This window comes from Grampus griseus (genome assembly GCF_964374135.1).
Source record: "Grampus griseus genome assembly, chromosome: 13".
In the NCBI taxonomy this organism is placed as follows: Eukaryota; Metazoa; Chordata; class Mammalia; order Artiodactyla; family Delphinidae; genus Grampus; species Grampus griseus.
The window spans coordinates 46470081-47026751 of NC_139007.1; the positions used below are offsets into that span (position 1 = coordinate 46470081).

The 556671-nt window shown below is 40.2% G+C and overlaps 1 protein-coding gene across 1 annotated transcript; it reads left to right on the forward strand.

The window, feature by feature from the left end:
• Nucleotides 1-25317: 25317 nt before the first annotated feature.
• On the forward strand, nt 25318-449359 carry SLC35F1 (solute carrier family 35 member F1; the record flags this gene model as incomplete). Its single annotated transcript, XM_082668895.1, has 8 exons — nt 25318-25490; nt 274510-274685; nt 353979-354106; nt 399774-399933; nt 406282-406438; nt 408681-408733; nt 416139-416293; nt 448586-449359. The coding sequence occupies 8 exons, from the start codon at nt 25318-25320 to the stop codon at nt 448808-448810; spliced, it is 1227 nt and encodes a 408-aa protein (XP_082525021.1). The 3' UTR covers nt 448811-449359.
• Between the last annotated feature and the right edge of the window lie 107312 nt (nt 449360-556671).

Sequence of the window (556671 nt, forward strand, 5' to 3'; positions counted from 1 at the left end):
GAGTTGCTGAGTCTCAATTACAAACTTCTGGAAGAGAGAACTACACAATTTTCCCATCTGAGGTTAGGGGTCTACCACTGTTTCAGTTATTTACAGCCAGTAAGTTGCCCCACTGCTCACTTTGCGGGGATTGTGAAGACCAGCTCTCCGAGAAGCAGATGTGAGCAGCTTCTGTAAGGGGGTGTGGATTTGGGGAGGAAATGATTTCAATTTCTAGCAGTGTGTGTGTGTGTGTGTGTGTATAAAACATCTAAAGTTAATCTGTACATTTCATTTAACATCCTTAAAAATACCATGTAGCTCTGCTCAAGTGCATTTAGAATTTGATTTTGGAATTAAGAACCCAAGAAGAAGGAAATTGTATTTTAAATTATTGTTTGAATTATTAATTCATAGTTTAAATTATCATAGTTTAAGTTACTGGTGTACATTCATTCTCTTACTAAATTTGAATCCCTTACTCAAAAATACAGTTGAATACATATTGTCAGGCAAATTCTACAGTGCAGGCCTGAACCTTGGCCCTGAACGTGCTGCAGCAAGTCCTTTTCTGCTTCTAGACCTTTCATCATTACCTGCCCACCCCCAGTTTTTTAAAAGCTAGCCTTTCACTCCAGATGGAATCTGTTGTTATGCTTGATGACCACTTAAGACAAAAGTGAAGGCTTCTTTGTCCTAACACTTGATAACACTGGCTGAATTATTTAGACAGTTGGACACTGTTGGAATTATTAACCCAAAAAAGTCCTGTCCCTTTGGGAAAAAGCTAAATTGCATAAGAAGTAAAATGCCATAAGAAAAAATTCTATTTTGGATTTATGAACTAATATTTCTTGAATTATAAAGTATTGCAATTTCACTATCTATCCAGAAAGAAATGTTTGGTAAGTTTAGAAAACTGCTTTCATTTGATAAGAGCCTTAAATGTGAACAAAAGTGGAGAAATAGATAACTTCTTTCCTGTCAGTGCAGTTTATTGGCACATGCGGCGTCCAATTGTTCCCCAGTATCGATCCTCCCTTTCTTCCTTAGTGACAGAGTCCCCAGTTTTTATCTAGGCCCAGGCAATAGGAATAAAGACTGCAGTTTCCAGTTCTCACCCCTTGTAGCTGGATAGGATAATAAATAAGTTCCTGTATAAAAACTTCCAAGAAGTTTCCTTAAAAGGAGCATTTGTCCCCTTCTTTACCTCTTCTTTTTTCCCCACTGGCCAGAATTTGGACGCGATGGCCAAGCAGCAATATTGGATCATGAAATAGAAGACACAAATTGAAGAGGCAGAGCAGCAAATTAAAGGCATGTGGGTCTCTAACACTTCTGAGCTTTCACCCTTGCCCAGACCGCTTTGTTCCTGTATCACCTCTCCATCGCTACAGTAATACTGAGTAAGAAACGTTCACAAAACTTCAACGGCGTACGGCAATACCTATTTCTTACACGTATGTGGGATTCAGCTGATCTGACGCTGGACTCCCTTCTGGGGGTCAGTGGAGGGTTGGCTGATCTAGATTGGTTTCAGGTGGGGCAATTTATGACTCAGCTTTGCTCCATCTGCCTTTCTTCCTCCAGCAGAGCACCTGGAGCACATCCTTGTAGTGTAATGATAGAGGCACAAGAGAGCCAGTGGAAACATGCAAGGTCCTTGAAGGTTTAAACTTGGAACTAGAACACCAGCACTTCTGCCTCATTCTGTCAGCCAAAGGAAGTCAAAAGACCAGCCCAGATTCAAGGAAGTGGATTCCACCTCTTTAGTGAGAGGAACTGCAAGTTACACAGCAAAGGGGATGATAGAGGAAAGAGTGGAGAATAGGGGCTACTTCTGCAATCTTTCACCTTTCAGACTTTCTTTTTTATGCAAGAGACAAACTTCTGTCTTGTTGAAGCTTCTGTAATTTAGTTTCCTTTCATTTCGTTTTTGTTGTAGGTAGCTGACCCTAATCCTAATTGATTTATTGAGTTTCCACTGGAATGTGAACTTCATGAGGTCAGAGATTCTCTTTTCAAAATCACTGCTTGTGCCCACAGAATGGAATCATAGTTCCATAGTAGGAATTCAATACTTTTTGATAGAATAGATAAATGATATGCAATTAAGCTTAATATTTTAGAAAAGAACACCTTTGTAGAAAGAACATAAACATGAAGGGTGGTGACAAACAAACAAAAAACCAGGATTATGAATAGCTTTAGAACCCAATTAGACTGCTATACAATAACTATATTTTGAAATGCTGATGTATCTTAAAATAATTTGGTGACTGTGGCAGATACCGTAATTTGGCTCACTGGGCTCCCATGGCAATCCCTCAGGCTGTATTGGCACCATTGTTTATACGCTCTTTGATCTTTGTCTGGGAGTGCTTCAGGGTTGCTGGAGAAGTTTTCAGACCCCAGAAATAATATTTAATCTTGAAATGCCTTGTCAAAATAAAACCTTTTTCTGACCCAACAAACATTTTTTTGAAGCACAACTTCCTGTTGGAATGAAAGTTTCAATATTTAGGACCCACAGAGAGAGGTTTTTAAAATATTATTCCAGAGTGACAAACTAAAGATGTGATTACAAACATAGACATTTGGCTTATTTAGGTAAATTAAAGAAACTACCTTACTTTTAAAAATACCTGTTATTTAATAGAAATTCAAGAGATCCAAATTTTCATTCTACTTCTGAAACAAACTAAGCCTGTGATTTTGAGAAGAGAGAGAGAAAAGAACTTTGTAAATAATGAGTCCCTGGGCTCCAATATTTTTCCAAATACCTTATTATGCTATTTCTAGTCACTTAAAATTCCTCTCTCTCTGAGTCCTTCACCTTCTAATTAGGTTGTTGGATCTGGCCAAGGAATCTTAACTGAGATCCATGCATGAGATTCAGGGCGGGTCTGAGAATTCCCTAACACCGCACATACTCACATACTATATTTGAGTATACGTGTATGTGCAGTATTCTGTGGGAGATGGACAAGAGCGTCCATCAGGTTCTCAAAGGGATTCAGATCCTGGAAAATAAAAAATCAATTCACTTAGGACAAATGGGGGTATGTGTGTCCCTGGGAGTAGACAAATCCAGGGGGTACGTGGGGCATGGAAAGCTCTAAGGACATATATTTGTGTTCCTCGATTTCCTTGTATATTATGTGCTAAACTGTAACTGCCTGAGAAAGTACAAGTCAGAAAGCCGCTGTGATGGAGGCTGAGTCTCCACCATCTCCTCCTTCATAACCTCCATTCCTCATTTCACAAAAGAAATGTTTACTTCCAGTTCTCTCATACACCCTCCACAGGGCCAAACACAGGGATATTTCATAATATTAGCGTTGGGGTTAAGAAAGTAAATGACTTTAATAACTGGATAACAATTCCTTTGTTCTTTTCATGGTTTGCTTTCAATCAAATTGAAAGAAGACTTACATTGTTAGCTGATAAATCCTTACATTTTTAATGATTGGTCCCAATAATTTTCTCTATTGTGTATTTCTTTCTCTATTTAATTAATTTCCACTCTTCTCTCTATTATTTCTCTTCATTTTTCATTGGGTTTAATATGCTGTTGTTTTTCTAACTTAATATTTTAACCACCATAAAATTGGGTGACGTTGCTCTAGTAAAATGGTTTTCATTCTCATATACTTATTTATACAAACAACTTAATCAGTGCTAACATCCATGGAAATGAAAAATGACAGCAAATTTCATTCTAAATGTCTCATTCTAGCAAAAAAATATTTCTATATTTTGATCCTTTAGAGCAAGGGTCAGCAGATTATAGCACATGGGCCAAATCTGGCCCATCACCTGTTTTTATAAATAAAGTTTTACTGGAACACAGCCATCTCTGTGGTTTACATATTATCTCTGGCTGCTTTCAAGCTCCAAACACACAGTTGAGTAGTTATGACAAAGACCAAATGGCCCTCAAGCCTAAAATTTCCTATCTGGTCCCTTTACAGAAAATGTTTGCTAACCCCTTACTTAGAGCCTAATGGTTATATAAAAATGAAACAATTAAATATAGATGCATATATATGTGTGTGTGTAGTGTTGAGAAGTAAGGTAGGATGATGAATAAAATACTATGAAGCATGAAATATTTTATTTTAGTATAAAATTTTGTGGAGAATGTGGGATTAAAATACAAGTTCAAAGAGGAAAAGAGATTATGCACAATTTTCAACTGTCAAAGAAGAGCTAGTTCATGTATATGTCAATTTCATCATAAATTGCAATTCTTGTTTAAACACAAACTTGTTTGTAATATGTTAACCTGTGCATATTTTAACATTAATTTCTGTTTCTATTGCTATTACTTCCTTTTTTCTATTCTCTTTGGGTTTAATTTGCTGTTGTTTTTCTACCTTCTTGGGAAAACATTTTAATCATTGATTTTTTTTAACTTTAACTTTGTATCTAATAAATGCATTGAAGCTATACATTTTCTTTGAAGCTCTAGTTGGTATCCACAAATTTTGGTATGTAATATTTCGTGATCTTTGGATTACAAACATTTTATTTCCAATATGATTTTTTGAACATGGATTTTTCAGAAGTGCGTTGCTTAATTTCCAAGCATTTGGGAGATTTTTTTTTTGTTATTGATTTCTAGTTTAATTACAGTGTCCAGGAAACATATTATGATTGATTTCCGTTATTTGACATATTTTATGCCCCAACATGTAGTCAATCTTGGTAAATGTGTCACCTGCATGTGAGAAGCACATGGAATGTACGGTTTGACCTGACAGCTCTCTTGTCCTTCCCCAGCTCCCTCGCTATGTCCCCTCACAGGCCTTGACCTAATGCATCTCTTGCGTGGCTACTCCAGTCTGGGCATCTGCTTTTAGAGGACCCGGGCTAACACAAACCCACTTACCCCCTACTGCTTTTTGTGCTATCGTTGCAATGTATTTACTTGCACATATGTTTTTTTTTAATTGAAGTATAGTTGATTTACAATATTGTTCGCACATATGTTTAAAATCCCATAAGACATTATTGTTTTTGTTTTCGTTTTTGTTTTTTTGCGGTACGCGGGCCTCTCACTGTTGTGGCCTCTCCCGTTGCGGAGCACAGGCTCCGGACGCGCAGGCTCAGCGGCCATGGCTCACGGGCCCAGCTGCTCCGCGGCATGTGGGATCTTCCCGGACCGGGGCACAAACCCGTGTCCCCTGCATCGGCAGGCGGACTCTCAACCACTGCGCCACCAGGGAAGCCCGACATTATTGTTTTTTATAGTCAATATTCGTTTGCATTTATTTACCCAAAAACTTATTTTTAAAAAAATTGGTCTTTGTTTCTTCTGGCATTTTCATGGCCCCAGAATCATAGGACTGGAATCATATTTTCTTATGCCTCAAGAATCCCTTTGGTTTTTCCTTTAGTGTTGGTCTCTTTGCTGATAATTTTTTTCCTTTTTTGTTCCTATGAAAATTTGTTTATTTTGTCTTCATTTAAAAAACATCTTTGCCAGTGTAAAACGTTAGGTCTTCTGCCAGCATCCGTGAAACTGTGGCAGGCTAACTTGCTAGCTTGCAAGTAGGGTACAACCTCAGACCATTCACAGTTCTTGATCATTACTACCTGAAATTGTATTTTTATTTGCCTACTTGTATATATTATCTGTCTCCTTCTCTAGCATTTAAGTTCTTGGTCTCTTTTCACCCTGTATCTTCAGCACGTAAGACAGTCCTCGATACCTAGCAGACACTCAGAAAATTTGCTGACTGAATAAATAAATAAATGACAAACTTTTCTTACACCCTTTCCTAGCATAATGTTTCAAAAATCTCTAGAGCCATTTTCCTCATCATATCCTGAAGGCAAACCAAATCTTATTTTCTCAATGCTGCCTAGATCATTTTTCTTCCTGATTAGAATGTTACTTAAAGTCTTATCTCAGCATAGTAATGGTATTCACCATTTCTTCCAAAGCACATTGCTGACACTTGTTCCCATTGTAGGAGTTTAGCATTGTGGGTAATACATAAGAGTACGAAGGGTGATACTAGGACCCCGGAGTAAACTGCTTCTCAGTCTAGTGCTGGCTTTACTCTTTACGAACAGTGTATCATTGAGCAACTTACTTAACCTTTCCACACCTCAGTTCCTTAATCTTTATAATAGGGATAATGATAATGCCTAATTCATAATATTGTTGCAATTATAAGCAGACACAACATATATAAAGTCCTTAGCAGAGTACTGGGCCTATAATACACTTTGAATAAATGTGAGCTGAGTTTTCTGTGGAATTTGAATATGGTTATTCCTCCCTGTGATGCCAACAGTGCCTTAGCATTAGAACTTTTTGACAACTTTATTCGCATGCTCTTTGTTCCACGTTGAAGGAAATTACAAAGCCAGTGAACAATAATAGGCTTACAGCTGTTAAGCTCTGGGATGGGCCACTAAACTTTCACCCAGCTTTTTGTTTGCTGCAGGTGACCTGAGAACACTTCTCCAAGGTAAAAGAGGAACGGAAGAGTTGAGCGAATCTTTTGGAAATTCCAGGAAGTTAAAAGAAATGCATTTTGGGTTTTGAGCTGCATTTCTATGTTTATGGTAGAAATGCATTTTGGGTTTTGAGCTGCATTTCTATGTTTATGGTAGTGGAAATTCTAATGGGTTTCCTTGGTCAGAATTTCCCCCTGAATGATGGTCTCAGTGCTCAGCTTTATTAAAATTAGAGAATAACAATATAGTTGAAGTTTCATTTTACAAGATAGGAAGCTGAGACATTGTGGTGAAATGATAAAGATGTCATAATGAAAATGCAAGTCCTGGTTAATGAAAATGCAAGTCCTGGCTGAATATGTGTTCATGAATCTATAGCCCAAGTTTAAACATAAAGACCTGTGCTGAATATGCGAAATTATTATGTTAAGATGTTTAAAAAATCATTATGCTGCTAGATAGGAATGTAACCACATTATTCTGATATAACATTTTATTTATTTTAACTGCAAAGACTACCTGAGAAAAGTTTCTTGCCAAACAGAAATATTGAAGATGGAGAATGTTTCTTTTGTGAGGTAGCACAGAGACTGAGCAAAGACTCAGATGCTTAGTTCCCAGATGCTGGCAGATAGCAGTCATGCTCATACAAAGTCACAGCTCATCATGAATTCCACATCAACATCAGTGCAAAAGATGGCTAAAAAATAGACTGAGAAGCTGGTGGTTATAGATAGATTTCTAGAAATAGATGAATTTCAGAAAACAGAAACAGAAAAGGCTTGACATTCTCAGATGGTGTTATATTTACAAGTTGCTCTAGCAAATGAAATTGAAAGCTGGTGACAAAGCATTCACCAGAAAATAAAGAAGTAACAGAAACAGTCCCTTGGGTCTGTGATTGAGTATGGCATTTTGCTACATCAGGCAGAAAACTTTCCTTAACTAAGGCTAAACTTAAGGAGTGTGAGACGGGTTGAATAGAAACAGCAGCTTCACAGACACGGCAATTGGTAACCAATGCCCAATGCAGAAATGCATGGGACACATTTTCCTCTAAGCACATCATTATCATCATATCATTACTATCAGCAACCCCCGTGTGCATGCCAGTTGGACCACACACCACGCATTCTGGTGTGTTTGGACAGTACTGGTTTGCACAAACACGCATTGTTCTCATGACCCTGACTGTTAAGAGTTCACGTTCACTCTCACACATGTCCTGGTGTGGATGATAAACTATATGGTCGCTCTGTGCATGGTACATTATTAAGCATTTGGAGGCTAATCCAAGAAAAGCTGTGGCCCCTGGACTTAACAGTACTTATTTTTTCTCCCTTATGGGCACTAAGTGCCCCTGCTGTGTTCTAGAAGAGCAGATGCCGGGTGGGGGGCGGGGTTTGGGGGGGGCACAGGAGTATCCAGTGTCTCGGCACTTGCAAGGCTTAACAGGTGGGTAAGTTGGTTGAGTTAAATCCTTAACCACCCCCAGAGCCTCTTGGATTTAGGTAAATGCTACACCTCTGCTGAAGATTCTTTAAATTCTGCTGAGTGTGAAGAATATTGTAGCTCAGAGATAGGTTGTGTTCAGTCTTACCGTATTGGAAAGCAACCATGACACAGTGTTTGGCTGGAAGGCTGGCTTCTACGGCACCAAAAATATGACCAGCCCTTTTCTTCATGCTGAGAGGTATAGAGTGAGTTCATCTTTGTTATTATCCTGATGAAAAAGTACAGGTGCTTCCCAAAGTTAAACTTGTAAAGCTACTACTTAAACCTGTTTATGGACTGAGTATCCCTTTGCCACTCATCAGGGAAAGTAACCAGTCAGCTGGGTCTTGAATAGAGTTTATTGTTTGGGGATGTTTTAAGTTCCCAAACTATCACACTGAAAATAAAGTTGGGCTTATCCTTTTAAATGAGTAATCTATTCCTTGTACACATTTGAGATAAAAGATTGAAGATTTAAAATCTAAGCAGGATGGTAGATTCTTAAGTAGTGCCTGATTCTAAAGACAGTCAAAGTATAAAATATAGATTGGTTTCTCAAAATTAATTCTCACACCTCTATGAAGAAAGGAACAGATACTAACATACCTGATCTCTGTAAAATAAGAAAGAGGTATTACTAACTCTGTTTAGTTGAGAGGAAACAAAAAGTGTGGTTTCAAAGATGTACATGTCCATGGTGAAATGATGATGTTTTGCTGAGCATTACATTAAGGAAAATGGATAAAAACAATTAAAACTTTACCTTTGGTGATGATGAGAATGGTATACATTGATATCAGGAGCTCAGAGCCAAAGCTAAGAAGGAGGATTAAAGAATTTTCTGGCAAATTTATTCTGAACCTCATTCTTGAAATATCTTGGGTATTGGTCAACTGAAAATAGTTAGCCAGAGTCATTTATCAATAGGAATCATTTATTTTTCATCTAAAATACACATCAGTTTTATGATTTGTGACTTTAGCGCTTTTCTAAGAAATCCTTCTCTGTTATAAGGTCATAAAGATATTTTCCCTTTATTTTTTCTAAAATGTTTTAAGTTTTATTCTCATTTAGATTTTTAATTCATCTGAATTTTATTTTTCTAAGTGGTACGAGGAGGGGATCTAAAGTACTTTTTTAGATAGCCTTCATCCAAACATCTCTTGCTTTGGATATAAGCCTGTCTTTTCCTTGAGAGCTCGTGAATGTCTATCAGATAATAAGATCTCACATATGCATGGGTATGTTTCTGGCTCTCGATTCTGTTCCACTGAACTATTTGAGCCTACCTGTGCTGATACTATGCAGTACTTCATATTAAATCTCGACTATCCAGCAAAGCAATTAGTCTTTTCTTGTACTTCTTCAAAATTATTTTGGCTATTCTTGGAAAATATTTACAGAGTTCTGACAAACTTTTTGAACTTTGACTGTAATTGAATTTAATATAAAGTAGAATCTGGCATACTAAAATCTTTTAACTACTGATTATTCCCTCCACAAACATGCTATATATTTCCATTTATTCAGATCTTATTTTATGTCTTTCAATAAAATTTTACAACTTTCCCATAATGACCTTGTATATCGTTTGTTAAATTCATTTCTTGATACTTTATCCTTTTTCTTCTCTTACCATCCTGTCTGGGACCCTTACTATAATACTGAATTTCAGTGTTGACAGTGGGATTTCTTGTTTTGTTTTTGAATTTAAAATGAATCCTTTTAAAGATTCACTATTAAGTGTAAGATTTACTCTGTGGTAGAGATCTTTTACTGGATTAATAATCGTTCTGTTCTTAATTTTTATTTAAATCATAAACATGTTGAATTTTATCAAGTACTTTTTTGCATCAATTAGTATCACCAAACATTTTCTTCTTTAATTTGTTATTGTGGCAAATAATTCTAATTTCTAGGTCAAAAAGTTGTAGGTGAGGCTTGTCTTTTGTAAATTGTGTATAACAAGATTTTAAAAGATTTCTGTATGACTGCTTCCTTACTTTCTGGTACTTCAAGATGCTTCAAGCCCATCTTATATTTTCCCTGCTCCAGCCCTAGAAGCAGCCATTTCTTCAAGGGTCCCTGGTTCTCTTTAATGGAGAATGGTATTTAGAAAGCAAGACTGGGTGCTACGTGTGCTCACTGCTATTGAGGTATTCTAGGCCCTCTCAGTAAACAGAGGTAGAAAGCATATATATATATATATATATATATATATATATATATATATATATATATATATATATATATATATATATATATATATATATAAATGTCTATACTGTTCTTTAATTTCTATATTTGTGGTTCTAACTTCATGAAGGTGATGAGAAATTGTACCCAATATCCAGGCACAGATTTTGGTTTTAGTTTCTTGAGGACAAATCTACTCTTCATTACTCAGTGCTGCCAGCCTGCTTTCCATGATAAAAGCCAGTGAGCTGGGCTTCCCTGGTGGCGCAGTGGTTGAGAGTCCGCCTGCCGATGCAGGGGACACGGGTTCGTGCCCCGGTCTGGGAAGATCCCACATGCCGCGGAGCAGCTGGGCCCGTGAGCCATGGCCGCTGAGCCTGTGCGTCCGGAGCCTGTGCTCCACAACGGGAGAGGCCACAACAGTAAAAAAAAAAAAAGCCAGTGAGCAGAGTTTTTCTTTCACTGTTCCATGGATGGACTGAGCTCTTCTTTCTGCCTTTTATCTTTAGGCAGGGAGCTCAGTCCCCACTAAACACAAGGTTTGCAGCCTCAGCCATACGCCTCTCTCAGGCACCAGATCCTACCCCCTTACCTCACGTCTCCTGACACTCTTCAGGACTATTTAGCTTTTGTCACCCCTTCAATTTTAAATTTCTTCATAGTTTCTGGTATCTGTGGGCATCTTTTGCTTACTTTGGAACTCTAGTAACTATAAGAAAAATATTTGATTTATTTTATCTAGCATTTTTATGTATTTGTGTTTATGTGTGTGTATCTACACATTAGCTTCATCCACTGTATTGAATAGAAATTCTGTCTATTCACAGCTAAGGAAACAAACACCAAAAAGTTTGCGTGACCCAAGGTTACAGAGCGAGTTGGTAAGAAAACTGTGTGCACGCCCTTTTCTGGTATTTCCACTTTACTTTCCTGCTCTTGTGGTAACTGCAATTGTTTCAGAAAGTTTAAGCCTTTTCATATATGACTTTTCCTTTTCAAAAATGAATTCAGCTCTAAAAACTTCCAGAGTTCTACACTGTGATCAACTGCCCTTGAAATTTTGCCGTAGAACTGATAGAGGAGAACAGAAGATCACAATAGACTTAGAACGGATTCCCCTTCATTTCCGGCAGTCTGAAGTGTATTTAATTTACCAGCCTAATTCTGGAAGAGAATAGTCCTTGGCATCCACAAATACCTCTAAACTTGCAGAATATTAATTCAAATATTAGCCATATACACACTCATCAGTTTGTTGGAATTTACAAAGACAGTATTTATAGCTCAGCCTCTCATGTAAGGAATATTCAAAATGATTAGATTAAAATATCTAGATTTAAAGATGTACGTCAAATTCTGGACTTCCTCTTGCTAAGGAAGAGAGGTTGGACATATCAAAATGGGAGTAAATGTTTGTTTTATGGCTCAGAGTTTGGAAGAAGAAAATTATCAAAATGCTCTCATTCCATTATGCCTTGTCTATTCTTCATTCTTGCATAGTCTTTGTAACAGTTGGTTGCCTATTTGTGGTTGTTTCATTACCCTTAAAAAGTAATAAGACTAAAAAAAAAAGTAATAATCCTGAGAAATTGTTTACCTAACAGAATATTCTCAAAATTAAAGCTCTTTACTGACAGAATGAATCATATAAAATAAGTTAACATTGTAAGTTTAATTCTAATTTTTTCTGAGAAACTAGTAAAGACAAACACAAGCACAACAGCCCCCTTCTGCATTGTAACTACACTTTTCCACTGAAGCCAGATGAATTTTAGATATAAAATGTGGCTGATACTACATTGCTCATATTATTTTTAAGCAAAAGAAATGACTCTATCAAAAATGCATCCTAAATAATTCACCACTGAGATGTGAGAATCACTTAACTAGATTCTTTCCTTAACTCTGACATCTACATTAATGATGTCTAATGTTGATTAAAATTCAAGGATCAGTTATAGTTGGGTAAACCACAAAAGTTACTTTTTAAGCCCAAATTCTCCAAATTTTTGTAGTAAATATTACGTGTAATGGAGCTTTGGTATCTACTTGTGGACTGCTCAAAAGTAAATATCTTAAATTAGAAACATACCTGTGTAGTTTGTGGGAAATTATTAAACCCTTTACAAATATGTATTATAATACAGTCACTGGAACTATATTTCAATTGATTTATTCTAAGAATCAAAGTGCGGTGTACAGCCAGGAGATTTTTTATTCATGGTCATTTGTTATGCCTAAACATCACAGTCTGATTAATGTTAGCTGGAGATAAAAGAATTCATTGTGTGTCAATATTTGTAGAATCTAAACTTTTTTTTTTTTTTTTTTTTTTTTTGCGGTACGCGGGCTTCTCACTGTTGTGGCCTCTCCCGTTGCGGAGCACAGGCTCCGGACGCGCAGGCTCAGCGGCCATGGCTCACGGGCCCAGCCGCTCCGCGGCATGTGGGATCTTCCCAGACCGGGGCACGAACCCGTGTCCCCTGCATCGGCAGACGGACTCTCAACCACTGCGCCACCAGGGAAGCCTGAATCTGAACATTTTAACTCATCTACATAGTCTGGCAAATATTAATGAAAATTGCTATTGGACCTGATATAGTTGTTCTCTTTCTAGGAAAAACTCACCTAATTATGGAAGAGAGAGACCTCAAGTGCAAGATTCTTGGCTGTCATTGACTATAAGTTTTTTTTGTCTTTTCTATGAAAAGAGAAAGAGATATAAGTTAAATGAAGTATTAATTTATGTTAGTTGTTCCAAAGATACTTATCCAATAATCTCTGAGAAATAATTTGGAGGCCCAAGAACTGTATTTGGTAAATTAATATATTAAATTATCTCTCTGGAGCGTCATGGAATTCCAGTGGTTCAGATTATTTCCTTTACTTTGAGACTGAGGCGGCTTAGGTCCATGGGTCTACTATTGAGAAGAGAGAGCCTTCTTTTCTGATTTCATACCTGCAGCGATTTATCGGTTCTTTACGTTCACATCTTTTCTGGAAAGAGCAAACCCATATGCTGTACAATCACTCTCTGTTCTAACGTACACTCTTTTCCATTTTGATTCCCTCTTACCTGCTTTCAGAAATGTTTACAGCAGTTTATTAGAAAATAGCATCCATGGCCACAGCAGCCACCATTGTGAACAGGTCACTTTCCCTGGGCGTTTTCCGCTCTAGTGGGTCCACATGTGGTACCTGAGGTGATGCTGAACCAACAGCATCTTGGCGCACAGGGCAGACTGTACACACTACCCAGAGCCTCGCACAGGGACCTGCTTTAGTGTTATTTTGCAGACACAAAATGTAATGTCCTTCAAAATAAAGGGGCAAAGTATTTCCATTGTTCTGTTTTACTCTTTGCCTTCTTTTGGTTCTCCCACATACGTGTATTTTCTCTAAGAAAAGAGGTAGCCATTTGATGCTTTGATTAATCCCGTAAGTCCCAACTGGGCTTCACTGAACAAAAAGCCTTTTCAAGAGGACAGTGGGAACATTTTTCATTACTATTTCTGAAGAAAAAGAAAACTAACATAACAACATAATAGAGTGGTGTTTCTATAGCATTAAAGGTCTACGCATCTCTTTTACCCATTTCTTTCTGGAAATTCTGAAAGCAGAATTTCTACTCCTGGTAGGGAGAAAACGATGTGGGGTGTGTGTGTGTGTGTGTGTGTGTGTGTGTGTGTGTGTTAAATAAATAAAATGAAACAGTTAAATAATTGGAGAAAAATTAAACCTCTTTTCATCCTCCCCACTCCCCTTTCCCTAAACATGTCCAGGCCAACCAACTGTGCTGAACACTCCAAGTGCATTTCCATAACCATCTCATTAGGCAGCAGAGCCAACACCTGGTTAAGCTCTTTTGTCAACCGGCAGGCATTTAGTACTTGAAAGAAATCCGTTTGAAAAGATTTGACTTTTCCCTCTTAAAAAATACCCCAATTATCTTTAAAATGATGGCACATTAGCAATTACAATTGTCCTCCCCCAATGGAATCCCTCCTGTCTTCTCTACAGGAACAGCGCTTTGTCTGCACTTGATTGGACTGCTCTAATGAGGTGGTCCTCCCACTGTCGCTTAGTTAGGCAACTGATCTCTGGCTTATCTATGTTTTCTAGGCTTTCTTGGCAAGTAAACAATGGTGACCTAGGAAGGAGCTTGACACTTTGACAAGATGATCACACTCTTTGATACTGGTGAAGCCCCACAGGGGAGAAAGCATATTTTATCTTTTGTGAAGTAAGCGGTGGCTGGGAGTGAGATCTTTAGATAGATTGATGCTCAGTTATGGTATTTAGTGGACTGTAGCAGGGTTGCTAAACACCCTGCAGAATGTGGGACAGTCTTACAAAAGGAAGAACTGTCCCATCTAGATGTTACAAGTGTCCCTGGAGAAAAACCCTGGGTCTAGTGTATACTGAGAAAGGAAGAACGTCCTAAGTCGTTCCCGAGTTTCCCATCTGACAGTTGCTCCCTGTGTCATGTGAAGCCCCTGTTAGTCCCAGTTGCACCATGGGCCACTAGTTACCTTGCTTCTAGTCACTTTCTGACATTCCTGGACACAGTCCCTGTCAAAGAATGTTACTCCCTCTCCCTGGAACCAGTGTGAGGACCGACTCCACAGTGCCTCTCTGCTCCGCAGTTCCACCAAGTTTTTATCTGATTCTACTGGGGTTTTGGCATAACCAAAGGAAAAGACATTGTGAATAGGAAAATGTTTAAAACTTTATACTAAGTATGACTTTCTCCATAGTATAAGGGGAAAAAAAGGGATGGAGTTAGTGATCTTGCTAACCCATTCTTAAGTCTGAGATGCTCCATTAGAACACCCTCTTAATCTCTGCCATGTGAATCCATTTTTCAGAAAATTTGTGCTCTACCCATGGAATTATCTTGCTTCAGGATCCGTCACCTTCCTCAGCAGCATGTTTTCTGAAGTCTGGGTAAGCCTATCTAGAATTTTACATACATACACAAACACACACACACACACATATACATACTTACATATATACACATACATATATACACATATATATGTCTATAGTGTAGAACAGTGACAGTGTTGTGTAGTACATGTTGTATATCTAATATATATAGTATATACAATGTATACAGCATATGCTATACTACATATACTATTCTAAGTACATATATGTGTGTCTGTGTGTATGACATATACTAGAAGTTTAATCAAGGCTCATTGAATGAATGAATAAATGAATGAATGAAACAGATCCCCTCCCGTCTATTCTTGAAGTAAATCCTCATTTTTGCTTAAGATAGTTAGATTTGGTTTCTCTTGCTTGAAGTTAATAATCCTGACTGAGAATTGGATGGTTATTTTTAAGAAACCTTATCTTTTGAGAAGAAGAATTCAACCCAAATCCATTATTTGCCAACCACAGAGTTTGTTAGTTTTCTCTGGCTCAACTCTGCTCTTGAGCTCTAGTTAAACGCCCTTCTTACACAGCTGGGTAATACTTCATTCCAACCTCATTTCAGACGTTTAGCAGGCTTTCTTCCATTGCAGTTCTGTTGAACTGACATGAGGTCTTCTCCTAACCCTGCTTTCCGACTTTCTAACACTCTGTAAATTGCATACGCAAGAACTTCAATCCTCATGCGCGCTGTCATCAGCAATTCCTGACAGCCCTACCTTAAAACTTTATGAAGACTGGTCCTCCACATCTATCCCCTTTGATCTTTATATCCCTTCCCTCTTTGTGCCTGGTTGTCTTCTGGAAGTAACCATCTCTGTGTGACACTAGAAAGCGATTCTGAGGGAGGGGAGGGAGGAGAAGGGACTCTGACTTTCCCGGAAGCCTCCCTCCCGGGGCAGATGGCAAGTTGCCCAGTCTTCTGACTGATGTTTTTCTGACTCAGTGATTAAACAGTGGGGACTAATAAAGTTGTCTCGCTCCCTATTATCATGTGGGTATCATACAGCTTCTCTGTGTAGTTAGTTTTATCTGTTGTACTCTTAGAGGAAATGCCTCTCAAATTCTGAGCATCAGCTGAGTATCATTTTTCGGTTGCAACCTCAGAAATGTATACATCCCTGTATGGTTCTTTACAAATATTTTAGTGGAAATTTGGGGAGATCAAGTTAGAGCTGAAACTAAAAGGTCCAAGGATTATTCATATACAAATTATATTTCAAATGTTTTTCTAAGGGCCTTTGTCCAAATATGACATATACGCTCACGTATGAGTCAAACTAGTACTTGCATTCATACATTTCGGATTTTAATACTGTGATTCTCTAAGTTGGAGACATAGTCTCGAGGTCTGAGTGTTGACTGTTGTCAGTGTTGGAACTCTGGTACCCTTAGCTCCGTTACAAATCCTTCTAGTCCTCAAGAAGGTGTTAGAAGTTTCAGTGGTAAGTTGTCAAAATACACCTGCTGCCTTGAGGCTCTCTGTTCACTGTTGGGCCATTATTTCCAATGATGCTGTTGGCCTCGGCATGACTTTCAGAGTTTGTCTGGAGCCTTACTGATGGCAGCCACAACTTTCACTTTCCTCGCTGACGACTGCTCTTTGAGTGTTTCTACTGGGTTGGCCAAAAAGTTCGTTCGGGTTTCATCATAAGCTGTTATGAAAAACCCAATATATTCATTTAGATTTAAGCTCTTTGAATGTGGCAGGCATGCCCTATATTTTTGTAAGAAGCCTACAGACCACATACACATTCTGGTGTCTTGTGCAGAGGAGACACTTGATGGCTGTTGGTTTATTGATTACCATGACGGTGGAGGTTGTCATGTGTCAAGTGGCAGGCTCCCAGATTGGGAAACTGAATCTCAGCTCTACAAGTCATTAGAAAACCATGCTATGAATGGGGAAGGACTTTCCATATGTATTACATGTATTTATTGGCATTTTCTGTGTTTGTAGCCAGTATTTCCCATGTGCTCTCTCATTTAATTTACACTTTACTGCGGACATAATTATTACATTTTTCACTGACAGAAAAATTCAGGCTCAGAAGTGATTACATGGTCATAGTACAGAGAACAATAATAACACTTAGGAAATTCCAAGGGTTTTAGGAGCTGTGAGCCAGGAACCATGGCCAAAGACCAAATATATGAGAAATGTATTTCTTATAAATCACAATATCTCAGCCATTCACTGAATTTGTGAAGAGGTTATTTCAGGAGAAAGATACTGAGTTCGGTTTAGTGTTTTGGGTTCTAGATGTTTGTGGGATAAAAAAGTGAAGATGTGCAGTAGGCAGTAATCTATACTAGTCAGAAGCTCTGGAGAACCACTTTGTCCTGACAAATCATTTCAAAATGATTTGAAAGTCATTTGCATTTAGATGATAATTTAAGCCATAGAAATATACGAGATTGCCTAAGGAGAGGTTGTGGAGCAAAAGAGAGGAATTTAGGGCAGAGCCTCAAAGAACACATTTAAAGGACATACAGAGAAAAAGACTCCTGCAAGAGAAACAGAGAAGAATCGGTCAGAGAAAGAAAACCAAGAGTACAGAAACCAAAGGAAGAAAGTTTCAGGAGGGTCACCTGTGTTACATGGTTTATACGTCATACAAGAGTCAACAAAATAGAGACTGAGAAGTGTCTACAGGATTTAGCAACTAGGAGGTCCTCAGTAACTTTGGAAAAATCAGTTTCTGTGGAGTGGTGAATGGGAGCAGTTGGGTAGAAACCCGGCTGCATAAGAGTGATAAGTGAGTGTGAGGTTCGAAAAAGGAGAGAGCAAATGTAGACAACATGGTCAAGAAGTTTCCCAGTAAAGGAGATAAAATGCCCTTAACTAGAAGGCATTCCTCTGACAAACTCAGAGGTAATGTTATTGTTGTTGCTGTTGTTTTGGAAGGGAGAGATTTGAACAGGTCCAAATGCTTACTGTAAGGAGACAGTAGAGGGGAGAGTTTAAAATTGCAGGAGAGGCAGGTGTACTTGCTTGATCAAATTCCTTGAGAAAGTGAGAGAACATAGGCTCCAGAGCACAGGTGATGCGAGTAGCCTTAGGAAAGGTGAGGGATGCCTCTTCCATCGTGAAAGCTGAGAGGGAACAAAAGAGGTAAATTTGTAGGCTTGATTGTGGGAAGCTGAGGGAGTTCTCAACAGCCTCTATTTTCTCTGTGAAGTAGGAGGCCAGTAACTGATGAGGGCGAAAGAAGAGGTGGTGGAGATGGGGGAGGTGATGGAGCATAGGATATTTCGATACACGTATTTTAGAAAGCACTCAGTTTTTTTGTGATGATAAGGACCACGGGAGTGAAGGAAGAGCTGATGAAAAGATCATTGGAACTAAGGAACAGAGGAATCAAGGCATTTAGTAGGTCATTTATTTGAATGTTGAAACAAAAGTCGTCGTAGGAACAGGTAGAATGAGAAAGTGAGTCAGGGACTAAGATGATCAGTTAATGAGTGGTATTGGCAGCAGGTCAATAGGTGACAGCAATAAGGAGGGGTAGTAAGTTGTCAAGTGTGATGTCGTGAATTTCAAAGGAGATGTAGATTTTAAAGAAGTGTAAGGAGAAATGTTGTGAAAGAAGAAACAAGAAGCAAGAGGCTTCCTATCCTAGTTTTGGGACCAAAGCTAAGTAGAGTGTAAGAGAAAAAGCAGCACCCACCTGAAAGGGCTTCCAAGGGAGTGGAGTCGTAAGGGACATTCAGATTTCAATCAAGGCAAAGAAAGGTGAAGATGCTGAAGATGAAAAGAGTAGTTTTCTGATAACATATCATGAGTCCTAGAAGGCATAGAAAAAAGTTAAGGGTGTGGGAAAGGTGGGAGATCAAGTCAGTTTAAAGACATATGGCTATCATCCTGGGGGTGATGGTTGATAACTCAGAAAGCTTGGGATTTTGAGAGTAACAATCAGAGATATGAGGCATGAGCGGATCAGTCTCACAGGTGAAGTTGTATTCGTCAACAAAGATAAGGAGCCGCTGGGGACCTGTCTTTGCTTGCAGCTGATGGTTGCTTGTTGCTAAGGCATAAGAAAGTTCCTCTCTTTTAGGCAGCCATTGGCATATAGATGATAATTAAAATCATGGGTATGATGAGCTTGTCTAGGGGGTGTAGAGTGACAAGGAAGGGGTCTAGAGACTGAGACTTGAGGAATTATGACATTTGATGGCTGGGTGTAGGAGGATGAGCTTATAGAGAAGACTAAGAAGGAGCCATCAGGTTAGAATAAGACTAGAAACGTGTGGGTCATGATGGGATACACTGGGAAAATTTGTTTTACACAGAAAGGATTAGTTAATATTGTCAAAGGCTAAGGTGAGGACTAAAAACCCCGTCGACTTTTATAACATGGAAATCACTGATAATCTCAGCACGAGTTTTATGTGAAGTTACTGGACAGAAGCCAGACTGATTGAGGAGTGAAGGAAAAGTGAGAAAACTGGGATAATGAATCGGCAAGTTCAACAGTTTGGCTTTGAGAGGATGATGAGAAATGGGAGGGTGATGTGGGATCTAGAGAAGGTATCTTTTTTTGAAGATTGGAGAGACTTGAGTATGTTTGAATATCTACAGGACAAGGGAGATGTTTTATATATAGGAGGGAGAAGAGACCATTGATAATATGAGTAAAAGTTCCAAGAAACTGAGAAGGAATGATAGAATTGCATTTCTTCTTAGAGAACACACCAAAAAAGGTTGGTTTGGAGGTCAAAGAGTAAAATTACAGAAGAAGTAGTCTCAGAGGTAAAGTTAGTAGCTTTTGTGTTTGATTCCTAAACCACCTTTCATCCCAGATGTTTAGTCTTAGCCAATCATGGTATTGTCATCCTCTTTGCCTCCATAGTGTAGGACAGGTGTGTGGCCCAATCATGGCCAATGACATGTAAGAGAGGTCTGTCCATGGGTTTCTGGAAGACATGGCTCCTTTCTTTTCTGGATGTTGGTGTATTTGGATCAGACACATAGAACTGCAATCTTCTGGCAACCCTGAAGTAACCAAGCTGATGGCACAACCAACTCATTGAGGTTGGTAGAGAAAGATGGAAAGACTCTAGGTCTTTGGTAATATTCCTGAGACACTGTATTAACTAATTCTGGATCCTGCCCAACCCCTGGATTTCTCATTCTACGATACAATATATTTCCTATTGTGTGAGCCGATTTGAGCCAGGGGTTTCAGCTACTAGCAGTTGGATATGTCCTAACTAATGCAGTAGGATTAGTTGCTCTCAAGACAGAACTGACACAAGAATGCTAGCTGGCTTCTAAGGCTGGATAATACTCATTATTTTGAGATCTCACCAGAAATCTGTGGCCTTTATGCTGGTTCCACATAGAACATTGTGGCTGTTTGTTGTTGTTTTTGAATTGTATACACCTCAGTGCTGGGTGACAGAGACATTATTTTAGGACTGAATCAATACACAAGTAACTAGTGCTCACAGGGTCTAATGATCTTGCAAAGTCAGCTCTAACTAAATTAGCCCTGAGAAAAATTGGCCTTCAGTAAGGTTTTTGGCCTCTTTAAAATTTATTACCAAATAGAGAATATGGCATGTTGAAGTCTGAGTCACAAAATAAGAAACTAGAGTTAGGTACAAAATTAGGAGTTCACTTGGGTTTCTGAGTAAACAAAAATATCACAAATATATTTTCATGTATTTTTTGGGAAGATTAAGTAGAAATGCTTTAAAAATAAAAAGAATTTATAAATAAAAGAGAAATTATTATTGGGTTAGAGGTAGACTATTTGCCTTCTCACTATTTGACCAAGTAATGTTGAAAGATACCCAGTATGAGATAACTTATTCCCATTGACTTTAACAACTCACCAATGTTTACAAACCTAAGGGGAAAAAAAAATCTACTATATCCAACTGAATGAATAAACTCAACCGTGTTTAATTTTTGATTTGTAAAGTGAAAAAAAATTGTTTACCATCTTCCTACCTTCCCCACTTTGCTGCCAGAAGATGTTAACTAGAAAATGATGTCTCACCATTTATTATATCCTATGATTTTATGTCAACCCAAAAGATAAGAAATTACTTGTTGAATTGTAGCTGAATCTCTCTGTTGGGAAACTGAAGGTTTATCAGTGAGGAAAGGATAGGCATCTCCAGAGAATGGAAGCACAGTTAGCAAATTAATGAATCTGTCTATAGATTTATTGTGACAATTATTTGTCAGCTCAACTAAGAAATTGTTGCAGCTCTTGATGGCGACCCCGTCTTTTCCCCCTTAGCTGCAATCTGCTTAGGAAGGTGCCTTGACAACACCAAGAATTCAATGGAGAAAAAAAATGTCAGAGTTATACTTCTGTATTTTCCCTTTCTTTAGAAAAAATGTTTATTTTTGTCAAATTTATATCTGTACATGGTTTAAAGAGTCGATCCTATGGCTTCGTTAAGCAAAACAGTGGTGCCTCTCCCCACCTCTCCACCATTTTCCCCTTCACCACAAGCAATCACTTTCCACTGTCTTAGCTGATTCTCTTATTGATCAAGATGCAGTGTCTGCATTGTTATGGCTCAGCAAACACAATTTGGAGTTTAGACAATTAGTGAACTGTGATTACTTTTCCCCTCAGGCCTGAACAGCTCTCAGTTATCACTGGAGTTCATAAGTACCATTTTTTGAAATTTTCTTTTTCACTTGTTGTTAAGACCTACCCATTCTACTCTTTTTCCCTTTCCCCTCTCCACAAATTTCCCACCAGCTTTGTTTTCTTCTCTCCTGCGTGAATTCAATTAAGTGAATGAAACTCTATCATTCTAGATGCCATGCGTTTAGTAGTGTCTGTTGTGTAGATTCAACCAGACTTAGGAGAGAAAGAAAAAGAGTGAGAGAATGGCACGGGGAAAGTACATGGGCACTGGGTATTTGCAGTAGTACAAGCAATTCCAGACAACTGTTGAGCAATTTGGAGAGAATCATCCATCACTTCTGAAGCATAACTTTGAAGCTTTAATTGGATAAACACACAGGTGTGGTCTATGCTAAACAGATTGGTCATAATGCCTGGTGACTGAGGTCTGACTCACAGACCAAAGTCTACTCTTCCTTACACGAGTGGAAGTGTCTTCAAAATCAGCAACATTAGAGAAAGTGTTGCTGAGATTCAACTTCTGCTTCCTAAAGGAATTCAACAGTGCTAGTGTGTGTCTTAAGTGAGGTTTGGATGATGTAAGGGGAAGAGTGGAATGGAAATTTTGCAGTAGTGATGTGCCCATAACCACAACTGGTCAGAGAGGTAAACTGAGCAGTCAAGTATGACCCTGGCATCCACATGCCACTATTAAAAACTCCAGCCGACAGCCTTCATCCCTTGAGGCCAAAGAGGCAGCTGGGGGGAAAAAGGGAAATAGGCCTTCCCCTCATCTTTTCTGTTTAATTCCATTCTGACACACCACTTGACCTTTGCGCTTTTAATACCTGTTTCTCTGTCTCTCAAACGCAATTCAGCTCCTTTTTAGGAGATGCTCATGAAACACAGAATTGGAGGATAAGAAGGGAACTGCTGTTGTATCTCCTTTACCATAATGAATAATAAAAACATGGTGCTTGAGACTGCTTTTGGGTCTTTTCTTAACAGCGAGATTGAAATTCTACATCTCTCATCCTGTTCTCTCCCATCTTGGTTTTCTCCCTTCCTGATTCAGCGGAGATTTAGATCATTTGCATTCAGTGGTCCCTCTAGAGGAATGACCATGTGCAAATGCTGACACTGAAGTGCAGACACAGCACTTGTGACGTGCCAAAAACATTGAAATGGAAGCAAGCCAAATGTGAAGGAAGAGGGCACTGAAGCAAACGTTCAAGGCAGACACCTGAAATTACCATAAATGTTGTTTTAATAGAGAGACTCCAACCATGATTTGTTGTCAGGTTCAGCTGAAGTGCATTTCATTCATCTCCTACATTTGGTGGGTCCTCCAAGGGCAAACTCATTATGAACTATTAGAATCTTAATGCCCATGAGGTTACAAACCTTGATCCTATTCGTAACAATTCTTCAGAGCATCCTGTACAAATCTGAGGTGGAAAAATATGAGAATGATTGCTGAGAAAGAATGGGACAGTGTGTGAATTATAAAGGGGAAAATGTTCTAATTTGAATTAATTTTGGTAGAAAAAGACTTCAGGGATATTTCAGGTGGTAACTGGGTTTTAATAAATTGAAACATAAATTAGAGAGTTTTTGGATAGCTGTTTCCTCACATGTTCAATGATTAAAAAAAAAAAAGTGCTCCCAATCTTGTTAAAGGAATGGTAACTTACTTCTTAACCAAAAAAATGAATCTCATCTTCTTTTTATCCTCCCGTCTCCCTTTTCTCCTCTGTTAATCAGACAGCCCATCCCTTTTTTCAGTGTTAGCTTTCTCCTCAACCCCCTTCTCTGTGGCACATCCTATCACCAGTATTTTTTTTTTTTTTTTTTTTTTTTTTTTTTGCGGTACGCGGGCCTCTCACTGTTGTGGCCTCTGCCGTTGCGGAGCACAGGCTCCGGACGCGCAGGATCAGCGGCCATGGCTCACGGGCCCAGCTGCTCCGCGGCATGTGGGATCTTCCCGGACCGCGGCACGAACCCGGGTTCCCTGCATTGGCAGGCGGACTCTCAACCACTGCGCCACCAGGGAAGCCCTCACTAGTATTTTTTATTTGCTGGTTTCCAGTGCATTTGCATTCAGTGGTGGTATCAGCTTGCTTTTCTGTAGATATACTTACCTATTAAACATATACAGGGCAAATAATTCCACATACTGCACTGAAATGGAAAAAATGTTAAATGTGTATCATTTTTCACTATAGGATCTCTATCCAGGCAGTCTAGATAAAGAAAACTGTGAAAAATCTCTCTCTCTTAGGAGTCAACTATTAACTGGGATCTAGATCAATAGGTCTGAGAGATGCCTGGGACAGAGAATCAGTTTCCTTTGGTGGCAATATCGTGTTCAGGTCTAAGATTTCTGAGCCAGATACACAGGGGTTTTCCCTTTTGAGAGTGGAGATCTGTGGTAGTAGCGCCACTGAAGAAGCTGTCAGGGCCCCCTGCTGGGTGGTTTCCCTCATTTAACTCTTACAGCACCGCGGGGAGAGAGACAGTAGTCCCGCTGCACAAAGGAGAATTCAAGTAAATTGTTTAGGGAGTCTCTGCTAATAAGTTTTAGAGGCACGATTGGAACTCAAATCTGCCTACATTCCCTTCACAGTGTTATGAAACCGAGACGTTGAGTTGGTCTGATATGCTTTTTCCAGTCCCCAGAATGAATTATTTGTGAGAAGTTGTTTCTCCTCCAGTTTCTTCCAGGCCCGTTATAGTGACTGTAGGTGTAATATTTAGGATACTCGAGTTTGGCTTTGTAATCCAGGGCCGGCGCCCATTCTCAGCATCCTGTCGTTGTCCCGGGAAAGTGGTGCTAGCTTCCGCAGCATCTCGGCAGGAGAGGGGAGTTCCCTCTAACTAAAGAGGGAGGATCTATTTTCAACCTCACGAGCGGGGGGGGGGGACCCACAAACAGACAAACAACAACAACCCCCAAAGAAAACAATCACAGCAACCCAGACCGTGGGCCTCTGGTGGACTGGGGACGGGAGGGTCGCGGCATCGAGGCACCTCGGGAGCGCCCTCTGGCGAGAACAGAGCGCGCGTCCCCCGCCCGGCCCCCCTTCGCCGCCGGCGCTGCGCCCCCGCCAGGCTCTTTGGGTTCACTCTCGGTCTCTCACTCCGTGAGACACAGACGGCAGCTTTCCGAGCGAGCGGGGGAACGGCTGAGGCGGCGCCAGCGCCACTGCCGCCGCTCGCCCCGAGAAGACCTGGGCACCGGGAGAGAAGCCAAGGCCCGGAGCCCCATCCCCTCTCTCCTCTGGGGTCTCCTAAGCCGACCGGCCGCTCGGCGCCCCCGCGCGACACCCTTCACGGCCACTTCGCGGGGCGTGCCGGGACTTGAGGACGCGGCTCGGGAAGAGCTGGGGCAGGAGGCGGCGGCGGCGGAGCGAGGGTGCGCACACTGGGACTGGAGAGGTGTGAGTGGCGGGCTGGGCGGCGGCGGCGGCGGCCGTAGCCGCGGGTGCCTCCCCGCCTCGCCGCTTGGCAGGCAGCACCGCCTCCCCGGGCCGCGGCCGCCCGGCAGAGTCCTCCGCGCGTTCCCGGGCCCGGAGCCGGCGCACGATGCGCCCAGCAGCGTTCTGATCGCCGCCGCGCCGCCGCCTCCGCCGCGATGATTCCCCCCGAGCCGCAGCAGCAGCAGCTGCAGCCGCCGCCGCCGGCCCCGCCGAACCATGTGGTGACCACCATCGAGAACCTACCGGCCGAGGGCAGCGGCGGCGGCGGAAGCCTGTCCGCCTCCTCCCGGGCCGGCGTGCGCCAGAGGATCCGCAAAGTGCTGAACAGGTGAGCGGCGGCGGGGGCACGGGGCTGCGGCTGCGGGCGCCCGGCCCGGGGACCCCTCCATCCCCCGGGCGGCCCGGAGGCCCTTTGGGACGGACGGAGTCGCGTCTGGGGAGACTGAGGAGAGCGGGCGACGACGCGCCCCGCGCTGGCGGAGAGGCCGCGGCAGCTTTGTCCCGGAGCGGGGAGCCCCGGAGCGCCCGGGCGCCGGCTGGTCCGAGGCGGGAGTTCGGGGAGAGGCGGGGTTCTGCCAGCCTGGCTGCTGTGTGTCCGCGCTCACACCCTCGCACACGCGTGTCGCCTCGCGTCCCTCTCCCACTCGGGTTCCAGCTTTGCGCTCGGGGGCCAGAGCGGACCTGGGGGTGGCCGGGGAGGAGGCGGAAAGGCGCAGGGCTGCGGGGATGGCGTGGAAGTCGCCGGCCTCGCGCTCCGCCCGGAGGTATCCCAGCCCCTCGCCGGGAGATGGGGTAATGGAGACAGACCCGGCGGGCGGCGCGGGGACCCACTTCTCCCGCCCTGCGCTCCAGTTGCGGCTCCGACTCTTCCTGGCTGGGAGCGGGGATGGGAAGGCTACAGGCCTGGGTCAGACCCAGGCAAAGTGCAGAAATGTTGCGGGAAGGGTATGAGGAGGAGGCTCCTGGCTGTGTCGAAGCCAGAGGAGGCGAACGCTGGTGGCCGGCGCCTCCAGTGCTGGAATCTGCGCAGTGGATGGATCAAGGACGAGGCGTTTAGGATGAGAACCCGGGTTGATGTGAGATGGGCCCCCCCCTGGCGCCCCTGAGTCGGCCGTGATGCGAAAGGGACTTTTTCTACTAAAGTAACTTGAAATGGTTGAAGAGCTGACACTTAAAAATCAAATAGAGAACTGGTTGTGTGTGTTTTTATTTGGGTGCGTGTGTGCCTTTCGATGCATCTGTTGGGGGTAACTCTTAAGGTTGCTCTGTGCGTACAGGTTTCTGTGTGGCACTCTTTTGGGGTAGCCGAGATTCCCCCCAGGGATTCACCTCGAGCTCTTTGGGGCTGAAAGCTCTAGTGGGAGCACAAAATACGTACAGAAATAGAAGCTTGAAAAGCTCCTTATTTTCGGAGTATGGTTTAATTTAGTCATATGAAATCCCAAACCATTAAGGAGTCTTCACCTGTGAAGACTTAACGTATATTAGCTTACTTGTGGGTACTTCCATGTGTTTCCACTTATTATCAAACGAGAAGAAATTCACTCTGAAGTGAGACAGGAGTTGGTAATAGAAACTCAAGCCCTTTACTTCCCTTTGATTTGTAGCTTAGAATAACACCTTCCAAAATATTACATATTACATCTAAAAAAGATAATGAGCAGAATAAATCAAGAAGATGCTGGCTCAGTACATATTCTGTGGGCTTCCTATCCTTTCTGAATACCTGTGATGTTTTTGAATTGTAAATGACTTGGCATTGGCTGTTTAAATTTTTATGCAGAATATGTTAATTATTAATTTCCCTCATCAAGCTGAGAAAAAACTGGTGCTAGTGTTCATTTATCTTTGCTTGATTGTAAGTTATTATTGACTCTGTGCAGGTTATTTCTTGATGTTTCGTGGATCTTAGAGTCCAGAATAACAAGAGCACCGAGGTGGGAGCTGAGGGGCTTGGTCTGTCATCATTCCTCTGCCGCTGACTTGCCACGTGGCTTGGGGCAGAGCTGTTCATCTCCATGGCTCTTGGTTTCTTCATTTGTAAAATGTGTTTTGTACTTGTCTTACCTCTCTTATCATGGTTTTGAGAAATAGATAGACTTGGGAAAGTACAAAGCTTTACACGAATTCATTATTCAACCGAATTCTGTTGTCTAAGGGAGGGCAGTGGGAATATCGTACACAAGTTAATTGAAGTCATGGTACATCAAGGGGAGAATGTTGTATTTTACTAGCCTTCAGTGATCTGTGACATGAGTTTTATAGAGGAGGAACTTAGACTGAAAGGTTGGGTCCGTGACATTTCCTGGCAGATACATCTGTGAATGGAACCCTAGGGTTATAGCCTTTAGATTTCAACTGAAACATTTGGTTGTCTTTCAAAGTTCTTCAGAATTTTCAGTGTGATATTTTGTATTAAGTAAATGATCTTTCCTTAGCCTTAAAGGATAAGAAGAAAATATTTCTTGGAGCAGGAGCGCCTTTGGTAAGGAGACTGAAAAAAATCAGAATAAGTGTAAAAATCCTGGTGGAGTAATTTCGTTAGCATGCTGATGGGCTTGGCTTTTGCTCCATGATTATGTCAACAGGAGACAGCACTAGTTGTGGCTGTTGAATGGTTGGGCTCTGTGTAAAAGCAAGAGATGGGGGGCGGGAGTGGAATTTTCGAGTTCCTGTGCCAGCACTTAGGTGTGGCTCCCCTCTGGTCTGAACCCTCCAGGTATCTTGGACTAGGCAGTAATGGCTTTAAGGCTGGCCCATTGGGTGCCATATCATAAGCATCTTTGTTCATTTTCTAAAAGCTAAAGATCCCTTTTTGCTTCTTTGTCTTCTTTTCCTCTTCCTCTTTCCTTAATACTTCTATTTCCTTCACCTACGTTGCCCTATCAACTAACAGTCTTCTGGACAATTTTCCTTTCATCTACCTCTGGCATGCAGCAACTTAGCTGCTAGCAGAAAGTGAGGTTGGAAATCTGGAAGTTTGGAGCCAATATGAAAAATATCCCTCTAACTTTGGGCATGCAGATATACTGTTGGCAGCGTTCTAGTGCTGTGAGCTGGCCAGTAGAGTCTCTTCAGTGACTGAGTGGGGCATTGCACCACTATTAGTTACTCTGAGCATCCCACTGGGCCAGAGGGGCGGTGCTGAGAGACTGAGGATGGTGCCCTGGGACGAGGAGTATCAGACTGTGAGCACCGCAAGCCTGGTGAACTGCCTGCCATTGGTCACAGCCTGTAACAGTAGCTACCTGCCAACCCAGAGGAAGAAATGCCAGCACATATGCTGTCTGTATCCTGCCTACCGAGGGATAGGTAAAGGGAGAAGTACTGATTAATAATTAAACGTACTGTCTTTCAAGAAGCTTAGAATGAAAATGCAGTGTTACCTTAATGCAATCTGCCTTACATTGTCCTGCATCATTTTATTTCCTCAGTATATCTCCATATCCTTTCCCCTTTCTTTAAAGGCTTATTGAGTTGGATGGTTGCATTTTTTGTATGACAAATAGGGCATCTCACCGATTGACTACTCCCTGTAAAACAATTAGAGTAGAATATAATAGTATCCATGATTTTGGTGAAAGAGGAGGTGCTAGATAATTGTTTTTACCAGTTAATGGGATGTGTCACATTCTTCTCCCCTGTCCTGTTCAAAATTGTTTTGACAGTGTGATGCAAGAAATACAAGATGATTTAGATGCTGGGATAATTGTTACTTCTTTAATTCCCAAAGATTTAGAATAATGTCTTGGTTCAAAGAAGGAAAAAATTATGGCAAACTCCTCTCCACTTATTTCTTGAGTGTGAGATAGTATTTATTACCCTGCCACAGGCAAGCAAGATATGACAAAAAAGAAAATACTTCAAGGGCAACAGTTGATGACCCTCTCACAGAAACTGCTGATACTAGTAGATTTCTTAGAAACATATAGGAGTAGATACTAATCTATGTAGTATCTGAAGATTTTCTCCTCTAAAATGATTTCATTATGAAATGTTTGTGAAAAACGAGTGATAGCTTGTTTTATGTTTTGCATGTGTGCGATTTTATTTATCTCTTCCCACTTGAATATTAGTTTCAGATCTTAATAAAACTAACCATGAATTTCAAGTTTTGACACAGTTTCTTCCCAATAAGAGATGCATTGGGTTGTTTCAAGTTATAAAGGCATTTCTGCCTTTTTCTGTCTTGTGGTGGGGATGTTTAATCATTGGAATGGAACCACGAGTGTGACTCTGGGTCTTCCATCCATTTGATTTGAAACTAGCTGATTTCTAACTTACATTTTGATTTATTTCATTAATTTTCAAATTTATGAAACTTTTTTGAATTGAAAACTAAAAAGCATTAAGGAAGATACGTAGGAGAGTTGGTAGCAAGCCTACATAAAATCAATATCCATGTGGGAAGTTACCATATGTGATGGGACAGTATGTATATATAGCTTTTCTGAGTTATTAAGTAAGGTAGAGAGAACATGGTGAACCAACAGAAGGGCTGCCAGGAACAGAGTTATGCTTGTACTATTAGGTACAGTTGATGAAGACATCTGTTATCATTTAGGTGATCCTTTTTTATCAAATGGGACGACTTTTGTTAAAAAATTGATAGTGAGGCTCTTCCTCAAGCTGCTCCTTCTAACAGATGTCAGAATGAAAGGGGAAGACCAACCAGTAATGAGGATAATTGATACAGAATATTCCAAATGGAACAGCATGGTGTGATTAAAAACAGACATTTCTAAGATTAGTAGTAAACAAAAGATGTCTGAAGGACACATTTATTTTTAACTAAAGGACAAAATTATAAAACTGGAAGATCATCCAGTATATTTTTTTGCATGGAGCTTGGAAAACTGAATGTTCATATTAAAGGAATATTTGGTTTACCTTGGATAAAGTGGTGCATTTCCAAGGAAGTAACGTGTAAGAAAATGGACCTATCTTCATGTAATTTTTCTTTGACCTTTTACTCTCTCAAGGTCCTTCAGTGCCTCAGGACCATAATAAAAGATGTCTGTTTTTACTGTACACTGCTATAGATGTAGACAATATGGCAAATTGAGTTGGCTGCCCATATAGTTCTAAAGTTACTTAATGCAAGAGCTGATTTATTATTTAATTGCCGTTTCTCATAAAAATAGAATACAGCATGTGAAAGTACCACCACCAGGTTTTAGTTTAGCTTTCTCATTCATTTGAGTTCAGGCCAATGAGCATTCACTGAACCTTGTTCAAACACATTAATTCTTGATTATGTTCCTAGAAAAGTATACTTAGAGGAAGTCAAATGCCAATAAATACATGGAAAAATACCCCATACTATTTGGCATATTTCTTGACTGTGACATGAACATCTACATGTATACATTCATTTATTCTTTTTTTTTTACTTTAAACTTTTGAATTTTATTTAATTTATTTTTTTATACAGCAGGTTCTTATTAGTTATCCATTTTATACATATTAGTGTATATATGTAAGGTCTGAAACCACATGACATAAAATTTACCATCTGAAGCATTTTATTTTTATTTTTATTTTTTTTGCGGTACACGGGCCTCTCACTGTTGTGGCCTCTCCCGTTGCGGAGCACAGGCTCGGACGCACAGGCCCAGCGGCCACGGCTCACAGGCCCAGCCGCTCCGCGGCACGTGGGATCCTCCCGGACCGGGGCACAAACCTGCGTCCCCTGCATCGGCAGGCGGACCCTCAACCACTGCGCCACCAGGGAAGCCCATCTTAAGCATTTTAAGTGTACAGTATAGTAGTGCTAGCTGTATGCACATTGTTATGCAGCAGACCTCTAGAATTTTTTTAATCTTGCAAAACTGAAACTCTGTGTCCATTGAACAATAACTCCTCTTTTCCCTTCCCCACTGACCCTGGCAACCACCATTCTACCTTCTGTTTCTAAGAGTTTGATTATTGTAGATACCTCATATAAATGGAATCATGCAGTGTTTGTCTTTTTGTAATTGGCTTATTTTATTTAGCATAATGTCCTCAAGGTTCATTCACATTGTCACAAGTGGCAGAATTTCCTAAGGCAAAATAATATTCCATTATGTGTGTGTGTGTGTGTGTGTGTGTGTGTGTGTGTGTGTGTGTAAGTAATACCACATTTTCTTTATTCACTTATTGATGGCCATTTAGGTTACTTCCATCTCTTGGGTCTTGTGAATAAAGCTGCAATGAAAATGAATGTGCAAATGTCTCCTCAAGATCCTGTTTTCAGTTTTTTTAGGCTATATAACCAGAATTGGGATTGCTGAATCATATGTTCTATTTTTAATTTTTTGAGGAACCTCCATACCATTTTTCATAGCAGTGGTACCATTTTGCGTTTTCACCAACAGTGCACAAGGGTTCCAGTATCCCTACATCCTGCTAACACTGTGTTTGTTTGTTTTTGATAGCAGCCATCCTAATGGGTATGAAGTGATATCTCATTGTGGTTTTGATTTGCATTTCCCTAATAATCACTGATTTTGAGCATCTTTTCATATACTTGTTGGCCATTTGTATATCTTCTTTGAAGAAATGTCTATTCAAATCCTTTGCTCATTTTACAATTGGATTGTTTGGTTTTGCTGTTGTTGTAGGACTTCTTTATAAATTCTGGATATTAACCCCTTATCAGATATATGATTTGCAAGCATTTTCTTCCATTCCAGTGGTTGTTTTTTCACTCTGTTGATTGTTTCTATATTCATTTGTTCCTAATCACTTTCTGTGTGCTGAGTCCTCTTCTGGAGGACACATACATAGCAAAACATTATTCTTGGCTTGAAGGACCTCAAAATCTAACTGGGTAGCTTGGCATATGTACTGCTATTGAGAGTGAATGATTATAATCTGTAATCTGAATTTTTATGCATAATGCTTAATTGTATACTTCTAAATATCTAGATGCTAGAATCATATAAATAAGTTGTCCTGTGTGTGATCCATACTGCACTTATTCTTTCTTATACAGACACTAGTTGAATGTACAAGAGTTGAGAGAAGTTTCCCAGGAAATGGCAAGGAAAACAATAAAAATAAATATGTCTTAGAAAATATTTTCTTAGAAAAATGACATGCCTCAATCGGTGGCAACATGAATGTAATTTGTTTAAGTATATTATTATTAAACTTTTTAAAATATTGTTTTCTGCTAGATTTAAATTTTCAACTCTCAAGAAAATTTACCTATGTGACTGTGATGTTAAAAAATACCTTACATACCATTTTACAAGTTCTGATATTATGAACCATCAATTCCTGCCCTTTTAACAAATTAATTAGGGAAAGCTAGTACAACTGAATACACATTTAAAGGAGGCTAAACATAAAAAGAAACGAAATCGAGTTATTTGTAGTGGGGTGGATGGACCTAGAGACTGTCACACAGACTGAAGTAAGTCAGAAAGAGAAAAACAAATACTGTATGCTAACACATATACATGGAATCTAAAAAAAAATGCTTCTGATGAACCTAGGGGCAGGACAAGAATAAAGACGCAGGCGCAGAGAATGGACTTGAGGACATGGGGGTGGGGGGGAGGGTAAACTGGGACAAAGTGAGAGAGAGCATTGACATATATACACTACCAAATGTAAAATAGATAACTAGTGGGAAGCAGCTGCATGGCACAGGGAGATCAGCTCGGTGCTTTGTGACCACCTAGAGGGGTGGCATAGGGAGGGTGGGAGGGAGATGCAAGAGGGAGGGAGTATGAGGATATATGTATACATATAGCTGATTCACTTTGTTATAAAGCAGAAACTAACACACCATTGTAAAGCAATTATACTCCAATAAAGATGTAAAAAAAAATAAAGGAGGCTAAAAACAACATGCTAATTATATCCAGATTTAGAGTGATAGGGCTACAATTCCTAATCATTCCTGGCTTGGAGATAGTACAAGGTACTGATCCATTGTGTAAGATAAATACTTCACTGGTTTCTCTTTTCCTCGTCCACTCATTCATTCAATCAGTCAGTCATTTATTCAATGAGTATTTATTAAGTGTTTACTATATGTTGGACACTGCTGGATCATAGTGGTGAACCAGATAGTCATGGGGCTGACGTGGACCCTTGAGTGCCATTGGCGGAGTTTCTAACTGTTATTACCCTTTCAATATAATCTATCAAGGGGACAATTTAAGTAAAGTAGAAATAAAGATAACATACATCAAAATGATTAGATTTTCAAGCTGATCTAACAGAGATGCAGAAAAAAGCCCCATAATTTAGCTGTTTCACCTGTAAGAAAACTACTCAAGAGGAAGACTGAACCCATAATAAAATTACTTGGAGTTTACACATAGGTAAGAGGCAGATCTTTCTTGAGGAATACAATACAGTTTGTTTCGCTTAGGACTTTAAACAAAGGAGGAATAGCCACTAATGTTCATCTACTTTCAGAGTGTTAGAAGAAAAAGTGCCATTTCAGGGCGAGCCTATCAAGGTCATTGCCATATAACCCAAGAGAATCGAGTTTCCTGCAAAATAGCAACATTCTGACAGTGCATACACAACTTTGAGGGAGCTTGGGGACATGTTTGTGCACTGCAGGTAAGAGAGATTGAGGGTGATTTGGAAGGACTTGATTGCTTTACTATGTAATTTGATACAACCTATGAGTGTTTGAATTAAAATGAGCATTTAGACAGCTCAAATTCTTAAATTTTATATTATAAAGCATACATTTTATATTATAAAATTTTACATCATATGTTATTCTCATAATAATCTTTTTATAGATGTGGAAACCAATTTTTTTTTTTTTTAGTGTTTCTTTATTTGGCTTTGCCGGGTCTTTGTTGCAGCATGTGGGATCTTTTTACTTGTGACATGCGGGATCTAGTTCCTTGACCAGCGATCGAACCCCAGCTCCCTGCATTGGGAGTGTGGAGTCTTAACCACTGGACCACCAGGGAAGTCCCATGGAAACCAATTTTTATGGTAACACAGCTAAGTGCTTTTATAAGACTACAGAGGAAGGAGAGACTAGGCTGGAGACAGGGCAGGAGGGTTTAGGGATGGCATTTGTCCTTGGCATTGGAAGATGGGGTCTTAGGTTGGGCTGCTATAACAAAATATTATAGACTGGGCAGCTTAAATGACAGACATTTATTTCTTACAGTTCTGCAGGCTGGAAAGTCTGAGATCAGAGCGCTGGCAGATTGCATGTCTGGTGAGGGCCTTCTTGACTTGCAGACAGCTGTCTTGTACCCACACATGGTGGAGGGAGAGAGTGAGAGTGAAAGAGAGTGAAAGGGAGAGAGATCTCCTTTCCCATCTTGTAAGGATACTAATTTCATAATGAGGACGTCACCCTCATGACCTCATCTAAATCTAACACCTCCAAAGGTTCCACCTCCAAATACTATTACACTGGGGAGTTAGGCTTTAACACATGAATTTTGGCGGGGACATAAACATGTGATCTGTAGCAGATGGGTAGGATAGGAACACGTGCAAGAAGGGAGATGACAGAAAGGATGAACCAAATATAGAGTAAGAGACTGGAGGAGGATTAAATGACCAGTTTGACAATATTATATGTAGGTAAAAAGGCAGTAGAGTGAAGTAAGGCTAGAATTGCAGGATGGAGTCAGATAATGGAAAGCCTTAGACACTCTAATATGAGTTAGACTGTGGGTTATTATTTTTGCAGGTTATTGAGTAGAGAAAGGACTTGATCAGAGATCTGCCCGAACATTATATTTTGGACAAAGTCTGTAGGAGAGATGGACAGAGGATGGACTAGGGTTTAGGGGTCAGTTAGGTGGCTACTGTAGCCGTATAGGGGAGTGGAGACAGGAGTCTAAATGGGATGGAGGCGGCCAGGTTGGAGAGGGAAGTGCTGTAATTTGAACAGAGTGTGGACCAGGGTCAGAGAGAGGAAGATTAGATTATTTTTGAGAAGGTACTCAATAGTGTCTGCAACATAGTGGGTGGTTAATACTTGTTTGCTGAAAGGTTATAAACTTGCTACAAGGAAGGGATCTGCTCGCTAGGGCAGAAGAGACCTAGGGTGTTACCTGAACTAGACAGGCAGCTGGAGGACCTTAGCCAGCTACTCAGTTGTCTGTGGACCTGTGCTGATTCACAGATTGTGTAACCAGCCTGTGAGAAGAACAGAGATCAAGAGTAAGCATTAGAAATAGCTATAGCAACTTGACAGAGTACTTTTATGTTTTTTTTCTAATATTAAAATATTGGGTCATGTATTTTAATTTTTGTTTTTTTGCCATTTTATTTTTCTAGTAGTTGATTTTTTGAATTGTATTTTACAAAAGAATTGTCTTCAGTGAGTTGAAAAAAAAGAACCAATATCTTATAACAGATAGTTTGAGAAGCGCTGGTCCCAGTCCAGTATCCAAGAGGGAGCAACAGCGAGTCTGGATTCTGGAAGTGCATCTAATCATGGGGTAGGTAGGGGGTCCTCACGGTGGCAGCATTCGGCTAGTGCTAGTCATGGCCCTGGAAATCTGTACATCCCAGCTGGCAATGTGGAGGCAGCAGGTTAGACCTGACAGTAGCTACATTAAGTATCAAGGACTCAACCCAACAGGCTAGGTTGGGGCTCCCACCTTAAAGGGATCCCCTGGAATGTTAGGCGGGGAAGCTCTTTAGCGATGAGAAGGGGTACAGCGCAGCCCACCTTAAAGGGATCCCCTGGAATGTTAGGCGGGGAAGCTCTTTAGCGATGAGAAGGGGTACAGCGCAGCATCGCAGTTCTGTGGAATGGAGTATAAGTGGAGAGTGCTATTTTTCAAGGATCTTAAAGTTAAAGAGAGTAGATTCTAGGTCTGAGTGCAGAAAGGAGGGTCAGGGTTACAGGGGGGCTCAGCATGACCAGCAGGACCACTGACATGGCTCTACTTCAAGCTCTGCGGAGCATAGAGTAGGGACTCTTCAGCCATTCAGCACCGTAATTACTGAGCCAGGTAAGAGGCACCATCTAGATATTGGGGAAACTGCAGGGAACAGGACATAAAGGGCCTCCACTCTCCTGGAGACTGTGTTCTAGTTGGGGGCAGGCAATAAATGCATACATAAGGCAGATATCTCATTGTGCCAAATACTCTCCAGAGAATTAAAGTGGGGCGATGTGACGGAGAGGTAACGGGTGGTACTTTAACTTGAGTGGTCGGAAGAGGCCTCTCCCCGTCCGGTAACATTGAAGCTAAGATTGGAACGACTAAAAGGAACCAGCTACTTGAGGGTCAGGAGGCAGTGCATTCCAGGTGGGGATGCTGCGATGAAACAAGCAGCAGAGGGAGTGCAAGAAGGAGGGGAGCATGGGAGGGGGGAGATCATGGGCTGGGGTGGGGTGGGGGGAGGCAGGCGTGAGGTCTTTTCGGGCCCCATAGGCCGGGAGAAGAACTTGTGTTTTATCCTCAGTGGGATGGGGGAGCAACTGAAAGGTTTTAAGCAGAGGAGTAATGTGGATAATGTTTTGAAAAGCCCACCCTGGCTGCTGTTGGAGAATGGACTGCGGGAAAGGTAAGTGGCTCCAGGAGGAAGGAGACGTTGCAGGCTTGGACTGGAGGGTAGCAATGCGGTGGAGAGAAATGATTGCGTTTTGGAGTGATTCATCTTGGGAGATGGAGTCCATGGGATTGGATGAGTGGTTTGGTTAAGCTGCTGAGGGAAGTGAATAAAGAAAAAATCCAGTTTGGGGTGCATGAGAAACTGGGTGAGTGATGGTGCCCTCGTCCAAGATGGGAAAGACAGGGAGAGGAACATGTTTGTGGATAAAAAGTCAAGAGTTTACTTCTGGCAAGTTAAGTTAGAGATGTTCAGTGGAAATGTCACATGGTAGCTGGAGTATGGGATTTAGGGAAAAATCAGGGGCTGGGGATTTGGATTTGGGTGTCATTGGTGTGGTCCTGGATAAGATCATCTGGGGACAATCTGTCGATAGAGGAGAAAAGGGGTCCCAGGGTCACTCTGGGGAGCACATCAACTTCCAAGCCAAACAGAGGAGGAGGACCCAGCAAAGGAGTTGGAGAAGGAGAGGTCTGAAGCAGGAGGGAAACCTGGAGAGTACGGTGTTCCGAAGCCTAGAGAAGTAAGTGTTTTGAGAGGGAGGAAATAAACAGTGCGGGTGCTGAGAGTAATCAACTAAGGGAAGGGTGGAGAAATGATCAGTGTCTCGGCCACAGATAGGCACAGGCTCAGGTGGTGGGTGCCGGTGGAAGCCTGGATGGAACGGTTTGGAGAGCAACTGTGAGCTGGGGGTTTCAAAACATAACTTTTGAAAAGTTTTCCTCTAACCAGGAGCAGAGTAAAGGGAGAGTCTGTTAAGAGAGGACATAATACAAAAGGTCTGTATGCTGATGGGAAAGATACAGTAGAGAGGGGAAAATTGCATATGCAGGAAGGAATGGGATAAAGGAAGGAGGAAGGCCTTGCAAAGGCTGAGATGGTAGGATCCCAGGTGCAGGGGGAGGGGTTGACCTTGGAGAGGAGCCAGGACACTCTCCATGGTCCAGGAGTGGCGGGGAGAAAGCGTGGGTGTAAATGAAGGTAATTTGGTAGATTGGGTGGTGAGAATAAAAGGTGATTCCTGTCTGGTGGCTTTTCTTTTTCTGTGAACTATAAGGACATCCTATCAATTAAGAATGAAGGTGCTAGGTAGTGGGGGAGGGGTATAGGACATTTGTACAGAGAGAAGTGGAAATAGTCATTTTGAAGAGTCAGAAAGGAGACATACAAGAGAAGTATCGTAGGATTTAAGGGCAGAGCTATGCGCTTTTTTTAAAATTTTTTTGGTACGCGGGCCTCTCGCTGCTGTGGCCTCTCTGGTTGTGGAGCACAGGCTCCGGACGCGCGGGCTCAGTGGCCATGGCTCACGGGCCCAGCCGCTCCGCGTCATGTGGGATCCTCCCGGACCGGGGCATGAACCCGTGTCCCCTGCATCGGCAGGTGGACTCCCAACCACTGCGCCACCAGGGAAGCCCTATGCACTTTTTTGACATTTGTGATGAGGAGGTGAGGCGTGTGATGGGCAGAAAGAAGCTACTGCTGTTTAGAGTCTGTGTTGGAAAGGGTTAGCTCAGAAACAGATCTGGGCCCTGGTGACAAGGCATGCAGGAACCATCAGTAGATTCAGCTGTGAAGAAGTCAGGATATTCGTGCAGGGCTAGTTAGGAGAGCTCAGGAGGATTTTGGTCCTGATTATACTTGGGAGTGGGGTGTGTGAGAGAGAAGAGGGAATTAAACGTCCCTTGGAGATTTTGTATCTGAGCCCCTGGGATGATGATGTCCCTTTCAGAATGTGAAGTGTGAGATGTTCTGTCACAGGGAACTGACTTCCGTTTTTCGGGGACCTCAATATTCTCATTTGTAAACTGGTTAAAATAATCCTAGCCCTTCATTTCCCATTGCATGTTGGGGATTTTTAAATGACATAACATCTGGGAGAGGGCTTGGGAAGCTGCCAAGCACTCTGCATTTGTTATCCTGGTCACAAAATGGAAATGGGAGCCCGGTTTCTCGTGGCTTTGTGCCGTCCCAGGCCCGGGATAAGCGCTAAAGAGCGCCCTCAGCGCGCCGAGGACTTGGATGCAGGCGCTGCTCTGCTCGGTGGTTTTCCTCCTGAGCCTTGCGGGTCAGAGTCTGAAGTGGAACCCACCCACCTACGAACAAGGCACAAGTCTGTTTTACTTCAATGTATTGCGTTTTTTGAAAGCTAGATATATTTAAACATTTTTGGCTTAGTTTTAAGAACGCCTCTTCTTGGGAAGACTAATTTGGCAGAAGGCATCTGCCCTGCAGTCTTATTGCGCCTCTCAGAGTGATGGTTGCTTCGGCGGTACCTGCGGTTTGTAAAGGAGAGTTTGACAGGTTTCGGGAAAGGGTTAGTGCCTCTTGAACTGGGGAGGTTTCAAAATGAGCTTGGGCCTAAAAGGCTCCATAGAGCCCGGCAGTGGGACAGACAGAGCGGCTCAGAGGGAAGGCACAGAGCAGCTTTTATGTGCTAATGAGGGGAAGCCCAGATGCCAGGGGGATCAGAGGAGCTCTTTGTGATGCGGGGATGGCTGGAGCCTCTGTCCTTATCTGGATCGTGCCGCAGGCAGGAGAAACACTGCGCCCTCACAGAGGAGCCCTTGCCTCCACGGATAGCCCTACACACCGCTCCCAATGCTGCTGGGAGGTGAGGGGCTGTGAAAAGTCCCAGGGTGGGGTGACTGCTTGGAAGCAGGGAGGCTGGGAGGTGGGAGAGGTGTACGTGGGGAGGACGGAGGATGGGAAGGCGGAGAGCTGTTCGGTAGGGTGTGTGGAGTCAGAGAGCTAGGAAGGACTTCTGCAGCTTCACAAAACGAACTGTTGTCCCTCCAGTGCTGCCAAGCTTGAGGAGTGGCCTTCAGTCCAAAAGGAGGTGAGCTGTCCTTGAAAATAGCACAGGTCAGTTTTTAGCTAGTTACAGGGTAAGTCTGAAACATCACAAAAACCAACCAAACAAAAACTACCATCACCCAGTGAGTGCTGGAATGAATTTCACATTCTGGTTACTCCATTAAGTGATTACTCCAGCATTGCTAGCTGGGAGGGGTTAGGAGCACCCCTGTGGTTGGAAGCAGGGTCAGGGAACTTGTCTTGAAGCTGAATTTGCATAGGAGAACACAGTGTTTACAAAGGTTGTGTGTTTAACTTCTACTGATGGAGAGATTGGGTAACCAGCACACCCCTAGGATTGTTACTGTCTCTGGAAATATGAGTTCCCAGATAAGACAGACCAATGAAGACATCAATCCATGGTACCTTGACCTTTTCTTTATCTCCTACTTTTCATTTCTGTATCTTTTGGGGGCTATATAAATATTTAAATATAATATCTATTATATACATTATTTCTCAAATAGTGTATATTAGGTATTATTTGTAATGAATCTTTGTCTATTGATCCATCTGTCTCTTTCTACCTTGCTCTGTTTCTCTCTGACACACACACACACTCACACACACATGCACATTGATAGAGAATAGTTTTTCCATTTGGAATAGTTTGTTTTCCTTCTTTGAAGATAGCCCTCAACTTTCCTTACCATGCTTTTTTTGGCTCAGAGTTGGTTCAAGGAGAATGCTTTATGCTTAATGTGTTTAAGTTTTACTTAAGAACCACATTGAATTGGAATCACTTAAGAAAACAAAAATATTCAGTGTGAAATTACCTGTGAGCTAGCTATATCTGAATGTGTGAATACAACTGTAGAACAAGCCCCACATAAAGATTCCGCCTTCCCCCCACCCCCTCCCTTTCCTTGAGCCATATATGGTTGCATTACAACCCTTCAGTTCCAAGTGGTAACGAGTCCAGTGACTTGACTTAAAAATGTATCCTTTTTTATAGAGCTGCTTTTTGGATGATGAAAAATTTCTGGAAATATATGGAGGTAATGATTGCACAACATTGTGGATGTACTTAATGCCACAGAACTCTACACATAAAAATGGTTAAAATGGTAAATTTTGTTATATATATACAATATAAAATATATAGTATAAATATTGTACATACTGTATATATGCAATAAAAATATTTTTAAAATGTATCTTTTTTTACCTGTTCTAACAGTTTGTGTGATTTTAGTGCTTTTCAGGCAAAATACTTCTTTCTTTATTTTTTTTAGTTCTTTTTCTTAATGCTTCCTATTTATTTCCTGCTGCTAATGGGGTCCCTGCATTTTGGATTGACCTTCCCCAGTGTAAGCCTAAAGAAGTGTAAGCAATAAGGTGCTTGTTTGCACTGGTTTTAGAAAATTGATCGTATGCGACGCTAATGCTGATAAGTGGACTCATCTGCATCCAATGTGATGAGACCATAATTATTACCTCCTTAGCCCCAAAGTTCATTGCAACCTGAGAGTATACCTACGAAGACGATGGAAGGAAGGCACGGTCCAAAGCATTTATAGCAATGGATATCAGACTGCTCCTTTTGGATATTAGTTTGTTGAAGAAATGAAAAATACGTGAGTGGGAATGTGTGTGGATGGCCTGCAGGACCACGACTGCAGTTGGTTGGGCTGTAGGTTGGTGAATTGAGATACAATAACAAAAATGTCCTCTCCCTGTTTTCCCTTGTCACAGCTAGAAAGCAGTTCATTGGATTTAGGAACCTGACGATTCTCTTCCTTTTTAGTGGTTCCTGGAGTAGGAGGTAAAGGAGCCAGAGTCTGTAGTGCACACTTTTTCTAAAAACGAAATTTCTACAGTCTGATATCATTTACCCCATACTCTTGGTGTTGGGGGAGGTTAAGACACATACAAGAAGCAAAGGCATTTCAAAGTGAAAGGCTGAAGGAAATGGAATGCTTGGGTCAGAGTGGAGGAGCCCTGCAGAGAGCTAGCCTTGGATTTCTAATATTCTCTGCTATTTTAACCATTAAAGTAATTCGCTCCATAAGGATTAAAATGTTGATTGCTGTTTGTTCTTAGGGAAACAAGTGAACAAACAAAGAAAAAAAAGTCCCAGACACCATGTGACATGTGAATGAATCAAAGGCACCTTCATTCCATGTCAAAATTCCCACTTTGGAGAACTATTAATGTTCTCTGTGGAAATGTTTTGAACTTCAGAAATGAATAAAGTAAAGCAGTGAATGACACTATAAAGCCCTGACCCTCAATTTTCAGGTGCTGCTAGGTGGTGCTATGAGTGCTTCAGAGTACAGTCTAAAGATAAACTGATATAGAAACTCAGTGTATGCGACATTATAACTCTTCAACCAAAACACAAAGGCACCAATGCATCTGAAAACCTTGATGTCTGACCCTCAACCCCAAAGTCTGGGTTAGATGCCCCATTCCATGTGCTGACTATTGCCTATCATTTCACACTCTACATTATCTTCTTGTCTGAACTCTCCTAATGGGTTGTAAGTCCACAAGGGTGTTCTCTACCAAACATCTTACATAGAACCCAGCATGAAGTAAGTGCTCAATAAATATTTGCTTAGTGACGGGGCAAATGATCTGCTAGAGGCCCCTTCAAAAAAGAGATTATTTTCAGCAAATTGACGTTCTCTGATTTTCTTTTCTCAAATAACGTGTGTCATAGAGCCTGGGACAGAGTTGGTACTCAATAAATTTTAGTTTCAGTTTTTTTTAAATCGATCTATGTAAAGGTAGGGGATGTAGAAAAAGTATAGAAGGATGATTTGAATGGTGCCAGAGTTGGGGAAACACTAGGTGTGATACATAAGTCCTACTCATACTTTAAAACTCAACACACGTTTCTATCAATTCTGTTTCCCAAAAGTTTTAAATTCTCTCTACCAAGAAATTTCCTGTGGGATAATCAGTTGTAGAAATAAAAATAGAAGTCATTTTAAGCTCATTATAAGCAACAGTGGTTAAGAACGGGGCTAGACTGCCTACTTTAGCATCTGAGTGCTCTGATCTTGGGGACCTCAATTTCTTATCTTTTTCCACGTTGTTGTGAGGACTAAAAGACTGTGTATATATGTATACACACACACACACACACACACACACACACACACATACATATATAATCTGGCACTTAGCATCTGACATATAGAAAGTCCTACTCAAAATTTTATTATTATTATTATTAGCATTAGTATTAGTATCGTCATCATCATCATCATCACTGGCAGGTAAAAAGCCCAGGAAAACATAGGGAAGAAGAAAACTAATTGCCAAGAAGAGTATGTGAAAGTAGGGCCCATGTCTGGTTTGATTAGTGCTTTTTGCCCAGTGCCCAGCATAGCCCTTGGGCATTATAATGTTGATAATACTTGTGTAATGAATTAATGGTGTGTACTTATGGTGGTTTGGGGAAGGAAAGGTAAGAGAGTCATATGGTAAGGTCCTAGCTCAAAGTAAGTGAGGAGAAAGGAGAACATATCTTATTCCTGTTCATAAATATTTTCCTAAACAATTTATACCAGTTAGAAACTAGAGTTAAATTTCTTCTTTAAGTACATCACCTTGGGAAAATTAAACAAGATTAGATTTATATCCTTTGTATGTCTGCTTCAAGGAAAGCAGTCATAGGTGTGGTTAAGAGATGCAAACTTACAAAGTTAGGTCTCTGCTTGCAAGTATGTTTTAATCTAGTTGATCAGTTATTATTTCAGTCAATCAATTAGATTGCTTTCCTCTTAGGAGGTGAAGTTAGTCACAAGGAAGGATGGAGCATTGCTTGAAGGTGGCTTTGGAACATGACACTGGGCATATTTTTATAGAGGGGGAAATTGTACCACTAGACAGCTATAAGCATATTGGGCTAGAGAAGAACGCACAAGTGAGGGAGACCACCAGAGATCAACTTGGTTGTCTTTGAAGTGTGTCCAGAACTCTGCACCAGTGGGGTCAGCCACCACTTCACCCAAAGACTTTCAGGGGTATACTGGTCAGTAACTGTTTGAGAATATATCTATGTGACAGCTGTGAGAATTTTGACAAGTCATTTGAAATATACAGTCACTACATCCCTGTCCAGTTCTTATGGTATACATGACAATAAAACGCAAAGACCTTCTGAGAAATCAAGTGATGTTTATTTTTAAAGCATATCTCTAGTCCTTCTTCTTCATGTGCTGGTTCCTCAGAATAAAAGTAAATAAAGCTCAGCCGTTTCAGCGCTGGTTCCATGTGCTTGTGTCCTGGAGGCCAATAGCCCATGCAGAGAGTTTAAAAGTTAAAGATCCTGTGTGCTGGATTAGGGTTCCAACCAGGGAATTATTAGGTACCTCAGTGTATTTAGATAAACCCTGCAAAGATGGACCCAGGATAACTTGACAAGTTATCTGCACTGGAATAGAACGGACATTGGCATACCTATTTTTTTCTAAAAATAAGTTGGCTTTTAAACTCCTGTTCCAGAACACCCAAATGTGACCCTTTGGGGAGCAGGACAGTACTAGAGGGTTGGTAACTGTGACGCCTTTCTTTTCCCCTCTCCAGCCTATGTTGCACCACTAAGGTGTGATGTTTCTTCCAATGTGGAGTGATGGAAACTTCTGCTTTGTGATATTACCAAAGATCTGCCTACATCAAAAAGAGTGATGAAGTCATCTGGCTTACATTCTTGATATCATTTGTATTGCCTCTGTGCAGGGTTGAGTGGGGCAGTTTCTATAGCTGCTGTAAGCAGTAATCCTCTAAATATTAAATGCTGACTCAACATAAGCATGTCTGCAGAAGAAGATGATTAACTTCAAGAGAAGCTAACGTCAGCAAGAAGAACTACAACCACACAATCAAAAGGAATAGGGAGTATTTCCATGTGACATCTTCAGGAGCCACTGCAAATAGAAATTTATAGTAATTGCATTAGATGGGAAGGAGTATACTCCTTCTTTTCTGTCCTTGGCATTGGAGATTTTGTTCTCCAGAGTCTCTGTTGGTTTCCTCATTAGTCCATCCATCTTACCCCAGATGGTTTGTATATGCCAATGAGTTCTTGGCATTTTTCCGCAGATTGTTGTTGGTCTTGGGGTGGGCACAGGTCCCAGGTTGGCCGAACCAGATAGAAGGGAAAGACTTACATTTGATAGTGAGGGAAGAGATTCCTCTTTTTCTGCTGGATTTGACCACAGAAACAGTCATCTTGCTATTGGATATTACTGTCAACTACCTTATGATCAGGAAGGAAACCAGCCTTAGGATGTCACTGATGGTGAGGGCAGCAGAGTGGAAAGAGGGAGAGTACCTGAGTCCTTGAAGGTAATATGGAGCAACTGACTGCCGTGCTACATGCTTGGAGCTTGCTCCATCGCTGGACTTTCACCATGTGAGGTTATAGATATCCTAACTGTTTTGGCCGGGTTGAGTTGGGATTTGTTTGACCTGTAGCTGAGCACTTCCTTAACTGATAGACACATCTCTCTCTCTTTGCCTTGAAACTGATGATCTAATGTGAATGCCAGCCAGGGCCATTTCATCTTTTCCAGTGCGGGCACACCTGCCAAGAAAGAGAAGAGGCAGGTTTGCTCCAGTCTGTGGTGTAAAGGGTTGGTTTTCCCAGGATGTGGTTGCACAGGGGGTAGAGGAGTGGGCTCTTGTGGTGGATTATCCGTACCAGTCTGTGGCACCTTTAGTCCCGAGCTTGTCTGGATTAGACAAATATTGAGGAGATTGAAGTGCTGATGATAGGCTCCCCCCACCACAGCATCCATTTATCACTTGTTTGATAAGCATCTGTTCCTAGCCTGCTTTGTGCCAAGCTACGTGAAAGATCTCAAAGAGTATATGGGAGAACCATGGGGCGCCTGATACAAGGGACTGGGGAAGGCATCTGAGCGTATGACAGTTAAGCCGACAACTGGAGAATGAGGAGGACTTAGCTAGAATAAAGAGAGGAGTGTGTGTGTGTGTGTGTGTGTGTGTGTGTGTGTGTGTGTGTGTGTGGCGAGGGTTTATAAACAATGATGTTTTAGGCAGAGGAAACAACATATCATGAAACTGTGAGTGGAACCATTGTGCATTGCGGGAAATGAAATCAGTTCCAAAGGCTGAAGCTGTGTGTGAAAGGTAGCGAGGTGTTAGAGGCTGGAGCGGCAGGTAGGCTGCAGATCAGGCAGAACTTTGGAAGTTTATTAAGTTATGTGTGCTCTGTCTTAAGAGCACTGAGCAGTATTGGAGACTCTAAGCAGAAGAATAACACGACCAATGTACACTTTCATAAGCTCTGGCTGCCTGCAGTATAAACAATACATTTGAGGATGGCAAGATTGGTTTCAAGGAGCCCAGCCAGGAGATGCTTGCAGAGGCGAAATGTGGAGTTATGATGTACCCTTAACCTTTCCTTTCTAAAACCATGGGTTTTGATTGTAATTAGTACATAAGAGAGGGTGAATCGGGTTTGGTGGTAGGTGTGTTTGACTTTTTTGTCAGGCAAGTTACCTAAACTCTGAGTTTTTGTTTCATTATCTGTGAAATTATGATAAGAACACCTACCTCGTAGGGCCATTGAAGAGGATTAAATAAGATAATATATTGATAGCTCTGGGCACCATGCCTGAAACATTAGTCATTATAATAATGAATAAATGTGTAAGGAAGAGGCAGAAGAACAGTGGCAGTGGCAGAGCTTTCTATCTGAGTTCCTTTGTAGTCTGGGGGTTGAGAGTCACATGAAAATCACAAAGCAAGTATAACTATGGTGCTGTCATGTTTTCTTTGGGAGAAGGATTTATATTTATTGTGTAGGCAAAAAATTTCTAATAATCCTTGCTCTTGGAAGGAGAAGGAATAGAAATCAAGACAGAAAAAGATAAATAGAAGGTGTGCTTATTTTTGTCTAAGGAGAAGAGGAGAGAAGGGCTGTTGAATTCACAGGGTGGAGAGAGAAGTTACTTTGGTCTTGGGAGACGCTGGGGGCAAGGGCTTCCAGAAGAACCTGTGGTTTCTCTGTAGTGACAATACTCTGCATATACACAGCTGGAAGTTTAGGTGAAAGCAGGTGTATTTCTTTAGGGCGGGAGCTTTTGTCCACGTTTTTGTTTTTAATCATGTAGAACAGCTGCTATATAGTAGTTACTGTGGTCAACAAGTGTTTGTTGAATGAATGAATGAAGAGATGGATGTGCTTTTACCAAGCTTCGAAATTCTGGGCTCAGAATTTCTGCCTGAGGTCTAGGCACATGCCGGATTGAGTTCCCTCCATTTGCCACCTACAAAGCAGCCTTGTATTTTCTTACGGTCATTAGAGAAGCTAATTAGAGAAGCTAATCAATGGCTGATAAACTGATTCATGGAGATAGATTTCTGAAGCCAGAGTTTGAAAGAAAAGAACGGCTTCTTTCCTTGGGCTGCGTGAGCTGCTATTTTTAGTGTGCAGGTGTTGCAGCTTTTAAGAAGCATTTGGCAGGGTTCCCATCTACTTCGATTTTATCCAAAATATGTAACTTTCATCCCTTCCATTCCAGAAGCATGGTGCTTTGTGAGTGTTTTCTGAGTAGAAAAGGGGATTGTGGGAAAGAATAATCAAGAAAAAAATATACAAAGTGCTTAGCATAGAACCTGGCCCTACAGTGAATGCGCAGTCGGTAAGGGAGAAGACGGAAATGCCCTTTGCAGAGGGTGGGCGGAGGAAGGAGATGGCAGGTGGGCACTGCTCCCTGCTGTACATGGAGGGAGTTTCTCTGCATCACTGGAGATATTGCGCTGCTTCCAGCTCCCTCAGTCTGAATCAATCCCTGTACCAAGAGCCTTGGCTTAGAATTTACGATGTCAGTACATATTAGTTAGGGAAGGACCAATCAGTATTCTCTGTGCATTGCTTAAAAACAAATAGATCCCCTCCAGATCAATTGGTGAAAACACAATGACTTAATGCTTTGAAAAATGGGTCCCTAGAAAACCGTATGCCACATAGTTCTGAGATGAGAACTGGGCCTCCGGAACAGTTATTTCCTGGGATAAATTTCCAGTCATACATTAGATTTATGCCAGAGACGGGTAAAGTGGAAGCCACGGATATTAGCTTGTTCTATGTTCATATGTTCCACAGTGAGATGCCACACTTAGGTCTTTGAGGAGGACAAGCCTGGAAATGTCTTGCTGCTTGGAGGACAGTTGTGGAAGTCAATTAAATACACTAGCAGCTTGCTTTCAGCTGACTGTACATCGTCTTGGTTATGAATCGTGTTCTGACTGGTACCGCAAAGGGGTGGGGAACAGCTAGGCAAGTTGTGATGACTGTGACAGTCAGGGCTCTCCAGGGAAACAGAACCAATAGGAGATACATATATATTAAATAGATTTTTATCTATTTTATAAATAAATAAATATTGATTTATGTATACTGAGAGAGAGGGAGAGAGAGATGCTTGTTTAAAGGAATCCACTCACACAGCTATGAGGGCAGGCAAGTCCAAAATCTGTAGGGCAGGCCAGCAGGCTGGAAACTCAGGCAGGACTTCTGTTACAGTCTTGAGGCAAAACTCTTTCTCCAGGAGACTTCAGTTTTTGCTCTTAAGGCTTTCCCTTGATTGGATAATAATGAGACCCACCCTCCTTACTAAGGGTAATCTGCTTTACTTAAAGTCAACTGATTATACATGTCAATCACATCTGTAAATACCCTCATAGCAGCACCTAGACTAGTGTTTGACCAAATAACTGGGCACCATAACCTAACCAAGCTGACACATACAGTTAACTGTCACACTGGTGGTGATGACGATGGGGACTGTGTTGTTTGTAGCCCTCAGATGTCCTAGAATCACCATGTATCATACACACCATGTATCAGTGCTTTACGTGCATTATTCTGTTTAATCTTCTTAAACCTTCATCTCCATTTTAAAGAGGAAGTTATTGAGTCAGAGAGGTTGTTAAACCGCCCAGAGTCACACAGAGACTTTGTGGGTTGCTAGGGCTTAGTTCTAAAGCCCATGCTATAATGTAGCATTTTATACAGCAAATTTTTTTTTTTTTTAGAAGCTAGTAAAAATTATTTATTATGTCATTATCTGGAGATAATGACTGTTAAATCCCAATACATGCCCTTCACTTTTATATATGGGTATGTGAATAGCTATATGCATAGTTTTAAATTATGCTGTTTTCACTTTCTAATTATTATAAGCATTTTCCTTGTCACTAAATACCCTTCAAAATATGATTTTCAGTGGCTGAATTTTTTTTTTGTTTTACATCTTTGTTGGAGTATAATTGCTTTACAATGGTGTGTTAGTTTCTCCTTTATAACAAAGTGAATCAGTTATACATATACATATGTTCCCATATCTCTTCCCTCTTGCATCTCCCTCCCTCCCACCCTCCCTATCCCACCCCTCTAGGTGGTCACAAAGCACCAAGCTGATCTCCCTGTGCTATGTGGCTGCTTCCCACTAGCTATCTATTTTACGTTTGGTAGCGTATATATGTCCATGCCACTCTCTCACTTTGTTACAGCTTACCCTTCCCCCTCCCCATATCCTCAAGTCCATTCTCTAGTAGGTCTGTGTCTTTATTCCTGTCTTACCCCTAGGTTCTTCATGACATTTTTTTTTTCTTAGATTCCATATATATGTGTTAGCATACGGTATTTGTCTTTCTCTTCCTGACTTCACTCTGTATGACAGACTCTAGGTCCATCCACCTCACTACAAATAACTCAATTTCGTTTCTTTTTAAGACTGAGTAATATTCCATTGTATATATGTGCCACATCTTCTTTATCCATTCATCCGATGATGGGCACTTAGGCTGTTTCCATCTCCTGCCTATTGTAAATAGAGCTGCAATGAACATTTTGGTACATGACTCTTTTTGAATTCTGGTTTTCTCAGGGTATATGCCCAGTAGTGGGATTGCTGGGTCATATGGTAGTTCTATTTGTAGTTTTTTAAGGAACCTCCATACTGTTCTCCATAGTGGCTGTACCAATTCACATTCCCACCAGCAGTGAAACAGTGTTCCATTTTCTCCACATCCTCTCCAGCATTTATTGTTTCTAGAATTTTTGATGATGGCCATTCTGACCTATGTGAGTTGATATCTCATTGTAGTTCTGATTTGCATTTCTCTAATGATTAATGATGTTGAGCATTCTTTCATGTGTTTGTTGGCAGTCTGTATATCTTCTTTGGGGAAATGTCTATTTAGGTCTTCTGCCTATTTTTGGATTGGGTTGTTTGTTTTTTTGTTATTGAGCTGCATGAGCTGCTTGTAAATTTTTGAGATTAATCCTTTGTCAGTTGCTTCATTTGCAAATATTTTCTCCCATTCTGAGGATTGTCTTTTGATCTTATTTATAGTTTCCTTTGCTGTGCAAAAGCTTTGAAGTTTCATTAGGTCCCATTTGTTTATTTTTGTTTTTATTTCCATTTCTCTAGGTGGTGGGTCAAAAAGGATCTTGCTGTGATTTATGTCATAGAGTGTTCTGCCTATGTTTTCCTCTAAAGAGTTTGATAGTTTCTGGCCTTACATTTAGGTCTTTAATCCATTTTGAGCTTATTTTTGTGTATGGTTTTAGGGAGTGTTCTAATCTCATACTTTTACATGTACCTGTCCAGTTTTCCCAGCACCACTTATTGAAGAGGCTGTCCTTTCTCCACTGTACATTCCTGCCTCCTTTATCAAAGTTAAGGTGACCATATGTGTGTGGGTTTATCTCTGGGCTTTCTGTCCTGTTCCATTGATCTATGTTTCTGTTTCTGTGCCAGTACCATACTGTCTTGATTACTGTAGCTTTGTAGTATAGTCTGAAGTCAGGGAGCCTGATTCCTCCAGCTCCGTTTTTGGTTCTCAAGATTGCTTTGGCTATTTGGGGTCTTTTGTGTTTCCATACAAATTGTGGAATTTTTTGTTCTAGTTCTGGGAAAAATGCCAGTGGTAGTTTGATAGGGATTGCATTGAATCTGTAGATTGCTTTGGGTAGTAGAGTCATTTTCACAATGTTGATTCTTCCAATCGAAGAACATGGTATATCTCTCCACCTATTTGTATCATCTTTAATATCTTTCATCAGTGTCTTATAATTTTCTGCATACAGGTCTTTTGTCTCCTTAGGTAGGTTTATTCCTAGATATTTTATTCTTTTTGTTGCAATGGTAAGTGGGAGTGTTTTCTTGATTTCACTTTCAGATTTTTCATCATTACTATGTAGGAATGCCAGAGGTTTCTGTGCATTAATTTTGTATCCTGATACTTTACTAAATTCATTGATTAGCTCTAGTAGTTTTCTGGTAGCATCTTTAGGATTCTCTATGTATAGTATCATGTAACATCAAACAGTGACAGCTTTACTTCTTCTTTTCCAATTTGGATTCCTTTTATTTCCTTTTCTTCTGTGATTGCTGTGGCTAAAACTTCCAAAACTATATTGAATAAGAGTGGTGAGAGTGGGCAACCTTGTCTTGTTCCTGATCTTAGTGGAAATGCTTTCAGTTTTTCACCATTGAGGAGGATGTTGGCTGTGGGTTTGTCATATATGGCCTTTATTATGTTGAGGAAAGTTCCCTCTATGCCTACTTTCTGGAGGGTTTTTATCATAAATGGGTGTTGAATTTTGTCGAAAGCTTTCTCTGCATCTATTTTTTTTTTTTTTTGCGGTATGCCCGTCTCTCACGTTGTGGCCTATCCCATTGTGGAGCACAGGCTCCGGATGTGCAGGCTCAGCTGCCACGGCTCATGGGCCTAACTGCTCCGCGGCATGAGGGATCTTCCCGGACCGGGGCACGAACGCGTGTCCCCTGCATCGGCAGGTGGACTCTCAACCACTGCGCCACCAGGGAAGCCCTCTCTGCATCTATTGAGATGATCATATGGTTTTGCTCCTTCAATTTGTTAATATGGTGTATCACGTTGATTGTTTTGCGTATACTGAAGAATCCTTGCATTCCTGGAATAAACCCCACTTGATCATGGTGCATGATCCTTTTAATGTGCTGTTGGATTCTGTTTCCTAGTATTTTGTTGAAGATTTTTGCATCTATATTCATCAGTGATATGGGCCTGTAGTTTTCTTTCCTTGTGACATCCTTGTCTGGCTTTGGTATCAGGGTGATGGTGGCCTTGTAGAATGAGTTTGGGAGTGTTCCTCCCTCTGCTATATTTTGGAAGAGTTTGAGAAGGATAGGTGTTAGCTCTTCTCCAAATGTTTGATAGAATTCGCCTGTGAAGCCATCTGGTCCTGGGCTTTTGTTTGTTGCAAGATTTTTAATCACAGTTTCAATTTCAATGCTTGTGATTGGTCTGTTCATATTTTCTATTTCTTCCTGATTCAGTCTTGGCAGGTTGTGCCTTTCTAAGAATTTGTCCATTTCTTCCAGGTTGTCCATTTTATTGGCATAGAGTTGCTTGTAGTAGTCTCTCATGATTTTTTGTATTTCTGCAGTGTCAGTTGTTACTTCTCCTTTTTCATTTCTAATTCTATTGATTTGAGTCTTCTCCCTTTTTTTCTTGATGAGTCTGGCTAATGGTTTACAATTTTGTTTATCTTCTCAAAGAACCAGCTTTTAGTTTCATTGATCTTTGCTATCATTTCCTTCATTTCTTTTTCATTTATTTCTGGTCTGATCTTTATGATTTCTTTCCTTCTGCTAACTTTGGGGGTTTTTTGTTCTTTTTTCTCTAATTGCTTTAGGCGCAAGGTTAGGTTGTTTATTCGAGATGTTTCCTGTTTCTTAAGGTAGGATTGTATTGCTATAAACTTCCCTCTTAGAACTGCTTTTGCTGCATCCCATAGATTTTGAGTCGTCGTGTCTCCATTGTCATTTGTTTCTAGGTATTTTTTTATTTCCTCTTTGATTTCTTCAGTGATCACTTCGTTACTAAGTAGTGTATTGTTTAGCCTCCATGTGTTTGTATTTTTTACAGATCTTTTCCTGTAATTGATACCTAGCTTCATAGCGTTGTGGTCGGAAAAGATACTTGATACAATTTCAGTTTTCTTAAATTTCCCAAGGCTTTATTTGTGACCCAAGGTATGATCTATCCTGGAGAATGTTCCATGATCACTTGATAAAAATGTGTATTCTGTTGTTTTTGGATGGAGTGTCCTATAAATATCAATTAAGTCCATCTTGTTTAATGTATCATTTAATGCTTGTTTTTCCTTATTTATTTTCATTTTGGATGATCTGTCCATTGGTGAAAATGGGGTGTTAAAGTCCCCTACTATGAATGTGTTACTGTTGATTTCCCCTTTTATGACTGTTAGTATTTGCCTTATGTGTTGAGGTGCTCCTATGTTGGGTGCATAAATATTTACAATTGTTATATCTTTTTCTTGGATCGATCCCTTTATTATTATGTAGTGTTCTTCTTTGTCTCTTCTAATAGTCTTTATTTTAAAGTCTATTTTGTCTGATATGAGAATTGCTACTCCAGCATTCTTTTTTTTTTTGTACGCGGGCCTCTCACTGTTGTGGCCTCTCCCGTTGCGGAGCACAGGCTCCGGACGCGCAGGCTCAGTGGCCATGGCTCACGGGCCCAGCCGCTCCGCGGCATGTGGGATCTTCCCGCATTGGGGCACGAACCCGTGTCCCCTGCATCGGCAGGCGGACTCTCAACCACTGCGCCACCAGGGAAGCCCTCCAGCTTTCTTTTGGTTTCCATTTGCATGGAATATCTTTTTCTATCCCCTCACTTTCAGTCTGTATGTGTCTCTAGGTCTGAAGTGGGTCTCTTGTAGACAGCATATATATGGGTCTTGTTTTTGTATCCATTCAGTCAGTCTGTGTCTTTTGGTGGGAGCATTTAATCCATTTACATTTAAGGTAATTATCAATATGTATGTTCGTATTCCTATTTTCTTAATTGTTTTGGGTTTGTTATTGTAGGTATTTTCTTTCTCTTGTGTTTCTTGCCTAGAGAAGATCCTTTAGCATTTGTTGTAAAGCTGGGTTGGTAGTGCTGAACTCTCAGCTTTTGCTTGTCTGTAAAGGTTTTAATTTCTCCATCAAATCTGAATGAGATCCTTGCTGGGTAGAGTAATCTTGGTTGTAGGTTTTTCTCCTTCATCTCTCTAAATATGTCCTGCCAGTCCCTTCTGGCTTCCAGAGTTTCTGCTGAAAGATCAGCTGTTAACCTTATGGGAATTCCCTTGTGTGTTATTTGTTGTTTTTCCCTTGCTGCTTTTAATATGTTTTGTTTGTATTTAATTTTTGACAGTTTGATTAATATGTGTCTTGGCGTGTTTCTCCTTGGATTTTTTTTTTAAATCAAATTATTTATTTATTTGCGGTATGCGGGCCTCTCACTGTTGTGGCCTCTCCTGTTGCGGAGCACAGGCTCCGGACGCGCAGGCTCAGCGGCCATGACTTACGGGCCTAGCCGCTCCTTGGCATGGGGGATCCTCCCGGACCAGGGCACGAACCTGCGTCCCCTGCATTGGCAGGTGGACTCTCAACCACTGCGCAACCAAGGAAGCCCTCTCCTTGGATTTATCCTGTATGGGACTCTCTGTGCTTCCTGGACTTGATTAACTATTTCCTTTCCCATGTTAGGGAAGTTTTCAACTACAATCTCTTCAAATATTTTCTCAGTCCCTTTCTTTTTCTCTGCTTCTTCTGGAACCCCTATAATTCGAATGTTGGTGCGTTTAATGTTGTCCCAGAGGTCTCTGAGACTGTCCTCAGTTCTTTTCGTTCTTTTTTCTTTATTCTGCTCTGCAGTAGTTATTTACACTATTTTATCTTCGAGGTCACTTATCCGTTCCTCTGCTTCAGTTATTCTGCTATTGATCCCTTCTAGAGTATTTTTAATTTCATTTATTGTGTTGTTTATCATTGCTTGTTTCATCTTTAGTTCTTCTAGGTCCTTGTTAAATGTTTCTTGCATTTTCTCTATTCTATTTCCAAGATTTTGGATCATCTTTACTATCATTATTCTGAAAACTTTTTCAGGTAGACTGCCTATTTCCTCTTCATTTGTCAGGTCTAGTGGGTTTTTATCTTGCTCCTTCATGTGCTGTGTGTTTTTCTGTCTTCTCATTTTGCTTATCTTACTGTGTTTGGAGTCTCCTTTTTGCAGTCTGCAGGTTCGTAGTTCCCGTTGTTTTTGGTGTCTGTCGCCAGTGACTAAAGTTGGTTCAGTGGGTTGTGTAGACTTCCTGGTGGAGAGGACTAGTGCCTGTGTTCTGGTGGATGAGGCTGGATCTTGTCTTTCTGGTGGGCAGGTCCATGTCTGGTGGTGTGTTTTGGGGTGTCTGTGGACTTATTATGATTTTAGGCAGCCTCTCTGCTAATGGGTGGGATTGTGTTCCTGTCTTGCTAGTTGTTTGGCATAGGGTGTCCAGCACTGTAGCTTGCTGGTCGTTGAGTGAAGCTGGGTGCTGGTGTTGAGATGGAGATCTCTGGGAGATTTTCGCCATTTGATATTATGTGGAGCTGGGAGGTCTCTTGTTGACCAGTGTCCTGAAGTTGGCTCTCCTACCTCAGGGGCACAGCACTGACTCCTGGCTGCAGCACCAAGAGCCTTTCATCCATGCGGCTCAGAATAAAAGGGAGAAAAAGTAGAAAGAAAGAAAGAAAGAAAGAAAGAGGATAAAAGAAAATAAAGTAAGATAAAATAAAGTTATTAAAATAAAAAATAAGTATTAAGAAAAAAATTGTTTTTAAAGTAAAGAAAAACAAAATGGACGGATAGAACCCTAGGACAAATGGTGGAAGCAAAGCTATACAGACAGAATCTCACACAGAAGCATACACATACACACTCACAAAAAGAGGAAAAGGGGAATACATCATAAATCTTGTTCTCAAAGTCCACCTCCTCAATTTGGGATGATTCGTTGTCTATTCAGGTATTCCACAGATGCAGGGTACATCAAGCTGATTGTGGAGCTTTAATCCGCTGCTCCTGAGGCTGCTGGGAGAGATTTCCCTTTCTCTTCTGTGTTCGCACAGCACCCAGGGCTCAGCTTTGGATTTGGCCCCACCTGTGCGTGTAACTCACCGGAGGGCGTCTGTTCTTCGCTCAGACAGGACGGGGTTAAAGGATCAGCTATACTGCAAATATTAATCGATACCTTTTTGTTTCGTCCTGGTAACAGAAGCCTAACTCGTGGATGCAATGTTTGTCTCTTGCCCTTGGGAAGTCTAAGGTGACTGGCTTTAGGCACAACTGGCCCCAGGAGCTGAAGGGATGTTGTCAGGACTCTGCCTTTTGCTCCATCTCTTGTCTCTACTTATTTCCTCTTAGCTTTATTCTGTTGACAGGCTCTCTCTGTGCGGAAGGTAGGACTCATCCTCAGCAAGCACAGTAGAAAGGGGCTTTGCTCTTCCGTAGCCATGGAACAATTCCAGGAAATAACTTTGGCCTTGCTTGCATCATGTGCCTGTTCCTGGTCTAATTCCTAGGTCCCAAACATGCAGCTCTGTGGTTGCTACCACCTCGCTCTCAGGTCTAATTCTGGGCTGGTGGGCTTGGGGGTCCGGGAGCAGGGCATGATGCTGGAAGGCCGACCTAGAACAGGTGAAGTGTGAGAGGGTACTGCTGCACTCAGGTCTCCCACCATCTACAGTTCCCTGTGGACACCTCCTTGGGAAGGAAACTCCCCAGTGGATACCTCCTAGGACTGGACTGGGTGTGACAGTTTTCTGTTTCCCTAGTGGCAGAAGTACCTTGAAGGCATTTGTGGGAGCACTCTTTTTAGTTCCTTGGCCTGTTTGAGAGGAAAGCCAGCCCTAAACTCTTTAGAATTTAAATGTGGAATTAAAATTTCTTTCCTCTGATTCAAAGCAAAGGACCTAGGCAAACTTCTTTTCAAGCTTTAGTGCTAAATTAGCTTCCCAGCAGGTACCTAAACATCAAAGCCTGTCTTAGGAAAGGAGATGGTACGACTGAATGCTCATATCACCTCATCCTAACTGCAAATCGCAGACTACCCTGAAATATGATTGTTTGCATTCCTACCTTATCTTCCTGCAATCTTATCTTCCTTTCGACTGTGAGCTATTAGGAGGCAGGGCCCAATCTTCTTTTAGTAACTCCCTACAGTTCTAGCACAGATTTCTGTCGCAGTGGGCACTCAGTAAGTGCTTTCTAGCAAGTGAATGAATCTGAGTCATTACAGAGTAAAATAATCCATTGTGTGCTGCACTCAGAGAGTTCTCCAGGGTAAATTTTTAAAGGGGCAGAGCATAGAAGAGGGCTAAGGGCAGTGGTCTGGGTCAGACTGCCTGGTTTGAGTCTTTTACCCTGACACTTTCTAAAACTTCATACCCTCATCTGTCAAATGGAGATTATAACAGTATCTATCCCATAGAGATCTTACGAGGATATATGTAAGCTCCTGGCCCATGGTTAGTATTCAGTAAACATTAGCTGTTGTAATTACAGTTAACCCTTGAAGAACATGGGGGCCGGGGTGCCAGCCCTCCTTGCAGTGGAAGATCCATGTACAGCCATGTACAGCCTTTTTAGGCTCGGTTCCTCCATATTTGTGGTTTCCCATTCTCAGATTCAACCAACAGTGGATTGTGTAGTACCGTAGTATTTGCTATTGAAAAATATCTGTGTATAAGTGGACCTGTGCAGTTCAAACTGTGTTGTTCAAGGTTCCAACTGTACTGCTGTTATTTGATTGCTAGGTGACCAGGCCCTGTTTGAACCTGGCAAGCATTTGATTTAATTATGCTCATTATTGTGCCTCTATTGCATTTCACAACTTAAGTGTATTCTTAGTTGCATTGCAAAAGTAAAGAAATATCTTTCATAAAAGTTTGTTCTTTTCCCTTTTATTCAAACAATACTAGTATGTATCTCATAAAGCTGTTACAAAGACAAACAAACAGACAGGAAACAGTACTAGTGTACAGGTGGTTGTTCTCTAAAGATCCCAGTCTCAGGAATCCAGCATGATAAAGCTACAGCTGGCTCATCTTGATGACCCTCAAAGGTGTTCTTCTTCAGGTCAAAAGATCTGCTTTCATGGTGAATGTGGCCCATTTCTCTCTAAGCTAATGGTTGACCAATGACTTAAACCCTCCCATGTTCATTCTCATATGGTTTAGTCACTTCCTGGCACATTATTTAATAATCTTTACATCCCAAATAAGCCCAAGTCACCCGGGGGGATTTTTCATTTTGCAGGTAGATGTAATTAATTGTGAGAAGGAGGGGAAGGGAGAGTGGAGTTTGCCCAGGCGTCTCTGGAATTCTCTCTGCATTTCCACAGCGGGGAGGATGAGAATTGCCTGTAGAGGTCTTTAGCTTTGCTATGGATGGTGCAGACAAAGGAGCTCTTGAGGCAGTTTCCTGCCTGATTGTTGCTGTTGGATTCTGAGAAACTGTGGATAAAGAGGTACCTCCAGATGAGGTGGGAAGCATCCTTATTGCTTTTCACTATTGTTGCCTAATACATTTTCAATTATGATTATATTTGTTTCACAGAGAAGGAAACCAAGCTGTAAAAAGTTTAAGATAACAGAGCAAGTAGCCAAGCTGAGATGTGAGTTCAGTTTGACTATAGAGTCTGTTATCTTAACCATCACGCTGTACCTAGAAGGATGGCAAAAAAGGACACCTTTTTAAAGCCTCCTGTGGTCTCTGTCTGATAAATTAACTTTCTGTACCCAAATCCAAGATGGAAAATGCTAGATGCTAGATGAACCAAATCTCAGACAAATTGAGGCTTTTCTTCTGGCAAAACCAATACATTCAAAGCCATTCATTTCTAAAAACTTTCTTTGTGGTGTAACGTTTCAAGAATGATGTGACATTTTGGGGAAATGAGAAAACCACATGAGACTTCTAGAACTTGGAGTTACTGAGGTCGATCCAAGCTTTCCTTTGGAGGTGTCAGAAAATGTTAACTTTGGAGGCTCTTCTGATCCAAGAGACGGGACACCTACTTGACTGGGATTCCAGGGCTGGACAAGCCAGCAGTTTGTCCATGGCCCATCCGCTACACTTCGACATCCCTAGCCTCCCTGCTGGGCTTTCTCAGAAGGTGATGCTCAGAGAACTAGTGGTAACAAAATCCATTTCTTATGTTGGTTTCACTAAAGCTCCAAGGAAGCTCAGAACTTGTTTGGCTTCTGCTTTTTGTGCTTCATAACTAGGAATAGCACAGAGACATCTACTAATGCTTGTGAAATGAATCTGATGCATATTGAAATATGTCACACAGGGGGATGCAGCACTTATTTCTTCATGATAACCAGTTCCTTTCTTCCCCCTTTCACGGCTTGTAATACCTCTTGGACATGCGTACATTGTTAGGCACTATAAACCTTGTGTATGTGTGTGTATGTGTATATATATACACCTTGAATCATTTCTTAGTGCATACCATATTCAGTATTGAGACTCCTCTTCCTCTTGTTTTCTTCCTTCCAACAAAAGCAAGCCCCCAAAACACTCCAGATTGTATTGTTTTGGAGAAGCCAATTGTCTTTAAAACAACATCACACTTAAGGAATTCCCAATTTCTTTTAAGCATGTATTTTTTTTTAAAGAAGGTGTACTGAACTCACAGTATTCTGAGTAAGCATATATGTCTTGTGATGTAATGGTTGCCATAGAAATTAATCACCTCCCAAAAAGAATAGTGGAGGATATAAATTAGAACTGCCCCCCACCCCCACACCGTACCTTCGTTTATGAGGAATTTCAGGGAGAAAAAAAAGGTTGTTTTTCTCCTTTTCTCTTTCACGGAAAGAGGGATGGAGAAAGCTGCTTTTGTGCTCTGATTGCCCGGCCTTCTCCCTTCCCACTGGCTAGTGCCAGAAGGTTGCAGGGCAGGGAAGCAGTCACTCCAGCTGACAGAGAAGGCTCTTGTGATAACTAATCGCAAAATACACTTGGGAATGGCGGGGCCCATCGCTTTATGAATATTCTGCATTCCGATTCTGAATCGCCTGTGCACTTTCCAGGACCCCGCGAGAACTCGGAGCTCAGCGCCTCGCTGCTTTGGCAGACGCTCTTCTGTGTGTCCTGACCTAGGTCTTTCGAATTGAACTGGAATTTACCACTGATTTCTATTCAATAGAAATAACAAAAGTGGAAATTATTTTGAAGGTTGACTGCTGAGCAGGGGTCTGCTGAGACAGAGCAAAGCATTGTGAAGGGAAATTCATGAACTACAGAAAAAAAGGGCTCAAAAGGGAATGAGCAGCTCAAGGATGATTTCCAAAATTTAAACTATGTTGAGCAGTGCCATCTGGCACCTAGAATAGGGTTTGCCTTTTTGCCAGCTCCTTGTGGGTCAAGACTTGTAGCTTCCAATCCTTTTAAAGACAGTCTGTCCTTCCGAAGTGTGATGCATTCCGGTGTGGCTGGCACCCAGAGCCATTCCTGATTGAAAGGATTTCTTATAGAAAGGTTAATGGAAACAGGTTAATATATTGGAGGTGTTTTAAACTAGGACAATTCAAGGAATCATATTTAGAAGATAGTATGTGACAGTATTGGGGATAAATTTTGATAAGGGAATATCTGATAATTATTAAGGATATGTGTGTGTGTGTATATATATATATATATATATATATATATTTTTTTTTTTCGGTTCGCGGGCCTCTCACTGTTGTGGCCTCTCCCGTTGCGGAGCACAGGCTCTGGACGCGCAGGCTCAGCGGCCATGGCTCACGGCCCAGCCGCTTCGCGGCACGTGGGATCTTCCTGGACAGGGGCACGAACCTGTGTCCCCTGCATCGGCAGGCGGACTCTCAACCACTGCGCCACCAGGGAAGCCCAAGGATATATTTTTAAATAGAATTAACAGTCACAAAGAGAAGCCTCAATGATTCATGTGCAGGTTCATGTCACTTTATAGATGATAGCTTAAAAAGTCACTTGTAAAGTGAATTCTGGCCTCAATAAAATGTAAAGTTGCTTTTGGTTTGGAAAAAAATTCATTTCCCAATTATAAAAATTATAATTTATTATTTTGGGGCAATATTTGATTAAGATATAAATATCAAACACAAGAGTTAAATAAATTATTATATTTGATGGTTTCATTTATTTATTTAAATTTTATTGGAGTATAGTTGATTTACAATGTTGTGTTAGTTTCAGGTGTACAGCAAAGTGAATCAGTTATACATATACACATATCCACTCATTTTTAGATTCTTTTCCCATATAGGCCATTATAGGGTACTGAGTAGAGTTCCCTGTGCTATATAGCAGGTTCTTATTAGTTGTCTGTTTCGTATATAGTAGTGTGTTTGTGTCAATCCCAATCTCCCAATTTATCCCTCCCCCCCCCTTTCTCCCCTGGTAACCATAAGTTTGTTTTCCACATCTGTAAGTCTATTTCTTACATTTGTACCAAATTTCTTTCATTTGTACTCTTTTTCAAGATTCCACATATAAGTGATGTCATATGTTATTTGTCTTTGTCTGACTTACTTCACTCAGTATGACAGTCTCTAGGTTCATCCATGTTGCTGCAAATGACATTATTTTGTTCTTTTTTATGGCTGAGTAATATTCCACTTTATATATGTACCACATCTTCATTATCTATTCCTCTGTTGATGGACATTTAGGTTGCTTCCCTGTCCTGGCTATTGTAAATAGTGCTGCAATGAACATTGAGGTGCATATATCTTTTCGATTATGGTTTTCTCTGGATATATGCCCAGGAGTGGGATTGCTGGATCATACGGTAGCTCTATTTTTAGCATTTTAAGTAACCTCCATACTGTTTTCCATAGTGGCTGCACCAATTTACATTCCCACCAACAGTGTAGGAGGGTTCCCTTTTCTCCACACCCTCTCCAGCATTTATTGTTTGCAGACTTTTTGATGATGGCCATTCTGGCTGGTGTGAGGTACTACCTCATTGTAGTTTTGATTTGCATTTCTCTAATTAGCGATGTTGAGCATCATTTCATGTGCTTTTTAGCCATCTGTATGTCTTCTTTGGAGAAATGTCAATTTAGATCTTCTGCCTGTGTTTTGATTGGGTTGTTTGTTTTTTGATATTGAGCTGTATGAGCTGTTTGGTGGTTTCATTTAAATAAAAATGATTCTTTTCTGATATTGTTGTATAAAAAAAGTTTAAAGGTATGAAATTTTTCATGTTTGACTCAAGAATGAGATACAGAGTTCAGCATCACAGTGTAACCCTATAGATGCCTCTGGCATGAAGACTCACTTAGTCACTTCCAAATAATTTATGCACAAATTCTACACCAAGAAAACTTACCAGTTTGTTCCATTGGATGGATTTTGCTCTCTAGCAAATACCCCTTGCATTAAACAAATCTGAATAAATAAGAGATTTCTTATTTTTTCAGTATTTTAGTTAATACTAGAATTTCTAACCATGAGATATGGCAAGATAGAGTAGCAAAATTGGAGCCATAGAAAGGGAGAGAAATTCAAGATTAGTTATAATAATTGTAGTGTTTCAGATTGAAGCCAACAGAATTAGATTTTGTTTCGCTTATATGAATACTGATCTCTTATGGAAAGGAGTTAACTCCTCAGCTTGTTAATATCCAAACAGACAGTTTGAATGGACAGCACTGCAAAGTTAGCTAAGCCATCTCCCTCAATCCTCAAAATTTCCCATTAACCATGTCATTAGCAGGTATAATGCCATTGAGTTACAGGAACCAACACTTTATCTGCATCTACTAAGTGCTGGGTACTGTGCATTTCATATACTCTATATAACAGCCTTGTGTAAAATGATCAGTTACCAAATGGGTGGTCATTATCAACTTCATTTCAACAGACGAGGAAACTGGGGTTCAGAGAAGTTACATAAGTTGTTCAGGGTTATGTGAGGTTATGTGGACAATACTGTAGTTGATATTCAAACCAAGATCTTTTTTATTACAAAGGCTGTTCCTTCTCTGACCAATAATTTTCAAGTGTTTTAGACAGTAAAGTTACTTTTTGTTTTGCCTTATATGAAATTGTATCAGGAACATCATTGTATCTAACCATTAGAAACAATGACCAAGTCACTCAGATACGTTGTCTTCATTATTTGGGGAAAGCACATCATTGTTGGTGGAAGCCCTGAGCATCACATCAGAGCCTTAGTGTTCTGGGAGGACCCAGTGTGAAACCAATGCCTGGGCAGGCTGCCAGCCCCTGTCTAGAACAGTGCTAGATCTGAGAGGCTGGGAGACTCCGTGACTTTTGGAAAAATCACATGAGTCTTAAATGGTCCTAAAACAGGCTAATAAGTTAGGGAAATGTGCAATAAGGTAGCAGAGTTTTTTGACAAATCTCAAATGAAAATAGTGGCTTCTGTGACCTAATCTAAATGTACACAGCACTGGGGAAATGAGGCTCCATAGAGTGTATCAGTTTAACTCCTAATGTGTTTTTCCGTCTGGTGAATCATTTTACTTTTTGTATCTCCTTTCTCAACTTGACCTATTTTTGCACCATGCCAGTCCTTCAGTGAAGTGTATTCGCTGTCTAATTTAGTTCGGGACAGGATCGTAACTGTTTCAGTGTTAGTTACATTAAAGTTAATTTAGAGAGGTGAGGTGGGTTGAGCATAATATTGGCAGTCAGGAATTTTAAACAGCATTCCTAATTGCTGCTCTGATTTCAGAAAAATGGCTTCTTTAGGATTGTGACTTCAGTTTCCCTCTTTAAATTCTCTTTTGCTCTTTTTTTCCTTCCCAGCCTTCTTCTTGAACCTGTTAAGCTTTGGGATTTCAAAGCATTCTTTTCCCAGAGGAGGACAATGTTTATTTCCCAGAGGTGACACTGGCCAGTAGAGTCCATGAAATATCCTACTACAGGATTCAACGACTTGTTTTCCTTTCATCTTTTTCTGTTTCCCAATGTTTATCTTCCCCGACCCCTCATGGGCTTGTAATACTTTTGCAGTCATTACTTAAAAAAATATAAGTGGTCATCAAAGAAGTCTGTAAAATGTAGATGTATGTCTGAATAACTATTTGGAAAAATAGTATTTACTCAATAATGATCAAGTTGTGTCCCGCCTCTTCCTCACGAGTTTACTTTTTGTTTGTTTACTTTTGGAGTGGATTTATGAGTGATAAACTTGCAAAGTCCTTGCATTAAAAACAAAAACCTTTTTTTCCCCTTGGGTGCTAGTTTGGTTGAGCCTGGGTTTTGTGCTCAAATGTATTTACTGTAAGAACTTTGAAGATGTTGTGCCATTTTCTTTTAGCATCTAGTGTTGTCCTTGAGAATTCTGAGGTTAAAATGAGTCTTCTTCCTTTGCAGGAAACCTAGTTTTATCTTTGAAAGTTTTTAAGATCCTCTCTTTATTCTTAGTGTTGAAAGTTTTGCCACAGTGTGTCTACATGTGGACTCTAAAATTCATTCTGCTGAGCACTTGGTAAGCTTTCGCAATCTGAAAACGTGTCTTTCTTTGATTTTGAGAAATGTTTCTTTTCTCTGTCTTTGGTTCTGAAACTCTTACTAGCTAGATGTTAGAACTTTTTGTGTGTGTGTGTGTGTGTGTGTGTGTGTGTGTGTGTGTGTGTGGTACGCGGGCCTCTCACTGTTGTGGCCTCTCCCGTTGCGGAGCACAGACTCCAGACGCGCAGGCTCAGCGGCCATGGCTCACGGGCCCAGCCGCTCGGTGGCATGTGGGATCTTCCCGCATTGGGGCACGAACCCGTGTCCCCTGCATCGGCAGGCGGACTCTCAACCACTGCGCCACCAGGGAAGCCCTAGATGTTAGAACTTTTATACTTCTAATTCTAAACTTCTCTCACCTACTTTGCAGTATCTTTGGGAGAATTCTGGCTTGATCTAACTTGCTAATTTATTCTAAAACTAGTGTCCATTTTGCTATTCATTATATCTACTGATTTTACAATTTCTACAATCATATTTATCTCCCAAGAATCTCAAATTATTTTTTCATACAGTCTAATATTATTCTTAGATGCAGTTGCCTTTCTTATTCATGTGAGGGTATTAACTGTACAATCAGTTTTCATTGTTCACAGTAGTTATGCTCTATAAAGTTGCTGTGAATTAGTGAATTAGCAAATACTGGATTAGTGAATATTGAACCATTGCTCCTACAGGAAATAAAGCATTAGGTGATGCTTGTGAGTTTCTGGTCATAACATTTTCTTCAACTGATCAACACATGACCTTTTTTAATGTCTGTTTTTGTTGAAGACACTTTATTTAATATACAGTTGGCTCTCTGTATCAGCAGATGCAGAACTGGAGGATACAGAGGGCCGACTGTACTAAGTCCTTTTATCGAAGGGACTTGAGCATCTTGAATTTTGGTATCCTGGGGGGTCCTGGAACCAATCCTCCATGGATACCAAGGGGCAACTCTGTATTTTTGATTTATAAACATTTAGCTTACAGCCAACAGCACCGTAAGTCATGCCTGAACGAAGCTTACGAGACACACATATGTTCTCTGTAAAGCACATCACAGCCTTCTTGTACTTAGGAACGCTAAAGAGTACCTCAGGGCCACGCTTGGGGGCCATTTTAAACAGTGAAATCACCAATAAAAATAAAAAGTGTGAAAACCATGGCCTACATACGCCACAGAAAAGACACTTGTTTACAGTATGAGAGCTGAGACAAGGCAGAGCGTTGCCTTGTTTTTCGCTTGTTTGAATGTGCACATCAGGCATCTCAAAAATTTCCCTGCTCTGTACATGTCTCTGATTGACCTTGAAAGCACGACGAGTATTGATTTGGGGTTACAAATTCATTTTATCAAGCAGACGAATTCACAGTTACAGAATCCACAAATAATGAAGATCAACTCCGTTCAAAGTCACCTTCCGTTTGTGCTGTTAAAGTCTGTTTCTTTAGATGTTTGTGGTTTTCTCTGCTGAATTTGGTGCCGTCTCTCACGGGGTTTGTTTTCTTGAAATATTTCGTAATTCTCGTGTGTGCTCATTTTTATATTTGAGCCTCTTTGCTTCTCTGTGAACACTGTTTCTGTTACAAGAATCTGTCTTCTCTGCTGGAGGTAGGGGAGCTGGGATGTGCTACCAAGGCGTGATGGTCATGTGCTCCTCTTCTGCGTGTGGGGACTTCCTGTTCTTTCTGGCGATGACAATCCAAGTCCCTCTCCGGTGCACTGTCCTCACGTGGTGCCTAGGCCGAGGGGTGGGTGCAGCTCATCCTGTTGGTGGTGGTGCTGGGGGGGGAGAGCAGGGTATCCTGAACCACTTACCAGCTAGTTCCTGTGATGCTTTCCTCCGGACTCCTTCCTGCTGCCTCGTCTGTCATCTCGGGGTTCTGAGTGTCCCAGAGTTGCTCTCACCTTTGCGACTGACTGTTCCTCCATGTGATCTGGGTGGTGGTTTTCCCCATCAATATGATTCTGTCACTCTTCCTTACTTCTGGAAGTCCTCAAAATTTCTGTCCATCAATTCCACCCATTCTTGTTTTCAAGCACTGCTGTGAATTTATTTCTTTTAAAGACAGATTTTTTGGTATTTTTAGGAATTTGAGGTGGGAGTACATAGGCATAAAGGCTTAGTCTGTCATTTTGATCTAATTCCATAATATTTTAATTAGGAAAAAATACAGTTCTTTTTAAAAAAAACTTTGTATTTTTCAAATGTTCAGACAAAAATGTCTCAATTCTGGATTTCAAGGCAGGATTTGTATGGAATTCTTTATTGATGGCTTATGTAGACATCTGTAAGAACACATGAGTAGATTCTGATTTATTATTGTTATGGTTGTGTTTATTACTGTATGGATTATCTTTATCTTCATAAATATTCAAATATACTTTATTAATTATATTTTTATATGAGTACCTTCTGTGCTCTTAACACATTTGTAACAAAGCAGTGATGCCAGGTGCTTTATGGTTCATTATCACATTTAATTCTTACAGAGATCCTATAATGTAGTGGTTGTCATTTTCACTTGGAGGATAAGGAAACAGGTTCAGTGACTTTAACTTTCCAGTGCAAATAAGTACAGGTGCTGGATCTGACCTGTCAGCTATCTGGCTGCAAGTTCATCCGTATATCACACTCTTAATAGAAGATTGGCGCTGGTTCCACAATGCTGATTATTAGGTCTCCGCACATGTGCTCAGGCACAAAAAAATTAGGATGATAGGACAATTATGAGAAATTGCATCTACGTTGGAGGAACTGTGTGGTAAACATTTAGGCATATGCTACAGCCTCCTGTTACTGGATTCTTCTTCATGTTAGAACGAATAACTGTTTAAAAGTTCATCCTTCTAAAAACAAATTAATGATCAATTTAATGTCATTATCAACCATTAAAAAAATTCCATTCTGATTTAAGGCATAGCAATCAAAAATGTATTTAAGGAAAATAATTCTACTCTCTCCAGGGTTTTTCATTTGAATAAACAGATAATAAATCAGAAATACTGCACACAGCAGGCCTCTAGCTTGGAACAGCTCAAAAATGCTCCCAACATCTATATTGCAAAAACATAAAGGAGTTACTTAATGATTGGATTTAAGTCAGAAAAATACTACTGCTTTAATCTCTAGAGATATTGAGTACATTAGATAAAAGCAAGAAGACCCCAATTTCTGACTTCTCCACTTTGAGCTGTTTAAACTCAGAATGAACTCAAATTTAGGAGAAATTTCCTGAGAACATGCCCTGAATATGGGCTCATGTTACAGCCTCTACTGTCCCCACCCTCCAGTTTCTGATGGAGCTGATTGGAAGAGTTAGATCTCACACACATACTTTGAAGACATAATTTCCTGTCTGTGGGTCCCATTTTAGAGACTAGTCTGGTTATCCATGACATAAAAATTAAGTATAAGTCTGTGGACATCAGGCCTTGGGCATCAGGCCTCAAAAAATATTCCATAACTTTCCTGTCTCTTTAACTTTTGTTTTTTTGTTTTTTTGGGTGGGGTGAGGGGAGCAGGTGACTTGAAATCCAAAGGTTCTTATCTCTGCCAAATACTAGTTGCTAATCTGTTATTCTGCATCATCTGAGAAACATTATATAGAAATAAATCTCACTGACATTAAGTTGGATGTTTGTTTTACAGGACCAGAAAAAAAAAGTCAATTCTCATGATTTTAATTAATAATACCACACTAGAACATGTTGACATTAATAACTAAATCTCACTGTTCTAAATCTCAGCTTGTTCTGACAGAAGCTCCAATCTCTTCTGGTAAACTTTTTTTTTTTTTGCGGTACGCTGGCCTCTCACTGCTGTGGCCTCTCCCGTTGTGGAGCACAGGCTCCGGACGGGCAGGCCCAGTGGCCATGGCTCACGGGCTCAGCCACTCCACGGCATGTGGGATCTTCCCAGACCGGGCCATGAACCTGTGTCCCCTGCATCGGCAGGCGGACTCTCAACCACCGCGCCACCAGGGAAGCCCTCTTCTGGTAAACTTTTGGGAGTTGCCTCGCATGCCTCGCAGTCAGGACTCCCCTGCTCCCAGCCTCCTAGTCCACTCTGCACGGAGCCCCTCGCCCTCGGCCTGCCCTGCTGCCCTGACTGGCGTTCGCACCCAGGTGAAGGAGCAGGTTCCTGCCAAGTCAATAAGGCTTCTGACAAGTTCAACCTGCTCCGACAGCTTGGCCAACTCATGGGAAGTGGGAATGAGGATGTTTCCACCTCATGGTAATACTCAGCTAAGAAGGTCCCAAGACACGGGTTCTTGGGCCAAAAATGTGGCAGAGTTGAGTGCGATGGCTTTGCCAGGTCACACGGAGTTCTTTTCCTGCCAGAGATTTGTCCATATCACCAGGTAGCTTTGCCTAAATGGATTTAAGTACCAACTTACTGAATACTGTGCTCATACTTGCCTCTCCTCTCCACCCTCAGGGCCTTTGGCCTACTATGTTAGACAGCTTTTGCCCTTAAAATGAATTTTCTTTTGCACGCAGTCTCCACTGTCCTTCCTGCACCCTGGCGTCCGTTCCTTTTACTTTCAGAGTTCTGCCAGATGTGCCTGTACATGCCTGAACTCTAAATGGAGACATGATTCAAGTGTGTTTCCGCCCGTGCCCCACGAAGGCCTCTTAGCCCTAATGTAAATCAGTGGATGCAGATAGGTACTTCTAAGAACAAGTATCCCTCAGCTCTACTTCTCACAGATCTGAGTCTCACATTAGCCTAGTCAAGTACTGCAAGTAATTTTTGCATTTGTTTCTTTTCCCCAGCAAGTTACGGTATACTGAGATTATGTGGGTGTTCTGGACCTGGATTTTCCACAGTGCCCAATTCATCTTTGAAATTTTCTGACATTCATTGAAAGTTACTCAAAAATTTCAAAACCTGGAATACAAAGGACCTGCATCCCAGTAAGGTTCCTGAGATGGGCCATAGTGTATAAACCTGGAAAAATAACAGAGACCCTACTATGAAGTTTATGGAAGAGGAAAAGAAGTAGGGAGGAGGTGATTTTTTAAGTGACTGAAACGTTACCCTATGTTCACATTATTTTCCTTTTCTACTTTTAAATGAGGAGAATTCTCCTTTTAAATCAGCTCAGAGAGGCAGGCCCAAGCAATCTGTGCGGATACAAGTCCCTGTATCAGTGTTGTCTTGGTGGAGCAAAGGAGCAGAGGGACCTGACACATGGTCCCACAACCCATGGTGCAGCCCAGCATGAAAGGGTGAATTAGTAAAGAGGAGTGAGCCTGTGCCTTCAGGCCAGACCAGGCCAGGGTGCTCCTTTAAGTCAGTCTTTTCCCTGTATCTGCTGATTGAAGAGCCCTTCTAGCAATTAGCCATGGCAGTTTAACCAATGGGCAATGGCATGGAGGAAGTATGCAAGGAAATCATTTTTCGTTTCAAAATGAGTGTGGTGAGGAGAGAAATACATAAGGGTCAATAGCTCTTTCCTAGGCTCATTGCTTTTGATCTCTTATAAATCGATTTGCTGAATACCCAGAGGGACAAAAAAAGGATGCAGCAGAGGCTTCAACCATCGGAAGGCACTAGGCACTTTCTGCTGAAGTGTTGTGGAAGATGGAGTTTTATCTCTGAGGATCATCTGGGACATTTCATCTATTCTAAGGTGGTCTCTATTTATTGCCTTCCTGATTTTTTTTAGATTACGTCTCAGCATCTGAAACTTTTCCAAGAAATACAATAACGGCAACTTGCATTTATACCCATATGGTGCTCACTGACCTGAAATTCAGATTCGCTCCCTTGTCCCAGTTTCTCTCCTTCAGTGTTTTAAGACCTGGTGGTATTCATTTATTTTAAAATAATAATAAACCCATTAATGTCATACTGTATCATTATATGTTATATAGCTATATTTTATATATTATATATTACATGTTATAAGGTACCTTCATACTGTTATAATATGGGTGGGGTTATACAAGAATAAAATGTACATATTTACTGAGCTCTATATTAAAAATGAGAATACAATGTTCTTTATATATGTTATATATATATATGTTATACTTCAGAAGAGAAATTGAAAATATAAATACAAATAAATAATTGGAAAAAAATGGGAAAAAAAAAAAAAGACCTGGTGGTCACAGGTCGGCTATGCTGTTACTATTTGGTTTTAAGAATCTAGGGCTTCCCTGGTGGCGCAGTTGTTGAGAGTCCGCCTGCCGATTCAGGGGACACGGGTTCGTGCCCCGGTCCGGGAGGATCCCACGTGCTGTGGAGTGGCTGGGCCCGTGAGCCGTGGCCGCTGAGCCTGCGTGTCCGGAGCCTGTGCTCCGCAACGGGAGAGGCCACAGCAGTGAGAGGCCCGCATACTGCCAAAAAAAATAAAAATAAAAAAGAATCTAGACATATCTTTCTGATTTATAAATTCCATATTAAAGAAGGTATTTTCTAAAGCAAAACGAAAGCTCCAGTACCTCTTGAGAGCAAATCTGTATTTAGATCAATTATTTTTAGGCTTTCATGCTGAAAATGTATTGGAAAGACTTTTTGCTGTTTTAAAACGTTTAGAAGCAAATTAGTCTCACCACATTGTTTACATTCAAGGTAAAGCTATAACTGTTTTCATTCCTCTTCTATTTCTATAATCAAGGCAAGAAGGTTCACAGAATAGGGGTAACATCCTTGATGAGACCCTAAAGTCAAAACCAGTGAATAGCAATAGCAAAGCCGATAACACCTACTACAATAATGACCCTTCAAGTAAACCAAGAACCAGAGGGATGTCAAGGGCAGCTCATCTGGTTGTGAAATGACTACATCTTTAAACCAGTGACTTTCTTTCTTTCGTGCAATATTCTGTTTACCTTTGGAAATTATTGGTTTGATTGCCAATAATGCAACAGATTAGCTTTCGATTCAGAAACAAATTCATTCCATGGAATGAATTGTTCAAGTACCACTGAAGATTTGAGCCTATATTTAAACAGCCATATATATATTTAACCCTATTTCTTGTTTACTTGAGGCTTTTCTGAACGAAAACAGACTTCTTTTTTTTTTTTTTTAGACTTCTTTTTTTCATCTGGAATCCCCATCCATATCTGGAAAACACTCATAAAATAAACATGCCTCAGTAGTTATTGTTGATACTTTAGGAGTTAGCTAAGCAGATTATCTTCTTCATCACCATCTTGTCATTTGCATAATAGTTACCTTGTATTTGAATTCCTACTGTGTGCCTAGCACACCTCTTTCACAAGATCATAAACATTATCAAGGAGAAGAAAAAAGTAGTGGAAAAGCCACTGCAGGCGTATTTTATACAAATTATCATTTAATCTTCTCAACAACACTTTGAAGTATCGTCCTTTTACTGACATTGGTACTTGCCAACAGAGCCTGGTCACTTGTTTAAGGTTACACAGCCAGAGAGTGTACGGTAAGGACTTGAACTTGAAACTTGAAGTTTCACTGACAACAAAGCCCTTGCACTCATTATGGGATTTGGACCTAATTGCACTGTTGTTATGAATTGTGTAAATATTATGAGCTTAGATATTTTAAATATCCAGGAAAAAGGAAGAACAATTTTTTGTGTGTGTAGTCAAGAGATCAAAGCCAGTTTGATATAGAATGTTTTGACTCTGAGGATGTTCATGACTTCATGTTTGTGAATTTCCATTTTTAATAACTAATGCCAATTAATTTTCATTTTTTCTAGAAGCAGCCTGTGTTCTACTCAGAACAGCTCATTTCATTTTTTAGTCTATTTTTATTTTACTGAAAATAATGTCATGGGGTCACTTGTTCTGTATAATTTTTAAAACAATGATTTAATATATTGTTCAGCTTTCTGGCATATATTAAAATGTTAATGATTATAGCATCTGTCATTGAAGTGGAAGTCCAAGTTTCTTGGTCAAATATTGTCGTGATTGAAGTTTTACTAGGAAGGTTTAATTCTTCTATCAATGGTTAGCCATTGCCAGTTTCATGCTGGTTATTTCTGCTAAATCCAATTTCCCCAGATCATTGTCAGTAGCAAGATGACACGTGTGGTTTTAGCTATTGAAAGTTTGTTTTAGGTCACTTATTCTTACCAGTAATGTATTCATTTAGAAATGAAGAAAAACCTGATGGTGTTTATTTCTTTCTTAGCTAGTCCATGAGAAAATGATGATCGGCTTATCTTATCACAAATTACCCTTTGTCAAAATATCCTGCCAGTCTCAAATTCTTTCAATTTTAACACAATCAATAGTCAAGTACCTCTGAGACAACTTTTCCTGTCAAATGTACAGATCTTGTTATTGATCCATTTTTAGATTGAGTCTTGCAGATCCTGTTAATGGATTTCTAAAATACAGGGTGCTTTACTTCAAATTTCATTTGAATGTGCTATGTGTATCTCTAACCAAATTATTTGGTAGATCATAACAGCTGATTGATATTTCATCTTGGGACCAGATCTGGGGAAGCAGCCAAAACCACATTTTTCTGAACCAATTTAAAAGTGGTTGTAGTTTTTCTAATATATTAATTTGCTAAGGTCTCCAATGAAGTCCTAACTTATAAATTGGAATTTAGGCAAGTGATACAGTTATCTCCTCTGCATGAACAAAATACATGTTGTTATTAGATGCGCTGTTAACATTCTCAGCTCCAACTTTTACCGGATTAAAAAAAAACCTGAAAAATTTAATGTCATGGAAAATTGAACAGATTGAATTAATGCCACTTGTTAAGACTATGGACATTGATGTCAGTGTGAAATTTTGTGTAATGTCCTTTTTGGGTTTAAGCGTACATCAGTGGTAGATCAGAGATCACTGAAATCATCTTGTAATGGAAATTACCGAAATCCTTGCCAAAAAAGTTGGCTCTATTTTGAATGTTCTATCAAGGAGAAATCTTTTCATTTGATTGTTGCAGTGAACCTGAAGACCACTGACCAGACTCAAACCAAATAAAAGCTTTCCGTGTGTGTAGGTCTGGAAACGTTGTTAAACCTCAGTTTGTATCAGTCATAGCACTGGTTTTGCTGGTATGGAAGAAGTTCCTTTAGCTTCACTTTTTGTCATCACATCTGCCTTTAGTTGTCCCCCTTTTTGCCTCCCTCTCATGTGGTCTGATACACATAAATCTGAAATAAAGATGGTATTTCCAACTTTATAAGCATTGGTCATGGAAGCACAAACTCTGGCAACAACACCTCAGTGAGAATGTTCCTTCAGCATCCACAGATCCAGTCTCTTCGTGGAGATGTGAAGTCTAGCTTTGCAGGTGTGAGAAATGCACTAAAAATGGATGGTTTCATCATTATTTATTTTTGAAAATAAGTGGCCATCACAAGACAGTTTTCTGCAATTATATTCCATAGTCTTGTTTTTCTATATTTGTGCTTCCTATTCAGAAACAAAACATGAACAATTATAGAGAATTTTTTCTATAATTGAACTTAGTCCAGTTTTCCTGTTTGTTATCACTTTGCTTACTGTGTGCTGTCTGTATACATTATTGGCGATTCAAAGGCCATTAGTAAGGAAAAAATAAAGGATCTGGGTGAGGGAAGGAGCAAATCATCTCTGAGGACAAAGTTATGAGATTAGATATCTTACTTCCTTGTCAAATGTAGCATAAATTCTGTTGTTGGGCTCAGAGCCATGCTGCAAGTGGAAAATGCTCTGAATAGCTGAAAAGTTCAAAATGTAGTGAAGAAAAATACTGAGTAAATTTAACATCCTGACAAACTAGTTATTATTTTTGTGTTATTTCCTGAAAAAAGTTTTCAACTTTGTTTTTTGAGATCCGCCTCTCCTAGCACACAGACACATCAACACACCCACACAGTGAGAATATATTCTAAGCATAAGCACATGATAAGTATTTGTTGATTTGTTTTGACCTACTTTACTGCCATCTTTATGGATGCATCTGTTCTAGAGAGAGAATGCCTGCATACAAACAAGGCAAATTTAACTAAACTTACAGGATTCCAGTTTTAAAGAGTAATTTGTAAGCAGTTTTTGAGATGTGATTCTTATTTCTGTATGAAGCCGTTCTTACTCTTCATTTCAATTACGCTGTCTAATCTGAGTGTTTTTACTATACTTCTGAATGGTCTGGATCCTTGCATAAGGGTAGCTAGAACTGTCTGAAGAGGTACAGCAGGTTTGCAGGCTGGAAGGCAGAGCTGATAAATCTCTCTTGGCAGAGCGTGTGGGCAAGCTGCCGGGGCTCCGAGGGCCAGCGCTGTTCCCATCCACAGGTCATCTGGCACTTGCCCAGTCACCCCTTAACGCTGCCCAGTCTCAGTCAGGGTATAAAAGCGACTCTCCTTAAGTCATGCATAGATGGGGTTGGCCCTGTTTGGAAAGATGTACTACAATAGAGGGTGTGTTTCTCCTTGTTTGAATTTTTTTTTCACATACAGTCACAAATTTACTACTATTTCTTTAGTACTTGCTACATACATTATGTCAGTTATAACATCCTGCAAGGTAGGCAGTATTTATTACCCCGTTTTACATTTGAGGAGACAGTTCTTTAGGGAGAGTAACTCATATTATATATGTTTATATAGAGATAATATATTCTTCACAGCTTTTATGAAAAATAAAAGCTAACTGCTCATGATGATTATTTTAGAGAGCGTTGCAAGTGTTTTTTTTTTTTTTTTAATAGATTTATTTATTTATTTATTTTTGGCTGTGTTGGGTCTTCGTTTCTGTGCGAGGGCTTTCTCTAGTTGTGGCGAGCGGGGGCCACTCTTTTTTTTTTTTTTGCGGTACGCAGGCCTTTCACTGTCGCGGCCTCTCCCGTTGCGGAGCACAGGCTCCAGACGTGCAGGCTCAGTAGTTGTGGCTCACAGGCCTAGTTGCTTCGTGGCATGTGGGATCTTCCCAGACCAGGGCTCGAACCCGTGTCCCCTGCATTGGCAGGCAGATTCTCAACCACTGCGCCACCAGGGAAGCCCCCGCAAGTGTTTTTCATGATCACTTCTTAACACATAGAAGCAGCATCCTTTTCCCCCTTCTCTAGTCTTTAAACCTCCAAGTAAAGACATGTTTCCAGTGACGCAGGCTTAAGGAGACTCTCCCCTGTCTTTTCACCATCAGTGCTATGCTTAACTCGAGTTAAACGTTTCCCATTACAATCCTGTCTTCACAGAGGGATTGTAATGGGAAACGCTTCTCTTCTGGATAGTAACAAGCTTTTCCTTTCGCATTGTAGAGATATTTTTAATTTTGGAAAAAGTATAAGTTGCTCAGTATAATGGTTCCTCAGAAATGAACTTTTAGAGATGGATCTCGGAAGAGCTGAAGACAGAAACATCACAAGGAGAGAGACCACAGTCCTAAGAGAAGATGATAGTTGTTAAAATGATGAGCATTTTCCATGACTTGTAAAAAGTTTTGAAAGGAATTACAGTTAGTGTTGTTAGTTTAGAATCAAGGAACCCAAACTCTGACTCTTTCCTTGTGTCTCATTATTCTGACCAGACTTTGGTTCAAGAATTAAAGGAAATGAACTGGATGGTTTCCTCAGTAACACCCATTTCCCTCCATTCTCCTCACAACTAACTTCCAAGTCGTGACTCATTTCCAGACTTTTTGGAAAAGGTTGAGAGTGGAATAGGAGAAGAAGAGAGTCTAAATGGGTTTGCACCTAATCCAAAAATGTGGATTTAAAATTTATTCTCTCAATAACAATGACATAACCACAAATAAAATGATGTAAAAGCAGCCTGCAAAGTGCCATTCAAATATAACTCTCACATCCAGTCTAAGATGACAGAAGGGCTGAGATTGTGTTTCTTAATTCAAATCTGAGTAAGTTGAGGTTTTGAGAGATTGATGCCTCTCCTTACAAAGTGCTGGAGGGGTGGGGCTTGGATAAGAACTCAGGCCGCATGACATTCAGTCCAATCTTCTTCAGTTCACCATGGCTTTCCCATTTTAAGCTGAGTTTTCTGTCATAAGTATGAAAGAGCATATAATACTTCCTTCTTAAAGGTGACTACATCATGGTCCTTGTTAATAACCTCTGTGTAAATTCTTCTAAGTGATTTGACTTAGAGGAAAACCGTTAGTGGCTAAATGGAAATGTTGTGCTTTGTGACGTTACCAGAGAAGTAGGGACCAATGTCCTTAAAAATTATTGACTTTCTTGGACACTAAGGGTACTTAGGTTACCCGATACTGAATTTCAACCGTTGCAGACATTTTTAGCAGTTATAAAGTAGTATTGTTTGTTTTAATTTTCAAAAACCAGGTCTGGAAGTCAGGGTAGCTGTTTATTTATTTACCTGGCTCACTCATCCATTTAACAGGTACTTATTTGAGTGCCTACTCTGTGCCAAGCACATATTTCGGTTTTGGGAAAACATCAGTGATCAAAGTAGACAGAAAGCTCTGCTGTCATGGAGTTTACGTCCCTGTGGAGGAAGGCAGACAACAATAAGATAAATATATAAAATATATGGTATGTTGGATAAAGGTAATGGCTATAAAGGAAAACTTAAAGTGGAGGGGTGATAAGAAGTATGGAAAGGGTAATGAAATTGAAATAAGGGGCTAGGGAAAGCCTGACTGAGAAGATGACTTTTGAGTAAAGACCTGAAGGACATGAGGGAACAAGCTATTGGGATATCTGGGGAAGAGCTTTCCAGACAGAGGGAATGATCAGTGCAAATGCTGATGCTAGAGGTGCCTAGGATATTCAAGAACTAGCAGGAGGCCAAGGAGGCTGGAGACGGTTGGGAGGAAAGTGGGAAAAGAAGTTCTAGAGATGAAAGCAGGACTGATCCTTGGAGAAGGGCACTGCAGGCCATTGTAAGGACTTTGGCTTTTCTCTGAGTGAAATGAGAGATTTTTTTAACAAAGGGAAGATGGGATCTGATTTATAAGAGCTCTCTAATAAAAGATCACTCTGGCTGCTGTGTTGAGAAGAGACAGTCATAGGTGGGCAAGAATAGAATGAGAGAGATCACTTCGAAGATGACAGCACTAATCCAGGTTCAAGTTGATGGCAGCTGTGTACATGATAAGAAGTGGTAGGATTCTGGATATATATATATATATATATATTTTAATTAATTAATTAATTTATTTTTGGCTGCGCTGCGTCTTCATTGCTGCGCGCAGGCTTTCTCTGGTTGCTGCGAGCGGGGGCTACTCTTCATTGCGGTGCGTGGGCTCCTCATTGTGGTGGCTTCTCTTGTTGTGGAGCACGGGCTCTAGGCATATGGCCTTCATTAGTTGTGGCATGCAGGCTTAGTAGTTGTGGCTCGCGGGCTCTAGAGCGCAGGCTCAGTAGTTGTGGCACACGGGCTTAGTTGCTCCGTGGCATGTGGGATCTTCCTGGACCAGGGCTCGAACCCGTGTCCACTGCATTGGCAAGCGGATTCTTAACCACTGCGCCACCAGGGAAGCCCAGGATTCTGGATGTATTGTGAAGGGAGAGCCATCAGGATTTCTGGGCTGATAGGCTGTGGGGTGTGGAAAAAGGAAGGGAGTTAAAGATGACATCAGGGCTTTTGGCCTGAGAAACTGGAAAGATAGAATTGCAGCCACCTATGATAGGGAGGGTGTAGTGAGTGAGCAGGGTGAGGGAAAGATCAGCAGTTCAGTGTTGAGTTTGGAATGTGTGTTAAGTATTCACTTCGATTGTTGAGGAGGCATTTGAGTCTGGAGCAGGGGAAGGGTCTGGCTGGGCATACACGTCTGGGAGTTATCACATAGTTGCTATTTAAAACCATGGTACTGGGTGAAATCTCCAAGGAAGGGATATAGACGAAGGAGAAAAGAGGACCAAGGACTGAGCCCTGGGTCACTCCTACATCATGAGCTAAGGGGAAGGGGGAACCAGCAAAAGAGACTAAGAAGCAGTTATCCATGAGGTATAAATAAACATTTTTTGTATTAGTAGATTAATTCGTTTCAGTATTTCTTCTTGTTATGAAGCAAATGGCAGTAAAAGAAACTGAGGAAAAGTGGCCAGTGGTGTAGGGGAAAAGCAGGAAAATGTTCATAAGTGACAGGGCGTTAACTAAGACAAATCCTAACTGTTCTATGGCAGAACTAAGTCTGCATGGAGGTCGGGGATGAAGAAGCAGTTACACTCATTTTCCTCTCCAGCCTTTGCTCTTGAAAATGTATCAATTTTAATTACTTTGGATTTGACTTGGTATTGAAAGATAATTTAGGCTTTTATATCCTGGATACTTGGTAAACAGCACCTACTCCTTTACTTGGAAGTTAGGTCCATTGCCCTCTAAATTGTTTTCGTATACTGGGGCGGGGGTTGGTTAAGTTTTCTCTCTGATTTGATTCTCAATTACATTTCTTTTGATGCTTGAGGATAAGAGCATCCTTGGTTCTGGTGGAGGGTCTGGACTTGTCTTCATGGCCTTTATTTATTTAACAAACGTTTTTCAGAATCTATTACATATCAAGCTTTGCAGTTAGTGTTGGGTTTACAAGTATCCAACAAGTTAACTCCCTTTCCTGAAAGAGTTCTCACTCTAGTGTGCATGAGCAATTATAATGGAGTGTGATGTGTGCTGTAGTGGACATGAGTGTTGAGGGGAGATTTGTTAAAGAAACTCCAGGGAGAGAGCAACCAACTTTCTGGCAAGAATTGAAGAGTGCTTCTCGGAAGAGGTAATACTCAAGCTTAGTCTTGAACAATCAATAAGAGTTTTCCAGGGGACAAGAGGGCAAAGGGTATTCTAAGCAGGGATACAATATATGTCTGGGCAAAATAGCATGAAGGCAGAAGTGCAGAGTTTAGAAGGCATGTGGGGGAAAAGACAGAATGCTTAGTAGGAGCTGGATTATATAGGCCATTTTATGGCCTGGGCTGGGCACTGTTCTTAATGTCCTTTGTGTATTTACACACTGAATTCTCAAAACAACCCTCTGGGGTGATATAGTAAATCCATTAAATCCATTTTTGCTGATGTGTGTCCTAAGGCAGAGAGAGATTGAGTGATTTCTCAAAGCCATAGTACAGTTATAATATGTGCATCTTATGCTAAAAGTGTAAGTTGGTTAGTCCTAACACTTTTCCTCGTTGTTTTCTTCTTGGAATTATTAGGAACCTCCTTCATTCTGGCTTATCGTTTACTCTCCATGACACACCTGCTATCCTCCCTCATATCATATTTGACAAAGGCCTTAATTTTTTTTGATGATTTTTTTCTTCTCTTTCCACAAATTTGAATTTAAAGTCTCTTTATTAGGTTGGCAAGTCTCCTGCCGAGGCTCAGTTTATGTGAGATGCCATCTGATCCCTTCCAGGAGCCCTTGATCCTGACATTGTGAACCATGGCTCAGAAAAACTCCCATCCTTTAGCACTATCCATGGAACCTACTGTTCTCACATGTGCTCATTTCCCTCATGTAATTATCACCTTCAGGTTGGACAAGATTTGAAAATAGTATCTGTTCACTTGTGTCGCCGGGGCTTTCGGTGTCCTAACCTATCACTGTAGGTTGCTACGGAAGGAGCTGTGAACGGTAGTGTGAGCGGCCTGGGTCCAGGAAGTGGTGCACCACCTGGTTAGCCATAGATTCACACAGTTCACCTTTAGTAACATACGTCTCTCTCTGGGGGATAATTGGGGTCCTTGAACTTGATAATGCATCTTCTTTACTGTTCTGTGGTATGAAATGCTTCCTCATTTGCAGGTCTGGTGTTTTCCTCCTTGGGCAGAGTCTCACATGTTTTGAATAACTCTCAGCGTAGCTTTTTCTTCTGTATATTACAGTCTCCCATTTGCAGCCCTTCAACTAGGTCTTCATTCTGTGCTACCCATTTTCTTCTTTTTCTTCTGAGTGTTGTTTCTGCCCAGGGATTATTCATCTTCTTTAATAAGCTAGTAGAGAGGTGTTCCTCAAGCCCTTCCACATTTTTCTCTAGCAAGGAGTTTGATCCTAGCCTGCACTGCAGTAATTGGGGGCCACACATCTACTAGGGGCATGGCTGAACTGGCATTTCTTCTAGACTTTACTAACTTCTAGGTTTTGGATACTTGGTGAGGTTATGTAATATCCCGGAGCACGTACTGCCATCTCAAGAGACTTGAGCCTTTGTCAACTGGACCCTGAAGGCAGAGCTCCTGGCTACAGTGTTCTGCTGCTGCTCCAATTCTTAACATTAAGGACTATTGGCTTTGCTAGTTTTGTTCAAGAAACACTTATAGAGCAGCATTGATTGAATACCCTGTGCCAGATGCCATCTAAGATCCTTGGCATACAAAGGTCTCTCCTTTCAAGGTGACTCATTCTCCAGCAGAGTGACTCAAAGACCAATGTACATGACTCTGGTCATTGACTTATTTCAAACATTCCTGGCACATGTAGCCATACATTCAAATAAAATAGAGGATTTCCGTTATAAAACTAAGATGGTGGATATAGGGAAGTCATCTGATATAATTTTTAAAATTTAGGTGAACATTAAACATTAGTAATAAACATGCTCAGAGCGTTTAATTTGAAAATGTGCAGTGTTGGAATTATAATGCCCTAAATTACAGTCGAGGCAGAGGAGGAAGCAGGTGTTGAAACAACATCAATGTTGATAAATAAGGGACTTCTAAATAGTCTAAGGTATTTCTAAGAAATGGAAAGAATTTTTTCAAATTCTTTAACATATAGGGCTTCCCTGGTGGTGCAGTGATTGAGAGCCCACCTGCCAATGCAGGGGACGTTGGTCCAAGCCCTGGTCTGGGAAGATCCCACATGCCGCGGAGCAGCTGGGCCTGTGAGCCACAGCTGCTGAGCCTGTGCTCTGGAGCCCGTGAGCTGCAACTACTGAGCCCGCGTGCTACAACTACTGAAGCACGCCTAGAGCCTGTGCTCCACAACCAGAGAAGCCACCGCAATGAGAAGCCCGTGCACCACAGTGAAAGTCGCCCCCGCTCGCTGCAACTTGAGAAAGCCCGTGAGCAGCAATGAAGACCCAGTGCAGCCAAAAATAAATAAATTAAATAAATAAATTAAAAAATATAGTCAAAGAATTCATTCTTAAATATGTCTAAACTAAAATAAAAATCACAGACATGCACAACTGAATGAATTACTTTCTTATTCACTTCTGTCTGGATGTTCTATTCTTAGTCCTGAACGGGAACATTTCTCTTCATAAGGAATTTATTTCAATCGCATGAGTGTGATCTATGAAAAAGACGATATTTTGTAGGATTTGTGCAGAGTCCAGAATCTTTCCAGAATGAACTGAGGGAGCTTTGGAGCAAGGCTGGAAAAGCCTAAGATTTAGGGATCAAATTCAGTGCCCAGAAGGAAGGGCTTAATTAATCTGCTCTTTCTCAGGAGAAAAAAAAAAAAACAGCAACAAGAAAAGAAAGTCATATTAGAAGGAGTAAAGAGTTTTTTGCTAGGTTTGAGATTAAAAGTCTTAGTTATGTCTTGATAACAATCTGGACATAAAACCGTTCTAGAGATGGAAAAAACCCTCATTTACTAGAAATTTAGCAATGTGATTTTATTTTATAAAGAAAAAATGAGCAAAATGAAATGCAGTGGAATTGAATGATCTAGCAAAAATCGGGAGTATGTATAAGGTACAGAGTATTTCCTTTGTTTCCAAATAACAAAGGAAACACAAAAAATGACAAAAGGAAAAAGTCAAAACACTTCTGCAAGTTGAAAGCATGATCTAATATTTCTTTCTTCTAAATTTCTGGCTTCTTTGAAAGAATAGTTAACAGACTTGCTTCTTTGTGCTGTGTAGGTCAAGGAATATGCTAGAGATAAGAGACTGGGAAAAGACCCCTGTTCAAACTGAGGCCAGTGTTCAAAGACCCCACACTAATGCTCTTTTTGCCAGCAGCCTAACCCTTCCCAAAGAATGACAGTGGTGCAGGAGGGTGGGTGGAGGACAAGGCCAAAGGAGGTGGAGAGGGATTCCATCTGGATTGCCAATGGGCTGTGCCTAAAGTTGTCCAGTAAGTCCAAGGGATTCCCTGCAAAGTGTCTGCCGGTGGAATGCAGAGCTTTTGAAAGGAACCTTTAGTGCAGCTGGGAGTGAACATTGCCTGTGCTGTGGATGCCAGCCGGTGGCCTGCCTCATGCTGTGCCCTTCTGCCGAGCAGCCATCTGCTGCAGCTTTAATGAATGAATCTCTCTTGGGGTTTTTTTTTTTTTTTGACAGAACAATAGCTTCTGTGGTGTGAGCTGCATTCCGATGGATGGATTGAATCCTTTGCTGGCACTCCTGTGTGCTTGTGTGTGGGTGTGTGTGAGGGGGCGCGGGTGAGGGGAGAGAGATGGTGTGTGTCTGAGTCTTCTCCGGTGGGAGATGGTGGATGTTGTCGGGAAGGTTAATGCGTGAGGTTGATTTTTAGTTGGAATGCTCCATCACCTCTTCCTTTGGAGTCCCGCACAATTGGGCTGCTGCTCATACCTCTACATTTCCTCTCCGCAGCTTGTTTTTCTTTTCTCCTAAACACTGAAGGATGGAGTCATTCTTTCCAGAAATGCTAGTGAAGAACAGTCCTATGGAATAAAATATTTAAGCGGATTTTTTTCCTTTTTAAAAAAAATCACCTGACATTAACTTGGGTTGATTAATCTCCTCTGTCCCTCTTGCCTTGGCGGGTGTCTGTAAATGCACTGGGCTGCCATTGATGCAGTTCCCTGGAGGAAAGCTCTGTAACCCTCGTCAGTATCGCTTTTTTCCCTGTGGTGTTCATCAAACTACAGGCTGGTTCTTCTTAATTACAAAGGAGAGAAACACCCCAACAGGCAAATCAAAAACTTTACCAGGAGACGATTGATTTGGTCTTTGGTTTAATTGTCCTTAGGAAAAGAGAAAATCCTATTTTGCTTGTCAATAATGGTCCTGTGGTTATAATCATTAGCCTAACAGAACTGAGGGAGAAAATCTGGGGGAAAACTTTTGAAGATGATTTTGAAGAATTGGGTTATTGGACTCACTGAGATCACCTAGTTTCTGGTTTTCAAGAAAAAAATTATTTCAAGTAAAATCTTACTCAGAACCTTTACATGTAAACCAGACACGTAGCTGCTCTTGTTGAAATGGAGAGAAGTGGGCAGGATAGAGGCTCAATCTTACGTCACAGTGGTCTGCGTGTACAGGGATCTGTTGGACAGAGTTTGTGAAGCTACTTATAGAGGGTATTTGTTTGGGGGTAGAGTTCTGCTAAACCATTGTAGAGAGTAATTGTTATTATTTTTGTATTTTTATTGTTATTCTGCCTTTTAACTGTTAGCAGTAATGTGATTTTTATAACTTTCACTGGGATCTCTTCCACTCATCAGTTTGGGCTACATAGGTAGAGGATGGGATAAATGGGAACTGAAAATCCCTTCCATTCTAAAATTCAAAGGCAAATGGAAATGTTTTTACTTTTATTTTTCTGTGAAAATTTTCTTACATAGTTGTCACATGATAGCCTTACCATTAGGTATTTTATTACTGTAAGAACTGTGCTTTAATTTTTATTGAATTTATCTTTCTATGTATGGATTTATTTATAAACATACATACCTATATATGTATTTATTTATACACATGCACATATGTAAACTACATTTTGTGTAATTCTTGCATAGTTCATTTTGAGAATACACATATCTCCACTGGTAGATAGCAACATAGAGCATCCCTGAAATTCCTTTATACAATCCACTTACCAAACCCTAAGAAAATCCTTTTTATAGAGACATCAAGAAAGTCTCATCAAATATATAAGTTGTTGCTGTTTTCCACTTAAGGGTCAGCCAGGAGCTAAAAGAGCAGACTAAGGGGGCAGGCATTTATAGTCACATCTGAATCTGTTTTATATGTGAATGTTTCAGAGTCCATGTGTGGTCCTGGGACCCCAGCCAGTCTAGGGGGATAGAGATGCACATCTCCAATTAGGCCCTATATGAAGGTGTCTGAGTGAGTGGGTAACCTGCCGTTCTCATGGTGGGCATAAAGCAGATAATTTTTTGTAAAAACTGGGATCGTTCTGAGAGTGAAAGGCAGCACTAATTGAATGGAATGCTATGTCAACTGGGGTATGTGGTCTCTGTACTTGTACTTCTTGATATCCCTTTGGCCGCTGTGGTTGAAGAGGATCTTCAGCCCCACAGATTTCATAGTATAGCCTTGAGCATTTATGAAGAAGATCTCAATAACTCAAGAAGACAAAAGTTATCTGAATTTTGTTAAATCAGCTTGATATTTTATAATAGTCTTAATAGGTTATAGTGGCTTTAACTTGGTCATGGATTATGAAAGTGGTGCAGTGAGAAAGCCAGTTGAGCAACCATCAGTGATGAACGTGGTGACCAAGAAGACAAGGTTTTTTTTTAGGTAGTCAGTAAGATTATGTTGCTCAAGCTAGATCTGCAGAATTAAAAGACTGCAAGTGAAGAGGTAACGATGGAGATATGGCGTGGAGATGGCAGGTAAGAATCATTCTCTCGACTGGATGTATGCTCTACTGTATCTCAACATCTGAATATATAGGGATATGTAGATCCAAACTTTCATCTGATGACTCCTCATCCAGACTCTGCATTCATATGGTCTGGGGGTGCCTTGCCACAGACTGTCTTTCTGTGCCTCAGTTTTCTCATCTATGCAAATGGTTAAATATGTAGGAAATATAGTGATGACCCCATGGTTTTCTTACTCACTGAGTATTAGTATTATACTCAGGATAAAATTCGGAATGTTAAGCATATTTTATTGTATTGTACCTCTTTGAAAATATTAACTCATCTATAATTTATTTTGAACTTTCCATTAGCCTTAATATTAAATTAAGCTTCACAATCCAGTCCTAGACTATTTCAAATACCTAGGGGCTAATACTTAATTTTTTTGAAAATTAATTTATTTTATTTATTTATTTTTGGCTGTGTTGGGTCTTCGTTGCTGCACACAGGCTTTCTCTAGTTGCATAGAGCGCAGGCTACTCTTCGTGGCTGTGCACAGGCTTCTCATTGCGGTGGCTTCTCTTGTTGTGGAGCACGGGCTCTAGGTGCTCAGTCTTCAGTAGTTGTGGCACACGGGCTCAGTAGTTGTGGCACACAGGCTCTAGAGCACAGGCTCAGTAGTTGTGGCACACGGGCTTAGTTTTCCGTGGCATATGGGATCTTCCCAGACCAGGGCTCAAACCCGTGTCCCCTGCATTGGCAGGCGGATTCTTAACCACTGCACCACCAGGGAAGCCCCTCATACTTCATTTTTATAATTTATCACGAGAAGATTCTTTCTTATAGCTAGTACATTTTTTAGCAGTAAGTTGACTAACATCTGAACATGATATTTATGCCACTTAATCTACTGTAGAATCCCTGTGCTATTTTATATCTCAGGACTCATACCTCCTGATTTTTAAGTGATTTTTAAATTGCTGTTGCCAGAAGGAGCACTGTTTAGGAATTGTAAGCGAAATTAATACTTGAACTGCATTTCGTAATATTTATTCCCTCCCAAAACTAGAGACCTTATTTTCAAAGCTATACTTGGAACCGATTGTCCAAAGCATAGTGTGACAAGTAGTCTGAGAAATGGACTGCATTTTGGAATCGGGACTCTCCCAGCCTATGGTTACCATACATGAAGCAGCCGACATAGGGTAGGAGCTTTGCACGTGGTAGAGCTCTGTGAAACTTTCTCAAGTGTGGGATTATATTATCCCTGGCTTGAAGTTTTTTATTGCTTTTTTTGGATCTTGAGGGGAGTCTTGATGCTCCAGAATCGACAATTATGGACAAGACTTCCAAGCTCCCAAAGGTGGTCCAAGAATTTTCCCCGCCTCACCACTTCCCCAGAGACCCAAGGTAAAGGAAAGAGGTTAGAGTAATCAGGAACTAGAAAGGATGAGAGTGGGGCTGTGTGAGGCCTCAGCTCAGTGGAACCCTGCTCCAGGATTACCCACTTGCTCTCATTCATGCCTGTGGTGAATTACTGCCTTTGTTACCTTGCTCAACTCAAAGTTTCCTACCTGAACTCAAGTGCCCTGCTTGAGGATGGTCTAAGATAATAAAAAGCAGAAACAGTAGGATAGAATTAAGGACTGAAAAGCATTTTACAACTCTGGAATTTCATCTGCTAATGCAACCATGCTGGCTTTGCTCTGGCTTGTGGAGAGAGCAGTGTCGTGCCGTTTGGGAGGTATGCGTGAGTTGCTTTACAGGAGTGTCAGGAGCCTCCAGCCAAGCTGAATGCTGTCTCTGCTTCCAGGCCCACTTTACGTGTCTTTTCTGCATCTGTGTTCCATGCCTCCGGGTAGTTCACGGATGCCTGTTCTTCAATTCATAAGCAGGGTGTCTTCCCGGAAGACAGAATGGAGCACCTCAAGCTTTGTCTCCAGCTGGTGACTGGTGTGAGTGCACTGCCCCTCTGGACAGGAGAGAGTTGGGGTATTGTGGGTATCAGGCTTTTCCAGAAGATGGGCAAGCCCGGGTCCTTTTGCCTTGCCCAGCCAGAGAGAACGTGTATGGAACAGTGCAGAGCGATTGTGCTGTCTTTTGATGTGCTGTTGGGTTGCCTTGCGCAGTGAAGGATGCTGGCCCCTCCATTGTGGATGGGAAACTGTGATTAAACCTTCAATGAGCGCTTCCTTACTAGGCAACGGGGGGGACAGTGCCTGGAATCTAGTCAGTTCATTGATAAAATTCGAGGTTGAAAGCATGACTATTCCTTTGTGTAAGTGCATCCAGGCCTCATTAACGGGCTGCTGCCCAACTCTGCCATCTGATCCAGCCGCTGAGTAATCGGAGGCATTGCAGAGGCCATTTGAAAGCGCCTACAAGTGAAGCTTTTAATTTCTCACTGGAAAATTTTGGGACTTGCCAGATGTCACCGAGGCCCCTGTTGATTGGTTAGGGTTTCAACAGATATTGAGGAGGCCAGGAAACCCCATCCTTCTTAGTGGACATATTTTCAGTATTTTCTTTAAGCAAATATCTACCTTTAAAGCCAGGCATTTGTCATAACTCTTAGCATCAGAATGGAAGCTGAAAAAGGAAACAAGATGAAGAGGGACGTGCATTTTCCCCCGTTTTGTCCCTGGGGCAATATTCTAAGCCTGCAGTAATAACTTCCTTCTTGGCCTTGGTTGGGAGGTTTTTCTTCAGAGACATGCTTGGTGAGCATCTCTCCTCGTGACTCAGGTACCCTGAATGATTTATGATTCTGCCTCTGCATCCAGTGTGTCATCTTTTTTTCTTCCATCTTCTCCAGCATATTTCTAGGTAAAACAAACATTTATCAAAAGAAAGAATGACCCCAATTGCCCATGTGAATATTTTAGTATTTCTTGACTCTAACTTCTTTTTTTGACCGTTCTACACCCCTTATAGAAATACCTTCATCACATTCAATTTTCAGAGGTTAGTGATTCTAGAACTATGTGATACTGGGACTCTGCTTTGGAGAAAGCCACAAGAAGTAAAGAAAAAAGAGAGCATCGAGTTGGAAAGCATTGTAGTGGCACTTAGTATGCATTAGAATTTTCAAAATAGGTTCTACCAATCATCCAAAAAAGCTTGAATTTTAGAGGCGAGCTTTGATAGAAGCATCTGAAAAATAGTTTCATTGTATAATCCATTATTCCTTTAGAATATATACTGAGAAATTTAAAAGATTTATATAGGGTTGTGAATTTTTGGTATTGGCTGTTAAAAGGTCTCTCTCTATACTGTTTTAAAAATTAACAGTTTTTCTCTCATTTTATGGATAGTTCTTGGCAACAAAGAACTTCAGTGAAAGAAAGAGCTTCAGTGAAAGACCGTGGTAAAGTGTGCATTCCTTTGGTAGACCTCTACATTTCGAGAATTTCTGATCCCTGACTAACTTGTCATTCGTACCCTGGAGAGGTAGTTTAGTGGAATTAGAGCCTGGACTTCAGAGGCAGACGACTTGGTTCAGATCTTGACTTCTTTACTTGCTTGTTGCATGACCCTGGGTAAATCACTTAATCTCTCTGTGCATTCATTTCTTCATCCATAAAATGGGGATATTCATAGGGTTGTTCTGAGGCTTATCCAGCTGATCTAAACAATGCACGTAGAACAGTGTGACACATGGTAACCACTCTGAATGTTCACTGTTTCCTAGCATCCTAGGTCACGGATATGGGTACAGTAATGCGCTCTGAGCAGGATGGGAATTGCTAGCAGAGGAGACTGAGGCAGCCTCACAGCGCTTTTATCAGGGCTGTGTTTGGGAGCTGAGTACCCTGCTCCTTTAAGCAAACCGTATCAAATGCTGTCTTCTGCATCCAGGACTTGTAAGTGAGACTTCCGTATAACAAGGGCCTTTTGACATCTCAGTAACTAAATCTCTGTCTGTGGGACCCGAGGCAAAGTTCTTCAGTGCTCAGGATTGTTCTGCAACAAAGAGTTTAACATTTAGGTTCCCGTGTGCTATCTGAAGAGGGGAAAACAATTCTAGCGCCTGGAAATAGATGTACCTTGCCATACCTGACATATAGAAAAAATAAGGAAAATATATTCTTACATAAATACGTAGCTATAAAAATAGGATTCAATAAACCAACTTTTTGGCTAAATAATGCATGGAATAAGAACAGAAAGCATGACAACATTTGAAATTCCTCTCTTCTATGTGCAGTTGAAACAATAGGTTGAAGAACCAAGAGGTTTTTCAGAGACATTATTAGGATAAGATTTAAAGTACATATAATACTGGACATATTTAATAAATAATCATTATAAATTGAAACAGTTCTTTTTGATCACCTACTGTATGCTCCTTCCACAAGCTTCCTCAGTGTTCTCCACAGATTATTAGTTACATGCTATCAACTTCATTTTTAGAAAGTAAAACTAGAGTTGTGAGAGATTTATCTGAGGTTATATATAGCTAAGAATTGACAGCAGCATTCCAATCCAGGAATTTCTGACTCCGAATCCACACACTTTCCACTGTAATCTTATTGTCTTTCAAGGATAATTTATTGGGCTGGCCAAAAAGTTCGTTCGGGTCAGATGTTACCGAAATACCGAATGAACTTTTTTTTTTTTTTTTTTTCCCGAATGAACTTTTTATCCAGCCTGATAGTTCCGTCTGGTGGAAAACTAACAGTAGAAGCTCCTATTGTGTGCAAGGCACCGAGGAAGTACTGGGGATCCAAGGCAAACCAGACAGGCATGCTCCCTGCCTTCAGGAAACTGACAGTCTAGATGGGATGACAACTCTTAGCAGCTATGTATATATTTGCTTCTCTCTTTCTCTTATGCATTCCTAGATGTCTGCCTTGACTAGACACTGCCACTGCCTTGAGGACAGTTTAGACATTTGTTCTCTGGAAGATAATATTTTTAAATGTCCTTATTTGTGCCAAAATGTGTACATCTTAAATTCTCACCCCCATTACCTACCGTTGCCACCTGACATGGTATTTTACAGACTAGATTATGCACAACATAGGCTCATCATCAATTTGGTTACTTTGAAGGATCGGCGGGAGAATTATAAATTAGCAACTTACAATGTATTTCATGTTAAACTAAGACATCTGATTCTATCAGCTTTCTGACTGCCTACATGACGCAAGTAAAGCTGAAGTAGATTTGTCCTGATACTGTGGAGCTCACATAGAAATGGCAAGGAGGAGCAGGAAAGCAATCCTTCTGGTATATTTCCAAAGAAAGTGGATGCGGTATAGATGAAGTATCTTTGCAGGAAAGAAAAGTTGTGTGACAACTGATGCTTGATGAAGAAGGAACGAATCATTAGTACAGGCACGAGAGAGGACAAATGTCAGGTGCCCAGAGAGGCAGAGGGAAAATGAGGCTCGATGGCATGATTTAGAGGTTATTTAGGAAAATTTGCATCATTTAGTTCTTACTTCTTCATAGCTATATGAAACTTGCATTCCTTCATTTAGCAGACTCTTTGCACTTAGGATTTGCTTTTTAGTTTCACTTAGGAGCTCAGGAAGAGAAAGACATGCGCCCTATGACACCTTGTGTCCGGTCACTCATCTTTGCCTAACTTGGCGTCACCTAATAGAGCATTACATCTGCTTCAGGTCTTCACATACATAATGGAAAGGGAATCAAAAGGAGGATCAGACTGTGTTACATTTCTCTCAGGAATTGTGAATTGCAAATTTCCTGTAGGCTTAGCGTGTTTTCTCTTTTTTTTTTCCTGATGAGCGGCTGCTCATTTATAATGGGAAATCTTATAAGGAACTCCATGAAACTCTTGGAAATGAGACAACACAATCTCAGTGAATGGATAAGGAAAGCATCTCTAGCAGATTCAATTCTTCTGACAACATTTCTCCTCCGCTTTATCACTGAGACTATTCAGAAAACCAGAACAATTGCAGGCAGGACACCAAGGCTCTGGTCATCTCCACAGGATGAGAACATTTAATAAAACCAAATGGAAACCTTGTGATCTCTTCCTTCCCAGCTGACACTCAGGCTGCCTGGACAAAGGGCTGATTAATAGAAGAGAGCCTGGCATCAAGCTCCAGCATTGTCCGGTCAGGTCTAGAAGGGCAGTGATTTCCAGTGCTTCTCAATCCCATGTCTGTGTCCAGCCTCTTCCTTCTCCGCTTCTCCTCCTCTCGCTGCCCTTTGTGCTCAGTTCACAGAAGGCACAGATATGCAGAGTTTCCTGAGGGACGTGGCTGTCATTTTTCATGATTCCAGTGTTGGCTTCTTTAAATACTAGTCTGAAGTCTCAAGTTAGGTATGCAACCCAACATCTACAAATTTAATCTTTCCCAGTATTCTACTGTAAAATGAGAGATTTCTTTCCAGTATTGAACGTACTACTGTGTGACATCTTCCATTTTCTGTAGTTCTAATTTGACACAACTAAATCAATAGCCCTTCTTTACATTTCTGTTTCTCCTATAATGCCTAGTCTTACCGATTACAGATAAAGGTATGTGAAGAAAAGTCTCGTCCAGCATAAGATAAAGCAGTGATGGCACAACATTTGCAAATGGAATAAATGCCTGTAGTGACTGTTATTCCTGTGTGAGGACCTGTGCCTGATGATACTATTGAGGATGTTGTAGTTATGTTTCTAACATTTTGGACATTTACTAACTCTTGTATTACGAAGTGAATCCCTGTTTCCATTTGGAGGTTTGGGGTCCTTGGTATGTCACATTTCTTTAGAATTTAGGACCAATCCATTGTCAAGCCAAGATGTAACCACATACAAGAGGCGAGACAGGCAGGTTTGCTTTCCCATCCAGTCTACGAATCTCCATTTTCACTACTGTATATGGGTGAGGAGACCACATAGCTTATGAAATATTCCCCCAAGATTTTAATACAGAAAAACCAAAATCCAGGTATAGTGTTTTATAAGACAGTGAGATGATTTATTTTTTCCTTCACTTATTAAAAATTCCTGTCGTTTCTGTAGCTCTTTCAGCATGTTTACATTTTGAAAGGACTCCCCCTCCTTGCTTTTTGAAAATGCGGGACCTTGAACACCATCACACACACAAGCACACAAAAGGTTTTAAGATTCACTCTTCTGTGATGTAAAGCACGGGGTCTTGTATAATCATCTGCTCACCCAGAGAGCAGATGCTGCTCTCTTTCTAAGCAAACAAAGCTTGGATGAAAAAGGCAACAATGCAGGGAAGATGTTCATGCCCACCACTCTTCTCCCACCGAAGGGCGCTGGACTTTCCCGGATGGCTTGCCAGCTCATGTCAATTGCTCCTCACGGGGCCTTCCTGAGTGATCAAAGGAGAAAGTGTCTTCAGAGTATAATGTGCTGGAGAAGAAATATTGAAAAATGCAGAGATATGGGACTCTAGACGAGCCAGGGCACTCTTTAATTGTGATAGGCTGCTCTTGCCCACTTTTCATAACATGGGAAAGCCCTGATGTCTGCATGGACAGCACGGCATGTGGGAACCCGTGCCGGGGTACTCCGGACACCTGGGCTCAAAGTCTGGCTCCACCACTTCCTGGCTCTGTGATCTAGGCAAATATCTTAGATCTCTGCACCTCAGTGTCTCACATAGTGCTGTGTTGGTAAACCGGCTCAGGGGCATGGGTAGGGGGAAGGGGAGGAGCTCTGATCTGTAGCCTTTGCCAATTTCCACTACTTCCACTATGGTGATTTCAAGCTATCAAGGGTTGCGAAACTCCTGAATATTTAACAGTGGGCTCAGTAGCCGGCAGAACCATATCATGGCCAGTCTGTAAAATGGGCATAATAGAGTTTACCTCATAGGGTTGTGGTCAGGATTAATGAGACAGTGTATGCAAAGCTCTTAGCACCACAGATTCTGGAATACAGTCAATACGTAATGAATAGTAACTGTTTTGTGTTTTTGGCTGCACTTTTAGGAAGTCTTTGTGCTGGTAATTCTAATCCTGGGTTCAGAGTATCACAAAAAATGCTAAGATTTAATACACACATTTTAAGGATAAAATTAATCTTAACTTATTTTAATTCTTAAACTAATCATGTGTACGACACAACATTTTAGAGGGAAAAGAGGGATATTAAAAAATGTAAAAGTGTACCTTACCAAAGAAACTGTTCATTGATGCTTTTTAAACTCCTAAAGTCTTTCTAAGCAATCCTTTTTTCAGTTCTTGGGGTTCTTTTGCCAAGGCTTGTGTTATTTTCTGTGTTTTTAAATGATGGATCCTGGGCTCCGTTTTAATCAGGGAGCCTCACTAAGGAGGCTGCATGGAGGAGCCTCACCTTGGTTGGGTCTAAATAACACTTGTTTTTGTTTTGTTTACCACATTCAGCTGTGCTCTCTCACCTCCTCTTGCCCAGCCGTCCTTTCGTGACATCATGGGACATCCCTAACCTTTCTGGTTGCTTTTTCAATTCTTTTTATTTTTTATTATTTTAATTGAAGTATAGTAGATTTACAATGTTGTGTTACTTTCAGGTGTACAGCAAAGTGATTCAGTGTTTTATATATAAAGGTCTCTTTTTCAGATTCTTTTCCATTATAGGTTATTACAAGGTGCTGAAAGTATTCCCTGTGCTATACAGTACTGGTCGCTTTGACTCAGTACTAATTTAACCAGTCAGTTTAGAGTTTTACTCTCTCGTATCTGATTCAGAACTTCCACCCTCCTCCAGTGCTATCTGTACATGTGACCTAAGGGGCTTGGAGGTGGGAAGGGGTGGATCCTAATCTTCTGTTTACACACATGTCCTTCTCTATTCTAGGTGTGCTTCTCCAGTGTAGAGCGCAGGAGGGGCATGGGGAGAGAGGTAATGTTTCATCGAGTAACCGAGGGAGGCCCAGGTCTCTGCTTTTGCCATTTCTTTGCCTGGTTGGCTGCTAGTGACCACGGTTGGCTGCTAGTGACCACGGTTGGCCGTTCTCCCCACCTTTCCCTAGTGTGGAGGTTTAGATGTTGGCTTGACCAGCTTGTCCCTGCTCAGCTTGTCACCAGCTGCTCACCTCACAGACTCTGTGGTTGGGCGCCAGCAATATGTTGCAAGCCCGGCAGCCTCCAATGAAGTACACGCAACCCTGGACTGTTCATAAGGCCTTGTTATGCCAAGTGGTAGGAGCAAATGTTAAGCCGTTGGCAAGCCTTTTCTCAGTCCTACCGTCTCTCCTCAGTTCTCATGAACTCTGCCAGATAGGCAGGAACAGGCAAGGCTGCTACCGAAGCAGAAGTCCAACTGCAGAAAACCAGTATTTGGTTCCCCCTCCTGCATGTACCCCAGTCGTTTTGCATGAATCTCCTGGAGGCCCTCACTTTTGTATTAGGGAGAGAGAGGTCTCCTCCCTCCCTCCCCTGTGGGGCCCTCTACCATGAGCACTGCTCTCCCCACAGAGCCCAGGACCCCTATTATTCCTTTCCCACTGGGGTGGTAGATTGTGGATGGGTTTATTTGTTTGCGGTGGCTGTCATAACAAAGTACCACAGGTTAGGTGGCTTGAACAACAAAAATTTCTCTCACGATTCTGGAGGCTGGAAGTCTGAGATCAAGATGTCAGCAGGGTTGGTTTCTTCTGAAGCCTCTCTCTTTGGCTTGTTGATGGCCGTCTTCTCCCTGAGCCTTTCCATCATCTTCCCTCTGTATACATCTGTGTCCAAATTTCCTCTTCTTATGAGGACACCAGTCATACTGGATTAGGGCTCACCCTAATGACTCATTTTAAATTAATTACCTCTTTAAAGACCCTGTCTCCAAACACAGTTACATTCCCAGGTACTAAGACTTAGGACTTCAATGTATGGATTCTGGGGGGACACATGCAACCCATAACAGTAAGGTAGGGTTGTTTCTGCAGCCCCAGGTATCACTGATGCTTTAGAAAATTTGATCTTTTTGGTTTGTTTCAGCTTTGGGCCTTACCTCCTACTTCTGAGATGACAGGAAAAAACCCACTCAAAATTCTATTCACTAGAACTATAAATAGCTATTGCTCAATATTTTTGAGAACTGTACTTTGCCTACCTCATCCAGATAGTTGAAAGCATGAAATGTACAAAATAAGAAATGACTAGAGTACATGGCAGAAGGACCTGAAAGGAAAAATTAACTATGAAGCGTAGGGAACAACTGGAAGAAGGGATGGACGATATCAGAGGAAAAATTGAAAATATCAAAAATCCATTTTGAGACCATAGAAGAAAACCTACACTATATTTCTATAGAATGTTCTATGGGAAGAAACAGGAGGCTGCAATCAGAAAACTTCACTGAAGAGAATGTTTTATGAATTTAAGTAATCACTGTAAATGTTACTGTTATTGTTTATCAGTAACATGAAAGTTAGTAGATTATTCCTATTGACATTTATGTTCTCATCCCCTTTTTGATTTACTTAACTGTTGCTTTGGCTTTTATGGCAGGCTCTTAACACCTCAAGAGAATGTTTGTTCAGCTTGACAAATCGGCACGTTGTGCTACTGCTTACTCTTGTCTCCAAAACGAATTGTTGGCTTTTCAGCAATTTCTGAGTGCTAAGAACTACTCATGTTCATTTAAATAAACAAGCCATTGAGAGCAGAAAGATCAGCCAAGTGATCTTTGGTGATGAATGAGTTAATGAAAGTTAGCTCAATAAATCTGCTCCTTGGTGGATGCTGGTATCAAAAGGTTAGTTGCCTTAAGCCCATGAAAAGAAAAGAGCTAAGAGTAGTATAGGGGAGCCCTTTCAATTCAATGTGAACAAAATAAAGAAACAAATATTTGTCTTTCTTTCAAAAAATCTTTTGTTTTTAGTTCTTTGAATTCTTAGTTTAGTGAAAGATAGATGAATGTGTGCTTATGTGTGAGAGAGAAATCATGAAATGTTGTAAAGAATGAAAATGTTAACTACTTTCCCAGAATCCTGTTTTCTTCTCTTTTCTGAAATAACTGAGAGATTAGCATAAATTCTGGCAATTATTCCAACATCATGTGTTTATATGAATTGTATTTGGGTTCCCCACCCTAGTGGACCTCTCTTGTTTCTTTAGAGTGTTACAGGAGTGCATTCCTGAGTGTTCTTCAGATGGGACCCATTCACTCTTTTATCTCTCTGTTGAATCATATCACTATTTTCCTAAGGAAAATGAGAACCTGATTTTAATTTGTGAAAATAGTAAGTCTCGGGCTTCCCTGGTGGCGCGCGGTGGTTGGGAGTCCGCCTGCTGATGCAGGGGACACGGGTTCGTGCCCCGGTCCGGGAAGACCCCACATGCCGCGGAGCGGCTGGGCCCGTGAGCCATGGCCGCTGAGCCTGCGCGTCCGGAGCCTGTGCTCCGCAACGGGAGAGGCCACGGCAGTGAGAGGCCCGCGTACCGCAAAAAAAAAAAAATTAGTAAGTCTCACCAAATTAGCTGATGTTGACTTTCTCATAGAAAACAGCTTTCCATATTAGGGCTTCACTAACAGTGTATTTTGTCCATTCTTCATCTGGAAAAAAGTTACATTATTTGGTACAATCAGGAATCATAACATTTTAGGCAAATTCAAGTGAAAGAAGTTTCATCATTAAGATCTCTTTTGGATGGTGGGGAGCAGTAATGAGGGATAGAAAAGAAATTGGAGAGACGTGAAAACTTCCTTGAAAGAAAATTTGAGGAATGCGAAATCTCTACCAATATTTTATTTCAGCTATTTTTTAATGAAAATTGCAGGTTGAAATAACTAATGAAATACATTTTGTTTATTTTTATAAATCTAGTGAGATTTGGGTTGACATGGTATACCTAGAAATCTAATACTCAACCCTTTGCATATTTTAAAGGCATTTGAACAATATGGCCCACAGTCTATCTGCATCAGAAACATCTCGGTTACTTGCTAAACCTATTTTTCCTGGTCCCCTGAGATTCTGATTCCATATGGTGACGTCCAAAGACCTGAATTTGTGGAGGACTCTCCAGATAGTTCTGGCGCACATAGAAGTTTGAGAACTACTGTGTTGGGAAATAATTGCTCATAGACAATTTATTCTGTCAGCACTGATTCCTGCTTGTCTCTTAACCTATTTTTTTTTTCCTCCTCTCTGTTGTATAAGTTCACTAACTATCTGTTTTGCTCTGGAGAAGGATTAATGATGGGATTTTTTTATGGGTAGCTTACATAGATCAGGAAATATTTTTTGTTTATTTTCTTTTAAGTGATTTTGTAGTTTCGGCACAAGAATATCTTTCTCATATAGCTCAGTCTCAGATGGATGTATTTCAGCTGACAGAAACAAACAGAGAGATAGCCCTTTCTGAAATGAGAAACGGGTACTTTTATTTTTAACACGTCCACATTTTCACAATAAATTTCTCTGTAATGTAGTTCAATATCACCTCCTGTAGGCTGAAACAACTTTGTGTGTTTAAACAAAAATATATTCTTTATTTGTGTCCTTATTTTCCAAAAGGACAAACTGAGACATGAAGATGCTCTGGAGATTTTGCCCTGGAGAGTTTGTGATCAGCACTCCAGTGACATGGTTAATCTTGTAAAAATGAAAATATTAATTTTTTTCTTTAATTTGCTGATTCATAAAAGTAATATATGGCTATTGATGAACTTTTGAAATGTAACAAAAAATATAAAAATAAAACCATGTTCAATTTCAAAACTCATAGAAAAACATTTTTAAGTTTTTGGTGTATTTTTTTTTCCTTTCCAAAATATAACAGTGTAACTATTGTTAATATTGTGTATGTCAGTCTCTAGGCATTCCTGATCATTTCTCCGGATAAGTTCCTAGAAGCATAATTCCTGCAAAAAGAGACGTTTTTAGGGGGTTTGATGCATGTCGCTAAATATGCTTCCTAGGGAAGTTGAGCTAATTGGTTTTCTAACAGTTCAGTGGATAGTCAGACTTCACTGGTTCAGATTGGTTTCTTTTTTTTTAACTTGTAAGGACAACATTTTTCATTAATAGGAAGTTCATAAATCTTTAGTGATTTTTGTCTGAACTTTGTGACTTCTGCTTTACTGTTTGATGTTGAAGTTATTGTAATCAGTGGATTGAACAGGACAATGGACAATGTCTTGGACAATGTATTGGACAATGTCTTCTATCCTGCTGGTGATTCTGCTATTTGGAATGTCTGAAGTTGAGCACATGGTTTGCTGAGTGGACCTATCATGTCCTGTCTCTAAGGAACTCTCTCTCCTGATGGTAAAGATGGTCAAAACTACTCCCAATGGCCTAGCACAGGGCAGCTCCTTGAGCTGCCAGGTATGGCCTCATCATCTTTCACAACCATTCATAAAGTACCTTAGCTCACGATACCACCCTCTTATGGCATTCTAGAATGTAACAATCATGCATGACCTTGAATTTATATATAAGCTTTTTCGGTACTGTTCTGTAGGTTAGTCTTTTTTCCTCCAGTTTTTCCTTGTCAGCTCCTTGAGGGCAAGAGAAGTTGACTACAGCCTGCAATTCTGCTTGAGGCCCACTGCAGAGCCACTACACTTAGATCTCTAGTGTGGAATCAGGGAGAGGTCACATTTTACTGAATTAACAAATGTTATGATGGATGTTAAAACTGTGGAATTTTTGAAAATGCAGTAGGTTGAGAGAGATAGACTGACGTATTAGTCTGCTAGGGCCACCATAGCAAAATACTACAGGCTGGGTGGCTTAAACAAGAGAAATTTATTTTCTTACAGTTCTAGAGGCTGGAAATCCAAGATCAAGATGTTGACAGGTTTGGTGTCTTCTGAGGCCTGTCTACTTGTCTTGCAGAAGGCTGCCTTCTCTCTGTGTCCTCACATGGTCTTTCCTCTGTGTGTGAACATCTGTGGTGTCTTTCTTCTCATCAGGTCACATTGGATTAGGGCCCACCCCTGTGATCTCATTTATCCTTAGCTCTTTAAAAGCCCTGTCTTCAAATACAGTCACATTCTGAGGTGTCCTGAGGGTTTGGACTTCAACTTATGAAATTTTCAGGGGGATACAATTCAGTCCCTAACACCTTATTAGATTGATTGATTTACTTATTTATTTATCGGAAAATGGATGTCACTGAATGTGTACAGATTATTTTACTGGGAGCTGGTTTGCTGACAGTATACTTTCTGGGCCCCACTCCCCATTTCAAGGTCAAGACTGCTTTATAGAAACTACAGTTTAGGATTATTGGTATATTAGGGCCGTTTCTTCACAACTTTTATGGCTGTGAAAAAGTTAAGGATGACCAAAAGTTCCAGTCAGTCTAATTTCTTCGTCTAATCTAAAGAATCCAGGAATAAGTGGTAAACTTGAAGTGATGGTTTCTTCCAGCTCTGCCAAGATAAACTCACTCCAGCAAATCTGAATGCTGCTTTGGACTTCGCTCTAAGTCATGTGCAGCTTAGTCCCAATATCCAGCTCCAAGACTCTATTGGATGGTGCCAGGTACACTGTGGAGGTTATGTGCAGAGATTCTGCTAGTTTAAATCCTGGGTATGCCACTTACCAGACTTTTAACTTGGGACAAATTGCTTAATCATTCTGTGTCTCAGCTTCCTGATCTATAAAAAAGGAATAATAATAATACACAGAGTTCTTTCTAGGAGTAAATTAGTTATGCCGATAAGCACTTAGAATGGTATCTAGCCCATAGTATGTATTTAATAACTGTTAGGTCTTATTATTTAGAGGCAGCCACAGATCTTTTTGTTCAGGCTGAGATACCATTTTATTTTCCCAAACTAGCAGTTTATCAGGCGTAGTTGTATTTATATATGATAGGTACTCAGTAAAGTTTTACTGAATGGGTACACGAGTGGTATTTGAAAATTCCTTACTAGTTAGTTCTGTACTGAAGTGGAATTTAATTTGCATTCTGAGTAGTGTAAAGTCAAACTCTGAGGCCAAGCAGAAGGTTGCTTTGATTGTGAAAATCCGGAAAGATCTTCTGGAGGCTCGGAGTTCAACATTAATGTAACTTTTAAATGCTGAGGCAAAATAGAAGTCTCTGACAGCTGTTCTTAAGAATTTTGGTCTAGGACCCATTTACACGCTTTAAAATTATTGAGGGCCCAAAGGGCTTTTGCTTTTGTAGATTATATCAATTCATATTTACCATAGTAGAAGTTAAAACCGAGAAATTTAAAAATATTTATGCATTGTCCAAAATAACAAAAATAAACCTATTGTGGGTTAGCATAAATAACATATTTTTATGGAAAATAACTAATTTTCCAAAGCAAAAAAAAAAAAATTCAGTGAATAGAGCGGCATTGTTTTACATTTTTGCAAATCTCTTTAATGTCTGGCTTCATAGAAGACAGGTGGAATCACATCTGCTTCTGCATCATCTGTTACAAAATTTGTAAGAGCATGAGAATGAAAAAGGCAAATAACATTTTAGTGTGATTATCAAAATAGTTTTGACTGTGTGGACCTCCTGTAAGGGATCACAGGGACTCCTGAAGCCCTCAGACCATACTTTGAGGGCCAGTGATCCAAACCAAATCCTTTAGGAATCCACAGCCTCAGAGTTTGCAGTTCTCTATCAGCAGTAATGAGCTCAACACTTGGAAATATTTCCTTCCTTCCATTGATGTATAGAAGAAAGTTGACGAAAATGATTTTCCGATGTCATTCACACACCCTTCAGTGATAATGTCCATCCTCAAAATAAATGAGAACATTAAATAGCTAGAAAAATATTTTTGATAATGTTACTTGAGACAAAAAGAAAATTTGATTAGAGTCAACTGCATTATAAATGCCTTTCTCAAATTTAAAGTCCTCTAACTGCAAATGCAATTAAGCTTTGACCTGGGAGTGGCAGGCAGCATCCCAGGAAAAGTCTTCCAGTGTTGCTGAATTACAGACTTAGGATCTAGAGTCTTGAGAAATTCTTTTCATTTTAGTATGAGCTTCCCACTTTGGTGTGTTAGGATTAATTGCATATCTCAGCCTGTTGGTCAGATGTGATAGTATCATAGCAAGGTGCAATAAATAATCCCTAGATTAGAGGGATGGGAAATGTGATTCTCTTTTTTTTGGTTGATGGTAACATTTCAATGTAAAGGGAAACTTATTCTGTCCTACACATGCTCTGTACTGTGCTGAAGATGTCGTAGCCTCTATTCTAAATGATCTCTTAATTTGATTTTATTCTCAGCCTACTCAGTTGTTTTTATCATGTTTATTTATTTATTATTATTTTTTTTGCGGTACGCGGGCCTCTCACTGTTGTGGCCCCTCCCGTTGCGGAGCACAGGCTCCGGACGTGCAGGCTCAGCGGCCATGGCTCACGGGCCCAGCTGCTCCGCGACATGTGGGATCTTCCCGGACCGGGACACGAACCCACGTCCCCTGCATCGCAGGTGGACTCTCAACCACTGCGCCACCAGGGAAGCCCCATGTTTATTTCTAAAGTAATGATTTATGCCTCTTTACGTTAACAATTTACAAAAGTGACTATCTCATCTTCTCTCATGTCAGAAAAGCTTGACTCCATTTTGGGACATTCTGACCCTTACATGTGAGCACAGTAGAGAGTATTTGCCCCAGAGGAGATTCACACCCCCTCCACTGTGATAACCCTAACAAGCAGTGGTGATAGTACAAGAGAACATTTAAGTTGCCTCTCACGAATTTTAAGACAAGCTAACTCTCTATTTAATGTCAGGCACTTTCCTATACAAATGCACTGTATGTTGCAAACCTAAATAATCAGGAATTCTGGGATGATTTTGCTTCAAGGAGAATGGTCTCTGTCTAGTGAGCACAGTTGTGTGTTTTCTCCCATGGTGGGTAATACACAACAGTCTCTTTCAGCTCTAAATATTTTGTAGAAATTTCGTCCCTTGCTCACAAGAGGGCGCTGATTCATATTCATGCCAGAAGTGGCAAAAGAATAAATTTACTCAAACTGGAGACACCTTGGCCACAAGAAAACTAAGACTTGGCTTCTTTTTCTTTTAGCGAATAATCTCAAATTTTACAAACCTTAGGTTGTAAAAAAACAGAACATATCACATACTTGTCAGATATGTGAAAAACTCAGTTTTGAGGGGAAAATTAATTTGGGAAATAAAGGTTTTATTTGTTTTTTTTTGATTTAATTCTTGTTCATTTTTATTGTACTGTTGAGATGATAATAAAGAGTTGTAGGACATGAGGACATCTATAAATATAAATCTATAAATCCAAGTATTTAAATACCAAGATATATGAGTCTAAGCCTTGTGCATATTCTTAGGTTAATCCGTATTTATGTTTCCCTTGTTATTATAAATCAAAGCTTTTTAGGTAAAGCTAGTTGTTATTTTTCCCCTGTTTGCCTAAGAAGTACACATTTATTGTAGAAACCCCCAAAAATATTAAAAAAATGTTAAAACAATAATTACTCATAATCCCACAACTTGATTAATCACAGTTGACATTTTGGTATATTTTCTTCCATGCTTTTCATATATAATTGTGATTATGCTATATTTAAATATGAAAGTATAGTTTTGTATGCTACTTGGAAAAACTTAATGTTATATCAGTTTTTTTCAAGGGTCATTTAGACTGTTTTAAATGCAATTTTAATGACTGTTCAATATTCCATTTTAATTATTCTTTTATTAATGAACATTTATATGCTTTCCTTTTATCTACTGTAAATAATAGTGTGATATTTTTGGTCATAAATCTTTGACAAAACGTCTGATGGCTTTCTTAACACAGATTCCTAGAAGTGGAATTCTTACATGGAAGAATATGATCATTTTTAAGGCTTTTGACATATACTGCTAAATTACTTTCTAGAAAAGTTTTTACCAGTTTATACAACAGGAGCATGCCTGATGCTCTCTTAATACCCTCATTAATATTGCATATTTTAATTGAAAAAAGAGCTAATTTGATAGGTGAAAGTGTTAATTAATGATTGATGTAATTAGGACTTACTTGATTGCTAGAGAAGTTAACTATTTTCTATATTCATTAGCCATTTTTGTTTTTTTCTGTGAATTATCTTTTCATGGCTTTTGTCCATTTTTCTACCTGGTGTGGACGATTTTCTTATCTTTTCAAATGAGCTCTTAATTGTGTAAGGGTAATATATATTCATCTGCTATATTTGGAGTATTCCCCAGTTTGTACTTCACCATTTAATTGCTTGTGATTTTAAGAAAAATATTCGAACAGTTTTCAGTTTTTATGTGTTTAAATCTACTGCATACCTGTGTAGTTTCTGTCATTGATTTTTCTTTTAATGCGTAGAATATTTAGATAATTCTTTATTGAAATATTTTTATGATAGGAAAAGGTTTTCAGAGGCTGTGGCTTAAATTTTAGCTTCACTTAGTAAAAGATTTTCAGGAGTTTATTCTGTTTCCTGGAGTATAAATTCATTTTCATTTGATATAATAAATATTGAGGGGAAAAAAAGCCCTAATTTATCATTATGTTAATTTGGGAGTAGATTAGAATTTTGCTTGGATTTTAGGAAGATTTTGCTCCATATTGCATCAAAGCTTCTTCTGGTAGGCTAATACAAGCATTTATTACAGTCTTTTCTATTTCCCTAGAATTATATGAGGATGATTGCACCTCAAGGCACTTTTAAATTTCACAACTTATTTGTGAAGTGTTGGTTATGTTTTCTAAAGATGCCTGAGTCACCAGTAGCTCTAGTGAGTTACTTGACTATAAGCTGTTTTTTTTGTTTGTTTTCTGATGCGCGGTGCCTGGAACATAGTAAGTGCTCAGAGGTGTTTGTTGAGTGAGTGAGTAACTGAATGACTTAGAATTTTTATTTTTTCAGAATAAATTATTTGACTTATCTCTTTAGGTGTGTTTATCTAGACTGAACTTGATTTCCTATTCTATTGGACCCATCTTCTCCAAAGCACTAAAGAGGCACCTCATTTTTTTTATGCTTTAGAAATACCAGATAGCAGAAATAAGGGCCTATTTCCTCTTTGGTTCCACTTCCAGAGAATGTTCCTGTGGAAAAAGAGTCTCTTTCTTTCTCTCTGTCTCTCTCTTGCTCCAGTTTGCCAAGACAATCACTCTTGCCAGATGACCAGATGCTGTGGGGTCTGCCACAAGTCCAGGTCTGCCTTACCTTGTCACTTAGCCTTTCTCTTCAGGCTGGGTTCATTGTCTCCTTCCATCACACAGTGAACAACGATCTGTGTAGCCTTCGTGTCTTTTATCTACGGGACATACTTGCTTACGGCAAAAATCTTACTTCTTTTCCTTCCCCAGTATTTTGTTTCCAGGCCCCTTCCTCTGGCTCCCAGATTGGTTCAGTCCTAGGTCATCTTTCCTTGGCTAAAACCCGTGGTTCTCTCCTGCTAGATTCCATACCTTTAACAGAGTTCCTCTCCTATGACAGCTTAATACTGTTCTCTGTGCTAAGAAACCCACTTCATTAGGGTGTTATGAATCAGGTTGTCAATTCTCATTCTCTCATTTAAGGCCCCATTTCCCATTAAGGCCTCATTTCCCTCATTTAGGGTTGCCAGATTTAGCAAATAAAAATACAAGATGCCCTGTTAAATTTGAATTTCAAATAAAAAAAAGAATAATTTTCTGTATAAATATGTCCCATGCAATATTTGAAACTTACTAATACTCCAAAATTATTCTTTTTTATAATAATTCTTTTTAAAAAGTAATTCTTTTAAAAAATAATTGTTTATAATAATAATTTTTGAGCTTAAGAACTGGTTTTGCTTCACAGTGTTTTCCCGTTTTCTAACAGTAGATTTCAGATGCTTTCATTTCTCCTTACTCGCATCTGGAAAGTATTAATAGTTCTTTTTCTTTCACTAACGCAGCTTGTTCTCTAGCAATCAGCACACTGGTGTGTTCCCAATCCTGCTGTGCCCTGCCTTTACATCAAAAGGAGAAACTCTTGCTTAAATCACTCTTTTTGAAGCGCAGAGGCATTAACATTCTATTATTATTTCTTTTCTTCTCTTAGGCTCTTAGCTCAAGGTCGTGTAAGAGGTTGTGTGGTAAGAGAACCGAAGAAAATCCAGTTTTTTTTCCTCTAGGATGCGCTGCGTGATCATCATTATTGCGGTCCTTTAACTTGTGTCCAATAGATCCAGCTGATGCAGTTTCCAACACTGGAGCCTTTTGTTTCCCAGCGTGATGGCACACGGGGCTTTTCGTACATCTCGGCAGAAATGTTTGATGTATGTTTCTCTTAGCTCTGCCAGTAAAAATTACTTATCAGGATGTTTTTTCCCTTTACAGTGGTAACAAGTTGCTGTTAGCACCGTTATGAAATTCCTTCTACCCCTGTGCTGAGACTGGGGCTTCAGATTCTTTCGCACTCCCCGGATGGGTTTCCCTTGTGCGTGTGTGTGACAGCTGCGGGGCCAGTTGCCCTGCGCGGTTGTCCGAAGCCTCAGCTATGTGATTGCAGCGGCAAGGCAGTGTCTGTTTACCATGCACTCTCGGCATCTCTGTTGATTGTGAAACAACGTGTTAGGGAAGCTTCAGAAACCTACATGACTAAACCTCTCCACCAAGGTGCAAATGATCAGATGGGCTAGGTGACTTTCAAGCCCCCTACAAAGTCTGAGATTCTTGGAGGTACATCATGAAAGAAATACGGGGATGGCAGGTACTCCCGACACCTTTGAACACCCTTGGGAAGAACCTAATTATTCCCATTTCATGAGACCTTAATGACATTTTAGAATTACAAGAATTAGGTTGAACATCCGGTTCTAATGTTTTATTTGTTGAGGTGTCCAATTCAACAGTTATACATCTCAGTGGAGGATATTAACATTTTCTAGAAATATCACAAATGAGATTCAGGAAAAAACAAAAGTGGAACAGAAAGGAGTTTCCATTTTCATTCATTTACTTATCAGACCATTGTTGAGGACCCCGGCTGCAAAGCACTGTGTTGGTGGGTGTCCCTCCAGGTTTAGGGAGCTCAAGGTTTAAAAAAAGATACACATGGAAAGTGTAATAAGAGTATCTTGTAGTGAGGGCTGGCTAGACATATTTACAGAGTATCTGGACAGTCTGTGTAAGAGAAATCAATCAATGATGCTTAGAGACCAGGAGAAAACCTGAGAGAAATGGAGGAGTTCAACAGTTGTCCTAGAGTCCATTTAGGTAATGGGAGGGATATGAATGAAGACACAGGGATGGGAGAGGTGTTGAGTTATCCTGCAGCAACAGGGAAGCCTGGATGATTTTAAGCAATAAAGTGATATCATCAATTCTGAATTTTAGAAAGAAAGCTCAGAAAGTAAGAAGACCAGTTATGGCTATGATAAAAGCATGCAGTAGAGGCGGAGGCAGTGGAAAAGGAGAGGAAGAGGTGAGTTCAAGACAGCTTTTGTTGTAGAGGAGCAGAAGAAGGGCCCCTGTTCCAATGTAACCAGGTGTTTTGAGTTGCTATTAAGTAATATAGGAAACCAAGGTTGAGAAGGAGGTTTGGGAGAGGGGGCAAGAAGTGTATTAATTATATTTTGGCTGCATTGGGTTAGAGGTGGAAAATCTAGATAAAGATATTAGAAATACCCACCTGCAGTGCAGGAGAGAGATGGTGGTACAGACACAGATGTGGTCATTACACAAACATAGGTGCCAGTTAAAACTGTGCTCCTGGAAGAGCCACGGAAAATGAAATGTGTAAACCCGAGAGCAGAATCTTTTGAACATTTAAGGTGGGGGAGTAAGAGAAAGACTACAGGGAGGCTGACTAAAGGGGCTTCCGTCTGGGATGGTGATGGAGCATGAAGAGGAACATGAGGGAGGGCTGAGAGTAGACAGCTAGAGTCAAAAGTCAGGAGGAAACTCATCAGCGTCATTGTTCTTATTGGGACATTAGCATTAAACATTTAGATGCCTCTAGCTTGTCTATTCCCAGGTGTCACCAGAGGGCTTCTAGGTGTATATAGGGGTGCTGAACTGTGCGGACTACTGGCTTTACTTAGCAGTGATGAAAAGGAAAATAGGCCACATGAAGTGGATTAATGTAAATGGTTGTGGTTTTTTTCTTTTTTTTTGCGGTACGCGGGCCTCTCACTGTTGTGGCCTCTCCCGTTGCGGAGCACAGGCTCCGGACGCGCAGGCTCAGCGGCCATGGCTCACGGGCCCAGCCGCTCTGCGGCATGTGGGATCTTCCCGGACCAGGGCACGAACCCGCGTCGCCTGCATCGGCAGGCGGACCCTCAACCACTGCGCCACCAGGGAAGCCCCTGTGTTTTTTTTTTTTTTTTTTTTAACATCTTTATTGGGGTATAATTGCTTTACAATGGTGTGTTAGTTTCTGCTTTATAACAAAGTGAATCAGTCATACATAAACATATGTTCCCATATGTCTTCCCTCTTGCGTTTCCCTCCCTCCCACCCTCCCTATCCCACCCCTCCAGGCTGTCACAAAGCACCGAGCCAATATCCCTGTGCCATGCGGCTGCTTCCCACTAGCTATCTACCTTACTACGTTTGTTAGTGTGTATATGCCCATGACTCTCTCTCGCCCTGTCACAGCTCACCCTTCCCCCTCCCCATAACCTCAGGTCCGTTCTCTAGGAGGTCTGCGTCTTTATTCCTGCTTTACCCCTAGGTTCTTCATGACATTTTTTTTCTTAAATTCCATATATATGTGTTAGCATACAGTATTTGTCTTTTTCTTTCTGACTTACTTCACTCCGTATGACAGACTCTAGGTCTATCCAGCTCATTACAAATAGCTCAATTTCGTTTCTTTTTATGGCTGAGTAATATTCCATTGTATATATGTGCCACATCTTCTTTATCCATTCATCCGATGATGGGCACTTAGGTTGTTTCCATCTCCGGGCTATTGTAAATAGAGCTGCAATGAACATTTTGGTACATGACTCTTTTTGAATTTTGGTTTTCTCAGGGTATATGCCCAGTAGTGGGATTGCTGGGTCATATGGTAGTTTTATTTGTAGTTTTTTAAGGAACCTCCATACTGTTCTCCATAGTGGCTGAACCAATTCACATTCCCACCAGCAGTGCAAGAGTGTTCCCTTTTCTCCACACCCTCTCCAGCATTTATTGTTTCTAGATTTTTTGATGATGGCCATTCTGACTGGTGTGAGATGATATCTCATTGTAGTTTTGATTTGCATTTCTCTAATGATTAATGATGTTGAGCATTCTTTCATGTGTTTGTTGGCAGTCTGTATCTTCTTTGGAGAAATGTCTATTTAGGTCTTCTGCCCACTTTTGGATTGGGTTGTTTGTTTTCTTGTTATTGAGCTGCATGAGCTGCTTGTAAATTTTGGAGATTAATCCTTTGTCGGTTGCTTCATTTGCAAATATTTTCTCCCATTCTGAGGGTTGTCTTTTGGTCTTGTTTATGGTTTCCTTTGCTGTGCAAAAGCTTTGAAGTTTCATTAGGTCCCATTTGTTTATTTTTGTTTTTATTTCCATTACTCTAGGAGGTGGGTCAGAAAGGATCTTGCTGTGATTTATATCATAGAGTGTTCTGCCTATGTTTTCCTCTAAGAGTTTGATAGTTTCTGGCCTTACATTTAGGTCTTTAATCCATTTTGAGCTTATTTTTGTGTATGGTGTTAGGGAGTGATCTAATCTCATACTTTTCCATGTACCTGTCCAGTTTTCCCAGCACCACTTATTGAAGAGGCTGTCCTTTCTCCACTGTACATTACTGCCACCTTTATCAAAGATAAGGTGTCCATATGTGCATGGGTTTATCTCTGGGCTTTCTATCCTGTTCCATTGATCTATCTTTCTGTTTTTGTGCCAGTACCATACCATCTTGATAACTGTAGCTTTGTAGTATAGTCTGAAGTCAGGGAGCCTGATTCTTCCAGTTCCTTCTTTCGTTCTCAAGATTGCTTTGGCTATTCGGGGTCTTTTGTGTTTCCATACAAATTGCAAAATTTTTTGTTCTAGTTCTGTGAAAAATGCCAGTGGTAGTTTGTGTTTGTTTTTATAGTCTACTTTAAGCTCTAAATTTTCTAAGCTCTGCTAAAGAATATGACAGTGGTTGAATAAATGTTTGTATATTCACACCACTACCTACACTATTCTCTTATAGCTCCAACGTGTAGAGTAGTTGTCAGTATTGTTTTTACTTTGCTCTTTTTGTTTCGTCTTTTTTGCGAAGAGATCATTTTAGGGTAGGGAGAGCTTTGGTAACTCTGTGACCTCATGGGTGTAAAGGATACTGATGTGGTCTGACAAGCTATGCACTGAATTATCTGCACTTTTCAGGATCGCAGCTCTGTGCTTATTCTTTTAAGGATATAACAAAATATCATACTTAACCTGTGCTCTATTACAATCCCTAAATCTATTTTGTCAAACTTATATTTAAATATATATTTATTTAAGATTTCTGTTTTTCTTTCTAAATGAATTAGCCTTTTCTGACTTCTTTTCACAATGTTGTGCTCTGTCTCTTAAAAATCAGTTATAGAGAAGGAAGTTATTTTCACTCTAACTTGACTCTGTATGTGTCTGACATGTATTTCTTGTTAACTTTCCCTTCTGAGATGGCAGCGAGTATCTTTGAAAGCTACTGAAATGCAAAATATAGGAGAGGAGACCAAGAAGTCAATACTTAATGAGGATCTGGATTAGCAGTGAAACCTTCATCTTCAAGAAATAAAACCACCTATGATTTCAAGAGAACGGCAGGTTCTTTCCTTATGGCCCTCACTCTCCATTTCCTTACACATACAACATTATGAAAATCAGAAGGGCAGAAACGATTTCAATCTTCCCTGACAACGGCAGCCAAAACATTAGCTGTGCTGAATAATGTGGAATGATGAATTGACATTTAATTGGAACAGAATTCATGTACGGATGGGCAAAGGGAACCTCTGAGGAGCTGACTTCAGAATAGGTTCCTCCCTGACTGGAAGGCGCTTCCAGCTGGCGGAACTGTATGAACATTATCAACAAGAACTTCTCAGAAGGGAAAGCGATCAAGACATGGTCTAGTGCTTGGGGTACTTCTGTTCAAATAGAATGAACATGGAACTGAAACAAAAACTGATGTATTTTTTTTTTCCTTCAAGTTTTCTATGTATCATAATTCCTTTAAAAAAAAAATCAGCAAAGTAGCCTTTCTGACTTTGAGGTATTACCTGGGAGACACTCTACAAATACATTCACTAAGTTTTCTATATCTTCAGGTTCTCAACTATATGATTTTAATTAGCCAGTCTTACCCCCTAATATCTTATCGAGGTGGTGACATTTAAATTTTGCATGCTTCTCCATCTATCTGCCCTTCTTGATTCCATTCATTAAACTGGAGAGACTTGGACTGGGACACTTAGTTTAGAAGAAGAGAAAAATGTGAATTTGCTCCTTATTGCACTTCTGTCAGCAAACTTGTATTTTCTCGGTCTCAAAGGAGAGTCAGCAATGGAGTGGTAGTAGATGAGCTTAAGGACTTGAAAACCAACCCCAAGCACATGTCTTTGCACAGATGGCTGGTGAACTCTTTTATGGATGAAGAACTGTCTGTTCTTAATTGCTTATTCTCACCCAACCTGGGAAAGATCTTTTCAAAGTGGATTCCCTCAAGTCCCAATGGGTTACTGGGTTCACCTGCCCTGGAAAATTCAGAAGCAGTTATGAATCCATGCTGTGCTTTTAGACAAGCAACTTCTGTCTGGCCTACAAAACTTTCCTCATTCTGACCCCACTGGTGAGCTAGAAAGGTCTTTAAAGGTAAAGTAGTAAAACCCACTTATTGTATAAATGAGAAAGTGAAACCGAATTGGTCATTTCTATTTAATTTAATTAAAAATCCACATTGATACCTTGTTTCTGTTGTGACTGGTCTGATAGTTTTGAATATTAGCTATGTAGGGTCATTTAAGTGCCATGTCTAGGTTGCCATATAAAATTAGAGCAAATTGGAAGTTCTAGTGGGAAGATTGGGCTTCTCTGCTCCTTCTTGAACTCTGTGAGGAATATATTCTATCATCTCCTGGGCATCCATCCAGAAATTCCTGTTATAGTCTGCCCTCCAATTGCAGTTTAAACTGTAGGAAAAAGTAACACATTTACTCAAAAAATACCTCTTTATCTATCTGACAGTAACACAATCCTATTTGCAGTTATTGTTATTGGCAGTAATGATAATATTTTTCAGCGTTGGCTGTGGGGCAGGCTTGCTGCCTATTCTTGAATACAAGCTAAGACTCGTTTTTGCATTTTTAAGTGGTTGAAAAAATCGAAATAATAATATTTCCTGACATGTGAAAATTACATGAAATTCAAATTTTTGTGTCCAGAGATAAAGTTTTGGAGGACAGCCATGCCCATTTATTTACATATTGTCTAAGGCTGCTTTTGTGCTACCACAGCAGAGAGGAGTAGTTGCTGTAAAATGCAACAGTTAAAAAGTTGTTATGTTAGATATTTCAAATTGGAATATCTCAAGATGTTCATTAGACAGCACAAAGGAGCATCTGAGGCCGTTGAATAACTATAGTTGAGTGGTATAAATATCTCTGTATACATACTTTTAAGCCATATGCGCTGTCTATTGTTGAAATATCTTCAAAGAAACTGAGTAGTACCTCTATCCATTTACTCATTTCCTTTCGACTTTCAAGCCTTTCAATTAGTGAAGAATGAAAATGGTTCATAAAACTACTTCAGTTTTTTTCTCTTAAGGTACATTTGTAGAAAAACTAAAGTAAATATGCCTGCACTTAAATTGGGTATCTGACATAAAGTTAGGCCTCCTTTGTTTGTGCGGAGCAGTTGCAGACAGTATCATTAGCTTGAGTGAAAGGGGGAAATTGTAAACATAGAAGTGATCTAGGGGTATCTCATGGAATCCAAAGGCAGTTGGTGTGATGGGGCATCACAGAGAACTAGTCAGGGCTCAAAGGTAAGCAGCTATGTTTCAGTCTCTTTCTCACTGGGTCAGGCCATATGGTCTCTTGATTCTGATTCTTCCTAGTGTCTGCTTTAGGCTTTTCTTCCTGCAGACCAGTCTTTTGTGCTTCTCCATTTACATTTTGGAACATGACCTTCTCACAACTCACCAGAGACTAATCAATGTCTCAGTTCCCAATTTCTGGGAGACAGTCTGTTTGGCTTACCTTGGATTTGGGGCCAATTAGCTGTGGCCAGGGATATAGGTCCCGTAGTTTAAACGTGGCCATTAGTGCCTTGGGTTAAGGAAAAATTTCAGGAAAACAAAGTGGCAGGGTGGGCAGAGTCTCAGAAATGTATCTACTACCTATCCTCATCGCCCAAGTCAGACCAAAAATGAATGGACTACTTATTTATTAGCTTTACTTTTTCTTGCTTAACTCAGGAAAACTTGCTGAGACTATGTGTGTATATGTTTTTGTATGTTCTGTTTTATTCTACACGTGCTTGTGTCCCTTGGGGTTATTGGGATGCTTGTGGCTGAATGTTGGGAAAGCTCACCCATTGGCCTAGCTCCAAGCTCCGTTCCTGATCACATCTGCCGCTGGCTTCTGAGGGCAATTTACCTCTGCATGGCTGACCCCACTCTGCACAGCATGTTTGATTTTCCACCTTCACCAGTTGGAAATCTTTAGTCTATCCCTTCACCCTGGAGACTTTTGCAAGGTAAAGAATCTCCATGTTTACCCCATTTGTTATAGATGACAGAAAGGGTCAGATATTTCTGAGGTGCCATTTCTTTCCAGCAGCTCTAAAGAGCTTTTGTTCTTGACAGGAACGGCAACTCCTACTATTGGAGATGATTTCCAGCAGCTTGTATTGGACCTCTTATGCTGAGTTCAGTTTGTTACCTATTATGTGCCAGGCAACATGTTGGGTGCTGGAGATACAGACCATAAAGAATTGATTCCCACAGTTAGATAGGTATATTGATTTTAAAATGCACAGAATACTAAGGAGCACAGAGGAAGGTCATTCAGATGAACTGCTGGGAAGGAAGGGATGCTCCTTACAAAAGTCATGTTAAAAGAGCAAGCCTGTGCCTCACACCTAACTGCTTTCTCAGTTTTACTTTCCCCTGTCCTGTGGGAGCACCACTGTCAAAAATCCGAGAACTATATATGTGCGAATCTGTTCTGGGTCCTGTCCATTCATCTGTCTGTGCTTGTGTCAATTCCATCCTGTTTTAAGATTGTAATTTTATAACAAATTTGCAGTCAAGTAATGTAAGTCTTCCAGCCTTCATCTTCCTCATCCCCCTTCTCCTCCCCCTTCCCCCCTTCCCCCTCCTCCTGCATCATCAAGATTGCCTTGGCTCTTCATTTGCATATCAATTTTAGAATCAGCCTTTCTGTTTCTACCAAGAATTCTAGTGGGATTTTGATTGGGATTGCTTTGAATCTGTAATTCAATTTTGTAAGAACTGATGTCTTTATAACATTGAGTCTTCCAATCCATGAACAAGGTATTTAGATCTTTTAAAAAGGCTTTCAATAAAGGTATATAGTTTTCAGCAGTAAGGTCTTAGACATCTTTCATAAGATTTATGCTAGGGTATTTAACGGGTTTTAATATTATTATAAACAGTATTTTTGTTAAACTTTATTTTTTGTCTGCTACCAGTATAGAAACAAAACTCGTTATTTTGCATTTCTGTGTACCCATAGTGACTTTGATACATTCACTTGTTAATTCTGTTTCTGAGTAGATTCTTTTGAATTTTCTGCATAAGCAGGAGATGTTCAGGAGATGTTCTCTCTCTTCCAGCCCAATCTCTGCATGGATTTAGGGTTTTACCACAGCATTTGAATTTGAGCTTGTTCCACTTTCCAGTCTCCCAGCAAAGCATCACAAAGCTTGCTTAGAAATGGGGTAGGAGTAGGGTAGAAGAGAGAGGAAATGAATCTAGGAAGAGCAAAGACAAATGAATACTTCAGTAATTATTGTGCCTGCAGATAGAAGGTCCTTGGAGGGTAAAGTGCTGTCCTCTCCCAGACGTATAGATTAAGCTTGTGACTCATTTTATGCCAGGGCATTTCTCCAAAACACATTATTTTACGCCTTTTAAATGACTGACAATTTTCATTGGCAATACAAAATTATAACTTTTTCAGTCCAGGCAGTGCTCTTTCTCATGCTGAAAAAATAGCTTTTCTTTCAGGAAGCTTGAAGCTTGGGGTGTACAGAGTCAGAACCCACCAGTGGTAGGACATTCAGAAAGGAAGGAACAGGATTTCCAGCTCCACAGAGGGGAGAGCCCTGCGAGGCTCCATCCCTCCATTCAGGACAGTCGGGAGGACACACATCACTCTCTGACAGCTCCATGAAGCCAGGGATCACATGGGCTTGATCACTGCTTAGTTCCCAGACTCTAACAAGGTGTAAGGCACAGCAGGTACCCCAGCAGTGTTTATTAAGTGAATGAACACAGTGTAGGACAGTGAATATCTCGTGTGTGAATCCCTCAGTGCTACAATATTATTTTATCCCCAGGTGGGAGGCAAGATGGTGAATATTTTGTTCATAGTCAGTTCACATCTATCCTAGAGCAGCAAGCCCATCTAGAATGATAAATCTAATAATCCTCTCTGTATTTCTTACTTTAGTTCAAATCAGAAATTTAAGGATTTCTCTGAGCCATAGAAGACCTGTCTTAAGAGAAGACCAAAGGGAAACCTATAGAATATCGTGATAAACTCTCAAATCTCCCAGCTCTATTTGTGTCTGTGCAGAGTTAAACAAACTGAGTCCCAAGCCCCAACGCCTCAATCGAGATGATGCTTCTTTGGAGAGAAGCCCACAGTGTGAAAGTTGTTTCAGTGATAATATTTGAATATCAGAGATAGATGTGCCTATTATTAATATTGACCAACCTCCCCGTAAACTCTGTTTGACTTCTTTTATGATACTGAGTAATGTGCCAACACAAAAGGTTTCCCTTGAAGAAGATAAATGTTATAGCTCCATAATGTTGGTTTCTTAATATTTATTATCAATGTCTGACTTAGGGCTGAGAGGAGGAGGAAATGGGGAGTTATTATTTAATGGGTAGAGTTTCGCTTTGGGATGATGAAAAAGTTCAGATAGTGGTGACGGTTGCACAATATTGTGAGTGTACTTAATATCACTGTACTTAGAAATCTCTACAGCAAAATGCGAAAATGGGTAGAGAGGAAGTTCTTCATACCCCGGGAGCCGACATGGACTCAAGTTCCAGATGATTCATGGCCAGTGACCCCTTATAGGTCATCTCTGTAAGGGTCACTGAACTCAGGGACCCTCACCCTCCACCCACTCCCCAACCCCGGTACCTCCAGCATTGCACTGTGGTACATAACAGGTCTCTGTCTCTAGGACCCAACAGTTACAGGAACTGCATCCTTGTACCATTTTTAGCTGAACACATTTTATTCCTTTTTCTGCCGCCAAATGGGAGACCTTCTCTTACTCTCAGATTGTGCACTGTGCTTTCTGAAAGACTGTCAGTAGTAGGGGACATACTTCCCACTTGTAGTCTGTCAGATTGTTTGGAATTCTTCTGCATGTAAAGTAGCATGTCTAGGAGAAAAAGGCCTCCCACTAAAGGTAAATTTTGGTCTGATTTTCACTTGCAGTTTTTATTTTGAGGATATTTTATCTCAGGTATTTAATTGTGGGACATTCTGAAGCCCTTTTGATTTACTGAAGATGTTTGAAAAATGGAACTTGGATTGTAATTTTGGACCATATAAATAATTTATTTTTTATTAATTAAAAAAATTTAAACCTATAAGTATGGTTCTTAAAGTTAAGTATACTAAAATCGGGACCAATCACTAAACTAGTGTTGGCTTTATTTCATTTCTTCAGTGTATACGGATACAGATTTGTAGTGCTGGTTCATAGGTAGAATGAAGTAAAGTGATAAATATTAACAGCACTAATAGAGCTTTGCTTCATGAAAAGGAAAAAGCAGTGAAGATTGCTAGAACAGAGCCTCTAACTTGATTTTCTTGCAAAGCATTCGTAGAAACATTAACTTCATTTGGACTGACAAACAACAATGGTTTTTCTATTTTGCAAGCTGTTTTGTTTAACTTGTTTTTCATTTGTTTTTTTTGGTTTTGGTTTTGGTAGCAGAGTCCAATTTAGCCTATGATCGTGACAGCAAAGCGCTTAAATTCAGAATGTACTTTCTGCCTGAATATCTGATTCAGACTGGCAGTTGGCATTTCTCATTTCCTTTGGTTAAAAGTGGTTAAGTGAATAGCTTCCATTTCAAGGGCACTTGAATTATTAAAAAAAAAAAAAAGCCAACAGGTGAGATTCTTCATCCCATTGTACTTCTATGATTTTCAGTGCAGAATTTTGAATCCTGAGCTTTGGAGTCTAAAGAAATTAACTAGATATAGATACTAAGGAACTTCTGTCTTGTTCTGGAGGCCAGTGGGAAGTGTGAGTAGCCTTAGAAGAGAGTCTCACATATGCTGTTTATGCCATATGCTTCTCCTTCTCTCCTCCAGATGGAGTGTCTTCTCCGGTTTAACCAGTGGTAAATTTCCAGTAGAAGACACTAGATAGTTTCCTTTGCTGTGCAAAAGCTTTTAAGTTTAATTAGGTCCCATTTGTTTATTTTTGTTTTTATTTTCATTACTCTAAGAGGTGGATCCAAAAAGATCTTGCTGTGATTTATGTCAAAGTGTGTTCTGCCTATGTTTTCCTCTAAGAGTTTTATAATACCTGGTCTTACATTTAGGTCTTTAATCCATTTTGAGTTTACTTTTGTGTATGGTGTTAGAGTGTGTTCTAATTTCATTCTTTTACATGGAGCTGTCCAGTTTTCCCAGCTACATTTATGGAACAGACTGTCTTTTCTTCATTGTATATTCTTGCCTCCTTTGTCATAGATTAGGTGACCATAGGTGCGTGGGTTCATTTCTGGGCTTTCTATCCTGTTCCATTGATCTATGTTTCTGTTTTTGGGCCAGTACCATACTGTTTTGATTACTGTAGCTTTGAGTATTGTCTGAAGTCAGGGAACCTGATTCCTCCAGCTCTGTTTTTCTTTCTCAAGATTGCTTTGGCTGTTCGGGGTCTTTTGTGTTTCTATACAAATTAAACTTTTTTTGTTCTAGTCCTATGAAGAATGCCACTGGTAATTTGATAGGGATTGCATTGAATCTGTAGGTTGCCTTGGATAGTATAGTCATTTTGACAATATTGATTCTTCCAATCCAAGAACATGGTATATCTTTCCATCTGTTTGTGTCTGTCATCTTTGATTTCTTTCATCAGCATCTTATAGTTTTCAGAGTACAGGCCTTTTGTCTCCTTGGGTAGGTTTACTCCTAGGCATTTTATTCTTTTTGATGCTATGGTAAATGGGATTATTTCTTTAGTTTCTTTTTCTGACCTTTCATTGTTATTGTATAGAAATGCAACAGATTTCTGTGTGTTAATTTTGTATCCTGCAACTTTACAAATTCATTGATGAGCTCTGGTAGTTTTCTGGTAGCATCTTGATGATTTTCTATGTATAGTACCATGTCATCTGCAAATAGTGACAGTTTTACTTCTTTTCCAATTTGGATTCCTTTTATTTCTTTTTCTTCTCTGATTGCCATGGGTAGCACTTCCAAAACTATGTTGAATAAATGTGGCAAGAGTGGAAACCATAAACAAAAAGAGAACCACAGAATGGGAGAAAATATTTGCAAATTATGCAACCGACAGGGGATTACTCTCCAAAATATAAAAACAGCTCATGCAGCTCAATATCAAAAAACAAAAACAAAAACAACCCAATCAAAAATGGGCAGAAGATCTAAGTAGACATTTCACCAAAGAAGATATACAGATGACCGAAAAGCACATGAAAAGATGCTCAACATCACTAATTGTCAGAGAAATGCAAATCAAAACTACAATGAGGAAGCACCTCACACTGGTCAGAATGGGCATCATCAAAAAGTCTACAAATAATAAATGCTGGAGAGGGTGTGGAGAAAAGGAACCCTCCTACACTGTTGGTGGGAATGTAAATTGGTACAGCTACTATGGAGGACAGTATGGAGGTTTCTTAAAAAACTAAAAATAGAGCTACCATATTATCCAGCAGTCCCACTCCTGGGCACATATCTGGAGAAAACCATAATTCGATAAGATACCCCAACATTCATTGCAAGCACTGTTTACAATAGCCACGACATGGAAGCAACCTAAATGTCCATCAACAGATGATTGAATAAAGAAGATGTGGTACATATATGCAATGGAGTATTACTCAGCCATTAAAAAGAATGAAATAGTGCCATTTGCAGCAACATGGATGGACCTAGGGGTTATCTACTGAGTGATGTAAGTCAGAGAAAGACAAGTATCATATGATAGCACTTATATGTGGAATCTAAAAAAAATGATACAAATGAACTTATTTACAAAACAGGAACAGACTGGCAGACTTAGAAAGTAGACTTATGGTTACCAAAGGGGAAAGGTAGAGGGGAGGGATAAATTAGGAGTTTGGGATTAACAAATATACACTACTATATAAAAAATAGATAATCAATAAGGACCTACTGTATAGCACAGGGAACTTTACTTAATATTCTGTAATAATCTATGTGGGAAAAGAATCTGAGAAAGAATAGATATATGTATATGTACAACTGAATCACTTTGCCATATACCTGAAACTAACACAACATTGTAAATCAACTATACTCCAATATGAAACAAATATTTTTTTTAAAAAATTAAAAAAGAAAAGTACCCTAGAACATTCTGATTCAGGGGTCCTGGACAAGGTCTAGAAGCCTGCATTTTAAATAAGCATCTCAGAGATTTTTAAGAAAATGATGTATAGATGTCAGGGTTTAATTTCGAACATTATGATAATTTACTTTATATTAGTGTAATTATTTTTTCCTAAATTCTTTAGTTTTCATTAGATTTGTCTCTGTTGAGAAAACTGTTACTTATTCTGTGATGTAGCTATGCCCAGAATCAGAAATTACATCTATGTGAAAAGATAATTTAAAATAATTTAAGAAATGTATTCATTTTTGTTGGAGGATGGAGGGAATGAAAAGTGCCCACCTAACTGAGAAGGTATCTTGAGATCGAAAAATGAGGCAGGCAGCTGCATATAATCAGTGGATCAATTTATTATAGGGTGATTTACTCACAGGGTGGGGTTGGGATCTGGTGGATAACCATGCAGAAGTATTCGCGGCTGCACTCTGCACCGCTGAGGGGCCACTGGGACAATTTTATAGTTAACCCAGGATGTAGGGGTTTGTGCTAAGAAACAGGATGTGCATTCCTAAGTCAAGATTTATGAATGGGTACCTAGTCTGTGGGTGCTGTGAATACTGTCTTCTTCATTGTTTTGGGACTAACAGAGCATAGAAGCCACCTGGTCCTGATAAGTATTAAAAATATCTATTAACTACAAAGCCCCTGATGACAGAGAAGTGATTTACCACACAGTACAGTCCTGGGTAGGGTCAGCCAAAGGACAGAGGAACTGTAGGGGCCCAAGATGGCATCAGTTATGCGAACAGCCATACAATTTTAACCACATTTCAAAGGAAATTATGTAATATAGAAAAAAAGAATTCCTTATGTTCATATTCTGCAATGAACACTCTAAATGGGAAACTATTCAACCCAGTAGCGTAATAAAGGAATGGTGCCTTAAAAAAGTCACTAGATAACTGTTAGATAAGAAGTATATTAGCTCAGTAATTTTCAATTTTGCAAAAGAAACAGGGCATTACGTTGTATGAAATAGTGCAACTCAAGGAACTCATCAATTATTAGTTGCGTTCACATCTGCAGTTTGCAGTTTGCGGAGTGACTGCATGCACACCAGCTTACTGGTTCTTAAAATGACCTTGTTTGCAAGTGCCTACTGTGTGCTGAGCCCTGCTAGGCATATAAAACAAGATGAAGAGATGACTTTTGTGCTTTTAACATCTGTTCTTGATTTTCATGAAGTGTTAGAAATCTGTGCTATTAATAGAAGAGCGGTTGCATGGAGGGGTACGAGGAGGCCCAGATCAGGCTCGGGTAGCTGGTGTCTCTGTATTAGCTGCAGTTGAGGTGTGGTCCCATCCACCCAGTCTGCTGCTGGTTCTGCTGTATGTCTTCATAAAAAACCAGGACTTGGTGAGATTTGGCCATTTTGTGGGGATTAATGATATTGTCTCCCAAATATCAAAAATAGGGTATAAATTTATAAAGTGAATGGTTTGGTGACTCTTAATTTTTTTCTGATTAGAAAATTGAGTGGACATTCTAATTGCTGAAATTCTTGAAAATGTCAGAAAATATAAAGAAGAAAATAAAAATCATTTGTAGCTAGGACCAGGTCAAGACATTTAAAGGCATTAAGCAAAGAATAGAAAAATACAGCACCCTTAACCCACATTTGTATTTCAAAATAAAAACAATACTAAACTGTGCAATAATTGTAAAGAAGTCCAACTATGTTATGACTTTTTGCATGATTACTAATGCACTGCTTTTTCTTATCTAATCATGAAGTTCTTTCAGAAAAAAACCTTTTTTATTACTTCTGCTCTGCAGGTGTCTTAGCCACCTGCTGTGTGACCCAGTGCTACCTGTCTCTCCTACAACCCAGAGACAATCATTCTTCCTCTTTTGGTGTATATTCTTCTAGAGTTTTCTTATACAGATAAAAGCAAATTTTATAATTAAATTTGGATACTGAACATGTAGTTTTTTAATCTTGATTTTTTCGCTCACCATATCATGAAGATATTTTCATGCCATTAAGAAATCTTTGAAGACAGTTTCAGTGTCTGAGTCATGGCTATATTTAAGCAGCCTCTGATTGTTTCCGGTTTTATAATGTGGCTTAAATAAGGTTCAATGAACGGCCTGCTGTATATGTCATTTAATCCATTTCAGATTTTTATTTGTGTTCAACCTAGATCTGGTTTATATGCCTGCCGGCAAGTCTGTCTCTTGGTACCTTTGACAATCCAGAGTAGTAGTATTTTAAAAAGGAATAATAAACGACTTTTGTCACTTGAAAAAAAGAGTATCTTGTTTTATTTTACACTTATTTGATTAGTAGTGGAATACGTTTTTGCATATATTTATTGGCCAATTTTTCACTTCAGCCTATGTCCATTGAAAAATTTTCTCTCATGATTATCAGAATTTTTTAAGTGCTGTCTCTATATTAAGGATGTCAGACCTTTTTTCATATTTGTCAGAAATAATTTATCTCTGTTTTTCTTGCCTTTTAGTTTATGGCATATTTGATATAGAAAGATTTAAGTTAATATAGCTAATTTTATCAATATATATTTCTGAATTTATTCATTACTTAGAGAGTCCTTCCCATCCTGAGATCTGAAATCCAAGTAGGTTTTCTTCTAGGCATAAATAAATTGTTTTTTCTTTTCCTTTTTTTCCTTTTTTAACTTCTTGTACCTCCTCTGACTAATGTTTTCTCTTTCACACAAGGTATTGTTTATTTCCACTTACCAGTTATTTGATATAATTGTATTTGAAGTGTTCAGTTCTTGATGATCTAAAAAGTCAACTAAAAGGATCACCTTTTCACGTTCTCTTTTTGATCTTCTGACATTGTCTTCTGTACATTAGAACAGGTGTGAACTTTCCATCTACTCCTCATAACATTTCCTCTTTCTTTTCCCTTTCTTTGCATCTATGTTCCTATTTATCTCTCATCTTTCCCTAATTATCATTTGAAAAATACAAAATCTATCTTTTGTCTTCTCAGCCAGGCAGGTATGAAGACCCTGGTCACAGAGAAGTCAAATTGGGAAATTTGATTACTTTGCACATAATATGCCTTTCTGGCTGATAGAAATTTCTGACTTTTGTAGATATTAGAAATATTTCCTATTCAGCTCCATGTATTTTTCTGTGAGAGCAATTTTTTTTTTTGCGGTACGCGGGCCTTTTACTGTTGTGGCTTCTCACGTTGCGGAGCACAGGCTACGGACGCGCAGGCTCAGCGGCCATGGCTCACGGGCCCAGCCGCTCCGCGGCATGTGGGATCTTCCCGGACCGGGGCACGAACCCGTGTCCCCTGCATTGGCAGGTGGACTCTCAACCACTGCGCCACCAGGGAAGCCCTGTGAGAGCAATTTTTTAATGGAATGGCACAAGGTTGTTTTTTGAATGCAATGAAGAGATAGTCAGAAGTGAAAGATTTTTTTTCTCTTCATATATGTCAGGTATTATTTTATTTTTTTTAACATCTTTATTGGAGTATAATTGCTTTACATTGTTGTGTTAGTTGCTGCTGTATAACAAACTGAATCAGCTATACATATACATATATCCCCATATCCCCTCCCTCTTGCATTTCCCTCCCACCCTCCCTATCCCATCCCTCTAGGTGGTCACAAAGCAACAAGCCGATCGCCTTGTGCTATGCAGTTGCTTGCCACTAGCTATCTGTTTTACATTTGGTAGTGTATATATGTCAGTGCCACTCTCTCACTTCGTCCCAGCTTACCCTTCCCCCTCCCCACGTCCTCAGGTCCATTCTCTATATGTGCGTCTTTATTCCTGTCCTGCCCCTAGGTTCATCAGAACCATTTTCTTTTCTAGATTCCATATATATGTTTTAGCATACGGTATTTGTTTTTCTCTTTCTGACTTACTTCACTCTGTATGACAGACTCTAGGTCCATCCACCTCACTACAAATAACTCAATGTTTTTTATGGCTGAGTAATATTCCATTGTATTTATGTGCCATATATGTGTATATGTGTGTATATATATCTTCTTTATCCATTCATCTGTTGATGGACACTTAGGTTGCTTCCATGTCCTGACTACTGTAAATAGAGCTGCAATGAATATTGTGTTACATGACTCTTTTTGAATTATGGTTTTCTCTGGGTATATGCCCAATAGTGGGATTGCTGGGTCATATGGTAGTTCTAGTTTTAGTTTTTTAAGGAACCTCCATACTGTTCTCCATAGTGGCTGTATCAATTTACATTCCTACCAACAGTGCAAGAGGGTTCCCTTTTCTCCACACCCCCTCCAGCATTTATTGTTTGTAGATTTTTTTAATGACGGCCATTCTGACCGGTGTGAGGTGATACCTCATTGTGGTTTTGATTTGCATTTCTCTAGTGATTAGTGATGTTGAGCATCCTTTCACGTGTTTGTTGGCAATCTGTATATCTTCTTTGGAGAAATGTGTATTTAGGTCTTCTGCCTATTTTTGGATTGGGTTGTTTGTTTTTTTGATATTGAGCTGCATGAGCTACTTATATATTTTGGAGATTAATCCTTTGTCATTTGCTTCGTTTGGGATTTAATGAAACTTAAAAGCTTTGCGCAGCAAAGGCAACCATAAACAAAATGAAAAGACAACCCTCAGAATGGCAGAAGTGAAAGATTTTTAAAGCTAGCATGGTACAGAGAGAAATTCAATTTCTTACTTTGAGATTAATCGATAGTCTTTCCAGGAGTCATCAGTATTTCTGAAGACTATGTTAGTTTCGTTAGCTTCATCCCTCTACAATCTGTATGCGAATGATAGGATTTTTGCAGATGGCATTGGGCCTTCCTTCATTTCTGGTCAGATCACATCATAATGATGCCACTTACTCACCCATAAAAGCTTGTGAAAGTGCACTGAACATCTGCACATAAAGCAGCCATTCATGCAAAAAAAGCCTAGGACCCTGTTTATCACAAGGCATCTGTGAGCTCTCTCTTCCTGCTCAGTCTGCCTCAGGAGTTTCAACTGTCCTGGGAGAGAAGTGCCAACAGCCCATTAGCCTGATGAGCCAATCCATAGAAACATACTCTCTGCTCTCCCACATGCCTGGCCCGAGCTGGGGCGCAGCCAACATGCATTTAGTTCTTCTGGAGCCCATCAGCATCATCTTCGTTCCTTATTCCTCCATCCCCAAAACACTGCTTGCACATATGGCTCTCCATGGTAATCTTTGCCCTTAATCAAGTGTTCTGCATAAGCTTTAGCCAAAGCAAATTTAAATTTTTTGAAATCAGAGTAATTCCTTCATCGGACATTGTTACAGAAGTACTAGTTCGATGAAAAACATAAAAATATTTCTCTATTTTCAGTCATTTTAAAATATGCTTTCATTGGTCCAATTTACAGATTTTTATTGCACAGCTACTGTGTGCCAGGTAATATGGATATATTAGTGAACGAGGAAGAAGTCGTTTTATATCCTTCAGCTTAATTCAAGTGCAACAAATGACTTTGGACTAATCTGCTGAGAACTTTTCTTTATTATTTTTCCAGAGAACAATTCAGCTTTCATTTGTTCATAATTATAATTTAGATCAGAGTCGGAAGAAAAACCTAGAAATCTTGGCAGCCTCATTTTTGACAGCTGTCCTCACTTTGTTCAACTTTAAATACCTTTCTTGTTACCTTAACTGGTATGTGTTTTATGTTTACCTGTAATGCATTCCTCGATCCATGTTTGCTAAAATAATGGTGATAAATAGGTAGGTAGTCCCAGTCCTAGGATGAGTCCAAATGCAAGTGAACTAGTTTTCTATTGCTGCCATAACAAAATACCACAAACTTAGTGGCTTCAGGCAACACAAATGTATTATCTCACAGTTTTGTAGGAACTGAAGTCTAGAGGGACTTAGCTAGTTTCTCTGCACTGAGTCTCATGAGGCAGAATCAAGGTGTCAGCTGCCCTGACCTCTTGTCTGGAGGCACTAAGTTCATTCAGGTTGTTGGCAGAATTCGGTTCCTTGTGGTTGCAGGACTGAGATACCTGTTTCTTTTCTGGCTGTCAGCTGGGAGCCTCTCCCAGCTCTCAAAGGCTACCTGAATTCCTGGTCATGTTGCTTCCTTTATCTTCAAACCAGCAATATCAGCACATCTCTTGGAACTTTTTACTTTGAATCTCTCTGACTTTCCCTTCTGCCACGTCTCTGTCTGACTCAGGTCAGAGGAATTTCTCTTAAGGGATCATGTGGTTAGATTGGGTCCACTTGGATAATGCAGGATAATCTGTCAATTTTAAGATCTTAAACTTAATTCCATTTGTGAAGACTTTTTGCCATGTGACATAACATTTTCAAGGTTCCAGCGTTTAGGATATTGACATATTTGTGTAGCCGTTTTGGTTCCATCTGCTTTCAAGGACCTCCTCACAAGAGCTCTTTCTGACTATTCAGATCCTTGCCACAAACCTGTGAGATGCATACTACGTAGCCCAATTTTATAGGTGGGGAAACTGAAGCTCAGAGAGGGTAGGGTACCTGCTCAAAGACTTGCAGCTAATAATACTGGCATTGGAATTTGAACTCTGTCTCCAAAGCTACTGTGTTTCACCTGTGGGGAAAAAAAAAAGTAGTATAAAATATTGTTGACTGACTGGATACCTGTCCATTGACATCATTAAATAATTTGGTAAAGTTAAACTTCATTAGAATGTTTGAGGCTCTCTGAAAATCTAAGACGGTTGAGAGCACATGTGCCTCTCCTCGAATAATTTCTGCACCAGAAATGTACATTCCTTGTTTTCTTTCAATTTTCAGGCAGACCAATTAATACAACTTAAAACTTTATTAAGAAATGAACACCAAGGGCTCGTCATTGGTATATTTGGCATTTCAGTAGATATTCTAGTCTGTAAGTCAAATTTGATAACATCAGGACACTGTATTAGAATACATCTTAGGGGTCATCTGTCCTGACGTCTCACCTAATATAGGCATCTGTTGTGCAATTTTATGACCCTCCAGCCTCATCCAGCTTGAGTTTTTTTCTCACTACTGGAATACTAACAGTGTCACAGAGTTTACTATTTTGCAAGGTAATTACTTTTACTACTACTAAAGAATAGCTTTAATATGTATTTTCTCTTTCATTAAATAAAAATCTTGGTTCTGCCATTTTCTACCACTGATATTTATTCTAAAGTTTAGGAAAAATTCCAAATGTATTTTCCCATTAGGAAGGAAAATTGGGCAGATATATCCAAATGTTTTGCTAAGTACAGTGAAGGCCTTTGAGAATTCCACTCAAATTTAAGTTCTGTGAAGGCAAGTCGTCTTGTACACTGAGCGCCTAGGACCTGACGCATGGTTAGTGCTAAATAAATATTTATTGAATGAATGAAACAATAGATGGACGATGAATTTACATTTTTCACATACACCAAAGGAAACATATTTAAGTTCTGTTTTAGAAATGGCCAAATACATTTTATTTGGACATCTTGGTGGATTGGATAGATTTTATTGTATAGAAAAGAGAGTACATATTTTTTTATTTTCCACAGAAGGAGACAAATTACCATTAAATAAATTTTAAATGAAATAAAACATCACTGTGGGGGATTTCATCAATGCCGTTTCCCATTTTGGAGAAACAAGTATTCTCCATGGCTGAGAGAGTATACAAAGACTATCCAAACACCATACGAAGACTACAAATCATGCACATTTTTTTCTTTATATTTTTAGTGTGTATGTAATTGTCTGTTCAACAAGATTGTTTTCTGAAATCCTCACATTTTAGATAAGAATATGAAAACTTCATGTTTATATTTTTTAATGAAAACTTCAAAGATAACATTTCAGTGTTGAATCTGCAGTGATTATAGCAGAAATTTTTACAGTGCAAGGGTGTTAGATTAGTGTAAATGCAAAAACTTGCACAGTTGTGCTATATAAGAATTTCTTTCTTTCCAGTTTAAATAATAGTTTTCCAAGATCTTATTAGACCTTATCTCAGGTGACTATTTGCTGTAAGAGACATATGTGAAAATATAACCTTTTTCATGACGTGAGAATTTCAAAACTGTGTGGAAGAAAAGTCATAAGAGATAAGAAAAAAGTGACATCAGAAAGAAGAAACTCAAAATTATTTTTGAGAACTTAAGATTTGGCAGCCGTTCCTACAACTTCAAAGATGCTATTATTAAATCCGTTTTCTATTATTCCAGTTTGTGATTTCTCAACATGGCTTCATCTCTTTACACTTCCCCATGGCTCTGAAGCCAGGCTTACACAATGCTGACACCTCTGCATACAATATCTAGATCCTTTCCAGTAAATCAACCAGCATACATACAGCACACTAATTCATTTAGAAGGACACAGAACCACGTGTGACCTGCAATGAGACTGTCTTAAATACATCCAGAGAGGTTAAGTTCTCTCAGTGTAAAATAGTTTAGGATGATCTTTCAAGGCTCTGCCACATCAGCATTTCCTTTGCTGTGGGATAACTGAGTCCCTGTGTGTGTGTAGACTTAGGCCTGTCTGAAGAGGTTAAGATACCTCTTCCCGCAAACCCAGAACAATGAAAAACCCAAAGAATAATGAAAAGAGGATTATTTCTGAGATTCTATCACTATAGACATAGTAAACTCGATAGTCATCATGATAACATCATGGAATGCAGTGGCCCAGGTACAGGAGGTTTTGGGTGCTTTTGGGCTGACCACAGGCTCTGGGCAACCTCCTAGAGCCTGTGGTCTCTGGATGGGTCTCATCCAGGAAGCTGGCGGAGCCAGGCGGGTTGTGCTTCATGCAGTGCTGCTCTGGTTAGAGGTCCTGGCACTTGTAGGCCCCTTTATTCTGGATATAAGCTAAGGGCATACTGTCCAGATGTTGAGAGAGAATCAGAGAGAGAAAACCTAAATCATAACTCAGTTTTCTCATCTGTAAAATGGACATAATCATAGGGCCTATTACACGGTGTTACTATGAAGGTTAAATGAATTCAGACATGTAAAACCCTAACGTTACTATTCACACCTAACTTTATAGTAATAATTTTGCATTCTTTTCCTTAAAGAAGGCATTCCAAGTTGTATAAAGCTTCAGATGCCACAGAACCTGGATCTGCCCTGCCTGGCAGACAGAAGTGAGAAGAGCAAAGTCACTGCTCCCATATGGGAGCTGTGGTAGGAGGAGAGGCTCAGGACTTGTTCAGCCTCAGCATCTTCATTCATAAAATGGGGAGGGTGATGTCTTGGCCACCTCACAGGGATGGTGTGAGGCTCAGATGAAGAATGCCTCTGAAAGTAAAGTTATTATCATTATTACTATTATTATAATAATATAATATTATTATTATAATATAATAATAATATTATATTATTATTAAGCTGTCTTTGTATGCAAGTCTTTGTAGTTTGCAAATCTTTGTAGTTTGCAAATACAGTAAGCAGTCTGGATAAATGTGCACCGGGTCACCTTTAATTCATTTTAGTTTTGCTAAGCATTTATTTCTTCTTGAAAGATGGTGCTTGCACAGGTGTCTAGAGAGTACTCTTTTGAGGTTTTTATTGTCGTTCATTTCAAATCATGAAATTGAGTAATCCTTCTAGATGTTCTTGTGGAGATAATATCAGCAGAAACTTTTGGGGTTCTATCTAGCATCCAGAGTTTCTATTTTATCACAGAGAGTTTTAGTTGAAGGTACTTATCAAATTGTGGGTATTTTGCTTATTGTCTGAAACGTAAATCCTTATAAAATATGCTAACCATTCATTTGGAAAACAAAGTTCTAGTTGTACTAGCTCTGTCCTCCCATCACCTGACATTCAAGGAAACTCAATTCGAAACTCATTCAACAAATACGAGTGTCTGCTAGTTCTAGTTGCTGGGCATACGGAATCAAATAAGATACAGCCCTTGCTCACTGGGAGCTTACAGTCTAGGGTGGTGAAACAGACACACATGGGACAATTAAGCATCTTGATGGACGTCAGGACAGAGGTGTTTATTCATGGGGTCAGCGCACGGCAAGAAAAGCGTCATCTGTATTAGGATGGTGGGCGTGAGAGGAATTTCCAGAGGAGGTGACACAGAGAGATGATGGATGTAAAGTGTGACTAGAAGATAGTGAGACAGAGAAGGGGAGGAAAGGCACGGAGGAGTGGAACAGCCTGTGGTGTTCAGAGGCCTGCCTGTAGCATGGTCCTGGTGCATGTGTCTGCCCACACGCCGGGTTGTGGAGCGGAGCCAGAGCAGGAGCCAGGCCCCAGGGAAGCCCCCAGGTGTTATTATCATTTTTGTGGTTTGTTTTTAGGATATGGCTTCTCTGCAGCCCTAGAGCATGTATCGATAGTAAAAGAGGGCCACGAAAGGGTGCGCCATCTAGACGGGGCGGCTGGCTCGTCATCACTATAAGTGTCTGGCCCAATGTTGAGAGTTACAACGAAAAGGTTTGCTTCTTGCAATTTTAAATCTTAAAGAGTGTTTGATTCCAGGCGTGCTCTTAGATAGAACTTTTTTTAAAAAATTAATTAATTAATTAATTTATTTTTGGCTGTGTTGGGTCTTCGTTTCTGTGCGAGGGCTTTCTCTAGCTGTGGCAAGTGGGGGCCACTCTTCATCGCGGTGCGCGGGCCTCTCACTATCGCGGCCTCTCTTGTTGCGGAGCACAGGCTCCAGACGCGCAGGCTCACTAGTTGTGGCTCACGGGCCCAGTTGCTCCGCAGCATGTGGGATCTTCCCAGACAGGGCTCGAACCTGTGTCCCCCGCATTGGCAGGCAGAGTCTCAACCACTGCACCACCAGGGAAGCCCCCAGAACTTTTTTATTGTTGAAGTATATCTTTTATTATTAAAAATTCGACACTTATTGCAAAAACTTCCAAGGATGTGAAGTACACACAATAAAAAGTAAATGTTCTTCCATACCCACCCCTCTGAATTCATCCCCAGAAGTAACTCCTGAGATGAGTGGTTCTTCAACCACTCTGTTACATGTATGGTAAAATGGTAATAACTTTAAGACACTGCAGATTTATGAAGTATATACTGAGTCATCAAAGAGATATGTTCACTATTCTCTTAATTCTTCAGACATTTTGTTCATTAATAAAGTTATTTCTTCAACATTTATTAATTCAACCACACATGTTCATTGACCACCTACTATGGGCTGGATCTTGTGCTAGGCTGGCCACCCAGCTATGACCCCCATGGTTACAGTGACGTTAGGGTAGCACCGTCCGTTACTGGATGGCTCGCATTAAAGGCCACTTCAACCATTGTAAACTGGAGCCCATCCTCTCTCATAATGTACAGTGAATTTAACTCCCCCATCACTTCACCCATTCTCATGACTTTATAACGTGCTCAGGATTCTTTGCCCATTGTATTAGATTGCTCTTGGTATATAGCACATGACCCACGAACAGCACCTGTCTGTTAGCTCACATTTCTGTGGGTCAGGAGTCCAGGTATGGGTTCACTGGGTCCTCTGCTCAAGGTTTCACTAGGTCAGGCTGCAGTTCTCATCTACAGAGTCCTTTTCTCAGTGTATATTGGAGAATTCAGTCCTAGCAGGACAGGATTGATGTCCTTGTTTATTGATAGCTGCTGACCAGGGGCCACTTGCAGCAGCTAGAGGCAGACTCCAGTTCCTATGGTCTCCATAGGCCTTTTCACAGCACGGGTATTTGCTTTCTTCAAAGACAGCTGGAGTGCATCTCTCTGACTTCTAATCCCTTCTGTTCTGCTACAACAGACACATAACCTTAACCTAGTAAGGGAGCGACTGTCGCATCATAGTTACCTGCACTCGTGGGAAGAGGATTATACAGGGTGTACATGCTAGGGAGCTGGTATTTGGGTGGTGTTTTAATATTTTGCCTGCAACACCCATGCATGACATTGATACGTGAGGGTCAATATTTAATTTGGTTACAAGTTAGACATGTAAAAACAAAGCAGAGGCTGGACCATGAAGTGGTTCACTACACGTGGTAGAGGGTGTGACTGTTATCCTTACTTGGCGTTCACAGGAGGTTGGGCTAGACGGGCAACCACCTCGACCATACGGGAGCATTTTAACGTTCTTGCTGAAATAGTGCAAGGATAAAAATTTAGCTCACAATTCAGAAAAGGATAAGAGAACCTTTTCTGGAATTTACTTAAGAGGAGCAGAATTTAAACGTATTTAATGCTAGTGATGGACCAGATTAGACCTAAGCAGATGGCCAGTAACAACTATGGATGGTAACAGCCTAAGTTTAAAAAGTCTGCCCATTGCTGCGAGGAATAACAATCTTTAATATTTTGCTTCCACTGTCCAAATTCTCTCTGGAGTTGGTTTCTTTCTACTTTTCCTCAGAATCTGGCTCTTCTGCTCATGTTTTCATTTCTGTTAGTAGGAGCCAAAGACCTGTATGAAGAATTTCAGATGGCACTATGATAACTGTTGAACATGGCACATTGGAAAACTTAAAATACTGATAGCCCTTAAGAATATGTGCTGTCATGCCTCTTATGTGCTGCCCTGGAGTGCCATTTATCATTTCTTATAGGTATAGTCACTTACCAACTAACGAATCAAGAGAAAGATATATCGTGTTGGATCTGAAGCATAGAATTACTCGTTTATTCTACGAATATTTTCTGAGTGCCTGTTGTGTTCCAGGCACTGTGCTCATGCTCAGAATACAACAGAGAACAGGACAGACTGGCTCCTGCCCTCAAGGGTAGGGGATTGAGGGATTAGACAGGCTGAAGAGATCCTAAAGATCATTTTGTTCTTTTATTTTCTAAAATTAGACCTTATGGTTATTTTACGGACAGTGAAATGATAGCACATCAAGGAATAGAAGATACCTGAGGTCAGGCTATGGGCAGAGTTGCGTTAGTAATGAAATTCCAGAGTGCCGACTGGTCCAGCCTTGTCGCACATCTCCCTCTGTTTAAATCTAAAGAAAACTAAGTGGAACTGTTTTGAAAAAATAAAATAGGCATGAAGAAACTCAGAATAACTTGTCTGCTCTTCTTCCCGTTTCTGTGCCCCACACTAATGCAATTGGCAATTTTGCCCAGGGTCACAGAGCTAATTACAGGTGAGACAGTGATTTGAATCTTCCAAGTCCAATCATCTTTTGACTACAGCTCCATAAAATACTTTAACACCCTCTACTCTTTGGTCCTTTGTTGCTATATTCTGTGTGCTTATAATTATTCATTCAGTAAAACTACTTCCAAAATGACAACCTCAGTTTCTCAGTATAAATTGTATTCTCATTTTCTTTAAAGATTTTTTTGTCCAAATCTCTCCAACCGTATTTTCTCTTAGATTTATATTCCTCCTATGCCTCCATAAGAGTAAATCTTCCTAGTCTCAGGCATCTGGCTTCCAGACAAAGGAATTTTGTTGTTTTACTTAGAAGGAAATTTGCATATACTAGGAAAGTTTATCACCTGGAAATTTATTGACTGCCTGTTTTACAGTTGACCCCTGAAGAGAGAAACCACATGCGTATGTGATGCTTACATTGTCACTTGAGATTCTTTTAAAAATAAGATACAGGGCTTGCCTGGTGGCGCAGTGGTTGAGAGTCCGCCTGCCGATGCAGGGGACACGGGTTCGTGCCCCGGTCCGGGAAGATCCCACATGCCGCGGAGTGGCTGGGCCCGTGAGCCATGGCCGCTGAGCCTGCGCGTCCAGAGCCTGTGCTCCGCAACGGGAGAGGCCGCAACAGTGAGAGGCCCGCGTACCGCAAAAAAAAAAAAAAAAAAAGATACAGTTTTAAAGGTGGGAATTGACTAAAAAAAATCCTCCCTAACTAAATTTAATTTTGATAGCACATAGAGGAAGTTTAGTATTCAGTGTGCTAAAATTCCAGAGTCTGACATGCCATACCTAAATATGAATCCAGGATTTACTGATGTCTTGACACAAATCTATTCAAGAGCCTCTTATTAGTTTGTATCGTTTCAGAACAGTAATGCCACTTGTTTTCACATCTGCCTCCTCAGTAAGAGATGACACTGATTCCTTCAATGTTAATGTACTGCAAGGATTAATTAGGTGTTTACAAAATGTTCTTGAATATATTTCCAGAGCTGACGAATACAGCCTTGTGATAAAGATAAAGGAAAATAAAAGTGGTTTATGATATTTCAAGAATGTACTCATTCTCAGTTTTTTTTCACCATTTTATTAGGCCATATCAATAAGTAGATGCCAAAAAATGTTGGCTTATTAACACATACAAAAGGTAGAGGATGCATATGGTTCTGTTAGACTCAGTCCACTCATAAGATGGACTTGGGTAGAACCTATGTTACTCCTCAGTGCTTTTATTATTTTATTTTTCCTCCAAGAAACTCAAAATTCTGTAACCAATCTTGTGGTGTTCACAGCAATTCTCTCAAGACCAATGTGAGGTGAGTAGACATTATTAAAAATATAATCTCTCACCTTACCGATCTCCAGCTTCATACATCCATACCTGTGACACGCACAAAACTCAAAATAACCTCCTTCCGTCTCCAACTCATACAAACACACAGACAACCAGGCAGTATCATCTAGACAAGTGCTTCTCCACTGAGGTTGATTCCGCCCCCCAGGGGCATGAGGCACTGGTGACATTTTTGGTTGTTACAACCTGGGGGGTAGGGGTTGCTGTTGGCACCTAGTGGGTAGTAGCCAGGGATGATACAAAACGTCCTACAATGCACAGGACGGCCTGTACAACACAGAATTATCTGGCCCAAAATGTCAGTAGTGCTGTGGTTGAGAAACTCTTTATAGAGGCAAAAGCACTGGGTGGAGGGACAAGAGATATCAGACATCTTTATTTGCCCCTGCTTCTTATAGGTCCATCAGAAAGAGCATAAAAAAGTACTTGAATTTTCAGCATGAAAACCTTATACATATCATAATGCTTTAAAAAAAAGATAATATTTTTAACGTTGTTAACAACACGGTTAATGGCATGCATAGACTTTTAAGAAAAGGAGAGAAATTCGGAAGGAAAGGATTAAAACATCTTTTTTTTAATGTCAGTATTATCAAAAATGATATCCTATTACTTCTAACATTAGTGACCAAGATGAAGAGGAAGAAGCAGGAGGCAAAAGAAAAGGAGAGGAAAAACGGAAACGTGTGCCGATTTATTTAATGAGACTTGTGATACTTTTTGCTTTTTAATAAGCTTTGCAACTGGCATTTCGTTGATCTTCCTCTGAACTTGGAGCTTTCACAGGAGACAGTATGTGGGGACAATAAATGACTGAAAGAAAACAAAGTAAACCAAATGGAAGAACAAGACCCTTTGGATACATGACTATAAGAGTTCCTGGTGAAGGCACAGGAAGGATTAGCAAACTGTTGCCAGTTTAGTCCAGATTGGGAAACCTGGGCTGAGACACCAAGCTTGGTGTGTGAACTCTGTGGTATTGAAGGATCCTGCTGCTTCTGTCCTTATTTTTATTTGCCAACTTGCTAAGCGGTTCCTGGCAAATCACTTAATCTCCCTGACATGAGATTATGCTTCACTTTTATTTGCTTTCTGTAATTCAGTGAGAATGGGGAGATACAGCAAGAGGTCTCAATCCAGAGACCTGTGCTGTTTTACAGGTGTTATTACTTAACATCCTTCTTCATTAACAACATGTTCAACTGCCCAAATGGAAGCGAATGCTACTACTACAAACCATTAAGCGCTCTGCTAAGATCTAAAATCTTTTATGTTATCCTCAGTAGTTGCTGGAAGTTTTGCAAGCAACATCTTTTGCCAAAACTAACCTTCTCTGGTGGTTACTTGAAATTTGGATGGTTGTGAATTTTTTCCCCTCTTTGAGCAGTTAGTTCATTAGTGCAGCAGTAATCATGAAAATAGGTCAGAGCCTTCTTAGAGTTGGGCTCTTATGCGTTCCCCCCAATCCCCTGGAGAACAGCACTTAAATATTAATAACATCACTGGGAAAACACGGCAGCTATTTCCTTGTTTTCTGCAGCTCAATGAAGAGTTGTTCAGCGTGGACCCCAGTGCTCTCCCCTCATGAATGGACGTGATTGTGAGGAAGCCATCTCCTACTAAGGCAAGATGTGACACAGTGAACAAAGGCTGGTTTTTCGCCCGATGTGATGAGCTCACCCCAGTTCCCATGTGGGGACTTTGAAGCTTATCCAGGTGCCAGCTTTCTGTGTGTATGACATTCTTGGGGGAGCTTTGGACACTGGGCAGCAGGCCTTTAAATATTGATCTGTAGTGTATGAATTACAAGGTCAGCTGGGGTGAGATGTCATAATTTCTATTTAGCCTGAATTTCCCCCAGAGGAGGCATATCTCCTTTACCCTGAGTAAAGGAAAAGCTTAATATTTTCAAGTCAGCAAAATCAATAAAGGCGTTTTAAAAGTAAATTTGTGTAATTATTTTCTGGGGTGGATATGTCTGTAAATAAGAAAGTGTGTTTCTCCTTTTCACTACCTACCATACCTTCTGTGAGGCTATGCTAATGCTCAGGAGAAATGCAATTTCTCCTGAATGAAACCAGGTTCAGTGCAGGCAGCTGAGATGAGAAAATCTTACAGAATCATTTTTTTTTTGAACTGAAGTATAGTTGACCTATAATATTAGTTTCAGGTGTACAACATAGTGATTTGATATTTTTATAGATTATACACTATACAAAGTTATTATAATATTATTGACTTATATTCTCTGTTCTGTGCATTACATCCCAATGACTTATTTATTTTATAATTGGAAGTGTGTACCTCTTAATCCCCTTCACCTCCCTCCCCTCTGGCAGCTAGTTTGTTCTCTATATCCGTGAGTCTGCTTCTGTTATGTACAACCCAATGTCAAAAGCAAAACAAAACAACAGCAACAACAACAGATAATCCAGTTGAAAAATGGGCAGAGCACCTGGATAGGGATTTTTCCAAAGAAGACATACAGATGGCCAACAGACACATGAAAAGATTCTCAACATCACTAATCATCAGGGAAATGCAGATCAAACTGCAATGAGATATCACCTCACACCTGTCAGAATGACTGTCGTTGAAAAGATAAGAAATAACAAGCGTTGACAAGGATGCGGAGAAAAGGGAACCCTCGTGCACTGTTGGTGGCAATGTAAATTGGTGCGGCCGCTATGGAAAACAGAATGGAGGTTCCTCAAAAGACTAAAAGTAGAAGTACCATACAATCTAGCAATTCCACTCCTGGGTATATATGTGAAGAAAGTGAGAACACTAATTCAAAGAGATGCATGCACCCCAGTGTTCATAGCAGCATTATTTACAGTAGCTAAGATATGGAAGCAACCTAACTGTTCATCAACAGATGAATGGATAAAGAAGATGTGGTACATATACACACACAGTGGAATCTTAGCCATAAAACAATGAAATCTTGCTGTTTGCAACAACATGGATGAACCTGGAGGGTATTATACTAAGTGAAATAAGACAGAGACGGACAAATACTGTGTTTTCATTTACATGTAGAATCTAAAAACCAAAACAAATGAACAAATATTACAAAACAGGATCAGTCTTTGATTCATGTGATGTCTTAGAACCCCTTTGCTGTTTTTTCTCATTGAATCGACTGATTCTATTGTTTCATCATCTGGTAGTCATAGTTTATTATATTGGCTGTATGCAAATCCACCCAGCTGTTTGTAGATCAAAGTGAAATGTAATCGTATTAGTTTTTTTCCGCTTATGTAGAGATTTTCCAGTCACACTATATATCGTGTATACAGATAGTTAATTAGGCACCCATAGTACACCTAACACTGTGTTGGGTGTTGCATGAATTCAGAACAAGAGCCATTTACAGTCTAGACTTATAAGACAGAAAAATTACTACAGAATGAGACTGCTATTGCTATTTAGTAGAAAAGTGACAGCCTTTGAATCAATGTTTATTAGCTAAGATATCTTAGGTAAGTTAGTTGAGCTCTGAGTTTCATTTTCTTCACTTGTGAATGGTTGTAATACTACTAACATTGTAGGTACATAACGAGGATAAAATAAGGCGTTGTATACAACACACTAGCACAGAGTGGACGCTCAGGAAATGTTACCCACTGTTTGAAGACTCCAAAACATGCACTACGGTTTGAGGGCTCTCAGGTTTCAGGGAAGGATGTACTCTTTGTGGGTTGGAGTAGTCTAGGAGGAATTCGTGGAAGTTCATCTTAATTTGAGCTCTTAATGGCTTGTGAGAAAATCATGGGCCCTAAATATACAAGAAAGCCACAAAAGGTGCCAGGATGCATTAACCATGGTAACATTTTGAAAAGGAGAATTGGTAAACACTGAAACTATATATTGTATAATTGTAATATGCAGATTTTGACACCCAGACTCACACTTTTCACTTATGTAATCTCCTTAAAACCCAGTTGTGATTGGATATCTTGGGGTGGGTGCGGTCAAAACAGATAGCAGTGTTGGCTTTCTCCTGGGGCTGAGGCTGCAGAGGGCGTTGGGAGCAGAAGTCAGAGGTCACCCAAAAGCTGAAGGAGAGAGCCGCTGTCTCCCTCTCAGGGAGAGTCACAGAGATGCCGAATTTGAAGGAAACGGAAGTGGAGATGTAGATAACATGTCACAGCACAAGTATTCAGAGTCACAGACACAATAAAAAGGGACCAAGAACAAGCAAGAGGGCATCTTAAGTGCCTTAAGCACCAGCTGCCCTCTGAGGCTCACCTGTATCGTTGGCAGGTGTATGATAATTAGGTAGATCCAACTGGCTTAGACCGCATAGGAATTCCTGCTCAAAAACGGGAATTTTCCATGTCCTGGTTGATCCACGGGCTGACTTTCCACTTTTAATTCTCCTTACTTTTCACCCATCCACCCTAGCGGAGCTTGTGGTCTCAATGTTCTTTTTACACATAGTTTCCTAAATTCAAGGTTTTTCCTTTATATCCAACCTCAATTCCCAAGGACCAGCTTAAATGAAAAGTCCCTGTTTTTTCAACAGGAAATATCCACATCACACCTCTCCCCACCTTCCCCCCACACTTCTCTCTTTAGACTAAAAACTACTTAAGGGCAAAGGCTGTATTAGTACATCTTTGTATGTAGCACCATTTTCCAGATATAGCCTATGCCTCTTGGAGAGCCCTGAACAGCTAAGAAAACCAGTTATTTGCTAAATAAATCTGTACATTTTCTCTTGGAAGATGATTTACTAAATTAATCTAATTCCCTGAGGATACTTTTCTCAAGGAAACTTTACCACCTATGAATGATCACACCTGCTTGTTGAGGTGTACTGACTTCCAAAACATACACCCATTGTCCAGTTTTTTTTTTTTTTTTGGCTGCGTTGTCTTCGTTGCTGTGCGTGGGCGTTTTTCTACTTGGGGCGAGCGGGGGCTACTCTTCGTTGCGGTACATGGGCTTCTCATTCCGGTGGCATCTCGTTGCAGAGCACGGGCTGTAGGCGTGCAGGCTTCAGTAGTTGCAGCAGGCAGGCCCTAGAGCTTGCGGGCTTCAGTAGTTGCTGCGCATGGGCTCTAGAGCGCAGGCTCAGTAGTTGTGGCGCACGGGCTTAGTTGCTCCACGGCATGTGGGATCTTCCCGGCCCAGGGATCGAACCCGTGTTCCCTGCATTGGCAGGTGGATTCCTAACCACTGCGCCACCAGGGAAGTCCCCCATTGCCCAGTTTTATAGTCAGTGAGTTCTGCTGCTCAAGAATTCAGTTCTTCCCTTGTTCTTTCCCACACCTTAATCTTAGAATCAGTTTGCTGTATTTTGTAGGAGTCCTTCTGTAACCCCAACATTAAGTTTTCCCCTGTGGAATGTTTCTAAGTCAGCCTCAAGGATCAGACATCCAGTCCCCTGGGTTTTGAGTGTTTTTACAGCTACAACCATCACCACTCATGCTGCTTTTGTGTCATTTCAATCCTTGGGGTAAACAGCATGCCTAATATTTACTATTTCATGCTGAATATAGGAAAAAAACATTCATTATGTAATATTATTTCCCACAGAAATATTAATTTAAAGAAAGGCTAAGAAATCTGAATTCTGTAAGCTTTTTATATATTTAAAAACATTATTTTGTCCAGCCTTGTTCATCAGCAAATGTGGGAGGGAAAGTGGAATGATTTATGTCCTATTCCTTTTAAATTGAATAGAATTCATTTCTTAAATCAACATTTTAGGGTTAAACTGCAAACATTCTTTGTTCAAGAACTTGTATTTTTATAGACGTTCCAAGCTATTGTGTGAAAATGATTCAGTGGAATCAGTGTCTGCACCATGTCGGGTAGTTAATATTTGCTTAATGCTTGAATTAATCAGCACTGGATTCTTTGCTGGTGTCCTGGGTTCTTCTCATCCAAGAGATTTTTTTAGACTCACATGCTGCTTTCAAGGTTAAAAGGCATGGCTTCTAATGAATATTTTCTAAAGGAACGGCTCCAAGCCGTCCCACCCCTTCCCCACAATCCCCCTTCAAAATTTCTACCACCACTATTGTTAACAACCAATAATACCATCCTAAGCTCCAGACTACTCTTGCAGTGAAATTGCAAGGTCGTTTTTCTTTAATGTGAAGCTGGCTCAAGATATTGAGGGAATTGTGGCCGACTGGGTCTCCTCACCCCTGTGCTAAACCCAGAGGCACATAGGCTTGCCTGCAGAATAGGATCTGTGGAATCTCCCTGTCTTTTACTCCTTGGACTATTTCTGGAAAATTTAAGTAGCTGTGAGATCTGGTCTAGGAGAAGGAAAATAGACTTAATGTCTTTGCTTAGTTTGGCTCCCTCTAGAACTGACATAAACTGGTGGTGTCTGAATGTTGTCTCACGTGGACACAGGCCACATCCAGTGGGTACCACAGGATGAACCCCTGGGGCCCTCCCTCCCTGAGCCTGAGCAAAACTGCAGGCAGGATGCGATCTAGCGTATGGACAAACGGGGCTAGCCAGTCCCTACTAGACTGGGTGTCTTTGCATTGGTGTTAAATTTCCCAAGAAAGAAACAACTCTACTTCTTTGTCTTTTCTTTTTTTTTGGTCACACTGCAGGAGTCATAGGCAAGCCAGTATAGGAATGTGGCTTCTCTTTAGAGACCTCTTAGCCATGCTCCCCCAGAATTCACAGCAGGATCCTCTGTTCTTGGGCTACCGTTCTTCACTTTCCAGTGACTGGTAGCAAAAGCTCAACTCGTAGAGAGGGCTCTTCTAAGTAATAGCAACTTGGCAACTGTATGAACTTGTACTAATTATGTTTCTGTCACTCATCTGTGGTAGATCTTCTGTGGCTCTTGTATAAAGTAGCTCCAGGGTATTATTTCTGCACACTTATGTAAGCTCTGCTCATTAAATAAAGTGCTCGAAGTTAAGTTCCCTTTTAATTTTGTTTTCTAAGATCATCATAATAAGTGAGGGACCGCACTGTAGTGAGCCCTTTTTGTAGAATAGTTAATGGAGTCTTGATATAAGATCAATTTTTTAAGACGCACAAAGAAGTCAAGGGGCCTTATCATTACTTTACACTTTGCTTTTTAAAGTTCTCCAGCTCTAGCCCGAAGTGTCACAGTAACAGTTTATACGGTGTCTCCTAAGCAGTCATTATCAGAATCTGGATTCTTTAAGTGGAAGGAGTATTAGACTTGTAATCAAAGGATGAACTTGGTCACTTAGCAGCTACATAAATCCCTCAATTTCTCTGAGCATCCCTTTATCATTTGCAACTGGGCATAATAATTTTTACCTTACGGGGTTGTTATGAGAGTAAATGATTCCTTTATATGTGTGATTCCTTTATACAAAGTCCAAAGCACTTTGTAGATTCACAAGTTATACATGTCTTTGTTGTTGTTGTTATTATTGTTGTTAATACCAAACTGCTTTAAAACAGGATATTTTAAATATGCCTTTCTATGTAAGCAAAGGGTTTTATGTTTGGGATTTGGACACAAGGCTTTACAGGAACCTTTGAATATTTCTCTTAAGAATAACGATAATGAGCGATATTGTGTAGAAAAATCTCATCTGAAAAATCGCATGCTCTGCTGTTGACCCCATGGATCTAGCTGGTGATGTGTGGCTAATGGGACTGGTCGAAGCTGCATGGTGTCCAAATTTATATTGTTAGGCCATGCTACACACATCCTAGTTTGACTGACCTTTACTGACTCTTTCTTAACTTGGGCAGTTTTGAGGACATTCCAATTCACATGTCATGCAGAGAATTCCAACTTGCTTTGTGACAGTAGCACTTGATGAGGACTGTCACAGTAGACAAAATCATTTGAAACGATTTCAGGTCTTTAAGTTGAATGCATTGGGTCACACAAGACCAATGGAGTTGCTGCTTCCACATAACTTTTCTTTTTTCTTTTTTCTTTTTTTTTGCTGTACGTGGGCCTCTCACTGTTGTGGCCTCTCCCGTTGCGGAGCACAGGCTCCGGACGCGCAGGCTCAGCGGCCGTGGCTCACGGGCCCAGCTGCTCCGCGGCATGTGGGATTTTCCCGGACCGGGGCATGACCCATGTCCCCTGCATCGGCAGGCGGACTCTCAGCCACTGCACCACCAGGGAAGCGCCCACATAACTTTTCTTTTATCCTGAAAGACAACAGTTTTAATGTTCTGCCTGTATAAATTTGTAACATGGTTTCCATAATGTAAAATTGACCAAGCTTTAGTATTCCCTGGGACTGGATTTGAACACATATAGCTTTGATATTAGAATAAATATATTGAAACATATGTTTTATTTGGTATTTTACATTGTCAATACATCATTTTATCCATATGTACATACATATTTTATATGATAAAGAAATAAATCTTTATGTGATATTTTCAGTGACAAATAATGAACATGTTTGTGGTGTGATCATTTGAATGCATCTTCTGTATAAAGGTAAATAAAGATTAATAAAATATTAATATAGACATTGATAGTTGGAGCTAGTTAAAAGATTTCTTTTTACCCTGGATAGTTGTATTCAATTAAATTATCAGAAGATAATTAACACCTACTATGTGATGAAACATTTTTGTGGATATATTATGGATTGGAGAAGACGGAGAAGAGAGAGAAACTTCTAACAATGTAATACTGTTTTTTAGTTTTCAGGCACAAATTACCCTTATATATATATATACATCTTTCCAATACCTCCACAGTCCTTGTTTCATATTATGTAATGCATAGAATAATATCTTATCCTCAGTGACTCTAATCTCATCCATTTTAACTCCCTTACTACAGATTAAACCCCTTGGGCAACACTAGTGGGAAAAATATAGGTCTAGTTTTATGTAATAGTTAGACAGTGGTGATACTGTTTGATTCAGTCGCTATTTGTCTTCGGTGAAGAGTCATTTTAACAAAACACTTGTTCATTTTGTGTTGTACTCTTTATCATGATGGATCTAATTCACCATAATTTTTTTTCAGTGAGGAGTGTTTTTAAAAGTGTTAGACAAATGTCACAGCATCTGAAACAATATCAGAGGCTGGCCTCTGGCACATCTGAAGATTCAATGAAAATAGATACGATATTTTTTTCCTCTTTTAAACTAGCCATAATGAGTCCTTCATGGTGCCTCTATTTCTGCTCTCTTTCTCAGAGACATCATTATTAGGACTTATTATGCTGCATTATTATACTGAACTAAAACTGAACACCAGTCACCTCCTATAGGCTGCAAAGTCTGTGTGGTATCAGCTCATAGCTTCTAGTCTGACTGCGAATTATGTGCAAAGTGTCACAGGGTTACCTGACCAGGATATGACATGGTGTTCAGCCGTCAGAAGTGTACTAGATGATTGGAAAGTGAAGGAAAATGATTACAAAGGAAGCATTTAGAACACAAGTGTTTGACCAGGGTGTAGGAGGGCAGGCCCAGGGAGAATGGGCTGGATCTGGATTAGAGACTTGGAAGAATTAGTGAATTTCAAATGTTCCAGCTGGAAGGTTCAGTCCCCTAAGAGTACAGATGTGGAAACAGAAGTCGTTCATCTGGCTTCAAACAACTACTTTGGGCAGAGCAAGGATTAGCATCGTGTCTTTGATTTAGGGTCCATGGAGTTGAAGGAGGTAGAACTTGAGTTGGTTCCAGAAGAATGGATTAATAGAGAGCAAAGCATAGATGAATGAGTATCTATGACTGTCTAAGGGCAGGGGGGTACTACTGAGCACTTTCTATGTAGCTGAGAAAATTGAACTGTATGATGAAGAGGATACACACAAAGGAATACTTATGAGGAAATAAATTTGGATAAACTTGGGGGGAGGAATTAGGGAGAGCCCTTGAAAGTGACATAAAATGTATTGACTTGATGAAATGGGAAATAGGGAATTATTATGGACTTTTGTGTGTGTGAGAAATCAAAGGAAGCTTGTTAAGAAAATCAGTCTGGTTGCTGTACTTAAAATGCTTGGAAGGCACAAGACTAGAGCGTGGAGAATAGCCAAGGAATTGCTCTATAATTCAGTTAAGGATCTAGACTCAGGGGAGGGCATGACACTGGGGACTGAGGTGAAAGGACAAATCGGGGACCTTTTGAAACAAGCAGTGATGAGATTTTAGAGAAATTGACTATAGAGGGTAAAGTGGAGAAAAGGGTTAAAGATAACTCCTAAGATCCTAGTCTAGGATACTGTATATGGGATAGTGAAAAGGGAGAACTATTTTAGGAATTGGTGAACAAGTAAAACTTTTCATCTAGCACTATAGTTGTGCAGGGGAAATTTCTCCAGCAACCAGTACAGAGCATTCTGAGTGACATCAGGAACCTGCATACCCCTCTGGTCTCTGGAGGCCTGAGTTCAGAACTCCCACAATATCACACTTCTTCCACATTCTGTTGGTCAAAGCAAGTCACAAGGCTGGCCCAGAATCCAGGGGGAAAAGAGATAGATTCTACTTTTGAGAAGAGGGATTGTCAAAACTGCATTGCCAAAAGGTATGCAGACAGGAATGGGAAGAATTTGTGGCCGTTTTTTCCAGTGTATCACAGAATAGGATCAGATTTTTGTTATAAAATCTTTAAGACTGTAGCATGAAAATGCATTTAGTGACCAGGAAGAAAATTTAGACTGGATGTTATGGTTAACCAGGAGCATAGTTATGGGTGTATTAATTAAAGCAATGGAAAAAGGGATAGACAAATGTGAACAGATTAAAAAAATATTAAGATGGCAAAACTTGGAAATGATTGTGTTGTGGAGATGAGTCAAGAATGACTACCAAGGTTCTTGTTTGGACAATGGAGAGGAAAGCCATGACAGTCACTGAAACAGGAGCAGGCTTAGATGGGAAGGTGGAGGCTGCTGTTTGGGTAATGTTGCCTCTGAGAGGTTTATAGGACATCCATGAAGAAAAAGGAAAAGCTCTCACCTGAGAATGAGAGAGTTGATAGGGTTTTAAGGAAACTGGTAAAATAGTAGTGGCTGAGAATGGAGGGAACAGAAGACTGGGAAATATGGGGTTATGCACAGTGTTGGGCAGAGAACGGGAACCATGAATGTGGGTGGCTTAGGCAATTTTTTCTAGTAATGTTAAGCCATAATGTATACAGGTATGCTCTGCTTTTCAAAAGTTCACTTTATGCCACTTTGCTATCACGAAAGACCTACATTAGTACCTGTTTTCGCTAACTGAAAGAAATCTGAGAGGATTTTACGAAAAAAGGCAAAAAAGCAAAAGTTGCGTTCAGCGTTTGTTTGGCAGCAAGCTGTTGTAGAGACAGCGCATACCCCGAGCAGGGAGGGTGTCACCACCAAGCTCCTTCCCCGGGAACTACGCTCAGCATCTCAGCATCCAGGCGCCATAGCTCTGAACTGTGTCTGTGAGCATCTGGGCTTTACCTCGATTAATTTTGTGCACCCATTAGCAAGGTGTGTCCTAAGGTAATTGCGTGTTCGCTTTATGCCGTTTTGGCTTACTAAGGTTTTCCTGGGAATCTTCTACTTTTGGACAGTGGGGGAAACCTGTATAGGCATAGAGAATTCCATGGCTCAGCCCTGACATTCAGTAGGTATTCGGTAAAATGTCTTTGCTCAATGTAAGGAAAAGAAGTGTAGGTAGAGATTTCTGAAGATCAAAATAAGGTATTTTAAAAGGCAATGGTCAGGACCAGCTACATATTTTTGGACACAATGCAAAATGAAAACGTGGAGCCCCTCCTTCAAAAATTATGAAGTTCAAGATGGTGGCGAGAAAGCATTAAGCCAACCCGGGGTCCCTTCTGAGTGTGCAGCCCTGAGTGACTGCATGTCACGTGCTCAGGATGCTGGCCTGGTAATGGGGAAACTATCTAGAGACTGAGGAGAACACAGTCGCTGTGAAAATTTGGATATTTTTCTTTGAACATCTTTTTCCTTCCTCTCCTTTTTTGTCAAACATATAAATAACTAAGGTCATAAATGTGATGGATGCTAAGGAAGTTGTGGGCATGGAAGGAATTTGGTGGCATGATATATTTTGGGGCTGACCCTCCCAATTCACCTCTGCCTATTTAAATGGAAAAGCTGATCTCTCTGGCCTCAAGTCCTATATCACAGTGTCTGCTCTGTGACAGCCCTGGTGAGTTCTCAAGCAATATTAATATTGAGGTTATCATCTTAAGCACAGTTTTCCCAAAGTACTCTGTTTTCTTATGGACATATGAAGCTTTCCTCTTCATCCTTTTCCTTCTCTTCAAATCTACCTGAATGCTGGCTTCTTTGTGCTGAGGAAAGAGAGGCTACTCTCTAGCTTATTGAAGACTATTCTCAGGGAACAAGAAACGAATTTTGGGAGGCGAGAATTCTACCACTGAACCACCAATGCATGTAACAAATTTTGGAATCAAAGTTGAGTTAGGTATGCTGGTCCCAGTGAGTCATATCTTTTGCGGCACAATTTCTGTTTCAGAGACAAAAAACTCTTTACTCTTTGTGAATCCCAGAGTTGTTGAAATTTTACAGTGTAAATTTTTACTCTTATTTTGTTTGCCACAGGAAACTTTTAGACCCAGTCTGAACCTTGTTTTTGCTCTTCAAAAGATTTAAAGGTGTGTCATTAAGCTGATACTGAGAAATATTTTCAGTATGAAGATGGTTGGGGACAGAAGTTAACAAGGAGGGTGGGATAAGAAAAATAGAATATTTGCCTTGTCTTTTTTTTTTTTTTTTTTTTTTTTTTTACGGTACGTGGGCCTCTCACTGCTGTGGCCTCTCTCGTTGTGGAGCACAGGCTCCGGACGCGCAGGCTCAGCGGCCATGGCTCACGGGCCCAGCCGCTCCGCGGCATGTGCGATTCTCCCGGACCAGGGCACGAACCCGCGTGCCCTGCATCGGCAGGCAGACGCTCAACCACTGCACCACCAGGGAAGCCCTCTTTTCTGGTTTTTAAAACAAGTCTTGATTTTTTTAAAGTTAGGTTTATTGTGGTATAACTTATCTACAGTAAAATTCACCCTTTTTAGGTATGAAGTTCATTGAGTTTTGACCAATGTATTCAGTTGTGTAACCATCACCACAGTTGATAGAGACGGTATATTCAATCACTTCAAAAACTTTCTGGTGCCCTACTGTAGTCAGCCCCACTGCCAGCCCCTGGCAACCACTGATTAGATTTCTGTCTTTGCTTTTTCCAGCATGAAATAAACAGAATATGTATAAAATCATACAGTATGTAACCTTTTGTGTCTGGCTTCTCTTACTTAGAATAACACTTTGAGATTCATTCTTGTTGATGCATATGTCAACAGTTTATTCCTTTTTATCACAGAAGTATTCCATTTTATTTGTTTATCCATTCACCAGTTGATCAACCTCTGTATTGTTTCCAGCTTTTGGCAGTTGTATAAAAGCTGCTATAAACGTTCATGAGCAGGCTTTTGCATGGATGTACTTTTTTTCTCATTTGTGGTAAATACCTCAGAGTGGGATTGCTCTGTCATATGGTAAATATTTATTTAACTTGGTAAGAAACTGTCAAACTGTGTTGCACAGTGGTAGTAGCCTTTTGTAGTCTCAGCAGCAATGCATGAGAGTTCTGTTTCCTCCATGTTCTCACCAGTACTTGGTATGGTGAGTCTTTTTAATTTTCGCCCTTCTTATAGGTGTGCAGTGGTATCTCATTTCCCTAATAAGTTAATAATATTAAATATCTTCTCATTTGCTTATTGACCACATATTTCTCCTTTATGGCAAAATGACTGTCAAATCTTTTGTCCCCTGCCCCACCTTTAAAAAAAATCTTATTGATTGGATTGTAAGAGTTCTTCATGTAATCTAGGTATAAGCTCTTTATCACATATGTGTTTTGCAATTTTTTCTTCCCAGTCTGTAGCTTGTCTTTTTATTCTCATGACGATATCTTTCCAAGAGCAAAAGTTTTTGATTTGGTAAAGTCAAATTTATATATTTTCTTTTGTGGTTCACACTTTTTATGTCTTTTCTAATAGTTCTATGCCCAACTCAAGGGTATCACAAAGATGTTCTCCTATATTTTGTTCTAGAAGTTTTACTTTTAGGTTTAGGGTTTACATTTGGTTTTGCGTCCATTTTGACTCAGTTTTGTCTAATATGTTGCAAAGTTATGGTTTTATGTTTAAAATACTCTTTTGAATTCCCCGATTTCATATTTAAATGCAAAGTCCAAAATATATTCCTGACTTTTAAATTTTCTTGTATACTGTGGCTGGCTCCATTCTGTTAATGCATATAATAGAGTTTGACTGTAATATAATGACTGGCAGACACCACTCCTTAAGAGGTAAATGTCTCTATTTCCCGTCTCCCATATTCTTTTTTCTTGTTCCCCACTGTAGTCAATGTCAATGAGACTTTCTTTGTAATATTGTTTCTATTTTTCATCTTAGTCTTTTTCAAACGACTGGAAGGCTCTGGAAAGAGTCTAGTGAGATCAGTGAAAATAAGTAGATGGAGTGATAGTTGGGGCTCTGTGGAATACTAAGAGAAATAGAGCTGATTAACACAGAGGAGTCTGGCTTGGATACACAGGACTAATTAGGAAGGATGAGTGAATGGTAGCAGAGCTACCACACTGAGGCAGGGGTTGGTAGTGTTGTATTTATATTCCGCGGTGGGAGAAAAGCAGGATAGGGATGGGGAGGGACCCAAAGAACAAAGTAACCATCTGAGAGAGTGAGCAAAGAATGAGAACCCTAAATAGCGGGGGTGGGAGAGGACGTAGAGCAACAAGAGAAAATAGTAAAGATAAATTCCAACATTCAGAGTTTTTTAGACAGGGAAAATGGTGTGTCTAGAGGCAGAAACAGGGGGTGGATGGGATGAAGATCCAGTTTAAGACGATAAAGTTACTGGTTTTTTTAAACTATGCTCTTTTGCAAAAGATAGCAATTGACCCTGTCTAAATTGGTCTTTGGAAATATAATCTGGAGTTTAGGTTAGAGTCATGAGGATCATTACAGAAGTGAAAGTTGAAAATATAAGATCAGTCTATCCAAGGACAGGAAGAGTGAAAGAAGAAAAGTAAGACAAGGATTTAACTTTTGACGTGCATCTAGTTAAAAATTAAAGAGCAGATACGAAACAACTGAGGAAAACAGAGAAAGAATGTTCAGAGAACTAGCAGAGGGAACAGAACAGGTAGTAGGTAAACAGATGGAGATGCTTCAGGAAGTGCTTAGATATATAGGGTAGCAATCAAGCAGAATAAGGATCTACAAAAGACAATTATATTCATTTAGAAGAATGGCTTTGGTCATTTTTCCTTGAAGGAAAAAGAATGGAAACAGGGACGCTATGTCTTAGCTGTGTTTCCCAGCTTGTGTGTTCTGACGGCTATTAATAAATGCTACAAGATTAAATATTCTGTTAACAAAAGTTTAACAAAGTTAAGAATATTTCTTTACTGAAAAGGGTTAATTTTTTTTAGCAATACTTGGCAGCCTTCAACATGCTTCAATGTGAATTACTGAACTCTAAAGAAGGGAACTATAATATGCAGCTTTTCCTACTTACTGGGCTTGGCATCCCTCTGCCTCTCTTTCCTTCCAGTGAGGGAAGAGAGAAAGTAAACAAATAAGTCAATAAACTTATTGTGTACATTTAGTGTGATGTGATAAGTATTTTGGATAAAAGTAAAGAAAGGGAATACATATGTTGAAGAGGTCAATTTTAAGGGTGGTCGGGGAAAGATGACGTTAAAAATTAGAAGGAAGAGGGCTTCCCTGGTGGCGCAGTGGTTGAGAGTCTGCCTGCCGATGCAGGGGACCGGGAAGATCCCACATGCCGCGGAGCGGCTGGGCCCGTGAGCCATGGCCGCTGAGCCTGCGCGTCCGGAGCCTGTGCTCCGCAATGGGAGAGGCCACAACAGTGAGAGAGAGGCCCGCGTACCGCATTAAAAAAAAAAAAAAAAAATTAGAAGGAGGTGAGGAAGAAAACCATGCTTCCCTCTGGGGGAGTCACATTCCAAGTGCAACACTGCAGAGGCTAGGGCAGCCTAATACGTTTGCAGAACGACAAGGAGGACAGTAAAGCTAGAAGGGGAGAGTAGTCGGAGTTGTGGTCAGAGATGTATGTCTGAAATTGTTTTAGGCAGTGCTTTGACAGTGTGCAATTCCTGGGCCTGGGACAATGACGTGGGACAGTCTAGAGTGGGTTTCTCGTCCTGTGTTTCCCATCAGTGTCAGCAGGTCAGTATCTTTCCTTGTTCCTTCTCATTTTGGCCAGTGACTCATGGCTACAGGAGGAACCTTGGCCAGAATGCCTTCTGCTCTGACCCATTCTAGGAGAGCAGGGCATGATTGTGCCACTTTGGAGAAACAAGTAGAAGTCAAGTAGAGCATATCTCAGTTTGGCTAAGGATGTCCTCAAAAAGGAGAGAATTGTTGAGGTACATATGTGCAGATCCCTTGTGATAAACAATCATTTATGTATGTCAGACACTGTGCTGGGGGCTGGACATATGAGGGTGTCCCAATCTCTGGCCTCAGTGAAGTGGAGTACAAATAGATGCCTCAGCTTCACACATCTCTCTCCTACTCTTTCCATCCCTCCCTCTGCCTTTTCTCTTCCCCTCTTTGGCTGTAAAGTAATAACAGGTATCAGACCTTAAGCAATTTATATACAGCGTAGGTTGTTTCTCTCCCAGCCTGACTTAACTGTTACAAGTGACTCCAGTGTAATAAAAATGATTGTTAAGAACATTATGGTTGGTATTTTAAAAAACTCTTTATTTAAAAAAACTCTGTCAGCTTCTTTTCCCTAGGCTGTGATTTGTCATCATGCTTTCCTATAACATAGAAAAACTATTGGCTTTAAAGGACTTTACTTATTAAATACCTTTCATGAGCGCCCTAGTTTCTTAACCTTGACTCCTTCCATCTATATTTTACGTAGTTTAAAATCCCTTCCCTTCAATTAAGTTCTCGAGTCTTATAATCATTCCTATTTGGCTTTTCTCACCTTTTTTGAATTTGTCCACTGGGATCTGAGGTTTGCAGGTGATGTGCCGTTAATCTGGTTTCTCTTTTCTCTTTGGTGACATCTTTTCTCCAATTCCAAGTCATTCTGATGATTTTGGTCACCATGTTGCCTTACAAACACGACTATCTTATTTGGCACTCTCATATATGTGTTCCCTCTGGTGGCTCTTCCCTTCACCAAATTTTTCTATTTCATGAAATAAATAATTGATTCCAACCACTTGATCCAGAAAAATATCCTCAGTTACATTTTGTTGAATATTTTATTTTCTATCCATATTAATGCCGCCCTTGACTCCTTTTGACAATCTTTCTTACGCCTTCTGGATTTAGAACCCAAATAATTATCAGTGGCTAAGTAAATGTTAGCTAATGCTTTTTAATACATTAAGATGCATATCCTTTGGATTTGGAGATTTTTACATTAACTTTAAAATAGGGAGTGTTTTTTGGATGCATTAAAAAAACCTCCTCAGCATTATCTTTCCCTAATGTTCAACTGTGTTAGTTTTATTTTAAATGTGAGATTTAAGAAGGAGCTTCCATTTGGGAGGATTGACGATTTTGAGACCCTCAATTGAGGAAGATAAGGCTACAATAATATCTTATATTTGCATCTGTATACATTCACATTAATTTTTTATCTTTTGTCTTGAAATGTATTATTACCTTTAAATTATAATGATGAGAGATGTGAGGTCTAGAGAAGCATGAGATCCAGTGAAGAGTGTAAAGTAAGCCCCAGCAGCAACAAGATGGGGAAGGTGTGCTAGGCTTACCTGATCATTGTTGCCTGCATGGCCCTGGTCAGAGCGGGCTGGAATGATTGAGTCATTCATTGAATAAACATTGAGACCTCTTCTGTAGAAGCTGTGGACTCATTGAGGGCTGGGTTGCCTATCTGGTACAGCATTATATTGCAGATATAATGGTGTAGTGACAGATATATAATAGGACTGGGCTACATAGTTATTGAATGAATGAATGAATCAATAAGGAGCAGAAGCTAAGTGGAGGGAAGAGGACAGGAAGGCTGGCAGGTGTCCCGGTTTCTAAGCATGTTGGGTACCCACTCCTCCTGATAGTAGAATAATAAAATTATTTATGGTCATAAACTTGTTACTCTAACAAGGATAGCAAACTCTGTGTAAAGGTCAAAGAGTAAATATCTTAAGGCTTTGCAGACCACGTGTAGTTGCTGTCACTTCTTTTTTTTAACAACTTTTAAAATGTAAAACTCGTTCTTAGCCTGCAGGCATTACAAAAAATATGGGCCTGAGCTGAATTTGACCTGCGAGTTGTAGTTTCTCTGCTTTAGAACAAAATCATTAGAAAATTATTCAGAGAGTACATGTTATACTATATGTTTCACCTGAGGCTGTATTATAATCGGGTCCTGCGAGGCCTTTCAGTAACGAAAGTCATTTGTGTGTAGTCCAAGACTGATACAGAATTATAAAGGCAATAGGACTACACTTTTTAGAAAAATTTTACAACTTCATTAAGATATAATTTATAATCTTCTTACACAGACTTTGGTATTGGGTTATACTGACTTGTAAAACGAGTTGAGCAGTGTCTCATGCCCCTATTTTCTGAAAAAGTTTGTCTAAGATTGGTATTATTTCTTCCTTGAATGTTTCTTAGAATTTACTGGTAAAACCACTTGGGCCTGGAGTTCTTGTTGGAGAACTTTTTTTTTTTTTTTTTTTTTTTTGCGGTACGTGGACTTATCACTGTTGTGGCCTCTCCCGTTGCGGAGCGCAGGCTCAAGCGGCCATGGCTCACGGGCCCAGCCGCTCCGCGGCATGTGGGATCTTCCCGGACCGGGGCACGAACCCGTGTCCCTTGCTCGGTAGGCGGATTCTCAACCACTGCGCCACCAGGGAAGCCCGGGGAACAATTTTTGATAAGGAATTCAGTTTCTATAATAGAAACAAGGCTATTCAGTTTCCATTTCTTCTTGTGTCTGTTCCCTGAATTGTAACTTTTCAAGAAATTTGTCCATTTCATCTAAGTTGTCAAATTGGTTGACATAAAATTGTTCTTAGTATTCTCTTATTAGCTTTTAATGTCTGTAAGATCTGTGTTGATAAGTCCTTCCTATTAGTGCTTCCTGTTCTCTCTCCTTTTCCTTAATCTGTGTAGTTGGAGATTTGCCAATTTTGTTGATCTTTTCAAAGAACTAACTTCTAGCCTTATTCATTTTCTCTACAGTTTCCCTGTTTTCTGTTCCATTTATTTCTGCTTTTACTTTTGTTATTGCCTTTATTCTCCTTTGGGTTTACTTTGCTTTTATTTTTCTAGCTTCTTAAGGTAGAACCTTAGGTTATTAATTTTTTCTTCTTTTCTAATATGTTTCCCAACATTTATGTTTCCCTAAAAGCACTGCTTTAGCTATATCCCACAAAATTTGATATGTTGTGGTTTTTATTGTCATTCAGTTAAAAGTAATTTATGCTCTCCTCTGTGATCTTGATCCATATATTATTTAGAAATGTGGTTTAATTACCAGATAGTTGAGGTTTTCTTAGATGTCTTACTACTGTCAATTTCTAATTCAATTCAGTTGTGGTCAGAGAACATATTTGTATGATATTTATTTTAAATTTCTTAGGACTTGTTTTAAATCCTAGTTTATGGTCTATCTTGTTAAATGCATATGTGCACTCGAAAAAAGGGTATAGGAACTGGGAGGCTGGGTTGACATATATACACTAATATGTATAAAATGGATAACTAATAAGAACCTGCTGTATAAAAAAATAAATAAAATTCAAAAATTCAAAAAAAAGAAAGAAAAAGGGCATACTCTGCAATTGTAGGATGCTGTGTTCTACAGATATCAGTAAGGTCAAGTTTTTTGATAGTGTTGCTCAGATATTTTGTCTTCACTGATTTTTTGTGGGGGGGACATCTATTAGTTGCTGAGAGAGGGATGTTAAGTGTGATATTGAAGTGGTCTGATTCTCACTTTAATTCTGTTAATTTTTGTTTCATGTATTTTGTAGCTCTATCATCAAGCACATACACATTTATAATTGTTGTTTCCTGATGAATTTTTTTATCGTTATGAAGCATTTTTCTTTATGTCTGGTAATACATTTTGTTTTGAAGTCTATTTTATCTGATATTAATGTAGCAACTACAGCCTTCATATAATTAATTTTTGCATATTATACTTTTCCCATCCATTTTCTTTCAACCTTTTTGTGTTTTAATATTTAAAGTGTGTCTTTTTTAGGATATCTAGTTGGGTCTTGCTTTTTATCCATTCTGTCAATCTCTGCCTTTTAACTGGAGACTTTAGACCATCAGCATCGTCTTAGACATTTTTGGATATTTCTTTACCATTTTATCTTTTTTTTGTTTATTCACATTGCTTTTTATTCTTTTGTTTCCTTTTCCTGCCTTCTTTTGGATTATTTGTATATGTTTTGGTATTTGATTTTAAATTATCTTTGGCTTTTGGCTATATCACTTTGAATTTTTTTTTCAGTTAACTTTCAGTATTTGATTTTAAATTGTTTTTTGGCTATATCACTTTGAAATTTTTTTTTCAGTTTACTTAGAGTTAATATTGTACCACTTCAGGTAAAATATAGAGATCTTGCAGTCATATAGATCCCATTACCATGCCTTTTTCCTATTTTTTTTAATATTACGGTTGTCATATGTATTAAATCTACACAATTGAAAACCCACTGGAAAATGTTACAGTTTTTACTTAAAGCAGTTAGACCATTTAAAAGAATTTAAGTGGGGAAACCACTTAAAGTTGCAAAAGAAAAATATTACTGAGAAATCTCCATGTTGATTGTTCCTCCAAATTTTGGCTGCCCTCCCTAGTACTTCCGGCTCTTGTTTACTTTTTAGAATCCTTGGGTTGGGTTGTTGCTTTTCCAGAGTTTATAAGCATAATCAGTGTGGAGGGATGGATTGTAGATAAATTACATTGCCATGGCAGAACTGGAAGTTTCTAGTACTCTTTTATTAATAAAGAAAAAAGTTACTTCTGTGAAGAACAAACAGTGATAGGGTAGCATGAGTACCAAACATAGTTCTAGAAGTATTTAAATATCTTTTATCATTACAGGAGGCAATGTTTACATAGTCAGATTGATTATTCTAGACATCTGGACAGGATAGAATCTTAGAAATTTGGGGCTGGAAGGACATTAAAGGTAATTAATCTAACCTCATCATTTTACATATTATGCCCCAAAGTGAAATTTGTGGTCTAAATTAACTCAGTCCACTTTTATTTTTATTTATTTATTAACATCTTTATTGGAGTATAATTGCTTTACAATGGTGTGTTAGTTTCTGCTGTATAACAAAGTGAATCAGTTATGCATATACATATGTTCCCCGTCCAGTTTTAGATTAACCACACAGTTGTCATAGATGGTATACATATCCACCTGAGTACATGTGGTGAAGTCACAGCCTGTGTCCTGAATGTGGATGTTGTTGCCTTTCCTTAACCCCCAAATCTGAAATTTTGACAAAATTATATGAAAGAGGGAATCTAAGCCTATTTATTTATTTATTTAAATTTTATTTTATTTTTTTCTGGGGCTGCACCACGTGGCATGCAGGATCTCATTTCCCCGATGAGGGATCTAACCTGTTCCCCCTGCAGTGGAAGCATGAAGTCTTAACCACTGGACCTCCAGGGAGGTCCTAAACCAGTTTCATTAACTGAAATAGAAAACAGAGGAGGAGGAGCATGGTTCAAGGAGAGATAATTAGTTCCATTTTGGACAGGTTATGTTGAGAGTTCCTGCAGTAAACCCAAGACACTGATCTCGCTTATTGTGTTTGCAGCTCAGTTGGTACTTGGCAGACGCTGTGGTGTATCCTGCGCGGTTAGTATTCTGTGGATAAGGATGACTTACCTCACTAGGTAGAGTGATGGCCATAGGAGAACAGAGCCATGCATTTCACTCTCCCACATGTTCCTTAGCAGTATACACATGACCTGTTCCTAACAGGTGCTCAACAAATATATATTTTAAAGAGTAAATAAATAGAATTGTAACATTGATGACTCTTTTTTACAAGTTGCTTACCTATTATTTGGAGCCTTTAAGCACTAACAGAACATTAACTAAGCTCATTGTTTGAGTGCCAGCCTGGGTTTCTACTTGTGTCTACCTTCACCCTTGAATTAGAAAGAGTCGGTGAGTCTTAGCAGCAGCTCTGTCACAGAGGAGGACTTTGAATGGGCCTTTATATTTCCCTTAGGTGGATTCTTTTTGCGGTTTGTATAGGAGAAGGTGATGGCATTTTGTGGCATGTAAGTGGTACCTCTTCAAGGTTTCAGGTAAAAAAGAGGGAGGGGCTGTGTCTATCTTATTTTGAACTGTTAACCTGGTATCTAGAGCTGTAAACGTCCATAAGTCTTTAACAGATGAGTGAATGAATATAGAGGTTTTCATGTTTTATTGGTATTTCTATACAAATCTGGGATCAAGGGTGTTAGACATATTCCCTCACACTCAATTCTTCTTTTGTTCTTAAAGTTCTTCAAATGTATTGTACATCTTTGGAACTTGTAGAAAATTTAACTTTCTGACCTTTGTCAACTTTCCCAGATAGGCGATGTGAAGAAATGTCCTAATGTCCTTTGTTGAGGTTGACAGAAAAAAATGGTTTTTCCCTCTGTCATTGCTTTCAGAATTGCCTTTACATCAGGCCTTTAGGGGGAATCTGATTTTCTCCATTGTCTGTACAGGCTTGACAAGTCCGTGGTGATTACTGACAGAGGAGGGCAAAGAGGACTGTCAGTGGATCTCTTGATTGACCTGAATGCGGCAAACCGGCCGCGAGCTGTGGGCTGCCAGGATGCCCCCTGAGGGGTGTAGACCGGCGCCTGCCAGGATGTGAAGGGAAAGCACTTAGGCAGCCACAAAGCAAGGTCCCCTTCAGTTTGGTCGTGATCCTTCACGCACAGATGGCTCACGTGGGTTCCCATTGTGCCTGTCACCCGTAGCCACGATGGGCTGCCTACCCATGTGTGATGAACCTCTGCTCCACACTAGAGCTGCAGCCCGGGACTCATCTTTGCAACCCTTTATGACCTTCCCTCCCACTTGGTCTCCCTGTCTTTCTTCTTGCGTTTAAACAACTCTTTCCTTTCCCTCCATTTCTCTCTATTTCTCTGAACTCTTTACATTTGTTATGGTGGCCTGAAATCCTTCTCCAGGGCTTTTCCTTTGGGGTCAGGGAAGGTGTTTTCTGAGTCACCAACAGCTGAGAGGCGCCGACCCGAGCATTTGTTTCTCTTTCAGGCACACCTGGTTCAGCCTCAGAGTGGCAGTGTGGTCAGATGCACAGTTAAACAGCCAAAATAATTAACGATTAGTAGCCCAAATATTTGAGAATTAGGCTTTTGGAAAGGAAAAAAAAAAGCAGAGCCCACAGCTGCACTTACAGAATCCTCTTTCTCCTCCTGTCTACCCTCCTCACACCCCCAGCTGCTGTCTTCCCCCATCCAATTAGACTCTTACTTCTCAATATCCCCTTTTTCTTTCTTAGCACTTTATCATGAAGCAGAATCAACCTGTCTCTCCACAAGATGTTCTCCTTCTAAGTTTGGAAGGAAGAGAGGGAATTAGGAGCTAGGGGAGAAAGGAAGCTTGTGAGCATCCTTTATGTGACAAATTTTGTACTATTATAAAGTACAAAAATCTTTTTTTTTTAAGTTTAAGATTTTTTTAAGTTTTTAAAGTAAATACTTCCAGATGAAGTCTTGCATATACTAGTGGATAGGAAGAGAATTTTTCAAGAAAACAATTTCAGATTGTTATGCCATTTCTTTCAAAGGCAAAATATGAATTTTCAGGGAACTCCTGGTCTGACACACTTACTCTTAAATGATTAGCTTTGTGATATTAGAATTGGTGAAATTCCACATTCTGGGATTGTGCCTTCCATCAAAGTTTGCATTGCTCGTGGTGGAGAGAGTTTGAAATAAGAGATGATTTGCCAGCAGGAAGGAAAAACATATAAGAAAGCAAGCGTTCCTAGGCTGCTAGCTATAAACAACAATTTGTCAGTGGTCTGAGTTAAGAAGGTCTAAGACTGAGTTCACTAGATAGATGCTGTTGATGGCTAGGGGGTTCGCAAGGGCACAGCATAGAACCTGGCTTATAGGAAGCTCTTGATGGATGTTTAGTGAACGGAACTGATATAGAAACTCTTAAGTCCAGAAATTTACTTTTGCACATTTACCGCCCGCAGCTCTTTGTCTTAATTTCTGAAGTTGCCTCTCACATTCCTCCTTTTCTTCCCAATTACATTCGCACAAAAAGCCCTCACACTTGACTCCCATGTCTTTGGGATTTACAGGTATTTTCTGCCTGTGAGTGTGTAAGCTTGTGATCGTCTAAAAGGAGGAGGAAGGGGCAGTGTCTCAGGGCATGGGCCCCCCCGCCCCCCTCAGCAGCCTGGACACCTGCTTTGAGGTGCTGCTGCTGATTTTACTCTAGTGAGACTTACGTTGGGGGAATGGGAGAAGGATGCTATAGTGTTCTTACGTAGCCTGATTCATTTTTCTCCTTCTCTTGACGTTGTCATCATTTGCTCAGTTTTCCAGATATGGGTTATCTCTGGGCTTGACACTGAGGTCAGTTATCAGATGAGAAAAGTAGGTGGTCAGACAGAATATCTTTTTCGTGGCGTTATGACTCAACAAGATAGTAGTACACCTGCTATATTATAAAGTACTTGAAGCCAAATACTTAAAATGCACAGGCATTTAAAGGAACCTGTGAACATTTTCCTACAGTAATGCAGGGATCTACAGACACATGTCCTTTTGGAATGTGTAAGCAAAGTCTGATATCTTTAACACTGTGACTAACCTAATGCCTTTTCATACGCTGTTCATTACAAAGTAAAATTTGACTTTTCTCAGATCTGACTCTACTCAAAATTTAGTAACGACTGTGGCATATCACCAATAAGGCTGTGATAGTGGCCAAAATTTCAAGGTATCATGAAGCTAATACCAGTTCTATTAGTGAGGCTCCTTTGTATTCCTGTCTGTTCTCAAATGAATGAATGATGCTTTAAATATGAGGTTCATAATGTTAGTACTCATTACAAAGTGCTTTTTCAGAGAGTAGCGTGGAGATTGGGCACAGGTTGGGAACTTGAACAGCTTACGTTTGAATTTCAGGTACAACCTTCACAGCTGTGTGACTGTGGGTGTGTGGCTAAGCCCCCCTAGCCTCAGTTTCCTTATCTGAAAAATGGGGGTAATAGCAACCAATCTCAAAGTTGAGAATTAAACCAGAAAATATATGTAAACCTCCTAGTGTAGTGCCTAGAATACTGTAAGTACTTTACATATGATTGAAGTTAGTAAGGCCAGTTAGCAGGGATTACTGTTACACCCATGTGTCAGATGAGGAAACAAAGTCCCAGAGAGTTTACACTACTTGCCAAAGGTTACACAGCAATTTAGAGAGTGAAAGTGGGCCTCCGACTAGGTTTTCTGACTCAAATTTCCAATTTTAAGATATATCAAGATTGATTTTATCCACATTTTTCAATTACAGATGGATTTTTGAGACAGGAAAGAAGTCAAGTTTGGTTTTCTAATCTCATTGGAAAGAAATTCTACCCATTTTCCTCCTTCAGCTTCATCTGATCTCTCACTGCCCTGTCTCTGGGGCTGCCAGCTGGCCCTCTTTTCTTCTGCTCCTAATCAGCAGCGTCCCCTCCAGGACTGCAAGGGGTGGGGAGGTGACTGTGTGTGCTAAATAGAGAAGCCCCTCCTGCCTGGGTCTTTACTAGGGATAGTCTGTCTCCTGGAATCCCAAGCTTCATCCACTTGAAATCCAAGTGAAGAGGAGGGCATTGGAATGGAGGAAGACAAGAACATAGGATTTCCTTAGGCTGCTGATGAGTGGCATCTACCTTGGGGAAGATGGGGCATCTGAGAGCGTGGGACTCAGAGCCACAAGTTTTGGGTTCTAGCTTCTATCTTCTGTCTAATTGCGCAGGTCATTGCTCCAGTTTGTGCTCAGTGGCTTCCTTCATAAAATTAAGGGGTTGGTCTGGCTCTTGGGTCTCAAGCTCAGAAATCCACAGGCAGGCAGGTCATTTGTGTGGACACAGTGGGCCAAGGCAAAGGGCTTGTGCAGACATGGTGTGAGTGGTGGGGTCCGTGGGGAATTGGGGGACTGCATCTGCTTAGCTCCAGGCACTGCTGCTCTGGAAGAGAGGGCAATGATCTGTCCAAAAGCAGAGCCTAAGGTTAGAATTTGGGTAATGGCAATTTATTTATTTGGGAATGGGTCCCTGGAAGCGTGGTGAGGAAAAGGGGAAGTGAGACTGGGCAGGAATGAAAGCTAATAAACGATGCATTAACACAGAAGATTTTTAGAGCAGTAAGACTACTCTGTATGGTCCTCTAATGATACAGAGTACGTGGGTACATATATGCTTGTCCAAACCCATAGAATGCCCACCAAGGAGAGTGAACCCTAGTGTAAGCTATGGACTTTGGGTGATAATAATGTTCAGTGTAAGTTCACCGATTGTAACAAATGTACCACTCAGAAGGGGGATGTTGGTAGTGGAGGAGGCTATGCACGATTGGGGGCAGAGTTATAAGGGAACTTGCTGCAGTTTCTGCTCAATTTTGCTGTGAACCTAAAACCGCTGTAAAAAAGAGTCTGTTTTCTTTAGGTGTATTAATGCATGTGGGCAACAGAGGTTTAATCACTCTTGAGAACCTCCTGAGAGACTGGTTACAGCACACCCCATAATCATGCTTCTGAGGGTCTGGGAGGCTGGCGATGATAACTGTAGGCAGGGAGACTGATTGAGGTTACCTTCTAAGCCATAGGGGATGCAGTGGGTTATGGGTGGTCACCAACTAACAGTATCTGCTACCTGACCTTTTGCTTTTTCAAGGAGCCAGAAATCTCACTTTTTATGGGAACTTTCTTGATTTTTAAATTGGCCACTAAGCCTGTTTTATAAATCTGAAAACATCAAATAAAAGATGTTTGTGGGCCATATTTGCCCACTGATCATCTGGGTGGGATATGATGCCAAGTGTTTTCCAAGCATTATATTATTTAGTTATTATTTAGTTCTCAAAGGAATGAAAAGGAGATGGCTGCCATCATGATCCACATTTTAGATATGAGAAAACTGAGTCACGCAGAGTTTGTGGCTTATCTGAGACCGAGTAGCTGTTAATTGTTGGACCCAGGATATAAATCAAGTTGGCTGAGCCACTGCAGCTCATTGCCCTGGGGTTCACTGATTGCACCCAGACCTAAAGTTTATGGGGAGGGACAAAACCAAATCCCACCAGCAGCTGACTTTGTCCTACTTAAAACTGAACTGAAGCTTTTAGATCACTTAAATTTCTAATCCTGTGATGAAATGGTTTCCAAAATGAAAGTTTAGACACTGAAAAACACATTTTATCTGACACCAATTTTACTTTCAAGGTATTTCATTCATATGACAGCAACTGGGACCTAGAAGAAAAGCCATTTATTAAACTAAGTCTGGAGACTTGAATGTATTTTCCTAAGTAAGCTTTGGAAAAATCCAGGGAAAGATGTATTCTCAGAAATTCCAATAATTATTACACACATTTTTTTTTTCAGCTGAACACAGGAAGACAAGAAGCTTTGCCCAGAAATGTTCTATTTTAGTTACTGAAACTCTACTGTTTTGCTATCCCATCAATTCAGACTGATGGGTAGTTCTGTTGTAAACATGTCAAGGTGGGCTGTGGCTATTTTTCTTCTATTGTTCTTATCTTTACTGACGTTAGGTACAGAGAATTTATAACATCTTCTCCAATTCAAAAGGGAATTATGTTTGTAGACATAAAATCTGTGCATTCATCTCACAAATTTGGTGTTCTCTGTATTGGCTTTGAGCCCTTGAGGGATGGCTGCAATTACTAAGTGTGTCTAGGGTATTAGGTTTTATTTGAAGCATTTGAGCCATTTTTGGTAGATATGAACTTTTTATAGTTGGCTTTTTACATCTTAGATGAAAAATAAAGTTGGCTGACAAACTTCATAAAGCATTTCTTCAAAGAATGAGCTGTGTCTCTCTGAAAGCAAATGTTTCTTTTTTTCCTGGACTTTATTAGCAAATACACATGGTGTCTTCCACTATGGCATCCATCTTTGCAATGATGCAAGCTTACCTATTTCAGCAGCCTTATCTGTGGGTAATTCTAATAATCAAGATTTACAACCAACACTGGGAAAAATAGCAATAAACAAGATGGAACCTGTTTTCAAGGAATTCACTATGAATTGGGGGGATAAAGACAAAAAAACAGAGGAAAACAAAAAAACTGACAATTGTATTACAGTGCAACAGTGCAGTGATAGAAGTCCAGCGGCACTAAGGGCCTTACAGAGGAGGGTAGCTAACCTTGACAGTGAGAGGAAGGCACAAGACCAGAGAAGAATTCTTTTTTTTTTTTTTTGTAACTGTAATAGTTAATATTTATTGCCATTTAATATATGTCAGGCACTGTTTTAGGGTCTTTATGTAATGAATGTTGATCTTTAACATTGAATGATCTCAACCCCAAAGAATTAAAATTGTAAATTTAGTGTTTTGCCGTCATAAGGACCTGTCAACTAGTGTGTCATTGGAGTTCTTCCTTCCTAGAAATTTCTCTTATATAGAAACTATTATATGACGCAGTTGACAAACATAGGGAAGGGAGTGTGGGTACGAAAACTCTATGATCATCTCCTAGACCATTAAAGATTGAATCATTATTTTATAACATAAGCCAAAATTGTGTTTGTTTCTGCTGTATTTGATTAGTGTTTTGTTTAGACACAGAGGGTAGGACAACAACTCATCCTCCTCCTCCTACAAAAGCTCCAGGCTTTACCTTCTATCACCTTATCATTTCTTTTTTCTTATTAGTTATCTATTTTATACACGTTAGTGTATACATGTCAATCCCAATCTCCCAATTCATCCCACTACCACCACCCCCCGCCACTTTCCCCCCTTGGTGTCCATACGTTTGTTCTCTACATCTGTGTCTCAATTTCTGCCCTGCAAAAAGGTTCATCTGTACCATTTTTCTAGATTCCACATATATGCGTTAATATACGATATTTGTTTTTCTCTTTCTGACTTACTTCACTCTGTGTGACAGTCTCTTGATCCATCCACGTCTCTACAAATGACCCGATTAAGACGAGCGAAGAATTCTTGACGCTAAGGAAGAACAGAAATTACCCAGGCAAAGGAAGAAAGGAGAGAAAGAGTGTTTTAGTCAGAGGGAGCAATGCATTTAAAGGACTGGAGAGGAGGAAGCATAAGGCTTGAGGAACTGAAAGAAATTCCCTGTTGAACCCTAGATGGACCAGGGGCTCGGGGAACAGAAGCTGAAGAAGAAGGTGGGGCCAGACCAGGCCAGGTGTTACTGTGGACCATGTTTCTGGAGCTTGGCCTTCATCCTAAGAAGACTGAATAGGCATTAAAGTGAGGATTCTGTAGACAGAGTATGATTTTTTGTCATTTCCTGTTGATCTTGGCTGGAGAGACATGGAAAGAGAACAATGAATAGGGAGCTCCTGGCAGCTGGAGAGTAAAGAACACATCTTGAGCTGATGAAAACTTTGTGAAATGGGTATCCCTCAGCATAAAACTAACTTTAAAGATGAGTACATTGACATCTAGAAGAGTTTTCCCTTCTACTATCAAATAAAGTTATAGAAAAATAGGTACATGTTTCCTTAAAAAACTTAAGAATTTGTGCAATCTGGGTTAAAAATGTACTCTAAGTTTCCTAGTTGTCTGGTTTGTCGACTTCTTAATATTTATAAAGCATTGCCTCTTTAAGAACTGTACCCATTTAATTATCATTATAAATCTGTTTCTCTTAGAAACATATTATTTAATTTTCCAAAAAAGAAGCTTCAAGTATATTTCCTTTTGTTTCTCTATTTAATATGCGTTGAGTCTTACCAAGGACCCATTGTGGAACCAGCCCTGTTGACAGCTTTGCTCAGTACCTCACTGAATAACTGAGTAATTTTTCTAATTATACATTGTATTGAGTGTGATGCTTGTGTGTGTTTTAAAAAGAAAGATAAATAAGAGAACTTTCCAACTGTTGTAGTTAGAAGGAAAATTAATTAATAATAAGTACAAATTTGTCATTTACCAATCATACAGCTATTACTGTGCAAGTCTGGAAGGGGGCATTACAAAAATACAAAATACGTTATACTTAGTCCCTTGCAATTCACCGTACTGGTGAGGAACTAGATTACATATGAAAAAAATGAGGAATAATATACAGCAAATATTATTAAGAGCTCAGAGTTATGGTTGAAACAACAGAGTTCAAAAGGGATGTAAAGAAGACGGACCTCAGTAAGAGGTAGAATAATCCAGTAAGTGTACAGGAGGGATGCTGGAGCCTGGCTTGCAAGCTGATTTTGGGATGTTAATGGCTTGTCTTGCCGGGGAAGGTTTTATGTGTGAAAATAATCTTGATGCTTATCACGGTGCCAAGGAGAACAGAGTGGAGATGATCAGGAACTATGTGGTTTCAGTACACTTCTTGTACAGGACCAAGCCCTAACGTTTTGCTTTGCCATGATTTGGTTGCAAACCGCCTTCCTAGTCTTATCAAGATCCCATCGCTCCTAGGCTTGTCTCCAGTCTGTCATACTTCATAACTCCAGGAGATCGATCCTGCTTCCTCTCATTTCACATCTCCTTAGGCTATTTGTCTAGTAGAGAATGCCCTCCCTAATCTAGATATGTTGGTTAGAAAGACAACTCGCAACTACCTTCCTCTATCCGTCACCATTTGGTAAATATTAAAGCCATTTGGTAATAAACACTACCTGTAAACCACCCGTTGCACAGAAGGCAACTTTATCTCCCCCAGATGCTGTTCACACACAATCTCAAACTATTAAGATAATTAAAACAGAATTAAAAATTGAAAAGAATAAAACTAGAATTTAACTTAAAAGAATCAAAGTCTCCAAGTCTGGACTTTTACTACCCCTAAGACTCTACCTCACTTTCTGCTGTATTAATAAATTCAATACCTAGTTACTATTGCACAGGAATGCTCCAAGACAAAGCAAGTTATAGATGGGAAGTACTTGAGGAGCAAATTTAAAAGAAGCCTTAAAAATATGTTTCCAAATAAGTGAAAACCAGTAGAGAATTTAATGTGAGTTATTAGCTAGCATTATCAGATATTATCCCCTTTTCAAATCACTTTCATATCTGACTAGTAAGAAAAGCAAAAATAAAGTTTAAGGACAAAGTTTGTTATCAATTAAATATATTAATTCCTATATATTATTACTATACATTTTGTTTCTTATTTAAGAGAAAAACTATTTAGGTGTGAAAAAAACCCAAGGATTTAAATATTAGTGTTATTTTTGTTATATGAGGCAGGCACAAGAATTAGAATTGTATAAGTTAATAGTTAATCCTGGGTTATCACAGAATATCAGTTAACATCTTTTTCAGAAAATGTAGAAATTCCTTTCCTATTATATATTTGCAATGAGGAGAACTTTTAAATGAGGTAGTCTTTTCCATAATCTCTCAGTTATGTTCAAAGAATGTTTGTCCTTTTCTCAAAGCACCTTGTCTAAATCAGCGGTGCATAAAAATAATTACCATCAGAGAGAGGGTTCAGATGGCAGCATAGGAAGATGCTGCACTCTCCTGTTCCCATACACAAGTCTACAACCACACATGGAATAATTCTCCCTGAAAACTAGATAAACATAGCCTGCACAATAAAGCCTAAAAGGACAGCATCAAAACAGGTAGGAGAGGCAGAAATACGGCCTCGCCGAGGGACAAGGGGTTTGAGTTGCACATCAGGCATCCCAACACCTAGATCCTGAACAGGAAAGACGAGCCCCCAAAACACCTGCCTTTGAAATAGGACATACGAGCAGGAAAACTATAGAACTTCAGAGAACAGAAAACCCATTCTTGAAGGGCTCACGCACAGACTAACTCAAGCCCCAAACCAGTGCAAAAACACCAGATTGAGAAGTGTGCAGACCATAGGTGAAGGGGGGCCCACGTACTAATCTTGAAGCGTCTGCCAGAGACGCAGGAACCAGTTGAGATGCTCCCTGGGGGCTGAGACACTGGCAGGAGCCAATCATGTCATCTCAGGCTACCTTGCTAATACAGGTGCCGGTGGGCACCAGTTTGGAATTCTCCATCTAACCTGTTAGGGCGAGCAGGCACAGCCTGCTGAGAGCCTCACCTGTCCCTGTGCCTCGGCTGGGCCTCACAGCCAGTCAGGCTAAGCACTGCCCACCAGTACCCCATGGCAGCTGCCTCTGGGCCTGCAGCCATTCCAGGGGCCAGCTTTGCCCACCAGTGCGCCACGGCAGCTGCAGTCCTGCCACAAGAGCAGGGTGCACACAGCCCACAGAAGGGACAGCCTTTGGCTCTGGTGGCCAGGCAGGACTGTGCTTTTAGAGCCCCATGGGACATCTCCTAAATAAGGCCATTTCTTCAAGACTGGGAGAGAGAGCTGATATAGCTAATACATAGAAATAAACAGAAAATTAGGCAAATCGAGGCGACGGAGGAATATGTTCCAGTCGAGATAAAAACCTCAGAAAAGGAACAAAATGGAGAGAAGCAATCTTCCTGATAAAGAGTTCAAAGTAATGGTCATAAAAGCTCACTGAACTCAAGAGAAGAATGGATAAATGTGTAATAAATATCTTCATGCATGTATTATTTTTATGCCTGAGAGTTTTTTTTAAGGTAAGTTCTCTAATTACTGCGTCAAAGTGTAAGGACACTTTTATGATTCTGGATATACAATACCATATAACATTCCAACATAGTAAAATCTAGTAATACATCATTATTTTCACAGCAGTATATTTCTGTGTTATGCCACATTGATAGCACTGAGAATTTTCCTTTTTTTTCTAATTTAACGTATGCTGAATGGTACTCTATTGTTATTTTGATGTCCATTTCTTTGATAATTAGTAAGACAGAAAATTACTCCATGTGTTTGTTGAACATTTCTCCTTCCTTATCTTTGGAGACTTGGCTTCTAGTCATTGATTTCTCTTTTGGAGTCTTGATTTCTTTCTTGTGGTCATCATAAGTTTCTGCAATTGCTTAGTAATAAGCAAGGTTTTGGGGGCAGAAAAAGCACTTTCTAGACAATGTGGCATTCAGAAAGAGGGAGCCCTGGGAACAGAATTTATTTGGCTGGGGTAAGACAGCCTGGTAACAGAGTTCTCTCCAATAAATGTCTGTCCATTGTGTGAAAGGAAATAAAAAGGATACTGCTTTAGTCACATATACTACAGTTTCAGAATCCTTTAAAGAATGTTTTTGACTATGTGATTGAAATGTTTTATTTAGGGATAACATATAAAGGTTGTTTTCCATCTTGGAATATACTGGCGCAATAAAAACATGAGATTAGAGAGAGGAGGTCATTTTTCAGTCTTGCATCTCTACTTGGCATTTTGGCATCAAAGATGATGTGGATCTTTGTGGGAATTGTTTACCCATGTACCTCTGTTTTGCATTACCTGTCACCTCATTCCCTCTCTGACACTGATTCATCTTAATCTGTTAGAACTGGATGAGTAGCAGGTTTGACATGCTGGCATGCTCCATTTTCCTAACTGTACGAGAGAAGCCCGCTGCTGGGTTAACTGCGTGAGTTAATCTTCCATTCTTTTCAACCAATTGATGAATATGTCTGGGTATTTAAAGAGTGTTTGGATATTAACACCTAGTTTGGAATATTAGTAGATGTTACTTTATCAGTGTTAGAAGATTTATTTGTTATTAGATTCTACTTTAAAGTTTGAATGGGTAGGAGTGTTCTTGAGGATGTTGTGTTTAAACAATGAGTCATGAAGCATCTTAATGTAGTTCTGGTTGGTTTATCAATGGTGTCATTGATTAAATATTTATACTATAGGCATTGTTTTTTATTCTTGGTAACTTTTTTTTTTATTTAGCCAGATTTTGATTTAAGGAAGCTGGCTTTGATGGTATAGTGAACATTTGGAAGAAAAGCCTCCTTGATATTGGATGTCTCTGAAAGTCGTTGTTGGCCTCTCATGTGTACTCTAAGAGAGAGGAACTTTCATTTTAGGAAGAGACCTATTTCTAAAGTTACTAAGCATTTTGATTTTTTTCAAATAGATTTGGCAATAACAGCATGAATCATAAAAATGCTTAGTTATCTTGTAAAAATGCTGGGAGACATCTTCAATCCAATAAGTTATTCTTGGAAATGTTGCCTTTAGTCTGGGTGATAAAGCATCAGATCGTCAGATGCCTGAGCCAGGGCTACAGATTGTGAGGCAAAGTTAGTGGCAAGTCATGGACAAGGCTTGAGCAAAAAAATGTGTTTGGACAAGAAGGCCTCTGGAGGGAGCAGTTCCTTGGTCATTGATCAACACCCATGACCAAACCAGGTGGGCTGAGGGATGATCCCAAGCAAAGGTCAAGTGTCAAGTTTGCCTTTGCATCCATGACAGGCTGGACTTTGGTTCATAGTCAGAAGTCAGGGCCAGAGACACACCGATTAGGAACCACTTCTGTGGCTTCCAGGAAAAGAAGAATCCTTGTGGCTTTTTCTCTGGAATGACTTAGCTCCTCCTCATCAGGCTTGTCCTTGGGTTGATAAAATCCCAAGATCTTTGATACTAAAGATCTCAAACTGTGCCCTGAGCTTCTGAGTGTGTCCCTACTTATTCAAGGCCTTTTCATTTCTGTCTGGAGTCTCTTCCAAATGCGAAGGAGCTTAGGGGCAGGGCATAGGTTGCCTTTTTTTCATGAAATCTGCAAAGTAAGGAGGCAGGGGAGATCAGGAAACTAGTCCAGGGTAAAGCCCACCAAAAACCTAGCAGGCAGAACTGAAGTGTCGCTCTGAAGGATGGAAGCTGGGTGGGAAGGTGGCATTGAGGAGAAATCTCAGATGTGTGATTTTCACCAGAACAGGACAAGATTACCTGGAACATCCAATGCAGGTGGAGTCTGGGGGAATTCCTAAGGTGCTGACTTAAGGACGCTTTCCAGAGGGTGCCTGGGGTTGACCTCTTGTTGGGCAGCAAGATATTAAGGCTTTTCAGTCAATTCAGACAATGTTAGGTAGTACTGATGTTATACCTTTTATCTCTAACATATCAAATTATTTTTGTTTTTTTGTTATTAAAATGCCTTTTGCTTAAAATACAGTTTAAATATATGATTTTATTTTTTGTGGCATTGTTAAAAAATATTTTGTTCATTTTATATCCTTTTAACTATAACATCCTTCTACTTTCATTAACAATTAGTACTGTTTCTTTTAAGAAATAAATCCTGACTCAGTATGGATAGATTGGTATACATCTGAAAAGCAATGCTAGTCTCATAGCATCTATTTAATATTTTGGATTAAGGAAACATAAAAGAAGTCATTTTGATATTTAGCTCAGTTGATCACAAATTCCCAGAGGAAGGCGGTCCTCTTTCATATTCGGGATAGCGCTTTGCGTCTATGAATATTCAGCCAACACTAAATCAATCTATAAAGGCTTGTTAGAGGGCAGTTTTGCAACTCAAACCTGGTTGCACTCTCAGGCAGACAGAATAACCACAGGCAACTCTATCATAATAAATGGTGAAGTTGATACCTCGTATTCTAGTTCAGTGAACCTAAGAAGAGTGTGTGTGTTCAAGTGTGGACGAGAAAAATGGTTTGTATTTATACAGAGACTTTTATGGGAATTTCTGTGAGCTTGATGATCACTGTCTTGATAATTAATGCCCCAGGGTAGTAGAGAATTGCTCTTTATATTGTACCAGTTTTGCATTTGGGAAAACTGAAAACAAAAATAATAGGAGTGCTTGTCCTTGTTTTGTTTACTAGACCTTGTTGTTTGGCAGCACTGACGAGCAGGAAAACGTTAATCTTTTTACTTTGTCAGTAATAGCTGTTTAAAAAGAACAAGCAAATAAGGACAGCAAGAAATTAAAGATGGAAAGTGTGCTGGTCCTAATCGAGTTCTCCACATATAAATTTGGTGACAATGAGATAATTGCGTTTGGGAGTGATTACCTCTGCCCCGTGTAAATTTCGACTTCTCGTACACTTTACTCCCCGTGTAAAGTGTATGAGAAGGCCGCCTTTAAGGTTGCCATATCATATGAGCCATTTAGCAGGAGCAAATAAAATTAGTCACTGAATTAGTTTGATTAGTGTTTACAGTACTGTTGTACCAGTGTCATGCTAGAGATGTTTATAAGTTGCAATTCAAATGCTTTAATACAGGCTCTGATAGTAATATTAGATGGAGGTGGTACTGTACAGGCATGAGATCCTACCTGGATAGAGTCACACTTGTGCCAATCCTAGAGGATCCTTCTGATAGCAGTAGTGACCTTGATGGCCCTGAGCAGGAGGAGGGGATGCTGTGGAATTTCAGGAGAATGTTGAACACTATTGGATTCTTGCAGATGAGTTGTAAGGCAGAAAGATGAAGATGTAATTTTGTAATGTAAATTAACCATCTAAGAAAATATAGTGAAAAGAAGAAATTCCTCTTCCTAATTTGAAATGCGATTAACCTGCCAAAAAGCTATTGCCTTAATCTCTATGTTTTGTTAAATGAGGTTTCAAAAAGCAGTGAGAAGTTGCCGTGGTAGAAATAAAATACTGGAAAAATTTCGATTCCAAAGGTTCTGGGAAAAATCCAGTGGAAGAGTTCTGGTGGTCATGTCCAGTACATTGCGTTGGTAAAACAAGTTAATGATTCTTCATAGGAAAGTCTGAGCAGTGGAGACAGCTGTGTACCACAGGAGGAAGAGACATTTGAGGTGTGAATTTCTGCTGTTTAGAAGCAGGTGGCTCATTTTATTACATATGAAGAGTGACTTATTATTATTATTTTTAACATCTTTATTGGAGTATAATTGCTTTACAATGGTGTGTTAGTTTCTGCTTTATAACAAAGTGAATCAGTTATACATATACATATGAGGAGTGACTTATTACATAGGGCATGTGCATCTTGTAAATTACTGTTTTACCTTATGGACTAGTCTGATCCCTGTCTTATTTCCAGACATTTGTGTTTCATAGACCCCATTTCCTCATTTCTTCTTTTAATCCCATTGCTCTGTATGCATTCCTGCAGACCACCTTGAGATTTTTATGAAACAAGGTGGGGCATATATAAATAAAGTTGAAAGTACTTAGAGAATACATTATTCATCAAGCTATTAGGACTTTCCAAAGCATCTTCACAGTTGTTAAGTGAATATTTCTATTGTGAGATCTTTAAGTAGCTCGAAATAGCCAACTTATAAAAAGTGCTATCTGTCTTGATAATCATATTTTTCTTTCTAATAAATCTTTACTTTGCTGTTTTTCTGTTGGCCTCTGATATTACAATAAATTGGAATTACGAGAATAGTTCTTAAAATAGAACGCAATTATTTTTCTATAATAAGATCAGCTTTCATTTAGTTTCAGCGCAATGAAAATATAATGAACATTTCAACTTCAGAACATAGAATCTGGAGAATTTTGCTGTCAGTACCAAAAGCTATTCATAACCTTTTCAAGATATAACAAAATATTTCATTTCTCACTGAAATTTGTGGGGATTTAAAAATATTCTTCTGATAATGAAAGATGTCACAAAGTTAAACTCAGTGAGATGATTTATTGCAATTCATAGTTATAAGAATAATTTAATTAGTTATTCAGGATGTGAGAAGGCATTAAGCACAATATTTAATCCCTGAGTCCAGTAAAAATGTATTCCACATGTTTGAGGTACCTCTCATATTCACTGCGACAGAACAGAGAATGTACCTTAGCTGGGACTTCTGTCAACCTTGTATTCACTTACAACAAAAAATAAATATCAGATCATGTTGTTTAGTACACTGAGTCATTTAGGAGGATGACTTCTGTATAATGTCAAAAGCATCTTCCCAATCTCACCCTCATACTCATGCCTCAGTAGCACAAAGGGGAAAAAGGCTAAAGAATACAACTTAAGGAAGACGAAGGCTAATTCTGTGGACTGTCACCTTGTAAATTGTTATAAAAGGCTATAGTAAACTTTCTTTCCTTTATTCTCTTCTATGTTAAATTGGAATCTTAAGGTAAATGCCTTGTTGATCAGATTCTAAGATGCTGTATCAGTGCAAACCAGGTTATGCTGTGTTAAGAACCAACTCCAAACTCTCAGTGGCTCACAGTAACCATGTTTGGATCTTGCTCACTCAATATGTTCATTGCAAGTCGGCACCATAGTTACTCAGAAACCCAGGTGCGGGAAGGTGCCATCTCCACCCATGATTTCACAAGTGCTGAGGCAGGGAAAAAAGAACATGGAGTCACGTGCTGGTTCTAAAATCATCATTTCTACTTACGGACACACCACTTTCCAGCAAGCAGAGGATTACAAAATTCTACCCCCGTACCAGAGCAAGAGACCTGGCATATGTAAACATCCCTAATGGTAATCAAAGGGGCCACTGATTGAAAGATGTTCTACCAGTCTAAAGATATCAAGTTTAGAGAGATGGGAGAAGAAAACATTGTATTGTGTACCCGTAAGTCTTATAAACTATGCATTAGGGCTGCATATTAAAAACATTGTTTATATCCTCAAACACCTTACATTTTGAAAGGGGAGGTAAGGATATAATTATATGATACTAGATAATGATATCTGGTTAGAGAGAAATATCTTAAATTATAAGGATAAAAGCCACATAACATAACAAACAGGGAAAAACCTGTACTTTAGAGTTGAGCTCACACATGTTCCCTCCTTCTTAGTAACTGTATGATTTAACCTCTCTGTTTCTGTAAACAGGGAATAATATCTGTACCACTGTGTTATCGTGAGGATTAATAAAATGGCAGATATAAAGCGCCTGCCACATAGTAGGCACTTGATCAATGGTTATTATTAGAACACTTTAACATACAAAGTATTTTGCTTCAACACAGCATACATGTAGATAGGCTCTTAATAAATGAGTTTAATCAAATGTGATGTTTTCTATTCCTGGTGAATATAAATCCAAGTCTACATCTGATGTCATTATTTCCTTTTAAAAGATAAATGTATTTCAATGATAATGTATTTTTAAGTGATTTTTAAAATTGTCCTTCTACCACAACACAAAAGATACCCATATTCCTATTGTGCTGGTTATTTTGCAATGGCTAGTGTTATTTATCATCTAGATTTACCCTAAAACATTTAGAAACCTCAAGCATTTGGCCCACTTGATAAGATTTTGTCACTTTCATAAGCAAAAGAGGCCTAAATGAGACAAAATGAAACAGATGAATGAACGAATGAATGAATCACAAAAACTAAACTTTTGTGAAATAGGACATAATTCTGTTTAATTCTGCCAGCTTGAATTGAGGATTTTTATTAAAACAGAGAAAACAGCTAACATGCATTAACTCATTTAATCTGCGCAACAAGAAGACATGTGCTACTCTCTTCCACATTTTACAGACATGGACACTAAATTAAGTAGCTTGTCCATGGTTGAACAGAGAATAAGAGGTTGAGCCAGGGTTGAAATCATGCAGTGTAGTCCTCAAGCCAAAGCTCAGGCACCATAGTTCTGCCACTCCTTCATTCATTCATTTTTCTTCTCTCTCTCTCTCTCTCTCTCTCTCTCTCTGTGTCTCTCTCTCTCTCGTAAAATCATTTGCATTTCAGAATTCCAAATGTACTGCAAATCCTCTTGATAAACTTATTGACAAGTTCAGGCCAAGTGAGGGTCACAGAATGGACAGGCATTAGTAAGCTCAACTGCCTTCCCATGCTAAGAAGAACATTAAAAGGAGCAGAATGGACTATCTACTCCCCAGAGAGGCTGGAGGCCACCATCATAGAGCCCTTGAGCTCTTAAGGAATATCTTTTTAATTTTTCTAATAGGAAAATCAGAAAGATTTTTGAAAATGAAAAATAGTCTGAAAATATATGTATATATTTTAAACATGAAAATATCTGATTTTTTAAACAAAACACCGTAGTTCTAAGTGAAAATATGACACTAAAAGAAAAACCTCATTTCATTAAAAAGATCACATAAAAGATGTGATTTTAATTAACGGAGAGGTTGATTGCTCATGGTGTCAAATAATTAACAAGTGAAAAAGAAAAACCACCAACTCCTGAAGTTTCACTACATCAATATTATTTGATACTTTCATTAATTAAAAAAAATTAGAGCAAGATATAATTATTTTTAGGGGATGTACCGTATTTTATCAAAGACATTTTATTTATCTCCTAATGCATGGACTTTGGGGGTATGATATGTCATATAATTCTTCTGTTTCTCATGCTTATATTATAGAAAAAAGCAGCTAACTTTTAATGTCATGTTGTTGTGTAGTCACCAAAAGATTGGAGAGCTACAGTCTATAATCAGAAGAGGAGGAAACAGCATCTACTTTGGGTGAAACTTTCCATAAATTTCCTTATTTATCTTATACTTCCCCACACATTTTCATATTTAATTTGTCATCGGATGTGCACAGAAATATTCTAAATTTTTTCCACTATAAGTTTTCAATGGAGTAAGGTTTATTACTCCATTATAGAAAAATTTGAAAACAGAGGAGAGAACATTTTAATTACCAAAAAACTTCATCTCTTTCCTTTCTCTGTATGCTACTGTCCTCAGCCCGGTTCGCTGCCTCTCAAGGCTCCTCTCTGGGGCTGCTCTAAAGTTAAGGACCCAGAGCCAGACAAATAGGCAGAATGTCCCGAAAGGAGACTGTGTAAAATGTATGCATTTTCTCTGTATTTTTATTGACATACTTTTCAGTTATTCACTGTATAAAAGACTGATTGTTCCAAAATTCCTTCACCACACCCAAGCCCACCCCTACCTCCCATATCCAAGCTTTGTAGACTGCTGGCTGCAGCATTCTCGCTTGGCGAAGTCACTCTTCCTTCTCCTCAAAATAATCACTGAGAATTGACTATTGTAAGGAACTGCTGTGCATAACATTCATCTTTTAATATTTCATCCAGGAGAGGGAACGGTGGTCTGGTGCTTCCAGGATTTTTGATAACGCTCTGAAATCAGATGATGTTTTTAACAAAGACCTGAAGAGAAACTTGGGATGATTTTGGAATAATTTTCTTGGAAACTTAGTATCAACTTCTTTTTCTAAAAATTGAACTGAAGGTGTAATAACACACAGGAGTGACATGATTAAATCATGTAAAGAAAATGTCTGGCAAGACTGGAGAAAGCAAACTCATTAGCTCCTTGACAGCTTTTGATCATTTTAATTTAATGGCTTTTGCAGAATTGGGGATTAGTTTTGCATCATAGCCTGACATAGATAGTAGCTGATAAGTTCAAAGCCACAGTACACCTACCATGGCCATCGCACCTCGAAATACTCCTTAGAGTTGTCCAGGGCCCCCATATATTTGGCAGCTGGCTGTCGAACAGCACTAGTCTATTGTGCAGGTGACAGGAGGACAAGTGAGAAGCAAATGTGAGTGACCCAAGCTGGGCGTCGGTTGTCCCAGTGAGTGCATAGTGGATGCTTCTGTTAGCAAGTCTCAGGTCTCGGTGGATTCTGTCAGACACCTAGGGTACTAGAAATTTCAGATCTAGGCACCCTAGGTCTGAATAATAAATAATGAAGCCAAATTCTGAACTTGTATTCTGAACTTTGTAACAGCTCTGAGGAATTTACCACTTTTTACATTATACCACATGCATATTGGTTATCTGTTGTCATGCCTTTTCTCTCTTCCTGGCTACTAAGGGCTGCTGTCTTGTATATATTTTCATCCCCCTCAGTGTCTAGTACTTATTGGCTACTTGATCTAGATGTGCTGAATTGAATTACCCAAAGCACAGGAAACCAAATGAAAGGTTCCACCACTGATTGGTGTATTAGGGAACAGTCACACAGCTAATTTAGATAATTTGGGATGCAAGTGGTGAGGAAAGTTACCATATTGCCTGAATTAGTTGGATTTACTGTGGGGAAGAATCCTAAATTACTGCATGATCCTTCACTAGAGACTGATAATGGAATACAAAGAGATAATAGAAGCTGTGCTTCTAGCTTGTAGGTTAGTGCTGTATTCACTAAATGTATCACAGAGAAATTCCCAGGTAGGCAGAGCAGAAAAAAATCCTGCTTTTGGATATTTTAGTGCAGGATAGTAAACTAAACCTGAATTTATTTTCCAATAATCCATAATCTGTCTTCTACAAAAACTAAGAGATATTCAAAGATAAAAAGGGCTGGATTAATTTAAAACATGATTTTATAGGCTTTTTTTCCCTCTGCTGTTTGGTGATTGATAGATTTATACTGCATTGTGTTGCCTCAGTTAGGCCCTGCTCACAACAAAAAGGTGTTCTGAATAATAAATAGAAAGCTGTAAAAATAAAAGTATTGTTATTGAGCAAAGAAAAGATTGAACTGATTCCTTATTGGAAGATTTACATAAAACTGGTGGAAATTTTTTCAGCTAATTAAATTTAGTGGAATTTTATTGTTACAATTCAGATTAATTTAATAAATATTAGGTAGTGATTTATCACCATAGAATAGCTTAGATTTGTTAAATTATGTTGTTGATTTGAACTATTCATTTTTGCATAATTTTGGAAGTAGATAAATCATGACTAGTGTAACTGAAGGATTTTTTTCTCCTGCATGTAATTTTATAACTCTGTTAGAAGATTTTGTTTGTAATCAAAAATAAGACATGGGGCTTCCCTGGTGGCGCAGTGGTTGAGGGTCCGCCTGCCGATGCAGGGGACACGGGTTCGTGACCCGGTCCGGGAAGATCCCACATGCCGTGGAGCGGCAGGGTCCGTGAGCCACGGCTGCTGAGCCTGAGCGTCCGGAGCCTGTGCTCCGCAGTGGAAGAGGCCACAACAGTGAGAGGCCCGCGAACCGCAAAAAAAAAACCCAAAAAACAAAAGACATCTAAACCTACATGTGTTTTTTTTTATTATGTTTTATAGAGTAGTGGTTACCAAAGCATGATCCTTAGATCATCTGAATTGGATTCAGCTGGTGTGCTTGTTAAAAATGACTTACTGAATAAGAAATCTAGGGGGGTGGAGTGGAGTGGAGGTCCAGAAAGTACACTCTTAACAAACATCCCTGGAGAGTCTTATACAAAGTGTTACAGACTTTGAAAGTAATTTTTTTTTTGCAGTTTGCGGGCCTCTCACTGTTGTGGCCTCTCCCGCTGCGGAGCACAGGCTCCGGACGCGCAGGCTCAGCGGCCATGGCTCACGGGCCCAGCCGCTCCACAGCATGTGGGATCTTCCCGGACCGGGGCACGAACCCGTGTCCCCTGCATTTGCAGGCGGACTCTTAACCACTGCGCCACCAGGGAAGCCCTGAAAGTAATATTTTTATAATATTGGGATTTGGCTTATTTCTAATATTTAAATCATTTAACGACTAGGCAACTCAGTTGAAATATAGAGTCACAGCATCTTCAAAAAGAAAATCTCCATTATTTGATGTCAACAGAACATCTAAGTGAGAAAGACAAAATTTCCTCTTTTATTACTGCTTGAACTGCAAGTGGCAGGGAACTGCAGGTGGCTTCTAGAACCTGAAGGCAAGCTGCAGCTGGTAGTTAGTAAGAAGCCAGTGTCCTCAGTCATACGTCTCAAGAAAATGAATTCTACTCACAACCTAAATGAGCTTGGAAATAGTTTCTTCCTAGTTTAGCCTCCAGATGAGAATGCAGCTCAGCCAGTACCTTAACTGCAGTCTGGTGAGACCCTGAGTAGAGAATCGGCTAAGCCGCGTCTGGGCTCTTGCACCACAGAAACCGTGAGATAATATATGTGTGTGTGTTTAAGCCACTAAAGTGGTGGTAATTTGTTTTGCAGGAAGAGAAAGGTGAATGAATACAAAGCCCAAGGAACAGAGTTCAGGTCAGCAGTTTAAAGCTGATCTAAGGCAGTGGCTCTTAAAATTTGGTAGCATAAAAAACAATTCGGTTATTTACTAAAATGCAGATTTCCAGGCCCATGGTCCCCTGAAGGTCTGATTCAGGTGAGTCTAGGTTGGATTCTAGGAATTTTTTTTTTGGTACCCTGGCCTCTCACTGTTGTGGCCTCTCCCGTTGCGGAGCACAGGCTCCGGACGCACAGGCTCAGTGGCCATTGCTCACGGGCCCAGCCGCTCCACGGCATGTGGGATCTTCCTGAACCGGGGCACGAACCCGTGTCCCCTGCATCTGCAGGCGGACTTTCAACCACTGCGCCACCAGGGAAGCCCTGGATTCTAGGAATTTTGACAAGTTCCGTATGTGATTCTGGTGCACCGTTTGAAATTGCTCTTTGAGAAACACTGAAGTAGGGCTGTTGCCCAGTGACACAGAGGAGAAGGGATAAGGTTCAAAGATATTAAAAAAAATAGAATTGAAATGATTTTTGAACAATTGTTGTGAAAGGTAAGGGTAAAAGAGAGTCATGGATGATCGGACAATGGAATGGCTGATATCGGCATAATACGAGAGGTGCAAGAGAAGGAGCAGGTTTGTGGGAGTAAAGTTGGGTGGGGAAGGAGGATATATTGCATTTGAAGCCCCTACAGGCATACAGGTAGAGATGTAGAAGGCAATTTGAAATTCAGGATTGGAGCACGGGAGAGACTGGTGCTGGAGTTGGGGACTGGTGTCATTAGGGCTTGGTTGAAGGATCCCCTGAGAGTGGCTGAGATTGCCCAGGGAGAGGGAACCAGAGGGAAAAGAGAAGAGGATGAAGATACAGTGCAAGCAAAGCCCATACACAAGGGGTGGGTAAAGGAAGAGCCATAGAAAAGAAGTGAAGGTGAAGAAGTCACATGCAATGAAAGGAGACATGTAGGAGTGATGTCTTGGAAGCCGGGAGACAGTGAATTCAGAAAGGGGATGGCAACTAGTCTCAATGACGATTAAAGGTCAGATGAAACAAAGACTAAAGACAAATGATTCCTGTAGGCAACTAGGTGATTCAAGACCAGGTACAGTGGGTGGGGGTTAAATCAGATTTCAGTGAGATGACAGATGGGAGGTGAGGAAGTGGAGGCAGGAAGGTGTTGTCCAAGCTTCATGATCATCTAGAGGCCTTGTTAAGACACAGACTGCTGGGCCCCCTCCTAGAGTTTCTGATTCAGTACGTCTAGGGTAGGGCCCAAGAATTTTCATTTCTAACAAGTTCCCAGGTATATGTGCTTTCTATTGACGGTGCAACAAATGATTACAAACTTAGTGTTTTCGAACAACACAAAGTTAGTACCTAACAGTTCTGGAGACCTTGTGGGTGAATCTATTTCCTTGTCTTTTCCAGCTCCTAGAGGCCTTTCACATTCCTTGCCACATGGCCCTCCTTCCTCCATCTCTAAAGCCAGCATTGTTGCGTCTCTTTGATCATTCTTTCATTGTCACATCTCCCCTCTTCCCACTCTGGGAAAGGTCCTCTGATTTTAAGGATTCGTATGATTAGTGTGTGCCCACCTGGATAATCCAGATAATCTCCCCAATCTCAAGGGCCTTAACCTTAATTATGTTTGCAAAGACCCTTTTGCTATGTAATGTAACATAGTCACAGAGTCCCGGAATTAGGACGTGGACATCTTTGAAGGTTGTTATTCTGTCTGCCAAACTAGTTGATGCTGCTGCTGCTGGTGTGGGCCCATGCTTTGCCCGCCACCGAGATAGATATTTCTTTCCAGTTTAACAGTGAGGGGGTATTCAGAGTATAGTAACTCGAGAGAGAACTCGGTGAGGGAACATTTAAGGGGGATGGGAAGCCTTGGATGTTCGTGGGAGGGAGGGGGAGATGCTGGTAAAAAGGAGAAAAGGCTAGGGGCAGAAGAAACCCAGACAAAAATATGTGCACAGGTGGAGAGCTGGGCATCTTCAAGCAAGGGTGCTTGTTCTTGTGAGATATGGGAAGGATACTTAAAGAAGGGCCGATTTCTTCCACCTGTCTAGACGGTCTTCCAATTTCTCGGGGAGAATTTGCAAAAGCAAAACAAAGAGACCGAAAACAAAACAAAACAGCAAGGGAAATACCAACTTTACTTGAACAGCATGTACCCTACTTGCCGCTGAATGTTACTTCAGTTGCTACTTCAAAGCTACTGTTGGTAGCTTTGGGTTTGAGCAACCACATTTCACGGGGTGTGTTTACATTTCAGAAAATCAATCATTAAAGTGTAATGACACAAAATGGCAAAATAGGTGCCCGAAGTCCTGTAAGTAGGCTTTGCATGAGATTCAAGACCTGAAGAGCACAGTAACTGATTTTTCATTTTCTAAGATTATTTTAGAATTATAGAATTCTGGAAAATTCTAGAAAATATAGGCTTGTAGATTAACCTAATAGCACTGGTTTTTCACCACTAACATATAACATTATTTTATACTTACTCTTTAAAAAAAGTTACTGAAATGTGACTATTAGAATGTTTTTCAATGCAAAGAGAAGCTTCATTTCCAATGTGTTCTTTTTAAAACTCTTGCATTTTGGAATCCTGGGAATATTGCTGATCACCTTTTTATTCATCTGAAACACAAAATTAAACACAATGCATTATTAGGTCCAGATCAGTTAGTGTACCTGTCAGGATGCTTTTATCCACAAATATGCCCAGCTAAAATGGTGTAAGCTATAAGAACAATTTACATCACAAAAGAAAGGTTGAGGGAATCAGTTTCAGGGTTGGATTCAGTAGGTCATGACAGAAGGGCCCTGGTTCTGACTTTCCCCTGAGTTGCAAGCATTAGCCAAGAACAGAAGGAGGAATTCACTATCTTAAGATCCTTTTCAAGATGAAGGAATTTTTTTCAGCAGAATCCCTCTGGAACCTCCTACATCCCCCTGCCCTGCCACATCTCCTTATATCTTGGCCAGGGTTACATCCCAAGTCCATGCTGAAACCCTTCCCTAGCAAGGATGGAATCAGCATGTGTTGGGTTAGACCAGTGATTCTCACCCTTGGCTTTGCTTTTTTAAAAAAATCAGTGCCTAGGCACCATCCCAGAACAATTAAATCAGAATTTGGGGGAGGGGTCCTTAAGCATTGGCTTTTTTTTTTTTTTTTTTTTTTTTGCGGTACGCGGGCCTCGCACTGTTGTGGCCCCTCCCGTTGCGGAGCACAGGCTCCGGACAGCCGCTCTGCGCGGCATGTGGGATCTTCCCGGACCTGGGCACGAACCCGTGTCCCCTGCATCGGCAGGCGGACTCTCAACCACTGCGCCACCAGGGAAGCCCCACCATTGGCATTTTTTAAAGCTCTTCAGGTGATTCTAATGTACAGCCAGGATTGAGAATTATTGGATTACTAGGGTTCTCAAGCCATGTTAAAGCACAGATTTCTGAAGCCTACCCTCAGAGTTTCTGATTCACTAGGTGGGAGGGGGGCAATGATTTGCATTTCTCACAAGTTCCCTGGTGCTGCTGTTGAAGAGACCACATTTTGAGACCACTGGGGTTGGAGAGGGGCCAGAAGCACATGGCTGCCCAGTGTTTGAAGAAAAACAGGTTTCTCTTAGCGAGAAGGGTCAGTGGGAGGCTGGAAGGGCAGCTAGCAGCATCTGTCTCAGTTCACTTACTTTCTCTAATGTGGTACCAGTGAGGACAAGGTTTCAGTTTTATACCCTTAAAGGAAGTTAGAGATTCCCTGAAGGAAAATCTAGTCCATTGTCATAGACTCCAACTTTGATCCAAATACTTAGGTCCCAGCATATATCACAGGAGAGACCAAGAAAGGGATGAACTGACCAGTGCCAACCATCACTGCTGGCATAATCAACAAGTGGATGCCAGACCGTGGAAGAATTAGAAGCAGCCCATCTTTGTTATAAAAGACCACACATCCATATGCATACACATATAAATATACTTTAGAATGGTAGAACCCAATGTGGAACTTAAGGATTGGATGCTCCAAAGTTCAGAAGTGGAAGATGGCTTTGAGTGACACTGTGAGCTTTAGAGTACATCAGCTTGAGACAGAGGGAGAGAGGGGAGAACATGAAAACGAGGATTGAAGAATTAAACTGGGAAGAAGATGGTTATTGTGATTTTCTTTTTTAAAAATAATTTTAGATTTGGGGGTTCTGGCTTTTTAATTTTTATTTAGGGAAATAGAAATAGGGCAGCAGCACAGGCCAGTGTCTATTAAGGTTATACAAGTTTAAAAGGAATCCAATTCCTCCTCCTCCTTCTCAGGGAAAGTGGAAGAGGAATAAGAGGAAGAGGCTAAGAGGCATGTGGGTGGGGATGGGGGTCTGAATCAGTCCTGCTTGCCCTACCCACCCCAGCTGGAGGAAGGCACATGCCTCTTCATTTTAGTCCTTTTCCAGCTTGGCAAAAAGAGTCTGATCTTTGCCTCTGGAAAAGCTGCTGCTGGCAGTGCACTTGTCACTTCTCAGAAAAAGGAAAGGTGAGGGAGATGGGATTTATTCAGGGAAACTTTTCTTTTTATCTCCTTCAAGATGATTGGCAAAAGCCATCTCCAAAGGGAAAGTACACCATTGAAAATGGTCTTTAGTTACTAAACACCTGTCATATCTTAGGTGTTCTCCATATATCAATATTATCTTATTCAGACCTTGTAACCATGTTGGGAGGAAAACATCTCTATTCTTTCTGTACATGTCATGAAACTGAGGCTCAGAGAGATTAACTTGAGTTATGTTAACTTGTTGGTAAGTTTCAGGTCTGGAGTTTAAACTCAGGTTGGTTTGGCCTTAATTGGGAAGGTTATTCTTTCTCATTACTGTAGCTTTTACAAAGGAATGATACAAATATACTAAATAGAAAACCAATTCCATTATTTTGCTCTTGGAACAAAGCTTCAAGTTTAAAAGTAAATCAATTAAAAGAAAAATATTCAGTTAACAATAGACCTATATTATGTGGCAAAAGTCAGAAATTACTGGAATGACTAAAGTTTGATAAGTATTCAAGAAACAATTTTGACTCCCTGTGTCAAACTGAGATAGTTAAGAGAGTAAAAGATGATATAAAAAGGTTTCCCTTTAACAAGGTTGTTAGTCAAGATTTCAAGTACATGAACGTAAAGCACTTATATTTACTCTTTGTCATTTATCTTATATACTTGAGGCCATTTAATACTTGTGGATATTAATTAGCCATCTCACTTGCATCATATACAACTCTTCCTTTGATCCCACTCATTTTATTTTTGATAATTTCCCCATTATGTCAAGGTGACATTAAAATCGCATTGTAGGACAGATCAAACACAGTCTTCACATCATCCTCAGAGTCCGTCTTGAGGATGACCAAGGACATCAGAGAAGTTTTTATCTTTCTTCATCTGAAGACCAGTATTTCCTTGGAGAAGGTGAGAGAGAGAGAGAGAGAAAAAGAGAGAGAGAGAGAGAGAGGTGAGTGGGGATCAAATGTCTTATGTACTCTCTTCTACCAGTCTCCTTCCCCTTGGAATGTATCTAGTATCAGGTCCAAAGAGATAAGATGTTTTCTATTAACACTCCCTTTCTACTAAAATCTCCTGGGCTAGTAAAAGTTATTTTCTCAAAGCTCCAGCTTGTCACTCAACTTTGACAGTTTTATAAGACACATAAAAATAAAGCAGAAGATTGTCATAGCAGCGATTAGCCAGTCTCACTGTAGGCTTCTCTAGCTAATATCTAGCTATTAAACTGTTCTTTGCATCAGGAATAATTATACTTATTTACCAGTCCTGAACTATTGAGAAAGTACAGTTTACTCAATGTAAAGCACTTAAAAACGAATTCTGTCCCTTCTGTGCCTGAAAGAACAGAGATGCCCCAGATTCAGCTGCTTACTCAAAATGAGATTATTTTTTGCAAGGACGTTCATTTAATTTAGGATAACTTAATTGATGCATTATAAATTATGCAGTGAAAGCTAAGGAAATCTAAGCAAACTACTTCTGTCTTCTCTCTTCAGAGAGAGGTAAGGACTTGTATTTCAGAGAAGCAGCAACCTACACTAAATCTTGTCAAGTGAGTTTTATTTCTAGCTTGCACTTACGTTTCTTCCGTGGCACAATAGGTATGAGAACATAAATCTTGCATCAAGAAGCTGGAGTCTACTTTAAACAATGACAGTCAGTTCTACACTCTTGCACAGGAGTTAAACACAGCAACTATTCAAGTCCCATGAGAAGAAGGAGGCACATGCACTTACCTATCTACACACACGCATGTACATATTTTAAAAACTGGCTAGTATCAAATTTTAATAGTTCTGTCCTATCGCACCATATTCCGCTCCACCACCATCCGTCCTGCTTCTCAAGTAATTTCTTTTAAACTGTTATAGCTACTTCAATTTCTCTAAATAATATGGCTTTCTTGTTTTCTATTTCCTTTTAAGAAGATTTTAAACATCATCTACTAACTTCTTGTTATGGTAGATGAAGACTAGTTTTTTTTTTTTTTTTTTTTTTTGTGGTACGCGGGCCTCTCACTGTTGTGGCCTCTCCCCTTGCGGAGCACAGGCTCCGGACACGCAGGCTCAGCGGCCATGGCTCACGGGCCCAGCCGCTCTGCAGAATGTGGGATCTTCCTGGACCGGGGCATGAACCCGTGTCCCCTGCATCAGCAGGCGGACTCTCAACCACTGCGCCACCAGGGAAGCCCTAGATTTTTTTATGCTAACCCATCTTTCATCTCCCAGCCTCCTGCTATAGTGATGTTACTCTCTTTAAAAAATTGATTATTACTGCTTACACTATGGCTATTGGTCACAATAGCAGTATTTGTAAATATTGCCCACACAGTAGTATACTATGATAACATTTCCTTCCTGTATAGCCTTTTGCTTTCCTGGAGTTTCTAATTACTCTTCTTTATTTCTTGCCCTGTTTTCCCATTATGGCATCTTTATTTTTTTCACAAAGGCTTCATCATATTAGACATTCTATAAGGAGTCCTTTTTCCTTTTCTGGATCCCACCATCTTTCAGCCCCAATCAGGGCTGCTTCTCTCTGGTCTCTGCTGCACTTGGTCAAGCTTTCATATTTAACGCCAAGTCTTGGGCTCTGATTTTAATAAGGTTCTCAGGAGGATTTTTGCACACTAACATCTGTGAACCATTGACCTAAGGTGAGGAGAGCACATTGATAGACACTGGCTCAGAGAAGAGGGAGACACAAAATAGAAGCACTTAATTGCACCTTGAGTTTTTATTCTCTATGGAAAAGACTAAAATGTACCCTAGAGTTTAAGAATTCTGGCTTTGGAGTCAGACAGCTTAGATTTGAGTTCTGGTTCTGATGTTACTGACTGAATGACCCTCAGAAGTTGTTGAAACTCACCAAAGTTCAGTTGCTCATCTTTAAACTGGGTGTACTTATAACAACCACCTCATAGGATGGTAATCGTGATTAAATAAGATAATGCTTGCAAAGAGCTGAGTGTTATGCTTGGCACATAGTAAGCACTTAATAATTATTCGCTGTTATTAGTTATTATTAAAGTAGCTCTTCCCCTTACCATGGAATTGGAAGGAACAAATAAATGCTATCCATAAGTTTTAGATATAACATGAGTAAATCAGTTATAAAATCCAATATATTTAGTTATATAACCTAAAATCAAAATGAGGTTTATGCATGAAACTAAATTTATGTCACAGAATTGAACAGACATGTGTTAGTATTACTTTCAATGTCAATATTAGAAAAGAATTCCCTGCCATTATTATTTAAATAATGAGCAAGGTATATTTTTACTTGCAGGCTTATGTTGTATTTTAAGAACACTATTTACAGCCTAAAGATTTATCTAACAAAAGACAGATTAGTCTTTTGTTGTTAAATTGGCCCACACATTTTAAATTGATTTACAGTATAAATGACACAAAAATCATTTATCATATTAAAATTTAAGGAAAGAAATATGGCCCATTATTTTATTGTTCTGATGTCAGCAAATCCAGGAAAGAGCTGCTTGTCAAAACTGAAAAATGTTTCCTGCTGATCATATAAATCCATTTACTTTAGCTTTTCCCCATAGACTATGGTTTTTTTTTTTCATTTATCGTGGCATCTTTTTATAATTATGCCCTGCAGTAAGAAGGAGCATTGTACCATAAATTGGGAAACTTGGGTCTAGTCCTACTTCTACTGCAGACTATAAGTATATCCTTTCTGTTCCCTGAAATGTGTACAGCCTTAATGTAAATGCAAGACGGTCATGCTTCTTTCAAATTCACTACAATTGTCTTAAGCTTGCGCAGATACCATTCCTACCTGTAGGAAAGAATTGGGGTAACTTGGGTTGTGTAATTCAATACGGCCATGTTCCCAGCATGGAGACTGAATTTCTTTTGTTCAGCCTGACTGTCGTACCTGCTCTGTAAAAGCCTCTGTGCCTGTGCATGACCTCCTCAAAAGTGCATCATCAGCTTGACTTACCTGATACCATTTGTTGTCCAGCATTCTGTTTTTCTCAGTTCAGATCTTCTTCAGGATTGAAACCAAGTTTGAGGTTCTGGTGGTTCAACAGTACAGAGGAGTGACTTGTTAATTATCCAGTTACTTTGAGACTTAAGAAGTAGATATCTAGGGGCGGGGGGAGGGGGCTGCGCTTCAACCTTGCTACCTAAGTGCCAAAGCTTTACTTTCCACTGCAGAGTTCATGCAGCCCTTTCTCTCTGTGTGCCTTCTGAATGAATGATGATGAAGCATGTTCTGTTTCACAACATGGTACTTGTTTAGTGAGAATGTTGGGTCTTCAAAAGAGTTTGGTTAAATGAGTCAATTGAATTCTTGAACCTACAGTCAGGATCTTATTTATGTTGGTCAGAATATAAATGGTCAGAAAATAAAACCCCGGGACTCGGAACATTTCTCATTTATAATTATCCTTCAGTGGATTTTTAGTTTCTTCAGTGGTTTTGCATTAATTGTCACAGTATATTAATAGCAATCCAGTAACAACTTAAATCTACATGATAAATGGAAACGAGTGTTATTTCCAAAAGAAAACCTGTAATTAATTTTATATTGGCATCTTTTTAGCATTACAAAATAGTTCATCAGATTTTGTGGTCACACGTACATTTTTTTTCTAGAAACATTTCAAAACTGCAAACCAAGATGCACTGGGAGCCTAATGCAAAGATTAAAATGACAAATATTATAATTAGATGCACAGACATCTAAAGCCCTGGCTAATATAATATTTAAAACTGCATTTGTATTTTTGTTTGCACATTAGTCTTTGAGTTATACAAATGCAATATTTTTGATCTATTATCACTTTACTTTCGGAAACAACCTGGTTGCTATTTGGAGTTGATTGTGGTTCTTAAATGTATATAGACTTAAAAATATATATTTATACATGTGTGCTTATGACTTTTATGTGCAAGAGAATATAAAATTTAAAAAAACAGAATTATTTTATCTAGTCTGATAATTGCCCATTTATGTTATCTGTTTGGCTCCTGTACTTATTTGAGTTTATGATTTCTGCTTTATAGATTTGGCTTTTTGTGTTATGCTTAGAAAACTTTTCCCACCCCCAAATTATGTAAGTAGTTTTCTGTATTTCCTTGTGGTATTGTTACGCTTTGCTTTTACATTGAAATATTTAATGCATTAAGAACTTACCTTTAATCTAAGGTGTGAGGTGAGAACTTCATTTAGCCAATTGTTTCCAACATTGTTTGCTAAATAATTCATATTCTCACCATGAATTTAAAATAATATCTTATTATGTACTGTTATTATGTACCATTATATATACGTAATATACAATGGATTCTATATATTGATTGATTATATAGAATTGATTGATTCTTTCACCCCTGTAAACTGTTTTAGTTATTATAGGCTTACAAGCTTTACCATATTTATTATATATAGGACCAGCTTTTCTTTTCTCTTTCTTGAAATCTTCTTGCCTATTTTCGTGCAATTATTTTTTGTTTACTTTAGAATGATTTTTCAAGCCCCCTTTCCCGCCTCCACCTACATTACGGTTTCCAAATTCTACATGTTTTTTAATTAAAATTGAAATTTTATTGAGCTAATGGATTAATCTTTGGAGGACTGACATCTTACAGTTTGGAATGTTTGTAAATAAAGCGTTAACGTGTTCCTCATTGCAAGCAGACAACGGAGCCAACAGTGTAAACACTCAAAAGCATTCAGTGCAATGTGTGCAGAGCCAGGAGAGCCCAGTCAGGGATGCCCCGGGAAGGCTGTACAGGGAGACTGTGTGTGGGTCAAGGTTTACGGGTGGATGGGAACACACACGAGCAGTAGAGGATCTGTGTGGAACTCTTTTTTTAAGATGTTGTAGGTAGGAGTTTATTAATTATTTATTTTTTGCTGCGTTGGGTCTTCGTTTCTGTGCGAGGGCTTTCTCTAGTTGTGGCAAGTGGGGACCCCTCTTCATCGCGGTGCGCGGGCCTCTCACTATCACGGCCTCTCTTGTTGCGGAGCACAGGCTCCAGATGCACAGGCTCAGTAGTTGTGACTCACTGGCCCAGTTGCTCTGCGGCATGTGGGATCCTCCCAGACCAGGGCTCGAACCCATGTCCCCTGCATTATCAGGCAGATTCTCAACCACTGCGCCACCAGGGAAGCCCTGTGTGGAACTCTTGAACTCTGTTTTCATGTCACAGTTTTCCAATATATCACTTTGCCAAGTACAAAAATAGACATAACTGTTTGACTAGTCTATAAGAGAGACTGGGAAACGCCCTTTGAGAATTTAAGTCAGTAGTTTATAGAGTCACTGCTGGAAATGAAATGGGTAGAACTCTATCAAGTGTTTTTTTTTTTAAGACACATTTTTGTCTAATTGATAAGACTTTTGGGAATCTTAGTTCACTCATAATAAATGTGGAACGTGGTAACAAGTGTTCAGCTTCAACAAAGCAATGTATAATCTAAATGCTGGACAACAGATTGAGGATTTAAGATAGTTTTATTTTGAACCTTTGTCAGCATATCGAAGGCAATGTAGAGCATACAGCTGCCCCTGGAGATTCCTATGACAGGCAGAATCAGCAGACTGGGAAATACATTAACTACATTCAGTAGCAGAGGGAGAGAATTCCCAGAAAACTCTGAAACAGCAAGAAATTACAGTCTAAAGATCTTCACATTCAACCGTAAATGTGTTACTTACACCATTTTTCACCTAGTCTGGCTGTGTTTTAATTTTCTAGCTCACTAACTTTTTCTCAGTAGAGGGTTAAGCTTGCCAATGGTAGTCAATTTAAGTTCTGCGTCTTGGGATTTAAAAAAAAAAATGTCAGAAGGCAAGTGTCTCTCTTTAATTGATGTCCCGCAAAGACTAAAGCAATGGAACCTGTTTTTCTTTTCTTCTTCTTCTTTTTTAAATGGCTTCTCATTTCAGTGATGTCACCTCAAAGGCCTGGCATATTTGGTGGAGTATTTTAAAAATAATTTTTAAAATTCATGAATGAGAGAACTACCCAATGCTTATTCTTTCTGTATTTCTATCCAAAGTTAATAGAAGGAGTGTAAGGCAAAAAATGACGGCTCAAGTTAAACACTGTGAAAGAACAAAGAGGTGGAACACCTTGGAGACCACTAATAAAAAGAGGAATGGGTAGAATTTGGGGGCAGCAATTCATGAAACAGGAGCAAATTCACAAATTTTGTTTTTGTTGTTTAATATTGTGAAAAATCTTTAAAAGAATGCATTGGAAACTATGAGGAAAAGAATAGCAATATATACTCTATTGATATGTCAGGCTGAGGACCAAAGGCCTCATGCACCAGGTTCTGTAGGAGACTGGAGCTCACATAGATAGATAGATAGATAGATAGATAGATAGATAGATAGATAGGTAGATAAATTTATACAACTGATCTTATCCTGCCCCTTGAAGCTTTATTCCTATGGTGATGAATTATACTTTGATTTTTGCAGTGAATACAATCTCAGTTAAAACTTTGTCACTTGGTGATAATTAAGCAATTCAGAGTTTAGTAGCGCTGTCAGGACTCTTTTTTCCCTTTTCTCTATCACTTTTCTCTTTCCTCTAACCACTACTCCAACCCAGGGTGGCATAAAGGTGTACGAGGAAGCCTGTGTATCCTGTCAGTGTTGGTGCAGCTGGATGGGGAGACATCTGGTGGCCCTTTGACCCTGGTGCTGTCTTCTGAGTCTTCACTGCCCTCTGTGGAAACGCCTCTCGGCCAGCCTGAGCACTGAGCACCCCGAGCCACAGTTGTGTGGGGCATGGCTTATGGGCTTATGGGCATTCACCACTGAAGTCCATTGTCCCTGCCGTGGACATGAACACTGTGTAGCCTCCTAGTCTTTTGGCCAAGCCACTAAGGGTCCACTTAAAAATTTTTTTTATTGTGGTGAAATATACGTAACGTAAAATTTACCATTTTAACCATTTTTAAGTATACAATTCAGTGGCATTAAGTACACTTGCAGTGTTGTGTAACCATCACCACTATTCATTTCCAGAATTTTTTCATCATCCCAAACATAAATTCTGTACCTATTAAACAATTAATCCCCATTTTCTCCTCCCCACCAGATCCTAGTAACTTCTATTCTACTTTCTGTCTCTATGCATTTGCTTATTCCAGGTACCTCATATAAGTGAGATCATATAACATTTGTCCTTCTGTGTCTGGCTTATTTCACTTAGCATGATGTCTCCAAGGTTCATCCAAGTTGTAGCATGTGTCAGAATTTCATCCCTTTTTATGACTAAATATTATTCCATTGCTTATATAGAACACATTTATTTATTCATACATCTCTTGATAGACATTTGGATTGTTTCTGCCTTTCAGCTATTGTGAATAATGCTGCTATGAACAGGGGTGTAGAAGTATCTGTTTAAGTCCCTGCTTTCAATTATTTTAGATATACCTAGGAGTGGAACTGCTGGAGGGGGTCCACTTTTTATCTTAGCAATGTTTTGGTACCCCCAAATTTTGGAGATCTGAGAACTTTTGGCTGCTTCCTCCGAACTTCACTGAGGTAGGCAGGACATTGTGAGGCTGTCCTCAAGTCTGTTGGCCTGGCTGTTTTCCTCTGGTGCTGCCCTGGTGCTGGCTGAATTTGGGACTTAAATGTTGCTGAGCTATTCCCTGGACAAAGGAACAGCTTCCATGCTCTGTGATTCCTTCCAACCTCTCTCATTTGAGGTTTTGGCCCTGAGAGAGGGTGAGCCTGGGCACTCACACTCGGCTTGATCTTCACCTTCTCTCTTCTTTGTCTTGTGCATAAGTGCCAGAGGACTTTCTATTTTTCCTTCTTGTTGTCAAGAATTTTCCCTGCACCACATCCTCTGGCCTTCTTTGTTAAGACATAGTAAAGCAAGTGCATCTCCAAACTTTGCTTTTAATATGTAAAGCAGCTCCTTTGGAATTTAGAAAGGCTCTTATTTTCAACAAAGCCAGGCTTTCAAATCTGCTGTGTCACTCTGAACATTTAAAACATTTAGCTTGAAACTTAAAGCTGAGCTCTAACATCTTTCCTCCTAGGTGGTATCCACCAAATTCTGAAGTAGTAAGTGCCGTCAATTCAATAAATGGGGGGAATGGCAGGGTAGGAAAAAAAACATCAGTGAAATCTATCAAACCTACCATCACCATTACATTAGCAACACCATTTACTTGGCCAATTTCTGGTCAGCTTCTCTTCTTTGCTGTGTTCCTGTGTCCTACAACCTCACTTCTGACTTGGTGAAGCCACACGGCTGTGTGGGGCCAGTGGGATCACTTTTGGCTTATTAAGGTCTGGAGGGAGGCTTTAAATGTCTTATTAGCACATGCGTGTAGGGTCTGTGTTTAGATATGGTGAGTACTCTCAGATCAGAACACAGCCTTGCAAAAGCTTTAATACATATATCTTAAAACAATATGACAGCGGTAAAGAAAAATAAATTGGCTACATAGTAAAAATAACTGCAGAAGTTCAGACTACTGTTCTGTGTGATTATTGATTTCTAATGGCTTTGCTGTGACTTAATTGAGCTATTAGAGGCTAAGCCAGGTTTGAAATAAAGTGAAAGTGCTTGTAGCATATGCAGGAACTCTTCTAGATTGATTGAAATAGTGATTGGGAAGACGGTGGGAGTCTTTACTGATGTGCTTGGGTTCCTAGTGGCTGCAGAGCTAATATGCATCACCTCACAAGGAAACAGTGAGCTGTCCCGGGCAGCATTTCCACTGTCTTCAACCTGGAGAGTAAGGCAGAAAAAGCTGTTAACAGTCAGTGAGGAGAGAAAAAGCTAATGAAGAAATCAGCAGTGTTCTTAATAGCACATCAGTGCCATTCTACTTATTTTGCCATTTTCTGCCTGGGAATAGTAATTTCCAGCCCCTTTTACCCGTTCATTGTATACGAGAAGTTGGTAAGCCGAGGCCTTCTGCTCCACGGTTTCATCATGGCTAATTTCACAAGTCAGAGATTCAGGTAGAATCTCCTCTTTATCCTCTCTTTTACTCTCATTTACTTCCATTTGGTCCAGCAAGTACCCTCTGAAGTTTTCAGTTATAGAAAGTCAAATTTCTCACTTAAGTAGCATTTTATATTTAGGACACACCTTGTAGAGATGTTACAGTGACACTTGTGACCACACAAGAATGCGTATAGAGAGAAGACCAGAATGATGAAACCTGCAGTTGTGAACTTCTACTGGCTTTCAGCTTACGCTTCCTTTAAGACACCAGATCTGTTTTTGTTTTGAGGATGGTATGACCAGGCCCGATCTTTCAGACTGGCTTGTCCATGCTCAACACACGTCATTGTACAGATAAACGCTGGTCAGTCCCAAGCCTTCCAAATCTCAGGAAGTCTCAGCCTGTGTTTTTCCCTTTAAAGTCTCTTTGCTCTGTGTCTGCAAAATGACCGTGAACATAGATTCATGAAGGTTGAACCAGTAGTTCTATCATTTAATCCAGTAGTTCTTACACCTGAATGGTCATCAGAATCACCGAGGGAGCCGTTAAAGTTTCTAAAAGATCCATTAGATCGAAAGCTCCATGAATTTGCCTTAAGAATTTATTTTTTTAAAGAGCACATGATTCTGATGATTAACTGGATTTAGGACCCATTAACTTAGTCCATTTTTCTTCTTTAAGGAAGATACCTGCCTAAAATAGTTACAGGTGATTCTTAAACCAGGGATACATATATGAAACACAAAGCTTTTAAAAATACATTTCAGGGCCTCAACCTCTGAGCTTTAGAGACAGCTTATCCCAGGCAATTGTAATTTTCTTAAAAACAGAATAGGTGATTCTGGTTCATGTGCCAATCCTAGGTGAGACTCACTGATTTAAACCATTCTGTACAGATAAGAACAAAGCCTAGTTTTAAAGATGCCTAAAGGAGATGTCTTGATTTAACTATACGTATGTCTTTATTATAAGGTGCCAGTAACTAGTGATAGAAGTTACTGAAATCTGAAGGGCTTGGGGAATAATTTTAGAAAGGAATAGGTACAGTCAGGGCGTGGAGTTTATCCCTGATAGAAGAGAAGAATTTAGCAAATCAAAGAAGCTCTGAATATTAAGATAAAACTCTAAAGTCTGTCTTTTCCTTAAACAATTATGATCAGGTCTCTTTTGGTTGCAAGTAACAGAAACTCAACTCTAAAAAGCAAAAAAGAGGTGTTTTGTTTGTTTGTTTGTTTTTACATATAGGGGAGACCAAAAATTAGGACTTCACATACAGCTGAGTCCAGAAACTCAAAAAATAGTGGAGCTGTATTTGTGCTTCAGCTCTGTTTTCCTCTCTGTGTTAGCTTCATTCTCAAGCAAGCACTTTCCAAATGGCAAGGAAAAAAGATGACCTCTGACAGTCTCAAACTTATTCCATTAAGTAATCCAAAAGAAAAGAGTGTCTCTCTCTCTTGCGTTATCCATAGTCCAGATCTCAGGGAGGGCACTGACTGGCCTTGCCTGAATCATCTGCCCATCCCTGAATTTGTCCCAATGGCCTGGGGAAGGAGGACTCCAAATGGCAGCCTGGGTGACACATCCCCCTTTGGAGTTGGGGATACCAGCATATACCCCAGGACCACTGAAGGTAGAGTAGAGTGACTCCCCAAAGAGGGCAAGGGGAAAGAATTACTGTGCAGGAAAAAGCAACAGCTGTCCTCTAAAAAACAAATTGAACGACTTTGCTTTGTCTGCCCCAAATTCTAGTATTCATTAAACTTTGTAATCTGTGGGGAGTCACACATCAGACACTTCTGGGGCGAGGAGAATAAGTTTCTTTTCCGGCTACGTGTATTTAACGGTCCATTGGGGAGGATGTGTGACTGAAATGGAAACCAAATTTTTCTACATTTAATATTATCAAACTGAATTGATGAGGTAAACAAGTGTGTAGACAGAGACCCAAAAAGGCATTTTATAAACCTTTCCAAGATCAATGGGCTGACCTAAGTGGTAAAGCAGTAAAGATTTCGCTATTGCAATATATTTGTATGCAAATGTGTTCCTGTATTGAGAATATGACCTTGAACTTGAGCCACCCACAGCTTTCCAAAACCTGTTTAGTGATGCTTATAAGAAAAGAAATGAGGAAACGTTAAGGTAAAAAATATGCAATTCAAAAATCATTAAAATCATCCCTGAGGTACTCCCCTCCCGATATTAAAAGCAAATTAAGGGAATCCTTTTTACAAAATCCAGTGATGCTTTCATGTCACTGTTAAGAAGTCAAGGTCAAAAAAATAATTTAGTATTTGGTTCTCTGTTGTATGATGTGCCCTTTAAAGATGTTCTGTGGTTGATCTTGATTGGTTCTTGGCGATATATGTTTGGCTTCTGGCTATAAACAATAATTTGCAATTTAGCTATCATTAATTAGCATCATTTAAGGGCAGTTATTATTAACACTTCAAGTTACGAAAGGCACCTTTCTCAGCTTCACAAATGCAAACCTCTTCGCTGTTTTTAAGATTTCACCAATTACACTGAGGTTATTTGTATGGAATTTTGAGCCCTGGCCATTTGCTGTCTCTTCACACATGGACACATAATGATAACATTGTTTGAGCACTAGCTGTGTTATAGGTGCCTTTTATATATGTATTTTATTTAATTCTCAAAATAGCCAGATTCTTATAACAGTAGATGCTTTGATTTTCCCATTTTGTGTCTGAAGAAGCTGAGTCGTAAAGAATTCAAGTAACATGCCCAGGGTCACACAGCTAATAAATTCTGGCACCAGGATTCCAGCCCAGTTCTGTCTCGCTTCAAAGCCCAAATTCTTGATGCCAGGCCCTTTCCTCTCCTCCTCTATCCCTAACCCCTGACTTTATGAAAGGAAAAAAAAAAGAAGAAATTTAAAGTTCTTAAATTAAGTGAAGGACTCCAGCAATACAAATCATGTATACTCCCCCAATCTAATTGTTTTCCATATTTAGCTATAATAGATACTTTAAAAGACGTAATAGATGTTGGTTCTTGTTTTAGCTGCAGTTTTACACATACAGATTCACAGACATTTCTGAAAGGTTCTAAACAATACAAGGCTGTTCTCTGAATTTCTCGCATCCCTACTTTGTTTGCTAATGTGTCAAAAGAGATACAGAATAATTTAAACACAATATTTGCTTGCGAGTGCTTTACGTTCGGTATTGGTCAGCTTGGGCTGCCGTAACAAAATACCATCAACTGGGTGGCTTAAACAACAGAAATGTATCTTCTCATAGTTCTCAAGCCTAGAAAGTCCAAGATCATGGTGCCAGCATGGTTGAGTTCTGGTGAAAGCCCTCTTCTTGGCTTGCAGACAGCTGCCTTCTTGCTCTATCCTCACATGGTGGAGGGAGAGCTCGCCTCTTCTTACAAGGCAGTTAATTCCACCTTGGAAGCTCCACCCTCATGACTTCATCTAAATCAATTACCTTCCAAAGGCCCCACCTCCTAACACCATCTCATTGACATTAGAGCTTCAACATAAGAATTTTGGAGGAACGCAATCAATCCATAACAACTTCTATTGGGGGAGATGAGGTAGGTACAAACATAACTACTAAAAAGTACAGTATGTGGCATGCTTCAAGTGACACTAAAGTAGCAGTGCCCATGCAAAACTAAGGGCTTCTAGGGTAGGTGACCCTGCTTCTGGTTTGGGTGGTGAGGAAGCCCAAATGAAGAATTCATTTAAAGGATTGTCAGGGACTTCCCTGGCGGTCCAGTGGTTAAGACTCTGCGCTTCCACTGCAGGGGGCACGGGTTCGAACCCTGGATGGAGAACTAAGATCCCGCATGCCGCGAAGGGCGGCCAAAAAATGAAAATAAAAAAAAAAAAGGATTGGCAGATTGTTAAAAACAGATTTAGGGCAGGAGTCAGAGGTGGACAGCATGTTGCGGGTAAATGGGGTGACTTGCTTCTTCCCCCAGATGCCACTGTTTACGTTGAGATGATTCCACCGACCCAGGGAACTTAGCAGCCTGTCTTTTGGGGGCTTCAATGTCTCATCACCTTAGTCTCTGATATTATGGTGTCTTTGCCTAATTTTTCCATCCTGTGTCTCTTTTCTCATAGCATTTCGTGGAGCACCACCACTACCCCAACCTGGTGGTATGTGAAGCAGAGGTAATAAGAATAGTCATAAAAATATATCTGTAAGTCGGAATTGCAGTACCAGGAAAACAACGAACAGCCTTGAGAAGTTTATGCCTTTCTCTGCCCTCAGCGAATATCACGTAAATGGGGAGCCACTGACTAAGCATCTTTATTCTTTGACTGGTTTAATTAGCCCTTCTTCCAATTGTAGACAGCCCAAGAGATGGGCTCCATGTATGAGAGACTGGGCAAGGAGTCAGAACGTGGGGACCCAAATCCTCACTGCCATTGATACCTCCACACCCCGAATTTCCTACTCAGGAGCCACCAGACTTCCCTGGAGTTCGGGTCCACATCCAAGAGGTCCCATAGAATGTGTTCCCCCTTAGAGGAGGCCTCCTCTGATCTAGGAGCTTCTTCAATAAGGCTGTTGCTAACGTGGTTCACTTTCAGGGCTGCCATTTGGTTCTGACAGATTTAAGGCCTGCCTGTTCCAGTTTGGACCAAATTCCTTAGGCTCTTCCTGATGCAAATTAAAATATAAACATCCTTCTCACAAATCCATGAGTTAATGTTCTTTGTGTAAAGACTATTTCAGCTAGTTTCAAATTTAGCTAAGTAAGCAGTCCTCCAGCCTATAGTTTTCTATTTCATCTTCAAAATATGTCATGCTGAATACTAATACACTGATCTAACAACTTCCCTGGATGAATTTGTATGATTATGTCCAATATGATTGTGTGAATGAGCTGCCTTGAAAGGTAATGAGTTTCTAATCACTGGAGGTGTTCAAATGTGAGCTGGGTCACAAACTTGTGGAAATTTAAGCATTTGATAGCCTTGGGGGCTAAGTCACCCTGAGGAACCTTTCCAATCCTGAAATTCTACAATTCATAATTTTTTCTATGCTATCCTAATAATCAAATTTCCCCTTCTTAAATGCTCATAATTCACCCAGTTGAGAAATTTTTCCTGAGATTGGTGTTAAACTGTCCATTTTATAGTTTGTAGACTGCTCTTTCTTCTTTTTTGGGGAAAATCAGGCCAGCGTATGCCCATCTTCTGTCTTGTTTACCTCTTCCATTTTCTGTGCTTTCTCAGAAGTCAGTGTTGGCAGTTCATTTGCAAGTTCTGCAGTCACCTCGAGATCTGATTTATACTTGAACTCTCTTAGAGCAGCCATGTGCTCTTTCATCATCCTTCACCTCCCTTGCATGTCAATTTCCTCTTCCCAAGGATCATTCCAGTGTCTTCGTTGGAATCTCCTTCTCGCTGACAAAGACCAAACCAGAAGAGAAATGGAAAATTCTACTTACAGCTATTGTTTGGACACATTAGAACATCTGCCCAGCCCAGGCTCCAGCCTCCCTTGGTTTTGGGGCATCAGCTCTAATTTAGGAAGCTCTTGTTGTTGACCTGCTCTATTTTTAGATGCCTCGGTTCCCCATGGTCTTTCATCTTTCTGAGGTTTCTAGTTTGTGTCTGTCAGATACTTCTCCTTGATTTATGTCCTTCTCTCCATATCTTGTACATGTCTTTTAAAATACAAGCTCATGGGGGAACTTGCCCATGGAACTTCTTTGCTGTCTCCTTCCTTTCTTCCTCATCAGGCTCACAGAATTGTATAGTCTTGGAAAGAGTATCACGCCTGCCTCTACTCTGAACTTTCTGCTATATGTAAAAGCCTCTTTGTAACACCTGGTCTGCATGTCTGACAACGTTCTCCCTTCTTCGCACGCCTCAGGGACTCTGAGATGCTGGGGCCCTGTATTAGTTTGCTAGAGCTGCTATAACAAGGTACCACAGACCAAAAGGTGCTTAAACAACGGAAGTTTATTTTCTCACAGTTCTGGAGGCTAGAAGTTTGAAATCAAGGTGTTTGTAGGGTTGGTTTCTTCTGAGGCCTCTCTCCTTGGCTTGTAGAGGGCCATCTTCTCTCTGTGTCTCCACATGGCTTTCCCTCTGTCACCGTCTCTGTCCAAATTTTCTCTTCTTATATGAGCATCATGTAAGTGTTAGATTGGATTTGCCCTCACCCTAATGACCTCATTTTAATTTAATTACCTCTTTAAAGACCCTGTGTCCAAATTCGGTCACATCCTGAGGTATTAGGGATTAGCAACTTAAACATATTAATTTGGGGGGAGACACAATTCGACCCATAACAAGCCCCTTTTCACTTTAGCAGCTGGTACCAACAGATCAGAATTAGGTCCACAGTACTAGTCTGTGGGTTGTTGCTGTGCTTTTGCCTTTCTCTTTACGTTTTAGAGATGCAATGTCAGAAAAATGTCAGGTTCATCTTTGCTGATCTGCTCCTGGCTAGGTTCAGTATTCCAGAACTGAATTCATTTAACTCTCCTCTTGCTACCTTTCTAGAAAGCAGCCTGAATACATGCCTTCTGTGCCTTTGTCCTAATTCCTTCTATCAAAATCCTCCCATCTATCAAGCTCAACTCAGATACCACCCACTGTTTTCCTGGGCTCTACTGCCATAGTCTTCTGTCTGTACGGTTACATTTATAGTTACTTATTCTTTCTATTGTGTTAGTGTTATTTGCAGCTAGCTCTTCTTGTCCATGTAGGATGATGAGCATCTTGTGGAAACATTATGATGTCATGTTCATCATCTTTATTCACCCCAAAGCACCAAGCACATGGTTTGTACCCAGCAACCACCCAACAAATATTACATTGGTTTGAATCTTGTCATAGATTTAGAGCGGCATTCAAAACAATAAACATTAAAATTGCATTTTATAGTTACTCATGTTCTTTTTTTTAATTAATTAATTTATTTTTGGCTGCGTTGGATCTTTGTTGCTGTGCGTGGGCTTTCTCTAGTTGAGGTGAGCGGGGGCTACTCTTCATTGTAGTGCGCAGGCTTCTCTTGTGGCGGAGCATGGACTCTAGGCGCGCGGGCCTCAGTGGTTGTGACTCGCGGGCTCTAGAGTGCAGGCTCAGTAATTGTGGCGCGCGGGCTTAGATGCTCTGTGGCATGTGGGATCTTCCCTGACCAGGGCTCAAACCCATGTCCCCTGCATTGGCAGGCAGATTCTTAACCACCGTGACAAGAGGGAAGCCCAGTTTCTGATATTCTTAACAGAACTATATGACAAATCATTGATAGGGAGAAAATAATCATTGGATTATTTTAATAGTTACTTTTAATGGCTACTTTAATGAAGTATCAATATTTAGCCTAATTAAAATGTATGTCTCTTCATAAGTTTTTCAGGGTGATCTTGCCTTCTGAACTCCCAAAGCACTGTTTGTTCCTAGCACAAACTTCACATTATTATTTATGATGGAGTACCCTTTTATCCATTTTTTCCAGTCCCTTATATTAAAATGTAGTCCCTTGGTGAACAGGAGCAATGGCTTGTAAATGTTTCCATCCCTGACACCTGTGTAATAAACAATAGATAATGCAAGGCAGGCCACAGAGGGTTAGTCTCATCAGCTGTGCCAGTTGCCATCTGACTATGGCCACAAAAGTACTGTCTCGGAAAGAACCCATTTGAAAGAACTGTTGAGTCCAGCAACTGGGCAGCTTTCCTTTTAGTTTATCTCTCAGCCTCTTTTCCCCACTGTTTCATCCGTTCACTTTTTCATATTGAAATATTTAATGAGCACCATTTGTAATAAGTTTTATCCTGTAAATAAATAGAATGTCATGAAAGGGAAATAGTGTTGTTGGTGGTGGTGGGGACAAAGCTACTATGTTTGGTTGTGCAGGTTGTACACTGAGCAAGGGCATCCAGCCAAAGGGAAGATGGAGCTGAAACCGGTCTGATTAAGCCTCATCAAGTCATGCACCCTGGCATACAGATGTGTTAACCCAGAGAAGGGATGGCTTTTTTCCCTAATTAGCATAAAGGTACTGTGCATTTATCAGACTCCGCATCTGTAGGGTTTGCATCTACCCAGAGGGGGCACCTTTTTTGGTAACTTATACAGATACCTTATGGACTAGTAGCATCCCTGGGGATTAGAGAGAGCTGGATCTACCAGATATTGCATAGTTGGGGGGCCAGGGCGGAAGCAGAGAAATCAGTTGACAAGCTCTTGCAGAAACCCAGGAAAGAAATGATGGTGCTTAGGACAAGGAGATAGAACTGATGGACCTGCTGAAGGATTAGATACGGGGCGTGGGAAAGAAAGGGTAGAATGAGGGGACCCTGGAACACTGGCCTGAGAATTCAGTGATCATGGTTGCCATTTACTAAGATGGGGAAAACTGGAGGTAAAAGCCAGAATGACAGAGAAATTTAATAGTTCTGTTGTAAGGAGTCTCACTGTAGGTGCTGCTTGAGGATTTTCTACTTTATACATCTTTGGAGTCCCAAAAAAAACAGCCGTGAGAAGACTCATTCTTCTGTGTGTCCAAAGCCTAAAAGAAACAAAAGAGCTTGGGCTGAGAGTTTAGACAAGTTATCCAATATCTCGGGGCCCATTTGCCAAAGGAATTAGGTACTCAATACTTCCAAGGTCCTTTCTTGCCGAAAAACTGTACCATTAATTTCTATATCCTTTTGCTCAATTTTGTGATATTCTCTGTGCAGGATGCACACTCAGGAAAAGAGGGTGGCATTAACAACTAATAGTAAACTGATTCTCCAAGCTAAAAGACAAAATCAACAACACGCAGAAGAGGTCACAAGCTGCTCCCTGACATATTTTTGCAACAGTACTGGCTCAAAGATAGACACTTGGAAGACTCGTGGACCTGTTTTCATGCCTGTATTGCCAGTGAAAGACCACTCTCCTACCATGGGTTTAGATCCTGGGGGCATCTGTAGATTACAGAGTGTTCTGTTAACAGCTCTCTCCAAGATAATCATCAGCCTGCAATTTGACTTTGCAAAATTGGAAGGCAAGTTCTTCTTCCATAAGCCAATTTCACAAAACAAAAAACAGTGCCTCAATTCTTGACTTGAAGCCGAAAAGCTGTAATGGTCCCATAAATGATTAAAACAGCAGTTGGTAATGCCTTAGAAACAGATTGATCAGTTGGAACACTTTAAAATCTGTTTAAATTCTGCATGCCTTTGAGCAGTATGAACTAACTCTGATGTGGAACTGAGAGTGGGTGTTTAGAAGTCAAAGATATCAAGATAATTATTAAAATCCTGGCAGGGATTGCATCTCTCTAGGACAACTCCTAGCATCTTTTAACCCCAAAGTGGTGTATAAATTATGGAAACATTTGGCATTATGAAAACTCATGGTGACCCTTGTTTAATTGGCCAGAATGCTCCAAGTCAAATCTCCTAGTACAGTATTGTCATTTGCTCATAGCAAATGGGTTTTGAGTGCCTACAATGTATCCATCATGGGGATGCAGTGGTAATGAGACAGAGTTTCGGCCCTTGTTGAGCTTATGTCATGGTGGAAAGAAACAGACAATAACTTATTAAATAAAGAATATATATAAATTCACATAGCAATAAGAGCTGTGCTGGAAATAAAGCTGAAGTGGTGAGATGCTACTTTAAATTGAAATATCAGGAAAAGCCTCTCCAAAGAGGTGACAATTTAGCAGAGGCTTCAGTGATGAGAAGGAAAGAGCCAACAATGTAAATAAATACCGGGGGGAAAATTCTGCATGGCCAACAGGGAAGAGCATATGTGAAGCCTTGAGGTGAGAATGAGCTTGGCATAGTTGAAGAACAGTGAGAAGGCAGGTGGGGCTGGAGTCCGGAGAGTGAGGAGAAAAGTAGTGGGAAATAAGAAAGGTTGGCAGAATCCAGGTCAAGTGTTGCCTTCTAGATCATAAGGAATTAGGTTTAATTTTATGGAAAAACAGTGAAGGGTTTGAAACAGAGTTTTAAATAAGAATAGGATTGATCGAATTTGTTTCTAAAAACATCTCTTAATTGCTGTGTGGATGAAAGAAATGGGTCTTTAACTGAAATGAGTGACGGGTTTAGATGGAGGTGAAGGAGGAATTCAGAATTTAATCTCGAACTGGTTAATGTGAGGTGCCTATTAGACATCTAAGTGGCGATGTCTAGTGGGTCATTAAGGCTTGCTGCATGAGTTACCAAGGGAGTGAAATAGACATAGGAGAAGTCTAAAAAACAAATCCTAAGGCCCATTAACCTTTAGTGAGTGCACAAGAAGAGCATCCAGTAAAGTAGGAGAAAACCAGGAGAATGTGGCATCCTGGAAGCCTGGGGAAAGAAATACTGAGAAGATGAGTCAGAAGAGGACTGGTAACTTATATTTGACAAGACAAAGGCCATGGCTGTACTTGACAATAGCACTTTCAGTGGAGAGGTAGGGACAAATGCCTGCAGTGGATGCATATAGAGTAGATGAGTCTTTGAAGTTTTCCTCTAGAGGACTTGAGGGAAATCAGGTGATAGCTTGGAAGGGATGGTCTTCTGTCACAGTCGTTTTTAAGGTGGCAGTTATAGCATGATTCTGCGCTGTTGAGAATGATCAAGAGAGAAAATCAAGATGCAAGAAAAGAAAGCAGGGATATTTTCAAGAGCAAAATCCTTTTGTAAGTGAGAGAAGATGGTGTCCAGGGCACATATGAAAGTTGGCCACTGCTTAGAGCAGGGAATGTCCTTCCATTGAAACATTAGGGAAGACTGAGTATATAGGACCAGATAAAATAGATGTGTAAAGTAGGTGGTAAGTAAATAATGTAGATCTCACAAAATTGCTTTCACTTTTCAGTGAAATGTGAAGCGAAGATCACCAACTGGGAGTGAGGAAGGTAGAGGAAGTGATGTTGAAAGTTTAAGGAGAGAGAGAACGCAAATTTTTCAGGGAAATAGGGGAAGGTTACTTGGTAACACTTAATGCCCTCAAGAGATCTGTCATTAATCTGAGTTTATGCTCTTTGTTCTGTTCACTGAATATCTTAGCGAAAAGAGAGTGTGGTGTTGGGCAAAGGACGAGGAGGGCAGGGAGTTAGAGGTGAGTGGCGTAAGCTGGGGCACATCATAACATTTGCAAAGTCTCGTGTTCTTTATCTGTAAAATGGAGGTGGTAGTTTCTGCCCAACGGGGTAATTGTACATATCAAAGTAGACAACATATTTGATGAGTGTTTTGCTTTAAAAAACTTGCCATTAGTCTTCTTCAGCCCCTTTGTTATTGGGTAAACAGCTATGGGGATTGGTGATTAATAAGTTTTGTGCAGGTTTCATATGTGGCCTAGAGTGAGCCCTAAAACTCTGAGGCATGTGGGAAAGGAACATCATGGGGCGGGGGGGGGGGGTCTCTGACCAAACTGGACATGACCAATAAGGTTCCCAGGGGCTCAAGAAGAAGCCGAGCTGATAGAGGGCTGAGATGGGGTGCAGGTGGAGTTAGAGTTAGAAAGAAGCAACCAGGAAGGAAAGGAGAAAGTGGAAGCAGGGAAGAGGTAGAACGGCCAGGAGTGTGGGATGGAGTTGTGGACCAGATGAAGGTCACAGATACACAGTTCAGTGTTTCTGTTTAGGACTGAGATGGTTCCGTAGCTGATCTTCATTATTACCAATTCAGTGCCAAACCCTAGACCTGGATCTCTAGTTTACTGATTTTACTTTGACAGAAGAAGTCATGTGAGAATGTGGGCCATGCGAGAGGCATGGTCGACTGTACTGTCTCAGGAGTGGGGAAAGGAAGGAATTGAATCAATGAAATTGGAACATTGCTGCTAAAACCTATTTGTCTGAACTTTCTCTGTCCCAATCTCAACCTCTTTCTTCAGTCAAGCAAGCTGCTGATTCAGGACTGAATTTGCAGTTGGCAAATACTGAATAAATAAAAAGAATGAAATGCTAATACATGTGAAGACTATGAACATAGATATTTTTAGGTCAGCCTAAAATTTTGCCCTAAAAATTTGCACCCTATAGCTGAATCTATGAGGTTTCTTTAGTTAAGATATAGCAGAAGGCAGTGAATACAAGTTGTAAGTGATAAAACCACTCGTGAAACAAATCTTTGTAGATATACTGCCTCTTTTAACTACCACAGGTCTTTTTTGGAAAAGGCTAGGCTATAAATAAGTAATCATAGTTATCTCGGCTGAGTTTCCAAAGTGATTGGACATTCAGCTTTGACTGGCTGTACTCTGGGCAGCCCCTGATCACTCAGGCATTGTTGTAAATCTCCTTCGAATGCACAATAGACGTGCCTTCACTGTTTTTCAAAATCCCAAGGGTTGACTGTCAGGGATCATGCTTCATCTCTAGTTCTCTTCATTCTAGGACTTGCCTACTGAGAAACTTTCAAGGAACTAAGGAAGATACATCACTCATCACTTTTTGACCATTTATTCATTCAGGGTCTAACTGTAGACATGTGGTAACATTACTGGAAAATGCAGAACCGTGATGGGAACCATATTCTGTTGTTCATGGTATCATTCTCTCCTACCCCTAATCTGCTTCTTTTTCTACTATGTCTGTATTCCCTGGCTTGGCTCAAGCAGAATATTCCTCTCTCTTTTATTCTACACAGAATTGGTCATGAAATCCTATCAGTTCTACCTCTTTTGCAGTTGCTGGATGTCTTCATCTTCTCTCAGTTCAGGATCTCAGAAATCTCTCACTTGGTTCTTAACTGGCCTCTTTTCCTCTCTTTACTCTTCTTTCAGTGTTCTTCATTGTAGCCCAGATGCTCTTTCTAAAAGTCAGAGCTATCACTTCTCTTAAAATTCATACAGCTGCTTCCAGTTGCCCCAGGATAAGGCCACACTCTGAAGCTGACTCGTACTGTCCTCCCTCATTGGACCCCACATCCCTTTCTGTCCTCATACCTCCCACTTTCCTTTAATCCTACGCCCAGACCACACTGTACTACATTCAGCACAGCTTCATACATGTTGTGGAAGGAAGGAGGGCAGGCAGGAAGGTGGAAGGAAGGAAGGAAAGAAGGAAGAAAAGAAGGAACAGAGGGAGGGAAGGAGGGAAGAAGGAAGGAAGGAAGGGAGGGAGGGAGGAAAGAAGAAAAGAAGGAAGGGAGGGAGGGAAGGAGGGAGGGAGGAAGGAAGGAAAGGAAGGAAGAAAGAGAGGGAGGGAAGGAAAGAAGGAAGGGAGGGAGGGAAGGAGGGAGGGAGGAAGGAAGGAAAGGAAGGAAGAAAGAGGGAGGGAGGGAAGGAAGGAAGGAAGGAAGGAAGGAAAGCAGGATGGCAAAATGAAGGAGGAGAGGGAGGGAGAGAGGAAGGAAGATGGGCTTCTAAGGGGAGAAAGGAGGTCCCAGACAGGTAGAGTTTTCCCTTCCTTTTAAAACATCTCATTCCCATTTTCAGTTGTCCTGAGCCAGAGCATTGAAGACCTTGTTTTTTCCTTCATTTTTAGGAGGTTTCCACTCAGTTATGTCTTGGGGGTGTGCATTTATCTCTGTCTCTTTTCCTGTTGGACCCGGAGGGCAATGGAAGCTGTTTTGTTCTAAATGTCAGCCATCACGAGTGGGACACTTGAGTGCACAATCAGAGCTGAGTCTGACAGAGCAATATTTTTCTGTGAAGATCTCTTTATACAGGAGAGTGTATTCAAATCACAAATCTCATTTAGAGAATTATCTTGTTGCCAACACCAGTCGCAACAGCTGATAATGTCCCAGCGGTCATTCTTTGTACGGATTAAACAAAGAACACTAATCCATTATAAACAGCATTGAGCTTAAATCCGTAATAATCATCCAACAATTACCAGTTACCTAGTAATTATTCCAGAGTGAAACTTTCAGTCTTGCTAAGTGAATAGGTGTGGTTTAGGTAGTCCTTGGTGTTCTCACATCTATTTATAAATAGGTTTATTTCCAAGTACCATGTGTCTCCTTTCTAAAAATAAGATTACTATGGCTATATGTCCCCTGTGAGCTGTGCTCTGACACAGTGTGAATGGAAAATTCACACCGACACCAATACCCTTAATTAATAACAAGAATACTTCAGTTCATTGCATAAATATTGATTATCTATCACGTGCCAACACAGTTCTAGGTGCTGAGGACACAACAAACGAATCAGTCAAAAATCTCCCTGCTCCTGGGGCTTATGTTATTACTTCACAATTGTATAGAAGTTGCCAAGCATTTTCATATACATGTCTACTTTTGATCTTCACAATAACCTTATGAGGTAGATAAGGCTATAACCTTCCTCCTAAATTAAGAAAACCTAAGCTCAGATTGTCTTGATGATTTAAACAGGAACACTACCCAGTAAGCAGTAGATCTAGGATCAGAATCAAGGTCTCCTGATGCTAGAGCCAGTGCGTTTTCCATTATCCTATTTTTCCAGTGACGATCCAGTTCCTGCAGCCAGTAAGCCTCACGCACTGTGCACTGAGAGTGAAGATAGCTAAAGCACCCCACCAAAAGGAGACCTACTGTTTTTTTTTTTATCAGCTTCCCTTTCTTTCTACCTCTGATGACTTTTTGCTTCTTTCTGACTCCCATGTTGTGTGTTTTTCCCTCTTTGCATTTAGATAGCATCTTTGAAGGGCCTTCCATTCAAGGACGGAAGTCCCCATTGCCTGTATTTGATGACTAAACCAGTGTATCTAATAATACGTCCTTAGGTAAAATGACGACTAGAGGTGGAATTTAATTTTACTAATCAGGGGAAAGGAGAAATAAAATAAGACTTAATATATTCTTATATTTTATTAATACACATATGAAGAGTAGAAGGAGGGGGCAGTTCTTCGTCCCCTTTCAATGTGTCCCCCACAGTTCCCTTTATTTTCTCACCACGGGCTTTGGCTTCTTCTCTAGGGTTCCTGCTTTGTGCAGCCTCTAGGACTATCTGTGAATGATGAATGATGGCGTGACATGGGCCGTGGAGAAAACAGCATCAGGAAATGTACCGCTGCTAGAGAAGTTAGACGATGGAGAGGTCAGAGGGAATTATGCTCATGGTGTGAAGGGCAGAACTGTATCCCCTAGAGGTTAGAGAAGAGATTTCAGCAAGATGTTGATGAAGGTGGCAGTGCCACAAAGACAGGCCAAGATTTTCTGATCTGAGGGCAAAATCATTTAGAGCAGTGATACTTAAACTTGAGCAGTAGAATAACTTGGAAGCCTTGTTAAAAGAGGTTTTGGTCTCCACTCCCTGGGTTTCTGATACAGGAGGTCTGATGCTGCTAGTTGGGGGACTCTGCTTTGAGAACTACTGATTTAAATGCTACAGCTGTCAAATAGGCAAGATGTATAACCAAGAAGACGGCATACCCCTTTCTCTCTCTCTTTCTCTCTCTCTTCTTCACTCCCCACCAGAATCCCTTTACTCAGTGCTGAGTACTGACTCTCGGAGCCTGCAATGCTGCAATTCAATCTCCCATATAGATGGAGTTGATTGCCAAGGGAGCTGAAGGGAATGACCCTAGGCTGAAATGGCCTAGTGGCCAAGGGCACATCTGAGGTCAGCCGTGAACTTAGACTGTCAGTGCCACCTGCACCTGCGGATTCCCATCTTGTACAGCCCACATTGGGGGTGGCTAGGGTTCCCAGTCATACCTGGGTGGATTAGAGAGGTATTCATCCTTATTCCTCTGGTGCTCTAAAAACGGCAATGGAAACAGCCTTTGGTTAAATGTTTAAAAACTATGATTTGATACTATAGTAAATAAGAGAAAAAAGACATTGGTATATTTTTGCTTCTTTGTTATTTTTAATAGAAAAAACAATGCATTAGTTTGACTTGATGAGTAACACTGTGCACTTTGCATGCATAACACATTTTTCCTCACAACTATCCAATAAGGTAGGGGTTGTTATTATTATACTCTTTTTATAAATGAAGAATCTGAGCACAGAGGGTTGAGATAACTCACCCAAGGTCACACAAGCTATATGTAACAGAGGCAGGATTTGTACCAAAGCAGCCAGGTGCCAAAGTCTGGACTTTTTAAAAACTATTATATCAAACTGTTTTGTGCTTATCACCTGAGCAGGGGCTTTTCATGCACCTTAACAAAACGGTTCCTAAGTTTTGAACCAAATAGACCACTGAGAAAGCTCTCCAGAATTAGTCAAACTCAAGGTCAAGGGCACAGCATTCCACAAGACTGCTCTCACTTCAGACACCAGTCTGGACCATTTGGGGGGGGTCCCCATAGCCACCTTCACTTCAGACTGACTCCAAATTTGGGGGTCCCTATGAACTCCCTCAGGTTTGATAATTTGCTGGAATGATTCACAGAACTCAAGAAAGTGCTCTACTTAATGATTACAGTTTTTTTTTTTTCTTTTTCCAGTATGTGGGCCTCTCACTGTTGTGGCCTCTCCCATTGTGGAGCACAGGCTCCAGACACACAGGCTCAGCGGCCATGGCTCACGGGCCCAGCCGCTCCGCGGCATGTGGGATCTTCCCGGACCGGGGCACGAACCCGTGTCCCCTGCAGCGGCAGGCGGACTCCCAACCACTGCGCCACCAGGGAAGCCCATGATTACAGTTTTATTATGGCAAATGCATACCCATTAGAACAAGTCAGAAGAAGAGGCACGTAGGTAGAAGCCTAGGAGGGTTTCAGACGCAAAGCTTCCATCGTCTTCAGGGATGTGTTTCCCTCCCCATATCAAAGTGTAAAAGTACTGAGTTCTACCAACCGTGATAGCTGACCGAATTTTTAATTGATATTTCTTGATGTAGGCATGACAGATTGAATCACAGACCGCGTGGTTGAACCCAGTCTCCAGCCCCTCTCCCCTCCCTGGAGTCAGGGCTGATATCAGTGGCTCAAAGCCTGGACCCTCTATCACATGATTGGTCTTTCTGGTGTGGCCAGCCTCCAAGCTTGAATCACATCATCAGCATAAACTCTCAGGTGGGGTCCAGGGACCCACCATGAATAACAAAGACAGTCCATTTACTTGGGAAATTCCTAGGGTTTAGAGGTTGCCTCCCAGGACTGGGGACAGAGGCCAGCTAGATTCTTTATTACACAGAAGCAGGGCACAGCAAAGTGGTGGAACAGGGATGCCTGCTCAGATGTGACTTTTAGGATATCTTTTAGGTCAGCAGCACTATTCTGGGCCAGACGGTAGTCCCACTGCCATAGAAAGGGGAAGAATTTTCTCCTGCAATTTCTGCAAATAAGCACTAAGTCAGAAAAAGTAACACTGGAGAGAGCATCTAAATTAGGAGGAAGCCAGAGAGCTGTAAGTGGCAGCAGCTGCCGGTGCCACAGTGCAGCAGCAATTTGCAATGAACTCACTTGCAGACAAACCAAACGAACTCCTTAGCGAGGGAGTGAGTATATGTACTGTGTGAATTGAGGGCCACAGAACTCTGCAGTTGTAAAGCTTTTATACACCCCACATGTAAATTACAGTGCTTGTGAATCGGGTTGGTTCACATGTAAATGAGAAAATGCCAGAGTTAAGCAAGTCCGCCTTTGAAAAGAATGGATATCTAGGAACTAAAGACTGTACTGAGGTACTTGCAAATAATAAGGGGAGAGAGAGAGAGCTGTTCTAATTCCAAGGGACATCTAGAATGAAAAATAATGAGGGAGGGATGGGGGGAGGGGAGGGCAAAACATCAGAAGAAGCAATATTCCATGAAAGTCTGCCTGTGTGCCATTAATGTCTGTCTCTCCAAGTAAGAGCGAGCAAGTGAGAAAATAGCAAGGAGGTATAAATAAGGGCTGGGGTGAGCTCTGAAGGGAAGCGTGTTATGCATGGATGAAGCCTTTTATTTTAAAGGGCTGGCTGTTATAACAAATATGCACATTACACACTTGTGTTTACAGCTCACTCAAAATATGGGATTTCCTATTATGTTCAAGCCCTCTTTTCTCTTTTCTCGGAAACTGAAGCCCCTCAAATCTGATGACTAAACTCAGGATTTCCAGTAGGATGGAGGAAGAGGTAAAGGAATGCTTAATTTGGACTGACTGTGTGCCTCTGAATATCCTGGATATTTGCAAGATTGATTGGTTTTGCCTTCTCACTGGCACGTTGTCTTTATTCTTCACTCACTAACTAGACGCCTGAGACAGATGGGGTTTTGTGATCACTATGGCAGCTTTTAAACTGTGAAACCCCTCCCTTTAGGTCCAGTGCTGCTGGTTTAAGCAACGTAAACTGGTACCCAATAACAATGGGTAGCAAGAATTTTTTCCTTTTTCCATTTTTTTAAAGAAAAAAAGAATGGGTTAATATTCAGTTGCAACAAGCAGCTTATGCTTGTAATGTGACAGCCCTGGGTGATGAGGAATTAAAAATGTCCGTGGATGCTGAGTGACACTTTTATGGTCATGGCACAAGCAGCCTTTGCTCTGAAATCAGTTGCTTCACATCTAGAGAAAGCAACTACTACTGTGCCTCAAGAACTCATGAATGGGCTTTGAGACTTAATGCCTTCTGTCCTCTTTGAATTCTCCTTTCCTAGGTCTGTCCCCAACAGCCAGAGGTAAGACCAGTGCTTGGCAGGAAAGGAGGTGTTTCCCTGAAAGGAACAGGTTTCAACCCTGTTGAAAAAGGAAAGCTGTAAAGGAAGCTCCCAGTTAACACAGCTGGATATGATGCCAGGGAACTGAAAAGAAAATGGACTTTTGTATCTGCCTAGACCTAGATTTGTACCCCTGCTCAATAGTCTGGGGCACTTTATTCCACCTATTTGAGCCTCCATTTGCCCATCTGTAAAACTGAGGTGATCTTTAGGTCTATCTCCCAAGGTTGTTTTCAGGATTTTTTAAATAAAAATAATTTTATTTATCTATTTATTTTTGGCTGTGTTGGGTCTTCGCTGCTGCGGGCAGGCTTTCTCTAGTTGCAGCTAGCGGGAGCTACTCTTCGTTGTGATGTGCGGGCTTCTCATTGTCATGGCTTCTCTTGTTGCAGAGCATGGGCTCTAGAGCGCAGGCTCAGTAGTTGTGGTGCACGGGCTTAGTGGCTCTGTGGTATGTGGGATCTTCCCGGGCCAGGGATTGAACCTGTGTCCCCTGCATTGGCAGGCAGATTCTTAACCACTGCGCCACCAGGGAAGTCCCGTTTTTAGAATTAAATAAGTGAACATATGTTTAGTTCCTGAAACATAGTAGATGCCCCCCTCCCAAGAAGAATATGTTGAATATCAAGTAAAGGAATTTCTAATGCAGAATTATCTGCATTAGATAATTATTATCTATAATTATCTAATTAAATCTATAGTCAATAATTATCATTGACTTTAAAAGTTGATGCCTGTCTTGGAAAAGCACTCCTGTATTTTCCTTTACTCAAACACTGCTACCACACTCTGACACCTGATGTCTGAAGAGGTTTTCCACTGGCAACTTAGAAAATTATTCACAACCTAAAAGTTGAGAGTTATGTTTTATTCGGAGTTATGCTTATTTTTAGGACTTCAAGCACGGGAGGCAGCATCTCAAGTGACCCTGAGAAACCGCTCCAAGGTGAGGCGGGGAGCCAGGTTATATAGAAGTTTTACAACAAAGGGTGGGTAGTTGGAACATCAAAGGATTATTGTTATTATTAAAGAAAACCAGATATCTCAAGTTAAGGAATTTAGCGCTTTTCTATGGATGGGAAGATGCAAGAGTCTGGGCTCACTGAACTCATTCCTTTGATATGACCTCAGCTATCTGGGGCCAGTATCCTGTATTGTCACACCCTGAGTTTCCTCAGGGCTCACTGTAGGGAGTGGCTGTCGTCTGATGGCTTCTAGATGGAAGGTATTCTTTCCTTCCTGAGTTCCCTCAGGGCTCAGCAGCTCACACTGAAGGGCTGCAAGCTCCGATGACTGTGACATCCTTTGTTTACTGATATGGCAGGAAATAATCCGTTTCTCACGGTTCAACTCAGTTCTCACACTATCTGCCTGGAGTTCACATCAGATCCATAAGTTAATGTTATCGAACTGAACTTGGGTCTGCTTGCCTGTCACACAGGAGAGCCAATTTACTGACACCTGGTTGTGGTAAAGGAAAGTACAGAATTTATGTGCAGGGCTCCAAGCAAGGAGAACAGTCAGCTTGTGCTCAAAAGACCTGAACTCCCAGATGGCTTTCAGGGGAGGGTTTTTAAAGGCATTTAGGGTGAGGGTTGCAGATCGTAGACTTTCTTCTGATTGGCTGGTGGTGAGGTAACAGGGTAGTGTTTCAGGAATCTTAGTCATTAACCTGGTTTCAACCAGTCTGGGGTCGGAGTGCGTGTGGTCAGCATGCAGTCACCATCCTGACTGGGCAGAGGTCTTAGTTTCTGCAGAAGAACTCAAAGATATGCACCACATTGTTCCGTATATTCCTTGAGGAGGAACTAGGACTCTATTTTATCGCTGACTATTGTTTAATCTAGCATTACTTTTCTTGCTTAACTGCATTTCCTTTGTTTCTGCATTCCCTCACTTCTCTAATTAGTAACTGTTCAATGGAACTCATGGAAGGCCTAGGAGACTAAAGCTTTTTTCTACAAACAAGAAATGGGGGACTCGGAGGGGTTTTAGTAAGTGGGAGGGCCCCACAGGGTCCTGCTCGGTTTCCATCCCCTCTTTTCTTTGATACTCCTCAATTCTGAGGGAAACAGGGGCAGGACAAGAAAGGGAATGTTGTTTTGGATAGAAAGGTTTATCATAAACTTGGCAAAGGAATTCGGTTTTAGGGGGACTCGATTTCATTAAGACCTCTGTCCTACAGCAGGGCCCCCACTTCAGATGCCAATTGCAAGTTCCAGGTTGTCCCCTATACTTCTTACCAATCAGCTGTAAATCTGGATTCCCACAGCCCTCTTTTTGGGTTTGATAATTTGCTAGAAAGCCTTACAGAACTCAGGGAAACACTTACCTTTACCAGTTTACTATAAAAGGATATGATAAAGGAAACAGATGAACATCTAGGTGGAAGAGATGTATAGGTCAAGGTGTGGGGGACTCGGAGCGTCCCTGCCTTCTTCGTGTGTGCACCGTCCTCCCAGCACTTCCATGTGTTCAGCAACCCTGAAGCTCTCCAAACCCCATTCTTTAGGCCTTTTTATAGAGGCTTTGTTACATTGGCGTGATCAATTGAGTCATTGCCAATTGGTGATTGAACTCAACCTCCAGCCTTTCTCCCCTCCCCAGAGGTCAGGGGTGGGACTGAAAGTTCCAACCCTCTAGTCACATGGTTAGCTCCCCTGGCAACCTGGCAGCCAGCCCCCATCCTTAGGGGCTTTCCAAAAGTCGCCTCATTAGCATAAACTCAGATGTGGTTGAAAGGGGCTAGTTATGAATAACAAAAATCCCTCATTTCACCTTTATTGCTCTGGAGCTATTTCAGAAGCCAGGAACAAAAGATGCCCCTGTAGTTCTTACCACTCAGGGAATTACAAAGGATTTAAGAGCTGTGCTGAGAACCAAGGATGGAGACCAAAGATATATTTCTTATTATAAATCACATTATCACAATGCCTAATTTATGAGCAGTCACCTTAGTGACCTACTGTTTCAGGGGTTGTAAGGTCCATCTGAGAACATTCGTCTCTTAGTACGCACAGTGCCACTTGGCTCTCCTGTCCTGCTGTCTGCCGAAGCAGAAGGCCGACTCTGTCTGCACGTGGAGTGGGTAGAGCAGCCACACCCCGAGATTGTGCCCACCCAAATCACTGTCCCCCCACCCGTGCCCAGGCCCGGGAAGCCTGAGGGAGCACATTCAATCCACTTGCCAAACATGCTGCCCCAGAAATGGCAGGGGAGTCGCCACATGGTGCTGAGTGAGCGTGTGTGTGTGTGTGTGTGTGTGTGTGTGTGTGGGGGGTGTGTGTGTGTGTGTGTGTGTGTGTGTGTGTGTGTGTGTGTTGGCTGATCTATGGAAACTCCCGCTGTCTCTAGCAGCAGAGGCAGCTTGTCTGGAGCTGTGAGTGGTGCCTCTCTACCCTTTCCTGTCCCTTTGCCGGAGAGAGTGGATCTTTGAGGAGATGGGTCATGTCCCAAACGGGTCTCGGCTTGCTTTGTTTACTAGTGCAACTTGTCCAAACTCAGATGATTGTTCAGCAGCCTTGAAATGGATTTTACACCGAACATTTTCGTTTTCCATCATTTAGTTCTGCCAGAGTTATTTTTAGCCAATAATGCCACCTAAAAAAGCCTCAGAGTTTGAAGTAGATGACTACATTTTGTCAGCAGATGCCTCCTAGTGAACTTACATTAAAAATGTAAACACACCGAGGTACTGCATATTCCATCCTAGCCAGGTAGCGTTTTAAACACCATGTATGCCAGTTCAGAATCGTGTCAGGCTTTTCTCCTTTCTTCCTTCTTTGAGTACCAGTCGAGCAAAGGTGGTAAGAGTCTTTTCCTTTCCAAATTCAAATTAACAGGAGAAAAGCATCACATTTATTTAATATAAGTTTCACCTGACATGGGAGCCCTCATAAAGAAATGAAGAAACAGACCTGAGTTTTCTTATGCTAGGATTGATGAAGAGTGTACAATATGATATGTCAAAGGGTACAAGGTAAGTGGAGTAAACTGGGGAAACTTAGCAAGGCCTGTTAGGATTCTTCCTGGGGTCGCTTTGTCTTCAGAGACAAGGCTGTGCCTTTCCTTTGGTTGCACGGAGGATACCTCTCACAGGACGGTCTTATGACCTGTTTCAGGGGTGAAGGGAAAGGGGGAGATTAGTGACCTTCTTGCCTCTGTTGTTTCCTCAGACTCCTTAGGCTTAAAACATTAAATATGTGAAGGGGCCATATTTTGAAGTAGTGGGTCCTGAACCCCATCACTTCTTTTCTTCCATTTCTTTTTCTTTCTTTTCTTCCTTCCTTCCTCCCTTCCTCCCTCCCTCCTTCCCTTTCTTCTTTCTTTCTCTTTTTTTTTAACCCACATTTTTAAAGTACTTGTATTTAAATACTCCAATGGTATATATTTAGAGATCAGATTGTGTGTCTAGAATGGTTCAGAGGCTGTATAGCATAGTGCTCTAGAATAAGACTGACCGGGGTCAAATCTTGGCTTCACCATTTATTGGCTCTAAGATCTTGGGCAAATTAGTTAATCTCCCTGATTCTTAGTTACAGCATCCATGAAATGTAAATAATAATGTTGGGCGCATAGGATTCTCATGAGTTTCAGGTAACACGTGAAGCACGGTGCCAGACACATGATAAAGGCCCAGTACACGTTAGCTACTTTCTTCCTTTACTTATGGAGAATTTTGTAAGTTTTAGTAATATTATTTTTGTCATTTGTGATTCATTTCTCAAGTTCAGTCACTACAGATGTACCAGTAGAAAGGGAGAAATCATGTAGCCCTAATGTGATTTTTTTCAATGATTAAAGAAAGAACTGAAGATAAAGAGAATATATCATTCTGAAAATTCTCAGTATAGCTCCTGAAAGCATATATTTGGACCAATGTAACCCAAAGCCCAGTGATCTTCGGCCATTTGCCTAGTTCCCTTTCAAGGTGAAAAGATCCTTGAGACTGAATCTACCTGTTCTGTCTTCTCTGTATTAAGCCCATAGAACGACTCCTCCCCTCTGGACCCAGCCTTTTTAGTGTCTACATGACCATGGTGTTTTAAGTATCCTTGTCCTAGCCATGGACCTCCTTGCTCCTCCCCTTCTTGACTCCTTCTGTTGTGCCCTCCAGAGCTGCTCCTTCACTGTCTTATTTCCACAGCTTGTTCTCAAAGCCTTCCCTCCACTCTACCTGGCTTTCTCTTAAGGACACCACTTTTCTTACAGTCTTCTCCAAGAGTAGCTGAGTATTATTTTGCATCTGTGGTTCCTCAGGGTAAGGCGGCAGATCTGCTGCTCTGTTTGCTTTGTTGCATCCAACTATAAGCCAACCCCTTCTCTTGGGAACAAGCCATTCACTGATCCCTCTCCCCCTCCCTCTTCCTGTTGTCTACTCCCCAATCCCGCTCATTCATGGAAGACTTGGATAATTGCTTCACAGTCTCCATCTCCATTTCCAGTAAGGCCTCAGTGGGCGATTTCAGCATCCACACGAGTGACCCATTTAGCAACATGGACCTCAGATTTTTCTCCTCTTTATCTCCTCTTCCTTGACCTTCTATACTCCATCTTAGAAACCCACCCCATGTCTACCCCTGGACCTTGCATCACCATCCTGAAAATAAATAGCTCTGGCATTCTACATTCTGTCTGAAACCTTCTCCTGTTATACTTTGCTTGCTCCACTACTCCCACTATGACCATTCTGTGACATTCTTTCCACTTCGTCATTCCTTCTAATGCATTGACCTCTTTACTCATTGCCCAGGAATCTTTTAATAGCATCCTTAACTATCTTATTAGATTCAAAGTTCTATTTTCTAATAGGACTCTAGCTGATACCCTTAACTTCCTTCCTTCTCTGTATTTTCATTACACCCATTAGATAAAACATTGAACTCTAGAGGAACACACTTTAATGCTTAGTTTAAGCCCATGCCTGACCAGTGGAGTGCTGATAAAGAAAAATCACACATCAAAGTAGATAATATGACTACCTATTCATAGTCACTAACCTCAAAAAGACCCTCAACACCACCTGGCAAACCTCCTCCATTTTTCTGTTCAGATCTTTCTCCCAAATGCCACAGTAAATATTTCAAATTGTCTCCAATCTTCTCAAATCTCAGTCGCTCTTCTGTCTCTGCCTGTTTGTACTTTATGGACAAATTAGTAGCCATCAGCCTGCAACTAAGTGTTGATAATACTAATGTTATTATGTTATTAAGTCTGGAAAACTATGGCTCAGTACCCATCCTCTCTTCCTCACCTCCTGTAGGATAGGAGAGCAGACCCTTTGTAAAACTAATAATGACCCCTCCACCCAAGCTTTATAAGCTATCCCTCTGCTTTCTCTAGAGCCTTAAACTATCAATTCTCACTCTCTCATTAAAGTCAGTGTGTTTCTTTCAACAGGAACTTAAACCTCAACAGAAATCTTGATTCTTCTTCCCACATCAGCCCAATGATGTATTCTCATTTTTCTCATTTTCCTAATGGCACCGCCATCTACCCAGTTGCTCATGGCAAAGTCCTCATACATCCTTGCTCCCTTTCTCAGCCATGCCATCCATCAGCAAGTCTTGTTGGCTTTATATCCACTGTTAAGCTAAGTCTGATCACTGCTCACCATTTCGCTGCTACAGCTCTCTTCCATGTACTAGAGTAGTAGCTATCTAATTGGTCTCACTGTTTGTTTCTTTTGATCTCTTATAATGCACCTCCACACAACAGGGAGACTAATTGTTTTCAAGTTTAAAGAAGATCATTTCACTTCCCCTGTTGAAGACTCTGTAATACATTCCTATTGCGATTAGAATAAAACTCAAAGTCCTTTCTATGGCTGAGGGACTATACCTCCCTCTCAGATTTTATTTTCTACCACTTCCCCTCATTTTCTACACTCACTGGCTACCTTTCAGCCCTTTGGACACACCAGACTGTGTGTTCCCTCTGCTGCACAAAGTCCTTCTCTTCATTTCAGCCTCCGCTGAAATGTCACCTCCTCCCAGAGGCCTTTTCTAACCACTCTACATAAATAACACTCCACCCCCAATATCACTTTACATCATTTTCTTCATGGCATTCATCGCTAACTAAAATTAATGTTATTTGCTTATTGTTTATTCTTGTTTGCCCCTAATAGATGGCAAGCTCAGTTAGGATGAGATCTAGCCTGTCTTGTTTGTTGCTATTGTCTAGTGCTTAGAACAATGTCTGATACATAGTAGATGGTTAAGAAATGTTTGTTAAATGAAGGAATGGATGAACAAAAAACCCTGGATCCTTTCTATAAATATTTAAATCTGTTTAAGTCTGTGTCTTCTCAAAGGAAAAACAAAACAAAAGCAAACAAGCAAAAACCCCTCACAGCTCTCTTTCCAGCCATTCCTATCAGTTTCTGCTCTAATTTCTCTTCCCCTTACATCCTGACATTCAACCCCCAAACCCTCTTCTCCTATTACCATTTGGGTTGCATATATATATAATATGTGTGTGTGTGTGTGTGTGTGTGTGTACATATATATTATATATATACTCAATATCATCGTGGGAGAGAATTGGGGAGCACATGTAAATATTTTTTTCCTCACCCATTTGCCCCTCAAATGGAATGCTGACAGATTTTATAATACCCCATATATCAGAAAAGATTCTCTTCATTGCCTAACAAAGATAGAAAAGTGAACACACAGCCTGTCAGTGTTGGATTCTGCCTTTTTCCCTGAGGCAGTATTTTAGATGCATCCTAGATCTAAGAGGAATGGAATAGACATTAGACCTAATTTTTATGCATGTAATAAAAAGCTTTCAAAATAATCTTTGCCACTTTAGGATCCTTGTGTAAGTTAGACATACATACCTACACACATGGACAAGGATTGTGTGTGTGTGTGTGTGTGTGTGTGTCTGTGTGTGTGTGTGTCTGTGTGTGATCAGAATTGTCAATATCGGCCAATGGGATGAGGGAAAGATGAGACATTTTCAGGATCAAACAAATCTCTAAACATTCCTTCAAATTACAGCAAATTTTACCTTGCCTGGAGTTTTATCAAGAGGAGACCTTTATTAGCTCCAGTTCCCACATGCCTCTGGCACAAGAGAACTTTAGATCCTACCCGGAGGTGCTGCAATGGCTTGAACTGCTTTAGTGCTTCCTGAATCATCCCAGAAAGAATGAGCCATGCAAAATTCTCCTGTATGACACACATAATTAGTTGGAGATTGGTAGTCTGTGTCTGGTGTGCGATGTAATTCTATATAGGGTAAATATTTGATTCACAAAAAGACTCTGCTGCTCCCAAATAACAAAGAATTCATTCTTTTTCCGGGTTGGTCCAGTACCTCTTTGGAACCTGATGTTTAACATACCAGTTTACTACTTTCAGAGTTCTTCTGTAATTAAAGTGTGAAGGGAGCTTTCATCATGGTCAAGACTTGTTTGTCACAGTCATCATACTAATGCCAGTGCCTAAGCTACTTCCAGGTAAATTTTATTAAAAATCTTAAGGAATTACTGTGGATTTTTAAATGGTGATTTATCACTGTCTTAGGCCCTGAGATAATCTGCCTGAGTATCCGTAGTCTCTTCTCTTGTGGGAGAAGCCAGAAAGCTCATTAAGAAGTGTAAGAACCTCAAAAATGCTAAACGTGCTAGGAGTCTTTGCTCGCAGATACTTTTTAAAAAATACCTTGGGTGTATGATTAAAGCAAAGGGAATTACTTGAAAATCTTTTCTCAAGAGCAGTTGTCTCCCTAAAATACCTTGTCTGTTTTCACACCATGTTATTACGAGAGCGTGGGTTGGGGAATTGTTTTGGAACTGATTCTTGCTGTGTTTTCCCCATGCTGAAAGCTATCAATCAGCTACTATCTATTAAATTTTTTTTATCAAGCTGTAGATGGAGAAATGAGTTTAGCTTCTTATGTTACGGTGACATTTTATGAGTATATCATTTTCTCACACTGGGAAAATTAAACTTCTCATAAGATTAAACTGCAATACTTATTACTTTTCTTTGTCTTGAATCATTCTCAACTCCTTTATGCCTGTGCTTCTTTGAACACATTTCTGCTGGGTATATTATAAGAGTTTCAAGTCAAAGAAACTGAGAAGACATAGTGAAAGTTAGTGAAGAAGAATGTCAAAGGAACAGATTAATTTAAAATGGAACTTCACATGTAGGAACAACTTCCTCATTATTAGAGAATCATAGTAGAGAAAAGATGAGGTTCAGAGATTCCAGAGGAAAGATGAGATTCAGATAAGAAAAAGTAAGACAAAGCCTTATGGTAAAATCTGAATATTTGAAGTAATTGGATTTTAGAGGGTCACCTACACAGATTAGAAATGGGTGATATAAACAGATGTGGAGCATATGGACAAATTTGGATGGCCAAAAGTTGGTGATTGTGCCAGGCCATTGGCCACAATCCAGGTGGCCAGGAGTGAGTGATTGTGGGAACACGAGCTCCTAGAATTCCAAAAGCATCGACTCATACATCTAGGAATCTTTCCTTAACAACCCTTGTCTTTATTCTTTCCAATGCCAGTGGTATGACAGCATTGTGTTCAAGGCTCATGCATGAACTTTCTCTACTCACTTCCTAAGAAAGAAAGTACCGTGTTCTAAGTAAACAGTGCTCAGGATCAAGCTTCAGTTGGATATGAAATTCTTACTAGGGTTTCAACATCTAGCATTTAGAAAGTAAGAACTTGGAGAACATACAAACCTTTCCTTGGGAGAAAAGCCAAAAACTAAAGTTGACCTAAATATTTTGAGAGGAGTGTGTGTTAGAAAGAGGAATTATTCTAAGTTACCTTGTCTTATAGTAGGAATAAATCATACAAGGTAGAAAGAGCAATAGCATATTAGCAAACAGAATACTTCAATAATCCACACATAGGAGATATTCAGCAAATTACTTATTGAATGACTGAAGACAGTAATTCTGAGGCATAAAAAACTAACCCTCTGTTGAGACATAACAATATAAACCTTTCTTAATCCATATGATGAAATGCACTGATAGTCAGGATGTCCTTAAGGAGACAAATGCACAAAAAACAGGAAAAGAACCTGTGAGGAACATTGAGAGACTGTTAGATCCATCCTCTCACTTTCTGACAGGAGAGAACTCAGAAACCATGCCAGACACACCAGAGGTGGACTAGTTTTAAAGATATATGGGAAGGGAGATTTCACAACCTGGCTTAGTGACCCAGTCCAGGTTATTAACAGCCTTAAGAAAACCCTTCTTTATATCTAACATTTACCTTTCTTCAGCCCTTCATTCAGCACATAACTATCAAGGGCCTTCTGTCTGTTAGGGACTATGTTAGGCATTGGGGATGTACTGGAGAGTAGATTACTAGGGCTCCTGCATAATAACAGGGGACTAAAGCTAAAATAACTGCAAGCCTCAGATCCTATTTACAGAGTCTCTAGGGACACCCCAAGGACAACAAAGGGGCATAAAAACAAGGACGCTGAAGGAAATTTTAGCCTCTGACATGACAGCTACTGCAAACAGTAAACCCAGCCTAACTCCTAGCCAGATAAAAATAAAACCTCATACTAAAGGCTTCTCTACCTCTGTTCCTTTTATCTGATACATACTGTTCAGCTTTCAACAAAAATTACGGGACATGCAAAAAGGCAAAAAACTCAGTGTTTGAAGAAACAAAGCAAGCATCATGAGCAGATTCAGATAAGGCAGAGATATTGGAATGATCAGACTAGGAATTTTAAATAACTATGAATAATATACTAAAGGCTCTAATGGAAAAAGTGGACCACATGCAAAAAAGATGGGTAATATAAACAGAGAAGTGGAAACTCTAAGAAAGGATCACAAGGAAGTACTAGAAATCAAAAGTCCTATAGTAGACATGAAAAATGCCATTGATGGGCTCATCAGTAGTCTGGACATGGCCAAGGAGAGAATTAGTGAGCTTGAAGATGTGTCATTAGAAACTTCCGAAACTGAAATGTAAAAAGGAAAAAGAGTGAAAAAGATGGAAAAGAATATCAAGAACTGCAGGACAATTACAAAATGTATAACATATCAATACATGTAATGGGACTACCACGAGGAGAAGAAATAGGAAGAGAAACAGAATAAATATTTGAAGTAATAATGGCTAATAATTTTCCACAGTTAATGACAGACACTACACCACAGATCAAGGAAGTTCAAAGAACACCAAGCAGTGAAATTAACAACAAAAAACATCTATACCTAGGCATATTCAAGCTGTAGAAAATCAAAAACAAAGAGAAAATCTAGAGGACCCAGTGGAGGAGGGAAGACACCTGACCTGTAGAGGAGAAATGATAAGAATCGCATTGGATTTCTCTTCAGAAACTATGCTAGCAAGGAGAGTGGAGTGAAATATTTTCAAGTGTCGAAAGAATAAACAAACTCTGCCAAACTAGAATTTATATTCAGTAAAATTGTCCTTCAAAGGTGGAGGGAAAATAAAGACTTTCTCAAGCAAAAACAGAGGGAATTTGTTGCCAGGAGACCTGCCTTACATGAACAGTTAAAAGAAGTCTTCAAAGAGAAGGAAAATGATATAGCTCAGAAACTTGGATACACATAAAGAAAGGAAGCGCATTAGAGGAGGAATACATGAAAGTAAAATAACATCTTTTATTTTTCTTATTCTTAATTGATCTAATATAATAGTTTGCTCAAAATAATAATAGCAGCAATGTATTTGGTGCTTAGAGCTTATGAATAAGTGAAATGAATAACAACAGTGTTATTAGGTAGAGGAGGGAGGAATTGAGAATACTGTTAGAAGGTACCTGAACTACCTATGAAACAGTACAGTGCCATTTGACAGTGAACTTGAATTAGCTATACATGTGTATTGCAAACCATAGAAGAACCATTAAAAAATGTGTTAAAGAAATATAACCAATATCCTAAAACAAGAAAGAAAATAGAATGATATAAAATGCCCAATTAGAGCCAGAGAAGGGAAAAAAAGAGAGGAAGACAAAAAGGAAACAAAGAACAAAACAACAAATGGAAAACAGTTACAAATATGATAATATTAATCCACCTATATCAGTAATCACCTTAAATGTGAATGTTCTAAATACACCAATTAAAAGACAGAGACCATCAGAGTGAATAAAAAAAATAAGATACAACTGTATCTTTTCTACAAGAAACCCACTTTAAATATAAAGACACAGATAGATTAAAAGTAAAGTAATGGAGAAAGATACACCAAGCTAATACTAATCCAAAGAAAGCTGGAGTAGCTGCATTAATTTCAGACAGAGCTGACTTCAGAGCAAGGAAAGTTATAGTTAGCACCTCAATATCTTTTCTAGCTATGATGTCAATATGATGTTATTTAACTTTTCTTCCTAGGTTCAGTTTAAGTCTGCTAGTGTAGACCAGAGTACCATGTACAATTTATCAGTCCCAAGGGAGTAGAGTACTATGCCCTGGTTACCAATTTCAGGAGAGGACTCTCAACATTTCCCATTGCATCTTGGTATCAGAGTCACCAAGGAAAATAACACAGTCAGGTATTGGATGGAACAATGCTTTACTTTCATAGAGAAGGTACAGAGCAAGATCAGCTTCAGCAGTGGGTACCAGGCCCCCATGGCTAGCAGGTCTCTCCCTGTGGCCAATGCAGAGCAGTTGAACTACACACGCTCGTCTTGTGCCATGGTGGAAGATACCCTGTACCCTCCCCTTGGAGGACAGATATAACAGTAGGGTTAGCCAGGTGCCATATGAAGCGCAAACTTTAAGCAGTGACAAAAGGATATTCATTGAGCATGAAATAAGTAAAAATATTCCCAGGCTTCCCTGGTGGCGCAGTGGTTGAGAGTCCGCCTGCCGATGCAGGGGACACGGGTTTGTGCCCTGGTCCGGGAAGATCCCACATGCCGTGGAGCGTCTGGGCCCGTGAGCCATGGCCACTGAGCCTGCGCGTCCGGAGCCTGTGCTCCGCAACGGGAGAGGCCACTACAGTGAGAGGCCTGCGTACCGCAAAAAAAAAAAAAAAAAAAAAATTCCCACACGAGGTGCTAAGTCCTGCACAGGTTCTGTGGGTTCTTTATCTCTTGGTAAGGAAGTGTTCTAGGCCCAAGGCTCATTCTTATGTGGCCCAGTGGAGGCTGGTTAAAGGACTGTGCTTTTTAGATTGCCTTTACCAACAATTAACTATTTTTCTGATTTTCCTCCCCAAATTCTCTGTATTTTAGAGTCCAGAATTAAATTAGTTGCCCAATACTTACAGTGTTTAATAATACTGTGTAATTTTACTTATTTAAAGATGGATCCTATCCATCTAGGATATCATTGCATCCATAGTTGTCTATGCTATAGCTGTAAATATTTTGTAGTTTTAGTGTTATCTGTTAAGTGATGTGTTTGCCAGTGTTCAATGACTTGTTTACTTGTCTTTACTCAGTACAGTGTAGTACCTAATACTATAAATAACGAAGCAAAAATACTATTAGCTAACTTAAATCAAGCTGCTTTATATAGCTTTTATCATTTAGTTTTCATAAGAAGTAGGTACTAGTTTCATCCCTGTTATACTGATGGGAAAACCAAATCTCAGAGAGGCTGCCCCAGAGCTTAGCCAAGCCTGCTAAGTGGCACAGTTGGGGCTTGAACTTGGCTGTGTTGGACTCCAGAGCCTAATACTTAACCACTACACCTTGCCTTCTCTCTTTATAAATGCTAAATTATCATCACAATTATGTTTCAGTTTTGCTTCCTGCATTTAGTCCATGTTCCTGGAGTATTTTAGCCCACAAGTGAATTGTGTTGATTTTCCCCTGGTTTCTCATAGTTCTTATATTTTAACTGTAGTTGTGTTCTTCAGCTTTACCACAAAGATGTTTGGCCTCCTAATTTTCTTCCAGTGATTCAAGCTTCTACCACACCAACAGTTGAAGTCTTTCCCTCATAACTTTTCATTACAATTCCGCATCTCACATGATTCAGGTTTTGAAAAGGGCCATCCTGTTATATCATTGCACATGGAATCATGTGCAGTGGGGTGGAGGGGACAGTTTATTTAAAATATCCAGTGTCTTCATTAAATATAAAAAATAATTAAATATTTTAAAAAGTAGAGTAGCTTAAGAGACGCATAATTTGCTGCATTTAATAGCCATGCAAATCTAATACCAGGTGTATGTAAAAGCCACTTGGCACAGAAAGTGCTTATTTTAGATACTTCTAATTTGGTAGCCAGATATTCTTCCCGAGTAGATGCACTGAGTTATGAGCAGACTTTTAAATTCACGGTTCCCTTTGAGGAACTCTCTCAGGCTCTTGCCTCAGATAACGCTGAGCATCAATCAGCTCATTTTATTGCCAGCACAGTTCTGCACTGACATAAAACAGGAACTAATAGTATTTACAATGTGCTACTCTTTCCGGCAGGTGCTTTGCCGTCTTCTAATCAAGGGATGGGTCATAACGAGAAATGCATTTCCATATAATTGCAGCACACGGTTGGTGCCATTGTAAGGAATTACATTTTTAACCACAAAAGAGTAAAATGCCTGTTCAGAGAAGCACCATCTAGGATATCATTGCTTTTGTGAAATAAGATTACAGTTTATGTGCAATTAAAGAGGCTAGCCTTGACCTTAAGCATCTTCATCAAGGTCATTATTTAGTGTGTTCAGAGACACAGCTTTGTTTCAGACCTTGTGGCCCATCCAGCTGATCCTCTCAGGTGCAACTATGTCCATTATTCCACACTGTTGAGTTTGTCACAGTGCTCCAGGAAGAATGATTTATGCTTGGGGTGTCAAAGCTAGCCATCACCTACCTGCAGGATGGGAGATAAAGAGAAAATTTGTAGAAGAGGAGAAGGTCCTAAAGCTGCTAGAGAGGAAGAAGGTGCACTGACCAGATAGCAGGTGTACAATTGGCACATGTTGGTTGACAAATGGAAGTGGAAGGAAAATTAATAGTACCAATAAGGAAAAAAGGTGAGGTGATAGAGGAACCAAGGACAAAGCAGTGGCTTTAATGATTACATCCAATTCTCTTCTGTTTATTCTAGAATGTAAATACTTGTATTCATAATATTTTACAGTCCACACAACATTTAACACCAGTTGTTTCTTTGGGGCTTCACCACCAGTCCTTAAGGTGGATGGTGCATTCTACAGATGCTGAAACTGGCCAGTAAGGTGCACTGTTTGCACCATGCTAGGTGTCTGAACCTGAGACAGTCCAGGTAGTTCTTTATTTTACCTCTGAAATTTTCTTCTCACATTTTCCGTCAACCACAATATAACTCTGTTAGCTTAATATAAATAATAAGAAGGAATAAATGATCAGAGAATTGGTTGACAAAATGACAGCAAGCTGACTTGTACCCAAGTATAAAGTTAATCTGGATTTATCATATCCAGGGAATAGTTGGCTGAGGCTAATAAAAGTGTTAACATGAAAAATGCTGAAAAGTAAAAGGTTTCTTATTCAAGTCTGAGTAAAAAAACAAATGTAAAGCATCAACTTACCTTCCATATGTTTTTTTATTTGAAAATTTAATGTTGAACTGTTGAAGGCAAACATGGAAATTTTCTCTTCCTCCTGGAAATCAAATATGCAGCTGAGAGACAGACCTGGTGCCTTGATGAAAGAAGACTAGGCAGACACCACGTTTCAAACTGTCCCTTTGTGTAGTCTCCCCAGGTTCTCTTTATACCTCAAGTCTCCCTTGGCCATACTGAAATACAGGATGGGTGAGAGGTATTCATTTCTTTTGTAAACTGGGAGAAAGGAGGTTACCAAAGAAATGAGAAAGGAGCTCTGGCTTGACATTCAACCTTGGGTCTCAGGCAGATCCACTGAGGAAACATGCACAGGGAAGCTGATGCTCTACAAATTGATTGCCTTAAAACCAGCCATACTTGCAAAGCTTTGTAAAGTTTCTGTGGGGACACGTTGCCCAGTTTGATGACCATTGGATTATAAAATGAACACAAGTGTGGTCAACATTTTGCAACTTTGCAGTTAATGAAAATCTTGAAGACATTTATAGAAATAAAGTCTTTCTTCTGGAGGCATTGTATATGTATTGATTGAATATAATGCCTATAACTGTAATATGATTTGAGCCATGTTTACTACCATCTAAGATGCATAGAATAAACAATACACACCCAAATGAAAGTGACTTGACAATTTATAGTATTTAAATAGTGTTTTAGCATCTTACTCATGCTAAATGAAAAAGATAAATATATTATTATATTAATCTTTTCTAAATTGTTACTTCAATAGTTCTGAAGACTAATTATTTTTAAAACAAAAAGAGAAATTTTAAGGTGTGTCGAGCAGTGCAACTAAAAAATGCAACACATAAAAAGAATGCAGAACGTGGTGGTAAAAAACCTGAGTGTGATGCTTTACGTGTTATAAGGGAACAGCGACTTGAGGTGGTTAATTCATTTATATTTCTGTGGTTTTCAAGATGCTTTATAGAACAGTTCTCCTTGTAAAGGATTCAGTTCACTTATATTCATTGAGTCCCTGCTGTGTGCTGGTTAATACTGCTGGGTGCTGAGGACGCGGCGAGGAACATGACAATCTGTCACGGGATGCTTACAGCTTTTCTCTCCCACTCTGTTCCTTACACTGCGCTCTGCACACAGAAAGGACAGTAGAGTTCAAAGAAAGAAAAGGATTGTTTGGTTTAGAAGACCTGGTTCACAACCCTCTCACCATATGAGCCGCGTGACCTAGGGGGCCTAGGTAGAATGAGGGTCTGTAATCCTAATTAGGAGCCTAATGAAGAGCCTCAGTTTCCTAATCTAAAAATTAAAAGATAATGCCTGGCAGAGTTGTTGCAGCAATTAAATAAAATCATGTCTATAAAAACCATTGGTAAAACACCATCAGGTGTGGGTTATCGCTGAGATTTTTCCCATTCTCCTTCTTTATCAAACCCTCTAAGCATCTGCTTTACCCACATCATTAAACCTTTCTAGCTTCACTGGGTCTTCAGCATGTACTACATTAATGCTGCTCTTTTCCACAGCTGGAATTCTCTTTTCTCCCTTGATCTTTAGCTGAGACTGGACTAAACCTTACTCTCAACCCTAGATCACCTGCTGTTTGCTTTCTTTGTATGAGAGCTGCCAGGGGAGACACAGAACATGTGAATAACCCTTCCATGATGTTTAATTTTATGTTGACACTTGTGTCTGTTCAAACATCCTGTCATTCATCTGTTCTGCACACTATGTTTCCTTTAACTCTCAGTCACATCTTCTTCCCCTCTTTTTCAAAAGCCTGCCTCCCATTTTACTGAAAGGGTAGAAACCATCCAGGGACTTTATTTCATGTACAGGGACCTACGCTATATTCTCTCATTTTCTTTCTCTCTGTCACTTCAGTTTTCTCTTTTCAACTTGCTTGCTTCCTGTTTTCTTGGCAAATAATGTTCTTTAAGGCATGGAGGGAACTCATTTGACCCTGTGGAGACACTGTGACATATACCACGGTTTTCTTACTTTCTTTCTGCTCTTTGTGGCCAACTTCTCAAACATGCTCAAGCAAATGGTCTGTGACCACTAGCTCATTTCCTGTGCAGTCTAGATTTTTGACCCATGATTTTGGTGAAAATGCAGATGAGAAGGTCATTGATGATTTAATCAAATAATAGAAGCACAGCATTGAATGACACCTTAGCGATCACGCAGTCTCACCTCTTAGCTGATGTTGGGATAACATCTGTGACATCTGCACAAATGTTTATTCAACCTCTGCTTCATTAGCTCTGCCTCGGAAGGCTATTTCACCAGCAGCCCATTTTAGTTCCAAATGGTTGTAGGTTTGAGAAGGTTTATCTTTGCATAAATACAAACCCTGTAACTTCCACAAATGACCCTCGTCCTGTTATCTGAGGCCTCACATAGGTCTCCCTTTTCCTTTTAACTGAAAAGAGATGATCATTCTCAGACCTGCAGCAGATAAGTGAGAGATTAGTAGTTTATACCTTGCTGTACCAACAACCCTATTTGCATATATTTAATTCTAAATATCATAGCCTCTATCAATACAAACATTTTCAAAACAGAGTCTTATAAAGAAATCTTACTACATTTTCCTGAGTTAGGGGAGACACATTTTTGTGGAATACCTTACTTGTCCAAGGACACTGTGCTTGTTGCTTATGACATAGAACAAAGAGAGAAAAATCGAACACATGGGCATTTGCAGCAACTGCATTCTGAAAACGAAAGTAGAAAGAAAGGGAAGGGCACATGTCAGCGGAACAGTCCTGAAATGAGAGGGCTTCTGAGATGTTCAGAGTTGATTTTCTTGGTAACAAGGATCAGTAACTTGGAGTCAGTTTTATCACTTTATAATAAATAGAGTGAGTCAAAAACTGCAGTCCAGAAAAAAACTTTTAATTAAATTATTTTTCACATACAATAAATTCATCAGTATTAATGTACATTTTGATAATTGTTGGTAATTGTATATAATCGTGAAAATATTGCCAGAATCAAGATACAGAATGTTTCCATCACCCTAAAGATTCTTTGTGCCCTTTGCAGAAAATCCCCTCCTCAAATCCCCCAAACTGAAGCAGCCATTGATCTGCCCTCTGTCACTATAGTTTTGCCTTTTCTAGAATTTCATATAAATGGAGTCATGCAGTAAATTCTTAACTTGTGTCTCATTTTTTCCCCCAGCATAATGTTTTTGACATTCATCCATGTTGTTGCATGTACTAATATCTCATACTTCTTTATTGCTGAGTACTGTTTTGTGGTATAGATATAGAACAACTTGTTTATTTACTTACCACTTGAGGGAGATTAAAGTTGTTTTCTTTCTTCTGTTATTATAAATAATGCTTCTATGAACATTCTCATATATATGTATATATATTTTTTCTCAGTGAAACAGCTTTTAATCAGTTCTAGGACACTCTAACCTCAGGGGATTCTGGGAAAGCGATGTCTATATTTTCATTTTAAAAAATTTTTAAATTTAATTTTATTTATTTTTTTATACAGCAGGTTCTTATTAGTCATCAATTTTATACACATCAGTGCATACATGTCAATCCCAATTGCCCAATTCATCACACCACCAACCCCACCCCCCCGCAGCTTTCCCTGCTTGGTGTCCATACGTTTGTTCTCTACATTTGTGTCTCAACTTCTGTCCTGCAAACCTGTTCATCTGTACCATTTTTCTAGGTTCCACATCCATGTGTTAATATACGAAATTTGTTTTTCTCTTTCTGACTTACTTCACTGTGTATGACAGTCTCTAGATCCATCCACGTCTCAACAAATGACCCAATTTCTTTCCTTTTTATGGCTGAGTAATATTCCATTGTATATATGTACCACATCTTCTTTATCCACCCGTCTGTAAATGGGCATTTAGGTTGCTTCCGTGACCTGGCTATTGTAAATAGTGCTGCAATGAACATTGTGGTGCATGTGTCTTTTTGAGTTATGGTTTTCTCTGGGTATATGTCCAGTAGTGGAGTTATGGGTCATATGGTAATTCTATTTTTAGTTTTTGTTTTTTTTTTACATCTTTATTGGAGTATAATTGCTTTACAATGGTGTGTTAGTTTCTGCTTTATAACAAAATGAATCAGTTATACATATACATATGTTCCCATATCTCTTCCCTCTTGCATCTCCCTCCCTATCCCACCCCTCCAGGCAGTCACAAAGCACTGAGCTGATCTCCCTGTGCTATGTGGCTGCTTCCCACTAGCTATCTACCTTACGTTTGGTGGTGTATATATGTCCATGCCTCTCTCTCGCTTTGTCACAGCTTACCCTTCCCCCTCCCCATATCCTCAAGTCCATTCTTTAGTAGGTCTGTGTCTTTATTCCTGTCTTATGCCTAGGTTCTTCATGACAGTTTTTTTTTCTTAAATTCCATATATATGTGTTAGCATATGATATTTGTCTTTCTCTTTCTGACTTACTTCATTCTGTATGACAGACTCTAGGTCTATCCACCTCATTACAAATAGCTCAATTTCGTTTCTTTTTATGGCCGAGTAGTATTCCATTGTATATATGTGCCACATCTTCTTTATCCATTTATCCGATGATGGACACTTAGGTTGTTTCCATCTCCTGGCTATTGTAAATAGAGCTGCAATGAACTTTTTGGTACATGACTCTTTTTGAATTCTGGTTTTCTCAGGGTATATGCCCAGTAGTGGGATTGTTGGATCATATGGTAGTTCTATTTGTAGTTTTTTAAGGAACCTCCATACTGTTCTCCATAGTGGCTGTATCAATTTACATTCCCACCAACAGTGCAAGAGTGTTCCCTTTTCTCCACACCCTCTCCAGCATTTGTTGTTTGTAGATTTTCTGATGATACCCATTTTAACTGGTGTGAGGTGATACCTCATTGTAGTTTTGATTTGCATTTCTCTAATAATTAGTGATGTTGAGCAGCTTTTCATGTGCTACTTTGCCATCTGTATGTCTTCTTTGGAGAAATGTCTTTTTAGGTTTTCTGCCCATTTTTGGATTGGGTTGTTTGTTTTTTTAATATTGAGCTGCATGAGCTGTTTATATATTTTGACGATTAATCCTTTGTGCGTTGATTCGTTTGCAAATATTTTCTCCCATTCTGAGGGTTGTCTTTTTGTCTTCTTTATGGTTCCCTTTGCTGTGCAAAAGCTTTGAAGTTTCATTAGGTCCCATTTGTTTGTTTTTGTTTCCATTACTCTAGGAGGTGGGTCAAAAAGGATCTTGCTGTGATTTATGTCAAAGAGTGTTCTTCCTATGTTTTCCTCTAAGAGTTTTATAGTGTCCAGTCTTACATTTAGTTCTCTAATCCATTTTGAGTTTATTTTTGTGTATGGTGTTAGGGAGTGTTCTAATTTCATTCTTTTACGTGTAGCTGCCCAGTTTTCCCAGCACCATGTATTGAAGAGACTGTCTTTTCTCCATTGTATATCCTTGCCTCCTTTGTCATAGATTAGTTGACCATAGGTGCGTGGGTTTATCTCTGGGCTTTCTATCTTGTTCCATTGATCTACATTTCTGTTTTTGTGCCAGTACCATACTGTCTTGATTACTGTAGCTTTGTAGTATGGTCTGAAGTCAGGGAGTCTGATTCCTCCAGCTCCGTTTTTTTCCCCGCAAGACTGCTTTGGCTATTGGGGGTCTTTTGTGTCTCCATACAAATTTTAAGATTTTTTGTTCTGGTTCCATAAAAAATGCCATTGGTAATTTGATAGGGATTGCATTGAATCTGTAGATTGCTTTGGGTAGTATAGTCATTTTCACAATATTGATTCTTCCAATCCAAGAACATGGTATATCTCTACATCTGTTGGTATCATCTTTAATTACAGTTTTCTGCATACAGGTCTTTTGTCTTCTTAGGTAGCTTTATTCCTAGGTATTTTACTCTTTTTCTTGCAATGGTAAGTGGGAGTGTTTCCTTATTTTCTCTTTCAGAATTTTCATCATTAGTATATACAAATGCAAGGGATTTCTGTACATTAATTTTATATCCTGTAACTTTACCAAATTCATTGATTAGCTCTAGTAGTTTTCTGGTGGCATCTTTAGGATTCTCTATGTATAGTATCATGTCATCTGCAAACAGTGACAGTTTTACTCCTTCTTTTCCAATTTGTATTCCTTTTATTTCTTTTTCTTCTCTGACTGCTCTGGCTAGGACTTCCAAAAGTATGTTGAATAATAATGGTGAAAGTGGACATCCTTGTCTTGTTTCTGATCTTAGAGGGAATGCTTTCAGTTTTACGCCATTGAGAATGATGTTTGCTGTGGGTTTGTCGTATATGGCCTTTATTATGCTGAGGTAGGTTCCCTCTATACTCACTTTCTGGAGAGTTTTTATCATAAATTGGTGTTGAATTCTCTCAAAAGCTTTTTCTGCATCTATTGAGATGATCATGTGGTTTTTCTTCTTCAGTTTGTTAATATGGTGTATCACATTGATTGATTTGCGTATATTGAAGAATTCTTGCATCCCTTAGATAAATGCCACTTGATCATTGTGTATGATCTTTTTAATGTGTTGTGGGATTCTGTTTGCTAGTATTTTGTTGAGGATTTTTGATCTATATTCATCAGTGACATTGGTCTGTAATTTTCTTTTTTTGTAGTATCTTTGTGTGGTTTTGATATCAGGGTGATGGTAGTCTCGTAGAATGTGTTTGGGAGTTCCTTTCTCTGCAGTTTTTTGGAAGACTTTGAGAAGGATGGGTGTTAGCTCTTCTCTAAATGTTTGATAGAATTCACCTGTGAATCCATCTGGTCCTGGACTTCTGTTTTTTGGAAGATTTTTAATCAGTTTCAATTTCATTACTTGTGATTGTTCTGTTCATATTTTCTATTTCTTCCTGGTTCAGTCTTGGAAGGCTATACCTTTCTAAGAATTTGTCCATTTCTTCCAGGTTGTCCGTTTTGTTGGCATAGAGTTGCTTGTAGTAGTCTCTTAGGAGGCTTTGTATTTCTCTGGTGTCTGTTGTAACTTCTCCTTTTTCCTTTCTAATTTTATTGATTTGAGTCCTCTCCCTCTTTTTCTTGATGAGTCTGGCTAATGGTTTATCAATTTTGTTTATCTTCTCAAAGAACCAGGTTTTAGTTTTATTGATCTTTGCTATTCTTTTCTTTGTTTCTATTTCATTTATTTCTTCTCTGATCTTTATGATTTCTTTCCTTCGGCTAACTTTGGGTTTTGTTTGTTCTTCTTTCTCTGGTTCCTTTATGTGTAAGCTTAGATTGTTTATTTGATATTTTTCTTGTTTCTTGAGGTAGGCTTGTATAGCTATAAACTTCCCTCTTAGAATTGCTTTTGCTGTACCCTGTAGGTTTTTGATCATCATGTTTCCATTGTCATTTGTCTCTAGGTTTTTTTTTTTTTTTTTTTTTTTTTGCGGTAGGCGGGACCTCTCACTGTTGTGGCCTCTCCCGTTGCGGAGCACAGGCTCTGAACGCGCAGGCTCAGCGGCCATGGCTCACCGGCCTAGCCGCTCCGCGGGCATGCGGGATCTTCCCGGACCGGGGCACGAACCCGTGTCCCCTGCATCGGCAGGCGGACTCTCAACCACTGCGCCACCAGGGAAGCCCGTCTCTAGGTATTTTTTGATTTCCTCTTTGATTTCTTCAGTGATCTCTTGGTTACTTAGTAACGTATTGTTTAGCCTCAACGTGTTTTTTTTTTTTATTTTTTTTAATGTTTTTTTCCCTGTAATTATTTCTAATCTCATAACGCTGTGGTCAGAAAAGATGCTTGATATGATTTCAATTTTCTTAAACTTACTGAGGCTTGATTTGTGACCCACGATGTGATCTGTCCTGGAGAATGTTCCATGCGCACTTGAGAAGAAAATGTAATCTGCTGTTTTTGGATGGAATGTCCTATAAATATCAATTAAATCTATCTGGTCTATTGTGTCATTTAAAGCTTCTGTTTCCTTATTTATTTTCATTTTGGATGATCTGTTCATTGGTGCAAGTGAGGTGTTAAAGTCTCTCACTATTATTGTGTTACTGTCGATTTCCTCTTTTATAGCTGTTAGTAGTTGCCTTATGTATTGAGGTGCTCCTATGTTGGGTGCATATGTATTTATAATTGTTATATCGTCTTCTTGGATTGATCCCTTGATCATTATGTAGTGTCCTTCCTTGTCTCCTGTAACATTCTTTATTTTAAAGTCTATATTACCTGAAAGGAGTATTGCTGCTCCAGCTTTCTTTTGATTTCCTTTTGCATGGAATATCTTTTTCCATCCCCTCACTTTCAGTCTGTATGTGTCCCTAGGTCTGAAGTTGTTCTCTTATAGACAACATATACATGGGTCTTGTTTTTTATCCATTCAGCAAGCCTGTGTCTTTTGGTTGGAGCATTTAATCCATTCACGTTTAAGGTAATTATCGATATGTATGTTCCTATGACCATTTTCTTAATTGTTTTGGTTTGTTTTTATAGGTCCTTTTCTTCTCTTGTGTTTCCCACTTTGAGAAGTTCCTTTAGCATTTGTTGTAGAGCTGGTTTGGTGGTGCTGAATTCTCTTCGTTTTGCTTGTTTCTAAAGGTTTTGATTTCTCCATCGAATCTGAATGAGATCCTTGCAGGGTAGAGTAATCTTGGTTGTATGTTCTTCCCTTTCATCACTTTAAGTATATCATGCCAGTGCCTTCTGGCTTGTAGAGTTTCTGCTGAGAAATCAGCTGCTAACCTTATGGGAGTTCCCTTGTATGTTATTTGTCATTTTTCCCTTGCTGCTTTCAATAATTTTTCTTTGTGTTTAATTTTTGCCAAATTGATTACTATGTGTCTCAGCATGTTCTCCTTGGGTTTATCCTGTATGGGACTCACTGCGCTTCCTGGACTTGGGTGGCTATTTCCTTTCCCATGTTAGGGAAGTTTTCAAGTATAATCTCTTCAAATATTTTCTCTGGTGCTTTCTGTCTCTCTTCTCCTTCTGGGACCCCTGTAATGCGAATGTTGTTGCGTTTAATGTTGTCCCAGAGGTCTCTTAGGCTGTCTTCATTTCTTTTCATTCTTTTTTCTTTATTCTGTTCCACAGCAGTGAATTCCACCATTCTGTCTTCCAGGTCACTTATCCGTTCTTCTGCCTCAGTTATTCTGCTATTGATTACTTCTAGTGTAGTTTTCATTTCTGTTATTGTATTGTTCATCTCTGTTTGTTTGTTCTGTAATTCTTCTAGGTCTTTGTTAAACATTTCTTGCATCTTCTCGATCTTTGCCTCCATTGTTTTTCCGAGGTTCTGGATCATCTTCACTGTCATTACTCTGAGTTCTTTTTCTGGAAGGTTGCCTATGTCCACTTCATTTAGTTATGTTTTTTGGGTTTTATCTTGTTCCTTTATCTGGTACATAGCCCTCTGCCTTTTCCTCTTGCCTGTCTTTCTGTGAATGTGGTTTTTGTTCCACAGGCTGCAGGATTGTAGTTCTTCTTGCTTCTGCTGTCTGCCCTCTGGTGGATAAGGCTATCTTAAGAGGCTTGTTCAAGTGTCCTGATGGGAGGAACTGGTGGTGGGTAGAGCTGCCTGTTGCTCTGGTGGGCAGAGCTCAGTAAAACTTTAATCCACTTGACTGTTGATGGGTGGGGCTGGGTTCCCTCCCTGTTGGTAGTTTGGCCTGAGGTAGCCCAACACTGGAGTCTACCTGGGCTCTTTTGTGGGCCTAATGGCACACTCTGGGAGGGCTCATGCCAAGGAGCACTTCCCAGCACTTCTGCTGCCAGTGTCCTTGTCCCCATAGTGAGCCATAGCCACTCACCACCTCTGCAGGAGACCCTCTGATACTAGCAGGCAGGTCTAGTTCAATCTTCCCTAGGGTCACTGCTCCTTCACCTGTGTCCCCATGCACACACTGCTTTGTGTGTGCCCTCCAAGAGTGGAGTCTCTGTTTCCCCCACTCCTGTCGAAGTCCTGCAATCAAATCCCACTAGCCTTCAAAGTCTGATTCTCTAGGAATTCCTCCTCCCGTTACCAGACCCCCAGGTTGGGAAGCCTGACGTCAGGCTCAGAACCTTCACTCCAGTGGGTGGACTTCTGTGGTATAAGTGTTCTCCAGTCTGTGAGTCACCCACCCAGCAGTTGTGGGATTTGATTTTACTGTGATTGCACCCCTCCTACCGTCTCATTTTGGCTTCTCCTTTGTCTTTGGATGTGGGGTATCTTTTTTGGTGAGTTCCAGTGTCTTCCTGTCGATGATTGTCCAGCAGCTAGTTGTGATTCTGGTGTTCTCACAAGAGGGAGTAAGAGCACATCCTTCTACTCTGCCATCTTGGTTCAGGTCCCGGCAGGCGGATTGAAAGCGATGTCTTTATTGTGCTTTTATGAGATCACTGAGCTTCCCAATTGTCTCTCATATACATTTTTGTGCAACATGTTTTCATTTCTATTGGATAAATATCTAGAAATGCAAATTGCTGCTTCACTCAGGGAGATGTATGTTTAACTTTATGAGATTTTCCAAGGTGGCTCTACTATCTGTTTTGCATTCGCATCAGCAACCTATGAGAATTTCAGTTGCTGTGAATCCTCATCAACACTTGGTGTCATCTGCCATTATAACTTTAGCCACTCTAGTGGAGGTGTAGTGGGATTTCATTGTGGTTTTAATTTGCATTTCTCTGATGAGTAGTGTTGTAGAGCATCTTTTTATATGCTTCTTAGCCATTCATATATCTTGTGACATGTCTGTTCAAATTTTTACCCATTTTTAAATTGAGTTATTTGTCTTCAAACAGATTTTTAAAAAATAATTCAGGAGTCTCTGAGTTCTCATGAATGCCTTTTATGTGTAGGAAGTAACATACCTGGTAAGTAACCAGAGCAGAATTCATTTCCGGAAAGAACAGAGCTGGGAGCTAATGAGCCTCCTTTCCCAGCATGGCTGAACTGAGTGGTATGTACTGCACTGAATGGTGTGTACTGCACACCAGTGAGTTATTGATACCCATAGGAAGGTGTGAATGAAAGACCCTGTGATCATATGGCAGCTTCAAGGGATAGATATGCTTTGGTTTCTTTGTTTGTTTGTTTTTGATACATGGTCCAGATATGGATTCTTCTTGAGCTAAGAGATAATAAACTATTCTTTTTCTGACAGAAGCTCCTCCAAAATAACAAATAACATAAGGTAATTTTCAGACATATTAGAGTGAGAGATATTGACAAAGCTATGTGGTGATAGATCTCAAAGCACAGAGAGTTTAAAATGGCCATTAAATCTTATGTTCGAAAAAAGGAATGTAGCACAAATATTCTTTTTTAAAGATTTAGAATAGGATGATTATATACAAGGTGATGTAAAATAATTTAGCAAGAACAGTATTTTCTTATTTTAGAGATTATTTAAAGATTTATACTTAATTGGCTAAAATACAATAATGCTATCTAATACACAATAATTTTGTACTAAGGAGTCATTACCACATAATATTTATTCAGCACCATTGTGTATATTGTGATGTACCCATGAGAATTACCCAACATAATCTCAATAGTCCTGGCAGTTTACCAAAAATGTGCAGGAAACATACAATATTGTGCTCATTTTTTTCAGGATAAAATAGTAGGCACACATTCCTTGAGGGACATTCAGGTCACTGTAGCTTATCTTTTGTAGGTATCCAATTCAAATTACATAAATAACTTAAGATTTTGCACTACTGAGCATAATAAATTGAGTATATAACAGATGGAGAAAGAAGAGATAAAACAAATTAGGGGGTCAAACATGATGGTAGTCTTTGTGAAAATACTAAGGTTACATATTGAAAAAGATAATCTTTGAAATGGAAACCAGAAAACACAAGTGGCATAAAAAACAGTAGCAGCTTTTGGCCACAGCACAAAGGACTACTCAAGCCTCTAGGTTCAGGTTGGATCAAATGAGCCCTGAATTTCAGAGCATCTCCTCTTTTCTTCTGGGCTAACTTGACACCAGTGATAAACATACAGATGGTTTCCCACAGTGCACAGTGCCTGGCATGGAATAGGCCGTTGGTACAATTTGATGAGCTACTTGGAAATTCTCAAGAATCCAAAGAATTGTATCCAGAGCAAAAAAATTTTAAAAAAATCTTTCCTGTCTGATGACAAGCATTGATGCTACAAATAGAGTTAGCTGAGACCAGACTTATGAAGCCTGAGCTATCTGGATCGTTCCTGAAAATCTGCTCACTTTTGTACAAATACCACCTCTTTAAGCGTCACTTTACCCAACTACCTCCTCATCATGCAGAATCAAATTTAATTGAGAACTTACTCTGTATTCAAAGTAGCTCCACAGTTTCCTCACAGATACATGCTGATGGTTAAAATACTCTCAGAAGTAGGGAACATTAAAATACTCTCAGAAGTAGGGAACTCCCTTTATATCTATAGATGTAAATGTAGGAGGGGAAGATTTGGCCATATTATCCTTACGGTTTACCAACCCTTTTTCTGCATAGTCCAGACCTTATGGACATGAGTTTGTTGGGTTGGGTTTTCTGCTTAAAAGTAATTTTCATCTTTTCTCAAGATAATTCAAAATAATGAACAAACCCAAACTCTTGATTCATTGTACTTTAAGAGTGAAGACCTGAATGGAGAAAAGTTGATGATGGACAGTGATGTGTGATTTGAAGCCTCATGAAAGGAGCAGCAACCCCTCACAAGATTCCAAGCTGAAGTGACATAGACAGAATTAATTCCATTAAGGTCCTAAGAATTTAATAATGAAAGGAGCCCTTTGCTTTGGCTGCAAGACTCTCATTTTTTTTTTTTTTTTTTTTTTTTTGCGGTACGCGGGCCTCTCACTGTTGCGACCTCTCCGGTTGCGGAGCACAGGCTCTGGATGCACAGGCTCAGCGTCTATGGCTCACGGGCCCAGCCGCTCTGCGGCATGTAGGATTTTCCCGGACCGGGGCACGAACTCGCGTCCCCTGCATCGGCGGACGGACTCTCAACCACTGCACCACCAGGGAAGCCCAAAAACTCTCAATCTTAAACTCAAGTCTTAGCTGTAGTAACTCAATGATTCTCTCTAGTTCCTAGCATAATGATCTTTTTTTTCCTTTTCTTTTAAACTGCTGTCCTTTAAATCCTCTGTTTAAAGGACAGCAGTTTAAAAAAAATGTAACAGTTACATCAGAAATATAATATATATATTGATTTTAAGTGATCTCAAAGCTTTTTTGAAAGTAGACAGGGCACCAATTAAAAATAGATAAAAATAATAACAATGAAAAGAGGTTTAATGTTACGAGCTATGAAAAAGCAAGAATTGGGCAAAAATTGATTTGCTTTAGCATCTGTTTCTTGTGTCTATCCCCTGATTTACAATGGTAAGCATTAGTATGGAGATGTTCACTACTTTATTTTATTGTGCATTTGTAGAAGTGATTCAGAGGTATAAATTAGAATCTGTGGCATCACTCTATTTTTAGAAAGTTGAAAGGGACCTTAATAAAATTAACTATTACCTCCCGAAAATACATGATGACATAGACACCATGGCAAGGAATTATTATACTGATCTGATTTAGTATTCACAAAACCATTGTGATTCTCATTTTATAGTTGAGAGAATTGAAGCCCATGAGTGTTATGTGTGTTGCTCAAGGTGACATCACTAGTAAGTTGCAGAATAAGGGTTTGAACCCAGCACTGTCTGGCCAGATTCTTCTCCACTGTATAGGTACCACCTCTTTAAGGACCATTTCATCCAACCACTCTCTCATCACACAGAATCACATTTAATTTATCCATGTAAATGAGAAATTATTTTGTCTTCAAAGACAGCCCTACCATTCCCTTAGAGATGCATTTTATGCTTAACAGTCCCCTCAAAGGTATGAAATCTCTCTTTGTACCTAGATTTATCTTTTATATGATCTCCCACGTTCTTTCCCTTTTGTCTTTTCCTCATCAGTCAAGGGGAAGGCTCTCAGACACATTGACACACTGTGGGAGACATAAGGGAAAATACAATTCTCGGATCTTTAGATATCAATAAAATAAAAATTACTAGGTGATTTACTAACAGCACAGTTGGGGATTTCAGAGTAAGTTCCTCTTACACCCTGTGTTTGAATAGCTCTTCTAGTCTTTCAGAATCCAATGTTGCCCTTTAAACCTTCAAAAACAGTTTTCTCCATTTCAAAGTTATATTTTCTTTAAAATTGAAGTTGCCCTTAGAAAATAGGAAACTGATAAAAATGAACTCTACCTTTATTTTTAGAATGTAATTCATGGCCCAGTGAAATTTTATTTTTATATCTCAAATGAGGCAAAATAATGATATAATGATTTATTCTAATTGAAGAATTTAATATGACATTTTTACATGTCCAATATAAGAGCATCTTTACTCCAGTTCCTTCATCTCCCTTTTTCTTTTCTTTTCTTAATTCAGAAAAAAAAATGAAATACAATAGCATAAACCCCATTGTCAGCTAGTACCATTGCAGCTCAGCTGTGGGGAGCTTGTGACAATGTGCATGGTAGCTTGGTTTCCAGGGGCTGATTGCCCTGTGCTTGCTAATCTGCAAGGATTCAGTACCAAGTAAAGCTGCTCATTAAACAAGCTTTTGCCAAGTCCGAAAAACTTTATTTTCGCTGCCATAATATAAGGTACCAATTGCAGTTCTGCCAGCTTACAATTTAACCCCAGCACTGGGAATCTGGGAGAGCCTGGGTAAATGAGATGTACGTGATAAAGTTTACTTTCATTGTGTGCTTTTAATACATTACCTTGCCAAACTTTTAACCAGAGCTGCCAACAAATAACAAAATGAGCTTATTTGAATCTCCAGGCTTTTATCCCTACCCCACTCCTGCCCCTTATTCCCTCATGAGGGAACTAACAAGCCGTGCTGTGGCCAAAAGGCAGGCAGCAGAAAAGAAATGGAGAAAGAGCAGAGTCAAGTTAATTCAGACCCTGGCTAATTGGTGTCCAAATAATTAAGAGCTGGCTTCAAAAAAATACCCAACACTTAATAGAGGCTCAGCAATGAATAGAGCGCAGGGAAGAGCATTGAAAATTTTGGAACATTTATTAACTACTGGGGAGTCCAAGACTAGGGGCTAAAAGCAGGAAGTTAAATGGAAACAGAGACCCCAATAGGAGAGAGGAAATTAGACAGCTAGCTGGCATCAGCAAACTCATCTACTAGCTGGAAAAAAGATCAGCTTTCAGTTTCAGTGATGAGATGGTGGGTAATTGTTAGTTTGAATAGGATTTATTCTCAATAGGCCTTTTCTTTTGCTTGTTTTATGTTCCATTTATGCTGTGTAATAAATACCTATCTACAAACTAAAGATAGAACCCTGAGAGAAACATTTTCTGGCTATGTCTCCAGGTTCAATTAAAATGAAGGGTTAAGGCAATTACTCAGAAGATTTAAAGGAAAACAATCTCATTTTTGCCTGAATTAACAGGCAAATTCAAAGCAAAACTTAGACTTTAACTTCAGTGCTTAACTATTGTTGGGTAGGATTGGCGATCAAAGGTAAAATATTTAGTAGGTGTTTTAAGACCATTCTTAGAAATTCAACACCAAATGACAGATTTTTTTTACAGTTACCATGGAGATGGGTTCTACACAAACAGATAAGATATTTAATAAATGGCAAGGAAAGAAATTGCCTGTGTGCACTATGAATAAGAGACTCCCTTCTGTGCCTTGCTGTTCTGCATGCTAAATCTTTAGAAAATGCCAATTTTGGAATCAGGGGATCTCTGCAACCCTTGGTCTTCCATGAATAGAATGACAGACTCCCAGGCTTAAAATGGAAAACATTTCTGAATTGACATCTTGCAGCCTGCAGTGAGCTCCTATCATTGTCAAAACATCCCGCCATTCTCTGGAACAACTGGCTTGAACTGCAAGTACACTTTTGTCCCCTTGTTGAGAGTTTCTAGAAACTCTGGGTCAAAATGATGATTCTGGAAGCATTCACTTTTCGATGGACTAAGGAACCCTTTGTAATCTGACCTTTGGGGGCCTGTTTAGTAAGCTCAGGTTAAGCATTGTTGGCCAGACCTGCTGCCAGCTTTTGGGAGGTGGCGTAGTTGTAAGTGATCAGTCCTATATACAGCAAATTGGCCTCTGTATATGCATCTTGAGCAGAAATCCAAATTACAGACCTGAAGAGAGCTGCATTTTGAGTGAGATTTGTCTCTTGAGGGATATGTAGTCTTAGGGTATTTCTGGTTTTCTCAAGGACCAAGAACTCTGGGAAACGTAAAAGAATGACATCTGAGTTAAGAATCAGGGGATCTGGGCTCCAGGATTGGCTTTGCCACTAGCAAGTTGTGACCTTGAATTATTCACTTAGCCTCTGCGTTTTATTTTCCTCAACTCTAAAATGAAAGAGGTGCACTATATAATTCTTAAGCTCACCCAATCTCTTGAAATCTCACTATCTTAAATTAGTGTATAATTACTCTTTGGTCTCAAAGGCAGGGACTGGTTAAATCTGTTGGATTTGGTTTAAAAGATAAAATCATGGAGGTTCTGGGGTAATCATTCTCTTTCTCTGAACTGTGCTCTCCAGTCCAAGAGTCCCCTCTATGGTATTAGACCTACATATCCCTATCTCTCCTTAGAGAGGAGAGAAGTAAAATACTAATAGCTATACCCACGCTGGAAGGAAGGAGAAAATCCTCCACTGTCTTCCCCTTGTCTGAGGGCTCAGGTCTCTGTGTTGTGACTGAGCCCAAGTCCAGGCTAACTTGATCTGCTTCAGGTGACATCCCAAGGACACCTGTCAGACCACTTGATGATTCTAAACCTAATGAAAGACCCAAATCCTTATTTACAAGCCTTTCCCTCACTTTCTGTTGGGTAGCACCCAAGTGCATCTATTCAAATCTAGTCTCAGGAACACAGAAAGAAATTCCACATATTCTCAAGGTGTCACTAAAAACCTAAACTATAAAAATGACTGACAGTTACAATTATAAATGCTATTCTGTATGGTACCTGGCCTCTTTCTTTCTGCAACTCAATATTCTTCACAATGTGCAAAATAGACGGCAACAGAATGAATGAACAGTAAATTATAATGAAGCAAAACTTGATCAACCAGGAACCATGGACAAAAGAAATGCTGGAAGGGTATCTTGCAGCTCAACTTCTCATATTTATTCCCACAATACAGAATCTTGACAGCATAAGCAAGTATTTGCACAAATTTCTGTGTCTTCAGATATACAGATATGTAAGTAGATGCTTGCAGGCGTGTGTGTGTGTGCGTGCATGTGTGTGTGTTAAAAGTAAAATCAAGAGCACATTTATTTATAGAAAAAAAGAAGAAAATGGTATTTTCAGAATTAAGCACTCGGGTTTTGTTTCTGGTTACTGATATAAAGCTACTAGCTAAAATCTCTTGTAGGGAATGTGTCACTTTTCCCTCCATGCTATCTGAACTTTACACAATTATTTGGGAAAAGATATTGTGCGTGTGTGTGTGTGTGTGTGTATATGTATATACACATATACATTTACATATATATAATTTGAATACTTTAAAAAACTCATTTATGTTTGTCATATACTATAGATGTTAGTATATTTACTTATGATATAGAGTTATTCATTGGCATTTTTCTAAAAGGTGAAGATGAGCAAATGATTTTGTCCTTGAGAAAGTTTTGTGTTGAGCAAGAACTAGACTCTGATTGACCCTGTTTATAAGTGAGCACATCCTGAGAGTTCATGGACTTCCTTGGGCAACATGAGTTAAGCCTCATAGGCTTGTTCCTCCAGAGCTCTTCCCTTTAGTTAGCTTTCATAAAATATGAGAACTCCCCTGAATACAGAATACAGAACTCCCGTGAGTACAGAACTCCCCTGAATACAGAACTCCTCTCCTCAAGCAGCCTCATAACTAGAACCCCAAGCTGGTTCTACTTTTCCATGTTTCTAAGACGAGGGGTTTGCCAATGCGCCAGAGATGGAGCAAACCAAGCCAGATGACATCTGTAATTTTGATGAGATTTTGGAGAAAAGGCATATTGAATACTTGACCTTGTTAATATCATTACATCTACTGTCAGCTAGTTGCCCCAGTGAAGGAAGTAGGCTGGCAGTTCCATGGCCTGGAGCGGCTTTTGGGCTACTGCCCATGGATAATCTCTGTTCTTTTTTTTCCAGCATGTTTGGCTTAGTTCCTAGGGCAAGAGGCATTTTTTGCTAGCATTTGGCCATGGAAACACTGCCTGAGTTAGAAATAATATGGGATCAGGACATTTTACGAAAATGAATTCAGAACGTATACAGTCGGAGTGTTACCTTGAGAGGTAGAATAGTTAGTCCTTGAGCCTTTAAAATTGATAGCCCCCTTGTTCCCCTTACTAACTAATGAGCAACTGTTGTCTTTTCTGGGCTGGTGTCTCATCTGGGAAAGAAAGATACAAATAGCACTCTCCTTAGAGGCCTGTTGTTACGATTAGATGAATTAATCCATATAAAACACTTAGACAAGAGCCTGCCACATAATAATAGCTGCATTAGGTTACTTTTTTTTTTTAATCTTTGAATGTCATTGTTTTAACTTTCGGTATTTCATGAAAATAAATGATGAAGCAGTACCTGCTCAACACACTCACTGCTCCCTTTCTAATATTTCACCAGATGGTTATTGATCCATTCATCGACTATTTATTAAGGGTCTCCCATGTGAAGGGCAAGGTGCTGGGCAAAATACAATGTGCATAACGGACGCCCAGTCTCTTTCCTCATGGGGCCGAGGGTCTAGTTGGGAAGACACATGATAAATAAATAAGCAAACGGATAAATCAAATAATTATGGATTTTGATTAGTGCTGTAGAGGAAAGCAATGAGAGTGGTGGTAAAGTATAATAATATCAGGGTCTCAAGTTAGATGGAAGAGATGAGAAGTGGTTTCACTGAGGAGGTACTACTTGGGATGGTTTATGAAGGCTGGAAAGAGCTGGGGAGAGAGTGTTCTGAGCAGTGGGAACAGGAGGAAGTCATAAAGGTCTAGGTGCAGAGGCATTATCGGGGACAAGTGTGGCTGGAGCAGAGTGAGAAAGACGGAGGAGTCAGAGCATCCAAGGCTTTTTAAGCGTAGGAGTTAACATACATGATTTGCATTTTCTAAAGATTCCTTTAGCTGTATTATGGAGAATGGATTGAAGGGGATTGGGTGAGAATGGTTGGGAGCAGGGAGACCGGGGCATTCCCAGAAGTCTAGGTGAGAAAGGATGGTGGCTTGGACCCGGGTGTTGGCAGTTGTGATGGGGATAAGGGGTGGACTTGAGAGATGTTTTGGAAATCAACAGAATTTGCTGCAGATGGATTGGGCCTGGGATATTAGAGATAGGGAAGAATTAAGGACATAAAATAGAAGTCCCTACCTTAATTTTGATGATAAATATGATGAATATTAAGTCAATGCTGCCAAAGGAACAATCTTTACATACTTACGAGACAATTTACATATAATACAGGTAAATATAGAATCCTATACTTCATGATATGGAACACAATCTAATAGCTAGAAGAGCTGTATGATGTTTTGGAAATTTCTTTACTGAGTATAAGGACACTGGGTAAGTTTCATACATATTTCTCCTTGTCAGGTTGCCTGTTGCCTCTGATATATCACCATTAATTTTCCAAACCCTCCATCCCCTTACATATACTGTAGGTTATGGTATCTAAACTACATGATATTTACAAAACACTTCATGATCCTAGAACTTTTTAAGTGTTATGTTATGAATAATTTGAGCTATTTATCTTCCTGCCTTGAACCTGGGGCAAATATTAACCTCTCTTTAGTGGCTTCTTCATCTGCAAACTGAACTTTAACAGTACTACCTTCCTCAGTGGGTTATTGTGAAGATTAAACGACTCAGTACCTGTGAAGTGCTGTGCAGTACCTGTCACACAGTATGATTTCAATAAATTTTAGCTCTTATTATTAGTCTAGACAGGCTTCTTAGTATATGTGTGCTTCAGTTTCTTCACCTGCAAAATGGTTTATTATAGAATGCTCTGTCTTCCTAAGGAAGCTGTAATTTAAGAACAAGGTATTAGTACTAGTTTTTTGGGTAGATCACACCAAATGCACAACATTTGGCCAATCACATTACATGATACCAAATGTTCAGAAGTGTGGAAAAACCTACCCATAAGGCAGTAACTTTTTTTTAAAATTTTATGTGCAGTTTTATATGCAGAGAATGGCCACTACTTTGTATGCGTGAAGCACTATTATCATTTCTTACCTATTTATACTGTGCTACATTCAGAAAGGATTTGAGGTGGATTACAATAAGGGGCTCAGAGATCATAAATCATTTAAATAAAAATAACAGAACCAAAGCCAATAAAGGAAGGGGAAAAGTATATAGAGATTCTATAAATATTTTATGTTTTCTATAACTAGGAATTTTTTTTCGGCAATTAATTCAGATTACGATCCTCTTTTTAACCTTCCTAAAATGTGTGTCATGGAAAGGTAGCAAACATTGCCCTCACACCAAGAGTGTGAAATGTCACTGTCTTGCTGAAGTCAAAGGTTAGGCATAGTCGGCCTGTGTGCTGATTGTTCCAATATGATGCTTTCCCCAAACACACACAATTTTTTTTTTAACAATGTTATTTGTTTCTGCAATTCCAAGTTACTTTGCAATTAACTTAATAGAGGAGAATAGATTCAAAAGTAAGACTTTTTAAATTCATCTATCAAAGTTATAACATACAAGGAAAGCGAAAAAGAGATAAATATCTCTATCAATATAGATAAAATAATTTTATGCAGTTTTAAACAATTTTTATTATAGTGTTTTTCACTCAGCACTATTTTTAAAGCATTTTTATATCTCTACAATCTTTTGGCAATGATATGAAATTGCGGCCTACTAGTCAATCAGGTTGATGCACTGTAACTTTTTTTTTTTAACATCTTTATTAGAGTATAACTGCTTTACATTGTTGTGTTAGTTGCTGCTGCATAACAAAGTGAGTCAGATATATGTATACATATATCCCCATATCCCCTCCCTCTTGTGTCTCCCTCCCACCCTCCCTACCCCATCCCTCTAGGTGGTCACAAAGCACCGAGTTGATCTCCCTGTGCTATGCAGCTGTTTCCCACTAGCTAACTATTTCACATTTGGTAGTGTATATATGTCAATGCCACTCTCTCGCTTCGTCTCAGCTTACCCTTCCCCCTACCCGTGTCCTCAAGTCCATTCGCTATATCTGCATCTTTATTCCTGTCCTGCCCCTAGGTTCATAAGAACCTTTTTTTTTTTTTAGATTCCATATATATGTGTTAGCATATGGTATTTGTTCTTCTTTCTGACTTACTTCACTCTGTATGACAGACTCTATGTCCATCCATCCACTACAAATAACTCAATTTCATTTCTTTTTATGGCTGAGTAATATTCCATTGTATATATGTGCCACATCTTCTTTATCTATTCATCTGTCGATGGACACTTAGGTTGCTTCCATGTCCTGGCTATTGTAAATAGTGCTGCAATGAACATTGTGGTACATGACTCTTTTTGAATTATGGTTTTCTCACGGTATATGCCCAGGAGTGGGATTGCTGGGTCATATGGTAATTCAATTTTTAGTTTTTTAAGGAACCTCCATAATGTTCTCCATAGTGGCTGTATCAATTTACATTCCCACCATCAGCCCAAGAGGGTTCCCTTTTCTCCACACCCTCTCCAGCATTTATGGTTTGTAGATTTTTTGATGATGGCCATTCTGACCACTGTGAGGTGATACCTCATTGTAGTTTAATTTTGCATTTCGCTAATGATCAGTGATGTTGAGCATCCTTTCATGTGTTTGTTGGCAATCTGTATATCTTCTTTGGAGAAATGTCTATTTAGGTCCTCTGCCAGTTTTTGGGTTGCATTGTTTGTTTTTTTGATATTGAGCTCCATGAGCTGCTTGTATATTTTGGAGATTGATGCTTTGTCATTTGCTTCATTTGCAAATATTTTCTCCCATTCTGAGGGTTGTCTTTTCATCTTGTTTATGGTTTCCACTGCTGTGCAAAAGCTTTTAAGTTTCATTAGGTCCTGTTTGTTCATTTTTGTTTTTATTTCTCTTTTTCTAGGAGGTGGGTCAAAAAGGATCTTGCTGTGATTGATGTCATAGAGTGTTCTGCCTATGTTTTCCTCTAAGAGTTTTATAGTGTCTGGCCTTACATTTAGGTCTTTAATCCATTTTGAGTTTATTTTTGTATATGGTATTAGGGAGTGTTCTAATTTCATTCTTTTACATGTAGCTGTCCAGTTTTCCCAGCACCACTTATTGAAGAGGCTGTCTTTTCTCCATTGTATATTTTTGCCTCCTTTATCAAAGATAAGATGACCATATGTGTGTGGGTTTATCTCTGGGCTTTCTATCTTGTTCCAATAATCTATACTTCTGTTTTTGTGCCCATACCACACTGTCTTGATTTCTGTAGCTGTGTAGTGTAGTCTAAAGTCAGGGAGCCTAATTCCTCCAGCTCCGTTTTTCTTTCTCAAGATTGCTTTGGCTATTTGGGGTCTTTTGTATTTCCATACAAATTGTGAAATTTTTTGTTCTAGTTCTGTGATAAATGCCATTGGTAGTTTGATAGGGATTGCATTGAATCTGTAGATTGCTTTGGGTAGTATAGTCATTTTCACAATGTTGATTCTTCCAATCCAAGAACATGGTATATCTCTCCATATGCTTGTATCATCTTTAATTTCTTTCATTAGTGTCTTATATTTTTCTACATCCAGGTTTTTTGTCTCCTTAGGTGGGTTTATTCCTAGGTATTTTATTCTTCTTGTTGCAGTGGTAAATGGGAGTGTTTCCTTAATTTCTCCTTCAGATTTTTCATCAATAGTGTATAGGAATGCAAGAGATTTCTGTGCATTAATTTTGTATCCTGCTACTTTACCAAATTCATTGATTAGCTCTAGTAGTTTTCTGGTAGCATATTTAGGATCCTCTCTGTGTAGTATCATGTCATCTGCAAAGAGTGACAGTTTTACTTCTTTTCTGATTTGGATTCCTTTTATTTCTTTTTCATCTCTGATTGCTGTGGCTAAAACTTCCAAAACTATGTTGAATAGTAGTGGTGAGAGTGGGCAACCTTATCTTGTTCCTGATCTTAGTGGAAACGGTTTCAGCTTTTCACCATTGAGAACGATGTTGGCTGTGGGTTTGTCATATATGGCCTTTATTATGTTGAGGTAAGTTCCCTCTATGCCTACTTTCTGGAGAGTTTTTATCATAAATGGGTGTTGAATTTTGCCAAAAGATTTTTCTGCATCTATTGGGATTATCATATGGTATTTATCCTTCAGTTTGTTAATATGGTGTATCACGTTGATTGATTTGCATATATTGAAGAATCCTTGCATTCCTGTGATAAATCCCACTTGATCATGGTGTATGATCCTTTTAATGTGCTGCTGGATTCTGTTTGCTAGTAGCTTGTATAGGATTTTTGTATCTATGTTCATTAGTGATATTGGCCTGTAGTTTTCTTTTTTTGTGACATCTTTGTCTGGTTTTGGTATCAGGATGATGGTGGCCTTGTAGAATGAGTTTGGGAGTGTTCCTCCCTCTGCTATATTTTGGAAGAGTGAGAAGGATAGGTGTTAGCTCTTTTCTACCTGTTTGATAGAATTCTCTTGTGAATCCATCTGGTCCTGGGCTTTTGTTTGTTGTAAGATTTTTAATCACAGCTTCAATTTCAGTGCTTGTGATTGGTCTGTTTATATTTTCTATTTCTACCTGGTTCAGTCTCATAAGGTTGTGCTTTTCTAAGAATTTGTCCATTTCTTCCAGGTTGCCCATTTTATTGGCTTATAGTTGCTTGTAGTAATCTCTCATGATCCTTTGTATTTCTACAGTGTCAGTTGTTACTTCTCCTTTTTCAGTTCTATTTCTGTTGATTTGAGTCTTCTCCCTTTTTTTCTTGATGAGTCTGGCTAATGGTTGATCAATTTTGTTTATCTTCTCAAAGAACCAGCTTTTAGTTTTATTGATCTTTGCTATTGTTTCCTTCATTTCTTTTTCATTTATTTCTAATCTGATTTTTATGATTTCTTTCCTTCTGCTAACTTTGGGTTTTGTTTGTTCTTCCTCTAATTGCTTTAGGTGTGACGTTAGGTTGTTTATTTGAGAATTTTCTTGTTTCTTGAGGTAGGATTGTGTTGCTATAAACTTCCCTCTTAGAACTGCTTTTGCTGCATCCCATAGGTTTTGGGCCATAGTGTTTTCATTGTCATTTGTTTCTAGGTATTTTCTGATTTCCTCTTTGATTTCTTCAGTGACCTCTTGGTTATTTAGTAGCATATTGTTTAGCCTCCATGTGTTTGTATTTTTTACAGTTTTTTTCCTGTAATTGATATCTAGTCTCATAGCATAGTTGTTGGAAAAGATACTTGATATGATTTCAATTTTTGTAGATTTACCAGGGCCTGATTTGTGACCCAAGATATGATGTATCCTGTAGAATGATCCATGAGTACTTGAGAAGAAAGTGTATTCTGTTGTTTTTGGGTGGAATGTCCTATAAGTATCAATTAAGTCCATCTTGTTTAATGTATCATTTAAAGCTTGTGTTTCCTTGTTTATTTTCATTTTGGATGATCTGTCCTTTAGTGAAAGTGGGGTGTTAAAGTCCCCTACTATGATTGTGTTACTGTCGATTTCCCCTTTTATGGCTGTTAGCATTTGCCTTATGTATTGAGATGCTCCTCTGTTGGGTGCATAAATATTTACAATCAGTTTATCTTTTTCTTGGATTGATCCCTTGATCATTATGTAGTGTCCTTCTTTGTCTCTTATAATAGTCTTTATTTTAAAGTCTCTTTTGTATGATATGAGAATTGCTACTCCAGCGCTCTTTTGATTTCCATTTGTATGGAATATCTTTTTCCATCCCCTCACTTTCAGTCTGTGTGTGTCCCTAGGTCTGATGTGGGTCTCTTGTAGACACATATATATGAGTGTTGTTTTCTAACCATTCAGCCAGTCTGTGTCATTTGGTTGGAACATTTAATCCATTTACATTTAAGGTAATTTTCGATATGTATGTTCCTATTACCATTTTCTTAATTGTTTTGGGTTTGTTATTGTAGGTCTTTTCCTTCTCTTGTATTTCCTGCCTAGAGAAGTTCCTTTAGCATTTGTTGTAAAGCTGTTTTGGTGGTGCTGAATTCTGTTAGCTTTTGCTTGTCTGTAAAGGTTTTAATTTCTCTGAATCTGAATGAGAGATTCAGATTCTGAATGAGATCCTTGCTGGGTAATGTTCTTTGTAGGTTATTTTTCCTTTCATCACTTTAAATATGTCCTGCCACTCCCTACTGGCTTCCAGAGTCTGCTAAAAGATCAGCTGTTAACCTTATGGGAATTCCCTTGTATATTATTTGTTGCTTTTCCCTTGCTGCTTTTAATATTTTTTCTTTGTATTTAATTTTTGATAGTTTGACTAATATGTGTCTTGGCATATTTCTCCTTGGATTTATCCTTTATGGGACTCTGTGCACTTCCTGGACTTGATTGACTGTTTCCTTTCCCATATTAGGGTATTTTTCAACTATAATCTTTTCAAATATTTTCTCAGTCTCTTTCTTTTCTGTTCTTTTTCTGGGACCGCTATAATTCAAATGTTGGTACATTTAATGTTGTCCCAAGGGTCTCTGCGACTGTCCTCAATTCTTTTCATTCTTTTTTCTTTATTCTGCTCTGTGGTAGTTATTTCCACTATTTTATCTTCCAGGTCACTTATCCGTTCTTCTGCCTCAGTTATTCTGCTATTGATCCCTTCTAAAGAATTTTAAATTTCATTTATTGTGTTGTTCATCATTGTTTGTTTGCTCTTTAGTTCTTCTAGTCCTTGGTAAACGTTTCTTATATTTTCTCTATTTTGTTTCCAAGATTTTGGATCATCTTTACTATCATTACTCTGAAATCTTTTTCAGGTAGACTGCCTATTTCCTCTTCATTTGTTTGGTCTGGTGGGTTTTTACTTTGCTCCTTCATCTGCTGGGTATTTCTCTGTCTTCTCATTTTGCTTACCTTACTGTGTTTGGGGTCTCCTTTTCGCAGGCTGCAGGTTCGTAGTTCCCATTGTTTTTGGTGTCTGCCACTAGTGTGTAAGGTTGGTTCAGTGTGTTGTGCAGGCTTCCTGGTGGAGGGGACTGGTGCCTGTGTTCTGGTAGATGAGGCTGGATCTCGTCTTTCTGATGGGCAGGTCCACATCTGGTGGTGTGTTTTAGGGTGTCTGTGATCTTATTAGGATTTTAGGCAGCCTCTCTGCTAATGGGTGGCGTTGTGTTCCTGTCTTGCTAGTTGTTTGGCATGGGGTGTCCAGCACTGGAGCTTGCTGCTTGTTGAGTGGAGCTGGGTTTCAGCATTGAGACAGAGATCTCTGGGAGAGCTCTCACCGATTGATATAACATCGGTCCAGGAGGTCTCTGGTGGTCCAATGTCCTGAACTTGGCTCTCCCACCTCAGAGGCTCAGGCCTGACACCTGGCCGGAGCACCAAGACCCTATCAGCCACATGGCTCAGAAGTAAGGGAGAAAAAGCAGAAAGAAAGAGAAAAATAAAATAAAATAAAATAAAGTTATTTAAAAACGTAATAGCAAAATAAAAGAATAGAACTAAACCAGTAAACAAATCCACCAATGATAACAAGCACTAAAAACTAAATTAAGATAAATATATAAATCAGAAACTAGTCAGTCGAATACAGCAAACCCCAAGTCTACTGTTGCTCCGAAAGTCCACTGCCTTAATTTTGGGAATTCATTGTCTATTCAGGTATTCCACAGATGCAGGGTACATCAAGTTGATTGTGTAGATTTAATCCGCTGCTCCTGAGGCTGCCTGTAGAAATTTCCCTTTCTCTTTTTTGTTCACACAGCTCCTGGGGGTTCAGCTTTGGATTTGGCCCTGGCTCTGCATGTAGGTCGCCCTCTGGCATCTGTTCTTCGCCCAGACAGGAGCGGATTAACAGAGTGGCTGATTAGGGGGCTCTGGCTCACTCAGGCCAGGGGGAGGACAGGGCACGGAATGCGGGGTGAGCCTGCGGTGGCAGAGGCCAGTGTGACGTTGCAACAGCCTGAAGCCTGCCATGTGTTCTCCCAGGGAAGTTGTCCCTGCATCCCGGGACCCTGGCCGTGGCAGGGTGCACAGGCTCCCGGGAGGGGCGGTGTGGATAGTGAGTTGTGCTCGCACACAGGTTTCTTGGTGGCGGCAGCAGCAGTCTTAGTGTTTCATGCCCGTCTGTGGTGTCTGCGTTGATAACTGCGGCTCATGCCCGTCTCTGAAGCTTGTTTAGGCGGTGGTCTGAATCCCCTCTCCTCATGCACCCCGAAACAATGGTCTCTTGACTCTTAGGCAGTTCCAGAGTTTTTCCTGGACTCCCTCCCGGCTAGCTGTGGCGCACTAGCCCCTTCAGGCTGTGTTCACGCAGCCAACCCCAGTCCTCTCCCTGGGATCTGACCTCTGAAGCCCGAGCTTCAGCTCCCAGCCCCCATCCACCCCAGCGGGTGAGCAGACAAGCTGCTCTCAGGCTGGTGAGTGCTGGTCAGCATGGATCCTCTGTGCAGAAATCTCTTCACTTTGCCCTCTGCATCCCTGTTGCTGCGCTGTCCTCCGTGGCTGTGAATCTTCCCCCTCCCCACCACCCCCCATCTCCGCCAGTGAAGGGGCTTCCTAGTGTGTGGAAAGTTTTCCTCCTTCACCTCTCCCTCCCTGAGATGCAGGTCCTGTCCCTATTCTTTTGTCTCTGTTTATTTTTTTCTTTTGCCCTACCCAGGTACGTGGGGACTTTCTTGCCTTTTGGGCATCTGAGGTCTTCTGCCAGCATTCAGTAGGTGTTCTGTAGGAGTTGTTCCACATGTAGATGTATTTCTGATGTATTTGTGGGGAGGAAGGTGATCTGCACATCTTACTCCTCCGCCATCTTGAAGGTCCTCCGTGATGCAGTGTAACTTAATGAACCATTATTATAATAACATTTAGGTCATTTCCAATTTTTTGTCATTATGAATAATAATCGTGATGCAAGTCTAGTTTTTCCAAATTCTGGATGACTTCCTTATAATACATTCTCAGATAGGAGATTACTGGAAGCAGCAAAGGATATGAACATGGTTTTATCTCAGTATATACCACTGTCAGTAATGCAGGAGATGTTTTGCCCCATTTTTGTTGTTGTTGTTGTTGTTGTTGTTGTTGTTGTTGTTTGTGGTACGTGGGCCTCTCACTGTTGTGGCCGCTCCCGTTGTGGAGCACAGGCTCCGGATGCACAGGCTCAGTGGCCATGGCTCATGGGCCCAGCCGCTCCGCGGCATGTGGGATCTTCCCAGACCGGGGCACGAACCCATGTCCCCTGCATTGGCAGGCGGACTCTCAACCACTGCGCCACCAGGGAAGTCCTTGCCCCATTTTTTAAACACGGGAGCTCTCACCTTTTCTACTTAATAGGTTTGCATATTGATGCAATAACTCTAACTTTTGCATTCTGGCAATCAACAACAGCTGAATATATGCCATATTATATTATACTATATTAATATTCTATACATATTATAATATTCACACACTACATACATATAAATATATAAATATATACTGATATAAATAATGTGTATCACTGTACTGATGGATTATTTCATCTTCATGCTAAGACCAATGATCTTCTTTTCTTACACAGGCTTTTCTAGGAATAAGTAACACCACATAAATATGGTTAAGTCTTTTGTCACAAAAACTCTATAAACTCTCCAAGTGTCAGATACGTAATCCTTTATATAATACTATATATAGTAATGCTATTATAATAGTAATAGTATTTTTAGGTTCTTAAAAAATGTCATTTCTTTGCAGTAAAACTAGCTTTTAGATGCATAAATGGCAACATATCTGGCTAGGAAAAAAATGAATTTCCACCTAGAACAAGTTTATAAAAAGGTTAATCATATTGATAGAATAAAATAGGCCAATTTTTACTGCAAAGAAACATTTCAGTGTGCAGAATTACCAGAGAGAAGAATGTTTTCTCTTGATTTCCATTTTGGAGTTAAATTTACAGAAAATAGCCTTCAACTCTCAAGGAAAAAGAGTTTTGATTTATTTTTCTCTTTTCCTTCTTGTAACACAGAGCTCCAGGACACTATTTTGTTATTGTTGTTGTTGTTGTTGCTTACAGACTTTCTTAAATGTCAAAAGTAATGGATTCTTTGATTGACTGATAGACCACTAAACTCCTAGAGGTGATCACACACGTCTGCTCTGACCTTCCTTATCACAGTCTCTGTAACTAGGACCATGTCACTGTTGTGCTCACTGGTTGCCCAGGGGCTGCATGGCATTGTCCAGTTGAATGATCTAGTGCTCTGTGTCTTGGAAGCATTGACCTTTCTGTCCATGGAGAGCCTTCTTGGTTAACATCTGTCCATCCCTTCCCCATGTCTTGATAATCTCTCTTTCCTAAGTGTCTCTGAGACCATCAAGGCAGCCTTAATGTGTCATGTGTTTGAGGATGTCCATCTATCTGTCTCCTTTCTATAGAAGATGGAACACAACCCACTTCTGAAAGTTCAAATCTTTATAAAATCTGAAGTTAATAAAGATATATCAGTAAGAGGAACAGATTACCACATCACAGAAAAAGAAGAGAGTGCCTGTGCAGGACAGCCCTTGGTAGCGTGTCCAAAGGTGAACTGCTTAAGGTGGGTGTTGGGCCTTAAAGAAGAATACATTGGTGGGCAAGATTAAGGTCTTCTTCATAGAGAAAAGTAGTTTGGCTGCATTTTATATTCTTTTATCCCATTACTTACTATGAAATTCTCCTCCCGGCCTTTGGGACACTTGCTTTATCATCTGTCCAGTTGGAGACAGAGAATTAGAAACGTCGGCTGTTTCCAGCTCTGATTCAGCACTCTGGAGTCATGAGAGCCAGGAGAAATGTGTTGGCCCACAAATGAGCTGCTCACAGCAGCACGTTGTTGATGAAGGCTGGTGAGTAAATAGTGCTGAGCCCCAGAATGAGGACACATGATACTGAGTTTAATAAATACAATCCCAAGGTGAATTGGAAGCCGTGGCCTAGACCAAGGTGACTTGATGTAGGCAGCAACGTTCTGTTTGTCTCTGCTTTCTGAGTATGACCGTATGAGGCAGGCCTCTCCTGGGATGTGCAGCCAGGGACTAGAAAAATCTAATGACATATGAAAGAAAAGCCCTTCAAGGTGTACACACCTGGAGAGTGGCTCAGAACTGCGGTTTTAGAGACCTGCCATTGCTTCCCTCCATAAAGCAGCAGAAGTAAACATCAGAATCTACTACTTTCTCTTCTTCCTTCCTCTTCCTCCACTTCCTCCCCCTGTTCCTCCTCCTGCTCTTCCTTCTCTTCCTCCTTGTCTTCCTTTCTCTTTAAGTTTTGCCTCTCATTTTGTCAAACCAGGGATTAAAATTTGAATCTTGACTTCCTGTTCTGTCACTCCAAGTGAGGGATGAATTTGGAAAGCTTACTTGTTAACAGAGGTTATATATACAAAGGCTAAATCAGTAGATGGAGAAGGTCAAGTAGGTCACCCCTCTGTGAGCTTCTGAGTAAACAGTGCCCCTTTACTATGATGTATATTTCTAAAATAGCTCTGGACCATGGTGGGCACTTTTAGAGGCATCCTGCCCCACACCCCACCTTTAGTGTATAAGCGTGCTCAGGATACAAGTTTACCAGAGAGCCATTAAAACTCAAAACAGCCACATTTCAAGTATGGCTCTTAATTAGTAGCATGTGAATAAACTGAGAAGTTAATAACCCTTCTGTCCTTCAAAATGATTCTCCAGGTTATAAATTCTTTGTCAATCGTAGCATTCTCTCAAAAATGCTATTCAAAAAATGTCAAAGCTACTCGAACTGTTATGTTTCTACAGCAGAAATAGTGTTTATGTTTTTTAACAAAAAAGATGCATATGAAATAAAGGGGAGGATTGAGGATTATGAAATCTCCACCTTTGGAAGTATTTGGGTGTTCGGTACCAGCCGTCTGTGCTGGTCGTTGTGTAGGACCTGCCCGGGCCCTTCATTTGGCGTGGCTGCCCTGCAGGCCAGCTGAACTTCCCACTTGCTTCACGGTCCAGTTGAATTTCAGCATCTGTCCCTGCATGCACAGATTAAACACCTGCTGGCTTCTAAACCCTCTGAAGACCTTTGCTGCTCATGGAGTGAAGGGAAGTTGGAGCTTGGACAGCACATTTGGGCAATTTCTGACACTACAACTAAATACACTGTACAAAATTCACATTCTCTCCAGCAATTCCCTCACCAATTCTCTTCCAAATATTTCTGTAGAGGGGAAATAGCATCAGGTGTAGACCACCTGTCTCACATAGTTGGGAGATGGGGGATCTTGAATTAGATCTTCCTCGTAGGTCCGGAAGCCAGATACTCACTTCTGCCAGCGATCCTGTGAAAGACTGGGCTTCCTGGGTTCCCACTCCATGCACTGGGCTTTAGGGAAGACCAGGACACAGAGGATCAGAAACCCTTAAGTCATTGCCATCGTGTCGACTGCAGGAAATGACATTGACAGACTGTCTCTCTTACAATGCCTTCCCCATGATGCCCTACTGTGAGCATGTAGTATCTCCTCCCCACTGCCTGCCCTTACCTGGCCATGCTGTACTATAAGTTAGCATTATTTTTTTTTTTATAATTCTCCTGGTGTTAGCAATGGTCTACATTTACCTCAGAATACTTGTGAAGAATTCAGATGTCTCCCTCCCCTTGTCTTGTGTGTAATCTATAGTTACTAAGCCATTAAACACACTGTTCTATGTCTGTATTTGTTTCATCTTTGAAGAGAAGTAGATATAGAATTGTCCCCATGGTGCTGGAACATTTGACAAAGCTCATTAAAAAATACCCTCTGGTCTATTTGAGTGTCTCTATTTGAGGCTTTTAGGTCTCTATGCTAACATGTTTGCCTTGATGGGAATAAAACATTTTTTTCTTCCAGTTTCTAAGTTTATTATAGTTGAATCACAGTATTTATATCTTGAAGGAATTTTTGTGCTAGTCGAGGATGGAGCCTTGTTTCTCTCATTAATCCTTCTACTTTCATCCCTCCCCTTTTTGTTCTTAGAGACTCCCAAAGTAGTTCAGTAGTTTTGCTCTATTTCCACTCATATAGTTTCAATAAATATTTCCATAAATACCAAACGGGAAAATGTTTGCAGATGTGTTCTGGGATTGTCAACTGAACCAAAAGTTTGTGTGCCAAACATGAAAGGGTAAGTTTAGTGAGAAAACTGGCGCCTTTCATCTCTCTCACTGATCCAGCTCAGACAGCATTGGGAATGCACTGAAGAGAACACTCTGTAAGAAAACATTTTATGAAATATGTATCACAGCAGCTATCATGTTCTGTTCTTCAAAGGGCCTCATTTCTCACCTGAATGTAGATTAGCAATGTCCATTCATTCATGGCTATGTAATGTTTGCAGGTTCTTAAGCCATTCTCCTTTGATTTTATATGTCATAGTTTTAAAAAATGAATAATTGTCATATGAATAGCTCTATTTTTCTAGGTATTATTACACATCATCCTGTCTACACTTCATTCATCCTTCAGCACATAATTTAAGTGTCTTTTAGTTTTGTGAACCTTTCTTTTCTGCCCCTTCCCCCTCCTCTCAGACTTAACTTGTCACTCTCTCCCAAAGTCAAAGAAACTATAGTCCGTCCCCATAGTAAAATTCCAAACATTTCCAAAGGAAGAGGAAAAGAGGGTATTTTAGGGAAGCAAGATGCTTTACTCATGAATGACTTCTTAGCTAACCAAAATGGAAGTAAGGTTTTCCAAGAGTAGAAGAAATTGAGACCTTCTGTTCCCCAAATTTCCACAAAACAAATTAAATCTGACTCCAAGTTTCTTGGCTTTGGACTCAGAGGAAATTCTGTCTCAGCCATTTGGGGGAAGGGTACCCTTTCTTCCCAATTCACCCCAAATCCTGGCATCCCACTGTTGCCAATCCCATCCATTCCCTTAGGGCCACACAGATGACTCAGGCTGTCATGCGTATCAAAACACACTGGACTATCAGTATGCATGTTTTCTGAGACTGCACTGTCCATTGGAATCCAGGGGCTTTGTGAGTTTTATGCCACCCATGGGCACAGAAATCTATTCAGGCTAGGAGCCCTGGTTCCTGGGATATAGCTTCCCTAAATGGTTTGCCAAGCCAATGCAAGATGTCTGTGCCTTTCCCCTCCCTAGAGTGGCATGAGGAGGTGGTTCTGGGTCCATTTCACTTGTAGAACCTGCCCTAGTCTTGACTCTTCCTCCAGCTTGATACTTCTGTGCCCTCCTCTCTTTAGCTCTCTGCCTTCCTTACACCTAACACAATCTGCTCCATGGGATTCAAGACACAAATTTAGCCCTCTGTTTTTAGTCCTCTGTTTTCCTTCCCAATAGAAAGTGTTCTTATGCCAGGGAACTCAAAGCCTGAGAGGAAAAAAATATCGGGGGAAACCCACATAATTAAATGTCTCAATAAGTTATTTCACTATCAACATAAAGTAAATCCTAGTCTCTTTTTAGCCACTCTTTCTGAAGTTAATGTAATATCCGTCTCACCCAAGGAAGAAATGACCCAAGGTCAATCTGACCTCTTATTCCCTCTTAGGGAATATATCAGTAACTGAGTCATTAAACAAAGCCCATTCTGCCTGTCTTACTCATAGAACTTCATTAGGTTTATCTAAAATGTGCTTGAAAAATAATCTAATTTATCTTGCTCTAAGTAATTTAATAAGAATTCAATTAAATTCAGTAGAATGCATACATCATTTTAGATGTTGCACCTTGATTCATTTTATTTGCTATTTTTACTTTAAAGATGTAGTGAAGTTATTTAGCCCTGCAGTAGTCTATCTAAAGTAATCCATTTCATACATAAACTAACTAGTCCTGAGGAGCACTAAGGAAACAAAATGTGTCCATCATTATGCATGCCACACACAACTCATTTGAATTTAATCTCTTTGGCAGACTGTGTGCTGGAGAGACAGGTACTTCAGGTATCAGTTCACTTACACTTCCAAAACCGACACCTTTTTAGCCCCTCCCTTGTTTTCCATCTGACACACACACACGTAAATAGATCAATAAGAGAAAAGAAATCATATTCAGACTCTATTCAAATCACCTTCACAGTCACTATTAAAACTCTAAGGTGTCAATCCAAAAGCACAAGCAACAAAAGCAAAAATAAACAAGTGGGACTACATCACACTAAAAAGCTTTTGCAAAGCAAAGGAAACAGTCAACAAAATGAGGGCAATCTACAGGAGAAAACATTTGCAAATCGTATATCGATATCCCAAATATCGATATATAAGGAACTCATACAACTCAGCAGTAAAAAAAACAAAAAAAACCCAATTTTTAAAAAATGAGCAAAGAACCTGAATAGACATTTTTTCAAAGAAGACAGACAAATGGTCAAGAGGTATATGAAAAGGTGCTCAACATTATTAATCGTGGAGGAAATGCAAATCCAAGCACAGTGAGATATCACCTCACACCTGTTTGGATGTCTATTACCAACAAGATAAGAGATCACAAGTTTCGGCAAGGATGTAGAGAAAAGGGAACGCTTGTACACTGTTGATAGGAATGTAACTTGGTACCTTCATTGTGGAAAACAATATGACAATATGGAGGTTCCTTAAGAAATTAAAAATAGAACTCCCATATGACTCAGGAATCCCACTTTGGGGTATATATCCAAAGGAAATGAAATCAGTATCTCAAAGATATATCTGCACTCCCATGTTCATTGCAGCATTATTCACAATAGCCACACTATATATATAATATATATTATATATATATTTTATATTTATATATAATGGAATGTTGTTGAGCCATAGAAAAAGAAGGAAATCTTGCCATTTGTGACAACACAGATGAACGTGGAGGACATTACGCTAAGTGAAAAAAGCCAGACAGAGAAAGACAGATACTGTACGACTTCACTGATATGTGAAATTTTAAAAAGCTGAAGTCATAAAACCAGAGAGTAGAATAGTGGTTGCCAGGGACTGGAGGGTGGGGGAAATGGGGAGATGTTGGTCAAAGGGTAGAAACTCGCAGTTATAAGATGCATAAGTTCTGGGGATCTAATGCACAGCATGGTGATTATAGTTAATACTGTACTTATACTTGAAACTTGCTAAGAGAGTAGATCTTAAGTGTTCTCATTACACACACACAAAGGGTAACTGTGGCATGGTGGATATGTTTAATTAACTTGATAGTGGTCATTATTTCACAGTGTATACATAGGTTAAATCATCAAGTTATACACCTTTAAAAAATCACATCGTAAAACCAAAATATATACAATTTTTATTTGTCAATCATACATCAGTAAAACTGGGGGGAAAAGCAAAAACAAAAACAAAATGTTAGATTTTCAGGAGAACCAGGGATGGCGTCTGAAGCTCTCTTGTTTAGGGGTGCTGTGGTTCAAAATACTAAAGTGTCGGGAAATTGTTTTTCTGTTGAGTAGACATGCCATACTGAGTTACTAACACAATGTTAAAGGGCTTGGGCCCACGTGGGTCCCATATAAGCAACGCTGGAAGGATGCCGACTTAACTCATTTTCCAGGAAGAGAGCCATAGTGCTGTACGTTGGGTTTTTTGGGGCCAGGATAATATAGCAGAAATCCTCCAAGGCTATAAGCTTCTGTAATTTAAAAACAAAGGGGGATAACAAGTGTCCTTTTCCTATATTTCCTTGATCCCAAATTGCTTATAGGTGAGGCATCTCAAGCAGGCGGTGAGCCCTCTTGGTTTACCAGTGCGCTGGAGCTGTGGTAATGCCTCAGCATTGCTCCCAGCCACCAGGCTGCATCACTGCAGCTGTTTCATCTAAGGATAGGTGGTTTCAAGAAGTTAGGCTGGAGGAGAGGTGGAGAGATAGGAAATATGCCTTTAGCAAAAAAAAAAAAAAAATTGTTAGAATTAAAATTAGAGTGTTTGTTTTTAGCTCTTGAAGTTTTACCTAATTTCCCTGTTAGTCGAACTTTAAAAAATTGAATGAGGCCATTCTCTCTTTTTTTTTAATTTTAAAGACAAAACCTTAACATCAAAATATTAACATTGTCTTCTTTCATATTTTGCCACATACTCATTGGATGACCTCTGTGCCTTGGACAATTTGGAAACATTGCTTCAGCCTTTACTAAGTGACACAGGTGAGCTAGGTGAAATGTGTCAGAGATCTGAAACTGCTTGGATTTCCCCAGATCTTGAAAAGGAAGGAAAGGTGGTTTGTAAATGGTTTCTGTTGGAGACAGTAAGTGACTGCTTTGCCCAGCAGTGTCTGCTGTAAGAGGGCCAACCCGACTGAAGCCGTGTTGAAGGTTAGGAAGGCACCTCGCCTTGTCCCTTCGCACCCTGGGGACTGGATTTCACCAAAGCCAGTGTCTCAGAGCACAGCTGGTACCTTCAACAGCATTTCACAATGAGCTCGAGGAGGAGAACCTGAGTGTGCGATTTATGTTTACATAAGTGACCCTTCATTTGTCTTTTCTTCCATGTTCTTAAAGAACACGACTTGAGCGCCTGAGGCTGGTTTTCAGTGATAGCCTCGGCAGCTACTTTACTTATAAGAATAGGCTAATCTCTTTTTTATAGAGCACGAATTTAATGAGAAGGCTCATCTTCAGAAAAAAAATCACTGTGGCACCGTTGGTTTGTAATCTGCCTGATATTCTGGGGGGGCCTGCTGTGTTTACCATAATGCTTAGTCTTAGCACCTTTTAAAAAGTTGGAACATTGTGTGCCTTATGAACCAACCTGAGTTGTCTTTGAACACATTCTTCGATTTAATATTGTTATTTTTTCTTTTTCCACCAGCCCCCACTCCTGCCTCGAGTCTTAAACATTTAAAAATCCTCCTTCAATTGCCTGGCCTCAGGAGGTCCTCCCACTACCCGTCACCCCCAATTCTGTCCTCTTCCATCTTAAAGGCAGCTGAGAACATTTTGGTATTTCCCATTTAAGGACATCCCTTCCTTCTGATCTTCTAATTGCCTTTTCCTCTTTTAACCCTGAAGCAGGAGTGGCAATAATAGATTTTTTTATATTAGAATCATCCCTACAATAGAAATTTCAACAGGTCAAATCTCTTAAATATATAACATTTGATTATGGTAAATAGCCAATGTTCACTCTTTCAGAAGACCTTTTCCTCTAGAATAAATGTTTTCTAGCCCATCTTGCAAAAATTGGATTTTGATGTAATTTTGAGTTGTTTTTCAAGGCAGTGTGTCAGAAGTACTGAGATAAAAATACTCCTTTACTCTCAGATCCTTGTGATGGGGCAGTTGGAATCATCTTTTGATGCAAAGAATGAGGTGGAAAATGTCAGCTAGTCTACACTCAGAGAACCTTCTTATGACTTGAAAGCAAAGGCAGATATATTTGTCTTCTAAAATGAGGCATGGCTTCCCTATTTATTTATCCTGAGTTCCCTGTTAAGTTCTTCCAAGTAAAAGGCATAATTGATGATCTCAGTTGATTATACATTTTTCAAGCAGGTTTTAATTGTGTGTGGAGAAGTTCAGCACTTAGTGGAATCTAATTTTCCCAATTTGCTCTCCTTCAAATACACTACATTTCATGCATACAAATTTGGTAAATGTGGGATAAAATAATGGAATTTGACATGAGTCTTTATTTTTAAAGAAAGTGAGTCACCAGTCCACTTGTACTTTCTTTGTTTTTATTTATTCAATAGATTTGAAAGTTAAATGTTTGCCATTTGGCCTTAGGGTTCACTAACATAATTCAAAATGCAAAGTTAAAAACATTTTGTAATGAAAAATGTCAAAGTCATTTAAAAATGCATCAAGAAAGAAGACAGCAACACAGCTGGCCTAAAATGTAGTCATCTCTTTCCTAATCTCCAAGAAGATATTAGCAAGTGTGAGAATTCAAGTCAGAAATTCCTATTTAAAACTGAGATCTGTTAGTTTCATAATAGTCATGTCAGGTAAGACTCCTTAAAAATTCCTCATTTGCTTTTTTTTTTGCTTTCCTTCCCCCCAATTTATGAAGAGCAGGAATCCTTTAAACTTTCCATATTTAGGAATAAATTAATTAGTCAGAACTTGAGGAAATAAATCTGGGATGCAATGCAATCATACAGATATATTTAAGTAATCAATAAGCGTATTTGGTACTTATGAAGTGTGCTAAAATGTAATAAGAGCTATTATTCTGAGTATTTATCATGAGCCAGATACTGTAGTAGGAAGTTTATATCAACTGTCTCATTTAGTCCTCATGACAGCCCTGAGAGATATGTATTTTTATCCCTATTTTATAGTTGAAGAAAATAGACGAGTCTCAGCTACTTAGTGGCAGAGTCAAGATCCAAACCCAGATCTATCCATTTCAAAACATATTCTTTCTCTTTCTGACTTACTTCACTCTGTATGACAGATTCTAGGTCTATCCACCTCATTACAAATAGCTCAATTTCATTTCTTTCTATGGCTGAGTAGTATTCCATTGTATATATGTGTCACATCTTCTTTATCCATTCATCCGATGATGGACACTTAGGTTGTTTCCGTCTCCGGGCTATTGTAAATAGAGCTGAAAAGAACATTTGGGTACATGACTCTTTTTGAATTATGGTTTTCTCAGGGTATATGCCCAGTAGTGGGATTGTTGGATCATATGGTACTTCTATTTGTAGTTTTGTAAGGAACCTCCATACTGTTCTCCACAGTGGCTGTATCAATTTACATTCCCACCAACAGTGCAAGAGGGTTCCGTTTTCTCCACACCCTCTCCAGCATTTATTGTTTCTAGATTTTTTGATGATGGCCATTCTGACTGGTGTGAGATGATATCTCATTGTAGTTTTGATTTGCATTTCTCTAATGATTAGTGATGTTGAGCATTCTTTCATGTGTTTGTTGGCAGTCTGTATATCTTCTTTGGAGAAATGTCTTTTTAGGTCTTCTGCCCATTTTTGGATTGGGTTGTTTGTTTTCTTGTTATTGAGCTGCATGAGCTGCTTATAAATTTTGGAGATTAATCCTTTGTCAGTTGCTTCATTTGCAAATATTTTCTCCCATTCTGAGGGTTGTCTTTTGGTCTTGTTTATTATGGTTTCCTTTGCTGTGCAAAAGCTTTGAAGTTTCATTAGGTCCCATTTGTTTATTTTTGTTTTTATTTCCATTTCTCTAGGAGGTGGGTCAAATGCTAACACATATATATGGAATTTAAGAAAAAAAATGTCATGAAGAACCTAGGGGTAAGACAGGAATAAAGACACAGACCTACTTGAGAATGAACTTGAGGATATGGGGAGGGGGAAGGGTAAGCTGTGACAAAGCGAGAGAGTGGCATGGACATATATACACTACCAAATGTAAGATAGATAGCTAGTGGGAAGCAGCCGCATAGCACAGGGAGATCAGCTCAGTGCTTTGTGACTGCCTGGAGGGGTGGGATAGGGAGGGAGATGCAAGAGGGAAGAGATATGGGAACATATGTATATGTATAACTGATTCACTTTGTTATAAAGCAGAAACTAACACACCATTGTAAAGCAATTATACTCCAATAAAGATTTAAAAAAAAAACAACACACAAAAACCATATTCTTATTTTATGACAGCATGGTGGATCTTTGGAGGAAGATGACAAAAGTTTTAACCTTACAATCTAAGAATTAAAAACATGCCTTTTAGGGGCTTCCCTGGGGGCGCAGTGGTTGAGAGTCCGCCTGCCGATGCAGGGGACACGGGTTCGTGCCCCGGTCCGGGAAGATCCCACATGCCGCGGAGCAGCTGGGCCCGTGAGCCATGGCGGCTGAGTCTGTGCGTCCGGAGCCTGTGCTCCGCAACAGGAGAGGCCACAGCAGTGAGAGGCCCGCGTACCGCAAAACCGCCCCCCCCAAAAAAAAACATACCTTTTAAGTCAGTTGTCTCCAAAGTGAGAGTACACATCTCAGGGGAAAATAGAAGTTGATCCCCTGGGATCCAGGAAGAAAATATTATCATTAGTTTATATGTGCGGGAAAAAATGAAAATAATTAAGCTTGACTAATTTTTAACATATAAATTGACCCTGGTGCAGTTTCTTAATTTGTAGATCAGATGGTTGCAACTTTATTTTTTAACTGCTGTGTAATTTTTTCTTTTCTTTATCTTTTTTCCTTACCTGTTTTATTCCTACCTCCCTTCTTTCTCTTTCTTTCTTTTTGGTAACAGCTTTACTGAGATATTATGTAATTCACATACCATACAATTCATCTATTTAAAGTGTAAAATTCAATGCTTTTTAGAATATTAGTATTTAGTATTACAGATATGTGCAACTAACACCACAGTCATTTTAGAACATTTCATCACCTCAAAAAGAAACCCCCTACCCTTTAATTATCACCTCCTGATCCCATCCCCCTAGCCCTCAGCAACAAGCTATCTACTTTCTGTCTCTGTAGATTTGCCAGTTCTGGACATGTCATATAAGTGGAATCATGTAAACTGTGGTCTTTTGTCAGTGGTTTCTTTGGATGATTGACTCCTTTAAGGTGTATGAGATTCTTTGACAGAGGAGTGGCTGTCCTGCTGCCAGAGGGGATTCATAGTAGCCAGTTTATGTGAGTGTCTGGTTAAAGGATTTAGCAATTGTATCATCTCAGTAACTAAGCTTCACAAAGAGGATTGTTGCCTTAAAAATGATTTCTACACAAAAGCTGAGTCAGAGGTAATACCACAATGTACCATAAATAAATAACCAAAAAAAGTGCTCAGCTGAAACTTCTTATTCTTAATCTGACCTTTCTCCATCAGCTATGTGGCAAAGTAAAACAAACACAGTGAAATCTAATCACATGTGACAAAAATATTAGCTACAATTTGTAATTGTCAATAAGACAATTTATAAGACAAAATATGCATTTACTTCTACTTTTATTAAGGGTGGACTTTGCTCTAAGTATACAGTGTGCCTTAAGATATAACCTGACATATTGTTAGCAAGCAGTTAAAAAACTAAGCAACCATAACATAAAAATAACTTATGCAATTTGTGGGGGGAGGGAAGGGAGTTATGTTTAATGTCATACAACCCATCACTTTTTAAAAAATTCCGTTAAATATAATAATCATTGTTTTGCCTCAACTGGTATTTCTTATTTATTAAGAAATGATCAAAATCCTTATATCAATACTACTGGAGAAATTCCTCTTCTTATCACTGTAAACACGGCTATATTACACAAGAAAAACAAGATGGCAACATTCTGCAAATAATATTGAAAGATGCATAAAAAGCTATGCTGAAGATTTGAAGAAGCAAGTATTAAAAGCCTGCAGCTTTGCAATGCTGAGATGAAAGTACAGATGTATCTAGCATGCCTCCTTCAGAGGTGGATTTACCATGAAGCTAGTGGAGTTTCAGGGATGCCAAACTTGCACAGAGACATCTGGTTTTTCCCTCTTGCTCCTTATTGAAACTTTTCCCCCATAATACAAGCAGGGTTTAGATCTGACTAATGGAATGAGCAGAGAAATTTGGGGATGTGTGGCAGAAGCTTACTTTATTTCCCTTGCTCAGAAATTCCAAAGAACAATTCTTACTGAATTAAAACACTACCCTACACTTTAGGGTCTTCTGCTTCTTACCTCTCTTTACCCATCTCTGCTATTATTATGATTCTCACTGGCCAGCCCAGTGATTCTGCGTGTCAGTCTCTGCTTCTGAGACAGCACAGCATTCTTTTTTCCTGGAATAATATGCCACCTTCAAAATACCAAATTAACTCTCTTCCATTATTTAAAACAAGCAAAACTGACTCAAAACTCTGTTCTCCATGAAACCTTTCCATATTTGCTTTGCCCAATTTAAAAAATAAATTTATTGAGTATAGTTGATTTACAGCGTTGTGTTAGTTTCTGCTGTACAGCAAAACGAATCAATTATACATATACATGTATCCACTCTTTTTTTAGGTTCTGTTCCCATATCAGTCATTACAGAGTATTGAGTAGAGTTCCTTGTGCTGTACAGTAGGTCCTTATTAGTTATCTATTTTATACATAGTAGTGTGTATATGTCAGATTGGGACTGACATATTCTTTGCCTAGTTTTAAAGACTGAAATTATCTCTGATAACTTCTAGCAATTTTATATAGACTTACTGGAGTACATGGGTATTTTTATGTTCTCTATGCAGGTACAGTAGCTTCACTTATTTAAGTTCCATGCCCCTCCACGCTTCTTGGAGGCAGGGACCAAGCATCCCTTCCTCATAACCTGTACCCAGCAGGCCTTGGCAAATGCTACTGAGTGATCTCTTTCTCTGCAGCTAATCCCCAAACCTGCAGAGTGTGTGCATAATAAATGAGTAAACATTGCTGCTAACTCAGCTACCAAAGAGTTTAATCAAATACACAGAAGGAATAGACTTTTAAGATCGAAGACACCAATCTCAAGAGTTAATGATTACACATCAGTGTCTTCTAAAAGTAAGTGAGAATTACAGAGTAGAAGGAAATGTAGAGCTCATTATCTTAGCTCGAGTTCCCCAGAAAGCACAGGCTTAAGTGCCGCTACTTTAGTTTGGACTGTAATCCCAGGGAGTAGGAGTGAGGAAGGGAAGGAGGGAGGGACAGTTCTGGGGCACTGAGTACCCAACAGAGAACCTTGTGAGGCAGGACCATCTTTAGAGAACCTGCAGAAGTGACTGCTTCTCGGGACAGTCTGTCAGGGGGAGGGCCAGGGGGAGAGGAAGAAGAAGAATCTATCTGTCTGCTTTAGTTTCCTATTGCTCAAGTGCAACAATTCCCCGGCACCTCCCAGTTGCTGATGAGTGGGCACCAACTAGGTCCCCACAAGGTCTGGCCTTCAGCATCAACCTGGAATCTCCAGGGCAGAAGGCACAAGGCACACAGAATGGGCATGAGGCCCGGGGCCACTGGGCGGGGCCCACACAGTTTTGATTGCAGTCTATTCACAGTCTGTCATGGCAGCCACCACTGGAGCTAGGATACCTTGGAGACAGTGAGACCAAGAAGATTTGAAGGGGAGCATAAGTATCTTACACACTCGTCAATTAAAGTATCCTTACTTTACACGAAGGAATCCGAGCCCAAAGTTGGAGATGTGCAGGATCATGGAGCTTAATCAACGGAACTCAAGAGCCAGGGGCTTCTAACTCCCTATTGGTGCTTTCCACTGTTCTGTCCCACTTCTCTAGACAAACAACATCTAATATACATGCACATCTGTGACTCATCCTCTCACACTAGAGTTTCAAATGTCTCCTACACTTACTACCTCATGGACTCAGTGGAATATTGTTTACGAGGGCTTCCTTGTGACTTACTTGGTTTCCTCTAAAAAACAAAAAGAAAAGAAACTGATACCACAGAACCAGAGAACAGGTTAAATTCCATGAATACAGAATCTGAGGCAAAGAAACTCCAATTAATGTAAAAACCTCTGGAGATGTGTATTTGCTTCTTGCCTAATAATCTCCTTACATAGAAGTCTAATTAATACTTAAATGGAATAAAGCCTTTCAGCAAAGATCTTCAAGAAGCCAGTGTCCTAACTTCTGAAAACAGCAATCTCGTCAAAGAACATAGTAGAACACATTCTTCCCATATTCAAGTGGTACTGTGTTTAGTCAAGGCAGTATACGTGTTATTTATGTACGTACATCTGAATTCATATGCTGATTCAGATCTGACATGATTTGCCTGAGAATAGTTAACAGAATGAAGATGTTTCTGCAGAAAGTTTGATGTGCTCTCCTTCAAGATGATGATGTAATTGTTTCACTCTCATACCAAAGAATTACAAAGCAATATGATTATGTAACTCTATGCTGAAATTTTTCATACCTCTTTAAAAGAATGTATTCTTATAACTAAGGGAAGAAAATGAGATTCAACTTATGTTTTATATTAAATCTTATTATTTTGAATATCTACTTTGTAAAACACAAGTTTATTTACAAGATTCTAACGTCTATTTCTTTAACAGAACGGAACTTTTGTGGTAATGGTTTATGTCGGTCTTTATGAATACAAGCTCTATTATAACAGGTATTCAGCTTCCAGCAGCACTTTTTCCTGAGACTCATACATTTTTCATTGTCTAGTCATTCTGAATTTAAAGTGGATAGGATGTCCTTTTAAACACATAAACAAAGATGAAAATGTGTATCATAGTCTCTTCTCCATTTCTGCTGCTAAAATTATAGGAACTCTGTATCCTATGTTAGAATGCATCTGGTGTGCTATTCTATAAACTACATGAATAGCCAACAGCTCCCAGTATAAAATTCCACCCAGCACCGTATTTAGCATCATTTTTGCAAGATAGCACCTTACCAGCCTTGTTCAGAAATGCACCAGAAAAGAGTTTATTAATCTCAGTGTCTAACTGGCAGAAGGAATACAGTGAAAATGAGATTTTTTTGTCTTTCAGAGCTGGTAGTTTTTCAAGATAAGCTAAGCAGCCGTCTTTCAAACCTTCTGATCTTTTTCATTTGTAGATATTTTTTCACTTGTAAATTTGTTCATTCATTCATTCTGTATTTATTGAGCATTTATTTCCTTCCCATTCAGGAGTTCTCAAGGCACCAGGAATATAGAAATGACTAGAATACCTTCCCTTCTTTTCAGGAACTCATGAGTCATACAGTATGGTGAGCACAAGTAGAGATAGGAACATACAGAGAAGGACACTTCACTCAGCCTTAGCGAGCAAGGGGCGGCCAAGGGGAGGCTTCCTGGAGAAGATGGTACCTTAAGTTCATGAAGAATTAAGTGAAGGGACCACAGATCTGCTGTAGTGGTTAGTGTGGGAAAAAATTGTTAGGAGGGGTAAGGTGACAGTAAATGAACTGAAAAGCTCCATAGGCAGAGACAGTGGTAGGAAGACATTCTGAGGCACAGATCACCAAAAGGATTTGCTCTGTGCTAAAAAGGAACAAAGGAGAATCTGATGAGAGGAAGATGGTGGGGCAGTGGAGAGGAGTGGGAGGTGGAATCAGCCGAGTGTCAACATCTAGGTTTATTTATATTTTTATTTATTTTGCTTTGGTGATTCTAGTAACTTAGCTCAGATGTGCAGACTTGCAACAGCTCCATTACTAGCTCCCTTCACTTGGGAAAGGACTGGTGAACTAATCTGATAAAAGGTCCCTTCCATTCCTTCCTGTTTTACAAGTCATGTTTATTAGCGTGATGGACAAAACCATAATGTGCGTTTTCTGTCAGATCATACCAGCAGCAGCTGAATGACACGGCCACTAATTAAAAGCAGAAATTGAATACAGCAGATTTGCTGTTTTGTTTGGATGAAGAAACAAGAATAAGCTTGTGTTGACCTCTGTTGAAAGGCACACATTACAGATGTCTTGGTGGAAGAGTTTTCATCAGTCAGTTGGGACGAATTGTTTTGTCTTCACCTTCCCCAGAATATTTCTGGAAACCAGCCACTTAGGTTTAGCACTGTGTTCTGTGCCCTCTGTGAGGGAAAAGAGTATTTTTTTGGCAGCATAATGATGGTGTAGCATAGTAATTAGGAGGTTGGGATTTGGAATCATATGACTTAGTTTCTATCCAAATCTTCCCCCTGCTGGCTCTGTGACCCTGGGCTGGCTGTTTACCTCTCTAAGCATCAGTTTACTTATCTAGCAAATGGAACCATAACAATATCTGCCTTGTAAAGTTATTATGAGGATTAAATAAGACAGAATGTATAACTCTAAGCCTAGGACTCGGCACATGGAAAGAACTTAATAAATATGAATTATTATTGCTATTTCATCTTACCTGGGTCCATTTTGTAGTAAGTTACTTGGGAACTAAGCTCCAAAATCTTGCTTTAGTAGTTCCCCAGTGACAAAGACTATGTCTTATTCATCTTTGCATACATAGTGCCTGGCATGTGAAGGCTGTTTTATAGTATTCAACATATTGGCACATATACATCAGAAGTACTAAAATTTTTTTTCTCTTATGTAAGCACTCTGTCATTTTTTTGTGGCTTGATTTTGTTCAGGATATCACCAAGGTTTCAAATACCATGGTTGTAACTTAAGCAGTTGTAGGAATTACCATGTCCTAGCAGTAGTCGTCGACCTTCCTTTCCCAAGGAGACACACTCCATACACAGCATCTCCAGTGGACATACTCAGCACCAGGACCCACTCTCTGGTATATGAGCTGTAACTCTCCCCGCTTCTCTTCCACTTAAGGATGTAAGTTATTATGCAAGTAAGAGTGACCCAATGAGAGGATAATCATGAATCCACTCTAAATTATTTTTAATCATTTTAAACATTATTATTTTAACTATTTTTTGTTATTTTTATGTTATGTATGACTAGATCAAGCTTCTTCAAAGGATTCTTGGAATTCTTTAAAATTCTTCAAAGTCAGCACCTTTATTTCTCACCACTTCTGTCCAATTAGTCACCACTAACTATCCCTTCTGTGAAATTCTCTGTTCCCTTTGTTTCCATGATACCAAGTGTTGCTCTGGTACTGACCACCAAAAGTGGTCTTTCAAAGGCTGGCAGTGACTACAAATCATCTTTTGTCAGTCCTCATTCTTCATTCCCTCTAAGCAACATTCAATATTACAACTGTTCCCTCCACGAAAGTCTCTGTTCCCTTGGTTTCCTTGACATAAAGAACTATCTTGGTCTTCCCCTTAGCCTTCAAACCACTTCTGACTCCAATGATGTGCCTCTTCTTTTGTCCCTAACCCCAATCTGGGGATTCTCCAAAGACTTCCTAGGCCTTCTTATTTTATTTCCTCTTCTTCCTTCCATGTTGTTAGCATCCGTTTCCAGTACTTTAGCCGCCACTCTTATATGTAAAAGTTCCACATCTTTTTCTCCTGGTTGACCTCCCTATCCAACTCTGATCCCATGATTCTAATACTGTTGGATCATTTGGAAGTTCATTTGGCAGCTCAAATTCAATATACCAAAAATGTTTGTTATCTTTACACTAAAACCAACTCCTTATCGTGGTTTTTGTTAGTGGGTATCACACTTCTCTTAGGCTGGCTTAAAAACCTTTGAGTTAAATCCGGTACTTCTCTTTACTTCTGCTTTTCTTTCTTCTTTTTTTTGAAATCATCCTTTCATTTCAACAAAACTGTTCAGTGTTGCCTAGGTCTACCTCTGCACTGTCTTGAAGCTCTCCATTTTCTACTTCCTCTGAATGGTACTGCCCAGCTGTAAATATAGTGAAGAACATTATACCAGCATCACAGTAAAAACAATAATTATAGTACAATGATATAGAAGTAAAGGAGATATATCCCAGGGAAGAGAGGGCAGAGAAGACTTTTTAAAGGGGGTAACATAACGTGTGAGCCAAATCTTGAAAGATGAATAAGAGTCAGACTGACACGTCGGGATGAACATTCTGGAAATAACAACATGTGAAAAGGAATGCCAACAAAGAAGACCACGACTCATTGTAGAAGTGCAAGTAGCTCTGTAGGTCTGGAGCTCTGGCTTCATGGGGGAATAAAGTGGGGAAGCAGGAGGCAGAGCTTTGCGGTAGTAGGAGTGGAGGGAGGGTATTGAGGGCCTTGTTTCAGTATCTGCTGCTGCATAACAAACCACCCCAAACTTCATGCCCTAAAACAACACAACCAATGATTATTTCTCACAGTTCTCCAACTGGGCAGCAATCACTGGGGATGGTTCATCTCTGCTCCACATGACTCATGTTGGCGCTGCTCCACTGGGGCCAGGGGATCCACAATCCTCACTCACATGTCTGGTACTTCAGCTGAGGTGGCAGTGGTTGGCTGGGTCTCCCTTCTTCTTTTCACACAGCCTCTCAATATTCGGTAGTCTAGCTCTGGCTCTTTACATGGAAGCTGTGTCCTAAGAGGGCAGAAAATGGAAGCCACAGAGCTTCTTAAGGTTTAGGACCAGAAGTCACATGACATCTCCCCCTACCTTCTGTTGGTCAAAGCAAGTCACAAGACCAGCTCAGCTTCTGGAAAAGGAAAATAGACCCCAGCTCCCTTTGGGAGAAGCGGCATGAATATAGAGGAATGTGAGGAAATGTTGGCAGACATCTTTGTAGATGTCTTTGTAGATGGTGTAACATAGGCCTTATAGATCACTGCATTCTGTAGGGTACCATCTATAGGGTATCATCTATAGGGTAGGATTTTAAGCAATAGACTGACATTTTAAACTTATATGTTTAAAAATATCGCTTTGACTCCTCTGACACCTTTATGAAGATTGAATTGAAGGGTCAGGGCCAGTGCCTGGAAACAGAGCAATCTACCCATCTACCAAGGCAGCCTCTGCCAGTATGTTACAGGCTAACCTCTGCAGAGTCTTTTTCATAGGTCCACATGCATTGCCACAATTTGTCCTCCTCGTGGAAGCAAATGGAATGAGTGATGGATGCCTTTTTTAAAAAGAAGGATACCACCAAGGTGTCCACCCAGAACCCTGCCCAGGGGTCCAGTGCCCCTTCCAGAAAGATGGATTCACATCCGCCATGGGGGAGGGAATATGCGATGCTGCAGATGCTCTGCCTAATGCTTTTCTGTTTAGAAATACTACTCTTTGCTTATTTTATGTTCATTTTTCTTTAAATAAATAAACCAGGAAAGTCAGATGAGACCCCTGGGGAGAGCAGAAGTCTGCTTTGCAGAAGCCAGGGGCTTGACCTGTGTCAGAGCATACAGGTGGATGTGACCATAAAGCCCACATGGGAGTTTTACTTCTATGCAAAGTGAACCGTTTGACTCTTGCCTGTAATCTCCACTACAGTGGTCTGTAGGGTCAGTGCCTATTAAAAAAGCCACAGAAAATATTCACAGAATTTGAAATGTCTTATTGTACCCCCTCAGTCACTAAATTTCCTTCGTGAATGAGAGTTTTAATGTGTCAGCAACTGCGACTTGAGCAGAGGAGAGCAGAGACTAGTGCTTATTAGTGCTTGTTAGAGCAAACTGTTCAATATCTGGGAATGGAGAGGAGATAGTCCTTTTAGATTATCAGGGGTTTGTATGGCCCCTTTACCTAAGTGTTCCTAGAGCCAAGATTTTGGTCTATGAAGAAAAAAGTCTCTGTTTTTTGGTACAAGAACCTGAGGACAAGTTTGGAATATGGTCCTGCTTCATCAGTGTTCAGGTTCTCTCTTAGGTTTCTGAACATTTGTTCATGCCATGGTGGCATCAGGATGATGTTAATTCCCCCCCAGAGCTCCAGGGCTCAGTAGGTAGAAGCCAGGATCACTTGGAGAGATTTGGTCTCAAATCTCAGCTTTGCCACTTCCTAGTTATGCGACTGTAAGAAAATTCCTTAACCCCTCTAAACTTTGGTTTCTTCCTCTGCAAAACCCCAGTAAGGTAGCATTGCTATGATGGATTAAAAGGAATACTGTTTATTGCACTTAGCCTAGTGAATGGCACAAGTGCTCAGTAAATTTTAAGTGATTGTTCTAACGGACTTAATGCTGATCTTTGCTATGTTTCTCTTTATTTCTCAGGGAGATGTTAATCTCTGTGGCTCTAGGCCAGGTGTTATCCCTCCTTATTTGTGGAATTAGCTTGACCAGCAAGTACCTGTCAGAAGATTTCCATGCCAATACACCAGTCTTCCAGAGTTTCCTCAATTACATCCTCCTCTTCTTGGTCTATACCACCACACTAGCTGTCAGACAAGGTAAGCATGCAAAATCCCGAGAATATAGCTTTGTTTCTCTTTTAGCAACATCTGCAAGAGTGATGAGCGATGACCAGATTAACTTTTTTCACTTACAGCGTCGTAAGACAATTCAAAACCCCAAATCTCACTTTTCTATTTTGCAGTAATACAGCAAACAAAATGAGTGAGTAAATCACAAAGAAGCATAAATTGTGTAGATTCAGCAGGAAGTAGGAAATGCATGTATAGGCAGAAATGTACAATTGCTTATATTTGAATTCCTGTTAGCATTCCTTGGACCCCTCAGTAAATCTAAATAGACTGCTTCGCTGGAACCTGGAACAGGCCTGATGAAGCTGTCTTAATAAATGCTAGCCCTTAGAAATTCAAGGGGATTACAAACAAATACATGTTCTTGGGAAAGTGTCACGAGAAAGTTAAAAATAGTAAACACAAACAACTCTAGTAATAACAAAGGGGAAAAGAAAGAAAAGAAAGCTACCACAAATGGCCATGTGAGATGTTCTGTCTAAACTTAAAAGAGCCAAAAAAATGAAACAAGTCCTCCAAGAGTCAGTGCAAGAAAAACTTATTCAAGGGCAATTGCAGTTGAAATCCTTGGGGTATATCTCTGGAGGATATACTTCAGAGACTTATGATTATACCTATGGCCCAGAAATAGCCAATAATAATCCCCCAGTATCAGCTGTCGACTGTAAAATATGCACTGAAAAGTAGCCATTAATAGGTTTGAAGACAATTATATACCATAATAATGAATAACGGTATGTGTATAGCCATATACATCAATCCTAAGAGTCATACTCTTTAGAAACTTTGCTAATAAGCGTATATCAGCATTGAATTTGTATATTTCCTTATTTGGATTGTCCTTCAGAGTCATATTGCTTAATTAAAATGATTTGGCCAGGACTAGATTTCATCTTAGAGGGAGAGTAAAAATGAACAAGTTAGGACTGAATTCTAGTTTAACTTGGGATTTGTTTAAAGTATTGGAAAAGCTAATTTCATTTACTTCTCAAATATTGGTGTTATTGGTGTTTGTTTTTAAAATTTAACATCGGTAGGCATAATTAATTTAAGAGTAACATTTCAAATAAAACCTCAGGCTACAGAAGTTATAGACATTGAGTCTCAGCTATATTTCCTCAGTAGGATTTGGAAGCTAATGATTTTGAATGCTACAAATGCATTATCTAAACAGTTATACCCACAATTTCACCATTGGTGCCTCAATCCAGGAAAGAACTCCAGAAAATGAGGAAATTGGGGAGGCATATAATTAGAAATTTACTTATGAGAGACTGTTAACATGAGGAATGTATAGTTTGGTCGTTCAAGAAGAGAGAGCTATGCAGTTTGACTTAAAAATCACTTGATGAAAGCTTGAATAATAGTTTAGAATTATTAAAGAATAGAATGATTTTAGCCCAGAACAAGGATTATAATTAAGGATAGTAAGATTAAATGAAGAGCAATTTTGCAACACTCTAATATAACCAAAAACATCACACGAAAGTGGTGAATTTACGTTCTGTAGAGATTTTTAGAACCAAACAGTCTAGACTACAAGATGGTGAACTACAACTAGTCTTTGGGTTCTTGTCAGTCTTACTTTCCAGGAGCCCAGAGATTTAGCAAAAACTCTCATCAGGGAAAAAAATAAAATCAAGCCATTCTAAGAAACAGAGAATAATTTCACAGTTACAGGTAGAGACAGAAAAGCTTAAAAAACTAAATGTAGAAAAAGACCCAAAGTTAATAATAATACCTTCTGTTGAGGCTTTATAATGTGCCAGCTACTACCTATGTGAATTACCTCTTTTATTCCTTCAATCCAAGGAAATAAGAATTATTATCCAAAATTTTATAAGTGAGAGATCGGAGGCTCCCCCAGCATCAGGAACCTGCTCCAGGCTACAGAACTAGGGAGAGTAGGGGCCCCTCCCAGGCCAGGACTGGGTGCCTTCATTGGCCCACTGTGCCCACCCATGTGCGGTCCGGGGAGGAAGGAAGAGGGAAGGGAGACAGGTTGGAGCAAAAGGAGGATTCTTCCCCTTGAATTTCAAAACCCTGTATAAGAAACCAGCCCTGGGGGCAAAGTCTAGTGAGGCCCAGCACTGATGTCAGGAGGATGTGACTGTAAACGGTGCTGGGAGAGGATGGCGAGGGTGGGCAGGGCAGAGGCATGACTGGAAAGAGGCCAAGGACCAGAAGCAGCAAGGAATTCAGAGGCTCTTTGGAAGCAAAAGACTGAAGAGGACCTCAGAAAACTCCGACTGTCATTGCAGTTGGTGCTGGAGAGAACCAGTTTCTAAAATGCCCTATCCAGAGATTTCTGCATTGCCTCAGATTATCACTAAATATGCTGGCGTGTCTTTATTTGGGTGTTTACTCAGAATGTTTGTTTGTTTTAAGCTTCATCTTTAGAAGTTTTAATAGGCTGGCATTAAGCTAACATCTGGAAATCAACATAGTAATTACATTAATTTTGTATAGGCTGATTCCGTGCCGTGTTCTAGAGACATAATAATCTCCTTCCTCATGCACCTCAAGATCTGAGAGGGAATGAACAGAGCAAAGAGGAGAGGATGGAAAGTGTGATGTGTGTGAGGAAAGTGCTGTCATGGCCACATTTTCTCCTCCCTTCCAGGTACTTCCTAAGTACTCTGCTAAGTACTCTGCCGGGAGTGCTGCAGGTCAGGATTGAGCAAGATGCCAGCCTTCCCAATTCTTCCAGCACAGATGTCACTGGCCCCACAAGGCCACCATATTCATTTGATACCACCTTAGGCCACACAATAGCAATAAGTTAGACTCAGGAATTAACAATCTTTCTTTATCGTTTTAATTATAAAATGTATGATTGTCACATGTAAACATATTGTGATAACTGCAAGAAGCCTTTCAAGAGCATTAAGGGTGATGTTATTACAAAAGCCTTGTGGAAATTTGACTTCAGAGTTAAAGTGAATTCTCCTCACCAAATTTGCAGTGAACCAATGATCAAAGACTCTGAAGCAACAGAATGCAGTATAAGTTTCAGTGTAACGCCAGTTCAAACTGGAGTTTTGAATTTGTCCCTGATTATTAATTGGTTCCTACAAAAATTTGTAGAAAACCAAAAATTGATTCCTACAAAGACCATCCTCCTTAAAAAAAAAAGTATACTGTAGAACGAGTTTTAAGGCTAGCCCTTCGTGATTGGAGCTAGGTTTTTTTATTCCAGATGGTTCTAAAATTTTTAAAAATCTTGCTGTTTCTCCTAAAGAGCTTCTTTAATACAACTCTGTAGAAAAAAAATGTACTTCAAAAAAGTAGTTCCAATGACAATGTATCACATTTGAGAATTCAGATAAAATTTAGATAGCTGTTACTCGGTTAGTTGTAACCACTTTGGGGAAATTACTCGGACAATGTGGTGAAGTGGTTAAGAATCCGCCTGCCAATGCAGGAGACACGGGTTTGAGCCCTGGTCCGGGAATATCCCACATGCCGTGGAGCAACTAAGCCCGTGCGCCACAAATACTGAGCCTGCGCTCTAGAGCCCATGCACCGCAACTACTGAGCCCGCGTGCCACAACTACTGAAGCCTGCGTGCCTAGAACTCATGCTCTGCAACAAGAGAAGCCATCGCAAGGAGAAGCCGACACACCACAACGAAGAGTAGCCCCCACTTGCTGCAACTAGAGAAAGCCCGCGTGCAGCAACGAAGACCCAACACAGCCAGGGAGGGAAAAAGAAAAAAAAAAAAATACACACACACACACACACACACACCCATTGAAATAATGCCTGAAATCCAAACTCACGCTATATGTACAAAGTAGGGTTTCAGGAATTGTAAAGAAAAACGTAGTCCTCCCCTTGTGTTTCTCCTTTACTCTTGCTCTACCACCACACCACAATACTTCCAACACCAGATGTGTGGGGCTTTTCCCACACCATGCAATTCTGTGACACCAGCTGGGTGTCTTACAGTATAACTCAGTTCTGACAGTTCTATCTGGAGATGGATAGAAGGTATTACCTGTGCTTCTGACCTACCTGCTATAGATCAGAGGTTCCCACGAACCCTCCTTGGGTTTGGTTAATTTGCTCGAGCGTCTCACAGGACTCAGGAAAGCAGTTTACTTACTGTTTACCAGTTTATTACAAAAGGATGTGATAAAGGATATAGATGTATGCTCAGATGGAAGAGGTGAGTAGGGCAAGGTGTGTGGAAAGGGTCGTGGAGCCCCCAGGCCCTCTCTGGGCACAGCTCTTAGCATCTCCATGTCACGTGTTCACCAACCCTAGAGCTCTCTAAACCTCATGCTTTTGGAATTTTTACGGAGGCTTCATTAGGTGGGCATGATCATTAGCTTCATTTCCAGCCCCTCTCCTCTCTCTGGAAAATGGGAAGACGGGGCTGAAAGTTCCAGGTTTCTAATCATAGCTTGGTGTTCCTGGCGACCAGCCCCATCCAGGAGCGCACCAAGAGTCACCTCATTAGAAACAAAAGAAATTCCTATCTCTCTGGAAATTGTAAGGGATTTAGGAGCTCTGTGTCAGGAACTAGGGTCAAAGACCAAATATTAGAACCAAATATGCTCCTAGCATTCTTCTCACTTAGGAAATTACAAGTGTTTTAGGAGCTCTGAGCCAGGAACTGGGGGCAGAGAACGATACATATATATTTCTATTATCTCACAGGTATATGACTAAGAAAGTATAGTGAAGCTTCCCAAAACTTACGGATTTGCCTGGGAAGCCTCTTCCTCATGCCTACTTTTTTCTTAAAATTCCATGTAATACTAGCTGAAATCAGGAAGCAGAGAAACACAAAAAGCAAAGACTGAACAACTAAAGACCACTCAGTTCTTGCATTTGGATGTAGAAGCAAGAAATGTGACAGGCTTTTAAAACAAAGGTGAAATAGGATATATTTCTTATCAAGAAAAATGATGTCATCAAACTTTTTGCCCATAAGCTTCTTTTATCAATTATTACAAGAATCCTGCTGCTTCCCAGAACTACTTTCAGCAGTTCTTAAATAATAGATATCCGTGGTTCTTTTTTTGGCAGTTTTTAACTTCTGAATATATATAAACCACACAATTTTTAAATAGTCAATAATTTCTTCTTCCTTTTCTCCTGCCAGTTTTTCTCAGTTCTTGCCTCTCCAATTTCTTTTTGTTTTCCGTATCAACAAGTTGCTCAGCGATGGGGAAGGTAAAGATTGTGGAGCAAAACCAGGATGCTGAGAGTGAAAAGAAAACACTTTCGTTCCTTGTTTTCTTCCTCAAGTTATGATGACGGGGAAAGAATGAGTATCAGTAATGAACGCATGGATAGAATCAGAAGTGCCTGCTTCTTTTTGTATACAGACCCTAGAAAGAGAAGCAAAGGTTGCCACTGTTGAGCATCATTAGAGATATTCCTGATGACTAGTTCTACAAGTTTTGCTTTTTCACTGAAAGATATTTTTATAAGCTCTTCCAATTTTGAATAAAAGACAAGCTTGCAGCTAAAAATTTGATGAGTATTGCATGAATTCCAGCAAATTCTTACATACACTTTAAAATATTTGTTGAATCTTTTATATATTTCTTTGGGTGAGTGTGAAGATGAAACAAGTTACTAATAGTACTAACAGAACACTCAAAAATATCATCATGGGTAATCCCTTTGATTTTTTCCAAAGAGAATACTGAAAAGTAAATTCATGCCTTACTGTTCAAGAGAAATATTCTCGGTTTGAACATTAAATTCCAGAAGACAGAAATCCTAGAGGTCTAGGTTCAAATTTCAGTTCTCAGTGGAGAGGCTGAAGGCATTAAGTCAGCTCAGGAATATCAAGCACTCACCCTCTCCTGATCCCTTTTACCCACTATCTTCTTTTTTCACCCAGAGCACTCAAATAGGGCAGGATTGGTGAGAGAAATGACAGCCTTGTCTACACACAATAGCTGGATGCAACTCATGGCCCAGTAGTCTAGTCCCCACAGAATGTTCTTCTCAGAATTTGTACCAAAAAAGTATTGCTCCTTTTGGTGGTGGCTGGGGAGACATTAATCAGAAGATAATTGTTGCCTCTTCCAGTGTAAGGCAGGCTTCATATTTGTTCTCTGCAGAAACACTATACTTCTTACACTTCTTACAATGACATAGGCTAAATTCTCAATTACCAATGCTGCAAGATTTAAAATATCTGTGTAATTAGAAGAAACGTAGGACTTCATACGAAATAATATAGACCTCTCAGAAAACCACAAGGTCTGGGAAACTTAGGTATCTGGCATTTCACAGTACGTCAGACCCTAGAATCCCCTGAAGATCTCACCTCCCCAGTTCTGTTTGTATGGCTCTGCCTCTGTGAATCTTTGCCCCTTGCCTTTGTTGGAATTTTCTTTGGTGCTTGCCATAGGAAGTCAAAAACACAGGCCAGAGCAGTAAAAAGAGTTAAAGCAGGATCCAGGATTTTCGCAGAGCAGAAGCCTCAGTTTTGTTTTGTTTTTTAATTTTATTTTATATTAGAGTACAGTTGATTTACAATTTTGTGTTAGTTTCAGGTGTACAGCAAAGTGATTCATTTATACATATACATATATCCATTCTTTTTCAGAATCTTTTTGCATATAGGTTATTACAGAATATTGAGTATAGTTTCCTGTGCTACACAGTAGGTCCTTGTTGATTATCTATTTCCTATATAGTAGTGTGTGTTTGTTAATCCCAAACTCCTAATTTATCCCTCCCCCCAATGTTTCCATTTTGGTAACCATAAGTTTGTTTTCAAAGTCTGTGAGTCTGTTTCTGTTTTGTAAATAAGTTCATTTGTATCATTCTTTTTTAGATTCCACATGTAAGTGATATCATATGATATTTGTCTTTGTCTGACTTACTTCACTTCATATGATCATCTCTAAGTTCATCCATGTTGCTGCAAATGGCATGATTTCATTCTTTTTTATGGTTGAGTAATATTCTATATTCCATTATTCCAGTGATGTTGTATATACGTACAACGTCGTCTTTATCCATTCATCTGTCGATGGGCACTTTGGTTGCTTCTGTGTCTTGGCTATTGTAAATAGTGCTGCAACGAACGTTAAGGTGCATGTATCTTTTCGAATTACGGTTTTCTGCAGGTATATGCCCAGGAGTGGGATTGCCAGATGATATGGTAGATCTATTTTTCGTTTTTTAAAGAACCTGCATACTATTCTCCATAGTGGTTGTACCAATTTACATTCCCACCAACAGTGTAGAAGGGTTCCCTTTTCTCCACACCCTCTCCAGCATTTATTGTTTGTATGTTTTTTGATCATGGCCATTCTGACCGGTGTGCGGTGATACCTCATTGTAGTTTTGATTTGCACTTCTCTAATAATTAGTGATGTTGAGCATCTTTTCATGTGCTTTTTGGCCATCTTGTATGTTGAAGCCTGAGTTCTGCTCATACACAGCTAGTTCAGTTTCCAGTTCTCTGGATAACCTTGACTAAATGAGAAGGGATTCTTAGATGATTGGATAAGGAAGGACTTGACAAATGTAAATACTGAATTGTAACTCCCTTGAGAGTCGTGGGGGAGATATTACTGTCACTTACCTACGTCTGGTGAGGTAATAGTCACTGGAGCCTATTAAAACATCTCCCTTATGGGAAATTACTTGGCAAACCTCCATTCCTGTTCCTTGTCATGTTGCATTTATTTTTACTTCATATGTATGATTGGAGAGTTTTATCCCCCACAGTATAGAAAGGCTGTACCTCAGTGATTTCTGAAATGAACCTTGGTGGACACTCCATGGGAATTATGCTTATGTTGGGGAAGGGAGAAGAGAAGGTGGGGCAGCGGGTGGGGGTGAAGGGATTTTTACACAGACCATGCTGGGAAATTGTTAGAGAAGATCAAAGGGGAAAATTAAAATCCATTTCTAGCAAAACTGCCTGCCAGTATGTGGAGCAACTGGAACGCTCATATACTGCTGCTGGGAATGCAAAGCGATACGGACACTTTGGAAAACGGCTTGGCAGTTTCTTATAAAGTTAAACATCCACTTACCGTGTAACCCATCAATCACATTCTTCGAAGAGAAATGAAAACATCATATCCACGCGAAGAACTATACGCAAGTGTCCATTGCAGTTTTATTCACATTCATAAGCCCAAACAGTAACCAACCCAAAAGCTCATCAGTTTGTGAAAGGAGAAAAACAGTTGTGGTAAATGCACACGATGGAGTATGACTCAGCCATAGAAGGAAAACGCTACTGATACATGCAATGATATGGATTAATCTCGAAAGCATTATGCTATGTGCAAGAAGCCAGACACGAAAGCTTATACACTGTATACTTACATAATGCATAGTAATGCGATATTCTGGAAAAGGCAAAACTATAAGGTCAGGAAATAGATCAGTGGTTGCTAGAGTGGGGAGTGGGGTGTTGACTGCAAAGGGACACAAGGGAACTTTTGGGGTAATGGAAATGTTCTGTATACCTTGGTTGCTGTAGAGGTTACATGACTATATACGTTTGTCAAAATTCTTCAAACTGTACACTTAAAAGGGGGTGCCTTTTATTAGATATAAATTATACTTTAATACACTTGACCAAAGGAAAAAAAAAAGAAAGAGAACTGTCTACTCTCATTCCATGGCTGCCATGATGAAATAACGTTATCACTGGGCTCAGAGTTTCCAAGGTATAGCTATTCCCTCAGTCACTTATGGGTATTAGGAAATGCCATTAAAACTTCCTACTTCATTGTGGCATGCTTTCAGGCTGCAAGAATGAGTATAGTTTCCTCCAACCCCAGAAAATGTACCTACTCTAAAAAACTTGCTCCTGGGACGTGAATTATTATTTATCAAGCTCACAATCTATTAAATAATGTAAAAGTACATAAATTTCATACATATGCAGTGCTTACAGGGTGAATCTGCCCCAAGTCAAGTCTCCCACAGTCTTAACCAAATTTACAGTACCTAATAGTGCATATACTGTTTGTGCTAAAGTGACTGAATCTCAAATAGAGTGATTCCTTAGGCAGAACTTTCAATATCACTTAGCACAATAAATGACTTTTAGACTGAAGGAAAATGACGTGAATATGCAACACCATTTTCTTTTAATGAATCCTTACATAAACTTACACACACACACACACACACACACACACACACACACACACACACACACACACACACACACACTATACATCAGGCCCTCCCTCATTCCCCATGCCAAATACTTGATTAATGGATGCCCTTCTGATTCTTCTATTCCAAACAGCATATAAGCATGGAGGGAGGGATTGTCTTCCTGTTTTATCTGGAGTCTATGTTGACTGTTAATTCTGGAAATCTTTAAGCATTCATCTATCCATGCTGAGAGCTGGCATAGAGCAATACTCATTCTTGGCACGAAGCTCCAGCATTCTTGTGGGAGATTGAAGGGTGGTTACAAGATGATAACTATATTGCCTGAAGGAGATAAGTCCCCTTCTGCCAAAATAGTGCTTTGTATGTAATTAGTGTAAAAATTCAGAGGAATAGAGTTTATCCTTACAATCATCTTTCTCATTAAAAAAGAATCATAATGGAAGAACAAAGCAGTCCCTGCAGTGAATTGAATTGCTTTCCCTAAGTTTTCATTAAATCAAAGACTCAGCAGTTAGCCATCTTGCAGACACTATTGCAGTCTGCTGCATGAGATTTGCAGGGCGGGAGGGGGGGGGAATAAAACAATGAAGCAAAGTTATTTTTTCTTCACAGGATTAGAATTGCATTGTGATTATCTTTAGATCAGAGTTCCCTGTCCATGCATTTTTTTGACTGTCTGGTTTCATTCGTTTCTATTTCTGAGTTCTTGAGGACCAGGAAGAAGAATGTGTAACTCACCAAATTTAAATGTGATTCCTGCAAATGGTGGGTTCTGACTACAAGTTGGAGTGACTGGGCCCCTTCAGTGACCTATATGAGGAAAAAATATAAAAGAAATTACTTCCAGATAAAAGAAAATATGATCAAAATTTGTGACAATTTTTTACTATTTGATATGTCTTTGAAAGAACATGAATATTACTTTATTTTACCTTTAACTGCCTAATTAGTCATGTCTAAGAAAATGTCTCCCCTTAAAAATCATATTTGGGAATTATTACTTATGTTCACTAAATTAAGCAATTAGGATCTAGACATTTTCTGTTTCTCAGTTCAATAGAAATTCGAGAGCCATTGAGTCATCCTGGGTTAACTTGCCTGTGCTGTATTTCTTCATTTCACAAGTCAGAGTAATAATAGTAACTGCCTTACAGCTTTCACGTGGACCAAGTGAGGTAATATATGTGATATATGTGGAAAACTCCTAGCACAGTGTCAGACATATAAAAAGCATTCAATGAATATAATCTGCCGTCATTGGAATTAGATTTGCTTCATAAATGATTGATTTTCCTCCCCAGAAAGTTGGATTTTACACATGTACCCCTTAATTTGAATCAATTCTATCATGCGGACCCTGAAATTCGTTAGCCATATCCCAGCACTTATGTTCTCCTTAACTTGTCACTGGATGTCAGAGTAAGCACTGGTCTGATTTACAGAGGGAGCAAAAAGAGACATTTTAGATGCCTTCTTACCTACGGTGTCCATTGTGAATGAGGGAATTCATTGATATAATTATTATACTAGAGCAGGACTAATTCTGAAATGCCTGAGCCCAAGTCCTTCCCCCGCAGCATGTAGAGTGGGGCTCCCTCCTGCCTGAGGAAGCTACGTGGTGGGAGACCATGGGCACCCAGAATCTGTTCAGAAGGAGCCAGAGCCCCCCCCTTCAACTTTCAAGCATAACTTCACTCAAATGGTCCAAACTACAAGAAATCAGAAAGGGAAGGAGGGAATCTCGCTCCCATTTTTTGACAGGGTAAGAATATTATGTCTATTTTAAAGTTGAAAACTAAAATCAGGGTGACAATAGGAAAAAATAAAACTGGTCCAAGATGAAAAAGAGCTGCGAAATACCCAGAGAGAGCACAAAGCACTGGGGGCTACACAGCCAGGGAAGTGTAGGCAGCCAGTGCGTCATTCTCTAGCTAAGAAGGGGAGAGGCTGTCACAGATCGCGGAGCCATCGTTCAGCCATCTTTCAGCAAGAAGAACACGCTGCAGACAAACTCAATGGACTACTAGGGCCTCACCAAGTTCAAAGCAGCTGGTTCTATACCTACAAGCACAATTCAACTTTTGGCTTAGTGAATGTCATTCGCGGAGGTCGAAATTTCCAGCTGTGCTGTGTTAAACTCAGGACCATTATAGCACAGCTTTAAGCAAGCTATTGATTTTACACTTTTGTCAGACTAAAAGAAACTAAGATCACTCAGGAGCAAGCAAAGAACTCAACTTCTATAAATAAAGTTAAGGAACTTGGTAACTTCTTTTTCACAGAGCAATGTGTGGGCAGAGCTTATATAAGTGGCATAAATGAAGTCTCTGCCCTGTTAAAAATTGTAAATTGTTTACTATATGGAAACGTAATAGATCTCAATCCCTGATTTCTCTTGTTTTGGCATCAGTTACGTTGACTAATTTAGATATCTGACAGGAAAGTCATTGATAAATGTGTTCCTATACTCAGTGTCTCTTAACTGAAGGAATCAACCTGGTGTACAAGCCAAGGATTCAAATTCTCCCTAGCCTACGGAGGTTTATAGTTTTAGGTCTGCCCATGATTACTTCATACAGAACCTTCTAGAACACTCTGACCTGATTACACCTATTCAACTTTCTCTTATCTAAATTTATCTTACTTTCCTCAGTTGCTCATTCCTCCTTTATGTGTTCTTTCATACATTATTTCATTCATTAAGTCGGCAGACACTTCTTGAGGGCCTTGTTCTGTTAGGCAGTGTACTACCAGGTGTGAAGGATACCTGAGTGAAGATCATCTCCCTTCTGACACCCCTTCTAAGCTCACAGACAAGAGGAGGAGAGTAAACAGTCCCTGTCATTGCAAGAGTACAGATCTGAGCCCCGCCCCCACCAGCTTTCCCTTATCTCCACCAAATCTCTATTGCAAAAGAATTTACTTCTCTGCTATCCATTTTAACAGTCTTTGCTCCGTTCAGCCACCCTTTCCCAATTATTCACAACAGAAGGATTCAGTCCAAGCAGTTAGAATCAATCCATTGCTGTTTCACAGCCTTCCTCTTGGCCTTTCTTTGACGGTGCACACCCCTTGCTCCAGGACCCTGACTTCGCATTCAGAAGAGTGGCAGCAGTTCCCCCAGTCCCTGCACCCCCCCCCATTGCTGTCTCCTGGGAGAACACAGCACTGACATCACCCACCTCCTTTATTTAGACTTGACTGTGGCAACTTCTTGGCTGCTAGGCGTCTATGAGCTAGAGCAGTTGGTATTTTCATGATTATTAGTGGCTCCCAAGACCCTCAAAAGTCTCTTCTCCTCTTACAAGCAGCTTATATATGGATCACAGATTTAGGTCTTTTTGCCTGACTTAAGTGACCCCTTTACGTAGTGGAAAATAGCCTTTACTTTTCTGGCTTTATCCTTTTAAGAAGTCTTTACCTTTCTGGTGATTTAGGAATGTACCTTTAGCACTTACTGTTACATGAATTTAAGCTCTTCCCAAGTCTCTAACAACGATAAAATAGAAACCACAATAATTTAATGTTATAAAATGAAAAATAATAATACAGTGGAGGATATCAGAGTTCACAGCCTTTATTCTAGTACCTGACAAAGGGAAAAGGCTGCCAACCACTCACTGGGACCTTTAGCGTATGTGGAGGGATGGGAAGGAAGGACAAAATATCAGCCGCTTGCTTTCAACCAACTAGCTCATCTTATTTTCTTAGCGTGCAGCATGCTCCATTCATCACATCTCTTTCAAGGTGTTAGGTTTCCATCTCGTAGTATTCTAGAGGAGTAAACTAGGGTTACAATAGGTACAATTTCCAGTAATTCCAATTCATTTCTAGAAAGTAGCACAGATAAATATCCAACTAAGTACAGCAATGACTGTAATTCCCTTGAAGAAACCATTATTGCATCCTCTTAATCTTGTACCAAAATCCCTGATCTAAATCTATTTATTCATGGCTTCACCTGAAAACCAGAAAAGAGTATCTCCCCTTAGCAAGCATATCTCTAGCCACAGTTATCCCCTGTGTATCGATGCAGCTCCCAAGGTTAAAGTTTAAACACAGCCAGCAACTAACTTAGAAAAGTCCCATCATCTCTGGGGTTGAAGTTTCATTTGATTGTGGAATATATTGATGGTACAAAGTTGTCTTCAGTTAAATTTCACAAATATTTATTGAGCCCACTGGGTACCAGCACCTGATGAGACCCCTTCAGATGCCCTCTCTCCATCCCCATCAACCCTAGCACTGCCTAGCATTCCTTCTCACCTGGACCGCTGCTACCGCCCCTGAACAGCTCTCTGTCTCTGACATCTGCCACATCTTCATCACTGTAATTCCTCTTTTAAAACTTTATTTATGCTAAGCTGAAGTGCAGCAGTCAAACAGACTTTGGACGATCATGTAAATCCTTGTTTATTTGTGACTTTTATAGAAACCAGGATTTTTAAAAACAGTTGGGAGAGGAATTGGTTAATAAAAGGTGACTATTTTCCATGTCAATTAAAATCAACATCTACTTTCCAGCTTCATTTTGTAAACCGAAATACGGTCTTTTAACAAGGATTCAAAGAGACTCAAAATCAAGATACTAGAATGTTGCTATTTCTGCTTTCTAATATGCCCATCTACTTGAGGAAAGGAGACCAGAGATATAATAACTAATTTTTGTTTTCTTAGTAGGGTGTCTTCTGAAGTGCAAGCCAAGTTGCCTTGGGTTTTAGAGCAGGAGACGTTGAACCTAATGTAAAAAAATAAACTTAATATTTTAGGTACTAGTTTCAGAAGATGTAACTTTGGTTCATACTGTGCTCTGTACACAGCATTATCACTAAACTCAAAGAATTCAGTTCTGGAATTCCCTGGCGGTCCAGTGGTTAGGACTTGGCACTTTCACTGCTGTGGACCGGGTTCTATCCCTGGCTGGGAACTAAGATCCCAGATCCCGCAAGCCATGTGGCGCAGAAAAAAAAGAAAAAAAAAAAAAAATCAGTTCATCTCTTAATATAGAACTTCCAATTAAAATCAATTCACTTTGGGGCTTCCCTGGTGGCACAGTGGTTGAGAGTCCGCCTGCCGATGCAGGGGACACGGGTTCGTGCCTCGGTCTGGGAAGATCCCACATGCCGCGGAGCGGCTGGGCCCGTGAGCCATGGCCGCTGAGCCTGCGCATCTGGAGCCTGTGCTCCGCAACGGGAGAGGCCACAACAGTGAGAGGCCCGCGTACCGCAAAAAAAAAAAGAGAGTGCTTCTCACCTATGGCATAAATGCCACTCTCTTCTTCAAAGGAAATCTTTGTTAAAATTTTGTTATTCACCATTCACAGAATTTTTTTATGCATATGCATCATGTACATGGTTATAATGTGTTTTTCATGTAAATGCTAGGAGCTATACATATTGTTCTGAAACTTGCTTTTTCCACTTAATATATACTGGAAATTTTTCCATCTCAGTACATGTATATTTACCTAATCATTTTTAATTGCTACGATAGTATTGATAAACTCACAATTACTGGTCATACAGATTGTTGCCATTTTGCATTTCCATCCATTTACGAGAAACAACCTTGTAGATATATCCTTAAATACATGAGAGTATCTCATAGTTTAGATTTCTAAAAATTTAAATGCTGAGTCAAGAGGCATTTTAAATATTGATAAATATCACTGAATCCGTCCTTTCCAAAGGTATTACCAGTTCAAAAGCATACTAACAATATTTGAGAGTATCTGTTTTCCCACTTACTTATTGACATTTGATATTATCAGTAACTTTTTTTCAATCTGAAAGGTGAAAAATACTTGTTTTAAATTTCATTTCCTTAATTACCAGTGAAATGAGCATCCTTTCACATGTTTATGGGCAAGATGAAATAACTTTTAAACCCTAAAATAAAAACATGAAATGATAATGGTCCCTCTGCAGTGTAAGAATAAGTCCCAGCGGACTCCTTTCCTTCTTTCTTTAACTCAGTCTCTTGTTTTCATCTCCTCATGAATTAGTGCAAAGAAGGGAAAACAAATGGGCCCTGTGATACCTTCCTCTGGAAGAGCGCCACCGCCAAAACATTGGAGTAATAATGTGGAAATTTATATCATCCATAAACCTTTTATAGTAGTGTAATTAGTAGCGCTATTAATACTACCAAAGCCTAGCTTTCTTTATGGCTGTAAACACAGCTTGTGATCACATAAATGACATCAGTAATAATCCTTTAGGGCATCATGTAAACTAAAGTACTTGAGTCAGTTTAGCTGTGGTATAACCAGAATTATCCATTCAAAAAAAAAAAGATTATTTTTGCTTAGAAAGCAGAATATGAGGGGGAACCCAGGGGCATTTTCCAGCATTTGGATTTTGGATTCCAGGGGAGGTTTACCAGTGTTAATATGTCTGAGAAGAATGGATCGGAGAGAGAAATAGAGATCATTTTAGCCAATATCAGTGCAGGAATATGCCCATCAGCCAAATAGATCCTGTCTTTTTCTATAGCTCAGTGTCATTGACGTATGGTTTTCTTCACTCTTGTGGCATTTTTATTAATGTTTAATACAAAAAGAATGAAGTCAGTTTAGTATATATGTTTTTTTATCTCTTCTGTAAAAAATAATGAAAGTGGCATGGAAGTAGGTTCCAGGAATCCCAAATCGGTATAAATTAGCAGCATGGTTTAGATGACTGCTCTGGGATTCAGAACAGTCAAATTACATTCAAGGATGGTTTCTACCATGGTTATGTTCCTTCCATAAGCGGGTCAACTTAATATCTCTGTGACTCAAATTTCCTCCCTAAAAAAATGAGGATGACTATTAAATAAAAGTTGTTTACTAATATATATTGATTATTTTATGTGCTCCAAGGTGGTTTCATTAAAATGCCAATCTAGTTGATATTTGAGAGACAGTATTCAATTGTATGTGACTTTTCTAGGGTTGGCCTTTAATTTACTTCTGGCTCTGAATAAAAGTAGTATATTCCAGGATGAGTAAGATTTTTCTGAAGCAACAGGTGAAAAGCCAGTCCGTTCAACTTGGATAATTATTGACAGAGAAGAACACACTTAAATGAGGGAGAAAGAAAGCAATAGTGCATAGTGAGTTTGTTTGATTTTATGACCACGCTATGCACCATTTCAAGTACCCCCCAAAGGAGAAAGAGAAAGGAAATGAGAATGTACAACACAACTACATCATCTATAAGCCTTATAACCATCATTTAGGTCATTTTATGGATACGGAAACTGAAGCTTTGAGATACTGACTTATCAAAAAGTGTAGAGCCGCTTCTATTTAGCATATAGTAAATCACAGAAGACCATCAGTCTCACTCTACCAACAAAAAACATATAAAATCATTGTTTTTATGAACCTACCGGGAAGCTAAGGAAGGAAAGAGACCTAAATGTATAAAACTACAGAAGATTCCCTTTGTGAGACAGAAAAGATTCACAGCTTCTCTCATTCATGGCAGAGTGACAAGAGAAGGAATCTACAGAGAGGTAAAAAAAAAAAAAAAAAGGCAGCCAGAACTTTAGGTTTTACTGGCCACACGTGAGCTGATATGGCAGATTTTAATTCTAAAGGACCCCAGCCACAGAGCAGGTCTACGTATACCTGCAGACTATATTTCATGGATCTGTGTCTAGTGCTGGGCGTGTAGTATACCAAAGCCTGAGGTGTGGAGCAGGAGAGCTAAAAGAGGTTCCACCTGAGTTGTGTGGAGCCTCCCCAGGTACATGACAGTCTTCCTTTGAAGGTGGAGGGAACAGTGCAGGAGATCTGAGAGAAATGAACTTGAGGCACGATAGACTTTCACCTTCCAAGGGTTGGAGGCATGGCAGGATTGCTGAGGGAAATCTTTCAGAGACATTCCAGACAGAGAGAGATTTCTATGGTGCAGAAAGCCTGTCACATGACTGGAGAGCAAAGAGAATTCCCCAGCAACCCAAACAGTAGTCAGCTGAGCTATAATGCAAAGATATATTTTTTAGTGGTTCAGACAGTTGGTTGCTTTGTTGCAAAGTGCAAAGAGAGCTCTAAAACCTCAACAGTGCTCAAACCTCAAGTCTTGAAAAAAGGTAGTGCGGATCCTGCTTGCAAATATTTGAAGTCAGCAGTGAACTAAGTCAAACTAAAGGTACAAGAAAGTGCAGCCCCACTGATCAGATTGACTCAGTCCCAAAAACCAAGCAGACTGACACAAAAAGGGCATCCTCTTTTGGAAAGTAAATATTATTTAGTTCAGCCTCTACTGTTATTTTATACAAAATGTCCAGATACAATAAAAAATTACTAGACATGTGAAGAAGCAAGAAAAATGTGACACATGGTCAAGAAAGAAAATAATCAATAGAAACAGACCCAGTGATGTCATAGATATTGGAATTATCAGACAAGGACTTAATAATAACTATGATAAAAATCATAAGTTCTAGCGTAAGAGGTTGAAGATATGGGGAATTTCATCAGAGACCAGGAAACTTTTTTTTTTTTTTTTCTGTACATGGCCCGCTCACTGTTGTGGCCTCTCCCATTGCAGAGCACAGGCTCCGGATGCGCAGGCTCAGCGGCCACTCCGCTGAGTGGACCCACTCAGGACCCAGCCACTCCGCGGCACGTGGGATCTTCCTGGACCGGGGCACGAACCCATGTCCCCTGTGTCGGCAGGCAGACTCTCAACCACTGTGCCACCAGGGAAGCCCAGGAAACTATTTTTAAAATAGGCAAGTAGGAATTCTAGAGATAAAAAACACAATATCAGAAATGAAGAATGTAGGATTCAGCAGAGGAAAGAATCTGTACACTTGAAGATAGGTGAGTACAAAATATGCAGTTGGAACAGGAAAAAAATGAGTGAAAAACAAAAAGAAAAACAATAGACTACCTGGGACAAAATGAAATGATCCATTATGCATGCGATTGGACTCCAGAAGAAGAGACAGACAATGGGGAAGAATAAATATTTGAAGAAATCTTAGCTAAGAACTTTTCAAATTTGTTGAAGGACATCAAATAGATCCAAGAAGCTCAGGAAATCCCAAGCAGTATAAATGCAAAGAAGGCTACACCCGGTTATATCATAGTCAAACTGCTAAAGACTAAAGACAAAGAGAAAATCTTGAAAGCAGCAAAAGAAAGAAGATGCACTACAAAGAGGGAAAAACACCACTTGCTAGAAACAATAGGGCCAGGAAGGCTATGGAACAACTTTTTTAAGGTGCTGGAAAAAACAACCACCTGTCATCCTACAAGTCTATATATAATGAAAGTATCTTTTTAAGGGAAGGCAAATAAAAGGCATATACCTAATAAGAAGCAGAGCCCAGATTGAACCAGAGCCCTATAAATGGGACTTCTGCTTCCCATCACAGTCAGCTCTGCCCTTACCTCATTGTGTTTGTTGTGTTTTGGGATATGATGTGGGCAATGCCAGCTTTAAGTGTTTAATTTTTACAGTTTGTTTTTATTATAAAAATAATGACTGCTGAGAATTCCCTGGAGGTCCAGTGGTTAGGACTCAGCGCTTTCACTGCTGGGGCCTGGGTTCAATCCTTCAGTCCCCTGGTGGGGGCACTAAGAACATGCATGCTGTGTGGCATGGCCAGAAAAAAAGTTCTCAATTTTTACTTCCTATAGACTCAAATTGACAAATTAGAAATGAGAGACAAGCTCCACTGAGTAGCTCAACATGGCCCACTTTCCTTGATCTCTTTCTTAGACTTGAGATGTGAAAAGTCATAACAAGAATCCTTGTCAATCCTTCTCTGTTAAGGCAAATCCTCATTGGCAATAAATATAAGAAATTCAATACTTTAAATATGCAAATTTGGAATAATGTATTTCTTTCTAACTTGAAGAAAACCGTCAGAAAGAGCCAAATTTTCCAATCAGTTAACACAATGACATTAAGCTAATTATTTGGGTTATAAAAGAAAGCAAAAAGTTTTATGTGGTTTCCTCCTGCCGAGGATACTCTGGTAACTCCACATGTCATCACTCAGATGTTTTGCAGTTTCGTGACATGAAGCAGCCTCACCTTCACAAACATCACCATTGTCTTTGTCATACACATGTATATTACCAACTAATACGGCCAGCAGTTTTAAAAATTACCATTTTTCAGAATGTATTCACGCCTGCATTTGGGGGCAGAAAGTGAGAAGTCATACCTGAAGGGTAGGAGAAAAGGCTTGTTTTGTAACAAACTTGAGAAAGTATCTGTAGTCGCTACATTGTTCATAGTTGGCTAATCTGATTTTAGACAGAGTCAAATAAGGAAAATAATTTTTTGTTGTTTATAGTGAGACTGTTTAAAGAACAAAAAAGTACTGATGGAGACTTTAAGAGTCACCTACTCCAACTGTATAATCTCTACCTCTACGATATCCAAACCAGGGACTCAGAGTATACTTATTTTGAACTCATTATATTCCAGGGAAATGCATCCCATCTTTGGTCAACTCTGACCATTAAATTTCTTCCTCACAATGACTCAAAACCTGTTTCCTTTTTCACTGATAGCCAGTATCCTAAATCTATTTTGGGAGGCCCCGTGGAATATTAAATTCTTCTCACTGAAATATTTGAAACACACCTCATGTACATTTTTCTCCTCTAGGCAAACCTCTGCAGACCCTCTCCATACTGATTTCTTAGCACCTTCCGTTTATTCCTTTTCCCTTTGTGAGAGAAAAACCCACTGCTCTGCTGTTCAGAGTGGAAAGAGAGTGATCACTTCCCTCTTTCTAAGTATCACATTTTTTATAAAATTTTAATCTGCAGTTGATCTTTTTTTTTTTTTGCACTCAAAGCTCACAGCACCTACATAATGCCAAATGAAAAAGTGATTTATTTTCTTACATACTCCTATATCCTTATTGTAGGAAAGAATTTTCCCAAGCAGCTACTTCCATAACTTTTAACTTGTTAAAAAGTTATTTTTTCTGATACCTGACCAGAATTTCTGCCACTGTCTTATAAACCCACTTCTTTCTAATTATCTTTTGTATCCCTCAAAGTCACCTTAAGTCATATTAAATCACCAAACCTTTCCATCTTTGATTAAGGACTACTGCACACTTTTTAGAGCTGTCTTCATAGGTCCTTTTTTCTATGCTTATCATAGCTTTCAGTGCACACCTTCAAACTCTCTTTGATCTCTCCATGGTCCCTAAAAATGGGAAGCTATACATCAGATACTGTTAAATATAACTGACAGAAGTTTCTCTTTTCTAAGTAAGCCTCCCTATCCTTGTACTATCTTAGACAAATTTTACTTCATTGTATTTCTTCCATTAAATCAAAACTTACTGGAATGGTTAAGAAAGTAAAGGAGGTAAGCCTTCCCATGTCCCTTATAGATGGAGCATGGGATAGTTGTATGGTTCATTGTGAAAACTCAGAATGAAAAGGATGGATTAAAATTCTTTAAGAATTTTCCTCTTGAGTTTAAAAGGGAAAATGCCAGAACCTTGGTCAGGGAATGATCTCCGTTCTGATCCCGTCCAGTCTCTGCTTTTGATTGTCCTCTAAGCTCCTCACTGATCTATGACAAATTGGTTACAAATTGCAGATCCTTCTTAGTCCTTTTTTAATAATCACTATTCATACTTTAAGTAGTTTCTTCCTCATGTATAGTTCCATTGTTCTACAGAATGATCTCTTTAATTTGGTACTATAGTTTCCAAGTCCCTTTGGCATCTACCATGAACCCTGAAAAAAATGGTCTCTGCCTGCTTAGGAATGGTTTTACATTGCATGAGTGTGAAGGGGCAGTGGGTACATAGACCACACTGGCCTTTGGCAGGAAGAAAATTTCTTGGTTAAGAGCTGCCTATCAAGCCATTCCCTATTCCTCTTTACTTGTTTGACCTCTTCCTGAGGTCACACTGTTAAACCTCCTTTTGTTGCAGTCCTGGGTTGGGTGGATGTTGACTTCTCTCATGCTCACTTTTGTAAGGTGTGGATACTACTATTCCTACGACAGTAACTTTCCCAATGTTGCAACTCAAGTAACCCCCTAAACCTGAAAACCACAGCAATTCAGATCCCCATCACTCTTACCTGTAGATTCTGTTCAGACCCCTAGGATATCTTCACCACTGAATATCAACAACACCTCCTAGGACTTGGTGATTTGGATTTTTGACCCTTCTCTGGAGGATGCCAGCTCTTCTGTCCTCATACCTTCCCTCATTCTCCACCTAGAATGTTCTGCCTCACGTCCTTCTCCACACCTCTCTTGTCAGAGCATCCTGTTTTAGGGCTCAGCCGCTCACCTGTGTGTGGAAGGATATCTTTGGACCCTGTGTTTCTACAGCTACTTTTAAAAAAACTTTTCATGTCCTTTTGTTTGTATTCAATTCAGCTGACCATCTTATTTATAAGAATTTATTTTTAGTATTATTTTTTAACATTAAAAGTGAATTTTGGCATATTTTTTCTCATGATACCTATTACCTAACATTTGCTTATAAAAGAAGGATCACAAGTAGTTTAAGGAGAATCATATGAAGTAAAACCAGATGCCTTTTTTAGTCCACTATGCCCGGAAATGGAGAAAATTCCCTGCACTGAGCCTCACTGAGGACTCTATCCTAACCACGGTCAACTAGAAGAGACTGACAGGACTCATAAAGAAACTCAGAAAATCACAAGACAGATGTAAGATTTATCCCAAAGATAACTCTCTTGTCTTGTTCCTAGGATTTTTCAGTACCTCTGTGAGTAGATTTGTGCTCTAAAAACCCAGGTCTGTGACTGACACAGAATCAGATTTGCCCGTGGTAGTTCTGCAACTCAGTGTCTTAAAACTAAGCTCAGGTAAATAACAAACTAGTTTTGAACATAACCCTTAAGAATAGTTTTATGAGGAGCCATAAATAAACAATGTCCACATTACTAGAAATTTTAATGAAGACTTTTTAGTGCAAAATATATGTGACTCAATGGATTCATCTCTTTCCTAGACAGAGATTAACCTAATTTTTTGTTGTTGTTAAATTCATGTATACCCTTCCATACCTGGGGACTAAGGAAAAACAGACAGGAGCCAGGCTTATCTCAGAGCTTTTCAGGACAAGGGCACCTCTCTACTTCCCCTCTAAATAGATACCTAGCATTCAGAACCCTAACCAGAGCCTCTCCTTCTAGCCTTTTTGGGGGTTGAGGAGGTAGTTTTACTACTGATATAGCTGAATGGGTTAACCTCAAGAATTCTATATCCTATAAATAAACTAGTCTTCTATCTTCTATTTTTTATTTAGCATATTTTGCCAAGGTGGGCCTCCAGTATATTTTATGTTATTGGAATTCAGACAATGAGTACTTTTTAGAATGACCATATTAGGATTTCTATTTTTTTTTTTTTTTTTTTGGTTTGTAAACTTGACATAGGATATATATTCTGAGAAACCTTTCCCAGTACAGCACCCCTAAGATTATGGGATAAAATTTTTTTTAAGTTTTTTTTCTTTTAAAGTATAATTGATCTTACAGGAAACTTATGGGAATTTGTAGAAGCCAGACACGGCTGTCAGCCAGAAGGTCATCTGGATGGACATACACTGGTGCTGGGTTACCTCCACGTACCCTCAATCCGGGTGGTTCAGAGGCTGATTTCAGAGTACTGGTTTTAATGGGTCACCTGTATGGCATTCAAAAGTAAAAGCCTAGAACCCAATAAGTATGGACTGTAGGACCAGAGACCTAGAATAAATTCAGGACCAGCAAAGGGAAAGCCTCTCAGTGGATGAACTCTGTCTCATAAAAAGAAGAAGTAGGGATATGTGTCTCTCTGAGCTTTGATCTGGTTAGAGCAGAATCAATAGAAATAAATTCTCCCCTGCAGAATAAAGACACAGACCTACTAGAGAATGGACTTGAGGATATGGGGAGGGGGAAGGGTAAGCTGTGACAAAGTTAGAGAGTGGCATGGACATATATACACTACCAAACATAAAATAGATAGCTAGTGGGAAGCAGCTGCATAGCACAGGGAGATCAGCTCAGTGCTTTGTGGCTGCCTACAGGGGTGAGATAGGGCGGGTGGGAGGGAGGGAGATGCAAGAGGGAAGAGATACGGGAACATATGTGTATGTATAACTGATTCATTTTGTTGTAAGGCAGAAACTAACACACTATTGTAAAGCAATTATACTCCAATAAAGATGTTAAAATAAATAAATAAAAAAGAAAAGAAAACACAGGGCAGAAAACAAATATTACCAGCTCTCAGCTGAGTTTTTGCATTATATTAATACTTCGTTTCTCTGAAAGCTCCCAGAACTAAAGAATGTGCAAAGCCACAAATCAAGCAATGCCATATAGGAAATAATTTTTAAGCAGTAAATGTTAAATACAGTTTAAAAAAAAAAAGAAGAAGAAGGGCTTTTATGATTAGAGAGGAACAATTCCTACCACTTGTATGGAAATGAATGCAGCCTTTATTAAACACAACACAATTTTAACAAACCACATTTAGAGAACAAGTTTTCATAAATAATTGAACTCTGATTACAGACTTAATTCAATAAATTTCCTCAACAATTTAAACTAAAAAAAAAAAAATCTCCCCTTCAAATTTCTGACCACAAGGCCACATGCATGCATATCGGAAATCATATTATCTTTATGTATTAAAAAACACTGAGGCTAAAATTTAAGTAGTCTCAGATTAGTAGTTGCTCTAGGTGCCAGACATAAGCAATTACAGATCCTCTGGAGGAATGAACTTTAAAATATGATCTCAAAAATCTCCATAGATAAAGTTCTAAGGAATATGAGCTAATCATTTTTTTAATGTTAAACAAATTAAGAAAACAAACCATCATGAATAAGAACCAGCATAACAATACAGAAATAGACCTGCCCCATTACAGCTATTGGAATTACCAGATTAAAAATTTTAAGTAAATATGCTTAAAGAAATAGAGGAAGACTTTATTATATGACAAAGAAAGAGACTATCAGAAATTGATCAGGTAGATCTAAAAAATAGAACCAAATAGGATTTCTAGAAATGAAAAACATAATAATTGAAATTAGAAACTCAATGTAGAGGTTAAACAGAATCAATTCCAATTAAGAGATAATTAGTGCACTGAAAGTTCTTAAAAATTTATTCAGGATGCAGCACAAGTAGATAAAAATAAGACATGAAACAGATATTAATTGACATGGAGAGTGCTGAGAAGATGCAACGTGAACTCGGACTCTGGAAGGAGATTATGGTAAGAAAAAGAGAGCGGCACTAAAGAGATAATGGTAACAACTTTTCCAGAATTAACTAAAAACCCGAGTCCCCTAAATTCTGAAAGTTTAGTGAATATCAAGCAAAGTAATTAAAATAAAACCACATCTAGAGACACCATAATTAAACTACAGAACACCAAAGAAAAGAGATCTTAAACACAACAAAAGAGGAGTATGTATATCTGATTCACTTTGTTATACAGCAGAAATTAGCACACCACTGTAAAGCAATTATACTCCAATAAAGATGTTAAAAAATTTTTTTTCAAAAAAGTAACAATTAGATCAATCTAGAACAATGACATCTAGAAAATAGTAATGATGCCTTTCAACTGTGCAGAGAAAAAAACCTACATATAATAAAAGTATCCTTTAAAAAAGAGGGTGTACTAAAGATTATTTTCTCACAAGTGAAAATAGGTTTACTACTAACAGACCTTCAGTAAGGGAAAGATGTTCTTCAGGAAAATAAATAAGATTGTAGTAAGGTGTAAGGTGAAAGAAGAAATGGTAAATAAAGAAAATAATAGATATTAAGGCACATCTATACAAACCTTAATTGTGTAAAACATGATGGTAATGTTTATTTGAACCATGAACAACAATAACATTTAAGTCAGGAAGTGATGGTTGGGATTAAAACGTTCCAAGTTCCTGTATTGATTTGGAGGAGGGTGAAGTTAACTTTAAACATTGGAATATTACATTTTTAAGTAATCACTACAAGAATAGAATTAGGACACAAAACTTAAAATCTAACAGAGGAAGACAATGAAATGAGGGAGCAAAATTCAGTAAATCCAAGAGAAGGGAAGAAGTGCAGCAGGGAGAAGAAACAATACTTGAGACAAATAAAAAGTCCAAAAATTTGGCAAAAATGAGTAGAAATATATGAGAAATTACAATCAATGTAAATGCCCAAAACTTCCCACTTAAAAAAAAAATCAGGATAATTTTTTAAAAATTCTAGCTGTATGATTACAAAAAATACACCTAAAACTGGAATGATTAAAAAAAAAAGATTGAAAGTAAAAGAATGGGAAAAAATAACTGGAAAAACAGAGTTCCTATAGATATATTTGATAAAATCTTTAAGACAAAAATATTATTTAGTGATGAGAAGGCTCACTACCTATTGATTAAAGGTTTAGTTAATCAATATGTTAAACAACCTTAAGCTTGTAAGTACCTAGTAATACACTGGGTTGGCCAAAATGTCCGTTTGGGTTTTTCCGTAACATCTTACGGAATAGATTCAAAATAGATAAAGTAAAAACTGATTCATCAAAGTGGGAGATTTTTAAGGTGACTTTCAATAACTGATAGATCAATAAATATTGTAAAGTATGTTTGCTAATTTTTTAGAAACAACTTTTGACTTGGATGATACTTTCTATGTCTTTGTTTTCTATTTCATTATTTTCTCCACTTACACTTTACTATCTCCTTTCTTATTTTTTCTTTGAGATTAAGAAACTCAATAGAGTACAGAATAAACACAAGGCATTAATAAACCCTAGCATAAAAAAGCAATTTGAAAACAATTAAGAGGTAAATGGATGTAGGTATTCTATATTATTCATCGTTATGAAATGACATTGTTGTTTTCATATATATGTATATGTGTATATATATATATACATGCACAAAAACATTTGTAACAAAATTATACTTTTATAGACTTATCAAAGCCCTATAATATGAAATAACCTGATTGGTGCTTTTTCATGACCAAATTTAATCCTTAAAGACCATTTACCCTAAAACTTAGGTGATCCTTGTGATTATTCTGTTCAAATGAATGACCTAAAGCATATTATTGCTTTTTGGAAATGCTTTCCCTGGAAGGATTTCTCTTTGGTCTGACTCTAAAACTTTAAACACCTCTCTCAGAATCTGTTTCAAAGTAAGAGAAATTATATGGCTCAGGCTGCTACAATTAATCATGATAACCAGATGTCTTGAAATACCTCCAGCAGTGAAGACTTTTATTTTCTGAAGCTTATTAGGTGGCTTTAAAGCCCATGACAGATAGTGACAGATAGCAAATGATTGGATGGCTTGTGTTTGTGTATTTTGTGTTCACAATTTAAGTTAAAATTTCACTCTCTGAAGTTAAGGTTAGAGGTGAATTCCACCTGGATTGTTGAGAGCCATTATTGATGACAGAGGTTGAAGGTGTCAGAGCAAAATTTTTCCTAGTGCTAAGACAGGCATGGAAGAGGAAATTGCTTTTCAGAGAAAAATTGGATGGATCCTGTGAACTGACAACACTAAGAGTAGAGATCAGTACTCAACTGTGGCCATCAAAAAACACCCATTTCAACGTATGTCCCTAGAAATCAAAGCATGTGCTTCCCAATAAGTTCTTGTTACCTAAATCCCAATCTAGTTAATTCAAGAAGAGCCAAACCTTCTAGAGATGCCTGCCTGGAATAGGGCTCAGTAGGCCTAAGGTCTACAACTTACTCTGCAATTAATTGAAAATTAATAGAAGCATTTTGCAAATTACTGTGAATCCATCTTTCTTCCTACCATGATCTTTTACTGTTTCTTTTGTCTTGTGTGATTTTTTAAATCATTTATTTGAATTTTTTCTTATAAGCAAGAGGTAAAAATATTCTCTATGCTTCTGGCTTTCATTCCTTTCCCTAATCTTTCAGTATCAGGAAGCAGAGAAACATTTGCTTCTCTCTCCACCTATCTTGGAACAGTGGATCTCCTAGCAAAGACCTTTGTGGAATTGCTAGTGGACCAGCACACAGTTCACCTTCATTATTGGTTCAAATTCCACTGGGTGATTTAGAAAAGACAAACTGCTTGTAATTTTTTAGGATGTGATGTGTTCCTGACAAAGAACAAATCACAACACACCATACACCACATACCATGAAAGTGTCTCCACGCATGAGGGTAAGATGACTGTGCATCCTGGTTCGCCTATGGCAGTACCTTTCTGCCCGTGCCCTGGAATACTTATTAAGAGCACAACTCTCAAAAGGGTTTCTAGATGATGTGGTACCTGGCCCCACCACACATGGATCAGGTTTTCTGGAAATGCAATCCGAAGGGTTTCCAAGCTTCACCGCAGCCTGGAATCACTCTCAACTACTATGTTAAAGGTGAATAATATACAATGTGAAACCTTCTCTCACCAGCACCCGAAGACTCCACTCTTCCTGCCTATTAGTCCCTCCAAGGACAAGAGTACCCGGCACCTGAATTTCTAGGGAGGGAGCAGCAGGAACTGTCTTTGCAGTCTTTCAAGGTCAGGACATAGAATTAGTGGCTAAAAAGAAAAATTTGTGCCATATCTGTATTTTAAAAAAAGAAGGGTTCCAAAGGACTTAATATGAAAACATGCACACTTTAGTGTGTGATGCCTATAACTAAAAATTATAGTGGGTTTGAATTTCAAGCCACATCCCCAAATGTGGAGGACATAAAACATCTTCATATTTTCTGTGACTCACTCTATTTTTACCTTGGCTACCACTGATGAGGAGGAAGAAAACCTCACCTCTGTTGCACTTGGGGCTCTCCCCTCCCATTAGGGCTGCGCCATGGTTACAAGATCTTTTCCACGGTCAGGGATGGTGCAGAGGTTTTGTGGTCATGGTCATGGGTAACCAGGAATGTAGTCTCCACTGAATTACCTGTCGTCCTGTCTGCATGGCCCCTTCTTGCCCAGAAGCTCCTGATGCCATGCTTGGGATACAGCTGTATTCTTTAAGCTGCTTACAGACCCCTCTGTCTAGACGCACCAGCGGTGGCATTAGTAAGAGGCCAGGCTGGGATCCTTGTTGCTCTGAAGCCCATTATTGTTTCTTCTTTCCTTCCTCTACCTCTTCCCAGTCTGGGAGGAGTTTCTTTCTTGCTTGGGGAAGGAAATAAGTAGTATTTTGTCCTTTGGATATCCAAGACTCTGCATATACTGGAAAATCTTTTCTTCTTTTACCTCATCTGCAAATTACTCCTAAGGTATTAAGCTTTGGGAAAATAAAAGCCAGAAAGATTTGCAAGCTAATCCGACATTGGCCCTGCCACATTTTCTCTGAGGCAATGAAACAGAAACTCGACTATCAGTTTGAATAAGTGGAAAGAATAGACTATCAGTTTGAATAGGTGGAAGGAATAGCAGGAATAGCGGGGAGGAAGGGAGAAAACAAAACGGATTCTAGCCACAAAAGTCAATATGAAAAGAAAATCAAGTAATGTAAGCAGTTCTTTCCTCATATGGTAACTTCGATGCAGATGCTTCAGGGAAGCATTCTCTGACTAGTGTAGGGACCCCCTTTAGGGTTTCAGGTGGTACCCTGATTATTCTTTTTGTCATAATGATTTACTAAAATTGTCTAACACAGAAGTAACAAACTGGCAACAGTTGTTCTGCATGGCTGACAGCAGCAATCCCAGGAAGTGAGCTGTGGCTCACCTGCTGCACCTGACAAGATGGGCACCCTCCAGGTGGCCACGAGCTCATCCTTTACTTAGCCGGCAGGGACTCGAGTTTGTGAGCCCTGGTCTAAGTTTGTACATTTTAAGTTCTGTGATGTCAAGGAGGGTCTCTTGTTCATTACAACAGACACAGTGTCTGGTGTATATTAGGATTCGACATATATCAATATGTCTAAAATATATAGATTCAAATCCCTCTCCCTGCTGAAAAATTTTTTTTAATTTTTATTCAACTCTGCTTTGTTCCCTTTCCCCCCAAAAAGATTTGATGTGTTTACATGACAATTTTATTCTGCCATTTATCTGCAATGTACAAAATCAAGAGCATGAGTTTTATTCTCAGTAGTCTCATTCGAGGGGACTGTAACAGAGGACGTAGTCACATGGCCTCCTTGGCCTCTCCGAGCCACCCTGTCCAGAGCTAGAGTTCCCTTCTCTAACACGCATACACATCACACACACCACCATCACCACCATATATCCTGGCTATATATGGAGTTACCTCTGATGCATGTTTCTTGTTAGTCTTCCCATCCAGAATGTGAGCACCAGGAGAAGAGAAAGAAGAGTTCTTTTCCCACTGTAGCCCCAAGCCCAACACAGAAAAGGGCACCCCATACCTGTGAATGGAAATAAAAGGCCAACAGCCCCTCTTATTTAAATCCAGGATGGTTCCCGGGAGCACAATTCCAGGGCCTCCAAATATACCTTTCTTCAGCCTTCTTTATCTTACCCAAAGCACAAAAACCACTTTGCAAACACATTTATTCCTAGCATACCATCTAAGTCACTGTGCCTTTTTTCCCTCTTCCCCGTCTCCAGTTTTCTCTTTTTTTAACTATTCCTAACTATTCCTATTGACTAAATTTACTGTGAAAGAGTTCGCCCAATTTTCAAATGAGAGATGAGGATTTCATTGAACTGTTCTTGGCACTAATTCGGTAAGCATTTATTGAGCTACTCTTATTTGCTAGGTGCCCGGCTAGGTGCTAGGGCTAGAAAGGTGAATGAGGCAGGCAGCCCACATTCTCTAAATGAGGCCACAGGGATCCTTCCCCAGAGAAATGGTGAGCTCAAGGAGTTCTCCCCACACCCCAAATAAAGGTACAGCTTTTCCTGTCTGGTGAACCGCTAAGGACTTACGATGAGTTTCCTAGACGACTTGAACCAAAGCCAGCTTCCCGGGTCTTTGGGCTACCTTCTAAAGTTGGGCATGGCATGGGAGATATTTTCTCCAGACTCTCATATCCTCCCGACATTCCCCCTCTTTTCTCATATCAGTGCCATTATTTGTGCCCAGCTGTCTCTCTCTTTCTATCTCAACCAGCTGCCTTTTGGAAAGATCTCATTTTCCCCTGATGTGCACAAGGTGGGATTTTTCACTGCCCCTGCTCTCTGTCACTGAGTCACATCTCTTAAGTGAGATAATTTATGTGCCAACACCCTGCACAAGGCAGACACGTGAACGTTACTTCTCTTCTCGCTTCATCCCTGAAGAGCCAAGGCTGAAATTGCTTTTCTGTCAGATGGAGCACTCACATTCTGAGAGCCTGTTTTTGTTTCCACGTCTTTCTCTCTTTACCACCTTTGCTGAGACTGACGAGTGTTCCAATTAATACCAAAATGTAAGGAAATGTAAGGGAAAAAAAGAGGCCTAAAACCTGTAACCAACCCATAAAAGCAGTTCTCTGAGCATATAAAGTGGAAAAGAGACAACAACAAAAAGAAATTGAATTTTTTCTGCGCTATTTCACCTTTTGGTCATGAAAACCTTTCTTTAATCGTAAAGGAGTTTACACTTTGCTCTGTTTGGGGTTTTCTCCCTGACAGCCCCTTAATCAGGTTTCCCCTGGTCGTCTGTGTGTAGGTGGCTGGAGGGACTTCTCCAGAGGCTGTGAGATGAAACAGCTCTTTCGGAGAGAGATGTGCAAACCAAGCTTGCAGCCCATTCCAAGCACAGATCCTAATGAGTCATTGCAATTTTAGGAAGCGTTATTAATCTAAAGGTGCCTGAGCCAGAAAACAGAATTTTCTCAAATGAGAGAGTTAAAAATAGTCTTTGTTAAAGGCAAGGGAGAAACTCTTCTCCCTCATGGCATATAAATCATTCGCTAGCTCCACATTGGGGGGAAGACACTGACACAGACCACTGTCTCTGGCCTCTGCCGGAGACAGAGTTGTTTCAAGAATAATGGCATAAATTCCTATTGTCCAGCGCCTCTGAGACCACAACATAGTGTATTTAACTCATACTGTCAAGTCTCTGAGCGGTCAGCTCTTACCAAAGAATTTAACACTGTAGCGTATTGCTTCATTATGTGTAACTCTCCTTAACTTAAGCCATGGTGCTACAGTATCACTTAGAACTTGACCCAGGCTCACAGATTCAGGGAAGATAGATGTGCTGCTGTGGACACCAGCTGGGCTGTCCACAAAATGATTAAATCTCTCCTGGAGATAGCACTTCTTTTTTTTTTTTTTTGATTCTTTATTGGAGTATAATTGCTTTACAATGGTGTGTTAGTTTCTGCTTTATAACAAAGTGAATCAGTTATACATATACATATGTTCCCATATCTCTTTCCTCTTGCGTCTCCCTCCCTCCCACCCTCCCTATCCCACCCCTCTAGGTGATCTCCCTGTGCTATGCGGCTGCTTCCCACTAGCTATCTATTTTACGTTTGGTAGCGTATATATGTCCATTACATTCTCTCGCTTTGTCACAGCTTACCCTTCCCCCTCCCCATATCCTCAACTCCATTCTCTAGTAGGTCTGTGTCTTTATTCCTGTCTTACCCCTAGGTTCTTCATGACATTTTTATTTTTCTTAAATTCCATATATATGTGTTACAATACAGTATTTGTCTTTCTCTTTCTGACTTACTTCACTCTGTATGACAGACTCTAGGTCCATCCACCTCATTGCAAATAGCCCAATTTCATTTCTTTTTATGGCTGAGTAAAATTCCATTGTATATATGTGCCACATCTTCTTTATCCATTAATCCGATGATGGACACTTAGGTTGTTTCCATCTCCTGCCTATTGTAAATAGAGCTGCAATGAACATTATGGTAAATGACTCTTTTTGAATTCTGGTTTTCTCAGGGTATATGCCCAGTAGTGGGATTGCTGGGTCATATGGTAGTTCTATTTGTAGTTTTTTAAGGAACCTCCATACTGTTCGCCATAGTGGCTGTATCAATTCACATTCCCACCAACAGTGCAAGAGGTTTCCCTTTTCTCCACACCCTCTCCAGCATTTATTGTTTCTAGATTTTTTGATGATGGCCTTTCTGACCCGTGTGAGATGATATCTCATTGTAGTTTTGATTTGCATTTCTCCAGTGATTAACCATGTTGAGCATTCTTTCATGTGTTTGTTGGCAGTCTGTATATCTTCTTTGGAGAAATGTCTATTTAGGTCTTCTGCCCATTTTTGGATTGGGTGTTTGTTTTTTTTTTTTTGAACTGCATGAGCTGCTTATAAATTTTGGAGATTAATCCTTTGTCAGTTGCTTCATTTACAAATATTTTCTCCCATTCTGAGGGTTGTCTTTTGGTCTTGTTTATTATGGTTTCCTTTGCTGTGCAAAAGCTTTGAAGTTTCATTAGGTCCCATTTGTTTATTTTTGTTTTTATTTCCATTTCTCTAGGAGGTGGGTCAAAAAGGATCTTGCTGTGATTTATGTCATAGAGTGTTCTGCCTTTGTTTTCCTCTAAGAGTTTGATAGTTTCTGGCCTTACACTTAGGTCTTTAATCCATTTTGAGTTTAGTTTTGTGTATGGTGTTAGGGAGTGATCTAATCTCATACTTTTACATGTACCTGTCCAGTTTTCCCAGCACCACTTATTGAAGAGGCTGTCCTTTCTCCACTGTACATTCCTGCCTCCTTTATCAAAGATAAGGTGGCCATATGTGCATGGGTTTATCTATGGGCTTTCTGTCCTGTTCCATTGATCTAACTTTTTGTTTTTGTGCCAGTACCATACTGTCTTGATTACTGTAGCTTTGTAGTATAGTCTAAAGTCAGGGAGCCTGATTCCTCCAGCTCCATTTCTCGTTCTCAAAATTGCTTTGGCTATTCGGGGTCTTTTGTGTTTCCATACAAATCGTGAAATGTTTTGTTCTAGTTCTGTGAAAAATGCCAGTGGTAGTGATAGGGATTGCATTGAATCTGTAGATTGCTTTGGGTAGTAGAGTCATTTTCACAATGTTGATTCTTCCAATCCAAAAACATGGTATATCTCTCCATCTATTTGTATCATCTTTAATTTCTTTCATCAGTGTCTTATAATTTCCTGCATACAGGTCTTTTGTCTCCTTAGGTAGGTTTATTCCTAGATATTTTATTCTTTCTGTTGCCATGGTAAATGGGAGTGTTTTCTTGATTTCATTTTCAGATTTTTCATCATTAGTGTATAGGAATGCCAGAGATTTCTGTGCATTAATTTTGTATCCTGCTACTTTACCAAATTCATTGATTAAGTCTAGTAGTTTTCTGGTAGCATCACTAGGATTCTCTATGTATAGTATCATGTCATCTGCAAACAGTGACAGCTTTACTTCCTCTTTTCCGATTTGGATTCCTTTTATTTGGAGATGGCACTTCTGATTTGCAGAAAATTCCTTTTGTATTGGTTATGCTTCCACTGTCTTTTGAGCTGTCTTCATTCACTAAAGTCCAGCCAACAAAATCACAGTGCAAGAAAAACTATACTTCTGGTTGAAATCCCTTAAGCTTATTGGAGCATCGTATGACGTGTAAACGAAAGTTCTCAGCATGCCTTAGTTATTTGGCTTAGTAATTGAATCAGCTATTTGCCCCTTTCTTGTTTTCTTTTATCTTTTCCTTTTTAAACCTTTTTTTCCCTTCCCTCTTTGCTTTCCTTCCTTCCTTTCTTTTTTTTTCCGTTAGATAACCTAAGATGTATCTTTGAGTCTCCAAGTGTCTAGAAACTGAATGACGTGAAAAATTAGTAATGTTAGAATATTTCTCTTTTTAAAAATTCGGTGAATCTTTGTGCTGCCTTTATAGCCAAATACATGAATAAAAAGAGGTTTTACTTTATTATGAAGTTATTTTCCCACATCTAGTTAGAAAGTACAGAGGATCAGACTAACTCCACTACCTCTAGGATTAGTATAAGTTTCCCTATCTAATTCCAGTATGATATTAATATGCTGAAAGAGGATTCAGGAAAATATAGAACTCTGAGCTTATAGAAATTGATCTCCTGCCTCATGGGGCTTTGGCCAGAATAAAGACCATAGCCTAAGGCACAAACTGTACTCCGCCCTTACAAATGCCCTTGGAACAATTCGGGGTTGAATTTTTAAGACTTTTAAATTGTGTGCTTTCAGAGGGAAGAAGGCAGGAGAAAAAAAACCTACTTTACATTTGAAAAGCTCACTTTCTGAAGCGGCTGGTTCCCCGCTGGGAGAGCCTGGGATGGGGCTGGTGGTGGATTTGTGAAGGCATGGCTCTAATCAGCTTGCAGACAAGATAAGTGCTGCTTTACAGCTGAAGACTTTTCTCTGTCCTAAAATCTGTAAGTTGTTTGCAGTTATGTAAAACTTACAGAGGAAAAAATTTTTCTTTTATTAAGAGCAGTTCTTATATCATAGATACTTTCCTTCTGGAACACTTTTCTCACTAAAATATTCAACTGACTTGAGGACTCAGCTTCAGTGTAAATGTTAGGAAATGTAAATGGCAGGAAATGCTGTGATCATTTCCCCCATTTATTCAGACAATTAAATCAGCTTGGAATTCAATTGTGCAATCTGTGAAGGCAAGCATCCTATGTTTTTGCAAGAATATTTTTCTGGATTAGATAAAATTCAGATTTTGAACTGGTAAATTATGAAATTGCTCACAGATATTCTAGTTTCTCTTTATACTGCTTACTTCATGCAGTCAGGCGTGACATGTTTCAAATCTTGTGATCTTATATCACAGAAGTAAAATGACCATAATTTTTTTTCTTTCAAACTGGCACGGTTTAAAGAATGAAAGAGGGACTTATTATTCATGTGGGGACATCAGGCAGAAACCAGGACTGTCCTGAGCAAATTTATGCATGAGGGATTGAGTTTTTAAATCTGAAAATAAATCACTGCAAGATAAAAATGTTCTTGCCCATCCCACTGCATTTTTTAAACGCACGTTTTTAGTGTAAGTGTAATTTATTTTAGAAAAGCAAGAAAATACATTTAAGCATATAGAAGAATTAAATACTTATACTTTCATCTCCAGAGATAATCCTTATTATTACCTTGCTGTATATTATCCCAGAACTGAAATATATGCATATATATCACATTTATGTTTACACAGACACACACACACAGACACACACACACACACATATTTAGTAAGAGAGGAAAACTTCCTCAGTCCTCTTAGGGTCCCTGGTTGGGTCTGGAAATTAAATTGACAAAGACAGATTAACAGAAGAAAAGCATACAAATTTATTTAATTATGAGTTTTACATGAGCCTTCATAAAGAAATGAAGAAAGACCTGAAGAAACAGCTAAACTGAGTGGTTTTATGCTAGGTTTGTTGAAGAGTGGAAGGTCATGCAGAAATATAATAGGGCAAAAATAGTAGCTAAGTGTAGTGAAGTAGGGGAGATTTAGCAAGGTCTGTTTATTCATAGTCTTCTCAGTGTCCTTCCAGCTTTGAACTAAGGATGCTCCTTTTCTCTGGGTAGTGTTAGGGCACCTCTCACAGGAGGGTCTTGTGACCTCCTTCTGGGGAGAAGGGCAGGGGAAGCTGAGAAAGATCTTTCGCTTCTGCTGTTTTCTCAGCTCCGTCAGCTTAAAGTACGTAATATGCCAAGGTGCCATATTTTGGGATAGTGTGTCCTGAGCCACACACACACACACACATATTTATATTTACATTTTTATACAAGAGGAACTCATACTGTGCATACAGTTCTGAAGCTTGCCTTGTTCTATGTCAAATGTTCTTCTGCAGCAACAACTTTTTTTTTTGCGGTACACGGGCCTCTCACTGTTGTGGCCTCTCCCGTTGCGGAGCACAGGCTCCGGACGCACAGGCTCAGCGGCCACGGCTCACGGGCCCAGCCGCTCCGCGGCATGTGGGATCTTCCCGGACCAGGGCACGAACCCGTGTCCCCTGCATCGGCAGGCGGACTCTCAACAACTGTGCCACCAGGGAAGCCCTGCAGCAACAACTTTTAAGGCATTCATCCTGTTATATGAATGTACCATAATTTATTTAACCAATCTCCATATTAAAGGGTAAATTTTAAAGAGGATAAAATCATAACTCCCATACAAATTTAAAATAACCATATAACATAGATTTTATCTCATTAATTAATGAGGAACTAGTAAGATATTACGACCAGCTTTAAAAGACCTCTAATTATCTCAGATGTTTAGAGTCAAATAGAGAATGCTGAAATAGGGACTTCCTTGGTGGCGCAGTGGATAAGACTCCAAGTTCCCAATGCAGGGGGCCCAGGTTCGGTCCCTTGTCAGGGAACTAGATCCCACGTGCATGCTGCAACTAAGAGTTTGCGTGCCACAGCTAAGGAGCCCACCTGCCGCAACTCAGTCCTGGTGCGACCAAATTAATTAATTAAAAAAAAAGAATACTGAAATAAGTTTACAAATAGATGCAAAACTGATTGAAAACTTGTCAGTATCCACAGGGACATAATCAATTGCTTTCTACCAGACACAATTTTTATTCTTACAGACAGGAATTATTTGCATTACTGTTTGTTTTCTACAAGTGAACTTCTCTACAGAGTTGTAAAATAGCACACAAACACAAATAATGATGGAGGCAGCTAGACAGGACACCTAGTAAATTTCAAAATCTTTCAAAAATTTTCCAAATTTTTCCTTACAATCGCATCGCCGTGTCGAATTTTCCAAATAATAAATTGTACTGTGAAAAATCCTGACAATGGACACCTTGTTTCCTTTGATTTTGAAACTTAGGATAAGTTGCTAGAAATGCAATAACTCCATCAAAGAGCACATAGTTTGTGACTGGAGGGATGGAGAATTAATTAATAGTATTTTAAGACTTTTGGTACACAGTGCCAAATTGCCCTCTAGAAAGATTGTTGTACCATTCATACTTCCACCAGCAGTGTAGGTGAGAGTGCTAGGTCCCTGAAATCACACCAAAACTTATTACATGTTTATAAACTGCTTCAATTTGTGATGGCAACTATGTCTTTTGAAAACCTCATAAAACACGTCCCTTCAAATTCCTTTCTCTTTCTCATCTAATGTCTCTTTCAGAGCACTCTGGAACTGTACCTTTGACAGCCTTCTGTTTTGAAAGTCCCTCAGACAGTAAGAACTATAGACTGACAGCAAAGCCCTTGAGCGTGTTAGATATGATCCTCTCTATTTTCTGCACCAATTTTAATTTCTCCCCATGGTTTTCTGGGCATCTTCTTTGGTGTTAGTTTAAAGCAGTCCCTGGCTGCTCCTTTTAATCTTTAGCTATTTTGGGGAAGTCTCAAGCACAAGGACTCTGGTCACTCTGTCCATAGCTAGAAGCTTGGTGCCAGTTGCCTTGGAAATATTTTTCTCTCCCAGGTTCTTCCTCCTCTTCCCTTCGCCCCTGATGGTTAGGACACAGAGCTAAACACCTGGTGGCCTGTGGAAGGGTAACAGAATTTCCCTTCTTTACTTAAGTTTACAATCTCTTATTTCTGTGCAGGTGGAAGAATTTGGGGCTTGGCAGTAAGTGCAAGAATTATGATAGGAAGTGATACTTAATTTTTCCCACAAATGAATAGACAGCAGGACAGTTGTTTTTGTTTGTTCATTTCCTTGTTTGCTTATTTTCTCAAAAGTTTGATGATATCTTCATGGCAACTTGGCCTTCCTAAAGTGGGCTTATTTGAACAAATATCTAAGTTTGTTTGTAATCCCTGAGTTAGAATCCATCCCAAAGAGTGTCCTTCACCATCTAATGTGATAAAATGAATGGAATCGGGTTTAAATTACTATCAAGGTTAGTCAGAAAGCAGTTAAAAATGAAAGGCATAATAGGAAAATAAATCAAGAAGGGAAACGGAGGAGGCTAGATGGGGTAACACTTTTGCTAGGGGATCACCCCAGTATTTTCTTGATAATTTACATGTGAACACCATGGTGTTTTGTTTGTTTTTACATTTTAGCATCACCTGCCTGGACCACTGTATTTAACCACAACTACTCTTTCCCCTGCCAGTATCACTCCAGGTACCTGGTTGCTGCAGTAGCAGCAGTTTCAAGGAATAGAAGAAACCAAACCAGGTTTAAGTAATAAAGGCAATAACGCATGTCTAACCAAAGCTTGATAAAATTACCACTTTGTATGGAAAGGAAAACAGCACCTATAAGCCTAGATTTTTAAGGGATTGCAAGGGGCATCTCAGCCAACAATATTTCTGTCTTTTTATTATACCCTAGTGTGTTTGTTAGGGTAACACTAAGTTTTGCTTTAGTATTAGTGGGGTATTTCTTCCTAGTATAACAGTGCAATTAGGGGTCAACTTGGGAAGTTTGCCTCCACAGTGTCATTCAGGGACTCAAGTTGATGAAAACTTTGCCATTTTCAACACGTGGCTTCCAAGATCAGCGTGCTTATTTTCATTCCATTGGAGGAAGGGAGGAAATGCAAGGAGGAGCAAGTGAAAGATTTTATGTGCCAGACTTGGAAGATATATTACTTCGCCTCAGAAACTGTTAGCTAACACTCAGTTACAAGGCCACCCAACTGCAAGTGAGGCTAGGAGATGTAATCTAGTTGTGTGCTTGAGAAGACTAAGAGGATGAGGATTTTACTCAACAAATAGCGGTCTCCACCACACATCATTTCTTGTAATCAGATTTTTCCTGCAGAATGAGAAATAAGGCGAGGAGTTGGCACAGAGACTACAAACATTTCAGTAGATTATTTGTTCTTCAAGGTAGAGACTGTAGTTGTTGATCTGTGTATCCCCCTCATTTAGCAATGAGCCTATTGCAAAGCAGCTGATGAATACATGTTGAAAGACTGAATGAATGAATAATTTCAGGTATCATGCATCGTTGAATGATTTTGTGATAGTTTTTTATTATTAAATATTTTGTTCTTAAACAGACTTCTAATACTAGCTTTTTTGAGATAAAAATTGATATATCATCCAATTCACTCACTTAAAGTATACAATTCAGTGGTTTTTAGTATATACTCAGAGTTGTACAACCATCACCATAATCAATTTTAGAACATTTTCATCACCCCCAAAAGAGATCCTGTACCCATTGGCAGTAGTTCCCCATTTCCAGCCAACTTTTCCAGGCCTAGGCACATGCTAATTTAGTGTCTGTCTCTATAGACGTGCTTATTCTGGACACTTTATAGAAATGGAGCCATGTAATATGTGTTCTTTGTGAATGACTTCTTCATTTACCATAATATTTTAAAGTTTCATCCATTTTGTAGTATGTATCAGTATGTATGTATTCCTTTTTATTGCCAAATGATATTCCACTGTATGGCTTTTTATTGCCAAATGATATTCCACTGTATGGCTATATCATATTTTATTTATCTATTCATCAGATGATAAAAGCTTGGATTGTTTCTACTTTCTGTATGTTATGAATAATTACACTAAAAACGTTTATATACAAGTTTTTCCTTTCTCTTTGGTATATACCTAGGAGTGGAATTTCTGGGTCATATGGTAGCTCTGTGTGTAATCTTTTAAAGAACTGTCAGACTTTTCCAAAGTGACTGCACCATTCTACATTATTGAATGACTTTTAACATCTCCAGTACATCAGTAAATTAATGTATCAAGAACTTAGGATATTCTGAATACTGAAGTTATGATGGTGCCAAAGTTCCTGCTCTCGTGGAACTTACAACCTGGTGGAGGGGGACAAACAACCACATAAACAAATCAGATAGATGGATTTCATGTAGTAACAAATGTTACGAAGGCCATTATATCGGCTTGTGTGACAGAGCAGCTTACGTGAGACTAAAAACGCTCCTTTAGGTTGGGTCATCAGGGAAGTCCTCAGTGAGGAGAGGACATTTGAGCTGAGACCTGAATGATAAATTTTAGCCATGAAAAAGGCATAGGTGAGGTGTTCTAAGCAGAGAAAATACTAGTGGAGAGGCACCAACAATTTACATTTTTATTACAAACTGAGCATGACAACCCAACAAACCAGCTTCCTTGAAGAAAGAGAGGAAGCCATCGTTGCTACCTGTGGCTAATTGATTTCTGGCAAACTGCGTTCAACACAAGTCAGCCCAACTGCTCTCACACAGTGGCCAAGATTTCATGGCAGCGTTGGGAGATTTCATGTTCACTCCTGCTGTTCACTCCTAAGCTGGGCCATGTCTCCATGCACCCTTCCACCCTATTTACGCAGAATCTCAACCCTCACCCGAGATTCACAGGACTCCGAGGACAGCGGTTCCCTTAAGTGAAGCACAGCCCCTTTGAGCAGCAGTGTCCTCCTGTGACAGCACTCTGCTATCAAAGGTCATCTGTATGAATGAACGCCAAATGCAAGAGAGATGCCGGTGCTCAGGGCTGCCTCTCCAGAAGTCAAGGCAGGAGCTTACAGACTGAGGATTCTCACAGCCTCTTCTAGAAGTGCCTTGCCCTGTAGTCTCTTTTCTTTATCCCATTTTCCCACCTTTCAGGAGGGCCCCTCTATACATCTCCCTCTGCGGGCTCTGTGTGTATTAGACAAGCATCCAAGGCCATTGGAGGGAAACCTTGCTCTGTGAAGGGGAGGGAACCATGCCTCTGGGAGGGATATGTCTGTTTCCTGCCAAGGCTTGTAGGCAAGCCTGTCCACAGAGAGACGTTAGAGGAGAAATAACTGCAAACTCTCTTACTCCTAGCTGAGTACCCATCTAACTGAATTGTCCTTTGGAAAGCATACCACAGGAGAACATGATGTTTGCTGTGTTCCACTTTGACCTGGTTTCTTTCTAATTAATTTAGAACCATTCATGGCTTCATTTACTTATGTAGCAAATAGGCATTTCTGCAAGACTACATGCTTTGAACTGTGCGAGCATTCAGGAAATGTAGCAGCAAGCGAGATTGACAAAGTCTCTACCTTCATGGAGGATAATATGCTAGTGAGGAAGACCAGTCAGCAAGATAATTGCTAATAATAACATATGCCATAAAAGAAATAAAGTAGGAGATGATATAGAAAGTAATATAATAATGATGGAGGGCCTATTTTATACAAGACGGTTTAAAAAGATGTTGAGGAGGTATGGCTTGAGATGGGACCCAACGGGGGCGGGGGGGAGAGAGAGAAAGAGAGAGAGAGAGAGAGAGAGAGAGAAGCAAGTCATGTGGACAGGCAGGGAAGAACAGCCCAGCAGAGGGAGCAGTGGACACAAACGTGAGGAGGGAGAGGGGCAGGTGGACTTGAGGAACAGAGGGGAGACCTGTGTTACTGCAGTATCGAAAGTCAGGGAACCAGCAGGACAAGATGCAGATGTAGAGGCAGGCAGGTGCCAGATCCCGTGAGGCCTCCTGGGTGAGGGTAAAGAGTGCAGTCTTTGCTGTCACTGCGCTGGGACATCACGGAAGCTTTTTACACTAGAAACAGAGATGATCAAATTTGCCTTTTAAAAATGTTACTCTGCCTTATAAAAATGGTTGGACAAATAAAGCATCTTCTCTTGATTCTTGACCACTAGGAAATTCCTATTTTCATTTTCTAAACTATTTAAGAGCTTTTAGGTTCGAGTCTAGGTGTGCTCTCAGAGGTGACTTACTTACTAAATAGACATATCACAAAGCTACTGAATCTGTTGAGTGGGCAGTGTTTTTTCCTCTCTCTTTTTTTCTCTTCTGAGCCTTCGTTGAAGTATAACATACATAGAGAATAGTCAGTAAATTATAAGAAGTTTCCAGAGTGAATTACCTCTGTAGCCAGAGTCCAGATGAAGAAACAGAGTATTACTACCCACTCCCCAGAGCAGAAGTCCCCCCGTCATAACTGCTTTTAGTCTCCATCCTTTTCCCAAAGTTAACCACAATCCTCACTTCTAACAACATAAATTAGCCTTAACCTGTTTTTTAACTTTGTGTAAATGGAATCCTTAACATTTGTATACTCTTTTGTCTGACTGCTTTTAGTCAACGTTATGTTTATAAAATACATCCACATTTATTGCATATAGTTGTAGTTCATTCATTCTTAATGCTAAATGGTGTACCCATGTGTGGGTTCACTACGATTTATTCCACTGTCTATAGGCATTTGGGTATTTTCCAGTCTGGGGCTATTATGAATAGTGCTACTATGGGCATTGTTGTACCTATTGCTTGGTGTGTATATACATTTCTGTTGAGTATATACACTGTATGCCGGAACGAGCTTGTACCAACTCACAAAGCCAATTGTTTACATTCGTTCCCGCTTTGTGCTCAGTGATATCAGGTTGTAGCTTAAAGTCACATAGTGGGAGTATTTATACCACAGAAATCAACAAATGCTACAAATCAGGGCTTTTATTTCTTGTGGGTTTTTTTTTGTTGTTCGCAGCAGGATAGTTGTTAAACATATATTAGTATACCTCTGGGTACTCAGGAGAAATTCCAGAGCCTTAGCCATGTATACATTCATCTTTAGTGGATACAGACAGACAGTTTTCCCAAGTGATTGTACCAACTTACACTCCCACAGGAGACCAGCAATCTAAGAGAATTCCTATAGCTCCATATCTTCACCAACACTTAATAACTTCTGTCTTTTTAACTTTAGCCATTCTGCTGAAGATCTCCGTATCATTTTATTTTTTATTTTTTTATATTTTTTGCGGTACGCGGGCCTCTCACTGTTGTGGCCTCTCCCGTTGCGGAGCACAGGCTCCAGACGTGCAGGCTCAACGGCCATGGCTCACGGGCCCAGCCGCTCCGCGGCATGTGGGATCTTCCCGGACTGGGGCATGAACCTGTGTCCCCTGCATTGGCAGGTGGACTCTCAACCACTGCGCCACCAGGGAAGCCCCCTCTCCCTATCACTTTAATTTGCATTTCCCTGATGCATATGAAGATGAGCACGTTTTCATATGTTTATTGGTTGTTTGTATATTTATGCTTATCTTCTTTTGTGAAATGCCTGTTCAAGCCTTTTGTCCATTTTTCTGTTGGGTTTTGTCCTTTCCTTATTGATTTGTAGTGCTTTAAATATAGTGGGTGCAAGACTGTGTCAGGTACATATTCCTGAATAAGAAACTACCTCAAAACTTAGTGGCTTAAAACAGTGATTCTGCTGTTGCTTGTGATTCTGTGGGTTTGTGACTTGGGCTGGGCTCACCTGTGCTCGATCACGTGTCCGCATATACCTGAAGGCTCCACAAGAGCTGGACCATCTAAGCTGGTCCCACTCACATGTCTGATAGTTGGCTAGAGCTCCTGCATGGTTTCTCCAGTAGGCCGACTCAGGCTTGCTCACAGGGCAAATTCACGGTTCCAACCACAGCCCCAAAAGAGCAAACCCTAATGCACAAGCGCTGTTCAAGCTTCTGCTTGTGTCTTGTTTGCTAGTGACCCAAGGCAGATCCCCTGGCTGGTCCAGAGCTAATGTGGAAGGGACTGTGCAAGGATGTGCTCCTAGGAAGGCATGATTCTGGGGGCCACCACTGTAACACTCTACCAGATCTACCACAGAGCCCTTTGTCTACTTTCAAAATGCAGAGTTAGAAGGAACTTTTCATTACATCATCCACTGACCAGCTGATTAGGTACATTAAGACATAAAGCTCCTTGAGAACCAAGGAAAAAAGGCCAGAAGACCCAAAAAGCAATGGATCCCATGAGTAGTGTGAGGTGACCCCGGCTGCAAGAAAACCACAGTGGAGATTCTCAGTAGAGCAGAAAAGGGGCTTACCTCTCACCTCTACTTCTTTTGTCAGAGTTTCTTTGGCTCCTGCAACATCCAGGGGGCCCCCAGAAGATGTTCCCTTTCTTTCCTGTTGCAGCTGCACCTGCACTCCCCATCTTCCATAGAGGCAGGACAATGCTGGGAAGGAAGGTCATAGGACATTGCAAACCTGTGTGCAGTTCTAAAATAGGGTATAAGATAGTGGGCGGCTTCTGGTAGAGGAGGGTGCCTGTGCTGTTGGTTGGAAGTAAAGCAACACTTTAAAAAGCAGCCACTCACAACAACAACAACAAAATCCAATTCAAAAATGAGCAAAGAACTTGAATAGATATTTCTTTAAAGAAAATAAATAGCCAGTAAGTACATGAAAAAAAGCAATGTCCTGTGTCATTAGGGAAATGCAAGTCGAAACCTCAATTAGTTATCACATTATACCCACTAGGATGACTATAATAAAATAAGCAGAAAATAAGTGTTGTCAAGGATGTGGGTAAATTGGAACCCTCATACATTGCTAATGGGAATGTAAAATAGTACAGCCACTGTGGAAAACAATTGAGCCCTTCCTGCAGAAGTTAAACATAGAACTACCGTATGACTCAGTAATTCCACTTCCGAGGTAAATATCCAAGAGAATTGAAAGCGGGGATTCAAGCAGACATTTGTATGCCAATGTTCATAGTAGCATTATTCACAAGAACCAAAAGTAGAAACAAGTCAAGTGTCCATCAACAAATGAATGGGTAAACAAAAGTAGACTATTATTCAGTCATAAAAAGAAAGGAAATTCTGATATATCTTAAAACATGGATGGACCTTGAAAACATTATGCTAAGTGAAACAAACCAGACACAAAAGGCCACATATTGTATGATTCCACTTACGTGAGGTACCTAGAATAGACGAATTCACAGAGGCAGAAAGCAGAATAGAAGTTGCCAGGGGCTCGAGGGAGGGGAGAATTGAGAGTTACTGTTTAACGGATACAGAGTTTATGCTGGGGACAATGACAAAGTTTGGAGTATAGAGCATGGTGATGGCGATACAACACTGTAAATATATTTAATGCAATGAATTGTGCAATTACAAATGGTTAAAATTGTTAATAATATATATATATATATATATATATATATATATATATATATATTTACCACAATAAAAAAGAAGAAAGAAAGCTACTACTCTTTGATTCCTTTCTCTACCTATCTGATGGCTTGGCTTTCACACTATATCCTCTAACTGTTTTTGTCATCTTCTTAGCCATCGTGTTAACATGCTATCTTTAGAAAACTTTTTGTTAAGGGGCCAGTTTTGGAGAAAGTACTTAGGGACCATACCCATCCCTCTCTAAGCTCACTTCCACGCCCTGTGGCTTATCCCAATGGGAGGGCAGCACCTCAGCACATGGGTTAATGTAGAGCCACCCGCAGACATAACTTGTTACATGAAATCAAATTTTGAATTTATGAATTCTCTTTATTCTAAGCAAAGCTATAGGAAACATTTCTGGATTCTTATATCACAAGAAAGAATGATGTGACTACTCTAACCTTGTATTTCTATATGTTTTTAAAACAGAAAAAAATTCCAGCAAGGTTTGAGGATCTTGTGATCAATCATGCAGTTGGGTCACTTGAGAGGTGGGACATTCCTGCCTTTTGTGTCACGGAGGCTGTCTGGTGAACAAACCAGACATCCTCCATCCTTCTCAGGGGACCAAGAAGCAAATTGAATTAGCTGTACCGTGTCTGGCAGGATCTCAGCACTTGTGCACAAATGTTTATTTTCCCTATCAAAGCTCTTAACATTTAGAAGATTCAGGATTTAATCACTTGTTGCAGCTGAGAAGCTGATATTCTGAACAATTTGTCTTATTTTCTTTAAAAAGTTAAAAATACTTTTAAGTGATTAATATAACAAATTCTGACATGTGCAGTTGGTCAAAGGCTTACCTTCACTTATAAATAAGAATCTCTTAATTGAGAAATGAAGAGAGAGGCGTAAGAGAGAGTATCCTTTGGGTAAAATAAATGGTCAAGGTAAGAAAAATACTTGGGTCTATGTTTATATTAACGATAAGCCTAGGCAAAAACATGTTGTAAAAGGAAGGAAGAATATATGACCAAGGACTATAAGCACAGACCTCAGAGCGGACCTTAGGAAACATTTGCTTCCTTTTGTAGGAAAAAAATGATTGGGTCAATTACTCAAAATTAAAATTCCTAAGTTATATGTTAGAATAAAAAGGCATATTTAAAATAAATCAGTAAATAGGCCAAAGTTTTATTGATTGGTTAGTTGATTGATTTTAAGAAGTAATTTCTTTTAAAATATTCATATGTAATAAATTATAAGACCTAGGAGGTATTTTCTGTTGAATATGATTTATAGAACTTTCCTGGAGTTCTAAGCACCTAAGATACATGTATAACAAACCACAAAGGCTGTGTTTTCCTACACACATGAAATTTACTGTTCTACTCAAAGGCAACTTAGGACAAAGTAGTGGCCATCAATATGGGTAGAAACTTGGGTTGGGATGATGGCCTACACACGGGGAGGGACAGGTGAAGTTCAGAATAAGAGGGAGGAAGTTGAAAGACAACGTCAGCATACCTTCCTAGGTACCTAATGAAGACTGAAGCTGTTCTTTCTTTTTCCAAATATTGCCATCAATATGGGTAGAAACTTGGGTTGGGATGATGGCCTACACATGGGGAGGGACAGGTGAAGTTCAGAATAAGAGGGAGGAAGTTGAAAGACAACGTCAGCATACCGTCCTAGGTACCTAATGAAGACTGAAGCTGTTCTTTCTTTTTCCAAATTGGAGACCTAGTCTGATTTCAGGGACAAGAAAGAAAATATTTCTCCTGACGGCCTCCCTCACCCCCTGCGTCTAAACTACCAGCTCACCATCACCTCGAATTCCCTTAATTGAAAATAAAGACTTTTTGCCATTGTTAGACATAAATACCATTGGCATTTAAATATTTAATAGAGTTACCCACCTGGCATGAATGGAATCCACTAAGTTTAAAGGATAATAGCAAATCTCTACTTTTTTGAATCAGGGTGATGATTTCTGCCCTGGGTAGAAGGTCCAGGGCCCCTAGAGAAGGGCAATGGATTCCTTAGAAGCAAATGGAAGCGTCAAGAGAGGAATACGCACCGTGCACACACCACACACATGCATGCCCATGCGCGCATTAAAGCACGTCCTATATGACCTGCTTGTGCCCTCCACTTAGCCAGGCTGTGATGAGATCTCCAGTTCTTTATGTTCCACTCATATGTGACCCTGGGAAGTAATTTTCTCTCTCTAATCCAGAAGCACCTGGTAATGAAATGAAAACCTACCACAGAGTGTGAACGATGCTCATAAAAAAATGACAAATGACTTTGCAATTTCCTTTGAGCAAGACATTTATGGCTTGGTGGATTAAATCATTCTTGGATTTCTTTATAAATCTTTTTAAAATTATCAGAGTTCAAACTTGTAAAGAGGAATTTATTTTAAAATAACCTTTTTATTATTTGGAGTGCACAGATTTTTTTATGACTAATAAGTGCTTTTTAATTATGAAAGCAATTCATGCTTATTAAAGAAAAATTGGAGAATACATGTAACCAGATAGAAAAAACACATACTGTGCCAACACCCAATCACAAACACCTCTGTTAGTGTTTTGATGTCATTTTTAGAGGCTTTCCGTACTTAAGTATTTGTGTTTTTATTTTACATAATTGAAGTCATACTGGGTTTACAGTTTTCACACCAGATTATTGTACATTTAATATTTCATCATTGTATATTGTTTTACAAAGCCTTTCTAAAAGTGTTTTTTAAAATAACTGTTAAATATTCTAACAAGTAGATGTAGTGAATCTTACCTTTATAGTTGGATTATTAAGTGTTTAGATGCCCAGAATTACTATATCCTTAGGACATTGCTGGGCTCTCATAGGACCAGGGACACTACGAGTTTAAGAGTTTATAAATTTATTACAGGTAATTTTATTACTCTGCTGAAAAGGGGTCAGTATTTTTTGAAAATTATCAAGACTTCTGAAATGTCTTGGTTACCCCAAAAAGGAGAAAAATGTATTCTGGCTCCATATGACAAAAAGGAACAAAAGTGATTTTTGATTCTACTTTTTCCAAAGGTTTTATCTGCACTTTTGCTTTTCTAAATAAACCAAGTAATGGCAATGATCATTTCAGTGGCCTGTAAAAAGTATGTTACCTCTATTCTATATAGCTGTGGAAACAATAGCAGTGGTATTCTAGACACTTAGTTGGAGCAAATAAAAGAACAAAAGGAACCAATTATGCAAATATGTGCTTTTCCACCTTGAGGAGGTTGGCTGAAAATGGGAGAAACTGGCAGGTATATAGTTTTCTGCCTGAGTTATTAACGCTTCTTATAATTAAAATCAGACCGACTTATGATTACTACTATTAGTCTCCTAACAATTTTCAACAATTAAAAATTATCCACCTGATATACTAAAATGTTTCATGTCCCTCATTTTCTAATTCCTTCTAAAGACATTTTTCCCTGTTAAGATTTTACCAGCTGATCTAGGAAAAGTCTTGTTTGGAATGCCTACCAGTTGGGAGCCTTGTGGTAACTAGTGACAAAAAAAAAAAAATCAAATTCTAATTTGCTTGAATACAAACAAAACAAAACAAAACAACACCAACAAAAAGACTGGAGAAACTGAAGGGTAGTGCTGGCTTCATGCAGCTTGACCGAGCTCAGATTATGCATTAGGACCTAATTGTCCATTTTTACATGTCTTCACTCTGGCTTTCCCTGGGTACGGTCCATTCTCAAATGAGCTTTTTCTCACCTTGTGATTATAAGAAATCTACCTCAGTTCTAGCCTCCAAACTTTCAGGTTCAGACATTTAGAGGAAGAGCAAAGCTTTCTCCTGGTCACTCTGTGGTAACCTATTATGTTTCTTTAGCTCTGTTTAGATTATGTGTCCAATCTTAACTCAACCATCTTAGCTAAGGTAAAGTTACACGCTGATTATTCCATAACTGAGTCAGAGGGGAGTCCCCACCCAAGTGCTGCCTCCCTCCCTCACGAATCCACTCTTAACCACTTGTTATGGGCTGAATTGTATACCCCTCCCAAGATTCATATTTTGAAGGCCTAACCCCCAGTACTTCAGAATGTGACTGTATTTGAAGTAGAATCTTTAAAGAGGTAATTATGGGAAAATGAGGTCATCTGGGTGGGTCCGAATCCAATTTGACTGGTGCCCTTGGAAGAAGAGGAGATTAGGACCCAGAGGAAAACACCATGTAAGAACACAGGGACAGGACAACATCCACCAGCCAAGGAGACAGGCCTCAGAAGAAAACAACCCTGCCAGACACCTTGATCTCAGACCTCTAGCCTCTAGAATTGCGCAACAGTAAATTTCTATTGTTTAAGCCATGCAGTTTGTTATGGTAGCCCTAGCAAACGACTGCACCACCCTAGTCAGAGGTAAGCCCTTTTTCTTCTGAATTTCTGGTCCTTCTTTCTACCTGTCTCACAACTGTGCATGTGCTGGTGTTGCATATCTCTCTTTGCAGACCGTGAGATCTTTTGCAAGACCTAAGTCTAATTCATTTCACACTGCCTGCATTGCAGTCATTAATTCATCAAATAGTCATTGTGTGCCTACGATAAACCATGAGTGTAGCACAGTCTTACTAGGCACTCAATAAATATTTGCTGAATGAATAGGCAGGTGACTGGCATAAATCATTATGAAATGTCAGTTCTTAAAGAAAGTATGATCGACAGCAACCTGGAACATGTGGACCCTCGAGGAGAAGTGGTGTCAAGATCCGGTAATGCTGACTACAGCATTTTAAGTTTCCTGTTGCTTATCCCCGCAGGGCTAGGGGCTTACATGGTATTAACAGGTCATTATTATAATAAATTTCCTTGTCTGACCTTAGCCAGAACTGTGCACAGCTAAGTGGAAAGGAGTTTGAGAACTTAATTGATACATTACCTAAATAATTGGATTTCTCAGGTGAGGATGTTAACTGTTGATTTTCCCACAATAAATGTAATACAGAGGCATCCACAGATTGTAAAAAAGGAATCAGAGCTATATACAGTAAAACCTTCTGGGGTGGATATTGTTGTTTTTACCCAGCCAGCAACCATTCACTCTCGAAGAAGCCCAACTTTTGTCAGGGGATCTACCCCCATCCCCTATCCAGGCCACGTGGCTCTCGGGAAGCCCCAGTTCTTACTCGAGGGGTGGATGCATGACCAAACTGAAGCCAGTGGGACATTGTCTCCTGGGACCTTGGGCCTTGAGCTGTGTCATGAGAAGACACAACCCAGAACAGAACAGGAAGAGGTGGAGGTGCCACGTTCCATTTGCAGCCCTGACAACAAGACCAAGTATTTCATGCTGCCCCGGTTCTTGACAGTCTGATTCTCCAGCCACCCACCAGTCCCAGGAAGTGGGTTATTCACAATGCACAGACCACAGAAGAATCCTCCCCAGTGTGTCCATCCCGCATGTGGCCACGGAGCAAAATAGACAAGAACATTCTCCCCAAGAGAAGAACCTAGGACCATGGACGGCAAGAGACAAGAGACCCCTCCCAGGGCAGAAGTGCAGTCAACTACATTGGCTGAACAAAAGTATTTCTATACAAAGGCAGAAAGTTCTCCACTTTCTCAAATGAGAGCTCTAGTGTGGTTTTCCTCTTCTCTCCCTCCCTCGTTGCACAAGCCAGTGCGTTAGGGGTGGAAGCTTTCATTAGGAGGAAAGTTACCAGATCTTTAAGAGCTCACTGAGAGGTTGCTTGTTACTCTGGGATTTTGGGCTTGGATCTAAATGTGTATTCTGAGTTTAATACTGGCAACAGTGATTTCAGCACTTGAAAGACCTTAACCTAATAACTGGATGAGACATTAGTAGTTTCTCTAATGAGAGGAGAGTGAGTGAATTTTATTTGGACGCTGACATTTCTGTAAGTGTAAGGAAGCCAAGAGGATATGTAAGGATGTATGGATGTTGAGCAGCTAAAAAGATAAATGACAGTAGACACGTGACGTTTTCTGTCCCAACATCAAACCACCCTCTCACCTGGATTTGTCCTTCTCCTTTCTCAACGTATCCAGGAAAAGTAATCTAGCGCTAGTATATAGTGGAGCCAGTTGGTTCGGAATGAGAGCTAAGGAGATCTGCCAGGAGACTAGTACAATAGTTTAGGTGAGAAGCAGTAAAAGACTTAACTTGAATCAAAACAGGACAGTTAAGAGGTGGTGATTGCAGAAAACAGGAAGAGAATGAGCAAGGATTCAAAATTCTTTTAACTTTTTATTTTATATTGGAGTATAGTTGATTAACAATGTTGTGATAGTTTCAGGTGTACAGCAGAGTGATTCAGTTATACATATACATGTATCTATTCTTTTTCAAATTCTTTTCCCATTTAGGTTGTTACATAATATTGAGCAGAGTTCCCTGTTGGTTATCCATTTAAAATATAGCAGTGTGTACATGTCAAGAGGGAAACGTCAAAGATGCTTCTGAGGTTTGAGACTTGATTGGCACCATTAGCAAGAATTGGGAGTATAATGGTAGGAAAGCATTGCTGAGCATGGCATAATTGAGTTCAGTTTTGAAGAAATAGATTCACTTGTTTACAACACATCCTTTTGGATACTTGGGGGGCAGCTGGCTGCGTTGGGAGGTGTTGCAGTTGGTGGAATCACACAGACCTACTCAAGCTATGGTCTGCAGGCTCAGAGGCTTTGTGGGAGTCTCCTGGAGCATGGTGACCCTGTCTGTGTTGGTCATTCTTGGCATATGGTAGACATTAAACATGTGTATTTGTTCAACCCGCCGCGTGGGGCAGCTATTTGCTATTTTGTGCCAGTCTCCTCTGTTTTAGCTAGATTGTCCCTTATTTTCTTCAGAGAAATAGGCTCTTTTTCCTATGTATGCATTCTTTGTGTAACTTTACTTAAGGTAAACTTAACTTTTCCTCTAACCAAGAGCCAATGTTTCTTTTTCTCCCAGGTCTTTAAATCTTGAGTGGAGTGGGGCAAACTGTAAAAACAATTGGTCTTAATTTGTTGCAGCCATTGAATCCTACAAAGACTATCTGTCTTTACTTTATAGATGTCCCAGAAGTCCTGGTTCCTGACTTTTTCAAACTCAGTTCCCCAGCCTTCCAACAATTTTCTTTTCTGCTTATCATCCATCACAGCTGATGTCTGTTGCTTTCAACTGTAAAAATCTTTATACAGAAATAATCATATAGCTTGCCGTCATCCAAATTCTTTTATCAGCAGTATTCTAAGCCATTTAGAGCAATAATTAACCTAGTTTTCTTATAGAAACAGATACTGTAACTGACTTTGGGAAATCTCCTAATGTTCAAACACCATTTATATTAAGAAGTAATTCATATCTAAACTAGATCTCACCTGTAAAAAGTTAAAGCCATACTATTGAAGAAAACACTTAAGAGGTGGGGTACCCCACCACCTGGGCATCTTCTTAAAATTCAGCCATGCATAAAGATGCACTCCAGTTCTGCTCAAGTTATCACTTCTCAGCTCTCAGTCCTTTCTCTCACTTACCTCTCAATTAGAACCCACTGTTTTTTAAAACAATAAAAGACCCAGTGTATTAAAATCAATAAGTCTACAGCATGTTATAATTATGCTAACTGTACTAGCCATCATTTAAGGACTGTTGAATTTGTCTTGATCACAAAACATAAATTTGATGAGAGCTTATCCTCCTTGTCAGTTGAGAGATAAGCATGCAGGATGTGTGCAGTTTTTATCAGCAAGGATGGGGAGAGAGGGAATTCTCATACACTGCTGGTGGAGTGTAAACTGGTACAAACAATTTGGGGAGTTATTTTGTTGTAGCTAGGTATGTAAAAAATACACATATTCCACAAACCAGTAAGTTTGGGGACCGGAGAGTTTGACACAGGCAGAGAAACATGCTTATTGCAGCATTGTTTATAATAGCAAAAATTGGAAATAACCTGTGAGTCCAAGAATGAGGGGAATGAATAAATAAAATATAGCATGCACATTTTTTTAAATGGCCAGGTTTGTTTGTATGTAACATGGCTAATTCACAAACACAATGTTGAGTAGAAAAAGAGCAAGTTGCAAAATGATATATAGAGTAACTAGAGCATGATACCAGTATTCTAAATTTTATAGAACTCTTACAAAACCATGATATTTATGGATATGCATACATATGCATGTACATGTGTATAAAAACAAAAATAGTTTGGGAGACAATTCATAAATTCCCTATTGTTCCTTCTGAGGATGGGAGAAATAGAATTGGGTGTGAAGGAAAGGGAAGACTTCGACTTTACATGGAATTCTTTTTTATTTGACTTTGTTCTTAAAAATGGTTTTGAAGGTATTTTGGAAAATGTTAAAAATTACCATTTCTTTATTATAGATACGTTGGTGTCACCAGCTATTTTTCTCTATTTTTATTTGTCAAAATTAAAGGTCTTCTCAAGTCCACTACTATCTATGACACAAGATGCTTGATTCATTCTTTCATTTTCCAACAAATATATGTTACTTGCCTGCTACGTATAAGGCACTATGTTTGGTACAACAGGAAATAACAAAGGCATATAAGGCATAGTCCTATTCGAAAGGATCTTGAAGCCTTAGAACTTAAAAGTCCTTATTGGAAAAAGTACATGTGGGCTTAGGCATGCCTCAATGTGGAAATATTTTCAATAGGCTTGTGATATGAAATTATGCCAGTTGTCATGAAATTTACATGTGGGTGGGCTTCACTCTATGAAAACGTAACAAGAAAATCACCACTTACAAAAGATTAAATTAGGGTGTGATTGACACTTTAAAAAGGAATTTTTCCTTTTTTAAAAAGATTCACTGTAGGTCTCTTTCTTGAACATACAAAATATGATGGTGTTTACAAAAAAAATCCCTTTACATTGACTTTTTTGGGCAGCACATCTATTATGTACAGTAAGGAATACCAGTATAGGACAGAGACTTTTCACCTGGAGAGTGTTTCTCTGCTACACAGTAAGTCAGTCAAGCTTGCAGGAGACATGTAGGTGGGGACCCTCGTAGTAGCTCCATGTCCGGCTCTGCACTATATTCTGGAAAAGGCCAACCAGAAATTACTCATTATACTCAGAATGTCTTCTATCCATTTCTGCATGACCATACAGCATCCTTTTTTTATGCTTTCCCAGTATCTCTGTATAATATCAATATTCCAAGCGGATATCCAGTGGACAATCATCGTCTGGGGTGTCTCTCCATTGCAGCTGCCACAGGAGCTTTAGGCTGAAATCACAGGTGTCAACCAAGAAACACAAGGCTGAAAATAGGGAAAGAGTTAATTTGGGAAAAATTGTATTTCAGGAGACATAGATCGGGGTAAAACTGAAAGAGTGTTCTGGGGAAAAGAAAGAATCAGGGGCTTAAAAAGGCAAAAGCTGTGAGACTGTACCCTGACATAAGAAAGGAAATATTTGCCCGTAATGCCTGGCAGTCACAATTGTTTTAAGATAAGGGTCTGATGAGTAGATAGACTGTCATGAGTTATTTTAGGTTAAGGACCCGATGGATATATAGGCCGTCACAAGTTATTTTAGGGTAAGGGTCTGATACGTATCTTTAGTTTCTGGCAGATGTTTTGGATGCCTTCGTTAGGACAGTAAGTGACCAAAAGGTCAGATTCCATCCAGCATGAGATGTGCATAAGTCACACTTCCTCTGTGGCCTCTCAGCTCTATTTTGTAGAGCTCTCTTGGCAAAACCAACTCCATTTTGATTTTCATTCCACACCAGGACAATGGAATTATTGCTGATGCTGGCAGTGGGGGAAGGAAGGTGAAGAATGGTAAGCTGAGAGCTGTCTATCAGAAGTCGAAGAATCACACCTCTGCCCTGACTAGAAAGGGGATGGTGGATGAGTTTTGGAAGAAGGGGTAGAATCCAAAATACAGTCTGTGTTTTTCACAGAGCTAATTAGAAAGGGAAAATCATCAGTGAAAGCAAAAGGAATTGATATGGGCTCTAGGTGAGATTAGAGGAATTTGAAGAGTACTGATAAGGCAGACCAGCCAGCGAGGTCTGTACCTTCAATAGAAACTCAATGTGTGTTCATTGAGGTCTTGAATTGAATTTTGGATGCATCATAGGTTCATGGATCCTCTAGGGCATCATACGGAATTTGAATCCACAGCATATACAGCTTATAACTCTGAGGGTAAAGGTAGAAGCACGGGGCTCACAAGGGCCCTGCCCTTAAAGGATGGTTCTAGATTTATTCCCTCAGCTAATACAATGGCTTTCCACGTGCTTTTGCACATTGTCTGTGCTCCCTTTTCCCTGAGCGACCAGATTCAATGTGGTGGAAAAACCCCTAAGCAATTGCAAAGAGACAAAAAATGGCAGGCTGCATGTGTGCGTGTGTGTGTGTGTGTGTGTGAAAGAGAGAGAAAGAAAGAGAAAGGGGACAGAAGTATAAAGGGGGAAGGGAGCAGAAACACAGAGAAGCAATAACATCCTTATTCCTTTTTATGAATGTGTGATTTTTGTTCTTTAGTTTTTGTTCCTTCTCTCCCGCTTTTCTTGAAATTGGTAAGTGAAAGGTGCTGCCTCAGTATTTTGGTGAACAAAATGTGTCCAAAGATCTTTCCCCAGGGAGCTTGGTTATACTATTTTCCCTGGTATCAGGAGGCAAAGGAGAACCCTAACCTTCCTCCAGGGTCTGGTCACTGGTGTCCTTTACTCAAGCAAAGTGGACTTTGAGGTAGGAGTCACTGCAAAGCTGGGGAAAAAAGCTGTTGACCACAGTGTGCATTGGCATTCAGATGTGTTCTGTTCCTTGGGGATTTCTGTATTGGGCCAGACTGCAAGGTATTGAGGTAGATGAAACAGAAGAGATCAGAAAACTGCACAGTGAATTTTCCCTTACTGCCTTATATGTCCAAAAAAAAAAAAAAGATGTAATTTAAAATGCATGTGAGAAAAGGGTATTTTTGAAAGTTTACAAAAATAAAGGAAAGGCCAAGAAGTGCTTTCAACTAATATGTATTAAAGGTTATTTGCTTGCATAGATAAGATGGTCTTGCTGCTAGGCAACAGAGATACCAAGACAATGGTGGGCCAGGAGAGTAGAGGAACTCATGAGGATTTTAGTGTGAGTTCTTGTCACAATAGAAACCAGGCTGACGAGTTTCTCCCATAATGGGAGATGGCAGCAATGAAGATGTGGTAGACTGAGAGAGGTCAGGTGTCTTAATTTATTTGCCTAATATACCAAATTTTTGTGTGATGCAGTTAACATTTGTAATGCAGAATGGCCTGTTTATTCTAGTAGAAGATTTTTCTAACTTTCTAGCTTCTGATGACTCTGTTAGTGGAAGGGGCTGCAGGATTTCAGAGTATATTAGACAGCTGTTAGGGGCAGCAGCAAAGCTTGATTATCTTAGCAGTGTGAATATGGTGTATTCTGAATTGGAAACAAGGACTTTTGATTCATCATTCACCTAACAAAGGAATTTGGTTGTCACTTAAAAGTGAAATGTGTTTGATAGATGATGACAGAGGTTAAAAGGTGTTTCATATCATAGTTCTTTCTTTTCCATAAGAGTATGAACACTGTTCATTTCAAGAATCTAAAGATTTTGGATACTTGGTATGCATGGTTCTTATTCTAGATCCCATAGTCTTTAGAATTCTTAGTTTGTCATTCTTACTACTAAAAAGTTGTATGGTAGGTAAAGAAGGTAAGTACCCCCAAAAAATGTTGAAGAAAGGGAACAGAAGACTTTTTAATTATTTTAAGTTGAAGGAATAAAAACAATCAGGAAATGGTTGAAATTAATTGAGTCAGAGGCTTCTATAGTAATTTATTTATAAGAAAGTCCATATCATAAGAATTGATGAAGATTATTCATTATCAATAATATACCTACTGTGTACGAATTATTATTGTCTTTATTTGAAGAGAGCTCAAAATAATAACACAGAGTATCAATTTATTACAGTCATGAGTTCACAGTCACAAGACTGTGAAATTTCAAATTCTATGAAGAATGAAATGGTTTTGTGTATGAACTTTGGTTTAATCCAAAAATAGCAGCTACCCAGGTTTCCCATAGAACTTGAACGTAATAATGTATAAGTCCCATTCTCATACTCATCCTCATTCACATAGACTGCTCTTAAATTGAGTTTGATTCCAAAGTGATTAAAATTGAGAAACCGTCTAACTGGCCTGAAGATCTAGTGATTTGGAAGAGCCACTGTGGATGAGTACAAAGAGGGGCCAAAACAATCAGAAAAAAAGAGTTCCCTGTAGTAACTTCATTCATTACATAACTTTATTAATGAGCCCCAGAATTTATAAAAGATCATTATCACAATTCCACTTCTATGTATATAGCAAAAAGAATTGAAAACAGGGACTTGAACATATACTTGTAACCAATGTTCACAGCAGCATTATTCACAGTAGCCAAAAGGTGGAGACAACCCAAGTGTCCATTGATAGATGAATGGATAAACAAAGTGTGGAATATACATATGATGAAATATTACTCAGCCTTAAAAATGAATGGAATTCAGATACATGCTACAACATGGATGAACCTTAAAAATGTTATGCTAAATGAAATAAGCTAGACACACAAGAACAAATAATGTATGATTCTACTTATATGATGTACCTAGAGTAGTCAAATTCATAGAGATGGGAAATAGAACAATGATTACCGTCAGCTGGGGAAGAGGGGGATGGGGAATCACTGTTTAATGGGGTTAGAGTTTCAGAACGGGATGATGAAAAAGTTCTGGAGGTGGATAGTGGTGATGGCCGCACAGCAATGTGAATGTACTTAATGCCACTGAACTTTGCTCTTAAAAGAGTTAAAATGGTAAACTTTATGTTATGTATATTTTACCACACAGAGAAAAAAATAACAATCACTGAAAAAGAAATTATCTCTTCCTAACTCAACAATTGAATTATTCCTTGCTGAAACTGTGCCCTTCTGCTTTTTCCTCTCCAGGTTCAAAAATACAACAGTGGCATAACGATGTGCCTTAATTTAAACTTCAGTAGGATACAGCAAGGTCAATTTAATCATTTCCTCTCCTGGAAATTTCTCTTTCTCTTGCTTTCTTTAAGCATTATTTATTTATCTGCTTAGTTGCTAAGGCCAGCTTCATGCTTGGGGCAGCACTGAGACAACAAGGGAAAAGCCTAGCTTTTCCTGCCCTGGCTGGACCTTGTAGGACAGATGGTAGGGTATGGATGGCAGCAGGTTCACAGACTGGACAGATGGCCCAATTTTTATTCTGAAGTAGAATGCTAGTCTTGGGATTTGTGTTCAATTATATCAGACTATTGGTGGGTCTAAGTTTCTCTTATTAAGAAAGAAATGAGAGTGACAGAGGCCTCTCAGGAAAATGGTTAAGCAAAGAGAATGGAGGAAGCGTGCTTACTGGCATGGTGCCCCCAGAAGACCAGTGGGAAGAAACACTCTAAATATCCTTTGACACTATGCCTATAGTGTCACTGTAGTGACACTATAACTTCAAGGTCAAGTTACCTCCTAAGGGGTTAGCCGTGATAGCATCTTCATTCCTCAGCCAGGTGAATATCCACAACTTTCAGGCACCCTTCAGATTTCATCCATAACCTCTATAAAGGAGCTCTCTGCTTCAGTTGACGTCAGATCTAAAAATAAACCGGATTTGGTGGATGTGGGCAATGATTACGCCAAGTTTGGTCTTTGAATTAGATCCAAGTGAAGAGAGCAAAAACGGTTGATGGGGCTACTTGGGCGAATAACTTGAATTGTCTTCCAGGTTGACATTAGGAATGCTAATTTTAGCCTATGCCTCCTTACCTCTGATCTTGACTTCTAATTGGAAATCTGAACAGTTTTCTTTCATTCACTTTTAAGCTCCTACTATTTCTCTGTGTCCTAAGAAATCCACAGGCAAATGGAACACCCTATTAAACGCTGTTATATAGCCCGTGATTTCTGGGACACATTCTGATCCATTTTCTTTCCTAAGAGTTCACTTCCCATCAGTAACTAACCCCAAGTTCTGGAAGTGTATTGGTGGACTGTTAGTCAATAGTACTCGTGTCGTTATCTTACAGGCCATCTGCTGTGTCTCATAGAGAGACACCCTTCAGAGACACTATCCTTTTAATTCTCAGAGATTTACATTTAGTGGATGGACACAGATCCAAGAACAGAAACACTTTTCAAGCAAGACAATTAGTATGGGTCATTAGGGTTTGTATTTGTTGTGGATTTTAAAAAGTTATTATATGGTAAAATTGACCTTTTCCTCAGGGGTATACATGTCTATGAATTTTAACTTGGATTATTAGGTTTTGTCAACATCGGCAGTGCACACAAGCTGACTCACTAGTGCCATAGTTGACACACAATAAATAAAGGAATAACTTTTGGGGAAAGTTAAAATCACCCTAAAATGTAATATGTAAATGTAGTAGAAGATAATAAAAATAGAGGTCTTAGGTCCTATGGAATAACTCTCTCTACATATGTTTCAGGATTGGTTTGTAAAAGAAAGTCAATAAATATTTGTCAAGCAGACAATAATGTACATAACAGAAAAAGAGTATAAAACAGAGACTTTGCTTTTCCTAAGTTTACTACTATTTCAGGACAGAAAAAAATACACACTTGCAACATTTTAAAAATATGAGGAAAAATATAAGTTCCCAAATCAGTAGAACTATGCATAAGGACTATAAGAATTCAGAGGAGAAGTCAATGTGGGTCAAACTGGGGCTGTTTCTTTGAGAAGATAGGACTTGGGACAAGGCTCCATTTGTCCATAAGTAGCCCCTCCCCTCCCTTGGGCTCTGACAGAGTTAGAATAGATATCAGATTTATTCCTACAACAGGGGCGACCTTGTCAGTTGGTTCTAGTCACCAGCCAAGCAGGTAGCTGGCCCTGGAGCATAAATGCCTCGGAAAGATAAGCCAATTTATTTATTAGTTTAGATCAAGATTGCCAAAATGTAATGGAATCCGTGACATGCAGCATTGAAGTCTCTGGGAAGCTTTTTAAAATGCAGATTCCTGGGCCCCTGCCCAGACCTGCTGAGTGAGGAGAATGTCTGAGGTAGAGCCCCAAAATTAGCAATTTTAAAAGCTCCCTAAGTAATTCTACTGTGCACTCAAGGTTAAGAAGAGCCAGACTAGACAAAGCTGGGGGGAAAAATGGCAAAAATCTGATTTCATCAAGAAGTAGACATTTGTATAATCTTATAAAAAACTGAATCACTGGCTCAGTGATTGTTTTCTTGCTTCCCAAGTATTTTAGCCTTGTTGAATGACTTATTCTAGGCTTATGTCTATGGCTAAGGCTGGTGACATGCTCTGGAACCTCCCTTGCTCTGTGACCTGCCATACCTGATCGATATCTGTGGCTCCCAATATGTTTGCCACACGACACAGGAGGCTTTGCTTGGGATGGACATTAGATTATCTTTCCCCACCTTCTCCTTTCCTGGTTCTTGTTAGTCACGATTCATATCATGCCATCTCCTACAATTGGTCGGGTATTACTGCGCTCAGCTGGCTCTACCTTTATATATCTACCTACATGAATACAGTGCCACCAACACTGAGAGGCGTGATTTCTCCATCAGCAGCTTTACGAAGCCTCAGTAGCTGGTACAGATGCTATACTGCACCAACAAAAGATTCCCTAAGAGGGCTTTTGGGGTTCAAACCTAGACAGACTTTGTCTGTAAAGGAAGCAGCAAGGGAGGGAACATCTTGGCCGTTAGTACAAGGGCAAGGCACTGCCACAACCACAGAACACAGGGAAATGAACAAGAGAACTTCTTAGCTATTAAGCGCTTGTCAAGACCTCTGCTTGGAAGAGTTCCCAAGTGCTCTTCCTGACCTCCAAGACTGAAGTGAGCACATGGAATAAATAGAATTCAAACTTCTGCATTCTCTGGCTGCTAAAGAAGATAATACTATCTGCAACTCAAGGACACTGTAAGGGGAATGTGACTGCACCAGTAACATGCTTTAAAGGGCTACAGACACATAGACACCACTGACAATCAGATGTTCCGGCCAGTGCTACTCCACCAGCTAAACTTTCTCTACACAATGGAACCTCTTCTCTTTATAACTTTCTTATTATGAAACATTTCAAACATATAGGAGGGTAGACAGAATAGTATAATGAACACCTATAAGACAATGTATCAGCTTCAAAAAATTTCAACTCATGGTCAGGCTTATTTAATCCTTAACCCTTACCACTTCCCCAAGCTTGTATTATTTTAAATTAAATCTCAGCTATTATATCAGTTCATCTCTAAGAATTGCAGTGTGTATTTCTAAAAGATAAGAGCTTAAAAATAGCATAACCATGAATCCATAATCACATTTAAAATTAACAATAATTCCAAATATCCTGTCAGTGTTCAAATTTCCAGTGGTATCGTAGATATGTATTTTTTGCAGGTTGTTTCAGTCAGGATGCAAATAAGATCTGCAAATTACAAGTGGTTCATATTTTTCTTAAGTTCTTTTAACCCACAGATTTCTCTTCTTTCATTTTTTTTTTACAACTTTATTGGAGTATAATTGCTTTACAATGGTGTGTTAGTTTCTCCTTTATAACAAAGTGAATCAGTTATACATATGTTCCCCTATCTCTTCCCTCTTGTGTCTCCCTCCCTCTCACCCTCCCTATCCCACCCCTCTAGGTGGTCACAAAGCACCGAGCTGATTGCCCCGTGCCATGGAGCTGCTTCCCAGTAGCTATTTACTTTACATTTGGTAGTGTATATATGTTCATGCCACTCTCTCACTTTGTCACAGCTTACCCTTCCCCCTCCCCATATCCTCAAGTCCATGCTCTAGTAGGTCTGTGTCTTTATTCCCGTCTTACCCCTAGGTTCTTCATGACTTCTTTTTTCCCCTTAGATTCCATATATATGTATTAGCATACGGTATTTGTTTTTCTCCTTCTGACTTACTTCACCCTGTATGACAGACTCTAGGTCTATCCACCTCACTACAAGTAACTCAGTTTCATTTCTTTTTATGGCTGAGTAATATTCCATTGTATATATGTGCCACATCTTCTTTATCCATTCATTTGTTGATGGACACTTAGGTTGCTTCCATGTCCTGGCTATTGTAAATAGAGCTGCAATGAACATTATGGTACATGACTCTTTTTGAATTCTGGTTTTCTCAGGGTATATGCCCAGTAGTGGGATTGCTGGGTAATATGGTAGTTCTATTTGTAGTTTTTTAAGGAACCTCCATACTGTTCTCCATAGTGGCTGTATCAATTTACATTCCCACCAACAGTACAAGAGGGTTCCCTTTTCTCCACACCCTCTCCACAATTTATTGTTTCTAGATTTTTCGATGATGGCCTTTCTGACCCATGTGAGATGATATCTCATTGTAGTTTTGATGTGCATTTCTCCAGTGATTAACGATGTTGAGCATTCTTTCATGTGTTTGTTGGCAATCTGCATATCTTCTTTGGAGAAATGTCTATTTACGTCTTCTGCCCACTTTTGGATTGGGTTGTTTGTTTTTTTGTTATTGAGCTGCATGAGCTGCTTGTAAATTTTGGAGATTAATACTTTGTCAGTTGCTTCATTTGCAAATATTTTCTCCCATTCTGAGGGTTGTCTTTTGGTCTTGTTTATGGTTTCCTTTGCTGTGCAAAAGCTTTGAAGTTTCATTAGGTCCCATTTGTTTATTTTTGTTTTTATTTCCATTTCTCTAGGAGGTGGGTCAAAAAGGATCTTGCTGTGATTTATGTCATAGAGTGTTCTGCCTATGTTTACCTCTAAGAGTTTGATAGTGTCTGGCCTTACATTTAGGTCTTTAATCCATTTTGAGTTTATTTTTGTGTATGGTGTTAGGGAGTGTTCTAATTTCATACTTTTACATGTAGCTGTCCAGTTTTCCCAGCACCACTTATTGAAGAGGCTGTCTTTTCTCCATTGTATATTCTTGCCTCCTTTATCAAAGATAAGGTGACCATTTGTGTGTCGGTTTATCTCCGGACTTTCTATCCTGTTGCATTGATCTATATTTCTGTTTTTGTGCCAGTACCATACTGTCTTGATTACTGTAGCTTTGTAGTATAGTCTGAAGTCAGGGTGCCTGATTCCTCCAGCTCCGTTTTTCGTTCTCAAGATTGCTTTGGCTATTCGGGGTCTTTTGTGTTTCCATACAAATTGTGAAATTTTTTGTTCTAGTTCTGGGAAAAATGCCAGTGGTAGTTTGATAGGGATTGCTTTAAATCTATAGATTGCTTTGGGTAGGATAGTCATTTTCACAATGTTGATTCTTCCAATCCAAGAACATGGTATATCTCTCCATCTATTTGTATCATATTTAATATCTTTCCTCAGTGTCTTATAATTTTCTGCATACAGGTCTTTTGTCTCCTTAGGTAGGTTTATTCCTAGATATTTTATTCTTTTTGTTGCAGTGGTAAATGGGAGTGTTTTCTTAATTTCACTTTCGTATTTTTCATCATTAGTGTATAGGAATGCCAGAGATTTCTGTGCATTAATTTTGTATCCTGCTACTTTACCAAATTTATTGATTAGCTCTAGTAGTAGTTCTGGTAGCATCTTTAGGATTCTCTATGTATAGTATCATGTCATCTGCAAACAGTGACAGTTTAACTTCTTTTCCAATTTGGATTACTTTTATTTCTTTTTCTTCTTTGATTGCTGTGGCTAAAATTTCCAAAACTAAGTTGAATAATAGTGGTGAGAGTAGGCAACCTTGTCTTGTTCCTGATGTTCGTGGAAATGGTTTCAGTTTTTCACCATTGAGGACGATGTTGGCTGTGGGTTTGTCATATATGGTCTTTATTATGTTGAGGAAAGTTCCCTCTATGCCTGCTTTCTGCAGGGTTTTTATCATAAATGGGTGTTGAATTTTGTCAAAAGCTTTCTCTGCATAGATTGAGATGATCATATGGTTTTTCTCCTTCAGTTTGTTAATATTGTTTATCACATTGATTGATTTGCATATATTAAAGAATCCTTGCATTCCTGGAATAAGCCCCACTTGATCATGGTGTATGATACTTTTAATGTGCTGTTGGATTCTGTTTGCTAGTATTTTGTTGAGGATTTTTGCATCTATGTTCATCAGTGATATTGGCCTGTAGTTTCCTTTCTTTGTGACATATTTGTCTGGTTTTGGTATCAGGGTGATGGTGGCCTTGTAGAATGAGCTTGGGAGTGTTCCTCCCTCTGCTATATGTTGGAAGAGTTTGAGAAGGATAGGTGTTAGCTCTTCTCTAAATGTTTGATAGAATTTGCCTGTGAAGCCATCTGGTCCTGGGCTTTTGCTTGTTGGAAGGTTTTTAATCACAGAGTCAATTTCAGTCCTTGTGATTGGTCTCTTCATATTTTTTATTTCTTGTTCAGTCTCAGGAGGTTGTGCATTTCTAATAATTTGTCCACTTCTTCCAGGTTGTCCATTTATTGGCATAGAGTTGCTTGTAGTAATCTCTCATGATCTTTTGTATTTCTGCAGTGTCAGTTGTTACTTCTCCTTTTTCATTTCTAATTCTATTGATTTGAGTCTTCTCCCTTTTTTTCTTGATGAGTCTGGCTAATGGCTTATCAATGTTGTTTATCTTCCCAAAGAACCAGCTTTTAGTTTTATTGATCTTTGCTATCGTTTCCTTCATTTCTTTTTCATTTATTTCTGATCTGATCTTTATGATTTCTTTCCTTCTGCTAACTTTGTGGTTTTTTTGTTCTTCTTTCTCTAATTGCTTTAGTTGCAAGGTTAGGTTTTTTATTTGAGATGTTTCCTGTTTCTTAAGGTAGGCTTGTATAGCTATAAACTTCCCTCTTAGAACTGCTTTTGCTGCATTCCATAGGTTTTGGGTCATCGTGTCTCCATTGTCATTTGTTTCTAGATATTTTTTGATTTCCTCTTTGATCTCTTCAGTGATCACTTCGTTATTAAGTAGTGTATTGTTTAGCCTCTGTGTGTTTGTATTTTTTACAGATCTTTTCCTGTAATTGATATGTAGACTCATACTGTTGTGGTCAGAAAAGATACTTGATATGATTTCAATTTTCTTAAATTTACCAAGGCTTGATTTGTGACCCAAGATATGATCTATCCTGGAGAATGTTCCATGAGCACTTGAGAAGAATGTGTGTTCTGTTGTTTTTGGATGGAATGTCCTATAAATATCAATTAAGTCCATGTTGTTTAATGTATCATTTAATGCTTGTTTTTCCTTATTTATTTTCATTTTGGATGATCTGTCCATTGGTGAAAGTGGGGCATTAAAGTCCCCTACTATGATTGTGTTACTGTTGATTTCCCCTTTTATGGCTGTTAGTATTTGCCTTATGTACTGAGGTGCTCCTATGTTGGGTGCGTAAATATTTACAATTGTTATATCTTCCTCTTGGATCGATCCCTTGATCATTATGTAGTGTCCTTCTTTGTCTCTTGTAATAGTCTTTATTTTAAAGTCTATTTTTTCTGATATGAGAATTGATAGTCCAGTTTTCTTTTGACTTCCATTTGCATGGAATATCTTTTTCCATCCCCTTTCTTTGAGTCTGTATGTGTCCCTAGGTCTGAAGTGGGTCTCTTGTAGACAGCATATATTACAGGTCTTGTTTTTGTATCCATTCAGCCAGTCTGTGTCTTTTGGTGGGAGCATTTAATCCATTTACATTTAAGTTAGTTATCGATATGTATCTTCCTATTACCATTTTCTTAATTGTTTTGGGTTTGTTATTGTAGGTCTTTTCCTTCTCTTGTATTTCCTGCCTAGAGAAGTTCCTTTAGCATTTGCTGTAAAGCTGGGTTGGTGGTGCTGAATTCTCTTAGCTTTTGCTTGTCAGTAAAGGTTTTAATTTCTCTGTCAAATCTGAATGAGATCCTTGCTGGGTAGAGTAGTCTTGGCGGTAGTTTCTTCCCTTTCATCACTTTAAATATGTCCTGCCACTTCCTTCTGTCTTGCAGTGTTTCTGCTGAAACATCAGCTGTTAACCTTATGGGGATTCCCTTGTATGTTATTTGTTGTTTTTCCCTTGCTGCTTTTAATATTTTTTCTTTGTATTTAATTTTGATAGTTTGATTAATATGTGTCTTCGTGTGTTTCTCCTTGGATTTATCCTGTATGGGACTCTCTGTGCTTCCTGGACTTGATTATTTCCTTTCTCATATTAGGGAAGTTTTCAACTCTATTCTCTTCAAATATTTTCTCAGTCCCTTTCTTTTTCTCCTCTTCTTCTGGACCCCTATAATTCGAATGTTGGTGCATTTAATGTTGTCCCAGAGGTCTCTGACACTGTCCTCAGTTCTTTTCATTCTTTTTTCTTTATTCTGCTCTGCAGTAGTTATTTCCACTATTTCATCTTCCAAGTCACTTATCTGTTCTTCTGCCTCAGTTATTCTGCTATTTATCCCTTCTAGAGAATTTTTAATTTCATTTCTTGTGTTGTTCATCATTGTTTGTTTGCTCTTTAGACCTTCTAGGTCCTTATTAAATGTTTCTTGTATTTTGTCTATTCGATTTCCAAGATTTTGGATCATCTTTACTATCATTATTCTGAATTCTTTTTCAGGTAGACTGCCTATTTCCTCTTCATTTATTAGGTCTGGTGGTTTGCTCCTTCATCTTCTGTGTGTTTTTCTGTCTTTTCATTTTGCTTATCTTACTGTGTTTGGGGTCTCCTTTTCACAGGCTGCACATTCTTAGTTCCTGATGTTTTTGGTGTCTGTCCCCAGTGACTAAGGTTGGTTCAGTGGGTTGTGTAGGCTTCCTGGTGGAGGGGACTTGTGCCTGTGTTCTGGTGGATGAGGCTGGATCTTGTCTTTCTGGTGGGCAGGTCCACGTCTGGTGGTGTGTTTTGGGGTGTCTGTGGCCTTATTATGATTTTAGGCAGCCTCTCTGCTAATGGATGGGGCTGTGTTCCTGTCTTGCTAGTTGTTTGGCATAGGGTGTCTAGCACTGTAGCTTGCTGGTCATTGAGTGAAGCTGGGTCTTGGCATTGAGATGGAGATCTCTGGGAGATTTTCGCCGTTTGATTTTATGTGGAGCTGGTATGTCTCTTGTGGACCAGTGTCCAGAAGCTGGGTCTCCCACCTCAGAGGCACAGCACTGACTCCTGGCTGCAGCACCAAGAGCCTTTCATCCACATGGCTCAGAATAAAAGGGAGAGAAAAATAGAAAGAAAGAAAGAGAGAGAGAGAGAGAGAGAGAGAGAGAGGGAGGGAGGGAGGGAGGAAGAAAGAAAAGAAAGAAAGGATAAAATAAAATAAATTAAAATAAAATAGTTATTAAAATAAAAAATAATTATTAAGAAAAAAAATTTTAAGTAAAAATAAATAAATAAATAACGGATGGACAGACCCCTAGGAGAAATGGTGAAAGCAAAGCTATACAGACAAAATCACACACAGAAGAGTACACATACACATTCATATAAGGAGAAAAAGGGGAAAAAAATAATATATCTTTGTTCCCAAAGTCCCCCTCCTCAATTTGGGGTGATTAGTTGTCTGTTCAGGTATTCCGCAGATGCAGGGTACATCAAGCTGATTGTGGAGATTTAATCCGCTGCTTCTGAGGCTGCTGGGAGAGATTTCCCTTTCTCTTCTTTGATTGCACAGCTCCCGGGGTTCAGCTTTGGATTTGGCCCCGCCTCTGCGTGTAGGTTGCCTGAGGGTGTCTGTTCTTCGCTCAGACAGGACGGGGTTAAAGGAGCCGCTGATTCGGGGGTCTGGCTCACTCACGCCGCGGGGAGGGAGGGGTACGGATGCGGTGCGAGTCTGCGGCGGCAGAGGCAGCGTGACGTTGCACCAGCCTGAGGCACGCCGCGCATTCTCCCAGGGAAGTTTTCCCTGGATCACGGGACCCTGGCAGTGGCGGGCTGCACGGGCTCCCCAGAAGGGAGGTGTGGATAGTGACCTGTGCTCGCACACAGGCTTCTTGGTTGTGGCAGCAGCAGCCTTAGCGTCTCATGCCCGTTTCTGGGGTCCGCGCTGATAGCCGCAGCTCGCGCCCATCTCCGGAGCTCGTTTAAGCAGTACTCTAAATCCCCTCTCCTCACGCACCCCAAAACAATGGTCTCTTGCCTCTTCGGCAGCTCCAGACTTTTCGCAGACTCCCTCCCAGCTAGCTGTGTCACACTAGCCCCTTCAGGCTGTGTTCACGCAGCCAACTCCAGTCCTCTCCCTGGGATCCGACCTCCGAAGCCCGACACTCAGCTCCCAGCCCCCACCCACCCCGGCGGGTGAGCAGAGAAGCCTCTCGGGCTGATGAGTGCTGGTCGACACCGATCCTCTGTGTGGGAATCTCTCCACTTTGCCCTCTGCACCCCTATTGCTGCTCTCTCCTCCGCAGCACCGAAGCTCCCCCCTCCGCCACCCGCAGTCTGCGCCAGCGAAGGGGCTTCCTAGTGTGTGGAAACCTTTCCTCCTTCACAGCTCCTTCCCACTGGTGCAGGTCCCGTCCCTATCCTTTTGTCTCTGTTTTTTCCTTTTTCTTTTGCCCTACCCAGGTACGTGGGGAGTTTCTTGCCTTTTGGGAGGTCTGAGGTCTTCTGCCAGCGTTCAGTAGGTGTTCTGTAGGAGTTGTTCCACGTGTAGATGTATTTCTGATGTATCTGTGGGGAAGAAGGTGATCTCCGAGTCTTACTCTTCTGCCATCTTGAAGCTCCCTTCTTTCATTTTTATTGCAATTTCTTTGTTGAAGAATCTATCAGGTGGTCCGTACAATCACTGCTTCTCAAACTGTAATGCATGGGAATAACCTGGGCACTTGATCAAATGCTGGTTTGGAATCAGTAGTCTGGGGTTTGCCTGAGATTCTGCATTTCTGAGAAATTCTCAGTTGCTGCTGTCACTGCCATTCAACAGGCCAAACTGAGTAGCTGGACTACAGTATATCCCACAATCTGGATTTTTGCTGATTGAATATTTCTAGAGTAATTCAATATATACTTTTGTGACCTCTGTATTTCTTAAATTGGTGTAGTTAAGTCCTAAAACTTGATCAGATTTGGTGTCTTTCTTTTTTTTTTCCATACGTAGTGTTTTGTTCATCCACCAGGAAGCACATAAAACATAATGCTTGGTTGCCTCTTTCTTTGAAATGCTAGTAGCTTGACCTTCTAGGCCTGTATTCATTAGAGTATGCAAAATGGTGATATTCTAATTCTCTCATTTCTTCTTTATTAGCTAGAGTATCACCATAAAGATCAACATCCCCTCATCTACAATTAAGTACCTAGTGGTATAGTTCATATGAGAATCCCAGGGGGGAAAACTTGATTCTTTTCCTTTTTTTACCAATTTTCAAAATATTGAGTTGGTTTACTAATATCCAATAGTGACCAATTAGTTTTTTAAATTTGGTTGTGATTGTTTTTATTGCTGTTAGATTCTTTATGAACTCATGGATTTAAACATATCTGATGCATTTCAATCCATTTCAGTGGGTTTTTTGGGTTGTTTTTTTTTTTTTTTTTGCGGTACGCGGGCCTCTCACTGCTGTGGCCTCTCCCGTTGCGGAGCACAGGCTCCGGACACGCAGGCCCAGTGGCCATGGCTCACGGGCCCAGCCGCTCCGTGGCATGTGGGATCCTCCCGGACCAGGGCACGAACCTGTGTCCCCTGCATCAGCAGGCAGACTCTCAACCACTGCGCCACCAGGGAAGCCCCAGTGTTAGTTTTATACAAAAGACACTTCAAGTTGGCCTCTGAGTCCTTTTGACACAACCCAAGTAGTTTTTTTTTATTGTTTCCTTGCTCTTTTGTATAACAAAATGTTCCAGGTTTAACTTGTATTACATTTCCTGATCCAGAATTGCAATGAACCATTTCTCCAAGATTATTATCTTTTTTTTGTGGAAAATTTTAAAATGATATTTTAACATGATAATCTGTGTGCTATGGTGCTCATTACCACTAGGTTAGTAAAGTGGAAACTTCTTAACTGCATGAATATATTCTTCAATATTTTCAGATGGAAATATGTTTTAGAATATATGTGTGTGTATTCTAGAAGTACACATTGCATACTATTATTGCATTACTCAGAAAATGCTGCCTTGTTTCTACTGAACTTAATTTCAGAAAGATTTGATAAAAAGATTAAAGTATTTCTGATTTGTTTTATTAAATGTACCGTGTAAACAAAAAGCATCATTCTTAGAGTAGTGAATGCTTTGCAGTAAAAAGTCAGGACAGACCTTGGACAGATTACTTAAAATTCTTCAAAACCTGATTTCATGATCTGAAAAATAGTTTCTTCATAAGGCTGTTAATAGCAAAACTATCAAATATTTACTGGAAGCCAGAGATGTTACATACATTTTCTCATGTAACTGGTATAGCGACATTTTCAAGTAAGTAGTGTTTGCCCCCTTTTGTTAAGGAGTAAACTTTCCCAAGGTGACACAGCCAGTTAAGTGGCTGTGTCTCTCTGATGTCACGCTTTTAACCTAGAGTATAGGGTGGCAGTTAAATGTGAAAGTAAATATATGTTGCCTCTGGCCTTGTCCTGACAAATGGTGTTCAATGAAAAATAAATGTCAGGTAACAGAAGTGGCCTTGGTAGATCTGTACTTGACATTTGGTGTGGGAGATGGGAGCGTGAACAGGGGAGAGGAGGCCAGCCAGCTTTCTGCTTAGCCAGGCTTCTGGCCCATTGACGCTCCTCTTGCTAATTTCCCATGTTGGGTCTAACCTATGTGTCCACCATGACAGATGCTCTCATGTCAAAGCTCAAGGTCAGCCCTCAAAAGTTCAGGCTAGCGTCTTCTATCATGTTGTCTTTTGCATATGCTCAGCAGGTGGCAGGAGTCCGGAGGCAAGCCTGCTCTGGCCTCTTCCCCTTGCATCGTGTGTCATTAGCTACTACACAGCTCTTTGTTCAAAACAAAATTCACAAAACTGACAGATTCATCTGCTAACGTCGGGGGGCATCAGAGCCAATTACAGGAAGCCTTCAAAAGGCAAATAGGGTCACTTTTCACAAAATGGGATGAAGAAAAGGAAAATAGTCATGTCATTAAAAAGGACAAATACGTTTTCCTCTCAGCAGGCTCGCCACAGGAAAGTAGAGAGATTTATATGAGTCTATCATTTCATTATGACTGCTTTGAATAATTTCAAATCAAAGCATCCACCCCACACACAGCCAACCTATCATTAACCATTTTGAGCTAGTGAACAGTATTTCCCACGGTAAGTGATATCTCTATAATGACGGAACATTTAGGTTTAAAGTACGAAGTTTTTATATTCTTTCAAGACCACAAATAATCACATACATTGTTTAAAATCACCTGGAAAGGACACCAGTTGTTTGTTTTAATTTGAATTCAGACCTCGAGGGTTCTGGGGTCTCGTTTTGCTGAGATGCACCAAACACGTACTTGAGTTCTTGAGCAGAAGAGGAACAAATTCAGTTGTGTTTGAGGAAAACCAGGTGCAAAAGTTTAGGGGCACAGTCCCAACACTACCCTTACCTCATAACACTATGAGAGTTTAAGCCAAATGGGAACGTTCAGAGTCCACACAAGACCACCCTCTCTCCTGATGCCAATTGCAAGTTCGGGGTTGGGGGAGGATCCCCCAAACCACTGTCCGTTTCAGAAATCTACTAAGCCTCCTAGAACTCACTAAAAGCTATTATATTCATGGTTTGAGTTGTTACAGGGAAAAGATACAGATTAGAATCCACCGAGGGAATAAGCCCATAGGCAGAGTCCTGAAGAAGTACCAAGTCCAGGGCTTCCATTGTCCTTTCCCAAAGGAGACAAGACATGTGACTTTCCCAGCACCAGTGTGTGACAATATGGACAAAATATTGCCAATCAGGGAAACTCGGTAGAGCCTCTGTGTTCAGGTTTTTACTGAAGCTCCCTTATGTAAGCCTGATTGATTCTCTATAGTCTCTGGGCGTGACCCAAAGCCTTCACCCCAAATCACATTATTGGTCTTTCTGACATGGCCATCCTCAGCCCAGAATCATAACGTTACCCCAGGACAAATTGCAGACCTCTGCAGACCTCTTTGGGGGCAAGGTTAAATTCTTTACGGCACGTATGTCGGAAGTTTGTCATGAGGAAAGACCAGCTGTGATAAAAGTCAAGATAATGATAAGAGCTCCTTTCGAGGCAGCATGTTAAGCATTTTATAAATATCTCATTTAATCCTGACCAACACTCAGGGAGGCAGGTCCACCTGGTAATTCCGATGTATAGATGAGGAAAATTGAGGTTTAGAGAGACTAAGTTGTGTAACAATATCATACACCCAGTGCCCGGAAGAGGCTGGGTTCGAGCCCGCTGCTGAATGGCTCCAGTGCCCTCCCTATGTTGCCCTGCCAAACGGAAGGCGTGGCTGCCACATCCACAGCTCCGCAGGGCACCATTCTTGTCTTCTCTGAGAAGGCTGTCTCCTGGAGCCAGAAAGGAAAGGCCAGCCTGGCTGGCTGACTCACTATCTAAATCAAAAGGGAAGAACTCTTGGTGAGACGTCTCAGGGCAAGAATCTGTGCATATAGATAACTGCAAAAGAGCTAACAAAGTTAAAATGGGCCCCAAGGGCTGGTTGCTCAACAAAAAGCATAAACTGGACAGGCGTTTGGAGTAGGAAGATGTGCTCCCTTTTAATCGGTTAAATTTTGGTTGTTGGATGACATATATCAGTACAAAGAAATATGTCTATCACAGCTAGAAATATGGGACAATAGTACTGGTTTGTGTTGGATCATGCAACAACATAACATCTTTAAGATTTTCAGTGATCAATAGTGACAGTGTTTAGCATGCAAGCGTGTGTATTCTTTTTTTTTTTTTTTTTTCAGTATGTGGGCCTCTCACTGTTATGGCCTCTCCCATTGCGGAGCACAGGCTCCAGACGCTCAGGCTCAGCGGCCATGGCTCACGGGACTAGCCGCTCCGTGGTATGTGGGATCCTCCCAGACCAGGGCACGAACCCATGTCCCTTGCATCGGCAGGCGGACTCTCAACCACTGCGCCACCAGGGAAGCCCTTTATAGGGTGTTCTTTCCAAGAATATGAAATGGGTGCTCTAAATGTATATCTAGTTTTTAAATTCTGAATGGACTTTGTTTAGGGGAGTTGTTTGGCTCTCATGCACTATTTTCATTAAGAGGTAGAGGAACCTGTAACACAGATTTTGGTCAACAGAGTTTAATAGTCCGTACACAGTTTTCATATATGGGGTTTTAGACATCCTGAACTTTCAGAAAAGTTCTTTATTTGTTTATCTATTTGTTGTAATTGCCTTTATGGTAAAATCTAGGCAGACTTACTATCAATTTTTCTATTAATACGAAGAAAAAAATGTTAGCAATTGTGTCTCTCCTAAGATACATCAAGAACACAGGTTTTGGGGCTTCCCTGGTGGTGCAGTGGTTAAGAATCCACCTGCCAATGCAGGGGACACGGGTTCGAGCCCTGGTCCGGGAAGATCCTGCATGCCGCAGAGCAACTAAGCCCATGCGCCACAACTACTGAGCCTGTGCTCTAGAGCCCGCGAGCCACAACTACTGAGCCCATGTGCTGCAGCTACTGAAGCCTGCACGCCTGGAGCCCATGCTCCGCAACGAAGAGTAGTCCCCACTTGCTGCAACTAGAGAAAACCTGTGCACAGCAACAAAGACCCAGTGCAGCCAAAAATAAATAAATAAAATAAATAAATTTTTTAAAAAAGAGCAGTTTTGCATATTTCAAAGGTGTAGAGTATAAGCGTGCCACATAAAATCATGTATCTTAGCTTCATAAAAGATGACAGCTTAAAAAATCCAGAAATAAAAGGTTTCTGAGGTTTAAGTGATCCGTTTCATGTTTAAAAAGGTAATATACATTGAAAGATTTTTTGAATCATAAGATATATATGTTTTTGTGTCAGAAAGGTAATAGATTGAGTTTGTCATTAGGGCTAGAATATGTTGTTTTACTTATCAATGCCAAAAAAGTAACTTTGAAAAAAATAAAATAAACTTACTGTTAAGAAACCTATCCTATATACAGTCATTTTTACACATATATGGATTTTCTCTTAAAGTCACAGCTACCAGAAACTTACGTGATTATGATTCATTTTTAGTTGCTTTTAGATATTTTTCCAAACCCTTATTAGGCATCTCTGGAAGACAGCCAGATAACCGAGTAGATTTTAACGGTGTTATTCAGCTATCTTACCTTGATAACAGGATCTTATTTACGTGAGTAACTATCTGTCTAAATCACTATGCTAGGCATAGTTCAGGATACGTAAAAAAGAGAAATAAGTGCTGAGGGGAAGCAGAGACTTTGGGAAAGCTTCCCATGGGAGCTTCACATCCAGGTAACTGGATCTTGCAGTGTGAGTGGGAACTTGAGCGAGAGGGATGTGAAGGGTGTAAAGTGGGAACTGAGGCCGTGTCTCTTCTCCTCTTGGCTTTCTTTGAACCCTTTGTGTGGTTTCCTCTTTTACGTTTTGCCTGTCACATGCAGCCTATGTGGTAACCTTGGAAACACCTCCTCAAAGCCCCTACCCTGGAAAGGCCCAGTAGGACTAGAGTCCCAGAGAACGAAGCTATTTCTAGTTCAAGCCTTAGGGGGAAGGGGTGTGTTCACATGGCTTCCCCTCCCAGATCAAGTAGTGAGATCCGGAGAATCAAGACAAGGATCTGGCCCAGGGGAGAGGTGTCAAGGTCAAGGACACGGCCCTCAGGCTGCCTCCTGTCTGGACAAATGTCATATGCTGGCTGCAGTGTGATCCATCCACAATCTCAAGAGTTAGAGACAGAGGATGTGCAGCTAAAGCCCTAATGAGAAATTAAAAGAGTTCATTTTCCTGGGCTTCCTCCATGCAGGATCCATCCCTTGCAGTGAGCCAGTCTGTGGTGGGTGGCTGGTCAGGATTCAAGGATTCCAGGACCCCACCACTTGCTGACATGTCTTGTGCATATACCTGGCATTAGATATTAGCTTAAATACGACATTCATGCTGCCTTTAATCTACAATGCCCTATGAAATAGTTGCTCCAGTCCCCATTTTACAGTAGAGGGATCCAGGTTCAGAGCCGTTACCCAAGTTACTCAGGACCACTAAGGTACATCAGTGTCCAAACCCAGGTCTGTTGCCACTAAGCCAACACATTAAAGGACTGCCTTTTATGCTCTTCTTAATCTCACTGTCTGGCTCCAATAGTGACAGTGAATGAAACCATACAAAACAAAATGTAATCTTCATTATTTGTCCTTTTGATATTTCATCCTTACCCTCAGATTCACATTATGAAGTGCAATTGATTGCAATTCTTTTTGTGAACCACTTACATTTTCATTTCCTTATTATTAGCACATTTATTTTGTTCACTTTTCTGACCAAAGAATTGTTTTGAATTCTACATCCTAATACTAAATTTCACCTTTTAAGGGTGAGTAATTAAAACTTCCATCTTCAGTCATACCTTTTTTCAAATTCATTGATGAATATTTAACCTCTTCCCTTGGAGTTCTGGTAAAGGAAGATAGCATTATGGCTTCAAGTTGTGAGCCGAGGAGGCGTCCATTCAAGCAAGGGTCTTGCCCTCTTTGCAGGGGCTTCACTCCTGCTGCAGACCCTCTGTGCAAATGCGTGCTGAGTTCTGTCCTTGCAGAAAAACACCATGAAGGATCACCCCACCCATGAGAGCCCTTAATGAAAATGCAGTCCTGAGAATAATGCAGCTTCTTGCTCCCTTTGCTGAATTCACCTCTGGTGCTGTCTTGCAGTCCTTTTATTCTCTACTCAGACCACCACTGGGGGTGAACAAGAGTCCTATCCATGAATCAAGGCTCTTCAGGTTTCCAGTCGCTGCCGTGAATGTGGACCATGTTTCAGTCTTTGCACAGGTGTTTCCGCTTCCTTCATTCAACATTCATTGACCACTGCCACGCTCGCCCCACCCCATGTGTGACCATTGTTATTACGCCCAAGGCTTCAACTAGTAGTACAGCATATAACAGTAATTCTTATCATTAGGCTTTGTTGAGCCATAAATTTGATTGAAAGCCTTATTTTACATTTCACAAGGGAAACTCTGTCATGCACTTAGATCAGGCAGGGAGACATCAACTTTTGATACTGAAGTGAGGGTGATGGGACACATGCTCATCCCTAAGCTGATTCAGGAATGGACACACGACTGCGCAGCGGGGCACCGGCAACACTAGGGGACGCCGTGCACATCGGCTTCAATGTGCCAGGCGCCCCCTGGAGTCTGGCAGAGGGGGCACCCTGCATGTGAGTTGGGACAAGCAGGTCATGATAGCTCCTTTAATGAGAAATGAATGACTCCTGAGGACGGTGCCCTAATTACAAACCAATAAGGCAAAATAGTGCAGTACCAGTGAGTATGAAGCCTAGTGCCGGATTGTCATGAATTCAAATCCTGTCTCATCTTTGTGAACTTTTGGGCAAGTTACTTAACTCCTCCAGGCCCCGGTTTTGTCATCTGTAAATACGGTTAAAAGAAATACCTTCCATACAGGGATATTATAAGGATTAAGTAAATTAATATTTGTAAAGCACATAGACACTGCCTGGTACATAGTATCATATAAGTATTTGTTACAAAAATGAAAAAACACATTGATTGGTCATTCTCTTGATGCTTAGTAAAATGAGATATGAGTCACATGATCAAGACTGTCAATAATTTCCCTCTCTATTCTCAATTATTGCCATAGTTATTGTTGCTGGAACGCTATGTTACTTTCAATTAGGGTTACTTTCTTTAATTATGTTTTTCACATTTGTGAGTACTGGCATACTCCACAGTTCTTTAAAAAGAGAATGAAAACAGAATTAAACTCTAAACCAATTATAGAGATACATATGTACAAGGATGTTCTTTAAAGAAAAATTGGAAACAACTTAAATGTCTGTCAGTGGGAGATGAGATAAATTGTGGCATATTCATAAAATGTGATTATATATCATTTAAAGTATATTACATTTATTCTCTACATTAAAAAATAGGGATCTATTTCTAGAACAATGTTAAGTATAAAGAACCCTAGAAGAATGACAGGTACAGTATATACAATAAACTTTCATTTAAATACATACATATGTAGAAAACATATAACAAAGACATGAACATGAAGGATACATAACAATATCAAGATGGTGATTTGAGGAAGGAGGGAAGGGAATGGAATCTGGCAGAAAGGGGGCTTCAATTTCATCTGTAACATTTCCTTTCTCAGAAAAAAATCTGAAGCAAACGTGGCAAAATTTTAACATTAATTAAATCAGGTTGGAGATTACCTTATCACATTATTCTCTGTGCTTTCTATTTATATTTGAACACGTTGATAGTAAGAATAATAACAGAACAAATTTAAATGCCAAATTATAATTCTAAAATTTGCACCCATAGATTTTATTACTCCTCTTAGTTAATTTTTTTTTAAATTCTTTTGCTTCAAAACGTTAACGTACCACCAGTTGTGCTGGTGCTTTTATGGATGGCCCGGTTTCGTGAGGTTTAGAAAGCACTTTGGCACAAGGGCTCTAAAGAATACATCTTCACTATTCTAGAATTTTAATGGCCTATTATACATCAGTGTTAATGAGAGTCATGTAGATAAATCCCTAAGCAGTCCTTTTAAAGGTTGCATTTTTTGCTCAGCCGAAAAAAAAAGAGAGCTTTCTTGCCTTCCTGGACAATTTTGCTAAGCAAGTGTGTTGTACGTTCTCAGGTGCTCAAGTGAAACAATATGGGAGTATTTGTTTAGAGTGTTTCGCTTGCAAACTTCTTCAGCAGAACAAACAGCAAGACAACAAATCATTCCTTTGAATCTGTGTAACTTTGAATATGTATTGATTGGCGGAACAAACAGCGCCATGATCCAGATTTTCAATGTCACATATTGAAATGTGGCTGGTGTGCTCCGAGTTTAGCAATTCTCTGTTCATCATGTAAATTAACTGGAACAATGACTTGTGACCTTAGAATTTCAGCTTTGCGGTTCAGTGTGCCGTTGACCTTTTTATGTCCTATGTATAGAGTATTATGTGTAAAACGGTCACCAAATGAATTTATGTCAGATGTTCTAACTAGAAAACAATTTTCATTGTCTGGTGCATGAATATTTATAGTAGATATATTTTAAATATTTCAATTTCAATGTTATTTAACATTGCTGAGGTTATTAAACACAAAATGTGTTCATAGATTCTGTATTACTTATTGACTACTCACCATGCACTGTTGGGCCCTAGAGATAAAGTGATGACCGAGACAGTGCCACTCTCTTCAAATTGTTAATAATCTAATGAGTAACAGAGTCAAGAAAACTGGCCATTATAACACAGGGAGATAAGTACTGTATCTGCGGAATAAGACAGGGTGTTAAAGGAGCCCATAGCACGGAAACCCAACCGATTCTGAGAAGATCAAAGTGAGAGATCAAGGAAGGCTTCCTGGTGGTAGAGTCTATGCTGCTCCTTCATTTGAAGGCTGGGGGAAGAATAGTCCATGCAGGGGAATCAGCACATTGAAGAGAAAGAGAAAGCATACTTTGGGCCAAATGTTTGGATTGTTTCTTTGGTATCAAGAATCACCGTTCACTCAGGGTTTCTGCATGTTCCACATCCTCTAAGGATTCCTCACAGGTTGGCCCCAGAAAGCTGTTATTATTAATAATCATGTTCCCCCACTTTGAGAAAAGGTACATTTCAGGCCTGAAATATGTAAAGATAAGGATGAAGAACTAAGCAGTTCAGAGTCTGTTCTGAGGCTACCAGCGTAAGAGGCAAGACGGTGAAGTTTGCAGTCGTCGGCAGCATTAAGACCAAGGCCTGTGGCACTCTTCCCCATCGATGAGTGACCCCCAACTTCCTCTCTCTTCCCATCACCCACGCACCACCTGCGTGTAAGGTTCAGAGGCGAGCGAGCCCTCAGGGTGGCGCCCTGCAGCCTTACTGCAGATCTGCGGCTAAGCACAGGCTTTTCTCCATTTGACTACCCTCTTTCCATTTTTGTCTATTTTACCACAATCCTGAGTTCAGGATGATTTGGATTTCACGTGTTTATACAGCCTTTCTGAACACCTTCCTTTTATTTTTACTTGACAAAATTTTTTGTTCAAATGTTTGTGAGAAAATGTTTTGCATAGTGAACTAAAAACCTGTCCAGTCTTGTTCTGGGATAGGAACTAATTTGAAGGGCTGAAATCTACGATGAAGTCTAGTAAACTAAGCACAAGCATGTCATTCTTGGACATATTGATTCATTTGTTTAGTTAAACGTTTGATAAGGTACGGTAAAAAATATAGTACTGTAATATATATTTTAGAATCCTTCTAAATATACAGTTTCTCAACGTGTTCAGAGCTTAATCCATTTCTTCTTAACTTTGTAACGCAGGAGAAGAAAACCTCCTGGCAATTTTACGGCGAAGATGGTGGAAGTATATGATCCTGGGACTGATAGACTTGGAAGCAAACTATCTGGTGGTCAAGGCTTACCAGTACACGACTCTGACCAGTATCCAGGTACCAAGGCTCTCTTCCCTTCTCATCTTCCTCATTTTCCAGATGTAGTTTACTTTCAGTTTAGTCACTTGGGAGTTCTGATTACTAGTTTGTAAGTTTTGCAACAAGAGGGAAATCGGTTATATAAAAATTAAGTGGAACTTTATTTCTGTGTTCCTTTAATTTTTCTTAATTCACATGTAATAGTACATCTCTTCTTTGTTTTTAGTATACCACAAGAACCATTGACAATGTAGGAAAATAATTTGTAGCTAAGAATACTAATCTTATGTCAGCAGAAGAATTATTAATAAGCATAAAAATAAATCTATTTTAATCACAACTTATAAGGTTTTAGAATATGCTAATGGACTTTGATTAAGTAATCAAAGTGCTTAATAATCTTTTCTTTTAGCTTTCTTTAATGTGTAGATTTTGTAAGCTGAAGAGACAGAATTTTTCCTAAAGGGACAAGATTTAAATTTCTACAGTGTGTTAGGTATGAAGATAGCCACTGCATCCTTCCTTCCTCCCTCCCTCTCTCTCTTTTTCTTTTATGTAATTATGTGTACACGCGTGCACACGCACACACACACCATTGCAAATTTAACTTAGATTTTCACGATTTTTACCAGGCACCACTTATATTCCTCATTAAACCATAAATAATAATCTTGACTATTTTTGTTTCACCTTTATTTCTCTTTTTATGACAATATTATGAATTTTATAGTCATTCCAAGCCTCCAGGATGAAAACAAAATATTGTTCACATATCAGATTTTACTTAGATTTGATACCTCAACAACATTGCTGCCATTCCAATAATCTGCTTAGAAACAATAACAAAAATGAAGAAACAAACAAGCAAACAAACCACTTGAATAAATTCAGCTTATATAGATTGAATGGGAATCTATCTAAATCAGAATCAGGTAGGGTCTACATGCTTCCTCCTGCATACCCAATAAGGGGCAGAAAGGATGCTTCCCTACAACCACTGAAGAAAAGTCCAGAGGTCTATTTGATTGGACCACACTGATGGCAGGGGACCAGTGTGAGCTAACTGACCTAGACCTGGACTCTCTGAACCAATACAGGATGAGATTTCTCTGACTTGTTTAGACAAATGTTTCTCAGTAGGAGTACTACTGGCATTTTGGGTAGGACAATTTTTCATGATGTGAGTCATTTTCCTACTTTATAGGTCATTTAAGATTTCTGGTCCCCACCCATCAAATGCCCATAGCGTCTTTCAGCCTTTGTAACAACTAGGAGTGTCCTCATGGATTTCCAAATGCCCTCTAGCAGGTACTATCTCTAGTTGAGAATCACTGGCTCACCAATCAGCACTCACTCCTGGAGTCAGGGCAGGATCAGTCTCACCCAATCACATATCTGTCACCCATCAAGGGAGAGATGAGGTGGATGGATGCTGGGAGAAAAACCACAGTGCTCCAAACTCAGCCTAGCTCCTATTCACTTCCACAAGCCCCACAATGACAACAAATTTCTCTCTCTGTCTTTCTCTCTCTCACTCTCTCTCTCTCTCTCATGCTCTCTCTCTCCTGTGCTCCCAGGCACTTTGTTTTATAGCTCTGTCTTCACAGTCTCTCTTACCTAAGAATGGTGTTTGAATATTTCCACCTGCTCCACCAAGCTGTAAGCTTTTCACAGCAAAGAGGATTTCTTGTTCACCTTTGAATCGCTAGTACCTGGTAGGAAACCCAGCACATAATAGGCACTCAAAAATGTTTAAAGAGGTTAATTAAATTGCATTGATTTCCAGTATTTGGGGACACAGAAATTGCCAGCAGTTCTCTACCCACATGCAGAGGCCCCTCGAATGTCTATACCGGTATGTGGGAGAAGAAAGGAATGCTGGCTTCATGGCAGAACTGGGCCCATTAGTGCAGAGTCAAAAATTATAAATGGGCCTCCTGGGGAGCATGAAGAGGAAACTTACCCCTTTGGAAATCCATTTGACTTTTGTTTTCTTTTGTTAAGCATTGAAAAGTCACAACCAATTACTGGTTGCTTAAGTTCTATGGGGATTTATTAAAAAAAATTTTTCAGTTTTTCAATTTCTTTTTGTAGACAGTGACAAGGTTTTTTTTCTTTTTTTTTTTTTTTTCTTTTTTTTTTTTTTTTTTGCGGTACCGGGCCTCTCACTGTTGTGACCTCTCCCGTTGCGGAGCACAGGCTCAGGACGCGCAGGCTCAGCAGCCACGGCTCACAGGCCCAGCTGCTCTGCGGCATGTGGAATCTTCCCGGACCGGGGCACAAACCCGTGTCCCCTGCATCAGCAGGCGGACTCTCAACCACTACACCACCAGGGAAGCCCAGTGACAAGGTTTTAACAACTTTCCCCTTGTCCTCAGGTGTTTTGTTCAACCCATGTTATGCACCACCATTAATCCATCCTGCCACCTCTCTCAAATTAGCTGTTTGACACTGCATTTAATGCTGCATTCTATGCAAAATTTATTTTAATTCTGTCGAAAGTCAAAAAGTAATTCTACTGAAATATCAGTTTGTCTTCATTATAACTTACTGAGCAAGGGATAGGGGGAAGTAAAAAAGCATGTTGAATCAAACAATTCTAGAACCATTTTGCTACCTACAAAAAATAAACTTCTTAAATAATAATAAATGGTCAGAATAGAAGGCATTTGCTCTGGGAACCATGTCTGTACTGCTGTTTTGTAATTCAGTTCTGTTTACTCATTGCAAATCAGTGGAACTAACAAGGACCTATAATGATTTTCCCTTGTTTTTATAAATATTCATTGAGAACATAATACGTGCTAAGTGTTTAGCTTTCATTCATATATTAATCAATAAGGAAAATACACTAATTCTACATCTAAGAAATGTACTAGTTATTGCAAGTGATGTAAACAGAAATGAATCAACCTTTGCTGTACACTTGAAACTAACACAACATTGTTAATCAACTATACTCCAATATAAAATAAAAAAATTTTTAATAAAATAAAATTAAAGAATAAAAACATTAACAGAAAAAAAAAGAATGATAAAGCTTCTACAGAGTTAAAAAAGAGAAAAGAACGAAGGAAATGAATCAACCTTACCCTCCAGGAGCTTCTGAACTTATAAAGGGGACAAGAGGCACAGTCTATTGATAGTAACATCATGTACGTCAAGGGAACGGATGCCAAAGTGCTATAGTTTTCACAGGAGCCAGAGATGATGTTTATTTGCAGAGGCAAGAAAGTACCCATTCAGAGGAGTCTATAAGATTGAATAAAATTTAGGTATAGCTTTGAACCCAGAAAGAAAATCATGGCAAAAGCGTAGGGGCAGAAAACCTGAGGAATATGATTGGAGAACAATTATTCCAGTTTGATTCATCCAGTCACTTCAAAAATAACTATTGAATACTTCTCTGTTCAAGTCAGTGTATTAGGTAGTGAACAGTGAGGAAACAGTAAAAAAAGATACTTTCTATATTCTTTGGCACTTCCAGGCAAATGGGAAAGGCAGCCAAATAACCAAATGAATGGCTGTATCATTATAGTCAGAGATGAGTATTCTAAAAGAAAGCAACACAGTTCTACGAGAACATTTGTCAAAACAACTTGGCCTAAACTGGAAAGCTGGGGAAGATTTTCCTAAAAGACTAGTGGTAGAGCTGAGATCTATAAGAGAAGTGGAAGATTAGTTGAGAAGGAAAGAGGTCCAAGCAAAGAAGACAGCGTGCTCAAGGCTCTGTGGTGGGAAGGACCATGGCAAGGATGAGGTTGTGAGCAAGGGCTTGTGACTAGGCAAGGAGAGTGAAGAAAAGAGTGGTGCAAGATGGGCTGGGGAAGGAGGCAAGTGCTAGACTCAACAAGTCTTGACAGCTAGGTCAAGAGTTTGAGTCTTTAGCCTAAGTGCCGTGGGAAGCCACATTTGAGTTTTAAAGGCAGGCAGTCTGTGGTGCAGAGAACAGATTGAAGCAATGGGTGCTCATTATGGAATAAAGTAAGATAGAGCCAAAAAGTTAAGCTGGGGTCATGTCGTAGGAGGTCTTCAAGGTCAGGATGAAAAGTGTGGCTTAATTTTGTAAATAAAAGAGAGCTGTGACGGTTTCTGAGGAAAGGAATGATAGGATGTAGCCCAACAGCCCTTTTGCAAAGGCGCTTCTGTTTTAACAAGACAGTCCTCATTACTAGTTGGCAAAGGACCAAGTACTTTTGTCTTCTGATTCTCTTAAGAACAGTGATATAGAACAAAAAGACATGAAGAGGCTCTCTGTGCTTTATCCTCTTGCCCTTTCAGTTAATTCCTTAAACTCATGGTTAAATGTCACAAACAATTAATGCATGAAGCATGAGAGGAAAATATATATTTCTGGAATGATTATAGACTCACAAGGAATTGCAAAACTATATAGGATTCTATGAACTGTCCACATAGCTTTTCCCCAATGGTGACATTTTATATGACTAGGATATTGACATTGTTACAATACTGTTAACTAAGCCACAGACCTGATTCAGTTTTCATCCCTTTTCCTTCACTCGTTTGTCGGTGTGTGTGTGTAGCTCTACACAATTTGATCCATGTATAGGTTTGTGTAATTATGACCACAGTCAGGATACAGAACTATACTATCACCACAAAGAAACTCCCTCATACAACCCCTATGAAGTCACACCCATTCCACCACCCTCATTCCTGTCCCTAGCAACGACTACTCTATTCTCCATCTCTATGATTTTGTCAGCTGGAGAATGCTATATAAAATGGAATCACACAGTGTTTAACCTTTTGAGATTGGCTTTTTTCACTAAGCATAATACCCTTAAGTCCACCCAAATTGTTGCATGTATCAATAGTTTGGTCTTTTTATTGCTGAGTAGTATTCCATAGTATAAACATATCAGGGTTTGTTTAGCCATCACCTGCTGAAGGACATTTGGATTATTTCCAGCTTTGGTTTTTTACAAATAAAACTGCTATGAGGAGTTAGAGGGAGGTGTGACTACAGGAGAAGGTCATTGTGTTTGTGATGTAAGGACTCAACCCATCATTTTTATCTTTGAAAGAGGAAGAGGCCACAAGCCAAGGTATGTGTGTAGCCTGTAGAAGGTGGAGAAGGAGTCTATTCTTTTGATGTTCTGACCACAGAATTATATCAGCTCTAACATCCATATAGATGAGACAGACTTGAAATCAATCTCGTTGATTGTCTGAGAGATCTTCTGAGACAAGAACCAAGATGGCAGAGTAGAAGGATGTGCTCTCACTCCCTCTTGCAAGAACACCAGAATCACAACTAGCTGCTGGACAGTCATCCACAGGAAGACACTGGAACTCACCAAATATGATATGGCACATCCAAAGACAAAGGAGAAGCCACAATGAGACGGTGGGAGGGGCGCAATCACAGTAAAATCAAATCCCACAACTGCTGGGTGGGTGACTCACAGACTGGAGAACACTTATACCACAGAAGTCCACCCACTGGAGTGAAGGTTCTTAGCCCTATGTCAGCTTCCCAACCTGGGGGTCCGGCAACGGGAGGAGGAATTCCTAGAGAATCAGACATTGAGGTTGAGTGCGATTTGATTGCACTCCTGTCTAGACAGGAGTAGGGGAAACAGACACTCCACTCTTGGAAGGCACACACAAAGTAGTGTGCACATTGGGACCCAGGGGAAGGAGCAGTGACCCCGGGGGAGACTGAACCAGACCTACCTGCTAGTGTTGGAGGGTCTCCTGCAGAGAGGGGGGGTGGCTGTGGCTCACCATGGAGACAAGGACACTGGCAGCAGAGGTTCTGGGAAGTACTCCTTGGTGTGAGCCCTCCCAGAGTCCCTATTTAGCCCCACCAAAGAGCCCAGGTAGGCTCCAGTGTTGGGTTGCCTCAGGCCAAACAACCAACAGGGAGGGAACCCAGCCCCACCCATCAGCAGTCAAGCAGATTAAAGTTTTACTGAGCTCTGCCCACCAGAGCAATAGGCGGCTCTACCCACCACCAGTCCCTCCCATCAGGAAACTTGCACAAGCCTCTTAGATAGCCTCATCCACCAGAGGGCAGACAGCAGAAGCAAGAAGAACTACAATCCTGCAGCGTGTGGAACAAAAACCACATTCACAGAAAGACAGACAAGAGGAAAAGGCAGAGGGCTATGTACCAGATGAAGGAACAAGATAAACCCCCACAAAAGAATTAAAGAAGTGGAGATAGGCAACGTTCCAGAAAAAGAATTCAGAATAATGATAGCAAAGATGATGCAGGACCTTGGCAAAAGAATGGAGGCAAAGATTGAGACGATGCAAGAAATGTTTAACAAAGACCTAGAAGAATTAAAGAACAAACAAACAGAGATGAACAATACAATAACTGAAATGAAAACTGCACTAGAAGGAATCAATAGCAGAATAACTGAGGCAGAAGAACGGATAAGTGACCTGGAAGACAGATTGGTGGAATTCACTGCTGCAGAACAGAATAAAGAAAAAAGAATGAAAAGAAATGAAGACAGCCTGAGACCTCTGGGACAACATTACATGCAACAACATTTGCATTATAGGGGTCCCAGAAGGAGAAGAGAGAGAGAAAGGACCCGAGAAAATATTTGAAGAGATTATACTCAAAAACTTCCCTAACATGGGAAAGGAAATAGCCACCCAACTCCAGGAAGCTCACAGAGTCCCATACAGGATAAACCCAAAGAGAAACATGCCGAGACACATAATCAAACTGGCACAAATTAAAGACAAAGAAAAATTATTGAAAGCAGCAAGGGACAAATGACAAATAACATACAAGGGAACTCTCATAAGGTTAACAGCTGATTTCTCAGCAGAAACTCTACAAGCCAGAAGGCAGTGGCATGATATACTTAAAGTGATGAAAGGGAAGAACCTACAGCCAAGATTACTCTACCCAGCAAGGAACTCATTCAGATTCGTTGGAGAAATCAAAAGCTTTAGAGACAAGCAAAAGCTGAGAGAATTCAACACCACCAAACCAGCTCTACAACAAATGCTAAAGGAACTTCTCTAAGTGGGAAACACAAGAGAAGAAAAGGACCTACAAAAACAAACCCAAAGCAATTAAGAAAATGGTCATAGGAACATACATATCGAAAATTACCTTAAACATGAATGGATTAAATATTCCAACCAAAAGACACAGGCTTGCTGAATGGATACAAAAACAAGACCCATCTATATGCTGTCTACTTCAGACCTAGGGACACATACAGACTGAAAGTGAGGGGATGGAAAAATATATTCCAAGCAAATGGAAGTCAAAAGAAAGCTGGAGTAGGAATACTCATATTAGATAAAATAGACTTTAAAATAAAGAATGTTACAAGAGACAAGGAAGGACACTACATAATGATCAAGGGATCAATCCAAGAAGAAGATATAACAATTATAAATATATATGCATCCAACATAGGAGCACCTCAATACATAAGGCAACTACTAACAGCTATAAAAGAGGAAATCGACACTAACACAATAATAGTGGGGAACTTTAACACCTCACTTACACCACTGGACAGATCATCCATAATGAAAATAAATAAGGAAGCAGAAGCTTTAAATGACACAATAGACCAGATAGACTTAATTGATATTTATAGGACATTCCATCCAAAAACAGCAGATTACACTTTCTTGTCAAGTGTGCACAGAACATTTCCAGGATAGATCACATCTTGGGTCATAAATCAAGCCACAGTAAATATAAGAAAATTGAAATCATATCAGGCGTCTTTTCTGACCACAACGCTATGAGATTAGAAATGAATTACAGGGAAAAAAACGTAAAAAACATAAACACATGGAGGCTAAACAATATGTTACTAAATAACCAAGAGATCACTGAAGAAATCAAAGAGGAAATCAAAAAATACGTAGAGACAAAAGACAATGAAATCACGACGATCCAAAACCTATGGGATGCAGCAAAAGCAGTTCTAAGAGGGAAGTTTATAGCTATACAAGCCTACCTCAAGAAACAAGAAGAATCTCAAATAAAAAATCTAACCTTACACTGAAAAGAACTAGAGAAAGAAGAACAAACGAAACCCAAAGTTAGCAGAAGGAAAGAAATCATAAAGATCAGAGAAGAAATAAATGAAATAGAAACAAAGAAAACAGTAGCAAAGATCAATAAAACTAAAAGCTGGTTCTTTGAGAAGATAAACAAAATTGATAAACCATTAGCCAGACTCATCAAGAAAAAGAGGGAGAAGACTCACATCAATAAAATTAGAAATGAAAAAGGAGAAGTTACAACAGACACTGCAGAAATACAAAGCATCCTAAGAGACTACTACAAGCAACTCTATGCCAATAAAATGGACAACCTGGAAGAAATGGACAAATTCTTAGAAAGGTATAACCTTCCAAGACTGAACCAGGAAGAAATAGAAAATATGAACAGACCAATCACAAGTAATGAAATTGAAACTGTGATTAAAAATCTTCCAACGAACAAAAGTCCAGGACCAGATGGCTTCACAGGTGAATTCTATCAAACATTTAGAGAAGAGCTAACACCCATCCTTCTCAAACTCTTCCAAAAAATTGCAGAGGAAGGAACACTCCCAAACTCATTCTATGAGGCCACCATCACCCTGATACCAAAACCAGACAAAGATACTACAAAAAAAGAAAATTACGGACCAATATCACTGATGAATATAGATGCAAAAATCCTCAACAAAATACTAGCAAACAGAATCCAACAACACATTAAAAGGGTCATACACCATGATCAAGTGGGATTTATCTAAGGGATGCAAGAATTCTTCAATATACACAAGTCAATCAATGTGATAAACCATATTAACAAATTGAAGAATAAAAACCATATGATCATCTCAATAGATGCAGAAAAAGCTTTTGAAAAAGTTCAACACCAATTTATGTTAAAAACTCTCCAGAAAGTGGGCATAGAGGGAGCCTACCTCAACATAATAAAGGCCATATACGACAAACCCACAGCAAACATCATTCTCAATGGTGAAAAACTGAAAGCATTTCCTCTAAGATCAGGAACAAGATAGGATGTCCACACTCACCACTATTATTCAACATACTTTTGGAAGTCCTAGCCACAGCAATCAGAGAAGAAAAAGAAATAAAAGGAATACAAATTGGAAAAGAAGAAGTAAAACTGTCACTGTTTGCAGATGACATGATACTATACTTAGAGAATCCTAAAGATGCCAGCAGAAAACTACTAGAGCTAATCAATGAATTTGGTAAAGTTGAAGGATACAAAATTAATGCACAGAAATCTCTGGCATTCCTATACACTAATGATGAAAAATCTGAAAATGAAATCAAGAAAACACTCCCATTTACCATTGCAAGAAAAAGAATAAAATACCTAGGAATAAACCTACCTAGGGAGACAAAAGACCTGTATGCAGAAAACTATAAGATACTGATGAAGGAAATTAAAGATGATACCAACAGATGGAGAGATATACCATGTTCTTGGATTGGAAGAATTAATACTGTGGAAATGACTATACTACCCAAAGCAATCTACAGATTCAATGCAATTCCTATCAAGTTTCCAATGGAATTTTTACGGAACTAGAGCAAAAAGTCTTAAAATTTGTATGGAGACACAAAAGACCCCGAATAGCCAAAGCAGTCTTGAGGGAAAAAAACAGAGCTGGAGGAATCAGACTCCCTGACTTCAGACTATACTACAAAGCTACAGTAATCAAGACAGTATGTTACTGGTACAGAAACAGAAACACAGATCAATGGAACAAGATAGAAAGCCCAGAGATAAACCCATGCACCTATGGTCAACTAATCTATGACAAAGGAGGCAAGGATATACAATGTAGAAAAGACAGTCCCTTCAATAAGTGGTGCTGGGAAAACTGGACAGCCACATGTAAAAGAATGAAATTAGAATACTCCCTAACACCATACACAAAAATAAACTCAAAATGAATTTGAGACCTAAATGTAAGACCGGACACTATAAAACTCTTAGAGGAAAACATAGGAAGAACACTCTTTGACATAAATTACAGCAAGATCTTTTTTGATCCACCTCCTAGAGAAATGGAAATAAAAACAAAAATAAACAAATGGGACCTAATGAAACTTCAAAGCTTTTGCATAGCAAAGGAAACCATAAATGAGACGAAACGACAACCCTCAGAATGGGAGAAAATATTTGCAAACAAATCAACGGACAAAGGATTAATCTCCAAAATATATAAACAGCTCATGCAGCTCAATATTAAAAAAAAAAACAACCCAATCCAAAAATGGGCAGAAGACCTAAATAGACATTTCTCCAAAGAAGATATACAGATTGACAACAAACACATGCAAGGATGCTCAACATCACTAATTATTAGAGAAATGCAAATCAAAACTACAATGAGGTATCACCTCACACCAGTTAGAATGGGTATCATCAGAAAATCTACAAACAACAAATGCTGGAGAGGGTGTGGAGAAGAGGGAACCCTCTTGCTCTGTTGGTGGGAATGTAAATTGATATAGCCACTATGGAGAACAGTATGGAGTTTCCTTAAAATACTAAAAATAGAATTACCACATGATCCAGCAATCCCACTACTGGGCATATACCCAGAGAAAACCATAATTCAAAAAGACACATGCACCCCAATGTTCATTGCAGCACTGTTCACAATAGCCAGGTTATGGAAGCAACCTAAATGCCTATCGACAGACAGATGGATAAAGAAGATGTGGCACATATATACAATGGAATATTACTCAGCCATAAAAAGGAACGAAATTGGGTCATTTGTAGAGATGTGGATGGATCTAGAGACTGTCATACAGAGTGAAGTAAGTCAGAAAGAGAAAGACAAATATCGTATATTAATGCATATATGTGGAACCTAGAAAAATGGTACAGATGAACTGGTTTGCAGGGCAGAAATTGAGACACAGATGTAGACAACAAATGTATGGACCCCAAGTGGGGAAAGCCATGGGGGGATGGGGGTGGTGGTGTGATGAATTGGGCAATTGGGATTTACATGTATACACTGATGTGTATAAAATTGATGACTAATAAGAACCTGCAGTATAAAAAAATAAATAAAATTCAAAAATTTAAAAAAAACAAAACTGCTATGACATTCATGTGGAGGTTTTATATTAATGTAAGACCTCATCTCTCTGAGATAAATGCTCAAAACTACAGTTTCTGGATCATGTGGAAAATGACTATTTGATTTCAGAAACAGTCAAACAACTGTCCAGAGTGGTTGTACAACTTTACGTTCCCACCAGCAATGTATGAGAGGTCCTGTTCTCCCTGCCCTCACCAGCATTTGGTGTTATCACTGTTTTTTATGTTAGCCATTCTAAAAGGTGTGCAGTGATAATTCATTGTGGGTTTAATTTCCAGTTGCTTAATGGCTAACAATGTCAAACATCTTTTGGAAAAAAAATTTTAACTTTGCCTTTATAGTAGGGAGCTAAAGAATGTTAACAAAGGCAAAAGATAACATTTATTCAGGAAAAAGATGATGAAAGACAGACATGGAAGTGAAAAAACCCAGCTGTTTTTTTTATTAGAAAGTCAAAGGAGAGATTGTAACACCATCATGTTGGATTTATAAGGATTTTGTTTTATAGGCACATTTGTGGGTTTGTATCTCTTGACTTGTAGAGAATGAATAGATTGTGTCTGTGACTTTGAGACAGATTAGCAATGACATTTGGATAAATTCTAAAAGCTGTGCTATTTTTATAACTGCTACATGAACCATATCAGTAGAAATACCAGCTTTACAACTTCTCCCCCAAAGTTTATTCATCTTTCTTCAGCCATGTAGCACTAAAATGCAAACAGGTGAAACTAGTACATCTGTGAAATAAGGAAAAAGCAGATCTCTTCAAACAGTATAGTTTGGTAATTAAAATGAACTCACATGGGAAACAATTTCCAGTTCTCTTGCTAACCATACTGAGGAGACTGTACCTTTAACACATCCCCTCCTTCACACAGTGCATGTGTCCGAGCTCTTCCCATTTTCTAAGCAGTTTCCCAGGAGCAAAGAACGAGAAAGAAAACCCTCTAGCCCTGATTGTTTTCCTTCAGCCCACTCCTCTCCTTGGGTATGTTAGCAGAGGTTAATACAGAATGAAAGCCAGCAGTGTGATATCTGACCCTGAGACTAATTCTACAAGGTACACACATGCAACATACAGGTGTAACATACACATGCAACAGTTTTTTACCAAAGTGATGGCTTTTTGTAACTCTCAGTACTTTCTAGGTCCACTCTTTCTGAATTTTCAGTAGGCTAGGAATTAAGTTGTATAAGATACAGAGAAAGGCTGGGTAATTTGTACCTTCTTATGTCTCTCTGGAGTCTAAAGTTTAAGTCATATGAATAGACTTGGCATCCAGATTCCTTTATTGATTAAAAAATGCCAACACTGTGGCTAGATGATGGGGACACAGCTACTGATCAGACCAGAGCCATACCATGGGATGATAGACAGCTACCCTAACAATTAGAATACAGTGTGGCAGTGTGGGAAAAATATGCATTCAGCTCAGTGGAGACATGGGAAGAGGTACTTCTCACCCTGAAGATTTATGTAACGGAGGTCCTATAGTCAAGAAGTTGTGACACACGAGAGAAAGTCACTAAGCAGACTTTTTATTTGTAGCCAACCTGAATTTCCACCTCCATGGATGAGCAGAGAGAAAGCACGCCTGTGCACATTAGAAACGTGTCCCGTGGGCTTGAGTTTACGATTATGAGCTCAGCTTTTAAGACTGTATTTCCTTCTTTATCCTCACTGTTTTTACCTGTCCCTGGTATAGGACTGTGGCAGTTTAATGACTATTCAAGAGCTATTTTAAAGTTCATTTAAAGGCAAAGTATGCAAAAGCAATGTTCTTCCCCCTAAAGGGAACATGATATTCTGACTCGCAGATTTCTCAAATCTGGACTTCCTATTCTCATGATTGTGAAAATAACTTAAATGTGTAGCAGTCTAAATCCAAATATTTGATTGGATGCAGCACAGTTTTTGGTCAGCCTTTTGTCCTGATGTAGGGGAGAGACCCTTGCATATCATCGAAGGACACACTAAAACTATCTTCAGTCTTTCTTTAGTTCCGGATGATGCCCATCCCTAAATCTGTTTTTAAATGTGTTCTGTCAAACTGCCTTCTACAAAAGGGAGCTTTCATACTCTACCTCCATTGACTCTGGTCCTGCGGGCTGGTGCCCTGATGCCATCAGGTAATTCCATTGGAAAGTAAGAGGAGTGTCTCTCTCCATTCCTTCCACTACACTCCACAGCAGCCAGGAAAACATGCATTTGATTGTGTCTTGACTCTGTTTCTTCCTCTTCACCTTCCTTGCTGTAACTGTCACTTTCTACTTTATATGATAGCTGTTTACATATTTCCTCTCTCCTTTAAGTCTGTAAGGTCTTTGAGGTGAGACCTGTGTACCTGATACACAATAAGCACTGAAAAACTGTCTGATGTTTGAATAAATGTGGAAACAATTCATCTTTGTCTCCTTCACAAGATCAGGTACATATAGATGTCAAACATATATGAAATATTTGAATAAAAAAGTTAATGAATGAAAGGATGAATTTCTAAGGGCCAGTTATTGGGCAAGGCAACACAAATGATCTTTAATAGTTTTATCATCAGTAAGTGCATTTATTCCTGCAGGACCCAAGTATGGAACTCTAAACACCTTTAAGTAGTCTACTATGCTCTGGGGATATAAAGATGATGAAAAAATTGTCCTAGCTCTCAAGTGTTGCAGGCAAAGCCTGGATGCAGATTCACTCATGCTATGCTTAGATGTCCAAAGCAATTGTACCTTCTTTATATCCTACAATTGATCTAATCTTCATAGTGAACCTCCTCCAAATATCCCCAAGGTAGCTAAATAGCAGTGGCTGGAGGGAAAAGTCTGGTTAGATGTAAAACTTACCAGTTTCTTCTGGTTTAAAAACTTTCTTTGGATAGTTCAGTTGCTTTTGGACAAAGACCCAGCCTCTCAGAATTCCTCTCTCCCATACGCGTTTCCGAGAAGGCACGTGGGTCTCTCGCATGACCTTTGGCCTCACGTTGGTCCTTTGGCTGCTGTCCACCATTGGGCAGTCGGCCAGCTGTTGAGCATGCACTCACTGGGTTGGGTGTGGATCTGTGGCTCAGTTCTGTGCCTGGCACTCTGCTGGCCTCTGCTGCTCCTCCCCCCTTGCTGAGCCCCCCGATTCTCATTGATGATGTGGACCTCCAGGTATCTGGCTGTGGCACATAGAACCCCCTGTCCTGCCCCAGGTCAGCCAGCCTGCACCCCTTTGCAGAGCACTCTGACTTCTGTCAAAACAGGAACTAAGAAGGATGCTGGGGAATGAGAGTGTTCTAACTAACACCACTTCACCACTGCTTGTTGTCTGATGTGACCTCCTCGGCTTCGTGTGGTGCTGTCCAAAAGGAAAGATGCTTTGCTTTCAGTTTCCTTTCAAACTGTCTAGCTTTCTTTCTCCCCTTGGGACTTCAGTTCGGAGAGGGCCCCTCTGGGCACATATGATTCAACAGCAGGTTTTCTCCTCTGTCAATTTCCTTCCCTCTGGCCATGTCCATGGTGGGGGAAAAGTGCTCCCTCCCTCATCCTCTCTAGCATGGACTTCCTCATCTCAGATCCTCCTTTTGGGTCACCAGTCCTCCTGGCTTGGCCCTAAGGGAGGAAAAGGCAATCTTCCACATTCTGGAGGAAATTCTGCTGGAGTTGGCAATATCGATTCTTGATATGTTGGAGGGAGATTACAGAACTTTGAATCTCTTCTCTTTCCACAAACATGACCCTCTAGACCCTTCCTTAAAAAGAAGTCAGGAAACTCAGCTTTATGTTTGAAAGCTCATCAATGACCTCTCTGTTCTATAAAGGACCTGCTCTTGTTTTCCTCATGGCTCAGTTTTATGGGTAGAGGGCTGGATGGCATGTGATTTAAGGGGGAAAATTAAATTTCCAAGAATTTTATCCTATTTTCCTGGAAGGAAGATCTGTAAACAAATTACAGTGCAGCATGAAAGGCAGTGAAATGTATCCATACACAAAATACTATGGGATTACAGAAGTGGAGTGACTGGATCCACCCATGACAGGGAAGATTCTCGAGGACACTGACAGCATGAATCTGACAGTAAAACTAGACAGCTTGGTTCCCTGGTGATCATCAGCTCCACTGGCTCATGTAGACAAGTTCTGAAAAAGTGAGATGCCTTTATGTGTTTGTTTTCTCTCTCTGTGAGCATCAGTTTCCCCTCTTATAAGTAAGAATATAAAAACCTGCCTCCTGCTGTGGTTGTGGATATGCAAATATAACACTGCATCCAATGGTCCATGTTCCTCCACCAGGTCTAAGGCAAAAATAATGCAGCAAACAATAACACCTTATGTTGTTCTGATCCTGCCACCATCTCCTACTGCAGACTTTAGCAACTTCCTCAGTGAAGTTCCTCTGTTCTTCCTACAAACAGACCTGTCTCTGGTCTTCTGACATTCTCAGAATTGTCTGAGATCCACGTGGCAACCAGTCAGCCAACCTGTGATGCACACTGCTTTAGCAACGTCTCCTTGATGTAGTAGCTGCTCATTAAATGCCAGCTCCTTTTACTCACATATTTTCCACTTCACATATTCTTTCCATTGATCCAATTTAAGGGGAAGAAAACCTAAAAATAGACATGTTGCCTAAACCACTTCATCCTCTCATGTACTCTCACTCTTGGACAGCAAATTTAAGAAGAGCGATGAAAAAATTCACAATTGCATGCAAAGCGATCTAGGTGAAAGAATCTGCTTGAGACACAAGGAGAAGGTTATGGAAACCCACATTCCAATTAGCTTTGCCACTGATGGATTACTGTGTGACCTCAGGTAGGACCATTTGCCAGTCAATAGAGATGAAATCTCATAAAAATTAATGAGATTGCTGCTAGGTATGAACAAAATTCTCCCACCCACTCTGTTTGAGAGTGAAAATATCAAGGGAAATTGTACAAGAAAATATGGTAATATGCTATTTGGAATATTTTCACAGTACCAGAGGCTAAACAAACCTTAAAGCCCTGGAATGCTGTTGCTTGACATGTAAAATCAAGAAAAATTTCTCCTATGGTACAACCGTACCACCTTTTTTGCAGTGAACATGTTCCTGAAATAATACTTCCAAACAAATTTTTATAAATAATTTATATTTTTAAAATACTGGGAAATGCGCGGAGTATTTCTTGTAAATTGAAAAATCATTTTGTACTATGAATAATAACTCACATTTGTTTCCTTAGGTATTCTTTCCATATACAGAGTTTGTGAAAAGTGAAACACTCCTATAGTCCAATATTACACCACACACAAAGATTCGTATTTTTCAGAGTTAGTGGCCAAATTGCCTCGCCTGGCATCTTTGGTGGAGAAGGGTGAATAGGGCAGATGGGAACACACAGGAAGCCCAGCCTTGGCTATCCCCAAGACTGCTTTATGCTCACTCAGATTAATCTGTTAACCATTGACTGTGTTAGACCTTCTGAACATGAACAGTCTCTACAGCATACAATTAGTGGAACTGTGGGCAGATGATTGTACAAATGGACAGTTTTAGTCAATGGTAAGGAATCTCTGTGTGTGTGTGTGTGTGTGTGTGTGTGTGTGTGTGTGTGTGTGTAAGAGAGAGAGAGACAAAGAGAAACCAAGACAGAGACAGAAGGAAAGAAAGCACAGCATTGAAAACAAAAGTTTTCTAATGGCAAAGTAAATAAAATTTTAAAACTCAAATTTTTCTTCAGAAACTTATGACATAAGCCTTGATACAAACTAATTTTAAATTTTCTAAAGTCAGAGTGTTCCAATTAGTCATGCTTTACGATCTTGCCAATTAGGGTATGCTCATTGGCTGAAAGTGTTCATTTGGCCTTTTAAGTGATTTTTATAGATAAGAACTTTTTTCATAGAAATTTAGAATCATGTTTTTATTTCAAGTCATCCTTCCTGACTTTCTTGAAGCAAAATTCTATAAATAGCATCACTGAAAATTTCTCATAGTTTTCTCCAGATAATTACTACTTGGTTCCTGAAACTTTAAAGATCATTAATAAGATGAAAGAGAAAGTCAATGATTTTCTGGATTGGATACAGGACTTGAGGATTTTTTTTAAACCAATGATCTAGTTTCGGCTCATTTTAAAAAACAATACTACATCTTATAAAGGATTTAGTTAGAGGACACAATATGAAAGATAATGGACTTGAAAAGAGCTAGTTTGTAACAAATCGCTTCCATAATTAGGCAACATAACATGAGAATTAAGAGTAAGCAAATGTCAAATAGTTTCATTAGAAACATCTTTTTATATGACTTCTCTTTACTTTACAAATAAAAATATCCTTGAAGTAATAATGATGTTTTACTATATACGATGTAAACAAAGTAGCTTAGTAAAATAAATAGCAAACTTTATACATTCAAATCAATATTCAAAGTGCTTATCTTTTATTATTATACACTTATTCTGACGTGACTGTCATTGTTCAAAATGTGTTAGAATTTCTCTTTTAAAATCTTCAGAGCCAATTTTAAGTCATGAAAGTTTCTTTATAATTTATCCTTCTTTTGGATCCAGAAAGTATTATCTAGCTTAATCCAGCATTTTGCTTCTTTCCAAAAAATAAATCTTACTCTCAAAGAAGGAGCATTTGCTTCCATTAAGGATATTCTAATGAGTGCTCCGAAGACAGTTTCAGAGTTCAAACTGTTCTTGAGCAATGAGAGCTTCATTAAAGTACGCCCATGACCTTCAGAGTGACTACACTGAAAGACAACCATGTTCAGATGAATGAATTCCAGTTTGTTAAAGAAGACTAGGTATGTAAACACCTGCACACCCTGCTCAATAAGCAACAATTTTTTTCCCCTTAAAAAAAATTTTCAAGGCACACTTTTCATTATGCATGAACATAGCTGCTACAGTGGCAGAATAATGGCCCCACAAAGATGTCAACGTTCTAATCCCTGTAGTACATAAATTTGTTACTTTATTTTACAATATGTCATATTGTTTTTGTTGTTGTTGGGATTCTTTTGTTGTTGTTACGGTCTTTTTAACATCTTTATTAGAGTATAATTGCTTTACAATGGTCTGTCAGTTTCTGCTTTATAACAAAGTGAATCAGTTATACATATACATATGTCCCGATATCTCTTCCTTCTTGCATCTCCCTCACTCCCAACCTCCCTATCCCACCCCTCTAGGTGGTCACAAAGCACAGAGCTGATCTCCCTGAGCTATGCGGCTGCTTCCCACTAGCTATCTATTTTACATTTGATAGTGTATATATGTCCATGCCTCTCTCTCACTTTGTCCCAGCTTACACTTCCCCCTCCCTGTATCCTCAACTCCATTCTCTAGTAGATCTGCATCTTTATTCCCATCTTGCCCCTAGGTTCTTCTGACCATTTCCTATTTTTTATCTTTTTTTTAGATTCCATATATATGTGTTAGCATGCAGTATTGATTTATCTCCTTCTACTTACTTCACTCTGTATGACAGTCTCTAAGTCCATTCACCTCACTACAAATAACTCAGGTTCGTTCCTTTTTATGGCTGAGTAATATTCCATTGTGTATATGTGCCACATCTTCTTTATCCATTCATCTCTTGATGGACACTTAGCTTGCTTCCATGTCCTGGCTATTGTAAATAGAGCTGAAATGAACATTTTGGTATATGACTCTTTTTGAATTATGGTTTTCTCAGGGTATATGCCCAGCAGTGGGATTGCTGGGTGGTATGGTAGTTCTATTTGTAGTTTATTAAGGAACCTCCATACTGTTCTCCATAGTGGCTGTATCAATTTACATTCCCACCACCGGTGCAAGAGTGTTCGCTTTCCTCCACACCCTCTCCAGCATTTATTGTTTCTAGATTTTTTGATGATGGCCATTCTGACCAGTGTGAGATGATATCTCATTATAGTTTCAATTTGCATTTCTCTAATCATTAATGATGTTGAGCATTCTTTCATGTGTTTATTGGAAATCTGTATATCTTCTTTGGAGAAATGTCTATTTAGGTCTTCTGCCCATTTTTATTTTTTTTCTGTTTTGTTTTGTTTCCTTTTGTTCCCTTTTATTTTATTTTATTTTTTATTTTATTTTATTTTATTTTTATGCGGTACGCGGGCCTCTCACTGTTGTGGCCTCTCCCGTTGCGCAGCACAGGCTCCGGATGCACAGGCTCAGCGGCCATGGCTCACGAGCCTAGCTGCTCCAAGGCATGTGGGATCTTCCCGGACCGGGGCACGAACCCATGTCCCCTGCATCAGCAGGCAGACTCTCAACCACTGCGCCACCAGGGAAGCCCCCCTTTTATTATCTTACTTTATTTTTTTTTAACATCTTTATTGGAGTATAATTGCTTTACAGTGGTGTGTTAGCTTCTGCTTTATAACAAAGTGAATCAATTATACATATACATATGTTCCCATATCTCTTCTCTCTTGCGGCTCCCTCACTCCCACACTCCCTATCCCACCCCTCTAGGTGGTCACAAAGCAACAAGCTAATCTCCCTGCGCTATGCGGCTGCTTCCCACTAGCTATGTATTTTACGTTTGGTAGTGTATATATATCCATGCCACTCTCTCACTTTGTCACAGCTTACCCTTCCCCCACCCCTATCCTCAAGTCCATTCTCTAGTAGGTGTGTTTCTTTATTCCCATCTTGCCCCTAGGTTCTTCATGACCTTTGTTTTTCTTTTTCTTAGATTCCATATATATGTGTTAGCATACGATATTTGTTGTTCTCTTTCTGACTTCACTCTGTATGGCAGACTCTAGGTCCATCCACCTCACTACAAATAACTCAATTTTGTTTATTTTTACGGCTGAGTAATATTCTATTGTATATATGAGCCACATCTTCTTTATCCATTCTTCTGTTGATGGACACTTAAGTTGCTTCCATGTCCTGGCTATTGTAAATAGTGCTGCAATGAACATTTTGGTACATGACTCTTTTTGAATTATGGTTTTCTCAGGTTATATGCCCAGTAGTGGGATTGCTGGGTCCTATGGTAGTTCTGTTTTTAGTTTTTTAAGGAACCTCCATACTGTTCTCCATAGTGGCTGTATCAATTTACATTCCCACCAACAGTTCAAGAGTGTTTCCTTTTCTCCACAACCTCTCCAGCATTTATTGTTTGTAGATTTTTTTAAATGATAGCCATTCTAACAGGTGTGAGATGGTATCTCATTGTAGTTTTGACTTGCATTTCTCTAATGATTAATGATGATGAGCATTCTTTCATGAGTTTGTTGGCAACCTGTATATCTTCTTTAGAGAAATGTCTTTTTAGGTCTTCTGCCCATTTTTGGATTGGGTTGTTTGTTTTTTTGATATTGAGCTGCATGAGCTGCTTGTAAATTTTGGAGATTAATCCTTTGTCAGTTGCTTCATTTGCAAATATTTTCTCCTATCCTGAGGGTTGTCTTTTGGTCCTGTTTATGGTTTCCTTTGCTGTGCAAAAACTTTTAAGTTTCATTAGGTCACATTTGTTTATTTTTGTTTATATTTCCATTTCTCTAGGAGGTGGGTCAAAAAGCATCTTGCTGTGATTTATATCATAAGTGTTCTGCCTATGTTTTCCACTAAGAGTTTGATAGTGTCTGGACTTACATTTAGGTCTTTAATCCATTTTGAGTTTATTTTTGTGTATGGTGTTAGGGAATGTTCTAATTTCATACTTTTACATGTACCCATCCAGTTTTCCCAGCACCACTTATTGAAGAGGCTGTCTTTTCTCCACTGTATATTCTTTTTTTTTTTCCTTTACCTGAACATTGGTATGCATTTTTTAACATCTTTATTGGAGTATAATTGCTTTACAATGGTGTAGTTTCTGCTTTATAACAAAGTGAATCAGTTATACATATACACATGTTCCCATTTCTCTTCCCTCCTGCATCTCCCTCCCTCCCACCCTCCCTATCCCACCCATCTAGGCAGTCACAAACCACCAAGCTGATCTCCCTGTGCTACGCAGCTGCTTCCTACTAGCTATCCACTTTTCGTCTGGTAGTGTATATATGTCCATGCCACTCTCTCACCTCATCACAAACTACCCCTCCCCCTCCCCATATCCTCAAGTCCATGCTGTAGTAGGTCTGTGTCTTTATGCCCGTCTTACCCATAGGCTCTTCATGACAATTTTTTTTTTCTTAGATTCCATATATATGTGTTAGCATACAGTATTTGTCTTTCTCTTTCTGATTTACTTCACTCTGTATGACAGACTCTAGGTCCATCCACCCCACCACAAATAACTCAATTTAGTTTCTCTTTATGGCTGAGTAATATTCCATTGTATATATGTTCCACATCTTCTTTATCCATTCATCTATTGATGGACACTTAGGTTGCTTCCATATCCTCGCTATTGTAAATAGAGCTGCAGTGAACATTTTGGTACATGACTCTTTTTGAACTATAGTTTTCTCAGGGTATATGCCCAGTAGTGGGATTGCTGGGTTGTATGGTAGTTCTATTTATAGTTTTTTAAGGAACCTCCATACTGTTCTCCATACAGGCTGTATCAATTTACATTCCCACCACCAGTGCAAGAGTGTTCCCTTTCCTCCACACCCTCTCCAGCATTTATTGTTTCTACATTTTTTGATGATGGCCATTCTGACTGGTGTGAGATGATATCTCATTGTAGTTTTGATTTGCATTTCTCTAATGATTAGTGATGTTGGGCATTCTTTCATGTATTTGTTGGCAAACTGTATATCTTCTTTGGAGAAATGTCTGTTTACGTCTTCTGCCCATTTTTGGATTGGGTTGTTTGTTTTTTTGATATTGAGCTGCATGAGCTGCTTGTAAATTTTGGAGATTAATACTTTGTCAGTTGCTTCATTTGCAAATACTTTCTCCCATTCTGAGGGTTGTCTTTTGGTCTTGTTTATGGTTTCCTTTGCTGTGCAAAAGCTTTGAAGTTTCATTAGGTCCCATTTGTTTATTTTTGTTTATATTTCCATTTCTCTAGGAGGTGGGTCAAAAAGGATCTTGCTCTAATTTATGTCATAGAGTCTTCTGCCTATGTTTTCCTCTAAGAGTTTGATAGTGTCTGGCATTACATTTAGGTCTTTAATCCATTTTGAGCTTATTTTTGTGTTTGGTGTTAGGGAGTGTTCTAATTTCATACTTTTACATGTAGCTGTCCAGTTTTCCCAGCACCACTTATTGAAGAGGCTGTCTTTTCTCCATTGTATATTCTTGCCTCCTTTATCAAAGATAAGGTGACCATATGTGTGTGGGTTTATCTCTGGGCTTTCTATCATGTTCCATTGATCTATCTTTCTGTTTTTGTGCCAGTACCATACTGTCTTGATTACTGTAGCTTTGTAGTATAGTCTGAAGTCAGGGAGCCTGATTCCTCCAGCTTCGTTTTTCTTTCTCAAGATTGCTTTGGCTATTCGGGGTCTTTTGCATTTCCATACAAATTGGGAAATATTTTGCTTTAGCTCTGTGAAAAATGCCAGTGGTAGTTTGATAGGTATTACATTGAATCTGTAGATTGTTTTGGGTAGTAGAGTTATTTTCACAATGTTGATTTTCCACTCCAAGAGCTTGGTATATCTCCCCATCTATTTGTATCATCTTTAATTTCTTTCATCAGTGTCTTATAATTTTCTGCATACAGGTCTTTTGTCTCCTTAGGTAGGTTTATTCCTAGATATTTTATTCTTTTTGTTGCAATGGTAAATGGGAGTGTTTTCTTGATTTCACTTTCAGATTTTTCATCATTAGTGTATAGGAATTCCAGAGATTTCTGTGCATTAATTTTGTATCCTGCTACTTCACCATATTCATTGATTAGCTCTAGCAGTTTTCTGGTAGCATCTTTAGGATTCTCTATGTATAGTACCATGTCATCTGCAAACAGTGACAGCTTTACTTCTTCTTTTCCAATTTGGATTCCTTTTATATCTTTTTCTTCTCTGATTGTTGTGGCTAAAACTTCCAAAACTATGTTGAATAATTGTGGTGAGAGTGGGCAACCTTGTCTTCTTCCTGATCTTAGTGGAAATGGTTTCAGTTTTTCACCATTGAGGACGACGTTGACTGTGGGTTTGTCATATATGGCCTTTACTATATTGAGGAAAGTTCCCTCTGTGCCTACTTTCTGGATGGTTTTTATTATAAATGGGTGTTGAATTTTGTTGAAAGCTTTCTCTGCATCTATTGAGATGATCATGTGGTTTTTCTCCTTTAATTTGTTAATATAGTGTATCACGTTGATTTATTTGCGTATATTGAAGAATCTTTGCATTCCTGGGATAAACCCCACTTGGTCATAATGTATGATCCTTTTAATGTGCTGTTTGATTGTTTTTGCTAGTATTTTGTTGAGGATTTTTGCATCTATGTTCATCAGTGATATTGGCCTGTAGTTTTCTTTCTTTGTAACATCTTTGTCTGGTTTTGGTATCAGAGTGATGGTGGCCTTGTAGAATGAGCTTGGGAGTGTTCCTCCCTCTGCTGTATTTTGGAAGAGTTTAAGAAGGATAGGTGTTAGCTGTTCTCTAAATGTTTGATAGAATTCGCCTGTGAAGCCATCTGGTCCTGGGCTTTTGTTTTTCGGAAGATTTTTAATCACAGTTTCAATTTCAGTGCTTGTGATTGGTCTGTTTATATTTTCTCTTTCTTCCTGGTTCAGTCTCAAGAGGTTGTGCATTTCTAAGAATTTGTCCATTTCTTCCAGATTGTCCATTTTATTGCTTGTAGTAATCTCTCATGATCCTTTGTATTTCTGCAGTGTCAGTTGTTACTTCTCCTTTTCATTTCTAATTCTGTTGATTTGAGTCTTTTCCCCTTTTTTCTTGATGAGTCTGGCTAATGTTTTATCAATTTTGTTTATCTTCTCAAAGAACCAGCTTTTAGTTTTATTGATCTTTGCTATCATTTCCTTCATTTCTTTTTAATTTATTTCTGATCTGATCTTTATGATTTCTTTCCTTCTGCTAACTGAGGTTTTTTTTGTTTTTCTTTCTAATTGCTTTAGGTGTAAGGTTAGGTTTTTTATTTGAGATGTTTCTTAAGGTAGGCTTGTATAGCTATAAACTTCCCTCTTGGAACTGCTTTTGCTGCATCCCATACGTTTTGGGTCATTGTGTTTTCATTGTCATTTGTCTCTAGGTATTTCTTGATTTCCTCTTTGATTTATTCAGTGATCTCTTGGTTATTAAGTAGTGTGTTGTTTAGCCTCCATGTGTTTGTATTTCTTACAGATTTTTTCCTGTAATTGATATCTAGTCTCATAGCGTTGTGAAAGATAACGAAAAAGATACTTTATACGATTTCAGTTTTCTTAGATTTACCAAGGCTTGATTTGTGACCCAAGGTATGATCTATCCTGGAGAATGTTCCATGAGCACTTGAGAAGAATGTGTTTTCTGTTGTTTTTGGATGGTATGTCCTATAAATATCAATTAAGTCCATCTTGTTTAATGTATCTTTTAAAGCTTGTGTTTCCTTATTTATTTTCCTTTTGGATGATCTGTCCATTGGTGAAAGTGGGGTGTTTAAAGTCCCCTACTATGATTGTGTTACTGTCGATTTCCCCTTTTATGGCTGTTAGTATTTGCCTTATGTATTGAGGTGCTCCTATGTTGGGTGCATACATATTTACAGTTGTTATATCTTCTTCCTGGATTGATCCCTTGAGCACTATGTAGTGTCCTTCTTTGTCTCTGGTAATAGTCTTTGTTTTAACGTGTGTTTTGTCTGATATGAGAATTGCTACTCCAGCTTTCTTTTGGTTTCCATTTGCATAGAATATCTTTTTCCATCCCCTCCCTTTCAGTCTGTATGTGTCCCTAGGTTTGAAGTGGGTCTCTTGTAGACAGTGTATATACAGGTCTTGTTTTTGTATCCCTTCAGCCAGTCTATGTCTTTTGGTTGGAGCATTTAATCCATTTATATTTAAGGTAATTATCGATATGTATGTTCCTATTACTATTTTCGTAACTGTTTTGGGTTTATTATTGTAGGTCTTTTCCTTCTCTTGTGTTTCCTACCTAGAGAAGTTCCTTTAGCATTTGTTGTAAAGTTGTTTTGGTGGTGCTGAATCCTCTTAGCTTATGCTTGTCTGTAAAACTTTTAATTTCTCTGTCACATCTGAATGAGATCCTTGCTGGGTAGAATAATCTTGGTTGTAGGTTTTTCTCCTTTATCACTTTAAATATGTCCTGCCACTCCCTTTTGGCTTGCAGAGTTTCTGCTGAAAGATCAGCTGTTAATCTTATGGGGAATTCCTTATGTGTTACTTGTTGTTTCTCCCTTGCTGCTTTTTTTTTTTTTTTGCGGTACACGGGCCTCTCACTGTTTTGGCCTCTCCTGTTGTGGAGCACAGGCTCCGGATGCACAGGCTCAGCGGCCATGGCTCATGGGCCCAGCCACTGCACGGCATGTGGGATCTTCCCTGACCGGGGCACAAACCCATGTCCCCTGCATTGGCAGGCGGACTCTCAACCACTACGCCACCAGGGAAATCCCCTTGCTGCTTTTAATATTTGTTCTTTGTATTTAATTTTTGATAGTTTGATTAATATGTGTCTTCACCTGTTTCTCCTTGGATTTATCCTATATGGGACTCTGTGTGCTTCCTGGACTTGATTACCTATTTCCTTTCCCATATTAGGGAAGTTTTCAACTATAATCTCTTCAAATATTTTCTCAGTCCCTTTCTTTTTCTGTTTTTCTTCTGGCACCCCTATAATTCGGATGTTGGTGCATTTAATGTTGTCCCAGAGGTCTCTGAGACTGTCCTCAGTTCTTTTCATTCTTTTTTCTTTATTCTCCTCTGCAGTAGTTATTTCCACTATTTTATCTTCCAGGTCACTTATCCGTTCTTCTGCCTCTGTCATATTGTTTTAAGGCAAAAGGGACTCTACAGATGTGATTAAATTATGAAATTGGATTGATGTGATTATTACAGGTTATCTGGGTGCCCCAGTGTAATCACAAAATTCCTTTGAAAAGCACGGTAAGGGTCAGAGGTGGAGGAAGGAGCCAGAAACTACGGAATGCAGGCAGCTCCTAGAAGCCGAATAAAGGCAAGGAGAGGAATTCTTCCCTTCCCTCCAGAGGGAACGCCGGGCAGGCATTACCTTCATTTTAAGATTTTTGACCTCCAAAACTGTAAGATAATGAATTTGTATTGTTTTAAGCCACTAAGTTTGTGGTCATTTGTTCCAGCAACAATAAGAAACAAATACAGTTGGAGACAATATTTAATTCTCCCCCCCACTCCCACTCCCAAGCGGATTTGAAGGTACTGACCTTTGGAGGGCTTTCTCCCAAAAGAACCAGAAGCTTGGATGCCAGAGCAGGTTTCTTTTTCCCAGCTGTGTTGGTGTTTTCATTCTTTGAGAAAAGGATCCTCTCAATGCCAACTAGATGGGCTCCTTGGAAGAGCACTTTGGTGCTGTCTGCCATGGATAGATGCACGTGAAAGCATTTCCATGCCGTGACTGGTTGCTTTTAGAGAAGTGCTCATTTTGACTCAATCAGTGTACAAAATTTACCTGTAATAAATGGTTAAAGTGAGAGGGTGACCATGCACTTAAAGAAAAAGCATGCATAGCCTGCTTCCCTTGGCAATGCATTTGAAGAGATGTGTTTGTTTGTAAATCATTAGTCAATAAAAGCGTGTGAGCTGCTTTCAGACTGAAGAGTACAGTCTTAAAGCTGTGAGACGTTTTAAGACTCAGATAATGAGAGTTCATTAAAAAAAAAACCAACAGATGAGAAAAAAGCAGAAGTTATTTTTGTCCCTCTTCTTTATGTCTTCCCTCTTGTTTGTATCTTCTGGGTTGGGGCCATTTCCAATTCAAAAGCCCTTGTACCGGGAGACAGAGTGTGCCTGTGCATTTTCTGGGGCCATCAAGTTAGAGGCTCCGTGATCAGATTAGGAGTTGTGACACCATCTGAGCCAGAGAATGATGACAGGAACTAGCAACTGTACAGGACTCTCAGCTTCAGCTCCTCTTGACTGAAATCATCTCAAATCGCAGCTTTAGACAGTACCAGTTACCTCAGAGACAACAAATCTCCCCCAAATGGCTCAGAGAACTCAAAATTATTCATTCAACTTATTCATTCATTCAACATTTGCTGTCTCCAAGTGAGATAAGCACCTCTGGACTTTGCTCAGGTGTCAGTGAGTTCTTCCCTGACCACTCAGTTTAAAATCACAATCTCCTACCCCATTCAACATTCCCTACCCTCTCCCCTGCTTTCTTTTTCTACATAGTCCTTATTATCATTGGCATACTGTATATATTCGTTGTCTGTCTCTTCTTACACATGATTACAAACCCCCATAAGGGGGGAATTTTTTTTATTACCTAGATTTTTTATTTCCTAGGATAGTAGCTGGCATCTGGTAGATGCCCCATAAATATTTTGGAAGGAATTAATAAAATACTTAAGGGTCCCTAGTGTGTACCAAGCAGCATCCCAGTTGCAGGAGTAACACTGAGTGCAAGAGAGGAAAGGTCCTCTCCTTATGGAAGGTATTGGGTTTTAGCATGGTAAGTACAGTTCGATAATACAGAGACCAGTGGGAGACCCTGAGGAGGGCACCTAATCCCTACTTAGGAAATCAGAGAGGGCTTCCTGGAGGAAGTATTGTCCAAAACTGAGCTCTGAAAGATAAGACTGAGTGGGCTAAGGAGAGATGGACATGAGAACTCCAGGCAGGGGAACAGCATGCATAAAGAAAGCCAAGAAAGACCATAGCACGTTAAGGAACTAAAAATGCTTCAGCATGGAGTTTGAAGAAGGACATGGTCAAAGAAGAGAATGAAGGGGTAGCTGGTGACAGATCACCAAGGGACTTATAAGCCACGTTAGTGAATTTGGGTTTAATCCTGAGAGTTGCTAGTGTAGGAATGCCATGATGAGATTTGCAGTTTAGAAAGAGTCATGTGATCTAATGAAGACGGGACAGACAGGATGGGGCAAGTGAAGAGATTCTAAAGATATTTAGGGGGCTAGACAGACAGGACTTGGTGACTTATTTGATGGACGGGTGAAGAAGAAGGATCAATCTGTGTTTTAGTCACTCACGTGCTCTGCAAATGTTTATTGAGCCTATATTTTATATACTTTTCCATGGTGTTAGACATATAGCATGAAGAAGATAGCACTCTTGCCCTCATGAAGCCTCCCTTCCAAGTGACACTTGGTTTTTATTCTCTGTCTCTCCCACTAGGGCACAAGGGAGTGAGAGATGCAAAGATATGGGGAAGAGAGTTCTAAGCAGAGGGAACAGTGCAAGGGTGACAGCCCTGAGCATGCATGTTTAAGAAATGGAAAGAGTGAATGCAGTCACTAGTAGTTAGAGATGACATTGAGAAGGAGGGAGGGGCCAGATGCTAGAAGACTATGTAAGTCAAGGAAAGGAGTTTGACTTTGTTCTGAGGAAAATCATTAGAATGTTCAGAGCAGGGGATTGATGCGACCTAGTTTGTATTTTGAGATCACTGTGGCTGTGGCCGCTCATGGAGGATTGATTACATAGGAGGAAGCGTGGACATGCTTAGACAGTCAGGAGGCTACAGCTGAAAGCTGATGGGGGGACTTCCCTGGTGGTCCAGTGGTTAGGACTCCGAGCTTCCACTGCAGGAGGCATGGGTTCAATCCCTGGATGGGGAACTAAGATCCCACATGTCACGTGGTGTGGCCAAAAGAAAAAAAAGGGTGATGGGGACTTGAAGCCAAGTGCCAACTGTGGAGGTGTTTAGGGGTGGTTGGGTACATTTATAGGATAAAACCAACAGGATTTTCTGAGTGTTTGAATGGGGGTGGTTGAGGAAGTTTGAGAGAAAAAGAAGAGTCGAGAATGATTCCTTAGTTATTGGCCTTAGCCGCTGGATTGTGTCATGTGGTGAGATGAGGAGAACTGGAGAAGAGCAGATGTGAAGCAGAAAATCAAGGGTTCTGTTTGGCTGTGTAGGTCTGAGCTTCCTGTGAGCCATCCAGGCAGAGCTCAGTCAAGGCGGCTGGGTATATGTCTCTGGTTCAGGAGAGTGGTGGGATTAGAATTATGAATCTGAAGTCATTTCCTATAGAAGGTGCTGAAAGTCATGGTCAAATGAAATCACCAGTGGAGAGTATAAATGGAGGAAAGTAGGCTGAGAAGGGGCCAATGTGGTAAGAGGAGAATCTGGAAGCAAGTCAAGAAATTGTTTCCAGAGAGAAGGAGTGACCCCTAGATGCCAGACACGCAGGGTTCAGACATGAGCAACTAAGTTACTAGTGGTCCCATTCACTGAGGGAAGAATTTCATGAGGGAGCACAACTGCGGACATGGTTGATCCGCGCTGAACTGTAGACATTTTTGGTACCTCCACGCCAGATCAGAAGGGGCTGATCTGCGTGGCTCTGGAGTGTAGAGCTGAATCCAGATTGGAGATGCAGATTGGGGAGTCACCAGTACAGAGATGACTTTTCAAGCCAGAACAGTAGGTGAAATCTTCCAGAGTAAATGAGGAGAGTTGAGAAGAGACACTGTGGCAGAGTCCTGAGAGCGCAGCATTTGGGAGATGAGAGTAGATCTAGGGGCCCTCAGACCAGGAACCCAGAAAGGAGTCTGTGAAGGAGGCATGAGAGATGAAATGCGGGGCAGAGGCAGGCCTGGCAGGAAAGAGCCAATGGGAGGAGAGAATGTCAGATGCTGTGCTAAGGAAAGGACTGCAGTGGCTCTGCTCAGTTCAGAAGTGGAATGTGTTTTTGAGCGATTTTGATGGTGTTTGGAGAACAGAACCCAGATTGCACTGAGTTGAGGGGTGAACAGATGTTGAAGAGATGGAGAGCGGGGCTGAATGCAACTCTTCCCAAGAAGTTTGGCAGGAAAGGAAGTAAGAGTTGGGTGAGAACCAAAGGGTGCATATGTCGAGTGTGGAAATGGGAGAGCTAAGGACTGAACCTCAAACACACCAACTGTGAGGGACAGAAAGAACAAAATGAGTCCATGAAAAGACAGAAGGGAGTGCCAGAGAGGTATGAGGAAAAAGAGACAGACAAGAAAGGGAATGTAAGGACACAGTGGTTAATCATGCCAAATGCTGCAGAAAGCTTTAGTCAAAAGTGGCCGTGCAATGTAACTTTGGTCATCATGGCAAAGGGAGCTGTCAGTATCAATGCAGCTTGAGGGGTGAATGGGGCCAAGATACGAGAAGCAGACTGTAGATGCATTTTTCAGGAAGCCTGGCTGTGAAGAGGGAAAGATAAATAGCTACAGAGCAATTGGGCATCAAGGGTAAGATCAGGGCGTGTCTACATGATGAAGGAAAACAGCCAGCAAAGAGGGAGGGGCGAAGATCCGGGAGGGACACAGGATGGCTGCTGGAGCAAGGTCCCTCGGGGAGCAGGAGGAGAGGGTCCCAAAGAACAGAGGGCAGAATCTCCTTCAGTGCCAGGCAAGTCCTTAGGAGAAGACACTGGCTGTGAACTGGAGGAAAGATGTGTGTTCATTGACAACTGTCCACTTGAACCTAGATGTAGAGTGTTTGGGTCATGCTCAGCACCTGTAGCAACGCTGAGCGTGCAGTAGGCATTCAGTAAACATCTGCTGACTGAAGAAATAAACGACGAGTATAAGGTGATGAAAATCCGACTTCACCTTTTTTAATAAAACCTGGGTAGTTGAATTAGACCTAGAGATAGACCCCAAAAGGTACATGATGTTTTCCTCTAGCTTTTGAAATTGTTTCTCCTTGCAGTTTTAATGTTGGGAGGAATCACGAGTAATGCAAAATTAATGTAAAATTAATATTTTATCGGATAATGTTCATTTCCTTCAATATGTGCTTTGAAACATGTACTTCCTTTAATGTTATTGTTAATGTTCTTATTATGTTCATGAATTCCATAAATAAGAAATACAAGTTTGTAGTGCTTGGGATGACTTAAGGCAAGTACTTCTCCAAAAGCATTCAAGATAGCTACACAGTATCAGAGACCCATCACTAAAAAGAAACAATTGTAATTCTCACACACTTTTTTTATACCTTTCACCTTCTTTCATATGAAAAATGCAGACAACCAGTAATTATTTTTTCAATTCTCTCAGAGTCTGCCTCTCTCTAAGAGTGCTCTCAATGTAAAAGAGAGTGCACAATCCTGCTAGATTGAGTTAAGGCTGACCCCGCCTAGACCACTGTTATTATAACTGGATTCTTACACTTTCTACTGCACCTGGACCTTGACTGCTTAAGCTCACCTTATGTGAGGAGGATGGCAGGCCTGGGACCACATCCTGGCTCTGACTCTACTATGTGACTTCAAGTAAATTCCCTGTTATCTTTAGCACTCATCTGTAAAATGGGAAAAATAAGAACTAGGCATTGCACCTGGTGTATGGTGGACACTCAGTAAATGTTAATTCCTTGCTTTCTACTTTTTGAATCTAGTTTGCTGACAATCAGAGCTTGTTTTTAAATGTGACTAGAGCTCCGCTGATGCTCACCCAGTAGGAATTTGTCCCCTGGGACAGCTCTGCTCTCACCCAAAGCAGATTTCCCTGCAGCAGAGCTAGAGAGTGTGTGTCTTCCTAATTACCTGTATCTTCCGGTGGTCACCTAGATTTCTAGGTGCTTGTCCCAGATTTTTAGTGCATGGTAGTGTCTTTGTTTCTTTCTTTCTGTCTTTAAGAGTTGAAGCCAAAAAAGTAAGAGAAGATACTTTAACAACTAGGAAGTTCTGATGAACTGGCACAAGGGAACATATAAAATTCACACATTTAAATCCTTATCAGTAGAAACAAGAAAGATAGTCTGGTGAAAATCTTTTTCTAAATTCTGAAAATAGGACATTTTCTGGAAAATGGCTGTCATATAGTCATCATAATGACACATTTTAGTAGTTCGGATCTCCTGGGCAACATGATGGAAACATGGCTTCATCCAATATGAACATTTTAAGAAAGTAAAACCTAAACATTAAGTCCTAAGATATGGGGTTAGTGGGGGGTCTAGGTGTTATGAATACAATAGCCCTGAGAAGAAAAAATCTGGAGGGGTGGAGGGGGTCAGGGTGTCTACCAGAAAAGTCTGTTCCAAGTGAAAGACACTGCTCCTGAAGTTATACTCCTGGTTGGGTTTTCAGATGCCTCTGGGATGGCTGCTTGTCGAGGCCACTCCATTAAATGGTTCATGATTGCATGTGAAGGTACCTTTCCTAAATTATATGTCACTCTCTTCAGCTGGACTGTCAGCTAAAAGAGGACTTTTGTTGTCTCTGTGTTAGTGAAGTTTGTCTTTTTTAAGATCCTTCCCTGTTAACGATTCAGTTTTACTCACGGGAGATGAATTTATAATATATATCACTTTTAGAAACACGGGAGAATTGCCAATTAGAAGCAGAGGAAGGATGGAGGGGGAAATGTTCTCTTTCCTGGAATCACCTACCAGTTGCCTCAGGTTTAGCCTCTGACAGCTGGGCTGCGTGAGGGGAGCGGAGCCCTGTGAATAGCCGGAGGGGAGCGTTAATGAGGAGCTGAAGGCTGGCGGAGGAGTCTCTTTTGGGCAGAGAATTAGAAAGAGGGATGAGGTCACCTCCTCATTATGCTCTCCTGGAATGGAAGCAGTTGGGTAGCAGGTTTTTTGTTGTGTTTTACTTTTTTTTTTTACAAACTGTTCGCTTCCCTAGAGAAAGACTGATCTGACTCTTGTAGATTTTTTACACTCTCATAACAGGTGTTGTTTTATATATTTTGAAAGTAGTATATGCTCAAGAGAGGAAATTTGGAAACCACAGAGAATTTGGGGAGTGGGGTTGTGAAGACTCAGCGAACCCGTTCAAAGATAACCATTATTAACATTTTATTTTTATAAATTCTGATTTTCTCCTTCCGGAGATATTTATGCCTAATACTATGATATGTAGATTCTCAATGAAGAAATGAACCTTCACGTGAAGATACGTGTCATCCAAACCAGTTATGGTAGGGAAGGAATGTCAAGGGACTTTTCTGTTCTCCCCATGATACCACCCAGGCCAGGGGAGATATCCATTCCCTTCTGACACTGGGAGAGTGGAAGAAAACTCTTCCTCTCTCTCCATTCCTTCTTGCTCCAACCCAAAGGGGAAATATCTAATTAAGTATCCAGTAGGGGACTTTACCACTCAGTGGGGTTGTTACGCCTTAAAAGTAAACGAAAAGGAGGAAACAAGATGTCTTCAGAGTGTTTCATTTCTCTCTGCTTTATGGACTGGTAAGAACTGTTCCTTGCTGGAAGGATCCCTGAGACAGGATCCAAGGTTTGAGGACCATTTACCCCAGTATATCTGCCTAAGAAAGTTTAGGCTAAGTTAAAATTGGAGTGGGAGTTAGGAGGCAACACTGCTTCTGGAATCCAAGTCTAGATAGGAGGCAACACTGCTTCTGGAATCCAAGTCTAAAGTTAATACAGTGGGGGTCGGATCTCCATTTGGTTCCCTGGGTCTGTTAGGTGAACTATGTGAAATTGTCAACATTGAAATTGTCATAATTGACCTACAAAAATGGCCATTCCAAATGGCTCAAGCTATTATTTTCTGCCAGATAGAATCCAGAGGAGAGGAGACGTAACCACAAGCATCCAACATTAAAGAAGAAAACAGTACATGTAGCAATTTAGACCCAAAGGACAGCCTCTAAATCTAGACATTTTATCAGAGTGAAAACATAATGCTATTTTCAGCTTTTCTGAAGGTATTTAAGGGTCATAATTTGAAGATAAAGGACAAGACATGTTGGGTTTTTAAGTCTATAAGTACAAAATGGGAATACCATGGACATTTCCTGAAATACCTATTGTTATTTTTATTTCTTTTAATTTTAATTTTTTTAACATCTTTATTGGAGTATAACTGCTTTACATTGTTGTGTTAATTGCTGCTGTATAACAAAGTGAATCAGCTATACATATACATATATCCCCATATCCCCTCCCTCTTGCGTCTCCCTCCCTCCCACACTCCCTATCCCACCCCTCTAGGTGGTCACAAAGCACTGAGCTGATCTCCCTGTGCTATGCGGCTGCTTCCCACTAGCTATCTGTTTTACATTTGGTAGTGTATAGATGTCCATTGCCACTCTCTCACTTCATCCCAGCTTACACTTCCCACTCCGCATGTCCTCAAGTCCATTCTCTACGTCTGCGTCTTTATTCCTGTCCTACCCCTAGGTTCTTCAGAACCTTTTTTTCCCTTTTTTTTAGATTGCATATATATGTGCTTGCTTATGGTATTTGTTTTTCTCTTTCTGACTTACTTCACTCTGTATGACAGACACCAAGTACCTCCACCTCACTACAAATAACTCAATTTCGTTTCTTTTAATGGCTGAGTAATATTTCATTGTATATATGTGCCATATCTTCTTTATCCATTCATCTGTCGATGGACACTTAGGTTGCTTCCATGTCCTGGCTATTGTAAATAGTGCTGCAATGACCATGGTGGTACATGACTCTTTTTGAATTATGGTTTTCTCATGGTATATGCCCAGGAGTGGGACTGCTGGGTCATATGGTAATTCAATTTTTAGTTTTTTAAGGAACCTCCATACTGTTCTCCATAGTGGCTGTATCAATTTACATTCCCACCAACGGTGCAAGAGGGTTCCCTTTTCTCCACATCCTCTCCAGCATTTATTGTTCGTAGATATTTTTGATGATGGCCATTCTGACCAGTGTGAGGTGATACCTCATTGTAGTTTTGATTTGCATTTCTCTAATGATTAGTGATGTTGGGCATTCTTTCATGTATTTGTTGGCAAACTGTATATCTTCTTTGGAGAAATGTCTGTTTACGTCTTCTGCCCATTTTTGGATTGGGTTGTTTGTTTTTCTGATATTGAACTGCATGAGCTGCTTGTAAATTTTGGAGATTAATCCTTTGTCAGTTGCTTCATTTGCAAATATTTTCTCCCATTCTGAGGGTTGTCTTTTGGTCTTGTTTATGGTTTCCTTTGCTGTGCAAAAGCTTTGTTTCATTAGGTCACATTTGTTTATTTTTGTTTTTATTTCTATTTCTCTATGGGGTGGGTCAAAAAGAGTCTTGCTGTGATTGATGTCATAGAGTGTTCTGCCTATGTTTCCCTAAGAGTTTTATAATGTCTGGCCTTACATTTAGGTCTTTAATTCATATTGAATTTATTTTTGTGTATGGTATTAGGGAGTGTTCTGATTTCATTCTTTTTCATGTAGCTGTCCAGTTTTCACAGTACCACTTATTGAAGAGGCTGTCTTTTCTCCATTGTATATTCTTGCCTCCTTTATCAAAGATAAGGTGACCATATGTGTGTGGGTTTGTCTCTGGGCTTTCTATCCTATTCCATTGATCTGTATTTCTGTTTTTGTGCCAGTACCATGCTGCCTTGATTACCATAGCTTTGTAGTATAGTCTGACGTCAGGGAGCCTGATTCCTCCAGCTCCATTTTCTTTCTCAAGATTGCTTTGGCAATTCGGGATCTTTTTTTGAGGGGAGCAGGGGGATGTTGTGTAGTGGGTGACATGAGGGAGCCTTCTGGAGTACTGGAAACGTTTCGGGATCTTTTGTGTTTCCGTAAAAATTGTGAAATTTTTAGTTCTAGTTCTCTGAAAAATGTCAGTGGTAGTTTGATAGGGATTGCGTTGAATCTGTAGATTGCTTTGGGTAGTATAATCATTTTCACAATGTTGAGTCTTCCAATCCAAGAATATGGTATATCTCTCCATCTGTTTGTATCATCTTTAATTTCTTTCATCAGTGGCTTATAGTTTTCTGTATACAGGTCTTTTGTCTCCGTTGGCAGATTTATTCCTAGGTATTTTATTCTTTTCGCTGCAGTGGTAAATGGGAGTGTTTCCTTAATTTCCCTTTCAGATTTTTCATCATTAGTGTATAGGAATGCCAGAGATTTCTGTGCATTAATTTTGTATCCTGCTACTTTACCAAATTCAGTGATTAGCTCTAGTAGTTTTCTGATAGCATCTTTAGGATTCTCTATGTATAGTATCATGTCATCTGCAAACAGTGACAGTTTTACTTCTCCTTTTGTGATTTGGATTCCTTTTATTTCTTTTTCTTCTCTGATTGCTGCGGCTAAAACTTCCAAAACTATATTGAATAATAGTGGTGAGAGTGGGCAACCTTATCTTGTTCCTGATCTTAGTGGAAATGGTTTCAGTTTTTCACCATTGAGAATGATGTTGGCTGTGGGTTTGTCATATATGGCCTTTATTATGTTGAGGTAAGTTCCCTCTCTGCCTACTTTCTGGAGGGTTTTTATCATAAATGGGTGTTGAATTCTCTTGAAAGATTTTCTGCAGCTATTGAGTTGATCATATGCTTTTTCTCCTTCAATTTGTTAATATGGTGTATCACATTGATTGATTTGTGTATATTGAAGAATCCTTGCGTTCCTGGGATAAACCCCACTTGATTATGGTGTATGATCCTTTTAATGCAGTGCTGGATTCTGTTTGCTAGTATTTTGTTGAGGATTTTTGCATCTATGTTCATCAGTGATATTGGCCTATAGTTTTCTTTTTTTGTGACATCTTTGTCTGGTTTTGGTATCAAGGTGTTAGTGACCTCGTAGAATGAGTTTGGGAATGTTCCTCCCTCTGCTATATTTTGGAAGAGTTTGAGAAGGATAGGTGTTAGCTTTTCTCTAAATGTTTGATAGAATTCATCTGTGAATCCATCTGGTCCTGGGCTTTTGTTTGTTGGAAGATTTTTAATCACAGTTTCAATTTCAGTGCTTATGATTAGTCTGTTTATATTTTCTATTTTCCTTATTCAGTCTAGGAAGGTTTTGCTTTTCTAAGAATTTTTCCATTTCTTCCAGAGTGTCCATTTTATTGGCATATAGTTGCTTGTAATAATCTCTCATGATCCTTTGTATTTCTGAGTGTCAGTTGTTACTTCTCCTTTTTCATTTCTAATTCTGTTGTTTCGAGTCTTCTCCCTTTTTTTCTTGATGAGTCTGGCTAGTGGTTGATCAATTTTGCTTATCTTCTCAAAGAACCAGCTTTTAGTTTTATTAATCTTTGCTATCATTTCCTTCTTCTTTTTCATTTATTTCTGATCGGATCTTTATGATTTCTTTCCTTCTGCTAATTTTGGGGGGTTTTGTTTCTTCTTTCTCTAATTGCTTTAAGTTTAAGGTTAGATTGTTTATCTGAGAATTTTCTTGTTTCTTGAGGTAGGATTGTATTGCTGTAAACTTCCCTCTTAGAACTGCTTTTGCTGCATCCCATAGGTATTGGCCCATCATATTTTCATTGTCATTAGTTTCTAGGTATTTTTTGATTTCCTCTTTGATTTCTTCAGTGATCTCTTGGTTAGTTCGTAATGTAGTGTTTAGCCTCCATGTGTTAGTATTTTTTACAGTTTTTTTCCCTGTAATTGATATCTAGTCTCATAGCATTGTGGTCAGAAAAGATACCTGATACAATTTCAATTTTCTTAAATTTACCAAGGCTTGATTATGTAACCCAAGATATGATCTATCCTGGAGAATGTTCCATGAGCACTTGAGAAGAATGTGTATTCTGTTGTTTTTGGATGGAATGTCCTATAAATATCAGTTAAGTCTATCTTGTTTAATGTGTCATTTAAAACTTGTGTTTCCTTATTTATTTGCATTGTGGTTGATGTGTTCATTGGTGAAAGTGGGGTGTTAAAGTCCCCTACTATTATTATGTTACTGTTGATTTTCCCTTTTATGGCTGTTAGCATTTTGCCTTATGTATTGAGGTGCTCCTATGTTGGGTGCATAAATATTTACAATTGTTATATCTTCTTCTTGGATTGAACCCTTGATCATTATAGTGTTCTTCTTTGTCTCTTGCAATACTCTTTATCTTAAAGTTTGTCTTGTCTGATACGAGAATTGCTACTCCAGCTTTCTTTTGATTTCCATTTGCATGGAATATCTTTTTCCATCCCCTCACTTTCAGTCTGTAGGTGTCCCTAGATCTGAAGTGGGTGTCTTGTAGACAGCATATATACGGATCTTGTTTTTGTATCCATTCAGCCAGTCTGTGTCTTTTGGTTGGAGCATTTAATCCATTTATATTTAAGGTAATTATCATTATGTATGTTCCTATTATCATTTTCTTAATTGATTTGGGTATGTTATTGTAGGTCTTTTCCTTCTCTTGTGTTTCCTGCCTAGAGAAGTTCCTTTAGCATTTGTTGTAAAGCTGGTTTGGTGGAGCTGAATTCTCTTAGCTTTTGCTTGTCAGTAAAGGTTTTAATTTCTCCATTAAATCTGAATGAGATCCTTGCTGAGTAGAGTAATCTTGGTTGTAGATTTTTCCCTTTCATCACTTTAAATATGTTCTGCCACTCTGTACTGCCTTCCAGAGCTTCTGCTGAAAGATCAGCTGTTAACCTTATGGGGATTCCCTTGTATGTTATTTGTTGTTTTTCCCTTGCTGCTTTTAATATTTTTTCTTTGTTTTAATTTAATTTTTGATAGTTTGATTAATGTGTGTCTTGGCCTGTTTCTCCTTGGATTTATCCTGTTTGGTACTTTCTGTGCTTCGTGGACTTGATTGACTGTTTCCTTTCCCATATTAGGGAAGTTTTCGACTGTAATCTCTTCAAATATTTTCTCAGACCCTTTCTTTTTCTATTCGTCTTCTGGGACCCCTATAATTTGAATGTTGGTACGTTTAATGTTGTCCCAGAGGTCTCTGAGACTGTGTTCAATTCTTTTCATTCTTTTTTCATTATTCTGCTCTAGAGAATTTTTAATTTCATTTATTGTGTTGTTCATCATTGTTCGTTTGCTGTTTAGTTCTTCTAGGTCCTTGTTAAATGTTACTTATATTTTCTCCATTCTATTTCTAAGATTTTGGATCATCTTTACTATCATTACTCTGAATTCTTTTTCAGGTGGACTGCCTATTTCCTCTTCATTTGTTTGGTCTGGTGGATTTTTACCTTGCTCCTTCATCTGCTTGGTATTTCTCTGTCTTCTCATTTGCTTACCTTACTGTGTTTGGGATCTCCTTTTCGCAGGCTGTAGTTCCCATTGTTTTTGGTGTCTGCCCCCAGTGGGTAAGGTTGGTTCAATGGGTTTTGTAGGCTTCCTGGTGGAGGGGACGGTGCCTGTGTTCTGGTGGATGGAGCTGGATGTTTTCTTTCTGGTGTGCAGGACCATGTCTGGTGGTGTGTTTTGGGGTCTCTGTGAACTTAGTATGATTTTAGGCAGCCTCTCTGCTAAAGGGTGGGTTTGTTTTCCTGTCTTGCTAGCTGTTTGTCATGGGGTGTCCAGCACTGGAGCTTGCTGGTCATTTAGTGGAGTTGGGTCTTAGTGTTGAGACGGAGGTCTCTGGGAGAGCTCTCGCCAATTGATATTATGTGGGGCCAAGTGGTCTCTTCTGGTCCAATGCCCTGAACTTGGCTCTCCCACCTCAGAGGCACAGGCCTGACACCCAGCCGGAGCACCAGGACCCTGTCAGCCACACAGCTCGGAAGAAAAGGGAGAAAAGAAAGAATGAAAAATAAATAGTTATTAAATTTTTAAAAAAATTTAATATATTATTTTTCAAAAAACTAATAAAAGAAAAGAAGGGAGCAATCAAACCAATAAACCAATCCACGAATGATAACAAGCGCTGAAAACTAAACTAAGATAAACATATAAATCAGAAACTAGTCAGTCACAGACAACCACAAGCCTACAATTGCCTCCAAAATCTACTTCCTCAATTTTGGGATGATTCATTGTCTATGCAGGTATTCCTCAGATGCAGGGTACATCAAGTTCATTGTGGAGATTTAATCCGCTGCTTCTGAGGCTGCTGGGAGAGATTTCCCTTTCTCTTCTGTGTTCACACAGCTCCCGGGGTTCAGCTTTGGATTTGGCCCCGCCTCTGCGTGTAGGTCGCCCTCTGGCGTCTGTTCTTCGCCCAGACAGGACGGAGTTAAAGCAGCGGCTGATTAGGGGGCTCTGCGTCACTCAGGCCAGTGGGAGGGAGGGGTATGGAAAGCGGGGCGAGCCTGCGGTGGCAGAGGCCAGCATGACATGCAACAGCCTGAGGCGCGCCATGTGTTCTCCCAGGGAAGTTGTTCCTGGATCACAGGATCCTGGCAGTGGCGGGCTGCACAGCCTCCTGGGGAGGTGTGGATAGTGACCTGTGCTCGCACACAGGCTTCTTGGTGGCGGCAGCAGCAGCCTTAGCGTCTCATGCCCGTTTCTGGTGTCCGCACTGATAGCCATGACTCACGCCCGTCTCTGGAGCTCATTTAGGCAGTGCTCTGAATTCCCTCCCCTCATGCACCCCAAAACAATGGTCTCTTGCCTCTTAGGCAGTTCAAGACTTTTTCCCGGACTCCCTCCCGGCTAGCTGTGGTGCACTAGTCCCCTTCAGGCTGTGTTCACGCAGCCAACCCCAGTCCTCTCCCTGGGATCAGACCTCCGAAGCCCAAGCCTCAGCTCCCAGACCCGCTCGCCCCGGCGGGTGAGCAGACAAGCCTCTCAGGCTGGTGAGTGCTGGTCGACACCGATCCTCTGTGCGGGAATCTCTCTGCTTTGCCCTCCGCACCCCTGTTGCTGTGCTGTCCTCCGTGACTCTGAAGCTTCCTCCCTGCCACCCCCCCCCCCCCCCGCCCGTCTCCGCCAGTGAAGGGGCTTCCTAGTGTGTGGAAACCTTTCCTCCTTCACAGCTCCCTCCCACTGGTGCAGGTCCTGTCCCTATTCTTTTGTCTGTGTTTTTTCTTTTTTCTTTTGCCCTACCCAGGTACGTGGGGAGTTTCTTGCCTTTTGGGAAGTCTGAGGTCTTTTGCCAGCATTCAGTAGGTGTTCTGTAGGAGTTGTTCCAAATGTAGATTTTTTTTTTTAACATCTTTATTGGAGTATAATTGCTTTACAATGGTGTGTTAGTTTCTGCTTTATAACAAAGTGAATCAGTTATGCATATACATATGTTCCCATATCTCTTCCCTCTTGCATCTCCCTCCCTCCCACCCTCCTTATCCCACCCCTCCAGGCGGTCACAAAGCACGGAGCTGATCTCCCTGTGCTATGCGGCTGCTTCCCACTAGCTATCTACCTTACATTTGGTAGTGTATATATGTCCATGCCTCTCTCTCGCTTTGTCACAGCTTACCCTTCCCCCTCCCCATATCCTCAAGTCCATTCTCTAGTAGGTCTGTGTCTTTATTCCTGTCTTACCCCTAGGTTCTTCATGACATTTTTATTTTTCTTAAGTTCCATATATATGTGTTAGCATACGGTGTTTGTCTTTCTCTTTCTGACTTACTTCACTCTGTATGACAGACTCTAGGTCTATCCACCTCATTACAAATAGCTCAATTTTGTTTCTTTTTATGGTTGAGTAATATTCCATTGTATATATGTGGCACATGTATTTCTGATGTATTTCTGGGGCGGAGGTTGATCTCCACATCTTACTCCTCCACTGTCTTGGAAGGTTCCTTACCTGAAATACCTATTTTTAATTTGCAAAGCAATTCTCTCATCTTAGTTCATATTTGCCCACTAATGGTGGACCAGTAAATAACCACTAACTTCCTGGGAAAAATGGCAATATGCCTCAAGAGTTTAACTCTGTAATTTCAGGCCAAGAATCTATCCTGAGGAAATATTTAAAACTACCAAGTTCAGGTCATTATCCTGGTGTTATCATGATGACTTCAGAGGCGTTGCCCCCAGTCTTTGAGCACGGTGTGCCTCAGCACCTCCATCAATCACATCAGATAACCTGGGTCGTAGACCTCACTGGCAGGTGTTACTTCAGGATGAATGATATAGAAGACTAAAATTAGCTTATATCTTTAGAGGGGAATGATGCCAGGTAAATCTAAGAGGTAATGAACTTTACTTACTGATGTTCTTCATGTTCTTGGAGATTTTTCAGAGTATAAGATGATTATGAAATAATATTCATTTGTTTAGTTTTTGGGTATTGATACTTTATAATTTCCTTTTGGATATAGAAATGTATACAAAGAAAGGTAAATATATCTTAAAAGTTAATGACAGAACCCGAAGGTTTTTCAGTTCATTTTCTGTTTTCACAGCCCCAGTCGTGGGCATCTATTATAATGCTGCTCTCTTTTATTACTCTAACAACCTCTTTGCTAAGGGGTTAAGCTACCAGAAAATAATTGGAAAATTATTTTGTCAGTATGTTTTATACTATATGACCGCAGGGGAAAAGCTGGGGCCAAAAATCGCTAAAAAATAATAGCCTGTTTACTAACAGCAACTCCCAAATGTTTTTTGAGTTTTTTTGTCTCTAATTACAAAAATCGTGGTGAGACCTTCACCTGTAGCAATTCCTGTTACTGACCTTCATTAAAATATGATTTTTAAAAAATCAGGGGGCTTCCCTGGTGGCGCAGTGGTTGAGAGTCCGCCTGCCAATGCAGGGGACACGGGTTCGTGCCCTGGTGCGGGAGGATACCGCATGCCGCGGAGCAGCTGGGCCCGTGAGCCATGGCCGCTGAGCCTGCGCGTCCGGAGCCTGGGCTCCGCAACGGGAGAGGCCACAACAGTGAGAGGCCCGCGTACCGAAAAAAAAAAAAAATCAGGACAGGACTGTGGCTGATAGCAACAGCTTGAGTGACGGGGAGCACATCACTTCACCTCTTGAAACTTCTGAATCCTCAGTTTTTAAATAAAGGGCTCTGTGACTCTAAATTGGGGAGATACTGCCCCCGAGGGGCACTTGTAAGTGTGTAGGAGCATTGTTTTTCGTGGTCAGGGCCCCGTGGTGCTACGTGCCCTGCAGAGAGCCTGGGGCAGTCCTGCAAAATGAAGAATCATCCCAGACCGAATGCCGGAAGCAGCCTAGATTACCTCTAATTTCCCTTCTGACGGTCAGTGATACCAAGCACCCCTCCATTCTCTGATTCATTTAGTCACCCATCGTTGATTCCCTACTGTATGCTGGGTGCCACGCTTCCCAGCTGAAATGTCCCAGAAACCCTGGTTTGTACTGTAGCCTTCTTTCTCCTTCTTTTCTTTCTAAAAGTCCTCCCTACCCAAACGGCCAACTGGCACTCACAAATAAGGATTTTTCAGCTCAATCTATTAAGAGAACAGATCCCAGGACTCATCAAGTGCTGGGGTTTCTAATGACACTGAGAACCACAAAAGCTCACTTGAGCCCTCCTCAAAGATTGGATGAAGGCCTGGTTTGCCTTCAGTAATTCAGGCATAGAGGCCTTCAGCTTCGCTGACCGAGGGCTTCCAGCCAGATAATGAAATCCCAGTTGTGGAGCATGTAGGTAAATATTCTAACTGTTGATTCAATCATTTCTAATTTTTAAAGCAAAACACCAACTGTCTTATGCCCAGTGAAGAGTTTTCACTGGCAAACACCAATTTCCTAATATACTTAAATGGCATTTGAGGCCAGCTGTAAGACCTGCTTTAGAGCGTTTTACCACATCAAGTAGGATCATTAACTTGCTAATTAACTGTGCAGTGAGTGAACATATGCTGTAGTGCAGTCCTACCAGCCGTCACCCCCGAGCTCAGCCCCTCCCGGAGCGCGGTGACACGTGGGCTTAGCCCCCAGCCCATCACCGTGTTAGGGTTAACGGTGTTATCAGCGTTATCATTTCCCAGTAACCTCGGGGACAGCTTACTCTTCTGATTGCTTGCTCCATTCTGCAAAAGGGAAGACCGAGGCACGGAGACGCATGAGGGTCTGTCCAGGTCACCAACAGCTTTTGGGATGGTGAGGATCCTAAGTGCTGTTTACAGTACCAAAAGCCATTCTGATGGTCAGGATGCTTTGCAAATATACAAACATTTTTCAGTCTTTAGTGAATGTTGGTGACTCTATTTTGCTGTTACTGATTATTAAAAATCCTTGTATGTATTTGTTCAATAACTATTCTTGGATACTTCTCATAAGCCCAGCAGGACTCTGGATGCTGGGAATATAGTCCTGCTCTCATGGAACTCCAGACAAGTGGGAAGTCAGACATTATGCCAATAATTCCATATTAATTGAGAATTATTATAATTGACACTATAAAGGAGAGGTATAGGATACAAGGAAATCATCGAAGAGGACCTGACCTAGCCTAGGGACCCTAGAGGCTTTCTTAAGGAGGCAGAATATAGGTGCGAGCCTGAAGAAGGAGGCAGGACTTCAAGAATTAGATGGAGCATTCCAGAAGGAGGGGGATGCATGAAGACCCGAGGCAGGAAGGAAGGGCTTGCTCCAGGTAGGAGATGATGCCAGTTCGGTCTAGGTGGCGGAAGTGGCGTGAGTAGATTTAAGAAGTGTTTAGAAGGTGAACTGGCAGGATTTAGTGACCCATAGGATATAGACAGTAAGAGAGAAGGAGTGTTAGGGATCACTGCCCTGCATCTGGCTACTGGCTGGTAGGGCCACCTGTTTAGGATTCTAGCAGAGGAGCTGTACTGTGCAGTGGGACCAGATCACCAGTTTCTCATTTGGTACATGGAGTCTGGAGTCCTGGGGGCCACCCGTGTGTCTAGTGGAGACGCTGCTTCACATGGAGTAACCACAAGTCACTGCATCTTACCGAGGTGTGGTAGAAACAACCAGTTCTGTGGAGTCCAGAGCATGTATTTGGAAGCAGGGTCTAGACTGGCGTTGAGGTCCTCGTAATTTACAAAATGCTTCCACATGTGTTATCTTCGAGCTTCACAATGATCTTTAGAGAAAGTCAGCAGGAATTATTATCTTCATTATACTAACAGGAAATTGAGACTTCCTGAGTGTGTGGGTTGCCCAAGGTCACACTGCTCTAAGTAAGGATCTAGTACTCACATTCAGATCTCCTGGCTCCTCACACAAGGTCTTCCCATTTCATTATGTTGTCTCGCTGCATGACCGGGACAAACTTTCCACCATCTCTTGGGGCTTCCATTTCAGGTGGAATCTCACTATTTGCACAAAATATATAGGAAATGAAGTCAAAGATTTTTTAAATACTCTGTTCATTCTTTTTTCTCCCTCCTTTTTTTTTTAACTTTTTTTATACAGTATTTTTAAAGTATTTGTAAACTTTTGAGATTAATATTTGCATTTACATTTAGACCAGTTTTTTTCCTATAAAGAGTGAAATTTCAAAGAGAGATTAAAGTAACTTTTATTGGTAGGGGGGAGAAAGTTCTGGGAGAAATTAAGTGCAACTTTTGCCTAGATTCTAATAATTTATAAACTATTAGAAGACCTCTGCCCCCTCACCTCCCATTCCCAGATCTACTCCCAGAGTGCTGGGACCATCTAAAACGGCTCCGTCTATTCTCCCCACATCTGAGTGTCCCTGTGGAGTCGGCCAGGGTGCTGAGGAAGGTGGATGCCAAGCTGCCCTGACACCACAGGGGCAGGAGAAGCTTCACCACCAGCCTGTCTTATTGATTCGCCTTCTCCCCTTCTCTTCACAGCTGGGGGATGTTTAAGTAAAGTTCATGTGCATTTGTTTCAGAGTCGTTTTAATTGCATCAATTCTGAGTCGACCCAAAAACACAGATCCAGGGGAAATGCCCTTTCTACAGAGCAAGCTTATTTTTCTGACAGTTTCCATTATATGGAAAGTTTCCCTCTGAACTCCCTATTGTTGCTTCCCTCCTTCCCTCCCTGTAGCTCCTGGACTGTTTCGTGATCCCGGTTGTGATTTTGCTCTCCTGGTTCTTCCTGCTGATCCGGTACAAGGCTGTGCATTTCCTCGGCATCATCGTCTGCATCCTGGGAATGGGATGCATGGCGGGCGCAGATGTGCTTGTGGGAAGGCATCAGGGAGCAGGTGAGTCTCCGTGTTCACCGGGTTCCTTGTCTCTGTGGGTGAGACCAAGGCAAGACGTGGAATGTTCACGGTTCATGGTGGAAACAAGGAACCTGGGCTTCCTACTGTCTGTGTCTTAACTCGTGTTTGTTCCCCTACACCTAGGACAGTGGCACATAGGAGGTGTTCATACATGTTTCTTTAGTGAACAAAGGAAGCAAAATACAGCTTTCATGCCCATTCTACAGGAACTCAGAAACATTCAGATGGTGTTTAAAGCTGAGAGTCAGGACCCACTTGGAGGATGTGTTGGGGGTCAAAGCTGCCTGATCCAGACCAGCTGGTTAGAGACGGTGTCAGTGGGTCAGGCCACTCCCGAGCCACAGGGACCTTACCCACACCCCACCCGCCAACGCCTTCTCTCCCGCGTCAGAGAAAGACTGAGCTTTCAGACTACTGGGTGAAGGCGGGTATACAGGCTTAAGAGTGGATATTTAAACTTTGGAGCCTGGATTAGGAATTCTCGATAATTTTATGAGGGAGAGCTAAGTGCAGTTCTCCTCATGCATGTTTTTTGTTGGTGTATTTGTGGGGAAGTTTTAGGTAACAGTCACAGGTCATTATCTTGTAGACCTACAAATCTTCAAGGTTTACTCATCAAATTGCTATGAATCTTCTGAGGAGCCCTAATCCAGAATGCTTTCCAGAGGACCACATTTAAAGCATTGTAATTCTTTAAAATGTACCAAAAATCCTTGAGTTACAGAGGTTTCGGGGCAAGAAAAAAATGACGTTCTTTGTCAACATCAGGAATAGGATAGAAAGTACCCACTCTTCTGTAGTTTTGGAATTGCCTTTTCTTCTGGGGAATTAGAGATAAAAAGTTAAAATTGGGGCATTTCTCTTTGAGACTAGGTCATAAGAAATACCTGAAATGAAAGTTATTTATATTTTTAAGTTGCACCACAGAACTTTATGACTGAAAGGGACCTTGTTCAGCTCCTTTGTATTTGACACACAGAAACTCCAAGACACAGGGAAGCCAAGTGAGCTGCCCAAGGTCACAGAGCTGAGACTAGAACCCAAGTCTCCTGACCTCCTGGGCAGGCTTCCTTCCCTCTCCCACATTGCTGGGAGCTGAAGATACAACACAGCAAAAGAGAGACAGCCTCTGTCCTCTCCATGTGCTGCCTACACAACGTAATCAGTCCCCACCACAACAGATGGACTAAAAATACCTATGCCAGCTTTTCCCAAATCCTGTTCTATGAAATAGTCGTTCCATGGGATATTGATATATATTACATGAAAAGGCTAGTTTTTGCTCTATACCCGTCATGATCCCAATATAGATCATCTCTTTGGACCAATCAGACAATATTTTTGTCTGATACCACATGCCCAGTTGTTATAAAGTCATAATTTAATTACACTTTCTCAGCTTTGCTTGAACTGTGTAAATACAGACTAAGCAACATGTACCCTTATTTATGAAAATTTTGCTTTGCTGAACTCTAGCCATTCACCCTGGCCATCATTTTGTATCCATAGTCAAGGAAGACAATTGTCATTATAAATCTAAATATTTACACCCAAAATGTTAAACAAATTTGAATTTATTTCACTAGGTTGTATTCACTAATCCTGTAAAAAATGTTTTTTTGATTTCAATTGAAATGTCAGGAAAGGGGTACTAGTACTATTTAAGAAAAAGAAAGTAAGTCCATTTGGGAGTCTTTCAAAAGTGGTCATTTTTAAAAAGAGTGCAGGGCAGCTGAAACAAGCTGGAGTGGTGTTTTATCTGTCCGTGTGAATCTGTTTAAGGCCCGCAGCATCTTTCCTGTTGTAACATATGAAGTACCGGTGTTAACAGAATTCAGTTTTATCACTGTTGAGTACCTTCCATGCTCATCTGATGGTGCCTAACTACACGGCATAATGTTCTGACAGCAGCCCAAATTTAGGATCCAAGGGCTCATTTTACAAAATAATGACTGGGCATGCTTTACATCTACAAAAATATTAAATTAGGCAGCAATTTAAGCTATCTTATAAAATGTCCTGAAAAAAGAAAATAACACACTGATTTTGAGGACAATATAATCTTTGTGTGCATCCCTATCAAAAATGTTCCGTTTGTTACCACTCTTACCGTAGAGTTGGTTCAATTGCATTAATTCGCCAGGGACGGAACTTTTCTAAAATCCTTCAGGCACTCACCAGAACTTTAATCAGGCATTCAGCCCGATTTAAATCATCATCACTGTAACAGGAAAAGATGACCGACTTAGTCCCTTTTATATTGCTTAGTCCACAGTTCTCCTTAGCTTAGGATTTTGAAAATTCTGTCCTCAAGCACTTTTGATATCAGCCATGGAGACTCTGCTTTGGAGCCTGTGGAATGGTCTACAAAGTGGGACAGACACAAAAACACTTACATTCCAATTCTATGCTTGTCTCAGGAACAACGAATCATCCACTATAGGTGCTCCCATGCCTTTGAGCTCAGCTGAAAGGAGATGTCTTTTTCCAAGTTTGTCAGTGAAAATTGGTGGGACTAATATGTGCATTCCCTCTTTGCCACCTTCCTCCAGCATTATAAGTCTCCTCTGAGAGACCAGCTCTGCATTTATTGATGCATGGGGGAAAGGCGTGCAATAAAATGGCTCCTGAGAATATGATAGAGGTTGGAGGGTGTAAAAATGACTTAATAAGACCAAAGAGATTTCTCCATGACATTTCTACTTTCCTTGGAAAACTTATAGATATAAAAGGGGAGGTAAGAAAATAATAAGATTAAGATAAAACTCAATTAAAATAGATCCTTATCATAAAATGTATTTCTTGCTCTTCAAAGTATCTTCTTTCTACCATAATACATTTATTGCATCTTATAGTTCACTTATCAAAGATATTAGATAACCATAATGACATTTTCTTTACTACCAGACATAATTTTATATTTATTTCAAAAGAGAGAAAACATTTTCACAGAATTAGATAATTAAACATAATTTTTAAAAGTGACAATTTTATTGGTGCCAGGCACATTCCTGTACATCATCTCATTTAATCCTCCTAATTATGCAAAGAAAGTATTTTCTCATTGTTACAGCTGAAGAAATCAAGGCTCAGGGAAGATAAGAAACATGTGCAAGTACACACCAGTACTAAATGGTGTGGCCTAGATGTGAAATCTTTCTGCTACACCACTTAATACTTATTCTTCCATAATTGTGACTCATGTAAGAAAGGTACCATTGTTCAATTGCAGTAAATTAGGATGAATGACTGTCCCAGATAGGCCAGAATGGAAGGGTTTCCCCAGAAGTGGGACTTTCTGTGCTAAAACCAAGAGAGTCCCAGGAAAACAAAGCAGTTGGTCGTATTTAAAACTCAAAAATATTCAGTGAGTTGGGTTCATTTTCATAAATTGCATTAGCAGTCTTTCAACACTCTAGAATACTATAATTCACCATTTATTCTTGAAATAGTGGTAAGTAATGATTTGAAATAATATTCCCTCTTCTCCTCCCACAACCACACAGACAGAAGTATCCCTCCAAACATGGTGTTTCTAGTACTTCATCAAAAATCTAATCAGGAAAACCAATTCTTGCAAAGCAGTCATGACTGGGTTGTTTAGAACTAAGAAGCAATCCAAAATGAGAAATGGCCAACCCAAACAGACAGGTGGTGATTCAAAGGGAACGATTGATTCACTCTTTTTTAACCACCATTTCCTGAACACTTAATAAGTGCCAGATGCTATGTTAAGCATTTTACATTATTTTGCATTTTTAAATCCTATTAACACTATTTTACGGTATCCTCGCCATAACCTCATTTTAAATTAAGAAAACACAAGTCAGAAAGACTCTATAGCTTGCCCAATGTTTAACAACTAATAAGTGACAGAGATGTGATTAGAACCCATATCTACCTAAATTGAAAGATGTCACCGTTCAAAATCTTTACCATGAGTTGTATTAAGACCTGTTCCATTGGCTCAACTCATTTAAACGCTTATTGAGAACTTATAATGTGCCAGGATCTGTGCTAGGGACCGCAGAGAATATAAAGCGAAGTAAGTCACAGTAGGCCCTTCAACCCTACTGTATAAGAAAACAGGAAGGGGAAGACAGGCAAGTTAACAAATAATAGACGTGGAGCAAAGTGCAGTGGGGGCCATACGCAGTGACAATGGTGTTAAATTCAGAGGAGAGAAAGAAGGCACTGGGTTGAATGAACTTCTTATAACTTCAAATGTGTACATTTGCCCCAAATTTGCAAATCATTATCACTCACTGTGGTTTCAATCATATGTAAATGACACACTTGCTAGATATAATTTTCCCCGTGAACTTTCAGAGAAATTGACTCTACCATGTCAGATATCTATAGCATTAATAGGGCACGAAACATAGAGTAATATGTTGTAATTTCCAGTCAACTAGATACAAATTGTAGGTACAAAATATTATATCAAACACTGCATTATACAATATGGTTGGATAAAATCATGTCCTAGTTAATTTAACTATATTTAATCATCTAAGATTTCATACATGCTATATGTATAGGTACACACTTTCAAATGATTTAAAAACTGATAAATACACTTACTAGTAAAATTTTAATAAGTAATATTTAATCACTTTGTTACCGATAACTTAGGAAATACTTCTAAACTTGCAGTTACACAAAATTGTATCATTATTAACAATAATTATCACTGCATTGGTGAAAATTCAAAGTACTTGGGAGTAGATTCCATATAGTCAAAGGCTTAACAGAATAGACCATAATGATATAAATGTGGAGTTTGAAAAATATTGTTGAGACTATTCATTGAAACAGTGTGGCCTCTTTTTAGGACTTTTAAAAGATGGATTGATGTTTCCCTAAGTTCTGTTAAAATAGTTTATTGTAATTTAACTTTCCTGAATCCATTCATATAAAATTAATTTCATGTAACCAAGAATTCTATCGAGCAGCACTTCCACACTTCACTAATACAACAATAATTGATATTCATAATCATGACCCCATGTCATCACAAGATTCTGAAATGGGTCCTTATTGAAAAGTGACTGAATCATGTTCATTATAATTTTATAGTCTTAGTAATGGATACTTTTTACTTTATGGGTTATTCCACAAATGAACTCCTTAAAATTAGAAGCTTTGTCATGATTTTCTAGCTGACACATAAAAAAAGATTCGTCAGGTTGCTCTGTAACAGCAACCTTCATTTCCCTGGAAGACACACCCAGGGACACAGCCATGAGGTCTGGTTCCTTATCAGAGCCTCCTCATGTTCTTGGGCCACCCCGCTCCCCATGAGCCCCGGGAGGGTTCCCAGACCTCGCAGTTCCAGACTCTCAGCTCCATTCCCTTGAACTCCAGCAAGCTCTCCTGCCTTTCAGGGTATCTTTTCTCTTTCTGATTCTTACCAGCAGTGGGAAGCTGTCTTAGAAAAAGTGACACTAATTAGAGTAAATGTGTCTCCAGGGGCGACCACAGAGACGTGAGTGAAGAGGTCTCTCCCCAAGCCCAGCCCAGATTCTTTTATGTGAAACCTCTTCCTAGAGAATGTGCAGTGCTCCCAACTGTACAGTGAACATCTGGCTCTGCAGTTTTAGGTTGTTCCAGCTAATCTGGAAATCCAAGGCTACTCTAAGGTGGGTCTCTTCCTTAGAATCACGCTGGAGAGAGAGCCCTCCCAATCCCGCCTTCTTCCGCCCCAGAGCTGCATGTCTGCTGAGTTCCCATGAGCCAACTACACAGGACACAGCTGGAGGCTCCTTGGGTACAAGCCCACCGTGAGGCCACCGCTGCTGATTCCCACTGTGCTTCCCTAGCTTCACACTTCCTGGAGTGGAAAGAGTTGGCCTAAGTATAGGAAATAGCTAGGTACAGAATTTATGAGATTGGACAGAAACCAAAATTGAATTTAGAACAAATAGATATTTTTATGAAAGAAGAAAAATACTAATGGGATAATGAATTACATATATTTTCACCCTTATGTTACTTACTTTAGGGGAGTTGAAATTTTCAACCCATAATCCCTTTCGCTCAGACAGAAGACATGGGGCTTCATGGAGAAGTTACAATCTAGAAGAAACTGGTCCCTTTCTTAGCTAGGGAAGACTTCTTGTTGCGGACATAGGCAACCTTTTTATATCACAACGTAACTGGAACACACACAAATGGACTTTACTAAATCTCAGTTGGCAAAATACAGAACGTCTATAAAAATGTCAGAAAAGAATAGGCATAGGAAGCTGATTTTGCCGATGCCAAATTCTTGTTAGGAAAATTTTAATAAAGCTTCCTCTTTTTTTTTTTTTTTTTGGTTCCTAGGGGAAAATAAGCTGGTAGGGGACCTTCTGGTCTTAGGGGGAGCCACACTCTACGGTATCTCTAACGTCTGGGAAGAATACATCATCCGAACCCTGAGCCGAGTGGAATTCCTGGGAATGATTGGACTCTTCGGGGCATTTTTCAGTGGAATTCAGTTGTGAGTAAAAATTAGAAATTCAGGCAGTCGATACTCTTAGAGCTTATTCTTACAATTATTTTTTCATTTGGGGTATGGTTGTTTGCTTTATTTTACAAAAATCAAAGGTAGAAACCTGTCACCAACCTCCCACATGACATCTGAAAAACTCAATATCTTTATGAGTAAATTTCTTCCAAACTAAATGAATTTTTAATGGATGTATTTAATGGACTTTGAAGATAATTTACAAGAATACACGAGAAGTACATTGATTCTCCCAAACCAGCCAAGGAGGTTTTACTTAGAGAAACAGACAAACTAAGTGTAAATGCCATGATTTGATGCACTTCCAAAAAGGGGCATTCTGTTTACTACTGACAACCAGTAAACTAGTCTTACTAGTAACGACCACTAGAAAACTCATAGTTTAAATTTTCCTTTTATAAATCTTTTTCTTTTATTGCCCATGGATTTGCACAAGTGAACCATATTTCAAATTCATCTCTTAGGGAATTCCCTGGCATCCCAGTGGTTAGGACTCAGCACTTTCACTGCCATGGCTCGGGTTCAATCCCCGATAGGAGAACTAAGATTCCACAAGCAGTGCGCACGGCCAAAAAAAACCAAACAAAAACGAAAAACAAAAAACAAATTCATCTCTTAGAAATTTAGTGTTTCCATTTTCCTTAAATGAGTGAAGATATAACACAGGCATTCACTAAGCATCAAAAAGTCAGAAACAACAATTTTGCAATAATTCTGGCATTGGAACATATAAGTCTTCACTGACTAGGCCTCAGAAGTTGTTGCAAGAATAAATGTCAAACAAAGCATAATTTTCCATCAATAAAGGCCGTGGATTTCAGTTTCACGTAAGAGATAAAGAAGGATAGTGTAACCTCCAGTCTAATTTCAGCAAATCCCTCTCTGCAAAGCAAGTAATTCTGATTTCACCAAATCACTTTCTACTAAGTAAGTTCTTTGTCCTGGGGCAGTGTCTGAAATTATTTATGGAAGCTATTTTGGTATCACTTTAAACTGGTTTTGCAAATAGGCTGTTTCCAAGAATCCTCCAAACTTCGATATCCTGAGATACAGGTGAAAAACTCCGTAGCAGACAAGGCAAGGACATGGGAAGACTCTCTAAGAAAGATTTATTTTTGGTTCATTTTGAAAGCATGCTGGCATTTTAAAGTTCCTAAGTTTGGTGCGTCAGCTTGTAAGAGGAAAAGAAATAGCCTAGTTCAACTGTTCCTAACCAGCGTTTTGTAGATGGATGGCTCATTTTATGGATTATTATTCTTGGATCCAAAAAACTATCTTCAGAGATCTCGCACTCATCCGCTTCAGCTGTAGGCCATTAGAGCTGACAGAGCCCTTCAGAAACACTGCTGCCAAAATAGTGGAAGTGGCATATGAGTGTGTTTAGCCAACGGGATACCTTGAGGGCACGCTGAAACCAGAGGGACACCGGTGGAGCCGTGCCCCCTCCCCTCCTGGCTCTCTTCCAGAACAGTGGTTCGCAGAGTGTAGTTCTCTGACCAACAGCGCTGGCACCGCATGAAAACTTGTCAGAAACACACATCCGTGAGCCCCACCCAGATCTACTGAATCAGACTTTCAAGGGATGGGGCCCAGGAAACTGTTTGTTTTTTTGGGTTTTTTTTTTTTGCGGTACGCGGGCCTCTCACCGCTGTGGCCTCTCCCGTTGCGGAGCACAGGCTCCGGACGCGCAGGCTCAGCGGCCATGGCTCACGGGCCCAGCCGCTCTGCGGCATGTGGGATCTTCCCGGACCGGGGCACGAACCCGCGTCCCCTTCATCAGCAGGCGGACTCTCAACCACTGCGCCACCTGGGGAGACCAGGAAACTGTTTTAACGTGCTCTCCAGGTGGCGGTTTTATACATTTAAGTTTAAGAACCACTGCCCTGAAGAGTGCTCAATCAGAAAACTGATTAAACCTGCAACCTCGCCATATACTTTTGAGAAAGCACCTAAACAAGAAGCAGCAAAGGCTAGAGGCAGACTGGGTGAGAAGGACTGCGGAGGGTCTGTGCTCCACCATGCCCACTGGCTCACTCACCAAACAAGATCCTGCAGGGATAAACCTTGGGCTGGGCTGCCTAATGAGACTTGCCTCTGCATGATCCAGAGTAATTTTTGAAATTCAATTGATTGCTTCATGATTTGTATAAATCTGGTAAGTGAAAAAAGAAGTAGGACGCGTTGCTTATCAGGTGTGCTTTCTTTCAATTCGCAGAGCTATAATGGAGCACAAGGAGCTGTTGAAGGTGCCCTGGGATTGGCAAATAGGTAAGGGCTTTGCTCACCTAAGATGCTGTTTTTAGTAAACCTGAGAAATAACGTATGGAGAGTGACGTTGGTGGCGGTGAGGCACAAACAAGGGAAGGACTTAGACTGCAAGGGACAAAAGAAAAGGAAACCCCCTTGTCACTTTAGGGATTCGTACACACTAGAAGAGACTGAACTGTATGATTCATAATGTTTCTTAATTAAGCCTCTGCCCATTATCATCACCAAGATGCCATTAGGGTAGACACAGAAGTATGTTATTAGGTTAAAGACCAACTGGAAAGAAAAAATGCCCCGAGGCAGTGGTGGGACACAAATGAGAGCAATTTGCTCCAGCTGAGAAACACCAAACTGACGTGATCATTAAAAAGTGGCACTTTAGGAAAGGAAAAAATCTGAACTTAACAAAAAGGCACAAAAGAAAACAAGGTAATGGGCATTCTGAACCCATAAAAACCTTTTCAGAAGGGAGCAGTTTGTACAAAAGACGTGGTTAATTGATCTGGACTTGGTGGAAAATACCACACAGACTTTGAGCTACTTAATAGTCAGCCAGGGCATCTAGATGCCACCTGTTTCTAAAGTCACTTTTCTCTAAAAAAAATTTAGGACAAGGATTTAAGATCCCAGGTGATGCTCTAATAATGATCACTCAGCCGGCCCTAGATGGGACTGACCTACCCTCAGCCCTGAAATCCCCTCAGTGTCTATACCGAGACGCCTGGGTTCCCGCAGTGAGCACAGAGCCTGGCTTATGGGTATGCTTGGGAAGTGTGTGCCCGGGTGAAAGTACGGGTGATTCCCCACTCTGACGCTGGCCGTTTGAGCCATCTCCAGCTTATATGAGCTTTCATGGAACTGACAGCTTCAGTCAAATTCTGCTTCTCCGAACAAGGACAACAGTGACATAAAGCTCCCTGCACCACTTTACCTACCCTTGACCCTGAAGCATCCAGGGTTGACTTGCTGCTGACAGAATTGCCCCTGAAGGCACACCGGGTGCTACAGAATTACGCACAACTGCCCCTGGGGTTATCTCTAGTGACTTCAAGGGCTCCCCAGCCCTTGTGTCTGTCACAGAGTCCTGCCGTTTAATTTCTCCCGAGTTGATACAATTAAATGGAAATCAATAGAAAGAAGGGATTGTAGGGAGGAGAGGAAGGCAGCTGGGAAAGGAAGCCAGCTGCAGGTTATAACTGCATTGGCCTTTGTGATTCTCAGAGCCAGGATGTTACCTGTGCTTGGTAACACTTCACATGCAGTGGTCCATGAGTATAAATTAATTTTATATTAATAGTAGTAGCACTAATAAAAAATAATTTGTCCTCTAATTATGTGGATGTCACGTGCATGTCCACCAAGGTTCTGTTATAATTCAGCGTTAGTTGAATATGTCATCAAAAGGTAGTTTTATTCTGAGCCCTCGTATTGCCATTAAAATGTCAATCTCCTGTGGTCCAAGATGATGAAGGGAATGCATCATAAAACCATTCGTTTAATTTCTGACTGGAAATGAGGCTCAGATGGTCTAGAAAAGGAACCAAATCTTCATCTTTTCTTTCTGAAGCACGGGTACGGGTTGAGTGTTTTTACACCATGGCCATCTTTGTCCTCCTACCTCATCCTGACCTACTACAATGTTCTACTGCTTGGTTCAGTTCTAGGCACATAAAATTCAGTGAATAAATGTTTATTAAGTGAGCAGATGAATGACAAGCAAAGGAGACGGGCTGTCCTGCCCTTTCTCATCTTACAAAAATATAGACAAAAGGGAAGCGGTAGAGACAGGGCAGGAGGCTTAGGCTTGGCATTGCCCTCTCTTTCTGGGAAACCAGGAGATGGTATAGCAGCTACTGGAACTCATGGACCCTAGAGGCAAGGAGACATCAAGGGGATCAGCCTCCCATCAAGGCCTCCCCATGCTCCATGGGAAATCACCCAAGCTCTGATCACTGTGTCCTGGTGGAGCGCTCCCAGCGTCTTAGTTAAGAGACCAAAATCCAAGACTATGTCTCCCAGTATCTGTCGATGCGTTTCTCTCCCTTCCCTCTCTCCACATCAGTAATCCCCATCATATAGTCTCTTGGACAGCTCCTATGGTTGCCATTTTATCAAAGTAAAAAGATTTTTTTTCAATGGAGCAAGTGGGGTGATAAACGTGTTTCATATCTTCTGGATTTGGAAAGCATTTTTTTTAACAGATTCTGTTATTTTCTAATAATATTGGCCAATTGCAAGACGCAAAGAGTAGATAAAAGTAAGAAGATAACATTCATTTATTGATGCTGTTTGTTTTTATATCTTTGTTTTACTCTACTGAACAGAACGACTGGGTCTGGTTATGTAATCATGACACTCAAGTGAAATGTAGGACCTAACAGAGCTAAAATGTTCTCCTGTGGAGCAGGTGGACAGATTAGACAGAAATCTAATAACTAGCTTAAGCGTTCCCTTTATCCAATTTTGCCATATTGTGTTGAAGGACATGTGAACAAGTGTTAGCTGACGTGCAAGTCCAGTGTCAGAGGAAGGAAAAGTGTGCGTGGGGTCAGCCAACGCCAGTCCGTGGTGTGCTGGGGCCTCACTTTTCTTGCCGTGGGTGATGCTTTCCTTGGTTTTGATTTTGGTTTTGTCCTAGAGGCCAAAACAAGAGATTTGACCTTTCCCTGAAGATGCAGTAATGAGACCACAGAGCAGGAAAGACCTTAAAGATCATTACGGATACAGCCTTTCTTTTTACCGATGCCGAACTGGAGGCCTGGGGAACGGAGGCTGCTTCTCTGGGCTCACGGCTGCCTGTGGTGGGACTAATTTGCACTCTGAGTCATCCCCCCATCCTGGTGCCTTAGTGCATATGTCCTGAGAAACCATCTTACCTTGCCTTTATTTTTAAGAATTAAAAATAATGTTTTAAAAATCTAGTCAAAGGGAAGTAAAAGAACACCAGTGACACCAGTGGGATCCCAAAGAAAGTGATGAGATAAAATATATGCAGCATACACCGACACGTACTATATACATCCATCATATATAAGCATATATAGCACATATCACATGATGTATCATGTATATATGATGTGTTGTGTATATATCATATATAAAATGAGATGCTCGTTACCGTCAAATAGGATGCCTCATCCAAGCCCCATTTCTCTTCATAATAATTAGACAACATAGGTTGGTAGTATGTGCTCAGAATTTAAATTCAGGCAGCCTGAGTGACCTGAGGGCAAGCTACTCAACCTCTATAAGCTTGTCTTCTGCCTGTTTGCTCACAGATCTGTTTCTTACCGTTACTCTGTTCTGCATTGCAGAGGCTGACAGCTGACTCATGCAAAATAAACAATGCTTCCCAGCTGCTTTGGTAACTGGCTTTCAGTTAGATTTGGCCAATGGGAAGCAGTAGAAGGGGACTGGAGGGTGGGAGGAAGAAAGGAACCACGGTGTGTCTCCTTCTTTTAGGTCAGGTCTCTAGAAATGACTGAGTGTCCTCTGATTATTCCTCTGCTGGGCTTCCCTGACTTCTGACCTCTGGTAACATGGCCTCCTCCCTGGATCCCTCTGGCTCCAGGGGTGTGAATAATTGACCGCTATTGCTAATGTCTGGGTTGCCTCACCATCCCTGTTTCCTCATCACCCGTTCAAACACCTTTTTAACTTGTGCCGCATATTATATTTCCTCTTTTGAACATGGTATGGACTGTGTTTTTTGACTGATACACTATAAGCCGATTTCCTCACGTGGGTAAAGAGGATAGCAATGGCAGCAATGGCATTACACTGTTGTGGAGATTAACTAATGGACATAAAGTACATGACACGTAGCAAGTGCTCCATCAGTATTAGCTGGTAGGATTCTTTCCAATTTCTTTAGCTTAAATCTCTTTAGTACGTGAGGACAAGAGCTACCAAATTCTGTCTTTAGTGAGAGGGAAAACATTTCAAAGAAGAAATGGTTATACATATACTTTGTAAATGTAGTTATTGCACCCGTCATGTGGTTGTCAGTCAAAAAGTAATTCAGTCCGTTCGTTGGATCATGTCAGTCGATTGTTTGAAAACCCCACATGCACAGCAAGTTGGGCCTTCAGATGCATCACTTACGTCCATTAACTAGCTAATGTCCATCTAAGAACGACAAATCAGTAAATTGCAGCGATACTGCATTCCCACTCTCCACTTCATCATGTGTTCATTTGGCTGACCATGCTTTGCTCACAAAACAGGATATTCACACACAAAAACATTGGTTGACCCAGCAAAGTGATTAACTATGATGGTGTATATATTTCACTCCTATCCCTCTAAATTTAATTTCTGCAGTTTTTAAGAACAGGTCTAGAGTGGTTAAGCTTGGAGCATCTCAAGGTAGCCTGATGAGTAGAGTGAAACTCTGCTGCGTATCTATTTTCTTACACCCCTTGGCTCACCAATTTGCTTGTAAAGTCACACCTCTTCTCTGAGCTGCCAATTGTATATCCACTCGCTGCTGGACAGATTCTTTTGGATGATGCGTAAGCATCTAACACCTAACGTGTTCAAAATAGAGCTTTTCCGCGTCCCCTGCATCGGCAGGCGGACTCTCAGTCACTGCACCACCAGAGAAGCCCAGTAAATGGCATCTTGATTCACCCAGTTTCTAAATTAGCCAGAGCCCATGTGAACCCATAGGTGTCTTTGACGCTGTCCTTTTCCTCACTACCCACATCCAGTCTACCAGCAGGGCGTGTTGAGTCTTCACAGACCAGCCACTTCCCTTCATCTCCACTGCCACTCCCAGCAAAGCCACCAGCATCTCTTGCCTGGACTGAGACCCTGCACTCCTCACTGGTCTCCTCCGTGCTTTTCTCCTAAATAGTAACCAAAGTCATCTTTTAGAAATGTAGATCAGACGGTAGCCACCTGCTATAAACTCCTCAGTGGCTTCCCATTACAACTAGAATAAGATCGATTTCTTTCTAAGACCTACGAAGCCCCATGTAATCCAGCCCCTGCCTAATTTTCCAACCTCCTCTCTTATCACTGCCTCACTCTGTTCATCCTGCTCAGATATTCTGGCCTCTGGCAGCTCCTGGAACCCATCAGGGTCTTTTCCTTTGTAGGTCCTCCTGCCTGAATTATTTTTCCCCTGGCAACCTCCTTTAGTCCTTCAGCATTCAAGGTGAGTGCCACCTCCACCCCTCCTAAAGCAAGCCCGCCGTCATTCCTCATAGCAACCCTTTTCTTCCTTCATAGTGCTAATACCAACTCTAAGCTTCCTGTCTGTCCTGTTTTCCATTGTATTGCTAACCCATAGCAGAGTCCCTAGAGCATAGTAGGTACTCAGTGAATACATGGGTGAATAATTGAGTGAATATAAAACATCAGCTCTCACATGTGAGAGTCCATAGTGTGCTAGGTAAGGTGATGGGAGGGTAGGATTGTGGAACTTCCTAGCCCAGTCACGTATAATTGAAAAAAAAAAACAAATTTAAGGCTCTGGTTCCTGGACTATGTTCTGGTCAAGTTTGATTACTTTTAGTGGATTAATTTAGGATATATTTTATCCCTAGTCTGTTCATCTCAGATTCCTTAAAGGAATACTGAATTAATTTTTATGTCTTTTCATGTATTAATCATAGGTTATTTAATATTGCATTTTTAGTAACTTGGTTTAAAGGAAAATGAATTATAAGTAGCATGAAACCCAAGTACAGGAAAATTGAACATTTTTAGAGAATTAAAACTTTGATGGAGAGCCAAAAGCCATCTGACATTACTATGATAGAATATCCACGAGAGGACTTGTATAATTTACTGAACGAGAAAAGTGATTATTCCAGTTTCCTCTTAGGGCATTTCCACCACACTAGAGGGGGCTGTTGTACTGAGTTTGCTTACTTAGTGTTCAAAATAAAATTCTTATATAGACTTGGCATGGCTTTCCTTAAACTTTCCTTAAATATCAGAAACATATAGAATAATGATTCATGCCCTGAAATGCTTTTCATACGGGAAAACCAAATTTCTCTATGGAGGGATCCCTATTCTTCTCAGTCACAGGGACTGGATGTCTAGTACCTACCAAACCCTCCAAAATTCATAGGACTCAAGAGAAGTAATCTGCCCACAGCCTAAAGCAGACACATGTAATCAAGGTTCCTTTGGAAATGTTGGATATTTTATTATATAAAAATGCCCAGGGCTTCCCTGGTGGCGCAGTGGTTGAGAGTCCGCCTGCCGATGCAGGGGACACGGGTTCATGCCCCCGTCCAGGAAGATCCCACATGCCGCGGAGGGGCTGGGCCCGTGAGCCATGGCCGCTGAGCCTCTGCGTCCGGAGCCTGTGCTCCGCAACGGGAGAGGCCACAACAGTGAGAGGCCCGCGTACCGCAAAAAAAAAAAAAAAAAAAAAAAATGCCCAGAGATCCACTGAATCGTGTTACTTATGCTTGTTCTATGCCTTATTCTTTCAAGGTAGAGAAATGAGCATAATTTTTCTACATTTGTGTTGCATCAACATCTAGGAAGTGATGAACCAAACTCTAGATTTAGCCATAATCTTCTGTTTGGGACTCAACAAAATTATGTACTTATGGAATTAGTATTAACAATTGTGTATCTCGTTATAATGAGAGAGAGAGAGAGAATTTCAGAGGATGAGGGACTGATCACATAGCATTTTAAGGGCATTTTTTTCTTCTTTTTTATCTTTCTGTTTTGCAAAACGTCATTCTTTGATGGTCTACAAAGCATTTACCTATCTATTTCTAAAACAGCAGAGCCTGCATGTGAGAGCCCACGGTATGCTAGGAAGAGTGATGGTGGAATAGGACTCTGGTGTTGGTGGTAGGGCTGAGCAGGATTCACAAATCTGGAAGAAACTGACAGATCATCTTGTGTCAAAGCAATGAAGTGATTTGCCCAAGGTCACACAGTTAGAACTTCAGTGCAGTACTCGGACTTAGTGCACATCTCTTTGTCATGTAAGCCCTTCCATTTTCAGGACTGTGTAGTTATTCACCGTTGTGAGCAATACATGACACCAAGTAGTTTTGTTCCTATGTTGCAAATAAAAAAGAAATGAAAAAAGTTTTAAAAGACATGGGTACTAGAAACTACTTACAGTGCAACCAGAAATAGAATTTAGAAAACCTGACCCTATGTTCTGACTGTAGCCACTAAGAGGTACTCCTTCCCGGAAGAAGCAAAACATCATATATGTGTGAGAAGCACGTGGTTTTTGTTCCACGTGCAGATTTTCACTTTTTATTTTATGTTTTTGCTATGTATTACCCAATAATAAACATCCGTTAATAGAGTGAAAGATAAGTCAGGGGCACCATTCCCCTTCCTTCACCCACTGTGGATCCACAGAGGCCCTGGAGGAGGCTGTGACGTCGCCTCTCTTTCCTCTCCCCATCAGGACTGCTGTACGTTGGCTTTAGTGCCTGCATGTTTGGTCTCTACAGCTTCATGCCAGTGGTCATAAAGAAAACCAGCGCCACTTCGGTCAACCTCTCCCTGCTCACCGCAGATCTATACAGCTTGTTCTGTGGATTGTTTCTCTTCCACTACAAGGTAAGTGGAGTCAGCGCTCCTTTCTGAAGATGATACTTTGTAGGAAGGAATGCATATAGGTAGGAATACTCTGCTGTGGAATTGTCCCAATTTTGTGATTTTGCATTGAGAAGCAGGAATGTACCTCTGTGTGCTAACCCCCATGACCTGGGTATTCACATTCCAACTATAAGACTGAAGAAACATTTTGTCATAAGAGACTAGTCACTGCAGACATTTGATAGTGAAAGATAAGAAACAGCTCTAGAGGGAAAGGCTTTCAAATAATGGGGGACAGTTTGTCTGACATCATTCACCCCAGAAGCTACTCTTTTTCCAGCCTAAAGCTAGGGAGACTTGTACAATTCTCAAGCTATAACTGCCGAATGGTTTCTGCCAAAGGCACCAGAAGAGTGTATTCTCATTGGAGAAAAGACACAGTTCCTGCAGTTTCTGTTTTGCATGGATTTTTATAGCAAATGTGAATGGAAAATGCTAATGTATTCAAAATAGTTTTTATTATATCAGCCCTAAAGAAGAAACTATTCAGTACAAAGATGGCAATCTCTTCAAGTGTAAGACTCTACCCACATCCTCACCCAAGGCAGGCATGACATTGGTTATGGCCCACTGAGGTGTGCTATGAGAGGCTGTTTTTTAAACACTGCACTCACTGATTCATTAACAATTGACTAGAGTTGGTATGTAAGAGACCCGCTTGCCATTCCTTAACTAGTCCTATAAGATAAGGGTCAGTGGGGACTATGAAAAAGGTCAGTGTGAAAAAGGACAAGTAAGGGATACCCAAACAGATAAGACCGAATTAGGACAGGCCAAAGAAGAAGAGACAGAAGAACAGAGGCGCTGCTCTGGGCCACTTCTAGCCAAGTGCTTCACCAGCAGTATTACAGGTAATGTCATCATCTCACGGATGTGGCCAGTTGATAGGGCATCTTGGTGGGCAGGGCATGTTCCACCAGGTCACACTGGGTTTGGAGGTTCCCGGAGAATTGCTGAGCTGGAGGGAGTAAGTACTTGAGATGATGAGCAGAGGCCAAGCGGCAGAAGTGAATGGTCAGAAATATTACTGTGCTAAGCCAGAATCATAGCCAAGAAACAGACCGAGAAGAGCAGACACGGGCGGAAAAGAGGTCGCCAACGAGGTTGGCAGCTGGGAGGACCAGAAACAGACCTGGGAGATGAGAGGTGACGAAAGCAACCGTGGCAGCAGATAGGGGTAAAATGCTGAGTCCCTGTTTTACGTGGAAACTTCTGCCAAGCGTGGTGGCAAAAATGGCAGCTGAAAGAAATTGTCTATTGCTGGACAGCAGTTGTACATTGTTGGTAATTTGTTTTGTCTAGTTGGTACAATCTGTTTCCTGAGTGCACCCTGGTCCTCATAAGGGTGAAAAGTAAAGTCTCAGCGTGTTCCCCCCATTGCTCCCCACCAGTGTTAGGAGGACCACCTTCCCTCAGAATCCCCCTCCAAACACACCCGATTCTTTTCCAGAGCCCTGGGGACTGCTCAGCCGGGGTCTCATCCGTATAGCACAGTAGCTGCATTTTTCTGTCTCTCCTCTACAGCTAAGCATCCACATCTGTTGTGGATGAGTTCTGTTCTCAGCACTTCCTCCTGTAATTGTCTTTGTAAGGTCCAACTAGAAGAATCCCTTTAATTGTCCTTGAGGAAAGATGACTGAAACCTATGGTTCTGATGAAGGACTACGGTCACTTCTTGGGCAGTCCTGATCCAGTTCGGCTCTCAGCATCCTCCATAGCAGTGTTCTGGAAAGTCTGCTTTCACCAGGGGTACTTGCTAAAAATGCAGATTCCCGGGCCACACCCCTGAGCCACAGAATCAGCATCTGGGGATGCACCTGGGGGAGTCTGCTCCTCCGTGAGGCTGATGTTCTCTGAATTTGAGAACAAATACCTGAAAAGGGGTCCCTGAGCAGCGCTTGTTCATATTTGAGTCTGTCACTCCTTGTACTTCCACTGACTTTTGGTTAGACCTGGGGCTCTCTACATAAACAAGCATCAGAAACTGGGAAGCTGATGAACCAGGTAAATTCTAATTCTCCCAAATTCATCTTCTTCTCTCATCATTTGTATGTTACTGTTAACTTAGGATAAGTAACTTTGGGGAGGAGGAAACCGTGTAGTACCCTGTCATCATGCCATCAGAAGGGAACCTGTGTTATCCGAAAATTACATTCCTGTACTCACCTATTTGGAGGTGTCATAGATGTTTTTTAATTCTTAAAGCAATGCTTTTCGCTATACATTTCACTGTTCAAGCAATGCTTTTCACTGTTACCATTTAACAGATAAATTTCCTTAAGGTAAGAAAACACAATAGGTGTTTTCTCTAGTTAAAATTGATTCCTATTGTCTTTCTTTAAATCAAACTTTCAAGATAATTGTAGATACATATGCAGTTTTAAGAAATATACAGAGTTCCCATTTACCCTTTACCTAGTTTCCCCCATTGGTGACGTCTTGCAAACCTGTGGTATAATATCAGGATTTTAACATCGACACAGTTAACATGCAGAATATTTCCATCCCTACATGGGTTGTTCTTGTTGCCTTTTTATAGCCAGGCTTACTTGTCTCTCACCCACCTCCTTAACCCCTTGAAACCACTAATTTATTCTCCATTTCTCTAAATTTGTCACTTCCACGTAAATGGAATTATACAGTATGTAACCTTTGGGGATCGACATTTTTCACAGCATAGTTTCTCAGCGTAATTCTCTGGAGATTCATCCATATTGTTTTATATATTAGTAGCTCCTTTTTTATTGCTGAGTACTATTCCACAGTATGGATGTACCACAATTTATTTAACCACGCACTCAGTGAAGGACTCTGGGTTGTTTCTGTTTGAGCCTATTACATGTAAAACTGTCATGAACATTCATGTACACGTTCTTGTGTGAACAGATTTTTCATTTCTCTGAAATAAACAACCAAGAGTACAATTGCTGGGCTTATGGTTATAGCATGTTTAGTTTTATAAGAAACTTCCAAAATGTTTTCTTGAGTGACCTGTTATCTTTTGTTACAAAGAAATACATATCAGTTGTGAGAAAGTCAGAAAATACAGATAATTATTGTTATACATTGGTACCATTTACAGGGCATATTACTTTTGTAGTGCACATATTTGCAGTTCATATATATTTTAAAATTTAATTACACCATGCATACTGCTTTGTTACATGCTTTATTTAAACTTAGCATGTAGGGACTTCCCTGGCTGTCCAGTGGTTAAGACTTCGCCTTCCAATGAAGGGGGTGTGGGTTCGATCCCTGGTCAGGAAGCTAAGATCCCACATGCCTCACAGCCGAAAAACCAAAACATAAAAACAGAAGCAATATTGTAACAAATTCAATGAAGACTTTAAAAATGGTCCACATCAAAAAAAAATCTTTAAAAAATTAATAAATAAATAAACTTAGCATGTATATATTTCCTTGTCTTTGCGGAGCACAGGCTCCGGACGCGCAGGCTCAGTGGCCATAGCTCACGGGCCCAGCCGCTCTGCGGCATGTGGGATCTTCCCGGACCAGGGCACGAACCCGTGTCCCCTGCATCGGCAGGTGGACTCTCAACCACTGCGCCACCAGGGAAGCCCTGGGCATTAGATTTTTAAAGACTCCCCGGTTGACCCTAGTGTGCAGCCAGAATTGAGTCATTGGTTCAGGCAATTTATGTGGCTGCAAGCAGGTGGCACTAGGACCAAAGGGTGAAGGTTATAAGATTATAGTGAAATAGAAAGAAACCTTGTTAGCAATTAGTCATCCGAAAGTGGACTAGACTGTCTTGGGGGTTCCCCTCACTGGAGGAAGCTGGGCAAGAATGTGAGAGGGATAACGGAGAGGGGACTCACACTTCAGTACTGACGATTAACCCGTGACCTGATCTTATTTGGTTTTACTACAGTCTGCAGTCAGAGTTTACCTTTCACCTAATCATGATGTCTTTAAACAACCTTCTGGTCTGGTTATAAATATCTACAAGTCGAGAGAGAAGGGCTGTTTGCTCACAGATGTTGCTTACTCAGGCAGAACTAAATGATTAAATGAAGCTCTCCTGCCCAACATTGATTATTTGCTTTTTCTCACCTTCCGTCCTTGGAAAAAATCCATTCCTTTCCCCACCCATCAGTCCACTGTCTGCAGCTTCTCTACCTCTTGTGCTGACTGAGCAATAAAGCCCCACATCCCAGGGAAGCAAAAGACCTAATTCTGAAGTGGACTATCTACGTGGTATAGTGCTCTTGCAAACTCTAGTTTTACAAGACTTTTGAGAAGTGGTCATATATTTCTGTTCTTTAGTACCTAACAGCACTATTGAATCCAGAACAGTAAATCTATAGCAATCCATGGAAATTACAGGAGATGAGCTTTACTGGGCCTCAGAGACCCCTTAAAACCAAGCCCAGGAAGAGATTCAGATAGGAAGTTTTCAAGTTGATGGTGTGTTGGCTTTTCAAGGTCAAAGCTTGACCAGTTATGAACTCTATCCCCTTGTTTATTGAACACAAGGACACTTTTGAAATTGAAAGGGTATGGGTTTCCTGTGGCTACTGTAACAAATTACCATGTACTTAATAGTTAAAAACAACACAGATTTATTACCTTAGGGTATTGGAGATCGGAAGTCTCACTTGGTTAAAATCAAGTGTTAGCAGAGCGGGGTGGCTTCTGGAGGCTCTAGGGGAGAAACTGTTTCCTTGCCCTTTCCAGCTTCTGGAGGCTGCTTGCTTCCTTGGCTCGTGGCCCCTTCTTCCATCTTCAAAGCCAGCAGTAGAGCATCTTTAAATCTGACTGCCATTCCTGCTTCCCTTGTAAGGACTCATGTGATTACATTGGGCCCACCCAGATAACCCAGGATAATCTCACCATCTCAAAATGCAATGCGTAACTTAATCACATCTGCAGAGTTCCTTTTACCATGTAAGGTAACATATTCACAGCTTCCAGGGATTAGGGTGTGAACATTTTGAGGACGCCATCATTCTGCCAACTACAGGAGACCCATTAATAATTTACACCAACACAAATAAGGGTAATGTCTCCAAGCCGGACCAACTGGGACATGTGGATGTGCTCTTCAGAAGCCAAATCTGGGCAATGAAGGTACTCTCCACTTACACACACTGGGATCTGTTGAATTTCCCAACTGCTTTTTAAAGTAGTTATGTTACCTGCTAATCTGTCACTTTAACAAAGAAAACACTAAGTCAGGTGGTGAGAAGATGAATTGGGGTGAGAAGACTACTTCAGTGTCTGCTGTGTGAAGCATGAATTCAGCAGTCTGCTGTGGCAAAAAGAGCATGTTCTGCAAAGTCAAAGGAGCCTAGATTGAGTTTGTGGCTTCTGTTTACTGTTTAAGGGCTTTGAACCAGCTATTTATTCTCGTCCAACTTCAAGGTGATTAGACTTGCCTTAGGGAGTTTTTGAAGGGATTATGTAATTTTTGAAAGGTGACCAATGGTGATGCATTTCTCTGATTGAATGTATGGTTCAGGATTAGTAATCCCTATCTCATTCCATTTTTAAGATGTTACTCTTATTTTCAGATTTTGTAACTGGATGTGTAGCTTTTAACAGTTTTGTTAGAGATTTCTCTTATTCCTTATTTGAAAAGGCAAAACTGGGGTTTCATGCATAAAAATTTAGAAAATATTGTATCAGTCATTTTTAGCTGAATTCCTTGATTATTAGATTGCTTATAATAGAATTTTTAGGTGATAGCCATAAATTTTAAAATTTCAAGTGTTGTTAAGATAAAATATCAATCATTCTTTCAGGATATGCCGTCATGTGCTGAACATTCTTCAGGAAAAAAGCTGCCAGTGTTGAATATGCAGGGTATTCCCTTTTGCCTGACATTTAAAATAGAAAATGGCTTACTTCACATACTTTGCTATTACCTTTTCAAGGCTTAATATTGCCACAGAATTGCTGTAATAAAGTTGAGCGTAATTTCATAAGAAGTGATTATTTTTGTAGCCTTATCAAAATAAATAAAAAATTGATAGAGAAAGAAATGAACAACGTAAGTTCTCTCAAGTTCCCTTTAAACACTCCACTTAGGCCATTGGCTTACCTGGCCCCCCATATCGAACAGCCTGAAACCACAGGTGATCCTAGTGAAAGAGTAATATTTCAGGAAGGTAAGGGCACCATAAAACTTACACACTTACATCAGGAAGACGTTTTTACCATCCAAATATTCACTACTAAAAAAAAAGGTAGAGAGAGATTTCAAAATCATTTGTCTAAGAATGCCACTTTATTCTGGGTAATGTGATTCACGTGAATTTTTGAGAACTTCATCTGTATGTTTTAGTCGCATTTTTATACCAGATAAATATTTATAATTGCTGCAAGTTATTTTCAACAAGTAATCAGAAAAGTTTCTTACATCATCAACTGCCTATTCAGGCAATCCAGATAACATCCTATGATCCACCCTGACCCTCTCTGTCAGCCACTAAAAATTACCTCCGAACATGCGCCAGTTTCTCGTACTAGTTTTGTTGTTATTGTTGTTACAGGAGACTTGGCAAGAAAAGTTTAATAACTCTGGATGTGGGGCTAATTTAATAATATGTTGTTGTGTACTAAATTTAAAAGAACTTCATTCAGCAAATGTTTACGTATTCTATGCCTGCTATGCTCCAAACACTGTTTTGGTTCTTCACTATTTATAAATAAAGGTGACAAGAACAGCAAAAATCACCAGGCGGATTAATGCAAAGGATGAGCTTCCAAACCACTGAAACTTGAACAGGCCAGCAATCTCAAGCATCCTTAACATCTGAGTTTCAATGCCAGAGTTTGTAGAGTTTGCATCAACAGCGGAATCTTTCATTAGCCACAGATATGAATCTGCAGCCAAGCAACCCTGTTGATCCTTGGCGACAGTGAGCAATTTCAGTAATGGGACTGCACTTGAAAAGCCCAGGCAGGCAGCTCCAGCCTGTGGCGGCTGATGACCAGAAAGCAGTACTTCACATCTTATTTATAAAAACACCTGCATAAGTAACCAGTTATATTTCTTTTTGTAAGAACAGCATCTTAAAAGGCTGTGAATTTTAAGTATAATACTCCCTAATGCAATTATTAATGGGAGATTCTAAAACTGACACAGCTTTTATGACTCTTCATATTTTTTCAACTGTCACTGGTGAGTAGAGAATTGGAGAAACTAGCATCACTGAGGCCCCAAAGCATTTCACATGAAATACCCAGGTGTGAGAGCAATGAATGTTTAGACTTGGTTTCCCCCTGCCTGGAAACTCAGTACAGTGTCTTTTGAAGTTTCCGTCTTGCAGAATTAGAGTAAGTGCTTTCGTGGGTGGAAGGGAGTGCTTCCCAGGCAGCCATTCAGGAACCCAGGCTCCTTCCATCTTGTGGCTCTGCCATCCTCTGGTGCAGGGATCAACAAACTATGAACTGTGAGCCAGCCTCCTGGTTTGGTAAATATAATTTTCTCAGAGTAGAGCAACGTCCATTTCTTTGTATGTTATTCATGGCTGCTTTTGCCCTACAACAGCAGCACTGAGTAGTTGTGACAGAGACTGTGTGACCTACAAGCCAGAAATATTTACTATCTAGACCCTTAAGAAAAAGTTTGCCTGCTCCTGGGCTAGGCTCTTGGAGTCCTCTTCAGGGCTCGCTGTAAGACAGCCTAGAGACTTCTATGGCTGTGTCTGGAGTGATGTATATAACCTCCTCCTCACTCTATTGGCCAGAACTCAGTCACATGGCCACATTCTATTGCAAGGGAGGCTGGGAAATGTAGTCAAGCCGTTTGTGCGGGAAGAAAAGAAAACAGGTTTGTTTAGTGAATGAGTAGCCAGTATCTGCCATATTAGCAATTTCCATTTACCAGAAATATTGAAAGGATTAGAGAAGTTAGGGATAAATTGTGCGGCAGGTCCAGAATTATAGCCAGAAGTCAAAATTCCTTCTACATGAATCTATTCATAAATTCCACATCACAAACAGATATTTTGAACTCATATCATCAGGACAAGCTGTAAGGAAAAATGGAATGAGCTAGAAGTGTTGCAGAAGTTTCATATGGAAAGGCTTGTGGTTGGACTGGAACACAGCCAGGAAAAAACAGCTAGCTGTCTTCCAGGAGAATGCATGGGATGTGTTTGTCATCAGGGTGCATAGCCTGGCCCCCTCCTGCACAGTCAGACACCTAATTTTGTCAGCAGACCTGTATGGATCCATCTCCCATGGGTGACCCAAGCACATGGAAATCAGAGCATCAGTTTGCTGAGATAAAGAACAAAGATCAGCTCAAACATTGTCTTGCCTAAAGCTGAGACATCACTCTATACATCTCCAGGGGCTACTATAGATGGAAGATTTCTTTTAAACTCTATACTTAAAGTTTTGAGAGTTCTTATCTATTTCCTCCATGAGAGATGATTGATATTATCCCTTCTTCATTTCCTGACTTCTGTTGTACTGTTTTTATGTTGTCAATTATTTTAATAGTTAATTTCTATCAATATAATCCCTATGGTTTTAAAGCCTGTATTTCCATACTTACTACATTTGCTATACCACCAGTCTCTGAAATCCAGGCTCTTTTCTGAATTCCTTATCTTGATTTTTCTCTTATTTGGCTGGATTTCATCACTATTGGTATCGTCAGGAAGCAGGGCTGCCATGCATGGTTGTCCAGGCTGTCCACAGTGCAATTTGTCCATTTATAAGGAATATGTTCCAGCAGATGGTCAAGTGCCTTGAAGAGGGGAGACTTTATAGTTACTGCAAAAGTGCCACTGGGCTAGTGGTGGGTCTGTCCGGAAGTATTCTTTGCTTCCTTGAAAATATGTCTTATGTTTGTTTTCAAAGGAGAACATTTTTTAGGTAACACTTTCTTTTTCTCAGAGCTTTATAGCTATTGAGAGGTTTTTTGTTTTAAAAATTGAGCACTGCACCCAGTCCTTTCCAATCTTTTGAGTGACTGGATTTTGTCATTAAGGAATTTGGTTTTATTTTTTCCCCAAGAGTTCACAAGTGTGGTATCTCTGGGTTTTCTTCTGTTTGAGAATGTCTCTGATGTCTTTACACTTGTAAGTCAACTTGGTCTATGACCTGTCCCACTCCCAGGGGTACAGTTCCTTGGTGGCCTTGAAACTGCTCCCCCAGTTCACCCCAGAGGCCCAGATAATGGCAAGCCCCAATTCCCCTGCCTCCTTGAGAATAAGAGGAAGAAGGGAAAGGTTTTTTTTCCTAAGAATGTTTCGTTGACTTTTCCCTGAGTTTGCCTAATCACCACTTAATCAATTCTCTCCAACTTGGAGAGGGAGCTGAAACTATCTTCACCAAAATGTGAACCCGCGTCCAAGGGCAGGCAGAATGACAGAGTTGTCACAAGCCTGAGCCCAAGCTCTGGAGTCAGAGCACCTGTGTGCATTTCAGCTCACTCCCTACCAAGGGACCCCTACCTTTTTTGTGCCATGTGTCCCTTTGGCAGTCTGGTGAAGCCTGAAGACCCCTTTTTCAATGTTTCTAAATGTCTAAAATAAAATACGTAGCATTACAAAGCAGGCTGGTTGTATTAAAATAAAGTTATCAAAATATTTTTAAATGTGATGTTATAGTAATATACAAACCACAAGATCTGGAAGCACCTCTAATAACTATTATCATTTCAAAGCAGTGACGAGTGTAAGCAATATTTGGAGACATCTGTGCAGCAATTGTAGTGTGATATAAAAATACGTGTGATTTCTATTGCGAAAGAGTATATGGTACCACAATACTAATGTAGCTCATTGCTTACATTTATGACAAAGACACGTTAAACGTCAGCTGGAGGGCAATGAAATTAAAAATCCGGGTTTCTTGTCCAGGTTTGAAGACCCTCTGAATTCTATACAAGAACCCCTGATGCTACCAGGGGCAAAAGTTACTTAATTTCTCTCAACCTTAGTTTCCCCATCAGCAAAATGGAGGTCACAATAGTGGATACCGTATAACTGGTAGCATTAGGGGTCCTTATAGTGGATGAAATAGTGTGTGTAGATCACCTACTGTAGCTGGCACAGTGAACACTCAGTAAATAGCGCCATTATCAAGGATGGTAGAATTTTGAGTGCTTGTATTTCACGTTCTTCACTTAAAAGTATTGGCTAAATTATGTATTGCTGAAACACTATATGAACATTTGTTATTTTTATAATCATAAAAAAATTTATTTTCAGTTCAGAAATACATAAGGCTAGCAGTCCCCTCAAATAAAAAGGAAATCTAAATACGAATCTCTGCCATTGAAAAATGGGACAAAATTGCAATGAGACTCTGATTAGAAGTTTCTAAGTGGTTTATTCTTGGTTTTAATTGACAAACATGGACAAAAAATTAAAGGGTTTCTCTGTGTTTGTTTTCCTCATTCTTTTTACATAACTAAAACTCTTCACTCATTGCATTGCTAAGCACCAACTTAGTCATATGCTTAGTTTCTTCCTCATTTAAATATATTTTGGGATGTGGTTCTATTTTTTAAATAAATACACTGTAAGCCATTCTGTGGGGCCTCACATTTAGCAATCTAGCTCAATGCAACTTGAACGTAAATTTTGGCTACCAGTATTACATCTGGTTCCTTCTTGATGCCCCATTGAACCAGGCATTTTCGTGCAGGAGTGGAGCTATTTCCCGTTGCTCTGGAAGTCTCAGCAGTTAGGGATTATGGTGATGTTGCCTTTGTGCACTACCCACTCACAGCTTTAAATGAAAGGACAGACCTTATGTAAGAAGTGAGTTCTAAGCTCAAGACGACAGGGGCCATGCATGTCTCCCTCTCTGCTGGATCCCTGACATCTGGTACAGGGCCTGGCATGGTAGTTGTTCATCAATTATTTATTCAATGAAAGGCTTATTTCTACAAGAAAGATTAAAGGTTAAACTTCAGTTTTCTAAGCTGAATGTTATCTAGGAATTTTCACATAGGATGCAGAAAGCTTTTGATTGATACGGACTCTTTACATCTCAAGTTGACGAAACCTGCTGAAAAGTTCAAAATTTAGATCCCACAATAGCAAGTCACTGTTTTGATTCACTCTTTGCATCGATGGATTGCTTAGGGAACATCTCAAGGGAACATGGGTATTAGAAACCAGTTCAATGCCATAATAACTGTATACATTGTCATGGGAGACAGGAAGCATGGAACTGACATCAAGGTTGAAAATTGGCTAAGACATTTATTCTATTTACAGAAAAAATCATATCTAATATTCAGATTTATTGTTCATAAGTCATCCCACAGTAAAATTGTGAAATGTCATTATCATATACTGTATTTCTGTATCTATATCTGTATTTGTTGATGTGTCTACATCCACAGGGGTCCACAAACAGTTCTGTAAAAGTTCAGACTAGAGATATTTCAGGCTTTGCAGGCCAGACAGTCTTTACAGCCACTCAACTCTGCCATGGACATGGCTGTCTTCCAATAAAACTTTATTTACAAAACCAGGCAGCTGCCAGATTTGTTAGTTTACTGACCCCTGATGTGGACTGTAATTGTCCTTGCAAACTTTTCCCTAATCTTCAGCACCAGGAAACAACCATTTCCTCTGCAGAGTGTATCATTAACAGAGCTGCTGGAATGCTGCAGCCTTCCAGCATCAACAAAGCTCTACACAGAATGCTACAGACTTTTTTGCACTTCAAGGGTGTGGACTTGTTTTCAAAGCTAATTGTAATCATTTCGACGCAGCTTTAGAATAAGTGGAGTATCCGCCTCCTATCTGAGTTCTTGGTGGCATCTAAGGCCGCATCTGTTAGTTTGGTTATAAGGATATCTGTGGCATGCATACAATACAGTGAACCGTCTTCAGTCTTCAGTTTATTGGTTAAATTGTTTTCATTTTACGTAAAGGAATGAGTAGGGTGCCAATGCAAAACAACAGTCCTGAGCTAAGATGGATATTAAAGCCATAGCTTACAGGGAAGGAGGAAGCAAAGCCATCTGGAGACAGGGAGCACATCCTAAACTGATTTTCTGCATACTGTGTGCCCCAGGAGAAACAACAATATCAGATAATAACAATAATATTATCCAATTAACTTTCCCAGAATCACGTGTCCGGAGAAAACCATTGTATATATGCACAGGTTAATTTGACAATAAAGAAGGTCGTTTCCAAGTGACATATGTCCTTCCAGCTTAAGTGACTTCTCACCATCTCCCTCAAAACAATATACTGAGAGAGACATATAGAGACATATAGATGGGTATATCAATTCATGGATGTCAAATTTAGGGGAAACCTCTAGATTTTTATTTTTAAAAAATGTGTTTGTATAATAGTAACATAACCCAAAATTCACAGTTTTTGCAACTCCTAAGACATTAGATGATTTAATTTTTAATAATAGGTACAAAGAAAAAGAAATGAACAGTGTTGAATGTCTGTCACATTTTTTATAGCACTTCATGGATTTCAAGTATTATACAATTCTGGGAAAAAGTAATAATAATGATGTAAGATTTTATGATGGAATAACCAAATATTCTGGGCCTACTGCCAATACTTCTCAGTGATATTCTGGAATTAAAAAGTGAGTGTCGAGGACTATTTAAGAAGGTGGCAGCTACTTATCACGTTCTGTGGATGAAGGGTGTCACTGGCCTTACCAGTAAACAAAGGATGTAGCAGCCATCAGGCCATCAGCCACTGCAGCCAAGACTGTGCACCCTGAGGGGATTCAGGATGGAGAAAAACAGGATACTGACCCCAGATAGTTAAGATGCATATCAAAGGAATGGTTTCCATGAGTCCAGATTCTCGCATCTTCCCATACAGAGAAAAGCACTAAATTCATTAACTTGAGATGTTTGTTTTTCTTTAATTAGCAGAAATCTTTTGATGTTTAACTACCTAGTTTGTTTTTGCAAAAACTCCTATATATCCTGGCTCCTCCCTTACCTCTTAGGAATACTCCCTTTTATAGCTGTCTGAGAACTTGTCTCCTGGGCTTAAGTCCTCAGGAAATTCTCCAAATACAACGTAATTCTTAACTTTTAGGTAGTGTATTTTTTTTCAGTCTACAGACCAGACTTATTTAGAAAAAAAATTTATTAGCCATTGAAACCATAATATGATTTCTTCCTTGACAGCTGCCACATCAAGATATTCTTTACAATAAATTACTCATCCATTTATTTCATTTTTCTGTCTCTCTTGCCACCAGCAGGTGCATGTGAGAGAAGGAAATGAGGAATTCCAATATGGTTGCAGGAGAGTTCATTTTTCATTTTGTCAAGGGGTTTCCCCCTCCTGCAGCCGGGATAATATTTCTTGATGATTGTGCATTTCTATGAATTGAGAAAGAACAGCTTCCAAATTCATCAACAGTCCATTAAAGTTGTTCCAAGATATGTGGAATTAAATAAAGTTGAGCCCCACCCACCCCTGTACAATAAGAGATATGGATTGCCCTAGAAACTTGAATATAGGGAATGGAAGAAACAAAAAGAGTTACGCTGCAATGCAGTTAACCAAGCATTTAGGAGATGGGAAGAGAATTGGGTGGAACCTCTGGGTGCTGTGTCAGCTGTCACTACAAGACAAGCCCTAAGTTCTCTGTTAGACCTGCCCACACCTCCCATGTCCTCAGTTCCAAGTCGTTCATCGCGGTGCTTTGTACTTCTCTGAGGGACTGGTTTTCTGAAAATGAAATGAGATGATACACATGAAAATACTTTGGAGGAAGTAGACCACAGCTTTGTTTGCTATCTAAGATTATCAATCTTAATTTAGAATTGTTATGAAATGTACCTTCCTAAATATGGTTCTCATCTTAGAACACTTCTCAGGTTGCGAGAAAGGAGACCAATTGGCAGGAATTATACCTACGACACCACGCAGTGTATGCTAGTGCTATAGAAGGTGTTAAGAGTAAATCCTCTCCATTAAAAAGATGATATGTGACCATAGGACAATAAACGCACCATGAGAAATGCTTAGAAGAGCATCACATACTCTCAGAACAGTCAGCTTCAGTAACTGAGATTCTTAATTTCTCTCTTCTTCACTCCCCACGTGTACTCCATCAGCAAATTCTATCCATCCTCCGACAAAATAGATCCCCTTCTGTTTCTACTGCCATCATCTTGGTTCAGAATACAGCCATCTCTCACTTAGACCATTTCAATAGTCTCTTGGTCTTTCTGCTTCCACTTATTCCTCTTGTCAATGAAACAATGTTGCCTGCCCTATCCGAAAACAAAGGACGTTGCATCACATCACAGTCATCACATTACAGCCACGGGACTCAGGAGAGAAACAGGATGCACCTAGAAGTCAGCCACTGCAGCCACCCCCCACGTGCACTCTGAGGAGACCCAGGGTGAGAAAGTACAGGACACTGGCCCCAGATAGCTGGGGTGCATATCAAAGGAACGATTTCAGTGAGCCCAGACTCTTGCATCTTTCCATACACAGAAAAGTGCTAAATTCCTTAACTTGAGATGTCTGTTTTCTGTAATTAATAGTAATCTTTTGATGTTCCAACTATCTGGTCTTTGTTGCAAAAACTCCTATATATCCTGGCTCTTCCCTTAGCTCTTCAGAGCAGTCCCTCAGGGCTGTCTGAGAGGCTGCATCCTGGGTTTAAGTGCTCAGTTTTGTCCGCCAAAGAAACATAATTCTCAACTTTTAGGTGGTGTGTTTTGGTTTTTTTTAGTTGACAGTCTCTACAGTTAATCACCCACCAGCAGCCGGGGTGATCCTTTTAAAACACCAATCAGATTATGTTCTCTTCTTCTGAATACCCTTTACTAACTTCCTTCTCACTGCATTTTGAGCAAAATTTAGATGCCCTGCTGACCTCTAAGGGCCTGACAACTTTCCTGAGTGCCTGTGTCCTATGGCTCATTGACTGAAAAAAATGCACCACCTAAAAGTTGAGAGTTATATTTTATTCGACATTCTTAGGACTTAAAGCCTGGGAGACAGCATCTCAGATAAATGCTGAGAAAACTGTTCCAAAGAGGAAGGGGGGATATAGGAGATATAGGAGTTTTTGCAACCACGGCAGTCTTTCCCAAAGTCATATTACAGATTAAGTTCTTCAAGTTAGTTTTAGTCTGTCTCCCACGATAGACTGGAAACTGGGAACAGAGTTATATCCATTTTATTTGTCACCGTACCCCCAGCACATGATGCATAATAGGAACTCGGTAAGCATTTCTTGAAGGGATGGATATGATATTTAGGGTGATATATAGGGTCTCAGATCATGGTTATGCTCAGTTATTAAATGAATAATTACTGAGCTATTAGTTACTGCGTCTATTACTAATAGTTACTGAGTCTATTGGTTTCATAGGGCTGCTGTAACAGATTACCACAAACTTTGGTGGCTTGAAACAAACAGACATTTGTTCTCTCACGGTTCTGGGGTCAGAAGTTCGAAATCAGTTTCACTGGGCCAAGGCTAAGGTTCAGCAGAGCCATGTTCCAACTCGAGGCTCTAGGCTCTAGAGAATCTGTTCTTTCTTCCAGCTTTTGTTGCTGCCAGCATTCCTTGGCCTGTGGCTCTATCGCTCCAGTCTTTAAGGCCAGCATCTTCAAATCTCTCTTCTCTGTCTTCACATCCTCTTCTTCTCTGTGAGTCTAAAACCTTCCTCTGCTCCCTCTTGTAAGATACATGTGACTGCATTTCAGGCCCACCTGAATAACCCAGATGTATTAGTCTGCTCTGGCCACCATAACAAAATACCATAAGCTGGGTGGCTTGGACAACAGAAACTTGTCACACATTTGAAGGCTGGAAGTCCCAGATCAGAGTCCAGCAGGGTTCAGTTTCTGGTGAGGGGTCTCTTCCTGGCTTGCAGACAACTGCCTTCTCACATCTTCGCACGGCCTTTCCTCCGTGTGTACACATGAGGGGGAGCGCAGGGCGGTGGGAGAGAGAGCTCTCTGATCTCTTTTCATAAGGACACTAGTCCACCTTTATGACCTCATTTAACTTTAATTACCTTAATGGAGGCCCCATCTCTAAATACAGATACATTGGGGGTCATGGCTTCAATATACAAATTTCTTGGGGAGGGGTACACAATCCAGTCCATAGCACCCAGGATAATCTGTCATCTCAAACTCCTTAATCACATCTGCAAAGACCCTTTTTCCAAATAGGGTAACCAACATTCACAGGTTCCAGGGATTAGGATGTGAATGTACTTTGGGGTCCACTTTAAAGCTTAGCACAATGAGGAAGCAAAATTAATTGCTAAACTTACATATACTCAGGGCTGCTCAAACGTGATTTTTGTCAATGGGGAGCAGTTGCTCAAAATTAATAAACAAGGTAAAGCAGAATAGGAATTTATGAGGACTTATATAATTATCATTGTAAGAAAACTCAAGATAAATATGTCCAGACACTGAGCCTATAAGCCAGGGGGTTATTATTTGCATTGCCAAAAAAGCCTTCCTCTCCAGATGGATTGATTGTCTCTTAAGTTGCCAATTCTATAAATGCATTTTCAGTTCAACTTGATTTATGCTGAAGTTTTCAGAGAGGGCTATTGAGGAAGGTTTTTTATATCTATCTTTGCTTTAGCATTTACTTCTTGTGATATAAAGATAACAATATAGCTGACATTTATTGAACATTTACTATGTGCCAAGAACTGCACCAAAAGTTTTATACATGCATTTCATTTAATGCTTACAAAAGTCCCATATGGCAGGTACTATTATTATCCTTTGTTAACTGATGCATGACCAGAGGTATAGAGAAGTAAGGAACTTGTCCAAGACCATAGCAAGGAGGTGGCAACCAGGTATGCAAACCCCAGCATTCTGACTCTAGAGCTTGTACTGTGAACCACCACTTGATATTGCCTGGAAAATATCATTAAACACTCCATTTCTAAAACTTGCCATGGAGAGAAATTGTTATGAAAGTTTATATCAGCATCTAGCCCTTTAATATAACAGATTTTTGTGTTGTTAATAGTCAGGGTTATCCAGAGAAATAGAACCAATAGGGTGTGTGTGTGTGTGTGTGTGTGTGTGTGTGTGTGTGTGTGTGTGTGTGTGTGTGTGTGTGTGTGTGTGTGTGTGTGTGTGTGTGTGTGTGTATCTATCTTTATCACTACATAGTCCTATCTATCCATCTTCCAATCTAGAGATAGAGAGATGGATTTATTTTAAGGAAGTGTCACATGTGATTGTAGAGGCTGGCAAGCTTGAAATCTGGAGGGCAGCCTGGCAGGCTGGAGTCCCAGGGAAGAATTGGTGTTGCAGCTTGAGTCCAAAGGCAGAATTCCTTCTTCCTCGGGGACCTCAGTCTTTTTCTCTTAAGACCATCAACTGACTGAATGAAGCCCATCCACATTATGCAGGGTAATCTGCTTTACTCAGAGTCCACTGAGTTAAATGTTCATTTCGTCTAAAATATAGCTTCACAGCAACCTCCAGACTGATGTTTGACCAAATACCTAGGCACTATGACTTAGCCAAGCTGAGACATAAAATTAACTGTCACAGGTCTACGTCTTCTCAACCCGGCACCCATATACACATCTCTTTAAATCATACTTAATCTCAAAATAAAGACAATAACAAGATGGTACTTTTGCCCAACGTGATACAACTAGCCTGCACACAACTGAAAACACACTAACCTTTTCCCTAGAAAAGGATGCAAACATCTTGGGGGATGTTCACTCTTCTCCTTGATGTCCTGTAACTTAAATACTATGGTGTAAAATCAATACATCTTATCTGATAAGGGGATAAGAGAAGGGAGAAAACAAAGATACTTTATACACACACACTGACAACCATATTAATAACAAAATAAGGAGTAAATACTCGTGACTCATTTCTGTAACTGGTCATGCTGCTGTAGCTGGTACTTATAACTACCTTCTTCCAGTACCCGTTCTCTACTCCACTTGCCGTCAGCGAGTACCTCAGCCAACCACGTGGTTCTTTACCTGGTGGGGTGACCCAGCCTTCATTCCTAAAGAGTCCGAGCCATTAGTAGTCCTGCCTGGATTGGGTTGTTGAAGGTTTCCATTGACTTCAATCACAGGCCATGGTAATACAAAGAGATGCCTAGGAGATCTGTAATCCAGAGGTACTCTTACCTCCATCATGAAGTAGCAGCACAATTTCCCCTTGGTAACCGAGGCTGACCACCCCAGCACAGTGACAAGAACTCCCTTCTTTGTTCATTGAGAAGCACGAAGAGCCCAAAGTGGCTGGGTGCCAATCTTAACTTTCAGTTCAGTGGAATCATGGTGTGTCTCCTGGTGAAAATGTTCCTCCCTTTGGAACTAAGACTTTTAGATCAGCAGAGCCTAAGGTTGCAGGGACAGGAAGCAAAATTTTACCAGTGGATCACTAGGGAAAAGTGAATGGTGCCACTCCCCTTTCCATCTCTTGATTCCACTGTAATGGAACAGATGTTCTTTGAGGTGTACTGAGCTGCAGTACTATCACTTCCATAAATTAAGATCCTTCACCTGCTTTAAAATTCAGTCCCTTGCAAAATCACTCCAGCCCAGTGTGTAGCCCTGTGTTGTGTAGAGAGAAAATAGACCTCATGTGATGCAAGAGTCCAAACATGAGAGTGAAGGCCACTGCTCGGTGTACCTCACACACAAATGTTATCCTTCCTTGACTAGTGATAATAAGAACCAGTCGTGGGAAGGAGATGTATATGAGCCATCGAACGGCCTTTGTTGTAAGTGAGCCTATAATTAAATGTTCCCACAGACTAGCCCCCTTTTATTCCACTTCCGGCTTGGCTATGAAGGTCTTTTGCTGGACGGCAGAGAATAGAAATCTGCATGAACGAGGATTTCTAACAATTCATCAAACCAAGTGAAAAGGTCTGTTTGTCATATAAAAGATAGTGGCAGGAATCCATTTTTAGCTCCTTGTTGCTGTACTCATGTGTGAAATTACCCACAGGGGAAGATACTTGCCTGTAAAAGAACCCTTATTGGCCTTAGATGTGATTGGCTGCACAGAATACACTGCCAGAGGAATTGGTTTTGCAAACCAAACAGAAGGCCTCATAGACTGAACTCAGATGGCAAGGGGGACGTAGCCTTGCCCCGAGTGACAGTGTCAGGCCACGGAGAGGCAAAGGCCCTGGTTGCTGCTTCTCTCCTTAACAATATGATATTTGGAGGATAAGTTGTTTCCCAAGTGTATATGTCCATGTGTATATGTCCATGACTCTCTCTCGCCCTGTCACGGCTCACCCTTCCCCCTCCCCATAACCTCAAGTCCGTTCTCTAGGAGGTCTGCGTCTTTATTCCTGCTTTACCCCTAGGTTCTTCATGACATTTTTTTTCTTAAATTCCATATATATGTGTTAGCATACAGTATTTGTCTCTTGGTTTTCTGATATGGATTGAGAGACCATTTGGCATTTGGACTAAGGTACTCATTGATTTATTTTCTGTCTCAATTAGATTAGCATGAATTTGGGATTATTTCCTCTCTCCTAACTGGAGAAAGAATGTGGAAGGAGGCGTGGAGGTCAGTATTCTTAGTCCCTAAAAACAACCAGTTTCAGTGTCTGTCGATAGATTGTGTGCCATGCCCACATTTGGTATTTTCCATGCTATGACTTAGAAAAAAGAAATATTGCAATATTTAGCCAGAGAAATTTAGCCCCTTTTTATTTTCTTAAAAACAAAAAAGAATGAAGAAAAAAGAGGAGGAAGAGAAATAAGAGGAGATAAGACTAGGAGACAAAGCAATAATGAGGCAGGTCCAAAGAATTTGAAAAAGCTTGGGCCTCTGAGGGGAATTTATTTCCAGTTCAGTAAACTCAGAAGCAGAACTTTTGCATTTTAATGCCCTTAATAAATGATAATAATGATAAAAATGATCTCGTTAGGTTAGTGCAGAGCCAAAATTAGGAGGTCAAGTACCAACTTGTTTATGTTGATGTTTCTGTGGAGTCAGGTCTGTCTAGTTTCCTTGCCCTGAATAGCAATTGACTCAGATTCAGCAGCAATAGATCAGGACCAGGCAGAGCCTTTTGTCACAGGATCCCACCCAGGCCACAGCTTACAGCCTGCCCAGCAATGACCAGCTTCCTCTGGTCTTCTTCCTCTTATCTTCTTCTCCCCACCATTCCATTCCCAGGTTCAAGGTGTGGTCCACAGCCCTCTTATACTCACACGGCTGCTGAGAGACGTGTTTTCATTGGTGAGCTGTCCTCTCCCTCCCGGCCCAGGACACTCAGCAGACTGGCTGTGATCCACAGGGTCCACCTTTCAACCCACATATCAAGTGGGGACCCAAGAGACCTTGGGCTCCCCTTTTAGTTACAAAATCCAATTTTACCTACCCATAATATTTGGACTTAAAAACTCCACGATGGCAGCATTATCTTTAATTATGATTCATTCTTTTTTTTTGAAGAATTAATGGATTGATTCTTTTTTTTAATTAATTTATTTATTTTTGGCTGTGTTGGGTCTTCATTGCTGCGCGTGGGCTTTCTCTAGTTGCGGTGAGCAGGGGATACTTTTCATTGCGGTGCTAGGGCTTCTCATTGCTGTGGCTTCTCTTGTTGCGGAGCATGGGCTGTAGGCATGTGGACTTCAGTAGTTGTGGCTCCTGGGCTCAGTACTTGTGGCATGCGGGCTCTAGAGCTCAGGCTCAGTAGTTGTGGCACCCGGGCTTAGCTGCTCCGCGGCATGTGGGATCTTCCCAGACCGGGACACGAAGCCGTGTCGCCTGCATTGGCAGGTGGATTCTTAACCACTGCGCCACCAGGGACGTCCCATGATTCATTCTTTTCTTTTTTTTTTTAACATCTTTATTGGGGTATAATTGCTTTACAATGGTGTGTTAGTTTCTGCTTTATAACAAAGTGAATCAGTCATACATAAACATATGTTCCCATATGTCTTCCCTCTTGCGTCTCCCTCCCTCCCACCCTCCCTATCCCACCCCTCCAGGCTGTCACAAAGCACCGAGCCAATATCCCTGTGCCATGCGGCTGCTTCCCCCTAGCTATCTACCTTACTACGTTTGTTAGTGTGTATATGTCCATGACTCTCTCTCGCCCTGTCACGGCTCACCCTTCCCCCTCCCCATAACCTCAAGTCCGTTCTCTAGGAGGTCTGCGTCTTTATTCCTGCTTTACCCCTAGGTTCTTCATGACATATTTTTTCTTAAATTCCATATATATGTGTTAGCATACAGTATTTGTCTTTTTCTTTCTGACTTACTTCACTCTGTATGACAGACTCTAGGTCTATCCACCTCATTACAAATAGCTCAATTTCGTTTCCTTTTATGGCTGAGTAATATTCCATTGTATATATGTGCCACATCTTCTTTATCCATTCATCTGATGATGGGCACTTAGGTTGTTTCCATCTCCGGGATATTGTAAATAGAGCTGCAATGAACATTTTGGTACATGACTCTTTTTGAATTTTGGTTTTCTCAGGGTATATGCCCAGTAGTGGGACTGCTGGGTCATATGGTAGTTCTATTTGTAGTTTTTTAAGGAACCTCCATACTGTTCTCCATAGTGGCTGAACCAATTCACATTCCCACCAGCAGTGCAAGAGTGTTCCGTTTTCTCCACACCCTCTCCAGCATTTATTGTTTCTAGATTTTTTGATGATGGCCATTCTGACTGGTGTGAGATGATATCTCATTGTAGTTTTGATTTGCATTTCTCTAATGATTAGTGATGTTGACCATCCTTTCATGTGTTTGTTGGCAGTCTGTATATCTTCTTTGGAGAAATGTCTATTTAGGTCTTCTGCCCATTTTTGGATTGGGTTGTTTGTTTTCTTGTTATTGAGCTGCATGAGCTGCTTGTAAATTTTGGAGATTAATCCTTTGTCGGTTGCTTCATTTGCAAATATTTTCTCCCATTCTGAGGGTTGTCTTTTGGTCTTGTTTATGGTTTCCTTTGCTGTGCAAAAGCTTTGAAGTTTCATTAAGTCCCATTTGTTTATTTTTGTTTTTATTTCCATTACTCTAGGAGGTGGGTCAGAAAGGATCTTGCTGTGATTTATGTCATAGAGTGTTCTGCCTATGTTTTCCTCTAAGAGTTTGATAGTTTCTGGCCTTACATTTAGGTCTTTAATCCATTTTGAGCTTATTTTTGTATATGGTGTTAGGGAGTGATCTAATCTCATACTTTTACATGTACCTGTCCACTTTTCCCAGCACCACTTATTGAAGAGGCTGTCCTTTCTCCACTGTACATTACTGCCACCTTTATCAAAGATAAGGTATCCATATGTGCATGGGTTTATCTCTGGGCTTTCTATCCTGTTCCATTGATCTATCTTTCTGTTTTTGTGCCAGTACCATACCGTCTTGATAACTGTAGCTTTGTAATATAGTCTGAAGTCAGGGAGCCTGATTCCTCCAGTTCCTTCTTTCGTTCTCAAGATTGCTTTGGCTATTCGGGGTCTTTTGTGTTTCCATACATTTTGCAAAATTTTTTGTTCTAGTTCTGTGAAAAATGCCAGTGGTAGTTTGATAGGGATTGCATTGAATCTGTAGATTGCTTTGGGTAGTAGAGTCATTTTCACAATGTTGATTCTTCCAATCCAAGAACATGGTATATCTCTCCATCTATTTGTATCATCTTTAATTTCTTTCATCAGTGTCTTATAATTTTCTGCACACAGGTCTTTTGTCTCCTTAGGTAGGTTTATTCCTAGATATTTTATTCTTTTTGTTGCAATGGTAAATGGGAGTGTTTTCTTGATTTCACTTTCAGATTTTTCATCATTAGTATATAGGAATGCCAGAGATTTCTGTGCATTAATTTTGTATCCTGCCACTTTACCAAATTCATTGATCAGCTCTAGTAGTTTTCTGGTAGCATCTTTAGGGTTCTCTACGTATAGGATCATGTCATCTGCAAACAGTGACAGCTTTACTTCTTCTTTTCCGATTTGGATTCCTTTTATTTCCTTTTCTTCTCTGATTGCTGTGGCTAAAACTTCCAAAACTATGTTGAATAAGAGTGGTGAGAGTGGGCAACCTTGTCTTGTTCCTGATCTTAGTGGAAATGCTTTCAGTTTTTCACCATTGAGGATGATGTTTGCTGTGGGCTTGTCATATATGGCCTTTATTATGTTGAGGAAAGTTCCCTCTATGCCTACTTTCTGGAGGGTTTTTATCATAAATGGGTGTTGAATTTTGTCAAAAGCTTTCTCTGCATCTATTGAGATGATCATATGGTTTTTCTCCCTCAATTCGTTAATATGGTTTATCACATTGATAGATTTGCGTATATTGAAGAATCCTTGCATTCCTGGAATAAACCCCACTTGGTCATGGTGTATGATCCTTTTAATGTGCTGTTGGATTCTGTTTGCTAGTATTTTGTTGGATTCTGTTTGCTAGAGGATTTTTGCATCTATGTTCATCAGTGATATTGGCCTGTAGTTTTCTTTCTTTGTGACATCCTTGTCTGGTTTTGGTATCAAGGTGATGGTTGCCTCGTAGAAGGAGTTTGGGAGTGTTCCTCCCTCTGCTATATTTTGGAAGAGTTTGAGAAGGATAGGTGTTAGCTCTTCTCTAAATGTTTGATAGAATTCGCCTGTGAAGCCATCTGGTCCTGGGCTTTTCTTTGTTGGAAGATTTTTAATCACAGTTTCAATTTCAGTGCTTGTGATTGGTCTGTTCATATTTTCTATTTCTTCCTGATTCAGTCTTGGCAGGTTGTGCATTTCTAAGAATTTGTCCATTTCTTCCAGATTGTCCATTTTATTGGCACAGAGTTGCTTGTAGTAATCTCTCATGATCTCTTTTATTTCTGCAGTGTCAGTTGTTACCTCTCCTTTTTCATTTCTAATTCTATTGATTTGAGTCTTCTCCCTTTTTTTCTTGATGAGTCTGGCTAGTGGTTTATCTATTTTGTTTATCTTCTCAAAGAACCAGCTTTTAGTTTTATTGATCTTTGCTATTGTTTCCTTCATTTCTTTTTCATTTATTTCTGATCTGATTTTTATGATTTCTTTCCTTCTGCTAGCTTTCGGGTATTTTTGTTCTTCTTTCTCTAATTGCTTGAGGTGCAAGGTTAGGTTGTTTATTCGAGATGTTTCCTGCTTCTTAAGGTGGGCTTGTATTGCTATAAACTTCCTCCTTAAAACTGCTTTTGCTGCATCCCACAGGTTTTGGGTCGTTGTGTCTCCATTGTCATTTGTTTCTAGGTATTTTTTTATTTCCTCTTTGATTTCTTCAGTGATCACTTCATTATTAAGTAGTGTATTGTTTAGCCTCCATGTGTTTGTATTTTTTACAGATCTTTTCCTGTAATTGATATCTAGTCTCATGGCGTTGTGGTCAGAAAAGATACTTGATACAATTTCAATTTTCTTAAATTTACCAAGGCTTGATTTGTGACCTAAGATATGATCTATCCTGGAGAATGTTCCATGAGCACTTGGGAAAAATGTGTATTCTGTTGTTTTTGGATGGAGTGTCCTATAAATATCAATTAAGTCCATCTTGTTTAATGTATCATTTAAAGCTTGTGTTTCCTTATTCATTTTCATTTTGGATGATCTGTCCATGGGTGAAAGTGGGGTGTTTAAGTCCCCTACTATGAATGTGTTACTGTCGATTTCCCCTTTTATGGCTGTTAGTATTTGCCTTATGTATTGAGGTGCTCCTATGTTGGGTGCATAAATATTTACAATTGTTATATCTTCTTCTTGGATCGATCCCTTGATCATTATGTATTGTCCTTCTTTGTCTCTTTTAATAGTCCTTATTTTAAAGTCTATTTTGTCTGATATGAGAATTGCTACTCCAGCTTTCTTTTGGTTTCCATTTGCATGGAATATCTTTTTCCATCCCCTTACTTTCAGTCTGTATGTGTCTCTAGGTCTGAAGTGGGTCTCTTGTAGACAGCATATATAAGGGTCTTGTTTTTGTATCCATTCAGCTAATCTGTGTCTTTTGGTGGGAGCATTTAGTCCATTTACATTTAAGGTAATTATCGATATGTATGTTCCTATTCCCATTTTCTAAATTGTTTTGGGTTCGTTATTATAGGTCTTTTCCTTCTCTTGTGTTTCTTGCCTATAGAAGATCCTTTAGCATTTGTTGTAAAGCTGGTTTGGTGGTGCTGAACTCTCTCAGCTTTTGCTTGTCTGTAAAGGTTTTAATTTCTCCATCAAATCCGAATGAGATCCTTGCTGGGTAGAGTAGTCTTGGCTGCAGGTTTTTCTCCTTCATCACTTTCAGTATGTCCTGCCACTCCCTTCTGGCTTGTAGGGTTTCTGCTGAGAGATCAGCTGTTAACCTTATGGGGATTCCCTTATGTGTTATTTGTTGTTTTTCCTTTGCTGCTTTTAATATGCTTTCTTTGTATTTAATTTTTGACAGTTTGATTAATATGTGTCTTGGCGTATTTCTCCTTGGATTTATCCTGTATGGGACTCTCTGTGCTTACTGGACTTGATTAACTATTTCCTTTCCCGTATTAGGGAAGTTTTCAAGTATAATCTCTTCAAATATTTTCTCAGTCCCTTTCTTTTTCTCTTCTTCTTCTGGAACCCCTATAATTCGAATGTTGGTGCGTTTAATGTTGTCCCAGAGGTCTCTGAGACTGTCCTCAGTTCTTTTCATTCTTTTTTCTTTATTCTGCTCTGCAGTAGTTATTTCCACTATTTTATCTTCCAGGTCACTTATCCGTTCTTCTGTCTCAGTTATTCTGCTATTGATCCCATCTAGAGTACTTTTAATTTCATTTATTGTGTTGTTCATCGTTGCTTGTTTCATCTTTAGTTCTTCTAGGTCCTTGTTAACTGATTCTTGCATTTTGTCCATTCTATTGTCCATTCTATCTCCAAGATTTCGGATCAACCTTACTATCATTATTCTGAATTCTTTTTCAGGTAGACTGCCTATTTCCTCTTCATTTGTTAGGTCTGGTGCATTTTTATCTTGCTCCTTTATCTGCTGTGTGTTTTTCTGTCTTCTCATTTTGCTTATCTTACTGTGTTTGGGGTCTTCTTTTTGCAGGCTGCAGGTTCGTAGTTCCTCCTGTTTTTGATGTCTGTCTCCAGTGGCTAAGGTTGGTTCAGTGGGTTGTGTAGGCTTCCTGGTGGAGGGGACTAGTGCCTGTGTTGTGGTGGATGAGGCTGGATCTTGTCTCTCTAGTGGGCAGGTTCACGTCTGGTGGTGTGTTTTGGGGTGTCTGTGGCCTTATTATGATTTTAGGCAGCCTCTCTGCTAATGGGTGGGGTTGTGTTCCTGTTTTGCTAGTTGTTTGGCATAGGTTTTCCAGCACTGTGGCTTGCTGGTCGTTGAGTGAAGCTGGGTGCTGGTGTTAGATGGAGGTCTCTGGGAGATTTTCGCCATTTGATATTATGTGGAGCTGGGAGGTCTCTTGTTGACCAGTGTCCTGATGTTGGCTCTCCTACCTCAGGGGCAGAGCCCTGCCTCCTGGCTGGAGCACCAAGAGCTTTTCATCCACATGGCAGAGGAAACAGCTGAGCCACCACTCCTGATTCATTCTTTTAATTGGTATTTTGCTTAACTTTGTCACTGATGTGTCTTTAAATTACCCTGGTACCTAAGATCTCCAAACTGTGTAATCTGATTCTGTTTGAAACAGAATTGGGCTTATTTATTCCTTTTAGTCTAGAAATCTTGGTTAGATGTGCCAGTTGATTTGGCTTTATATGTGCATTTTATATCATGGAGTGTGGTAGTACAGGGGAGAAGACACTTTGTTTTACACTGCAGAGTATTCGGGACAGTTTCCCAAATTTAATTAAAAGTCTAATTTTTCCCAGGCATAACTTGCTGCTGAAATTGCCAGGCCAGTCTCTCTACATGGAAATTCTTCCCAGCAGCTCTTGAACCTCACCTTTACCAGCCTGTGCATATAACCTTGGGAATGACCAGTCACTGCTTTCATGGTTCTTCTTACCCATGATTGCATTGACTTCTGAAGCAACTGCTAAATTTGTAGACTCCCAGACTCTACCTTCTCAGATGTTTTCTGCTAAAGAGTTTAAAATGTGGAAAGGTTTGATTACATCTGTGTCTGTTTAAAAGAATAAACTTGAATAAGAACTAGAAAGGAAATCATTATTGTGGCCACATGTCCTTTGTATACGTGAACTCCTTCCACGTCAAAAGCCATGTCTAAGGCAAATTAGAAATATCCTTCAATTTATTTCTGAGAAGCTTCCTTATGCAGTTGAGAGACCAGTTTCAACTCCTTTGTTCACCTGCTATACATGAGAAGCCTTCAGGGGTGGTGTTCTTTCAGGCTACTCAGCTTCTCTCAAGAAAAGTTCAGAAGGCGGATCCTATCAGGTCAGCAGTAGTGGCTCATAGACGTGCGTGCGTGCGTGTGTGTGTGTGTGTATACACTAAAAGAGAGAGACAAAGAGAGAAAAATATGTGCTGGGTAAATTTAGAAAAGAATTATATGGGAGAAGGGGGCTCTCCAAGTTTTTCAGTCCTGTTTCCTCCTAGCTATTGAGAAATTTTCTTTGCCTGTATCTTCTTTCTAATTTGACCTTATTTTCTCCCTCCTTCCAATTATTTTTTCTCTGAGCTTCCTTAGCTCTCCAAGTTAGACCTAAATTGGATTTAAATCTAAATCTCCCCTTCTTCTCAGATAACTTCAGGAGCTTTACCCAAGTCTCATTCCCCTGAACCCCACTTTCCTAGCAAACCCACCAACTGCTCTTTTCCATGTCTTTCTTCCACCTCTCACAAGCGACATCGTTTCTGATTCCAACGAACCTTTGTTTTTCTTGGTGACAGAACTGCCATACATCTCTCTTTAAGAACTAAGAGAATCTTTTAACTTTTCATTACCTATTAAATCAAAATTAGTTCTGGTCATTAATAGGCCCAAGTGGAGTCACTGAGCAGAAGCAGCCAGTCTAACATCAGGAACCTTGTAAAAGCCATGTCACACAGAGGCACACACCATAAAAGGCCTCTTTTAACGTGCACTGTCCGGGAAAGAAGGAAAAACCAGGCCCTCCATGTAGAGGCAGTTGGTACACACATTCAGTGAAAGTAGAGCTTTAACCCACAGTCACTTCATGCCCTACCTCACGCCTCTCTGCGGTGGCCCACGTTCTCCTCTGCTTACCCCTGCCATCTTTTAGTCAACCCAAAAAAGAATACCTCCCTTAAAAACTGCCCTCTTCCCCACATAGTATAGTTGATATATTTGTAAATATACTTTGAAATGGCTTTCAAACCATGTGGTTTTCTACTTGTATAGATTTAGGCCCATTCAAGTCATTCGTTTATTAAAACTCGACTTAGATGTTTAATACCAAAACTAAAATGAAAATTTGGTCTGTCCCTAACTGATGTGCTGAATGTCCCATTCGCTAACTAGTAATTATATTGAGATGCCAGCTGGCTAAGAGCTAGGTTTCATCCCTAGTGGGAGGTTAAAGAGCTTGGTGCAGATTTATCATCAGTCTTCCAAGCCACCCCATTCTGAATGATGGCTCGTGTCCCAGTCAGATTGCTTTAAGCAACACGCAGACATTCTCCTTATGTACAGCAACTGCTTTCTGATCCTTGCTAGCAGTGAGACCCGTCAAGATGGAAAAAGGCAAGAGAAAAGTCAGTCGTGTGTACAGTGGGGTAGTGAGAAAGGGTGCATCCTTTTTCAGCTTCTCAAAATTACAAGTCAGATAAAATGCAGGCAAAAGTGCAGCACCAAACACACAGCATCTTCTGATGGGCTACAGTTGACTGCAGTGAGGACCACGGAGTACACTTCAGACAGCAGCCCGTATTCTTAAAGGGAGGCAGCAAACCTCTACCTGAGACTCACCTTATCTGTCACCGGGAGATGGCTTTCCAGGAACTAGGCATGAGTATTTCTTTGCAGTAAACAAATTAAGCAGCCTAGAATATACAGAATTTTTGTTTGATTGATTGGTGTTTTTAAATAATTGCCCTGTCAGGATAAGTGCAGCTTCCAGAGCTGAGGGTCATCCAATTAGTTACCCCTGTTAAATTTTCTTTTTTCTTGTCAATCTATAAAGAGGAGAAAAATGAAACTTTTTCTTACTTTTTAAAATACAAAGCCTTTCTGTAATTATTTTTAACATTCAGTATTTCTCCAGATTAATCTAATGCTTGCGTTACTGCTCCCATTTTAGGTTTGTGTGTTAAATGAAAACGTTCTCTACCGACTATTAATAAAACCCCTTGGGTGACTTCCAAGATGCCTCTGTCATATAAAATTCCATTCTGTCTGTATTTTGAACAATTTTAGAGTGAATTCTGTATGATTAAATGGAAATGCATTGTAAGTAAGGTATGTGTTGTCATTCTAAAGCTGTGTCCCAGGAAAACAGTTTGTAGTGGTTTTATCACTCAACCTGATAGTTCCATGCCCCAAAAATGATTGATTCAGGTATTATTTTTTACACTGACAAAGGCATTAACTTTACAAAAAAATGGCTATTAAAATCTTTGTCATATTGATCAAGTCAGAATATAGGAGCCAAAAGTAGAAATTGAGAGGAATTCAAATCCTTCTCATACCCTGTATCAGATCCTTTCCTGTCTCTACATTATTTCAGTTGCCAAATCCTGTCCACCCCAAGTTTATGAAACTTCCTCTGCCAGTCCTCTGGTCAGCAGCCTACAATCTTCTACCCAGACTCTTGCCTTCTACATTGCTCCTCCCAATTCATCATCACTCTCCTCTAACTGATCACAGGTTTGAAGATGACTTTTGGAGTCAATGATTAAGGATCAGTGCTATGACTTCCCTTTCAAGGAGTCTTTGTTTAGCATTTTATGTATGAGAGATGACGTTGGATTGAGTTGAAAGCTAAAACATTTGAAATACACTATTGGTACAGGCTGATGTTTTTATGGTTTCTTTCTTTAGTATGAAACTTTAATTAAATTCATTAATTCATTCAAAACGTAAACAAAGAGCAAATAACACTTAGTAGATGCCTACACTATGCCAGGCTCTGCACTTGACACTGGTCAAGAAAGACAGAGTCCCATAGTCAAGGGACTATAGGAGAAAGGCAATTTCATCAATGATCATATAAGAGTATTGTAACAGTCTTATATGTAAGGTCATTGATGATAAGATAGTGCTGTAATAATAATAACAATGGAGCCAATGTAGGTTGAACACTCACTGCAAGGTAGGCAGTAGGATGAGTGCTTCACGTGCTTTACCTAATTTTATCTTTATAACAACTCTATAGAGTAGGTACAATTATTATCCCCACTGTACGGATAAGGAAACTTGGACCTTGAAAAAAGTTGTCCACAATGACAGCCAGAGAGGAGTGGGGCTAGATTTGAATCCTGTTTGTGGTTATAATGCAGTTCTAATCTCAGAGCCCCATTCTTAATCGCTCGACCTTCATCTGCTGCAACAGGGGCGGCCTCACACCCAAGACCTGAAAAGTTCTCACTGGAAACTGGAGGTGCATGAGGGGATTTTTGAAAATGAGAGTCACTAACAAAATATTTGAAATGTTGCTAATGTTAGGAACAAACTCATTTCATTTGCCAAAGTTTCAGGTAAAGGATGAAGCTCTTGAATGTAGAACTTCAGGAAGCAAATTTGGGGGTAAATAAGTTTTCTGAGATCATATACAGCAGTCCTGAGTTAGTGGTTTTCTTTTGCTACCATTTTGTTTGACAAACAAAATCATAAAGAAAAAAATTATTTTCACTGGGAAAAACTGAATTAATCAAGCTAATTAAGTGAAGCTGTTACAAGCTGAGTCTAGTATACAAATCCATCTGAGAAAGTATTATCATATGAGTGTGAAGGATAAAGGACTTATAGGACAGGGTGAGGAGTGCTGTAGAAAATCAGAAAGTGATCTTTAGTCTTAACTACCTTGCTGCTGCTAAAGAAAGAGACAGAGAGACAGAGAGGTAAAAAACAAAACAAAACAAAACATCATAGCAGGAACTTTTAACCACAGGAATATTTTTTCTAAGTGCCATTTTCAAAACCGCCTTTCCTATTATTGAGCATCATAGCCACCTTTTAACTCTTTATTATAACATTGCAACTTAACTTTATAGACTCTCTGGATCCTTTTCCTGTTTTCCTTTCTTCCAGCTTCCAATTAATTTTTGTCTTTTTTTTTTTTTTACCAGTTTTTAGTTCTTTGACAGTATGAGCATAAAAAATAAAATAGGAAAATCAAATTGATCCTTTTTTCCCAAAAGGATGGATGCAAGATGTAGTCAAGACTGGGACAACAGCTGTCAACTACAATGGGAGTTGGTAGGCCATAAGTGCATTGCATTGTTTTAATCTATCTGTACCTCTGTTTCTCCACTGAGACTATTAAGTCCTTGATGGTAAGGACCATATATTTTCATTTCTCTTTCCCCAGCACATAGTTCAAAGTTTAATACAGAGAAGACATAGAAGAAAACTATTGGTTGAATGAAGGAGTGAATGAATGTATGAAACAGAAATGGAAACACTCATACTGTTACCTCCCTCTCCCCCACTAACTACTCAAGTAATTCCAGAATAACTACTCAAGAAGGCCCAGAAGGGGTAGTTTTTTCCAAAAACGTATGTAAATTCTCGGGGAAGTTGTATACACAAATATTTTCTATTTTTTCACCACAAAACTCTATATGAGTTGTCGAGCAGTAGTTTAGGAACAGAACACTATATATCCATCCCTATTTGGTTTTGTTTTTAGATTAATGGAGCAAGAATGAAATGTTATACTATTTCTTTCTATCCAAGGATAATCTAATCTTGCAAAGACAGTTACCAAAGTCAATAACAATTCCTACTCAGAAGACAAAGTGTCTGAATTGGATTAAGGTGAAACAAAAGTGCCTGATGCAGCTGTGTCAGTGAGGGACTCAGTGTTTATGGCTTCATTACAACCTTAAGTGGAATATCTCTATTTCTTCCGTGTTTAATGAAGTCACAAACAACCAACTCTTTGTTGAGTGATATTGGAGAGTATTTGCTTTTAACTTGTATTTTAATTCGTGATTAACTAACTCTCTCTCACATCAGGTACTCAGATGGGTGCTTTAGGGAATATTAGCTGAGTGTTCCTCTGTGTTAGCCACAGAGTCAAGAAAAAAGATAAGGAGAATCAGTAAGACCAAGACAGGGTAGAAGAGAACATTCACCTTCCATCAAGATCCTTGGCCGACTCATCAAGCTGCCCGTCACGGCTCCGCTCCCGTCTCTGTGCCTCATTCATGGGTAAGTGCTTCTGCTCTGGCTGCTAAGTGACTTGGCTGTTGTGTTGTTTAGTTTTCAGGACTTTATCTCCTGTCTTTCTTCACCATCCTCCTCGGCCTGGTGCTCTACTCCTCCACCTCCACATACATAGCCCAGGACCCCCGCGTTTACAAGCAGTTCCGCAATCCTTCGGGACCCGTCGTGGACTTACCAGCCACAGCTCAGGTGGAGCCTTCAGTCACCTATACCAGCCTGGGCCAGGAGACTGAAGACGAGCCCCACGTTCGTGTGGCCTAGGATGACACCCTCCCAGCCCACTGAGGACACCTCCGCGGCCGTGTGTCCGCCCGTCATCTCTGTTTTGTACATAGAGAAAGGTATTTATTAGGTGCGGTTTACACAGGTGGACTGCAAGGTAGCGAATCTGAAAGCCTGTAAAAGGCATAAGCTAAACATCCCTGGAGACACAGGCTCTGATCCACCTGACCTGGGGAGATGCCTAGCTAGTGTGTATCCGGGTCACAACCCCCCTGCATTAATTACTGTGAAAATGTTTGAATCAAAAGCAAGTATTATTGTTTGTATTATTACGGTTACTGTTACTACACCGACTTCCAGGAGGAGCTTTTGTACTCCTGATGGAACTCTCACCAGACCCACTCACATGTAGTTAACATCAATCCCACTTTTCTATGGCAAGTCACTTTTTAAGAATCACACTTTATTTTTGTGCACAGTCTCCGAGTGCTGCATGCCACAGGAGCTCCACCCTATGACGCTTCCTTATCCTAGGGACCTGGGGGCTCGCAGTTTCCTCTGTTACCTGTTGGATTGCCTGCTCAATATGTATTTTGTGCTGTGACCCTTGTGGGGAGTGGCAACAGACCATATAATTCTCTATTCTAGGAATAGATATAAAACAAACATTTTAGCCTTTTTATATTTCAATCTCTGATTACTCCAGGCCATTGCCTTTCTGTTGTGCCACATGATTCTGCTAATCAAGTCCCTGTAATAACAGGATAAGGAAAGTTCCGTTTCTGCAGCTTATGGGAAACCCCAGAAATAATATTATTTGTGCTTAGGGCAATACATTTTTTTAAATCTTTCTGCTCCTCCCTATGTTCCCTCTTCAAAAACTATATTGGTTTTCCTTTTTCCCCCTAGATTCCTTTAGTGATAATATGGAAATCAATCAAGGCATTGGAAAAAGCCATGGTCCTCTGCCCTCTTGTGTGACACCCTTTTTGAAATACACCAGCATGGGAAATTACCTTTACTGTGGAGTGTCATTGGTTGTTTGGCCTCCCAACAAAGTCAGGGTGCTGGTGTGGAACAGTCTCTGACGATCGTTTGATTGAACTGGCCATTCTGTAGTGGTAAAAATGCCACCAATGAAAAAGTCTGGCACTGTGGTCATATTTGGCATCCATTCAATAGCGGAATATATCACACAACATTCTTACGGATACAGAGAATATTACAGGGTCCTGATAAGGCTTTGAGGGGTGTGTCACCGGTCTAATTTTGTTGCCCTTAAAATAGCCCTTTCTTCAAACAAACACAGAAAATCAAGAAACACCACAAACCTCTATGATTTACAATAGATTCTACATGTCAGTATGTGCAATAGTCTTTACCTTTGGCTGGCTTCAATACAATTCGAAAATATCCTCGATAGAGTTACAGGGTTTGTAAAGGGAAAATAAATGTTTGGGGCAATTCAAATCAATACATCTTAAGCAAGCAAAGCAAAACATCAGAGGGGTCTCTGTAAGGTAGAGAACAGATCGCAGCTTAGTCAGGATTTCCGTAGTAGCCTGAACAAGGCCTAAATACGGCTGGCAGAAGCATCCCATGCTGTCCGCCAGCACCCATGTGACACTTCTGCCTGCCCTCTACCCCAGGACAGGTAGTCCTGCCCTTGGAGTTGGAGCAGACAAACTATCTTTTCTGACATGCAGATTTTATGCTCATCTCTGTTCAATCCCCTTAGTAACACGTTTTATTTTCAGTGAAAAAAAAAATCACCATTAAAGCTATATCAAGTTAAAAGAGCTTTGCCAATGTTTGCTCTCTGCTACCTTTTAAACCAATTAAATACCTTTCTCTGATATTTTGTCCATTCAGATCTGAAGACCTTTAAAGACTGTGGTTTTATTTTTGTGTTTACATTCCTTTGGTTTGCATAATTTGCTTGATTTATTGCATTCTTAGTATTTATTTTAAGCCAAATGTTTTCGTCTTTTTTATTCATTTTTATGACCCTAATTTGTAGACGCTTAGTAACGTCTTATGAGAAATAAGTGGATGAAAGTATTTCCAAGTCGACTCGGTGGACTGGGAATTTTTTTCAAATTTAAATTTCAAAAGGGTTTGCCAATCAGTGGATGGCTACAAGTTGCCATCTGAATTATTTTCTAGGATATTGTAATTGACTCCACTGTATGGAAACCAAGTGTGAATGTTAAGGTGAATTCACTGTATACCTTTTACCATTCAATGTCCTTGTACACAAGATTTTCATGTCACTGGGGTAGCTCACTGTGTTGGTTCTTCTCCATTTAGAAAGGCTGATAATGTACTGAATTGTCTGAGATCAGGAGTTCCAGATTGACCCTTCGGGGAAAAAAGAAAATCGCAAGAAACAAACTTTTTTTCCGTGTAAAAACATCGATCCTTTGGGAGTGGGGTGGGAAATGGGGGTAGGACATCATAAACTCTAGCTGTTTGAGTTTCTGAAATTTCATAACCTCAGTAGACACCAGCAAAAATTTCAGCTTTTCAATCCACCACCAACCACTCTCTCCTCCACACATGAGACTTTAGCAATTTGTCTAGAATTTGGTTGGGTAAGCAAACCTTAGCTCTCCTAAGTGGTGGTCCTCACTTACTTACTCAATGACAACTTGCACTGGGGATACTGCTCGCCTTGGTCACACTTTCCCACAGCTCTGAACTCTGAAATACACAACCAGGTAGAACAAGCAATGGAAAAATTTACACCACTGTGTCCCATGAAAATGTTTCAATGTTTAGTTTAGGTATTGCTAACTTGTGCTATTAACCTTCTGACAAGCAGTGTAGTATTTGTTTTGGGTTTGTTTTTGATTTGTAACCATTCAGTAGTCCCCAGCTAGCTACCAGTACAGATTTTACCCCATGGGTAGGATTCTACTGTCAAGCCACATAACAAAGCACACTAATCCAGACACTGCAAATGGAAAATATGAACCAAAAAGGAAATTGACACCGATAAGTTGAACAAACTCTCCATTTTTGATATTTGCATGCTCCCCTATGGACTGGCTGTGGCAATGTAATGCCTGTATAATGTTTTCAAATAAAAATAAATGCTTTATGAAAGCACAGAGTTCTTGGTTTTCTTGAGTGTTTGTCTGCACTATGACAACCAGGGAAGCAGCTCCTGTGGGATGCTAGAAATAGCAACGAAAGTAGATAGCAGGGTACATGTCAAAATAAAAACCAGAAAGAAAATATTTCCAAATTAGGAAGGGCACAGTTGGTCTCAGAGCTGTAGCTTCGAAAAGCCAAATTAAACACATTTGTAATTTGCAAAATTAATTATTTATCTAGGTACTTAAGAAGGCTCTGGGGCTACAACCTCCAAGCCCACATTTAAAACACATGTAGGACAATTATAAATTTACCCCCAAGAAACAATTTCTCATAAAGAAGAAAGTTTTGTGTAAGCTGCCCTCAGCACAATGCCAGACACAAAGAAAGAGCATTAACATTTACAAAGCAGGACTGTTTGTGTTTCTGCTCTGAACTTACACAGCATCTTGTCATAGTCACTTCTCCACTAACTGCAGTCACCCAGTAATTTTAAGTACCGAGAAACGATTGTACATAAATTTACATGTTCTTGTCATTTATGTTCATAATCAGACCTCAAAAATTAAATGAGCTAAAAAGACTGTGTGTCCGAGTTATATATTTAAAATCTTAAAAGAAAAACAGTCATTTTTCAAGGGAAAAAAGGAGCAAGGAGTGGCACACAGCCTTTATACAGGGCTCTTAAGTAGAGAGCCATTGTGATCTGCTTTTATAAGTAGAACAGTACTGCACGTCACATAAATAATTTGTTTAAACAGAGTGATTCAGTTTTAAAAAAGTTTTTCCTTGAGAAATGTAACTCTTTCTCTAAAGTATTATTTTTCTTTAGTAAACTCTTTGATCATAGATGAAATACAGTTGAACTTCAACTCAGTCTGTGTCTAAGTGTCCAACAATTCTAAATTATTGGGGTCCACATAGTATACCTAATAAACATATATGGCATGTTTAGCCTGCCTTCCCAGTGAATTACCATTTTCTTAAGAGAAAGAATTGGGTTTCCTAAATGCTTGGAAGTTCTTGCAAAGGGAAGCTAAGGCAGTACTTGAATGGTTTTTGTGATTATTAGCATGAAGAAAAAGAGAAACAAGTAAAATTCAGCAAGTGAGCTGTAAGTACTGTATTGTCTTGATGTTCCATAGGAAAACAAATTGAATATCTGCAGTAATAGGGACTGAAATCAAATCCAGCTGATCTATTTTCAGGCCCCACGAAACACCTTGCTCATGGAAGGCTCTCACGTCTTTTTTTTTTTAATGGAATCTAACTTCTAAATCAGAAATACAAAGTACAAGGCTAAGATATTCTATTACAAAATATTCCCCTTTTCCTTCTACAACTAAGTACTTTTTTCTGTAAAATTCCTGTTCTTGGAAAGAAAGGCATCACGAGGTCCAATTAAACCACCCTTGAATTTTTTAACAAACCCTTAAAATGTTAGTCTACTCCTTCAGGTTGACCCTGGGATAAAAAACAACTAAGTGAAGTTCTTTTTTCACTTACAAATGGTGTTTTTGAATGCATAACATTGCTTCTTAATTATGTACACTGATCTTTCTTTCTTCTTTCTTCTCTTCCTTTTTTCTTCGATTTTTTAAATTTCTTTTTCTTTTTTCTTTCTGTGAACATAAACAGAGGACTCATTCTGGGCCACCTACTCAGTCTCTGTCCTTTATTCTCTATGTGGTCAAAAATGTTTAATTCAAAAAAAATTATAATACAGCTGGAAAGCCCCACACCTACCAGATGGCCTTTCATTAGTGCCTGAAAGGACAAGGCATTGTGTGTCACTTTTTAGACAGCCAGGCAAGTCGCCTCCAAACGACACTGCAACCTGATTAACAGGGAAAACTAATGATCAGAGTGGGGAGGTCCCTGGGAATACACTAAAATTAGGGGCTTCCATCTGGATAGACAAAGGCCTGGTGTAATATGACTAAATCTATAAAAGCATGAAAATGAGCTTGTTCACCAGGCCTCAGCGTTAGAGCTGGGAACCATCCCATAATGCTTGAAGGATAATTTCAGGATGGATAAAGATAAATATTACTTTTTACACAACGGGGAGTAATCTTCCTGAACTCATTACCCCACAGTGATCGCACTGGCTGAGAATGTGTTATGTCACCAAATAGATGAGAATGCTACAGTCAGGCAGTAAATAGGCTGTGTAATTCATTATCCAACCCGTCAAGCAGGCACTCAGTAATTATGCCTGGACAACAGGTCCATAGACTCAGTCTGTTGCAGGCGAACCTGGCTGTGTGGTCACACTGGCTTTAAGAGGCATTACACCAGTACATCCCCGACCCTGGGAACTTGGCAGCACTGTGGATAGCTATGTCTTTGGGCTGCTAGATGTCGCTGTCTGAGGTTAAAACATCAGGATGACCACCTGCCTGCAGTGGTGAGGCTGTTATTGGATTCTCCACTCCTGGGGGGCAGCCCCGGTCTAGGTTCTCATCTTACTGTTCAGGCTTCTCCTCCCAAACGTCTGAGGTCAGGGGTGGTGAAGTGAGAGAAGTTCCAGTGGTAACATCTCGAATATCTTCACCACTGTGTCATTGCTAAATGTGTAAAAAAGTAAAAGCAAGAGAGAATGTGAGGCTAAAGGAAGCAGTATTGCTGGAATTATTCAGAAGTAAATTACACTCGAGGGCAACACACCCATCCATTTCAAGAAATGCTGAGCAACAGATAAATGTGTGCATGCATGAATTCCTCATGGGAGGAAGAAGTAGATCCCCAGGTGCGGAAGAGCACATGCCTCATGGCGGTGGGTCAAAAGCCTTCTGCACCTGACATTTCCCCCAACAGTGTCCACAAATGCCATTTCTGGGATTTGGGGCTAAAAGGTTGAAACATGGGGTGATACCTACTTTTGTGCAATGTTGGGTCTTATTCCTGCCTTTCTTGCCCTTGTCTTTGCAGGTAGGTGAGGAGAATTACTTCCATAGTACTTGAAGAGGTTTGATAAATTTTAAGTAGTAGTAATAATTGCAGTTTCACAGATGGTTGGCCACTTGCCAATTTCACACTAAACTAGAAAAGCAGTTAAGAAAATCTGCTTGTTCTTAAAATGACTACTTTTCTAAATGAAATTATTAAAGAGGGAGGAAATGGGCTAATCACTGGAACAATCAAAACAGTCTCATTGAATGGACTTGAGGACACAGGAAAGGGGAAGGGTAAGCGGGGACAAAGTGAGAGAGTGACATGGACATATATACACTACCAAATGTAAAATAGATAGTTAGTGGGAAGTAGCGGCATAGCACAGGGAGATCAGCTCGGTGCTTTGTGACCACCTAGAAGGGTGGGATAGGGAGGGTGGGAGGGAGGCTCAAGAGGAAGGGGATATGGGGATATATGTATATGTATAGCTGATTCACTTTGTTATAAAGCAGAAACTAACACACCATTGTAAAGCACTTATACTCCAATAAAGATGTTAAAAAAAAAAACAGTCTCATTATGGGACTCCCTGTGAGCTTTTGTTTGAATTCTCTAATACAGTTTTGGGCATTAAATAGGATTTTAAAAGCTAAATAGGTCACTCATGCATAAATGGTTGAGTGAATCACATAACTGCTTTATGGGCCCCGTGATTCTGCCTATCAGGCTGCATTTTAATTAAAAGGAAAGTTGTCAGGGATAGAGGACAACTTAATGTGAGGAGTTTGGTGTCGTAGTTGAAGACTGAGACTTCACTTGACATTCAGTTTTCAATTCATAATTATGACCTCCAAACAACTGTGAAGTTCATCTTCATTTCAGTCACAAGCTTAGACACAGAATTTGAGAGCTAGCGGGAACACTGGTGACCATTCCGTTCAAAATCTCAAGTCATGTCATGGCATCTAAGGGTGGAGATGGTTTAGTTGAAGAAAAGATGTTTAGCCTGGAGAAGCTATAGCCTTGTTCATCACTGGCAAAATTTGGTAGATAACAATATAGTGTGTGGTACTTCTGTAAAAGAGCCTGCTCTGTGATCACCAGAAACCAGTGTCAGAGAGCTAATGCAGATGCTTCCCGTTCAGGGGCGGGGCAGCTTGTTAGGCAGCTTGGATAAATGGTCCTTAGGAGGATCCCTATTTCCAACCAACTCCAGAAGTGGAATCCCAAAAAGAAAAGAAAGGAAAAGCACCCAGTACATGCCCAAGCTAGACTGCCTTTGCCCTTTGGATTGAATCCATACAGCCGAATACACAGACGGGAAATTCTCCCTCTGCTACTCCTATTCAACATACAAGTGTAAGAGGGGTCCTTGGGACTGGCTTTGCCTGTGATACTCCCAAATCCCTGGGGGGATTTCCAACTCCCAGACACCCACTAGCCCTCACTCCTATATTCTCCAATGACCTGGCAGCTCAGCATCACTAGTGAGGCCACCACCCTTGCGAAACAAGTTACCTGCCATTGAATGAAGACCCGACTGCACTCAAAGGTGAAGAAGCTTCTATTTTCCTCCTTATTGGCACAACAGAAACCACTCAGTCCAGTGGCCCCTAGAATGCAAGGATGGGGGGAAATAAAAGTCATTGAACAAGAGATCATGGTAACTGAAGCTTTCAATTTTTTTAAGCAAAATTTGCCCCTGTCTGCCCGGAGGCACCAGAGTCTCTTTAGAGCCCTCAGGGCTCTGTGGGATCACCACCCTCTACTCCTGGGTTAATGGGGTGAAAACACCCTTTTACTATTTCTCCTGTGGTTGGTCGAATGGATTGCTTCTGTTCATAATACAATCTCCTTTCCTTGATTCTTGACATTGTAAAGGAATAGATTTTTATGTACTAATGTAATTTTGATTATTTACATTATCATGATAAATTAGAAAGTCTTCTTTAGGGTACAACGTAACTCCCATCTGTTTCTAATGTGATTGTACCAGCATCCGAATTTGGGCATCACACTACTTCTGTCTACTCCTCCTGAAGTGACTGACCTAGCTTCACGGCAGCATCCACGTCTGCTGCCATCTTCTTAGCTTGGTCTTTCTACTTCATTAATTCATTCTTGCTCACTGCTTCTTTGATAATTTCAGGAAAATGGTTTTCTTTACTTTAGAACTCAACTGTATTTGATCTTTCGTCTTTAAAATCATTTAAGAAAAGGACAAAACTCTACAGAGCATGAATGATTGTATCTCAGATACTGTGCCTAGGCTATATGCACATTTGCTTCAAAAATTAGAATAGAATTAGATTTTTTAACATCACACTGCATGTTCATTAAATGAAAATAGTCTAGGTCCTAAATTACAATGATTTAAAAATTGCATATTTTTAATTTAAAATTATTATTTTTCTAATGTCCTTACCTGTCAACACCATACATCAATATTCCCATATTAGCAAAACACTGTGAAATGTTTTACTGCTGGTGGAGTTGGTTTATGCCATCCATCCTGCAGAATGAACTTACTTTCCTCAATTTCTCTTTCTCTTGCATTTTCACTTCCAACACTTCAAAAAAATTTTTTTTACACTATTCTTTTATTCATCCAATGAAACGTTCTTGAGAGGAAGTTGTGACCAAGAAGATAATGTGGAGATAATAATATATAGCAAATAATTCAGTGTTATCCTTATGACAAAGAACTAAAAGGTTTTCTTGTCTTATACACTTTATCCTTAGAAGAACAGAGTAATAAGTAAAAGTATTAATACTGGAGTTGAAAATCTAAAAAATAAGGCAATAAATATAGGCCCCCCAAAATCAAACTAAATAAAATTTTGGTGAAAGTCAGATGTTTTGCTCCCATCCAGCTTCTGCCTTCAATTGGCCCATTTGCAGCAAATGGACAGATGTAAACAGGACTCCTGACAGACCTAGCTCATCTCACATGTTCAGCCAAGGTAGAAAAAATGGGTGCCGGCAAAACTTTGTGCCTACAAAGAGGCCAAGTCAAGACACAGTAAGATCAACATAATAAAGGCCATATATGACAAACCCACAACCAACGTTGTTCTCAATGGTGAAAAACTGAAACCATTTCCTCTAAGATCAGGAACAAGACAAGGTTGCCCACTCTCACCACTATTATTCAACATAGTTTTGGAAGTTTTAACCACAGCAATCAGAGATGAAAAAGAAATAAAAGGAAACCAGATAGGAAAAGAAGAAGTAAAGCTGCCACTGTTTGCAGGTGACATGATACTATATAGAGAGAATCCTAAAAATGCTACCAGAAAACTACTAGAGCTAATCAGTGAATTTGGTAAAGTAGCAGGATACAAAATTAATGCACAGAAATCTCTTGCATTCCTATACCCCAAAGATGAAAAATCTGAAAGAGAAATTAAGGAAACACTCCCATTTACCATTGCAACAAAAAGAATAAAATATCTAGGAATAAACCTACCTAAGGAGACAAAAGACCTATATGCAGAAAACTATAAGCCACTGATGAAAGAAATTAAAGATGATACAAACAGATAGAGAGATATACCATGTTCTTGGATTGGAAGAATCAACATTGTGAAAATGACTCTACTACCCAAAGCAATATACAGATTCAAGGAAATCCCTATCAAACTACCAATGGCATTTTTGACAAAACTGGAACGAAAAATTTCACAATTTGTATGGAAACACAAAAGACCCAAAATAGCCAAAGCAATATTGAGAAAGAAAAACGGAGCTGGAGGAATCAGGCTCCCAAACTTCAGAGTATACTACAAAGCTATGGTAATCAAGGCAGTATGGTACTGGCACAGAAACAGAAATATAGATCAATGGAACAGGATAGAAAGCCCAGAGATAAACCCATGCACATATGGTCACCTTGTTTTTGATAAAGGAGGCAAGAATATATAATGGAGAAAAGACAGCCTCTTCAATAAGCAGTGCTGGGAAAACTGGGCAGCTACATGTAAAAGAATGAAATTAGAACACTCCCTAATACCATACACAAAAATAAACTCAAAATGGATTAAAGACCTAAATGTAAGGCCAGACACTATAAAACCCTTAGAGGAAAACGTAGGCAGAACACTCTATGACATCAATCACAGCAAGGTCCTTTTTGACCCACTTCCTAGAGAAATGGAAATAAAAACAAAAATAAACAAATGGGACCTAATGAAACTTCAAAACATTTGCACAGCAAAGGAAACCATAAACAAGACCAAAAGACAACCCTCAGAATGGGAGAAAATATTTGCAAATGAAGCAACTGACAAAGGAATAATCTCCAATATTTACAACCAGCTCATGCACCTCAATATCAAAAAAACAAACAACCCAATCCAAAAAATGGGCAGAAGACCTAAATAGACATTTCTCCAAAGAAGATATACAGCCAACAAACACATGAAAGAATGCTCAACATCACTAATCATTAGAGAAATGCAAATCAAAACTACAATGAGATATCACCTCACACCAGTCAGAATGGCCATCATCAAAAAATCTAGAAACAATAAATGCTGGAGAGGGTGTGGAGAAAAGGGAAACCTCTTGCACTGTAGGTGGGAATGTAAATTGATGCAGCCACTATGGAGAACAGTGTGAAGGTTCCTTAAAAAACTAAAAATAGAACTACCATACAACCCAGCAGTCCCACTACTGGGCATATACCCTGAGAAAACCATAATTCAAGAAGAGTCAAGTGGGTTTCTTCTAGAAAGAAATCTCTTTGCTAGCAGGCTCCAAGTCACGATGTGTTTTAAAAGGAAGTCACCAGCATTTTAATCCTCTGTTAGAATCACAGATACCTAGCAGCTGTTATGAGATGAAAAGTCGTGTGGATGAAAGGCTCTTGGTGCTGCAGCCAGGAGTCAGTGCTGTGCCTCTGAGGTGGGAGAGCCAACTTCAGGACACTGGTCAACAAGAGACCTCCCAGCTCCACGTAATATCAAACGGCAAAAATCTCCCAGAGATCTCTATCTCAACACCGGCACCCAGTTTCGCTCAACGACCAGCAAGCTACAGTGCCGGAAAACCTATGCCAAACAACTAGCAAAACAGGAACACAACCCCACCCATTAGCAGAGAGGCTGCCTAAAATCATAATAAGTCCACAGAGACCCCAAAACACACCACCAGATGTGGACCTGCCCACTAGAGAGACAAGATCCAGCCTCATCCACCAGAACAAAGGCATTAGGACCCTCCACCAGGAAGCCTACACAACCCACTGAACCAACCTTAGCCACTGGGGACAGACATCAGAAACAACAGGAAGTATGAACCTGCAGTCTGCAAAAAAGAGACATAAAACACAGTAAGATAAGCAAAATGAGAAGACAAAAAAACACACAGCAGATGAAGGAGCAAGATAAAAATGCACCATCCTAACAAATGAAGAGGAAATAGGCAGTCTACCTGAAAAAGAATTCAGAATAATGATAGTAAAGATGATCCAAAATCTTGGAAATAGAATGGACAAAATGCAAGAAATATTTAACAAGGACCTAGAAGAACTAAAGATGAAACAAACAATGATGAACAACACAATAAATGAAATGAAAAAGACTCTAGATGGGATCAATAGCAGAATAGCTGAGGCAGAAGAATGGATAAGTGACCTGGAAGATAAAATAGTGGAAATAACTACTGCAGAGCAGAATAAAGAAAAAAGAATGAAAAGAACTGAGGACAGTCTCAGAGACCTCTGGGACAACATTACATGCACCAACATTCGAATTATAGGGGTTCCAGAAGAACAAGAGAAAAAGAAAGGGACTGAGAAAATATTTGAAGAGATTATAGTTGAAAACTTCCCTAATATGGGAAAGGAAAAAGTTAATCAAGTCCAGGAAGCACAGAGTGTCCCATACAGGATAAATCCAAGGAGAAATACGCCAAGACACATATTAATCAAACTGTCAAAAATTAAATACAAAGAAAGCATATTAAAAGCAGCAAGGGAAAAACAACAAATAACACACAAGGGAATCCCCATAAGGTTAACAGCTGATCTTTCAGCAGAAATTCTGCCAGCCAGAAGGGAGTGGCAGGACATACTGAAAGTGATGAAGGAGAAAAACCTGCAACCAAGATTACTCAACCCAGCAAGGATCTCATTCAGATTTGATGGAGAAATTAAAACCTTTACACACAAGCAAAAGCTGAGAGAGTTCAGCACCACCAAACCAGCTTTACAACAAATGCTAAAGGAACTTCTCTAGGCAAGAAACACAAGAGAAGGAAAAGACCTATAATAACGAACGCAAAACAATTTAGAAAATGGGAATAGGAACATACATAATGATAATTACCTTAAATGTAAATGGATTAAATGCTCCCACCAAAAGAAACAGATTGGCTGAATGGATACAAAAACAAGACCCATATATATGCTGTCTACAAGAGACCCACTTCAGACCTAGAGACACATACAGACTGAAAGTAAGGGGATGGAGAAAGATATTCCATGCAAATGGAAACCAAAAGAAAGCTGGAGTAGCAATTCTCATATCAGACAAAATAGACTTTAAAATAAAGACTATTAGAAGAGACAAAGAAGGACAATACATAATGATCAAGGGATCGATCCAAGAAGAAGATATAACAATTGTAAATATTTATGCACCCAACATAGGAGCACCTCAATACATAAGGCAAATACTAACAGCCATAAAAGGGGAAATCGACAGTAACACATTCATAGCAGGGGACTTTAACACCCCACTTTCACCAATGGACAGATCATCCAAAACAAAAAAAATAAAGAAAAACAAGCTTTAAATGATACATTAAACAAGATGGACTTAATTGATATTTATAGGACACTCCATCCAAAAACAACAGAATACACATTTTTCTCAAGTGCTCATGGAACATTCTCCAGGATAGATCATACTTTGGGTCACAAATCAAGCCTTGGTAAATTTAAGAAAATTGAAATTGTATCAAGTATCTTTTCCGACTACAATGCCATGAGACTAGATATCAATTACAGGAAAAGATCTGTAAAAAATACAAACACATGGAGGCTAAACAATACACTACTTAATAACAAAGTGATAACTGAAGAAATCAAAGAGGAAATAAAAAAAATACCTAGAAACAAATGACAATGGAGACACAACGACCCAAAACCTATGGGATGCAGCAAAAGCAGTTCTAAGAAGGAAGTTTATAGCAACACAAGCCCACCTGAAGAAGCAGGAAACATCTCGAATAAGCAACCTAACCTTACACCTAAAGCAATTAGAGAAAGAAGAACAAAAACACCCCAAAGTTAGCAGAAGGAAAGAAATCATAAAAATCAGATCAGAAATAAATGAAAAAGAAATGAAGGAAACAATAGCAAAGATCAATAAAACTAAAAGCTGGTTCTTTGAAAGGATAAACAAAATTGATAAACCATTAGCCAGACTCATCAAGAAAAAAAGGGAGAAGACTCAAATCAATAGAATTAGAAAGGAAAAAGGAGAAGTAACAACTGACACTGCAGAAATAAAAAAGATCATGAGAGATTACGACAAGCAACTCTATGCCAAAAAAATGGACAACCAGGAAGAAATGGACAAATTCTTAGAAAGGCACAACCTGCCAAGACTGAATCAGGAAGAAATAGAAAATATGAACAGACCAATCAAAAGCACTGAAATTGAAACTGTGATTAAAAATCTTCCAACAAACAAAAGTGCAGGAGCAGATGGCTTCACAGGTGAATTCTATCAAACATTTAGAGAAGAGCTAACACACATCCTTCTCAAACTCTTCCAAAATATAGCAGAGGGAGGAACACTCCCAAATTCCTTCTACGAGGCCACCATCATCTTGATACCAAAACCAGACAAGGATGTCACAAAGAAAGAAAACTACAGGCCAATATCACTGATGAACATAGATGCAAAAATCCTCAACAAAATACTAGCAAACAGAATCCAACAGCATATTAAAAGGATCATACACCATGATCAAGTGGGGTTTATTCCAGGAATGCAAGGATTCTTCAATATACGCAAATCTATCAATGTGATAAACCATATTAACAAATTGAAGGAGAAAAGCCATATGATCATCTCAATAGATGCAGAGAAAGCTTGCGACAAAATTCAACACCCATTCATGATAAAAACCCTGCAGAAAGTAGGCATAGAGGGAACTTTCCTCAACATAATAAAGGCCATATATGACAAGCCCACAGCCAACATCATCCTCAATGGTGAAAAACTGAAAGCATTTCCACTAAGATCAGGAACAAGACAAGGTTGCCCACTCTCACCACTCTTATTCAACATAGTTTTGGAAGTTTTAGTCACAGCAATCAGAGAAGAAAAGGAAATAAAAGGAATCCAAATCGGAAAAGAAGAAGTAAAGCTGTCACTGTTTGCAGATGACATGATACTATACATAGAGAATCCTAAAGATGCTACCAGAAAAGTACTAGAGCTAATCAATGAATTTGGTAAAGTAGCAGGATACAAAATTAATGCACAGAAATCTCTGGAATTCCTATACACTAATGATGAAAAATCTGAAAGTGAAATCAAGAAAACACTCCCATTTACCACTGCAACAAAAAGAATAAAATATCTAAGAATAAACCTACCTAAGGAGACAAAAGACGTGTATTCAGAAAATTATAAGACACTGATGAGAGAAATTAAAGATGATACAAATAGATGGAGAGATATACCATGTTCTTGGATTGGAAGAATCAACATTGTGAAAATGACTCTACTACCCAAAGCAATCTATAGATTCAGTGCAATCCCTATCAAACTACCACTGGCATTTTTCACAGAACTAGAACAAAAACTTTCACAATTTGTATGGAAACACAAAAGACCCCGAATAGCCAAAGCAATCTTGAGAACGAAAGAAGGAACTGGAGGAATCAGGCTCCCTGACTTCAGACTACACTACAAAGCTACAGTCATCAAGACAGTATGGTACTGGCACAAAAACAGAAAGATAGATCAATGGAACAGGATAGAAAGCCCAGAGATAAACCCATGCACATATGGACACCTTATCTTTGATAAAGGTGGCAGTAATGTACAATGGAGAAAGGACACCCTCTTCAATAAGTGGTGCTGGGAAAACTGGACAGGTACATGTAAAAGTATGAGACTAGATCACTCCCTAACACCATACACAAAAATAAGCTCAAAATGGATTAAAGACCTAAATGTAAGGCCAGAAACTATCAAACTCTTAGAGGAAAACATAGGCAGAACACTCTATGACATAAATCAAAGCAAGATCCTTTCTGACCCACCTCCTAGAGTAATGGAAATAAAAACAAAAATAAACAAATGGGACCTAATGAAACTTCAAAGCTTTTGCACAGCAAAGGAAACCGTAAACAAGACCAAAAGACAACCCTCAGAATGGGAGAAAATATTTGCAAATGAAGCAACCGACAAAGGATTAATCTCCAAAATTTACAAGCAGCTCATGCAGCTCAATAACAAGAAAAGAAACAACCCAATCCAAAAATGGGCAGAAGACCTAAATAGACATTTCTCCAAAGAAGATATACAGACTGCCAACAAACACATGAAAGAATGCTCAACATCACTAATCATTAGAGAAATGCAAATCAAAACTACAATGAGATATCATCTCACACCAGTCAGAATGGCCATCATCAAAAAATCTAGAAACAATAAATGCTGGAGAGGGTGTGGAGAAAACGGAACACTCTTGCACTGCTGGTGGGAATGTGAATTGGTTCAGCCACTATGGAGAACAATATGGAGGTTCCTTAAAAAACTACAAATAGAACTACCATATGACCCAGCAATCCCACTACTGGGCATATACCCTGAGAAAACCAAAATTCAAAAAGAGTCATGTACCAAAATGTTCATTGCAGCTCTATTTACAATAGCCCGGAGATGGAAACAACCTAAGTGCCCGTCATCGGATGAATGGATAAAGAAGATGTGGCACATATATACAATGGAATATTACTCAGCCATAAAAAGAAACGAAATTGAGCTATTTGTAATGAGGTGGATAGACCTAGAGTCTGTCATACAGAGTGAAGTAAGTCAGAAAGAAAAAGACAAATACCGTATGCTAACACATATATATGGAATTTAAGAAAAAAATGTCATGAAGAACCTAGGGGTAAAGCAGGAATAAAGATGCAGACCTCCTAGAGAACGGACTTGAGGTTATGGGGAGGGGGAAGGGTGAGCTGTGACAGGGCGAGAGAGAGTCATGGGCATATACACACTAACAAACGCAGTAAGGTAGATAGCTAGTGGGAAGCAGCCGCATGGCCCAGGGATATTGGCTCGGTGCTTTGTGACAGCCTGGAGGGGTGGGATGGGGAGGGTGGGAGGGAGGGAGACGCAACAGGGAAGACATATGGGAACATATGTTTATGTATGACTGATTCACTTTGTTATAAAGCAGAAACTAACACACCATTGTAAAGCAATTATACCCCAATAAAGATGTTAAAAAAAAAAAAAAAAATACCAAGAAAAAAAAAAAAAAAAAAAAAAAAATTTCACAACTTGTATAGAAACACAAAAGACCCTGAAGAGCCAAAGCAATCTTGAGAACGAAAGATGGATCTGGAGGAGTCAGGCTCCCTGACTTCAGACTATACTACAATGCTACAGTAATCAAGACAGTATGGTACTGGCACAAAAACAGAAAGATAGATCAATGGAAGAAGATAGAAAGCCCAGAGATAAACCCACGCACATATGGTCACCTTATCTTTGATAAAGGAGGCAGGAATATACAGTGGAGAAAGGTCAGCCTCTTCAATAATTGGTGCTGGGAAAACCGGACAGGTACATGTAAAAGTATGAGATTAGATCACTCCCTAACACCATACACAAAAATAAGCTCAAAATGGATTAAAGACCTAAATATAAGGCGAGAAACTATCAAACTCTTAGAGGAAAATATAGGCAGAACACTCTATGACATAAATCACATCAAGATCCTTTTTGACCCACCTCCTAGAGAAATGGAAATAAAAACAAAAATAAACAAATGGGACCTAATGAAACTTCAAAGATTTGCATAGCAAAGGATACCATAAACAAGACCAAAAGACAACCCTCAGAATGGGAGAAAATATTTGCAAATGAAGCAACTGACAGTGGATTAATTTCCAAAATTTACAAGCAGCTCATGCAGCTCAATAACAAAAAAACAAACAACCCAATCCAAAAGTGGGCAGAAGACCTAAATAGACATTTCTCCAAAGAAGATATTCAGACTGCCAACAAACACATGAAAGAATGCTCAACATCATTAATCATTAGAGAAATGCAAACCAAAACTACAATGAGATATCATCTCACACCAGTCAGAATGGCCATCATCAAAAAATCTGGAAACAATAAATGCTGGAGAGGGTGTGGAGAAAAGGGAACACTCTTGCACTGCTGCTGGGAATGTGAATTGGTTCAGCCACTATGGAGAACAATATGGAGGTTCCTTAAAAAACTACAAATAGAACTACCATATGACCCAGCAGTCCCACTACTGGGCATATACCCTGAGAAAACCAAAATTCAAAAAGAGTCATGTACCAAAATGTTCATTGCAGCTCTATTTACAATAGCCCGGAGATGGAAACAACCTAAGTGCCCTTCATCGGATGAATGGATAAAGAAGATGTGGCACATACATACAATGGAATATTACTCAGCCATAAAAAGAAACGAAATTGAGCTATTTGTAATGAGGTGGATAGGCCTAGAGTCTGTCATACAGAGTGAAGTAAGTCAGAAAGAGAAAGACAAATACCGTATGCTAACACATATATATGGAATTTAAGGGGAAAAAAAATGTCATGAAGAACCTAGAGGTAAGACAGGAATAAAGACACAGACGTACTGGAGAACCGACTTGAGGATATGGGGAGGGGGAAGGGTGAGCTGTGACAGGGCGAGACAGAGGCATGGACATATATACACTAACAAACGTAAGGTAGATAGCTAGTGGGAAGCAGCCACATGGCACAGGGATATCGGCTCGGTGCTTTGTGACCACCTAGAGGGGTGGGATACGGAGGGTGGGAGAGAGACGCAAGAGGGAGGAGATATGGGGATATATGTATATGTATAACTGATTCACTTTGTTATAAAGCAGAAACTAACACACCTTGTAAAGCAATTATCCTCCAATAAAGATGTTAAAAAAAAAAAAAAAGACACGGTAAGGGAATCCAAGTTAACTGAAATGATCTAGGTCTCCTTCTATTAGCCCAGAGTTGCTCCAGATAATGCTCTTATTTCGACCCACCAGAGGGGATTCCAAAACCTACCTCTACGTGGAACCTGAGACCACCTTTCAGCCACTTGCTTACAGATTATGTCCTATTATGAACACAAGATGATGGTTTTCTCCAGGAAAGTAAATTTGAAAATCCTTCCTCCTCTATTCCTTTGCAGCTCGACCTAGCAGCTGTGTCTACTTTTACCTTAATGGGATGTGTTCCTCATTTGAACATCTTATTCCAGCTGTCAATCTCCAGCAGAGCTGTGAACTCAGGCCTCCAAGATTTCTCTGAGAAGCCCAAGGGCAGCTGATAATAAGACCAAAGACATCAATTTTGCCGCATCCCATACCACATGTGGTTCAGAACAAGATAATGTTTGAGAACAAAGCAGTTAGACTACATTCCTCCTTCCTGGATGCAACTAGACCTGTGCTTAGGATATGATTTCAATGAATGCCTTTTGAAGTTAAAGAAATGAAAGCCCCCAAACAGGCCAAACCCAGGTTTTCCATTTGCGTCTATAATGGAAACAAGTTGCTCCCTTTATAAAATCAAGCCCTGGTCCTCTGATACTGACAATGGATAGAGACTCTCCCATCACTTGGGGGATAATGTGGAGCTACAGTAAGTAGTACCAGATCTTCAAGGGGAAGACGCAGCTCAGTGAAAAGTGTCAGATCTCAAGGGCTCTCCCTTTAAGGAGACCTTTGCCCGTTGCCAATCTTGGAGCATCCTGGCTCAAGATTTGAGGGGAGCCATTGCATTTTCTTTGAATCTGTTACAGATTTCTATGTAGCTGAAGCTATAACTGATATAATTTATTCTACTGTGTGCTAGACAATGGGCATTGTAGCGATTGTCCCATTGAGTCCTCAGAACAACCCTATGGGGTGGGTTGTAAAGTGTATCCCAGTTTTTTTCTTTTCTTGATGAGTTAGTTAATAGAGGCACGGATGGGTGCTATAAAATCGCCAAGTTTACCCAATTAGCAAGTGATGAGGCCGGGCTGCAAACCCAGGTGTGCCTGACTCCAAAGACGGAAGATACACTATCGAACAAGATGTCTTATGATATCTCAGAAACCGGTTCAAATTCACCAAACTTTTGAGGAGGCACCTGCAAGAATCCAGTGAAAAGACGCATGTGGGAGAGGAATGAAGTGACTCTGCATCCAAGTATAGAATGGGTTACATTGTAACGAGTAAGTCAGCTAGCTTAGGAAACCAACGCCAACCACATTCAAGGCTCTCCTTTGGTTCGGGAAATGCGTGACAGACAGATTCCCCCTGTGTAGTCCCAACAGTAACACTGGTCTGAGGAAAAGAAAAACAAAACAAAAACGGAAGAAGTACTAACTTGCTCTGGAGGTAGAAAGACGTAGTCGGGGAAATGTCCTTGACTCCTCCAAAGGCCCCATCCCGCCTGCCGAGGCAGCAGGTCCCTCCCACCCCCTCCCCCAGGGAGACATCTTATCTGTACCACCTCTCAGTAGCACTGGCGCAGCCTCCTTCCTGAAGCACTTCTTTCCCTTGAAGTTTGTGGCCCATATTCGCCTGGCGTCCCCGCACCTCACAGTCCACGCAGGCCACTCCTTCCTGGTGTCCCTTACTGGACCCTCCTACTCACGCACAACGCTGAACGTTGGAGCTTCCCACAGCTCCGCCTTCAGTTTGCTTCTCCTTTTTATCTGCACTCACTCGCACTGCTTTAAACACCAGCTTCATGCTGACGACTCACTTTTGCATCCCCAGCCCAGACCGTTCCCTGCCTGTTCCACGTGTCCACGTGGATGTCCGTTGGGCCTCTTGAGGAGTATGAACAACAACATGGGGTCACTTATGTCAAAGGCTCTAAAATGAAGCCAGTAGGCCATTAAGGAAGTGGAAATTACATCCACACCAGATGCAGTAGAAACTTCTGACCTGGCCCTCCTGAGACCACCAGAACTTGTTTTCTTTATTTACCCTTTAGAAATCGCAGCTAGGCAACCGATTGCTGCCAAGTGACTGAATGCCTGCCCCGATCGTAGTTCTGTAAAAATAACGTACGTAATGTCTCTGGAACGTCTTTGTCAGTTGTCTTTACGAACCCGCCGTTTTCTACTTTCCTCAGAGCACATTTGAGTTGCTGCTCAAGCCGGTGCCTCCTGCATTGCAATTCTTAAGATGGCAAACAAGCTCTTTTTCTCATTTGCAGACCTCTGCATTTCTTGGGCGACACTCTCCAACCTAACCGGTCCAAAACAGAACTTGTGATTCTCCCCAGATCTGTTTCTCCTCCAGTTTTCCCCATCTAACTTAATAGCACCATCATCTACCTGGTCGCTAGAGCCAAGCACCTCAGATTCACCCTCGGTGTTGTTCCTTTCATCAGCATTCGCATCCAATCCATCAGGAAGTCTTGTTAAATCCTATTGCTCATGCCCTGAAGATGATTACTCAGCACAGCTGCTTCTGCCGCCCCAGTCCAAGCCTCCTCCCTCTCTATCCCGAGCTGTGGAAACTGCCAGCTAAGTGCCCTCGCCTCTCTACCCCTACAACTCTACTTAGAGAGATCTTTTTAAAATGTAAATTACATCCTGTTATTTCCCTGTATGAACCCCTCCAGTCTCTCCCAATAGCTGTTAGAATAATATTCAAACGCCTTGCCTGGTTCTCAGGGCCCACCAGACCCGGATCCTGCCTAGAAGCTTTACAAGTGCATGTGTTTCTACTCTCCCATCACTCACTCACCACACCTGTGTCTCTTTCTCCAACAGACCAAGCCCGTTCTTACCGCGAGGCCCTCACGTCCTCTGCGTAGGATATGCTCCCCCTTCACTGCAGTTCTGGTGTTTCACGTTAAGGTTGCAGCTCATGTGCTGCCTCCCCAAAGGGCCTGCTTTGATCACCCTAACCCCAGTCTCACTCTTTTCCATTACCCTGGTTTAGTTTCTTCATAATACCTCCTGCTATTTAAAATAACATCTTGTTGTGTTTATTACTATATTCTCCACTAGAGTATAAACTCTGTAAGCCTAGAAAAAATATTAGGTACTTGTTTTGTTTGAAGCAACATAAACTGGCTCTGAGCAGATTAAGGAGGAAGAAATTCACTGGGAACATTCTGACTCTCTGAGGTAGGATTTTAATAGCATTTATGCTCCTGGTATGACCTTAGACATCTTTGGTAAACAAAACCTGGCTCACAATCAGTAGGAAGCATTTTTATTAAGCCAGAGATACAGCTGTTAAAAATATTCAACCCCTTCACAAATATTAATATATAGGGAAGTGAATGAGTGACTTTGGACTATAGATCCATGGCTATTTATCTAAGTCTGGGCAAAAAGAGAACTATCTTTAGGGAAGTGGTAAAAATTCCTGGATGAAAATATGAAGTTAGACAACTGTGATGATGAACACTGTCTCTTAAAGAAATGACTGAGCTAGAACATTAACTCCAAAAAAAGGAAAACCAGAAAATCATTTATCTTGGGCCTGGTGGCAATGGACTTGAACACTTGTTTAATAAAACATGAACTAACCTTTGATGTTGTAGGGGAGGAAAAAGTTTTCCTTGACTCTCTTAGGGTCACTGGCTGGGTCTGAAAGTTAACATGACAAAGGCATAGTAACAGGAGAAAAGAATACAAGTTTATTTAACATGTTTTACATGACACGGGAGCCTTCCTCAAGAAATGAAGAATTGAAGAAGTGGTTAAAACCTGAGTGTTTTCATGCTAGGTTAGATGAAGAGTGGATATCTGTGGAGAAATATGATGAGACAAAGGAGGCATGAGCTATACCAAGTGAAGCAAGCCAGACAGAGAAAGACAAATATCATACGATAGGGCTTACATGTGGAATCTAAAATTATGATACAAATGAACTTATCTACAAAACAGAAATAGACCCACAGACATAGAAAACAAACTTATGGTCACCAAAGGGAAAGTGGGGGGGGGATTGAGGGCTAATTTAGGAGTTTGGGATTAACATATACACACTACTATATGTACAATAGATAACCAACACAGTACTATATATAAAATAGATAACCAACAATGACCTACTCTATAGCACAGGGAACTCTACTCAATATTTTGTAATAACCTATAAGGGAAGAGAATCTGAAAAAGAAATATATAGAATATGTATATGTATATATGTATATATACAGCAAAATGATTCAGTAATATATATACATATGTATACACTGAATCACTTTGCTGTGATTACTGAATCACTTTGCTATACTCCTGAAACTAACACATTATATATCAACTATACTTCAATAAAAAAATAAAATTTAAAGAAAAAAAATTTTTTTAAATATGTAACCATTGGGGAGAACTAGGTTAAGGGTATATGGGACTTCTCATCAACTTCTGGTGAATACATAATTATTTAAAAATAAGAAGTAAAAGAAAAAAAGTGTTTGTGACTTAAAAAGAAGAAAGTATGAGCTAATTGTAATAAACTGGGGAAACTTAGGCCTGTTGATTTGGACTCTTCTCTATCTTAGAGATGAGCATGTCCCTTTTCCCAGGGTGTGAGGAGGACACTTCTCAATGATGGAGAAGCACAGGGGAAGATCACACAGACCTTCCTGCTTCCTGACATTTTATCAAACTCTTTCAGCTTAAAATAGGCAATATATCAACATGTCGTGTTCTGGGGTAGCATGTTCTGACCCTAGTCAATAACAAACTTGCAACTTATTTTTGAATAAAAGGAATGTAAAAATTAACTGAAATAATTAGGGTTTTTCCTGACCACAATATGAAATGTCCTTATGGAATAGCTCTTTCCAGATTCTCTTGACACGGTACGGTGTACCTTCTGGAAACAATAATGTCTGAAACATGCATGTTCTTTCATGCTAAAAACCAATGATTACAGTCCTGCCATAGGCGGTCTGAGATCTAATAGGCTGGGATTGAATCTTTTCCCTAAGTGACAAAGTCTGGGGAAAAAGCTCAAAGGAGAAAGATTTTCTAGTTATATGAACTGAATTTGATTATCTTTTAGCAGTATTAAGGAAAAGCAGTTGAGAGCTGGACTGCTTGACTTTCATTATAAAATAAATGCACCCTCATATTGAAAAACAAGGTTCTGAAAAAATTCAATAAGAATTCTAAAATGTGAATTTTAAAAAAGCATTTTCATTACTTTTGTGATTCCTCGATGTCAGCCCCAGACACTCTGACATCATGCTAGGAGATAATCATCTTCCAGAAAGAAAAGTAACAAATCTCATGTGAACCAGGAATGAGTGGAAATAAATAATGGGCAAACGTTTCATAATTTCTAATGTCCTTCATAATGTCCCCACATTCTGACTTTAGAGTCTATTAGGAATTTTCAAAATTAGATTATCAAAATGATGCCTGACTTGCTGTCATCTGACGTATGGGTCTGAACGTTCAGGAAGAGTGAAATTCATAGAACACACTACACACCTCATGTTACTCTATAACTCCAGGTTTTTTCTCCAAAGATATTTTTCCAGAGAGCTTCACAAGTAGCAAAGTTGGCTGATGTGAGTTTTGATTCCTCTCCCTTCTTCAAGCTACCCCTGACAGTTTCTAGGGAACAGGAAAACGTGGACAGTCTGCAGTCGAGAGCTGACTATAATTTCCACATCCTCTTCTACCTCTTGAGAGAATAATTTAAGGAACGCTTGATATTGCATATTAAGACATCAGATATTGCAACTTCCTCTGGAAAAAAAGGAATGTGGGTGCAAATTACAGTCAATCTCATTTTTCAGGAGTTAGTTTCAAGATAAAAAACATATATATGACCCAGGCATGGAGGAGAAGGAGAGCCAGGTATCATCATCGTGCTTAAAAGTCAAAAAGAGATTGGGCTCATAAACAATGTGAAACAAAATAATAGTGGCAGGTTGGAATTAAATTCTAAAATGCCTGAGATACCAAATGAATTTCTTCCCATGCATAAACATGGAAAACCTCTAAAAGAAACAACCACAGAAATAAGAACTAATGAGAAATTTTCAAGGCTGTAAATAAAAGCAGGAATGAGTGTCTTTAGAAAATAGGGGCATAACGAGTTTTCCTTTCTATTTTGCAGTGCGGGGAGTTGAGCATGAAAAACCTCTGTTGGGCATGAAGACAGGATGAGCTACGCTGCTCCCAAGCTTCACCTCTCTGGTTCTTCCAGGAGGTGGGGACTGCGGAGAAAGGCAGCACAGCCTCTGGGAGCTGCCATTGAACCCAAACAGCCACACCAGCCCCAGTCAGCTCAGAGGTCAGCTTAGGCACCAACAGACACCGCCTGGCATTTACGTGGAAGCCTAGGTCTGGGGGACGGAATGGTGCTGTAGTGGGTTAAATGGTGGTCTATCCAAAAGATACATCCACCCAGAACCTGTGAAAGTGACCTGATTTGGAAAACAGGTCTTTGCAGATGTAATTAAAGATCTTGAGAGGAAATCATCTCGGATTACCTGGGGAGGCCCTTAATTCAATGACAAATGTCCTTATCAGAGTCAGAAGAGAAGACAGAGGGACACACAAAGGAGAAGACCATGGGAAAAGGGAGCCATTGATTGGAGTTATGCAGCCACAGCCGTACTTATAAATATGGTAGGAAAATTCCTAGAAGTTCAGACCTAAGTTCACATATGGGAGAATTGCTCTTCCAGCTTCCCACACTACAGCCAATATCTGGATGTTATAATTTGTAGGGGCAGAAAAATATCTTTTTGCTCTACATTTCTAAGTTCTCTACAGGGACCCCTATTACAAGAAACAGATTAAAAAGAGAAAAACAGACGAATTCATTTAATGTAAGTTTTACATGACACGGGAGACTTTGTAAGGAAATGAAGACCCCAAAAGAATGGCTCAACCTGAGTGTTTCTAAGCTGGGTTTGCTGAAGAGTGAAGGGCAGCTCTCACAGGAAGCTTTTATGACCCGCTTCAGGAGAAGATCAGAAAGACCTTCCTGCACCTGCTGTTTCTCAAATTCCTCCAGCTTGAAACATTCAACACACCAAGGTGCTGTATTTTGGGGGTAGCATGTCTTGAATGCCATCAGATTCTTAGGATTTTCCACTTGATTAGTAAGCTCAGGCTGACTGTAATCTTCTGGAGGATGAGTTTCAGCCCCCTAGAGGTGTTCAAAGACCACTGTCAATGTGGGACCCTGATTTTGATTATTTGTTTTGCCTTTATCAACTCTATAGATGTGGGCCTCTAAAGTTAAATCCAGAGTAGAAGGTATCTCATTTTTTAAAGTCCATAAATTAAAAACCTATTGGGCTAACCAAATGTTCTATTTCCAATGTTTCCTGCCCTATTACAAGGTTAGGTTTCTCTGGCCTGTGTGTTACGGGTAGGTACGGCAGGCATGGGTCAGTTGGTACTAACTCCTGGATCATGGCTGACCTCTGTGTCACTTTCTGGAGACACTGATCCAGACTAAAGTCACCTTTTCTTTAGCTTTTAGTTGCATGAGAAGGAATCAGTTGGCTACATCATCAAGAGTCTTTATTACAACCTGACTACCTTAAGCAATAAAGGAATTATTGGAAAAAATATTGGGCAACTCAGAAGCCCAATAAGAAGGCTGGAGAACTAGGCTCACAAAACAGGTAAACCCAAGGTAAAGACTTCGTCAGATAGGAACTACTGCTGTCACTGCTGAATACCTCTATGGCCACTTGACTCAGCCGCCACTGGACACTGTCACCAGTTGTAGACAATGCTGCTAAACCACCACCACAACTACTGACAAACAAATCTCACAGTCTCTTCATCTCTGTACCACTTAAGATTTAACGTTTGAATGTATACTTGGCCAAGTCATGTGCAAGAAAGAGTTGGGGGCCCCCCAGCTTGTGGTTTCTCCAGTGGTTCCCATCATCACCAAGACTCTTCCAGTGAGGGACTTCCCCACGCTAGAAATGCTCAACAGCCCAAAATCATGACAACTGGGCTAATCTTCATGGGTTCTATGGAGAACCTGGGCATTTCTGTCTGACTAGAACTGAAACCACGATGGCAATTATATTGAGACTCAAGTTGAGAAGAAATAGATTAATCCTTTTAGCTAAAAAGCCCTGTGATCTGGTTCTCCTCCCTTTAGCTTATGTTTAATACCACTTTGGGAACAGCAGGTCACACCACCAGACCTTCCCACTTACATATTCAGAGCTCAGCAGTCTCTTAAGTGTAGGTGATGGGACTTCCTCATCACAAACTAGAGTAGCCCCAAATGATACTTCCCCACTCTTCTCATGTCAGACACACAGACAATGATAACATTGGCAAGGCACACTGAGGTAAATAGAGGAGGTTGTTGAAGTACAGGCATTCAACCTGGGGATGTGCCCAGGTGCCCCAGCTGAGACCACCTTAAAGACTGTGCATACCGAGTCCACCATAGACCCTCTAAAATCCACCCCTGGATTAGGCCAGCCCAGTAAAGACCTGAGCACTGGAACACTTTTTTACTGAACTGACCATTTGGGCAATGCCATTAGGCTGCATTGGAGGTTGTTAATAAGAGACAGTCCATAGTGATTCATTGCTGTATAGAGTGACGGATGGATGTGGTTCATCATACCACACACATCCTCTCAAGTACAACCCACAGGAGAACTTTCCTCTGATCTCGGTATCAAGAAAAGCTGTGTGCTCTTGAGCACCTGTTTTTGTTTGATGTCCCGGTCAGGATACGGTGAATCTTGTAATGGATCAAATTTCTCTGCTAAACTGGCTCTGGGAGGGATAGAATAAAATTTGAAGCCTGTATATAATGTGTTTATAGGACTCCAAGTCATGTGTCTTCTGAACTCACCTCACACATGGCTCCATCTCACTTTCCCACCCTTATGTTCCCCGACAGATTTCCGTTGATTTCACCCTGTTATATTGTATGTAGCTTTGTAATCCACTTTAGACCATTTTAGGAACAGAGTGGGAATGGAAGGAAGAGAGAGAGAGAAGACAGGAAGGAAGGAGAGTAGGAAGGCAGGCAGACTGACAAAATTCTAGACCAGTTTATATCACATTTATTTGTTCAGCTAAGTCACACCTACAAGGTGTGAACTATAACTTACTCAGTTTTATACACTCAAACTTATGGCTCCCAATTAATAAATAAGTTATTGTGGATAAAACTATTATCACAACAACGTGACTGTACCTAGTGCTACTGAATTGTGCACTTAAAAATGGGTAAAACGATAAATTTTATGTTGTGAATATTATGTATATTTTTCCACAATAAAAAATTTGTAAAGCTATCCTTTAAGATAAAAAAAAAAAATTCTGTAGCTCTACAAAGGCTTAAGCTTCTTATAAGAAGGAACTGTCCTATTTACCTTAGTGATATACCTTTCACTGCACCAGAGCCTAGGACAATAAAATGTAAATATCTGGTGACTGATATATGGTCCTTGAATTGAATTTCCTGAAGATATAAGTAGACTTTACATGTAGGCAGTTGGCTGTGAGTGTGAGTTGGGACTCCCAAAGTTTCTGGGTGTAAGTATCTGCCCATCATTTGTGGTCACTGAAATTCCTACCATTCCTTTGGATTAAGTCCATATGGAAAGGCAGATATCTTCTGCTAAAAGAGGAATATTTTTTGGAATACATATATTTTTTAACATCTTTATTGGAGTATAATTGCTTTACATTGCTGTGTTAGTTTCTGCTGTATAACAAAGTGAATCAGCTATATGTATACATATATCCCCATATCCCCTTCCTCTTGAGCCTCCCTCCCACCCTCCCTATCCCACCCCTCTAGGTGGTCATAAAGCACAGAGCTGATTTCCCTGTGCTATGCGGCTGCTTCCCACTAGCTATCTATTTTACATTTGGTAGTGTATATATGTCCATGCCACTCTCTCACTTTGTCCTAGCTTACCTTTCCCCTCCCTGTGTCCTCAAGTCCATTTTCTACGTCTGTGTCTTTATTCCTGTCCTGCACTTTGGTTCTTCAGAACCATTTATTTTAGATGGAATACATAATTTTTTTAATTAATTAATTAATTTTTTTGGCTGTACGCAGGCCTCTCACTGTTGTGGCCTCTCCCGTTGCGGAGCACAGGCTCCGGACGCACAGGCTCAGCGGCCATGGCTCACGGGCCCAGCTGCTCCGCGGCACGTGGGATCTTCCCAGACTGGGGCACGAACCCATGTCCCCTGCATCGGCAGGCGGACTCTCAACCACTGCGCCATCAGGGAAGCCCGGAATACATAATTTTTTAAGCTATCTAGCTGAGAGTATGGCTCCGGGGAAGGAAGCTGCAAGACAGGTGAGCTTAGGTTGAGCTGAAGTTAAGAGAAATGGAGATAGTATGTCAAACAGGATACATTCCAGAGCATAGCAAGCCTGTGAAGTCCGTTGAGAGGGAGAATCCACACACTGTAGTAGAAAGCTGTGAGGCATGGTAAGGGCAATAACCGTGTGACTCGGGTGGAAAGGGACCCTCCAAAAGATAGGAGAGGAGGTGCAGAAATTCTGGAAGGTTTTTATCATAAATATAAAGACAGAGCTGCTTTCTGGCCAAAGTAGCCTAGAATCACACTTTACACTAGATTGTAGGATTCAGAGCAAGAAGGAACCTCAAGCATCATTTAATCCCACACCTTTCTCTTATAACTGTGAAAATAGAGATACACCGAGGGCAGTGGGTGGCAACACCAAGAGAAAATCCAAACCCACAAACCAGTGCCACCTCCACGGTAGCCTTCCACTGTTCATAGTAGGTGGTTTTTATTTACTATTTTCTGCCCAATTATTTGATTCTAGCAGCTGGGACACCAACGATTTCTCTGAGTCATGGATTGCTTCATGGTTGTAAACTTTATGATGATGGTGGGGAATTCGCATTGCAAACGACAGCAGGTGAAAAGCCTACAGTAACCCGGGAATACAGTGTTAAGCTTTCCCTGATGAAGGTGGACGATTTGTTTACATCTTCGAAAATACTTGGCAGCCCTTGCGGCCATTTTGCCAAGAAAAATCTCCTTCCAACACTATTTCCACTCGGGCATTCATCATTCCAACCCCACAGGCTAAAAATATAAAGGCATCGTGGGAGGGAGAAGAAGGGAAAGGGGGCAAGCGTACGCCTCGCTGTGTATGCAACCATCTCATTAGAGCAACTCCGTCTTGCCGCGTCAAAAAGAGGTTTAAGCCATTTTGCCCAACAACTCCTTCTCCCGGCTACAGTGACTACCTTCCCTCTCATTGAGCCTCTTCTGTGCTTTCTCCTTTTCTGCCCCCTGAAGGCACTCTATGCTTTTTATAACCATCTGGTTCATTTTCACTAGGCAGTGTCGTCCCTTCTCCCTTTTCTTTCTGTTTCCATGTTTGGGAAACACCTTAAATGTTTACCAGTGAACCATGTACACTCTGTGTGCTTGATTCACCACGTTTACAGAATCTGAAAACCACATCCCAGGTAATCAGAAACATGGTTGCATTGGTGAATGTTTCCACCCTAAATTCCATGCAAGAGCTGAGGCTGCAGATACATAATAGCATTGAACTCACGTGGAAGTGACAACTACTATAAACTTCTCCAGCTATAGATGTTTACATGGCACTTACTGTGTTCCAGGAAATACCTTCAATGTTTTTCAATTATTAACTCATTTAATCCTCATAACAACTGTACAAGGTAGATAGTATCATTATCCCCACTTTTTCAGAAGAGATGTTAAGCAACTCGCCGATGAACTCGGCTAATAGCTGGTGGTGCTGGATAGAAACCTACACACTTTGGTTCCAAACTCTGTTCTGTTACCCCGTACCCTCTGCCATCTCCACAACTACACAGGCTGGGTGAAAATGATGCCTCTTCTTGCCCAGCTACACCAGCTCTAACCACATTTTTGACATTAGACTCCATTGCCTTGAGGACTTAGAAAGTAAGAGGCTGCAGATGAGCTGCGCTCTGTGCAGGTTGAACGACTGGTACCAGGCCCATCCCGAGGCAGGACTGTGGTGCTTTCCTCCTTCTCTCCAAGGCCCCGACAGTCCCTCTCTGTTCCTTTCTCATGCAACTATTTGTGGTCATCTTCAGCACCAGTCCCCTGAGGCTCTGAGTTTGAGAGAAGAGTGCTAATAAAAGTAGTTAACGATGATTAAATGTTTAGTACGTGCTAGGCATTGGTCTAAGATCTTTGTGTATTATCTCCTTGGATTCGCAAAATAGCATTATGAGGCAGGTACTTTTCATCCCCACGGTACAGAGAGGAAAACAGAGACACACAAAGACCCTGTGACCTGTCAGAGCTCTTACAGCGAGTGAATGGAAGAGCTGCAGTCCACGGCCACCAGGCACTGCCACTGGCCTCCCGGGGAGTCGCGCAACCCCCTGCCACATCAGACCTGTCCCGCGGTGTCTGCCCGTGTCCCAGGGCTGGAGGAGAATGTACCACTCCTCCCCTAGACTCACACATCCCTCCGATTGCCTTCTGCGAGCATCCACTGCATGGGTAACAGAACGTAAGGGGAGTCTGGACAATGGCCGCAGATATGATGTTGCAAATGCACTTCGTCCCTTCTCTGTATCATTCATGTCACTCAGCATGCCTTGAAGCACTGTGGCAAAAAGGTCCAGGAAATAGTCTCCTCAGAGGTCGTCCAAAATCCAACCCTTGTTTTAGGAGTTAAATGGTGTTGCCTCTCCCTCCCTCTATCTGTCTCTCTCTCTTCTTTTTCTGTCTTATGACTCTATTTTCCTTTCCTTAATAAATCCAAATACCCGAAACACATTTTCTTCTTTAGGGAATATTAACTACAGTAGTCATCTAAAAAACGTATTGTCTCACTCTGTCACTATGTAGGCAATAAAACTTATAAATAAATTTTATGGAGATAATCTCAGTTGCATGTTACACAGCCAATCCAATTAACCTAACATTGAATTTAGCAGGGGAAATGGGCCTTCGATGGGCTGGGGAGAGAGAGATTAGACAGAGCTTCGAGGAAGATTACTTAGAGTCATAGTCTCTGACAGCTAGCTCGCAGATCTTGATATGCCTCCGCCAGAAAATGAAAGTATCAGGCTGGTTTCACATTTGTTGATATTATTTTGCTCAGGCAAAATATCTAAATTGTACTCATTCCTTGACAGAGAAAGAGAGAGAGGAAATCTTATTAGTACCACTGAAACTTCCTTCGCTGAAATAGGACATTAAGAAGAGAACTGATAACGGGGAAAACAAAAACCTTCTGGGCCTGAAACTGTCTATTATCATCCCATTATCTTCCATCCGTTGAGGATGTTAGGACAATCTATGGTCCCAAATCTTCTAGGATAAAATGAACTCTTATAAGGCAAACAAAGCACTAGGTCAGAGATACTTCACTTACATGGTTCTTGTGCTTCCTGCTTCTTCATATAATGGCGAGGAGTTTTCTGACCATTGAAACGTAGAATTTCAACACTGTGACAAAAAGAGAAACACTAAATGGGTGGTCATCTTGAATCAAAGAGTGAGGGACTTCCCTGATTGTCCAGTGGTTAAGAAACCACGCTTCCACTACTGGGGGTACAGATTCAATCCCTGATCGGGGAAGTAAGATCCTGTATGCCTCGAGGCGCAGCCAAAAGATAGAAAAAAAAAAAGTGAGTTGATAAGAATGTCCGTGCGAAAGTCCAGTTGAGGCCAAGAGAGAAACAATTGCAGTAAATACACTGCCTGGTCGGAAGGCATTAAGTGCAGATGATTTTAGAAGGTCCTAAAAGCACTGCTTAAATGGAGAGAGAAAAGCAGCCCTGCCGAGAATGCTGCATATGGTGGTAGCAGATCCCATCCGACTATGTTAGGCTCTGCTGGGATGGAAGGGGGGATCCCGCCGATTACGATGGCAGGTGCATAAGCCAGGGCAGCACCACAGCCCGCTATCACTCAGGAAAAGCCCGAAGCGCACCTTCACATCCTTTTCCTCCCCAAACCAATTTCATCAATGAGAGCCGCTAAAGCGTTATTCGGGTTTTGCTTTTGGTCATTGTTTCATGGTAGCAAAATACCTAACATAAGATTTACTATTTTAACCATTTTTAAGTGTACAATTCAGTGGCGTGAAGTACATTCACAATGTTGTGCAACCATCACCACTATCAATTTCCAGAATATTTTCTATCATCCCAAACAGAAACTCTGTACCTGATAGACAACAACGCCCCCTTCCCCCAGTCCCCCAGCCCCTGGTAACCTCCGTTTTACTTTGTCTCTATGGATTTGCCTAATCTAAGTATCTCATACAGGTGGACTCACACAACATGTGTCATTTTGTGTCTGGCTTATTTCACGTACATCATGTTTTCCAAGTCTATCCAAGGTGCAGCTTGTATCAGAATTTCATTCCTTTTAAGGCTAAACAACATCCCAGTATAGATGGATATACCACATTTCGTTTATGCAATTTGTCTGTCAATGGACCTTTGGGTTGTCTCTATCTTTTGGCTATTATGAATAGTGCCGATATGAACATTGGTGTAATCACTGAAGCATTTTAAGCAAAATGGAAATCAGATCAGATTTCTATTTTAGAAAAATCATCCCATATATCAGTCAGGGTCCAGCCAGGAAAAAATCATACCAGTTATTTTAATAGAGTTTAATGTAAAGAGTTATTAGCCAGATAAATGAAAACAGTATCACAGGGTGGGAACTATAGAAAGCAGCTGCTATCCCTAGGGTTGGGGATACAGGGAGAAGAGGTTGCCAAGATGCAGAAGCCTGGAGAAAGAGCCCCTTGCAGCTGAAACTCAGGCCCTTGAGGAGAGAGTCCTATTCAGCTGGTATTGGTATCTCTGAGCTCTAGGTGTGGGGGGGGGCAGGTTCTGAGCTTTGGGAGATCACCAAACATTGAGGAAGCGTGCTGCTCAGCTGGTGTCGGTGTCTCCGCACACAGAGGAGAGGACCTGTGTGGCTCCCACACTCGGAGGGGGCATTGCTTGGCCGGTGCTGGTATCAGTAGGCATGATGAGAGTAATTCTGTGAGTATTGTAAAGAGTGCAAACTGGATTCAAATGCTGCTGCTGGAACCAACTGGCACAGCTGGGTGAGAAAGAAAGGTGGGTGAGTCACACCAACAAAAACAGGAAGCCGCCAGGAAGGAGCAAGTCCCTTCTCCCACCTCCAGCCTTGCAGGCTGCTTCTCATGCCCCCATTGCCGGAGCCTGGCAGGGATCCATCTAGCAGGGCAGAAATGTGGTTTGCAGAGACCCAGCCCCAGTGTCACTAAAGAGAGAGTAAAGAGAGTGGGTTTAAAGCTGAGAGAGAATAACTTAATACCAGAATAGTCCTACTGCAATGGGGGAAACAATTGGAGGCAGCAAGCCTGGCGTCAGGAGTAAAGGGCATGTTGGGCATATTCCCAGTGGTAGACAATCCTTGGGAGTGACTGGTCCAGTTTAATGTGTTTACATTGGGAACGGTCTCCAATGGCCACATCGGTATTATGTAACTCCATCCACTGACCATAGCTGACTTATCCAGGGTGATCACCTAACACAAGCTGAATTCAGATTCTGTTTCTAATGTCTGAAATTTGGAAAAGATACACCTCAACCCTGGGAATCAACAAAGCTGAGTTAAGTAAATGGATCTGCGGACAGCCCCTGCTGAGGTTGTTGGAGATCACCTGGCCCTTCCCTTCCCATGTTCTTGGTTGTTCAACTCCAGCTCTGATTGCATGAGCTAACTCAGAAAACTTGCAATAAATTCTCCCCTTTCCTTAAGCTAGCCAGAGCCCTTTCTGCTGCTTCATGTTTTCTCTAGCCTCCCAGAGCTTACATTCCAGGGGAGTTTAAGAAATGTAAACAACATCAACACTGAGGGTTGCCAAGTGTTCTAGGAGAGGGAAAGAGAGTAAGCGGAGGTGTGAGCACAGAGCAGGGGCACCTAAGCTCATGGATGGGGACAGAAGTGAGGGAAAAGCAGGAATGGGGTGAGTGGTGGGGTTGAATACTCCAGACACAGGAATCAGTTTGAAGGCCCAGAGGCAAAAGAAAGTGTGGCATGTTTGAGTGAGTAAAAGCAGCTCAGATTGGTTCACGTAGAGAAGTAGGTGGAGTGTTGTATGAAAGGAGAGAAGGTTAGCACTCCCGTTGACCCAGGGACAAGGATGGAAGTGGCCCTCGAACCTGACAACACGCATACGGTCAAAGCATTGCCACCTACTTCATGGCATCTAACCATTATTTTTAAACCAAAACAGAAACACACATACAGAGAAGAGATTAGTGGTTACCACAGGCGAAGGGTAAAGGGAATCCACTGTATGGTAACAAATGGAAACTAAGTTTTTGGTGGTGAGCATGGTGTAGTGTATATAGAAGTAGAAATATAAAGTACACATGAATCTTACGTAATGTTATAAACCAGTGTTACCGCAATAAAAAATAAATTAAAAAGAAAAAAAGCAGGTGGAATAGAGAGACATGATAACAACAGCTCGATTATTGAAGGTCTATTATGTACCAGGCATGATTCTAAACAGCTCTAGGTGCTAACTGATTTAGTCCTTGTAATAATCCAAAGAGAAGGCAATATTGTTGGGAGACACCGCTCCCTGGGCAGAATGAGATTTTATCTCCTCCAGAGCAGAAGCAGGTTTGTTTATTATATTTGTCTATTATAATAAGGATAATGTTTCCTGCTGGAGCAAAGTTCAGGCAGATTTGCTCACAGCCATTTAAAAAGAGTTGGGATTCCTAAGCTCAGGGTTTTTAGCTGCGATGCGAACGCACCGCGTGTGCAGCATCGACCTGGCGTTGCATCGGATCGCACTGGGGATCTTGGAGGACAAGGGGAACCAATACAAACATGAAGTTCATGTCACCCGCCGTGCTGTGAATGATAAAGCCCTTTTCCTCTGACCTAGGAGTCTCGTGTCTTCTGCCAGCATCCAGGAAAGCAAGGCAAGCTAGCTCTGGAGCAGGGTAAGTTCTCAGAGTTCTTGACAAATGTTATCTTCTTCTGGAGGGGAAACGGAAAGAACTCAAGTACTTTATCCAAGGTCACAAAGCCGATGAGGGAGCTAAAACATGGACCCCATGTGGACCAGCTCCAGAGCCTGAGGCCTTACCCACTGAGGCTGAAGAGGCAAGAAGGAGCTGCCTCTGCAGGAGCTTGTGAGCCACACTACAGGGCTTAAATAGCTCATAAGAGTAACAAGCAGTCTATTAGTTTGGGTGGGTTAGCTGCTGTAACCGGTAGATGTCAATATGCATTTTGGCTCAAACTCAACAGAAAATGATTTCTTGCTCATGTAATAGTTTGAAGCAGAAGAGTCTGGTCAGTGGGCAGCTCTGTTCCACATGGTGATTCGGAAACTAAGACTCCTTCCATCTTGTGGCTCCCTAGGGTCTTATCTGCTTCCAGCCAGAAGAGATGAGAAGAGAACATGGCAAACCACGTTTATTTCTTAAAATCCGTGGCCTAGAGGTGACTGGCACCATGTTTGCTAACATTCCATTGGCAAGAGCTAATCACGTAGTCACACCAAGAAACAAAGGAGTCTGTCAAACGTACCCACTGTTTCCTAATTATAATTTCATCCTGAGAAAGGGAGCATAAACCTTGGAGCACAGCTAGCACTCTGTGCCACAGAGCCACTCAGAGATTTAAACAAGCAGGATAACAAGTTAGATTGACAGTGCAGATCACGGGATGTATTGGACACATTTGTCCATATCATCCAAACAGTATGGACATTTGTTTGGAGGGAATAAGACAGCAAACAGGAAATAAGCCAGGGATGTGCTGTAGTAATCTAGGTAAGTCTGGTGGAATAAAGCAGCCAAGAGAAAACAATGAAGAAGGCGGGAAGTAGACAAAATCAGGACCTTTTCAGAAGGTGAAATCTACAGGATGCTGTCTCTGCTAAAGTACATCCATGCTCTTACCCAACCACGTGTTTGCTGGCCTTTTTTGACCCTGTCCCTACTGCTATTCCTGGTTTTATTTTCACAGTCTAATAATAAATGTTAGAGGGCGCAGGAGGGAAGAGATATAGCAAATATAAAAAAAGAAAACTCAAAATGAACACTTTTATGCAGATTCACACACTCTCACAGAGACGCACTGCAGACCCAGAATTGCCCTCTCCGTAGTCCCACTGCAGAGGGAGTGGTGAGCAGCAAATAATTTATTTGTGAATAATCTATGCTTATTTAAGGAACACATTTGTGTGGGGGGGATGTGAAAGGATCTGTGTTCTAGTCTTTATCATAAAGATTATATAGATTACGGAGACTGCACATGGCATAAAATGCAAATGAGGTTTCCCAAGAAGCCAACTCTGAGATGGAGACTGGCGCACAGGAAAGTTTATTTGGGGGGATTGCTCTGAGTCATCACCTGTCGAGGCATGTAGGCAGCATAGTGGGTCACAGGGAGAAGCTGATCTGCAGTGCAATAGCAACAGGGGCCTCAGCCAGTCCTACACAGAAGTCTGGAGCTTGCATTGTGTATAAGTCAGGGCTCTCCAAAGAGAAAGAACCAATTACATATATATATATATTGCAAATTCTCCCTTCCTCTGCCTTTTTGTTCTATTCAGATCTTCAGCAGACTGAATGATGCCCACCCACATTGGGGAGGGCCATCTGTTTTCCTCAGTCCACCAATTCAAATGTTAATCTTTTCCGGAAACACCCACAGGCAGACCCAAAAATAAAGTTTAACCAGCTATCTGGGCATCCTTTGGCCCAGTCAAGTTAACACAGAATTAACCATCACAGATGGTCTTCAAAGTTGTCCTAAACTGGGCGAAGGACACAGGGCATTTGTACTCTTGCATCAACTAGTCATATTGGGTATGGGCTACCCTCGGGAAGGGGGCAAGACCTTGAGCAAGCTGTCTCTCTCTAGCTGAGGGAAGTCCCAGAGAGGAGCTAAGCAAAGAGCTGTCAGCTGCCAACATTCCCAGAACCTGGGGGGACTAATACCTGAGTTCTTGGAAGGGGCGGTAGGGAGGAGTGTCAGGATATCACAACTCTGTGTCCCCTATATATATATACATGCTTGACTACATAAATGATATTTATGATAAATATTTGCAGACTGATTCTGGCCTTGACCATACACACACGTTTTGATAATATGAGTGTGTTCCTAGAAATAAGATAATATATTGTAACACAGGACGTACCTAACGAGCATATTATTGGAGCATGCATTTCTTATCTGTCCTTGCATCCCATCCTAGAGAAATATAATATCCTTGGAGCAGATTTTAGTTTATCCCCAAATTAACAACATAATCCCCTTAGGAGTCTCTCTAGTGCAGTACATGCAATCAGGCGTTGGAGTGAGGCAGGAAGCAGTTAAGTTCTCATTCCGCAGCACAGAGGTGTGTAGTGATGCACCAGTCACTTAACGTCTATCGGCCTCAGTTTCTTTATCTATAATAGAGGGAAAATTAAAGTACCTAAGTGTTGTTGAGAGAACAAAATGAAATAATGTAAGTGAAGCATTTGGCAAGATTGCTGGCATATAGAAAGCTCACAACAAAGGACGCTATGATTAATAGAGGATGGATTTCAATACCAATGGGTCAAATCATGTCTGCTAGAAGACAATGATCAAGCAAGGTTCTCCAAGAACAGAAATAGCAGATGTATTCCTGAAAGCTGCACGTAGATGAAGTCCAGTGAAGGTCGTTCTGGTCTACCATCACAAATGAATCCTTGATAACCTACAAGTGCGTGAAAAGAGGTAAGATTTTGAAACAAGATTGTATTTCATCTTAATTATGAAAACCTCCACTCTAAACAAACCCTGGCTAAGGGCCTGGTAGAAAATGCAGGAACTGGTCCCCATGTGTTGAATAATCAGCAACAAAGGCTTTATTCAACCATCCCCTCCTGATCTAGATTTTGAGTCCTTTTCCCACCCCTCTGTGTCTATTTCTTCTTATAAGCCACTTTTTAGGCTCCTTGTTTCAGTGCTTATAGCTATTAGAAATACTCCCCAACTGTCTATGCAGAAATATTTATAAGACTGCTTCCTGGACACACGGGTGGACTACATTTCCAGCATCCTCTGCAGCCTGGTGTGACCATCGGACGAGCTCTAGCCAATGGGATCTGAGTAGAGGTTAGTGTACCACTTCCATGGAGGGTGACCAGCTGTCCTTGCTGTCCTAGGACTGAGGGGTTTCCCTGGATATGAAGCTTTCTGTTTTAAAACCAGTACAGCTCAGGGAAAATCAGGTCAAGTTCATCACCTTACGTCCTGACCTAGACCATAAAACCTCTTGCACACCTCTCCCGTGTTTCTTCTCCTTCCAGTTTCTCGGATAAAGGGATATCACAAACACAGCAAGCTTGGAAGCTATGATTTAAAGACAGCAGAGCCAAATGTCAGCCTGAATAATGACAAGGAGAGGAAGCCATCTGACTGTCACCCCACTGATCTGAAACATCTACCGTGGACCTTACATGAGTGAAAAAGACGCTTCTATTGTGTTTCACTCATTACTTGTTGGGTCTATTTTCATAGCACTTCAGCTTATCCTGACTAATACACAGGGAGTCTACAAACTAAGTTAAAATAAAGACTTTACAAACTAGTGTAGCACTAAAGCAAGCACATTTAAAATACATATGCTAACTTTCTGGGAAAGTATTAATAGGGAGAATGGAATTTCAGGAGCAATGAGAGGAAATGAAGGAGGACAAAGAGGCTGATCCTCATATATTGTAAAGCTGACTCATGTCAACCACGGCAAATTCCCAAATCTTCTCTCGGAAGTTCATATTATTAGTATGAAACAGAACACACACGCCAATATCACAGGGTGTTCTAGGGCACAGAGCAGGGGACTGGAGTCAGAATATATATAATTCACACCAGCTGCATTAGACAGCAGCTATGTGACGATGGTGAGTCAGTAATCTCCCTGACCTTAGACTCTTCATGTTGGATGTGAAGATGTGTTTTACCTTCTGATCAAGCATCTTCTACAAGGCAGTCCCGGGCCAGATCCTGGAGATTCAAAGATAAGGACGGAAAAGTCTCCTAAATAGACAACAGGCTAAAAATGTCTGAAAAATGGAGTGTCACCAGGGACCAAAGCAAGGGGAAAGGAAAAGGCCTCGAGGGGGGAGATTTAAGTCCTCGCTTTATACTTGTCCGTGAAAGCAGGGAGTAAAGGCCTTTGCCAGGGTGCTGGATGTATGGACTGAAGAGCCGGGGAGCAGAGTCCAAGATGGGAGGAATCCTCGGAGCAAGAGGAGGTGCGAGACGCTTGGTCAGCAAGTATCCAAACGTGTATTCAATACCTGCTCTGTGCTAGGCATTCGGCATCCTCTGGGATTCAAGGGTGAGTAAGACACTGCCCCCGGGTTCTTCATAGTCCGGCAAAGCAGTAGATAAGCGTGTGACGCCAAACCCAGTGACGGCGTCTGAGCGGAGTGGGGCACGTGGGAGGGGCACCGCGTGCAGAGCGATGCAGCTCGGGAAGGCTTCCCAAGCCTGATGCTGAAGCCTATGTGTTGGCCGGGTGCAGGGGAGGGAGGAGGGGCTGGAAACGAGAGGGAATTTGAGGACAGGGCTGGAGGGGGAGTCAGGGTGAGGAAGGTGCGAGGGATGGCGCTCGGATGAGGACACAGGCGCCAGAACAAGGAAAGAGCTTTTAAATTTTTTTCCGGGGGTGGGGGGGCATGGTAAGGAGTTTGCACCTCATCCTGAAAGTTATAAAAAGCGGTGAAAGGCATGTCAGCAGGGGTCTGGACTGAAGGAGCATCCTGGCAGCCGTGAGGAACAGGGGTGAGAGAGGAAGGAGGTAGACCATTTCAAGGCTCTGAGGTCATCCAGGTGGGAAGTGACAAAGGCCTGAACCAAGGTGGTGACAGAGGAGCAGAGGAGGTGACAGATGTGAAGGCAGAATTGACAGGAGCTGGGCCTGTTTGCGTCTGGGGGGTGTGCTGACTGAAACTTCTGAGACAAGGGGCGCAGGCTATCCAGGGAAGCAGACGGTAAACAGCAAAGCACAGACATCAAAGGGCAGAGTTAGATGGAAATGCAGTGGAAACGGCCTCTGTCTAAAGCTGTGAAGACTTAGAGTGACATCCTGTCGTCAGGGCTACAGACAGGTCCTGGGTGACCTCAGAGGGGGTGGCAGCCTCTCCTGAAATCTACTGGGGGTGAAAATCCTCGTGGAAGGAAAGGTTGCACAGCTCAACCCCTAACTCAAAAGCTTGTGGGGGAAAAAAAGATAAAATGGCTCTGATTCACCCAGATACACAGACCCGTTCTGGTTAATAGCCATGTTCTCGTTAAGCTATGATTTGATGGAGTAATTTAAAAGGTAGTTGATTTAATTTGGAGTCCTTTAGCCTTCAGAGGCCAATGCGTTTGAAACTGTTTCTTGTCAAAATTTTACATCTCTGCCTGTTTATAACTGTGGAGGTTAAAATAAAAAACTGGAAAGAAGGGGAAAGAATGCATTTAACTAAAAAGGAAAAAAAGTTTGCTGTGTCTTTAGAGCTTGCCTTCCTTGATGCTGGAATTGCCACCTTTTCATTTCCCTAACGTTCAGAAAATTATGAGGGAGTGGTCTGCAGTAGAAATTTGAGAAAGAAGTTGAATTAGAGAATTTAATTTGTCATTTGTGGTTATTCAAAACCCGGAGGATGTATTTCTCTAAGAAGCTTGTCCTGGGAACGCCTCCATCCTACAGAAATCTGTTTCCTGGAAATTCAGAGAAAACCTTAAAGGTGTTAAGAGTCAAGTTCCTATTCAGCGGACAGAGAGCTGTATCTGCCCCCAGCCAGCATGCCACGGGTAGAATGAATAGACAATGGCCTTGCAAAGGCAGTGCCACGTCCAGGCCAGCACGAGGCAGAGACCTAGGGGTGGAGGTTTGGGGGGAGAGGTGGAGGGGGGAGAGAGGGTGCTCAAAAAAGAGCACAGGCTCTGCAGTCAGCCAGACTTAGGTTTGACACCTGCTTCTGCCACCTGCTAGGCTGTCAGCTTGGCCATATTCCTCAATCTCGCTAAGCTTCAATGGAACTACTCTTGATCTGGTCCAAACAGAGCCAATACTTGCATATTGGAAAAAGGCCTGATCCCTTTCCCCTACAAGCCCACCCCACCTGAGTGATATGCATGCTACCCTCTTTCAGGTTAGAGGCAGTTTGGTTAGTTATATCTTCCACTTTACAGACAGCATTTTATGTAACAAATTCTACCACAGAGAAGATTTTTCTTTTCCAACAAAGTAGGAGGCCTTTAGGAATTCTAATCCTAGTTGATCTGCTCTCTGTTCTCATGTCAAAATGTCACTAAGTAAGTTGGAAAAGCCATGGGTGTATCCTGTTTAATGTAAGGAAGTAAAGGAAGAAGTCTAACCACAGGGAGATGCTGAGAGGGTTACATTTGGAAACTATACGCTGTATCAGAAATGTGGTCACGTGTTTCTCTCCAGTCACCATCCAAGATGAAGAAGCATAAAAGGCACATCCCAGACACTAAATTTCAAGAACCGGCAGACTAGCATATTTACTTGGCAAGTTATAAGTACATGAGTTTTGTTTATCTGCATTTATAAATTTATTCTGGCCCTGATTCAAAATGAATTAGGAATCTACAGTGTGCTCTAAGTTACAAGCTTATTGCCTGGGTACCAAACAAGGGCAGATTTAATGACCGTAAACAAATCAACTAAACTCAGACATCATACAAAATTATACATAGACCATGTTCTGACAAAGGTAGAGCTGGCCAACTTAGGTTTCCTTTTTTTAACTTGTTCAGACATGCTCCTAGAGTTTCTACCTAACGAGCAAAAATATTCAGGGTTTGAAATTCAGCTTCCCACTATGCTTTTTTATTTTTTTCTTGCATTATGCGGGCCTCTCACTGTTGTGGCCTCTCCCATTGCGGAGCACAGGCTCCGGACACGCAGGCTCAGCGGCCATGGCTCACGGGCCTAGCTGCTCTGCGGCATGTGGGATCTTACCAGACCGGGGCACGAACCCATGTCCCCTGCATCGGCAGGCGGACTCTCAACCACTGCGCCACCAGGGAAGCCCCCCACTATGCTTTTGATGGACTGTAATCTCAGTGGTCTTTTCCCTTCTGGGCCAGCTGCTGCTGACAAGGGTTCTTGGCTACAAAGCACAGAGTCCACCTTAGCTAGCTTGAGCAGAGAAGCAATTTCTTAGAGGATATCAGGTAACATTCCAGAATTCCTAAAGAACTCCGGGAACTGTGGATGGATTGCAGGCAAGTCCTGGGTGAAGGACCTCACTGTTAGAATCACTGCCACTGATGCCCCTAAAAGCTGCTGCTTATTCATCCCACTCAGCCAGCCTTGAGGGGAAGCAATTCCACACGTCAGCTGCTCTAACAGGAAGGCTTGTGTGGTAGGTTCGTTGGCAGAGGCTGGGTCACATGCCACTGCCCTAGTTCAAGAAAGGCAGAGAAACAGCATTCTGATTCCTCTGTTATGGAAGCAGGACTCAAGTGGAATGTCTCCAAATATAGAAGGACTATTCAAAAGGCAATGGCCAGTTGAAATATGACATGTGCATCCACAACACTCTAAAGTATACTTTCTGCTTTACGTTTCTTGAAGAACACTTGGTCCATAACAAGATCAAACTTCATTAGGATAAATATAGCAAGGTATCTGCTAGGTTTGAATTGATTTATGATTACAGCATGAATTCTGAATTCAAATAACACACGTATCATTAACAATCATTTTCCTAATAGCCTGCCCCAAATGGATCAGTTGATGTGGTTTGTACACGGCTGTTAAAGAAGCAGCTTAAAACAGAAGTTATTCAACTTCTCCATTAGCCTGAGTCATTATTCACCTGGCTACATTCGATGAGACATTCTTTACACCAGGTAAAACAAAAAGCTTCTTCCTCTGCCTAGTACTTTGTATTTCATGAACATCTGCTTCATTTATGTCCTTTTTTTTCCCTCTGAAAAACATGTTTTTCAAAATTGTGCTCAGAAATCAGGCAGGTCTATAAATCAAGGAAAAAGTCCTTGTATACATTTAAATTCATCAGGTTTCTGGATTAAACTAGCAGTGAATGAAGTATAACTGAATCACCTCCCACCATCCCATGAAAATGCCCATGAATTAAAATATAGCTTCCACAACCCACAAGCCCTCATTAAGCTAAATAGGAAAACACTAGAAGTATTTGCATTATCATCAAGAATGGGAAATTGGGCTTCCCTGGTGGCGCAGTGGTTGAGAGTCCGCCTGCCGATGCAGGGGACACGGGTTCGTGCCCCGGTCCGGGAAGATCCCACATGCCGCGGAGGGGCTGGGCCCGTGAGCCATGGTTGCTGAGCCTGCACGTCCGGAGCCTGTGCTCCGCAACGGGAGAGGCCACAACAGTGAGAGGCCCGAGTACCGCAAAAAAAAAAAAAAAAAAAAAGAATGAGGAAATTAACTCTACTGTCACCACTGCTACTTGACACTGTTTTGGAAGTTGAGGTCTAATGGAATTAGGTAAAAATATAGATGATAGATAGATAGATGGATAGGTAGATGGATGGATGGATAGATAGATAGATGAAAGATAGATAGATATAAAAAGTGGAATCAGCATTTGCTGATGATGTGCTTATATCTCCAAAAAACCCAAGAGAAGTATCAACTTGCTATTAACAAGGGAATTCACTAATATGACCAAATAGAAGACTAATAAATCAACGGTTTTGACATACACAAGAAAACTGATTAGGAGCTATCACAGAGGAAAAAACCTTCATTTACAGTAGCAACAAAAGAGATAATGGGAATTTTTTTTAAAGATAAAAGGAATAAATTTAAAGGTTATGTATAAAATCTTTAAGAAGGAAAATTTAAAACACTTCTGAAAAACCCAAAGGAAGGCTTGGGCAAATGAAAATCATGCCCTGCTCTTGGCATCCACATATTTAAAGTGATATCAGTGAAAATACTACCAGGATTTTTTTTAACCAGAAAAGGAAATTTCACAGGCCAGAATATCCTAGGAAATTTCTAAAATGATGAGTTATGGCCTGGGGAGGGGGGAGGAGGTGGGACACTAATTCTGCTAGGGTAGAAAGATAAAGATAATAGCATATATCGATAAAGAGTAAAATCAGAAATAATATAGTTGATATATAAATATGACTTGAATTTTAAGTAACAAGATAGAGAGGTATACAGTGAACCCTTCGGCTTACAAAAGAGAAAGCACATGAACAAAATTAAGAAGGTTAATGACAGTGCAACAACAAGTGTGGGTATTTTGCAATTATAGGTGCACCCTATGCACGATCTAATGCTAAACGTTTTAATATTTTGTTGAAACAGAGTATTTCATGGAAAATATAAGTTACCCAATATTGATTCAGTAAATAGGAAACTTGAACTGGCCAATGACAAAGAAAGAGAGAAAAGGCACTCAAGGAATTTCTCCTCAAAGGCTCCGTGCTGTGGAGCACAGTTTACAGGCAACTTCTTTCAAACTTTCAGAGTCATCAACTCCCATGCTGTTTCTGTAGAGGGTAAACAAAATGATGAAAACCTACCGAGAACATATTATAAAACTAGCATATCCTGAATATTAAAACCTGGGATTGATCTAGAGTTTTCTTTTTTAGTGTATGATCCTTCACATTTTTAAACTAGGTGTAAAAATTTTTTTAACAAACCACTAGGAAAACAAGTTCAAATATATATTCAAGGGATAACAATCTAAAATCAAGTAGTCTTTATCCCAGAAAGGGTAAGTGTTTAAGAAATGTATTAATATATTATTTCAATAAGTGAAATATGATAAAACATAGTTGTTTTGATTAATTTATCTTAGGCTATTCAACTATTTCAACTAAGTAAAGAGTTCAGTAAAACAGCTAAATATAAAAAAATAGCTTTCCTTTATAATGGTAAAAATGAAATATTATATATATACATGGAAAAAAGACTCCATTCACAATAACTGTAACTAAAAAATACTAGAAATGCACCTTAATTATACATGTACAGGTCCTGTATGAAAAGAACTATAAAACATTTCACTATAATACAAATCTATTCCCTACATGAAAAAATTTAAAGACAAATATGACATTAAAAATTAGGGGGAAAAAGCTGAATTTTCCTTTATAAACAAAAACAAATAGCCATAAGGGAAAGGAGTAATACAGTTTACTATATAAATGTTTTTAAACACCCAAAATGCCATAAACAAATATTAAATACAATAGCAAAAAAAGAAAACATTCGTAACTCATGTGATGGCTCATTGATATTTTCAGCAGAAATAGTTCTGATAAATCAAGCAATAACTGAAGAGAAAATTGGCAAAGGACAAGAAAAAATATATACATGTACAAAAATATACGAAAAAAGATTAACCTTACTAAAATATAAAGAACGGAAAATTAATATAGCAAAATGAATGCCACTTTCTTCTGTTAAATTGGCAAAATATCTGTTAATGAATGAAACAGAGATTTATATACCTTCAGTGAGTGAAAATTTGCAAAAACTTTGTTAAAGAAATTCAGCAATTTGATTTGAATCTTCAAATCAAATTCACTCCCTTTAACGAAATAATTTTAGTACTAATACTATTTACTCAGGAAATTTTTTTTTTTAAAATAGACACAACAATAATAAGCTAGACTCTAGCGTGAGAGAAGAAAAATCAAGGGTAATGTGAGGCAGCCACAAGAGTCAGCTGCTGGAGCAAAAGTGAGACACCTCCTGTGGAATTCAGGAACTATCTGTGTAAGAAGAAGTGGAAGGGGAGGTGAATGCCTGCTGAGGCCCAGACGTGGCTGGTGAGCCCCACTTGTGCCAAAGGAATGGATGGCTGGTGCCCAGGGGCACTGTCTCTGGGTATTCTACACTCCATGTCTTTATAAGCATTGCAGGCAGCTTGCAAAGTAAAAGTTGTGAAAGTTTCTGCCTGGTGTATATCTGTGTAAATTTGAACAGTAGACGTAACAAAATCTGACCTTTGAATAGTTGCTTATTAACAACTGGGAATTATCTGCAACAAGAAAGAAAGGCCAGTTGTCAGAATAGCGTTGGATATAGACAAAGCCCTAAAGCCTTGAAAGGTTTGTTGACTTAGTCTAATGGAACTTTAAAAGTGATCTTTATTGGGCAATCATCCTATAATCTCTCTGCCTATGTTCCACTGGAATATCCAAAACATCTATCTGAGCCATCAAACCCTTGCTGCCATTCCTGATGACAAGCTGAGATTTTTTAATTAAGCAAAAATAGAGTATAAGAAAAGAAACTAGCTATATATGGAAACCCCAGCTTAGACAATCTCTCACCGAGCCAGATACAGAAATCTTAGATGAAAGTCAGTATACTATGTCACTCATTGCAAAAATTATTAATGTAAAATTCTTAAAACACTTGTGACAATTTTTTAACACACTTAAAATTGATAATCTCATGTGTAACAAACACCCACTAAATGGCCTATAGATGCAGACCTCCAGTCTGGCTCTTGCTCAGCTTTACGCCTTTCTCATTTTTACTCATTATACGAGATCCACACTGGCCCCCGTTTAGTTCCTTGAATACATCAAGCTTATTCCTTCCTCAGGACTCATGTATATGCTGATCCTACCTCCAGGAATGCTGTTCTCTGGAGTCCTTAGATACTTGTTAATCCTTCAGGTCTCAGACTAAATGAGGCCTTTCTTGACCTCGAAGGGAGCAGTCCCCAACATTTTTGGCAGCGGGGACCAGTTTCGTGGAAGACAATTTTTCCACGGACCAGGGCGGGTGGAGGAATGGTTTGGGATAATTGCAACGCATTACATTTATTGTGCATTTTATTTCTATTATTATTACATCAGCTCCACCTCAGGTCATTAGGCATTAGATCCTGGGGGCTGGGGACCACTGTTCAGAGGACAGAGTTCAGGGCAATCACTGGCACTAAAATGTGAAGGGAGATAATGATAGAAAGTAGAGACCCAGAGGGGAAGAGCCACAAATTCTGTGGACAAACTTTTGTCCAAATCTCCCTGAACCAGGATGCATGGGTAGGACAGTCTGCAAGCAAACCAGCTAAAGATAAAAGGACTGAATGGAGATTTGAGTGGCAGCCAACAGTCAGAGTTTGAAGTTTAAGGCCAATATACTTAATTAGCAGTTAAAACAAAATTGTTAACATTCTTTAGAAGACTATGATAGAATCCAGAGTCTGCACAATATGACATTCACAATACCCAGGACGGAATCAAAAGTTACTCAGGCACAAAAGGACAAAAATTGGATGATTCTACTTACATGAGGTACCTGGAATAGGCAAATTCATAGAGAGAGAAAACTGGTTAGAGTTTACCAGGGGCTGGGGAGGAGGGGGTATGAAGAGTTATTATTTAATGGGTACAAAGTTTCCGTTGCAAAAATGAAAAATTCTGGAAATGTATACTAGTGATGGTTGTACAACATTATGAATATACTAATGCCACTGTAATGCACACTTAAAAATGGTTAAAATGGTAAATTTTATGTTATATTTTGCCACAAGGAAAAAAAAAGAAACCTGATGTAACAAAAATGAAAAATGCCTTCTATGGGCTCATCAATAGAGTGGAAATAACTGAGCAAAGAATCAGTGAGCTTGAAGATAAGTCATAGAAACTGAAAAACAAAGGGAAAGAGAAAGCCAATTTTGAGCAATACCTGGGAGTAATATCCCTGTAATCTTTAAATCCACATTTTCTTTTTATTTATATAGATCTGAAATGCTATAAGATCTGAAACGCTCAGATCTTAAGTGTACCACTGAAACGGTTTTAACTAATCCATATGGAGACACAGAACATTTCTAGCGCCCTAGAGAGTTCCTCTGTGCCCTTTCCCGGTCACCTCTCACTCCCACCACAAACAACTGCTGACCTGATTTTTATTATCATGAGCTCATTTTGCCTAGAATTTCATTTAAATGGACCTCTGCACTCTTTGTGCATGCAGCATGCACAACACAACACAATATTTTCTCTTTTACTCAGCATAATACTGGGGGGGATTTGTCTATGTTTTTGCCTGTAAGAGTAGTTCATCTCTTTTTGTTGCTAAGCTGTATTCCATGGCATGAATGCACCACTATTTGCTTATCCATTTTTCTCTGGGAGGACATCTGGGCTGTTTCCAGGTTTTGTCTATTATAAATAAAGCTGCTAAGAACATTCCTATACAAGGATTTAAGTGGACATAAGTGTTCATTTTTCTTGGATAAATACCTAGGGGAAGAATTGTTGGGTAACAGGATAGATGTGAACTTAACTTTTTTTTTTTTTTTTTTTTTTTTTGCGGTACGCGGGCTTCTCACTGCTGTGGCCTCTCCCGTTGCGGAGCACAGGCTCTGGACGCGCAGGCTCAGCGGCCATGGCTCACGGGCCCAGCCCCTCCGCGGCATGTGGGATCTTCCCGGACCGGGGCACGAACCCGTGTCCCCTGCATTGGCAGGCAGACTCTCAACCACTGCGCCACCCAGGGAAGCCCAGTGAACTTAACTTTTTAAGAAACTTCCAAATAGTTTTTTAAAGTGATTATACTTTTTAAAATCCACTCAGACCGCACTGAGAACCTAATAGGCAGTCAAATATCTAGAGGTCATCCATAAGTGTGTACATAAATAATTGCTTATAGTATAAAGTACAATAAGCCAGAGAGCTCCGAGGAGGCTCCTATCCCCCAGGCCCCATAGAAGCCCTGCTCCATTGTCCCTTGGCACTTGGAGTAAGAGGGCTCTATGGTCCATACCACCAGGGCAGAGGGAAGCCACTGTGCCCTTGGGTCAGCTTAATCTTCTCCACCATGTGCTTCCTTAAAGAGTAGAAAACTAGAAGCCACTGTTCTGTTTTGTGTTGCGTTTCCTGGCCCAGGGTCTTAAGCAGATAAAGAATGGCACATGCCCATGGCTATTTCAGGCTCTCAGAGAGACGTAGGAGGCTGTCCCTCAGAGAAAATGGGGCAACAACTCATGTATCATGCATATATTTGAGCTTCCAAGAGGAAGGTTTAATCTGAGGATGGATTTCCCCCTTATTAATAACCACATTTTTTAGACAGAGAGCTAAAGACAGTGTCATTTGTGTGGGTCGGGGGGTGGGGGCGCTCTTTAGGAACGTATTTCCCATCAAGATGGAATAGTTTCACCTGGTCAAGGCCTAAGAGGAAGTAAGCCTGATGCTCATAGACCTCTCCGGTCACCAACGTTCAGGCAGGGAACACTCTAATGTCTTCCAGAATCTACCCAGTTAGGCCTTTGGATGGCTTCAAGCATTCTTGAAAGTATTCACCTTCCTGTGTGCTGGGAAGGGTCCAAGCACTGTGGCCCTCAATAACTAAGGTACAGGTCCCCCCAAAGGGAACAGCCAAGGAGACAGCACCAGCATTACAGGCATCCCAGTCCCCCCAGACCCGTGGAGTCCAATTCCCTTCTGGTCTTTCCAGGCATCTCTCATCCCCCAGCAGCCCTAAAACACACCCCCTGAAGTCATTTTGGGGAAGAGACTGAGTTTCCCAAGAGCCAGAGGAGTCCTCAGAAACCAGAGAAGGCAGTGACCCCCTAGAACCTGCCCCATGCCGAAACAAGCCACCAGAATGACCGAAGGGCAGTCCCATTTCTCATAGCATCCTCCAGCTTGGACCTGGGCTTCTCAACCTTCTCGGAGCTGGAGAAGACCCCAGGACTTTCCAACTCTGTGTTCTCATTGCCAGGGCTAGTGCATGTTCAAGACAACCCAAAATAGGGATCCTATTTGCTGGGAATGAGGTTTTCCTGTACAGTTGTGGTGCAATTTCCTGTCAGCGATGAATCTGTGGTTGAAGCCACCTGAAACCTTCTGACTGACTAGGTCTCTGGCTTCAGGTGCCTGAAGTATCAATTCCTACAGCTCTGGCCAGGAGTCAACTTGGTCTCTGAGGTCAGACGTAAGGGAGTAATTGTATATCCCGTTGCTCAGACCTAGGCCCAAGTACTCAATCAGGTTGTTCAACTGTTTTTACTCCCACCCTGGACTTTTCGTAACAAAGTTCACCTTAAAAACAGTGAACTGGGCTTCCCTGGTGGCGCAGTGGTTGAGAGTCCACCTGCCGATGCAGGGGACACGGGTTCGTGCCCTGGTCCGGGAAGATCCCACATGCCGCGGAGCGGCTGGGCCCGTGAGCCATGGCCGCTGAGCCTGCGCGTCCGGAGCCTGTGCTCCGCAACGGGAGAGGCCGCAACAGTGAGAGGCCCGCGTACCGCAAAAACAAAAACAAAAAAAACAGTGAACTACTGTATGTAAAACAGATAATCAACAAGGACCTACTGTATAGCACAAGGAACTCTATTCAACATCTTGTAATAACCTATATTGGGAGAGAATATGAAAAAAAATATATATATATATATAACTGATTCACTTTGCTGTGTACCTGAAACTAACACAACATTGTAAATCAGCCATACTCCAACATAAAAAACAAGAAACAGGTGAACCTGCTTTCTAAAGACACCTTTAAAAAGACTCTGAAAACAGGATAAATGTTATGTTTTCTTGATAAGGCATTTATTCCGTCCCCTGAGTACCCACACTTCATAGGTCAGGAAAATACCCAGGTACTGTTCTGGTTTGATATAAGTAGTTATCACATGCTATTTACAGAGTGTGTGGAAGGATTTCTTGGCTCCTACTGGGTCTTGGAATTCTGTTTCCAACAGGCTTTCAGCAGCCGTAGCTCGGAGTCATCCACCTGGTGACCAGAAGCTGGGATCCTGCACCACGTGCTCCCCAGATACTGAGGTCAGATGTGCCAGACCCACTGGGAGCCTGATAACTGACTTAGTAATGTCCCTAAGTGATAGCACTTTTGATTAAACCTCACCTCACTGCCTGTTCCCCCTCTTGTCCCATCTAAAATTAGAGCTGGTATTTTGATAACCATGCCCTTGCTTGAACTTTAGGATGGTTCAAGAATAGGGGAAAATCATGATGTCCCTAGACTATTACCTCCAAGAACAGGGTGTTTTCTGGGTCACAAAGCCTTAGACTTTAATTCAAGTCTTGCTGGCCTTTTTTCCCTATGGAGTAAACTTAGATATATTTTTAAGCCAACAAGGTATAAAAGGAAGCATAAGATTTAGATTTAAGAAACTTGTGCTTGGCTTTTGAAATGCCAAGCTTCTGCTCCTAAACCAGATATGTAAACATAGTCACTTTACTTCACTGTTTCATTTTTCATTTATAAAAAGGAAAGAGTGCTACTTCCTGAACTGCTATAAGGATCACATAGGATAATAGACAGAGATCCCCTTGTGAATAATAAAGGCAATATATGACTATGAGGTTTTACTATCATAATTATTTTTCATGTTCCTGGGTTGTCTACTTTGTGGCTTTGTTTGAAAGCTGTAATCGCCAAAGTCAATTTGTCCCATTTTAATGTCAGAGTTCAAGACGTCAAATATTATAAGAGAACTTGGAACTATCCTCTAAAGTACCCCTGAACCTAGGAAATGAAGATGTTCTAGAGATGACAGACAGCCCTAGATCTCCATGAAAGTGAGGAGAAGAAGGCCAAAGGCAGACTGATGTAAAACAAGACAATTGCAGCGAGACTGGATGGGGGGATGTCAGTACAATAGAGAGTGCCCTCCGTCACCTGGGAGAACAGGTAGATTTTCCTGCCATAGGACAGAGTGTTCAAGGCATCCCGGGGAATTAGGTTAAAGTGAACGTGCAAAGCAAAACCTAGAAGTGGGGAGGTCCTTTCAGAGATACTGAAACAGTTCAGGTGGAAGGCGGGTGGATTTCGGACAAGGATTGGAGCACAGATTAAGGGAGGATAGAAAGTAAAGAATAAATCTGAACAAAGACTCATTAGACTGAGAGATAAAGTGAGGATGAGGCCGAGGTTCCAGACTCGTGTGAGGATCTCGATGAGGCTGCAAAGCAGGTGAGCTGGGCTTGAGGGAGTGAGAGACCCGGGAGGAGAGTGAGATGTAGGAGCTGCAGATCTCGGAGGAGGGGGGATTCCTACCGATGGGAGTGGGTGTGCATGGCTGAGGGTGATGGAAATGGGGAGGGGGGGTGACGATCCCTGAAGTGGAGGAAGTCAAGCCTATAAGACCCTGTGTTCCCTGAGTCCCCACATTGTGAGTGGAGCCTCCCAGGATGAAGGTGGGACTTAAGGTTATGATGTGCACAGGAACCAAAACTTCCCGTCGATCTGGAGGACTGACCAAGACTTTAGAAGCTGAGAGTAACGAGGTCGAGAAGCAAATGGTTTAGCCCCATGATAGTGGCCCATACAGTGGAGAACACAAATAGTATTTGGAATGCCACCTCTCCTCTCACTTCTGATCTCTTCTTCCTCATTCCATTTTCAGACCCAAGCTCAGAAACGGGGAAGATGAAGATAGAGGAGCAGCCTCCACTGACCCTTGAAAAGACTACAGGTTTATGACTCTTGCTTCAGGTAGTCAGGCATCAGTATGAAGGAAGTGGGAGGAATTGCTCTGTGAGGAGATGGAGGGACTCCTGACCCCCATCATCAGAGGACTCTGATGCCCATTCATCCGGTGCAAGAGGAGCCATGGAAAGAGCTGAGTGTGGGGACAGTCATGCAAGGAGGGAATGAGAGACAGAGCATGAAGCCTGGGTGAGCAGAGGGCTTGCATTGGGGGTTGCGTCTGAGTGACAAGGATGAGAAGCCTGGGTGGAATGAACTGACCCCGAGGTTCTGACTGGACTCTAGGCAGTCGGAAACCTCAGGCCTTCTCAGAAACCTAATGGCATCAGTCTTTTATTATTATTACCGAGATACAGTTGATGTACATTTTATAAGTTACAGGTGTACAACATAGTGATTCACTATTTTTTTTTTTTTGCGGTACGCGGGCCTCTCACTGTTGTGGCCTCTCCCATTGTGGAGCACAGGCTCCGGACATGCAGGCTCAGCGGCCATGGCTCATGGGCCCAGCCGCTCCGCGGCATGTGGGATCTTCCCGGACCAGGGCACGAACCCGTGTCCCCTGCATCGGCAGGCGGACTCTCAACCACTGCACCACCAGGGAAGCCCCTGATTCACTATTTTTAAAGGTTATACTCCATTCATAGTTATTACAAAATATTGGCTATATTCCTTGTGTTGTACAATATATCCTTGTGGCTGATTTATTTTATACATAGTAGCTTATATCTCTTAATCCCCTTACCCTTCCTGCCCCTCCCCCCCTTCCCTCTCCCCACTGGTAACCACCAGTTTGCTCTCTATATCTGTCAGTCTGTTTGGCATCAGGATTTTTTTTTCTTTTTTTTTTTTAAGAAGATGTTGGGGGTAGGAGTTTGTTAATTTATTTTTTCTGTGTTGGGTCTTGAGGTCACAACAGTGAGAGGCCCGCGTACCGTAAAAAAAAATAAATAAATTTTTTAAAAAACCACATAAGCAGTCTATAAGCCATTCTCTCTAGGTCTGGTCTTTACAAGCTCAAGTGCACACTCAAGTTATATTAACTTGGGGTTTGGGCGTGATAGAAGCAAGCGGTGAATGTTTACTCATTGAAGGCACATTGTTTGGAGGGACTTGGAGCAGGGGTGATGGCAGTAATTTGCAGAATTACTCAGCAGAAACTGGAGAGTGTCGTCAATGAGTTGGAAAATGGTTCTGAACAATTCGTGATGAGGGTTAGTGGCCGGGCTGAAGCTGAGAACCTTGAACTGCCTTGCTTTTGTATGCCATTTTCTATCTTCTGATTGCGAGTGAGAGCTGAGATTATTAAAGTTTAAAATTACATAAGCCGGCAATTTTCCCATTCTCAAATGATGAATTTGAGTCACACACAAGTAATTGCAGGTTATAAGGAGTTGCATCTGAAACCTACACAATAAATATTTTGAAAAGTGAATTCAATTTAATTTTAAAATACTGAAAGGTGAAGTTTTTAAATAAACTTCCAATTTGATTTGTTTTCAGAATTTTACACCCAAAGGCTGGGTGAACCACCTTTACACCCAATCACTTAAAAACCTGTTAGAGTCGACAGCAATGACTTCATCTTATATTAGTTTCCTGTCTAAATATACCACTGAACAAATTACTGCAGACAACTTGATGTTAAAACAGCTTTCGGTACAAACACAATCTCTCAAACAAGTGTGAATGAGCTGCACTTGAAATTTCATTGCTTGTCATTACTTTCCAAAGTCAAGGACACTTCACTAAGCCCCCTGTCCCAGATCTCAAGAGAGGAAAAGAGAACATAGTGGCAGGGACAAGGTTTGTCCTCAGAATCCGGCTCTCACACTCTCTCCTCTGCCCCATTTGGCCCAGGAAGTTGGTTCCATCTCATTTGGGTCCACTCTCCCGCCCCACCCACCAGGCCTGAATTCTTCTCCCAGCGTCTCTGAAGGTTTCTTCTGTGAAGTTAACTATAACATTTAAAAATTTTTTATTTTATATTGGAATATAGTTGATTAACAATGTTGTGTTAGTTTCAGGTGTACAGGAAAATGATTTAGTTATACATATACATGTATCTATTCTTTTTCAAATTCTTTTCCCATTTAGCTTATTACAGAGTATTGAGCAGAGTTCCCTGTGCTATACGGGAGGTCCTTGCTGGTTATCTATTTTAAATATAGCAGTGTGGACACGTCGATACCAAACTCCTGATCTGAAAGCCAGATCAAATAAAGAACTATCCAGGAAGAGCAAGTCTGTCCGTGTTTTGAGAAAGGGAAAGAGCTGAAGTTCACACAAAAATCATAGGCATTTTAAATTGCAAGAGATTATGAAAATCTTTGAATTCAGGGACTTTCCTGGAGGTCCAGTGGTTAAAACTCTAGGCTTCCACTGCAGGGGGCATGGGTTTGATCCTTGGTTGGGAACTAAGATCCCGCAGGCTGTGGAGCACGGCCAAAAAAAAAAAAATCTTTGAATTCAATTCCCTCCTTTAAAAGCTGAAGAAACCAACTCCCTGAGAGCTATGTGACTGACCAGAACCACATGGCTCTTTTGTAGGCAGGAAGAGATCATCTTCGGTACCCAGATATTTCTGGAACATTTTGGTGATATTAAAAACATGACTAGGGCTTCCCTGGTGGCGCAGTGGTTGAGAGTCCGCCTGCCGATGCAGGGGACACGGGTTCGTGACCCGGTCCGGGAAGATCCCACAGGCCGTGGAGCGGCTGCGCCCGTGAGCCATGGCCGCTGGGCCTGTGCGTCCGGAGCCTGTGCTCGCGACAGGAGAGGCCACAACAGTGAGAGGCCCGCGTACCGCAAAGAAAAAAACAAACAAAAAACAAACAAAAAAAACATGACTATATCCAAAATGTAGTAAATTCATATTATATACTTTACCAGGTGATCAGACAGTAATAAATTGCAGTGTCTTGGCATCTGTTTTTATACTAAGGCTTGAACATTAATTTATTCAATCGGCTAATAGTTATTACCTGCCTGTTCAGGTGCTGGGGGGAAAGCAGGGGACAAAAGGGCCATTGGAGAGTTTTGAGCAGACAAGGGATAGGATACAATTTTGAAGGACAACTCTAGTCACCATGTTGAAAATAGACCATGAGGCAGGGGTGGGATGTGGGCGACGGTGAAGCATGAAAACCAGTTAGGAGGCTGTTGCAATGAAGGTGAGCGAGCATGGTGGCTTGTACCAGCGTAGGAGTGGAATGAATGATGTTTTCAAGGAAGAGCCAACAGGATCAGCTAATGCAGTGATGTGAATGTAGAAGGAAGCAATGAGTCGGGGACAACTCCAGAATATTTGACTTCAGCAACTGAAAGAATGCAGTTGCCACTAACTAAAATGGGCAAAACCGGAAAGATGCAACTGAGGGATAAAATTTGTTTCGTTTGGGCATATTGTTTGAACACCCTAAAAGACAGTTAAGAGTGATATTAATAAACACGATTGGACCTAGGAATGTGGAGTTTAGAGGAAATACTGGGTTGGGTAGTTTCCAACTTTAATTTTGAAGTAAAGAGCTTAATTATAGCTCGTTGTCACCCATAAAGGCTGTAACAAAGCATTTCTCACTAGAGTGTTAGTAACTATTATATTTTATGGATTCGACCCATATCTACTTATTAAGCACCGGGCACCATTATAGGTTCTGGGGGATATAAAAATCACTACGGTCCTTATTCTAGTAACTAAATCTAGAGAAGGAGACCAAAGAATAAGAACAAAAACCTATGGTACTAAAAATGTTGTTAAGAGTTTGTTCATGGTGCTAATGAAAACACAGAAGCAGACATAATCAACTACACCCAGGAAGGCCAGAGATAGTGTTTGAGCTGAGTCCTTAGGGTTGAGTTTGAGTTTTGCAGACAGACAAGGGCATTTTAGGCAAAGGAAACATGCACAAATGCACAGGGGCAGGGAGGGCAGGGCTCATCCTGGGACCCACGGAGTCCGGGCCATGTAGGGGAAGGCGACTGTTAACAGCAGGATGAAGAGGAAATCGTGGGCGGAGTGTGTGGAAGGTAGGATGTGCCAGTCGCTATGCTACCCCATAAAAGAAGAGGGAACAAACACAGGCAGCAGGAGTAAAGACACACACGTCCGTGCCCCGTGGCCGCTGGGCTCTGCTGAGTTGCAGTTAATCTCCTGGCAGCAGAGGAAGTGGCCCTGCTGGCAGGGAGGGACAGACAGGTGCCAGGAGCTGACCTGGGCTTGAAAGGGTGCCCTTCAGAGGGTTGTCTCCAGTTGCTGAGAACAGGACGAGCCGCTGCGGGAGCGGGCAGCAAAAGCCCAGGCACACCCGGGAAAGAACTTTGCCTCCATCTGAGAAGATGGAGAGCCACTAGCAAGCTTTCATTCAGAGAGGGGTCCATGATGAGCTTCCTAAGGGGTTACTCCCCGCCAGGAGACTTTGACCGGGAATGATACTTCAACTCAGAGAAATTCATCTCATTTGGTGGAAATGCATCAGGATCACAAGCCTGTACAGAGCATTGGTCTGATCTCCCCCAGATCAGATCACGTGAAAGGCGAACCACTCCTTTTTCACTTAAGACCACCCTGAAAATGTGAGATTTCTGTCCAGGCTTAGCCTCCACGAGTCACAAAAGAAATGCTTTTACTTTGGATATTTTAGAGCATCTGCAAATGTTTATCAAATTTTGTCAAAGTGTTAAGATTTAGACAAACTGTATAAAGGATAATCTATTAAAACTTTGTTCATTGTGATGTGTGTGTGTGTGTGTGTGTGTGTGTGTGTGTGTGTGTGTGTGTGTTGAAACTGAAGGGAAAGGGAAACACCTAGGGTTATAAAAGAGGATAATCTCCGGGAGGAGACCTTCAAGATGGCAGAAGAGTAAGACGCGAAGATCACCTTCCTCCCCACAAATACATCAGAAATACATCTACATCTGGAACAACTCCTACAGAACACCTACTGAACGCTGGCAGAAGACCTCAGACCTCCCAAAAGGCAAGAAACACCCCGCGTACCTGGTTAGGGCAAAAGAAAAAACAGAGACAAAGAATAGGGACGGGACCCGCACCAGTGGGAGGGAGCTGTGAAGAAGGAAAGGTTTCCAAACACTAGGAAGCCCCTTCGCGGGCGGAGACTGCGGGCGGCGGAGGGGGAAAGCTTCGGACCCGCTGAGGAGAGCGCTAACACAGGGGTGTGGAGGGTAAAGCGCAGAGATTCCCGCACAGAGGAACAGGGCCGACCGGCACTCACCAGCCCGAGAGGCTTGTCTGCTCACCCGCCGGGGCGGGCGGGGCGCGGAGCTGAGGCTCGGGCTTCGGTCAGAGCGCAGGGAGAGGACTGGGGCTGGCGGCGTGAACACAGCCTGAGGGGGGCTAGTGCACCACGGCTAGCCAGGAGGGAGTCCAGGAAAAGTCTGGAGCTGCCGAGGAGGCAAGAGACTTTTTCTTCCCTCTTTGTTTCCTGGTGCGCGAGGAGAGGGGATTAAGAGCGCTGCTTAAAGGAGCTCCAGAGACAGGCGCGAGCCGCGGCTAAAAGCGCGGACCCCAGAGACGGGCATGAGACGCTAAGGCTGCTGCTGCCGCCACCAAGAAGCCTGTGTGCGAGCACAGGTCACTGTCCACACCACCCCTCCCGGGAGCCTGTGCAGCCCGCCACTGCCAGGGTCCCGTGATCCAGGGACAACTTACCTGGGAGAACGCACGGCGCGCCTCAGGCTGGTGCAACGTCCCGCCGGCCTCTGCCGCCGCAGGCCCGCCCCGCACGCCCGCACGCCGTGCCCCTCCCTCCCCGTGGCCTGAGTGAGCCAGAGCCTCCGAATCAGCCGCGCCTTTAACCCCGTCCTGTCTGAGCGAAGAACAGACGCCCTCAGGCGACCTACACGCAGAGGCTGGGCCGAATCCAAAGCCGAACTTCAGCAGCTGTGAGAACAAAGAAGAGAAAGGGAAATCTCTCCAGCAGCCTCAGGAGCAGCGGATTAAAGCTCCACAATCAACTTGATGTACCCTGCATCTGTGGAATACCTGAATAGACAACGAATCATCCCAAAATTGAGGTGGTGGATTTTGGGAGCAACTGTAGATTTGGGCTTTGCTGTATGCGACTGACTGGTTTCGGCTTTTATGTTTAACTTAGTTTAGTATTTAGAGCTTATTATCATTGGTAGATTTGTTTATTGATTTGGTTGCTCCCTTCCTTTTTTCTTTTTATATATAGATGTATATATATTTTTCCTTTTTCTCTTTTTGTGAGTGTGTATGTGTATGCTTCTTTGTGTGATATTCTCTGTATAGCTTTGCTTTTACCATTTGTCCTAGGGTTCTTTTTTTTTTAGTATAGTTTTTAGCACTTGTTATCAATGGTGGATTTGTTTTTTGATTGGTTGCTCTCTTTTTTCTTTCTTTTTTTCTTTACTTTTTTATTTTTAATAATTTTTTTATTTTAATAACTTTCTTTTCTTTTCATTCTTTCTTTCTTTCTTTCTTTCTTTCTTTCTTTCTTTTTTTGTCCCTTTTCTTCTAAGCCATGTGGCTGACAGGGTCTTGGTGCTCCAACTGTGTGTCAGGCCTGTGCCTCTGAGGTCGGAGAGCTGAGTTCAGGACATTGGACCACCAGAGACCTCCCAGCTCCACATAATATCAAACAGCAAAAGCTCCCTCAGAGATCACCGTCTCAACACTAAGATCCAGCTCCACTCAACGACCAGCAAGCTACAGTGCTGGACCCCCTATGCCAAACAACTAGCAAGACAGGAATACAACCCCACTCATTAACAGAGAGGCTGCCTAAAATCATACTAAGATCACAGACACCCCAAAACACACCACTGGACATAGTCCTGCCCACCAGAAAGACAAGATCCAGCCTCATCAACCAGAACACAGGCACCAGTCCACTCCAGAAGGAAGCCTACACAACCCACTGAACCAACTTTACCCACTGGGGGCAGACACCAAAAACAACAGGAACTACGAACCTGTAGCCTGTAAAAAGGAGACCCCAAACACAGTAAGTTAAGCAAAATGAGAAGACAGAGAAACACACAGCACATGAAGGAGCAAGGTAAAAACCCACCAGACCAAACAAATGAAGAGGAAATAGGCCGTCTACCTGGAAAGAATTCAGGGTAATCACAGTAAAGGTGATCCAAAATCTTGGAAATAGAATAGACAAAATGCAAGAAACATTTAACAAGGACCTAGAAGAACTAAAGAGCAAATAAACAATGATGAACAACACAATAAATGAAATTTAAAATTCTCTGAAAGGAATAAGTAGAAGAATAACTGAGGCAGAAGACGGATAAGTGACCTGGAAGATAAAATAGTGGAAATAACTACTGCAGAGCAGAATAAAGAAAAAAGAATGAAAAGAACTGAGGACAGTCTCAGAGACCTCTGGGACAACATTAAACGCACCAACATTCGAATTATAGGGGTCCCAGAAAAAGAAGAGAAAAAGAAAGGGACTGAGAAAATATTTGAAGAGATTATGGTTGAAAACTTCCCTAATATGGGAAAGGAAATAATCAAGTCCAGGAAGCACAGACAATCCCATACAGGATAAATCCAAGGAGAAACATGCTAAGACACATATTAATCAAACTATCAAAAATTAAATACAAAGAAAACATTAAAAGCAGCAAGGGAAAAACAACAAATAACATACAAGGGAATCCCCATAAGGTTAACAGCAGATCTTTCAGCAGAAACTCTGCAAGACAGAAGGAAGTGGCAGGACATATTTAAAGTGATGAAAGGGAAGAAACTACAGCCAAGACTACTCTACCCAGCAAGGATCTCATTCAGATTCGACAGAGAAATTAAAACCTTTACTGACAAGCAAAAGCTAAGAGAATTCAGCACCACCAGCCCAGCTTTACAGCAAATGTGAAAGGAACTTCTCTAGGCAGGAAACATAAGAGAAGGAAAAGACCTACAATAAGAAACCCCAAACAATTAAGAAAATGGTAATAGCAACATACATATCAATAACTACCTTAAATGTAAATGGATTAAATGCTCCAACCAAAAGACATAGACTGGCTGAATGGATACAAAACAAAGACCCATATATATGCTGTCTACAAGAGACCCACTTCACACCTAGGGACACCTACAGACTGAAAGTGAGGGGATGGAAAAAGATATTCCATGTAAATGGAAATCAAAAGAAAGCTGGAGTAGCAATTTTCATATCAGACAAAATAGATTTAAAAATAAAGACTATTACAAGAGACAAAGAAGGACCCTACATAATGATCAAGGGATCAATCCAAGAAGAATATATAACGATTCTAAATATTTATGCACCCAACCTAGGAGCAACTCAATACATAAGGCAAATGCTAACAGCCATAAAAGGGGAAATCGACAGTAACACAATCATAGTAGGGGACTTGAACACCCCACTTTCACCAATGGACAGATCATCCAAAATGAAAATAAATAAGGAAACACAAGCTTTAAATGATACATTAAACAAGATGGACTTAATTGATATTTATAGGACATTCCATCCAAAAACAACAAAATACACATTTTTACCAAGTGCTCATGGAACATTCTCCAGGATAGATCATACCTTGGGTCACAAATCAAGCCTTGGTAAATTTAAGAAAATTGAAATTGTATCAAGTATCTTTTCCGACTACAACACCATGAGACTAGATATCAATTACAGGAGAAGATCTGTAAAAAATACAAACACATGGAGGGTAAACGTTACACTAGCAAATAACCAAGAGATCACTGAAGAAATCAAAGAGGAAATCAAAAAATACCTAGAAACAAATGACAATGAAAACATGATGACCCAAAGCCTATGGGATGCAGCAAAAGCAGTTCTAAGAAGGAAGTTTATAGCAATAAAATCCTACCTCAGGAAACAAGGAACATCTCAAATAAATAACCTAACCTTACACCTAAAGCAATTAGAGAAAGAAGAACAAAAAATCCCCAAAGATAGCAAAAGGAAAGAATCATAAAGATCAGATCAGAAATAAATGAAAAAGAAATGAAGGAAACAGTAGCAAAGATTAATAAAACTAAAAACTGGTTCTTTGAGAAGATAAACAAAATTGATAAACCATTAGCCAGATTCGTCAAGAAAAAAAAGAAGACTCAAATCAATAGAATTAGAAATGAAAAAGAAGTAACAACTGACACTGCAGAAATACATAGGATCATGAGAGATTACTATAAGCAACTATATACCAATAAAATGGACAACCTGGAAGAAAGGGACAAATTTTTATTAAAGCACAACCTTCCAAGCCTGAACCAGGAAGAAATAGCAAATATAAACAGACCAATCACAAGCACTGAAATTGAAACTGTGATTAAAAATCTTGTAACAAACAAAAGCCCAGGACCAGATGGCTTCACAGTCAAATTCTATGAAACATTTACAGAAGAGCTAACCTGTCCTTCTCAAACACTTCCAACATATAGCAGAGGGAAGAACACTCCCAAACTCATTCTATGAGACCACCATCACCCTGATACCAAAACCAGACAAAGATGTCTCAAAGAAAGAAAACTACAGGCCAATATCACTCATGAACATAGATGCAAAATTCTCAACAAAATACTAGCAAACAGAATCCAACAGCACATTAAAAGGATAGTACACCGTGATCAAGTGGGGTTTATCCCAGGAATGCAAGGATTCTTCAATATATGCAAATCAATCAATGTGATAAACCATATTAACAAATTGAAGGAGAAAAAACATCTGATCATCTCAATAGATGCCGAAAAAGCTTCTGTCAAAATTCAACACCCATTTATGATAAACCCCTCCAGAAAGTAGGCATAGGGGGAACTTACGTCAACATAATAAAGGCCATACATGACAAACTCACAGCCAACATTTTTCTCAATGGTGAAAAAGTGAAACCATTTCCTCTAAGATCAGGAACAAGACAAGGTTGTCCACTCTCACCACTATTATTCAACATACTTTTGGAAGTTTTAGCCATAGCAATCAGATGAGAAAAAGAAATAAAAGGAATCCAAATCAGAAAAGAAGTAAAGCTGTCACTGTTTGCAGATGACATGATACTATACCTAGAGAATCCTAAAGATGCTACCAGAAAATTACTAGAGCTAGTCAATGAATTTGGTAAAGTAGCAGGATAAAAAAATTAACGCACAGAAATCTCTTGCATTCCTATACACTAATGATGAAAAATCTGAAAGAGAAATTAAGGAAACACTCCCATTTACCACTGCAGCAAAAAGAATAAAATACCTAGGAATAAACCTACCTAAGGAGACAAAGGACCTGTATGCAGAAAATTATAAGACACTGATGAAAGAAATTAAAGATGGTACAAACAGATGGAGAGATATACCATGTTCTTGGATTGGAAGAATAAACATTGTGAAAATGACTCTACTACCCAAAGCAATCTACAGATTCATTGCAATCCCTATCAAACTACCAATGGCATTTTTCATAGAACTAGAACAAAAAAATTCACAATTTGTATGGAAACAAAAAAGACCCCGAATAGCCAAAGCAGTCTTGAGAAAGAAAAATGGAGCTAGAGGAATCAGGCTCCCAGACTTCAGACTATACTACAAAGCTACAGTAATCAAGGCAGTATGGTACTGGCACAAAAACAGAAATATAGATTAATGGAACAGGATAGAAAGCCCTGAGATAAACCCATGCACATATGGTCACCTTACTTTTGATAAAGGAGGCAAGGGTATACAATGGAGAAAAGAGAGCCTCTTCAATAAGCAGTGCTGGGAAAACTGGACAGCTACCTGTAAAAGAATGAAATTAGAACACTCCATAACACCATATACAAAAATAAACTCAAAATGGATTAAAGACCTAAATGTAAGGCCAGACACTATCAAACTCTTAGAGGAAAACATTGGCAGAACACTCTATGACATAAATCACAGCAAGATCCTTTTTGACCCACCTCCTAGAGAAATGGAAATAAAAACAAAAATAAACAAATGGGACCTAATGAAACTTAAAAGCTTTTGCACATCAAAGGAAACCATAAACAAGATGAAAAGACAACCCTCAGAATGGGAGAAAATATTTGCAAATGAAGCAACTGACAAGGGATTAATCTCCAAAATTTACAATAGCTCATGCAGCTCAATATCAAAATACAAACAACCCAATCCAAAAATGGGCAGAAGACCTAAATAGACATTTCTCCAAAGAAGATATACAGTTTGCCAACAAACACATGAAAGGATGGTCAACATCACTAATCATTAGAGAAATGCAAATCAAAACTACAATGAGGTATCACCTCACACTGGTCAGAATGGCCATCATCAAAAAATCTACAAACAATAATTTCTAGAGAGGGTGTGGAGAAAAGGGAACACTCTTGCACTATTGATGGCAATGTAAACTGATGCAGCCACTATGGAGGACAGTATGGATGTTCCTTATAAAAGTAAAAATAGAACTACCATGCGACCCAGCAATCCCACTCCTGGGCATATACCCCGAGAAAAACATAATTCAAAAAGAGTCATGTACCACAATGTTCATTGCAGCTCTATTTACAATAACCAGGATATGGAAGCAACCTATGTGTCCATTGACAGATGAATGGATTAAAAAGATGTGGCACATATATACAATGAATATTACGCAGCCATAAACAGAAATGAAATTGAGTTATTTGTAGTGAGGCACATGGACCTAGAGTCTGTCATACAGAGTGAAGTAAGTCAGAAAGAGAAAAACAAATACCATATGCTAACACAAATATATGAAATCTAAAAACAAAACGTTCTGAAGAATCTAGGGGCAGGAAAGAAATAAAGACGCAGACGTAGAGAATGGACTTGAGACATGGAGAGGGGGAAGGGTAAGCTGGGATGAAGTGAGAGAGTGGCATGGACATACATACACTACCAAATGTAAAATACTTAGCTAGTGGGAAGCAGCCGCATAGCACAGGGAAATCAGCTCGGTGCTTTGTGACCACGTAGAGGGATGGGATAGGGAGGTTGGGAGGGAGACGCAAGAGGGAGGGGATATGGGGATATATGTATATGTATAGCTGATTCACTTTGTTATAAAGCAGAAACTAACACACCATTGTAAAGCAATTATACTCCAATAAAGATGTTTAAAAAAAAAGAAAAAGAGGATAATCTCCTCCAGCTCCGATCCTCAGGAACCCTTTTCATTGATAGATCGAGGCACCTGTGCCTCTCCATGAAATGAGTTGTGTGCTGTGGCTTACACTGTATATGACAGATACATACAGTTGTAAGCATGGCAGGTCTTAAAAGAGTATATTGGCTGATAATGTTGTGGTGATTTTCCAGGTAGAGAAAAGTCTTTTCCAGGGTGGCTTTCTGCTCCTGGCTTTTAGGGTGCGGGGCTGAATAAGGTAGCCTGTCATCACTCTTTCCTGTCTTTTCATTCCCACATCCTGTCCTCAAGAAAACAGCCAAACAACGTGTATTGCTCTGGTACAAAGTTTCCAGAAGTAACCAGCCAGAATTTTCACTTAGTTGTTTCATTATTTGGGGGGTAGGGGATCAAGAAACTAGTCTACATAGAAAAAGCCTACATTACATACACATAAGCACACACTCTGGGGATGTGCATGTATTTTTAAAAAAATATTTATTCTACATATGATGCTAGGATCTTCTTGTGTTTGATCTACCCCATCAAATATCCTGACTCCATAATTTATGGAAAGTCCAATGCCCTTGTCAAGAGTGATCTGAATTTCTGAAGGTATTAGGTAAATATGGCCGCTTCTTTATCTGATCTCCTGCTTCAGCTAGACTGTTTTGTTTACAGTCACTGCCCTGCATGTGAGGAATCTGGTCCATACCACGTGAAACCAGCCGTGGTTGCCTGCCACTTTCACAGAGTTGCCAAACAAACTACTCACCCAGTCTTTGGATGTAAAGGCAACTTTACTGAAGGTCTAGGGAAAATGATGGGAAGTTTATAGCACAGCAACTCATACAACTTTAAAGCTAAATAATCTTCATCTCTCTCCTTAGAAGTCCTTGGCTTCACCATTTTATTGCTAAGCCATCTTGTCTCTTTTCTTTCTCCTCTGTATCCTCCTTCCCGCCCCTTTTTTTCCTGATCAAAATAAGAGCCTTTATAGATGTCTCTGGAGAGATGGGGAGAGAAAAAAAGATAGGCTATAAATAACCATTATGTACAACTTCCAATGGAAAAATTTTCCCAGTCACCCCTTCCAGCTTGAACTCCAAACTCTCTGCAGCATTCACTCCATTTAATCATAGCTGCCTACCTTCCTTTTTACTTTTATTTTCTCAGGAAAGGAAAAATTGGACATTGAAAGGCAAATGGGAATTCCCTCTGAGAGTGCAAATGGGAGAAGTCAGGAGGAAGTTTTCAAAGTGCATATTGGAGGCATATACTACTGAGGGACACCGCTGACAGCAAGAGTGGGTTTAACATGAGTTAAAAGGAATTTTCTACATAGGCCTGAAAATAGAAATTAAGTTGGAGCAGGAGAGGACTGGTTGTTGACAAGGGTGTGAAGGAGGGGGCAGATGTTAATTCAATCTGTTACCTGAGTGACCGAGAGGAGCAAAGTCCTGCAAAGAAAGAAACGTGCAGCCTCCGGGAGGTTTAATTCCCACATCTGGGAAGGCTTCCCTGCATCTATAGCTGTGATTTACAAGGAAGGAGGCGGTACACCTGGGGACAAACTGATTTCCTGAAAGGGGATCAAATTCTGCATCCTTTTCTCACTGCCTGCTGACCTCTTGTTAGGACCCCGATGAAGACCAAGATATTATTGGAGATCTCACAAGGCAGGCAGGTGGAAGGAAGTCGATATCATCTTTGAAGATGACTTCAGACACAGCGGAGGCCAGTGACAACATTCTGCTTTCAGTTACTGACCTTTTGAATAAAAACACTGGCTTGTATCAGCCCCAGGTTTTTATTGGGAAACATATTCTAGCATTTCTTTCACATTTGTGTGTATGTGTGTGTGTGCACCCCATGTACTTTCCAGTCACAAAGGGCCCTTTTGTTGTCACTAATGAAAACAGGAGAGACCGTTACAGGACATGGACGGCACTGTGCCCAGGACATTGCATCCTCATTTCAAGGCAGACAGTTCCAATGGACAGAGTGGCCTTAGCTACTCTCAACTGTTTATGTGTCCTTTGGAACATCCGGACAAGGAAGTAACTTGTCAGTCAAAAGGAAGGCAAGTCAAAGCAGGATGAACAAGGGGAGTTTATGGGGATGGAAGACTGATGAAATCAAGCAAGAAGCAGTCATTCTTCTCAGTCAGTGGAGTCATAAGCCCTGTCCAATATTTTCACCTTCAGACATTGAACGGATCGTTTGGGGTGAGGTCAGCCGGGCAGAGTCCAGTTCACTCTCTTCACTGTCTCACCTGTCCCCCCCACCATCCTTTTCCATAAGGAGTCTCAGAGGTGATTTGTGCTGACTACCCTCTACGTTAATATCCTATGTTTAAGTACCTCAGCCCCTCATCGTACTTAGCAATCCTTTCAGGATAGGAATCAAGCAAGTGAGAACATCTCTGAGCTGACTGGCCAGTCCGGGGACACATTTAGATCAGATCCCATGAAAGGTGTTTAAGTGAAATGTTAAAAATCGGAAGACAATGAACAATTGGCTGAATATTGGGCTGCCATGTTTCGGTGGGTACACCCCAGCTGTGGAGACAGGGGGATGTCCTGGTGAGGGGCTGTGTTTGCAAATTGATAGGGGAAAGGTCACCTGGCAGGTAAACAGGGTCCTGCTGAGAGTGGTGGGCTCTCCCTAGTGGTATTAGGGAAACACGGAGCAGGGAAGGCATTGACTGCCTCCTTGGAAGGAGTGACTCTAGACCTTTCCAACCATTTGCTGCCTTTTCAACCCCTCACCACCTTCTCTCCTCACAGATCTCTGTGAAGCTTGCATTTCACACATGGACACGCGGGGTCATGTGCTCACCGTCCTTTACTCATTCTCTTTCTCTCTTCAAGGGATCACCTGTAATATAAAGTCAGCTTAGATCCTGTGATCCCCAAATACTCCCATTTCATCAGATTTTTCTGAGTCCGTTTAGACAGCAAGATTAAATCAGGGAGAGGACTGAACCAAAATTCTCTGAGGAGAATTTCTTGCATGGCTTTGCTCTCCCTGGCCTTAAAAGAAGCAGCAGGAGAAAAAAGTGATACTGAATGCCACACAATATAGCACATTTTAGGAGAGAGGTAGCTTTTAGTTTTAGTGATTATTTTGTGTTTACAAAGCACAAACGCTTATATGCAAGCTCTGAATAAGAGACCACTTGGTTGCCTTTAAGCTGTAGTCAAATATTGCAGGCTTGCTCTGAAGAAATGTACTGAAATTCTGCTTACTTCAAAGGGAAAAACTAGAAGAAATAGGAAAAAAGATATTTTGACTCAACATAAAAAAAGAGTTAACCTTTACTGCCTTGAAAAGTAGGAAACCTGCCAGCACTGAAAATCTTCATTCAAAATGGTGATCTGGTTTGTATAAATTAGAGAAACCTAAGCTGAAACAACAAATACAGCCAAAAGATTCAGTGACTTAAAGAACAAGGTTTTGGGAATTCCCTGGTGGCCCAGTGATTAGGACTCCACGCTTCCACTGCAGGGGGCACAGGTTCGATCCCTGGTCGGGGAACTAAGATCCTTCAAGCCACTCAGCACAGCCCAAAAGAAAAAAAAAGAAAAGAAAAGAAAAAAGCTTTTTTAGTGTGTTTTTTCTTTCCTCGTGTAACAGCCCAGAGCAGGTATTCAGGGACTCAGATAGATGACTATTCTAGTATTCCAGACTTGTCCTGAATGTCACCATCCAGTGTCCTGGAAAGAGGAAACAGCATGAAGAACCACCCAGGGGAAGTCACCACCCTGCCCCCACTGCACTGGCCATAACTAACTGCAACGGAGGCTGAGAAGTATGTTCACCCCAGATAGTGACAGGCTCGCTTGGCACTTCTAATACAGTGAGTGGCTAACAGGAGGAGTGGACTTGGGGTGAGTGCTGGGAAATCTCTGCTGTATGAATGGATGCGTTGCCCTTGGACTCAGGCCAACAAAGTTTGACTCATGCGCAGCAATTCAATAGCTCTGGTACACTTAGGTGAATCATTTAACCTCTCTAAAGTGGTGTTTCCTCATCTGCAAAACAGGAGGAACCTTAGCAACATCGATCTTACTGATGTGAGAATAAAGGGAAAAGAAACAAGATATCCAAGAGCACTGGGGTCATTAGGCCAACTTTCCGTTGTTTTCATCGCCATCTTCAGTGTACGAGTACACAGTGGAGAGCTTCCACAATGCACTCTACGTCCGGGAACAAATGACAAATGAAGCAGATTTCAAATGCAGAATGAGGATTTTACACTACAAGGGGAAACAGAACCACTTAAACACGGCCATCAGAAATCAGACTTGAAGGAAGGATTGGGGAGAAATGAGCTATTGAAGAGGACGATAGAGCTTCTTTGTCTAGATAATCTTAAAAGAAGGTGTGATTCTTATTTCCTGGGGGAAATGTTTTAGAGGACTGTACCAGGTGACTGCTTCTCCAAGTCCTTTCTAGAGCTGTTTTTCTTGCTCTGGCATTAGCCTGTACAGGCATCACCAAAAATAAGGCACCGTTGAGCAATTTTTCATAGAAAAGTTAAGATTCCTCATTCTACTATAATATATAGAGAAGGAAATAGATATTATAAGCTGGAAAGCTGGAGACATTTGTAGACCATGCAAAACATTCATCTGCAATAACGAACCTATTGCGTCAGCAGTACAGGAAAAGTACTTGAACAGAGCTGAAAGTTTGTGTTTGCTGCCTGCCCATTGCTATCTTTAGCATGGCTTTCCAAAAAAAAAAAAAAAAATCAGAAGGCAGTAAATAAATGATTGACTTGAAAGTAGAAATTGAAGGAAATAGAAGTACAGAAATGTGTAGTTGCACACTCAATCATTTGCTTATTCATCAAACAAATATGTCCCAGGCGCTTGGAATACATCCATGAACTAAACACACAAAGAACTTATATTCCAGTTGGTGAGAAATACAATAAGCAATAAATGTAATAAGTAAATTATGTATGTTAGAAAATAGTAAGCGCTATGAAAACAAAACAGTGGCAGAGAGGAAGACTGGGGGGGCAGGGGTGTGAGCAGTTTGTGCTTTTGAATAGGCTGGTCAGGTGGACCTTATGAGAAGACAATATTTGAGCAAAGAACACTGCGGGTTGGGGAGTTGGATCCAGAATGTCTGGAGAAAGCGTGTTCCAGGCAGAGGGATCAGCAGGCAAGGACTTGAGATGAGGAAGGGCCTGCGTCACACCCAGCGGGCTATTGGGAGGGGGGTCACTGGATGTGACACTCTTGGCAGTCCTCCAGTGGCCACCCTCCTCCCTTGGGGAAGAATGAGAACACGGTGGGAAAAGGAGCTAGCAGTTTTCCCCTGGAAACATAAAGAATGACGAATAAGATTTTTTTCCCTTAACAATCAAGATTATTAAACTGTACAAATAGGAATAGCTTTAATTTTAGACTAGAATAATTATTCATCACATATCTTTAAAAATCCCATTTTACAGTGCATTGTATAACAGGAACTAGGTCATTCTTATGCTCAGAATATTCTTCCTTGCTTAGCCAATGTATTTCTCTGAGAGGCAACATAACGTTATAAAACCAGCCTAGATTTGGGGGTCAGACTGAATTCAGTTCTAATCTTTTTTTTTTTTTTTTTTTTTGTGGTACACGGGCCTCTCACTGTTGTGGCCACTCCCGTTGTGGAGCACAGGCTCCGGACGCGCAGGCTCAGCGGCCATGGCTTACGGGCCCAGCTGCTCCGCAGCATGTGGGATCCTCCCGGACCGGGGCACGAACACGCGTTCCCTGCATCGGCAGACAGACTCTCAACCACTGCAACACCAGGGAAGCCCTCAGTTCTCATCTTGACCCCTCCACCTACTAGCTGTGTATGTTAGTTAACAGCCTTAGGCTTCAATTCCTGGCTGTAGGAGAGGAACAGTGATATTGGATGAATGAGACAGCGTATGGAGGATAAATAGTATAGTATCCATCCCACAGACTGTGCCTAAAAAGGTTAACTTCTCCTTAAAGCAGGAGACTCAGTGGCGATGTGGAATGCCTGCTTTCTGCTATACATGAGAAAAAAAAAGTTCTTCTCCCTGAAACACCGGCTCTTCTATATGAAACACAGTTTGTCAAAGTGGAAAGAGAAAATTTTGCTTTCCATTCAAACACCTTAGCTTCATTCTGGGGCTTCCTCTGATAGCATGGTGACCTCAAGCACCACACTTCTAATGAAGAACTGTCTGTGAGAATTCGGTACAATGATGAGAAGATCGTCTTATGAAAGAAACTATTCTTGTGATGCCTTCAGCCCTAGCTCAAAGTCCTGTGGTTTCCAGTAGATCAAATAAAGCCTGGGGTAAAAATAGAACCTCTATGGAGATTTGTTCGTAGAAGCCAACTTGCTAGAAGGCAGCATTTCTCAATGATTTCACAGTCTGGTATTTTCACTGATGATATTTCAGTTATATGCTGTCAATTGCAAATTTTTCTAACACCATAGTATTGGCTCAAAGCTCTTTCTAATTAAGAAAGATGCTGTGAAGAGTCATGATAAAGGGATTTCAAATGCTTTGATTAAAATGACATTCACAGCACTGACATTTAAATGACAAATTTGGTTCCTCTTCCATTCTATAAGTTCATCCATACTTTTGTATTGTATATGGAAGGAGATTTGGAGAATTTCAGGAGCAAAGCCACCATCTTTAGCAGCAGTCTCTTTATAAAACAAAATCTTTCCTGTTCAAAGAAAAAAATCCTGCTTCTATACAGACAGCTTTATTTTCAAAAGATATGAACATATAATTGGATTAAAGTACTTCATAACATTCTTTGATATTCTTCAGCATTTCCCCACAGAAATTTATACCTTTGTCTACTGTAGGATAGCACAGAGAAGTGGATTTTCGGGTTTAAAATTTCTTTGTTTTATCTCCAGATCCACTGGTTGTTTCATCTTGGGCAAGAGAGCCTCAGTTTTCTCAAATGTAATATAGGGATAGCTCGTAGGATTGTTCTGCAGATTTACCAAGAAAAATTTTTAGAAAACATCTAATATTGGGGTTGATGCCTACCAAGCAGTCAGTAAGTGATCGCTATTATTTTCATGAACAGCCATCATAGTCCTTTTGTTCCGTTTTTGAAACCTGGGTCAAATGACATACCTTCTGGAGAGAGATGTTTATAACTAGGGGAAAAATGAAGCAAAAGATAATAAAAGAGCATTTTTTAAAACTGCCTACCATTTTTGCATGGTTATTATGTGCCAGGCAATATACTGAGACATGTCTACAAGTTATCCCATTCGACACTCAAAATAACGTTTTTTCTTTTTTAAAATTCACACACCATAAACTCACCATTTAAAATTGTACAGTTCAGTTGTTTTTTGTATACTCACAAGGTTATGCAACCACTATTTAATTCCAGAATTGTATCACCACAAAAAGAAACTCCACACCCATTAGCAGTCCTTCCCCATCCCTCTCTCCCCAGTCCCTGGTAACCACTAATCTACTTTCTGTCTCTATGGATTTGCCTACAAATGGAATCATACAATATGTGGCCTTTTGTGTCCGGCTCCTCTCTTTTTGCATAATGTATTCAAGGTTCATCCATGTCATAGCAGGTGTCAGTACTCCAGTCATTTTTATGGCTGAATAATATTCCATTGTATGGAGGCACCACATTGCATTTATCCATTCGTCAGCTGATGGGACAATAACATTTTACTGTTGAGGATACTGAGACTTAGAAAGTTTAAAGAAACTTGCCAGAGATTGTATAATTAATACGTGCCAGGGCAAGGATTTGAGCTCGGGCTTCTTTCTTTAAATCCAGAATTCATATTCTTAATCATTTTACCTTACTGTATCCAAATGTAAAAATAAGTATATAATGAGAAATAAAAAAATATGCATCCACTTCTTTTGCTTATTTTTCTGTTTTTTCTGTCCTTCTTAAAGGTCTACAGATATTCTCAATATAAATATTATTTTGAGTCTAATCTTATATTGATGGTGTGTATTGTAAATATTTTCTTCCAGTTTCTAACTTGTCCTTTCACTGTCTTGAATGTGTCCTTCGATAAATAAAACTTCTCAACTTCAGTATGGTCAAATATATCAATATTCATAGAGCTGTAATTTTTATGTCTTGCTTAGGAAGCCTTCCCCTACACCAAGGTCTAAAACATAATCACTTATATATTCTAACAAGAGCACAAAGTTTCCTTTTTTATATTTAAGTCCTTAATCAATCTGAAGTTGATTTTATATATGAAATGTTCTAATTTCACCTTTTTCCAAACATCATTTCATCCATGCATTTCATAGAAGAGGAAACATGCATGGCAAATAAATACTTGAAATGATATTCAGCTGTATTAGTGACAGAGGAAACACAAATTGAGAACAAGTTGTGATAGCATATTATATTCTTTCAAATAACAAAAAATGTTTAAAGTTTGACAATACCAAGTATTTTGGAGAATGTGATTCCACAGGATCTCTTATACATAGCTGAAGGGAATGAAAAGTGTTAAAACCATTCGGAAAACAGTTTCATATTATAAAGGTGAACACCGACGCCCCCTGTGAACAGCAGTTCTAAGAGGAGCGATACTTAACACCATCGTTCATAATAACAAAACTTATAAACAACCCAAGAGCTCATGTCAGGAGATCAATGAATAAACATTAGTATGTTCACATCAAAGAGTACAGCAGCCAAAATGAATTACAGTTACACAATATTATAAGTGACTCTTAGCAATATGACATTAGGCGAAAAAAGTTAAGTCCTAGAAGATAACATACAATATGAGACTCATTTTGGTAAAGTTAAAAATAATTCTAATGAAAAATAGAACAAGGGAGAAATGAACACTGATGCAGAATGGAGGTTACCTTATGTTGGGGGAGGCACAGGGGAGTGGTGGAGAAGGACCAATAAACATGCAGGTTATCATCTTAGTTCTAGGTTTCTTTGTTTTGTTTTGTTTACTGAGTGGTATATTCACGAGTGACATTATTTTCTCCCAATTTTTTTGAGATGTAATTGACATACCATTGTATAAGTTTAAGGTGTACAATGGAATGATTTGTTATATGTATATGTTGCAAAATGATCACCACTGTAAGTCTAGTTAACATCCATCACATTGCACAGTTACAATTTTTTCCTTGTGATGAGAACTTTTAAGATCTACTCTCTTAGCAACTTTCGAATATACAACATAGCATTGTTAACTACAGTCACCATGCTGCACCTTACTTCCCCAGGACTTATTTCTCTTATAACTGGAAGTTTGTATCTCTTGACCACCTTCACCCATTTCCCCCACCCCTACATCCTGCCCCTGGCAGCCACCAATTGGCTCCTGGTCACTATAAATTTGTTTTTTTTCTAAATTCCATATGTAAATGAAATTATACAGTTTTTGTCATTCTCTGTATGACTTATTTCACTTAGCATAATGCCCTCAAGGTCCTGCATGTTGTAGCAAATGGCAGATGCTCTTCTCATGGCTGAGTAATATTTCATTATATATATAGTGGCACATTTAATTATACATATTATGGAATATATATATATATATATGACATATTTTTTTATCCATTCATCCATTGATGGATGTTTAGGTTGCTTCCATGTCTCAGCTATCGTAAATAATGCTGCAGTGAATATGAAGGTGCAGATATCTTTTGAAGTTAGTGTTTTCATTTTCTTAAGATAAATTCCCAGCATTGGACTTGCTGAATCATGAGGTAGTTCTCTTTACTTTTCTGAGGAACCACCATGTTTTTTTTCCATAATGGCTGCACTGATTTACATTCCCCCCGACACTGCACAGCGTTGCCTTTTCTCCACATCCTCACTAACATTTGTTATCTATTGTCTTTTGGATAATAGCCGTTCTAACAGATGTGAGATGGTATCTCATTGTGGTTTTAATTTGTATTTCTCTGATTATTAGTGATGATAAGTACCTTTTCATATGCCTGTTGGCCATTTGAATGTCCTCTTTGGAAAAATGTCTATTTAGAAATTTGCCCGTATTTAAATTGGGTTTTTTGCTCTTGAGTTGTATGACATCTTTTTATAGTTTGGATATTAACCCCTTATCAGATATATGATTTACAAATATTTTCTTCCATTCAGTAGGTTGCCTCTTCATTTTGTTGATCATTTCTTTTGCTGTGCAGAAGCTTTTTAATGTGATGATTATTAAATGTCACTTGCTGATGACATTATTAAAGGAAACCAACCAGCAAAGAAGTAAATAAAAGAGACCATTCATGGAGCAATGTTAAGAGTGTCATGAACCAGAAATGTGATTAATCCAATTCCGAGGAGCTATGGTCCAATACGAAAGTTTAAAAAAAGAAAAACAGCTAATAAATCCCCATTTTAAAAAGAAGTCCAGTAGCAGATCGATGAATTTTTATAATAAAGGAGAAGATGCAAGTGACATGAGAAAGGGTCAGCTTTAGCTTGCTTGTTTGTGGAGACACTGTTCTAACTGCCTCATATAGCACTTGGCACCTATACGAGCAAGGATTCGGAGAACAGGTGGTGAAAGCAAAAGTGCCCAGGACATGGGCCCCCCTGAACACGCCAGCAGGAGAATGGTCCGCAGGAACAGGATACTTATCATGGGCACCCAGGTCAGAGGTTGGACCATTGGACTATTCAGAGACATTTGTCTATTCCCAGCTCCTGCACACACAAATTGTCTAACTAGGAGCATTTTTTCAAATTATCAAAATCCTATCACAGTCCTTCTCTGGGCTGATCAGGTGTGAAGCACTGTACAGAACAGAAATGCTTCTGAGCTGGCCTCAACCTGAGAAAGCTTGAGAGTGACCTCCAGAAGGGTCTGTGGTCACTTCAGTTTACTACCAGGCCAGCTATTTTATGTTTAGTATTCTCTTGCTCTTCTCGGTGGTTTTACCACAGGTACACGTATCCCTGAACAAAAAAAGATTTTAATTGCTTACCTTTCAACTAGAATTATTTATTTTGTTTGTTGTCTCTCTCCCTCTGACAGATATAAGTTCTCAGAGGGCAGAGATTTTTGTCTGTTTTGTTTACTTCTGTATTTCTGGTGCCTGACACATAGCAGGTGTCACAAATATTTGTTAAATCTATGAATGAACTGATACAGGCGAGTGGAAGTGGTTCCTGACATCACCCTCATCCCTCACTGAGGCCCACCTGTAGATCTATATGAACTTTAACATCTGTGGAGAAAGGACTTCATTAGGTCATAGCCCTTTTTGCTGCCAGTAGTCAAGGATTCACTCCATTAACTCATGAAAAATTCTTGCTGTATCGTATGTATGCACTTTTGTTTCCCATTTATTGCTGTGTCATCAGGCCTATGGCAGGCATGACTAGAGTCAAAGCCCAATCCCATAGTGGTATCATACAGCACCCTTACTATGGTGATTTACAGTGTCTTAGCCCATCCATTCTAAAACCTCTACATATGGCCCCATCTTTGTGTCTTTTCTAAGACAGAGTCAAACCCTAATCTTGCACAAATGGCCTCCGATATGCAGGGTTTCATTGCCGGATTCACGGGACCTAGAGGTCCAGGGGCCTCTGATGAGAGACTTCCCTAGACTGGCATCCTTAGCAAACCTGAGGAAGAAATGAGAAGGAAAAAGGAAACCAGTCTACTTGACCACTGGTCTCTCTAACCTGGGGGAACAGAAAGCAAGATTGCAAAGCTGAATTCGGGGATCTATCTTGGGTCACCTCCAAGCACTAATGCCTCTTCCTCAGCTTGACATCTCCCTACTTCCTCTACTCGGCTTAGATTTTCTTCCTTGCCCTTGAATTCATAGAGTATGAAGCTCCTCTATCAAATGACAGCCCTGCCCCCTTTCCTCATATGGCCCCACTTCATTCTTTGCTTTGTCCAGCCTGTACTCTTTTGATGCCCAGAAACTGCAAAGGCCAGTTCTGAGCTCATCAGAAAGTAAAACCCCTACCTAAAGTTGGCAAGAGGCATCCTTTCGTCAGCCTTGCAGTGTTTCCAGAACTGACATCTCACAGACTTCAGTGGAGTTTTGTTCAACAATACCTCACCCAGAGCCGAGAAATAAAAAATACCCCCTATTCAGATACACTCTTCTGAATGAGGATGCACTGGGATATACAAAGCTGAATTTTGGTCTCAGAAAGTCTTTTTTTTTTTCCTTTTTATAGAATTTAAATTTTTTACAGCAAACCATGGGTATTTTTAATATATATCGAGGGAGTTTACAGAGATGAGGGGTATTTATAACATATCATCTTGAATCAAATTCATTTGAACAAGGTAATTGTCCCCTTGTGATAAGGGAGCAGCTTGTTTATGGGGTTGCCATTGTTACCCATTTCTAAAAGGGCTTCTGCCTTTAAAAAGGACTTTCTAACTCATGAGCCACCTATTCCTTTCCTCCTGTCTTGGGTGAAGTCACTGAGCTATCTTTATAATTTCATCATTATTTTCCGAGAGCAGCTATAAACGGAACATTAGGGAAATTCAAACCCATGCAACTGGTAGGGAAATTGGATTAAACAATGGTCTACCATCGTGGTCAAAAGTGACCACGGTGAAAATTAATTAAAGAGAAATATTTCTGTTGCCTTTGGCATCATTCTGCAGCTTAGAGAATAAATGTTCCAGATAATAGCAATGACTCCCAAAGTGAGATGGTGATTTATATATTTTCTTCCTGAAGAAACTACTGGTTATGGACAGGGAGAAGTTCCCCCACTTTCTAGTTGGCCTGTGAAAATGATTTGGTGTAACTTGCAATTTATGTGGATGCAACTGGAATGTCAGAGGTGAGAATTCTCTTCTAGGACAGAGTTCTCTTTCACCTGGTGTCAGTTTCCCTGCCCACCCTTCATCCCAACACATGTTAGTCATAAATAACTCGCTTGGCAATACAGTCTCTTCTCTGAGTTCTGTCAGTGGTTCTCTGAGTGCTTCCAGCCTGTCTATTTGGGCCACAGCACCCGCAAAGCAAGTTATCTCAGAGTTGGTTCAAAACAAGAAATGAAATCTTCCTGACCTCTTTCTGGCCTCCTCCTTGGAAAAAGAATAGGAGTTGCTTGTTAGCAAGTCTTTGAACTTTTGCGTCATCTTTCTTTGAATTTCGAAGAGGAGTTCTGCAGCAAGTGGCTTTGATTTTTGTTTAATTGACGTTCTGATATCGAGTTCTTGGTTTTAACTGTTTTTTTTTCCTCTAAGACTGTATTTTAATCATTTAACGTGATGTAGTTTGTGTTTGATCTACTCTCTGTGGAAATAGGTTTTGCATGGATTTTTAAAGGTTCTTCTAAAAGAAGATAACTAAATGATGAACAAATTTCTCTCCTACTTCAGTGTAACTAAGCTTACTGGTAGCCAAACAAAATGAGTTGTTATGAGCTCAGAACACAGCTTTTACTTTGTATTTTAAAATAGAAGAGAGGGAAAAAGCACTTAGTTGTATCAAAAACAGAACTTGGAGAAGCAAGTTCTTGATGGGGGCCTTTTGAATCCAGACAGGTAAATACGTAAAATTTCCAAGGTAAGGTGTGGCTGGTGAGTGTAGATTTGAAATCAGAAGAGTGAGGCAAAATGAGCGAGCAGATTAAAACCATTATAATATATATATAATATATATTATATATAAATATACTATATATCTATTACTGAATCACTTTGCTATACACCTGAAACTAACACAATATTGTAAATCAACTATACTTCAATAAAATAATTTTAAAACCTGTAAGATATAAACTTGCAATTAAATATATCAAAACCAAATGTAATAAATACTCAAACCCCACCGCTTCCTACTTACATTACTACATTTGCTAGTATCTGTGGGCTTGAGGTAATTTTCATGGATTGTATCTGTGTGGTAGAAATAGCACATGATGGAGCCTTACTGCACATCTCTTCCCAGCTCCATGTGCAGTGATGTGAGATTGGTAGCTTGAAAATAGCTTTGCTGGAGTATTTACACCATGAAATTTGACAAATCGTACAAAGCAGGGCTTTTCACCAGACCTCCAGTTGTTTCAAACATTTACCAGCACTCTACTACCAAACAGCGTAAGAATCTTGCCGTTTCAGAGCGTGAGTAGATCTGAAGGGCCTGTTCTGGACGGTTGATTGCTCTAAATGTGCTTTGTTTTTTACCATACAGCATTCTTTCCCTCTTCATCGTTTAGCATTATTCCTTTCTCTGTGGAGTTACCTCTTTCTTATTCCATGCAGTTGGGCCAAAGAGTGGAGACACAAAGACCCCAGCTCTCCCTGTCATCAGGGGTGACTTGAGTCATAGTACTGCAAGGCACTGGCCACAGTGATTGGTTCAGGCATGAACATTTGAGCCAAACTGGAACAGAGTCCTCCTTGAAATGTAATCGATAGATGCTGGCTGGGATTAAGAACAGCATATGTAGGCTTGAAGCCACCATTAGCCATCTTTGCCACGTGTAATGATACATAAGGGGAAGCAGGACCCTGATGACATTATTTGAAATTTGTTTCAAGCCCGATGCGCCTTAGACTTCCCCGTTACCTGAGCCAATATATTCCCTTTCTTGCATGACCAATAGGCATTTTTTTTTATCTTGAGTAACTCTGATAAAATGCCATACAATATCGTACGGAGAACTCTCTTCTTGGGCTACAGGGACAGAGATGCATAGAGGGGATTGCAATTTGATCTATATTGTGACCAGATTTGTAGACCAATAAAATATTCTTTACACACAGTCTTATTGTATTTATCAACCAGGATTTTGTGTAAATTTATGAGATTCTATTTAAAATGCTAAATATTGTATTTGCTTGATTCTTTGAAGTTCATGAAAGATAAGGACAATGCAAAGTCTATCATCACATCCCCAGGACTTATGCCAGCATCACATACAATATAATAAGAAAGTACTCAGGAAATACCGGTTGAGAGAAAGCCTGTCTCCTGAAGACGCTGCATTCATCTGTACCATGATGATGATTCAGCAGTTTTATGCAATACCCCACAGCTTTCTTTGTAGAAAGGCATATGGACTACACTGTTTGATGTGAGGCAGAGTAAGCAGATTCTATAAATAAAGAAATTCGAGCTCATCAGTATGCTCTTTGACCTTGAGAGTTGAAGTTGTTTCTGTATAAGCCAGATTTCCCATTTCTGAGTCTCTGGGCTCAAGGGAACCAAGCCAGAGAAGAGAAATACCCTACCCTGCTTTATAACAAGCAAAAAAGGTTAAGCCGTTGGCTATTCGCAGATTAGCAAATAGCTAATTTAAATTAAATTAGCTATTTTAAATTAAAAGTAATTTAAAGCTATAACTAAGCTTTCAAAATTTAAACATTTTCTTCTGGTATATCTCATACGCACCCACAGCAACATCCAACGAGAATGCTTTTGTCAGAACAGAACTGAGGTTGCCAACAGGGAGGCAAGGATTGGAAGTTTGGGATTAGCGTAGGCAAACTATAATATGTAGTATGGATAAATAACAAGGTCCTACTGTACAGCACAGGGAACTATATTCAATATCCTGTGACAAACCATAATGGAAAAGACTATGAAAAAATATATATATATAACTAAGTCACTTTGTTGTACAAAAGAAATCAACGCAACATTGTAAATCAACTATACTTCAATAAAATTTAAATAAATAAATACATAAAAAAGAATGCTCTTGTCAAAACAAGAGCAGTGTCTGCATCCCAGTTAGAATCTTTTGGGGGAACACCTGCCTCCCCTTCTACGTTTCCACAGAGATGAAGGAGCAATGTTGGAATGAATACTTCTGGATCTTCTCTTTGTCCCTTTACTCATTTTTCCTCATTAGAATAAAAACAGATCTGTCTGAAGAGACAGAGAATAATCTGGCACACGTTTACCAAGCTGACCAGGGTGGGGATGAGGCACAGCACTGAAAGGCCAGTAGCACATCTGTCTCCCCTTCAGCTGGGCCTCTGTTCTGCCAGACATCAGGTTAGTAAACAGCCATGATTCTTCGTGGGGTTGGCTGGAGAAAACGTGCGCTCTGCAGAAAGAGCTCTCCCTACAGGTAAGGAACAAGACCCAGACTGGGAGGAAAGGAGGGAATTGTGGCCTCCGCTTCAGCCTAAGCTCAACCATCTAACACTGTTTATCAGGGGTTGCCGAGCCAGCAGGGGATCTGCTGATTTGCTCTAGCAGTGAAGCCGTATCAGGAACAGCAACTATAATCTGAGTCACCATCTGATTAAGTTCACAGTAATCCACTATTATTCTCTATGATCCATCTGTCTTCTTCATCAGCCAAATAGCAAATGCAGATTTGGTAGAAATCAACACCTAAACCTTCCAAATCCTTGATGGTGGTGCTAATCTCTGCAGTACCTCTAAGACTGCAGCGTTGCTCCTGGTTTACTAATTGGGTAAGCTTTAACGGCGTCCATTTGCTCCCCCTACTACAACAGCTCTCATTTCACAGAACCGGTCTGGGCCTTCTGCCAGTTGCTGAACACGTCTGTTCTAACAGAGCAGTCTAGAATTGAAGGGTGGGTTCAGGAACTTACCGGATACACTGTTACATTAACACGAGACAGAAGTTCTTTGATCACTTGACATCATCTAACCCTACTCTGACTGGTGGACCACAGTAGCATTTTGTGTCTCCAGGAGATAGTGTCAATTCAGAGCCAGAGTCACAACATCTGATCAGACTCCTTTCCCCACTGCACAGTCACCCTGGGAAATACCCACAGGTCCCTTTTGGGAAGGCTATGAGGAATGTTACCGTATGAACTTTGCCTGTGTAGCAGGGTTTTCCCTTTAGAGAATTCAGTATTCAAGGATCCCTCCTTTATTTTTTTATTTTTATTTTTTACAGGTTATAAAGAAAGTATATTTTCAGTGCAGTTATGACATTCCTGATTCTTTAAATTAAAGAAGAAACGTCCACTGAAACCCCATGTTTCATCACTTTAAAATATTTTTTTAAAATAGCCAAATAGCAGGTAAATAAATGCAATGAATTTTTGGACGCCAAAGAATGCACGTGGACTACAGCCATAGGAATATTCTTACGTATTTGAAATACAGGTATTAAGGGTCCCTCCTTTAAGGCATCCTTCATCCAAGGGGCTCTATATTTGTCAAGAGGCTCAAGGCTGGTTGAGAGAATGTGACTCTATTATGGTGATTCAAGGACCTCTGTTCATCAGACTTAGGGCTTTTCTATTTACACAAATCGAATAAGACTCTGGTGGGATATACACCTACTTTCATTCTAAGGACACCACAGTCAATCACCAATGCCAAAGATTCTGCGGGTCAGACTATTCTAATGACAACTTCAGCTCAGCTGTTCACCATAGTAACCATGGCCACACTGTCTCTGGCAATTAAGTACATTTAAAGGGCAGATTTTGAATCCTGTCCTCCCAACCACTGTAGAGAGGACCATCTGCCATGGACCTGGGCCCCATCCAGGTGTGCTTACTGCTTGAGGACAGAAAGCAGAGGAGCACCCCCCATGCCTGGATCCAGAAGAGGAGAGGAGAAACCCCCTGCCCCTGAACAGAGTGAAAAAAGACAAATGGATGGAGACTGAACCTGGCTTCAGGGGCTCAGTTACTCACCCACCAGCTGACTTGGCTCAAACTCAATAGATGTCAAGTCTGAGCCGCATTGCCACTCCTTCTCCCTTGGGGAAGGGCAGAATAAGAAGATGGAGAGAGGCAACATTTCCAATCCTTGCACTTACCCTGGCAAGAAAAGGGGACAGATGCCCCCCTATGCGGAAACGAGACTCCTAATAAGAGTCTGGATGAAAGCGTAGGATTTGGATTAGCTGAAATGACAGGCTTCATGTGCTTGACATGGGGGGAAACAGTAGTCAGGAACACAAAGGCAGGAGAGGATGGCAAATCCAGGAGGGTTCTGGTCCTGACAAGTGACTTCCACTCTACTAGAGCTCCTGTCCCAGGAGGGAAGTAGGTGTCAATCAGGAACCAAAGCCTGACTTGGGATACAAAATGTACAAACGTGGAGGTCATTAGGAAAGGGAAGGTTCAAATGACACATGGATACAGAGGGTGAGAACTTACAGTATTTAGGGCAAAAGAAGTAATTCCAAAGCCATCCTCAGTCCATAAGCAGAGATTTCCTAAAGTGTCTCCAACCTTTATTAGCTGAAAAATAGACAGCTATTCCCCAATCATCCCAACTCCCTAGAAATGTGAACCTTTAGGCAAGTTTGCCCTGAAGTTGCAGTTGTGCAAAAATATGTCATTTATGGAACGATAAGCCTTGGATAATTCTTGGTTAATGTTCATGTGGTTATTAAAAATCAACTAAGACTTTAACTTTCATTTGCATTTCATTTTTATACTTTCCAGAAAGAAAAAAATTACAGAAAATACATCTCCTTGGACCAAACCACAAATTCCAGTTCAGTTCAAGAAGCTGAAAAAATAGGACCCCTGCCTTCCAAGAGACGCAGAAACCAACAGGTGCTCCCCTTTGAAAAGGAGGCTAAGAATAAAGCAGGCACAGCAAATAGTTCTGGGCAGGAAAGAAACCAGTCAAACTCTTGCCAAAAATTATTGTATTAAGTGCTAAATCCTACTTAAAGGTGGCAACCACAATTTAGTCTTTTAGAAATCTCTCCCTTTATAAATAGAGCCTCCTGCTATTTTCTAAGAAGCAGAAGAACTTCTGTCTGCAAGATGATTGATATTTTTTTTTTTTTTTTTTTTGAGAAGAGCCGGAATTTAAAACTGACATCAAAACCCAGCCAACTTGAGGCTAGGGAGAAGAAAGTAACACTGGTTATTTTATCTAAAGATGAGCCATTCAAATTTTTGGTACATCAATGCCACGTTTGCCTGAGAAAAAATTAAGGAAGTCTGGTTGCATAAATACCTCCTATTCATGACTTTTCACCTGCCTCTGTGAGTGCAAGATTGGGTGATGGTATTGGCAATTATTTGGAACAGTCACCAGGGTCTGCTTCCCCCAAGAGCAGCCCAGTTAAGTGGCATGTCTATGGTGTTCTTTTTCATAGTGACAAATGGACCTGAGGCTGATGAAATTACATGGAGCTCCACATGACGGGCCATGGTCAGGTAGAGACTCACCAGGAGGATGTGGAAAAGTTCTTTTTTGAGGGGAGAAATTTGAAGGTGGAGATGGTAGGGGCAGAGAAGGTGGGATGTTGTGTTTTTAAAACATTCAGGAGGGGTTTCCCTGGTGGCGCAGTGGTTGAGAGTCCGCCTGCCGATGCAGGGGACATGGGTTCGTGCCCCGGTCCGGGAAGATCCCACATGTCGCAGAGCGGCTGGGCCCGTGAGCCATGGCCACTGAGCCTGCGTGTCCGGAGCCTGTGCTCTGCAACGGGAGAGAGGCCACAGCGGTGAGAGGCCCGCGTACCGCAAAAAACAAAACAAAACAAAACAAAAACGTTCAGGAGATCAAAATAGGTATGCAGGCTTGGGAGATCCTTCAGGAAAAGTAGGAATGATGTCACCTACTTCATTGTGGAATGCTTTAAAATGACTAATGAAATGAAAGTTAACTATCTTCCCTTCGACATATTTTCAAAACCTTCAGTAATGAAAATAGTTTCTTCTTTGTCAATTTCCTATGCTTAAAAGAAAATTTATGGGCTTCCCTGGTGGCGCAGTGGTTGAGAATCTGCCTGCTAATGCAGGGCACACGGGTTCGAGCCCTGGTCTGGGAGGATCCCACATGCCGCGGAGCAACTAGGCCCGTGAGCCACAACTACTGAGCCTGTGCGTCTGGAGCCTATGCTCCGCAACAAGAGAGGCTGCAATAGTGAGAGGCCGGCGCACCGCGATGAAGAGTGGCCCCCGCTTGCCACAACTAGAGAAAGCCCTTGCACAGAAACGAAGACCCAACACAGCAAAAATAAATTAATTAATTAATAAAAACTCCTACTCCCAACATCTAAAAAATAAAATAAAATATCTGCATTTATGCAAATGATACAATTTGTACTTTCACTTTCCTCAGCTTGTTGGTGATAAACTTCAGTAGTCTTTGTTCCTTCTATAGCCCAAGAGTCTAGAACAGTTCCTGGCACATAATAAATGCTTGTCTTAACCTGGAGTCCCAAGAAAGCAGAGCCTGAGACAAAGGCTTTAAATTCAACCACTTTGCTGGTGGAAGGAATCCCAGAAGAGCAAAAGTGAGGGAAAGGGGTTCTGAGAGCGAATGTTTCATTTGATCTTTTAAGACCATCCTTTGCTAAGTGTAGAAACTGCATCTCAAAACAATCCTCTGGGAGAGGAAGAAAGAAGAATGCATCCCTTGGCCCCCATCTCCCACTAGTCTCCCTTACGTTTCTGAGTTGTGCATGTATGGGACCCCCCCAGAGTTCCACACCTCGTGGTCAATAGAAAAGCTGTGAGCAGGCCATGTGGGCTAGTTGCACCGGGGGTAAGTTGGAAAGAGCTCGCGCAGAGGAAGAAAGGATGGGAAGTGGTACATAAGAGGAGTCTAACATAGTACTCAAAAAGTATTTGCTGAAAGGATAGAATTTTATTATAATAGTCTGAGTTATTGATTGAAGAGGTGTAAAATGTCCCCAGTAATTTATTATCATAATCATCGGTAGTTTAGTGAAGAAAAGACACAGGTTCTGTTTTAAAAGATCTTGTTTCATGGAAGAATTTTAATATTTACTGATTTTTGAAATATTTTTCCAACTATCAGCTCAGTCTAACTATAGCTGATTAACTGGGGGACCTGCAGCCATGCGACAAAATGTCACAGATAATGCAGCTGCCCCTCGACTGGATTAAAGAAAAATTGTTCCTAAAAGCATGGAGCAAATCACATATTTCCACGAGCATCATCAACAATAAGTACCCACTAAGTTAGCTTAAATGATTTCTCAAATTTGCCACTGTCCCCTGAAGACCTCACACAGACTCATCCTTCCCCATCACATCATCCTTTTCTGACTATGACTCATCCTTCAAAGCTAAACTGAGAAATCAGTTACCAAAAAGCCATCACATTCCCTCTCTCTCCCCTTTCCCCCGTCCCTGCCTTTTCCCCTGTCTCCTTGCCTCCCACCGTTTGTCCCTCCCATTACTTTGTGCTGGGTGCTTTCACGTCACTCAGTTTTACTGCTATGGCTGCATCTATCATATTCCACTGTAACAGTGAATATTTCCCCCACTAGATTGTCAGCTCTTCCAATGCTGGGATTGAGACACTTCTCTTCTTAGGACCTGACACACAGCAGGCATCCAACAAATTTCAGCTGAATGAAAGAATGAGCCAGTTGCTGTTTGAATAAGAGGGGAAATTGCAAAGGATTTTGGGAAGAGAGGGTAGCTGATGGTGATAGTGGGCTGAGTCAGGGAAATCTTAGAGGAGCTAGATGCAGAAGGAAGATGAGATTCATGTACCTAGAGAGAAGGGAAATGCTGTTCCAGCTGGGGCTGTGGCCATAAGGCAGAAATGCATTTAATTTACTGTGAAGCAGTGGATTCTCCAGCTTGGCGAGGGCAGGAAGCTCTAGAGCAGGTCACAGGAAATAAAACCTGAGACGAAAGTGGGGGTCAGGTTGCAGGGAGCACCGAATGCCAGGCTTAACAGCCTTACTTTGTCCTCTATTTTAAGTTCTCAAAATATTTTGAGCAGTAGGCAGCACAGCCAAGTGGCATTTAAAAACAGCTGGTAGACGTGTGGAAGAGCAATTGGGAGGGAGAGACCAACCACACTTAGAAGCAGAAAGTGACTTTCCTTGTCAAGCTCTGAGCCAAAGATGAGAGTTTGGCTTTGGAAAAAACAATTGGGGAGGGGTTTAAAGATTATTTGCAAATTCAGTGCTTTTCCGTCCCTAGCTTAGAGCTGACATTCTCCAAGATGTGACCCCAACTCCACCACAGTCTAGTGTCCTGACCTCCTGCCAAACTGACCCTTTTGTGGTCTCCACACATGACCTCTATTGCCTCATCTCTGGGAAGATCTTGGTGCCTGGAAGACTCTCCCTTGTACCCTTTTCCTCTGGTCAAAATGTGACCCGCACTTTATCCCTCTCTTTAAATGCCCTCTCATCCATGATAGAAGGTGAATGTAAGAAGTTCATTCCCAAGTGACACATGTCACTTTCCCTTGGGCCGTCTGGGGACAAGCTATCCCTACCTCAGAATGTGTAGGGGTCAAATCTAACCATATCTCTCTTGAGTTTTACATATGGAGGAAGAATAAAGTGTGATGTAATAAACAAAAACCTGGATTTTAGTTTGTTCTGTATGTCCCGGGTCACACACAACCTTGGTTTCCTTACAGGCAAAATAAAGGGGTTGGATGAGGTCTTCTCCGAGGTGCCTCACGGCTCGACCCTCCAAGTGACTAATAGTGAGAATTTGTTAGTGACTAGTGAGAACTATTAGTCACTCCATGTGACTAATAGTATTTCAGGGAGACACACGGGGGCTAAAGGCATGGCACCTAGAGTGACTGGCACCTTGGAGATGCCCAATAGACATGTCTTGATTGATGGACTAACTAGAGATCCACTCTAATCACTTAGATGTTCTGTTTGCCTCTGTTTGGAGCTGGCTGGGTGCAGGGCCCAGGGATCAGAGCTGACTGTTGTTATGGCAGTGACTGCAGTATCTTTCCCCCAGTTTTACTGAGATACACTTGACTTACAACAACTGTGTGTGTTCAAGATGTATGGGACAAGTTGATATATGTATATCTTGAAAAATGATTACCTCAATAAGGTTATTTACCACATCCATCATGGCACATAGATTGTGTGCGTGTGTGCTGAGAACACTTAAGATCTACTCTCTTAGTAACTTTCAAGTATACAATACAGTGTTGTTAACTATAGCCACCACACTGTACTGACTGCAGTCCTTAAAGCAGAGCTTCTCAAACTCGAATACACATATGTATCACCTGGGAATCTTGTTAAAAAGTGGATTTGGGTTTAGTAGGTTCGAGTTGGGGGGCCTGAGATTCTGCATTTCTATCAAGTTCCCTGTGATGTGGATGTAGTTGCTTCCCCAGCCAGACTTTGAATAGCAAGAACTTAAAGCACAGTACAGTCCATCCTCCATATCCCTGGGTTCGGCATCTGTGGATGCAACCAAACGTGAGGATGTGGAACCCACTGCTCAGAGGCCAACTGTACATTACACCCTTTTATATAAGGGGCTTGAGCATCCAAGAACTTTGGTATGCATAGAGGTCTTGGAACCAATCCCATGGATACCGTGGGACAACTGTAGTAGGCCGTAGAGTCCAGATCTGTGATTTTCAAAGTAGGGCTCACAGTCAGACATGAGGAGGGAGGGCCATAGTGGGCTGAGGGCTAACTTTATGGGGCAGATAAAGTATAATTCCACAGACTTTAATTTTTATATTCTAATAAGTGCTGCTTAGTGGGGGAGGTTCCTACTGGGAGATTTGGTTGTCGTGCGGTGCGACTGTAATTATGTAAAGTGCATTCATTCGCCTAACAACTACTGGTGAGCGGTGCCCTGTGCCAGGCACTTGTCTAGGCACTGGGAGTACCTCTGAACAAAACAAACAACAGGAAACTCCCTGCTCTCATGAAGCTCATATTTTAATAAGGAAAGTATTGTAAACAAAACAAGACACACACATAGTTAGAATTCCTACACTTTAAAAAAAAACACACTTTTCATCACTTAGCAGTGTTTTCTTAAGCTGCTTATTGTTGTTTGCAATGCTGCTATTCTTGCCTTTTAAATGTAAATTGATATTAGCTTAGCTTAATTATCAATGTAATTGTGGCCTGTTGTGTGAATCCAAGGGTGGGCAGTTACGTATGTTTGCCCCACTGGTATTTTAGGCCTGCACATTTCCATTAGCTAGACTCTCAGACACGCAGGCATTTGAGATTCAATTATGAATCATTCACATCCCATTTCCAGCTATCAGTTTAGTGTAATTAGAACCGATTAACTGGTGACCAGCAGCAATGTGACGAAACGTCACGGATGACAGACTTGTCCTTCCCTCAATTGGATTAAAGAAAAATTATACATAAAAACTTGGAGCAAATCATATATTTCCATGAGCGTCATCAGCACCAATCCTAAAGCAGATTTACTGAATCTCTTATCAAATTCTGCTGGGCTGGTGACATTTAACTGTGATCACCAAGTCCTTTTTTCACAGAAGGAAGAAATGGATAGGGTAGATGGGCCATAATTCTTCATGTTCACTGAATCCTTATCAGCGAGAATCATGTGGAGGTTGAAATTTATAAGAATGCCTGCCATAATCAAAGATTTCTACCACCTGGAGTTTTACAATTATTATTGTATGCAAGAGTCATGACTTTTCTATTAGGCTGATGATTTCATTAGCCATGTACTTCCTTAGTTTCTGCTTCTCTGTCCTCTCTTTTACCATCAAGGGGGCTATTAAGGGCTTGATTTTCTCCTTTTTAGATGAGAGCAGGGTTTCTTTCTAAGTTTGGACATTTTAAGATGTTGGATGCTTCCCCTACACGGGCTCAGTCCAAATAGAAAAGTGAGTGATGTTGTCCTGGTAAGTAGTTTGGAAGTCAGACTGACCAGTGTCACCCAGCTTTTTTCACTTTGAAATACATGATCTTTTTCAAATGTTCTACAATAGGCACATACTGTTTTCATATATTTAAAAGTACTTTTTAGATAAAATAAATGATTTGTTGATGACAATTGACTTAGTACAGTCACTGTTTATGAAATGAGGTGAAATTTTTAAAACTGCTTCTTTTTTAGCTAAAGGAGGAGGCAGTCAATCATCTTTTTTATTTCAGAAAACCAAGTTAGTACCCATTACCCTGGGAAAACTGTATAACTGGACCTTTTTACCTTATGTGACTTAGAAAAGGTCGCCTCTCCCCTCAGAGCTCTGGGAAGCGTCATGATAATTTGTATACTCGTGGAAGGGAAAGCCCAACTCCAAACGCCCTTCCTAACACCCCCAGTTATTTTCTAGCTGACAGAGTGGACCAGAATGGCTCAGACCCAAGTCTTCTGGCCAGAGAGGACAGCCCGGACCCCAAGGGGACTTCACCTGCAGCACAGGGATGATGGCCACAGGTGGGCGCGTGAGAGAGCAGGGTCCAGCAGGGCACGTGCCTGCAGCTGCAAGTGCCCTCGCCTGGCCAAGCTGCCAGGGTTTCCTTTTTACAAAGGCAGAACTCACCCTCTCTGAACTGAAGTAGCTGCCACGTTTCTAGACCAATCAAAAGGGAGAGGAGAACTCAAATGGAAGATGCTATACTCTCCTAAAATTTAGCCATTAATAGGGAAAAGATAGCCATATTTGTACCCTAGGCTGGTGAAACAAGTTGATTTGTACTTATTTTGTGTGTTTACCATAGGCAGGTTAAGGAGGCAATATTCCCTCAACAGAGTTCTACGCAAAGATCAGGAGACTGGATGTTTGTTGAGAATATTCTGAGTTAAGCTTTAGCAGCAAGTTCCAGCTGTGTGGTCACTGCACTATACACCACAGCTGTGAGTCTGAAGGGCCTGTTTCCTGGGAGAAATACTCAGGAGACCCATGGGCAGCACAGGAAGTGATGACAAAGGAATGTAGCAGATGAGCAAATATCTGGATGCATCCGAGCGTCAGGGACCCTCTGAGCTGAGAGGGACTTGTTTGCAGGCAGGAGGGGAACTGTGGCTCCTGTTTGTTTGAAAGCCCTTACCCTGGAGAGAAGGGGAGATAGTTCTGCCAAAGCTTCTGGGAAGTTTCCACTTGCCCTGAAAGCCTTCCTAGCCCAGGTGCTGCAGCATCTGACACGACCTCACAGTCTTTCATTCCTTTGTAACGTGCCTTTCAAGGTGCCATTTAAAACATTGGAATGAAAACCCATTAAAGAATATGTAAGCAAAAGTGAGAAGGAGGGTTGCCAGGGACAAAGAAGCCACTCATGCCTCATCACCATTTTGCTTAAGGGCACTGTGTTATTTTCCTAGGGCTAGCATAACAAAGGACCACGAACTGGGTAGCTGAAAACAGCAAAATATATTCGCTCCCGGAAACTGTGCCCCATGGGAGGGAGACGCAAGAAGGAGGGGCTATGGAGATATATGTATAAGTTTAGCTGATACACTTTTCAATAGAGCGGAAACTAACACACAACTGTAAAGCAATTATACTCCAATAAAGATGTTTAAAAAAAAAAAAAAAAAAAAAAAGAGGGTTGGGCTTCCCTGGTGGCGCAGTGGTTGAGAGTCCGCCTGCCGATGCAAGGGACATGGGTTCGTGCCCCGGTCCGGGAAGATCCCACATGTCGCGGAGCGGCTGGGCCCGTGAGCCACGGCCGCTGAGCCTGCGCGTCCGGAGCCTGTGCTCCGCAACGGGAGAGGCCACAACAGTGAGAGGCCCGTGTACCGCAAAAAAAAAAAAAAAGAAGCCAGACCATGCTGGCACTCTAATCTTGGACTTCTGGTCTCTAGAACTGTGAAAAATAAATGTATGTTTCTTTTTTAAGCCAAAAAAAAAAAAAAAAACCCTGAAACCATGCTCCATAGGGTTAATAAAAACTGGTGGCTAACAGAAGCTCTTGGGCTTATCTTACAGAACAGCAGATAAGGGAACAGCTTGTTAAAAAAAAAAAACCCTCTGCCTGTAACACAACAAATCTGGCTGAAACCAGATGGAACCAACATGACTGAGCCGAGTCTGCACAGAATAGACCTGCTTGTTTAATAGATGACCTTTTGATGTCACAGCCCCAAATCTCCCCACATTTCACACTAATTGCCCCCGGATTTGCACATGCATCCCAGGAAGAAGCATGTAGCTCAGCAGCACCTGCACAGGAAGATGATCACGTCACCTTTTCCTGCCTCCATCACTTTCCCTTGCACCTCCGACCACCCTATGCTCTTCACCTGTCGCTCTCCCAAGTTCCCCACCTTCAGGGAGGCAGAGCTGAGATTTGTTTTCCTGTCTCCTCAGTTGGCTGCCTCATGAATAAACTTTTTCTCTGCTGCAAACCTTAGCTTCTCGGCATTTGCCTTGCTGCATGTTGGGCAAAGGAACCTGGTTCGGTGACACTGTGGCTAGAAGTCCAAAGCCAAGGTGTTGACAAGGCCTCCCTGAGAATTTTAGGGAAAAGTCCTTCCTTGCCTCTTCCTCGCCTCTGGTGGTCATCGGCAGTGCTTGGTACTCCTTCGCCTGGAGATGCACCACTCCAATATCTGTCCCTGTTTTACATGGTATTCTTCCCTCTCTGTCTGTGTTTCTGTTTTCTCTCTTTATAAGGACACCAGTCATTGGATTAGGGCGCATCCTAATCTAATATGATCTCATTTTAACTAATTACATCTGCAAAGGCCCTACTTCCAAATAAGGTCTGAGGTTCCAGGTGGACATCAATTTGGGGGGGACCCTATTCAACCTGTATATAGTATAGTATAGTACAGCAGCTATACCTCCTTTTGGCTCTATTTGCTTCTTCTAATATTCTAAATATGAAGAATTATCAAGGTGAAAAGAGGATTTCTTATGATTTGGATTAGTACACGGCTGAAAGGAGATTTTTTATTTATTTTAAAAATAAGCTTTTTCACTGGATGAGGTCATTCAAGGTCAAAGATTACCTCGCGTGGGGTTGGAACCCACTGATAATATCTTACGTGATCTTCAAACCAGCTGTTGCCAACATTCCTAATGTAGGTAGAAAAATAATTATAAACAGAGCTCTCCCCCAAATCTGCCTTTGGATGTTCCTTTCAGCAAGTTCCCTCTAGAATACCATGATTTACATCCAACTCCTGTCCCCAACCGCAATCTCCTTCTTGTTGACAATAGTCTCTGGGACTCTGGGACATTGAAAGGAGAAAATTCACACAAAATTACTGCTGACCTCTTTCTGTGGGATTCTTTAGGAATACCCTTCCTAAATATCTAGACCTGTATGAAGAAAGAATCCAGAGGAAATAACAAATGCTTGTTAATACATTAATGTTATCTCCTCAAAGTGTAGAGATCAGGCAATCACACACACACCCATTGCCTAAGTATCAGATATACAAGCTGAAACAGGTGGGTTGTAAGCTACAAAACTATCCAGTCAATAATGAGAGAAACAGAAAGGTGTGCTTCCAAAAAATAGAAAATGAAAGCCAAGTGAAGATTTCTTTTCTAAATAAACATATTTTAACAGAATATACTTATGGCTGTCTGTTTCAGTGCTGTGTTGCTTTGCCCAAGGTAGCCTGGTAAGGAAACATTGCACATCTGGATTGGGTTCAGGAAGAATTTATAAACATCATCTATAGCCACAAGCCTCAACTATCTTTGAAGTAATACAAATGTCCCATAATCTAAAGAAAAATAGAAGCACAGAAAAATTTGTAAGGAAATTTGCAATAAGAATATTGCAAAATATTCTTTGCAATAAGTATCTTCAACAGAAAGCTAGGCATCATTTAGAGCACGGTCTTCCAGGTTATCTGATTTAAGCCTGTCATTGCCTTGAAGCTATTTTACAACTCTTATAAGTTGTAGATAACTGATAATAAGGTAAAATAACTGTCTACTGACAATTCTTGTTTATCAATATGTGATAAATTCTGACTAGCGGAGGTTCTGCTGACTTCCCTTCCCCACAAAGGAAAAGCGTTTTGCAACCACTTGCAAATTCATTTCAGTATTCCTAATTTATAAATGTGTTTGTTCTTTGGCTTCTCTTTTGAATTACTTGTGATAGCTTTTCCAGTTCCTGCAATTAATTAATGAGTTAAATAAAATCTTTGATGCATGTTCACTTTATATTCATATGAGTCATATTACTTTAAAAAGTTATCCTTTTACAGATTTATGGAACAAAACATGCCACCACTTTCAGACTGAAAAGAAGTCTTCAATGTTTACTGAAAATTAAATCTATCCATTAGATTAAATTTAAGTGAATTTATATATTCCTGGAATAGCACTCTTGTATGAAAGCATTAATCCCTGCATAGATGGACTGACAGTTCAAGGTTATTAAAGGTACTGTTTTTCCATAGTGTCCTCATTTTTTTATCACTTCTGCCTGGAAAGTTTTCTAGACCAGCTCTGCTCCAGAGCTAAGGAAAAACTGGGATACAGCCACAGAAAATGTGAATTCATTTGGCTTGCTTTGTGAATTATCACATACATTAAAGCTGAGATTGACAGCAATGTAATTCTAAAAATGATTAATTGCTTGATAACAATGCCATAGCTACTACATTCAAACAACTTGACAATTTACATGTCACAGAGTAAGTGAAAAAGGAACAGGTAAGTGAGCTGCCCATCCTTTACCTAGAGGATGAGGACCCACAAGACTGACGTTCTGACTTCAGGTAACCCCTCATCCCCACACACTCAGGCCCTAGACCAAGTTGAGAAGAAATTAGAGTATGTCTTTGGTACATTTTAGTTGCCAATTTCTGCCAACCTACTATGACTACCTCAACAGCCAGTATTCTCTAGCCCATTCTCTGCTGTCAAGAGAAGATTTTGAATAACTCTTTCACACTAAAATATTAATAACTTTCAACATCTTTCCTTTCCCAGAAGGAGCTTTATTTTAAAAGAGAATTGCAACCCCCACATATACAGTTAGCTGATCTTTGACAACGAGCAAAGGCAATTTAATGGAGAAAGGATAGTCTTTTCAGCAAATGGTACTGGAAAAACATGATATACACATGCAAAAAAAGTGAATCTAGACACAGAACTTAGAGCTTTCACAAAAATTAACTCAAAATGGGTCAAGACCTAAATATAAAATGAAAACTACAAAACACCTAGAAGATAACATAGGAAAAAAAATCTATGTGACCTTGGGGTTTGGTCATGGCTTTTTCGATACCCCATCAAAAACATAATCCATCAAAGAAAAAATGTAAAAGTTGGACTTCGTTTAAAGTTAAAATTTCTGTTTTGAGAAAGACACTTTTAAGAGAATGAACTATGAGCCATAGACTGGAAAATGTAAACCATGCATACCTGATAAAGGACTTCTGTCCAAAATGTGCAAAGAACTCTTAAAATTCAACAATAAGAAACCGAACAACTCAATTTAAAAAATGGGCAAAAGATCTGAACAGACACTTCACCAAAGAAGACATAGAAATGGCGAATAATAATATGAAAAGATGCTCAACATTGTATATCATCAGGGAAATGCAAATCAAAACACTAATGAGATGCCACTCCACACCTGTTAGAATAAAGTCCAAAACAGTGACAACACCAAATGCAGTAAGAAATCTCATTCATTGCTGGTGAGAATGCAAAATGGTAAGTCATTTTGGAAGACTGCTTGGCAGTGTTTTATAAAGCTAAATATACCATATGACCCAGCAATTGCACTCCTAGGTATTTATTCCAGAACGTTGAAAACATGTCCACACGAAAAACCAGTATGCGGAAGTTTACAGAAGCCTTATTCATAATTGCCAAAATCTGGAAACAACCAACTGTCCTTCAGTAAGTGAAAGTATAAACTGTGGTATATCTATACAATGGAATATTCAGTGATAAGAAGAACTAAGCCTTCGAGCCATGGAAATAAGCTATCAAGCCATATGAAAGAATCTTACATGCATACTGCTAAGTGGCTGAAGCCAATCTAAAAAGGTTACAATGCTATATAATCACAACTATATGACATTTTGGAAAAGGTAATACTATAGAGACAGCAAAAAAGATCAGTGGTTGCCAGGAGTTTGAGGGGAGGGAGGAATAAATGGAGCACAGAGTATTTTTAAGGTGGTCAGACTATCCTGTTTAATACTGTACTGCGATGGTGTATACCTGACACTATGTATTCGCCAAAATGCATAGCACTGTTCAAACAACAGTGAACCCAATTATAAACTATAGGCTTTAGTAAAAATAATGTATCAGTATTGGTTGGTCACTTATAAGAAATGTATCACACTAATGGAAGACATTAACAATAGGGAAAATTGTATGTGGCAGCAGTGGAATGAGAGTGGGTATATTTTCAGTGCAATTTTTCTGTAAACCTAACGTTTCTCTAAAAACAAAATCTATTAAAAGAGAAATTCAAGCTGAGTGAAATGTTTAACACAAAAGTGTGAATCACTCGTGAAATGTTGGCAGATGTTTTGGAATAAGCAATCCCCACTACGTCGCTTCATTCACATAAAACAGAGGCAAGCACTCCTCCTCTCTACCAATAATGTGGCCTTCCTGAGTACCAGAGAGGGATTTTACTGCGTTCTTTCTTAGTCAGATTCATTCTTTTTTTCTGCTTCTGCCCCAGATTCATTGATGGCAAAATATTAGCATCGAATCATAAATCCTTACACATTTGGCCACACTTTTTGCACATAAAAGTTACTATTGGGCTTCCCTGGTGGCACAGTGGTTGAGAGTCCGCCTGCCGACGCAGGGGACACGGGTTCGTGCCCCGGTCCGTGAAGATCCCACCTGCCGCAGAGCGGCTGCGCCCGTGAGCCATGGCCGCTGAGCCTGCGCGTCCGGAGCCTGTGCTCCACAACGGGAGAGGCCACAACAGTGAGAGGCCCGCGTACCTCCAAAAGAAAAACAGTTACCATCACTTTCATTTTGAACTCAAAAGCCAGATAAAAACACTTGCTATCACACCAAGTTTACCAATCTTTGGTGCCCTCATCAGCGTCGGTGCTCTGTTCCACCACCTTTCCTTCTCCACTACAGTGTTTACTCTAGGCACCTCCTCTAGCTCTGACCTTATGGTTATTCCTCTGTTTACTACTTGCCACTTTCCAACACGACTTAGAGCTATTGAGGGCAATTGTTGAAAGATACAAATACAAGTATTTTTTTATCACAGCTTCAAATACTACACAAAGGTTATTTATGAAAAGGATTAACAAAATTACCCCACTTTACCTACATTAGGAAATTGGACATTTTAATCTAGCTCAAAAATTTTAAAACCCATATCCCTAGACGCGGAGATCACCTTCCTCCCCACAGATACACCAGAAATACATCTACGCGTGGAACAACTCCTACGGAGCACCTACTGAACGCTGGCAGAAGACCTCAGACCTCCCAAAAGGCAAGGAACCCCCCACGTACCTGGTTAGGGCAAAAGAAAAAACTAAACAGAGACAAAAGGATAGGGACGGGTCCTGCACCAGCGGGAGAGAGCTGTGAAGGAGGAAAAGTGTCCACACACTAGGAAGCCCCTTCGCGGGCGGAGACTGCGGGTGGCAGAGTGGGGGAGCTTGGGAGCCGCGGAGGAGAGCACAGCAACAGGGGTGCGGAGGGCAAAGCGGAGAGATTCCCGCACAGAGGATCAGGGCCGACCGGCACTCACCAGCCGAGAGGCTTGTCTGCTCACCCGCCGGGGCGGGCGGGGCTGGGAGCTGAGGCTCCGGCTTCTGTCGGAGCGCCGCGAGAGGACTGAGGTTGGCGGCGTGAACACAGCCTGCAGGGCGTTAGTGCGCCACGGCTAGCCGGGAGGGAGTCCGGGGAAAAGTCTGGACCTGCCGAAGAGGCAAGAGACTTTTTCTTCCCTCTTTGTTTCCTGGTGCACGAGGAGGGGGGATTAAGAGCGCTGCTTAAAGGAGCTCCAGAAACGGGTGCGAGCCGCGGCTAAAAGCGGGGACCCCAGAGACAGACATGAGACGCTAGGGCCGCTGCTGCCGCCACCAAGAGGCCTGTGTGCGAACACAGGTCACTATCCACACCCCCTTCCGGGGAGCCTGTGCAGCCCGCCACTGCCAGGGTCCCGGGATCCAGGGACAACTCCCCCGGGAGAACGCACGGCGCCCCTCAGGCTGGTGCCACGTCACGCGGCGCGCCTCAGGCTGGTGCAACGTCACGCCGGCCTCTGCCGCCGCAGGCCCGCCCCACACTCTGTGACCCTCCCTATCCCCCAGCCTGAGTGAGCCAGAGCCTCCGAATCAGCGGCTCCTTTAACCCCGTCCTGTCTGAGCAACTAACAGATGCCCTCCGGCGACCTACACGCACAGGCGGGGCCAAATCCAAAGCTGAGCCCCTGGGAACTGTGAGAACAAAGAAGAGAAAGGGAAATCTCTCCCAGCAGCCTCAGAAGCAGCAGATTAAAGCTCCACAATCAACTTGATGTACCCTGCATCTGTGGAATACATGAATAGACAACGAATCATCCCAAATTAAGGAGCCCTGTAGATGAAAGGCTCTTGGTGCTGCAGCCAGGAGTCAGTGCTGTGCCTCTGAGATGGGAGAGCCAACTTCAGGACACTGGTCCACAAGAGGCCTCCCAGCTCCACATAATATCAAACAGCGAAAATCTCCCAGAGATCTCCATCTCAACGCCAGCACCCAGCTTCACTCAACGACCAGCAAGCTACAGTGCTGGACATCCTATGCCAAACAACTAGCAAGACAGGAACACAACCCCACCCATTAGCAGAGAGGCTGCCCAAAATCATAATAAGTCTACAGACACCCCAAAACACACCACCAGACGTGGACCTGCCCACCAGAAAGACAAGATCCAGCCTCATCCACCAGAACACAGGCACTAGTACCCTCCACCAGGAAGCCTACACAACCCACTGAACCAACCTTAGCCACTGGGGACAGACACAAAAAACAACAGGAACTACGAACGTTCAACCTGCAAAAAGGAGACCCCAAACACAGTAAGATAAGCAAAATGAAAAGACAGAAAAACACACAGCAGATGAAGGAGCAAGATAAAAACCCACCAGACCTAACAAATGAAGAGGAAATAGGCAGTCTACCTGAAAAAGAATTCAGAATAATGATAGTAAAGATGATCCAAAATCTTGGAAATAGAATAGACAAAATGCAAGAATCAGTTAACAAGGACCTAGAAGAACTAAAGATGAAACAAACAATGATGAACAACACAATAAATGAAATGAAAAATACTCTAGATGGGATCAATAGCAGAATAACTGAGGCAGAAGAACGGATAAGTGACCTGGAAGATAAAATAGTGGAAATAACTACTGCAGAGCAGAATAAAGAAAAAAGAATGAAAAGAACTGAGGACAGTCTCAGAGACCTCTGGGACAACATTAAATGCACCAACATTCGAATTATAGGGGTTCCAGAAGAAGAAGAGAAAAAGAAAGGGACTGAGAAAATATTTGAAGAGATTATAGTTGAAAACTTCCCTAATATGGGAAAGGAAATAGTTAATCAAGTCCAGGAAGCACAGAGAGTCCCATACAGGATAAATCCAAGGAGAAATACGCCAAGACACATATTAATCAAACTGTCAAAAATTAAATACAAAGAAAGCATATTAAAAGCAGCAAGGGAAAAACAACAAATAACACACAAGGGAATCCCCATAAGGTTAACAGCTGATCTTTCAGCAGAAACTCTGCAAGCCAGAAGGGAGTGGCAGGACATATTGAAAGTGTTGAAGAAGAAAAACCTGCAACCAAGATTACTCTACCCAGCAAGGATCTCATTCAGATTTGATGGAGAAATTAAAACCTTTACACACAAGCAAAAGCTGAGAGAGTTCAGCACCACCAAACCAACTCTACAACAACTGCTAAAGGAACTTCTCTAGGCAAGAAACACAAAAGAAGGAAAAGACCTACAATAATGAACCCAAAACAATTAAGAAAATGGGAATGGGAACACACATATCGATAATTACCTTAAATGTAAATGGACTAAATGCTCCCACCAAAAGACAAAGATTGGCTGAATGGATACAAAAACAAGACGCATATATTTGCTGTCTACAAGAGACCCACTTCAGACCTAGAGACACATACAGACTGAAAGTAAGGGGATGGAAAAAGGTATTTCATGCAAATGGAAACCAAAAGAAAGCTGGAGTAGCAATTCTCATATCAGACAAAATAGGCTTTAAAACAAAGCCTATTAGAGGGACAAAGAAGGACACTACATAATGATCAAGGGATCGATCCAAGAAGAAGATATAACAATTGTAAATATTTATGCACCCAACATAGGAGCACCTCAATACATAAGGCAAATACTGACAGCCATAAAGGGGAAATCGACAGTAACACATTCATAGTAGGGGACTTTAACACCCCACTTTCACCAATGGACAGATCATCCAAAACGAAAATAAATAAGGAAACACAAGCTTTAAATGATACATTAAACGAGATGGACTTAATTGATATTTATAGGACATTCCATCCAAAAACAACAGAATACACATTTTTCTCAAGTGCTCATGGAACATTCTCCAGGATAGATCATATCTTGGGTTACAAATCAAGCCTTGGTAAATTTAAGAAAATTGAAATTGTATCAAGTATCTTTTCCGACCACAATGCTATGAGACTCGATATCAATTACAGGAAAAGATCTGTAAAAAATACAAACACATGGAGGCTAAACAATACACTACTTAATAACGAAGTGATCACTGAAGAAATCAAAAAATATCTAGAAACAAATGACAATGGAGACACGACGACTCAAAATCTATGGGATGCAGCAAAAGCAGTTCTAAGAGGGAAGTTTATAGCAATACAATCCTACCTTAAGAAACAGGAAACATCTTGAATAAACAACCTAACCTTGCACATAAAGCAATTAGAGAAAGAAGAACAAAAAAACCCCAAAGTTAGCAGAAGGAAAGAAATCATAAAAATCAGATCAGAAATAAATGAAAAAGAAATGAAGGAAACGATAGCAAAGATCAATAAAACTAAAAGCTGGTTCTTTGAAAGGATAAACAAAATTGATAAGCCATTAGCCAGACTCATCAAGAAAAAAAGGGAGAAGACTCAAATCAATAGAATTAGAAATGAAAAAGGAGAAGTAACAACTGACACTGCAGAAATACAAAAGATCATGAGAGACTACTACAAGCAACTCTATGCCAATAAAATGGACAACCTGGAAGAAATGGACAAATTCTTAGAAAGGCACAACCTGCCAAGACTGAATCAGGAAGAAATAGAAAATATGAACAGACCAATCACAAGCACTGAAATTGAAACTGTGATTAAAAATCTTCCAACAAGCAAAAGCCCAGGACCAGATGGCTTCACAGGCGAATTCTATCAAACATTTAGAGAAGAGCTATCACCTATCCTTCTCAGACTCTTCCAAAATATAGCAGAGGGAGGAACACTCCCAAACTCATTCTATGAGGCCACCATCACCCTGATAAAAACCAGACAAGGATGTCACAAAGAAAGAAAACTACAGGCCAATATCACTGATGAACATAGATGCAAAGATCCTCAACAAAATACTAGCAAACAGAATCCAACAGCACATTAAACGGATCATACAACATGATCAAGTGGGGTTTATCCCAGGAATGCAAGGATTCTTCAATATACGCAAATCAATCAATGTGATACACCATATTAACAAATTGAAGGAGAAAAACCATGTGATCATCTCAATAGATGCAGAGAAAGCTTTTGACAAAATTCAACACCCATTTATGATAAAAACCCTGCAGAAAGTAGGCATAGAGGGAACTTTCCTCAACATAATAAAGGCCATATATGACAAACCCACAGCAAACATCATCCTCAATGGTGAAAAACTGAAACCATTTCCACTAAGATCAGGAGCAAGACAAGGTTGCCCACTCTCACCACTCTTATTCAACATAGTTTTGGAAGTTTTAGCCACAGCAATCAGAGAAGAAAAGGAAATAAAAGGAATCCAAATCGGAAAAGAAGAAGTAAAGCTGTCACTGTTTGCAGATGACATGATACTATACATAGAGAATCCTAAAGATGCTACCAGAAAAGTACTAGAGCTAATCAATGAATTTGGTAAAGTAGCAGGATACAAAATTAATGCACAGAAATCTCTGGCATTCCTATACACTAATGATGAAGAATCTGAAAGTGAAATCAAGAAAACACTCCCATTTACCATTGCAACAAAAAGAATAAAATATCTAGGAATAAACCTACCTAAGGAGACAAAAGACCTGTATGCAGAAAATTATAAGACACTGATGAAAGAAATTAAAGATGATACAAATAGATGGAGAGATATACCATGTTTTTGGATTGGAAGAATAAACATTGTGAAAATGACTCTACTACCCAAAGCAATCTACAGATTCAATACAATCCCTATCAAACTACCACTGGCATTTTTCCCAGAACTAGAACAAAAAATTTCACAATTTGTATGGAAACACAAAAGACCCCGAATAGCCAAAGCAATCTTGAGAACGAAAAATGGAGCTGGAGGAATCAGGCTTCCTGACTTCAGACTATACTACAAAGCTACAGTAATCAAGACAGTATGGTACTGGCACAAAAACAGAAATATAGATCAATGGATCAGGATAGAAAGCCCAGAGATAAACCCACGCACATATGGTCACCTTATCTTTGACAAAGGAGGCAGGAATGTACAGTGGAGAAAGGACATCCTATTCAATAAGTGGTGCTGGGAAAACTGGACAGGTACATGTAAAAGTATGAGATTAGATCACTCCCTAACACCGTACACAAAAATAAGCTCAAAATGGATTAAAGACCTAAATATAAGGCCAGAAACTATCAAACTCTTAGAGGAAACCATAGGCAGGACACTCTATGACATAAATCACAGCAAGGTCCTTTTTGACCCACCTCCTAGAGAAATGGAAATAAAAACAAAAGTAAACAAATGGGACCTAATGAAACTTCAAAGCTTTTGCGCAGCAAAGGAAACCATAAAGAAGACCAAAAGACAACCCTCAGAATGGGAGAAAATATTTGCAAATGAAGCAACTGACAAAGGATTAATCTCCAAAATTTATAAGCAGCTCATGCAGCTTAATAACAAAAAAACTAACAACCCAGTCCAAAAATGGGCAGAAGACCTATATAGACATTTCTCCAAAGAAGATATACAGAGTGCCAACAAACACATGAAAGAATGCTCAACATCATTAATCATTAGAGAAATGCAAATCAAAACTACAATGAGATATCATCTCACACCAGTCAGAATGGCCATCATCAAAAAATCTAGAAACAATAAATGCTGGAGAGGGTGTGGAGAAAAGGGAACCCTCTTACACTGTTGGTGGGAATGTAAATTGATACAGCCACTGTGGAGAACAGTATGGAGGTTCCTTAAAAAGCTACAAATAGAAGTACCATATGACCCAGCAATCCCACTACTGGGCATATACCCTGAGAAAACCATAATTCAAAAAGAGTCATGTACCAAAATGTTCATTGCAGCTCTATTTACAATAGCCCAGAGATGGAAACAACCTAAGTGTCCATCATCAGATGAATGGATAAAGAAGATGTGGCACATATATACAATGGAATTTTACTCAGCCATAAAAAGAAACGAAATTGAGCTATTTGTAATGAGGTGGATAGACCTAGAGTCTGTCATACAGAGTGAAGTAAGTCAGAAAGAGAGAGACAAATACTGTATGCTAACACATATATATGGAATTTAAGGGGAAAAAATGTCATGAAAAACCTAGGGGTGAAACAGGAATAAAGATACAGACTTACTAGAGAATGGACTTGAGCCTATGGGGAGGGGGAAGGGTAAACGGTGACAAAGCGAGAAAGAGGCATGGACATATATACACTACCAAACGTAAAGTAGATAGCTAGTGGGAAGCAGCCGCATAGCACAGGGAGATCAGCTCGGTGCTCTGTGACCGCCTGGAGGGGTGGGATAGGGAGGGTGGGAGGGAGGGAGACGCAAGCGGGAAGAGATATGGGAACATATGTATATATATAACTGATTCATTTTGTTGTGAAGCTGAAACTAACAACAACAACAAAAAAAAAACCCATATCCTTTCAAGCCAACCTTCCATACATCTTCCTCTGGATTCCTAAATTAACTAACTTGAGTCTATTCTTGAAAATGCTCTCATAAAATTACCCATAGATTCAAGATTAGGAGAACTAATAAGGGGTCTAAATGTTTAAAATATTAGAATTCTTAGATACTAGTCACATGGTTTACCTTGCTACTTGAATTAAAAAGGAAATTAGGGGCTTCCCTGGTGGCGCAGTGGTTGAGAGACCACCTGCTGACGCAGGGGACACGGGTTCGTGCCCCGGTCCAGGAAGATCCCACATGCCGCAGAGCGGCTGGGCCCGTGAACCATGGCCACTGAGCCTGCGTGTCCGGAGCCTGTGCTCTGCAACGGGAGAGGCCACAACAGTGAGAGGCCCGCGTATCGCAAAAAAAAAAAAAAGGAATTTAGTGCATTAAAATTATTCAACTGGGCTTCCCTGGTGGCGCAGTGGTTGGGAGTCTCCCTGACGATGCAGGGGACACGGGTTCGTGCCCAGGTCTGGGAAGGTCCCACATGCCACGGAGCAGCTGGGCCCATGAGCCATGGCCGCTGAACCTGCATGTCCGGAGCCTGTGCTCTGCAACGGGAGAGGTCACAGTGGTGAGAGGCCCGCGTACAGCAAAAAAAAAAAAAAAAAAAAAAAAAAAAAAAAAAATTATTCAACTGTTATCAACAGTTTAAAACAGTTATAAGAAATCTGTCAATACCATATCTAACAGCCCTCATTTAATTATTATTATCTAGCCACTCCAATGCTAGATATAACTTCATCAATTTTAGCAATTACTTTATTAATGATTCAAACACTTATGGAAGAAATAATAAAAGACTGACAATACTCCAATGAAAAATAGCTTATCTTGGTTTCTATAACAGAAATATTGATTGAGAAATCACTCAAAGCAAATATTTCAGAACCTGAATCTGATTTCCAGTTAAAAATATGTTTATTGAATAAGCACCAGGTGCAAGCCACTATGAGGCAGAAAAGGATAAGGAAGATACGGTTAGACATAATGCCATCTGAATTGAATTTTGAGAAGTAGAAATGGGAAGAAGTTCATTCTAAAGGAGAAAAAAGCATTAAGTTGACTAAGTAATTTGGTATTTTTTTAGCAGAGCTGACTGTCCACTTTGATCAGTGTATGTGACCAATATATTTTGACCAGACTAGTGAAAGGGAAAAACTTGAAAAATAGGATGAGAAAAAAAACACAACAAACCACAACATGAATGTCAAGTTAAGGATTTCTTCAGACAATGGGAATCATTGCAAGTTTTGAGAGCCTGATTAGGACTGCCATTTTGAAGATTATTCAGAAGCAGATATGCAGGATAGGTTAAAGGGGAAGGAACTTAGTGAAGTAAATATATTATTGAAATAGTCTAGGAAGGAAGGAATTTTTGTGTAGTGATAGCACTTCTTAGTATAAGAACCAACTCTAGAATAACTGCACCCTACATCACTAGAGCAAGCAACTAGAAGAGATCAAAAGTAATAAAGGCCAATATCCCTGGCAAACAATATTTTAACCAACAAGAGGGGATGGTGGAGTACCCATTGTCAAACTGAATTTGTTTAAAAACTGGTGGTTAAAATGTCTTATAAAAACTGTCTTATAGGGCTTCCCTGGTGGTGCAGTGGTTGAGAGTCCGCCTGCCAATGCAGGGGACACGGGTTCGTGCCCCGGTCTGGGAAGATCCCATATGCTGTGGAGGGGCTAGGCCCGTGAGCCATGGTCGCTGAGCCCGCACGTCCGGAACCTGTGCTCTGCAACAGAAGAGGCCACAACAGTGAGAGGCCCGCGTACCGCAAAAAAACCCAAAAAACAAAAAACTGTCTTATAAAGATTTCTGCTTCCACTAAAGGCAAACTAAGAAATTCAGATGAACCCTCCCACAGAGAACAACTAGAAAATGCTGGAAAAATAATCTACTTCAAGACATCAGAGAGCTAATGATGCAGTAAAAAATATTACAGGATCAAGATCCAGTACAAGAAAGAAACAAAATGGGGCTATTTTTCCTTTAGGGATATCTGCCATTTCTGGAAGAGATAGCTCACAGGCAGAGAAGCTGGACAGAGCTTTCCTTATACTTAAGGACCCAGGACATGGGTCAGTAAAATTTTGCAAATAAGAAATAATTTTGGCTTTGAGGGTCATGTAGTCTCTAACAACTATTCAGTTCTGCCATTTTAGCACAAAAGTAGCCTTAGGCAATAGATAAATGAATGGGCATGATTGTATTCCAATAAAGCTTTATTTACAAAAACCAAGTGTTAGGCTAGATTTGGCCTGTAGGTCATTGCTCACCTAATCCCTGGACTAGGAGGTAAAAATTGGAATCCATAGCTCTCTTAGGAAGGGAAGCCCTGGCAAGTGCCCTTGACTTTGGGTTGGGATTCTGCTAGGTGAGCCAGATGTAGAGGGGCTCTCTCAAGGGCTCAAACTCTTGTTCTAAATCAGCTGAAGCCCTGAGTTGACTAGGGTGATTAGTGCCCCTAGCCCTACCAGAAGCAAATTTAAATCCTATCTGGAGTAATATAACATTATCTAGAGCCTCAAATATTTTCATATAAAATATTCAGCTCTCAATAAAAAAATGATCAGGTATATGAGGAAAAAAGACTTTATTTTAAAAATGAAGTGAAACAACAGACAGTAGAAACAAACCAACTGGGGATACAGATAATGGGCTTTAAAATATTTATGCTTAATAAGCTCAAGAAATTAATGACAAAATTGATAATGTTGACAGAAAACTGAAAATTCTAAGGAAGAACCAAATTGAAATTTTAGAACTGAAAAACACAACACCTGATATTGAGAACGCAATGGTTTGATTTCACAGATAACTAAATATAGCAAAAAGGAGAAATAGTAAATTAGAAGATATATCAGAAGAGAATATTCAGAATGAAGAAAAGAGGAACAAAAGAGTAAAGAACATAAGACACATAGTGGATAAAAGAGAAGATACACATACATCATTAGCTCTCTGATGTCTTTGATCTCTTCTGTATCTGGAGGTACAGATGTGGGAAAAAAAAAGAGAAAGCAGGACAAAAATGATATGCAAAAGAATATGGCTGAGATTTCTGAAAGTCACGAAAGACATCAATTCACAGATTCAAAGAGCCCTATCAAACCTAAGCAGGGAAAATATAAACAAAAGCACTCCCAGGTGCATCACAGTAAATTTAACTAAAAAACAAAGATGGGGCCACAACAAAATACTAGTCAACTTAATTCACCAGCATATTAAAAGCATTATACATCATGACTAAGTGGGATTTGTTCCTGGAAGGCAAGAATGGTTCAACATACAAAAATCAATGTAATACACTATATTAACAGAGCAAAGGAAAAATCCCATGTGACCATATGAACCGATGCAGAATAAGCATTTGACAAAATTTGACACCCTTTCATAATAAAAACCTTCAACAAACTATGAATAGAAGGAAACTGCCTCAACATAATAAAGGCCAAAAAGTAAATATTTCCTTTATTATTTTATACAGTGTTTTTTTATACCAGCTTTTTGTTCACTGTTCCTTCTTACTTCTCTATCGTCCTTTCTGAATTTAATGTTTCTTCCTGAAATTTACCCTCTGGGAATTCTTTTATTAAGGTCTATTGATTTGAAACTCTTTCCAAGTTTTGTTTTTATGAAAAATGTCTTTGCTTTGGTCTTACTTGTGAATAATTTATACGATTCTATGATGACAGCTATTTTGTTTCTGTCTTTGGAAGATATTCTACTGTCTTCTGTGTTTTGTTATTGCTTATGAGAATTCTGCTGGTCTAATTGCTTCTTTGAAGTTATTCTACCTTTTATTCTCTACCTCTTTTAAAAACCTTCCTTTTAAATTTAAGATTCTGAGTTTTTCTACAATGTGTCCAGGTAGAATTTCTTTTTCATTTTTCTGGTTTCAGTTTAATTGAATTTCATGACTCTCTAAATTCATGTTTTTCTCTGTCCTTAAAAATTCACCAATCCTGTTAAATAAATATGATCTCTTTAAATATTTCCTATTCTCCCTTTTCTCAAATCTCTCCTTTTGAAAACTCCAATTAAAATTTGTATTAGACTGTCTCATTATATCCTTTGTGTTTCTAAACCTTCTTATCTGGGTGACTTCTTCTTGGCTATCTTCATGAATTCTTTGTTTGTACCTAATATGCTACTTAATTACTCCATTTAATTTTAAATTTAATTATATTTTTCCTTGTAAAAATTCTATTTTTCTCCCAAAGTTCCTTGTTTATTTTTTTAGTGTAAACTTTTAATTGAATTATACATACATATAGAAAAGTGTGTA